The 554,068-nt window shown below is 41.2% G+C and overlaps 5 protein-coding genes, 1 long non-coding RNA gene and 1 pseudogene across 7 annotated transcripts; 6 read left to right on the top strand and 1 right to left on the bottom strand.

Annotated features, from left to right (window-relative positions):
- The first annotated feature begins 24,933 nt into the window (after nucleotides 1-24,933).
- Nucleotides 24,934-25,362, top strand: LOC141986642 (small ribosomal subunit protein uS19 pseudogene; annotated as a pseudogene).
- An 80,657-nt stretch (nucleotides 25,363-106,019) lies between these two features.
- Nucleotides 106,020-111,840, bottom strand: LOC141980607 (uncharacterized). The gene is made up of 3 exons (XR_012637583.1): nucleotides 111,324-111,840; nucleotides 107,490-107,579; nucleotides 106,020-106,173 (listed from the first exon to the last, which is right to left on the bottom strand). It is a non-coding gene; the product is annotated as an uncharacterized LOC141980607 (long non-coding RNA).
- On the top strand, nucleotides 111,690-115,637 carry RPS16 (ribosomal protein S16). The gene is made up of 6 exons (XM_074941975.1): nucleotides 111,690-111,947; nucleotides 112,046-112,101; nucleotides 113,052-113,153; nucleotides 114,375-114,471; nucleotides 115,262-115,309; nucleotides 115,441-115,637. The coding sequence occupies exons 2-6, from the start codon at nucleotides 112,054-112,056 to the stop codon at nucleotides 115,584-115,586; spliced, it is 441 nt and encodes a 146-aa protein (XP_074798076.1). The 5' UTR covers nucleotides 111,690-111,947; nucleotides 112,046-112,053; the 3' UTR covers nucleotides 115,587-115,637.
- An 8,179-nt stretch (nucleotides 115,638-123,816) lies between these two features.
- OTOGL (otogelin like) lies at nucleotides 123,817-253,096 on the top strand. Its single transcript, XM_074956177.1, has 57 exons — nucleotides 123,817-123,895; nucleotides 125,012-125,051; nucleotides 126,188-126,236; nucleotides 127,268-127,334; nucleotides 129,144-129,242; nucleotides 130,547-130,701; nucleotides 132,162-132,283; nucleotides 134,184-134,389; nucleotides 138,053-138,180; nucleotides 140,141-140,247; nucleotides 142,502-142,608; nucleotides 144,692-144,817; nucleotides 147,009-147,117; nucleotides 147,384-147,430; nucleotides 149,346-149,491; nucleotides 150,183-150,306; nucleotides 153,775-153,952; nucleotides 157,792-157,916; nucleotides 159,658-159,867; nucleotides 160,455-160,620; nucleotides 162,071-162,145; nucleotides 163,222-163,271; nucleotides 164,021-164,183; nucleotides 166,591-166,698; nucleotides 168,367-168,505; nucleotides 182,741-182,895; nucleotides 183,392-183,527; nucleotides 186,032-186,151; nucleotides 187,686-187,802; nucleotides 190,125-190,281; nucleotides 192,175-192,201; nucleotides 197,476-197,643; nucleotides 199,491-199,769; nucleotides 202,033-202,150; nucleotides 202,628-202,707; nucleotides 204,901-207,929; nucleotides 209,395-209,572; nucleotides 210,876-211,018; nucleotides 215,599-215,622; nucleotides 215,747-215,839; nucleotides 216,879-217,068; nucleotides 221,047-221,261; nucleotides 226,420-226,561; nucleotides 226,944-227,129; nucleotides 229,346-229,558; nucleotides 231,506-231,610; nucleotides 231,957-232,064; nucleotides 232,909-233,010; nucleotides 233,739-233,843; nucleotides 233,930-233,970; nucleotides 235,558-235,621; nucleotides 237,709-237,887; nucleotides 240,821-240,925; nucleotides 243,190-243,309; nucleotides 245,287-245,336; nucleotides 249,094-249,169; nucleotides 252,896-253,096. Exons 1-57 carry the CDS (start codon nucleotides 123,817-123,819, stop codon nucleotides 253,094-253,096), a joined length of 9,951 nt encoding a protein of 3,316 aa, XP_074812278.1.
- Nucleotides 253,097-265,682: 12,586 nt separating this feature from the next.
- Nucleotides 265,683-472,762, top strand: PTPRQ (protein tyrosine phosphatase receptor type Q). The gene is made up of 65 exons (XM_074941974.1): nucleotides 265,683-266,101; nucleotides 267,403-267,504; nucleotides 268,035-268,115; nucleotides 269,980-270,117; nucleotides 270,808-270,943; nucleotides 273,569-273,823; nucleotides 276,197-276,414; nucleotides 282,769-282,955; nucleotides 283,094-283,378; nucleotides 284,814-285,098; nucleotides 286,729-286,998; nucleotides 288,308-288,568; nucleotides 293,651-293,781; nucleotides 293,983-294,112; nucleotides 296,009-296,159; nucleotides 296,825-296,931; nucleotides 297,522-297,619; nucleotides 304,210-304,375; nucleotides 306,156-306,416; nucleotides 317,209-317,369; nucleotides 318,300-318,411; nucleotides 319,175-319,401; nucleotides 324,750-324,819; nucleotides 328,142-328,341; nucleotides 330,112-330,361; nucleotides 334,175-334,303; nucleotides 339,813-339,959; nucleotides 343,212-343,384; nucleotides 345,713-345,923; nucleotides 347,544-347,693; nucleotides 347,812-347,991; nucleotides 349,141-349,248; nucleotides 353,622-353,900; nucleotides 357,327-357,509; nucleotides 358,361-358,462; nucleotides 360,648-360,768; nucleotides 363,099-363,259; nucleotides 364,485-364,630; nucleotides 377,870-378,038; nucleotides 378,847-379,140; nucleotides 379,486-379,761; nucleotides 381,237-381,388; nucleotides 384,176-384,317; nucleotides 396,617-396,886; nucleotides 408,901-409,233; nucleotides 417,555-417,676; nucleotides 421,196-421,382; nucleotides 427,476-427,720; nucleotides 429,116-429,182; nucleotides 429,895-430,053; nucleotides 430,825-431,047; nucleotides 431,562-431,635; nucleotides 436,724-436,823; nucleotides 437,727-437,855; nucleotides 439,155-439,199; nucleotides 446,429-446,455; nucleotides 447,135-447,216; nucleotides 452,712-452,802; nucleotides 454,259-454,335; nucleotides 457,334-457,468; nucleotides 457,582-457,707; nucleotides 460,483-460,631; nucleotides 462,892-463,027; nucleotides 470,037-470,160; nucleotides 470,437-472,762. Exons 2-65 carry the CDS (start codon nucleotides 267,457-267,459, stop codon nucleotides 470,472-470,474), a joined length of 10,290 nt encoding a protein of 3,429 aa, XP_074798075.1. The 5' UTR covers nucleotides 265,683-266,101; nucleotides 267,403-267,456; the 3' UTR covers nucleotides 470,475-472,762.
- A 34,467-nt stretch (nucleotides 472,763-507,229) lies between these two features.
- Nucleotides 507,230-508,694, top strand: MYF6 (myogenic factor 6). Its single transcript, XM_074951350.1, has 3 exons — nucleotides 507,230-507,748; nucleotides 508,049-508,139; nucleotides 508,523-508,694. Exons 1-3 carry the CDS (start codon nucleotides 507,230-507,232, stop codon nucleotides 508,639-508,641), a joined length of 729 nt encoding a protein of 242 aa, XP_074807451.1. The 3' UTR covers nucleotides 508,642-508,694.
- A 7,431-nt stretch (nucleotides 508,695-516,125) lies between these two features.
- MYF5 (myogenic factor 5) lies at nucleotides 516,126-518,496 on the top strand. Of its 2 annotated transcripts, XM_074951330.1 has the most exons (3): nucleotides 516,126-516,626; nucleotides 517,456-517,531; nucleotides 517,830-518,496. In XM_074951330.1, exons 1-3 carry the CDS (start codon nucleotides 516,126-516,128, stop codon nucleotides 518,015-518,017), a joined length of 765 nt encoding a protein of 254 aa, XP_074807431.1. In that variant the 3' UTR covers nucleotides 518,018-518,496. The 2 variants fall into 2 exon arrangements, with proteins under 2 accessions (XP_074807431.1, XP_074807439.1); XM_074951338.1 differs by lacking the exon at nucleotides 517,456-517,531.
- The last annotated feature ends 35,572 nt before the right edge of the window (nucleotides 518,497-554,068 follow it).

Raw genomic sequence — 554,068 nt, 5'->3', positions numbered from 1 at the left:
CAAGACAGGAGGTGGGAGTCAACTGGGTCAGGCTACCAGGAGATCAGAAGCAGAAGACAAACTTGAGATCAGAACCACAAGTCAGTAACCAGAGGCAGGCTGTGTCAGGATACCAGGTGGTCAAAGTGGAGATCAGAAACCAGGAGTCAAGCCACAGAAGCAGGATGCAAAAGGCACACAGTCTGGAGCAAGACTGATCTCAGTTGTTCAGACAGCTTCCTGGTCTTGCTGCTGGCTAAAGTATGCCTAATGGGCCAATTGGCTGCTCTGGGATTCCACCAATAGGACCTTGGGGTGGAGCCTCAGACTGGAACTGGACTTCATGGGTCCTGGGTAAGCAGTTGTCAGCAGGCTGCTAAGTGGTGGGTTGGATCATGGCAGCTCCTGCAGACTTAGGTTCAAGGCCTGTGGGTTATGACAACAGGCTTCCATATTACAGATGAGGCTTTTGCACTAGCCAAAATATTCAAACTGTATGCTTTTTGGATTGCAGAAACACTTTTTTCCCCAAGCTTCTCAGGGAAGGGATTGTCTTTGTTTACATTTTGAACAGCACCTGGCACATTGTTGGTGCTTAACAAATAATATAATCAGTAGTTGCCTCAGTGGGTAACTGGAAGCTTCAGCATAGTGCTCCTCTCTATGGCTCTGGCAATCTTTCTCTTCTCCTTGAGGATGTCCTCCCTGTGCCTTTTCTACCTCTTGGCTAATGGGCTCATTAGCCTGTTGAGCTCTCCTCAGCCCAGCCCTATTAAGCACAGCTATTTCTAATAGGGCTACTTCAGAGCAACTATGGTAGTTGCAGTGACCAGAGTGCTGCATCACTACGTTTCCCACACAGAGATATTGATATAAATCTGCTCAAATAACTATATTCTCATGTAAAGTTCTCCACTAAATTCTCAAATTAAATGCACCCGGTTTTCTGCCAAAGATCATGCATATTAAAAGGAAAGTTGGGAAAAGAAGGAATGACAGGTCTCTAATCCCCAGGAAAATGATATGCTCAAGTGGATATCAGTAACATGATGCATCCACCATATGCTGATATTTTTTCCTTTTGTTTTACAATCATATTGCCCTGTTTTTTAAAATGCCCCTCACGCTCATTGTTTTGTGGGGTGGGAAGGGACCCATACACTACAATGGAACTAATAAACCCCCCATACTGGGGAAAGAGGGAAATGGTATACACAAAGTGCTGTCTAAGATATAAGGCAAATAAACTGAAAAAACAGACTTTTTTCCTATAATATCTTAGGGGTATCCTGGTAATAACATGGGTACAACATTTTCAGACAGAACTATGATATCTGAGTTGACTTCGTCCCTTAGAAACACGGGATCCACAATAACCCACATTGCTTGAGGTGGGGGGTTACTTTTTAATGTTATGTAATGCTGAGTCGTTAAAACCAACTCATACAATAATAACAGAGGCACATATTTATAAATTATCCAGCTCTGAATCAGAGAAGCAACAGCATATTTTCTCAATTTCATATGTGAGCTCTACACAGATTGCCATTTTGATATTCCTGGATGGGAATGCAAACTAATATTTAAAATTGATTCACATACAGGCTCTCTGGCATGCCTTTATTCATGCCCATCTGTTAAAATGGCATTTAGCCTACTCACAGTTCCAGCTAATAATAGTTGTTCTGATGAGCAAATGTGACATCACATGTTTTATTTGCAGTGCTCTTGAAGCTGCGTTGGTCCCAGGAAATGTGAGGCTATATGCTTCATTATAAAATGGACATTATGTGCCCATTCTTGTTTTCTCTGAAGCCAGTGAAAATTTTGCAATGACTTCAATAAGAGCAGAACAAAACCATATATCACTGACAAAGTGCCAATATTTTTATTCAATTTCTCTGCAATCCTGTAAATGCTGCATGTGGAGAAGGATAGGTGTAGGAATCTTGTTAGCCAATGTGTTCAGATTGCTTGATTGCTATCTCTTTTTGGGTGGGGTGTTCTTAGGCACTTTTATGGATTATCTTTGGCATTTGATGTCTTCCAAACCTGCAGGGAGTCTAAGGACTTACAGTTGCTTTTATCCTTTTCTGGTCAGAATTTCTTCAGTGTGCTTTTGTGTTCCTTTTTTACTCCTTCTGTATCTTGAGTCAACAAATGTACTATTGAATTAGCAAAAAAAAATTAGATGCTGGGGGCAGGGAGAGGGTGAGGGGAGAGTGAAAATGTTCCCTGGTAGTGTGTGCAAGATGTTCCCTATGTGTTGCATTCATATTGCAGCTGAGACAAGCACTTCCCTGACTGCAGGGGATCACCTTGCACAAAAGAAAATGAAAGCCAGCTCCTGTTCCAGTTATTCCTTTCACAATATGAATGTAAGAATAGTAAAGGATAACTGATAGGCTCAACATTTAAATATCTTCTACCCTCCCGCTACTACTAAGCATATTTATTTGTTTAAATATATTTCTTGGTACATAAAAAAGTCATCTTTCTTTCAAATCAAAGTTAAAATCTCAGTGAGGCACTGACCTGAGCAAAATTTGGATTCAGGGCATCCATGAGCCTGCCATGCTATCCACTCAGCCAGTAAGCTCTGTTTTCATGAGTCATCTGAACATATAATATAACCACACACTTATAATACGTGCACACCTTACCCATGTACCAACCTAGATGACAACAACAAAACCAAAAAAACGAATAATAATGTTTCCCCTTTGGCATGAGCTGTCAGCTGCACTTGAGACCCCTTTTAATCTGTCTCTAATACATATGCTCTGGTGACCAGTTTCACTAATTTCATCCCTCTCTAGGTGGTACCATGTAGTCCTACCACTCTTAGAATGAGTGTCTGGGCCACAGCCCCCCTGTTTAGCAACGGTGATAACGTGACAGGCCCAACAGTGTTTGGCACCTGTAAGTCCTTTTCTTCCAGGAGCCTGTGACCTGATTAAAGTGACTCAAAAACAGCTTCTGCAAAACAGTTATTTATTCACCCAAAGGCATATAAACAGAGAAAAAGGATAAAACAATGAAAGTCTGATAAGCTGGGTCTTACCTAAGCATGATTCTTTCCTTGCAAATTTTAGAAAAGTTTCATTCAGCCCAGACACCCCTACTCCTGGCCTGGGAGAGACAGACAGCACCTGTCAGACTTACTTCCAGCCTCTGCTCTCCACACACCCTCTTCCTCCTGTGCAGGGACCTTCAACAGTTTAGTGTCCCTTTGATATTAGGCTTAGGCCGGGGCAAAATAGACCTGCTCACCTCGCTGGATCCAGGCAGATGGGTATTTCCGAATTAATAGCTGCCCTGCTCGTCCTTTATGGTCCCTATTCTCATTGGAGTTACGTTATCTCTGACGCTTTTTCATTTCCTGTTTGTTTTCCCCTAGCAGCCTCCTTAGATGTAACTCTATGCAGATAGGCAGAGTAATATCAAGCAGGTAAACTGAGGTGCAACAATATTTATACAAAATAATACAGATAACTCCCTCATTCTCTGCAGCTCATCAAAATAAATTTAAATCCACATATTAACACACATTCAGGGAGTACAGTAACAGCATGAAGAAACCCATGAGCCCACAAAAACCCTAATACTAGTGCTATACTAGTGTTATACAAGTCCTACGATGTGCTTAATTAAAATATATTATATTAGGGTTCTTTTAATTATTTAATTGGGATTGTGACCTATTGAGTAGAGCAGATGATTATAGATTAGGAGGCCTAGGTACTATTTCTGGCTCTTCCAGTTAATCTTTTTGTAACCCTGGACACATCATTTTAAAACTCTTAAATCTGCACTGCTGAGCTCATCAACATCAAGACCTGAGTTTGGATCATTGATCTTAGTGTTTAATATCTTTAAATATGCACTCACAACTTTAAAGTTGGAATTTTAAAATATTGTGGCATTTGAACATATATAAACATCAATTTTACTTTTCATTTTAGACAATGCATAACTCCAATAGCAGAAAGGAAACAATTCCACCAAATTCTGTATTCTCCTAATCATGCTGAGTAGTAGTATCTTACTCCGTGAGTAATCTAATTGATTTCAGAGGGACTATATGTGAAGGAAAGTACTACTCATCATAAATGTAGCAGAATCTGACTTTTGATTTGTGCCTATGGTGGTTTCATTTTTACGCTGTTTCTTTTAAAGTCCAGAAAATTTACAACAGTGTAAAACAGTTAACTTTGCATGAAATAAATTTCAAGCCTATCCTGCTCCCGTTGACATTAGCAAGAGTTCTGCCACTGACTTCAGTTTGAGTAGGATTGGTCTAATAAATGGACAAATACAAGATAATTATAACTTTACAATGAAATAAAAAGTGTTGCCACTTTTTTTAAAGTGACTTCAACTGAGAATGATGGAGATTTTCTTGAAAGTGAAGATGCTTTTGTATGGAAACCATTTGTGAACATGCTGTTCAACAAGAAAGGCAATCTTATCTGAGTAAGGACATTTAAATGGCTTGATACATAAAATTAATCTGCATTCATCTCCTTTGCAATACAAGTAAATTAATCTACCAACTATAAAAAGTAGCCAAATCTTTCTTACATATTTCAGCTCTTACATATTTCTTGCTGATGTATCTAAAGTGCTATATTAATTTTGTGTTTTCTTCTTATTTATGGGCAAATTGTGACTTGCCCAATATGCCTGTGAAATGGAGTAAGGGGACATAATGTGCTCTGTTATTTCCTTATGTGGGTTATGTGACAAGCGTAGAGCAGCCTCTGTGAGATTGCTACTTCCCACTCCATTCAGGTGGGTGGGCAGAGCTGGGAAGTGACAGAGCCTTGCCTCTGCCTGGGCCAGCTTACAGACCATCACAGCTAAACTAGTGCGAAAGGGGACATAATCTGATACTGAATAAACCAGTAGCAGATTACTTTCCCCTGGAGCAAAGGGGGAAACCAGAGAGAATTGTAGCTCTCAAGGATTTGTCTTCACGTGGAGTTATACAAGAGTCACAATTCCCTCCTTGGTTTATTCCTGGGGCAGTGCAGCTACTCATTGCTCTTTACTCAGAGCAGACTGTACAATTACAATCTAGCCCAAAATTATTGGAGGTGAGAGGATTGCTGTATCTCTGCATGAACTAGCTCAGAAACAAAAACAGATGAAGTGGCACTTCAATACATATCAGAATCAAATAGTTATTCAGTGGCTTTACAAACAGCATCATCTTAAATGTTAATGAGATTCTGACATTCTGTCTTCAACTTTCTTGTTATTCAGTGTTCTGAATAGATTTTTCTTCCTGGCAGGCTTGCAGCTTACCTAAACATTAGAGTCACTAATTAAATTGCTTTAATCATACTGAAATATACGACAATAATTATTTCTTGACAACATGTTTATAGTTTCTTGGGCCAATAAGAACTCCTTGAAAGCCCCTTTAACATTGAAACTGAGTGTTACATTATATGGAATGGCCTAAAATACCATTTTGAAGACTTTCTCCTGGAAAAAAAATAGCAAATGTCAAAAATTCATACCTTAAAAGGCGACCTAATGCAGCTCTATCCTGTGCAGTTTTCTGTGCTCCCATCCTGGAGTTTGTCCTTGCTTTCACACAGACATCAAGCAGTCTCTTCACACCAGAGGTTCTCAAACTGTGGTCTGCAAGCTCCATTCAGAGGGTCCACGGATAGTTCTCTCTAAGGCGCGTGACTGGGTGGCTGCACATTACAGAATGAAAGGCCACCCACCTAATTAGTGGAGCCATGCAGGCATGGCTCCACTAATTAGGTGCCTGGACCCTGGAGAAGACGCACATGTAAGGTGAGGTGGTGGCCTTGGGGGTAGGTGGGAGAGGGGGTGGGGTGAGAAGAGGGGATGGGGGGAAATTTGGGATATGCAGGGCTGCGGCGGCCAGAGAAAGAGGTGACTTTCCCCAGCTCCAGGATTGTGGCTGCCGGGGAAAGACGGCCCTCCTTCCCAGCCTCAGCTCTGTGCCTGCTGTGGCAGGGGAGAGGGGGCACATCCATCTCATTAGAAAGGTAAGACTACTGATATTAAAATATGAGTTGTGTTTTATTTGTAGAACAAAAGTTAATTATTATTAAGGGTTTTTTTATATTGCGCTTTTATCCAAAGCGCTTTACAATAGTTAGCTAACAGTACAAACAATATTTGGAAAGATCATTAAGTGGTCTGCCAAGACCCTCAGCAATTTTCAAGTGGTCCACGAAAAAAAAGGTTTGAGAACCACTGCTCTAGACATAAAGCAACCATTCCCTGCAATCACATACTGTACATAAAGAAAAGGAGTACTTGTGGCACCTTAGAGACTAACAAATTTATTTGAGCATAAGCTTTCATGAACTACAGCTCACTTCACGGATGCATTCCTCGTGAAGTTGATAGATTTCCACTCCATACGGCTAAATTCAGTGCCTTGCATAATGACAGGTTTCAGAGTAGCAGCCGTGTTAGTCTGTATTCGCAAAAAGAAAAGGAGTACTTGTGGCACCTTAGAGACTAACATTTATTTGAGCATAAGCTTTCGTGAGCTACTAGTCTCATTTCTGTACAGTGGCAATAGAAGCATAGAACAAAGAGGCATTTTAGTAATATTTTGTATTCCGAACATTCAAAATAATGTTTAATGATTATTACGTCTTTGTCTTAAAGCATAATATTGGATAGATAATGCATGTATAAATCATTTAGGAGCTCACACTTAGCTTTAGAAGCTATGAATACACTAATGTGCATATTAGAAACATTTAGGGCCACATTTTAGAACCCTCACTTATGTTAGTGAGCACTTACACATGGAGTCCCACTGAAATCCATTGAAGTTGATCATAAGTAAGTGCTTTCCAACATGAGAAAAGGTTCCAAAATCTGTTTCTTATTTATATGTTAACTTATTACAGGGATTTGTAACATACAGTCAATTTACAACCATATTATTTTTGGTTCAGATAAAATATATGATAAGAGACCTAATCCAGCATCCCCTACTTATCCAACATTCCTACTGATTTGCAGTTTAGCTTTAGTAAGGCCTAAAGAATCAGGCCTCAAAATAGAAATTAATACAAACAATCTTAATATATATAGAGAATAAAGCTAAATATAACATAAAGAATGCCATTTGTCTATACAGTATTAAACAAGCCCCATACCATAATCAAAACAAAGTTAAACAAAAACATACAGTTACCTAGAAACAAAATTACAAATGTCTCTGTCTCCATCACATGATCAAAATCATTTATGGCCCGATTCTGCTATCCTTGCTCTCTCTGAGTAGCATTCACAGGTAATCAATAGAACAATAAGTGATTTAAGATACCATTCACTGTGAATAAGGGCGGCAGAATCTGGTCATTGATTAGGTAAATCAAATTAAGAGTGAGAATCTGTATATTTTAAAATAAATAGAATATAAGTATCTCTGTCCTTCTTAAGACTACCATAAAAATATATATCTTATTGAACCTGTTGCTATGTAGAAGGTACACCAGCAACCACACACCACACCACAGAACCACTAACCCAGGAACCTATCTTTGCAACAAAGCCCGTTGCCAACTGTGTCCACATATCTATTCAGGGGATGCCATCATAGGGCCTAATCACATCAGCCACACTATCAGAGGCTCGTTCACCTGCACATCTACCAATGTGATATATGTCATCATGTGCCAGCAATGCCCCTCTGCCATGTACATCGGTCAAAGTGGACAATATCTACGTAAAAGAATAAATGGACACAAATCAGACGTCAAGAATTATAACATTCAAAAACCAGTTGGAGAACACTTCAATCTCTTTGGTCGCTCGATTACAGACCTAAAAGTGGCAATTCTTCAACAAAAAAACTTCAAAAACAGACTCCAACGAGAGACTGCTGAATTGGACTTAATTTGCAAACTGGATACAATTAACTTAGGCTTGAATAGAGACTGGGAGTGGATGGGTCATTACACAAAGTAAAACTATTTCCCCATGTTTATTCCCCCCCCTCCCCCCCCCACCGTTCCTCAGACGTTCCTGTCAACTGCTGGAAATGGCCCACCTTGATTATCACTACAAAAGGTTCCCCCCCCCCCCCCCGCACTCTCCTGCTGGTAATAGCTCACCTTAAGTGATCACTCTCCTTACAGTGTGTATGGTAACACCCATTGTTTCATGTTCTCTGTGTATATAAAATCTCCCCACTGTATTTTCCACTGAATGCATCCGATGAAGTGAGCTGTAACTCACAAAAGCTTATGCTCAAATAAATTTGTTCGTCTCTAAGGTGCCACAAGTACTCCTTTTATTTATTCAGGACCAGATCATCAGCTGCTGTAAACATTCACTGAGGATCTGGACTGCAAAGTTTAGTATCTTGGGCTTTGATTCTGGTCTCAGATGTGGGGTGTAAATTCTGAGTAAGTTCAGAGTAACCCTTCCAAAATCCTTTTGACTCTCCCGCAAAGTGTTGTGTTTATCTGTGTGTCTGGTAATTCTGTTCTTTAGTACAGTTTCAGCCAGTTTGCCTGGTACTGAAATTAGGCTTATGAGCCTGGGATTGCCGGGATTGCTTCTGGAGCCTTTTTAAAAAATTTAGCATTTTGTTTGCTATCTGGTACAGAGGCTAATTTAAGCGATAGGTTACATACCACAATTAGTAGTTCTGCAATTTCATATTTGCATTCCTTCAGAACTCCTAAGTGAATATTATCTGGTCCTGTAACTTATTACTGTTTAATTTATCCATTTGTACCAAAAACTCCGATTGACACCTCAGTCTGGGACAGTTCCTCAGATCTATAATCTAAACAGAATGGTTCAGGTGTGGTATCTCCCTAATATCTTTTACAGTGAAGACCGATGCAAAGTATTCATTTAGCTTCTCTGCAATAGCCTTGTCTTCCTTGAGTTCTCCTTTAGCATCTTGCTCAACCAGTGGCCCCACTGATTGTTTCGCAGGCTTCCTGCCTCTGATGTACTGAAAACAATTTATTGTTTACTTTTTGTGTCCTTTGCTAGTTGCTCTTCATATTCTTTTTTGGCCTACCTACTTATATGTTTACCCTTGACTTGCCAGAGTTTATGCTCTTTTTATTTTCCTCAGTAGAATTGGACTTCCAATTTTTAAAGGATGTCTTTTTGTCTCTAACCATGTCTTTTACTCTGTTGTTAAGCCATGATGGCACTTTTTTGGTCTTCTTACTGTTTTGTTTTTTAATTGGGGTTATACGTCTAGTTTGAGCCTCTATTATGATGTTTTAAAAACATTTCCATGCAGGCATTTCACTCTTGTGACTGGTCCTTTTAATTTCCATTTAACTAGACTCCTCATTTTTGTGTAGTTCTTTTTTTAAAAGTTAAATGCTACAGTTGTTGGTTTTTTGAGTATTACACACACACACACACACACACACGGATTTGCAGAACTTCAAAGAGTACTACTACAACCAGATGTGCAAGGAGAAATGATGATGACTGGATGCTTTATTGACACATGAAATAAAAATGTCAGGTTGCTGCTGGCATTCATGCAGCAGCTCGACATAGTGGATTGCTACTTCTGGGCCTGAGAAATGAGCACTGATTGGTGGGACTGATTTGTAATGCAGGTTTGAGAGGATGAGCTGTGACTGCAGAACTTTTGGATGCAAAAGGCCACATTTCTGGATCTGTTTGCTGAGCTCACCCGAGCCCTCCAGCCCAAGAACACCAGAATGAGAGCTGCATTGACAGTGCTTTATTCCTTATAAGCATTTTTTACCTTTTCTTTGCCTGAAACCTCATTTCCTCCCACCTCTACCCCATTTAAAAATGGCATCCATCTCATTTGTGTGTTTGGAGAACAAAGGCATTGATTCTTGATTGCTCACTTTACTTGTTAAATTTTACAAAATAAAATTTAAAAAATTAGTATGGCACTCTGAATTATGCAGTCTACATCAGATCAGTGTCCTGTGCTCAGACAGAGGAAGAAGAAAGAGTTAGATGTGGTATCCGCTCTTCCGTTCTTTGGCTTGTTGGGGGCTATCACTAAGTCCAGCTTCCCTGGGTGACAAGATAGACTGGAAAGTTGAGGGGGACTGTGTGACTACATGGTAAGACTGTTATAGTGCTTTAGGAGTTCACACTTGTTACTGGGTTGGTGAAATCTAGTTCTAGACCAGTGGTTCCCAAACTTGTTCCACCGCTTGTGCAGGGAAAGCCCCTGGCGAGCTGGGCCGGTTTGTTTACCTGCCGCGTCCGCAGGTTCGGCCGATCGTGGCTCCCAGTGACCGCGGTTTGCTGCTCCAGGCCCATGGGAGCTGCTGGAAGCAGCACGGGCCGAGGGACATACTGGCCGCTGCTTCCAGCAGCTCCCATGGGCCTGGAGCATCGAACCGCAGCCACTGGGAGCCGCGATCGGCCGAACCTGCGGACGCGGCAGGTAAACAAACCAGCCCAGCCCGCCAGGAGCTTTCCCTGCACAAGCGGCAGAATGAGTTTAGGAACCACTGCGCTAGAGCATACAACCAGTTTGGGATCTCTGCCCTGCTTCTTGTTAGGCAGCCTTGAGGTTGGCACTAATGGTCATCATCTGCGCTAGCATGGCAGGACTGGCTTGACTCTGGCAGAGTTTCAGACAGCTCCTGGCTCACTGCATGGTTTGCATTTCCTTCCAGTTTGCCTCATTGCACACTGCCAGGGCCTCTGCATCAGGCTCCCATGAAGTGTCCACACATATGCAGGGTGCAGGTAGAATCTATGCCAAATATAGCATGCAGTTCATTGTAGAATCAGCAGGCCTCCCTCTCCCTCTGATACAGCTGCTGAAATTTGTTCATTTTCACACAGCACAGCTGTTCACCTTTGCTGTGCCCTCAGGTTCAATGTCCCCTGTGCAATCTGCACAGAGATGTCTGTGCAAGCAAAGCTAAGAAACAGACAAAGAAATACAGTCTCTTTTCCCCGTAAGCTGAGGAGATCCAGGACTTCTTTCCTGCTCCAGACAGGAGTGTGTCTAGTAGCTCTCTGCATGTGTGGAGCTGGCATGGTTGTATGCTCACACTGGTGGGCCAATAGGTGTGCTCACCACGGTAGGAAATCAGGAAAAGGCATTTCAAAAACAGAGTAGGAGTATTAAGGTGGGGGCTTCCAGTGTCTATGACCACAGCGCAGTGGAGTTCAAAATTATGATTGGAGCAATCACTGTTGTAGGGAGAGGGACATTATGGGGCAGCTGTTAGAAAACTTATGAGGGTCCCCAGTTAATGCAGTGTCTACACTTGCACTACATCAACGAGAGTAGGTTGACTGTGCCTCCCATTCAGGAAAGTGGTGTTACTGTGTCGCTGTAACAAGGTGTGTACTTTGCAAGCGTTTACACCTAAATATGTTTCCTGCCAAAGTGAAGTCAAAACTAGTTAACTTAGGTTGACCTAACTTAGTAGTGTAGACCTGGCCTGACAGAGCAGATTTGACTGTAAGATTTGGCTGTAAGTACTGAGTTATTGCACTGAATTATAACCACAGCTCTTGGAATTCCACAGCACTTCGCAAATTCTTGGGATTTAGGAATCTGATTCTCTTTGGTATACTCAGGACTCAATAGCACCCAAAACATATTTATAGCACTATAAGCATGCATTATTCACTTTCTAAGACAGTTCTTTATCCCCCAGAAATCAATGGCAAAATGTTCCATTAGTACCTCTGAGCACAAGATTAGGCCCACTGCTTTTAATTCAAGTACACGTCAAAAATATTACTGCATTTCTGTATGATAAACTCTAGCACACTTTGAAATTTCGGGGCTGCCAAGACATTTCTTACAAAGGAAAGCAAACACCATCACAAAGATTTGTCACTGTATTTTATTATCTGATCCTCACTTAGCTGTATTGTGCCCACAAAATCTATCTTTAGTATCTTACATTATATTGTTAAGTAAGAAGAGTTCACTTTTTTATTTCAAGAACTAAAGACTGATTTTTGTGTTTCTAAAGCTAAGAAGACATTAAAGCCATTATAAATATGTTGTTCATATTGATCCAAGGAATTATGTTTAATTCAGTACTCCTAATAAGTCGCCCTTTGTCCTCTTATATTTTTGGTGTTTGGAAACAATTTGCTACTAACCCAAATGCACAAACTTTTAGCTCTGACAATGAGAACTTTAAAATTCCCCAACCCACTTTAAACAGATTCTTCTGGCTCAGTACAGAGAGGTCTGGCAGCAAAAGTAGGTGTTAATTGCTACAGTGAAAGAATAACTTACAGGGATGATTTAAACTGGTTACTAATAAAAGTGATTTTTGCTACAACTACTTGACCTACACATTTGAAAATTAATTTAATTCAGATAATAGCAACAGTAACAAGAGATAGCACGTGTGGAGTCTTCATATCATTTTACAAATATGAACTAAAACTAACAAGTCCCTTAACATGTGTCTATACCAGTGGTTCCCAAACTAGGGGCACCGCTTGTTCAGGGAAAGCCCCTAGCAGGCCGGCCTGTTTGTTTAGCTGCTGCATCTGCAGGTTCGGCTGATCGCAGCTCCCAGTGGCCATGGTTTGCTGTTCTCAGCCAATGGGGGCTGCGGGAAGTGGCACGGGCCGAGGGATATGCTGGCCGCCCTTCCCGCAGCCCCCACTGGCCTGGAGCGGCGAACCCCAGCCAGTGGGAGCCGCGATCGGCCAAACCTGCAGATGTGGCAGGTAAACAAACCGGCCTGGCCCGCCAGGGGCTTTCACTGAACAAGCAGCACCCCTAGTTTGGGAACCACTGGTTTATACTGAAGCTGGGAGTGTGCTTCCCAGCCATCTAGACAGACATGTGCTAGCTCTGCTTTAGCTAGTCTGCTAAAAATAGGAGTGTGGATGTTGCAGCACTGGCGGCGGCTCAGACGAGTAACAAGCTCAGATACAGGGTGGGCTTGTTCTTGGGTGGCTAGTCTGAGCTGCCACCTATACCACAATATCTAGATTGCTGTGTTTAGTGTCCAAGCTTGAGCAGAGCTAGCACATGTCTGTACATGGGCTGGGAGGCATGGTCCCAGCTGCAGTGTGTGCATACCTTTATTTTCCCAGTAAGGGCCCAGCAAACTCAGATTAGAAAGTATATTAACTTAATTTGTTGTACTTGCTTAGACAGACTCCTACAGAAGAACACTCAAGACAAAACAAAAGCTATAATAAAATAAGAGCTAATCTTGAAATCATTTTAAATAGCAGTATGGGGCACATAAAATCCAAGAGGCCACATAAACCAGCTGGGAACCAAGCTGACCGATTCTTGGCAAAGCTCAGCTTAATGCATAAGGACGAGGAAGGAACTGCATTTGCTTGATGGGTGAAAATAGGGCAACTGCTTGGAAGAGTGGGGAAATCCTGTAAATTAACTCTTTCCCCCCATGCCTACCTTAAATGACCCAATACGTAGCCCCGACCTCCTCTCTACAGGTGGGGCTGCAGCATCTGTGTTAGGATTTACAACCTTAAGGTTACAGTGATTCTGGCAGGAGAGGCAGACCATTTGGGCAAGTGGTTCTTGCTGTTTTGTTTTACAACTGAAGTCCAAATTGCATGTGTGTGAGATAGAGATGCTTGATCACTGGAGAGATTTGTGTGTTTTTCTCCCCAGGCAATTGGCAGGGTGGTATCTTTAGTACAATAGGGTCTTTCACCTCTCCAAAGATGAGCTTCATTTCCGAGCTGTCAGTCAAGGAGAGGTCTGTCTGTCAGACAGTTTGTCTAGGGAAGAGACCACCACTGTAGGAAGGCTGGGGAGGCAATGAACATGATACTGGTGTTATCTCCATGGACTCAACTGTCATATGGCAGCACTAGGTGTAGTCTGAGGGCAAAAGCTTAACTCCATTTAAGTCAAAGGCAAAATGTCAGTGACTTCAGTGGAGTCAGGGTTTCACCTTGATTGCTCTGGGAAGGATTAGACCTTGGGTCGCCATGTAAAATTGTATGTGTTGGTCTCTGGTGAGACAGGATGGATTCATCAACCTGTCAAATTAATAACCAGCTTCAGAGCTCAGAGACACTTCTAGGCACTGAATCGAGGATAGAGTTGCGCTCAGGAGGGCCATAGTGGATTCTCTAATACTGCAAAGGAAGACAAATTCTGCAATAACCAAACCATGGAAAAGTGGGGATTATGTCTGCAATGTCAGTTGCAGGATTAATAGTGAGATGAGGAATCAATTTTGTTCTCAAGTGGGTCTCTTTTACACGTTACCAATACAAAACTGGAGTTTTTGTTAAGAGCAGGTTCCACAGTAGCAGCCATGTTAGTCTGTATCCACAAAAAGAAAAGGAGTACTTGTGGCACCTTAGAGACTAACAAATTTATTTGAGCATAAGCATGCATCCGATGAAGTGAGCTGTAGCTCATGAAAGCTTATGCTCAAAGAAATTTGTTAGTCTCTAAGGTGCCACTAGTACTCCTTTTCTTTTTATTGTTAAGAGCCTAATCTTACTCCCTTTGAAGTAAATTAAATGCCCAAAAACTTCATTAACACAGAATAAAGGTTGCCAAATGGTGCTTCATGCTCTTTCAGAATATTGAGTTCAGTTACACTCAAACCAAGGGAAACCAGGAAATGAAGAAGAATTAAGGCAACAGAAACTTACATTTCTGAGAGCCAGGAAATAGAGTTAAGGTACATCCCATCCCCACAACGCAACCTTCCCTCTAGCCTCTGGAGCACGCAATGGCCATTGGGAATGGTTCAGTAAGGGCAGTGCCATAAGTACACAGAGAATGACTAAAAAAAATGGGCCATTGTTTGTATTGTGTTTCATCGATTTGAATTGCAACATTTATCTGCATGCACTCCAGCTGTGTTCATTGTGTTAAGTGTAGCTGTATTGAATAAGAGGGATTAGTTGCAGAAGGTTGTCACAATTGCAACTCTGCTGTGAAGAGAGGTGCCTGTAGCTGGAAGAATCAAGAATACCTCATTTCAGCACTGAGTTCAGTATGTTGTGTCAGTAGCAGTGCCTGGGGATCTTCTTGTCATGGGGTGGCATACATGACTATGGTCTACAGGGCTTAGTGAGGAGTAAATGAAGGAAATGGCTCAGAGGAACTCCTCAGGACAAAGGATGGTAACATTTTGCATGTCTGAGATGGTTGGTGTGGTGTAGCCTCAGTGTTTGAGTGCAGGCAACTGCTGTTAGCTATTCATTCCCAAAAACTGAAATTTGTGATGTTTTGGGCCTCAACCAGACCAGTAACAGGTTTGGTCACCCCTTGCCCTGTAACTTTGGGTGCCTTTATTCTGTGCAGCTTTGGTTCAGAGCCAGTAGCCTCCCCACAAGCACAAGATCTCACCTTGGCTTTCACCAGCCTAGTTACAGCAACCCTTCCAGTTCTGAGTCTCCCTAAATCTGTCCTCCCCAAATTTTTAAGTACCAGACACTCAGACTGATCCCTTCTTGTTTGTCACCCCCAAAGGCATGAACCAGGCCCCCTCCCCCCAGACACAAGCTTAATCTGGCGCACACACTACACAGTTTGCAAACCGGAGCATTACATGGGATAAAAATAAACAAAAGGTTTATTTAATAGAGAAATCCAATTGTGAGATGAAGTCATAAGGGAGATCAAATACATACCAGTTACACAGAAAATAAACAAAGATGCAACCTCAAGACTTTACACTTTCAAATGAGAGAAACTCCCTTTTCTAATACAAGTTACCTATTATCTCTGAACAGCTTCTCAGCGTACCACCTGCTGCACAGCAGTTCCAGTGTTTCATGGACAGCACTTGCCAAGTGACTGTCCCTCAGGTTTTGGTTGAAGACCTCACTTTCAAGCCTAATTTTTAAAGGGGCTTTTTCCTTCTCTCTCCTGGCATAGTGACTCGTGGTTATTCAGGGTGTAGCCAGGATTGCTCAACATCTTCCCATTAACACTAATTGACTATCGTTTTCCTGGATTGTTCGATGTTAGGTGCTTGGAGCTAGTCTCGTGCAGCTGGCAAGGCAGCCCCTCCCTTCCTGTTTGCACCCTTCCCCACTCCTGGGGAGGCAGCACGGGGAGGGTGGAGTTCCTTCCCCTGATCAGGGAGCAGTGGAGGGAAAGGGAGCCCTGAAGACCACTCCTTTGGACTGGTTGAGTAACGAGGGGGGGGGAATTGTGGGAGATGGGGGCTAGTTGTAGGGGAAGGCCTAGAGGCACTACTTCCTTTCCCCCTTAGTATGTCACTGGAGGTGAGGTGCCCAACTTTCCCCTCTTATGGGTTGGTTGTCAGTACTTTTGAGATCCCAGAGAGCAAAAAAGTCTCTTTTTGAGGACAATTCCTTATTTGCTGAGGGGTCATTGAAATACTACTTTTTTGGAAACCGAGTTCTTCGTCAAATCGCTAGTCATCAAACTGGGTTTTCAAAAACATTGTTTGAATAATCCCTTAAACAAAGGCCTGTTCTACGCTTAAAATTTAGGTTGTCATAGCTACGGTATTCAGGGGTATGAAAAATCCAAACCCGTGAATACCACAGCTATGCTGACCTAACCACCAGTGTAGCCACAGCTAGGTTGACACTTGGGGAGGTGGAGTTCCTGCAGCAACGAAAAAACCCTTTTGTCACTGTAAACTGCATCTACACTATGAGGTTATGTCAGCATAGATATGGCACTGTAGTGTTTGTAGTGTAGATGTGACCTAAGAAGCTTCGTTGCCTAGGTTAGTGCTGGCTCCTTAGGGTGTGCTCTGGCATAGTTACGAAAGGGTATAAATTGGCCAAGGTACAGAGGCCCCCACGCTGCACCCTCCCAACCCCCACACTGCTCCGACATCCCCCAGTTCCCTCCTCACTGCTCTGACCTTCCCACCCCACATATTCCCTAGCTCTGCACTAAAAAAAGTTATCAGAATCTGAAAAATTTATGAGCAGCTCATTAGGAGGCTGTGTATCAAGAACCCCTAGATCAGGTGACTCAGTGACTTGCTTTCCTTTGGATGACATTCAGTCCTGTTGTTCAGGAGCATGACTGCATTATTCTAGGTGCTTATTAGAGTCTTTTGTTTTCCCATTTAATTAATGATAATTTCCTTGACAGTACTCCTACAGTAAAATCAGAGTCTGCATGTGGATTTTAGAGTACTTTAAAATATTGCTCCTAAACCAGAAATTTTAGTCTCAGGGCAACACTCCCACAAGGAGCCCTGAAGGAAGAGACCAAGCAACATTCACAATACATATTCTCTGAAAACGCAAGCTCAAGCTCCCAATGCATGCTTATAAGTCAGGTTCACTTGAGCCCCCAGCTTCTGTGACAGCAGACTGCCTGCAAACTTTCTGGCTTCAGTAGAGCCCTAGTCATGTTACAAATGCACATTTCACTCTCTTTGGACCAGCAGTTTGGGTTGACCCATGCTGGACTAGTAAACTTTACGTTTAAAAACCTTTTCAGTATTGCTTCCCTAAAGGAGTAATGGGTGCTATGCACTAAGTAAGATAAACCCTGAGTGACTGAGATAAGTTTGGGGAGGATTACAATTTTAGCTTGAGCCACAGCTATGTGCAAAAAAATGTTAGAACAGGGTGATTTTGTAAATGCATGGTTTTTAAGTGTGTGGGTGTATCTTTGAAAACCTTTGCTCAAATGAATTCACATTTGGACCACTAACCCTAACCCACACCCACATGAGGCTCAGAAAATTTCAAGACAATCTGAGACAGCTTTTTAAACAGTAAGTGACTCTCAATCTTAGCCATAGCAGAATGACATCTCTGCTGTAATATTAATTCTCCCTTGACTTCAAAGGGAGCAAGATCAGGCCACAGTTGCCTTGAAGAAAACAGAAACTGCTGAAAAGTACCTAAATGTATCTTTTACAAGTAGCAGTGAAAATATGTTAGTAATTCACCATAACCTTTGGAAAATATTAAAATACCAAAGTATTTTATAATATTTGTTCTGAAACTAAGCGAAGTCTATTACTTTTAACTAACACCAAAAATGCCTATTTTCTGGAGAGCTGTTGACTGTAGAGACAAATATGGCAGCCATTATGCACTCAGCATTGGTCACACACTTTAATACTTGTTTTGCTAAGAGAGCAAATGCTGCCCAAGACACCAGGGTTATTCCCCTATTCATTTCAAAATATACCATGGAATCTTTAACTTCCAGAGACCTTGGGTCAACAGCTCATTTAAGGGATGTAATCACTAATTGTGTAGCCTCCCCTCTTCTCTGCAGCATCAGGGAATATAAAATCGAGTTCTGCTAAGAGATTTAAACTCATGACCTTTCAGCCCAGAGCAAGAAGTCTGCCAACTCAGTCACACTGATACTTCTCATTATGTATCATGATGGTTGTTTTTCGTTTTGTTTTTTTTACCAGCTAACATTCTTTCATTCTTTAGAGTGCAGTAGTGTGATCTTCAAAATACTGTGATGCACTAATTAGCACAATCCTCTATGGGCTAGATCCCCCACTCTTTGTGTATCAGGATATGAACTGGTTTGAAGGGCTAATCACTGTTAAGAGCCACTGAAACTAATTAATTAATAACCATATATAGTTAATCAATGCCAAGAAGTCTTTATTGTAACAGGTATAATAGCAAAATAAATTGTTGCTATTACACACAATCTGTCCCATAAACTAGAAACAGTTTTTCTTCTTTTGCTGCCTTCTCCACCCCCAACCAGTTCAAATGAAGCTTTATTAAAGTAATGACAAACTTCCAGAAATGCAGGTGTACTGCTTAATCATGCTGGCTGGGTGACTAAAGGCATATGTCACCCACATTACATCCAGGGCACCAGAGATTTTTGGCATAATATATGTTGTAATTGGTAATTACTGCTATAGTTAAGGTTGTGAACAGTTTTCATCCTAACCCTCTGTTTTCATGTACTCATAGTTTTCCAGAACATTTACCTGTTTGGGCTGAAATCTTCCACACTTGGTTTTGGGAATTTTTTAGGAAAATCCCTGCATCTAGTTTGGTACAATAAGTGTGTGAAAAAATACATTTTTCCCATAAACAAATTACAATCAGCTCTTTTTTCCCCCAGGGGGAAAACTCAAAAACAAAAGAAACTGCAAACTTGGAATGTAAATAGACCTTAGCAAGCAGCAAGTGTTTTGATAGGCTTGAAGAAAGAAAATGTGTATAAAAACAAAGTTAGGAATGTTTGAAAATGTGAGACTGAACGTCCACAGCAGAAAACCCCATTAAGCTATTAGCTTTGAATTTAGGGGCAAATGCTCGCTGCAGAGCGCAGTCTGAGTAAACTGGAGGTCTGCAGGTATCAGCATGGGGATGCAATAATCCCTCAAAGCCATAGTGTAGCTATTCAGTAGACATGGTTACACTCTCAGGACTCCCGGGGAGGTAAAAAAAAAATTTCTGTCAAAATAGTTTTTTTAACAAACAAAATTTTTGTGCAAATCATCCTTTTTTGTTGAAATTTTCAAGTTTTTGTAAAAATAAAATACTGAAAGGTTTAGTGTTTTGGCAAAGTCTCAAGAAGCTGAAAGCTATTCAAGATAAATATTGTTTTAATCAAAAATCATTTCCTGACCAGCTCCCCTTGGCCCTTAGTCACCTTCACATTTGCTGCACGCTGCCTACACAGGGAAGAATGATGTGTAGCTCAGCCATAGTCCTGGAACTAGCTACCTCACACTGACCCTGTTCCCAACACCCAACTCCACAGCACTATCAGTGGAGCTGTGTTTCATGGTGGATTAGGCTGTGGTTCCCAATGGGAAGTCTTTTTGTCCACTTTCTGGTTGTCAGTGAGGAGCTGATTGGTCACATGATGCGGGCTCCCCCTCTTTGTTCCACCTGCAAAGTTGCATTAAATCTCTCTTCATATTTCCCTTGTATGCAAATAACAGGATTGCTACAGAGCACTGCGGTAATGGGAAGGGTGACTGAAATTGGGAAGGGGTCTGGCCCACACTATAAGGTCCTTGGCCCTCTGCTATGCATCTGACTTAGTGTGCAGCCTTCCTCTCTGGACTACAAGTGGTGCAGAGATCCCTCCTGTACATCCACTCCAGCTGTGACCCACTTTCCCCCAAGGGTACTTGTTGGCCCTTCACCACTGGGTAAAGCCAATGAGGGGGAGAGAAGTACATTGGGGAAGCTATGTTCTTATATAAAGAGGTAGCCTGTAACAAATTAAAATGTTCTGAAAAGGTTTTTATGGCAGTTGCAATGCCAGATTCTGGTCTCCCTGTGATGAGTGTAAATCAAGAGTAGCCCTGTTGAAGTCCAGGGAACTTCTCTGGATTTATGCTGGTGGAATGGACAGCAGTATCTGCCCCATTTTTAAAAAATTACATTTCTAACAAATATACATGCACCAAAATATTTCACCACAAAAATGAAATGCAAGTAAAATAATAAAATACTCCCATAGCCCTTCCTTCATGAGCGTGCACAGAAGCTTGTTACATATGCAACAAAATGTACTCTTTAGGTTTTGCCATCCTGTTCACTATATTGTAGACCATCCCGGAGCAAGGTCTGAACTACAGTTACTCATTAGTATGATTTGTTTAGAAAAGTGTCATTTAAATATTCAAATGTACCAGGTCCTGTATGTTTAATTTCATTGTTTAACCGTCACATAGTTTCCCAACGACGTAGGCGCTGGCACAAAGTAGTGGGCTGCACAGTATTTATGTGCTGCTACTTTCCAGAGCATTTCAGCGCTTGCCAGGCACTTCAATTATGTGTTATTCTTTTGTTGCTGTTGAAGATGTACGTCAAAATACATAGGATACCAGCAAACCCTCCTTGTATGGAACATAGTAACAAAGAAGAACCCCCTCTAAAAAGTACATGCAGTACTTCATTTCTAGGAATCACAGCTTTTACAGACAGCAACTAGGAATATGGTTTCAATGCCCTACGTAGGGAATCAGACATACAATATATGTATCCTACAGATAATAAGAATTGCATACCTACAGTTTCTCGGCACCTTGCTTCAAATGTTCTCTGAGGAATCTAAGTAATGTTCATCAGTTCACAGCTACTGTATAAGATATGGAGTAGGCTACAGCAAAAATTCAAAGATGGTGCCCCAGCTGTCTCTCCATCAGACACACTAATCAATGTTTATAGCAGTGGCTCCCAAACTTTATTGGTTCATATACCACCTTCTTTAAAAATTGCCGAGACGTGAATAGATGGAATGTCAAGCTCATGTACCGCAGTTTGGGAACCCCAGCTTTACAGCACTACATTCCTTTTTACAAAACGGGCATTCTCCGAAAAGGAATGTCATTGTCTGATAAAGTTTCTGACCATGTTGCTGTCCAGTATAAATGCACATACTATTAACCAACTGTTATAAAAATGGAGAAAAATAGATCTGTGTACTTACTGCTAAGCACTGAGATCATAATAAAGCAATGTCACACATGTGCTTATGATATTTAGAGAATGAAAATAATTCTTTATAAAGAAATAATTAAGTTGGAGGATAGTGAGGGGAGGGCCAAAGATATGGGAGTTAAGGGGGAAAACAACACATTATAGGAGACACAGAAAGGGATGGAGAGATGGACAAAAGTCATAGGGGAAAATGCTGAAAGGCATTGAGGATAGGCACCCACTTGAAAACTTACACCCGGCAATAGGGGTTTGGGATGGTTTCCCCTATTTTAGTTGTCCCTAAAACCCAGTGAGAGACTGGTCTGCAGGCCTTCTCCCACAGAAGCTGTGGTAGATGGGTGTGGGATAAGGATGTGGTGTCAGTCAATGCGATGTGCATATTTTTGCGTGAGTCTCACCTGAGCTGGTATGGCCTCTAGGCACAGCTCACTTTCCTTCAATGCAGATGGCCCTTGCTTCTCGGAGAAATAAACTCAGACTATAAGGCCAGAAGGGACCATTATGATCATCTAGTCTAACCTCCAGCACATTGCAGAACCTCACCCACCTACTCCTGGGATAGATAGACCCATAACCTCTGGCTGAGTTACTGAAGTCAGAGGGACTGTGCTTTGGATGGCTGCTGGTCAGAATACAGGTGCACACTGACTCTGCTTTTGCAGTGTTTGGATGTGCTTATTTTTCAGGTTTTTGACTAATAAAGTGGGAGGATATCTTGGAAACTACTCAGTTAAAAATGTGTTCTCAAAAAGGTACCTACATTGATGCTGTAATTCCATCTCTGAGGTTCTTTATGTCAGTACAAGAGCCCCTAGATGGAATTGAAACCTTGTTATGTACAGTTCACATAAGGACAAGTCCTGCTCTCCCTTCCTTCCCAGAGAAGCCCTGATTGCAGTAGAACTGATGCAGTTTGCTGCACAGCTTTGCGGAACCTCCCTGGACACAAGCACAGAGTTGGGTAGGGTCAGGGCTTGCCTACATGCAACTTGTGGTTTAGCTAAATTGATAGAAGCCAGATTTCAATTGCTTTAATAGTGCCCATGGAGGAGTCATCACAGGTTTAATTAGATTGATTAAAAAACCTATTATAGTGAAACTGGTGCAAGTTTGTGTGTAGACAGGCCCTCCCCAGTCTCAAAACCCAACACTCTGCATGTGTGCAAGGAGAATCTTAGCAAAGCTGTGCAGACAGACATCTCCCCACTCATCATCTTCAACAGTGTGGACACTCTTACTCTGATTTAAATGGGGCTTATAGTTATTACATTGATTAATATTTGGTGTCACATGGATGCAGTGATGTGATTGTGACATATGTCTTTCATACATGTAATTATTAACAACCTTCTACAGATTCCATTTGTAACTAATACACCTTGTGATCCAGCATTAAGCCTCTTTTCTGTCAAAGGGGAAAAAAATCAGAGGAAATACAAAAGTTAAAAGACAACAGAAGCATAAAAGAAAAAAATGCACTCCTCTCTCCTGAGGTCAGTAATGATTGTTGCATTAATATAAATGTCTTTTTTCCCCCCTCTTGAAAAATTAATAAAGAAATACTTTAAAAAAACCCAAACTCAGTGGCACGTCGTGGCATAGCAGCTCCCTAGATCTTTTAAAAAATTGTCCCTTGAAACATTTTTTCAAATGCTGGCAATTCTGATTTAGGTTATATTGCCCAGACCTGGAGTCAATACAATACAAGCGGTACTGAAAACAATAAAATTTGTGCTTATTAGTAACTGTGACTTTATTTAGACAACTGGCCCTCAAATACCTTATATTCACTTGAAAAAGGGAATATATTTTGCTTTCCTTAATATTATGTACTATCCTAGTGCTTTAAAAAGGATTGGAAACCAAATCAAAACTAATAAGTTGTCTAGCAACAAAGAAACAAACATTTCACTGTGTTTCTTCTGTTACAAATTTCTTCCTTCAGGTAAATGAAGCCAGACTAAAAGAACAAGCAAGATATAACCAGTTAGCTGATCAACCTCTCCACCCCAAAGCACCTACTTTATAGTTGGGTTCTGGGTCAGATCCATATAAGTTAATTTTTTCTTTTTCAAAAGCATCTGAGACTCATTATATTAGATTTCTTGGAATATGTTTGATTCGGTAATTCCATCTTTTTAATGAAATAATTAACTTACAATGTAGGCTACTATTCTTATCCCCTTTAACTAATTAACTGCTGAACAAACATACTTTTAGCTTTTCAATTTCATGTAAACGGCAGAAGGCAGAAATGCAAATCTCATCAGTAGAGGCATCCCAGTAACTTGTTTTATTCAAGCACATGGTATTTTTTGTGGGTTTTGTATTTTATATATATATATCTCAGTGATATGCTACCTTGCATAATGAAGCAGCAAAGAAATTATTTTTTTTTATTTTTTTTAATGCTAGAGTAAATGTTATCTAACATAAGCAGGTGAGCTCTACTGACTTCAAAGGGGATGGATGGTTTATGGTTAGAGAAGGAAAAGAGATGATACCTTTTTTGACACGTACAGGAACCAATCCAGCTCCACTGAAGTTGATAGAAAAACCTCCTATGGATTTCAGTGGGAGTGGGGCTGTGTCCATAGGTTGGAAATGGTAGCTGTCATACATGGTTTTTCTCTATGTGGTGCCAGCAGGAATGCATACTCGGAAGGTCCTATTACTGTAGCACATTTCCTCTTTATATTTAATATAGGCACATTCAGCTTGGATTTGATGTTAGAAGTCAAAGATGCAACCTTTTCATTTTAGTTCATCATAAATGTTCATACTTCCCCACCTCCCTTTATATATTTCCGTGATGTCCATCATACCAACATATAGCCATAGCCTACAGGTCTGAAATCAAACCCAGTTTCAATCATAAGCATAATTAAAAATATAAAATCATACAAGACCCTAATATGGGATCAATCATCACAGATTCTTCCCGTTACTAAACCCCAGTAAGAAACTCCTACTACTGTAGCAGTTACATCAGATGTAACTATTGTGGAAGTATAACATTGTATAAGTATAACGTTGTATAAGGGGACATGCTGGATACATTGTATATGAGAGGGCATGCCAAAACATGTTACAAAGTATCTGAGGGAGCACATGTAGGGACAGTTAGCTTTTGAATGGAGAAGCAATTAAGATAGAGCCAGCACATCTAAGAAGAAGGCATCAGAATGGAAGGTGTGAAGGGCAATTAGTTAAGTTAACTGGAAGCTGTTAAAGGAGATTGTTAAGGGTGGCAGGTAATTGAAGATACGTGACTGGTCTCAGGGATCTCGAAGGGTGGTGACTAAAATCTTTTTCTTCTTTTGTCTGTAACTTCTCTGTAACTTGTTCTCCAAAAAACTGTATAAATTAAGAGACACAAGCCCCACTCGGGGGGCTCACTTCTAAATGTATTAGCAGAGCAGCTTTGCTAATAAAACAGAGTGGTCTGATAAATTGTGAGTCTGAGTCAAACTTTGACACTATCCATCTAAAAGAACTCCTGAGAAAACCAGCATAGTAACAGTATATTGGCCCAGTCTTCCAATCTGAAAAACAAACCACCACCAAAGTGATTCTATTAAGATGGCGGAAGTCAAACAGAAGAAGAAACAGACCTTTAGGAAATTCACCTACAGAGGTGTTGATCTGGATCAGCTCCTCGATATGTCTTATGAGCAGCTGTACAGTGCTCGCCAGTGCAGGCGTCTGAACCGTATCCTGTGTCGTAAGCAGAATTCCCTCCTGAAGTGCCTTTGCAAGGCCACGATGGAGGCCCCTCCCATGGAGAAGCCAGAGGTAGTCAAAACTCACCTGCGCGACATGATCATCCTCCCGAAGATGGTGGGCAGCATGGTTGGCGTATACAATGGCAAAACCTTCAACCAGGTGGAAATCAAGCCCGAGATGATTGGCCACTACCTGGGCAAGTTTTCCATCACTTACAAGCCAGTGAAGCACAGCGGACCTGATATCGGTGCCACCCACTCATCTAGGTTCATTCCTCTGAAGTAAATGATGCTTCGGGAAAATGTTTCCTATATGTAAATAAAGAAAATGCTCCTGCCCACAAAAAAACCACAAATGATCTGCTTTCTCTTATTCCTCTGCTAAACAATTTGAACAATCTCAAGTCTTTCTGTAGATATAAAAAGAATCAAGGAAGTCACAAAAGTTTTACACACAGAGAAATTTACCACAACAAGAAGACTTTCCTTTGTAATCTTTGCCGCAAAATCCTCTCATCCATTTCTAGAGACTCCATAAAACCTGATAATGACTCAATGGCTGAGTTGGAAAGTTAGAGCAAGAGTACAGTTACTGAAGCTGTCAAAGATCAAGTAGCTTCATAAAGTCAGACCCAATAAGAACTCTGGGGATGTCAGTCCAATCCCCTGTTAATTAATTTTTCAGGGCTTGAGGGGCAGAAGGACCCATGGAAATTTTGACTGCATCTGGCCCATTGAGTCCAGTAAAAGAGGAAGACACAGTGAAGGAAGCACAACTTAATTTAAAACCTATGTCTGAGGAGTCTGTGGCTTTGAAGACTGGCAAGATGCAATCCATACCAAGAAGCATATGTGAAAACACACACACACACACACACGCAGAAAGGAAAGCAAATTCATAGAAGGTGTAGCAATGGAGAAAGGCTCGGTTGTGTCATGAAGGCACCAGCTAGAACTTAGGAGTGGGCTAGAGCTCCCACAACAGGGGCACTGGGCGGCAGTCTTATTGTGTACAATGCCTTTTGGGCCTCCCGAGCACATAGAGGGAGCAAGCCTCTTGCTACATACTTCACCAGGGTGCCGAAAGTTCCCTCCTAAGTGACTGGCCAATGTCACTGACTCTACCTCCTACTTGGTAACACAATTTCTGAAGAAGATCATATCTAATTTGAACTGCAGCGGAATGCTCTCCTAGGCTAAATGCAATTAGCCAAGTTACAGGGGGCCAACCCTTCATCTTTTTCAAAAAAAAGAGTGTCATGGGGTCTTTAATGACTTATATTAATTATTTCTATTGTAGTAGCTCTTAGGAGCCCCCGTCATAGAATATCAGGGTTGGAAGGGACCTCAGGAGGTCATCTAGTCTAACCCCCTGCTCAAAGCAGGACTAACCCCCAACTAAATCATCCCAGCCAGAGCTTTGTCAAGCCTAACCTTAAAAATATCTAAGGAAGGAGATTCCACCCTAGGTAACGAATTCCAGTGTTTCACCACCTCCTAGTGAAAAAGTTTTTCCTAATATCCAACTAAACCTCCCCCACTGCAACTTGAGACCATTACTCTTTGTTCTGTCATCAGCTACTGCTGAGAACAGTCTAGATCCATCCTCTTTGGAACCCCCTTTCAGGTAGTTGAAAGCAGCTATCAAATCCCCCCTCATTCTCCTCTTCCGCAGACTAAACATCCCCAGTTCCCTCAGTCTCTCCTCATAAGTCATGTGTTCCAGTCCCCTAATAATTTTTGTTGCCCTTCGCTGGACTCTTTCCAATTTTTCATAGTCATAAAAAGTCATAGGCCACCCCTCACTGTGCTGCGTGCTGAACACACACAGAACAAAGAGATGGTCCCTGCCCCAGAGAGCTTACACTGGAAAAAAATGTGGGTTTCTGAGATATCACCTTCAGCAGCACTGTACCCCTAAGAAGCAGACTTTGGTATTGGATAATTTTTTTATTCAGATTGCTGAGTACCAGCTACACCTCTTCTTGTAGTATCCTAGGTGTTCCCTGGAGGTCTCCCATCCATGTACTCACCTAGTGCAAACCTGCTTTATTTATGAGCTTTTACATTACCACAGTCTATGGTGGAATTGCTGTTGACAAACACTTCTTGTTAGGAATAGGTTATCTACACAGAACTTCATTATTTCTATAAACAGACAAATTTTCACCCTTTGCTGTCACGCTATAGGCCTGTAACCCAAGGCCTGGTGAAAATGTGATTCTGAATGGTATAACTGCAATTATCTATTAGTTTATAAAGTTCATTTTAAATATATTTAGGTATTTTTATGCCAGTAGATTCAGCAATTTAAGCAGGTTTTGAAAATGTATTCCATACATTTAATAAAGTGTCATTGGCCACAGCTCCTTTAAAATTCTGTGTCAATCAAAGGCATCTTTATCTGTTATACAGTCACCATAAGAAAAGACTAAATCCGGCAAGCCTCCACAGATTTAAATCTATAGCAGCAATAACAGATGGTAAAAAAGGTGTTATAGTTATCAAAATGGCAGAAATTAACAGGATTTTGAATACTTTGATTGAGTAATTCACTCAGGCTGTGAAGGAGGTTGTGCTGCATCTTTTGTTCCTTGAGGAGTGTTTCTGCACTAAGCAAGAAGACTGAATCAGGATTATTAATTACACAAAATAGTGCGTTGCATCTTTTGCATGCCCACATAGCAACGTTGAACAGTACCTTAGAAGACTGGGACTGCAGAACTGCTTGCCCAGTGCATTCTGAGACTCCTGAAGTACTTATTCCATAATGCCTAGCACTGTTGCTGGGAGCAGTACTTGTTGGGTCAGATCCACTGAATTCTAGGATGGAGTTAGGAGGACTGGTTGTACCAGTTGTAGACTGCTCTAGTTCACCAGGATCTGAGCTAAAGATCTCTTCCCTAACATTGCAACCAACTGGTGTAACATTTGTAAGGTACCTGAGTTAGCTGTTGTGCATGGACACAAGGTGCTATATGTGTTTTGCCACACTCGTGTTACAATCAGTGCTTTTTTTACAATACCTTTTTGCTCAGAACAAACAGAATCCTAAAACTTTAAAATAAATTAGGCCTGGTCTACACTGGCAAGTTTTTTTGCCAAAAGGCAACTTTTGGCGACGAAACAGGACAGGTGTACACACTGCAAAGCCACTTTTTGCGCTGAAACGCCTCAGCTGCAGCGCTGTAATAAAACTACTCCGACAAGAGTCGTAAGACTTTTTGTGCTGAGGCTTTAGCGCTGTATTGCCAGTGTAGACACTGTGCTTGATTTTAGTGCTGTCATTGGCCTCCGGAAGGTTTTTTTCCCCATAGATTCATAGATACTAAGGTCAGAAGGGACCATTATGATCATCTAGTCCGACCTCCTGCACAATGCAGGCCACAGAATCTCACCTACCCTTTCCTGCGAAAAATCTCTCACCTATGTCTGAGCTATTGAAGTCCTCAAATCGTAGTTTAAAGACTTCAAGGAGCAGAGAATCCTCCAGCAAGTGACCCATGCCCCATGCTACAGAGGAAGGCGAAAAACCTCCAGGGCCTCTTCCAATCTGCCCTGGAGGAAAATTCCTTCCCGACCCCAAATTTAGCCATCAGCTAAACCCTGAGCATATGGGAAAGATTCACCAGCCAGATACCCAGGAAAGAATTTTCTGTTGTACCTCAGATCCCACCCCATCTAACATCCCATCACAGGCCATTGGGCCTATTTACCATGAATATTTAAAGATCAATTAATTACCAAAATCATGTTATCCCATCATACCATCTCCTCCATAAACTTATCCACAATTCCCATCCTGACCACTCTGGTCAGGATTTTTAACTCTGCTGCCCTGACGCCAGGTAAATCACCTTCCACACCTCCCTGTTTAAAGCCCCAGGAATTTTGAAATTTCCTTCCTGTTTGCTCGGTGTGCAGAGCTCAAATCACATCTTCCCAGCAGACTATGGCTATTTCACACAGCAAAGGATCTCCTGCTTGGACCACTGCGTAGCTACTGAATCTGATAAGTGTTTGGGGAGAGGAGGCTGTCCAGTCCCAGCTGTGCTCCAGCTGTAGGAATTTCAATACCTATGGCCAGATTGTGCGCAACCTGCATGAAAAGGGATATGACCGGGACACGCTGCAGTGCAAAGCAAAGGTGAAGGAGCTGAAGAACGCCTACCACAAAGCGAGGGAGGCAAACCGTCGCTCCAAGGCTGTGCCCCACACCTGCCATTTTTATAAGGAGTTGGACGCTAAGCTAGGTGGTGACCCAACCTCCACTGCAAAGAGCACCATGGATACTTCAGCAGGCCTGGAGCCACTGGAAGTGGATCTAACCCAGAGGAGGAAGTCATTGATGAAGAGGTGGAGGCTGAAGAAGCTGTGGAGCCCTGTGATGCATCTAGTCAGGAGCTGTTCTCCACTCCAGAGGTGTCCAGCCAGTCTCTGCACTCGCTCTCTGGTGAGCCACAAGCAGGAGAGGAAACCCCTGGCAAGTGGTTTTACTGTGTGACTTTCTGAAGCATGTTGAGGGTAGAGAAATGTAGAAGGCTGGCTTTGTTTCTGTGTGCTGGGCATTTCCTCACACAGCTAGGCAGTATGGCAGAACAGGGAGTTGATGCACTCTGAGATTTCACAGGAATCCTCCATACTGCTCTCTAGGAAACTTTCCTGAAGGTATTCAGCAATCAGCTGCCAAAGATTCCTTGGCCGGGCTGCTTTGTTCCTTGCCCCATTGAGAGACACTTTCCCATGCCACTCTGCAATCACTTGAGCAGGGACCAAAGCTGCACACAGATGAGCGGCATAGGGACCGGGGCGGAAGCTCCAAGTGTGTAGCAGATGCACCCTTGATTCCCTGCTTACCCTCAGAAGTGAGATATCTCCCATAGTGACCACCGCCTGTGGAAAAGGGTAGGAAATTTTAGAGCAGTGGTTCCCAAACTTGTTCCACCACTTGTGCAGGGAAAGCCTCTGGTGGGCCGGTTCGTTTACCTACCGCGTCCGCAGGTTCGGCCGATCGTGGCTTCCAGTGGCCACGGTTCGCTGCTCCAGGCCAATGGGAGCTGGTGGAAGTGGCGCAAGCCGAGAGACTTACTGGCTGCCACTTCCAGTAGCTCCCATTGGCCTGGAGCCGCGATCGGCCGAACCTGCAGAGGCGGCAGGTAAACAAACCGGCCCGGCCTGCCAGGGGCTTTCCCCGCACAAGTGGCGGAACAAGTTTGGGAAGCACTGGTTTAGAGTGTTACCCCCCATAAGTGCCCAATGGCCTTTTCAGATTCCTTTTCTGCAATACACAAGGTCCCTGCCCCTGGCTTCACTCACGCTTCTTGGGGTCTTTTGCCTTATGTGTGCTTTCCTAGGGTTACTGAGAAAGTGACAGGTATATTACCAGCAGTGTATTAATGTTACTGTTTCAATGCTTTGCGTGTAGTTTGACAATAGCACTTCTGTTTATTGTTAATTATGTCTCTCCAGCCTTGACCTTGAGAACCAGGCCTCCAACAGCAGCAGAGTGCAAGATAAGAAAATGGCTGAGATGGACCAGGGAAGATATTTTCAGGGTGGCGCTGCAGTAGTTAGATGCAGAAAGCACTGAACGTAAGAAGTGGAGGGAAAGTGAAAAGCAGGAAAGAGAATAGAAGGAGTCTTACAACAGGGATGCCGCAGGGAGGCTGATTAAAGTTATGGAGCATCAAACCGACATGCTCCAGACTCTCGTAGCCCTGCAGACCCATGCCGGCCCGCCCTCCCCTTCAGAACTCTTTCCCATGAACTCCCCAAACTCCCCCTGCACATTCCTTTCCACCTTCTTGCACTTTGTGCTTTCCACTCCACTCCACCCCCCGCAAACAGCTTTTCAAATGAAAGCTTGACCTATACTCAGCTATGAAATTCAGCCCCCACCCGGTACCTTCTCCCCACCAACACTGTGTGCGTGTGTGTCCATCTGTGTGGTCTATTTGTCAATAAAAGCAAACAGTTTTGAATCATAAGCAATCTTTATTTGTTTAGTCGCAAGGTATGATACCTCATGGCATCTACAATCAACAGGCATTTTATTTAGTTCCTTTCATTAGATCCTAGGCCTTTTCAATCACAACTGCTTCCTAGCCTATAAAATGTAATTAACCATGGCAGTCCCAATTATAGCAGGAAATGTTACTATTTTTCCTCTTCAAAGTGTTGTCTCATGGCATCCCTGATTCTTATAGCTCATGTTACACCCCCTCTAATAGCCTTGGTGTCTGGCTGCTCAAAATCAGCAGCCAGGCCTTGTGCCTTGGCAGTCCACCCCTGAGTAAACCTTTTGCCCTTCCCTTCACAAATATAATGCAGCATACAATATGTGGCTATAAGCATGGGTATATTTTCCTCATTCCAGTCTAGCCTGCCATATAGACATCGCCAGCATGCCTTTAATTGGCCAAACACACATTCAACTGTCATTCTGCACCTGCTCAGCCTGTTGCTGAACCACTCCCTACTGCTGCCTAGGTTTCCTGTATACAGCTTCATGAGCCATGGCATTAAGGGGTACGCTGGTTCTCCCAGGATCACAGTGGTCATTTTGACTTCCCCTATGGTGATCTTCTGGTCTGGAAAGAAAGTCCCTGCTTGCAGCTTTCTGTACAGCCCAGTGTTCCTAAAGATACATGTGTCATGCACCTTTCCGGATCACCCTGTGTTAATGCCAGTGAAATGCCCGTGGTGATCCACAAGCACCTGCAAAACCATGGAGAAGTACCCCTTCCAATTGATGTACTCGGTCGCAAGGTGGTCTGGCACATGTGCCATTTAAGTAGAGCAGAGGGAGGCTGAAACCCCTCCCCCAAGTTTCATACCATGATGCTACTTGCTCCTCAGCCTCCTCCCCTCACCAGCTGGGAGCGAGAGAGCAACACAGGCTGCTTGCGTTGCTTACTCCTCTCCCACCCATCGCCTCACTAGCCAGGAGCAACGTGGCTCGTTATTCTCCCACCCCTCCCCGGCATGGCTATTCTTTGCTCAGCCAGTAGGAATGCAGAAGTGTATCTGGCAGATCCAATAGCAGGGATGGGAGCTTCTGCAGCACTTTTTTCAAAATCATTTTCCTGAAACAAACAGCTTGTCTGAAACACGCTTCGGGAAAGGAAGCTCTGGGCTTAAGTCAGAAGATGCTTGCTGCAGATTTCATCATGATCTGCCATTCACCTTCACATGTTGACATGTTACAAAGGCAGGAACAAACCCCTGGCCACACCAGTAGACACACAGCTGCTGAGGAGGGGGAGGTGGCTGCTGCCCCAGGCACATTCAGAGGATAATTATCCCCACAGACAGCCCAGCTTTGGACGTTTCAGGCTGCAAGAGCAGTGCTGAAGTATGATTACCTGGGATCTTTCCCTGCTGTCAAGAAACAAATGTGCTGATGTAACCTTTGGGTGGGCTAGAGTTCACTTCATTTTCCATCTCCAGTGCCTTAAACAAACAAACAAACAAACAAACTCCCACAGAAAGTAGCTGGAGACCCAAAGTCCAGTCTCGAAGGATTTTCAGCAAGGATTGCACAGGGTCAGTCTCCCCACAACCAAATCCCAAAAGAAACTAAAGAATTTAATTTAATAACTTTATAAAATCTTATGATACAGAAACAAATAATCTAATTTTTATACCATGACATGGCTATTTTATAATCCACAGACATTACCTTCACAGTAAAGCATAAACATAAATAAAGAAAACAAATTAAAATCTGAACAGTTCAGTCTCTGCAGAAATACAGTGAGACGAAACTGAAAGTTCCCAAAAGCTTAGGTTTTGATCACCAAATCTTATAGTCTGCTGAGTCTAAAACAACATCTTCCCTCCACTTGCTTGTAGGAATCTTCAGTTGGAATCCATGCAGACTCTTCCTTGGCTGAAATCACTGCTAGCCAGTCCGCTAACCGATTCACCAATCACTTAGTTAAGTGTATAGATTGAAAGAAAACCCCATTACAAGAAAATACAAAACCAAGAACAGCAAAATAGAAATTACTCTTTCCCCATTACTACATTTAAAGAAAAAGTTGGTGAATCCAACTAGTTGGGACAATTTAACTAGAACAGTTTGGCTAAAATCAAAACATTCAAAGCATACAATTAAAATAGAAGTTATTTTTCCCTCCCACTTTCCCCTTACTATAATTAAAGGTATAGACCCTTGTGTTAATAAAAAAAAATTAAATAAATAGATTGGGCTATTTTGGGGCTAGTTTTTAAGTGACTGTGGACTATTGATTCAGTAGACAATAGCCCCGGGAATCATGGTTAAAGTTGCTCCCCCCATCAAAATCTGAAATGGTGTGCCTGTGGTCTGATGCCAGAATTGGAATGTGTGTGCAGTTTATCGCCTCCTCCACAGTTAGGGAAACCCATTTCTGCAAAGCCATCTACAATTTCACGCACCCATTGCCAAGAGTCACGGTCTTTCGCAGCAGGATGCAATTAATGGCCTTACACACTTGCGTTAACGCAGCCCCAACGATCAACTTCCCCACTGTTTGGCGATCAACCGGTAGCAGTCTGGAGTTGCCAGCTTCCATACTGCGATTGCCCCGCGCTTCTCCACTGAGAGAGCAACTCTCATTTGGGTCTCCTGGTGCTGCAGGGCTGGGGCGAGCTCAGCATACAGTTCCAGGAAGGTGGCTTTCTTCATCCAAAAGTTCTTCAGCCACTGCTTGTCATCCCAGACTTGCATAACGATGCAATCCCACCACTCTGTGCTACTTTCCCGAGCCCAAAAACGACATTCCACTGTGTTCAGCCCCTGCATGAATGCCAAAAGCAATCTAATATTACTGCTTTCCATGTTGGACATCACGTCAGGCAACTGTGTTTGCCATTGCCTTTGTAACTTCAAGAATAATTCCACTGCCACTCGTGATGTGCTACGGAGAGCTAGCAGAGCAGTGGAGAGCAGTGCAGGATCCATTCCTGCATATAGATGTGGCAGGGAAAGCAGAAAACAAGGGACTTTGAAAAATGCCATGAACTGAAGACGGAAGCATATGGAATGGTGGGACAGAAAGCAGTGCATCACGGGGCATTGAGCCTGGACCCATGATGTGCCGTGATCCCCTCCATCTTCCCACAAGTCCTAGTGGAAGAGGGGGGAGAGCTGCACTGTGTGATAGCTACCCACAGTGTACTATTCTCATTGGCGATGCAAGTGCCATAAGTGTGAACACACTATGTCGCCAATGGAAGACAATATGAACACACAACAGCGGTTTTCTTTAAGTGCTTTTTTATCAGTGACAAAGCCCTTGGCGAAAAAACTTCCAGTGTAGACATACCCTTAAAATGCTATGTTTTGCTCTATATATCAAGAAGTTAGTTGACATGATCAAAGAACTGCGAGCTGGCAAGGTGTAACAAAGCGGCCTTTGGCGGGACACTACTGAAAGTATTAATTCAGGACAAATTGCTTAGAGCAGGGCTGTCACAGCCCAAGACTGGGGTTTCTTCACTACTAAGGCACACCAAACCAGCCAAACAGAGAGGACTTCGGTTTCACCCCACTGGCTAACCAGAGGTCATACAAGCAATTCCCTCAGACACTCCAGTTTCGCAGTATCACCACCAGCGCCACTCCTTATGGGAATGAATGGTTATGAAAACCAATACCCCAGTAAAAGAAAAGAGATTCTCCTGATCCCAAAGGACCGAACCCCAGACCCAGGTCAATATACCAGTTAGATCTTACCCAGAAATCACGCTGTTGCCAATTGTTTAGAACCTAAAATCTAAAGGTTTATTCGTAAAAAGAAAGATATATAGATGAAAGTTAAAATTGGTTAAATGGGATTAATTATATACAGTAATGGCAAAGTTCTTCGTTCAGGCTTGTAGCAGTGATGGAATAAACTGCTGGCTTAAGTAAGTCTCTGAAATACATCCACAGCCTGGATGGGTCATTCAGTCCATTGTTCAGAGATTCAGTTTATAGCAAAGTTCCTCCAGAGGTAAGAAGCAGGATTGAAGACAAGATGGAGAAGATGCAGCTGCCTTTTATAGTCTCTTGCCATGCGGCCTGTGCTTCCTTTGTTTCAAACACAAGCTGCAAACCACATGGCTTGAAAGCCGTTAGGGTTCTCTCCATAGGCATGTCTCTGCATGCCTTGCTGAGTCATAAAGTGTATCTGCCTTCTCTTAAGGGGTCAGTTGTATAGCTGATGGTCCTTAATGGGCCATCAAGCAGGCTAGGCAGTGCTGATGCCAAACTGTCTGGGGTGTCACCCAGAAGCATAGCACAAGTTTGAAATACAGACAGTATAGAGCCAATACTTATAACTTTAAATACAAAAATGATACACACAGACAGCATAATCATAACCAACAAATTACAACCTTTTCATAGACACCTTACTTGACCTCTCTTGTACAAGATTTGGTGCAACTATAGGACCTTGGGTGCAACAATGATCTATACAGTCACAGTTCATGTCAGTAAAAAGAAAAGGAGTACTTGTGGCACCTTAGAGACTAACCAATGCATCCGATGAAGTGAGCTGTAGCTCACGAAAGCTCATGCTCAAATAAATTGGTTAGTCTCTAAGGTGCCACAAGTACTCCTTTTCTTTTTGCGAATACAGACTGACACGGCTATTACTCTGAAACCTGTCTTCATGTCAGTAATGTCATACAAGGTCCCATGCCCAGATGGCTCATGGGAAACTTCTATAAGCATTTTCTTCTTGCTTCTGTGAACTGATGCTTAGTATATGCAATGTTGCTAGAACAGTGAATTCAGCAATGTCAAATGACAGTGACAACGAACCAGTGAATTCCTCCTTCCAATAATTAACATGTAAAGGTACTGTTTATGCTGATGGCCAGTCATCTTTATTTAGGTCCCAAAACTAAACTGCATGCCATCCTTGCAAGGTAGGCAACTTAACCATGTTTCAGTTCTGTACCCCAATTGTATTAAGGTCTCAGATGTCCTATCTGAATTTAGCAATAGTTGGGGCCAGCTAGAAGTATGCATCTGTTACCTGCATTTGTGATTTTGAGCCCTAGGATGTACATGATTTTAACTTTATTTCCATTGTAGTCCTAGAAGCTGAGCAATAATTATTAAAAAGGGAAAAAAGAATGTTATTTTTATCCTGATAATATTATAGAAGAATGGAGAAATTAGGGGAGTGTAAAATACTCTATATTACTATATGCCACATATCCAAAGTCGGATTTGGTTATGCCATTGAAAGCACAACAGAATGCCCGAGTTTTGAAAAATTCAAAGCTGAGCTATCTCAGTCCATCTCTGTGTATGCTCAGCAAGGCAAAAATACAGCCCACATGCACTTCCTGTGTAAGGAGAACAGAACTGTTTATAGTAAGGCCTTGAATATATAGCCAAATCATCGTCAGCAGAACATGGCCAATGCTCAAATAGGGTCTGAGTTAACTACTGTAAAACTCAGCAAAGGAAGAAGAAAAGGAAATGAGATCTTCAACCATGTCAGACTTTTAAAAAAATTGTAAAGTAAAAATAGATCTGAAAAGGAAGGCTTATGTCTCTGAGCTTAAAAAGGAGGTGATCTCATTAGACGAATGAGTGACTGATCAGGAGGTGGGCCAGAATGACACTGCCATGAAGAAGGATGAGAGAAAAGAAAAAAATTAAATGGAAACTTGACAGACTCAAAAACTGGGAGAAATGTCAAGGAGACTGGAATGCTGAATGGAGCACATACATTCAAGAAACACCCTGGAAAATGAGCCGTGACTATAGTTTGTCTTCCTAGAAAATAGATTGGCCTAGTGTATACGTTCCAGTGAACATGGAATTCTTCAAAGGGATTTTAAAAAATTGAAATTGAAACTAAGCAGACTAAGGCCCCCAGATCTGGCACCAACTGAGGTCAGGCTGAGAAACTGCAGGTGCATTTATTTGTAGGAAAAAGCAGTCTTCATGGGCTGTTTTTGCATATTAAATAGGAGGGTGATTATTTTAGAATTGCTTTTGGCCCACAAGTCACATTCTGTGCACTTCTATACTTCAGAATAGTTCCAGAGGAAGATGCACTTGTTTGTTTAATGAAAGTAATTCTGTGATTGGACAGCGGTTAGGGGAGAAGTTGTAAATTGTTTTTAATGCATTGAATTTTCTTGGTATAAATAGCTCCAGGAAGCGTATGCAGCCAAAACTTTGCTTTGCTATTGCATATTTCTTACATGAGATGATAACCCATCATTATGTCACATTTATCATCATTGGATTAAACAAGGAAATTAAAGTTTTATTTTATCTCTCTGATCATTAAATCTTAGAAAACAATACAAGTCCTTACAAGCACGTTTTATTCTCCTCGTCCCCTTTTCTCTTTCTAAATGGGTTCCATAATGGCACCTGCTGGTAATTACTAGATTTCAACATTGCTTCAAACTTCACAGTAGAATCAGCCCACTTGGAGTAAGATCTCATTGTTGTAAACTGATTCCGTACTACAAAGATCATGTCAAGTTGTGTCCTTTTGTTTTTAATCCTCCCCCCCCCTTGGGGGGGGGCAATTTGTTCCAATTAGTGTCTCAGAAAGCAATTATTGCTGTACACTACTCTCATTGTTATTCCAGTCTGGACTAGTTGACTCAAAATCACAGAATCCCATGTGTAATGGAACATACATGCTAGTCCAGCGCATTTTCTGTAAAGAATATCTATTGTTAGGGTTCATTTTCCTCTGTTTTTTTAATAAAGTCTTTCTTTGCTCTCAGATTCCTCTTATCTACGGTGTAGAGGAAGTTATTTTAAAAGCTAGCCTTTCCCTGTGAAATTGTGTAGGTACCTAATGTATAGGAGCAAAAATACTCAAAATAATGTATTTGGATGATTTATCTTTCTTTGTTCTCTCTGGGCCAGATTCTACTCGCTTACTAAGGGTATGTCTACACTACGGAATAAGGTCGAATTTATAGAAGTCGGTTTTTTAGAAATCGGTTTTATATATTCGAGTGTGTGTGTCCCCACAGAAAATGCTCTAAGTGCATTAAGTGCATTAACTCGGTGGAGTGCTTCCACAGTACCAAGGCTAGAGTCGACTTCCAGAGCGTTGCACTGTGGATAGCTATCCCACAGTTCCCGCAGTCTCCGCTGCCCATTGGAATTCTGGGTTGAGATCCCAATGCCTGATGGGGCTAAAATATTGTCGCGGGTGGTTCTGGGTACATATCGTCAGGCCCCCCTTCCCTCCCTCCCTCCCTCCGTGAAAGCAAGGGCAGACAATCGTTTCGCGCCTTTTTTCCTGAGTTACCTGTGCAGACGCCATACCATGGCAAGCATGGAGCCCGCTCAGGTAACCGTCACCGTATGTCTCCTGGGTGCTGGCAGACGCGGTACGGCATTGCTACGCAGTAGCAGCAACCCATTGCCTTCTGGCAGCAGACGGTACAATACGACTGGTAGCCGTCCTCGTCGTGTCCGAGGTGTTCCTGGCCACATCGGCTGGGAGCGCCTGGGCAGACATGGGCGCAGGGACTAAATTTTTAGTGACTTGACCAGGTCATTCTCTTTAGTCCTGCAGTCAGTCCTATTGAACCGTCTTATGGTGAGCAGGCAGGCAATACAGATTGCTAGCAGTCGTACTGTACCATCTTCTGCCGGGCAGGCAAGAGATGAGGATGGCTAGCAGTCGTACTGTACCATCTTCTGCCAGGCAGGCAAGAGATGAGGATGGCTAGCAGTCCTTCTGCACCGTCTGCTGCCAGCCAAAGATGTAAAAGATAGATGAAGTGGATTAAAACAAGAAATAGACCAGATTTGTTTTGTACTCATTTGCTTCCCCCCTTCCCCGTCCAGGGGACTCATTCCTCTAGGTCACACTGCAGTCACTCACAGAGAAGGTGCAGCAAGGTAAATCTAGCCGTGTATCAATCAGAGGCCAGGCTAACCTCCTTGTTCCAATAAGAACAATAACTTAGGTGCACCATTTCTTATTGGAACCCTCCGTGAAGTCCTGCCTGAAATACTCCTTGATGTAAAGCCACCCCCTTTGTTGATTTTAGCTCCCTGAAGCCAACCCTGTAAGCCGTGTCCTCAGTCGCCCCTCCCTGCGTCAGAGCAACGGCAAACAATCGTGCATCTGAGTTGAGAGTGCTGTCCAGAGCGGTCAAAATGGAGCACTCTGGGATAGCTCCCGGAGGCCAATACTGTCGAATTGTGTCCACAGTACCCCAAATTCGACCCGGCAAGGCCGATTTAAGCGCTAATCCACTTGTCAGGGGTGGAGTAAGGAAATCGATTTTAAGAGCCCTTTAAGTCGAAATAAAGGGCTTCATCGTGTGGACGGGTGCAGGTTTACATCGATTTAATGCTGTTAAATTCGACGTAAAGTCCTAGTGTAGACCAGGGCTAACACTGATGAACACCTCATTCCGCAAGTGGGCCCACTGACTTCAGTTGGACTACTCATGGAGTACTGTATTCTTTAAACATACTCCAGTTGGTTTTTGTCCCCATTTTCTTGAGTAAAGAACACTCCATCACAGGAACCGTCCATATGTCAAATTTTCCCTAGCAATGTAAAAAATGAGAGAAGAATTATGAACTTAGCTGATTCTGTGTCACAACTTTAAAAAACAAGATGTAACATTGAAGAGAGGTTAGCTACTCTGCAAAAAACAGCTTCTGAATGGAAAACCTTAACGATGTTGTTGAGAACAAAAATAATCTCTCTGGAACTTTATTTTTGATGTTTAACTTTGCTGACCATGAACAACTTCTTTCAAGACAGAGGCTGTATATTTTAATGCAGAGCTAATGATGGTTAGGAGACTTATGCCTGTTTTCCATATAAATGATTATGAAAAATATGACTGCAGAAATACAGCTGCTTATCTATTATCTGAAACTGTGTAATACTGCAGATTTTAATTTCCTGACGTTGCATTTGCCCATAATTTCTTTGGCTGATAACAACGTTTAAAGTTATTTTGTACATATCAAGTAATGAGAATTCCACTAGCTGAACTACAGTTTATTCATATTGGACCCTTTCCCATAAATACTTACCAGGAAAGATTACTAAAGAAACCCCAAACGATGGCATTTCAGAGCAGTCATTTATGAACAGGTAAACAATATGCATCTAATGTTCTGTGCATTTTATACCAGTCTGGAGGACCTGGTGTCCTTTCATCAGCAGCTGGGACAGAACCGTATTCCCTTTCATTTTCTTTTTCCATTGAAGCTGGAATCTTTCTCTGGAATATTTTCCTTAAATGCAGATTTTAAGTGAGTCATCGGGTTGTCAAACATGCTGCTTCCCGCAGCTTTGTTAGTGAAAGGGGTTCCAAACACAGAATGTGATCCAAAATTCATTGAGATCAATGGAAAGATTCCCATTGACTGCAAAGGGCTTTGGATCAGGCCAATAGTGTATATATTCACCTCTTAGACCAGATCCTGTGCTCCACTTAGGACTAAATCAAGAATTGCCTCTCCTCTTGTGGGTTCAGGACTAGCTGCACCAAGAAGCAGTCATTTAAGGTGTCAAGAAACTTTATCTCTGCATCCCATCCTGAGGTGACTTGTCAATACGGGGGTAGTTGAAATCCCATATTATTACTGAGTTTTTTATTTTTATAGCCTCTCTAATCCCCCTGAGCATTTCAGTCACTATCACCGTCCTGGTCAGGTGGTCAGTAATGTATCCCTACTGCTATAGTCTTATTATTCGAGCATGGAATTACTATCCATAGAGATTCTATGGTACAGTTTGGTTTATTTAAGATTTTTACTTCATTTGACACTATGCTTTTTCATATATAGTGCCACTCCAGTAAGACCAATTCTGTCCTTCCAATATATTTTGTACCCTGATATTACTGTGAACTATCTAAACTGTGCAATATATCAACTATGGTAACGTATACCTTCAAGGAAGCAGAATCAAAGGTTCTGTGGGTGTCAGGCTCTGGGTTCTAGGTGGTCAGTCTGGCAGTTGGAGCGGTGGCTGAGGCCAGACTGAGTCAGGACCAAGCTGAGCACAGTGCTGAAACCAGGGTCTGGGGACAAGCTGTGAGTCAGAACCCTGGTCAGAGTCCATAGACACGCCAAATCAGGATTATAGTCAGAGTCTGGATGCAGGCTGAAAGTTGAAGCCAGGTTGGAGTTGGTCCAAGGGTCTGGAGGGTCAAGAAAGAGGTGCAGGACTGGAACTAGTCACAAATAGGGCTGGAGCAGGGTCAGAACAGGGTACAGAGGAGGCTGAAGCAGGTTAGAACAAGACTCAGCCAGGGCTGGGGTAGAAACAGGGACAGGATCAAGGGCAGACTGGAAGTCTAGGGAATCTGGAACACCGTGAAGTAGCAGGAGGGTTCCTAGCTGAGTGGAGCTGTTTCACAGACTAACTTGTGGCTCTGGTGGTTAGGGTGAAATATCTGTGCCCTGGGTCATCTGACTCAGGCTCTGACCTGAGTAGCATGCAGCATGCCTGAAGGTTGAGTCACTGCAGGTTTTGCTGGAGGGGTGAGTCACTGTAGCTCAGTGAGCAGCCCTTGTCCATCTGCGGGCTTGCTTCACCATAGGAATCTTGTCTGAGTTTCCTTACTTTTGAGCAATTATCTCAAGTGTACTTGGAGGTAACAATTTTTGTCTATAATTATTGCATTGCACACACGGGTTATGATAAGGTTCATGGGATTCATAGCAATTACAATTAGATGGGATAAGGCTGTCTAATCCAAAACATTCTCAGGGTGGTTATAGCTGTGCTTATATCACTTAAGGATTAATTATATTTAAAGCTACAGGTTAGTTTTTTAAATTTTAAAAAGTAAATTTTCCAATGAGGAATCACCTCACCCACCACTTAAATTTAACTCTCTCTGGGGTAGAATGTGGCAGCTGTCTAACAGTGTGTAGTAAGAATACACAACAGATCAGATCAAGAAATGAATACTGTATCCATTTGAAAAGACAGCATCTTGAATAGTGCAGTGCTTCCTAGCAACCTGCTGGAGGATTTGTCTGATGACTCATAGGGAAGAGTGCAACCTATTGAGTCACCAACGCCACTCTCTGCAGCCCTCTGTGTTTTCCTTGGAGGGTTCCCAACCAAGTACTGAGCAGGCTCAACCCCGCTTATTTTAGAAGATCTGATAAGTTCATAGGCCAATGTGGTATGGATTTAGAATACATTTTTGATAATATGCTATCTTTATGTCCTATTTATCCTCAGTCAAACAGCTGCACTGCAATCACTGACGTTCTTTATTATTGCCTAGACTAGAGCCAGGGATTAACAGACAGAAAATATTCTCAGCATTTTAAACTGGTACTGTGGGTGGGTTATGGGAGATGATTCAAGGGCAGTAAAAGAATTGAAACCAAGTAACAGTTTGGAAGAAACAAAGATTTCTAGAACTTGATCACTGAAAGCTGCCCAAATTTTGCTTCTGCAAATTAAAAATTTGAAAGATCTCATCAAGAAAGGAAAGTTTTCAGTGCTCTTAGTACACAAGAGATACAGAATTAAAGTGGTTTTGTTTTTTATTCACTTGCCCCTAGATTTCCACCAAGTGCTTGTATCGGGAATCCGATTGATGCATCACTAGAATTTTACATTATGTGTTATACTCATGACAGTGTTTTCATATGGGCTGGTTTGATCAGCAGCTTTTTCTATTAATAAAGTACAGAAGTAAATATTTTCCTGTACATTGTTAAAAGTTTGGATACATCAATCCACTGTATGGAACAGGAGTTGTCTAGTGTATTGCTGCCACATTTACCTTTGTGTTTTCTCTTTAGACCTAAATCCAAACATCTTAATGGGACTACAGATGGAGTAACACACTTTTCATAGTGAAGAGAGGTGGCAGAGTCTGCTTTGTATTAACCATAAACAAACCAACAAGTCAAAAGAAAAGGAACCTAATAAAACAACCCTCCCATCTTTTTTTCCTTCCCCACAGAAAGATACAGTTACCATGGTATCAGATGCCATAGGAGGCACCAATTAAACCACTGTCTAATTAGAAGTTAAATGGTTATCAGATAGCCAGTTTGTTGCAGCAAGCAAGGAGACATGTTCCCCTAGAAGAGTAATAAGGCTTTGAAATTATCTGGTATAAAATGCGGTTGACTTACATAATGCTGGGAACGGGGAAGTCATAGATTTGGTTGGAGAAAAGTTGGCGAGATAGGAGCCGAGTTTAATGATCTGAAGATGTAATACATTAATTGGGCTCTGTGGCCTTACAATTAATTATACTTGTATAATGTGTGCTTGGAATAATTAAAAACAATGTTGATATACACACATATACGGGGATGTTGCAGACTGCGTGGAACAACAGTGTTTGAATATTTCAATGCCTAATAGATAATACTGTCTTTGATGCTGAAAATATTTACCAGTAAATACATTAAAAAATGTTAAGCTTTCCTGACCAACACATCACTGCGGACCTTGGACAACTCTGCCAGCGCACACCCTAACTGCCTTGCTTTTCTGGAATGTTTCAGCTGCGTTTCTTTTAAGATATAACAATTTTTGCTTGCAAATGGTATTTTCCTATCATAGAATCATAGAATCATAGAATATCAGGGTTGGAAGGGACCCCAGAAGGTCATCTAGTCCAACCCCCTGCTCGAAGCAGGACCAATTCCCAGTTAAATCATCCCAGCCAGGGCTTTGTCAAGCCTGACCTTAAAAACCTCTAAGGAAGGAGATTCTACCACCTCCCTAGGTAACGCATTCCAGTGTTTCACCACCCTCTTAGTGAAAAAGTTTTTCCTAATATCCAACCTAAACCTCCCCCACTGCAACTTGAGACCATTACTCCTCGTTCTGTCATCTGATACCATTGAGAACAGTCTAGAGCCATCCTCTTTGGAACCCCCTTTCAGGTAGTTGAAAGCAGCTATCAAATCCCCCCTCATTCTTCTCTTCCGCAGACTAAACAATCCCAGCTCCCTCAGCCTCTCCTCATAAGTCATGTGCTCTAGACCCCTAATCATTTTTGTTGCCCTTCGCTGGACTCTCTCCAATTTATCCACATCCTTCTTGTAGTGTGGGGCCCAAAACTGGACACAGTACTCCAGATGAGGCCTCACCAGTGTCGAATAGAGGGGAACGATCACATCCCTCGATCTGCTGGCTATGCCCCTACTTATACATCCCAAAATGCCATTGGCCTAACTTGGTCAGTCTGCATACACTGGCTACATCACAAGAGGAAACTTCTCTAGGTTGAATACTGACTTTCCCTTTACAGTCACTGCCATGGAGAAAAATATTTAAGCAATAGAAGGTGAGAGATGCATATGAAACAAAATATAGTGCCTAGAAAGAATAAATAAAAGGAAAAGGACCAGACTTGTCAGATCCGTTGCAAGATACCCCCATCTGGATACCAGGGAGATGCAAACTAATAGAAGGTGACACTACTCACTAGTAAACAACATGCTTCATCAACCTACCTACTAGATCAAGGGTGGGCAACTTTTTTGCCCGAGGGCCACATCTGGGTATGGAAATTGTATGGGGGCCATGAATGCTCATGAAACTGGGGGTTGGGATGCAGGAGGGGGTGAGAGCTCTGGCAGGGGGCTGGGGTGTGGGTGGGTGTGTATGTGAGGTCTCCGGCTGGGGGTGCAAGCTCTGGGGTGGGGATCAGGGGTTGGGGGTGCACAAGGGTACTCCAGGCTGGGACCAAAGGGTTCAAAGGGCAGGAGGGGGATTAGGACTGGGACAGGGGTGCAGGAGGGGCTCAGGGGTGCAGGCTCCAGGCGGCACTTACCACAAGCAGCTCCAGGAAGCAGCGGCATGTCCCCACTCCATCTCCTTCATGGAGGCGTGGCCAGGCAGCTATACGCCCTGCCCCATCTGCAGGCGCCACTCCTGCAGCTCCCATTGGCCATGGTTCCTGGCCAATGGGAGCTGCAGGGGTGGTACTTGGGGCAGCGTGCAGCGCCCCCTGGCTGCCCCTATGTGTAGGAGCCGGAGGGGGAACATGCCGCTGCTTCCAGGAGCCATGCAGAGCCATAGCATACACAGAGCAGGACGAGCCCCCAACCCCGCTCCCCAGCTGAAGCACTGGAGCAGGAAAAGCCCCGGATTCTGCTTCCTGGCAGGAGCTCGAGGGCCAGATTAAAACAACTGAAGGGCCGGATGCAGCCCCCAGGCTGTAGTTTGCACACCCCTGTACTAGATGGTTTAAACTTCTTGCTAAAGTCAGGCAAGTCTAAGGACAAGTAGCTATTTTTCCACTCACAGAAACAGGAGACTGAAGTGTGTGACTCTTGAGGCCCCATGCTGTGTCTGTTCAAAGAAAGGTACTACACCTGAATTGTCTGCATGAGGTTGGCTAGTCATTATTTGCAGCCACCATATGTCTGACATACTTTACAGCTCAGAAAACAGCTTCCCCTAATAGTGGCACTGTGAGCGACGAGCATTGCAGGGTGACCAGATGTCTCGTTTTTAAAGGGACAGTCCCGTTTTTGAGGACTTTTTCTTATATAGGCACCTATTACCTCTCACCCCCTGTCCCGTTTTTTCACAGTTGCTATCTGGTAATCCTAGAGCACTGTCAGGTACAACTCAGAGCTCAAAATAAATTCAATGAATGATCCTGATGCAGGACACCAGGCCTGGGTCTACAAAAGTGTTTAGTGAAATAAATGGGTGTTAGGCACCTAATCCCTTTTGGGGATTTGGACCCAGAAGGCTAAAGAGGGGAAGCAATGCTCGGACAAGAAATCTTTGACTTTTGTGGTCCTCTTGGCCAAGAAAAAGTTGTGTTTGGTCTGGCAATGCTCTCTAAGATTGAGACTCCGAGTCAGCGTCACAAGTCTAATTGCTGGAACAAATCTGGGGTTTTGCCACAGCCAGCTGCCCTTTCAGAGGAAGGAGCCCTAGCGGTTCAAGAGAGGAATTGCTGCCACTCCTCATTCCTCAAGTGGGCAGCCACCACCAACATTGATTTTGTGAAGATCCTGGTGGGGGTCAAAGTTAATCAAAGAGACGGGCACGTTATAGTAGGTGTAGATTCCTGAGGCAAAACTTGAGGAATTTTTGGTGCTGATACATTATTAAAATAGTCAGGTCTGCTAAGACCAGATAAATCCCCCAGGCTGACAAAGGTGCTAATCGCATCTTGGAATGCATGGAGACGATTTACTAGTTTAACCATTTCAGGACCAGAAGGGTGGAGTATCATCCTGCCTCTCATGGTCAATGGAATAAGGGTCTGAGAATCTCTAATCGGAGAGGACATCAGTTATAGCATATTAGTGTTTCTTAGGTGACTGGCAGTCTCTGTGGGTTTTTTTTTCAGAACATCTTGAGAATGGAGAGAGGTCAACCTGAGGCAGAAAATATTCACAGAACTTGATTAAGTCTCTGGGAAATTGTTGGTTGCCTGCAGCGGCCTCCTGTGCTTTGGCTCTTCCACTCTCTGGATTGAGCAGGTCCACCTCGATAACTCTGCCCGTAGCCAAATCTTGTGTTAATTAGCAAAGGGACGAGCTAAAGCAAAAATGAGACCTGTACGTGCTGGAAGTAAAATGTTTAGGGATTTTTTATGTTTTTTTTTTTGGAAAGCTGGTATAATTGTGTTCTCAGCTAAGTCTCTGAGCTCATGTTCTAGCATCTCTCCTAGTGGTAATGGATTCTGGACAAGCCAGTATGTATGGACTAGTCTGAATCAGCCCATTGGAAAGGGTTAATATAGAAAGGGACAGAAACAAAAGGTATTTAAAGACAGTGATTGGCATTAAACCCAAGAAGGACTTTATCATTATAACAATGTGTTTTAAAAATGGTTCCTTTTGGGCATTCACTAACTCTTTTAAAGCTGAAATACTACATAAAAGCTTTTAAAATTAAACTAAATGATATATACTCAGTTTTATGAACACTGTTAAAAATCAAAATGCATGGCACTGTTCTTAAAATATTCAGCAAGGATTACAGGACCATTTTAGCTGTCTGTATTAAGTATGATATCAATCACTCAACTCTTTGGTCTTACTTAATTGGGTTGTGCAGCTTATGGCAGTACAGCAAAAGCACTAAATAAAAAGGGTCTTAAGTAGTCAATTATATGCAACATTAAAATCAAATGTATACAGAACATAAAAACTTTAAACAAATATAATCTCTCAAATGCAACAAACAATAGCTAGGACAGGAGGTTCAGGCTACATTATTTGGCTCAATTAGATTATATACTGTAGCAGTTTTATATATCTTAATTACAAAGGCAACAATATTATGTGCTGGCTTTGCTGCTATCTCGGTTTATTTTTGTAGGCTTACTTTTATTTTGCTTTATCAATACGAATTAAGCTGAAACAAGTAATTTCTGCATACAAATACAGCGTGTAGAAGAAAAAGTGATCAAAATTCAAAGTTCATGGTAAAGTTGCATTAATTATTAATATTCACCAGCATTTATGTTTGTTTTCCTGGTGTCAAATTGTATGCAACAAATAAAAGATAAGTGTTATTATGAAAAGTTAGAAACCTTTTATTATTTAATAATAAACTAGATCTTAAATAGTTTTGGCAGGAGAGGTAACCTCCTGTTCAATGGAAAGGACACTATTTGTGATTATTTTCTTCTATAATACTATTATAAAATAATTGAGATTTTTGGTTTGTCAGTGTGAATAAAGGACAAAAATACCTGCTAAGAAAAGTGCAGACTCACCAGCAAATAACAGTTCCTATTAAAACCTGACTGCTTCATAGATACCAGTCCTTACAATGTTGGCCATCCCTTTCCAGCTTCACACTGGGCGGTACAACATGTGTTGGTAAATGCCAAAGGGTGCATGTACACTGGAGCTGCAGGTGTGATTCTCAGCTCAGGGAGACATACCTGGGATAGCTCTGATTGAGCTTGTGTTCTAAAAATACAAGTTTTGCCATGGCGATGCTGCAGGGCTAGCAGCTCTGAGTGTGATTCTGTCTGAAATCCTAGCTATGTACTAATCTAAACAGAAAAAAACCACAAAAGCCTTGAATTGTCTGGAAACGAAGATTGTCTGTTAGAAAAGCTGCACTGGTTTAACTAAAATAATTTAAAATCAATCTTGTTAAACTGGTGTAAATGCCTAATGTAGATGCACTTAGTTATTTAAATTTTGCTTAAATTTGTTTAGCTTGCATTGGTAAATTACCATGTTAAATTAAACTGAGTATGTGCAGATTAAACTGGTTTAAGTGCATCTAAATTTTTTTATTGTGCTTGGGCCTACGAGCCCCAGTCATAGAACAAGCCCCCATTGTGAAAAACGCTGTACAATCACAGACTAAAAGACGCTCCTACATTAGGAATTTGCACTGGTTTAGATCTGTTTAAATCGGTTTAGTTAAACAGTCAACTTTTCTCATGTAGACAAGGCCTAAATGGCAAAAAACTATATGTCCTAAAAAAATAATGCTAACCAGTCATGTCCCTTTCAGGAATTAAAATGTAAACAGTGTAATTCATTGGATAAGCCATGGGACCAAGCTGAAAAGGTCAGATCCAGCTCCACATTCAAGTTTCTCAAGTTCAGCTGTGTTCGGATCCAGTGTTTGCTTTAGCCCTTTATAAATGTAAAGGCTGGCTGCAAAGTTCAGGTCTGGATATGAGCTTTCTAAAATTTGGGGGTGTCTTTATCTGCAATTTGGTTCAGGCCCCCACTTCTATCTGAGGTCACGCAAGGAATACTCTGTTAAATGGAAAAGTGAAACACTCTTCTTAGTTGGGCAAGATACAGTTAGGAAGCAATCCAGATGCACACACATGGGGTAAACTTCTGTAAACATGTTCTGCACTCCAGCAAAGAAGTAAATGTCAAGGTAAGATTGGCAAGCAACAAGTAAGGATGAGTCGTATTCCTCCAATGTAATTTCAAAGATGCTATCTTTTACCCTCCTCAGTACTGTGGTCACAAGACTGACACTGCTTCTGCTCCTTTATGGGAAACAGGATTCAAACACTCCAGAGAAATGGTTTACAGGAGCCCCAAAGTCATTTTTCACCTATACTTAGTTTTCATTACCAAAATCTGGACGGAGTAAGTTTCCATATGAAGCAATCGATGTAAAATTGTCTAGCCAAAATGTTAAACATGGGTATGTGAAAAACAAACAACTTCCCTCCCACCATTCTCAGCCAATATACAGTATTTAAATTAAAATATATAAAGTTAAACAGTTTTGTAAGACACCCTCTTGTTCAGCACTTATGGGCATCTACAACAACCTAAGGGCCAAATTCAGTGCTGTTGATTTGGAGGTAGGGAAATATTATCTTCATTTTGTAAAGGGGCTGAGGCTCTAAGGCCAAGGTTTTCATAAATGACCACTGATTTTAGGTGACTTAATTTTTGGGTAGGCAAAATGAGATATCTTGAAAACTGACTTTCAGAAATGCTGGGTACCTGCAGCTCTGATTGAAATTCTTGGGAGCTATGGGTGCCCAGCACCCCTGAAAATCAGGCTGTGCACCCACTCTCAGGCAGGCACCCAGAAATTGTGGCCACTTGTGAAAAGACTTGCACAAATTCCCACATGATGTCTCCGACAGAGCCAAGAATAAAATCCAGGTCTTCTGGCTCCCATTCCTGTTCTTTTACTATATAATTATCATTCCTCTCTGATGCTAGCAATTAGTGAGTATTTTCCTGCCACCTACAGGTAAAAGGTGTGTAACATATTTTTGTTGTCCAGCTCCTCCCTACTTCCTTCTTGATTGCTAATTTGACTGTAACCTTATTTTATATTTTTCAGGCATGACTAGTTGTTCTACACTGATATGAAGTCCATATATGACAGAGGTGGGCAAACTACGGCCCGCGAGACCGTCCTGCCCGGCCCCATAGCTTCTGGCCTGGGAAGCTAGGCCCCGGCCCCTCCCCCATTGTCCCCTCTCCCCCGCAGCCTCAGCGCGCTGCGCCGCCAAAACTCTGGTCCGCCGCTTCTGCCAGACAGCGTGGCAGCATGGCTGGCTCCGACATGGTAAGGGGGTCCCGGGGGGCAATCGGGACAGGGAGCAGGGGGCGGTTGGGTGGGGCGGAGATTCTAGGGGGGCGGTCAGGGAACGGGGGGGCTGGATAGGTGTGGGAGTCCTAGGGGGCCTGTTAGGGGGCGGGGGTGTGGATAGGGGTCAGGGCAGTCAGGGGACAGGTGGTTGGATAGGTGTGGGAGTCCCAGGGGGCCTGTCAAGGGGCAGGGATGTGGATAGGGGTCGGGGCAGTCAGGGGACAGGGAGAAGGGGCAGTTGGGTAGGGGATAGGGTCCCGGGGGGCGGTTAGGAGTGGTCAGAGGACAAGGACCGGGGGGTTGGATGGGTCGGGGGTTCTGAGGGGGGCAGTCAGGGGGCGGGAAGTGGGAGGGGGCGGATAGGGGCAGGGGCCAGGCTGTTTGGGGAGGCACAGCCTTCCCTACCCGGCCCTCCATATAGTTTTTCAACCCCAATGTGGCCCTCGGGCCAAAAAGTTTGCCCACCCCTAATATATGATGTGCTCAAGAGGGCAGAACAATAATTCTGATAGTTTACAAATGTTTCAGATGAGTCCATCAATGGTTTATGTAACTTGAATCACCATAATTGAGAGGTAGGGTGATGGTTTCCTTTTGTCTAATTAACAGACTCTGCAATTTCTGTTTCTGAATGAAATATTAGAAAGGACCAAAGATGCAGTGCATTTAAAAGTACAGTAAGCAATTCAGTTGCAAGTTTACACTCCTAATTTATCAGGCTCGTAGAACTTTTCTACTTTTCATTTAGGATTTTTATAGAGATGGGTTTCAGTCTGATAGATACTAAATTAATTTTATGCTCTTGGCCTGATTGTGCAACCCTTACTCATGCATCTGCGAACATTTGTGAACTCAGTGCAACCGCTTCCATGATTAAGTGCTGTTCTGAATGAGTAAGCACTGCAGAATCTCTGTGTGTGTGTGTGTGTTGTTGTTTTTGTTTGTTTTCCTTTTATGTAGCAAGTTTCTGCCTATTCCACATGATATAATTTATATTATGAGACCATTTGCTGTCTGTAGGACTCATCATTAACCTGAAGATTTTTAAAGCATCCCAGCTACAGACAATAGAAGTATGAATAAAACTGATAACTTATATAAAGGGACATATTCCAGTTAGCTCTTGATTATTTATGTATATATGACCATTGATGTGCCTGGTAGTACAGGTAGGTCACTTATTTCACTTATTGTCCACAAAATACCAGGCCTGTTTTGAATAGAAAAATCACTGCCTTTTCATTCTGTTCTACAGCCTGCCATACTTAAATACAAGAAAGATTTACACAGAACACCCCCATTTTGAAACCTTATGACAACAACCTTTAAACTAGTAATGAGAACGTTTCAGATATGCATCTCGGTGTCGGCTACCTTACTGTTTTGGAAATCTCTCCAGGTCAGGTTTGTTTGTTTCTTTGTTTGTTTAGAGAGATTTCTGGTGCCTCTTGGTTTTGAAGGAACCAGAAATAATCTTAGAACATTGATTCTTGGAGGATTTCAGTTCTCCGACCTGCAGGCAAAACCAGGAGGTGCAAAGGCTTGAAAATAATATTCAAAGCAAGAGAGATTCAGGTTTGGTTATATTCTCCAATTCGGTTCACTCATCTTCACTTTAAAAACCCTAAGCCAAATTGTGCCCTCAGTTAGTCTTGTGCTATGTCACTAAAGTCACTGGGGTTCTATGGGTGTAACTCAGTAGAATATGGCCCATGGTGTGAAGAGCAACATCAGTAGATATCTTTGGTAGTAGTAGGAAAGGCTGCATTGCAGAAGATGCTCTTCAGAAAAACACGGTTGCTTTGCCAGTGTCCACTTTTCACAGACCTGTTGCCTGCACTGACTTTTCCTCAGATTTTTAAAAACATAATTGTACTTTTAAAATGTCCTTCAGCAGTCACGGCCACATTCAGTTGTGAGACTAAAGATTTGGTCTTTTTTGGTTACGTGTCTACCAGTAAACATCTTTTCTATGATTTTCACAAATGTATGGCTGCTCTATATCCTTCCAGCTCTTCCTGCTCTAGCACTTCCCACCAAGTCTTACTCTGAAAAGCAAGTCTCCAAAGGGCATTGGCATTTTCACCCTCCTACCAACTGTTTTCGATACTATTGACTACAAATGGAATAGCTTGAATAGGAGAGACTGGGAGAGCGAGCCCCACATCAGAATATCTCATAGCTCAGAACACTCTCCTAAGAGGAGAGAGAACCCTGTTCAAATCCTTTCTTCCAATCAAGCAGAGGAGGGAGCGGAACCTGGCTCACCCACCTGCCAGGAGAGAACTGTAATCACTGGACTAGAAGTTAAAAGGTCACCACTACCAATGACTGTTTTGTGTGGAGTGAGGCAGGTGCCTCGCTCCAGGAAAAGGGTTCCTGGCTCTCGATTGCCAATAGAACTAGGTGCCAATCTCTATGGGAGAGGTGGGACTTAGGACACACCCCACACATTGTCCTCTCCCATTGGCTAGCTTACCCAAATCCTAGCATGCTGCCTTTTGTGGATCACATTCTTAGGCGCCTATTTTTCCCCATTCATTCTATAGGGAGTCGAAGTTCCCAGCACAGGCTTTCTGGATTGCAGTGCTGTTCCAGTGACTTGTCTATGCCCCTAAAAGTTAGATGCTGTGAAGCAGAACACTGCAATGCTTAAATCCCATTGCAGAGCTAGGCCTCAGTGTCTGAGGAGAGTAATATGGGAAGGTGGGGTTTTCTTGATTTTTTTGGCTATCTGGATTTAGCTGGTTGTTGCTGGGATACAATGGAGTTGGCAGCTGGATTTGTGTCTTATGTTACAATTTGTCTTTTAAAAAAATGTCAAAGTTGTTGAGAGCCAGGACCCCACTACAGCCCCCATGGACCAAACATGAGTGTGTATGTGGGTGGGGAACTCTCTACAAGCAACTTACCCTCTTAGCCAGATGTACAAGAGAGACAGAGACAGTGCCCAGGAACAGCAGGGACTTCCCCAGTAACAAAGAGCGGAGGCAACAGCAGGAGGGCAGGGGATGAGGCCCTTCATGAGGCCCCAGAGAAAGGTATAACGTGATCCACTGGCTGGGAGCTGAAACGAGATAAATTCAGAATGGTAATAAGGTGTAAATTTTTAACAGTGAGAGTAATTAACCATTGGAACAATTTATCAAAGGCCGTGGCGGATTCTCCATCACTGACATCTTTTAATTCAAGATTCGATGTTTTTCTAAAAGATATGAATTATTTTGGGGAATTGCAGTGGCCTGTGTTATACAGGCAGTCAGACTAGATGATCACAATGGTCCCTTCTGGCCTTGGACTCTATGAACCTGTGAGGTACCTTCAGAACCCAAGGCCATCCTGTTGTCAGAAGACTACATTCTAAAAACTGTACTGTGGACATATTTTTTCCTCTCTGCTGCTTGAGCTTTGTTTAACTTTCTTCTGCCCTTTTTTGCTCATGCTCCTCCTTTGCTGATCTAAACCCCCTGCCCTCCATGTTCCTCTTAATCTGCAAGATAAAATCATTTACCTTCAGAATTGACTGATATAGCTATTTTAGAATACTTATCCAAAGAGGACTAAGCTAACTCAGAAGAAGGTACTCTATTCTTCTTCCTCTCTGCACCCTCAGTGCCCCATTTCTGTTTCTTTTTTGTGCTCTCATGCTATTAGCTCATTGCCTCCCTCCATTCCCCCCACTTGCTATCTCTTCTCTCATTTTTAAATGTAACAGGAAAAAAGGTAGAAACACCAAGTTATGTGCATAACTACCCTCTAACCATGTGATCGGATTACTATTAACCGTGTGCGCGCGCGCTCTCTCTCTCTCTCTCTCCACCTTGTCTCCTACTGTTTATTACTCCCATTTGTAATGTCTTGTCTTTAATTAAAGCAATCTGGGTGGGGGCTGTTGTTTACTCTGTGTTCACACAGCACCTGACAAAATGGGACTTCAATCCTTGGGGAACTAATGCAATATAATTAATGCTCCTTATAAAGCCAATGCAATACTTGCATAATAATCACAAATGAATAATTTACAACTTTGATTTCCTGGCTTTATAAGGGTGTTTTTTCACTGCCTGTCACAGTAGCTCCTCCCTCCTCTAATCTCTTTGTACTCTTCCTTGCCTTATTTTCTGAAATTGTTAGTTTCCCCATCCTTCCAAATGCACTAGTTCTTAGTGAGATCAGGTAGGTGAGGTAATATCTTTTATTGGACCAACTTCTGTTGGTGAAAGAGACAAGCTTTTGAGCTAACACAGAGCTCTTCTTCTGGTCTGAGAAAGGTACTCAGAGTGTCACAGCTAAATAGAAGGTGAAACAAGTTAAGCATAAAGAGTTAACACATGTTGCAAGAGACCATTCAAGGTGAAGAGGCCAGTTAACGTCTCTGCAGCCATAGGACAAAGGAGGGTTAGTGGGTTACATATCGTTGTAATGAGCCATAAATCCAGTGTCTCTACTGAGTCCATGATTTTGAGTGTCTAGCAAAGTGATGAATTTTAGCACCCAGGCTTGTCTTTTGAAGGTGTTATGCATGTTTCCTTTGAAAATGAGGACTAAAAGGTCAGATATGGAGTGATCATTTTGTGAAAAGTATTCACCCAGGGGTGATATACTAATTTTTGTCTTTTATCATTTTTCTGTGTGAGTTCATTTGAGAGTATAGTGATTGATTTGTTTCACCCACATAGTTGCTACTGGAGCATTTAGTGCACTGGATGAAGTATACCACATATTATGATAGACATATGTAGAACCACTGGATCTTGAAAGGTGTGTTGGGGGCGGGGTATTGATCATTGTAGCAGTGGAGCTATGTCTGCAGGTTTTGCATCTATTGTAATGGTGGGTCTCATGTTGCTTTGAGTTGATATGTTTTGGTCTGTGTGGACCTTGCTTTGATGATGAGCTTGGCAAGGTTGGGGGTTATTTGAAGGCCAGAAGAGAGGGTTGGGGAAAGATTTCTTTCAGAAGGTGGTCCCCATTGAGTATGGGTTCTAATTGTTTGATGATACCATGTATGGATTCCAATGTGGGGAGGCAGATGACAAGAAGGGGTGTGTGGTTGGTGGGTTTTTTTCCCCTGTATTGAAGCAGGTTCTCTCAGGGTATTTGGATGTCGTGTTCCATGATGCAAGCTACTTCTCTGGTGGACTCTGCTTGTTTGGTAAAGGTGGTTTTAAGAGCATATTCTGTGGTATCTGATGGCGTGGCTGTGGTTAACAGATTTCTTGGTGTGTTTGGGATGTTTACTGTATCTGTGAATATAAGTGTGGTATTTTATTTCCTGTAAATAGTTGTCTGTAGGGTTCCATTTTTCTTAATATCACTTATCTTGTCTCATTCATTCTACAGCTCTTCATCAAGCCTGGTCTCAAACCAATTCTAGTTAATTCTAATTATTCCTGTTGTCCTGGAGAAAAAGAACTGATCTTTCTCTCTATTAAGGTGCTCACACTACAGTTGGGATGCAGCTATTTCTTTCTGTACTCTTCTCTCTCTTTTTCTCTGGCTCTGTGTGCTTTTTCTTGGTTATGACAGGCATGCAGCTTTTAAAGGTATATTAGGCCCTAAGCAGCACTGTATGGCTTTGCAGCTAGAAAGAGTCATAGAAGTTAAATAATACAAGACATGCATCCGACAAAGTGAGTATTCACCCACAAAAGCTTACGCGCCAATACGTCTGTTAGTCTATAAGGTGCAACAGGACTCTTTGCCACTTTTACAGATCCAGATTAACACGGCTACCCCTCTGATACTTAATACAAGACAGATTATGTCATCTAGGCCAGTCAGCTGTTAGAACAGGTTATTTCCTACAGTATATACCAAAAGGGGGGCTATTTGGCACTGGAATCTGTATAAAATTCAGCTTTCTCCATCCTCTTGCTCCTAGAGGTGCCTTCCAATGACTTTTTCTACCCATCATTTACTTCAGATGAGTGATTTTTAACAGTAACCTTATGAGCTAGTAGATTGATTCATCCACAAACTACTCTACTATTGCTCTCTTCTCACAAAGACTTTAGATGGACACTTGTAAAAGTTATTTGCACTTCTGAGGGACAGGATGCCACAGGGCATTACTGACAGGCTACAGAGCCTCTGCCCTCTAGGTCATAAGTTTGAATACAGCCCACCTCAGCAGCGATTAAAAGTTGTTCCCCTTCTATAGGATGTTTGGTAGCTTCTCTATGAGAAAACTTGTGGGGGAGGGAGTTCCATTTCTGGCTCCCACAAACTCACGACTCTGCTTTGCTGTAAGCTGTTCAGTGTAGGGACTCCCTCTGACTCTGTGTTTGTACAATGGGGCCCTGATCCTGGTTGAGTCCTCTAAAAAGAGCTCCAGCAGCAGGGACCAAAATCATGTTATGATCAATTTGAGAGAGCCGGCACCCTTTGAATTGTCACATGCACAGTAGGAGTAGGCAGGTGGCAAAATCAGACGAAACCACAAACATCAAATCATCATCTTTTTAAAATACATTTTATGATTTGTCAGACAGGCTCTTGATTTTTGAACTTTTGTGGTTGGCATTATTGAATAAGTATGTAAATACAGGAAGAATTGCTGTCTGGGCAGCTGGCCTCTACAGGTGCTCTATATAGAACTAATCTTTATTTAAAAAAAAAAAAATCAAGAACAGACATTCCCCACATTAATCAGACCTAGTATGACAAACTGTTTTTACTTGAGATGTGGCTTGTAGGCTTAGCTATTACAACTGTTCAGTTTTCATCGGGTCTCTAAACACTGTAAAGATTTGGGGCATGGTCCCAAATAAATGGGTAGTAGTGTGCATAAGATCAAGCCCTAAATCATAATTTTCTCCATCGTGTCATTCAAGCACAATAGATTGGCATCCAGGTAATACAAGGTGTTTTTCTATTGAAACAAAAATGTATGTGTAAATCTCTGACCAGGAAACCCACAGGTTACCTTTAAATTAATAAGTGGTTCAGGTTGTTTTCTTAAGCATTATAATATTTTCCATCATCCCTCCCTCTTTGATTAGACAATGGCAGGTAGGTATTATTCACATATTTTGTTTTTTGGCATGCAGATGAGTCATGAAGTGCACATTACCATGATAAATATTTCATCTCTGTTTCCTTTTACTGTTAACTCAGCGGCATGATTCATGCCATAACACTATTTTACTTGTTCCATTCTATGTTTATGTCAAATCTTGACTTTATGAACATTAATAAGGTTGCTGCAATCACCTGTTCTTACTTAAAAGTCAGCATGAAGTTATCTGCTTTACATAATATTATAAATTCAACCTGGTGTAATTCTTCATGCCATTAAGTCAGTTACTCACATGTAACCAAGAATAATGTTGTATTATGAGCTGCAGAAACAAAAGGGGTTTTCTGCATGATTCTGTCATTGACCTATTGGAATATTTTAAAAGGATTTTTACCAGTCTTTTTATTTTTTTAAGGTAATGCTGTTGCAGGGCATGATTTCAGGCTCTGCAGTGGCCCCTTACAATGTCACTGTAGTGGGGCCTGTTATAGCCACACTCACCATTAGAAGTGCTACCTTATGCCTGGAGGCAGCATTGCAGGAATCTGTCTCTTGCATGTTTCTTTGGCTGCTTCATCCACTTTGTGATGGCCTGTCTCTGTCTCCCTGGGTACACCTACACTGCCATAAAAGACTGGTAGCACGGCCATGGCTGGCCTGGGTCAGCTGACTTCAGTTCATGGGGCTCAGGCTGCGGGGCTATAAAATTGCACTGTAGATGTTGAGGACCGGGCTGGAGCTCAGGATCAGAGACCCTCATCCCTCACAGGGTCTCAGAGCCCACACTCCAGCCTGGGTCTGAACATCTACACTGCAATTTTATAGCCCTGCAGACCTGAGCCCTGAGTTGAATTCTGTTCAGTCAGTTTTCAGTTTAAGACTTCTATGGCAGGAGTCCACGGACCACAGGTTGAATTTCCAAAGCTCCATTGAAAAAATTTTAGGAGTCTGCAAATGAAAAAAAGGTTGAAAACCACTGACTTACCTGGATAACTGCAGTCATCAGCCCAGAATCATATGGTATGTACTTTGATTCTCTGGTTTTATGTTCATAGAACATGTGCTGTCATATTTTATGCCAGCCTAATATTTGATGGTCCTGACTGAATGCATCCATACTTTTCCATATAGGGCTGGTGTGGATGTGGAGCTGCTGTGTAATAATGTAAGAATACCAATATGAAATAATTTTATGAGTACTGTTTGTGAGCTGGTCAGTGAGGTGAAGTTACTATATATGTGTTATTAGACTTTCCTGTATGAATGAGTCGGTCTTGCTTAATGTAGAGCTGTTGGGAAAACAAGCAGGAAAACAACACATGGTTATAGGTTAATAGTTTCCCAACAAATATTTGTGGGGCAATTACAAGACCATGGCCTACTGTCAAGGCTGGGAGCCTAGGCATCAAAGGGATAGTAAACACTTACAAGTACTGTCTGGAGAGGGGGTGGAGTTGTTCCTGGAGAGTACAGACCCACAAGGAACCCATACACAAGTCATGTAGGAGTGTCTGAAAATACTTAGGGCATTTCCCAGCTTCCAGGGAATGGTGAGCCTTAGTGAAAGAGGCATGCACATAGACTATTTATTGTTTCATACTGTTTTCTCTGAAATCTTTTGGTTCTAAATAAAATTAATCCTTTGCTTTAAGAAGGCTCTCTGGGTTCTGGATTCCACTGTCATAGCTCATGGAGGGAACAAAACCTAAGTCAGACCTACTGAGGGAATCCCAGTGAGCACCTGGAGATCGTAGGCCAAAACCTGGTCTGAGAGTGGGCGAATCACGATTTCACTCTGACATAGATAATGGCCCAAGGCCTGAGAGCTGAGGGGGTGTGCTCTGAGAGATCAGGAGGGGTCAGAGGTCCCTGATTATCAGAGGTGCTGAACGTGTACTGCTCCCATTGAAGTCAGTGGGAGCTGCAGGTGCTCAGCCCATCTGAAAGACAGGATCAAAATCTATAGAGTAGAGTATGGATGAAATCCTAGCCCCATTGAAACCAACTGGAATTTTGCCCCTGACTTCAGCTGGGATCAGGATTTCATCCTATGCATATTGCATAAGGCAGCCTATATGAAATATCATTTATATTCATTTCATGTAGCTATATATCTGAATACCCTCAATGTTCTTTTCTATCCTTATAGACCAAACCACTAAACAGGATAAAACCTCAGGTTTCTACTTTCACTCAAGGACACCACTTTCTCTTTCTGCGTAATGACTGATTCGACCAATTTATGGCATAATTCAGATTTTTTTCTATGTGTAATTGTGATCAATTTTAAAAACATAAGCAAATTTCATAACACTTGAAAAGCTCCCTCTTAAAAATATAGTAGTATTTTTAAAAGGCGAATGGATTATCTGATAGCGTGCTATATTTTAGTATTGTCAATCAGCTGGGAACTAGTATAAGAGTATTGCTACATGGTTAATTGTACTAGGGTAGCTTTAATGCTGGGCCTTTGTTCCACCTTTAACCATGACCACTTAATAACCAATCTATTCACTTTTCCCTCAGCATGGTATTGAATGTAGCATGAGTATGTGCCATGGTTACAGAGAAAATGCACATTTGACCCCTCTTCAGTCTCTCCTGAGTGCATCCAGGCTCTGAGCCTTCACTCCTTTCTGGAGCAAATCCCATGTTTCTCCCACTCATAGACCAGGTCCCTGGGCTGCAGCACCTCTGATTATCATGTTCGTTCAACAGATCCAGCTGGGTTTGGCCCCTGCAAGAGACTTCCTTTCAGGAGCTGTGACCAGTAGGTTATGCAGTGACTCAGAACAGCTTCTTCAAAACAAAAGTATATATTTATCCATGGAATATAACAATCAGAGAAAAGGGGTAAAAACACAGAAACCTACACACATCTTGTCTTACCTAAAGCTTAACTCATCCCAGATGCCATGATGTCTGGGGACTGGGAGTCAGTGATTCCCTGCAGACACTATCCCTGTGTCTTTTGTCTTCCTTGGACTTCAGGGGATGTCTCTTTTTAAAACCAGATAGGCCTGTTTGCTCGCTGTGTCCATAAGCTGGACTTTACCATACTTGGCTAGTGTTTTATGCACCACATGTTGAGTTATAACACAAGAGGATTCCAAGTTTCAGAACTAAACTGGATCTCTAGTAAGAGAACAATTTAAAGAGGTGCTGCAGCCACAGCTAGCATTCTAGCCGTGTACACACAGACTAACTTCCTGGTGTTTTCTCTAAACTCTGTATGGGTTACTAGGTTTACCCCTAGGACAGGAAGATGTTTACTTTAAAAGCTAGGGGGCCAAAGGACTGCTGACCGTTGAAGACTTTGTTCCCAAGGCATAACACTACTGAAATTTGAACACCTCAGAATTAAATTTAATCTACCACCTTCTTGGAATTTCTATATAAACCTATAGTTTAGAAACTACCTAGATCTGGTTACTTAAGGAGAAGTTCTACAATTGCGAAATAACAGATTTAGAACTAGAAGAAATGCTCATATGAAACACAACCCAAATAAGCTCCTCCTTTTACTGTACAACATATATTCATTGAGAAAACACATCTACATAAATTTAAAAATATATATGCCCACAAATTTCTAAACTGTCATACACACCATACTTATACCCTCATCCTTGATTATTTTTAAAGAAGAAAGGCCTCAACACTTCAGGTATTGCATCTCAGAAGACAAAGTTTTAGGCATAAAATTAAAACCCCTGCAATAGCTCAAAGCAAAACCGGAATTAAGAGGAAACAGGAAGCATACCATATTAATCAAACAACTCTAATTTAACAGTGAATGACAAAAAAGGTTGCAGCAACACACTGAACTTTTACCCTCTTATTTATTCAAATTGTTATGAGATTAGCTGACTTTCCCTGCACAGTCTGGTACAGCTGCACTGCATGGACTGCCCATGCACGGCACAGAAACAATTAATTGGAACCTGAATCATTCCAGTCTGGTTATAAGACTTGCTCTGAATTCATACAATCACTTAATAGTCAAAAATATTATCATCACTTTTGTGTGTGAACACGAAGTGTTTTGAAAATGTTTCCAGTGCTTGAAATGGTTCTGTAAATGCCAAAGATCTCTACTGCAGATGGGGTTTTTGAGGATTCAGGCCTCAATTCTCAATCACACTAAGAGCCTTTACACCACTCTAGCAATGTACAGGAGTCTTAGTATAACTGAGAATTCAGGTCAGTGTCTTTGCCTCTCCCTGCTGCAGAGAACACAGAAGGATCAGGTCCAGAGGGTGGTTCTCCTCTTGCCCCAGAAGGCCACAAGAGGAGTTAGCAGGGAGTTCTCCCCACTTCTTTATTGCTACTATGCATTTCCTTTCTTCTTGAAGTCTATTTTCCCTAACACTATTAACAGGTAATTATGCTCTACCTCATTTCCAGTGCACATAATATAGTAAGCTAGAATGATCTACAGAAATAAACCATTATTTATGCATTTATTCATTCTATATGTAAGCAGAGTCTGAATGAGCTCTCCCCTGACATCTAGTGATGAGCTGTGGAAGAGAACTTCAGGAGCTGATCTCATTTGCATGAGTACTCCACCCTGCCTAGGTGCTCAGCATGATGGGATTGCTCGCTCAAATGGTCACTTTTGGATGATGTGGGATCCCCAGTCACCTTGTTATTGGGGCAGGAGTAATAAAGAGTTGTTATCTTCGTTGTGTAAATCAAGGGCAGCAGAACTGTACTTGGCATTTCCCAATTGAGGGACTCACCCTCAACTAAACGGCACTCGCTAGGCAGGGGACATGGGTTCCAAATCCCAGTGAGTTGAGAGAGTGTGAGGATAGGTATTTGTATCTTGTGGTGTAGGCCCTGTGTAAGGATTCCAGACACCATTTGACCCTTCCTCTCTTCATTGTATAATAACAGAGCTAATTTGGACTCAACTGAGAGTCTTGTTACATACCGCAGAGCTAAAATCACTGATAACTAGATCTAAGTATTAGACCTGCTCTGGGACAGTGTCTTTGATGCAAGAGACTGCCCAGTGTGCACCAGCAGTGGGGTTCCCCCATTAACAGCTGAAATCACAGAGCTGTGTTAAGTGGTGGGTTCTGAGGACAGCTTGGTGAGCGGCCAGCAGGGTGGTTGGCGGAGAGGTGTGGCCAGCAGGACAGCTGGCGGAGAGGGCCCAAGCAAAGCTATATAGAGACAGGTGGAGAGTGAGTGTCTGAGCAGTGGAGCGAGTAAGGTGCCTCCTTACCTTCCCCATCAACCCAGTGTGGGAGGTGAACTCTGCAGATTCACCTCTGAACTCTGGGTCTGCACTGTCCCAAGGACAGCAACTATGAGTGGGGTGCGGAGAAGGGACGGGCACATTAAAGGGACCTTTGGGTTGCTGGACTTAAGAACTTGAGGGGAAAAGGACACTGCCCAACTTACTTGGGAGTGGGTCTTTTGCTCATGGTTTATGTTTATGAGCCCTGTTTGCAGTGTTTCCCCAAATTAATGCCAAGTTACTTCCCTCCTTTTATTAAAAGTTTTTTGCTACACTCAGACTCTGTGCTTGTGAGAGGGGAAGTTGAAGGGTTCATGTTTAGTCCATCCACCTGGAAACAGTCAGGGCACACCCTGACCGTTGTGTAGGAGCAACACATTGCTCCATCCAAGGACGAGGACCAGATATGAACCCTGGGAAGTTAATTAAAGGACAGTAATCGTGGGAAGCTTCCTTGGCCTGGCCTCAAGGCCTGAGAATTAGGATTGTAGTAGATAGAGGCTGGAAAATAAGAATATTAATCAAAGTCATGTATTCCTTTGTTGTGTCTTTTTGCGGTGGAAGTAGGTAATGCGCAGGGGGGAAAAATATAATAAAAGGAAAGGTGGAAAGCTGACAGGGAGCAGCCCTTTTCAGCTAACCAGCTTGCTTGCTTGGATAAACCTGTGTTCTGTCTCATCATTGAACCGCCACAACTGGCGCCCAACGTGGGGCACTCAGCACTCACCTCGCCCGGCAAGGGTTTCAGACGCGTCACTCATCCGCTTCGCGGATCCCGGTGAGTATTTTTCATTGTGGTAAGTATGGGAAGCTCCCTCTCTGCTTTGCAAGTGCAACACCGCAATGAGCTACAGTATCTGCTGCGTAAGGCTCAGCATGACTGCCCCGCTCGAGAACTCACTCTCCTGCTACAGGAGGTGAGTGCCCAGTGCCCGTGGTACCCTGAAGCCGAAACCCTTAAGCTAGCGGACTGGGAGCGGTTGGGCCAGACATTGCATGAAGAGCCTCGGGCGCCCGTGCAGGCTTTACATGCCTGGCACCTCTGCCGCGATGCAATACAGCGTGTTGCCTCGGACAGGCCCTCCCTCGCGAGGCTGGTGATCTCGCCACGCCCGTCGGCTCCTGCAGCCACCCCCCCTCCTACCGATGCAACACAGTGTGTCGCTTCGGAAGAACCCTCTCCCGCACCAACAGAGGGGCTGCCGATTTCGCCACCGCCGTCGGCTCCTGCAGCCATCCCTCTCCCTGCTTCGCCCCCAGTGCCTTTATTACCACCGCCTCCCTTACCTTCCCCACCAAAGCCGGTCTGTAATTACCATCCCCCCCTAAAACCCCATGCTTCGGGGCCCCCCAGGGGGTCGTCTGCATCTGCTCAAAGGCTTTCGCTGGTGCAACAAATGGTTCACGCAGCGAAGGCTCGCTCAGATCTTACAGGAGAGGAGCTGGCTGAGCTGGTCTCGGTTTGTCCAGTGACCTGGCAGAACGATGGCCAGGGCAACCCGGTTGGAACCTGGATCAGTTTGCCTTACTCGGTGATTAGAAAGGTAAAAAAAGCAATTCGCGAGTTCGGTCTGACTAGCACGTTTGTGCGTGGTCTCATTGAAGGGCTAGGTAGTGAATACTCCCTGATCCCTGAAGATTGGAAGGCGCTGTTGCGCATGATGCTGTCACCCAGTCAATATGTTATTTGAATTAGTGAGTATCGGCAAAAGGCAAAACGCCAGGCCCAGATTCATAAAGCGGAAGGTATTATTTTTGAGGACTTGGCAGGGAAGGGACCGTTTGCTACCGTTGAGATGCAAACTCAACTCCCTCAGGCCCTCTTCCCCCTTATTTCCACCTGCGCCCAGCATGCTTTCCGGAAGGTCCCGGATTCGGGCAGGCCTACTAAAAGCTTTGTTAGTATCCATCAGGGTGCATCAGAGTCCTTTCTGGATTTTACCAACAGATTGCAAGAGGCTATCCTCCAACAGGTGGATAATGCTGCGGCAGCTCAGGAAATCCTGTTAAAAATGGCAGTTGAAAATGCAAATGAGGATTGCCGCCGCGCTCTCCAGACGGCGCAAGCCTCTGGCATTTTAGAGCTCTCAGACATGCTACGGGCGTGCCAAAACATCGGCACACACGCCCATAAAGCTGGAGTTCTGGCTGCCGCCCTAAAAAAAACCGGAAAAGAGGGAAAGCGTTGTTACCGCTGTGGCAAGGAGGGTCACTTCCAGCGGAAGTGCCGCTCATCAAAGGCACCCGCCCAACCCTCAAAAAAGTGCCCCAAGTGTCAAAAGGGCTATCACTGGGCTAATCAGTGTCGTAGTGGGCCGGGAAACCGCGCGGCGGGTCCCCCCCGAACCCAGGGCCAAACGGGGATGTTTCCCACTCAGACAACCGTTCCTCTGCCTTAAAATCCATAAACTCTATGAGGGCGGCGACTGCTGGAAGTGCAGGGCTTGATTTAATCATGCAGGAGGACACTAATTTTCGGCTGCCAGGGGAGGTCTGCGCCATACCTACCCAGGTGACGGGACCTCTCCCTGCCGGCTTTGTGGGTCTCGTTCTCCCTCGCTCTCATGCTGGGAAACAGGGCTTTTTTGTCATCCCCGGGGTCATTAATGCCGATTACACCGGCATTATTAAGGTTCAGGTGTGGACTCATCTTCCACAGTCACTCCCGCGTGGACAATCAATTGCACAATTGATTTTAGTCCCCTATCAGGTGCCAGCTGCCGAGGATCGAACTCGGGGCGGAGGCGGCTTTGGATCAACGTTGTCTCACTCGCCGTCTCACAGCACGTCCTCTCCACTTGTTGCTCTGACAATGTCAGTCCGCCCCTCGAAACCTCAGTTAACACTTCTCTTAAATGATGTTCCTTTCACAGGGCTGGTGGACACTGGAGCTGACGTTACGGTGATTCGTGATCCAGAGTGGCCGGTTAGTTGGCCTACGGTTCCTTCTAAAGAGTTGTGGGGGATCGGGGGTAGTAAACCCGGGCGACAGAGTTTGTCTTGGGTCACAGTCTCTAAACCGGAAGGCCGTACCCTTGCTACTATCCGCCCTTTTGTGCTCCCTGTCCACCTCAATATTTGGGGCCGTGATTTACTCGCAAAGCTGGACACCACCCTCGATATTAATATCTAATGGCTCAAAATCCTCCCTCACCCACATTGCCCTCCGCATTGCCCTTGGTATGGCAATCCTTAAAGCCCGTCTGGATTAACCAGTGGCCCCTCCCTCTAGAAAAGCTAAAAGCGCTTCAATCGCTTGTGCAGCAGCATTTGCTGGCACAGCGCTTGAAAAGCTCTACTAGTCCCTGGAACACCCCGGTGTTCGTTATTAAGAAAAAATCCGGTGCATGGCGGCTGTTGCATGACTTAAGGGAAATAAATAAATGCATCCAACCTATGGGCCCCTTGCAATATGGATTACCAAATCCAAATTTAATTCCTCAAACCGATCAGCTCTGTGTATTAGATTTAAAAGATTGTTTTTTCACCATCCCCCTTTGCCCACAAAATCGCAAAAAATTCGCGTTCACGGTGCCACAATATAATAATCAGCAACCCTCTCAAAGGTATCAGTGGAAGGTCTTACCCCAGGGAATGCAAAATAGTCCAACCTTGTGTCAGCTTTTTGTGGATCGGGCCCTCACCCCTTTTCGTGCCCAGTACCCTACGCTAAAGGTCTACCATTATATGGATGACATTTTGCTTAGTGGTCCCCAGGTCACGGAACAACAGATTGAATCTTTGTCTCAAATCCTCGGCCAAAATGGCCTGTTGGTGGCACCAGAAAAAATCCAACGCTCTTATCCCTACCACTACCTCGGCCATAAGGTTTTACAAACCTATGCTGCTCCGGTTCGTCCGGCACTAACTCTACCTCAACCCCTAACCCTTGTTAAATTACAACAAATTTTGGGTCATTTAAATTGGATTCGGCCCTATTTTCGTCTCCCCACCTCAATGCTGCAGCCGTTGTTCGAGCTCCTACGTGGAGCCCGAGCACCGGGTGCAGTTATTGCCATCACTAAAGAGCACATTGCCTGCATTCGACAAATTAATGCAGCATTAAGTCAGCAGTTTGTGGACAGACCCCCTGAGGTCCGTCCCCTACGGCTGATTCTTCTTGCCACCCCTCATACGCCCACTGCGGCTCTGTTTGTACCCCGTACGAATACAGCCGTCTCTATCATAGAGTGGCTGTACCTCTCCTCCACTCCTCCTCGGAATATTTACCCATATCTAGATGCCCTGTCTAATCTTGTTCGTAAAGCCCGCCACCGTGCAGTGCAACTTACTGGCACTGATTTAGTTGATATTGTGTTCCCCTTGTCCCGTAGTGAATTTGATTCCTTGTGCCACACCTCTTTGGCTTGGCAGGTTGCTCTTTGTAATTATGTGGGAGAAATTTCTTATAATCCCCCAAAAGATCCTCGGTTGGTAATTACACAAAAGGTGCCTCTAATTGTTCATCGTCTTAGCCGCTCTCAACCCATTGTTTCTGCTGTTACTCTTTTTACTGATGGCTCTCCACATCGAGGTGTCGTCACCTATCAATCAGGTGACCCCCCTCGTTGGCGTTCTCGTTTTACACTGCTTCAGCGTTCCGCGCAGCGTTCAAAACTGGCTGCTGTTATTTTAGCCTTTCAACTTTTCGCTGATTGTCCCTTTAATTTAATTGTGGACACCCATTATGTTTATCAAGTGATTGATCATTTACCCCTTGCCCTCATTACCCCTCAGGTCGATGCGGACCTCCTTCGCCTATTTTTGTCTTTGCAATATCTTATTTCCACTCGTAATTTCCCTTATTTTGTTGCTCATATTCGCAGTCATACCCCTCTGCCTGGGTCACTCACTGAGGGCAATGCACGCGCTAATCGCGCGTTACGTGGTCAGGTAAATTCCCTCTTTTCTGACCCCATTGAAAGCCATGCCTTTTTCCATCAGTCTGCCTCTGTTTTGGCCCGGCAGTTTCACATTCCTGCTGATCATGCACGTTCCATTGTTCGTTCCTGCCCCCACTGTGCTGCTGCTGCTCCTACTTTTTCTTATGCCGTTAACCCCAGAGGTACTGCAGCAAATCAGCTATGGCAAATGGATGTCACTCATGTGCCACAGTTCCGCCCCTATTCCTTTTTACATGTTTCTGTTGATACTTATTCGGGATTTCTGTGGGCAACCCCACAGCGTGGAAAAGCCACTGCTAAAGTTATTCACCATTTGCTAGCCTGTTTTTCTGTTATGGGTCGCCCAAGCCAAATTAAAACGGATAATGCCCCAGCTTACTGCTCCACAGCCCTCTCCACTTTTTGCGCCCGATGGAACGTCCGTCTTAAACACGGGATCCCTTATAATTCCACGGGCCAAGCCATTGTTGAACGTGCCAATCGCACGCTCAAAACCTTGCTTGATAAACAATTAAAACAAGGGGAGCTGCGTCTCCGAACCTTAGGAGACATTCAACAACAAATGCATATCCTTTTGTTTACTTTAAATAATTTAACACTGAACGCAGATCAGCAGACCCCCGCGGATCGCCATTTTCACAAATCTGAGGTACTGGAAAGACCGCGTGTCTTTTACCGTCAGCTGCCCGATCCGCAGTGGCTGGGCCCAGTACCTCTAATCACTTGGGGTCGGGGATATGCTGCTGTGTCTCTCCCTGCAGGACCGTTGTGGGTTCCAGCCCGGTGTGTGCAACCAGCACTGAAACAGCATGGCGTGGCGCCAGGGGCTGTCGAACCCCATACCGGAGTTTCAGCTGACCCTAGAGGAGAACGTGGTGCCTCCCGGGTCGACAACGGCGGGACGGAAACGGAAGAGGCGTAGCGTCCCAAGCCAGCCCGTGACATGGGGAGCAGTAAAAGCATTGGTCGCGGCGGCTCAACGAAGACTGGCAGCAAATCAACAGCCAGAGACTCCTGAGACTTTGTTTGTGGCGATTCTCGCCCAAATCACTGCTAATTCTGTGCTGATTGTATGCCTTTTGTGCCTGCTATTTCCTGTAGGGGTTGGCTCGGGAGCGCTTCCCCCGTTACGGGCCCAAATGACATATAACATATGGGAAAGATTGGCTTCAATAGCAAATGTTACCCACTTTTGTTTGTCTGATTCTGTAGCAGCCGGAGAATTGTTAGGTACATGCCTTATACCAGTATGTCATCACCCTGAGAAAATAGGGAATAAGACAATGCTCTCTGCTTACGCGAATCTCTCTTCCCAGTACTCTGGCATGGCTAATTGGGGCCCGGCCAACTATACCTTGCCTCACACGGCTATATCCCTCCACACACCGTACCCAGCCGGGGCCAACAATGTCACCTGTGCGCGTGTGGTTAACTGCACTAGTACAAAGGTGCCCTTGGGCTGTCGGCAAATTCCTCAACCCCTCTTAAATTGTTCCCACGCTGTAAATGTTTCATACAATTATGGCCATATCATCCTACCATCAGGGTGGTTTTTTACCTGTGGCTCACGCACCTTTAGTTATATTCCTGCAAATTTAAGTGATGGCACCCTTTGCTGTCTTAGTAAAATGACGCTTATATTGCCTTTTGCCAGCCAAAGGCACAGTAAAAGAAGTGTACCCCTTTCAGATAATTGTGTTGCAGATGTTGAGCTTTTTAGTCGCGCTAAGTATACTGCTTTAGCGGCCTCCATTGTTGGGGTCCCCGCGCTTGCCACTTATACAGCCAGAACCCTAAATGCCCTGGCGTGCTTTGCAGCGAAGGCAATTAATACAACATCCAAGGCAATTGCCCTACTTAATGCAAAGCAGCACGAATTAAGGGATGCAATTTTGGATAACAGAGCAGCCATTAATTTTCTGCTCTTAAAACATCACCTAGGCTGTTCCACGTTTCGGCATATGTGTTGTTTTAATTTAACTGATAATAGTCGTTCCATAGAATCTAAACTGGCCAAGTTGGCCAATCTTACGGCACACATACGTCAAGATGTGGGGTTTGAGGGCTTTTAAAATTGGCTTACAGGTTGGCTGCCATCTCTAGGATGGCTGCGACAACTTTTCGGTTATGCTGTGTTTGTGATCATTGGGCTTATTTTTTGTTGCTGCTGCGTACAATGTATTCCCTCTTTGCTAAGGCTTTGTAGAGATTCGCCCTGGCAAGCTCCCCGAGTTATGTCCTTGTCAGTCTGGGAGTTAAATTGCTTGCAAAAGCAAATTGACGGCTACCATGAGATGGCCGAGTATAATTAAACAAAAATCGGGGGAATGAAGGGTTCATGTTTAGTCCATCCACCTGGAAACAGTCAGGGCACACCCTGACCGTTGTGTAGGAGCAACACATTGCTCCATCCAAGGACGAGGACCAGATATGAACCCTGGGAAGTTAATTAAAGGACAGTAATCGTGGGAAGCTTCCTTGGCCTGGCCTCAAGGCCTGAGAATTAGGATTGTAGTAGATAGAGGCTGGAAAATAAGAATATTAATCAAAGTCATGTATTCCTTTGTTGTGTCTTTTTGCGGTGGAAGTAGGTAATGCGCAGGGGGGAAAAATATAATAAAAGGAAAGGTGGAAAGCTGACAGGGAGCAGCCCTTTTCAGCTAACCAGCTTGCTTGCTTGGATAAACCTGTGTTCTGTCTCATCATTGAACCGCCACAGGAAGTATTGCCTTTTAGAGGCCCAGGGCGGTGTGTATTTGTCTCCGGTCACTGGGTTGGGGCTTGAGCCGGTTTTGTGTTGTATTGTTGAAAAGGAACCCCTAGATACTGAACCCGGCCCTTGTTGCTGCCAACTCTGACTGGCAGAAGGGTTACATATATATAAATGGATATATTGATCAGACTCTAGAGTTGATTTTTAGTATCCATAGAAACTGAAGAAGGCTAAAAATGACATCACATTTCCTTCCCTTGTGCTGATCTTGAGAAGGATTTCTTAAGCTGTAATGCTACTTGATATTGCTACTTGTAAAGCTGTAATGCTACTTGATATTTAATGAACTTTTTAATATACCTTTTATTCAAACTAGTGAATTTTCTTTTCTTTTTTTTTTTAAATTAGCTAATATTTTAAATTTTGCATGAGAATTTGGGAGCTGGTTACCTCTGGGACTATACCTTTTATCCGCTTTTATAAAATAAAAGCTATCTTCTCTTGGTCATTCTGTTCATCTCATGACTGGGATGCTTTCACATACTGTGCTCTGACTTTCTAGCCTTCCGGTTTCTTCACAGCTTACCACAGCTTCTCCCTTTTTGAGAGCTGCTGAAAATGTAAGTACTGATATTACAAAGCTATTTGGCACCTAGAAGTTGTTCCTGTCACAACAGAGGTAGAGAGTCATGTGTGAATCCTTCCAGACTTCAGGTGCTGTAGCTTTGTAAACACAGAATAGCAATAAAAATACACTTTACCACTATTATCACTACGCATATGAATATATATTCAGTGGTGTTATCTGTCAGGAAAAACTAAATGTTTTCCCCTTGACACTGTGACAGGGTAACATCCCACTTCACTCTGTTGATACAGACTTAGAGACCTTCAGTTGTTAGACACCCTAGTGCAGTTTACTTATATTTGCTCTTACCATCATCTTACTTTACCATATTATTTAGTTTCAGTTTCTCTTCAATTCTCTGATGAGGGGATAGGGCTCATTCTAGTCAGAAATCATTGGCTCTTTCTCCCTTCCTGCATAACTTTCCTGTGCCCCCTTAGCCTCCTGTGTTAATGGATCAGTTTGCTCATTAATGCTCACCCAACCCATTCTGAGCCACCTATTAGGCCCTATCAGGCCTACCTTGGGGGGAATTAATTGGTGTTTACCTGACCAAAGTGCTGGTTTAGCAGTTGATTCCCAGCGCTATGTCACTGATACGTTTGGCTGACTCATGACTTAGGCCTGGTTTACACTTGCAAGTTTTTTTTGCCAAAAGGCAGCTTTTGATGACGAAACAGCAGAGGTGTACACACTGCAAAGCCACTTTTTGTCCCGAAACTCCTCAGTTGCAACACTGTAATCAAACCACCCTGATAAGAGTCATAAGGCTTTTTGTGCCAAGGTTTTAGCGCTGTAGTACCAGTGTAGACACCGTGTTTGATTTTGGTGCTGTTATTGGCTTCTGGACGGTGTCCCACAATGCCCATCCTGACCACTCTGGCCAGCATTTTCAACTCTGCTGCCCTGACGCCAGGTAAACCACTTTCCACACCTCCCTCTTTAAAGCCCCAGGAGTTTTGAAATCCCCCTTCCTGTTTGCTCAGTGTGCTGAGCTCACATTGCATATTCCCAGCTGACCATGGTGGCTCCACGCAGCAAATGATCTCCTGCTTGGACCACTGTGGAGCTACTGAATCTGATAAGTGTTTGGGGAGAGGAAACACTTATCAGTCCCAGCTGCACTCCAGCTGTAGGAATTTTGATACCTATGGCCAGATTGCGTGCAGCTTGCATGAAAAGGGATATAACCAGGACATGCTGCAATACAGAGCAAAGGTGAAGGAGCTGAGGAGCGCATACCACAGGGTGAGGGAGGCAAACCATCGCTCTACGGCTGTGCCCCACACCTGCTGGTTTTATAAGGAGTTGGACACTATCCTAGGTGGTGACCCAACCTCCACTGCAAAGAGCACCGTGGATACTTCAGCAGATCTGGAGCCAGTGGAAAGTGAGCTTAACCCAGAGGAGGAAGTAATTTATGAAGAGGTGGAGGTTTAAGAAGATGTGGAGCCCCATGATGCATCTACTCAGGAGCTGTTCTCTACTCCAGAGGTGTCCAGCCAGTCTCTGCAGTCACTCTCTGGCAAGCCAGAAGCAGGAGAGGAGACCCCTGGCAAGTGGTTTTGCTCTGTGAAGTTCTGAAGCAGGTTAGGGGCAGAGAAATGTAATAGGCTGGCTTTGTTCTGTGTGTTGGGCATTTTCCCGTACAGCTAGGCAGCATGGCGGAACAGGGAGTTGATGCACTCTGAGATTTCTCAGGAATCCTCCATACTGCTCTCTAGGAAGCTTTCCTGGAGGTATTCAGCAATCCTCTGCCGAATGTTCCTTGGCAGGGCTGTTTTGTTCCTTGCCCCACTGAAGAGTGGCATAGGAAAATGTCTCTCAATCACTTGGGCAGGGACCAAAGCTGCACGCAGGCGAGCAACATAGGGACCAGGGTGGAAGCTGCAAGTGTGTAGCAGATGCACCCTTGCTTCCCTGCTTACGCTCAGAAGTGAGATATCTTCCATAGTGACCACCGCCTGTGGAAAAAGGTGGGAAAGTTTAGAGTTTTGCCCCCCATAAGTGCCCTGCAACCTTTTCCGATTGCTTTTCTGTAGTAAACAAGGCCCTGCCCCGGGTTCACTCACCATTCTTGGGATCTTCTGCCTCATGGGTGGTTGCCTAGGGTCACCAAGAAAGTGATAGGTATGTTACCAGCAGTGTATTAATGTTACTTCTTCAATGCTCTCTGTGTAGTTGGCAACAGCACTTCTGTTTATTGTTAATTATGCTTCTCCAGACTTGACCTTGAGAACCAACCGCAGGGTGTCTGCGCAAGATAAGAAAATGGCCGAGACAGATGAAGGAAGATATGTTCTGGGTGGTGCTGCAGCAGTCAGAGGAGAAAACACTGAACGCAAGAAGTGGAGGGAAAGCAAAAAGCAGGAAAGACAAGAGAAGGATTCTTACAACAGGGATGCCATAGGGAGGCTGATTAAAGTTCTGGAGCATCAAACCGACATGCTCCAGACTCTCGTAACACTGCAGACTGAGCAGATGCTGGCCCGCCCTCCCCTTCAGCACATTCAGAACTCTTTCCCATGCACTCCCCAAACTCCCCCTGCACATTCCTTTCCACCTTCTGGCACTTTGTGGTTTCCTCTGCATTCCGCCCCTGCAGACAGCTTTTCAAATGAAAGCTGGACCTATACTCAGCTATGAAAATTAGTCCCCACCCGGGACCTTCTCCCCCCCCCCCCCGCCCCATCCCAGCAGTGTGTGTGTCTGTGGAGTCTGGGCTCCACTGACTCGCAATCATTCACCCTGAAGACTAACCTCCTTCTCAGGCTGTGACAGGGGAGGCTGAACCAACAGAGCAAGGAGGTCTGAGAATCCGTGCTGCCTCGGCCATGCTGGGGTGATCAGGAGGAGTCTGGTTCAGTCTGCCTTGAGCTTGGCAATGACCTGGGGAAGGACTAGGATAGGAGGGAGTGTGTACAGAAGAGTCGACTGCCGACTGCAGTGGAAAGCATAGGAGAGGGAGCACGGGCTGAGCCCACCCTGAGAGCAGAATAGGCAACACTTCCTGTTTTTCGTGGTTGCAAAGAGGTTGATCATGGGGATGCCCCATGCTGTGAACACCATCTGTAGGATCTCTATCTTCAGGGACCGCTTGTGGAGAAAACCCTGCTGAAATGATCAATGAGATGGTTCTGGACCCCTGGTAATTGGTAGGATGATATTCTCTTCAATTCTGAACTGCCACAGGATGATCGCCTCCAGGCACAGTAATCTGAAGTGAACTCCCCCTTGTTTGTTCACATTCTACATCATGGTGGTATTGTCTGTTAGTATGTGAACTAGATACCTGGTGTGGCCCTGGAAGGTGTAACATGCATTGAGGATGGCCCAAAGCTCCAGCACGTTGATGTGGAGCAGGGCCTCCTGTTCTGACCACAGGCCTGCAACCTCAATGAGTCCAGATGCACTCTCCAACCCAGAAGGGATGTGTTGGTAATCACTTCTTCTTCTTCTTCTTCTTCTTCTTCTTCTTTTTTGTATGGCTGGTGTAGAGCAACAACTACAATTTCAGTAACACTGACTTGGTTGGAGAGGGCAGAGTGAAGGGTACCCCTTGACACACATTGTGTGGGGACTCCCACCAGCGCAAGGACTCCAGGACTGATAGAGAAAGATGAACTAACCTGGCTAGAGAATGCAGGTCAATAAACCATCCTGAGCCACATCTGAAGAAGGCAAAGGCACAACTTGGAGAGTTGGGCCACATATCCACTTGCACCTAGGTGGTCCAATAGGCTCAGGCACACACGAACTGTCATGGACGGTTGTGACTGCAAATGGAGGCACAGCTGTCAAATGGCTTGGAAGCAGTTGGTATGCAAGAATGCCCTTGATTTTGTGGAATCTAACAAGGCCCCAATGAACTCTGCTTGTTGAGTGGGGGCCAAGGTCGATTTCATGGTGTTTAGAATGAATCTCAAATGGTAGATTTCAGAGTAGGAGCCATGTTAGTCTGTATCCACAAAAAGAAAAGGAGTACTTGTGGCACCTTAGAGACTAACAAATTTATTAGAGCATAAGCTTTTGTGAGCTACAGCTCACTTCATCGGATGCATTCAGTGGAAATGCATTTCTAATAAATCTGTTAGTCTCTAAGGTGCCAAAAGTCCTCCTTTTCTTCAAATGGTAGAGTAAGCGTAGTGTGGTGTCGACATGGGCAAGAACTTCCTCTCTGGAGCCACCCTTCAGTAACCATTGTGATGGGGAAGATATGGCTTCCCTTTCTCCTGAGAGACACTATGAACCCCACCATGCATTTTGTGAAGACCTGGGGTGCAAAAGAAAGGTAGAATGAAAGTGTTGGTCTCCTACCAGGAACTGAAGATACTTCCTGTGACTTGGTAGAATGGCTACATGGAAGTAAGCGTCTTGAAGGACCAGAGCAGTGAACTAGTCATTCTGAGACAAAGCAGGGAGAAAAGCTGATAAAGTGACAATGCAGAATGTCATGGATTTGATGAAAATGTTGAGTCTGTGAAGGTCAAGGATGGGCCTCATCCAGCCCTTGGCTTTTGATATCAGGAAATATTGGGAGTAGAACCTGTGACCTCCGTGTTCTCATGGAATCTCCTCCAGCACTGCTAAGTGCCAGCAGAGAGCTGACCTGCTCAAATAGCAGTGTCTCATGAGCTGGGTCCCTGAAGAGGGATGGTGGGGTGGGTAGGAAGGGGGCGTGGAGAGGAACTAAAAGGCATAGCCCAATCTGACAGTGTCCAGGACCCACCTGTTGGATGTTATCAAGACCCAGGCATTGTAAAAGCGGGCCAGCCTGTCCCCAAAAGAATGAGGATGAAAAGGGAGGAAGAAAAACAAGTGGAACAGTGCTCTGGGCCAATGAGTCAAAATCGAAGTTTAGCAGGCACTGAAGGAGGGTGCAAAGAGCAGCCGCGCCCTGAGCTCAAATGCTTCCTCTTGTGAGACCTATCCCTCTTCCTGGAGTAGTCTTGTTGTCTTGGGGGAGAGGGCTGCACAAAGATGTGCTGTGACCTGTATAGCTGCTGTTGCAGTGCCCCTTATTGGCATCTCTGTGTGGGTGTGTGACGGGGTGTGCATACCCCACATCAGGCAGGAAAGGGTTAATCCCACACTATGGGCAGAGGAAGTCCCACCCCTCTCAGACCCTGCTGGGCATGCTCCAACTGCTGTCCTAGTATAAAGGAGAGCAGCTCAGCTCAGTCTAGGCTGACTGCCAAGGAGGAATAGTGCTTGGTGGAGGCCCAAGCTCAGAAGCCGTTACAGCCCTTCCCTGTGGGAGCCAGAGATCCCAAGACTCAGACCGGAGACATGTCGCTTACAGCTGACCAGCAGGAGTTGGAGTCCCAGCGAGTTACCTGCACTGAGGAGCCTGGAGACCTCAATGTCATAGGAACTACAACGTCAGGAAGTACGGTAGGAAGTGGCCCCGGGAGGTGGCATGAGTGGTATCTCCCACCCATATAAGGTCAGCATGTTGTGACTGGATTCCCCACTGATGGACCACTCCGCCACTGTTAGGGCATTGTGTTGGGACCCTGTAGAGTCGGGTGGCCGCGGGTCCCCATACCCAGCCACCACCTCCATTTTGGTGGTGGCACCTGGATCTGGCTACTAGGCCATGCGGCCCAGCACTGGAGGGCCACTGTCTTGACTCTGGCCACTAGGCCATGTAGCCTGGTACGGGAGGGCCACAGTATTGACTCTGACCACTGAGCCGTACTGTCCAGAGTCCCAGGAGTCTTCGGTATTGTCTTGAGTCCCCAAAGGATCACGAGGGTGTGCATGCACTGCCACAGGTAGCTGATGAATCCTTGAAGGAATGGAGGCAAAAGTCTCCAGCTCCAGTGCACGGGGCACGCACCCACCTACTTGAGATACACATCTGCATCTACTCGAAGAAAAAGGTACTAGGTTCTAATCCCACCAGGTTCCTGGCTAGGGGAGCAAAACTTCTAGCTAAGCACTAGAATAGGTTTCCAAGGAAGGCTGTGGAATCCCTGGCAGGTTCCCCCCCCAGTAGAGGTTCCCAAGAACAGATTAGACAAACACCTGTCCGGGATGGTCTAGATCAGTGGTTCTCAAACTGTGGGTTGGGACCCCCAAAGTGGGTCGTGATCCCCGTTTTAATGGGGTTGCCTGTGCTGGCTTAGACTTGCTGGGGATCAGGGCTGAAGCCTCAGCCCCACAGTCCCGGGCAGTGGATCTCAGGTTACAGGCCTCCCCGGCTGGGGCTGAAGCCCTTGGGCTTGGGCTTTGACCCCATCCCCGCCAGGGGCAGTGAGGCTCAGGCTTTGGCCCCCCCACCCAGGGCGGTGGGACTCGGGCAGACTCAGGCTTCCCACCTCCTGGGGTCATGTAGAAATTTTTGTTGTCAGAAGGGGGTTGCGGTGCAATGAAGTTTGAGAACCCCTGGTCTAGATATACTTAATCCTGCCTGAGAGTGAGGGGATGGACTCAAGGTCTCTCAAGGTCCCTTCCAGACTTATATTTCTAGGCTAGATGGAATGTCACTTGACTACATACTGCTTCTAAAAATATTAATTGTATTGCCAAATATATGTACTGCCTGAGTGTTTGCATAGTGTGTTTTTAGTTTAATATGTGAAATATTGTACAACCATCCATTAATTTTGCTATTGACAATGATTTTTGGGATAGAACTACAATACAGTTAGAATATGTTGGGATGGCAAACCTCTAGAGGTTTGCCATATTCCTATGCCCTACCAGTTGGGTTTGAATGGGAGAATTCCTAGAGGGCCATTGTATTGAACTGCTTGACACATGCTATTCTTCTGTAGTTGTTAGTGAGCGGATAGATGGAGACTTGACCTCTTTTTAAGGTAAACATATGAATCTAATCTGGGAGAACATGGGCAGGGGAGGAAAGGAGGCAGAGAACGTTTCAGATATAATCAGTATCAAGGAAGCAAAACAATGCCTTTCCCAAGTACCTTATATGGCTACAGCCAGCCTTAGTTACCTCTTGGCAATTCTTGTTTCCTTTGTGTTGGTGCTACAGTAACCCCTCTCCATTTATTTTTGGCATGGAGAGGAGATCTCCAAGAATGAACTCCTTGACCTTCCCAGGTGCCACTCATTTGGAGTTCAGAAGATTGTTTCTTTTCATAGGTAGTAAATTAAGTTGGGATTTTCTTTTATTTAATAAATATACTGCTCAGCAGCTACTACCACCTTTCTGGCAGTTTTTAATGTTTAAGGATTTTAATATTCTATCTAAATACAGTTACGATCTTATGTAGGGTATAATTTTAATTAATAAAACTTTCAAACAATTGCTGAGGCATAGCAGCCATTTTCTCCAATTCCTGCTATCTGATGATGTGCAGAGAGTATTACTGAGTAGAATAGCAAAATGATGTCTAAAAGTGGCAGGTTTATTTTTCATGGAAATTAGTTTCCTACTGTAGAAATAATCTGAACATCAGTAGTGAAGTGAATCATTATATAGCCACTGAATTGCTATTGGTTTAGTGTATTCGCTGATATAGCAAGTATTGTCAAGTTTAAAGCACTCAGGGAATTTACAGTGCAATCTGAGCAATTTTGCTGCTGTTAGAGAATCAACTGTTTCTCACTTCATGTATTAATATAGCACTAAGGAAGCATAACAGAGTGACAGATTCTAGGACCCTAGACAGACATGCAGGCTCCATGGTTAAGGCAAACACTCTATGAAGGTGCAGCTGAATGCATCAAAATAGCAGGAGTGTCTACCCTAGGAAATAGCATTGTTTCAGCAACTGGTTGTCAGTAATCACTTGAGCTGAACTGGTATTTGATTTAGCTGTAAGTGAAGGCAAGGAGAAACTGTGGTCAACACAATTAACCCAAGAGTCAGAGCAGCACTGACCATGGTTTGTCCTAGTTTACGTTATAGTTAAACTGTGGTCAGCACTAATTCAGATGAATGGGCCATGTACCAGTTCAGAAACGTCCTCCAGAATCTGCAGACAACTTGAAATGCTAGTTCCTAGAGGTATGATCTGTTCCCATTCTTACAGATGGGTATTGACTTGGAAACCTAATGACAATTTAAAAATGTGAGGATTAACTGTTTCACTGCTGATCATTCAGCAGCAACATCCTTCCACGCGTGGATATTAGGCCAAAGGTTGTGGATGGATATACTCCTGGGTTTGCTGGAGTGGGGAAGTAGGAGTTCAACAAAACGCCCAGCCTTCTAAGGCAGCAAACAATTTCAAGTCATATTTCTCCCTGTCCACAAGAGACAGAAATAACACCACCTACATTTTCCTGTCTATCAAAAGCTCCAGTTCTCGAGTCATCTCCTAAAACTTTGAACTGGGAAACTGTCAATACAGAACTCTGCTGCGTGATGAAATAGAATGATTTGAGGACAACATTAGATGAAGTGAATTTAATATAATAATATATTAGGAAATGTGGGATATCAAGGTGATTATTATTAATTTTTTAATTCAATAAAGTCCTCCCTTCTTAAAATTTACACTCAGCTGGCTGCAGAATTTCTAGTTTGCTGAGTCAGAGAAACCTGAGGTCTGGTTCAGGTCCAGCTTGCAGCAGAATACACAGCACTGTGGTCACGGTAAATTAAAATTCTCTCTTTAAAACTAAAACTAAATTCTGTAAACTTTATCTAAGTTCAGCATGGGGTTTGACAAACATCAGGATAACAATAAAAATGTGTCATGTCACCCAAGCACTATTTCAGGAAATGGTGCAATGTACCAGCAACAGCACAAGTATTTTTTCACCTAGAACATTGTGCAATTTCTTTTAACAAGCAATGAAGTTCTACCTAACAGCTTCCAACACCAGCTAATTGCACCACATGTAACTTCACTGAATACTCAAAAACCTTGCACTCAGTGGCTCGCTTATGTCAGCACAGCGAGTTTACAGTGTATGGGCCTGATCCACAGCCCACTGAAGTCAATAGAAAGGCTGACCTGTGCAAGACCTATTCATGTTGTTGGATTTTATTTATTTTTACACTATCATAAGAATTTTAAGAACGGCCATTCTGGGTCAGACCAAAGGTCCATTTAGCCCAGTATCTTCCAACAGTGGCCAATGCCAGGTGCCCCAGAGGGAATGAACACAACATGTAATCATCAAGTGATCCATCCCTGTCATTCATTCCCAGCTTCTGGCAAACAGAGGCTAGGGACACCATCCCTGCCCATCCTGGCTAATAGCCATTGATGGACCTATCCTCCATGAATTTATCTAGTTCTTTTTTTAACTCTCTTATAGTCTTGGCCTTCACAACATCCTCTGGCAAAGAGTTCCACAGGTTGACTGTGTGTTGTGTAAAGAAATACTTCCTTTTGTTTGTTTTTAAACTTGCTGCCTATTAATTTCATTTGCTGACCTCTAGTTCTTGTGTTCTGAGAAGGAGTAAATAACACTTCCTTATTTACTTTCTCCACACCAGTCATGATTTTATAGACCTTGTGATAAAAGAAGGTGGGGGAGGGGCTCCTTTTTGGCCACCAGGCCAGCCAGTTAGCTGTAAGCAGAAATGCTGTGTAAGGCTTAAACCAGAAAATTCATCAGATCAGATCTAGAATTACTTATTTGAAACCCCCCAAATATGTAAGTAAATTAGGAATGTTTAACTAGATGTGATCAGGTTTACTTTTTTATTTGGCTTGTGGATCTCCTCTGTTATAACCCCAGATGCTTTTGTTTGCTTGTAACCTTTAAGCTGAACCCTCAAGAGAGCTATTTTGGGTGCTTAATTTTTGGAATTGCTCTTTTAAAATCTAGCAAACGCCTGAATTCCAGATTTATTTTTTCCTTTTTGTTTTTAATAAAATTAACCTTTTTTTAAGAACAGGATTGGGTTTTTGGTGTCCTAAGAGGTTTGTGCATGTTGTTGAATTAGATGGTAGCAACAGTTAACTTCCTTTTTCTTTCTCAGCTATTCCGTGTGTGTGTGTTTGTAAGGGCTTGAGGGTACCCCTCAGGGAGGAATTCCCAAGTGCTCCGTCCTGGGTCCAAAGGGGTTTTTTTGCATTTGGGTGGTGGCAGCGTCTACCAAGCCAAGGTCAGAGAAAAGCTGTAACCGTGGGAGTTTAATAGAAGCCTGGAGTAGCAACTATTAATTTTTAAGATCCTTGCAGGCTCCCACTTTCTGTCCTCAAAGTGACAGAGTGAGGATTCAGCCTTGACAGAGCTCAATCATATCCCCCCTTAATCATCTCTTTTCCAAGCTGGAAAGTCCAAGTCTTATTAATCTCTCCTCATACGGAAGCCGTTCCATACCCCTCATCATTTTTGTTGCCCTTTTCTGAACCTTTTCCAATTCCAATATATCTTTTTGGAGACCACACCTGCATGCAGTATTCAAGATGTGGGCATACCATGGTTTTATATAGAGGCAATATGATATTCTCTGTCTTATTATCTGTCCCTTTTTTAATGATTCCCAATATTCTGTTTGCTTTTTTGACTGCCGTTGCACATTGTGTGGATGTTTTCACAGAACTATCCACAATGATTCCAAGATCTTGCTTGAGTGGTAATGGCTAATTTAGATGCCATTATTTCATATGTACAGTTGGGATTATGTTTTCCAGTGTGCATTACTTTACATTTATCAACATTTAATTTCATCTGCCATTTTGTTGCCCAGTCACCCAGTTTTGAGAGATCCTTTTGTACCTCTTCTCAGTCTGCCTGGGCCTTAACTATCTTGAGTAGTTTTGTATCATCTGCAGATTTTGCCAACTAACTGTTTACCCCCTTTTCCCGATCATTATTCAACATATCCATTAGGAGTGGGCCCAATACAGAGCCCTGGGGGACACCACTATTTATCTCTCTCCATTCTGAAAACTGACCATTTATTCCTACCCTTTGTTTCCTATCTTTTAACCAGTTACCAATCCATAAGAGGACCTTCCCTCTTATTCAATGACTGCTTACTTTGCTTAAGAGCCTTTGGTGAGGGATCTTGTCAAAGGCTTTCTGAAAATCTAAGTACACTATATCCACTAGATCCCCCTTGTCCATATGCTTGTTGACCCCCTCAAAGAATTCTAGCAGATTGGTGAAGCATGATTTCCCTTTACAGGAAGCATCAACATGGTTTTTGTAAAGGGAAATCATGCCTCAAACAAATTATGTTCATCTATGTGTCTGACAGTTTTGTTCTTGACTATAGTTTCAACCAGTACTGAAGTCAGGCTTACCGGCCTGTAATTGCCGAGATCACCTCTGGAGCCCTTTTTTAAAATTGGTATCACGTTAGCTATCCTCCAGTTATTTGGTACAGAAGCTGATTTAAATGATAGGTTGCAGACTACAGTTAATAGTTCTGCAATTTCACATTTGAGTTCTTTTAGAACTCTCTGGTGAACACCATCTGGTGCTGGTGGCTTATTACTGTTTAGTTTAGTTTATCAATTTGTTCCAAAACCTCCTCTGTCACCTCAGTCTGGGACTGGAGAATAGATAATGTAACACCAATTTTTAAAAATGGTTCTAGAGGTGATCCTGGTAATTACAGGCCGGTAAACCTAACTTCAATACCTGGCAAACTTGTTGAAACTATAGTAAAGAACAGAATTATCAGACACATAGATGAACATGATTTGTTGGGGAAGAGTCAACATGGCTTTTGTAAAGGGACATCACGCCTCACCAATCTATTAGAATTCTTTGAGGTGGTCAACAGACGTGCACAAGAGTGATCCCATGGATATAGTGTACTTGGACTTTCAGAAAGCCTTTGACAAGGTCCCTCACCAAAGGCTCTAAAGCAAAGTAAGCAGCGATGGGATAAGAGAGAAGGTCCTCTCATGGATTGGTAACTGGTTAAAAGATAGGAAACAAAGGGTAGGAATAAATGGTCAGTTTTTAGAATGGAGAGAGCTAAAAACTGGTGTCCCAAGGGATCTATACTGGGACAATTGCTGTTCAACATATTTATAAATGATCTGGAAAAAGTGGTGAACAGTTAGGTGGCAAAATTTGCAGATGATACAAAATTACTCAAGATAGTTAAGTCCAAAGTAGAGTGCAAAGAGTTACAAAGGGATCTCACAGAATAGGTGATTGGACAACAAAATGGCAGATGAAATTCAGTTTTGATAAATGCAAAGTAATGCACCTTGGAAAACAATAATCCCAACTGTACATTCAAAATTATGGGATCTAGTAACTAGCTGTTACCACACCAGAAGGAAGTCTTGGAATCACTGTGCATAGTTCTCTGAAAACATCCACTCAATGTGCAGCAGCAGTCAGAAAAGCTAATAGAATTTTAGGAACTATGAGGAAAGAGATAATAAGGCAGAAAATATCATAATGCTACTATATAAATCAATGGTATGCCCACACCTTGGATACTGCTTGCAGTTCTGCTCTCCCCATGTCAAAAAAGATATTAGATTTGGAAAAGGTACAGAGATGAGCAACAAAAATAATTAAGGGTATGGAACGGCTTCCATGTGAGGAAAGATTCCTTTTTAATTTGATAATTACTCCAAGAAAAATGTCATAGGAAAAGTCCCATTTAACATGCTTCATAAAGTTGATATTAAATTTTCTATGCATGTTTGCATAAATACATATTATTTAACTGACAGTGTAATGGCTGCTTCAGAGCTGTTACAGTTGGCCATGTACACAGGCAAGTTAGAAACTGTTAAAAAGCAGATAGTGCCCATGATCGTTAAATATTTCTTTTCCTGCTTTCAGAATATTTGTTGGTGTTTTTCAGTTTCATTGTCCCTGAGAGACCACAGCTTCCCATCACCACTTCAGAAACAGCTCATCTGCCAATGCTTTCTGACTTGCTGACTGGAGACGGTGGCAGGAAGCCACAATTGCTCAGTAAATTGATCTCTCCACATCTCACAACTCTAACAATGCAAGGCTGTTTGGATAGAAGGAAGCTGCAGTGACTGCAAGCAACCACAAAATGCTAAAAGGGACCTTTCCCACTTATTTACAATACTCAGAGTAAGAGCAAAACAAGAGCGTTTTTTTTTTTAAAACAAAACAAGTGCTTTTTAACTCTAACATAAACACAGAAGAATAGCAGTTTGGGAGCAGGTGCCCTAATTTGCTCTAAAACAAAATCCACACGCTGCAGATTCAAAAATTCACCCCTCCCTGGGGTTTGGTTTTGTTAAAGAAATTAGCAGCAACATAAAAGCACAACCAGAATCTCCACACAGTCTATCTTGAACCTTTTCTTCAGCTTGGTGGCTCCTACAGTGCCTACTTCAGAACTGCTCAGCCCAGAACCTAGATCCCTTCTGTCTCTAGAAAACAGCTCCCACTTCCTTTGCAGTAAAAAAAAACCTTCTGCCCTGGTGAGTCACAGAATCCATTTAACCCTTTCCTATTAGAATAAACACCAGCTAAAAGGGATGGGGGTGTGTCAAGCAAACACTGCTACCCTGTTACACAGCATTTTTTTTTTTTTTTTAAGAGACTAGCTCCTGATTCAACCTTTGGATCTGTATCAAAACTTTCTCAAAGTTCGTAGCATTCAGATCCAGGGGTTTGGTTCAGATATAAAGGGCAGCTGCAAAGTTCAGTTCCAGATCAGAATTATTCCAAAGCATGGAAGTGTTCGGATCTGTGGATTTGGTTCTGGAACCAACTCTCTTTGGGTTTTGTTCGTTTGTTTTTTACAGATATGAAAAAATCTGACTTGGCAACAACCCCTGAATGAGACACTTAGGATCAAGATCTTCATGAAACTTCCTTTTACAGTGGGATTATTTGAAGCAAAACCAAGGCTTACATCAACAATGCTATTGAAGACTAAAGCTCGATCCTACAAGTAGCTCTATGCAACTGTCTATTGACCCACTGACTTCAGAGGGGCTTGGGTCAAGGCTCACTTAAGAGCCTAATTCTGATCTTACAGTAACTCCACTGAAATCAATGGAGTTGCTGTGAGATCAGAATCAGGCCCTCATGCCTCAAAGTCATTGATTTTAATGGAGTTACACTGGTATAAAACCAGACCTATATTTTAAAGAGAGAGAGACTGTGATGGGACAGGGAGGGGGAACTAGGCCTCAGTGGCCCCCCTACTGATGACTCCACTGCTCTGCTGCACTCTTCAGGAAACTTACCTGTGAAGAAAAGAGCAGCCATTTTGAATATCAGCAAGATCTAGTCCTCCAGCAGCCAGAAAGGCAGGGGACCAACAATAGCCAGTCAAGGCCCATCAAGTCAAAATAGAAGGAGCTGCTTGCTGTCAGCAAGCAAGACAGTTCTGAGCTGGAGCTGTAAGAGCGAGGGGGGACTCTTCTTAGGCTGCAGCCAGAGGAACCAGGCTGGGCCAGGGCTATTACTGACAGGGACAATGGCTAAGAGAGAACCCTGCTGATTCAAATGGAGAGAGGGAATTTAACCCAAATAGTGTAAGATGGTATTTTGTTTATAATTGATCCTGAAGTGCAAGGAACTGTTTCTATCATTTGAGTTTGTAATACACCAGAAAAGGCTTTGGAGTGTGTGACCCGGCCAGAAGGCCAAGTGCCAGAAGACCCATGGAGGTAGATTGATAGCCTGCAGGGGGTGATGGTAGCCCAAGAGAGAGGCAAAACTGTAACTGGATGACAAGGGATCCTCAAGAGGTGAGTACAGCCCACCACAGAGGCCACAAAATACTTCAGGGAAAAAATTCAAAATTAGGCACCTACATAAAAGTAGCTTGATTTCTTCCCCTCAGAACACTGAACTCCTCTAAAGTTCCATCTCTAGGTTTCTCTCATGGCAGTGTTCTAGCAAGTAGCTTATAGTATCAATAATTATACATGTATTTAATTAAAGATAGTAAATAAAAATTCATGGATATTTGAGTATACTCAGTTTTTTCAGCTAATAGGCTTGATTCCATGGTCTATTCTGGCTGCCTTTTACCACTCTAGAGCACCCAGACACCCAGTTCAACTGGCCAATTAAACCAGGTTTACAGCTGCTTTGCATGGCTGGAGTGCCACAAAGGACTCCAGTAAACCTGGCTCAACCGTTACAGTTTTACAGGAAAATATAAAATTCAGGAGCACAAGCAATATAAGCACAGAGTTTGATATACCTTAAATTTTATGTAATCTAGTAGAAAAAGTTCTGAGATTATTGAAAAGAAATAATCTACACTTCCTGTTCTAATTACGCCAGGGAAGACAAACAGCAGAGAATGTGAAAGTTAACTAAAACCAATCCTAGAATTGTGTTGAATTCAGTAGTGGCAAGAAGATCGTGAAGCCATATTGGCTTGTACTCTACAACAAACAAGATTTTAAAAGAGTATTAAAAGAGGAAAAATTAAAAAAAAAAAAGCAATATAAACTGGTCACCATTTTCAAATGTAGGTGTCTAAAGTTTGAGAGGCAATGGGGTTGTCAGGAGCACAGCTGGCTTCCAGCCAGGTCGCTAGGCAACCCAGCAAGCTCAGGTGGGTGCAATACACCTTTTGTTAAATGACTGTGCTTCCTGATTGGGCATGGGAGCCAGCAGCCTGCTACTTGAGTAGTCCAGTGGCTGAAGCACAGCAGCTGCTCAACTCCTACCATGCTGCAGCTGCGCTTGCCCTGCTCTTGTTTCAGCTCCTTGCTCCAGCCTGTTTTCAGCCCTTACTCCACCCTGGTCCAGCCTTGATTCCTGCCCACTTCAGTCTACTCCTTGCCTCCAAGTCCTGATTCTGACTCGGACTCCTAACTTTGGCTTGGCTTCTCAATCCTGATTTTTGCTTACCCTTTGGGTTGGTGTTCTCGATCCTGTCTCCAGTTCTGACCTTTTTGTCTTGGCTCCTCCACTCTGACTCCAGCTCTCCCTTGGACCTGTACCTGACTCCTGAATTTACACTCGCCATTATTTCAAACTGCTGCCACAACTACCAGGCAAGGACCTGGCCCACCCGTTGGGTACACCAACCATGCCCTGGCAACCTACAGTTTGAGCAACCCCAAAAGACCAGATATAGGGAAGGCATAGGCCTAATGACATGGAGGTCCCTCCTGAAGTGACCTCAGCAGGAGCCCAGCTCACCCTTGTGGAGTTAGTTGGAGCCTTACAGGAAATGCAGACCCAGGTTGTTGCACTTTGAGATCAGAATGCAGTCCTGCAGGCCCAAGGGCAAGCCCATGAAATGCAGGCACAGGATGCCACAGTACAAGACTGGAATGCTACCCTCAAGATCTAGGTGCAAGCCCAGGCAGCGGCTACAGTCCCCTGACCTTCACACCTTCTATCCAGAAGCCCAAGGTCTCCATACTGGATAAATTCAATGTCCGTGCCATATGCTGGGGGTTCTTGAATCAGTATTGTCTGCTATTCATTCTGTGACTGCTATCATACTCCAGGGGCCAGTCCCGAGTAGCAATTGTGATTAGCCTGCTTACCGGAGATTCCCTGGCATAGGCTTCCCCACTATTGGAGGTGTCTAGCCCTCTTCTCAAATGCTTGAGGAGTTTGTTCAGGCAATGGCATGCATTTTTTGATTACCCTAATGGAGAGCACACTGCAGAAGCTGGGCTCCAAGTCCTCTGGCAGGGATCCCAACCCATCACCAGATCTGCAGCTGAGTTTCAATGCCTGGCAGCTGATACCTGCTGGAATGAGACGGCACAAATACATTATTTCTGGCAAAGACTCAATGACGCTTTTAAGGACAAATTAGCTCAGTTGGAACCCCTGCCTAGGGGACCCTGATTGATCTGTGTATTAGGATAGATGACCAGCTAACAGAATGAGAAATGTATCACTCAACCCTTGTGGAACCAGACTCCGTCCGTTGCGACTCCAGGCAATCTGTTGGAGCCTGATCTGATGCAGATCGACCAAATGTGACCCCCATGTATCCACCAATGAAAAGAGATTGTGCCGGGCTCCAGGAGTCTGCCTGTACTTTGGGGAATCTGGGGATTTTTTCAGTAGGTTGCCTGGCCAAGGACCAATGCTCCTCCATGTCAGGAAATGCCAGACTTGGACGAGGCTGGGTCAGCACTCCATTCTTCTTCACAGTGAGCTGCTCTGCTGCTCCAAGAATTTGTCAAGGGTCGTTGGATTCCTATCCTCTGCAAAATCTCCCCTGTGCTCCTTTAGACCATTCATACATCACCCCTCTCTTCGGGGTCCATCACATATCACACCAGTGGTGGCCACCAGGAAATCAAGCAATTCAGGGTGATATGTGCCCTGCATTTGCAAATCATCCTTGATACCCACAACCCCCTAATCAGCTGGCAATCAAAGACATTGCTCTTCTGCTTCCTGCAGTGCCAGTGAGACTGTCTCCCCAAGCCCCCGTTCATGGCTGACTGTGCTCTATGGTATGCTCCAACCTCCAAGGCTCCCAGAGAGGCAAGCAGTGGCCCAGTCACACTTAAGATTCTTGTCAAATACCTGAAGTTTACCAGGGTGTTCAATAAACGGAAGGCAGATGCAGGGATGAACACCATGAAGTTGAGGAGGAAGACCTTACCACCATTATCAAATCCTCTCACTTCATTGGAGGGATGGGAGAAGGCCATCTGATGACCACCATCTGCTCTCTGGTGCCTCAAACAGGTGGCTGGAAAGCAGAGAGAAATCTGGCAGTCCCTGGAAAGCTTTAGTGCCTTCTTAGGGGCCAAGCTTCCATCTACAGCAAGGCCTCCTCTTACATTCCTGAAGGAGACCCCAGAATCCAAGTATTGATGTTGTGCCATGACTCCCCCATGGCAGGACATTTTGGCCAGTTCAAGACCAGGAATCTGATTTCCAAGTATCTCTGATGGCCAACATTATGAAAAGATGTCAAGGACTATGTTAGGATATGTCACCTCTGCATCCACACTAAAACACCATGCACAAGACCTGTAGGCCTTCTCTAACCCCTTCCCATGCCCTCACACCCTGAGTCTACCCTCTCAGTGGACTTATTGGGAGCAGCTCTATAATGACTGTTTGGCCCTGATAGTGGAGGACCTCCTGATGAAAATGGCCCATTTCCTTCCCTGTTGTACCCTTCTATCAGCCTGTGAAAATGCACAGTTCTTCTTGGAACACATCTTCCGGTATCACAGCATGCCAGGTCATATCATTTCTGATCGGGGCACCCAATTTGTCTCCCAGTTTAGGCAGAAATTTCTCTGCCTTTTTGGACCAAGCGCCTCCTCTCAATTGCCTACTACCCTCAGACCGATGGCCAGACAGAAAGGGTCGACCAGACAATGGAATGGTACCTCTGCTATTTTTTGAATTTTCACCAAATTGACTGGGTTCTCATTATTTTTGACTGAATTTACTTACAATAATGCAACTCATGCCTTTATCCAGCAAAGCCCATTTTTCAAGAACTTCATTTTTCATCGCTAGTTTCGCACTGAGCTATCAGAAGACCCTTCTGTTCTGGCAGCCACAAACTTGGTCCTTCATCTCTGACAAATTCGGCAGGAGCTCAGAGCATTTGGCTACTGCCAAAGAGTCGTATAAGAGCTATGCTGATCGACATTGGCAAGTTGCCCTGGATTTAAACATAGGAAATAAGGAATGGCTCTCCACCCAGAACTTGGAATCATTCTATCCCTCTGCTAAGCTTGATCACAAGTACCTGAGCCCCATTTAGATCACCCAGACCTACAAATCCAGTGATCCAGCTCCCAGAATCCCTCAGTATCCACACTGTCTTTCAGTCAGCCCTTCCCTGGGTGGATGGCTCCACCACCACCCCTACAATGACCCCTCTAAGAACTCCTCCCATTGCCCTCTACCAATCAGGTTGGGTTCCGGCCACAGAGGACCTCCCAGAGAGCAGATTTGACCAATTGGAGGGGGGAGTTCTGGGGCAGGGTGACCCGCTCAGAAGAGGGGTAATGTGACCCCCCCCCAAGATCTCCCCCTACTGCCCTCTGCCAATCAGAGCACAGCACTGCCCCGGGAAGTCCCAGCGCTGCACAGAAGACGCCATTTCGTTCCAAGAATGCGTGTTTTAGAAATCATGGAAAGGCTGAGAGGAAACATGGACTCCTTTACCATCCCCATAAGAACTTGGGAGTTTGTTTTAGCTCCAAGAGCCTTCAACTGCCCACGGAGGAAGCGATACATCAGCGACAGTTCTGAGGAGGAGGAGGGAGTGGCCACGGGGAGCCCTTTGGCCCAGCCCTTGATGGATACGCCGGAACCCGACCCTGACACCCAAGTGCTCGTGAGGCAGACCAACGAGCGTGATGGTCTCTCATTGTCCACCCCTATGGAGGAAGGCAGCCATGGTTCTTGGGGATCACTGGTGGACAAGGTGAACAGAAAAGTCGTCACTCAGGGAAATGAACAATTAAGAAGTAACGGTTGAGGATGGGATGTAATGGGGTAGGAATCGAGCCGATGGTTGCATAAATCTAAAAAACAAGCGGTGGGGGCTTACAGCTGTTTCGTTTCCAAAAATCTCTCGACAGCTCGACAATGCCTTTAGGAGGCATTGGCCTCCTAAACCCAGGGTTGTGAGTTCAATCCTTAAGGGGGCCACTTAGGGATCTGGGGCAAAAATTGGGGATTGGTCCTGCTTTGAGCAGGGGCTTGGACTAGATGATCTCCTCAGGTCCCTTCCAACCCTGATATTCTATGTGATTACCCACCCTTGTTTCCATCAGAGTTAAATGTATTAGTGATCAGTAATTAAGTTTGATGGGTATACACCCACAGTAAGGGAGGGGGTGGGGATGGTGAGCTCTGATTAATATTAAATGAAATAAAACCTCAGGAGTTTAGAATGCTTTTGAACAGTTTAAATATAACCTCAGGAGTGTGTAGAACGCTATTGGACAATTTAAACATAACCTCAGGAGTTCACAGACACTATTGAACAGTTTAAATAAAACCTCAGGAGTTCATTGACTGCTATGGGTCAGTCTTTCTAGCAACTCAAAGTCATTGAAAGTTTATATTACTATATTTATATAAATAAACAAGGGTCTAACCCAAAACTGAAATGTTTCAAGGGTTCACAAACCTCCACCATACTTTGTTCTTGCAGCAAATGCTTATTTTATAAATCAAACATTTAAAAGCTATGAAAAAACCCCTAAGAATCAAATATTTAAAAGCTTTGGGTATTTGTAGAGTGTTTACTATTTGTGCTACATCCATTTTATTTCAAAACAAACCTAAACTTTAAGCATGAAAGAAACGTTTTTAAAAAAAAAAAAATCTTAAGACATTCATTGATACCTGAAAGGTCCCCCCAGTCAGGAGAGGGTACAGTAACATTAAGGATTGCTGTGTATGGTGATTTACTGTTTAACACTGTAAGAAGGCCCTAGAGTACTCTGATTTACATTGAAACAGGAAAAAGTATTGTAACTTAAAAAAAAAAATCCCAGTTGTACAGATCACAAAAGGGGGATGTTTGGGGATGGCTGCCTAAAATCCTTAAGTATCTATTAATTAAGAGTTGCAGTGATCAAATCAACGTGCTAACTACAGTCTTTGAAGTTTGTTTTGAAACAAAGAGTTAGAATGGTATAAAAAAACCTCAGCTTTTTGGAGATTGTCCTTTTTTATCTTGAACAAAACAGCTGCTGGGCTGCAAGACTAGATATGTTGCTTAGTTTTTTAATTCTAAAAATATATAATATTCTTTGTTCATGCTGTCCTTACTAATAATGATACATATCTTTATTGCAGTGTGATCTGTTTAGCATGGAAACAGCAACTTCAAGCTGTATTTCACCAGGGCAAGGTAAATCCCTATTTTTAACTACAGTTGTGCTTAATACTGTTTATAAAAAACCCAGGTATTAAACAGGTTGTATAGGGGTTTGATTCATTTGGGGAATAATACTGACTAAAATTTTGCTTGTTCTTTAACCCAAAGGCCCAAATATACATGGGGGAAAGCAGAATAACTGTTGGTTGGGTGTGTTTAAAACTACTGGGTTTTTTTTATTCTGTGCAAGACAGCAGTATGGGTTTCTTGAAAAGGATTTTGTTGCAAACTGTTGGTTTGGTGTATTTAAAACTACTGTTTTTTTTATTAAACAGTATTAAGCACAAACCCATCCTGATTGGTAGAGGGCGATAGGAGAGGGTCACATGACCCACTTATGGGTGGGTCACCCCATCCCGGAACTCCTCCCTGATTGGTCAAATCCGCTCTCCAGGAGGTCATCTGCAGCCGGAACCCATCCTGATTGATAGAGGGCAGTGGGAGGAGTTCTTAGAGGGGGTCACATGGTACCTTTTGCTTCCGGTCATGTGTCCGCCTTGACCTCGGATGTAATACCCCTAAGGGCAGGGGCCTGAGGGGTGAGGGAGTGGGGCCTGAAGGGTCGAGGGGGGGGCCTACGTTTTTTGGTTGATGGTAGGCCCCTTATACTACTCATGTCTTTCTGCTGCATTCTGTCTTCCTTCCTCAAGCAATGTTCCAGCTCCCGAAACTGTGCTGCACATCTCTCCTCACGTGTTGCAATCCTCTCCTTGCACTCTGCTGCCTCTCTGCACTTTTCCACTTGGCGTGAATCCTTGTCCCTTAGGTACTGTACGTGCTTGTTGGCCCTGTCCAGCATGTCCACCATAAGTTCATCATAGAAATGCTTCCTCCTTGACAGCTCTGTAACAGTTTGAAATCCCAGGCTCCTGCTTGAACTGTGGCTAGGCTTCAGAGGTGGAAGGGCCTACAGAGATGGAAGGGATTGAAAGCATGCAACAAACAGTATATTATTGTCTTAGCATTTCAAAAAATAGGTTTTGTGCATCCTCAAGGCCAAAAAATAATACTTTGTAAAACTCAGCTCCATTACATCCCCAGAGGAACATTCCGGACACAAATGAGTAAAGCAGAATTAAAAGACTGAGGCAGGCATGGTTTACTACTTAAGGTTTCCCAGTCCCTTCAGGCATTCCACATTCTGGAGGACATAAAAATCCTGGAGTTTCACGAATGACAAAGGGACATTCTGTTCCAGGCTACTGGTGGCAAGTCAGCAATATGCCTATAGCACGATGTGGTCTGCTCCCACCGTCTAGCCCCACAGAAACTGGCTCAGGCTCCACTGGCTGTGTATCCACTGTGCAGTTTATTTGAGATCCCTCCACCAACACCTTCACAGTCTCATGCAACAGTACTATTTACAATATCCGCTGTGCTATTGGCCCGCCTCTCGGCACCTGACAGCAACAGAGGTCTCCCTTCCCTGAGGCCTCTGTGAGACTGTGCTCAGCTAGGCCTGTTCCTCTTTCTCTCTCCCCTTGTACTTGCTTCCTGCACCTCTTTATCAGTCTTGAGCTGATGGGCTAATTGGCTCATTAGCTCACCTAGCATAATCAGCTAATCACCTTTAATTACCCAATCAGCTTTCTGCAGGGTCACCAATGAGTGTCAGAGTGATCAGAGTGCAGGCTCACCTGTTAACTTTGTGCACTCTGTTACAATATCACAAAGGTATTCAAGCTTATGGTGACTGAGCAACACATTTACAAGTGGAGTGGGCTGGTGTCCTATAGAGGAGGGCCTTGAAAAAACACCCTTCCCTGACTTGTGACTACCTATCTGATATTCCTACTATGGGAGAAGGTTGAAGCTATCAGCACCCAGGACTGAGTCAAAATTCATGGGGAATCAACAGGATGCTGCATTAATGTCTACATGGATTACTGCCTCCCAACGGCTTACCATACAGTCTACTCTGACTACATCTCCCCGTGGATGACATGCAAAGACGTGTGATAATACAAACTCTCAAAGAACTGCACCCTCAGCCCCTGCTCATGCAGCATATTTCTAGACTGTAAACAAACCCCCTGCCATATTTTTGACATTGACTTTTTTTTCACCCATGCACTATGTTTCCCCCCGACTTACAGTTTCCTGTTTACAGGCAGCTTGTAACGCTGTGGCTTTGCTGATTTATACGGTGTGGCTTACTAAAAGGGAAGGCAATATAAGGTTCTTAGTTTCTTATGTTTAACACCCCAGCACATCTTTGTAAGAATGTGTGAGTATCTAGTAAAAATGTACTGTTAAATGGTTGTTTAGCTGTTGTTCATGCTTCCTGGTCTCCATTTGGAATTCCACAGGCTGTGTGTGTGGGCATAATGCCAACACGCTGGTGTACGTTCCACCATTAGCAGATATGTGCTGCTATCTCCGGCTTACAGTTAAAATTGAATTGGGCTATAAACCGGAAATCCCGCCCCTCTGTAGATTAATAACAACAAACATGGAGCAAAACACTGCCCAGGCTCCAGCACTACTTCTGCCTCTTCTGTTTCTGATGCTGATTCCGTGGCAGGGCTGCTCCTATGGGGAGTCATCAAACAGCTCTTCCAAGTATGGACTCAGAGCATGCTGCAGCTGCTCTGGTGGTAAAGCCTCCTTGGGCAATGCTGTGAGCACCAGAGTCACTTCACTAGCCTAATCCAGCACCTGCTGGTCAGAAGGTCACCCCCCTGGTTGACCAGGCTACCGTGAATCACTTGGGGAATCAGTGCTTGGCGCAGTACCCAGCACCCAGTCAAAGTCCTTGCACAAGAGGCAGGATGATGGAACGTTCCCAGGGGTGTGGTTCTATTCCCTGGTTTTCAAGTAATCACTGTTGAGCCACTTAATCTGCTCCCTGCACTGGTCCCCGGTCTGTTGAATCCCCCAGTGCTTCCAGCTTATCTGCTGTTTCTTGGTACATGTCATCATTTCTGTGCTCAAGCTTGAGCCCAGCAGCTGCTCCCTGTCATGTTCCTCTGCATGACATATGGACTGGCTACAGAACTTGCTTATACACACCAGATGTGTTCATCATAGATCCTGTAATGCTCTGCCAGGTAGGGTGAGGTTTGTTTATATAAGGTATTTTACACATAGTTTCACCTAGTGGCTGAATAGTATAATAAGTTTGGCATTCCATTGCAGACCCTAAAGGGGGTGTTGCAGTATCTGGACCACTCATTGGTCCACCCCATGTTATACTCTGCCCCCCCCCCCCAAATCACATCCTACAGTGCTGTGGCACCTCCAGTTGGGGTGCGGTCACACTCTTAGGAGTATCAGCCAGGGTAACAATGTCCCATGCTTCAGGGCCTCTCATGGGTTCCCAAATCCAAAAAGGGAGCATGAGTGTGGAAACATGGATCACGGCACTTGAAGTGGCCTATCAATGCTGCAGTCACTCTGCTCACAGCTCCAAACATCAGCCTTTCTTCCTGGTGCAACCTGAAACTCCTTTCCCAGACTACCAATGTCCTTTTAAACTGTCTCTGCATCTGGTGCATGCCCTGCAGCTGCTGAGGGGCAGGACTTCCCTAGCCCAGTACTATCCCATGCCTTGCTCTGGTTTAGCATGCGGTCTGTAAAGCCCATCACATCCTTCAAATTGCTCAGGGAGGCAGATTTTGTAAAGGTATTCAGCCACTTAAGATCCTATTAAAATCAGTGGGACTTAACAGAGCCCAGGACCACATCTGAGTCCTATAGAAGGGAAGCCAAATGCAACACCTCCCTGCCCCCCACAGCATGCTGGATCACATTTTGAGTATATGCACATTTCACTACAGACAGTCCCAAAATGAAGAAAAGGAGTACTTGTGGCACCTTAGAGACTATCAAACTTATTTGAGCATATAGCTCACTTCATCAGATGCTGTAGCTCACGAAAGCTTAAGCTCAAATAAATTTGTTAGTCTCTAAGGTGCCACAAGTACCCCTTTTCTTTTTGTGGATACAGACTAACAGGACTGCTACTCTGAGTCCCATAATGGCATCTCATGTAAGCTGAGCTTGGGAGAGTACTACTACTCCCCACCCCACCAGTTCAATCGTATATGTAGCTATGTCACTGAAAGGAAATGTCTTTCTATTTCTGTTGCACCTTCAAATGTAGCCAAATCTCCCAGTCTGCAGGGGAAGCTGTCATTTGGCGTTTCTGTCCTTTTTTGTAGCAGATTTTTTTCAGTGATTGTATTATCTCTCACAGAGATTTTACATTTGTTCATTGTTGTTGTTCTTGTTCAATTGAAATAACTCATTGTGACCTAAAAATGCATGTTTACTCTTTATCATGTTTTCTAAGACACCATAATGATTCCATAATTTCTTAACTATTTATTTTGCAAGTATAATAGTTTCCAGGGAAAAAAATGAGACTGCCTCTTCAAGGTTATTGCTAGCTTGTCACTGTTGCTGCCACTAAGACAGTAGAGATTTTTGAGGGTTGTGGTTCTGGCTGCTTTAAATTTTTTTATCCCTATTCTCTGATGAGGAGTCATGACCCTTAAGGAACTGAATGAATGAATGAAATGAATAAAATGAATAACAGGACAACTAGAAAATGGATGAGATGCAATTTCAGCAAAACTAGAATTCTACTGGGGTATGAAGAGGAGGGCTCTGCACTACACTGGTTTTTCAACTCACTTTGAAGAGGAAGAGCGCTTAATTGCTAACCTATGGAAACAAGGCTCATTACTGTTACCCTCATCCTCTCTTCTCTTACATTGTTTGTTAAACTTGCTTGTTACATGTTGTTTTCCTGATTGTACACTCTTCAGAACAAGGACTGTATCTTCCTATACAATTTTATAGCAAGCAACAAAATGGCACCACAGTCTTGACTGGAGCCTCTGGGTGTCACTGTAATATAAATACTTTTTAAAAAAACCCAACCATGTAAAGAACAGCCTAGGATAATATGATGATAGTTAATTACAATCTCCCCAAAGTAGTGGACTAGTTGATTAGGGTTTAAAAATGTACGAATGTTCTAGGTCATCTCATGTAATTATTTTTACTTTAATTTGCGTGTGTGAAACCTGTTTTTTAAAAAAGCGAACCAGCTCACTTAATGTGAACTTTGCCTGCATAAATAAAACCATCTGGTTTGCTGGCTAACCATCTGGTTTATCTAAAGATTACCGTCTCCTGAGTATTATTCACAAGCTGACATGTGATCAGCCCTCCACAGTCCCTTGTGGTTTGTACGAGCTTTCCCACGGCATTGTGGTTTTAATTGCTTTATCTATTTTTCTTTTTGTAAAAAATCGTTATTTTAATCTGCATCTTGTAATGCTGTGTGTGTTTGTGTTTTTGTGCAGTGCCTATGATGCCATGAGCAGATAGATACTATTACCGAGATTCTGTTGGGGGCAGGTGAAGAGAGAGCTGCAAAAGAACCCTTTGGAGTGCCTTGATTCTGGGGTCCATTCAATGCTGGCCCTTGTCACAGTGCACTCCAAGGTGGCCCTGAGACTGCTCTAAACTATACCAGGTATTAATGACTAACAGAATGGACTGCCTGTCTGTTAGGGACTGCAGTGGCCTCAACCCTTCCCCACCTCTCAACCCAAGGGCTTCAGTGAGTGGATGGCGTAGGAGCCACCTATGGCAGCTGGGGACTCCCCAGCTAGGGGTGTTCACACTCTCAGTGGATAGGGGCCCAATCACCTCCTAGAATCTGGCCCTGTGTTTATAAGATTTATTATTAGTGTGCTGAGTATTAAAGGCTGAAGAGTGGGACTAAGTTTCTGCTGTCCCTCTGCTTCATAGACACAATGTTTTCCACTGGGAGCCCTAGTAGTGCCTTGCCAAAAGGGTTCCTCCTCCTCCAGAGTTCAACTACTCCTGTTTCTGGAGAAAATGTCTCAGTTCTCTTCTAGGTCAGACTGTGTACGACAGTTCACCTGCCTTGATACTTCTGCCTGATCCGCCCTCCTACCACAGGCTGCAGAAAATGTTTCAGTCAAACAACAGATTCAAACTCAGAAATGGAAATGACCTGATTAGAGACTAATATAACTAGAATTCTTCTGTTCTAAACATAACTAATGTGTTGGAATAGACTTGTTGTGTGCACAATCATACTCTAGCATAACTTTTCACCTGCCTAAACATTAGAAGATAGCACTTTTCTGTGTGCATTACAGTGAGATGAGTTTTAAGGAGGGACATGGAGAAAAGGTGGTGTTTTTACAGATCATCGTGTGCCAAACCAGATTTGCAATCTTGACATTACTGAGCCATCTGGGACGCTGTGACAAATACTACATACTCTACAGATCCCCAAAATGGGCTGCCTTGTTCATGTACACTTTCCTAAATTTCTCTAATATAGGTGTGATGGGTTATCCCCCACTCTGGGGTGCCACCTGATGTACTGGGGTACCACTGAGCCTGCCCGTTCCACCAGCCTGGGTTCCCTCACCCTGTCCTGGTGAGTCAGGGCCTCAAGCCTCGTCTAGCACACAGCCAGATAGGGACACACCCAGCTGCAGAAAGACACAGACACTGAAATCAGCTCTGCATGGGAAGAATCAGCTAGGGAATTTCCCAGCATTCAAATGCACACCCCCTCTTGGGTGCAAACCCAAAATTGTATCGTCTTGCACTGCACAGAAAACTGTACAGCGTAAGCTCATTAAGTTCACTCCCTCCCTCAATATGGAAGAAGATATGCACAGCTTTTTGCCCCAGTTATGAATTTCACAAGCTGGTTTAGAAAAACAAAACAAGGATAGATTTTAAGTGATTACTGGGGGTAGCAAACAGATCAAAGCATATTTCCTTCGTATAGGGTTTTTCAAACTGTGGGTCAGGATCCCGAAGTGGGTCGCGACCTCATTTTAATGCGGTTGCCAGGGTTGGTGTTGGCCCTGGGCCCCAGCAAGTCTGAAGCCGAAGCCTGAGCCCCACCGCCCAGGGCTAAGGTTACATGCCCCCCACCCAAGGCAGAAGCCCTTGGGCTTCAGCTTTGGCCCCACTGCCCGGCGTGGCGGGGCTCGGCTGGCCGGGCTTGGGTGGGAATGGTCTTCAGTCCCCCCTCCTGGGGTCATGTAGTAATTTTTGTTGTCAGAAGGGGGTCATGGTGCAATGAAGTTTGAGAACTGCTACCTTAGTAAATAAACAAAAACCACAAGCTGATCTTAACATACTAGATACGTAGGATATAAATTAGCAAATTCTGACCCTGAGTGATAAATAGGCTGGCAGTTGCCTTGGCATTCCCAAGTTTTCTTACACAGGCTAAAGATCCTTCTAGCCTGAGACTATCACTTCCCACAGTTTAGTCCTTGCCCCATATTTGTTTCCAGATGTGTTCTTGCAGGGAGAGTGAGGTACCCTGTCATTGTCACCCTTTTATATTTTCTTCCCACTTGCTTGAAAGCTCTTTTGCTGTGACCTTGGTCAAACAGTTCCCATTGTGTAGAGCTATCTTGGAGAGGTTTCTATTGTACACAGTTCCTGGGGTAATCCTTGTGCTTGTGTGCATTTCCTCAATAAGCCATCAACATTGGCCTTTTTACTGTTGTACCTGAAAGGCTGCTTTTGGGTGTTTTCAACCTCACAACATGTTTGTCAGTAACACATACATAGCCAAACTTCATAACTTCATATATGACAATAACCCATACAATCCAATGAGATAGTAATGTCTAGCAGATCAAGACTTCTATAACGATACCTCTCAAGACATACTTTGTACAAAACATATCCTAATTACATGACAGTGGTGAATATTGGGGTGTAAGGGTGTCACAATAGGGAAGTGGTATTGACATACCTAGTGAACCAGAGGAGAGGAAGCTAGGACCTCGGACAGTGCATCTCTCTGCTGAGGAAAGTTGAGAGAGAGCAACAGGTCTCAGTGTGCTTAGGTGCTAATAAAAGGAAGGAGAACTCTAGGGGAAGCAGAGGAATTGCAGTTTTAGAAAATCAATCCTATACGCTGTATGCAATTCTGTTTACTCTTTGGTTTATGTGAGTACCTAACTCAGATATAATGGGGTGATCTTCAGGTCAAATTTTTACTACTTTTTTGATCTTTAAAACCAAAATAGAGATTTCTGTAAGGAGGGGTTTTGTGTGGGTATGCACATGTGTGCTTCAGAGGAGAGTCTGAGCTGTGGTAGAAGCCTAATCACAAACTAATTCTACTTCACTATAAACCAAATTAAACTATACCCTTGTACACCAGAAGGGAATTCAAATGCACAGTGTTGCACCATTTCCAGTCAGAGGGCTTGACTTAAGTTTCTATTTACTGATGGACAAAGATTTTAATACAGGCTTATACATTTAATACTTTTTCAAATTCTATCATAAAAATTGGCATTTGTGACTTCCATCCAATGTGATCTAAACCTTTCCACAAGGTCAACCCCATCTGTGAGCAGCTACCAGAATTCACAACAGTCAGGATAATATTTATCTTTACATGCAAATATTTTAAGTAGCCTTTTGGAGAAGAGCAATTAACCCAATAGATGTGCATTACACCAAGTAATAAGTAATATTTTCTAAAGGAATAATACAGAAATCTTGTGCAATCCCAAATTGTTTTGACAGAAATGTTTTTAAAAGCTGGAAAGATTCATTTTCCTGGATGCATCAAACATTTTTCCATTGGTCACAGCATTCTTGCACTAATTCAGTTTAGAAGACTTTTCAGCTGTTGTCTGGATGACTATAATCCGTGAAAAGCAAACATTGGAAATAATGTGATCCGTTAGTTAATTATCATTTTATCATCAAACAAGTACAAAATGTAACATTAGACTATACACTAATATCCTGATGGCTAAGGATCATAAGATTTGCTATAGCAGATAAGGCCAATGGTAGACCAAGTTAGATATCTTCCCTCTGGCACGTCTGAGAGGGGAAACTTCCTGAGCCCTGCAGTGATCATTTTTTGCCCTAAATAAAGAATAAGGTTTTTTTTCACTCATCTGTATCCTAGCATGTATGAAGGAGCATGAAGTCTTTTTACTGGTCAAAATTATCAACCCCTTTAAAAAAAAAATACAGCTATGCACTATAGTAGATTATGACCTACTGGTATGTGGCAGCAGTTTCCACATGCTGAATACACAGTGTATAAGAAAAGTCTTTCTTTTATTTATTTTAAATGCACCTTTAATTTTAGAATGACTCTGTTTTCACATTATGAGACAGCACAAAAGGAGTGATTGATCAGTTTTTGTGACACCTCTCAATGTTAAATATTTCATTCTCCCCATTCTCTTTTCCCTTTTCCAGCAATTGTGCTAAAGGTATGTGGATTTCCCCTTACTGTAGTGAGTGTTTCCTCTCTCCTTTCATAAAGATTCATACTGAAAGCTGGCCTTACTGACATACCTTTGCCTTGATACTTCACTGCCTTGTACCTTGTGTAGTTAATTATTTCTACGTACAGTCTGTATAAAATACTATTGTTCTGACCTGGGTATGTTTTACACTCATTTTGCACATGCTGCAAGTGAAGAATCAGGTCTTTCATTTCACATTCAGGTCCACTGTGTTTAACTTCCAAATGTTTAACCTGAATATAAGTAAAGGGCCTGATAGAAAGGAATCTCCCGGAGGTTTCCCTCACAGCAATCCTGCAAGTTTTCCCCTCAAGTAGACACAGTTTAGGTAATGTAGAATTTGCACTGAGTGAGGATTCTCAGTGCTATGCATCCTAGGGACAGAAGCCACAAATCCACAGAAGCAAAAGCTGTTTGCATGGATAGGCTCCAGTGAAAGCTGTGTTGCAACAGATTGGATCCCCCGTGGCTGGTTAGTAGTAGCCATGGAGAAGATCCAGAGGGAGTTAATATTGCATTAACTTAATTTTATGTAATTACTCACAGAATTCAGTGCAGTAATATGAAGAAAGAGAGGCACAGGAAAGACATCATTCAAGTGCCTATTGCTATTAACTCTTAACTGTAAAGATTCAAGCCAAAATTTTCAAAAATGACTAGTGATTTTGGATGCTCAATTTGAAACATATTATCAGGAAATATTGAGTACCCACTCTTTGAAAGTCAGGCTCATGTAGGATGTCCCAAGTTGGGCACCCAAAATCACTAATCCCTTTTGAAAATTTGACTTCAGATCCTAGATTTCTCAGAACTCATTAAAACTCCTCTCCCACCAAACTCATATTTACAATAACCCAATGCAATGTTAATTCATGAGAATTTACTTCCCAGCATACACAAACATAGACATCTACAGATACTGTAGGCATAAATGTCTCTATAAATACCTTTTGCTGTTAGGCTCTAATCCTGCAAGAAATTCCATGCAGGTGGACTCCTGCACCCTCACAGAGTTTTCTATGGAATCAGGACCGTGCAGTTAAGATAAAATGTTTTTTTTTCTCCTCCAGATAGAGTTATAAAACAACTTCTTATAATTCTGAATGTAAAATCTCTTTCAGATCTAAGAATTTAAATGGTGGTTGTTAGCTATATAACAAGTTTCAGAGTAACAGCCGTGTTAGTCTGTATTCACAAAAAGAAAAGGAGTACTTGTGGCACCTTAGAGACTAACCAATTTATTTGAGCATAAGCTTTCGTGAGCTACAGCTCACTTCATCGGATGCATACTGTGGAAAATACAGAAGATGTTCTTATACATACAAACCATGAAAAAATGGGTGTTTACCACTACAAAAGGTTTTCTCTCCCCCCACCCCACTCTCCTACTGGTAATAGCTTATCTAAAGTGATCACTCTCCTTACAATGTGTATGATAATCAAGGTGGGCCATTTCCAGCACAAATCCAGGGTTTAACAAGAACGTCTGAGGAAGGGTGGGGGAGGGGGGGATAGGAAAAAACAAGGGGAAATAGGTTACCTTCTGGGGACACCATCACAGGGCCTAATAACATCAGCCACACTATCAGAGGCTCGTTCACCTGCACATCTACCAATGTGATATATGCCATCATGTGCCAGCAATGCCCCTCTGCCATGTACATTGGTCAAACTGGACAGTCTCTACGTAAAAGAATAAATGGACACAAATCAGATGTCAAGAATTATAACATTCATAAACCAGTCGGCGAACACTTCAATCTCTCTGGTCACGTGATTACAGACATGAAAGTTGCAATATTACAACAGAAAAACTTCAAAACCAGACTTCAGCAAGAGACTGTTGAATTGGAATTCATTTGCAAATTGGATACAATTAACTTAGGCTTGAATAGAGACTGGGAGTGACTAAGTCATTATGCAAGGTAACCTATTTCCCCTTGTTTTTTCCTACCCCCGCCCCCTTCCTCAGACGTTCTTGTTAAACCCTGGATTTGTGCTGGAAATGGCCCACCTTGATTATCATACACATTGTAAGGAGAGTGATCACTTTAGATAAGCTATTACCAACAGGAGAGTGGGTTTGTGGTGGGGGGGGGTGGGAGAAAACCTGGATTTGTGCTGGAAATGGCCCAACTTGATTATCATACACATTGTAAGGAAAGTGACCACTTTAGATAAGCTATTACCAGCAGGAGAGTGGGGTGGGGGGAGAGAAAACCTTCTGTAGTGGTAAACACCCATTTTTTCATGGTTTGTATGTATAAGAACATCTTCTGTATTTTCCACAGTATGCATCCGATGAAGTGAGCTGTAGCTCACGAAAGCTTATGCTCAAATAAATTGGTTAGTCTCTAAGGTGCCACAAGCTATATAACAAATGTCCTATAAAATAACTTTCCCAGTTGGGTCAGGAAAATCCTACCTGTTCCAGGAGTGATATTTCTAGTAAGGACAGATGAACAACACGTAAATCTTCCATTTAGTAGAAATGAGTAGTTTATGTTGTCATTTACACATGTGCAAAGCAGATACTGACTAGGTAGCATTTTCTATGTTATAATGCACAGGTGCAAATGAGTATATAAAGCACAAGGAAGTGGAGAATATGGTACGGTGAGTTCTTCTGGAGATTCTTGTTGTCTTTTCCTTCCTAATATTAGTTTTATTCCTGCTTTAGGGTGTGTAATGTTCTACAGAAGTGGTTTTCTAAGGGTATGTCTACACTACGAAATTAGGTCGAGTTTATAGAAGTCGGTTTTTTAGAAATCGTTTTTATATATTCGAGTGTGTGTGTCCCCACAGAAAATGCTCTAAGTGCATTAAGTGCATTAACTCGGCGGAGTGCTTCCACAGTACCGAGGCTAGAGTCGACTTCCAGAGCGTTGCACTGTGGATAGCTATCCCACAGTTCCCGCAGTCTCCGCTGCCCATTGGAATTCTGGGTTGAGATCCCAATGCCTGATGGGGCTAAAACATTGTCGCGGGTGGTTCTGGGTACATATCGTCAGGCCCCCCTTCCCTCCCTCCCTCCGTGAAAGCAGCAGCAGACAATCATTTCGCGCCTTTTTTCTTGAGTTACCTGTGCAGACGCCATACCACGGCAAGCATGGAGCCCGCTCAGGTAACTGTCACCGTATGTCTCCTGGGTGCTGGCAGACGTGGTACTGCATTGCTACACAGCAGCAGCAACCCCTTGCCTTGTGGCAGCAGATGGTACAATAGGACTGGTAGCCGTCATCGTCATGTCCGAGGTGCTCCTGTCCACGTCGGACAGGAGCACCTGGGCAGACATGGGTGCAGGGACTACATTAGAAGTGACTTGACCAGGTCATTCTCTTTAGTCCTGCAGTCAGTCCTATTGAACCATCTTATGATGAGCAGGCAGGTGATACGGATTGCTAGCAGTCCTATTGTACCATCTTCTGCCGGGCAGGCAAGAGATGAGGATGGCTAGCAGTCCTATTGTACCATCTTCTGCCGAGCAGCCATGAGATGTGGATGGCTTGCAGTCCTTCTGCACTGTCTGGTGCCAGCCAAAGATGTAAAAGATAGATGGAGTGAATCAAAACAAGAAATAGACCAGATTTGTTTTGTACTCATTTGCTCCCCCCGCCCGTCTAGGGGACTCATTCCTCTAGGTCACACTGCAGTCACTCACAGAGAAGGTGCAGCGAGGTAAATCTAGCCATGTATCAATCAGTGGCCAGACCAACCTGCTTCTTCCAATAAGAGCAATAACTTAGGTGCACCATTTCTTATTGGAACCCTCCGTGAAGTCCTGCCTGAATTACTCCTTGATGTAAAGCCACCCCCTTTGTTGATTTTAATTCCCTGTAAGCCAACCCTGTAAGCCATGTCGTCAGTCGCCCCTCCCTCCGTCAGAGCAACGGCAGACAATCGTTCCGCGCCTTTTTTCTGTGCGGACGCCATACCAAGGCAAGCATGGAGGCCGCTCAGCTCACTTTGGCAATTAGGAGCACATTAAACACCACATGCATTATCCAGCAGTATATGCAGCACCAGAACCTGGCAGAACGATACCGGGCGAGGAGGCGACATCAGCGCGGTCACGAGAGCGATCAGGACATGGACACAGATTTCTCTGAAAGCATGGGCCCTGCCAATGTATGCATCATGGTGCTAATGGGGCAAGTTCATGCGGTGGAACGCCGATTCTGGGCTCGGGAAACAAGCACAGACTTGGGACCGCACAGTGTTGCAGGTCTGGGACGATTCCCAGTGGCTGCGAAACTTTCGCATGCGTAAGGGCACTTTCATGGAACTTTGTGACTTGCTTTCCCCTGCCCTGAAGCACAATAATACCAAGATGAGAGCAGCCCTCACAGTTGAGAAGCGAGTGGCAATAGTCCTGTGGAAACTTGCAACGCCAGACAGCTACCAGTCAGTCGGGAATCAATTTGGAGTGGGTAAATCTACTGTGGGGGCTGCTGTGATGCAAGTAGCCCACGCAATCAAAGATCTGCTGATATCAAGGGTAGCGACCCTGGGAAATGTGCAGGTCATAGTGGATGGCTTTGCTGCAATGGGATTCCCTAACTGTGGTGGGGCCATAGACGGAACCCATATCCCTATCTTGACACCGGAGCACCAAGCCGGCGAGTACATAAACCGCAAGGGGTACTTTTCAATAGTGCTGCAAGCTCTGGTGGATCACAAGGGACGTTTCACCAACATCAACATGGGATGGCCGGGAAAGGTACATGACGCTCGCATCTTCAGGAACTCTGGTCTGTTTCAAAAGCTGCGGGAAGGGACTTTATTCCCAGACCAGAAAATAACTGTTGGGGATGTTGAAATGCCTATATGTATCCTTGGGGACCCAGCCTACCCCTTAATGCCATGGCTCATGAAGCCATACACAGGCAGCCTGGACAGTAGTCAGGAGCTGTTCAACTACAGTCTGAGCAAGTGCAGAATGGTGGTAGAATGTGCATTTGGACGTTTAAAGGAGCGCTGGCGCAGTTTACTGACTCGCTTAGACCTCAGCGAAACCAATATTCCCACTGTTATTACTGCTTGCTGTGCGCTCCACAATATCTGTGAGAGTAAGGGGGAGACGTTTATGGCGGGGTGGGAGGTTGAGGCAAATCGCCTGGCTGCTGGTTACGCGCAGCCAGACACCAGGGTGGTTAGAAGAGCACAGGAGGGCGCGGTACGCATCAGAGAAGCTTTGAAAACCAGTTTCATGACTGGACAGGCTACGGTGTGAAAGTTCTATTTGTTTCTCCTTGATGAAACCCCCCGCCCCTTGGTTCACTCTACTTCCCTGTAAGCTAACCACCCTCCCCTCCTCCCTTCGATCACTGCTTGCAGAGGCAATAAAGTCATTGTTGCTTCACATTCATGCATTCTTTATTCATTCATCACACAAATAGGGGGATGACTATCAAGGTAGCCCAGGAGTCGTCTGTGTTCTGTCAGTGTGGGAGGACAGCATGAGCTCAGAGAACATTTCATCACGAGTGCGTTTTTTTTCTTTCTAATCTTCACTAGCCTCTGGGAAGGAGAAGATCCTGTGATCATTGAAACACATGCAGCTGGTGGAGAAAAAAAAAGGGACAGCGGTATTTAAAAAGACATATTTTATAAAACAATGGCTACACTCTTTCAGGGTAAACCTTGCTGTTAACATTACATACATAGCACATGTGCTTTCGTTACAAGGTTGCATTTTGCCTCCCCCCACCGCGTGGCTAACAGCGGGGAGCATTTCTGTTCAGCCACAGGCAAACAGCCCAACAGGAACGGGCACCTCTGAGTGTCCCCTGAAGAAAAGCACCCTATTTCAACCAGGTGACCATGAATGATATCTCACTCTCCTGAGGATAACGCAGAGAGATAAAGAACGGATGTTGTTTGAACGCCAGCAAACATACACTGCAATGCTTTGTTGTACAATGATTCCCGAGTACGTGCTACTGGCCTGGAGTGGTAAAGTGTCCTACCATGGAGGACGCAATAAGGCTGCCCTCCCCAGAAACCTTTTGCAAAGGCTTTTGGAGTACAGCCAGGAGAGCCGCGAATGCCAGGGCAAATTAATCCTTTCACATGCTTGCATGGTCACCTCTGCTGATGAGCTCTGCATGGTCACCTGCAGCTTGCCATGCTGGCCAAACAGGAAATGAGATTCAAAAGTATGCGGTTCTTTTCCTGTCTACCTGGCCAGTGCATCTGAGTTGAGAGTGCTGTCCAGAGCGGTCACAATGGAGCACTCTGGGATAGCTCCCGGAGGCCAATACCATCGAATTGTGTCCACAGTACCCCAAATTCGACCCGGCAAGGCCGATTTAAGCGCTAATCCACTTGTCAGGGGTGGAGTAAGGAAATCGATTTTAAGAGCCCTTTAAGTTGAAAAAAAGGGCTTCATCGTGTGGACGGGTGCAGGTTTACATTGATTTAACGCTGCTAAATTTGACCTAAAGTTCTAGTGTAGACCAGGGCTAAGTGGGTTATCAGAAAAGATTTTGCATGCGTTGATTTCCTGAACTGCAACACCTTCCCTAGTCTGGAACCTTTTCCTCCATCTTGCCATTCATCTGTAATTTCTCCTCTGCTTCTCACTGGGAACGTTTTTTCCCCATGATCTCTGTGAACATGGTTATTTGTGACATAATTTTCTCTCTCATGTTACATACTCTACTCCCTGAAGCATGAGCTTCTAAATTGGAATAGAAGCTAGAAGCTATTTAAGATGTGTATGGGCCAGAAATGGGGGAAAAAAGAAACAAACAAAAGAAAACCCTAAACCCAGTTCTTTCCAGATTCACTATTAAATGTCCAACTGTGTGCTAATTACCACTTTACTTTTCTAACAGAATATGGAAAGGCATATGGTCAACTTTACAAACCGTACCTGTAGCATGAATGTTAACGGCATTTCTAGACTGTTGGCAGAGATTGCAGCAGAAGATGACTATCTGAGTGGGAATGAATGTCACAGGATCTGCAAAAGCAAAATAAAGGTAAGTCTTATGCTAATAATGCACTTGAATGTCTCTATTTAACTGATTATTTAATACTTAAGCCCTGATCTGCACTGAGAATTGCATTGGCGTAGAGAGGAATCCACTCAATACAGGTTGGGAATTTATTTATAAAGATGCTGGGCATCTAAAGGAAATCCTTTTGCAGGTCACATTTAAGGCCCCAATTATGCAAAGACTTAAAAGTGCTTAACTCTATGCACTATGAGTAGCGCCTTTTACTTGAATGGAACTATGTAATGTGCATAAAATTAGGCACATGTGGAAATCCTCAAATGTTTGGGGCCTAAGAGGGATTAGGACTATTCAATTATACTAGTTTAGGACTATTCAATATATTTATTTACAGGCAGAAGGATTGGTTGTTTAATGACAAATTAAATGTATAAATAAAAGTATCAACTATCAACAAAAATCTTTTTCAGAAATATGTATTCATTCAATCTGCATTTTTATACACATGGATTCCATATAACAGAAATGTCTTCATACTCATTATTATTGGCATGAGGGTTTTAGTGAAATATTAGATCTTACATTTCAAAAACACCAAGCTCCACAAAAGACACAATATTCCATATTGTCTGAGATGCTACTATATGTGAAAGATAGAGGCAAAAACCCAGATCCTGCAAAGAGCTCAGTACAGACAGATGGATTCTGTACCTGTGCAGAGTCCACTGTCTTTAATGGGACTTCATGTGGGTACACGGATTTGCACACATGGAGCTTACTGCAGGTTGTACATATCGAAGACACTATTTTGATATTTCTTAGCATATGAAAAATTTAAATGGCAAAAAATACAGCTTTTTCATTCCTATTTATTATCTGTGTTATCAGAGCACCTAGAAGCTCTACTCATGGACCCAAACCCCACCATGCTAGGTTCTTTGGGGCAGGGACCATCTTTTTGTGCAACACTTAGACATGGATCAGGGCCCCATTGTGCTGGGGCTTCTAGGTGATACAATATAAATAATAATTTGGATATCTCAGAACAAACCCAAGGAAGCATTATCACTTCCCAACAACTCCTCAGAACATCACTTTTGAGTTGATACCAAACATAATAAATTCAGACATCTGTGGAGTTTTTCCATGATTTGGTGTGAAGCATTTGAACACAGGTCATAACAGGTTCACTAGTGCAGTGCTCTTTTAATATTCACCATGCCCACCTGAGTAGCATTCCTTTATAATGACAGCTTTCAGAGTAGCAGCTGTGTTAGTCTGTATTCGCAAAAAGAAAAGGAGTACTTGTGGCACCTTAGAGACTAACAAATTTATTTGAGCATAAGCTTTCGTAGAACTACAGCTCACTTCATCGGATGCTTATGCTTAAATAAATTTGTTAGTCTCTAAGGTGCCACAAGTAGTCCTTTTCTTATTCCTTTATAAGACGTTCACTAAATAGCCTCTAGGTGGCACATGGATTCTTTTGTTTGTCAGATGTCTTTTTGTTCCATTTAGCAAAATGAACTCATACAAGGGGAGAGTTTCAAAGTTAGGAGAAAATCTCTCACACTGTGCACAAACTTTAAAGAACTTGGGACTTCCTCTATTTCCAGACGATGCAATGTCTGTCAAGCTTATATTTACGGAAACATTATTTCCTTTGCGGCTAAGGATAAGGCAGGCCTGTTTCAAAGTTAAAGTAGTAAACAAAATAAATTAATAGAAACAATTACAAAACATTATCCTGCAAAATCAGTGGAAAAATGTAAACTTAAAAGAACCATGTGCCACTGCACCAAGAGCCAAGATCAGAAGGAGTGGTTCTAAGTGTCTGGGATGCTTTACAACTCACATTGTCTTAGGTTAAGTATCTCCTGAAATACTTTGGGTTATAGTGCCATTTGTTTTAGATTAAGCATTTAATTCTACTTTGCACCAAGTTTTTGTGTTAATATAGGACACAATCTTGAAAGCTGTTCCATACAGATAGACCTTTTTTACTCAGAGACTGGGCCAGTTTTATATTTTATTCACCACCTTGGTGGTGGTTACTCCTTATATGCTCAGATACTGTGGTATAGATACCTAGAAAACAGCACCTACAAATAGACTGGGGCACATGAAAAAATGTATCCAGATGGGAGAGATTCCACTGATTCCAGTGTAATTCCCTCTCTTTGTAATGTGGAAACCATGCTGGAAACGAAAGACTCCTTCTAACCAACAACTTTAAAAAAAAAAAAAATTTAGAACAGGACCCATTGTGTGAAAGGGCCCAGGCAGAGAAAACCTCAGATGGGTGTGAGGAGCTGCTGTTGCCGTGTAACACTAGTCAGTACTATTTAGTGGATTATTTGGGTTAGTTTAAGGATAATAATGTAGGTGAAAGCCTGTGCTGTTGTACAGGAGCAATTCATAAAGTGTAAAAAAATAAAAGACCACAGAGAACTTAAAAACTGGATGGTAACAGACCACGAATCCCAGTGAAGATTGAACCTGGTGATAAACTCAACAGAAAGAGATCTCAACCATGCTTGTAGTGGTTTCCATCATTTCACAGTGACTCACCAGTCATCCGAGGCTTCAGGATGACATGCAGTGACAATCCTAGAACCTTATTGTATAGTAATACCCAGTTATCATATAGATTTATCTTATAGCCTTTATCTTTATTATGGCGCTGAACATTGGACGACTGGGATTGACTGAGAGACATTTGGTAAGTCAGGGGGCTAGGACTGTGGGACGTGAGAGAGCTGGTGCTGGAGAGAAAGGACCAGGGGCAGCGAGTTATATGTGCCTGTGGTGCTCGTGCTTCAGGAATATTCAGGGCCCAGCTCCACCAATGTTTGTGGCCCATTCTCTCCCGCAGCCCTGCCTGCCGCCCCCGCGCACCTCCCACGGAGCATCTACCGGCCCTGCCTTCCACCCCCGGGTAATTTAAAAGGTCCTGGGGGCCCCCAGCCACCACCGCCGCCACCACCAGCAGCGGAGCAGGGCTAAGGCAGCTTCCTACCCGCCCTTGCTCCATGCCACTCCTGGAAGCGGCCAGCATGTCCCTGCAGCCCCAGGGTGTGTGTGTGTGTCTCTCCGTGCGCTGCCCCGCCCTGAGCGCCGACTCCGCAGCTCCCATTGGCCGGGAACTGTGACCTATGTGAGCTGTGGGGGCGGTGCCTGTGGGCAGCGGCGCACAGAGACTCCCAACCCCCTCGCCTAGGAGCTGCTGCCAGAGTGGTGTGCAGGTTGCTTTTGGGAGCTGCCCGAGGTAAGCGCCGTACACCTCACCCTCTCCCGCACCCCAACACTCCAGCCCAGAGCCCACCCCCGCGCTCCCTCCTGAACCCAAACTCCTTCCTAGAGCCCGCACCCCCTCCTGGACCCCACCCCAGCACCCTCTCCCCCACCCAAACTCCTTCCTAGAGCCACACCCCCTCCTGCACCCCTGCCCCAGCCCAGAGCCTGGCCCTTCACCCCTCCCGCACCCAAACTCCCTCCCAGAGCCATGGGGGGTGTGTGTTGGGGTCGGGGGAGACTTGGACCTGTTCTGGGCACCACCCAAAATTATACAAACCTGCCGCCCCTGGAAAGGACGGGAGCCCTGGGACGGGGGGACGCTGCCAGGCTGATGCTGGGAATGGAAGACACCGGCCCTGGGGAAGATGATGGGATTGAAAGATGCTCAGGGGGCTGGTGATGGGACTGGGGGTAGGGATGTAAAATGTTAACCCGTTAACCATTAGTCTTACCGGTGAACCGCCTTAACCGGTAGCCCTCGGACCGGCCGGCCGCAGCCCCGGCCCCAGCTGTGCTGGCGGGATTGGCCCCAGCTCTTAATCGGTTAACCGTTTAAATGAAATATTTTTAATCGTTTAAACGGTTAACTGTGAAAACGGCGTTTACATCCCGAATTAGGGGACACTGAGAGGAATGCGGGAGGTGGGGGGCGCTGGGCTGGGGGTGCAGCGGGGATTGTGAGACGCCGGGGAGCTGATGTGGTGGCTGGGGGCGGGCAGCCGCTGGGGACCGGTGCTGGGACTGGGGGCGCCGCTGAGGCGCGCGGGGCTGAGTGAGGAGGGACACTGGGGGACGCGGCTGCCGCAGGGTGCCTGTGCGCGTGCGCGGGAGACGGTGGAGGAGGTTCGGGTGAGGGCCGCGCCCGGCGCCGGCCTCTTCTCCGGCAGCTCTCTCAGCCTCGCCCCGCAGGTTCCGAGGCGCCTTCCCCCCCTCCCTTCGGGCAGCCGTAAAGCGCGGCGGGAAGGGGGCCGTGTCACGCGGCCGGAAGTCAGGCTGCGCTTTGCGGCCGGGCTGCCCCTGAGAAGCGGCTCCGGAGGCCCCGCTCTCTCTTTTGCTGCTGCTGTCTCTGGCGGAAGGTGAGTGTTCGGCAGCTCCGCGCTCCCCCCTCTCCCCCGCTCCCTTCCCCACCCCCGCCGGGCCGCGCGCCGCTCAGCGCCGTGTCTGTCTGTTGCAGGAGGAGCCATGCCGGCCAAGGGGCCCCTGCAGAGCGTCCAGGTCTTCGGGCGGAAGGTGAGTGAGCGGGCGGGCGGCAGCGCCCCCGGGACCAGGCCGCGCTCCCCGGCCCGGCAGCTGCGGCCCCCGCCTGGTGATCGTGGCGCTGTTTCCCCGGCCAGGCCGGGGGGGCGCGACGGGCCTGTGCGGCCCGGGAGCCGCAGGGGCCTCCACGTGTCTCGCCCGAGCCCAGCCAGGCGGGGCGGCCGGTAGCCCCAGCCTAGGGCTCCCGCATCCCGCCGCCGAGCTGCCCGGGATGGAGCCGTAGGGGCCCGGCGCCACCAGCCGGGCCCGTCATCGCGATCGGAGCCAGGCCGCTGCGATAGGAGTGAGCAGCTGCACCCCGTGGCGTGCGCCGGCACGTGCGTGTTCGTCCACACTTGCACAACAGCCTCTCCCTGCCCCCACACACGCTCTCTGACACCCACCCACCCACAGCGCCCCCATAGGTGTTGGAAGTGGGGGTGTGGGAGCACCCCCCGATTTGAAGTGGTTTCCATCACGTACAGGGCTTACCGTGTGGGTCAATGGCTCTCAGCGTCCCCACTGTGCAAATTGTTCCCGCACCCCTGCTCTCCCCGCCCCCTATCACGCAGGGGTATCACTGTAAAAAGCCGCCTCCACAGAGGAGATGGCAGAAGGTGAAGGTAAGGGCTCTGCTTCTGGGCCTCTCGAACTCCCCCATGATCTAGGAGGCCTGGCTGGTGCTAGTAAATTATGTCATCACACTTCCCACATGAAGATCAAATTTTATGTTTTCAGCAAGGCTGACTTGCCTATATTAAGTCCCCATCTGGCCTAGTACATTTCAGTGGTTTGCAGTAGTGGCTTTGCTTTAAATGAAAAATAGTGTTTGAAATTTTGAGTGTCATAATCTAGACTGAAAGCACTGTATACTAGTCTCTAAAGCAGTGGGTGCACAGTTGGTACTGTAGGAATGCTATACTCACATATGCTTGCTCTTTTAGAAAACAGCAACTGCTGTTGCTCACTGTAAAAGAGGAAATGGTCTCATTAAAGTGAATGGAAGACCCCTGGAAATGATTGAGCCTAGAACCCTTCAGTACAAAGTAAGTACTTTATTGGTTTTCTTTAGACATTAGTACATTTTTATGTCTACACTTTCCACAGTACGCATCCGATGAAGTGAGCTGTAGCTCACGAAAGCTTATGCTCAAATAAATTGGTTAGTCTCTAAGGTGCCACAAGTACTCCTTTTCTTTTTATGTGTTTGTGTTCGTTCTCTCTCTCTAAATAAATAAATCTGGAAGAGCAGAAGAGTTTCTTGTCATAAAGACATACACTAGATGATCCATCTCATTTTTAGTGGTCATGTAGGCTGTTAGCTGTAGCTTGGCTGTTTGTAAGTTTGTGTACAATTTTGGAGTTGAGTACTCAGGTTAAATAATAAAAGCATAGAAGTGTATCCTCACTCAAGTCACTTTGCAAAATGGGACTTAAGCTTCTGTATCAGTTAGGTGCTTGTCTCAATTTTACTCTGATGTACTCCTTTTCTTTTTGTGAATTGAGAAAATACTTGTGGCACCGTAGAGACTAACCAGTTGTTCTCATTAGTGTTGATGGGAGCAAAGCATATATATTGATAGGAGTTAATCTTCCTTAGATCTAACTTCATAAAGTTTAGTATTATCTAGTTTGACTCCTCAGTTAACGTCAAAGCACTTTACAAAGTATCATTACTCCCATTTACAAATGGGGAAACTGAGGCACAGGAAGGCGAAATGACTTGCCTAAGGTCACCCAGTTGGCCAGCAGCAGAGTTGTAACAAGAATCCAGGTCTCCTGGGCAGTGCTCTTCTCTTATCCACTAGTGACTAGGCCACATTACCTCAGTGGTTTTTATTTAATTACCTTAGTGTGTGCACTGTAAATGCAAGGCTCATAGCACCAAACATTTTATAAATCCGTACTTAGAAACCTTGCTCAAAACACTGATTGCTTCCTCTTGATCATAAATATGTTCTCATAATATGTGTAATACCCATCCTTGTACTTATTCACTACACCAGTACTGACTTGGACTCTAAATACATTCTGTGGGTGGTGTACCTGAGATCACTTATCCACTGACATTTTAAAAGCTCCCGTACCCCAGTCTGGGTCTATGCTGGTTATGTACTGTGTATATATCTTATGAACCTTGTAACCGACACTTGTAATCCCTCATAATCCAAGCCTGATCCCAGATGTACAGTACCTTCCTTCTTAACTTGTTTAAATTTGATTTTAAAAATTAACTTTAATAAAATTTTTATATCTGTATTTCTTAGCTGCTTGAACCTGTTCTCCTCCTGGGCAAGGAACGCTTTGCTGGTGTTGACATCAGAGTCCGTGTCAAGGGTGGCGGCCATGTAGCGCAAATCTACGGTACGACTCCTGTACAAGGCCCTTAGTGTGGGCTGGAAGAGATTAAACTACTTTATTAATCCACTTTGAACTACTTATAAAATATTTATAATTTATTAATATCTTGGGGAATAAACACCATCTACAGTTTAAAGCTTTGGCTATTACAAATGCCAGTTTAATGGGTGTATCTTGAACTATATCTGCGTCACCTGCTCTCATTTACACACATGAATGATCCGTATGAAACTGGCATTAGCATTTCCCTCTTCCAGTGCTATATAAGTGATTATATGTGATTAACCTCATCCCAAAATCTAATTTATGGCCAAACAGCATTTTCTAACCACACTGCAAAGTCGAGCAGTTATTTGTCTCAGAGAAAATTGCTCAAATAAAAATCCTAGAATCAGAACTTAACTTGTAACTTATTCACATTGGGCAAAATAGAACATAAATTGCTTTTCAGAATTGTTAACGTTGCGCGGCTGCTAGTTAAGGCCTGTTTTCGTTAAAATGATCTAGCTCAGAAGGTGCACAGGAAGCAAGTAGACGCATTAACCCAAATCTTCGTCTGTTTTAGTTAACCATCCTGACATTATTTTAAAGTCAATCTTTGATTAAAGGGGTTAGCTTGAGGTGGAAGGTGTATGACACAAAATGGTTTGATGTGGTTTTATCATTACATTTATAACTATTTTTCATTTGTCAAATTCATTTCTGCCAACCCCTCCCCAAACCCTTTGCAATGTTTTCTATGTAAACCTGAATTTACTGGATATTATTGTTAACTTGTCTCTTTCCTCAACAGCAATTCGTCAATCTATTTCCAAAGCATTGGTGGCTTATTATCAGAAGTGTAAGTTGACTGTTTTGATTTTGTTTTGCTAGCCTTTTTGAAGTGTTTAGCTTCAGACATTAAGTGCTATACGTAGAACAGTAATAGATGGAAGTTATAGAATGTTAGTCACAAATATGATCTTTTTTTAGATGTTGATGAAGCTTCCAAGAAGGAAATCAAGGACATCTTAATCCAGTATGATAGGACCTTACTGGTTGCAGATCCTCGTCGCTGCGAGTCCAAGAAGTTTGGTGGACCTGGTGCCCGTGCACGCTACCAGAAGTCTTACCGTTAAAATTGTTCATCCTTGTATCTTGCAATAAATATGAGGAAAAGTTAATAAATATTTCAAGTTTCTAAATCTAGTATTTGTTTATATTGGATAACTGTTTTTTTCAGGGTTGGGAGCTGGCCTAAAAAATCCCCAACAGGTTAAGTGCTGGTGTCTAGGAATAAAGAGAAGCACTTTGTTGCTGTCAGATACTCATTTTTTTCTTTGTTTCAAACAATAAAGTCTCCATCCTGTGCTCCATGCATCCTTGACAAACCACTAACAGTAGCAGTAGAGCTCTACAATTGTTAACCCAGGGAAATTAAAAGATCTTCTCTCAACCCTCCCCGAAACCCTGACCAAATGCTACAAAGCTGTATTAGTGCTGTTTTGGAGCAAGAGGAGTATGTTTCCTTCTCTGTTGAAAAATCTACTGTGTATGCATGTTTAAGTGCAGTAGCAAACTTCATAAAATAACCTTTGCTATGTGAATTTTTACATTTGTATTCAAGACTAGAAAACTGATTTTTTTCCCCAAAAATCATGAAAGCTTTCATATGTTCATCATTCAAGCTAATAAATTCTTAAATATAATTACTTACAATGCTTCAGAAATATTGAACATTGAAAGGGTTGCACACTGCTCTGAAAATGAGAGAAAGTATCATTTCTTACTCTGAGATGCTTTGATACTAATTTGGGCACATGTAATGCACCCTGTAACAGTTCAGACACACAGGGGTGCAGGTAAGAATGATAAATGGATATGTGATTTACAAAAAACCCGTGTTATCAGTTTGAAGGACAGACATGTTTGCCTCCCCAATTTACACATGGGGAGTAATTTTGTGGGTACTCAGAGGTCTTCCAGGGGGTACATCAACTCATCTAGATATTTGCCTAGTTTTACCACGGGCAACATAAAAAGCCCTAGCGAAGTCAGTACAAACTAAAATTTCATAAAATGATTTGTTGATACTGCTCTGTATACTATACCCTGAAATGTAAGTACAATATTTATATTCCAATTAATTTATTTTATAATTACATGGTGGACATGAGAAAGCAATTTTTCAGTAATAGCATGCTGTGATACTTGTATTTCTGTCTGATTTTGTAAGCATGTAGCTTTAAGTGAGGTGAAACTTGGGGTTATGCAAGACCAATCAGACTCTTGAAAGGGGCACAGTAGTCTGGAAAGTTTGAGAGCCACTGTGGAGGTGTGGTGGAGGTTTGTGCAGTGCATGAGAGGAGGAAATAGTGGAGATGCTAGTAAGAAGTTGCATCTATTTAAGGTTTTTGTGGATACAGACTAACATGGCTACCCCCTGATACTTGACTTCTATTTAAGTAGGTATTGAGAGGAAAAAGATAAAGAGGGTAAGTGGATGATGAGAGGAAGCCTTATATGAAAATGAACTAGCTGCTCCCAGCAAAAGGTTGGAGAGCTGGGACATCAGTCACAAGTGACCAGCAAAAAATCATTCAAATTTGACAAACAGGTGGTTAAATACTGAGTAGAGGCCTGACGCATGGAAGCAGCTCTGGATCATGATGAGAATAACTATTTTGTATCCCATTGTATACTCAGCAGGAAACCATTTTGGACAGGAATGGAAAAGACGATAGGCTGACCAATAGAGAGTCTAGATTCTTGACCATATCACAAGATACTATTTTCTCTCCTTTCCCCATTAGACAACAGTGGTACTTTGGGGGCTCTTTTGAGGGGTATCTTCCAAAATCTTTGTACTGTAGCCTGCGTGATTTTTTTTTTTTTAAAACATTGGACTTTTGCCCCTTCTTGTATTGAAGAGCGCTTGCAGGGTTTTTTTTAAACCTTAAAAATATCTGCAGTCTGGTCTTCCTTACTGCTGCTGAAAGAGCTTGTGGATGTCTGAGAATGAGCTAAAATACTTTAGGGGAAGGGAGTGAAATTGTTAATTTAAAAAAAAACAGGAGTATACAGATTAACACAGCTGCTACTCTGAAACCATTGTTAAGATTTCCTTTTTCATAAACTTAGTCATTAATATTAAATAGTATTAGCATAAATTGAACAAAACTTCTGAACAGGATTGATAAGTCCCAGTCTCACTTGCTTAGCTTTCAGTCTCTGTTGATAACATGACTAATTTTTCAGTCACATTTGTGTGTTCCAGAGTGGATAACACCTGAATTTCAAATTAAATGCAATTGAAAAATCAAACTCTTATTCTTTCCTCATCAGAAAGAAAGGAAGAGGAATGCAGGAAAGCAACAAGCCCATTTTTGTTTCCTTTTTGCAGATCTACTGTGAGCCACTTGCAACTTGTTTGCTAGACTTTTTTTGTTTTTGTCCTGTTTTGTCCATGCAGTAAATGAAGAATGTGCCTAATTTCACTTTAGAAGTTTTATTCTGATTTATTATTGTTCTGACTGATCTCTTGTGGGATGTTCTCTGGCTTCTCTTTCCTCTGTCTCCTTTGACCTGCAAAACTTCTCATCACCCCATCTAGGGATGCAGTATTGGCTGGTTAGAACACTGGAGCTCATCCAGGTTTCTTCTTGTGATGAGGCTGTTGATGAATGATGAGCTATTCTAGCTCCTGGGCCATAAAAACTCTGCCTCCTCCTTTCTAGGCCTGACTTTTTTTTTTTTTTTTTTTTTTGAAGGCAGAGATGGGGAATGAAACTTGGATATATTATATGGTAGTGCAGAGCATACTGTGTCCATGACGTTTCTTCAAACCGAGAAGTCCTTAACCCTAATCAAAATGTTTTCTAAAATGGATTTTGATCTCATGAAAATATCCTGTTGGTCTCTGCAATGATGTCACATCAAACTATTTGATTTTGTTAATAAGATGTAAAATGTAAATGCTACTTGATGTGTACTGGGAGCTGCTAGATGGCAGTTTTATTTTCTGAAATACTACAAGTAAATTGGTGTGAGCTAATTGCATGAGAGCATGGTGGAAATAGGATGTAGTAGTGAGAACTGTTTTCCTATTTACTCTCTCCTGCCACTTACCTTCACTAGGGGAGTGAGTGGTGAAAAGGATTCTTCTACCATCAATAGTGGAGGTAGAACTGGCATAGGAGCAGCTTTACCAACTCAGCTCTGGCATTAGCCTGCCCCTCCTCAACTAGCCCTTATCAGCTGATAAGGTGTGTAAGACCAGAAAGGGGTCCCCCAGCAGCAGTGAGGCTGAACTGGGAATTGGAGATGGGCTGGTTCCAGCTTGTCCTAAACCCCATCCCAGGGCTCATTAGCTGCAGGAGCATTAAGCTTAGGAGGCAGAGTAGGGACTGGAAGCTGCTGTGAAAATGTGGATCCTGCCTAGTCTGTCCACCTGACACTGGGACTTACCAACCGTGGGTGTGGTGCAAGCTTTGAAAAGTTCCATGTGCCACTGGCATCAACAATGTAGGGAGAGCCAAAATTGGGAGTAGCTGTACCAGTGTGGCTCTGGCCTGGTGTATCCTCACTGACCAGATTGCCCTCATATGCTGCATGGCCCTTATAGAAGCTGAAGATGCTCCTTGCTGCTATGGTTTTGCAGTTACTGAGATAAATTATGCTTGACTGTGATACCCACATAGATTGTAAGTGGTTATTGAAAAGTTTATTATTACATGAGGCTGTTAATTTTGTATATTTGAAGTCAGCCAACAAACTTTTAAATACAGAATTTATATCTTAAATTAACTTTGTCATTTCTAATTGTAGAAAGTCTAGATAGAGAACACCTATAAATTCTTTCAGTTTGTCTCCCTGCCAATGCAGGATGGTTACCTAAAGTGTTCTCGTGGGCTCTTTTTTTCTTTTCCTGCTTGGTTTTTCAAAGGTCCCAAGTTGTGGGGCGTCTACTTATTCCCTTATGCAGGCAAATGCATTTCATTCCTCCTATTCAACTTAATTTCTCTCTTTTCCCCCACACTTTCCCATTTCTTAATTTTAACCCCATGACTCTTCTACCACAGTGTACCTCGCTGAATAATTCCTTTCCCTCCTCGGATACTTGTTGGACTATTACGACCTCGCCTTATCTGTCATTCCCCTGTTTCCCTGGTGACTTTTGTTGCTCTTTTTGCTCAAATTTCTCTGACTTTCTGGTAATATAGTCGCCAGATGTGAATGCAGTTTTACAGATGCAGTTGTATTAGAATTGTAGAGAGGAGGATTATTGCTTTGCTGCTATATGCCTTGTGTCTGTGTTTTTGAAGGCCTAGACTTCATTGCAAATTAATGTCTAACATGTTTTCCAGTATGATCTCCTATGTCTCTTTTTAGCATTATTGCTTTCCAGGTTTCTCAGTCCGAATAAATGTGTGTTCTGGAATATTTCTCTCACTTTGCATTATTTCAAGATTAATCTAATTTTGTTGTGTTCTTCCTGTATTTCTAATATTTCTAAGTTCTTTTATGGTATTCGCCTGTCTTCACTGCTTTTGCAAAGACAAAGAAATAATACAAAGGAAACTAGATACACTATACTGTAAAGTATGGTATTAACATGTCTTTTTTCAACACTAAATGTCAGACACATTAAAGAGCGTCTAAACAACAGTAAGAATAACTTCATACATTGGTTATCAATCAGTTATTGGTTACCCGGTGGATGTTCCATGAGACTTTCAGGTCAGAGTCACTGGTGTGTACACAGCACAAAAGGAAGTTATGTCTAGGCCCTCTTCTTTTCCAAATGAGTGTTAGAACTCAGTAAGTGAAAGCTTCAAATTAGAGAAGTCTCCTCATGTTTTCAGGGTTGTGGTGGGAAAAATAATCCTTGGGTAAGAGTGTACAGAATTAAAAGAATGCGAGAGCAAGGCTATGGTGGGGACAAGGGATGGTGAAAGAGAATCAATACCAAAAACGCCTAGCTCTCAAGTCATGGCAAAAAGGAATTGCCAGCATAGGAACAGTGATGTGAGAAGAGGCGAATAGATATAAAAGTGGAGAGAGGCAGAGGAGTGAAAGACTGATACTGTACGTGATCCCCTCCCCCCACTTTCAACCTGAAAGTAGGTATATTTTAGAATATACAGTGGTATGTTTCATTACAGAGACCTTATATTCATAAGAATTGGCCCATCTTTCAGCAAATACTTTTCTGAAGATACTGTGAAATTACCAAATCATGAAGGTATTGATATGCACCAAATACTCCGGTCATCTCACACATAGCGTAATTGTCAAGTAGCTGATTAAATTGTGTCTGTTTAGGATTGAACCTACTGTGATACTTTATATTTAAATAAAGTAATAGAAATATTTCTCTGTCTGTGGAGCTGTGCAAGTATGATGCATTTATATATAATTTAAAGTAGGGGCTTGGGAATGGCAGAATCTGTCCTCAGATTATCTTTACATCTCTGCTTTTGTAAGAGATGAAGAAAGGAAAGATGAATATATTTACAAGACCAAAATAATGGATGGAGAGAACTAGATGGCTCAGGTATTGGTAATAGAACTTGAAGCCTGTCATCTCTGCATTGTTGGCTTGGGTCCATCTCAGGCTGGTAATGATCAAAGGTCATTGCCAACTATTAACTCCTTTTGGTGATCTGTGAAATTAATGGGAGGTCTTAGTCCACCTCTTAAGAGACAGGAGTCCATTCCTCATTCACACTAAATGGCTCCCTGGCAGTGAGCAGAGGTGCAAAGGCATGGATGATTCTTCCAGGTCAATGGTGGGAGCTTATGTTACTCAAAAATTATCCCTTTGATCAATCGTAACATACCACTGCTGTGCCCTAGAAAACATAATGTGAAGTTCTTGCCTGCAAAGTCAGAAATACCAAGGCAAGGTCTTCATTTGGCAGGGGGATGAGGTGGGGGAAAGGTTTCACACTGGGGAAATATCTTCATTGATTCCTCTAGAAGATGAGAAGTAAATGGGATAAATGAGACAAAACTGACAGATAAGCAGAATGCTTAAAATGACTTTTTACTATACATTTTATAAAATACTAAAATGTGGGTGAATACGGCAAGGCGTTTTGTTTTTCAAAAGTTATGTTCATTGCTAAGAGTCATCTATAGAGTTTAGATTACTGCAATGCACTCTATATGGGGCTACAGCTTAAATCAACCTGGAAAGAGAAGCAGGTGTAGAATGTGGCAGCACATTTAGTAAGTGATACATCTTGCCAGCCATACATAACACCAGTGCTCCAGCTCCTGCACTGGCTTCCTGTTTGTTTCTGTGTGGAGTTTAAGGTACTGAATTTGAACTATAAAGCTTTAAGCAGCTTGAGGCCTGACTTTTTGAAATACTGCCTCTCTCTCAGTCAGTAAAGGCACTCAAGCTGGAGGGATAAAAGAAAGGGAACTGCTGGTAGGACAACTTCCATTCAAGGCCCTTACCTTCTGAAGTCACTTAGGTCTAAAATAGCCTTCCAGTATGAGATTAGAGACATGCTGCATGTTACTTTTGGGGAGGGGACATGCGATGGGGGCTGCGTTGGTGGGCTCAGTACAGCACTGGTTGGGGTGGAAATCTGATTGGTTATTCTCCTATCTGTTTGTTTTGAGGAAGCTGTTGGCTTTATCTTTTAAACATGTCAAAGGCACAAAGAGACCACCCTATTTTGTGCGTAAACAATGAGTTAAAGGTAGTTTCGAGTAGTACACCTGCCCCGGGGACCCTGTGCCAATTCTTATGGTTTTACTATAACTTTTTCTTTTTCTTTTTCTTTTTAAATCTGTCCCCTGTGTGAAAGAGCCACAAGAGGAAACGGGCTAATCATGGTATTGTCAAAAGCACAACGTAATTTTTTTGAAGGAAAATATGTTTCTCTAATCTCTGTCTATTGGTGTACTTAAATGCACTATTACTGTACAATATATACCATTCAGTTACAACAATCTTTTGTGTGTTGCTTGTAATCAATAAAAAACAAAACTCCAAACAGCGAATTGTTTTTTTAGGTCCCTATAAGTATACTTTTTAAACAATTTCTCAGTAAATACCTTATTTTCTTGATGTATATGAACAGAAATCATCAGTATTCTTTATTATTATGTACACACCATAAACATAGATGATGCTTTACATAAAAATAAAAGGTAATTGGTGAAATCCTGTCCCCACTGAAGTCAATGGCAAAACTCCTATTGATTTCATTGGGACAAGATTTCACCCCTTGTCTTTTACACTGAGGAATTTTCAATCAGTAAGAATGGTATGCCAGTAAATACTACACACAGTAGCGTGTGTTTGCACGGTTTGACCCTGGGTTAAATTAAGACATAATGACAAACACTAAATGGGCCATGGAAAGGCTAGGAGGAAGGGAAGGTACAGTACTATGATCAAGTGGTTGCTTGGATTAGTAATGTACATGTTTTGATATACAGATTTATTTATTTTTTAAATCTGCAGTTCATTTGAAGGGAAGGTTAGGTAGTTCCAGGGCTAGGCTAGATGAGGTAGTGTCTTTCCTTTGTTTACATTAGATTTTGATGAAGAATATAGTTTTCCCTTTCAGTTATCTATGAGATTTTAAAACACATTTTATTTAAAAAAACAAAACAAAAACAAATTACCAACTGCTGTGCAGTTTTCTTTTGTGACACTATCAGAATGTTACAAGGAAAAAACTTAATTGCTTCCATTAGGTAGTTAAAATCCAGGTAATTTCTTTAATGGAAATTAATTTCTCATTTAAAATGTATGTTGAATTCTTTAATATATTTGTCAAACTACTTAGTGGTACGTTTTACACGAACATTATTGTAAGTTTGAACTTAAAAGTTTTTTTTTCATTTTAATAAATAGAAGGTAGAAAGGGAAGCAATCTTAATTAGCACAAGTTTCAAAACACACAAACTTGAAATGACAACTGTTTGAAAAATCTTTCAAAGCATCATGACATGGCAAAATTTCTTTCCATGTCACTATCCATGAATGTTATAAAGGGTTGATTCAGTCCAAAAGTGGAATAAGCCTTGCAGGTCTAGTGTAAGTGTAACTAATACAGGCTCTGGTAAGGAGTTACCATGCATTACTAATGAGAGAAGCACAGCCAAAAAGTTGTATGCAACATTTCCAGAGCTCCAGAAGCTGGATGTGGTAGGAAGCTTGATATTTCTTTTTTTCTTCTGTCCCCTATTTTTTATTCCCCCCCCCCGCCCCGCCTTATTTAAATTTCTCTGCTATCTACATTTATAAAAGATTTAAACACCCCAGAGACACATACTTCTAAGATGCCATAATAGTCCAGGCCACCAATTTGGATACATTTCATACTGAGAAGCTACACTGAAATGAATATTGTGGGAAAACTCAACTTAATGATACCTTGGAGTGTATTCTTGGTTCATTCTCTGCTGTTCTCTTTGCAAGGTAAGAACTTTTATGCTCAATTTTTACACTAAAAACCTTTAGAAAGAATTTTCTTAATTTAGTAATACGGTTACTTATTTTTCTTTCACTGTAAAGCAAATAGTTCTTATCCCATGGCCTAATTAAACAAACAAACAAACCAGTAATACAGACTTAATATCTCTACATCACACACTTTTACTGCTTTTGAAACTAAAAATGACTTTTTTTTTTTTATAAATTCAGACTTTAATGCTTGAATTTTATACAGCATGATTAGTAAAGAACAGAATTATTTTTCCTGGCTTTCTTGCTTCTCATTATTGTCAAATGCGTTATCAGATTGATGTAGGCTTAATTGTTATGAACAGGAAATGGGTTTGCTCAAGATTTGGACTGCACCTGCAGTGTGTCTGAACATTTTTTATAATTCTAGAGTAAATATTTGGCAAACTGATTATAGAAACTCCCAGCTGCTGTCATCACACATGCTAATAATAGATACCATAGACAGCTTAGAAAAATGATTCCTGAGGATAACAGAAGTTTTTCAAGCATTGTGACTTTCACATAGCTTGAAAGTAAAAATATTCTTAAAATGAAAGTAAATCTGCATGAAATCTAGAGAGATTTAAACATATTGGACTAAAGTTTTATAATTATTATGTTCAGAAAAGCATTACAGGGAGCTGCATTGAATCCTGATCCTGAGAGGTTCTTAGCACCCTGAGCTTTAGTCTGATAAGCATTAGTCTGATACTGCAAGGTGCTGAGCATTCACCACTTCCACTGTCGATGATGGGAGTCAAGGGTGCTTAGCACTTTGCAGGATCAGGCCCATTGGGAATTGCGGGTTCTCAGCACTTCTCACAATCAGATTCTGAAGACGAAAAACATCAATGACTCAGAAGAAAAGTGTTTCTATCTTTGCTGGCAGGGAGTAACTTTGCTGGCAGGGAGATAGAAAGGCTGCATAAATGCTTTCTGGAAAACTTACTGTCATTCGTCCTCTTCTAAAGAACAAAACTCACTCTTGTTTCTTAAAACCAAAGTCAGGTCAACTTTTGTCTGCATGCAAAACGCGTAGAAGGAAATAGAGGAAAAAATGGTTTAATTCCATCACTTTTTATCCAACAGAATCCTATTGCGAGTTTTCTCTTTTGAGAAGAACACCAAGGTGAGTGTGCATTCCTCATTAGCAGAGTTTTAAAAAGCGAATATTGGTGAAATCAATAAGGCTTGTCTGATAGGATGGAAGTAAAGGAAATACAATATGGCCCCATGTGGAACACCTCTAACTTTTAGTAACTTAGACATAAAGTATTTCTTCTGTTTAATAACTCTTCCCAAAGAGCTGGTGATTAAACGTGCAAATCGTTGTTTGAAAAACAAGTGCACCTCTTTAGTAATCACAAAATGATGGTGTTCCTCAAGGGCTCAAGTAAGTTCACAAGATGAGTATCTTATGTGACTATTCTCATATCTGATAAAATGTACATTAATTAAATACCAGTAGATCATTTTAGTTTCAGGATAAAAATAATACAATTCTAGTGACACACAGAAAGGAATTTCCCACAAATAAAACATGTTATACAATAAATATTGTCTCAATGATAATTCATTTTCTCAGTCTGAAAAAAGCACTTGCAAGGCAAGTTATATGTAATAATTCAAACCAAACCAAAACTAGGGTATCTTCCTGATCCCATTGAAGTCAATGGAAACTTTGCCATTCAGTAGAAGCAGGATTAGAGCTCAGCTCTGTACATCTAATGACTTCTAGTACATCTAGTGATCACACACTATATTGTACAAAATCTGGCCTGTTAAATAAAACCAAGTGTATTTTGTAGATTGAGGCCATTATTTCTGAAATTAATTTAATTATTGCCTATTGTAATTTAGTTACCGCTGGAAGGTAACCTTACACTTTTAACACCACGACCACTGCACATACAAATAGCACTGGTGCACCTCAACAACACGTGTACTATTCAGGCACCTAATGAAAGAGCTTCACTATTTTGTGTCCCATATTATAAGCCCAATTTGCTTATCTCCCCTCCCCCATAAATACCAGGTACCCTCTTGAACAAGTAGCCTGTGTTTAAGAGCAGAGGTCTAAGCACTCTTGAATTTTGTAAAATGAGACTATGAAAAGAAAAAAGTCACCTTTTTAAATGTTAACCCAAGAAAGACCTCTTTGATAACGTGCTGGAAATCAGAGAGAAACACCTCTCCCTAGGGAACCACTTATTCAGGTTGCTCAGGGACCTTTGATTATACAAGATCCTTTTTGTTTTCTTCCAGAAACCAGTTTAATGCAACTCGACAGAAAAGAGATCTCTTAGCAGCTGAGGTAGGTTATACCACAGAAAGAAAGAGGGTCAAAAATCCCCCTCCTTTCTGCAATGGGGCTTTGCTGTTGTCACAATGAGGTCTTTGTAAAGGAGAATGGAAATGGTAATAACAAGACAGGGATGAGGAGGAGAAGCTTTTCCATACCTGCTTTCCTCAAACTTAAATCCACAGCCTCATTCATTCTTAGCAAAATGCTTCATGAATTACCCAGCCTCACACACCACGGGTCAGGGGAGGAAGGGTCTTTGTTAAATCTTTTGTGAGAGCAAACAGAAACTTGGGAGTGGCTGTTTGGTGAAAAGCACAATAATGAAACCATAGCCGAACAATTTTGCAAATAGTGTTGTTATTGCGACAACGCTCCTGAGCTGTGCAGCAGGTTCCCAGGGCAGAGCCTGTGCCTCCGAAGACCATTCTCCAGTTCCATTGCTGTTAAGATAACTCAGGGAGGTAGGAGGTCAGGGAGCAGACCTGACAATTATTCCATCTGGGATGAGTTTAAGGTTAGTTTTAAAGTCTCTCACTCTTCTATGCACTAGGATTTTATTGTGCGTCAGTGAGAGACACAAACCCCTACAAATTACCACCATTTGCCAGTCCTGGAGGAAGCAACTTGTTCACGGGCAGAGGGGCACCTCCCTCCTCCCCCTGGAGTGTGGGGGTTAGAATCTGGGATGCTAGGAAACCACATAAAGTGCTGAGTGCCTGCTTGGGACAGATGGCTCGTCTTGTGCTAGTATCTCAGTGAGCTATGCTCCTTGTCCTTCTTCTGATATCTCTGTTGCTGTGTTCCACCCCAGGGATCGCTGTGATGGAGAAAGTAATTCCTTACATGTGGTTTACAATTTTACCTAGTGTTTACAAAGTGCTTTGGGATTCTCTTGAATCAAAAGCTCTGTGTACATGCAAGATCATTTTATGTATTAAAGTAATTGTCCTAACCTAATTGTCCTGCAAAATCCCTAGAATTGAATTAGACCATTTATGAAGTATTAACACTCTGGTTTTGCTTTTTTGTTTCTCGGATAGACTGGAACAGATTCTGCTGGGTCTCACCTTCATGGGGACCTTACTCAGGGTCAAAGTCCATCAGAAGGTCAGTACCATGTTAGTAATTCACTACCTGTTTGAAAGGATTTCAGTAAAATGCCATCTACCCATCAACTATCCCTTGTTACCAGAGATTGTATAACTTTTGATAGTATTTACCTCCCATGCAAAACCCAGTGCTATCTAATTTTGTTGTGGAAACTTGTATTTCTGACTTGCTAAATCACAGAAAATGGTTATTAAAAACAACCAGTTTCTAATGTACCTGTTAATGTGGCACCCAAGCACCTAATGAAACAAATCCTTCATTGCTTTACAGTTATTTCCACTCCCCGTTTTCTTGTGTGTCACTTTTGGGCCTTGTCAGGTTGAGTAGGTATGCTGAGCGGGATTGATAATAGCAGTTGTCCATGGAAGACCAACCTAAAGCCTCTTTTAGAAGATTCTGAGTGTCAACCAAACTCTTCAGTTTGTTCAGAGTGAATTGAGGGGTTTCACAAATGATCCATTCCCATCACTGTTATCTAGCATCCAGCATGCAAAAATGATCAAATGGGCTGAACACTGACACTTTCTTAAGACAAGATGGAGTTTTTGGTTTCTTTCATATCAATGAATACAAATCATGGTGCATCTTAGTGTTGTTAGTTTTAAAAGCATTTCCTTGCAAGTGAAATGGGGGAACGAGATAGTATTCTCTGCCTGGTCTATATTTTCAAATGGTATTTGTCTTCATAAGTATTTGAAAAATAACTTTAATATGGAAAGAATACAAAGCTAAAGTCTATGTGCTGCCTTAAAAAGGACATTTTACAATTAAGATTAAAATTGTGGGGCAAGGCTGACTACTTTGTATGGTTTTACTTCAATGGTTCAATTCAGTTCCCATTTTGGTCATTAGGAGCTTTACCATGGATTCTCTGAGGCTGGGTATATGATGTTTTTTAGCCCTGTTTGTGTTGCTTTTTGCAGTAGAAAAAACATAAGTAAGGATGTTCCCCAGCTGCAAAATCCAGAGGAGGATTTTTAACCCTGCCAGCCTCAAAGATATTTGGATCCAGGGTTTTAGTTTGGCTCATTATACAGAAAGCAGCTGCCTGCAAAATTCTGATTTCCTCTCGCCCCCCTTCCCACCCTGCGCCATCTTCCAAATTTGGGACACTCAGATGTGGCGTTTTGTTTTCGATGCATCTCTCTTAATAAGACCAACGGGAAAAGTATCAGGTCTAGGTTTTTTGAATGGTTGCATATTATACACTTACTTTCATTAAAAAGTTTATCATTTTAGTTGCTAAATTAACTGGAATAGAAAACAACTAATTCTCATGCAATTTTAAGTTCATGACAAATTTCAACTGTTCAAACAGAAATAATAATTTAACTGATCTTTTTTAGCATAAGGGGATGGTTGGTAGTGGTTGTTTTTGGCTCTGTAAAATTTTATATCCATAGGGATTTATAGCCTCAATATACCTTTCACTTGAACCTTTATAAATAAGGAGGAGCTAAACAGATGTACAGTTTGTGCTGAACTCAGTCAATGAGTATAATATGCCCCTTGTATATTTCTATTGCAAGACTACTGGGATTTTGTTTCTTTATGTGGGAACTTGATCTTTTAGTTACTCAGAGGAGGCTGACCTTTGCTCTCTTGTTAGTTTACAAATCTTCAAACTATCTTCTTACCAAACAATAAAAATATGAAATGAAATAAACATTGAAACTAAGATCGCTGTTGGTTAACTTTTTAGGTAATAACTGGTTCTATTTTAGTTAATAGAAAGATTTCATCCAAATTATTCAGCATGTTGATAAAATTCAGTGCATACTAGAAGGCTGCTATGCTTTCTTTCAGGCTCTTGTCCTCAAGAATGCCTTAATGGAGCAGTTTGTACAGAGGCGGGTGTATGTGACTGTCAGATGTTTCAGGCTCATGGTGAAAGATGCCAAATTGGTAAGTTTCAGGAATCGGCAACGGAATTGAGTTTCAGATTAGAGTGAGATTTAGGGATGAATTTGTTCAAATAATACCTGTTCAGAGCACTTTTGCAATTGCCTTATAATCAAGCTGTAATTCTAAAAGGAGGCTGGCTCAAATGCTGTATTTCAGAGTGAGATATGGGAGTACAGAAGAGGATCAGATGTTCCTGAATTTTATTAATACCTGTAATAGTATCCCAGTGCATCATAATGTACCATATCTGCTTTTACTTACTTAAATGTGTCACCAAAAGTATCATTGCACTTCCACTTACAATGCCCTATTGCCCATTCTGAAGACAGGATGTTCAAATATTTTAATGGGAAAAGTTTTGGCAGGTTCAATCTATCGGTAGTAGAATTGGGGTAGAAGTTGTTTGTCCCTATCTTGATTCCTCAGACTCTGTAGAATATGTGCAACAGCAGCCATGGAGGGACTTTCTAAGGTCAGGACTAGAACCTCAGCTGGTGTCAACCAATGTAGCTCCATTGAATTCAGTGGAGCTGCACTGACTTTCGTCAGCTGAGACTGTAGGCCAAAGCAGCTGTTGAAACTGAACCAAAGTCTTAGCCTTGGTTCACCCTGAGCCCATACACCAAACACTGACCTAAACCTAATATGATATGATCACCCTCTCCTTTGTAGAGTTTGTGGATAATGGATTTTTTTTGGTTCACTGGCAATTTCAACAAGTTGAGAACAAAACTCATTTTGTGTTAAACAAAATGTTTTATTTGAAATAAAACGTTTCATTTCAATTTCAACCATTTTCAGATCTATTTAAATTTTAAAACCAAAATTAAAGGAAATTTCAAAACAAAATGTTTCAAAATGAAAAAATCATACTGTTTAGTTTAAAAATATCAAAATAAAAAGTTTTGATTCCCCCCGCCCCCCAACAAATTGGTGACACAACATGAATTCATGAAATGATTAATTGAATCTGCCTTTTTTCATTTAAAAAAAAGTTGGGGTCCAAAATTTTTGCCCAGCTCTACTCATTGGTCCATTCCTAGTTATAATTTAAAGGTGAAATCCAGGCTCCATTGACATCAATGGCAACATTTCCATTGGCTTTGTTGGTCCACAGTTCCCCCCTAAGAGTTTTAAAACTTGTCTTAATCTCATTTCTTGAATGATAAATAAAACTAGCTTCTGTGCTGATGTATGCTTATCTACTATGCATGTAATATCTTACTTTTGTACATGTCCCTGACACTTGTGTACTTTTTTTGTTATTTTGCTTTTTATAAGCTCATCTTATTTATTCTCCCCAGTACCTAATGATGGTAAGGATCGAGATGGAATTTGCAAATCATGGGGGCAGTATCACTTTGAAACCTTTGATGGCATCTACTATTATTTTCCGGGAAATTGTTCCTACATTTTTGCAAAAGATTGTAGTGCTCCGGAACCTCAGTACACTGTATGGGTAAGTGTGTGAATATGGATTTTGAAATGAAATGCAAAATATTGATATAACATAGAACTTGTGTTATAGCATAACAAAAAGAACAGAGACAGTAAATGGATCAAAAGGTAGTTTATTTCCTTTTTAGATTTATAGAATGTGCTGATCAAAAATTCTGTAAGTCCACATGCAATAACAAATCTCTGAAATATAAAGTAAACTGTATTATAAAATGATCTCTTTAGGCAAACATGGAGAAATTTGCTCCTGACTTCAAAACAGTTTACTGTCTCTTTCATTAGCCCCAGATTGAATCATTTAATGTTAGTGATCAGTGCTCTGATGTCAAACGTTGAATAGCATCATTTGTTACATACAAATGAGATTAAGACTGCTATTATTCCAAAGATAGTAACTCTGATAACTGTGATAAAGAAATTGTTTCCATGACACATTAGTAAAACTGCAAGTGGTAGTTATAGAGACAAATGTGAATTGAGGAGGTTTTGTGAAATATAGAGATTCCACTTACGTTAAATGTGGTTTGACCAGGACAGGTGGACTGGACTAGTTTTAGGCTAGATGACCACATAAGATTTCATATCAAAGAGGCTGCCAGATATCCCTGGTGTAAAGATTTGAAAAGAGATTAGGAGAAATTGATTAGGAGAGGAGATGTTCACTGAGTTAAACTTTTATGCTATAGAATATGTTAGGGTTTTTTGGGTCTGCATATCTACCTTGGGCAGGACTACATGAAAAAACTTGTGTTGGTACAGTAATGTCAGTTAGAGGGGTGATTATTATTTTCTGATGACATTTCCGTGCTGGCAAAAGCATTTTGTTGCTGGTATAAGTTGTTGACACTGTCCTGCCAGAACTCTCAAACCAAGAGGGACCAAGCAGAATTAATACTTGGATGGAACACCTCCAAAAAACCCCCTACTTTCTGCAGGAAGGCATGCTGATGATTCAATAGATGCTAGTGTTTTTTCTAGGTCAATATTGAGAGTGGCTATATGGTGCTGGGGCTATTGTGTTGCTGGAGGTCCCATCTTTCAGAGGATACGTACCTTTGGGCAGTAAAGGCCCACTTGCACTTTTCATAAGATATGTACCAAACCCATGACTAGGTAATTATATTCTTCCTAAATTAAATTCTATGCAGTTTCAACTGGACAAAATATTCCAGTTCTTTTTTCTGTCTTAAGCTACTGTGCAATGATGCCGGGTGCTGTTAAACAGTTACTGGGTTTCATAGCAGCGGAGGGCAAAGTGGTCTTCTAACCAGGTATATACCTGTATTAGTGAGCCCTTGTATTGTTTAAATATTTATTTCTAAAGTTCTTTGGGGTCCTTCAGTGAGAGGTGTGTAGATATGTAAAAGATTATATGTGTAAATTTATTAAGAGTTGTATGTAAATATTGAGCAGAAAACCACATTTGGTGTTAGTGCATCTGTGTGTTTTTCTCCTTTCAAGGTTCATAACAGTCCCCAGTGTGATGGTTCGGTGTATTCTTGTCTGCGGTCAATCAGCTTATTTTTTGCAAGCCAGGAAGAAATAGTTATTGTGGGACAAGAAGTAAAAAAAGAATCAATCAGGTAAATGAACTGACTGTTTTTGGAACATCTTATCACAGAAATGAAGTATTGGCATTAGGAAGTTATGATTCTTTCACCACATCTAGCAGTGCTACATAGTTAGCCCCAGTGATCTACACCTGGTTCTGAGTGCCCCGGTTAGCCTAGCCAAGACGTGAGCAGCCACACTGCAAAGGTTCTGCTTGAGGTATTGTGACCTCATTGGTGCTACATTCACCATTGTATGTCACTATGACTTCTGGGAGGCATATCCCATGGTTCTTTGTGCTGCAGCTACACTCTGAATTTTTCCCTAATGAATTGTGGGAGAACGTTGTCTGTCCTTCTGAATGCAGAGGGAGGAATTGTGAGAAGGCACTTGAGTGATTTATCCTGCATCCTCACTGCAAAGTGGGCTAGTTACCAGCCCGAGTGAAAGTGGAGCCTACGCTCTAATCTACACCCATAGCCACGCTAGCTAGCCTGGGTTGAAAGTACCACTAAACTCAGGGGAGAGGTTTTTGTGTGTGGATGGGATAGCGACTAGGGGCAATACCAGGGAAGAGTTTGGAATAACTCTGCAGTGAAGACATACCGTCAGAGGTCATACGGTAAGACACAGAGGTTAATAATTATAAGTCAAATTCAGATTTGATTAAAGGAACTTAACTCTATTGAAATGTTTAGCAAGTTGTTCACTCACACCTGTCTGAGTTAGCGTATTAACTTTGCTATTTTCAGTGGTCGGCCTCTACAAGGCATCTGATTTCTGATTCTTCACATGTCTGTCCCTTGACTGAAAGAGTTTTTCTACACTGGGAAAATGCGTGGTGTTATTAGTTAACTATTGGATTTCTTTTTTAAAATGGTGTTAGCTAGTCTTGGTCAAACCTTGGTCAACCCTGATATTATTTAAAACAGGAGAGTCAGTCACTGTCCAGGCTGAGTGCATTGCCCCATTGCAGAGAAGTCCAAATTGAGTTCATCAGGGTCCTTAAGTTCCTTATGCATTACCATTTTGAGACCCAAAATAGTGTTTGAGATACGCCAAACCCTGAACTCTATCTGGTATACCCTTCTTTGTTTCAGATATAAGTGTGAGTAGATCTGGTGTTCTCACATCTGAGTTGCTACACCTGGTAGCTACAAGGATATTGCCATTAATCCCAAAAGCAGCAACCTTTGAAGACAGTGATTCTGCAATACTAGAGTCTGATGGAAATCCAAACATAGCTGTCCTCATTTACTGGACAGAGCTACAGCCATGTTGGAGGATATACTGTACATGGCTAATAATATTTTCTGTGCTATTTAATCTTTGGTTTGAATAGCAAGGGTCTTATTCTACACATGTTCAATGCACAGAATGCTATTGGCTTCAAAGGGAGTTGTCTGTATTGAAAACTTGAAGTATATGGCTCCAAATTACCCTGTCATTTACTGATATTTTAAAAAGTTTTTGGGCACATCTACCTGTTGCTTCTTCTGTTTACAAATGAATTAAAAGTGCAGTTAGACTCTAAAAAGGAACTGTATAAATGACTTAATGGGTCCCATGCTTAATGTCTCTGTCAATGACTCCATGTCAAAACTATTCAGTTTACAAGTAAAAACATGTCTTTCCTAACACAGCAGTGCTGCAAATGCACTGTGGGATTTGAAAGTCAAGATGGGTTCTTTCTGGTTTATGCATCAATTCTGTATTGATTGTGTATGTGCCAGAAAATAATCCATTTCACTGAATTGATTGCGCAAAGTAAGAGGAGTGACAGATACTGAAAACGTATTTTTGACAGAAAAGAAAACAGACCTTCAGGACACATGGGGAAGAGATCTGATGAGTTAGGTTACATTTTATGTAGTCTTCTTCTAGTTCTAGCCTCACTTGTCATGTTTAAAATGGGTTATTCTGTTTTTCCAGATTGACATTGCCTCAGACAATTGGAAATGTTTTCATTGAGAGGCTGGCTGACTATATTCTGGTGAAAACTACCTTTGGCTTTTCTCTTGCTTGGGATGGAAGCACTGGTATTTATATTAAACTGACAGAAGAACATAAAGGGAAACCTTGTGGCCTGTGTGGAAATTATAATGGCAATAAATCTGATGATCTGATAATACAAAATAGTAAGTGAAGAGATCCTTTGTAAAAAAACAGATTCTGTGGTCCTGTTGTCTTATAAATATGAGGAGGTGCTCTAAAAGTTTGTGTCTATTATCCGTTTTAATTTATTTTCAGGCCATTTGAGTAGACTATATAGGGTCTGCTCCACTTTCCCCAGTCATAAATTTTAAGGAGTAGGGCTAGTTCAACAAAACATTTAAGTGTATGCTTAAGTCCTTTCCTGTTCAGCAAAACACTTAAGCATGTGCTTAATTTAATTGATAAACATACTTTTAATGACCAATATACTATTGTTTTTGTGAAAACAAAATGATGTAAAAAACCCCACCCAAATTAATATTTGGAAAGGGCAGTAGCTCAGCACATGGATCTACATAGTTATTTTAAATAATATTTTGCTGTTTTATTGGTTGGTAAAATACAGAAAGTTGAAAAACCTTGTTGAGGAAGTTTATTTTTTTCCCATTGTTACACCTTTATTAATATACTTTGCTGTGGGGGCAGATGGTACATTTTAAGAAGATGAATAATCCAATGGCAGCACTGTAGTCCATCTGAGAGAGCGAGGTTGTGCTGTTGACTTCAGCAATGGTGCCAGAGCTGGAGAAAGTTAAAAGAGCTTTTCTCCTCAACTGAATAGTATTTTCTCTAGGCAACACTTTATATTGGCCATTGTCTACTGTAGATAATATTTTACACACACCCAAATGAAAAGAGTTCTATGCTGCCTTTGTTTTAGAGCAGACACCAGCTTGCAGCTGGTGAAACAAGAGGAGGAAGGTTGGGAACACGAGAGGAGCAGTTTCTCCCAAACAATCCCTGATATAAGTAAAAGTAATAATGGTATTTAACCACTACAACAAACTACAGGGAGAGTTTAGTTTCTCACATTGGCTATTTTTTTAAATCACAAGTTTTATCTCAATATTACCCTGATTTTTCTCCCTCTTTCCACATCTCTCTTGGGTGATAGCCGGGTACTATTTATTGTGCCAGGAGAGTGAGAAGCAGTTTGCTGTGTTTATGTGTGTGCGCATAGCCTTATTTACTGCCCAGTAGAAACTGATTGTATCCCCTCCTCAGTGCATGTATCAGCCTCCAGTCATTCAGTGACATGGTACTGTTTGTTCTGTTCCAGACATTTGACGTCGACGTACCAAAGCATCGTACATTTTCTTGCCAGTTAAAACTAATGATTATTTTAAAAAATCATTGATTCACACACAGTTAAAAATGTAGTTTCAATGTCTCTTTAGTTTACTGTTTATCATAAAACACTGCTTTTTGTCTCCACTTTCAACATTACACGTCACTAATGGCACTATAATCTGGCATCTGTAATGGCAGAATTCCTGTCTTTTAGAAGTCAGAGAGTTATGGATCACATTAAAAATTAAACCTGAACTGAGTTTATAACACTGCACCCTGACACTGTGTGTGCAAATGAGAAGCAATCTGTTGTGATATTTTTCACAAGAATAAGATGTGGTGGGTTTATAATACTTATAAATTGCATCTCTGTCTAAATGTCTCCAACTCTCATCAATCCTTTATGGTATTTCCATACACCAGCAGTGTAAGGTGAACTGTTCTTTGTAGTCTGCAGACTGATTACTCTCATTGACCCCAGCTACACTACAGCTAGAACCAAATCTGGGGATCTGTTGTCGACATGACTGTCTTCCAATATGGCAATGCAGTTCAGAATTGTAGGGTCTCTGAAAGTGGACTAAAATCTTGGACGCAGTTGCAATGAGGTCCCTGACTTGGTTATGGCTATAGTGTTGCTGGGGCATTAGACATACCTCACAATCTACCAAAGTAGTAGTAGAAAGTAAATTTAAGAATGCAACATTTCTAATGATAGTAACGATAAACTGCTAAATACAGTGGGACAAGTGGAAAAATGGGACAATGCTACAATCCTAAAACTATTCAAGATACAAAAATGAATCCAGATGGGGATTCCCCAAACAAAAAAATGAGAGAAATTGAAAGGCATGCTACAGATTCTGAATACTTAAAAAATAGTAGCAGAATCTTATTCTGTTTTTTGTTTCTTTTTCTTAATGGCCACTTTAAACACCATCTCTTTGTTGTTACTGTGGTTTTTTTTTGTTTTGTTTTTGTTTTGCTTTATATGACATCTTACTCATTTTGATAGATCTGCCCAGAGGAGGACAATTCTATTTAACAGCAACTTTTGAGGTTTCAAAATTTGGTTTTGTTCATCACTGGAACAAAAGCAAAGCTTTTAGAATGTTGAATATAAAACAGAATTTGTCAGAATGTTTTTTTTTGGAGTATAACCCTGGGCTGTTTGATTCAGGAAGGTTTTCTAGGTACAGAGCTTGTGCGCGAGGTGGAAGTGGGAGAGGAAGTAAAGAGATTGAGACTCAGAGACTGGATCTCTTCTGACCAGAGAGCTAGAGACGCATTCTATAGCCTGAGTCAGAGGGCACTGGCCTGGCATGTAGGAGACGTATGTTTATGTCCCTGCTTTGCCTCCATCAGATTCTCCCACATCCCAGGCCATTGTCGAGACCCCAGGCTATATAAATTGTGAGCGTCTCTCTCTCTCTGGTTGGAAGTGACCAGAGAGCCTCAGTGATCAAAGAAACCTTGGTGATGAAAACTTTGTCAAAATCAATATGTCTCCACAAAACATTTCTGCTTTGCTCAAACAGCATATTTTGACACAATTTAATTTTGTCAGAAATGTTCTGACCTGCTCTAAATTTTGATTTAGGGACTTTAATCCAATATCTTCTGTGTCCTGAGCTGGTTTAATCTGGAGGCAATGTATGCAGACTTTGATAAAGGGAATTGTAGATGCATCTCATTTTAGTATCCCTGGCTTCTGACCTATTGATTGGTATTGGTATCAACTGCTGCTGTGTCCCACAAGGTAGAGGAAATGCACCTGTTTCAGTCTTTTTGCACATTTAAGAACTTGAAGTAAATGTGCTATGTAGTGCTTAGAGCAGGACAACGGGAATCAGAAAACCTGGGGTCTCTTCCCTCTGACCTTGACTTGTTGCTTGGCCTTGAGCATCTGTTTCCTTACCTGTGGAATACTGTTCTATTATATACTGGCTCTTATGTCTCCCTCTTCACCATAGTCTCTGGTACCTTCCAGCAGTGCTTTAAGTGATGTGACTAGCTTCTGTCACATGTGGTTTGTTCTTTCTCTCATCTTCTCTCAAAGGGGGAGTTGTGTATGTAGTGCAGTGTTTTGTTTTGGTAGGATTATTTTTTGAGGGGGCGGGTGAGGGACAGGAGAGATTATTATACCCACTTTCCCCAAAATATATAGAGAGATCCTTAAATAAAATCTATTAAAGAAGTGCCAAAAACAAACAAATCCTCATAGTAAGAAATCTGCCTTTGACTCCTTATGAAGTTACCACAACCATATTTCCTGAAAAACTAGACATTTCCTGTTAATTCATTTTAGAATTTAAATATGGCATAAAAGGTGAACTGAAATTTAAAATAATTTCGTAAAGATCCCAAAATAATAATTGAATATATCTTATAGTAAGTACATTTAAATTGATCGGAAAATAATTCTGTTTCATTTGAGAGGTTCCTCGGCTTTTGTGTTGACAGAAAAACCTTTGTTCTTGTGGAAAATGATTCTGTTCGATGTTTTTCTGAAGTAGGTGAATATACAGAAGACATTGCTGTATTTGCAAACAGTTGGTCTGTACAAACCCCAGATGATGCAATTTGTGTGACTACTGCCTCAGATTTTTCTAGTCCATGTTCCACTGACACAGAGTCCTCTGAGGTAAGTTGGTCAGTGTACATTTTCATATTGGATGTGTTATAGTGATTCACCTTCTCTAGCCTGTTTTATGTATTTCCATTAACAATCATTTTATAGTAAAGTGCCCAGCCCTTCCCAAACCAAAATACTTATGGCTCTGCACAGACCTGAAATTCAACACAAATGAAAAAATCATGAATGATTGACTTAAAATTAGATAAAATATTTTAAAAGGCAAACGTTGTGGCACCCATTTAATAAATCATATTTTCTAACCAGTTATATAGGTGCATAAGAAATGAAATATAGTCATCTGCATGTTCTTTATTGATAATACATGAAAATAAAAGGAGTACTTGTGGCACCTTAGAGACTAACAAATTTATTAGAGCATAAGTTTTCGTGAGCTACAGCTCACTTCATCGGATGCATACAGTGGAAAATATAGTGGGGAGATTTTATATACACAGAGAACATGAAACAATGGGTGTTACCATACAGACTGTAACAAGAGTGACCATGAAAGGTGAGCTATTACCAGCAGGAGAGCGCGTGGGGGGGGTGGGGGGACACACGACGGGACCTTTTGTAGTGATAATCAAGGTGGGCCATTTCCAGCACTTTACAAGAACAGTAGGAGGGGAAATAAACATGGGGAAATAGTTTTACTTTGTGTACTGACACATCCACTCCCAGTCTTTATTCAAGACGAAGTTAATTAGCAACACTAATTAGCAAATTAATTCCAATTCAGCAGTCTCTCGTTGGAGTCTGTTTTTGAAGTTTTTTTGTTGAAGAATTGCCACTTTTAGGTCTGTAATCGAGTGACCAAAGAGATTGAAGTATTCTCCGACTGGTTTTTGAATGTTATAATTCTTGACGTCTGATTTGTGTCCATTTATTCTTTTATGTAAAGTGCTGGAAATGGCCCACCTTGATTATCACTACAAAAGCCTCTACCACCCGTGCCCCCCCGCTTATCTGCTGGTAATAGCTCACCTTTCATGGTCACTCTTGTTACAGTCTGTATGGTAACACCCATTGTTTCATGTTCTCTGTGTATATAAAATCTCCCCACTATATTTTCCACTGTATGCATCCGATGAAGTGAGCTGCAGCTCACGAAAGCTTATGCTCTAATAAATTTGTTAGTCTCTAAGGTGCCACAAGTACTCCTTTTCTTTTTACGGATACAGACTAACACGGCTGCTACTCTGAAACCTGATAATACATGAGACTCTTTAGACTCCTAAAGGACTTTCACACAAAGTGCCTGATACTGATCTCACACTAGTGAAGATCAGGATGAACTCCGCTGTTGTCAATGGAACTACAGCAGTGTTAGAGAACATGAGGGAGAACAACATAAGTAAGATCAGAATCAGGAAAAATATAGTGAGTATATCAAGCATGTAGAGAAGAGATTGGTCCAAAGCAAAACACTGGCTCTAAACACTGAAACATTGGGAATGAGAAGATTTAGATCAGGCCTGTCATTAATGTAGCAACCTTTCATAAGAATTTTTGAAGAGCTGTATATGATGAAATTAAAAGAACAATGGATTAAATGGATCTGCCACTGGCCTACTTACAGGGTTATTCACTGCCACATTGCAGTGTGGGTTTAATTCCCAGCCCCGATGCCTTACCCCTTTATTATCCGAGGAGTTTAAAGTACTGCAGGGGAAACATGCTCAGCGTGTGGGTGGAAGAGGATGCTTTTTGTCACTTTGGCCAGGTTAGCTGTAGCGTTGAGGGGCTATAGAAGAAATTCAGTCCAACCAAAACTGGTCTGGGAAGAATAGGGACTGTGATATAATGGGCAAAAGAGTGGAGATAGGAGAAAATGGGGGAATCTTCTCATTCTAAAAGGGATGTAATGGACACCCAATTGGGGAAACAAAAGTAAAAAGAATAATATTTGTATCATGAAGTATATGATCGCTGTTATTTAACTGATTTTTTTTTTAAAAATGCACAGGCCATATTCTTCAAATGCCAAATACTCCTACAGTTTCCTTTTCTCAGCTGTCATGAAAGCATAGACCCTTATTCGTATATTTCTAGCTGCATGAATGACCTTTGCAGGTAAGAAGGATGGTGTTCTTTAAACATTTATTTTCATTCTTTGGAATATTAAACAATAGCCAGACTGGTTTTAAATAGTGGAGTTTTTCAGTACAATTTTATTTCAGTAAAGTAATTTCCTCTCCACATTCCCCCAATCTCACCTCCCAGTGTCTCTCTGTTTAATCCCAATAGTCGCTATAATCTTAATAAACAGTGAGTCAAATTCAAACCTGGCATAAGATGTTGCTACTCTCATAGACAACAATGAGTGTTGCACCCTCTAATGCTAGGGATAAATTCAATCCATTATTTCTCCTTTAATTTCAGAGTCTCAACCCTGGAACATCTCCTTCACTTTTTTTTTTTTTAAGTCTTGTTTGCTAATACCATCTGCATTTTCAACAGTGCTGGTTTCTGTTAGACCTTGTGAGATCATTTACATTAGATGTGATTCTCCCCTCATGTGTACGGAAATGAAATAACTGACAAAGCAATATACCTCAGCTTTTTCAATAACAATGATAATAATAATAATAATAAACAAATAATAAACAAATAATCTTAGTGACATCACTATCCATGTTATCTGTTGATATGTTTTACTACTTTGCCAAAGTGCATGTCATCAGTTATTTACTTTCTGCTTTCCTATTTATTTATTTAAATGGGGTACAGAAGGAGATCAGTGCAATGAATTGAAGGAACTCTTGCTTCCATTATACTTCAATATGTAACAAATGACTGGTATTTGATTTTCTCTTTTGCTTTACAATGGAGATAGCAAGATACAGGTTTACTAGAGTCATAGAGTTTAAAACCAGAAGGGACCACTCAATCATCTAATCTAACCTCCTGTAGACCACTGGCCACCAAAACACCTGCACACTAAACCCAACAACTGAAATTAGACTGAAGTAGACACAGGAGACTAGACTATTCTGTGTTACACACAGACAATAGGAAGTAGCAAGGTGAACCAGTGCCTGGGGCCCCCCTGCAATGGCAGGGAAATGATTAGGCAAGAGAGACCTTGGATCTAAAAATGTTTTCACTAAAGCCAGTGGAAAAACTCCCATTGACTTCAATGGGAGCAGAAGCCAGGCAGGATCTGAATTTTATTTGTAATGCCTATTTACATTTCAGTGACTTATTGCACCTTCTCTTTTGCAATGGAGAACAATGGAAAGCAAGCTTTCAGGATGGCATTGAGTTAATAAGGCAATATGCAGGAGGCTTTGATTAAAAAAAAACAACATTCACACGTGTGATGTGAATGGTGTGAATATTCAAAACTTTGAGTAAAGTTTCTGTGTCTCAGGATCTCATTAATTTAGGCTTATGTTGTTTATAAAAGGGAACTCTCATCTTGTAGGTTAGTGTCAGTTTAAGAAGTTCCTTCTGGCGCCGTAGTTTATATGCCAAGTCACTCTATTAAGACTCATTTAATTGGATTAGATGAGGCAAACTGGAGAGAGACCAATCACTGTGGAGTTTTGAAATGGTGACTTTGTAACAGGTATCTTGAAAGCACCAAAACACATACACAATGCGATATAGTCTTAAAACAACTAATTTTGTAAGCTTAATCTTGTTGTGCTGAAAGACAAATACCCCCAGACTATATATTATAACCTTGCCTATCCCCTAGATGTCTTGTTATGACAAGTCTATTTTGTTACAAAGTCCTTCACAGTGAACATCTGTTACTGTTTTTTTTAAAGTGAGAAGTTGACTGTCTAATCTATTTCTGACTCCTGTCCCTGGAATATCTGAGCAAAACCCAAATATTAATGAATGTGTCCTTTGAGCAACCTGATGAGGGAGGGAATATTATCCCCATTTTGCAGATAGGGAAGTGAGGTACAGAGAGTGACTTTGACCAAGGTCACACAAAAGTCTGTGACAAAGCCAGGAGTAAGACCCAGATATCCAGAATTGTACGCCATTGCCTTCATCACAAGACCACCCTTCCTCTCCCAAATTGTTTCTGTTAATGAGCATTGCTAATCTTTTGTAATAAATGTTACTCATTCTTTGTTGTAACATTAAAATAAAGCAAAAATCTTTTGTCGGGTCAAATGATAAAAAATGCAAAAGCATAATCAGTATCTCTAGTTTCTTTAAGTGATGCTTTTTAAAGTCTCAAAAATCGTAACCCCTTTAAACTGTGCAAGGCCAACTCTGTGGAGAGTTCTGCAATGTCACATAGCAAATATTTATATGAGTATTAAATTTAGGATTTAGTGATCACAGGATTATTTTACTGCTTCAGAGTGGATGATGATGAAACTTACTGCCGAGCAGTGACAGAGTATGCTAGAGCATGCTCACATGCAGGCTACCCCGTGCGGGAATGGAGGGAGGATTTTCCTGCCTGTAGTAAGTATCAACTTTTTTTATATTTATAATGTTTTATTAATTTTTCCAAATACACCAAAATAGCAGATTCAACATAATACACAAAGTAAGCAAAGAGAATTAAGATAAAAGGAGGGATGGAGAAGAGATCTATCTATCTTCAGGGTCAACCTTAATCAGGGACCTCTAACATGCCCAAATTGCTTTGAATTTTTCAGAATGCCAGTTTTCATTAGCTGCGAGGTCAGCCTTATCACTGAGCCAGGCATCGATGTTTGGTAGGGATAGACTGTTCCATTTTTGCAGGATTAATTATTTTAGTGACCAAAGCTGCATATTGGAGCCATGCCACTAGGTAACCTTCAGGTATCAGGAATATATCCAAGTCCAAAACATGAGGAAGGCTCCAACTTAGCGTCCAATATAAAATTGGTCCTTCAACCCACCTCATACCAGAGATTCTTGGTAAAGGAGCACCCCCAAAACATGAAGTAATGCTGTGGATTTCGAACAGCAGTCAGTATATTTCTGAGACCCATTACCATTAGTCTGTGTCATAGGTGTAGTTTGACTGCTATGTTTGGGAGCAAAGCCAGACACACATGTGCACACTAAAGCCAGTTCCCTTGGCTCACTGGATCTATCTCCCTGCCTGGGGTGGTACCTGGCCTGCCGGTGGTGGTGGGGATGGGACGGGACGGGCTGGCTTAATGGAGGAGCCCCAGATGCTGCTGTCTGCTGTGGGGACCTGAGCATGGGAGCTACAGCCACGGCTGCTGCAGTGATGTGGCAACTCTGGTGCCTCCCTGCTGGGGCTGCTGTTGCTACTGAGGGGACACCACATGCTGGCTCCTGCTCCCCCCACCATTCCCGTATCCCCTTCTATTCCACATCGTACCCCACTTCCCCTCCCCACTGCCCCCTGCCCCATCCCCTCCCCCATCCCTTTCTCTTCCCCTGCCCTATTCCTCCCTTCCCCACTGTCTCTTCTCCCCACTGCCTTCCCCTAAGCCCCACCCTACCCTCCTTGCACTGCTCCCTTTAGGCACTCACTCTTGTACAGGAAACAGATGGGCACTATGACCCAGGAGGGCAACATCCAGCTGCCGAGGTAGCAACCTGGAGCAGCTGCTCCCCACCCTGGCCCAGCTGCCCGGCTTGCTCTGCTTGGCCTACCATTGGGGGAGGCTCAGTGTGGGAAGGACAGAGCCCTGCCCCCCTGTAGGCCGAGCAGAGCAAGCCCTGCAGGGCAGCTCGGCACTTGTGGATATTGCGGGGGGGGGGGGGAATGGCACATGACCCCATGTGACCCCCCCACACCTCACCTTTGTTTGGGGGCGCAGTGCCCCTCCTGCACCCCTCCAAACTACACCCATGGTCTGTGAGGGGACCACTATATTTGGAAATGTGTCTTTTGGTGAATAAGCTGTAGTTTCAAGTCTATAGTTGCTTTTTAATGTTAGGTACAATTGTATTCCATTGAGTTGGAGATAGTTTTGTTTCCAATTATTACTAAAGCAGATTTAATATTTTAAAAAATGTTATATTCTAACATATGCAGTGTTGCTTTGGCCATGGTGGTCCCAGTATATTAGAGAGACAAGGTGGGTGAGGTAATATTTTTTACTGGACCAACTTCTGTTGGTCAGAGAGACAAGCTTTCGAGCTACACAGAGCTCTGCTTCAGGTCTGGGAAATGTACCCAGAGTATAATAGCTAAATACAAGGTGGAACAGATTGTGTAGCATAAGTAGTAAACACATACTTCAGGGGACCATTTAAAGTGAAGTGGCCCATTAAGCACTCTCCAGTCAAAGGGGAAAATAGAATAGAGACACTGGATTTATGGTTTATTACAGCATTCTATAAGCCCCCACTTAATTTCCCTCCCCCCATCATTCCCCTCCCCCCTTATGACTGGAGAGGTGTTAAGGGGCTTTTAAAAGTAGATTTATGTAACAATAATTATACCAGGAAAATTGCACAACTATTTATTTGGTGAGATGTATTGTGTTTCAAAAAAAACAAATTACTGATGAAGGTTTTCTAACTTATAAAGGAAGCATAATGCACTAATGTCCCGCATAACTTGTACATGTTTTAGCTGAAAAGTGTGAAGACAGTTTTGTCCATCGGGATTGCATTAGTTGCTGCCCCCCAACCTGCACATTTGAAAAGGATTGTCTTGGCAGCAACCTCCATTGCTTAGATGGCTGTTACTGTCCAGATGGTAAGTATCTAATATTGTCACATGACATATTAACATTAAACTAATGCCTGACAACACAACTACAGTGTCATAGACTGCATGCTTAAAATTAAAAATCAGAAAAAAATTATATTTTACAAACATAAGCTTCTATTTTAGTTTTTAATATATCCATACTTTCTTTCCTCCTGCTAATGTTTTATGCATTGGTTGAATTATTATATTTTTCTAAAAGATCATTCAAAACACAGTGCAACTATGAATCAGACCATATCAGTTAAAACTTGGGTGATTTCTTGGGTGAGCTATGCAAATATAAAAGTTACATGAGTTTTAACTAGCGTATCTGAATTTTTCCTAATTGTTTTGAGTTTTCTAAATAGTACAGATATTTTATGCTGTGTTCAGGAAGATTATCCTCCTTAAAGCTAGACTCAACAAAACACACGATGTTGGACTGTTGGGAACAGCCCTGCCATGGCAAGGCTGTGGACTATGTGACCCCCCCCTAGTCTTCCATTTCAAACTTGTATGGTTCTGTGGGATCATTGCGGGTATTGTACATGCACATTCAGGATGAAATTCAAGCTGCTTCAAAAGACCTGCTCAAAGCCCTCAACCACAAAGCCCCCCTGGTAAGCCCCTTTAAACCAGTAAGTGGTGCATCTTGAGTGGGCACCTTGCTTTGTGATGAATTTAATGCAGTGCTTAATTTATAATGAAAGAGGTGCTGGGGCTCAAGCAATTAGGTGCCGGGGCTCAAACAATTTTTTTACATTCCTAACTGATGCAGCAAGCCCTGAGGTGCCAGAGCTTTGAACTGCCAAGTTTAGAAGTGTCAGGACTCATCCCTGGCACAAATTAAACACTGATTTCAGCCTTTCACTGAATTGAACTTTTATGCTGCAGAGTGATCAGTGAAGCCCAAGGTTGGCCCAGCAGTTGAGGCACTGGTCTGGGATGTGGGAGATTCAGGTTCAGTTCCCTGCTGTACAATGGACATCCTGTGTGACCTTGGGCGAGTCACTTAGGGCAGGTCTACACTACAGGGTTAAGTTGACCTAAGTTACGCAACTCCAGCTACATGAATAACATAGCTGGAGTCAATTTAGCTTAGGTTGACTTATTGCAGTGTCTATACCATGCTGGGTCGATGGGAGAAACTCTCCCGTCAACTTACCTTATGCTTCTCGTTCTGGTGGAGTACTGGAGTTGCTGGGAGAGTGATCGGCAGTTGATTTAGCGGGTCTTCACTTGGTGACCCCCTGGGTAACCCAGCATCGATCCATGGTAAGTGTAGACATGCCCTTAGTCTCTCTGTAGCTCAGTCAGGGTGGCAACTCATGCATTCCAGCACATCCAGGAACAGCATGGTCCTGCCACGTTTTTGATTCTGTCCCTACTGGTATGCTGTGCATGTGAGGTCACACCATGTAGAGCAGTGGTTCTCAACCTTTTTCTTTCTGAGTCCCCCCCCCCATGCTATAAAAACTTCACAGCCTATCTATGTCACAACAACTGTTTTTCTGCATATCCAGTAGATTAAAAGACAGGGCTGGTTCTGGGGGGTAGCAAGCAGGACAATTGCCCAGAGTCCCAGGGGGCCCTGCAAAGTTAAGTTGCTCAGGCTTGGGCTTCAGCCCCAGGTAGCAGGGCTTGGCTTCAGCTTTCTGCCCTGGGCACCTGTGAGTCTAATGCTGGCCCTGCTCTCTGGTTTATTTTGACGGACCCCTTGAAATCTGCTCGCGGCCCCCTAGGGGGCCCTGAACCTCTGGTTGAGAACCACTGATGTAGAGAACACCATTTTAAAGGGTGAGTCACCCTGCCCCCACTGGCACAACTGTGCATGCATGGTCATGATGGGATGGGGGTAGGGATGGTGTGGCACACTCTTCAAAATGGTGCCCTGCATCCATGATGCCAGATAAAATCATGTCTGGTTTTGTCTCAGTACTGGATAGGGGACAAACCATTTAGAATCTGGACTGTCTGACTTAAAACTGGGTGAATGGCCTGCTTTGCCTCAGTTCCCCATCTGTACAATGGGGGTCATGGAGAGGAGACGGGCACTGCTGGGATAAAACCACCCACTGAAATATCATGAAAATGGTGTCCCTATGACCAAGTGAACATACGGAGTGAGCAGCAGAGCCCCAATATTCCTATCTTGTTTTCAGTCTTTTATTTTATTATTTTTTTTAAACAAAAATAGGTCTCGTTATGAACAATGGAACTTGTATCTCTGTGTCAAATTGTCCTTGTATTTATCACGGGAAAGCCTTCTCTGTAGGCTCAAAAATTGAACAAGAATGCAGTCACTGGTATGTAACCTCTAATCCACAATTTCCACTTTCATGTATCCGCTTGCCTATATTTAATTCATTGTACGATGTTTACCAAGTTACACTACATTTTTCAAGGCTATTCTATATCTGTATCTACAATCCGTGTTCTGTATCTAACTAGAATACAGAGAAAATGTATCCTAAACGAAGTATGAATTTGTGACATGTCTTAAGACTTAGAAAATCAATTTTTTTAAAAAACCTGAACAAAAAGCGTGTTCTGTGTTTTGTGCTTTATTTAGTACTTGTACTGGTGGCGTTTGGAACTGCACTGAACATGACTGTCCAGGTAACTGCATTTTAATGATTCCTATCACCAGTATAAGGATCACCAGCAATCTGAGGCTCATAGTGGATCACAAGCTAAATATGAGTCAACAGTGTGACACTTGCAAAAAAAGCAAACAGCATTCTGGGTTGTATTAGCAGGAGTGTTGTAATCAAGACATGAGAAGTAACTCTTCCACTTTACTCCGCACTGATTAGGCTTCAACTGGAGTATTGTGTCCAGTTTTGGGTGCCACATTTCAGGAAAGATGTGGACAAATTGGAGAGAGTCCAGAGAAGAGCAACAAAAATGATTTAAAGGTCTAGAAAACATGACCTATGCGGGAAGATTGAAATAATTGGGTTTGTTTAGTCTGGAGAAGAGAAGACTGAGAGGGGACATAACAGTTTTCAAGTACATAAAAGGTTGTTACACGGAGGAGCGAGAAAAATTGTTCTCCTTAACCTCTGAGGATAGGACAAGAAGCAATGGGCTTAAATTGCAGCAAAGGCAGTTTAGGTTGGAAATTGGAAAAACTTCCCAACTGTCAGGGTGGTTAAGCACTGGAATAAATTGCATAGAAAGGTTGTGGAATCTCCATCATTGGGGATTTTTAAGAGCAGGTTAGACAAACACCTGCCAGGGATGGTCTAGATAATACTTAGTCCTGCTATGAATGCAGAGGACTGTATTAGATGACCTCTTGAGGTCCCTTCCAGTCCTATGATTCTGTACCAAATAAGTGGCCCAGAAGCCACAAAAGATAACAGAAACAGATATGCTTTAGGAGTTTGGGATGATAATAAGCAAACAGGAGAGATTAAAGAAATGGATGCAGAGAGCAGTGATTAGACCGCTGGTGTACTGATTATCTGACCATATCATTCTACTGTTACCTTATGCTTCCCCCAATCTTTTTGATGTATCCACCTGTTGTCTCTTGTCTTAGACTTCATGTTCTTTAGGGCAGGCACCATCTCTCTATTGTGCTTGTACAGTGCCTAGCACAATGGGTCCCTGATTGCAGCGTCTAGATATTATCATAATACAAACAGTGATAAGAGCACATCATCCTGGTGCTCAGCTTAATCTGCATAGAACAACAGGTTAATTTTAAGATAGGCCTCATTTCTAAGGCCTCCATTGCTTTGGACAAAGTTATTCAACACCTATTCAATAACTCCTGTACCTCAGGGACCAAGATCTCCCTTGACAGTTACATTTCATAGAAATGATAAGACTCAAAATCAGGAGGTCAAATTCATGAAAGTGGGACAGAGCTTTCCAGGCAACTGTCTCTAGATTATGGAGCTCCCAGTGGAAGGATAAGAATGACTTCCTACCTAATCTCCTTCAGAATGCAATGCATGACTCATTGCCTTTTAAGTTATCCTTCCCACAACAGCAACAACTAAGAAAAGGAAAATAAAAGGGAGAAGCACGCTCTCTCTGTCTCTGTCACTGTTTGTCTCTCTCTGACATGCAGAGAAAAGAGGAGGAAAAGTATTCCAGGAACCTCATAGAAGGTGGCGTGGGATGGGGGAGGAGGGAAGAGGGGGTGTGGAATACAGTCTTCTTGTTGGGCTTTGTCTTGCATTAATTCTTCTTATTTTGAAGCGGGAGGGCACTCAGATACCATGGTGACCAGTGCCTGATTAGAACCTAGGGATGCTGCACATGTAAAACTGCATTTGATGAGGTGGTTTCTGATGGAAATGTAAGATGTGATACTTTGCATGCATTAAATGTGGCACCAAACATCATGATAGCTAGATAGATTTAAACTAGGCTGGATAATGTGCTTGAGAATATATGGTAGGGAAATGTTCCTGCACTGCCTCTTTTCCATCTCTGGCTCTGTGATATGGCTATGATATGATATGATATATGTGCAAATGAACATTCCTATTTATTGAATGTTATTCTTTCTCTCAAGCTGAGTGCACCGTCGTAGGTGATTCTCACTTCACAACGTTTGATGGTCGTCATTATACCTTTCTTGGGATTTGTCAGTACATTCTGGTAAAAGGCACTGGGAAAGACAAATTCACAATCACTTTACAGAAAGCTCCATGTGGTCAGGTAAGGTCACACTTGAATTTGAGATGATAAACGGGTACATACAAATTTCAGGTAATCTTACGTAGCCAGCCAAAGTAAATTAACCAGGCACGCTTAATAGTAATAATGTCAGAAATAAAATTGAAACAGTTTTTCTGCTTTTTACATTGAGGAGCTAAATATAGTTTGATCATGATCTGTGTTTTATTTCAATCACTGCTGTTGGCCTTTGTAAAATTAATTGCTGCCTTTCTGGGATTAAGTCAACAGACCTTTTCATTCATGCATGATTACACAGGTATCTACATATTTGGTTACACCAGCCTGAGCAGGTGTCTTAGACAGAAAAACAGTTTTACTGACAGGACTGATAGGTTTAATATACTGCCAGATAGGTAAAAGAGATTTCTTAGCAGCCTGAGACACTTAGTGGTTATTTTATAGGATATCACATTCCTTGAAACAGTATGTTTAAAAAATCCACAAAAATATTAAAACACCCATCAATATCAGTTTGTGGCTGAAGAGTTCAGGATATGTTATTGGTCTGAGTTAAGAGCAACCTCAACTTTTCATTTCATTCTTTTTGAAAAAGTCAAATACTTGACAGTATTTTAACATACTTTTGGATGAACAAACTGATATTTAATTCAGTGTTAGTAAAACACTCTTTGTATCTTTCTGTCTGTTGATAACATTCATTTTCACTCAGAATCTTGACCATGCCTGCATCCAGTCTGTAACACTAGTTCTTGAAGATGATATGAGTAAACAAGTGACTCTTACCAGGGATGGTGAAATCCAGTTTGGCCCTAGCCAGGGTTTTAACTTCAATGGTAAGAAAAACATGGATTAGAGTTCACATTCTTGCCTTCATATTTTCTAATGCTTTTTATTATACTTTTGTACAAGTAAATAATTCCTTGGGAGACCCAAACCATGAAAGGTGCTAACTACTGTTAAAAGACTTAACCTTCTTAATTTTAATAACCTATGGAATGCTGTGTATACTTTAGAAATACTTTATGTAAGGATGGAGAATCCCTGTGTTATACTCCCAAGGACACCTACAGATGTCAGCCATTCTGATTTTTTTTGCAGGATCGTCTTGATGCTGAAGGGATGGTCCTTCTTAATTAAAGTTTCTTGGAACATGTTGCAAGCCAAAATGCAAATGAGGCACAATTTGGTTTAATGGCATCTGCATGGGTTTGAGAGCTAAGAATGCTCTGATACTCTGTTGACTCTGATACTAATTTGCTATGTGACATTGGGAAAGTTAGTTCACCTTTCTGTCTCAATTTCCCCACTTTTAAAACTGTGAAATAATATTTACCTGCCTCAGAGAGTTGTTCTGAGGATTAACTAGTGAGATTCTAGTGTCTCGGAAGTTAAGGTTGAAGCTAGCATCTGATTATGTCCACTTCTCAGACAAACTTGTTAAGATGTTTGTGAATATGTATAAGTAAGTTAGTTGGTTCGGGAGGAAACCCCTCAGCAGAATATTTTAATTATCAAAGACAAATATATGAGGCAAGGAATTCAAAAGTCAAGATGATGCTTAAAAAAAATCCACCCCAAAACATTAAAGCTTAAGCACAGGAAAGTTTGGCAATGTAGTTAAGAAGCTCTACCTTTTTAGCCTCGCTACCTTGTGGAACATCCTTGTAAGGTACATATTTGTCTATGACAAATATCTTGGTATTACAGCCAGGATATATTATTAAACCCTGGATAGCTGGGTGTTTTGGCTATCAGCTAGGAACATTTTAAAGTCTTATACACTGAAGTGTTTTGTCTGAAGCTGTAGGCATCTTAAACCATTTTCACTGCAGTTATACAAAATAATGTTATGTAAATTAGCTGCAAAGGTATACTGCGTTTAAGATGTCTGCAACTGCAGGGAGCCCAACCACTATGGATAATAATTGGATACAATGATTGTAAAATTTCCATTGCCCACTATAGGGGTTTTAGTAGGAAGGTGGACTGGGTCTTGGATCGGGCTTTTGTTTGTATATGAAATGTTGTAATAATAATAATAATAAAGTTATTAGGTAGCATATTCTATATAAAGACTGCAATGCACCTTACAAACCTCTGTTAATTAATCTCACAACACCCCTGTGAATCAAGAAAGTTGTACTATTCCCATTTTGCAGATGAGAAAGCTGAGGTTCAGAGATAGAGTGATTTGCCCAAAGTCACACAGGGAGTCTTTGGCAGATACTGGAATAGATCCATACTCTCCCTTAACTCTGTCCTCAGTGGAACTGTTGTTGCTCTCTTGTCAAAGAAGGGAGAATGATCTCTGGTCTAGTAGCTGACATGTACAGGAAGGTGATGCATACATTTTTATGCTGATTATGGTACACTGTAGTTGTGGCATTGGGTTCATTTTGTCAGTGTTGAAGATGGTTGTCACAGGCTTTGGGGGTTCAGTCCAAACCAGTTAGGGGTTGTGTCACCATGTGCTTTGCAGCCCTGGGTGCTTTAAAATGTTTTGCTGCTGTAGCTCCCAGCCTGGAACGCTCACAGCTAGCCTACAAACATGCAGGTCACACCCTGTGTGTGTGTGTGTGTGCGCGTGCTAGACAGCCTTGGTTCAGCACTTCTGACCTCAGCAGTCTGTCTGCCGCCACACTCTGCCTTCCACCAGCCTTGGTTACAACCAGCAAGGTGACCCCAATGCACTCCCATTCCTGAATTTCTCCAAAACCATGTGCCCTGAAGTGTCCAGCCCTCTCCTGGACAACTCAGAGAAATAATAAGGTTTGTTTCCTCCTTTAAAGAGACAAAAGCACATTAAATCTTATTAACTTCACTGGGATACATATATCCTTCCCTGCAAACACAACACGAAGTAGGTTTATAATGAAAATAAAACATTTAGTAAGAATAGGACATAGGTTAAGTGATGCCAACTAAAATAAATACATTTAGAAATGGTTACAAACAAATAAAAGTGAAAACATGCATCTAGAAGTTTAAAACCTAATCTAACAAGGTACAGGCTTTGTTCAAGATGATTTTTCTCACCAGTCTTCCTTCTTCCCAGTGCTGGCTGACTTTCCCCCAAGTCATGATCTTCCACAGAGGTACAAGATGCTGACTTTCTATGTCTTCCTAGTTGAAAGATCTCTGCCTAAGCAGGTTTCTCACTTATATTCAGATCCCAGAGACTTTAACCCTCCCTCCTTTGGTTGAAGGACCCATCTCTATCAGCTTGCAAGAGCTCTGTTCCTTCGTCTGTCTAGTGGTGGATGCCAGAGATGGCGCCTGTCTTTGCTTATATCTTCCAAAATTCAATGACCTTGTTTCAAGAGGCAGGGTGACCTCATGCTATTCTTCCCTTCTTGTGGTCTTCCCCTCCCCCGTAAGTAAATGGGGTTTCAATTGTTTTGATTCCACCATGCTTGATTTATATAGGAGACAAGTGAATAGCTGCGACCTCCCCTCCTGTCTGGGGGAGGCATGTTTCTCCCTTTGTTTGGACATAGGCTGTAAAGCTTAATACCAATGAGTATCCATAATTCCTTATATGGTGTTAATACATACATTTTACAATGCTATTAATCACTAGTGTGTCATCGGCTTTCATAAAACACCTCACTCGATACACTTATAATACTGTAATATTGTATACAATCTGTTGATTCAATTGCTTATCACTTAAGGTTCAGGCCCCCTGTCTTTATATCCCAGATAAAGTTTTTCTTTTCTGCTGGAAGCTATCTCCTCCCTCCACTTAATAGTTTAGTTTAACTAATATGTAAATGGGCCTTCCTTGTCTCTGCCTGACAACAGGGCTGGTCAGAGAAGCAAATACATATTCATTTGTCTAGGACAGACCTGTTTGCCCACTCCACCTGACATGCAGGGTTTAAACAGTATATATCCATAACTCTTAATGCATACCACGTACATATATCGCACAAGAATATTAATGATTAGTGAGTTATTAATTTTCCAATGGAAAATTACATGACACCTTATAGATACCGATTATAACCATAGTCAGTTGGGCGTAGTGAGTATGTCAGGCCTGAGAAGAGTTGCTGACACAGAGTAGTGAACCACAGTTGGGCCTGTCATAGTGTGGTACACGGTTGTCTCCATTAGTTTTGGTGCAGGGTGGGCAGGGATATTTGGAGTGTTCTGAGGTTGTGTACAGTCCATTAATTACATTTCTATACTTTTCAAAGTTTTTTTGTTGAAACACTTAAAACCATAGGGCTGGTTTCTGTATGGAAATATTTCAACCAAGGAAAAATGACTTACATTTTTTTTTCTGTTATGTGCAGGGGACATTGAAATTCGGAACCTGTCTTCTTTGTTTGTGCAGCTGAAAACTAGATTTGGTTTAAAGATTCAATTTGCTAAAGATGGGGAGAGACTATATATACAAGTCAATACCAGCTGGAAAAGAAGAACATTAGGTCTATGTGGAACTTTTAATGGGAACTTAAGAGATGATTTTCTGTAAGTTTGTTTTATATATGTCTAGATTGAATTTAATAACAGGTGAAATATTCAGATAAATTTAACCAGTTGACACGATCATTTCACTAACACTTTCATATTCTGGTAAACCAATCAGTCAAAAACACTTGAGTTTAATTACAAGAATCTCAGCTACTTTCTTTTTTAACATTAAATTGGTTCATTCAATACCCTATGAGGTGGTTATTTCTCTGTCAAGTTCTTAAGAATCAAGGTGTTTGTGATCCCCCCCCCCCCCCCCCCCGTGAAATGCATCAGTTTTACAGAGACACAATGTTATCTGGTGATTAGAGAAGGGGCCTGGAAGTCAGGATCCCTAATGTGAAATTCTGCCCAATTGAAGTCAATGGAAAAACTCCCTTTGACTTCAGTGGGATGAGTATTTCACCTCTGGACTGTATTATGTGTAAAATAGTGATTATAACTTATCTACTTCACAGTGAAAGTGCTTAACTCACTAATGTCCGCAAAGTGTTTTGCGATGCTTGGATGCAAGACAATATATAAATGTAAATGATTATTTATGACAGTGCAATCATAGAAAAATGAACAACTAGAGATTTATCTAATATACAGAATACATTTAATATATAGAATATAGCTATATTGTGTTTCTCTACTTTGTATTTAAAATGTAGGCTCTGAATTGATCAAGGGATTGTTTTAGTCTGTGACATCTTGTCTGTGATTTGAATTGGCAGAGGTCAGATCTGTGTCTGCCAAGATCATGATCGCGCTGTTATATTTGCCAGAGAGCATATTAGTTAACATACTTATCATTAGTCAAACAGAAAAAATCCATTGAGCAGCTTGGTTGAGTTTAGCAGCATCTTTATCCTCTCTGCTAGATTTAGTGACAGCACTCTACAGGAATTACTACAGGGGTTTCAGAGGACAGAGAGATGATTCATTCCCAAACTGAGTAAAACAAATATTTAACAGAAGTCAGGTTTTGTATCGTTGTTTAACTCCTTGGCGCCGGAGGTCAGATTTCCTTGCATGAAGTCCACTGCTGGTGACGGATTTACTGGGAAACACCAGCACAAAAGGATTAACAATTTCTTTATTTCTTGGTTGTATTGGGGTTGCAGCACCAGGAAGGTAGTGAGAAGTCCAGGTGATGGGATCTTGTGTCACTTCATGCCTCTGTTGGTGGGATGAAGTTGGCATACTCTTACCAATAAATAAGATTCACTTTTTTGCAGATTCACTTTTTTTTTGTAAAACATTTTGTTCTCATTTGATTTATGGATTGAATAGGATATTTTTTAACAAAGGAAAACAGCCTTTCTGTGACCATACTGACTTATTTCTTGACCATGGCATGGCAAGAAACTACTCTGTAAATCACTGTATGCCGTCCTCCTTTTTAAGAAAGATTAACATGTCATCTGTGTATTGAATCATGTTATTCCTGGTATTTCCTGGTAGCTCCTTTGCATCTAAACCATCAGCACAGGGCATCAGAGCCAGGAAAAATGCAGTATCCAATGCTGCTACCATCCTCCCTTGATTTCCAAACACTTTATTGCTTGATTTTTTTCCTTAAATGTTATTAGGATTGGCACAACTTTAAACAAGAAGAATCCTTAATCACGAAGGATATCCTTTCCTCTTTCCTTTAGTCCTACTTCTATACCTGGGATCAGCAACCTTTGGCCCGGGGCCCACCAGGGTAAGCTCCCTGGCGGGCCGGGCTGGTTTGTTTACCTGCCGCATCCGCAGGTTCGGCTGATCGCGGCTCCCATTGGTCGTGGTTTGCTGTTCCAGGCCAATGGGCGCTGCGGGAAGCGGCACAGGCCGAGGGATATGCTGGCTGCCGCTTCCCGCAGCCCCCATTGGCCTGGACCGGCGAACTGCGGCCTGTGGGAGCTGCGATCAGCAGAACCTGCTGACGCGGCAGGTAAACAAACTGGCCCGCCCCGCCAGGGGACTTACCCTAGCAGGCCACTTGCCAAAGGTTGCCGATCCCTGTTCTATACCTTCCTGAAAATCCTTCAAACTCTATCACAATTCTTTATAGAAAGTAGTTTTGTTTGACATATTGAATACAAAATTAAAACATCATTGAGAACTGGCTATTTGTCAGCCTTTTTGATGCTTCACTAAACACGTGAGTTGTAGCAGTGGCCAAATTCTGCTCTCACTCATGGCTCATTCAAATGAATGCAGTTGCTTGGGGTTGAAGTGAGGTTAGACATTTCTGCATCAGTAAAATATTAGCTGAAGCTGAACCTGACTTTTATTATACCTTTATGAAGGCTAAAAAATGCGGAGACTGCTTGTTTGAATGGTGAATTTGCTTACATGTTTGAGGTGCTTTGATTTGCTGAGCCAGTAGAGACAGCAGGACTCATTTTGATTCATTTTCTCAGAGGAAGCAGCTTACGTTTATATGCATGTCCACAACAACAGTTAGTCTCTGTTACTTAGGTTGGGGCTTGGGCCCTGGGGTTACCTTGGCTATCACAGGCAAGAGTTTATGGGCCACATGATTGCTCCAGCAGCTTAGGAGCTGATGAGAGAAACTTTTATTTTAAAAAGTTAATGCCTTTGAATATGTTGTGAAAAAGAATATTACACATTTTATACTTAGACCTGAACTTTGTCCTTCCTTTTTAGATCATTTTTTTACAAAGTGATTTGATTTGCATTTAATAATAAAATTGGTCAGTTATGCAACATTTTTCTTTTTAAAGACAGGCATAAACATAAACAAATTCCCATTGAAATCCACAAAAGTGTACTTTAAAGGTAGATTATTTTTAACAGCTCTCCACTTTGTCAAAACTTGTCTCCCTTGATGTCAGTAATAAAGCTGACTTCAAAGGGAATCAGGCCAACACTGAATGCTTTTGAAAATTCCTCCCTAAATTTATATTCCATATTCTCAAATTGTCATTCTTTTTGCACTGTGTTGGATTTTTCTGGTTCAAAATCCATGCAAGTGGCCCAGTGGTAGAGCAGGTCTTAGGAGACTTTGGTTCTATTCCCAGGTCTTCCACTGGCCTGTGAAGTGATCTTGGGCAAGTCACTTCACACCTCTGTGACTCAGTTTCACCATTTGTAAAGTGGGGATAATGCTACTGCCCTCCTTTTGTAATGTACTTAGGGATCTACTGATGAAAAGTGCTAAATAAGAGTTAGTGGTTGTTATTATTTGCTGGAGCAAGCCTGACAAATGGAGGCAGGAAACCCAAAAGAGGATTCATCTCTCATATTTCTATCATAGAAGGTTAGGGTTGGAAGGGATCTCAGGAAGTCATCTAGTCCAACCCCCTGCTTGAAGCAGAACCAATCCCCAATTTTTGCCCCAGATCCCTAAATGGCCCCTTCAAGGATTGAACTCACAACCCTGGGTTTAGCAGGCCAATGCTCAAACCACTGAGCTATCCGTCCCCCCAACTTGTTTTCTTGGTTTTAATGTTATAAAGAATTTATAAGACAGAGTTGGTAAAGATGTTATAAATGTTTGTAATAATGCAAAGAACACTGGACAGGCCTTGATGAAGTATACTTAACTTTCCAAAATGTTTATGTACCTATACCAGGCACACTGAATAGCCATTATACTTTCAAAGGTAGTATTTGCCAGTTGTAAAGGAAAATGTTTTCATGAGAGTTCTGTTCATTTCATTCCTTTACAAAGATTCTGAAACAAAGTGCAGTGACAGGGTAATTCCACTGTGGTGTGGAATCAATGGATGTGCAAGAGAGATCTGAACAAATGCAAAGACAATATTAATAACTAGTCTATGTGAGAAGCCCTTCTACCAGGCAGTGCTGATCTTTTGCTTTATCTTTCCTTCTCCCTTCAGTTCTCCAGCAGGGATGATTGAAGGAACCCCTCAGCTTCATGCCAATGCATGGAAGGTTTCCTCAGCTTGTTTTGCGCCTGTCAACGTTCCTGTGGTTGATCCTTGCAACGTTAATCAACAAAACGGTATGGTCTCACTTTTGGAATTTTGATTTAGATTTATCTTAACCACATTACTAGAGCACGATTTTGTTCTCTCTATGCTGCCTGAACGTCATTGTTACTTACGGATTATCTGTGGGTATTAGTGTAACTTCAGCTTTAGACACACGCTGATTTTTTTTTTTTTTGCAAACCCTTTCCTTTGGTGTGTTTAATGTCCTTAATATACAAACTGAAATAACTATTGGCATATGCAAAGGTGATTACTTAATTTTGGATGTGCTTATGTTTCCTTTTAAGAAATATAAGCATGTTTTGCAGATTTGAAGGCTGTTAGGTCTCCTCTCTGATATGCATGTGTAGCTCACAGGGATTGTGCCTTATCCCCAGGTATAATTTGGATTTAGTATTTTTAATGTTTTTGGGTATAATCTTCAAGTCCTTAATCAGGCCTTACCTCCGCTGAAACCAGTGGAATTGAGCCCTGAGTAAAGACTACAGGACTCATCCCAGAATAATCTTTAACTTTTAGGAAGCTAGTGAATCCTAAGGCGTTTTATATCTTCAGGGCTGGGCAGTTTTCTAGAGTGCTGTGGTTATCTGTGGCCAATGCAAGGGGGCCACTTTAGGACTTTTGTTTAGAGTCATCTCCCCAATTCCCCCCAAGATACCCTCTCCCTTCCTCTGGCCTGCCTGAAAGATTGCCCTGCCTCCCTCTGCTGTCAAGTTCCACCCCCTGTTTCATACAGGAAAGCGGTATGGGTGGATGATGCAGAGCAGCGGTGGTGGCTGGCGATGGATGCCATCTAGTATAGCACACAGAAGGACAGTGGTGTTGATGTGGCTGGCTGGGGAGGTGATAGCTGGAAAACAGGAAGCTTGTTATCAGAGAGCTGAGCCTTCCTGGCAGCTCCAGGACAGACTACAGGAGGGTTTAAGAGGTGGGAGGGCTCAGGGAGAGGTGTGGTTGGTGGCAAGAGACAACAAAGATCTGAGTTTGCTTTGCTCTTAGCCTTCATATTTGAGTTCAAAGGACAAGTATGGTCATCTTTAGGAATCCAAGGATCAAAGTACTGTAGAAGAGGTCCAAGTGCAGCAATAAGCTACATGTGGTGGGCTGGCATAGGTCTCAGCCATGCAGTTGGAATGGTCATCTGTGGTCTTCTCTGTGGCAGCTATTCCACCATGTAACAGCCAAGCATCCAGTCACCTGCTTCTCTCTGTTTCTGTTAATGCCATGAGATAAAATGAATGAAAGCATGAGACAGGCTCAGCATCAAAGCAGAAATAATGGAGCATTTTGTGCCACATAAGAATTTCAATGGGAAGGCCAGCAAAAAGTCAGTAACTCCAGGAAGCACTTTGTGGCATGTGGAGAGAGCAGTAGTCTTGGAACGTTTGTGTCCCGAAGCTCCAATTTGTAATAACTGCCCAGCCTGCATGCCAAGAAAAGTTTGGCCATTGCAACCCCCCAAAACTTTCAATGACTTTCTTTACGCTTTTGAAATGTGTTATGTTTCCATTTACATGTTTCCTTCAGCTCAATATAGATTTTTATTTAGTTACGTATTTTTATTGAAGCAAAGTTCATTGCTGAAATATTTACGTCATTTACAAATAACAGTATTTTATGGAACTACTTTATGTAGAAGCTTTTATTGCACAGTTGTATGAATTGGTGTGTTGTTGATACTCTTTGCTATTTATTTTTGATTGTTATATTATCATGGGTACTGCCAAAAAAGAAAACGTTGCCTTCCCTTAGTTGGCTATGCATCCCACTGTGATATCATCAATCAAGAACTTTTTGCTCCATGTCACCCATACGTCAGTCCAGGATTATACTACCAGCTGTGCCGTTTTGATGCCTGTAAATGTGGAAGCAGCTGTTTGTGTAATGCACTTGCACACTATGCCTATATCTGTGGCAAGCATGGAATTGCTATTGATTTCAGATCTCATGTTTCATACTGCGGTGAGTAACATTTGCAAAAGAAGAATAGTTTTAGAAATGGGGAATAATGAGAAATTCTTTGAAATAGAACAAATCTTTGCTTTGCATCAGAAGCTAGAATCCTGCTTTGGGATGTTGAAACACAAACATAATGCACAGCAGATGCAGCTGCAGTGCCTAGGGTGTCACTTTTTGGAAGAAGGGGAAAGTGGTCACAGCGTGATATGGAAGGTAGAGCAGGGACTTGAATCCAGATCTTTCAAATCATTGGCTAATACCCTAACCACTGCATCATTCTTCCTCTCCCCTAGAAACTGAAATATATTGAATATACTTTGAAACACACAGACTTTTTCAAGGGTTTTTCTTAACAAAAAGGCGTCCTGAGTTTAATCATTTAAAGCCTCAAAATGAGTGAAGCCAAGACATTTCTAACACACTTGAAATCAGAGTTGGGCTGAGGTTTAGCTGAGAATCACGTGACTAAACCCCAGCACATCTCTGTGGCAATTTGGGACAGTACATCTTACTGTGTTATCTCACACTGTCATAAATGTATCTCAGTGTATTTATTGCAACCTCATAAGATGATGCTGTTTCCCCCCTAGCTCTAGTGTGCCGAAGTGGTATGCTGTATCATCGGTGCTCTTCTTTTTGCGGACACTCCTGTTCTTCCCTTTCTGCCCCGCATGTCTGTAATGACGACTGTGCTGAAGGATGCAATTGCCCTGATGGAAAATACTTTGAAGAATCAATCAACTTTTGTGTGCCAGTGTAAGTCATATTACATTGTTTTGAATATACCGTGTTTGTCGCTTTGCAGCAAGACTTAAAAATAGAACTCTTTCTTGCATCTCATTTTGTGTTCCCCTTTCTCCACCACTATTACTGAACCAGTTATTGGCTGCTGATAGTGTAATTGGTGACGGATGGCCAACAAGACAAGTGATTTACTGATTCAGTGTCAGAAAATTTAAAGTAATGCACATTGGAGGGAAACATTTAAACTACACGTACACCTTACAAGGTTCTAAATTAACTATATCGGCTCAAGAAAGAGACCTCAGTGTCACTGTATACAGCTCATTGAAGACCTCTGTTCAATGCACAGCAGCAGTCAAAAAAAGCTACAAAATGTTAGAATACATAAGGAAAGAGATAGCAAATAATATAAAACTATCATAATACCCTTATATAAATCAATGGTGTAGCCTCTCCTGGAATACTGTTTGCAGTACTGGTCACCCAATCTTAAAAAAAGATTTTGCAGATCTGTAAGTGGTTCAGAGAAGAGCGACGAGAATGTTCAAGGTCATGGAAAAATTCTCATATGAAGAGAGATTGAAAAGACTGGGATTGTTTACAGTAGAAAGGAGACAAATGAGAGGCGATGTGATAGAGGTGTATCAAATAATAGAGAAGGTGGATCTTTAACTTCTGTTCTCCATTACACATAACAGAAGCCCAAGGAGACATTCAATTAAATAAGGTGGGAAGTTCACAATCAATAAAAAGAAATACCTTCATACACAGAATGTAATTAACTGTGGAACTCATTGCCACAGGAAGTCATTGAGGCCAAGAACTTAATAAGATTCAAAAAAGGGACTGGAAGTTTATATGGTTATCAAGAATATCCAGAGTTGTTACAATTAATGACAATAACAGTTTTGGAAAGGACAGCAAACCTTTTGGTTTTAGCCAATCTCTAACTATTAGAAATCAATGTGGGAAGCTGATTACCCCACAGCTGCTTTCTGAGTGGTTCTTATACTGTCTTCTGAAGTGTCTGGTTCTGGCCACTGTCTGACAGGATACTACACCAGATGAAACTTGAGTCTGATTCAGTATGGCAATTCCTATGTTCCTAAGTCAGGCTGCATCCTGCCATACTCATCCTGTAACCAGGAAGAAAAGCTGCTTTCTGTGAGGCTGCAACACACAGAAACAGCAAATAAGTAATTTGAAGATCATTACAGGATATGAGTGAAATCCTGGCCCAATTGAAGTCAATGGCAAAATACCCGTTGACGTCAATAGGGCCAATATTTCACCCCCTAAGTCTTGCCTTAGGTTAAGCTTGCACTGTAAATATAAATAAGCAGATCAGTTAGAGAATTAAACTGCGTGTTTATCCAACTTAGTTGGGATCTGAAGAGTAAATATCCTTATATCCTATTTCATATAGTTTTCATACCCATATGCATAAGCTTTGTTTTCACAGATCTAGCTGTCGTTGTTATTACAAAGGCAGAACCTTCCAGCCTGGGGAAATCCTGCCCACACAGTCAGGCTCCTGGTAGGTTTTGGTATTAAGTGTTTAATCTTTGACTCACTCAGGCCCTGATCCTGCTAGTAGAATTGTATGAACAGACCCCTATGCCTGTGTGGTTCTTAATTCAGAATCAGGGCCTAACTGCTTCAAGATCCGTGTTTATTTCAATGTTGGAAAAGGAAACCTTGAAAGAAATTGGATTTAATATATTCTTAACAAAGAACTCATAAACCCAAAGAAACAATTCATCCCACCACCACTCAATATTCGCCACTCGCCCCAACTTCACCGTGCCCCATTGCCCCCTACTTGCCACAACCCATCTCACCCTACAGCCTCCCCCCCTCAACACTCCTCAGTCACCCCACAGCCAGCCAACAACTCAACCTCACCCATCTCTTCTGGGATTTTCTTAGCCACTCAAAGTTGCCCTTTCTTCCCTGTGTCCCCCCCAGCTCAGCCCTCCACTCCCATTCTGAGCTCAGGTGGCTCCTCCTGATCCTGGCTGTCCAGCTCCACTTGCTTCACACTCACTTGGCTCCATTCTGCTCAGGTTTGGTGTGGCTGCCAAACTTCAATAAGTGGTGTTGAGAGACCCAGGGTTTAGGCTGATCAGTTGGGTGTGGCCGCCCACCTATTATGACAGAGAGGTGGCCACGCCAAACTTCAGTGAATGGGGTGTGACCCAGCGCACTAGGCCGCAATGCTGCTGAGGTTTGGCTCCGTCATGACAGGGGGGTGGCTAGGCCAAATTTAAGCGAGTGGTGTTGCACTGTTGTGCTGATTAGTCCCCCCCGACCCCAGTTGTCTCCTGTTATTTCTCTAAAATGGGGGCCTATGCACGTGCACAGTAGGCCTGTATCACATTACCAATACCCTGAGACACCCAGTTCCTGAATCAATATAAATAAGTTACACACAGAATTGTGGGCAGATTTAGATTTCTAAAGTTTAATGATCATTCCCCTCTTGATTTAGATTGTTTAAATTAGGTAGTGTTTTTGAGTGCTATATAATTGCTAAGTTGTTTTCTCACGTACACAGCAGTTGTGTGATTTATTTTTTCCTGGAATAAAGATGGTTTGTTTTCTTTACACCAGCCAGTGTTTGAATGGAACCATGAAATGCACTGAAACTGCTACAACTGCAGGTGATTTATATTCTTGTCTTATTTTACAGTTTCACAGGAAAAATGTTTGCTGTCGAGTATTCATTCATTTGCTTTTTTATATTCATATACATCTCATCAGATGCTAAATATCACCACTATTTATGACAATTATTTTTTCAGTCTAGAGTTACTTATCTTGATCTAACTGACTTTCAATACAACTTGTATTCCTAAGTCACTTAAGCAGAATTTTTAAAAGCACCTCTTGTAAGACATAGGCCACAATTTTCAAACATGGGTGCCTAAAATTAACCCCCCAAATTCCATATTAAAACAGCTAAAGGAAGAAACCTGATTTTCAGAGGTGCAGAGCAGGTGAAATTTCAGTTGGATTTCTGCTGGAATTTGTGAGTGTTCAACACCTCTGAAAATCAAGCCACTTCATTAAGGGCTGATCCAAAGCACACTGAAGTGACTGGTAATTGACTATAATAGGCTGTGGAGCAGGTCCTTGGTGCCTTGATTTAGATGCCTAACTTTAGGCACTGAAGTTTTCAATTTTGGACCTTAGTTAATAGATATTCTTAATGAAATAATTACATAGAATATAAACAAAAAGGCAAATTTTCAGTTTAACTGCAGTTGAACACATACAAAATGCATTTAGTTTAAATAGTATATTTTATTAATTACAATATTTTTAAAAATAAATTGTGAACTAAAAGAATTAGAAACTTTCAGTGCAAAGGAGCAGCTGATCTCATTCAATTTGCATTTTACATTTGAAGTTCACACGTGCCCTGAAGGAAAAATCTACTATGACTGCAGATATTCAGTGCCTGGCTTACCAGCAGCTGGTGTGAACTGTGAGATCTCCTGTGCAAACCTTGCCATGAACTTCACCTGTGTGCCATCACCTCCATGTGCAAGTGGTTGTATCTGCCCCCCAGGGTAAGTGTAAGTCAGAGTGTTTAGTAGAGCCAGAGGGACAGGAATACTTTTCCTCCACAGGGACCCCCTGCATACTATCTTCTTTTTTTCTTCAGATAGTTCAATTCGTAAATTGCTTTCTTCTGTTTTGCTTGCAAACATTTGACTCTATCATGCTGTCTTTTTCCTGGGATGTAAAATAGTGATTGTCATGGTTACCTGAATAGCTGTATCACTGACCCTTTCTGTTGTCTCTGTGAGTGCACCCCCCCCCACAGGTGCTAGGCCTCATGCCTTACCTTTTCTTCACAGAATCCTGCTGCTCTCCCAATCTTAGATCAGTTCCTAGAGTGCAGGACCCTGTGCATCAGCTGTGTGTACCCTAGCTAGTCTTACTGGGAAGCTAATATAATAAATATATTTATTTAGCCATAGGAACAAAGCATAACATAAGAGAAAAGGATTTTAACACAACAAAAGGTCTCCATTTATTTCTATCTCCCCTAGAGCCCTAGGCAGGCCAGTCTTACCCTCTGGCTGGAAAAAATACTCAGAGAGTACTTATCAATAGTTAACAATCAAGCTGGAAGGTTATATAGAGTGGGGTCCTGTAGGGCTCTGCCCTGGGTCTGGTTCTATTCAATAGCTTCATAAATGATTTGGATAATGGCAAAGAGTACATTTAAAGTTTGTGGACGATACCAAGCTGGGAGGGTTTGCAAGTACTTTGGAGGATAGGATTAAAATTCAAAATGATCTGGATAAACTGGAGACATGATCTGAAATAAATAGGATGAAATTCAAATAAGGACATGTATTACACATAGGAAGGAATAATCAACTGCACAAATACAAAATGGAAATTGCCTAGGAAGGAGTACTGCAGAAAAGGATCTGGAGGTTATAGTGGATCACACACTAAATATGAGTCAATAATATAATACTGTTGCCAAGAAAGTGCATATCCTTCTGGGATGTATTAGCAGGAGTGTTGTAAGCAGGATGCAATTCTTCCACTCTACTTGGCATTGATAAGGCCTCAGTTGGAGTATTGTTTCCAGTTCTGGTCACCACACTTTGGGAAAGATGTGGACATACTGGAGAAAGTCTAGAGGAGAGCAACAAAACTGATTTAAGGTCTAGAAAACATGACCTATAAGGGAAGATTGAGGAAATTGAGTTTGTTTAGTCTGGAGAAGAGAAGGCAGAGTGGGGACTTGATAACAGTCTTCAGGTACATAAAAGGTTGTAAAAAAGAGGAGGGTGATAAGTTGTTCTCCTTAACCACTGGGCAAGGTCAGGGCAAGAAGTAATGGGCTTAAATTGCAGCAAGTGAGATTTAGTTTAGACAGTAGGAAACACTTCCTAACTGTAAGGGTAGTTATGCACTGGAACAAATTACCAAGGGAGGTTGTGGAATTTCCATCATTGGAGATTTTTAAGAACAGGTTAGAAAAACACCTGTCAGGGATGGTCTAGATAATATTTAGTCCTGCCTCAGTGCAGAGCACTGTACTAGATGACCTGCTTACGTCCCTTCTAGTCCTATATTTCTATGATTCTATGATTTGTTTCCAATATCCTTACTACTGTCTGCTTAATCTCTAATCTTTGATGATGATCTTATTCTTGTTTTCACTATAAATATATCTCAGTGCTGTGGTGTTAAGCAAAGGGATGGTTCTGAGCTGAATCTTACAAGCTGTGTGTATAATGTTCCCTTAGGCTCAGCAAACCTGGTATTTCTTTGAGTAGCCAGTGTCGGGTTGGCTATCGCAGGGGATTGCTTCAAAGGGACTTAGGGTCTGGGATGCACCTGTTGTTAACCTGCAAGGCAAAGTAAAGACTGGCATAGCCCAGAGAAGAATGCTTGAGTGGCTAACAGGCTGCTGGTGTTAGGGAGCTAAGTACAAACAAGACTCCCTCTTCTTGGAAGCAGAGGGGAACAGGGTGACTCTCAGTCCTGGGTACCCGAATACCCATCACATCTTATTAATTCATTTTAAAAAAAAAACAACCAAACTCATCCTTAATGCTGGTGATAATACTGGGAAAACATTACTGTGAACTTTGTTTAAATTTTTAAGTGAAGGATCCTCAAACTGATTTGTAGTGTAGATGGCATCTATTTTCATTTGCATGAACCACTTCCCCACTCAGCCACAACAGCAGCTACAGCAATTGCTTTCCTAGAGCATAATATCAGGAAAGCATGTAGTATATTTTAGCTGTTCTTTTATGTAGCTGAGCAGCTGGAGGTAAGAAGGCAGCACAATGTGACCAGCCAGCTCTCTGGACCACCAGAAAGTTCTCCAGTGACCGGCAATGTTCTATTGACCAGAGCTGAAAAACTGTGCTTTCGGTGGTTAGTTTAAGCTCACGTACTTGGATTTTCACTTTAAACAATGATTTGTTTTCTATTTTGAAGGATGGCAGAGCATAAAGGGAAATGTTATGTTCCTGATAGTTGTCCATGTACCTGGAAAGATTGGGAGTATCTGTCCGGAGAAGTGATAGCTACACCTTGCTATACCTGGTAAGTGACTATTATGTTTTACATATTTCCAAAATATCATTTCCTGATAATAAAGTGAACTTTATACTTAATACAGAAATTTTGTAACTACACTGAAAAACAAGGTGGTACAGGAAGGGAAATATCAAGAAAGAGAAACTGTGAAGAAGAATACAGGAGAAATGTTGAATCTAAAATCATGGGTGAGGAAGCTGGTCGTTTGGTAGCTCAGTATACAGTTAGGATGAGCTTATATGCTATCCTCCAATAAGGCTTGGGGCTATGTGGAGGGCAAGGTACTACATAGTATGAGTGAGGATACCAGAATCTGTCTACTAGTCAAGACCATGAAAGAAAAAAAAATGGTTCACAAAAAATTAAAGGAAATAGAACAGCTAAACAGCTTTAAAATATTTTTAAAATTGGAAATATAGCACGTGGATTCCTTTCACAGATCTCCCACCTGGCCTGCATTGGCACACACATAACTTTGTATGCCCCAACTCACATGTGGAAAAAAATATAACTGAGGAACACAACCTGTTTGCCCTTGCTTTGTAGTCAGCTTGCATACACATAGAATCATAGAATATCAGGGTTGGAAGGGACCTCAGGAGGTCTTCTAGTCCAACCCCCTGCTCAAAGCAGGACCAATCCCCAACTAAACCATCCCAGCCAGGGCTTTGAGAAGCCTGACCTTAAAAACTTCTAAGGAAGGAGATTCCACCACCTCCCTAGGTAACGCATTCCAGTGTTTCACCACCCTCCTAGTGAAAAAGTTTTTCCTAATATCCAACCTAAACCTCCCGCACTGCAACTTGAGACCATTGCTCCCCGTTCTGTCATCTGCTACCACTAAGAACAGTCTAGATCCATCCTCTTTGGAACCCCCTTTCAGGTAGTTGAAAGCAGCTATCAAATCCCCCCTCATTCTTCTCTTCCGCAGACTAAACAATCCCCGTTCCCTCAGCCTCTCCTCATAAGTCATGTGTTCCAGTCCCATCACAAATTAGTGACTGTGTGAAAATATTACTAGCAAATTGTATGAGCGCAGAAAATTAATTACACATGCATAAGCAGAGGCTCTGGATTTTTTTGCTGTCATTTACAACAGGCAACTCCATTTAAGTCACTTCATGTAACTGACAGCAAAATTTGGCCCTCCAAATGTAAGCAACTTTGGGGCTCGTTTGACACAAGGAAATCCATTGATAGTAATAGGAGAGTTCTGTGTATTGAACAAATGTAGGTCCTGTCTCAAAAATGTATCAAAATGAATCATGAACAGAAAGTTCGTAGTGTTCTAAGAATCTGGCTTAGGCATTGTAGAGTGGTATCACGGTGCTGGAGTTATCCATGTTGCCGGTGCACCCTGAGGAGGAGGTAGGAATGCTCTTACATGCCATGGAATCGGTAGGGCGTTCATGTTCATTTTCTGCACATCTTTATCAAATATGTGGGTTTAAGGCCACCCTTTTGCCACTTCTGCAACACTGGCAAGCCTACAGTTCTGGGGCAGCATGCAGCACAACTCTGGGCTAACATGGCCATGCAAGTTTCCCCCTTCCTTGTTTTTTTTTCCACAAGTCAAAATAACGAGACTAAGAAAACATCTTTGAAAAATAAGGGTTTGAAAGGAAAATAGCCTTTCTATGAGACATTATGGACTATATTGCCTTTTCCTCACAGTGTTTGTCGACGAGGGATATTCACATGCACCAGTTATCCTTGTCCTGCTGTGTGTACGGTTTACGGGGATCGACATTATTATACTTTTGATGGGTTGGAATATGATTACGTCAGTGACTGCCAAGCTTATTTAGTGAAGGTAGGAGAATTTGTTCACACATTGCTTTTATATACCATAGGCGCACTCCTGTGTTTTAAAAAAAAAAAGAATAAAAAATAGAGAACTGGACTTGCAAAGAGAGCCTCTACATTTTTTCAATACCAATAGTTGTTATTTAGAAAGAGCCTTTAATAAATAGCATGCAACAGAGATGTAAGGGAACTTTGGGGGGAAATCTATAAAGAACTATCCTATAAATGGCTTTTTGTGCTAACATTATTTTGAATATGATGATGGTGATTTTTTTTTATATAGTGGCCAAAGTGTACATAGGTGCTCTAAGGACAAATAAAAGACAGGACCTGTCTCTGCCCTGCCATGATAAGGGAAAACAAATCAAGGAGATGTGTAGAGACCACCCTCATCAAGCCATCCCCACAACTGGAGTTCCCATTGTGCTCCTCCATCTATATCTTTCAGATTTAAGCTCTTTGTAGCAAAGGTGGTCTTTATTTTCTGTACTCAACCTTGCTGAGTAAGTTGTCAGCCTTAAAACAAATAGCAGGGCATAGGAACAGGTTAAGATTGGCTAACCATTATTTGCATCTAGCTAGAACTGCATCTAGCTAGCTTGTTCTAAACCAGTGGTTCTCAACCTATTTATCATTGTGGGCTGCAGGTTGAGAACCACAGCACCCCCATAAAAGCGCCCCACAGTCCCCTATGCCCAGCGCCCCCCGCTCAGAGACCCCTCCACAGAGTGGGGCCAGGAGCGGAGTCCTGGGCACGGGGCCGGGCAGCCGGACGCCACACCCTCACAGCGCGGGTCTGGGCAGCCAGACCCCATACCTTGCTGTATGGGGCCTGTCAGCCTAAAACCTGGGGGTGCTGTAGTACCCCCACAAACCTCCAGTTCCCAGTGCCCCATCCCCCCTCACTACCCAGAGTGCTCTCCCTCCCCACACACCTGCCCAGAGACCCCACTCTCCCGCACCCTGCCCCTCTGCAGCACTCACCAGCTTCCCTGCTGGCAGGAACACTCCAGCAGGCTGCAAGACACTGTCTTCCCCTTAGCCAGCCCTGCCCCTTTTCAGATCAGAGTGGCAAATTTTGAATTTTTTTTAGCACACAGCTGGGCCCCGGATTGAGAGAACCACTGTTCTAAACTAACTATATAGGTAATTGCTTTGCACTATATCCTCTGTGACTCAGAAAACAATAAAAAGTGACAATGTAATTTCAAAATGACAGCTGTATTGCTCTCACAGGGTATGTCTGCATTGCAATTAGACACCTGCAGCTGGCCCATGCTAGCTGACTCGGGCTTGGGCTGAAGGGCTGTTTCATTGTGGTGTAGATATTCAGGTTTGGGGTGGACCCCTGTCTTTAGGACCCTGGGAGATGGGAGAGTCCCAGAGCGTGGGCTGCAGCCTGACCTTGAATGTCTACTCTGCAATTAAACAGCCTCTTAGCCTGAGCTCCCAGAGCCCAAGCCTGAGTCAGCTGGCACGGGCCAGCCATGGGTGTCTAATTGCAGTGTAATCATACCCAGAGACTGTTTTCTTGTAAGAGCAGCTAGCATGGAAACTACTGTGCAGCTAGATACAGCTTTTTCATTTGTTTGTTTGTTTTATATCACATGTTCATTTATAAAATACACTTGGTTGGCATAGTTTCTAGGGGCCTGATCCACAATGCCCAAATCAGTTGAAGTCTTTCCATTGACTCCAATGGGATCTGGATTAGACCCTGAATGCATGTGTCTAATTAAACTCAAGTGTGCTGATTTAACAAAAAAGCCACAAATTCCTTTATTATGATTGGCTGGCAACTATATACTAATGTTCCTAATAGCAAATATTTATGTTACTTGCCTATTTTGTGTAAAAATACCATTACTGACATTTCTAAATGTATCCTCCTGTTATTAAAAGAACACTAATTATTTCTTCTTCTTGGTTGGTGCTGATGGTGGTGGTTAGAAGTGAGAATCTGTTTTTGGAATTCCAGTAATGTCCTATAAAAGAATATTCTTACTATGCCAGTATGTGACCTAGTTCTTCTAACTCTCTGATAAAAAGCCCAGCTTCTCAGTCATTATTATTCAAAATAACATTTCATAGAAACTTTACAAAATACCCATAACTGTGTGAAATAAAACAAAATTATCAAAGTAAGAACACTGTGAACTTACATTTTGGGGATCTATGGCCTGAAATTTTTATGTCTGTTTGCAAAGTACGATTCAAAATAATGATTTACAACCCTCTTTTCCCAAAAGCCAAAACAAAATCACTCTCAACTAAACTCCTGATATGCATCAGGGCATTTTCTAACTAGAAATAGTAGTTAACTTATTTGTAATACCATCTTGGCATGCGTGAGTTGGAAAATTAATAGCCATCTCTTAATCTGTAAATCATCCAGCCAGATAGGTATATAGCCTAATCTTTACTAGCCTCTCTACCTTCAGGGGGCTGTGACTATCTTGCTAATCCCTCACATTGTCCAGTCCAGTTTCACCTGCCATTCTTCTTCATATATAAAAAAAATTTGGAAATGAACCAGTGGGAGCATATGGAGTTCTAAAGTTCAAGAATGAAGTTGGCAGTCACATAATCAAGGCATATGGCACATTGCCTGTAGTCCTTTCATCCAGTGAACGAGATGACACAAGTGATGAAAACGCTGCCTATGTAGATTTGTGATATCAGTACTATCCTTGTTGTGTTGGAGACAGGTGCAATGGTAGGCCTACCTAGAAGCCTTTCAAACTCTGTTTGTTTTTTTTAATTAAGATATGCCTGGTTCACAATAGCTAATTTGTTCATGGTCCTTGGGTTGCACTGAAGTGCTGAAGGATTTCACCACCCCTGCAGAAGGATTGTTTACTACAAGCCAGGTGCTATATGATGATTGCTAGAATCGATAACATTGCTATTTGTTCAATTCTGTCTATAAAATATTTAGAGGCAGTGAAGAACTGATTTGTTCCATAATTATGATGATGATGGTGATTTATCAGATAGTTTCCGTGTGTCTCCTACTGAAAGGATGGGTGGTTTCTGCTTTAAATATTTGTCCCGGGGATTAGGTTAAACTGTTTTATTTCCTATTCATTAAATCCAGTTGATTTAGCTGGAACTCTGAAGTATATGTGGTATAGATACTCCAACTGAATATTAAAGTATACACTTTGTCCATCATATTTAATAAACATCGCTTGTAATGTATATCGGTGTGATTGGCATATTACCTGTGGGAGCGTGAACATGTGGTCCACATGCTTATCCAGCCAGGACCCAGTGTTGGCTGGGGTCCGGTTCTCTCCTCCCTCTCAGTTCCCAGACACAGTTCGCCAGAAAATAACAGTCCAGAATCCAGTCTGCAGGCAATTCAATGGGTATATTGGGGCTAAACAAGCAAGCATATTCCAAAGCCCTTGATACCCATTTGGCTATCTCTATACGCCGATAAAGTTTTCCACTTCCCCTCCCCCAACTATATTTCTATATGCCAATAGAACCGTCGTCTTCTCCTAACCCCTAGCTCTGCACGCCGATGGAGCTCCCTCTTCTTTTTCCCCTCTTCTTGGCAAACTTAATTATACTTGTAGTGCCCCTCCCCTGGTACCACCCCTTCCAATATGTGGTCATGTTCCATTCTGGGGAGTCTTAAGTCTGGGATCTATAAGACCACCTCTTTTGTACCTGATGGAAGGGCTAAAAAGCAGTGTTACTTTTGGCCATGGTTCCTCTTTTGCAGACTTTGCGTCTCCTCCTTACACCCTCCTCTCCCCTCCCTGCCAGCTGCTTGGTTACCATAGCAACCCCTTGTTCTATTAGCCACTTATCTTCAAGGCTACCGGCTTGGGGGTGGGGGGGAAGAAGAGAGGGTGCAGCCTTGTGCTTTCACGTACATACTCTTACTTGCTTATTTAGCCTATTTAAACTAAAAGCAAGGCCAGAAGCAAAATTATTATTATTTAATCTTTACCCTATTTACTTCATATTCTCCTAATACCCAGCCTCTAATTCTGCACGTTCATTCATTTGCACACATATAATTACCATATTACAGACTGGTAGGTCTGTGCTTTGTCCAGTTGTCCACATTACCTCCACTACAAAGTAGTTCCCTAAAAAGTAACATTATGCTTATTCAACAGCATATTTGATATAATAATTTCAAATGATAATTCTAACTTGTTGCTCTTGGGGAAGAAGTGAATGGAAACTATTTACAGTAGAACCTCAGAGTTATGAACACCTTGGGAATGGAGATTGTTTGTAACTCAGAAATGTTTGTAACACTTAACGAAACAGTATGGTTGTTCTTTCAAAAGTTTGCAACTGAACGTTGACTTAATACAACTTTGAAACTTTATTATGCTAAAGAAAAATGTTGCTTTAACCATTTGAATTTAAATGAAAAAAAGCACAGGGTTTCCTTACCTTGTCAAATCTTTTTTTTTTTTAAATTTTCTCTTTATTTTTTTTAGTAGTTTTCGTTTAACCGTACTGTACTGCATTTTGTTTTATTCTCTCTGCTGCTACCTGATTGAGTACTTCTGGTCAGTTCATAACTCTGGGGTTCATAACTTTGAGATTCTACTGTACTTTTTTATTGTATTACGGTAGCCTTCCAAAAAGTCATTTCCCATTTTCTGCAAGGAAAAAAAATCACCTCTTTAAAATGTACACATTAATTTGACTGGTTAAACAGCCTATTCTGAACCAGAATTTCAAATAGGTTAGCTGTACACTTGCACAGCTGATCTGCACATGCATTTAGCATGAGTACACATTATGGGCACCCAATGGCAAGACTGACTGACTTAGAAAATCTGGCGCTGTGTTTGTCATTCCAAGAGCAACATGTGCTCTGTAAAAGGGAAAGAAGGATAGTCTGATATTTAAAAACTATGTAATCATTTTGTCCCTTCTCTTATACAACTCTTTTTTTTTTCTGCTGAGAAATAGGTCACTTTGCTCCTGCTAGTTTATAAACTGGCATTAGAATACAATACTGGGAACTGTTGCTATCAAATACTTATTGCTGTGTTCTTTACTGACACAAGGCTGAGTTCTTGAGTTTTATCCTGAATCTACTGTAGCTGTTTTCTCAGTTGATAGGATAGTGAGTTGTGTCAGTCCACTTAAATGGCTGATGCTGTTTGACTTGGCATTTAGCCTTTCTGAATCTGATGCACTGTGTTTAAACTATATACATAATCAATATATCCTGCTGTTAAAGTTTAATAAGATGCACCTGCTTGTGTTGTGAGGGGGGAAAAGGAAACACATGTAATCTTTCAGCTACTTAGGACATTTTAAACCACAGACTCAGTGTAATTATTATCAGCACTTTTTGTTTAAGATGACACCAGCCTATGAAAAGGCTTTCTATAAAAGTTTCAAAAACATATTCTCTGTTGGGTAAGAAAAACATGTGAAAGAATTGAATGGAGCAATTTTTTATTTTAAAATCAAGGAGGTCATTATTTCTCATTAATTAGTAACATCTTTCAAGATATTTTGTTTCATGTAGTATATAACATTATGAATTTCGTGCACGTAAAGGTTACTGCACTTGTGTATGACTTCTTAAAGAACGTGTCTATTTTAAGCCCTAACAATTTAAAATCTTCCTTAATTAAGAAATCCTTTCAAAGCAGAAAATCTCTATTCTGTGCAGATCGATTAATCTTCTTCACTTTATCGTAAATCAAGTAAATTGCTCATTTTTTGCAGATCTGAATCTTGATGAATTCATGCCAGCCGAGTGTTATAGCTAAATAGAAGATCTTTCCCTAAAAGCATAGGAAAGTAAACCCAGTGCTATTTTTCTACTGTAAAATAATTGAGGTTGTCTAGACTACGTGTTCCTCAGTTGTTTCGTTCCTGGTTGTTTCCTGGTACTTTTGTATTTATGTTAAAATGGCCACTTGTGTGGTATATATGTAGGGCCTAATCTAATTAGTTCATAACTGCCTCTATAGCTGCTTTCACTCCTGAAATTCAATCTCATCTTCAATAGTGGCTGCACAATGCCAGTGTGTTGGCATTTTGCAGCCCTTCAAGGCTGTCCTCTTTGGAGAAACAGAGTTCCACATTCAGTGATGTAGGAGAGGTCATGTGCCCTGCTGATGAATATCAGCCAAGGAAGAATTTTGAAGGGTCTGTGTAGCCTGAAGATCAGCCTGTCCTTGAATGAAAGCTCTATGTTAATACTCAGAGCCTGCTTCAAAGCCCAATGAAGTCAGTGGGGGTCAAGCTCCTCTTTTATATCAATTTTTGGAAGTCCTGCTAGGTTCTTATTAACCAAGCCTATAGAGATGTCCCTCTCCTTTTCAGTCTTCACCTGGGAAGCTCAATACCCAGATAACTTTGGCTTGTACCTGTTTTTCCACTTGTTCCATCCTCTTGGTGAGCAGAAGATTCAATTACAGCTGGCAATGGGCTTAAGCTCTTGTTCCATTTTCTCCAGATCAATGATTTCAGACTCAATTACCTCTACGTGCCTTTCTGTCTCCACCATCTGGCTTTCCAGACTATTACATTATGCTGTGAATGAATCACTTTTGTTCTCCAACAAAGGAAAGATTGCTTTCAATTTGTGCAGATTAGCATGGAGGGTTTCCAGCAATGGCTGGAGCAACATTTCTTGCCATGAGACTGGCGTTATTGAGGAGGTGTGGTGTGATTGACAGGTTGGCACCAAATGATGGGTCCTTGCTATTCAGCAGTGACCACACAGCTTGAAGAAAGTTAACTTTTTCACCATTGGTTTTTGCTTTTGGTGTTGTAATTGGGCATGCAGGTGTCCTTTGGCAATCCCTAATCTACATTTTAATTTGTTGCCTGTCTGAAGAGCAAGACCACCATAAAAATGGCTAGTTGGAGTTCTGATAATACTGCTCGCTTCTGGTGTGTCAGGTTCCATAGACCATTAATATAGCACTCCCAGCCATAAATAAAAATAACCTTGGACACATCTGTCTTAGAGTGATCACTGTGTGTGTTGTCATTTCACTGCTGAGAGCCCTTTACCATATGTGAACTCTAAGCATGTGAGTCAGGTTGATGATGTTAGTGTGGGCCACATTTTATGGGCCACCTGGAGATGCTGCTTTAGGGTTGACCGTGTGGGTGAGACTCTAAGAATGAGTGATGTAGGAGCAATATAGGAAAATGTTTAATTCTGAATTAAATTTGTTATGGGCTGAGTCAGAAAAACTCCTCAGATCCTACCTTTCTGAATCCATAGAAACTAGACGTTACAGTATAGCAGTCTGAATGATCCAATTTTAACTTTTCTTGTTATAAAAGTTGTAATGAAGTCTAGGACTTGTAGTCATTGACAATGTTTTGTGGTACTCAGAAATACCTTATATGTTACTTCGGAAAAGTAACTTGCTGTCATAATTTCATTTCTACATTTTTACCTTACATTTTGCTTTACTAAGGAACAAAGCAAAATCTTCACAGTGGCAAGAAAATTAGTTACCTCTAAAAAGTAGCTATTAATACTAAAACTACATTTATGGTCCATTAACAAAAATAATATATCACATATACTTTATAATACTGCATGCTTCCATATAAATGAAAATTTAAATATTTAAACATGCAATAAATCAGTACATCCGTAACTGTGCTGTTTAGATACCTTCTGTATCTCAAAATAATTTATACTGCTGGGGATCATATCACTTGGTAACAGATATCCACACATTCCCAAAACCTTAATCTAGGGAATATCACATTTTTAATTAGAAAAGGATTGTTGTAATGTAACCTAAGCAAATGCCAAATCTGTTACACAAGCAGGGCAAAATTAAGTAACGAAACAAAGGAGAATCTGTTTAAATGATTTTATGCATACTTTTTCTTAAAATATGAAAAAAAGAAGAAAAAAAATCCCTGCTATATTTCTTTTTACCTGATTGCATCATTTTGGTTTTGAAATTTTGATTTAATTAAAATAGAGCATTCTTTTAGAAATAAACTTTGGAACGTATTAACTGGAAAGATTCCCTTGTCATAGTACCACTCTGAACTGTCAATAGAGTCAGATTCGCTAACCAGTTGTTAGGACTTTACACATACTTGTGCTAAAATAAAAACTCTGCACTACAAGAAAAAGCTCCCAGAATAGGAAATCAGATGAAGGTCGTAAAATGGTATATTTTGGAAGTCACTTCTGGGGAGGGTATCCTGAGTGCATTATCAGACATCTGAAAATGGTCAGAGGGTGAGTGAGAAACTGGAATAATAACCCTCTCCATATAGTATTGCCACAGCCTTCCCACCCACCGCAGTTGCTCCCTGCTCCTGCCCTTCTACTCAATAATGTTATCATTCATTATTCTGCCAGTGCCAAAGAGATTTATCAGATTAAATCAGTGCTTTCTGGAGTTTACAAACAAAATTAGACTTAATATAGACATAGGAAATGGCGAGGAAAAGGCGTGTGTGGGAAGCGAGAAATGTAACAAAAGTGTCATATTGTTTGGTTGATATTTAGCTTGCACGTTAGTAGTTCCAAATGTTATTTATTTTTAAAATGTTTTTTTACTGAAGTGAGTTAATTTTTGTAGAAATGTGAGCAATATCACTGCTCTGTTCTCCATTTTCCTTTTCTGGTGCTCTCCTCCATGATGAGAACCCCCTTTTCTTCCATATAAATATGCATCCCATCTCCAGTTCTGAGCTCTTAACCATTTCTCAGAACTTGTGAGACTGTGTGTATCAGTGCCATCTGGTGACTCCCAATAACAATGCACACAACTCCTGCAAAGCCTTTTGGGGGCCATTAGCATTGTGCTTCAGGTAGGCAAGAAGTTAAAAGTAAACAATGTGTGTGTGTATTTATAGAAAACACAAAGGTATATAGGCCTTAATGCTTATGCTTAAGTGCTTTGCTGGACTGGGGACAGAATGCTCTGCATCTTGCAGAATTGAGGTCTTTGTGAATAATAGATTAGCAACAGTGCTTCAGGAGTTAAACATTAGGTGCCTTGCAGAGGGGTTTTAGAGCACCGCATCACAATAAATAACAAATAGTAAGCCTGGGGTTTCATGAAGTATAAAAAGGGGAAACGGCTAAGTTTGTCCATACTATGCTTGTGGCATCCCCCTGGAGATAGCCAATAAGAGTAAAACAAGTTCTACTTTTTTGCAGAAAAGTGCAGTTTTCAACATTTTCAAATCTCCATATTTTGTCTTTCAAGTATCATTATTAAAAAAGTAGTAAACTCAGACAAAAATAAGTAAAATGGGACTTGATTTACCATGTGCCATCTCCAGTCTGTCCCCAGATTCTGTAGGGAGTGCAGTGGTACTACCAGAGGGCATGCTGGTGCATCATACAGAGTGTAAGCCTAGATATTAGGACCTGGAAAAGATGGAGAGACGGTATGCCTTTAAATCAGTTAATTACTGAGTGTCCCACTAATCCTGGTTATCTGAGCATGTAGCTCTAAAGCAGATGGATTTCAATGATTTCCTCATACCCCCCCCCCCAAACAAAACAAAACAAAACCAACCTTCACTTCAAGTCATCATTTATTGGGCTGGATTTTCTGAGATGAGCGTCGTGTTCTCATTAGCTGGCACTGATAGCAGCTGAAGATTTGTGACAGAAATAATATGTAACATTCCCAAGCATTAGTACAAATTTGGGAAGTGGTAGCAGTTTATTTTTCCTATCTCAAAGGCATGGAATACAGTACAGCTGAGAAGTCTAGCAAAAGAACATTCTGAGAAGTTAGGACTGACAATGAGTTTTTGACTGAGTGCCCAGGTCCGTGACACTCTGCCTTCCATGTTGCTTAGCAACTCCATGTTATCACAAAGAAACTGATATTAAGTTGGAACAGGCTGGATATGGTAATTTACGTGGGAAGATCCTAGTTTCTCTTGAAGTGGGAAAAGCATTTTATTTCTAGTTTCTATCTATCTGGTTTCATATGACAGATTGTAGCACATCCCTCTTTGTGGACATTTTACCTAATAAGGTAAAGAGTAGCTCTGCTTTGGAAAGTGACTATGTAAAAATGACACCTTGTTATTCACTAGATCTGCTCTCTGTGTATACTCAGACGTATCTACCAACATCAGTGACAAAGGTAGTTTTTTATAGCAGGTTACTGAGAGTGAGTCTGATTATTAATAATTGTTGATTATTTGTATTACTGTAGCACCTAAGAGCCCCAGTCGTAGACTAGGACCCCATTGTGCTAAACGCTGAACAGAAAGACGGTTCGTGTGCTGAAGAGGTTACAGTCTAAGTTGGACCCCTTTCTTTTTTTTGCATCATCCATAGAATTATTTACTAAATTGCAGTTGCGCCTGTGCTTTACCCCCTGAAAGTAATAGGGTGGCACATGTGCCATTGGTTGCTGACTTTGCAGATCATGGGACTACACAGGTGTAACTCAAGGTGCTGTGTGAGAAGGAAAGAACCCAGATCTGTGGAGGAGTGGCAGGGCTGGCAATTAGAGGAAAAAAGTCTTTATTTGTTAACTGAGCAAATCTGATACTGAAAGTTTTGTGACGCAATAAACATGGAGCCCCACAAGGGGCATTTTTATAGTGGGGGTCAGTGTTTGAGTGGCTGGAGAGGTGCATAAGAGGCTTAGGTTTAAACACAGAATGTTCTTTCTGAGGTTTCTGGTTTATTTCAGTTTTGTTTTAACCAAAACAATACAAACTGGCCACTTCTGGCTGCATTTCTGCCATGCAGCTTTCCATAAATGATCTCTAATATATAAACCAACAAACAGGAAAGTATTTATGAGTCATTAAGGCTCCTTGTCCTGGCTTTTGGTCAGCAAATCTGCTGGGAGTAATTACTCATGGGAGTAATCCAGTTCCTCACTGGGCTTGTTGTCATTGCAGGGTTAACTCGTTTTATAACTTGTGTCCCTGCTAACTCAAGTCCTGTTCGTATGCAAAAACCCTTTAGTGTGGTGGTGCCTTTGACTCGATGTGGCTGGCCTCTCAGGGTATGTCTACACTGAACACTGCAGCAAGGAACGTACCTCCTAGCCCAGATAGACTGGTGCTAGCTGGGCTTGAGCTAGCATGCTAAAAATAACAGGGTGGATGTTGCAGCTCGGGTGGCAGCCTGACCCTCTGGGTCTGAGCTCTGGTAGCTAGCTTGAGTCTCCACCAAAGCCACAACACCCACACAGCTATTTTTAGTGCACTAGTGGGAATCCAGCTAGCACAGATTTGTCTACCCATACTGGGAGGTTTGTGCACCTGCCTGTTCTCTCTCTCGCGCGCACACACACACACACTGTTTTCAGTGAAAACATCACCTGAGTGTTAACTTGCAGTGTGGTTCCTCTCACTCAAGCCAGGTTAACTTGAGAGGGGTTACCTCGAGTTTTGCTAATTTGAGTTAATTCTGTATTGATGATATAGTCTTTAAGATCCTGAACCTAATTAGAGCCCATTGCCCCTAGGTACCAACAAGCTAGCAGTGCTTCCCTGAGCAGACTCTTGCTAGAAGTTAACCCCAAAACCACACAAGCGGTGAGCTGGCTCAGTGGGGTCTCTTCCTAAGGGCACCACGGGACTGGGGGTTATGTGGGGCTGTGTAGTGTCTTCCAGTGAGCAGCAAAAACCTGTATCCCCCCCACCACACAGGCACTTTTCAGATCAGAATGATACTTTGAGTTGTGCCACTTGTTATTTTATTGATTACAAGACTGCTTCCCATAGCTGCCAAGTTCTCTGCAGTCCAGCAGGCAACATGTCTCGCTGGTGAGAAAAAGCAACTACTGATTCACCCTTAAGATTTCCTGAGCAGGGTGAGCAAGCGTGTGTGGGGAAAACAGAATCTATCCCCTGCATGTCTCAGAAACCAGAGGGACCTGGGGGGAGCCAGAGGACACCAGGGTATTAGAGGGAGTTGGGTTGTTGGGACAGCTTGCTGTGAAAGAGAGTGTGGAAGGGGGACGGTGTGCATGGCTGTTGGGAGGAGAGTGCCTGGAGAATTATTGGGGTGAGAAAAACCAGAGCAGCCTGAGGGGGTGGTTGTCAGTGGATGAGATGGAAAGAGCAGCTTGGGGAGGGAGTTGTTGGGGCCAGTGGTAGGGACTGGAGGATTGTTAGGGGTGTGGGGGCCCTGGGTCAGTTACCCTCACTCTGCCCTAGCCTCTCCCCATTAGCCTCCTCAGTTCTGTCCCCTTCCTGTTCCTGGCCCCAACTGTCCCATCAGCTCCCTATTCTGTCCCATTTCCCTCCCTTTCAGATGCTGTCTCTGCTTCCCAAGGGCTCCATGCCGGCACACCAGCAAGGGGGATCAAAAACAAAGCAGAGGCAGAAAGGCTACCTGAAAAAAGCACCAGAATCCCCTCTGCCACCTCCCCTAGTGCCTGGGAGGAGGAATTGTAGGTGTCTGTTACGTGACAGATCTGAATGTGTGAGATCTCAGCAGGGATGTGGGTTTGTGGGATAGGGCTTTCAGATGCAAAACTCCTTAATGTCTTGAAAGGGTAAAGAATCCATACTTTGTTTGCTTACTTACTAATTTACATAATTCAGTAATTTCCCCATCCTTAGTACACATTAGTAATGTTTTACTTGCGTCCCATGTCTCTTATCTAGTCTGAACTCAAGTAGCTAACACAGTAAAATATTTCAATGAAAGCAGATGAGTCTTCTGAGATTTTGCTGCATCACAACATATTAAGTTAGTCATATTTTCTGAGAATGTTCAAGGGAGCAAAAATGAGGGTAGTTGTATGTACAAAAGAGGCCTCAAGAAGTAAGAAGTTGTAATAGACAGTGTCCAAATGGAGGATGTATGATTGGGTGACTCAGTCAGGGGTGGGATATAGAGCTTGTCATCTCCAGGTTACTGTTTCATATCTAACACGGGCTTGTAATGAGCATATGCCTAGAAGTGATCTCACACCAGTTTGACTTTACAGGAGTTTCTCCTGAATTACACTGATGTAAGCAAGATCAGAATCAGGTCTCTCAAGCCTTCACTGTTAGAAGGCTGTTTGGTGGCCTCTACATAACTGATGGGTAAGGCTCAGTTTATGTCATGGAGGTCATGAAAGTCACGGAATCTGTGACTTCCAGAGACCTCCATGACACTTTCTGCTTCAGCCCCTGGGTCCATGGGACTGGAGCTGGCAGCCAGCGGGCCCTGCAGGGTTCAAGCCATGGGCGACAGCCTCCTCAGGGTCCCCCTGCAGGGTTCCAGCGACAGGCGACAGCATCCTCAGGGTCCCTCTGCAGGGTTCCTGCGACAGGCAACAGCCTCCTCAGGGTTCCAGCAACGGGTGACAGCCTCGTGTGTGTGTGTGGGGGGGACCCCCGCAGCTCCCAGCCACCATGGTGGCAGGAGAAACCATGGAGTTGCAGCAGCAAAAGTCACAGGTCATGGCTTTCGTGAATTTTTGTTTATTACCCATGACCTGTCCGTGACTTTTACTAAAAATAACCATGAGAAAATCTGAGCCTTACTTATGGGCCTCAAGTCATATGGACAACAGACAAACAAAAACAGTGGCTCTAATCAGCACACTTGTTAGCAGTTTCAGTAGTGGGGGACTGAATCATCATAGAGGCTGAATAACCCTCTCTCATCACCTCTAGACCCAGTTTCTTTTCTGCCGCATACTCTGGGTGTGGGCAAAGGGAGTTCTAAAATCAAAAGATGGACAAAAACACACACGATAATTTAAAAATCTTACGATTTTTCAGCCAGTCTAATGATTTTTTGGGATGTGAGTCATAATTTTGAGCGTTTGTGGTGGGCAATAGTGAGATTATCTACCAATCCATGACAAATGGTTGGTAGACTTCTTGTTTTTGAAAATGCAATAGCAACATGTTCTCAGACTGCATACTTTTTAAAAATTCATTTTCATTGCTGTTTATAACATAGCTAGACTTTGATTACCATATTGTGCTAAAATAGATTTTTTTCTGTGTACAGTCAATTTTTAAAATATAAACCAAACTCTTATTTAATTAAAAATCTAATTTTAGTCTAGGCTAATCCGCAAATTGTTAATAAAATCCTCAATAATATAAAATGACTGGAAGATGCATTTAATAGTTCTTTGTGTTTAACTCTAAGCTTTGAATCAAAAGAAGGTACGGTACTGGATTTAAAATCCCTTTCTTTGATTGATACCTCTTTACATGGCTTTTCAGTTTAAGATGTTTAAGCTTGAATTTATCTGCTGAAGTGAAATGTAATTGTATTTGTAAATAAAATGATTTTTTCTTCATGTTGCAGAGTACAGACAACTCAAATGTATCTGTAATCGCCCAAAACAAGAAGTGCTTTGACAATGACATTGTTTGCTCAAAGAGCGTTTTGATCTCTGTTGGAGACACTGAGATTTATTTTAGTGAACCTTCTGACAAACAGGTTAGTTATTCTCTTTCCTTGTTTGGATGACCCTTTCACGTACATATCTGAAACATGCAAATTTAATTTATTAAACTGAGTCTCATTCAATCTAAAGTATCAAAAACTTCCAAGCTTGATGTAGCTTGGGTCCCCATGAAAATTCTATTTGTTCACTGCTTTTTCCAGCCCCCTTTCCCTTTCTCCTTCCACACCCATATTGGTCCCACTGGGAAGACTGCTTCGCTGCTGCTCCTCCAATGGAGCCAAGGAGTTTTTGAATTAGTTTGTTTCTGTCCATGTGCTTTTGTGACGGAAGGCAGCATCTGAGGCAAAATAACTACAAATAAAATAAAAATTCTTAAAACAAAACAGCTGAGGCAATGCTCTCTAGTTGCTCAATAACATGTTAGGGTTAAGCTATAGTTTAAAATACTCTTTGGGCTAGTTATTAGGCTGTATGTCTTGGTTGTATGCGTTATAGAATTGCTGTTGTAGATCTTTCACAAATATCCATTTCTGACAGAGGACCGCAAGGGGACAGGAAAAAAACCCAACATATCAGCTTTGGAAGGCTGGATATTATACAGTGGTACACTTTCCAGAACAGGAAATTACAGTCCTGTGGGACAAGAAGACAACGATACATGTCAAAGTTGGACCTCGATGGAAGGTGAACCAAATTGTAAACTTGATATTGTATACAGTGTATTTTATATTACAAAGAGGTTCATTCATACTGAAAGAAATACAGTGTGGGGTGGAAATATGGGGAAGACCTTGGAATTCAGGGCCTTGAATTAACATTTTATCTTTGGGCTCTTTTGAAACTTGTTTTAGATCACAGAGCAAAGATGGATCCAAAGCAGAATATTGGATATAAACTCCTTGAATTTGGATATCCTCCCTCACCCCCCGCAGATATGAACCTCATGGCTGAGGCCATTATGTGGTCACAAGTTCTATGACTTTGGTGGTCTCACTCTTGGTGTATATTTATCAATAATCTAAAACCTTGACACAATTTAGCAGAATTCAGCCCAAAACATTCTGCTAAGAATCTCAGCTGGTGTGTTGTAGGTCAAGTAACAGCAACATTTACAGCAACAAATAAAAAATTGAATGCTGGCTGCTTACACTATTCCTGGATCAAACTAGCACCGTCATTCTTTAATTCTCATAAGCAATAATATAATGAAATGATCTCGAATTGAGAAAAATAAATACAGGCCAAATTGTGATTTCATTAGGAGTTCTTGTGGAATAAATTACTATTTGGCATAAGCAAGTGTGTCAGAATCTGGGTTGAAATGAATAACAAGTGCTCGTACAGTGTGAGGGTTACACTAGATATTGACAGGTTTCAGAGTAGCAGCCATGTTAGTCTGTATTCGCAAAAAGAAAAGGAGTACTTGTGGCACCTTAGAGACTAACAAATTTATTTGAGCATAAGCTTTTGTGAGCTACAGCTCACTTCATCGGATGCATTCAGTGGAAAATACAGTGGGGAGATTTTATATACACAGAGAACATGAAACAATGGGTTTTACCATACACACTGTAACGAGAGTGATCACTTAAGGTGAGCTATTACCAGCAGGAGAGTGGGGGGGGGAGGGGGAGGGAACCTTTTGTCGTGATAATATCAATATCTTTGCTTGTCTTCTAATCATAGGAGCATTACATTGGTAAAGCTGTTTTCAGTCAGGTTATTTTTGTAATTCAAAGATGTTTCAGGTAGTAGCACGAAGCACATTGTCAAGCATACTATCACAGATGGTTTCAGTGCTCCAAATGCAACTGCTGACTTCTGTGGAATAATCAGTATTGTCTTTGTTTTTAATTGACATCCCTGGCAATACATTCCACTGGTCTCCTGTGACATTCGGGAGTTAGTGTGCCCCAAATTAAGGCAAGAAGAGACTGAGATGATACAGTTTTAGAAGAGTCAGCTCAGTATATTACATACTCACATTTTGGGATTAAAATAAACACGGGCAAACAACCCAGCCAAGGAAAAGGATATAGAAAAGAAATAGGAGACACTCTCTGAGCGCCTACCAAGCTGTTCTCTCAGGGTATGTTTAAATTGCGGTCAGAGGTGTGACTTCTGCACATGTAGACCAACTAGATATAGCGTTGATCTAGCTATCGCCAGTAACAATAGCAGTGAATTTGCAGCAGGACGGCTGTACCAGCCCACCCAGTTTCCTGGGTGTATACTTAAGCAGCTAGCCCGTTGCTGCCAGTGCTGTTCTATTCTGCTCTTGTTGTTCAAGCTGGCTAGATCAAAGCTAGCTCAGCTTTGTCTACACATGCTGCAGTCACATCCCTGACTGCAGTGTAGACATACCCTCAGTTTCAACCGTGAATGCACACACTCAGAAAGGGGTTCTGAAGGGGGCTCCCTCAGCGAGAGGAGTTATAGTGCCCATACAAGGACACCAATACATCACACGCTTCTCCCCCTCACACACACCTTTCTCAGAGATTTCCGCTCAAGCAAGAAAGGGCCTGCAATAGTAGGACCTAAAGAAACAACAGTTTATTAGAATGAACCCAAAGCACTCTGGAGTCTGAACGTCCATCATCTTGATTGTATTACTGAACAGAAAAAATAAGTCCTCTTCTTTATATATTCATTACTAGCGCATGCCCCAATATTAAGAGTGCTACAGGTGACTGGCTTGCACATAACTGTAAATATGAATGCCCTTGCTATTCTAACTTGGATATAGGCAGAAGGTCTTAATGATCATTATTTAGTCAGGCTCCAATGGTATGAGGTAATGTACCAGAACTTTTGGTTTTTGACTTGGATCGTACAAATGTCAGCTTTTAGAGGGAGTTTTGAAGAGACCCCAGTCCCTTCATTCAGTCAGAAAGTAAAGATACGTTCTGGGAAGCAGAAAATAGAATAAAAAATGAAAATATAATTTTCTGCTTTTAAAACCTTTAGTTTGGAGGTCTAAATATATTGGCACTTCAAGTATCATCAAAGTGTGGGTCAGGGTTATAATCACCCTGTAAACTTGATATTAAGGCAACATTAATTTAGTTTCTTCTCCCTTAAAACTATTTAAGAAGTAAAACCAAAAATGTTTGACCACTGTCAGTAATCAAACTGTAACTACAAACCAATCAAAAGATGTTTAAAAATTTCAATTTATGTTTTAGGGTAAATTAGCAGGTTTGTGTGGAAATTTTGATAAATACACTTCAAATGATCTGACTACATCAAACAACATGGAAGTGAGAAATGCTCAGGTTTTTGGAGAGAGCTGGGCAATAGGACAGGTAAGTAACATATCTGTTCACCAACTTAGAAATAAACAGTATGAAAAGTTAATTACTGTATACACTCACTTAGAGTGCTGACATTTTCCAAATTGCCAGTCAAATGAATGCATGGGAGGGACATTTGGATACTTATGGAAGAATCTTTGTCTATAAACTTTACATGTGGTATAAAGATACCCCTGTATCTCAATAAGTAGATGATGTTGAGTTTAAGTGAAAAACCAAACCAAGTCTATTTGGTTGTCTGAAATTTAGTACATAACCAGCATTGCCTGGTAAAGTTAGGAAAACCTTATTAAAAGGTCATCTCCCAGCTAAAGCAGAATTGTTCCTGATAGTAATTTTCTAGTATTTTGTCCAGACTAGTTTTAAAATTCTCAAGTGATGGAACTTCCATCGTTATTTCACAGCCTAATATATCGCCCCAAAGGGAAATTTTCCTAAATTTTCCCTTTCTTAATTTTCTTCAATTACTACTTTGTTATAAACCTGTGTGTCACTGAAATAATTTCTTTCCCTCCTTTGTATTAATGCCCCCAACATTTGTAGACTGATATCATGTCTCTGCTTAGCCAGCCTGTACATGCTTTACTCTCTTTAATCTTTCCTCACAAGGAAATCACTCTAGTCCCCCTCATTATCCTTTCACTTTGTCAATATCTTTCTGGTAATGTGGTAGCCATAACTGAACATGGTATTCTCTGTGCAGCTGCATCAGATGATCAGAAAAAGAGATCATAATGTTCTGCTCCATGATGTACTGCCTTTGCTTACAGAGCCCAGCTTGCTCTGGCTATTTTTGGAGCTGCATACTGTTGCAAAGTCATGTCTAATTTCCTGTCTGTGATCAGCACTAGGTGTCTGTCACCCTTGCTGCTTCCCAGATTTTTCTTTCCCACAATGTGTACACACTTTGGATGAACTTGCCTTCAGCAAGTTGCGTGTCCTTTTGTTAAACTTTCCTGCCCGTTTGTTTTTCATTTTGAAGGAGGAGATTCAGAAAGGGAGTTGAGTATCTCAGTCATTTTTGAGTTATCATGATGATCTCTGGCTCTTTGTTTTTTATGAGTTAATCTGTTCCTACTGCTGCTGCTTCTTCATTTGAATTTATAGGGCTAAATCATCCCTAGTGTGATGCCATTTAAAGTCAATGGCAAAACACCAGGGATGGATTTGCCACATGATGTTCTGTTTGTGATATTACAATTGGTTGCCCTGGAAACGATTACACTGTGTCACAAATAACAAAAATTGTCTTCATGTATGGAACATGAACATATGAGTTCTTAAAAACAAAAAGCAAAGGTTCTTTTTTATGCAAATGTTTTCAATTATAAAACACAGGAAAGGAGGGGGCAAACATATTTGCTGTTTAACATTGTTTTCTCTGCTCCCTGGCAATGGGAGTTTTGCTATATCCCAAAAGTAAGTCTCTTGTAAAACAAACAAAAAAAAACCAAACAATAAAAAAACAAGAACAAAAACATAGTTCATATAAATAGTGTAAACTCATTTTGTGTTTTTTTTAAAGTGTAAAAGCCCAAATGAAACCATAAAGCCATGTGAAGTGCATCAGAGCAAGTTCCCCTATGCCAAAAGGGAATGCTCAATTTTGTACAGTGATGTTTTTGCCCCTTGTCGAAATGTGGTAAGTTAATACTTTATTAACTATTCAAAGATGAAGATATTGATTCTGAATCTCTGGTAGCAAAATATTCAAGAGTAAGTAATGAATTCCTTGTTACACTACAACTCAATCTGAATACTCTGGAAGACATTGACTCAGGCCCTAGTGCTGCAAGGATATCTGTGTGGGTGGACTCCTGTGCTTGTACAGAGCTCCTTGCAAGATTGGAGCCAACATCTGGATCCTAAAGCTATGGGACAGTTGGTGGGATTTTCAATATTATTAGATGTCATGGACATGACCCTCTTTCAGATAACGGAAAGTTTTGGGTTACCGGTTTGGAAAATCAAGTTTCTACTGTATTAGTGTATTTGTACGTGATACCTACAAATTTCTATGTTGTTAACTAAGTTTAAGACTATTCACATGCATCAACGGATTCTGAAAATTTGAAAACCACAAGCGTTAAATGCACATGATAGGAGAAGTTGAAGACACATGTATAGCTTTATCTCAGGTAGTCATTTGTCCTGCTCAATCTTTATATGAGGATGCTGGGGGAGAGAGTGAGAAGATTTGGACGTCAGAGCCATGACAACGTAACTGACTGGCAACTAATCTTTTTATCAAATGTGTGGTGTCTTGGCTTTGCTGGTACCTGGCTGATAGGGGCTTGGATTACTGCAAGTTGTCTAAGGCTCTGTCCAGACAAGGTGGAGATGATGCAGATAGCTTGAGGAAAGTGTGGCAAGGGAAGTCTCTGATCCCATTAATAAGGGTGTTTGCTGAGCCTTTATCAAATAGTTTGTAATCTGCATGTTTGTCCGGATTTCTGATTGTATCTGCCTTCTCAGGTGCCTTCAGTTACCAAAAGGACCTTTTTACAGCTAGTTTGTGCTGCTGCGGTTTACTGCTATTGGTAGCTGAACTAGATAGATTAAAGCTAGTTCGAGTATGTCTACACGTGCAGGAGCTGGAACAATTTGTGGGGGTGCTGAGATCCATTGAACCAAACTGTAAATCCTGTAAATGATGGAAACCACTTCAAGCCAAGGGGGTGTGCCCCTAGTTCCAGCACCTATGTACACATGCTGCAGTTACGCCCCTCAGCTGCAGTGTAGGCATTGGTGCTTGCCACAGACATAATGAATGGTATCCCTATCAGAAACTGAATCTCTTGACTTTCAGGGCCTGGTGTAAAGGACTACCAGTTTCGGTAAAGCAGGCATTCTAAGTTATTGATTGTGATACAATTTCTGTAGCCCTAAAATGTGTCACCAATGATTGATTTAAAACTACTAAACTAATCTCCCCACTGTTTAATATTTCCATCTTTTAGATTGCAGTAAGAATTTTTTATGATGGTTTAAGGTTGCCTCAGCCCGACAGAAAGGGTTATTTTACAATTCAAATTGCAGAAATAATGCAATAGTTTCTTTCTTTTTAAGTTTTAGAGTTCTGAATGGCATGGGGAAGCAAAGGGATGTGTGGGCTAATGCAAATCTGGGGAGATATAAGACAAATGAGAGAGAAAATCTTGAAAACACAGAAATATTTTACTTTTGTTTAAATAACAACAGCTCCAAATATGCAGTCACATTTTCTCAGACGTTCTATTTCTTGCCAGCAAACTACACTGATTTTTTTTTTAAAGTAAAATAAATCAACTTGTAAAGTCACTCAGCAAGCTCTTCCTCTCACGTTGTTATTACAGCCAGGGTCTTGATATTGTTAACGTAAAACTACAGATATTACACTAGATGGCAGTATTTGCCTTATAAAAATAGAAAATCACAAACTTTGGCTAAATGTTATAGCCATTGCAAATGTTCATAATCATTAAATAGCAAGAGTGTAGGCAGGTGTACCACATGAACTTTGATATACACTTTTAGTTTTCTAGACAAGCAACATTGTTTAAGGCAACTTGAAAGTTGTTCAGTGTTCTTCATCAAGACTTCAACACCGTATTGGGGGCCTGCAGCTGTACAGTACTGCTACTGTTGGGAATCACACCGGGTGCAATGGCAGGCCTCCCTATGAAGACAATGGTGTTACTGTGTGTGTGTGTCTGTGATTGTGCACAGTGGATGTGGGGACACTACTGCAAGATCTGTCAGTGCTAGTCTGTGTGGACAAATCTAATTATACCTATGTTAAAAGACAAAGTAATTTACCCAAGCATTAGAAAATGTTCAGATTTCTATGACAGACTTTGAGGGTTGAATTCTGCTTTCTTTCTAGACACAGAATTCCATTAGAAACTGGTGGGAGTTTTGGTGCAAAGTGATGGCAAGGTGGGACCCAGACATTCAATTGCTTTTTTTCCCCTTCACTTTTCAGATTGATGTGACTTCATTTGTCAAAAATTGCCATACAGACACATGTAATTGTAATCTTGGTGGGGACTGTGAGTGTTTGTGTACAAGCATTGCAGCTTATGCTTACAAATGCTGCCAGCAAGGTGCAGCAATTCATTGGAGATCTCCCTCTGTCTGTCGTAAGTACATGATTGATCATGTCCCCAGAAACCACAATAAAGAAACACTGGATTATCTGACTTTTTAATGATCGATTTTCTGTTAACACATAAGGAACAAGAAAAGATTAAAGTTCTCATTGACAATACAAATGATCTGAAGTGGGATAGGAGAAGCTACAATATATATGTGCTTCTGCTCTAAATTTTTTATGCAGTCCATGCATTAACAAGTTAGTCTTTTAGAACTGGATTTACAGCCCTCTATAATGAAACTGGCTATGATCACAATATTTTTGTATAGATCCATCAATGGCTATTAGCCAGGATGGGCAGAGATGGTTTTCCTAGCCTCTGTTTGCCAGAAGCTGGGAATGGGTGACAGGCAGTGATGGATTAACTCTCCTGTGGGCCCGGGACTAATAGATTTGTGGGGCCTCCCCATACAAGTCTTTTTCCTAATTTAAAACAAAATGATCACAATTATGGCATCGAGGCTATTAACGCTATACTAAACTTGCCTTTTAATTAACATAAAGCCATTTTGTGGTTACATTTCAGTCTTAAAACATGTAGAATTATAGTTAAGTTAATTCAAAATAGCCTAGTTCTTACCTTAGAACAGCTGTTATATTGGTTTCTTTCTGGGAGGAAGTTTGGTTGCAGGAGGGGGCTCCAGCCTGGGGCAGAGTGTTGGGGTGCAGGAGAGGGTGAGGAGTGTGGACTCTGGGAGGGAGTTTGGTGCAGGAGGGGATTCTGACCTGGGGCAAGGAATTGGGGTCCAGGAGCGGGTGCGGGGCCTGGGAGGGAGTTTGGGTGCAGGAGGGGATTCTGACCTGGGGTTGGGGTGCAGGAGGGGGTGCAAGGTGTAGGGTCCGGCTGGGAGGCGCTTACCACAGGCAGCTCCCAGCCGATGGTGCAGCAGGGCTCAGGCGGGCTGCCTGCATGCCATGGTCCCACACAGCTCCCAGAAGTGGCCGGTTGCTGGCATGTCTCTGCGGGGACAGCGTCTCTCCGCACACTGCCCGCAAGCGCTGCCCCCACAGTTCGGCCAATGGGAACTGCAGGGATGGTGCTGGGTTCTGCCTCTCTACCATGCCCCCAAGCCCCCACAGGGGCTGCAGAGACGTGCCAGCAGCTGGCTGCTTCCGGGAGCAGCGTGGGGCCACTGCATGCAGGCAGCCTGCCTGAGCCCTGCTGCGCCGCTGGATTTTTAGCGGCCTGAAGATCGCGATCGACCGGCAGAGGTGCCAGGATCGACCAGTCGATAGTGATTGATGGGCTGGTGACTACTGAATTGCATGTAATTACGGATTTATTTTTGCGGAGCTCACCTTAGCCCGAGGCTCTGGGCTGCAGCCCCTAAAGCCCTTGTGTTAATCCGGCCCTGGTGACAGAGGATGAATCATTTGATGATTACCTGTTCTGTTCATTCCCTCTGGGCATCTGGTATTGGCCATTGTCGGAAGACAGGATACTGGGCTAGATGGAACTTTGGTCTGACCCAGTATGGCTGTTCTTACGTATACCTTTGTCCTTAAAGTAGCCTCTATGTTAGAGTATGCTATTTTTAAACTCGCATTGTGAGTTTGCCATCAGACTTGACATATTTTACATCTAACTTCACTATGAAAAAAGACAGGTTTCAGAGTTCTTCAATGGACGACTCAACAATGGGTAGTTGGCGCTTTAAAACAGCAGTGCTGACACTTCTAATTGAACACAGATGTGTGTCTATTAATGAAATCCTATGGAAATAGAGCCACTAATTGAAACACATTAAGGAACACAAAACTTTCTTTGATTAAAGTGAATTACCATGCTGTGACCTTGACTTATGGTGTCTCAGCGTTGTTGACAGATATGAATTTTGTTGATGGTGTTTAATGATGTATCTATTTTGTTCTCTTTCAGCTTATAATTGTGAATATTACAACCAAGGTACGTAGTATTTATGTAAAGCAAAATATTTCTCTATTGGATGCATCCTCATCTCTCAAAATAGCTTGATGAATGTATTTATTATTATAAACCACACTGTTTCTTGCCATACCATATGACCCTCTATATGCAAGAAGGAACCGTATTTTGAAACAATAGTTTAAATATGCTTATCCTCTCAATTAGTTCTGTGCAGGATTTAGCTTCTGTTATGGCCTGTGCTAGAACTTAGGCTTGGGCATGACTTTTGAAAACAAATTTAAAAAATGTTTTTCAAACCTTGCTTTCTCTAGTATAGCCAAGATCTCTGTGTTCTGCGCCAGAGAAAAAACACACAAGCCTTATTTACAAAGACATGTTTCAGAGTAGCAGCCATGTTAGTCTGTATCCGCAAAAAGAAAAGGAGGACTTGTAGCACCTTAGAGACTAACAAATTTATTTGAGCATAAGCTTTTGATCAAATAAATTTGTTAGTCTCTAAGGTGCCACAAGTCCTCCTTTTCTTTTTCACAAAGACATGTTACCTACAATCAATCTCTCTCTCTCTCGACCTCCTACATACATATACTATGTATATAATATATGTATGTAGGAGGTCAAATTCCTCCCAAGTCAGTATGGCTTGATATTTCTCTGGTTAGTGGAAGTTAATGGTTTCTCCATACTTCTGTTCCATTAATATGTAAGATGTCTTGAACTATGCACCAGCAGCTCAGCTAGTTAGCAAACTGACACCTGTGGGACTTCCAAGGGTACTGAGACAATGGTTACAGGGATACAGGCCTCACAGTGATTAGCTAAACCACTTGTGTCTGTCATCTGGGATGTAACTTGAGATATCCTGCTCTAAAAACACAGCCCTCAACCATCTAAGCAAAGAAAAATCTCTGTTAGCTGTAGTACAGTAGTGCTAGAGGTTGTCTCCTTTCTGGGCCTCCAGCCCCTGCAATTGGATTGCATAGTAACAAACTCTTGAGTACATTAGACATTCTCAACCATTAGAAGGCAGCAGTGACATATGTTATCCAGAAATATTGCATGTCCTTTGCAATATTTGCCCTTCCATGCTAATATCATGATGTAATTGTACTGCTCTCTTGTAATCTGATCCTTTATTCAGAGGCAGGCTTTTTCCCTGCTTCACCCAGCCTGGACTAGAGGCAGACTAACATTTCACTGGAAACAAGTGTGTGTGTGTGTGTGTGCGTGCGTGCGTGCGTGCAGCCTTTGCCTTGTCTACTTGCCATGGTCTTTTAATCAGAAAAGTCTAGGTCAGGCTGAATTCAAAGTAGCTTTTGCCTATTTATTATTTGCCAGGGCTCACACTACATTTACACATAAACCTAAAAAATCTTCCCCTCCTCTACGCCTTACTCCATTATGGAAGATATCTCACAATATTTTCTCTCTACATGTCCATCTATTTCATGGGACTTCTCCTATATGAAAGCCATGAAAGCTTTTTTGACGTAAACAGACAAGCATATTATTAAGGGATTCAAACTACTGACACATTAGTGTACAAGCTATGTGGTTTGATGTTGTTATATATGCTTATTACCATTTTAACCTTCACTGCAGTGAACTGCCTTTGTAGACAGTGAAATTATAATTATGTTTCTTACAAAATAATTAATATCAATATATACTGATCTCCAATGATACTGTATTAAAATGAATCTAAAAAGATAATTCATTCAGTGTGAATTATAGCAAAACTGGAGATCTGAGCTTGTTATAAGCTTTATGAATAGTTCTCACTCTTAGTAATTATTTCCTCATTATAAAAGTTTTTGTGCATGGGTGCATCCAGACAGGGATTGCTCTGACTCATCAAGAGGTTCTACTAAATCCCCTGCTTGCACTATTTTAGCTTGCACTATTTGTCCTGTTTATTTTATTGCTAATGTTTCTACTGGGTGATATTCTGTGATATATGTTATGCTGGATGATAATACTGTTCCCTTCTGGTTTAAAAATCTAATAGCCCTGATCCTGCAATTTGCAGTGTGTAGGTGGACTGCTGCAGCCATGCAGAGCCATGTTAACATCAGTGGAGCTCTGTTCATGCATTGTAAAATGCAAGATTAAGGCTTATCAATTTACTTCATATTAATAGGATAACAAATATTTTCTGTGAAAACATCATAGTCCTGGTACTTTCAAGAATGGTTGCTTAAAATGACAGATATATTCATAACAAACTTCACCTTCATGACTTCATCTATTAGAACTGCATGGCATGCTTCTTGGATCCTGGAACCAAGACATTACACAAGAATTGAAATCTTGGCTAGATTCAATGGTATCATTGCATAATGGTGTGACATTACCCAGGGTACCATCTGGACTGTTGAACAGCTGTTTCACTTCAACCCTTCAACCTGGGGTGGCTTTTACACGGGTTCACTGTGAGAGCAGCCACTCTTGGTCTGCTCACAGACAGCCTCCAGCATGTAAATGACTCCCAGTTATACTGTATGAGTGCTATAGCCAGCCACTCTGCAGAGCAACTCCAGCAAATTCCCAGTCCCAGATTCCTCCCCCCAAAATGTGCATCTGAACTGCCCAGCCCTCTCTTGGACAACACAAGCTCATATAAAGTCCGTCATTTTATTAATAGAAAATAATATGCACAAATCCTGTTATCTCCAATGGAGTTTCCCAAACACTGGTCTACGTAAAACAATAAAACAAGTTTATTAACTACACAAAGATAGATTTTAAGTGTTTAGAAGTAATGAGACATAAAAGTCAGAATTGGTTACAAGAAAAAGTAAATGCACAGTGACTCACTGAGGGGAGTGGGCAGCTCATGCCTGTTTTGGCAGCAGGACCCAGCTGGCTCTATCCTCTAGAGGGGCCCATGGGGCACAGTGCCAACCGGAGCTCCTCCCGCTCCGTCCCCCTGGCCAGGGCCTCTTGCTCCCACAGGCTTCAAGTATTTAAATACCCGCGAGTGTGGCCAGCCAGGTGTCCAGGCCAGGGCAGGGCAGCAGCGGGGAGAGCATGCAGGGTGTCTCCAGTGGTCAGGGAGGGGAGGAGGTGGAGAGCAGCAGGCTGCTGCTGTGGCAGGGTGAAGCTGTGCCCCGGCGAAGCTGTGCCCCCCTTTCCACTCCAACCGCTGAGGAATCCCTGTGCTTGCCCAGACACGCATTGAACCCACACCAGTGCCCTAGATACAGAGGCATGAACAGTTACAGCTCAAATGAGCAATATCGGCTCCTGTTTGGGTCCCTGGAGCAGTCCAACTGAGAGTCAAGGTTCTTCAGCCCTAGTGCCTGGCATGACCTCTACAGTTCTGTCTTTTCAAGCAGTTAGGCACTTGCAGGTTTCCAGGCCAGGTTCAGTTAGTGTGTCTCATGGAGGCTTCTCCTACAATATCCTTGTGATCCCTTTTTTGGGTCAGGACCACCAGTTTGAGAAATGCTGAGTCTTAAGGGCTTTACATGTTTATATTTTGCCATTTTAAAATCCATATTCATGGTTGTTACAACACCATGACATTTAAGATTTAAATATCTGAAACCGTGAAATTCAAGATTTTAAAAATGCTATGACCGTGAAATTTACAAAAATGGACCTTGAATTTGGTAGGGCCCTACCCACAGGGCAGGGCCTGGCTCCTTGCTCCTGCAAACAATGCACACAATCTCAGAACAGCTCAGGTTTGGCCTGGCTGCCCTTCCCTTCTGATGGAAGATGGTGCACAGGCAGGCCAAGTTTGAGTGAGTGATGTTGTGTCCTGATGGATCATAGTGTTACTACTTTTTGGCCTGAGTGGCTAGCCAAAAATTCAGGGTCTTGCAGGCTGTTCCAGTTATGAGGAGAAATTGATGATGCAGTCTGGTACCTTTGAGGCAATCTTGTTTGTTTTCAAAAAATGTAGAAAGTCCTGTTTCCCTGATCATAGGAGGAACCAAAAGCAAAAGGAGATCATTTCTTTGCTTACAGTCCCAAACCTGCTAGCCAGCACCAAAACCAGATGCCACCTCTGTAGACTTCTCTCAATGTCATGCACCAGGCTTGTCCAGGCTGTGTCTGGTTTACTGCCTCTTATCTCTCTGTTTTTTGTCTTGTCTCTTTCCGAGTCTGTTCCTGTGTGTTCCTTCCCTCACATCCTTACCCAGAACAATACCCACTGAACCTTCCACCCATGTAGTTCTAATTCCTGGGCAGATTCACATATGCCTTTATTTTAGATGGTGCTGCTACGAAGGAGCGTAACCATTTTTTACAGCTATCTTAAATGGAGGGCGGTGGTTATGCTCAGCAGCGTCAATTACATTTTGTGCAACCCACAGCAACAGCAAGAAGTGAAACCTTGTTAAAAATGGTACATGTTTGTGAACTTTTCCACCAGAGCAACATCAGCATCAAATGTTCGCCTCATCAGTGTTCCTGTAGTTGACAGCTGTAGGTCAGCAACTTGGAACTTCATGTCTACTTCCATCTGGCCTTACTGGATAGATGCAGAGGTCAAATTCAATGCCCATTGGGGAATAGTAGTATTACAGTTCTTTAATTATTTTATTCCCTATTTCATCATCTGTGTGTAAATATGACACCTTCAGTTCACCACCAAGAATGGGGATATATAGAAGAGGAAATTTCATGAAGAACAAACCTGGGTTACTGACTAGTAAGTGCAGTTATTGAATATATCCATACTTTCCTTTCTTGCATCTCACTTGTTTAGAGTGTTTGTATTCTGGACAGGAAGTGAACTGGGGCAAGGGAATGTTGTACCTCTTGCATAGGGTATGTCTACACTGCAGCAGGGAACATGTTTCCAAGATTGAGTAGACAGACACATGCTAAAGCTCTGCTGAAAACAATGGTGTTGCTGGGGATAGCACACAGCACAGGCTAGCTGTCTGAGTACAAACCCATCCAGTCCCAGGTACATACATGGCCAGCTAGCTCAAATTGCCACTTGTGCTACGCACAACTACACTGCTGTTTTTAGTGTGCTAGCTATATCTATTTACTTGAACTAGGAGGCACACTCCCAGCTTCAATGTAGACATACTGGTCTTAGATGCTGTCTTGGACCGAGATCACGTTGAGGCACATGGCCCCGTTCTAAGTGAACTGCTTTTAATAGTTCCTGGGTTTTCTTACCTTTGTGAACAATTCCAAGTGTGGGAAAATAATCATGGCAATATATGCCACCAGTCGTTGGTGGTAAGTACCTGAGGTTTTGCTCTTTTATATAAGTAAATCAATAGATTTTTCAATTTGATTTTGTTTGTTTGGTGTTTGTTTCACTAGGCCTTGGAGAAGGACCATATATTTTGGCAAGTTACGGACAGAATGATACTGTCATAGGAGCTAACATTACCAGCAGAAAGCTATTTCCTTTGCCTAGAATCAGTACATATGAAAATGTGGGATTTAGTTTTATGATAACTCCCGGCCTTTTCAAAGATAAAGACTTATGTAAGTATACTCAATATTACAGTAATGACAAAGACTAGTTTTAGAACTATATGTATCAGTTACTCTGTTACTTAGTTCTAAGTTTATTAGTTGTCTAAAGTAAGCTACAATGATTTTTTTTTTCAGTTTGTCCTTCATGGAAAGGAACAAATGAGAATGGAGTAGTCAGTTGCAAAACTGATTTTTCCGTACAGTTTCAAGAAGAAATATAGTGCATTTAAAATACATTCTTGGAAAAATTAACTTAAGGCTTTAATGCTAAATTTTGCAAGAATATATTTTAGAAATGCAGCAAGGTCCAAATGAATAGAACAGTTTTTGTAAGGGAAATTTAAGTATCTTGTGCAACTAGAAATAGAAGTGGTTTGCATGGGTAAATATGAAATATTAGATATTAAAAATGTTTACAAAAGTGTTTGTGTCCCCAGTTATAAACAAACCACCTATGCTATGCTTATTAATGTATATCTTCTTCCTATTTCTGTTTGTTCACGCTGTGCAAATAATTTTTAAAACTTTCTCTGTCATTCAAACCTACATAGTGACCTATGTAACTAAAAATGTTAATATATAAAAGTATTTTTCCTTCTCTCAATCCCTTATATATCCTGCACCACTGAACTCAATGGGAGATTTGCCATTAACATCAGTGGATGCAGGCTCCTATCTATCACAGTTTGTGAAACCAATATCTGCAAAAGGGCCATCTCTGTCCTGAGATTTCAAATCATGTTTAAGAGAAATTGAGATATATTGGCAAGGGAGAAAATAAGTTTTTTGGATGACATTTGAAAATAAATGGAAAGGTGATGAAGTAGAAGGATGAATGAAGTCTAATGAAATTCTCCAGCAGATATAAAATAGTACAGGTAAAATGTTGAGGTGACTGAAAGCTGAATGAAATCCATGTAATATGTGGACATTTTAAAAATTACTGTTAGGGATGAGATAATATCTCAATGAAGTAAGGAAGCTGCATATTTTTACCCATGTTATTTGAACCAAGCCTTTTTTGAGCTTCTCAAATGTTCAGAGAAATGATTTCTTCACTTTTGATCTGTCCACGACCAGAACAAGAAGTGATTAAATACAACTTTCCTGATGGCACTTCTGGCTGTGACTGGATGTAAAAGTGCCTGAAATCTAAGGAGAGAAGACTTTGTTCTCACAAAATGTGTACCCTGATTTTGCAGCCAAAAGAAGTTTGGACAAATTATGCTTACATAATTAGAGCTAGTGGGAAAATTTCTGGTAAAACTAAGAAAATTCCAATTTGGTAGAGTGAAAGATTTAGCTGAATATAGCACAGATTTGAAGAAACTTGTGTCAAAACACAGCAGAGCACTAGGACTGTCTGTCTCCCTGCCTCTCCCCTAGCTCCAGGGATGGGCAGCACCTCTCAGGCTCCCAGAGTTGGTAGCTAGGTAGAGGGAGGCAGAGTGACCAGGCTCTCAGCCTTTCTGGCAGCTGGCCAGAAGGCTCTTGTCCTGGAGGGCAGAAAAATCCTGTTTTGGTTTTCCCAAAATGAAATTTTATTGAAATCCCATTTTGTGAAAACTAGCATGTTTTTTAATGTCTCATCTCACTTTGTGACAAAAAATTTTCTCAAAAAGGAATTTCCTTTTTTCAGTCAGCTCTATATGTAGCTGAATTTTCAGATTTTTATATGAACTGAATCAAACTGAATTATGGGTCAGTATTGCTATTTTCTACAGAAAAATGGGAGAATTTTTGTGAAGAAAAATAGTTTAGACATAAACTTCTCAATAGCTAATGTGTAGTCCGTTGCCTCTGGTTTTCTGGTGTGATAACCTTCTCCTGATTTCTTTGTATTTTTTTTGTGACAGCTCTGTCTCTTGTTTCCCTGGAGTCTGCTGAAAGACCAAACTACTTCCTGTATGTCCATGACAATGAAACTGTTACTTTGGAACAGTGGTCGGCAAGTTCTTCATTTCGTAGAAGAGCTACATTCTTCCATCACCAGGGCCTCTGGATTCCAGATTATAGTGCATTTGAACTTCACAACAAGAAAGGCTTTTTCATTATATTGACAGCTTCTGGGATTAAAGTGTCAAAGTATGATGATTCAGAAGAATTCAAACATACAAGTAGCTTTAGCATTGAAGGTAAGTTGTACATGATCCCAAAGGATACTGTACAGTTTTGTTCGAGTTGTCTTAAGGGGGTACACATGAGTGCATCATCTTCATCAATAGTAGCAAATATTTGTACTGATTTCCCCTATTTGTTTTTGAGTTTTTTCCCCTCTGAGTCGAGATGTTATTGATTTCCTGTTTTTGTGGTCATGAATATTGCCTTGACAGCATAATTCAGTCATTGATAATTGACTGATAATTAGTCAGATTGATAATTATTTTTATAGGGCTGTCGATTAATCGCAGTTAACTCATGTGGTTAACTCAAAAAAAATTAATCACGATTAATCTCACTGTTAAACAATAGAATCCCAATTGAAATTTATTAAATATTTGTGGATTTTTTCTACATTTTAAAATATATTGACTTCAGTTATAACACAGAATACAAAGTGTTCAGGGCTCACTTTATATTATTATTTTTGATAACAAATATTTGCACTGTAAAATGATAAACAAAAGAAATAGTATTTTTCAGTTCACCTTGTACAAGTATTGTAGTGCAATCTCTTTATCATGAAAGTGCAATTTACAAATGTAGGGTTTTTTTTGTTACATAACTGCACTCAAAAAACAGAACAATTTAAAACTTTAGAGCCTACAAGTCCACTCAGTCTTCTTGTTCAGCCAATCACTAAGACAAACAAGTTTGTTTACATTTATAGCACATAATACTGCCTGCTTCTTATTTACAATATCACCAGAAAGTGAGAACAGGCATTCGCATGGCACTCTTGTAGCTGCCATTGCAAGGTATTTACGTTTAGCCAGATATGCTAAACATTCATCTGCCCCCTTCATGCTTCGGACACCATTCCAGAGGACATGCTTCCATGCTGATGATGCTTGTCAAAAAAATAATGCATTAATTAAATTTGTGATTGAACTCTTTGGGGGGAGAATTGTATGCATCCTGCTCTGTTTTACCTGCATCCTGCCATATATTTCATGTTATAGCAGTCTCGGATGATGACCCAGCACATGTTGTTCATATTAAGAACACTTTCACTGTAGATTTCACAAAATGCAAAGAAGGCACCAATGTGAGATTTCTAAGATAGCTACAGCACTCAACCCAAGATTTAAGAATCTGAAGTGCCTTCCAGAATCTGAGAGGGACAAGGCATGGAGCATGCTTTCAGATGTGTTAAAAGAGTAACACTCTGATGCAGAAACTACAGAACCCAAATGGCCAAAAAAGAAAATTAATCTTCTGCTGGTGGCATCTGACTCAGATGATGAAAATGAACATGCATTGGTCCACACTGTTTTGAATTGTTATTGAGCAGAACCTGTCATCAGCATCGATGCATGTCCTCTGGAGTGGTGGCTGAAGTATGAAGGGACATACGAATATTTAGCATATCTGGCACGTAAATACCTTGCGACACCAGCTACAACAGTGCCATGCTAATGCCTGTTCTCACTTTTTGGCAACATTGTAAACAAGAAGCGGGCAGCATTATCTCCTGCAAATGTAAACAAAACTTGTTTGTCTGAGTGATTGGCTGAACAAGAAGTAAGATTGAGTGGACTTGTAGGCTCTAAAGTTTTACATTGTGTTTTATTTTTGAATGCAGTTATTTTTTGTACATAATACTACATTTCTAAGTTCAACTTTCATGATAAAGAGATTGAACTACAGTATTTGTAATGGGGAAACTGAAAAATACTATTTCTTGTTTTTTTACAGGGCAAATATTTGTAATAAAAATAATATAAAGTGAGCACCGTACATTTTGTATTCTGTGTTGTAATTGAAATCAATATATTTTAAAATGTAGAAAACTTCCAAAATATTTAAATAAATGGTATTTTATTATTGTTTAAAAGCGCGCTTAATCGCAGAATTAATCGTGATTAATTTTTTTATCGCTTGACAGCCCTAATTTTTTAATTTGGAAATGAATTTGATGTGTTATAACAAGCAAACAAAAGTTCGCGTATTGTTTAGTGAGCTATAGATATTTTTTCTGTTTGCTGGGTGAGGCAGTAGTATTGTTCCTGAAATCTACAGCACATTTGAGTATATGTACTTTTTCCTTTAATACTTCAATATTTTTGAACTTTCTAGAACTCCTTGGTTTAAATACTCACTTATAAGAACACTATCATTCATTTGGAAGTTTTTGGGAGTCCACACTTCATTTCTACTATCGACTTGCTATTACTGTAATATATATCCTAGAAAAGACTATCAATCTATAAATACCATGCTTTCCTTCTTTCTCAGATCTCCATGCATCAGTGCCTTATAGGAGGATGTGTGAATGGAGATATGAACCTTGTGCTAGCCCCTGTTTTAAAACATGTAGTGATCCTGAAGGAGTAGCATGTAAATTTCTTCCACCGTAAGTCTGATTGAACTATATATCTCCAATATAATACTATTATATAGAATGCATATGCTATCATTTTTAATAATATATTATAATATATACTAATCTTTACTAACCAAAAGTTCACTTCAGTGGAGTTATAAGAGGGTTGAATTGGCCTCTTGTGCCTTGTAAAAGCAGGTGTGCACATGCCCATTAGATGATTTTACTTGATACATGTTCATGTTTATCTGTGGGTAATGATCCATCAGAATGAATGTGGAATTACTCTTTGTCAATCTCCTACTGGCTGCATCAGGACTTCAGAAGTGTATGTGTGTGTGTATGTGTGTGTGTGTGTGTGTAAGCTATACAATGGAGGGGTCTCAGGATTCTTTGTGTGGCAGGGGCAAAAAAAGGAACCTTAAAAACTGTCATTTTGTCAAACTGAACTAAGATATTGTAGATTTGCCACTTTTTCTAATGTGATTTTTTTGGGTTTTCTTAAAGGGTTGAAGGATGCTTACCGTATTGTCCTAAAAATATGATCCTTGATGAGGTGACACTTAAATGTGTTTATCCAGAAGACTGTAAGTACTTTCTGCAGTTACCAGTAAAGTTTTTTATTATATAATTTATTTAGTGCTCATGACCAGTGCGATGGGTTGGACCGCCCGCCCCTCCCATCTGGGATGCCACCTGATGTACTGTGGTTTCACTGAGCCTCTCCTGCTCCACCAGCCTGGATTCCCTCTCCCTGTTTTGCTGAATTAGGCTCTCCGGCCTTTTATAGCACACACACATAGTTAGGGCCACACCCAGCTGCAGACACAGACTGAAGTCAGCTCTGTGTGAGAAGACTCACCCAGCACTAACATGCACACCCCTTTTGGGAGATAAACCCAAAATAATGCTGTCTTGCACTGTATAGAAAGAGCTGCACAGCGCAAGCTCATAAAAATTCACCCTCTCCCTCAATGTGGAGAGAGATGTGCACAGCTTCTCTCCCCGCCCCCGATATCAATTGCACAAACTGGGTTATGTTATAAACAAGAAATAAGTTTATTAACTACAAAAGGTAAATTTTAAGTGGTTGTAAGGGATACCAAACAGATCAAAGCGGACTACCTTAGTAAACAATCAAAAACTGCAAACTGAGCTTAACACGCTAGACAGGTAAAATATTAATTAGCAGATTCTCACCCTGAGTAACAAACAGGCTGGCAGATTCTTAAGGCACAAGTTGCCTTGGCTTTCCCAGGTTTTCATTAACAGGCTAAAAATCCTTCTAGCCTGGGACCATCAGTTCCCACAGTTCAGTCTTTGTTCCTCAGATGTTTCCAGGTGTGTTGTTGCAGGGAGAGTAAGGTCCCCCCATAATGTCATTTTCCCCCTTTTATATCTTCTCCCAACTTGCTGGAAAGCTCTTTTGCTGTGATCTGGGTCAAACAGTTCCCATTGTGTAGTGCTATCTCTGAAAGGTTTCCATTGTACCCAGTTCCTGGGGTAATCCTTGTGCTTGTGTGCATTTCCTCAATAAGTCATCAGCATTGTCTGGCCTTTTTACTGTTGTACCTGAAAGGCTGCTTGTGGGCATTTTAAACCTCACAACATGTTTCAGCAACACATGCATAGCCAAACTTCACACACGACAATAGCACATACAATCCTATGAGATATTATGGTCTAGGAGATCAAGACTTTTAGAATGACACCTCACAAGGCATACTTTGTACAAGTCATATCCTAATGACAAGTACAGTGGTGAATACTGAGGTGTCAGGGTGTAACAACCAGATTGAAAGCTCTAGAAAATAAAGCCCATATACAGAGAGAGGGAGAAGAAGAGGGATATGCATGCTGTACAGGCAGTGGCTGCACAAGTTTTTTTATGCTTCCTGCAATAGTGCTACCTCCTTCACTCTGGCCTCCCTGATACGTGCATCACTCCACTCCAGTCCATCCAGAATACAGCTGCTAAAATCATCCTCCACATCTGACCGTGTTGAACACAAATTCAGTTCCTCTTCTGTCACTTCCAGTGTGTTAAATTGAAACCTCTTGTCCTTGTTAAAGGCCCAGCACAACTCTGCCCCAGTTATACATCGATCCTGTGTTTTTACCATGACCTCTTGTTACCTCACTGCCAACCTCCCTGCATCATTTGCTACATTTTTTGGGTGATGGTGGGGGGTATTTAAATAGCCCAGTGTTCTGGATGCTTAACTGCTGGCGTGTGGCTATCACATCATTCCTCTATTTGTGGATAATGCAGTGATTAAGCATTATAGTCCTTTTTCTTCCATTTTAAAATAAAGTCTTTGTATTTTGTATTTTTAAACTAGTTATGTGATGTCTAATAATTACTAATACAAAGTAATCTATTATAGTGCATTACTGTCCAAAAACAGAAAAGAAAACTGTATATTTTTAATCCAAGGTCCCAAATATTCTGCTATTCTGTGTTTGCAGAATTTGCTATAGAATTCACTCCTTGCTGCATAATTGTGCTCCAGAATAAAAGCTTTCAATTAGCATATAATAAAAAACCTTGCTTTTGGGTTTGTGAAGAAAACCTTACAAATGTGAGTTGTGTGCAGCTAATGTCGAGTTGTCCTCGAGTCTGCAGATATCCTCAAACAATGCCTTTGGGGGCATACTGTGGTTATCTTTTCAGGGAATTTAAGCTGTCTAAGAATAGACTGGTTTATATTTAGATAGATGTTGCTGTTTTGCTCTTTCTTTAATACAGAATAACAGTGAAACATATGTTTTCTTTCCAGGCATACCTGTGATACCTACAGAGCTGGCAGCTGGAACAAAAACCCAGAGGACAAGGCCCACTGCATTAATCTTTCCTACAATTGTTACTACAGAGAGATTTCCTCAGATGCCCCCTATATTTGTTACTGCAGAAGCTGAAGCTGAGCCAACTCATACAATTGTAACTACCAAAATAACCACAAAGATAGACACAACTTTAAGAGGAGCAAACACTACGGCAGAAACTCTGTCAGACTTTCATTCACTGGCATCACCTCATACAACTACTTATTTAACTGATTCATTACCCATTTCAAGTACAATGCAGTCTTCCAAAGTAACCCACAGCACAGCAAGCCTGTCTGTACTGCCCAAGCCTGTATCTTCAACAGATTTTCCAGCTACTCTTCAGACGTCAGCAGTCACATTAAAAACGTCCCCTACTGCAAGTCCGACAGTGTTTATAACCTCACCCATTACAACTATGGCAGTTCCATCAACACCTGCTTTTACTCTGCTAACTGCAAGTCCTCGTTCTAGACCTTCTGCATTACCAATGCCCACTTCTTTAGTGGTAACACCATTTTCACTTGAAGCAGGAACTGCATCCCTATCTACAGCATTAGCAAATTTATCCCCTGGACCAGCCTTTGTCACTACTGAAATACCTACAAGGATCTGGGGAACCAGAAGACCTTCCACAAGTCATTCACAACTGCCAAAAACATCCACAGTATTTTCTTCATCTGCTTCATTAACTGGAAGAACATCTTTTTCAAGTCCCACATTCTTTACAAGCTCACGATTAATATTAACTGAATCTCCTTCATCACTATCTACTATGACTGAAAGAACCAGGTCGACTGTGGGTCAACCTATATTTCACCCAGCTTCTGTTTATGCCCCAACTTCAACTGTTTTTCAAACTCCCATGGCTATTTCTAGATTTACTAGCTTTGAAACTAGTCCTCCTCCGTTAATCACAGCTTCATACTTGGTAACAACTCAAGCCACCTCCCAAACTACTTCTTCATCTTTAAGAACAGCCAGTTCTTTAACTGGAACTTCAGTACCTACATTTTTATCTTCAATGGACATTTCAGTGACTCCCTCCAAACATATAGTTCCATTAAGCACAGACACTGTTTCTACTATCCCACCTCTGACTGAAACTTCATCTCCAGTTGCTTCTCAAATCCCTACAACCATGAGAACAACGTGGTCTTCTTTGAATCCCCTTGTAACACACACAATGTCTACATTAATGCTTCCTCCAATTACATCCCCCAAACCCAAAGCAACAGGAGAAGTCACAGTTGTCTCAAAGAGTCTTTTCTTGGGACCTTCCACTACTTCAGCATCTCTTCTAGCCACTCCTCAAATCTCTGAGATGTCTGTAACAAGTAAAATCTCAACAGAAAGTAAAGATGCACTACCCACTGATGCATTTCCAATATCAACTATTTCTAAAAGGTTGACTGCATCCATTAGTTCTACAGCCTTCCCTTTCAGTACACCTGTATTACCCATAAATGCCACATTAGGTACTTATCAAATGGCAAGAACCACTTCAAAAATAACAGAGTACCCTATCAGTCCACATTCAGATTTCAAAACTGCCTATGTGGTAAGAAGTACAGACACTTCTTTAACTTCCAGAGAACTATCAGGAGCTAAACTGTCTTTTACCAGTCCATCCACATTACTTACAATGTTGTCATCATCAAGACCATCTGTTTCACAAGCCTCTGCCATGACATCCCATACAACAAGTTCTTCAGTGATTCCCACAGTAAATAGGACATCTGCTTTGATATCAAATATAACTCTTACCCAATCACCCATTGTATCCATGGGTACACAAGAAATCTCAAGAAGCCCACATACAGAACTGGCAACCTCTCCCGTGGGTATTTCTACATTAACTTTAGGCACAAACATTTACATAAGTCCTTCAGCAGTTCCTAAAACTTCATTTGCACTACCTCATTTATTAACTTCTAAAACTCCTAAAGTCACTTTGGAAAGCTATTCCAGTATATTCACTACTACATCTTCACCCCCTTCCGAGACCTCCCATGTATCTACTGTATCATTAGGAACAAATATATCATTGAGTCCTTCCACAGAATATGAAACAAGAACTTTTGTACCCACTGAAATAGTCACTCACTCCACAGTGCCATCTGTAGCACTGACCATGAGCACAGCTTTGAGTACTACATCCTTAGTGCCAACTTATGTCACTATGAAAACATCAGTTAGTCCTTCAAGAAGTTTATTAGTTACTCCTGCCACCACCATAACCCCTAGTGCTACTGCAAAATCCACTGAATCTTCTGTTACTCATGTTGAGCTTTACAAAGCCTCTAGTTCAGTGCCAGTTCCTGCTACCTCTCAAACACATATGTATCCTTCACCTGAGACTTTACTGGCATCTGCACATTCCCTGGTTTCACTGAGTACTAAAGAAATGCTAAAACCTATAGTTATGAAAACAACTGGTGCCATGACTGCATTCTCAGATCTGAAGATTACACCTTCTGCAGCTTCAGACCTTAAATATGCAACCTCCATTGGGAGAACTGCAGACACTATAGAAAGTAGTCAGACTTCACATGTACAAAAAAATATTACTAAGACAAAATCTACAACTACTGAGAAATCTTCACTGCTACACTCAACATTCTCTTCTGTTCAGACTACTTCCTTGCCCAGTCAAAGCAGCATAACTTCAGGAAAATCTGTCTCTATTTCTGAAGTCTCAGATGTAACGCTGTCAGATTGGTCCAGAATTCCACCACAAAGAACAATCAAACCTTCCTATAATCTAACAGAACCAGAGCAAGTGGGGATTGGAGAATCACAGAGCACCACTGTAACAGATTCATCTCATTTCAGTTATGCAAAGGTACTGTCTTCTACCACAGAACCTGTGGAAACACAAACTTCACTGACAGACACAGACATGATGATGAGAGTTACAGCTGACAATGCTTCATATGGCACAATGATACATACACTGATGTCATCTTCCTCAGATTGTATGGTATGATCAATTTTATCTACCCATGGTATACTCTAGGTATATTGCTTTTTAATCTGTTTTTCTCTACCACTGGGATGGGAGAGGTTTTAAATTGGATAAAATATTTTTCATTTTTCTCTCTCTGTTTTACCTTCATATTGTCTCTTTATTTTTCTTTGAAGATTGCCTGCACATCCATGCTCTTGGGTGCACTTAGTGTACTCCACACATTGGCTGTTACTGAGGAACAAAGCAGGGTTATGTCTCCTTATATGCTTGTGGGCATGAACACTGGTTACTGTGAGCAAGTGTGCATCTGGACTCAATAGCCAATGCTTTCTACAGGGCTCCAGTGCAGGGGTGCTGGAACGATTTTTATAGTGGGGATGCTGAGAGCCATTGAACCAAACTCTAAACCCTATATATAACAGAAACCACTTTGAGTCAGGGGGCTCTGCAGCACCTCCTCACCCCTAATTCCAGCACCTATGCTCCAGTGAGGGGTGTGGGTGTGTGTATGTATATATGTACCCAATGCTGTCGGTGTATGAAAGCAGACCCTGGAAATACACTGATAGGCGAATAACCTATTTTTCTGAGATTATTGGAACAAATACAAGGAGCCACAAAAGAACAAAGTGCCTCCAACATCTTCAGTTACTCTGTCTTCAAATGATAGAGCTCTTTTCCCAGTTTCAGCAAAAGATCCGTGCCCATGTCACAATTTCAAGGATTAATTGGAATTCTGTGTTTTTGTTGATTTTATTGTTTGTTCTTTTTTATTGTCTTTAATTTATTTTTGCATGTATTTGGGCACCATGGCAAATTTCTGCCTTGTCCTGCTCAGTGTCCTCAGAGGCAGATTAGGGGTTTGTGGGGCCCTGGGCCAGAGCAAGTGGGGGCCCCTCCCTACCCCTTCTGCCTGCAGTCCCCCCGCACCCTCCCCAGCGCTCCTACTGGGGAAATGGGGTCAGGGCATGGGGGCTTGCCCCACCCCTCCCCCCCGCCCAGCACTCCTGCCGGGGAACTGGGTCAGGGTTCAGGGGCTTCCTGCTCCCTGGCAGGAGCGCTGGGTGGGCGGGAGGAGCAGAGCAAGCCCCCGTGCCCCAACCCCGCACCCCAGCAGAGCACTGGGTGGGCAGAGCGGGCTGGGGGCTAATCTGCCACTGAGTGTCCTGGGGGATGTGGGAGAAGAGTACTGGGAGTCTCTTTCCTTTCTAGCCTAGGAGCATGCAGAGTATTAACTTGGTGGATTCTTGGGTGATAGATGGAGACCCGTCTAGTGCATCCAGTTGACCTCTTTAACCTTAAATGGGCATGGATAGGTCTCTGTGTGCTTTCGGATGTTCAAAAGCAAAAGCTGTAGGGAGCTCATGTTGTAGCTAAACTCGTGTGGTGTAAGAATATTCTTGTCCATGTCTCTGAATTTAATTTTTGAATATACAGAATGCAATGCTCATTCCTATTTTTCCTTTCTACATAACAGCCAAGATACATTGAACCTGTAGACAGATGTAGCCAGTATGTATGCATTAATATGGGATGGATGTTGTATAACGTTTCAAGGAACTGCCATAAGAACGTGGAGAAACCTGACTGTGGTTTTCGAGGAATGCCAGTTCAAGTTAACAGTGATAGTTGTTGTCCAGAATGGGAGTGTCCCTGTAAGTCATTGTATTGTTTATGTTACATTCTCAAATGTGAAAGATTAAAACTTGATTATGTAAACATCAAAATTATAAATTAAGGATTATAAATTCAAGAGGAAGGATTGTTTTGTGGTTATGGCACTGGCCTGAGACTCAGAATACATGGTTTCTATTCCTAGTTTTGCCACAGATTTTCTGTGTGAATTTAGGGCAAAATACTTAATCTCTCTCCATCTAAAAATTGGGAATTCAATACCTCTCAGGAATGCAATACCACAATAAAAATGCAACAGAAAAGCCTTTTCTTAAAATAAAATACATACATTGGAGAGAGAGAAATATTTTGTGGGAAAGCATAAATCAGCATTATTTTTATAGATTACTTTGCTTAATTTGGTGATTTTTTTTCCTTTTGGAGTTTAACATACAGATTTTTAACTATACTGTGTTGTAAATCAGGCTCCAGAACTACAACTCCAATGAGGCAATGTGCCACAGTGGGAAAATACAGTTTAATATTGAACTGTCTTGAAATGAAATGTCTCAGGTTAGTTCAACCAACAAATCAGAATGAAACATTTTGATTTTGGGAATGTCAGAACATTCTGACTGAAAATATTGAGATGAAGCATTTTAACAGTTCTATACTGAAATTTCCCTTCCATGAAAAATGTTAGAATATCAGCTTTTTTTCCCCAAAAGAAAAATGTTGAAATATCAGAATTTCCTGAGGGATGGAAATTCCAAATTTCACTCAACTCTGACTGGAACTCTAGGCTTTGACCTCAATAGATGTCTGTCATTTAATTTAAAGAGTGTTGCATCAGGCCCTAATTCTGATAATAGATGCTCCAATTTTATTATTTTTTTTTTTAGGGTATACCAAAGTTGAGTATTAAAATATCGATAGTCATACAGATGTGTATCTATATGACATTCTTGAGATCTCCATGTTGCAGCCACTGACTTTTCAGCCATAGAAGAATGATCAAGTCTCCCTTTTGACCCATGGAACAGACCCTCATTTCATGTAAATTGTCATAGCTCCATTCACTTCAATAGAGCGATGGCAATTTGCAACTGCAGAGGATCTGTCCCTGTATACAGCGTACTCTTTAACTGGACAGAGTTGTTGCTATTGAACAACATAAGGTTCTTCTCCTCTTGGCTCAGTGCGCTGTGTGCACAGCAATTCCAGCTAACAGTGGTGGGTTTTTGTTTTTACAGAAGAGGCAACTATTGCCAAAAATAGAAGATTTTAAGACATTTGTAGAGTTCAGTTTTGTGGTACCCTCATTAAATGTCAGTTCTTTTTTAGGTCAATGCTCTGTACTGTCTGAACTGAGCATTATTACATTTGATGGAAATAACATAGCCCTCTATAATATGGCTTCCTACATTTTAGTCAAGCTCCCAGGAGAAATAATTGTTGCTCATATTGAAAAGTGTCCCACTAATCGGGTAAGATGTTTGCATGCTATCACTTCCTCAATAACCTTAGTAATGTTGAATTCTTTTGGTACGTGTGTGTAAAGGCAGAACATAAATTAATATCCAGTTAACAGTGATAGCCAATTTAAAAATTGTAAGTTATTTATATTTCAAAGCACATGTTTTATTGTACCTCTTGGGAAATGAAACAGACCTCAGGGTAACTAGTAATTGTTGTATTTGTCATAAGGAAATGAAACTGTAGTTTTCTTTCTTATTGTCAGATATTCAACTCAGTGGGCTAGATCCTCAAAGGGTAAATCAGCATAGTTCCATTGAGGTGGTGAAGGGAAGTGCAAATTATATATCCCCTTCCGTGAGACTGTAGCAGTTGCACCCCAGGGGAATTCAGTCCCATGAGAGGAAGGCAAGAGATGCCCATATCACTGTCTTCCTCCAGGGATTTTGCTTGTGATGCTAGGTTCAGGTTGCAGCAGGATCTCCACAACAGTTCTTCTGGGGCAGCAGATGCCCGAGTGATATGCCTAAAGCCTCCACCTCCCCTCACACTTCTAGAACTGCACTGGCTGGATGCGGGTGTTGGAGGGACCTTGCACCAACGCTACCTCTCTCTGGGTTGACTTTCTGCAAGGCTGGTGGAACTTGCTGAAACTCATGGGTGAATTAAGGTCATTGTGTGGGTGGTTTGTGTGAGAGGGAGAGGCACAAAATATTTGTTTATATTAAAATAACTTTCACAAGAAAAAATACTCAAGATCACATAATTCTCATAAATAAATTACGAGGCCCAGTCTTGCAATCCTTATCCTTAGACAATAAATGCCTACAGTACTCTGTAGTGGTGCTCCACGGCCCCAGTCCTGCATTGGGATTGCCCTTGTGAACCCTGTGCCTGTATGGCTGATTTCCTTGGGAGTGCATAGGGGCAAATGGGCAAAGTCCAGATGGGCTACATTAGCAAATATTTTGTAGGATTGGGACCCAAAACACTAAATTTTATATTACTACAGCAGTGTTTTAGGCGATTACTGTAATTTGATAAGGGGTCCTAGTTACTGTGTGAACTGTATCTTAGACCCCTTTAGGTGCCTCTCAAGTGCAGCCCTCACATGACAAGTCTGGCTTCCTACACCTCACTCTGGGTAGAACCACATGGTCCGATCTGGCTCTCTTGGTGTCAACACCCTGTTTCCCAACCATGTTAACGTGACAGGCCTAGCTTAGTTTGGCACCTATTAAACCCTCTCACTCTGGGGGACCTGTGACCAGTGAGGTGGTTAAAGCAGAGGCTGCTCAAGACAATCTGATGCCAAGGAAAAACGTCAGTGTGCCACCCCATTCCTATTCCCTTAGAAATTCGTGACAGGCCCCTTGCACCTCCCTTGTCCCAGGTCCTACCACTGCCACCTCTGAACCGTATGCAGCTGGGTCAGAGGCTGTTGGAATAGACCCTAGACTGCTGCTCCAGAGGCTGCCGGGCCCTGTTGGCAGACTGAGGGAACAGTCTGACATCTGGGCGGGTTGAGCCAGGACAGGACAGGATGAACATCCCCTGGTCTTCTGCCCTAGGTCCTGCAAACAGCTGAGACCCGCTCACTGGCTGGGCGATAACCCCAGCCAGGGCTACCTTTCCCAATGGCCCTTTCCAAGAAGATTGGCACCAGCTGCCTCGGGCTCGAGAGGAAAGGGAGTCCTGGCCCCTGGATAGCAGCAGCTCCTTACCCTGGAGCTGCTCAGCTCATCCACAGCAGGATTTGGGCACCAGCAGGGGGCATCTCCCAGTCTGTAGGACTCCAGTGAATGGGCAGTGTAGACTCCTTGTCACCCAGCCTGTGGGTGCTGATCCCCCTCACATAATGGGTGGTGGGTTTCTTCCCACTGGACAGAGTAGGATTCTCTGCATCTGGGCCCCTGCTTGTCCAGCCAGTCCCACACCTCAGTCCTTACACTTCCAGTCTGTTGCCCAGTCTCCTGCACTCTGCACACACACCCAGCAACCTGTAGCCTGCAGCCCCCTGAGATTCCCAACAATCCCCACACCCCCTAGTTCTCCTCCCTGAGCCTTCCTGGGTGAGCTCATTGCTGTTGGGCTTGTAGCTCTTTGGTGGCAACTCCTCCATCAGAACCTGGACACAGTGGAGTTGAAGCATGGCCGCAGAGTGAGTCCAGTGCAGCAGTGGTGGGTGGGGCACAGCCAGTCTCAGAGTGGCAGGCGAAGGCTGGGCACTAATATGGAGCCAGGCAGGTCACCGTGCTTGTGTCTGTGACCTTACCTGCGCTGAGCAGCTGGGTAGGTGGCGAGAGCACTTCCCTGGCATTCTGGCTGGGTGCCACTTCCTGCTTCTTGTAGCCCTGATTGGGGGCCTCCCCTGCCCACTGGCAGCCCTGCCAGATTCATCCACCATTACTGTTCCCTGTGGAGGGTACTGGGGCAAGTCTACAGAAATCTTGCTCTCAGAAATCTGTTGCTCTCATCAGTTGCCTAATCTGCCTATAGCTAGAGCAGCCTCTAGGTTAAAAAAAATGTGAAATAGTTGTGGGTGAGGGCAAAGTCACAAAGTTCAGCCACCAGGTTTGCCGTGACATTATCGGGGATACTGTTCCTGACGGCTTGTAGTCCATCTTTGTGTGGAATATTGGTGTAGAGGGCTTCTACATCCATAGTGGTCAGGATGGTGTTTTCTCCCTGGTCACTCATTTTCAGACTAAAAGTCGCAATTCTCCCCCCCCCCAAAAAAAAAACCTTCAAAAACAGACTCCAATGAGAATCTGCAGAATTGGAATTAATCTGCAAACTGGACACCATTAAATTAGGCTTGAATAAAGACTGGGAGTGGATGGGTCATTTCACAAAGTAAAAACTAGTTCCGCATGCTAATTTTTTCCCCCTACTGTTTGAAATGGGCCATCCTGATCATCACTACAAAAGGCTTTTTTTCCCCTGCTGATAATAGCCCACCTTAATTGATTGGTCTCATTACAGTGGGTATGGCACACCCATTTTTTCATGTTCTCTGTGTATATATCTCTTCCTACTGTATTTTCCACTGCATGCATCTGATGAAGTGGGTTTTAGCCCACGAAAGCTTATGCCTAAATAAATTTGTTAGTCTCTAAGGTGCCACAAGGACTCCTTTTTTTTTTTGCCAATACAGACTAACACGGCTGCCACTCTGAAACCTCTAGGTTAAAGTGACTCAAAAACAGCTTCTTCAAAACAAAGCATTATTGATCATTCACCCAAAGGTACAAAGCATGTAGAGGGAAGGATAAAAACAATAAAGGCCTACGTACATATTTCCTTTTACCTTACTCTTAATCTTTCCTTGTGGGCCTTGTGTGTTTCAGCTAGCCCAGTTACCTCCATCTTTGGGCTGTGCAAAGGAGATGGCCCTTGCTGCAACTTCGGCTTCGCCCTCTGGCCATTTCTACATGACAGCCACTGCAGTGGCACAGCTAGAGCGTGATAGCTGTGCCACGGTGGTGCTGCAGCATAGAGGCTTTTTACATTGATGGAAGGGTATTTTCCACTGATGTAGGTAATCCTTCTTTCCAAGAGGCATTGACGTACACCAGGGTTTAGGCTGACCTAACTACAATGCCCAGGATATGAAATTTTTCGCAGCCCTGAGTGATGGAGCTAGGCTGATCTAAACTTTTAAGTGTAGACCGTGTCTCTCTGTGTCTCTTTGCCAGTTTGTCCGATCTCACTGACACACCCTGGACAGCTTCTGGCCGCTTACTCAACCTCCCACCCCTTTTCTAGGCCTGGGGTCAGGGCCGTCCCTAGCTATACTGGGGCCCTACACAGCCGTCCTGCAGGGGGGAGGGGGTTGTGGGGCCCCAGGCCTCCGTGGGGGGGGCGGGACTGGCTTGAGGGGCAGGGGAACCGCCCCCCAGCACTTACCTGCGGCGTGGCTGGGGCCCGGTCGCTGCGCTTCCCGCCGCTGGTGAGTGCAGGCCCGGCCCTGCTGCAGTCCTCAGGGGCAGGAAAAGGCGGGGCAGGGGCAGGGCAGGGGTGGAGGCTTTGGGGAAGGGGTGGGGTAGGGGCTGGAGCAGCATGCAGCTGCGCAGGGCAACAGGAAACTTGGTGCCCCAAATTTCCTGGTGCCCTATGTAGCTGCGTACTTTGCATATGGGTAAGGATGGCCCTGTCTGGGGTCCTGTAATGGTTAAGTGTTCCCATTGAGATATCTCTTCTCAGCCTTGGCAAAATAGCTACGTCCTAGGGTTGGGACGGGGGAGTAATCTCTTCACTACTGTGAAGCTGGTAATTGTGTTTGAGTGTTGGAATGCTTTTTATCTAGGTAGAGGTGTTGTCTTTCCTGCTTGATTCCCCAATAGGCCCTTTGGCTCTAACTCCAGAGCAAATAAACAAACAACACAGAGGCATGCACCATATTAATAAACATATGCTTTGGGATGAACAGGAAGTATATGTTCCCATGTTTAGTGAAAGTTTAGCTAGCATTAAGATTTCAGGAGAAGGACCCTTGGTGTTGAAAATGACTAATAATTTGTCATAGGAAAACAGGAGGAACGTTACTAATATCCCTGCATTTCTAATCTACTTTTTAAATGTTTTTCAGAGTGCAAATTCAATAAGAAAACTAGTGAGTATTTTGTTAATTTTTAAGTATACTTCTTGTTATTTAGTTACCTGTACATGCTAAAATAAATACTATCCGTAATATTCCCCCTTCCTCCAAACTCTTATTTTGGCATTTTTCTTACAAGGTTTCACCTGGAGGCACTTCAGGGCTCTGTTTTAAGAAATTAAATGTAACAACACCTACAAATAAAGTACTCATCAACCGCTTGGCAAGAAAGGTGAGAATAATTGTTAATATTCAGCATGTGTATATTTAAAGGGTAATTTACACAGCGCTACTCGGTTCTAGAATGCCGAGTCTTTACAGTTTATGCAGTGTAGGAAGAGGGTTACTCCTGTGGTAAAGCTCCATTCTTTCCCTGTTGTACTACAAGAGGAGCAACAGTATTATTTTATAATATTTTTTGTATAAATACACTGTTGGCCTTCCCAGTTATCCCTCTTTCATGAATGATTTAGAAAAAAAAATTCATAAATATTAAATCTACCAAATTCTTCCTGCTCTTCTTTCATTCTTGATTTCATTCTAGCACTGAGGTCAGCTGCCTCTCCTCTTTATTGCTGGAAGTGGTGTTTGTCATTCTGTAGGTAGCACAGTTCCTCAGCGTGATTTTAGGGGACACTCTGATGATGGAATTACTATCTTTCAGGTGGATATTGAACTAAGACCCTAAGCAAAGCTGTGGGCATCTTTTGTGATGAAATCCCAAACCAAGAAAAATGTATTAATTTTTGGTTGGTTTACAAAACCAACATTTGGCCCAGTTTCACAGACTTTTGAAGAAGCACCAGGGATTTGATCATGTTGGTGGAAACTCTGCAAAACATGTTCAAAATAGATGTTCAGAATGGTACCAGAATAAAAACTGTTCCTAGACTTGTTGGATTCCTGATCTCCAGTTCTATGTTTAGTCCATTATATCTCCCTGCTAGTCAATAATAGGTAGGAAGAGAGAAAAAATGAAGAAAGCAGGATGAGTTTCTTATTTGGGCAGTTGGGTGTGGGAACAAGCAAGATTTCCTGTTTTCATAATTACAAAAGATTCTTCCTTCATCATTTTCTCTCATTGCCTACTTCCTTTGTGATTATAGGAGATGGAGGTTGACTAGAAATGCCATGATTTGCACACCCTGATTACCTCTGACAAATGTGATGGAAACAATCTAAAACAATAAAATATAAATGCAATTTGCTATTTCATTAAATGTGTTTCTGGAATTCTGCTGTTCATTTTAAAATATATTTGGTTTATTTAGGTAGTAGTGGATTCTGTAATTCAATCTTTACCTTTCTCAAAACATGGACTGTGTATTCAGGATACTGGTGCCATGTACGTCATTAATACACCTGCTGGCATTAGCATTAAGTGGGCTCATGTTACAGGCATTATAGATATACAATATGGCTTACATTCTAACACATCTACCAAGACAGAAGGACTTTGTGGTAAGATTATCTTCTCTATTAATCTTTGTTTGTATTATATTTTTTTCACTAAAGTTTTTTATTTTTTTAGTCTTCTCTCACTTAAAAGTTGTACGATACCCCACTTCTTAATGTCGCTGCCAATCAAGATCTATCAGCCATTATCTGTTGTCGTCTTAAAGTCCTTCAGATACGAAACTCTCATTAATTTTAATGAAAATTCTACCTGATCTGGGTTCCCGGGATTGGATCCATAATCTATCAATGAATGTTACTTCTGTTTCAAAGCACCTGTTTAAATAATATCAGGGTAAATAATTATCACTACATTTTATGTATTTATCTCTATTTGAAGTGCACCCCTCAAAAGCTCTGGCTGCATGTAAAAATACTAATGAAATCCACTGAGCAAAAAGAGCCAAATTTTGTGCTCAGAAGAAATCACAAAGGAATGAGTTGAGGTGGAGGCAGTGCATTCAATAGGCTTTGCAAAGGGATGCTAATTCCTGAAGGGCTTTCTCCCCCATCCATGGTAAAGGAAGGAATGGCCTAGCCCTGGGATGATGGGAGCAATTACCAAATCTGTGGGTTTGGCTAAGGAGCTGATTCCCTTGTAGACGCAGGAGCCAGATCCAGGCCTGCTATGGTTCCTTAATCCACAACGGTACCTGCTTATGGACAGGGCTTTTTGGTTTTCAGTCTTCAGAAAGACAAGCCATAGGAAAAAAGAGCAATGCAAGGGGAAAAAAAAAAACATGGTAAAACTATCTGTGGCATGGTGTTGGTGCCTCATGAAGTACTGAGTGCATCCCTAAATTGATGTCTTACCAGGCTCTTCGACATAAGAGGCACATGAGATTTAATAGGGGAAGAGAACAAAAAGTAAAGATTCATAACTAATGTGACCTATAAATTTGTTATTGACTTGATACAGCAACTCGACCATATAACACATTTAATTTGGATATAACTTCTGCAGAGTGTAATGAATATTGATGTGGAAGCACATAAACACAACAGCTGCAGGAGAAATATTTGTTAAAACTGGGATCTTGTGGTTACAGCAAAAGTGTTCTAAGAGTGAGGACACTCTGTTCCTCAATTTCTGAAGAACTGATAATTAACAGTTGCTAGTGCAGAAAATCACAGGAACAGTTTTGAATACTATAGCTCTTTTTCCCCCCCAATTCTTATTTTCCTATCTGGAGTCACAGATCACAGTTTTAAAAACTTTCCTCTTCCCTTTAGCTCTTTTTAGTCAAATTCAAACTGACAAGATAATATTATAATCCTAAGTGTAAAGAGGTATTTTAATTTTTGTATGAATACTGCTCAGTATCAGACACAATGTAATTTACTGCTCTATATAACTCATGAATTTTATTTGAACTTCAAATTATTTTATTCTTTTTAAAAGAATTAATTTCAAAATAACAGGCCAATGTTAATTCCACCAGATAAAATATATAGACTAAGCCAGTGGTGGTGAGTTATATGGACCTGTGGCGCCCAAGCTCCAGGAATATTCAGGGCCACCATGCACCTTCCCCAGAGCGTCTGCCGACACTGGGGGTCCCTGCCTGTAGCTGCCACCATTGGCAGCATAGCGGGGCTAAGACAGCTTCCTGCCTGCCCTCGCTCCGCGCCACTCCCAAAAGCGGCTGGCACGTCCCTGCGGCCCTGGAGGAGAGGGTGTGTGTCTCCGTGCACTGCCCTGCCCCAAGTGCCGACTCCGCAGCTCCCATTGGCCAGGAACTACGGCCAATGGGAGCTGCAGGGGCAATGCCTGCGGGCAGTGGCGTGCAGAGAGCCCCCCCGGTCTCCCTACCTAGGAGACTCTGCCAGAGGGGTGTGCATGTCACTTTTGGGAGCTGTGCAAGGCCATACCCCTCACCCTCTCCTGTGCCCCAACCCCATGCCCCAGTCCAGAGCCCGCACCCAAACTCCCTCCCAGAGCTCTCCCCCGCACCCACTTCTGCACCCACCCCACTGCCCCAAGGGGACTTGGACTTGGACCCGGACCCAGACCCGTTCATGCATGTTAAATCACATTTTAAATGAGACTTTGGTGTTTAAATTATATGAAGCAAAATTTGTAGAGTTTGATAATGAAATCATCCAGCTACTGTAATTGCACCATAATAACAAATTTGTTTTACATCCAGACATATCAGGAAGATCTCAAGACACAAATCATGCCTACCAGGACTTTAAAAACACGTAAACACCAATTAAAAATCCATTATGACTCAAGAGGAAATTAAAAAGTGCTCTATGGCCTGGGAAGAAAAGGAAACAAACAAACAAATTAGATAATAAAAAGACATAGGAACCCCAGCTGCCCGTTTCCCAATCAAAAATATTCAGTGTCACCTTGGGTGTAGAGAACTCTGCTACTTATTTGCTAAATCAAACTCCATCCATAAAGATTCAAATTCTACCATTTTATTGTTGACTTTGTATAATATATATTTATAGGAAGGTATTTCAGTGATTTCAAAATACCTGTCTTTGAGTATGGAAATTGCATCTGTTGTCTCTCCGTACAATATCAAATTCATAAGAGAATATTGAACATTAATTTTTAAAATATGTTAGATGCATCTTTCTGCACTGAGAAATCAAGTAACACAAGTATTTGTGGTAAAGAAGGCAATTTATTCAATTTTTTTAAAATTACTTTTGATAACATTTCTAAATGCTAGAAGTTGAGATAAATCCAAATAATGTGCCAGATTATGAGCTCTTCCCTGCCCATGGTGAGTTCCACAGTTCAGGGCACCTGTTTCCCCTTAGTGGTTCAGCAAGAGCTCCCATTCTCAGGCTTTTGGACTACCTGGCCATTGCCTCTCTTGGATGGAGACACCCATCTGTCTCCCTTCTGACCGGGGTATCTTCAGGCTGGACAGTACCCTTCATTATTCCCAGCAACAGACACTGCCTAAGCAAGCCTGCTTACTTTCTATTCATAGGGTTAACAGTGTAACTGTCCACAGTTATAAGTTACCACACAGCACTTCCTATGCAAGCCTAGTTTATTCTTAGTGTAAAAGCACTGCAGAAAAACATATTAAAACAATAAAAGAACCTATACACATGTTAATAATCTTACCAGAGATTCTATCCCCACCATCTTCAATATGGGTTTTGGCAAGTGATCCTTGAAACCTTCCCAAAGGGGTCTCTTGTGGTGACAAGGTCATAAGAGCCTCATTTCAGAACTAGCACACTCGTGATATGTTTAGTTCACCCTTTATACAGTTTAAGGATCTGTGACCTGGGATTGCCAGGAGCAGGTAATTAGCAACAAATCTGAAGTGGGTATTTGCATTCCCCTCACCCCCAACTATTTCCTAGGAAATCCACTTTATATGTATTGTCCTAAACTGTGCTTTGAAGTTCCTCATATCTCCCAGAGATTGCATTAATCCTATCTTCCTGCTAAAAAAAAAAATTCCATACAATCCCACAATAGTACATATTTGCATTTTTAATACAATGAACTCCAAAGATGTTAAATTTAATTCAAGAAGGTTTGTCCAGGATATTGCAGTCTGTCACAGTGAGCTTTTATTTGCATAAGCACTCTTATTTAAATTTATAATAGAACTTGTGGAATTAGGTCCTACTCAATGTGAGTAAGAGTGTCAGAATCTGGTACAATCTGAGTGAGTCTGCCATTCTGCCTGTGACATATTTTAGTATCAGTTTGGTTAATCCATGTCTGAGAAAGTTTTTAATTGAACTGCATGATCCGTCTGTCTAACTAAAATATTATTGATAATAAATACCCAATAAATAGTACCCAATAGTACCCAATAAAAATTAAAACCATATTTAGGAAATTCTAACTTTTGCAAATGCAATAGACTATTGCAAATAAACTTGTTTACAAACTGATTTGATCCAAAGTTAACATTACCTTATCATTTGTACTTTTCTTTAATTGAAGAACAAATGTTCTATATTTATTCACTAAATATGATGCACTGTTTTAAGGTGTGTGCAATGGAGACCCAGTTGATGACCTCAAGATGCAAAATAGGACTATAATTACAAATATGGAAGAAATTGAAGCATTTATTAAAAGTTGGGAAATAGAGAAATCAGTTGATGTAGCAACCAGGAGGCCAGTAAGAAATTGTACTGAAGATAACTGCACTTACTGTATGGAGCTGTTAAACAGAAGAGTTTTTGTCCCATGTCACAAAAAAGTAAGTACAAAGAAATAAGCAGTTCCAAATCTAAAATAACTAAATTTATAATAATAATATAATGTATAATATTTATTTTTATGTTTCACTTGCTTCCAGTGTTTAGCCAAGATACTGACTGAATTAATTCCTCCTCCATGTGCTCATGGGTAACCTCAGATGGTCTCCTGGTCCGCAGATCTCTGAGAGCTTGTCTTCACTGCATTGTTAGCTTGAGCTGTACCTCAGGTTTTGCCCCTAATCCAACTTCTGTCCGTTCACACACATCTCTAGCTTGAGCTAATTGGTGGTGCTTTAAACTCTAGCTAACCAGCCTCGGGGGCGGGGGGTAGATGAGGATGTGCTGAAGCTGAAGTGCTGCTGAAGCTTAAGCTAGTAATGCAGTGGGGATATTGCAGCTCAAGTTACAACAACTCATCAAAAACAATGAGGAGTCCTTGTGGCACCTTAGAGACTAACAAATTTGTTTGGGCATGAGCTTTCGTGTGCTATAACCCACTTCATCAAATGAATGGAGTGAAAAATTCAGTTGGCAGGTATAAATGTACAGCACATGAAAAGATGGGAGTTGCCTTACTAAGAATAAATGGACACAAATCAGACATCAAGAATTGTAACATTCAAAAACCAATAGGAGAACACTTCAATCTCCCTGGACACTCAATAACAGACTTAAAAGTGGCCATTCTTCAACAGAAAAACTTCAAAAACAGACTTCAACGAGAAACTGCAGAACTGGAATTAATTTGCAAACTTGACACCATCAAATTAGGCCTGAATAAAGGCTGGTAGTGGCTGAGTCATTACAAAATATAATTTTCCCTCTGTTGATATTCACCCCTTCTTGTCAACTGTTGGAAATGGGCCACATCCACCCGAATTGAATTGGCCTTGTTAGCACTGATCCCCCACTTGGTAATGAAACTCCCACCTTTTCATGTGCTGTATATTTATACTGCCTACTGAATTTTTCACTCCATGCATCTGATGAAGTGGGTTATAGCCCACGAAAGCTTATGCCCAAATAAATTTGTTCGTCTCTAAGGTGCCACAAGGACTCCTCGTTGCTTTTGCTGATACAGACTAACATGGCTGCCACTCTGAAACCCAACAACTCATCAGCAGCCTGTGTTGCTTCAGCATGATTACTCTCACTGGAAGTAATCTGGCTTGAATGGAGTAACTTGAGTGTACTAACGTGAGCTAACAATACAGTGAAGACAAGCTGTGAATGTGTGGACCACCATGTCACTCCTGGAAGTACCATGCCATACTTGAAAAGAACATATAGGAGGCAGAGATTCCACAGCATCAGCCTAACACTGAAGTATTGTTCAGAAAGGGTAATGTTTAGTACATGATCAAGAAGCATGTTGCTCAGAGTGAAGGCCTAATGGTTCTATTGAAAGTAATAGCATCCAGTTCTGACTTACAGAAGCATCTGAGTCACATAGACATTAGCCTAGTCACTCCTATACTTGTAGGTAATGCTCAAAATGAATTTGTTAGTCTCTAAGGTGCCACAAGTACCCCTCATTCTTTTTGCTGATACAGACTAACATGGCTACCACTCTGAATCCTATACTTGTGATATCCTTCCAGACAGTGTTTATTTTCAGTACTTCTAGTAATGACATAGTTCAATACATCAGCTGCCACTAGAGGTAGCTGGTGCAATGCAGGCAGGTTAGACATGGTTTGCAGGGGAAGAGAAATAAGAAGTTTTGAGGAGAGGAAATATGACTGTACAACCTTGCCCACTCCCAAGGGCTTGCCGACATGGTGCACCAGAGGGATGTAAATTGTAGAGCACTCTGAAGTGCTGCTCTCTAACTGCTCCATGCAGAGGTGACTGGTAACTGCTGATGGTGGGGAGGCAGGGGTGAAAGTAACTTAAGGGACTTACCGGTATGCAGGACTGTGGTCCTGAGCAGGCAGGGGTTCCTCGGGCAGAAGGGGTGGGGCCTTTAAATCCCCAAGCCTTTAAATCACTGCTGCTACCCTGGGGCTCCAGCCGTGATTTAAAGGGCCCTGGGCTCTGGCTTCAGTAGCAGCTGCCGGGAGCCCCGGGCCCTTTAAATCACCACGAGAGCCACGTGGTAGCGGTAGCTGCGGTGGTGGCCGGGAGCCCCAGGTCCTTTAAATCACCACCGGAGCCCCATTGTAGTTGTAGCTGTGGCAGCAGCCGGGAGCCCTGGGGCTCTGGCAGCGATTTAAAGGGCCTGGGGCTCCGGCTGCTGCTGGGAGCCCCATGCCCTTTAAATCGTCGCCGGAGCCCTGGGGCTCCCAGCCTCCACTACCCCAGGGCTCCGGCAGTGGGGCTCTGGTGGCGATTTAAAGGACCAGGGGCTTCAGCCGCTGCTTGGAGCCCAGGGCCCTTTTAAATTGCCTGCTTGGGAAAGCTGCCCCCTGCCAGTATGGTTGGCTGTGTACCGGCTCTTGCTGGTACACTGGACTGGACTGTCTTACTTTCACCTCTGGGGGGAGGAGGGAAGGCACAATTTAAAGGTTCTGGTGGTATGCAGCAGTTCAGGGCAGGCATTCAAGAGACAAAGCAGTTTTGATTTCTAGAGCTACTTTTGATGTCATGTTTTACAATAATATGTAATAGCAGATGGAGATTGTTCTAAAAGAGAGCTACACGTGAAGAAGCTCTGGATTGCTCTGGCATATTCTATCAATTTGAGGAACAGAGATATTTTCAAACTAATCCCTTGATATGATCTTTTAGAGCTCTTTTGGTAATATCAGCACCCAGTAATTATGTTAGGAATCTGTTCTAATTTAACCATATAAAATTATTTTTCCTCTCTATTTGAATCTACTCTCTCTTCTGGGTTTACAGGGAGACTTTGGCTGTCTTAGGCATCACAAATACCAGAAATCTCATGCTAACCCTCCTGGTAGCTATGATGTCTCTTCTGGACAAATTGGAGAAAGTCCAGAAAAGAGCAACAAAAATTATTAAAGATCTAGAAAAACATGCCCTATAAGGAAAGATGGAAAAAATTGTGTTTGTTTGGTCTGGAGAAGAGAAGACTGAGAGGGGACATGACAGTTTTCAACTACATAAAAGGTAGTTTCAAGGAGGAGGGAGAAAAATTGTTCTCCTTAATCTGAGGATAAAACAAGAAGCAATGGGTTTAAATTGCGGCAAAGACGGTTTAGGCTGGATATTAGGGAAAAACTTCCTAACTGTCAAGGTAGTTAAGCATTGGAATAAATTGCCCAAGGAGGTTGTGGACTCTCCGTCATTGGAGATTTTTAAGAGCACAAACACCTGTCAGGATCTAGATAATACTTAGTCCTGCCATAAGTGCAAGGGACTGGACTAGATGACCTCTTGATGTCCTTTCCAGTCCTACAATTCTATGATTCACAGCTCAGGTTTATTTATGTGATTGACCAATTCAGAACTCCAAATCCCAACTCTCTTGTGAAGTGGCTTGGGTTTGTATCTGAAGTTTAGGAACCTGAATTTGGATTGAAATGTCACAACTGACCCACTTTTGTTGTTAAGATTACAAGATACAAGTGTAACTTTCCAGTTCTTCTTATTTATTATATTGTGACATTAAGGCCCCAGTCCAGCAAACTCTTTAGCATATGCTCAATTATAAGCATGTGAGTAGTCCTACTGAAATGAATAGAACTGCTCAAATCCTTGGATTTAAGCACATTTAGGTACTCTGCTGGATTAGGGCCTTTAGAAAAAAATGAAACAAAATATCCATTGTCACAGTTTCAGTGGAACAGCACTTGTATTCCTCCCAGCCCCCACTGCCGCTCCAGGCTCCCTGCCCCAACGTTCCCAGTGCCCTAGGGCCCTACTGCCTCTCCCCTCCCACACTGCCCAGAGCTGCCTTCTGCATCCTCCCACAAACACCCCAGGCTGCATCCACTGTTGAGCTGTAGTAACTGCAGCTGCTACCAGCTGGGTCTCAAATCACTGCTCTGGGCGCCACCTAGTGGAGCTCAGTGGGAAAGCTCAATGCTGGTGCCTTTTCCAGGCACATCCCCCTCAGCCGTGCTTGGAAGAAATCTGGGGGGCACGTAACGCTGCATTTCCCCCCCACCCCATGTGTCACTTATGACCCCATGTAGACTTCATGAAACAGGAATACGTTAATGCATACTTTTAGAGCACATCAGTGGGGTCTATACTTTAGAGCACTTTACAACTCACTCCCCTCTGGTGCGCGTTGCTGGACTGTGCTGACAAGCCTCAAGACTTCTTTTACATCTAGTGCTTTCTCAGAGTAGGACAAAGGTCCAGATTCCAATTCCTAATTTTATTTTTGTTCTTTCCTACCTCTCCTCCTCTGTGGTTTGTTCTGCCCTGCTCTGCCCTTCCCTGTAAATCTCCTTGACTGTAGACCAGCCAACTGTGAGCAGCATCATGGGCAGCTCAACCCCTTCCTTCAAGCTCCAGAGACATTTCCCGTCTTTTCCCCTGCTCCTATCTGAAGGGAGAAAATGGAGGGAACTCTGATTGAAGGAGTGGGCTGAGGAGAAAAATTGAGTGACATTTTAGTAAGTGTCATTTGAAGAAACCTGACAGGGGCAAGAGAGGAGGGAGCTGTGGAAAGCAATTTGGCAGCAGGAGGGAAAAGGTGGGAATAGTCTTTGCTTCGTACACTTTGATGTCTTCAGCTTCTAGTAGTTCAGAGGTAGGTCGGGTAGTCAAAATATATGACAAAACCATTGGGTTCTGAACACCACTCCTCACAGAGCTGTCAGGAGCGCCGATACACTGAATCTGTGTGCTCCATTTCTGAGCTGCATCAATGTTTGACATTGTGTCAAAGCCATGAATGCTTGGCCAGCCAGAATGAAGTTTATTCTGTCATGTGCACATGAAAGTGGCAGAGCCAGAGAGGATAGAATATACTGTGTGCTTCATAGAAGTTAAATGAAACAAAATTCAAAAAGTCAAGAAGGATCGGTAACAAAACTGCCCAGTAGTGAGCACACAAATGTGGGGAGAGTGCAGAATCATAGAAATAGTCATGAGAAACACAAAAGGTATTGACTTCCTGTCAGTCAGGGATTCCTGATGATTCTTTTCCCTTACAGTGGTAATATTTCTTGTAATTAATTAGCAACTTTGATTACAAAAAGCTGTTCTCATTAAATCTCAATTAAAACGTAATTCTAGGTTTCACCACAAGACTTTTGTGAGAAGATGTGGATCAACAATACCTACTTTTGGAATTATGAATGTGATGCACTTTCTGCATATGTGGCTTTGTGCAACAAACATAATATCTGCATTAAGTGGAGGACACCAGATTACTGTTGTAAGTAAATAACACTGACTCTATCTCCAGACATAATTTCCTATCACTGCAACATTTCTGTGTCTTGTATACTAGCCAGCAATTTTTTTTAACATATTATTGCTAGAAGATTTACCCTTTCAGTCACAGCCTTGTTAAATCATGGTAAAATTTCTTAAAACTCTAAAGTTATGCCTTTCATTAAATATGTTATAACTTAATTCTAATCTTGACTGAATTAGTCATGTGTATTCCTGAAGCATAATTTTGTAATTTATGTTGCTAAAAATGTAAAAAATATGCTTTTTATTATATAAACATTTTGCTCTTACTACATATTTTCTCCTTTGAAAATAAGAAAATGAAAGCAATACTTTGTTTCCTCTTTGTGTGTGACTTGTAGCTCTGGGTTGTCCTGATGGCAAGGAATACCAGCCTTGTGTGCAACCCTGTGCAGCCAAAACATGCCTAAATAAATGGTTCTATGAAGAATCCCCGTGCTCCTATTTAAGAGAAGACTGTGTATGTAAAAAAGGAACTATTCTCCATAGAACAGACTCTGACCTCTGCATACCTGAAGAAAAATGTGGTAAGTAAAGCTGAGCAGAGTGGCTGAGTAGGTATGTTACTATATCCCACTAACTGGTGGGTTATATTGACATCTCATAGTAAGTTATGTACCCTATCTTTGCCCAGTCACCAGAGAATGTGAATCTGTTACAGCCCCAGGTATGGAGCTTGGCTCTTTAGCTCAAGCTGTAGAAGTTCATGCTTTCAGCTGTGGAGGTCCTTGGTGCAATCCCTATTGTTGGTCGAAGGGCCATTACAGTAGGATGTTCTTTCTGTGTTTCGATAACTTGTTCCCTCTCTTAGCGCACCCAGGAAGGAAAACAAGGAATAGTTCCTGTCCTCTATATTGAGTGGCTTTGTGTCCACCCTTTGTTCAAGAAGTTTGTAATTTGGGGGTGCTTTTGGGCCAGCAGCTGTTCCTGCCAGCTTGTTCTGGGGGGACTAGGCTTGTAGGCTAATGGCTTTTTGGCAGTCCTGGCTTCTGGGGTCTGCAGCTCCAGGGCACTCCACCAAGCAGACTGCACCAGAGTCGAAGAATTTAAAAATGTTTGGCTTTTGTTCTGAGTTGAAACAAAACTAAATTTAGAAATACTGGAATCCTCCTTGACAGCTTTAGTTATAATCCTGTGTTAACATTCAGACTAATTACCACTGAGTCATACTGGAAAATGGATATAATTAGCTCCATTACCTGGGGTTTTTAGAACTCAAAACTGTGGTAACTTAACCTGTTTTTTAGGCAGTGTCAGGAACAAATCAATGGGGACACAGCTCCTCTGTCTGATAAATGATTGGTACAAACAAGAGTGATTTCACTGAAAGCTCCTTCTTTACTGAGTCTCAGGCACATATACAGATACATATACAGGTTTAGAGCATCCCAGATTATAGTTACCCAAAGTTTGAGATGGTTTCCAGTGATCAACAGCCAGGCTTTCAGGGGCTCTCCTTTTGTCCACCTGCTTGGGGAGATGTCAGTCTTTGCTTAAAGAAAAGCTTCCTTGAACTGTTCCAAAGTGTATTTTTGTACTTAATTTTTATAGCTAATTTAAATAGTGCACATAACTTATAGGCACTCCGAGTGGGTCACCAATTTTTTTAGCTTTAGCAAATTCCTCATTTTTTATTAGCAAAACATTTTTTGTATTTGTAGCTATAACAACAACAAAACATATGTTAGGGGCACTTAAAATCAAGGTTGGCTATTTACATACTCTCCATTTTCATGGTCAGTTAACTTTCTGTCTCATCCTCCCATTCTAATTAGCAAAACTGCAATCATGCAGCTATTTGGCCTTGCCTTTCAAAGTCCTAACAATTATTTTTAATGATATGGTTTTGGTTTTCAGCTAATAGTGTCTGGATACACAAAATGACTGCATTTATGTTAAATTTAATTCTCCCACAAAACAGCCAATGTGTAAAGGGAATGGCAGTGTCTATTTGGATCAAATGGTTTTGAATGCCAGTCACGGGTAGGAAGCTTAGGCTGAAGTTTATCTTGTGGTATTGTTTTTGAGTTATAAATAGATTCAAGGAAGGAAGTGAGGTTGGACACTTACTCAGGGTTTGTGGCTCTGTGAGCATGAGTAGAAAGATTCAGGCCATTCAAATCTAGGTTATGACAGCAAATGCTTCTTAGAGGACCTAAATGACATGAGGAGGTATCAGAGAGACAAGCTGAGTGAGGTAATATCTTTCATTGCACCAACTTCTGTTGGTGAGAGGAGACAAGCTTTAGAGTCACAAATAAAAGATATTACCTCACCCACCTTGTCTCTCTAGTGTCCTGGGACTGACACAGCTATAACTACACTGCATACAAGGAGGTATCATTAGAGAGGTAACTTCTGATGTAACTGGGACCCAGACAATTCAAGGCTGTAAAGTTAATCACTGACTCCTTAAATTTATCCCAGAAGCAAAGAGGAAGTATGTGCAGAAACTTGAACTCTGGTGTTATGCACATCAGCTATCATACCATTTAGTGGAGCTGGCATTCTATACCACCTAGAGTTTCTGTTAATAGAATAGATCAATTAAATTAGTAATTTTCAATGTATCAGACTCAATCATGTTTTAGAAAACAATGCAGACCTTTCAATTAAATACTTGATAAAATATTGCATATCCTTTCATGCCATGAGGCTTTCCAGCTGACACGTTATTTGTACTAGTCAGGAATAAATCTGTGCTAAATACATGTCTGAAGGATGTAATGTTTTTCTTCCTTAGCATGTACAGATAATGACGGACAGCCTCGTTCTGCTGGAGAGGTTTGGAATGGGTCCATTAAAGGGTGTTGTATGTATAACTGTTTGGAGAATGGAAGTGTTATTGCTATAGAACCTGAATGCAGTGAAGACCCACTACCAGTCTGTGAGCGGGAAGGTGAAGTTATCATTAATGTCATTGAAGAGAGGGCTTGCTGTCCAAAGAAAGTTTGCGGTATGTATGCAGCCAAACATATTTTCCATAACAAGAGTGCTAAGGAGGTGTTTAAACATTTATTGACATGGATTGATTTGCAGGCAGGGTTCAGGGTAAAACTTTCAAAAATGCCTAATTGACTTAAGAGTGAAAACCCTATTTTCAAAAGTGACTTAGGGTATGTCTACACTGCAACTAAACATCAGTGGCTGGCCTGCATCAGCTGGCTTGGGCTCATGGGGCTGAGGCTGTGGGACTGTAAAATTGCAGTATAGACATTTGGGCTCAGGCTGGACCCTGAGCTATGGGACCCTCCCCCCTCGTGGGGTCCCAGAGCTTGGTCTCTAGCGCAAGCCCAAACATGTTTAGTTGTAGGCACACCTGTAGGCACGTAGGACCGAAGTCTCTCAGAAAATCAATGGGATTTAAGCTCCGAATTGTCTTAGTCGCTTTTGAAAATGGGACTCAGGTTTCTAAGGCTATGTCTACACTAGAGACCTTACACCAGCCCAGCTGTACCACTGCAGCTGCACTGCTGTAAGGTCTCCTTTGTAGCCATTCTCTGCCGATGGGCAAGAGCTCTCCTGTCGGCATAATTAAACCACCTCCTAAGAGCGATGGTAGCTATGTCGGTGTGAGAGCATCCCCCACTGACATAGCGCTGTCCACACCAGCACTTCTGTTGGTGTAACTTATGTCAGTCAGGGGTGTGTTTTTTCATACCCCTGACTGACAAAAGTTTTAATGACAAAAGTGCTAGTGTAGACATAGTGTAGGCTAATTTTACATAGGCCAAACTTTCCTAAACAGTTTGCAGATTATTCCTATCTTGGAAGGGATATGATAGAACAGTCCTCACACCTATGGTCAATGCTGAGCTTTTAAATAGAAGAGTGTGGACGTGTCTGCATGAACAATTAACCACAGCAAGCTGGAGTGTGAATCTACTCTGCATTAGCCTTCCGCAGTGTAACTACCTGTGTGGACCCTTTTGATGCACGTTAACAGTTTGTTAATGCTCTTTGAGCAAGTCCAAAGAGGACTAGAGCAAAGTGCTCTACATGCTGTTAACATGCATCAGCAGAGTGCACATGGACAGTTGACTGCAGCAGGCTAGTGCGGGGTAGATTCACACCCCAGCTTGCCATGGTATAAATGTTCATGTAGACAAACCCTAAGGTAATTCTCCCTAGTTGTTGCACATTACGTATTCTATTGTGGAAATAATAAATAATGGTATTATTGATAACAGTACTGGCGATAGGCCCAAACACAGATTGCTGTCCGCTAGTGCTAGGTTTATTATGTACACAGAGTAGTCCACAGTCCCTGCCCTGAAGAGTTTAAAATCTAAATAGACAAGTCATAGGGTGAGACAAAGGAAATGTTATGACTGACCACAGTTTTGCATGTGGGAGCTGAGACAGAGAGACTTGCCCAAGGAAACACAAGAAGACTTTGGCAGAGCCAGGAACTGAATCCAAATGTCCTTGATCCCATGTCCTCTGCCTTAATGACAATACTGTTCTTCATCTTATGTAGTTAACTATTTTATTTTCTATTTCCATCAGTGAGCTGCCAGCACAGTAGAATGCCTTGTTAGAATCTTCATGATTCTACATGTTTGCACCACTGCTGCTTCTAAGTGAATCATGCATTGGCATGTTACTGTTTTCCCAGAAAGCAGCTTAGTGTCAGTTGATGGCCAGATGCTAGCTTTCTGTCTGTCCATGTTTCTTACCAAAAGAAGCATGGGTCTAGTATCTGATACATTAGTCATAAGATGCTTTTTTTAAATGTCTTAATGAAATATTTTTGTGGACATAGAGGGCAAATGGGATAGCTGAACTGGTATTTTCACTCTCTAGATAGCTACCTGTAACCACTTGCCAGTTATCAACCAATGTAATCTCTATTCACATTCATACACATGTGAATATTTGCATATGCCATATTTTTTTTCAGAATGTAACATGACTTTGTGTGAGGCTATTATTCCAACATGCAAAAATGGTGAAAAATTGATGGTAGGCTATAGCACCCTTTCCTGCTGTCCACAATACCAGTGCGGTAAGTGATATATGGAGACAAGATTTAAAAGCATATTTTCCATCCCTGCATTATCTGGGGTAATTGTACCAAATGACGATTCTGCCTGTATTAACAGATCACCATAAATAACTTCTGAGAAATGTTTCTACTCTCTTCCTCAGGTTGTTTCTGCTCTGTTCCTTAGGGTTTATACTTTTTTTTTTGTATTTCCTCTTTCTGTCAGTTTTGATTTACAATCAATTTAGTTTTGTTTAGATAAGAGAAGAGAAAATGAAAAAAAAAGTAATTAAGGAAAATACCTTTTTCTATTGTAGGATTATTCATGTGACTTTTTATTAGAGATACTGACTTGTCTTTTATGTAGAATGTGATCCTTTAGCATGTCCCAATGCTCCCCGTCCGGAGTGCAGAGAGGACCAATTTATTGTTGAAGCAAAACAGGAAGATCCTTGTTGTTTCTCTTATCTGTGTGGTAAGAAGCCTTTACTATTCTAGCTTTCTTGTTGGTAGAGAGGATATTGTAGCGCAGTGGTTCTCAACCTTTTCTCATTTGAGGACCCCTAGAAAATTTTGAATAGTGGTGCCAGACCCCTTTGGAAATCTATTGTCTGTGTATATATAGGTGAATTCTGTTCAGTCAGTTTTCAGTCTGTCTTTTGTGGACCCCTTAGACGTATCTGCAGACCCCCCAGGGATACTTGGATCACAGGTTGAGAACCACTGTTATTAGGTTATCTACAAATAAGAAAAGACAGGTCTCTAGTTGCATACTTGATAAGGTTGCCTGAGAATGCTGTCACAGGATTGGCCTGGGCAGACACTTGGCTATAAGTGTCCACTTGCATGTATTGTTTTGCAATTTAGGGCCTTTATTCCTAGGTTACTTTTTAAAATATTACTGCTGAACTGCACACTAAAGAATGATGCCATTTTATACACAAGTACAGAAATTGGGCTTGTCTGAAAATATTTGGACATATTTCATTTATAGAACTATGTGACCTTTGCCTTCAATCTGCAGCTTCGTTATTATTGCCCACTGACAGTCATTTTTTCAGTCCATGTAGCAACAGTCTGAGCATAAATCTCAACACCAGACAAAGTAATAGGTACATCCATTACTGTATCATTACTTTCAATTATCTATTTTGTTTGAATGTGTTAGTCAATAAAAGTTTCTTAGATACCCAGATGGCTGGCTGGCTTGCAGGCAGGCAGGCACAGTAGAAGAACATGGGTAGAATAAAGCTCATATGTAACAACTTTCTGATGATGTATTTTAAACTTTGTATTTGGTTTATTCTTTTTAACTTTAGTTTGTGAATCTTGCATTGAGCCTGTTCCTTTATGTAATGAGGGGGAAATTCTCACAGTAGATCTTAGCACCATGCATTCCTGTTGTCCTCGTTACCATTGTGGTAAGTTTAGCTGTTTTTAATTTAAAGGTTTTACTGTATCTGGTAAACATTATATGCTGTGTATTTTTTCAGCTGATTCAACACTTTCCATCTAAAATTGAATTTATCCAAATGTTAAAAATATAGTTTTATAAAATGTTCAGTATTGTATAATGTCCTACGTTATTACAGTATTCTGGCATCCCTTTCACAGTTTGTCCTTAATAGGCTCTGAAGAAGTTTCAGTTTTCACAGATATCCTCATGCATTAGCATTGCAACAAGGAGTGAAATGTTGTTCGCTACCATTGCTGAAGTGACTCGGTGCCTCTGGTCAGCCAGCGTCTACTGACACCTTATCTAGCAACTGTTTACAGATATACAGCTAGAGCACTCCTGTTACTACTAGTGATTTTGGGTGCCTCAATTGCTGGGTGCCCAACTTGAGTCACTTTCATGGAGCAAGATTTTCAGATGACTCGCGTTCAGCAGACTTTGAAAATGTAAAACTCTTTAAGGTGATTCAAGTTGGGCATCAAAAATTGAGATAACCAAAATCGCTAACTCTTGGAAATCTTGGCCTGTCTCTCTATTTATCCCTTGTACAGTGTCAAGAATGCTGTTGGACCTTAACAAATATTAAATCATAATAACAAAATTCTATGAAAAACCTTCAATGTTGTTAGAATAGTTTATCTAAGGAAATATGAGTTGAAAACATGTTGAACCATGTCATTTCCCCCCATTTAGTTTGTGATGAGAACCTTTGTTCAGTGCCTCTTCTGAACTGCACAGCTGACATGCAACTTGTGAAAGAGAAAGTACCTGGACAGTGTTGTCCAGGCTGGCACTGTGGTAACTATTTTTCATTCTTCTACTAGTTACTTATTAATAAAAGTTAATGTCTTTTGACTGATACATTTTTGTTGCTCTCTTCTCAGAATGTAGCTGTGAAAATTTTACTATACCAACCTGTAAAGTGGTAAGAAAATTTTCTTTAGATGTTACTTAATAACATCCAGTATTTCCCCCCCCCCCCCCTTTCTTTTTATGCACTATTGTTTCTGTCCCTTCCTTGAGTTTGTCATCATAGGCTATGGGATTGGGGCTATCAATACTGCCTGTCATATATTTGCCAGTACATGGATTATAAAATGGGGAGGTGTTGAAACACTGTCTCCTATCTTCCAAATCCAGCTTGTAACCCCCTATTTTAGATCCTGTGTTGCTACCATCAATCCACTGGAGAAGCTTGATTTTGTGTTTTTTAAGCAGACCTAACTGAAGGGAAGAAAATGTAATCTTACTTTGTTCAATACTGACTAGGATCAACATGCTTAAAATTTTACCAGTTACAAAATTAATTTTTGTTATTGAAAGAAATCAACTTTATGAACATGCTTTGTTTCTAGAGGAATGTTGGCTTGTTTTGTTAATTATATATGCTTCCTATGAAAGTTATTAAATATCTTTGACCTTTGTAATGTATGAGAGTTTAGATATACTGTCCTCTTCTCTCATTTTCTATTTTGTTTTAAACAAAATAGTTGCTATAACCTGGAAAATGCATAACGAATGATGTAACTCTGAACTATCACTGTGATGAAAGGCATATTTTCCCATCACATGCCCTCCCCGATATGAGTAGAGCCCTGCATGGATACCAAATTTATATCCACAGATGCAGATATCTATGGCAGCCATCCCTGGTCGTGAGTGTGTCCAGGAGCATGCGAGCCGCTTGCACACACTAGCGTAACCAGTGACAGCTGCTAATGGGCCTGGTGCCTGCCCCAGTGGGTAGGGCTGGCCAGTACAGCCATGCTGGAGGAGCTGCCCAGGCAGGGCACTGGTTCCTGGAAGTGGATGCCAAACATGCTGCAACCTTTGCTGCTGCCGTTCCTGGTAGAACCCTGCAGCTCTGTGGATATTTGCTTTATATCCATGCAGGGCTCTACATATGAGGAACATGTAATGTGGATATAATGCAAGAAATGTAATATAGGTCATAACAGGCCAAATTCTGAATCATTTGCAAGAGACGTATGGTGGTACAGAATTTTGACAATACACTAAAGTCATGGAGGAGGTTTCAGAGCTGTCAAAGTGGTATTTTATGACCAGATATACCTTTATTATTAAAATAACCAGGATTTATCACTTGAAAATATATCCAAAATAAAAGAGAGACAGATTTTTAAAAAAATAAACTAATTAAAACTGAGACAAGGTGGGTAAGGTAATATTATTTTATCAAACCAACTTCTGTGGGTGAAAGAGGCAAGTTTCAAGCTAAACAAAAGTCTTCTTCAGGTCAGTATTAATTCAAACTGACATTCAGCTACACTGTCATTATATTCAGACCAAAAGGAAGTATACCACTTAGCTGTTGTTAACAGTAATACATCCGGCAACCATACTGTCTATTGTAATGGATTGTGATTTTCTCTTTCTCAAAGCTTAGGCTGAGTGGCAGTAGTTTTGTATGTTTTAAGAGAAGGGTGTCTCTTGTAAGCTTTATAAGTTGTGTTTGATGTATTTGACTCTGAAACTGTTTCTTGCTACACAGGGAGAGGTTCAAAAAATAGACGACAGCATTTACAGTGCTTGTGGATGCATGCAGTACATCTGTGGTAATTTTTTTTTCTTTTTAACCTTATTAATTTTTGTTTTACTAAACAAAAGCACACAAGTAATGCAGCAATGGGCCAACACTGGCCTTCTAAAATGGAAACGCTAAAGTGACTTTATATCTACAGTGTATAATGTCTCAATGTTAATTCTAAAGATAGACGTTTAATTGGCGAAAGGCTACATTTTTGTGATTTGCAGACTAAATATATGTATCATTAGATTAGCACAGTGTTAAATATTAGAGAAATGCAGAAAATATGAAGACTTACTTCAGCCCCAGGCCAGGAATATAACTGACATTATGTAGTGGTACATTTTATAGCTTTTCAAGGGTTGTTTTTTTTAAGCGGTCTTATGTTGCAGGGTTTCTTTTCCTTCCAAATACTAGGAAAGTCCCCATCCCATCCAGTTTAACAATTAAATTCCAAATCAAGTGTAAAACATGGACACAAATCTTTCATATATGTGCTGATACTGAGCTACCAGCCTCAAATATGGGATTGATGAGTGGGAAAAATCTCTCCCCTACCCCCCCGTCTTGGGGCAGAGGGACTTAGGGGAGAAATGTTTGGTTAGACTGCCGGCAGAATACATTATTCCCAGAAGGGAGATTAAGGGGGGAGAGCCCACACCTGAGAAATGCCCCCTCACCCATCTCAGTGACATAATTGGTTGGACCAGAAAAAGGAATGCATTGCTCCTGGAAGAGAGGGGGAAGGTGGGGAGCACGTGCCCCAAAATGTCAGACTTGGGCGCCAGTTTGTTGTATCCCATTGGTTAGTCAGGAGGGAAGAGTGAGAGCTGATTGGCTCCTGTGCCCCTCCCTAAAATAATTTAAACTTTTCCTTAGCCTTCAGGAGCCCCCTTGCCTCTTCAGCTGCTCTGCCCTTCCTCCCTGTCACGTAGATAGGGAGCTGTGTATCCAGGCTGCTACGGGTGTGACGGATCGCCTGGCTATGGGATATGGGAGGAATTTTTCTTCCTGTTGAGCCAAAGTGGCAGAGATCTGGTGTGTTTTTTGCCTTCCTCAAAGCATTGTGGACCTGCAGTTGGGATGAAGAAGAATGGCATTTGGAAGTCTGATATTAAAGGATAATATAGGAATTTTCAGTTTGTCTCAGCTTGCAGCTAGTATCTAGTATGGATAAAAGCTAAAAGGGCTACGTCCCAGAGGCAAATGAGACCTGGGATTTTTGCTGGTGGACCTTGTGCCTGTAAGAAGGGGAGGCCTGAAATCTTTGCAGACCAAGGTCCCTGTGTTGGTACTCTGCCTAGTTTGTAAGGTAGGAGGTGAGGATGAGAGGAGGCAGACTGAAGGGTCTACCCTGGGTTCTTGGTTATCTGGTGGGAGCCCTGTAATCTTGCACTGGACCCAGCTAAATGGCTGTTGTGTGAGATGGATGGGTGTATACCACCCCTATCCAGCTGTAAGTGAATACAGTTGCAGGCTGTTGCTTAAAATCCATCCCAGTGACTTTTTCTTTTCCCTGTATGTCCTGAGCAGTGCCCCACATGCTTGGGAAGAGCACATTGCCTCCTGCCTAGGAAGCTCTCCCACAACTAAATACACCTCTACCCTGATATAACGCGACCTGATATAACACAAATTCAGATATAATGCTGTAAAGCAGTGCTCCGGCGGGGGGCGTGGCGTGGCATGGCATGGCGTGGCTGCACGCTCAGGTGGATCAAAGCAAGTTTGATATAACGCGGTTTCACCTATAACGCGGTAAGATTTTTTGGCTCCCGAGGACAGCGTTATATCGGGGTAGAGGTGTATACACATCTGAATGTGGCATATTTAAAGTGCAGAGGGCAAATTCAGCACTGATTTTTGTCTCCATAGAACTCTATCAAAGTAAGTGGGATTGCACTGGATGTAAAGGAACGTAGAATTTGTCCCCAGGATGGGAAGTCAAGGGGCTTACTTTGAACGATGCCTACTTGCAGTAGTAAACTTCAAAATTGTCACAAAGTGCTGGCTCTTGTCCTAGTTGTTTGAATGAGATTCTGATAATTTGCTTAATTGAAAACATTATCCTAATGACCCACTTCTTCTTTTTATCATTATTACTATTATTATCAGAAAAGGATGATGTATGTGTATTCCAAGAAGTAACTGTGCTGAATCCTGGACAATCTATGATTCAGTATTTGGATGAAAATCTTTGTTACACAGTACAGTGTTTACAAGAAAAAGATCACAGCACAGGATATCATGCCATGGATTTTACAGTTGTGAACTGTTCCCAACAATGTGATGCTGTGAGTGTTTTTAAATGCCATTCTGATGTAACTTGTGAACAAAAATGTCCTAATTACAGATTATGACAATTGAATAGAGGAAGCTTAACAATACATCTATCCAGCAAATGGAATAATAAGAACTTGACTTAACAGCAGTACCCTTGTGTTTGTTGGGTGGTGGCCTATGACAAATATTGCTTTAGTGAGGTTTTTTTTATTTACGTTTTATAAACACATTTTTCATTTTGAAGTTCAGAAGTTGCCAGGAACAAAGAGAGGTTTTTTTCAAATTGCAAGTCTGTTATTTAAAAATAATAGTTGCATGGCAAACAGCTATAAGCAGCAGGTAAGAAATATGTGCATATTTTAGCAGGCTGTGTGTGAAGACAGCACAATAAACTAGAGAAGTAGTAACTTTGATACAGTATTCGCCACTTGGGTTCCAGTTCAGTGGGAATATTTACATTCAATTCAAGTCTTCACTCCAAAGTATATGACAAACAAGACAGATAAGAAATTTCATTGCCTACTGTACAGCACACAGCAGATATACTTTGCCTGCTCTAGTGTTCAGGAAATTGAAGAGTAAATGAAAGTGCAGGCCTGAGGAAAAATATAAATTAATATTGGGGAATCTGGCTAACAGTTAGTCTGCAAATGGCTTGCAAGTTGTAAGTAGAAATGGACCTGAACTGCAAAATTTCAGAAATGGATATTGATCCCTATCCGCTTTCTGAAAGTTCATGGAGCATTCAGATCTGGGGTTTTGGTTAGGGGTCTTCTCTTAGGGCTTGTCTACATGGTGCTGCAGTCTGGACTATGGGGCTGTGATTTGCAGAGCCCTCTAAACTGCCCCATGTAGACTGCTGACATGAACTAAAAGGTCTGGGACTACATTAAAGTGAACTAGGTACCTTTTAGTCCATGCCAGTAGGGTCTACATGGGGCACTTAGAGTGCTCTACAAATCACACCCTGTGGTCTGGACTGTGGTGCTGCATAGACAGCCCTTAGTTGTGAAGTATTTAACCTTTAAAATGTAGACACTAGCTTATTTCTGCTAAAGAATTTTAAACCATTCCTCTGACTACATTTTCTCATATTTGAACATTATGTCATTTGGGACATAAGACAGACTTTTCCAGTGCACTCTGCATGGGGCTATTCTTGAAGACCACTCAGAAACTTCAGCTTATATAGGAAGGAAACTGTTGCCCTATTATTTAGTGATGCTTCTCTAGTAAAGCATATGTGTATCCTATGGTGTACATATAGATAGCCAGTTTGCTTCTTGTGGAAATTATAGATGTTGATCTATTGTAATTGCCAATAAAAAGTCAACAATTAATACTGCCACGATATGAAGAACTTTTAAAGTTTGAGTCTTAGGCCTTGTCTACGTTACTGCGGTAAGTCAACCTAAGTTACGCTGCTCCAGCTACATGAATAAAGTAGCTGATGTCAACGTAGCTTAGGTCAACTTCCTGTGGTGTCTAGACTGCGCTGCGTCAATGGGAGATGTTTTCCCATCAACTTACCTTTATCTTCTCATTCCGGTGGAGTACCGGAGTTGATCGGAGAGCACTCTGCGGTCAATTTAGTGACTAAATCAACCTCCACTGCATCGATCGCAGCAGCGTCAATCCCCGGTAAGTGCAGACATGGCCTTAGCTATCTTAGAAACAAAGGGTAAGATCCTCACCCCTGTTCCAGCCCCTTTAGGCCACATGAAGGGGCTGGAAAAGTGTAAAAGGGTCCTAAAAAGCCAAGTATCCAGTTAGGAAGAATTCCCTTGTAAAGCTGCCTTCTAGGGACCCCTTCATAAGCCTGGGTGTGTAGCGGGTGTGCCAGGAGGCAGGCTAGGAGCAAGAGGAGTGTGTCGAGTGCAGGGCCACAGCACATAGGACTGTGGAGATTTTGGGCAGTTCTGAAAACCATAGAATGTCCCTGGGAGGAAGCCGTAACTTAAACTGGCCTCCAGGACTGCATAAATTATGCTGGGGTCTCAGAGCAGCTCAGGTTTGGAAGGATGCAAAGGTGGCTTAATACCACCTTAGTCCACCTACTCAATGGGCTGTGAGTTCTGTGCTACTCCTCTTGGAACAGAGGATATTCTCGATGGAGACCTGTCCACTTTGGGTTCACTTTTCTTGCTGTTTTGACAACCCCCCTCTAGGGCACATTGTAAAGCTTATTGAGTTGCTTAGGCTTTTGCTTGAGGGAGGTTGCTTGAGTGGGTTGAATTTCTGTTGTGGTTTCTTTTGTAGGAAATGGAAGAAGATGATTTTTGTAAATATTAAAATTCTCTAAGTTTGATGCTTTTGAATTATTATTCATACTTCCAGAGGCTGCAGTGGTCACATATTGCACAAATTTAAGTAAAAATGACAATATGCCATGGGGACACTTTCTCTTTTCCTTGTGGGATGGGATTCCTATCCCATGGTGTCACTTCTTTACTCTTTTAATAAATGACACATTTTCTCTTAGATTTGATTCCCAGCTTTCTTGCTTAGCCACTTGTCTTCATTCTTGCAATCTTATGTTGTAAATGTGTATCATAAAAAGTAAATATATCTCACCAAAATAGATCTCCTATATTGTTTGTTCATTTTGGTATGTCATGTTTTAATGGTCAAAATGGACTTCATTCATTTAACTAAGAATATAGAAAGATTTGAGGAACAGGCAAAGACCACATGGTTCATCATAAAATAAAGTTCTAAGTTTATGTAACCTCTCAGAAATAGAGATGGGCCTAAATCAAAACACCAGATCATATCCCTGCCTAACATTTCGGAGAATTTGGATGTCGATACACATCCAAACTTTGTGACTTGGGACCGTCTCTCTTGAGAGAGAACACAGACAAGGAAACCCCCTCACTAACTTATAATTAGTGACCTATGTGTTAAAAAAAAAAGTTCATTTAATTTTTTTTCTTTTTAACAGCATCAAATATACATTCCTTCTCCCAGTCATCATGCTTGTTGTGGAACCTGCCAAAATGTGTCTTGTGCTTTCTATACTGAAAATGGAACACTATCTGTGCATGAAGTAAGTGCCTCTGGACACTGGAGGAAATAACAGTATCAGTAGCACATATGACTTTATTCAAGTATCTAACTGACATCTTCTGGCTGGTTCTTGTATTATCATTTCTCACATTCCTACTTTTGGTCTGTCAGTGTGGACAGTTGTGGTGTTCAATATAGCTGTATCCACATGGCTGTCTGTCTTCAGCCAGCAAATACAGGGGAGCAGAGAAGTTGAACTAAACACTTGGGGCTAAATCCATAAATTGCCTAAATTGGCAGATAGGCATATAAGTCCAACATTTAAGCATCAGTGAGTCCTCAGAATCCCTGCTTGCTTGCTGCCTAATGCTGTAGGCACCTAAATTCCCTAGGCACCTGACATTTTCCAGTAAGGTCCCCTAGGTGCCTAAGTTATCACCACTGTGCATGTGCAAAACTGCCTACGCCCTGCCACTGCTGAACAGCTTGACAATATAGCTCGTGGCTAAGCCCTGGTGAGATTCTCAAACTAGGCTTTACCCCCTCTTGTCTGTGGGGCCCAATCAAGTAGGCATTCTGAGAATGCAAAGATTCCTTTGGCCAGAGAAACAAAAAGTGAGAGTGACTCTGAAGCCTAGTGGTTTGGCCACTTCTCTGGGATGTGGGAGCCCTAAGTTCAGATGCCTCCTTCCATGAATCTTTAGTGTTTTATACAAAATGGAACAATTTGAACAGGAGATCGTGCAAGCCCCGCCGCCAAGAATGCCCAGTTGCTTGGTGGCTAGGGCACATACCTCCGATATAGGAGACTCAAAATTCAAGTTCTGCTCTGCAGCAGGGGGTTGCAAATAGGTCTCCCACATCCATGCAAGTGCCCTAATCACTGGGCTATTGGCTATAATGGGGTCATTCTCTTTGGTTTTTCATGAGAAAAGGCTGACCTGGCCTAGTCACTTAATTCCAGGAGAGGGTTCACAGCTGTGAATCCCAGGTTTAGATAGGTGCCTCCCTCAAACCTGGACTTAGGCACTTGACTACACTGGGTGGCAGTGTGCCTAAAAGTTAGCATTGCAAAGCCCAAGTGCCTTTGTGGAGCTAGCCGTTGGCATCCAATTTTCAGGAGTGCAGAGCACCCACAACGTCAGCTGAAGTCAATGGGAATTGTGGGTGCTCAGCACACCTGAAAATCAGGCTCCCTAAGAGACACTGGAAATATTATTGATGTCAGGGAAGCTCTTGTTCAAACACTTAAGCATACGTATATGGCAAACTTGCCAACATGAGATGTAAAGAGAGGATTGGGTCAATGGCTACTATTATGGTTTTTGGTAGAGGCTCAGAACACAAAACAGTGGCTGCCTTCCAGTGATTGGTGTTAGTGATTCCTGTACTATATACTTTTTGGAGAGGTTGTAAAGCATTTTGGGATCACAGGTGTGATATAAATGAAAGATTAATAATATTAAGAAGATTAATATTCATATATTCCTACAGCTCATCCTTCATGGTCACCTGCAGGAAATCAGGAAGGGATTTCACCTTTTCCCAGTGTATTCTGGGTTTGGGTTTTTTGTTTTGTTTTTAGTTTCCTTCCTCTGAAGCATCAGAAATGGTTGGAGATGGGACGCTGGACAGGGTGGGCCAACGCTCTGAAATGGCACTGAACAGTCTGTCTCTCACATGCTTAGCTGGCTGGTTCATGCTCACGTGCTCAAGGTCGAACTGATGGCCGTATGTGGGATTGGGATGGAATTTTCCCACAGGTCGGATAGTCAGTGACCTTGAGGTATTTTCATTTTCCTCTGCGATTTGGAGTGTGAATCACTTACTTGGATTATCTATGTATATCTGGCATAATCAATTCCCTGCCATTGCAGGAGCCTCAGACACTGGAGCATCTTGGTCCCTCCTATTCTCTTCCTGTGGACGATAATGCTTTGATCTAATTTTGGTGGCTGGGTTTAATGTGCAGGTGCTAGGTGATTTTGGTGGCTTGTGATCTACAGGTCATCAGCGTAGATGATCTGCTGATTCCTTCTGGCCTTAAACTCTATGACTCTTACTGATTCTGAGTCATAATTCAGTTTCCACTCTGATTCACAGGGAAGTAAGTTGCACCAGCCCTTTTTCTGGTGCAGGCTCTTTTCCTTCCGGCTGGTGCATTGGCGAGGAATAGAGTGCAGGGTCTGTCCACTATCTTAGTGGCTACATGTGGAAATAACACCTTTATAACTAAACAATATTCTAGTGTCAGTGCCACTGTAACTTGCTGTCTGTTCTGGTATTTTTGTTTTGTATTTGTAGGAGGGAAGCACCTGGGTCTCCAATTGCACCAAATATGAGTGTGCAAAGACTGCTGTAGGTGCTATGATACTGGGATCTAGTGTTGTCTGCCCCCCTTTTAATGAGACTGAATGCACAAAGGTTTGTACTTGGTGATTTTAAATCGTAATAACTAATCTTTTGTTTTGGAGCTTGGCATTCATTTCAGAACCATTATGGGTCTGACAACCATATTATACTTTCCATAGAATGATTAATCTAAAAAAATTTTGGTAAGTAACAACTTTAAAATGAGCAATTAATGTTCTTATGTACTATTCTTCTGTTTGTTTTTAGGGTTATATTATACATCCCAAACAATGTGCACTTTTAAAATTTTGTTTGATTGGTATTAAGCTGCACCCTTATAGGGTTCTTACTCCCTTTAATTTTGTCTGAGCAGAGAGTTCTGAATAGGACCTATAATTCACAGAATTTATAAACACATAAATCAAATAAGCTGTTTCATGCCATTTAGAAAGTTTGCAGATAAATGTGCAGCAGCAGAGTTTCAAAATGCCATAAATTGAACAGAGATTAGAAACACTTCAAGAGGCTTGCTGACTTTGTGCTCTGCGTGAAACAAATAGCTCTGGTTCATGAAGATTACAAATTATTTAGTATACCTACCTAAAAATTAACATATATAAACCAAATAGCTATGGTTCAAAGATACTTCACACACACACACACACACACACACACACACTTTTTTATTGTTGTTTAGGGAATATAGGTTTATAGCTTTTATCCTAATTAATTATTCTGTTTTTTGTACATTCTAGTTCTTGCATTTGTGGCTGTTCAAGCAATGCTCCTAAAAATACATTGCAATATCTGTCCTGAGTACTAATTTCAAATTCTGCACAAGATCCATAAATGTGTTACATGCTATTTAGAAAGGGCACAGAGCTACTCTCCTGTCTAGCCCAAATAAAGCACCTTATCATAAAGTAACGTTGACACCGTTAAAAACATTTTTTATTTCCGGAGCTTTTTCATCACATTCTGTTAGGGTCTTTCTTTAATAATAATGGCCAAGATTTTCCAGAATGTGTTCCTAAAATTATCCTTCTGAATCAGTTCAACCTGATTTTCAGAAGTGCTCAGCACTGATTTCAAGTGAGAGTTGAGGTTGGTCAGCAGTTTTGAAAATCAGGTTAGGTTAATTTAGGAGCTAATATGGATTTCGGAAGGTAACTTGAAGTGCTCGTTTTTGAAAAATTGATCAACATATTCAGTGATTTCTCTATAACAATATAGAAAACCAATACTATAAGTTAAAAAAAATATTTTGTACGGTATTAGTACAAGACTGCTATCCCATCCACTCTCCTGCTTTATCTGCAATTTTTGTAAATGTATTAAAAGTGGACAGTTTAGCTCTTATTTATGCCAGTTCCGCATGAGAGAGATCCTTTCTCTTTTTAATTTAAAAAGGAATATCTCCTCTTTTTGATATGTTTTCTGCATTTCCGCTTCAGTCCTGCCTACAATACATTTGAGAAGAAAACCATAAGAAAAGTTAATTATAAAATGTGAAAGGAAAACCAAAAAACTAGAATGAAGGGATGAATTAGAGCTCTGAAAATATATTATATGAGGCAAAATTATAGGTATTCAGTTGTAAATAGCTATCTAATTGGAATCTTCACTGTGCTCATTTCTGTGGTACATGAGCAATGTAAATTCTTTTAAATCTTGAACAAAATTACATTTTACTCATATATGGAATTTTTTAAATATCCAAGTAACTCCCAATGTTAATTGAGCCATCAGTGGGAGAATGGATGGTAATGTCTGAAGATGACTGCTCTCTTGAGTCAAAAGAGACCAGCTCAGATATGCTCAATCCTAATGGCAAGTTCATTTTCAAATATTATATTTCAAAACAGCTTGGAGATTTTGACCCAGAGCCTTTGCTGATGTGAATTTTTGTAACTTCATTGACATCGGTGATAGTGCACCAATTTACACCAACTGAAGATTTGGCCCATTATGTTCTAAATGTAATTGGATACAGCAGGGCATTGCATTGGGCACAGTCTTTTTTGATATATTTCCCCTTTCTTTTCCTAGAATGGAGGCACTGTGCAGACTTATAATGATGGCTGCTGCAAGACGTGTAAGTGAAGAAAGCTACTGCAATACATGCTAGTTTGGCTTTGGTTTTGGAGAGCAGTGTTTTTTTAACTCAGATGCTGGGACATAAGGAAGGAAAAAGCATGCAGTCCCCAAATCAAACAAAATTGTTATAGTTCTTTAACAACTGTTTATTGAAAAGCCTTGCTTCATATGGCTGCTGATATGGTGATATTTAACCTTATCCTTCTGGAGTATAACCAAATCTCTCCAAAGACAGCCTGAGGAAGATGAAAAGTGATCCCAATTTAAATAATGAAAAGATTGGTTTGTTGTTAAGATTACTCCAAAACTATACATATACATATTTATAGTGTTCTCTATAAAAGCTCAGAACAAATTTTCTAAAATTGATACCTATTTTGATCATATTGAAACAAATTGTATAATTATGGGTTTATTCTGTTTTGTTCTTTTATGTTTTCTAGGGTCAGAGTGCTGGAATACAATATTTTTTAAATTGAAAAGTTAACTCTTTCCATCTTGGAAAATGCATTTAAATCCAAAATATGAAAAAATTGTAGGGTGTAGAGCAAATTATTATTGATGGTGATAAAAGGCACAAATCTAAACCAAATGAACACTTGTGCTATGTAGCTACATATTCACATTCTATGAATGTGCATGTTTAAAACATACAGGTTCTTAATTATGGTGTAGTTATGTGACAGATTCTGATTTCTTTTTACTCCAGTGTAAAAACAGACTGAGAACAGAATCTGGTTCTGTGTAGTTTTGAACAACAAAAAGCTTTGTTATTTAGGCTGTGAATTCTAAACTACATAAAATAAAACCCTTGATTCTGTATAAATAGTGAATAAAAGTCAAAAATAGAGCTGCTTGGAAAACACCATTTTTTTTCTTCAGAATTAAAATTTTGGGGCATAAAATGCCTTTGAAATCCTGAATTTCATTTTTTAAAATGAGCTGTAATCAATAATATCGCATAAGAACACATAAGTATAGTTTCATATTGCACTGTGTCATATTTGTGACAGTCAAAAGTACAATATGATAGCTGCATATGTATACCTGTATCTCTCTTAAAAGAGCGGCTGCATAAAGGCATATATTTATTCATAGTTATCAAATAAAATTATATTTAGCATCCATGGCATACAAGGCCCTGAAAATCAATTTTTAGAAATGTGGATGGAATGTTGTTCCTTCATATACACAGCAAAGAAGCCAGAAATGATTGTAGCTTAATCGAGTACTTTTTTCAGACTGAAAAACAATAATAATATTAATAAAAAAAAACCTGCACAAGGATTATGCTAGCGTCTTTCAAAGGGATTATTCCTTTACTGGTTGGAGTAAAGTTGCAAAATATTTCACTGAAGCCATACAAGTTGGGTGGGTTTCATTTAGAGAATGAGACTAAAGTATTAATGGCTACAAATATTTTCTGCCTTTTGCAGTTATCAGGAAAGATTTAGCTTTCACAATATTCTGTGGCCTCAGGAAAGGCATTGTTATACTTCAGAAATATTTGCTGAGGTGGCTGCTAAGAACAAAAATACAATACATACAATTACATGCTATTTTATTTTTTTTATTTGTTTTTGTGTTTTCAAACTAAAAGCATGTGCCCTGGGGTAAAGCCACTAAAAAGACAAATTAAAAATAGAGCTTGCAACACCTGGGGGTTGTAATGGGAACAAGTAATCCTTTTGAAAAGAGCTTGATTAAGTGCATGCAAAGTGAGTTCATATACTTAATTCTTACCTTGCCATAGTCATGAAATACCCATTGCAAAAATGTGGTATGCCTGGAAACACTGTTGAAGTTTTCTCTTAACCAGGAAAGTACTATGTGTAGGGTGTTATCAGTGAGATTTTCAGCAACTGCAGAATTTCTAAATTTGGAAGGCAAACAGAGAAGTTCATTACTTTTTTACCAAAAGAAAAATTGTAATTGGCAGTGTAAGAATTAATGAAATGTCATTTGTGTAAAAATGTTTTTATTTTACAAGAAACTTATATTCCTAATAATTCTGCCAGGTTCTGGATTGGGTGTATTACCCTTTGCCATTAGCCCTGTAGTCTCTACTGATAGTATAAATTGTGAACCAGGTATTATTATTTTTAATAATGTATTTTCTTTGTTATATAACATAATCTTTTTTATGTAACATAATTGTTTGTAGGGATATATTTATACATGACTATCAATGTAATATAACCAATACCATACTGGTATTAGGCCTGATCCTGAGAGGTATTGATCCCCTGGAATCTTCCATACAGCAGAGATCCTCTGTAGGATCCTATTGCTCAGTGCTCAGGATTAAGCCTATTAACGGTTGGAATGTGCTGTCAGTAGTAGATCAAAATGCACTATGTAACTTTTAGTGTGCAGTAGCACAGTTCACATGGCTACTTAGTGCACAATGAGTGACGCACTGTAGATTTACACTGCTTGCTTGCTGCACACTAAATCACTGTTTAGACAAGTCCTTGCACAGCAATTTTGGTAAGAGAGTACAGTGTTTAGTATACCAACCAACATGATCTTGATTCTGCATAGCATTTGTCAGAGGATAGCATGGCATCTGTCCCCTGAAGCCAGAAGAGTCGTGCTTTACTCCTGACATACACACAAGATACCCACTGGTCCGGTAGCTACTCCACGTGCGTCACTGGATTGCTCAGAGCTTGCTGATCTTACAAAATATATGTTCTTCCTTTCCTGTGGAGCAGGAATGGGATTGTGCTGAAAGTGAAGAGGGACTTTGTTGGTTAGTCCCACTTAATTTAGATGCTGAAGATGAAAAATGATTATGTGGCAACTTCTGATTTGGTTGTGAAATCGGTGTAGTAAAAGTATATTGTATAATAGATACAGCTAGCACAACTTGTCTTGTGTCCTGTGGTATGGGGGTTTTGTGTAACCTTTGCATTTGTTTCAGTATCATGGTTTTAGTTGTTTTGTGTCACAAGTATCCTTCTTAATATTTGGATAGCTTCATTTTCCAAAGGCTAGAAGAAAAATCCACAAAAATACATAACCGCAAAAAAATGTAATATTTTCATAAACCTCTATGCACGTTTGCTATCCCAAGTACTACTAGCTCCAGCTACGGGAGTAGGTTTTAGTACAAAATACCCCACATACATAGAGGAGATGTGCATATCTCCTACTAAGATTTCCCAAAGCCCTGTCAGACCTCTCCCATAATCAGTAAACCTGGACCCTAGTCTGTGTGCTGGATATTTAAAGCTGGTTTATCTTCTAATGATGGCCAGTTCCAGAAGTGTTCTAAGGAGCAAGAGCACGGATATAATTATTTAAAACATGTCTTTTAAATAAATATAATTAACACTAATTTCAAGTTAGTGTCTGTTATTTTCATAAGTTCAGCCTTAGTATTGATAGTGTTTGAAAAACAGCATTTTGCCCTTTTCTATTCACTGGGTTTGTTTTTGCTATGTGGGTTCAATCTTCAAAAGCTTTACAACATAACTATTAAATCACTCTAACATTTCAACAGTTGTAGCCTCTTTATATGTTCTATGACTATGCTGATTAATGTCTTCATATATGATAATTAGAAAGTATAGTATTTTTTCCAGGAAATGTTTATTAATATATGACTGGTTTGTCACTGCCTAATGATTTAGATATGGAAATAATATTTTACCATGTTATTAATTTAAAATGTAACAATTCATTTTAAAGAATGAATAAACAGAGCACAATGTATATTTAATGAATAAACATTTTCTATGTGTTATCAGGTAGAAAGGAAGAAAGGATTTGCCAGAAAGTGACGGTCAGAACAACTATAAGAAAAAGTGACTGTATAAGTCAGAGGCCTGTAAGTATAGAAAACTGCTGCCTTTGTGTTTCATAATGAGCATGAGTCATACTAATAAAACAAGTATGAAAAAGGATTGCAGACATCAATATACAACAAAAAAATGCTGTTATCATCTCATCAAGCAGACCTCTCACCCTGGAAATGTTATTCTACTCGTAAGTGTGGGTAAAAATTAATTACTTTTGCCCATACATGGCAGAAGTGCTGAGCCCTTCTACCTGGAATAACATCTGACTTCAAATGAAAAGTACACAGTATAATTGCTTATCACTGACAAAGTCACTGACCTCTCCATCATGAAATAACATCCCTAAAGAGGAGTTACACAAAAAAGGGAGTATAAATGCTTCCACTTATAAATGATCATAGAATATCAGGGTTGGAAGGGACCTCAGGAGGTCATCTAGTCCAACTCCCTGCTCAATGATGGAAACATATTCCTCCTTAAAGAGCTCTCTGACGTAAATGTTCTTCTCTCTTCCACGTGACAAGTCTCTCTATATCATACATTGATGATAGCCTCTATGGAGATCATTTAATAAGACATCATACCTCTCTGCTTTGGTGAGGTCTCAGGTATAAAACCTGTTACGTGCATGTGTGAATGTGTCAATAATATAGTGGAAAAAGGAGAACCAGTTGACATAATTTATTTAGCCTTCCAAAAGGCCTTTGACAAGGTCCTAGACAAGAGGCTATTAAAAAAACCAAATAGTTGTGGGGTGAAAAGCAAAGTATTGTTATGGATCAAAAGTTGGCTAGTACCTAGAATGCAAAGAGTAGGTTTAAGTGGTCCATTTTCATCATTGCAAAAGGTTAACAGCAGGTGTCCCACACTTCCATACTAGGTCCTGTGGTGTTTAATATATTTATTAATGATCTGGAAAGGAGTGTGAATAAGGGCGTAGCAAAGTTTGCAGCTGACAAAGTTATTTAGGTTAGTCAGGGTCAGAGAAGACTGAGAATTTCAGAGAGATCTACACAAATTATGTAAATGGGCAACATGATGGCAAATGAAATTTAATGTAGGCAAATATAAAAGTAATGCACACTGAGAGGGAAAAATTTAAGCTACTCTTATAAGGTTCTAAATTAACTGTATCAATCCAAAATAGCTCATTGCAAACCTTTGCTCAATGCACAGCTGCAATCAAAAAAAGCTAACAAGGTGTTAGGATGCATAAGGAATGGGAGGGAGAATAATCCCCAAAATATGTCTTTAAATCAGTGATGTGGCCTATCCTGGAATACTGTGTACAGTATAGATCACCCCATCTCAAAAATTGTATTGCAAAACTAGAGGTGGTTCAGAGAACAGGGACGAGAATATTCAAGGTCATGGAAAAACTTGCAGATGAAGAGAGATTGAAAAGAATGGGATTGTGTACATTAGGAAGAAGACAAATAAGACAGACATGATAGACGTATATACAATAATGAATGGCGTAGAGATGATGGATTGGGAGCAACTGTTCTCCCTGTCTCATATTACAAGAACTAGGGGACTATCAATGAAGTGAAAAAGTAGGATATTCACAATCAATAAAAGAAATACTTTTTCATACAATGTGTAATTAAGCTGTGGAACTCATTGCCACAAGAAGTTGTTGAGACCAAGAACTTAACAAGATTCAAAAAGGGATTAGACATTTATATGCATATCAAGAAGATACAGAGTTATCATTCAAAACCTAATCTTTGGAAGGGATATTAAAGCTTGTGCTGGAATAAATTGCCTATGGAGGTTGTGGAATATCCATCACTGGAGATTTTTAAGAGTAGGTTAGGCAAACACCTGTCAGGAATGGTCTAGATAATACTTAGTCCTGCCATGAGTGCAGAGGACTGGACTAGATGACCTCTCGAGGTTCCTTCCAGTCCTGTGATTCTATGATTTAGGGCTCAAGCCAATCTCTAACTATTAAAGCTTGGGATGAAACCTATGTGCGGGCAATTGTGGAACAAATTGCCTATTGCAAAGTTCTAATGCCATCCTCTGAAGTATCTGGTTCTGTCAACTGTCAGAGACAGGATACTGGACTGGATGGACTACTACTCTGAATCACTATGGCAATTTGTATGTAACATATCTATGGATGTTATTTCATGATTCTGTGTATTCTACAACTGTGTATCAGCATTCTAATCTGCCCCAGCACAATAGCAGATCAGAGAACTCTTTATATGCTGTAGGTATTGGATGAAATCCAGGTCCCATTGAAGTTGGTAAGGTCAGGATACCACTCATGGTAATAGAGACCTTGTCTACACTTGCAATGGCATATAGGTTATGTGTAGCTACATGCTGCAGTGAAAAGTAGGCTGTGTCCACACTGTGATGTGTAGTTATGTGCGGCAGTGAAAGGTTCTGCCGGGGGAAGACAGCGGGGAAAGTCTCCAGCAGCTGGGAGGCAGTGGGACACATATGGGAGGCACTGCTTGGGTGTGTAGAGAGCCATGTTGGGTATACACCCTAAGGTTCTAGCATGTCTTTACTCGGTTAGGAAGTGTTTCGTGGTCTACAATACTATTTATACCTGTGCCAGGGGAGTGTGCAGTGTATGTACTATGTATGCTGCCATAAGTGTAGACATAGCCAAAGTTCAAGTCCCAAACAAACAATACAAAAGATGGCAATTTGATTCTGTGGCACAAGTACTTTTATGCAACCTCCACTACCCCATCCACCCACCTTGTTCCTTGCTGACCTAACCTCTGCTCTCATACTTTCAGATATATCTATCAGAGTGATAGTGTGGCTAAGGACAGTTCTCTAGCTGCCAGCCATATTGAAAGAGGAAGGAGAAAGCTATCACACTAGTGTGCTTCCGCTCTTGATCCCGCAGAGGGATACTTAAGATTGACTTTTCCACAGGTTGCTTAGATTAATCCACCAACAGTAAAGGACACCGCTTTAGCTGCGCAGTTTAAGAGTTATAAATATATCCATCTATTTTAGGAGTTTAGTGACGGCAGGACAAGTTTTTGAGCTTAAACAGTTTCTCAATCAAGTTTAAATTCTCAGAACTAGAGAAGGGAGAAGAAAATCTGAAGATTCTCTTCTGAGGTTATAGGAAACTCTGTGTGGGGTAGGGTTTTGCTCTCACAGGAATAATATCCCTCTTTAAGGGCCTGCTATCCAGAGCCCAGTGGAATCTTTCCATTGACTTCAGTGGGCTTTGGATCAGGCCTTGATTGATGATTGCCTTGTAGATCCACCTGGATATAACTTAAGTCATCTCTTATATATTATCTCTGTATCTGTCTCATTACCTTCAAAAGCCTAGATGCTCTTCCACAACAGTGCTAGGCCAGGAACAGGGAGTGGATTGCTTGGAGAAGAAGGTAGTATAAGGTAAAAGTTAGTGGTAAACAGCTTTAGAATAAAGCACCACATTTTGTTCAGGCTCAGCCAACATATGTGGTCACGAGTACAAAACAATTCCACATTTAGAAGCTGACTTCATTTAAAAAAGAAAAGGCAAGAACAAAGAGGCTCACCTCAACTTAGAATTGACATAACCATTTAACATAGTTTTGTATGTGATAACTTTCAAATGATTTTTAATAGGGAAAATAATTATTACGTATCAGAATCCTTTACAAAATCCTGGATATTTTTAGATGTAAAAACAGATTCTGATTGCAGTTAATTTTAAAATGTTTCGTTTCATCTTGTTAATGAAACTTGTTTGATGATTTCTCTTTCTCTGTCACTAATAGATAAATGTGGCTTCCTGTGAAGGGAAATGCCCCTCAGCTACAATTTTTAATGTCAATATCAATAGCCATTTAAGATTCTGTAAATGTTGTCGTGAAAATGGAGTACAGAACCTGACTGTGCCACTATACTGCTCAGGAAATGGCACTGAAGTGATGTACATCATCCAAGAGCCTACAGACTGTTCATGCCAATGGAATTGAACATCTGATGGATTCCTTGTATCTGATTTCACAGTGAGAATTGAAGTTGGCTTCCTATCATTGAATTATATTTTTTTGGCATTGGACAGACTGAATAAATACTATATAGAAAAATATATTTTATCTGTAATGTTTCAGACAACTTGGTTTCTTAGCAAATTTAGTAGAAATTGCATAGAAATATTACAGCAAAAACATTTTCAGACACTGGCAAATATACATATATAATTTCTTTTATATCAGATTATTAATTTGACAATTATTTACTTCTCTCCAATATGCTGCTGAAAACTAATTCGATTTTTAAAATTTAAACTTGATTGAATTGGGCCATCTGTATCCAAAAGTTAATTTTTGTGAAAACTTTTGCTTTTTTCTTATTAGCAGTTCCATTAGGCATTACTCAGTGACTGAAATCTGCTTAAACTTGAACCCACTGAGCAACATGATGAATGTAGTCGTCTTAATTTTGTATTTTTAAAAAACCTGTGGTCTAAATCCTAGTATAATGTTACATTCCTTAAATCCATGGCAGTTTGCTTTTTTAATATCATATATACATTTTAAATATTGTGATTGGATAGAAGGGGCCAAGTATGGAGGGTGGTTCAGACTTCTGTTAAAAATATGTAAAAACTGTGCCGTTCACCTTAGGCTTATACTTTAAATCAATTTTTAACTTTTTAAAACCAATCAGAGGAGAAATTGCTGTTTATTTTATGAGGCTGTTGGAGTGAGATTCTGTGAATGTATTCTGTTTTGAAAGTGGACCAGTGCACCTTCTGCTTTGGTTTTACCCTTTGTTTCATGGGTTGAAATGCTCATGTTCAGTACTTTTTATTTAAATTAACTAAATTTAAAGATTGTTTTAAAAGGAATATTAAGATTGGAAACACTTGCTGAATCTAAGTCTCAAATCATTTGGAGTCAAGAAAAACATGCTCCCTCTGAAAAGGATATAACATTGATTCTAAGGAGATAAGTGAAATTCATATATATAATTAGTCTGTGGATGCACATGGTCTGTATATTTGCTGCCAGAAGCGCTCTCCATTTTCTTAGCCATCAGCTATTTATTGTAATTCTTAAGAATTGAGAATCTAGCTTTATGCCCATTTGCAGAAGTATTGCTTACCCTAGAAACTCAGTGGTGAATTCCTACCCTGGTTGAAGTCATTGGTAGTTAAGCCATTGACTTCAGTGAGGCCAGGCGTTCACTCATGTTGTGTATTATTGTGAAACTAAAATTCTTGGCTAAGAATCTCAAAATTTCTTGGGCAAGCAATTCTCATACAATAGATATTTAAACTGTCAGAATTTAATAAAATAATAATGAGGTTGTATTATTATATTGTTTTTATAATGAGAAATAGTCAATATAAAAACACAAAATAAATATATTTAAAAGTTATGGCTGTTTTGTATCATTCATCACTTCATATGTGAAACCTAACTTTCCATCTTCTGTGAACTAAATTTGGCTGATTATGGAGAAAAATAGTATATACATTTAAATCAATCGCAGTTATTCATGACACCCTTCCTATGGATTCAAAGAAGGGACCATTGTGATCATCTAGTTTGACCATCTGTATAACACAGGTCATAGAACTTCTCCAGAATAATTTCTAGATCTTATCTTTTAGAAAAACATCTGTTCTTGATTTTAAAATGGCCGGTGATGGAGAAATACACCACAATGCTTTGTAACTTGTTCCAATGTATTTCCAAACAATTTGTTTAGCTTCACTTTCCAACCATTGGATCATATTATACCTTTGTATGCTAGATAGAAGAATCCATTATCAAATATTTGTTCCCCATGTATAATAAAAAAATTGTGAGTTGGGTTAATACTTTAAAATATTTTATCATAAATAAGGCTACAATTTAGTCATTGGCATTTTTAGTCAAAAGTCAAGGACAGGTCATGGGCAATAAACAAAAATTCACGGGCCCATGACCTGTCCATGATCTTTACTATAAATACCACTGACTAAATCATAGCGTCCCTGGGGCACTGCAGCTCTGGAGGAGCCCTGGGGCACAGCAGCTTTGGGGCGCCACCCACCGGCCGCTACTCCAGCTGCCCCCAAGACTGCTGCTCAGGTGGTCCCCGAGGCCAGACGCTGCTTGGGTGGTCACCAGGACCAGCTGCCCAGGGCTGTCCAAGCAGCGGCTGATGCGGCTGTCCCTGGGGCCGCTCCAGCAACAGCCAGTGCAAATGGCTGTGGGGCCGTTCCAGCAGCGGCCAGTGTGGCTGTCTCTGGGGCCACCTCAGGGGTTGGCCCTGAGATCAGCTGCTTGGATGGGCCTGGGGTCAGCCACACTGGCCGCTGCAGCTGTGGAAGTCACAGAAATCATGGAAAGTCACAGAATCCATGACTTCCGTGACAGACACGCAACCTTAATTATAAAAATGTAATCATTATAAAGAAATAATATTCATCTAATGGTCATAATAGAGTTGCTACCGTAGCAACAAGGATATATTTTTGGAATACTGCTTGTCTATTTTATTCTGTGTAGGGAAGGCAGATACAATAAATAGTCAGAAACAGGAACCAATCACTTTAGCCAGTTGAGACAATGACTGTGGCAGCAACATATAAAATATTATGGGTGAAATCCTGACCCCAGTGAATTCAGTGATAAAATTTATGTTGACTTCAGTGGGGCCAGGTTTTCACCTAGAGTTTTAATGAGTATATAGACCATGCTAAACATTCCATAAACTTTGAGCATAGAATCATAGAATAAAATATCAGGGTTGGAAGGGACCTCAGGAGGTCATCTAGTCCAACCCCCTGCTCAAAGCAGGACCGATCCCCAATTAAATCATCCCAGCCAGGGGTTTGTCAAGCCTGACCTTAAAAACTTCTAAGGAAGGAGATTCCACCACCTCCCTAGGTAACGCATTCCAGTGTTTCACCATGCTCCTAGTGAAAAAGTTTTTCCTAATATCCAACCTAAATCTCCCCCACTGCAACTTGAGACCATTACTCCTCGTTCTGTCATCTGCTACCACTGAGAACAGTCTAGATCCATCCTCTTTGGAACCCCCTTTCAGGTATTTGAAAGCAGCTATCAAATCCCCCCTCATTCTTCTCTTCCGCAGACTAAACAATTCCAGTTCCCTCAGCCTCTCCTCATAACTCATGTGTTCCAGTCCCCTAATCATTTTTGTTGCCCTCCGCTGGACTCTTTTTCCAATTTTTCCACATCCTTCTTGTAGTGTGGGGCCCAAAACTGGACACAGTACTCCAGATGAGGCCTCACCAATGTCGAATAGAGGGGAATGATCACGTCCCTCGATCTGCTGGCAATGCCCCTACTTATACATCCCAAAATGCCATTGGCCTTCTTGGCAACAAGGGCACACTGTTGACTCATATCCAGCTTCTCGTCCACTGTCACCCCTAGGTCCTTTTCTGCAGAACTGCTGCCTAGCCAATCGGTCCCTAGTCTGTAGCAGTGCATTGGATTCTTCTGTCCTAAGTGCACTTGTCCTTGTTGAACCTCATCAGATTTCTTTTGGCCCAATCTTCCAATTTGTCTAGGTCCCTCTGTATTCTATTCCTACCCTCCAGCGTATCTACCCCTCCTACCAGTTTAGTGTCATCTGCAAACTTGCTGAGGGTGCAGTCCACACCATCCTCCAGATCATTTATGAAGATATTGAACAAAACCGGCCCGAGGACCGACCCTTGGGGCACTCCACTTGATACCGGCTGCCAACTAGACATGGAGCCATTGATCACTACCCGTTGAGCCCGACAATCTAGCCAGCTTTCTATCCACCTTATAGTCCATTCATCCAGCCCATACTACTTTAACTTGCTGGCAAGAATACTGTGGGAGACAGTGTCAAAAGCTTTGCTAAAGTCAAGGAACAACACGTCCACTGCTTTCCCTTCATCCACAGAACCAGTTATCTCGTCATAGAAGGCAATTAGATTAGTCAGGCATGACTTGCCCTTGGTGAATCCATGCTGACTGTTCCTGATCACTTTCCTCTCCTCTAAGTGCTTCAGAATTGATTCCTTGAGGACCTGCTCCATGATTTTTCCAGGGACTGAGGTGAGGCTGACTGACCTGTAGTTTCCAGGATCCTCGTTCTTCCCTTTTTTAAAGATGGGCACTACATTAGCCTTTTTCCCGTCGTCCGGGACTTCCCCGATCGCCACGAGTTTTCAAAGATAACGGCCAATGGCTCTGCAATCACATCCGCCAACTCCTTTAGCACTCTCGGATGCAATGCATCCGGCCCCACGGACTTATGCATGTCCAGTTTTTCTAAATAGTCCCGAACCACTTCTTTCTCCACAGAGGGCTGGTCCCCTCCTCCTCATGCTGTGCTGCCCAGTGCAGTAGTCTGGGAGCTGACCTTATTCGTGAAGACAGAGGCAAAAAAAGCATTGAGTACATAGCTTTTTCACATCCTCTGTCACTAGGTTGCCTCCCTCATTCAGTAAGGGGTCCACACTTTCCTTTACTTTCTTCTTGTTGCTAACATACCTGAAGAAACCCTTCTTGTTACTCTTAACATCTCTTGCTAGCTGCAACTCCAGGTGTGATTTGGCCTTCCTGATTTCACTCCTGCATGCCCGAGCAATATTTTTATACTCATCCCTGGTCACTTGTCCAATCTTCCACTTCTTGTAAGCTTCTTTTTTGTATTTAAGATCAGCAAGGATTTCACTGTTAAGCCAAGCTGGTCGCCTGCCATATTTACTATTCTTTCTGCACATCGGGATGGTTTGTCGCTGTAACCTCAATAAGGATTCTTTAAAATACAGCCAGCTCTCCTGGACTCCTTTCCCCCTCATGTTATTCTCCCAAAGGATCTTGCCCATCAGTTCCCTGAGGGAGTCAAAGTCTGCTTTTCTGAAGTCCAGGGTCCGTATTCTGCTGCTTTCCTTTCTTCCTTGTGTCAGGATCCTGAACCCGACCATCTCATGGTCACTGCCTCCCAGGTTCCCATCCACTTTTGCTTCCCCTACTAATTCTTCCCGGTTTGTGAGCAGCAGGTCAAGAAGAGCTCTGCCCCTAGTTGGTTCCTCCAGCACTTGCACCAGGAAATTGTCCCCTACATTTTCCAAAAACTTCCTGGATTGTCTGTGCACCGCTGTATTGCTCTTCCAGCAGATATCAGGGTGATTGAAGTCTGCCATGAGAACCAGGGCGTGCGATCTAGTAACTTCTGCGAGTTGCCAGAAGAAAGCCTCGTCCACCTCATCCCCCTGGTCCAGTGGTCTATAGTAGACTCCCACCAGGACATCACCCTTGTTGCTCACACTTCTAAACTTAATCCAGAGACTCTCAGGTTTTTCTGCAGTTTCATACTTGAGCTCTGAGCAGTCATACTGCTCTCTTACATACAATGCAACTCCCCCACCTTTTCTGCCCTGCCCGTCCTTCCTGAACAGCTTATATCCATCCATGACAGTACTCCAGTCATGTGAGTTATCCCACCAAGTCTCTGTTATTCCAATCACATCATAATTCCTTGACTTTGCCAGGACTTCCAGTTCTCCCTGCTTGTTTCCCAGGCTTTGTGCATTTGTGTATAGGCACTTGAGATAACCCGCTGATTGCCCCTCTTTCTCAGTATGAGGCAGGAGCCCTCCCCTCTCACGCGCTCCTGCTCGTGCTTCCTCCCGGTATCCCACTTCTCCACTTACCTCAGGGCTTCGGTCTCCTTCCCCCGGTGAACCTAGTTTAAAGCCCTCCTCAATAGGTTGGCCAGCCTGCTTGCGAAGATGCTCTTCCCTCTCTTCGTTAGGTGGAGCCCATCTCTGCCTAGCACTCCTCCTTCTTGGAACACCATCCCATGGTCAAAGAATCCAAAGCCTTCTCTCCGACACCACCTGCGTAGCCATTCGTTGACTTCCACGATTCGACGGTCTCTACCCAGGCCTTTTCCTTCCACGGTGAGGATGGACGAGAACACCACTTGCGCCTCAAACTCCTTTATCCTTCTTCCCAGAGCCACGTAGTCTGCAGTGATCCGCTCAAGGTCATTCTTGGCGGTATCACTGGTGCCCACATGGAGAAGCAGGAAGGGGTAGTGATCCAAGGGCTTGATGAGTCTCGGCAGTCTCTCCGTCACATCATGAATCTTAGCTCCTGGGAAGCAGCAGACTTCTCGGTTTTCCTGGTCGGGGCGGCAGATAGATGACTCAGTCCCCCTGAGGAGAGAGTCCCCGACCACCACCACCTGCCTCCTTCTCTTGGGAGTGGTGGTCATGGAACCCCCAACCCTAGGACAGTGCATCTCATGCCTTTCCAATCGGCGGAGTCTCCTTCTGCTCCCTTCCCTCAGACGTATCATCTGGTCCGCTCTCTGCATTAGCACCTGTGTAGAGAACATGAAAATGGTTACTTACCTGTATCTGCGTTGCTGGTACATGGACGTTCCCCTTTTTTCTTCTGGAGGTCACATGATGCCAAATTTCTTCACCATCCTCCTGTCCCCGATGTGCAGTCTGCTCTGAATCTTCAGAACCTTGTGCCCATAGAAGCATATCCTGACATCTGTCCAGGAAATCTTCAGTTTCTCTTATGCAACGCAGGGTCGATACCTGTTGCTCCAGACCTTGAACCTTCTCTTCCAATATGGAGACCAGCTTACACTTTGTACAGACAAAGTCGCTTCTGTCCTGTGGAAGAAAGACAAACATAGCACATCCAGTGCAGATAACACATCCAGTGTGAGCAAATTAGATGGTTAAGTAGAATACAGCATTATAAATATGGATAGGATTCAGGTTCTCTCACAGAAGCAAATCTTGCTCATTTTATTCATGTAAACTTCTGAATGAAGTCATATGCACAAAGATATAAGGCTATGGAATTAGGACTTGTGTGACAGATATTTTGTTATTACTAAAACATTACATACTGGGACCTAGAACCAAAATGTGCCTCGCTAGTGCTGTAGGAGTTCATGACCATAATTATAAACATAACTTACTTTCATTTGTTAGCCTATATTCAAAGTTTGTATAACAGTGCAATATATTGGAAGGACAAATATTCAAAAAAGAAAATGTTGTCAAGAGGTTTTGGCATATAGAGATAGGAATCTTATTTTTATATCTACAGGGAATTGGGCCAATACTTATTAATGTATTTAGTGTTTGTCAAATAATGCTACAAGTTTAAATATGATACAAGAGATTTAATCATTGAACACTTGATGTGTTTTCATAGAATATCATGGTTGAGGCGGGATCTCAGGAGGTCATCTAGTCCAACCCCCTGCTCAAAGCAGGACCAATCCCCAATTTTTGCCCCAGATCCCTAAATGGCCCCCTCAAGGATTGAATTCACAACCCTGGGTTTAGCAGGCCAATGCTCAAACCACTGAGCTATCCCTCCCCCAAATTTTGATTGAAATGGTAAATGATACATTTGTATACAAAATGTTTTTGTAACACTTAGCATTTATTTGTAATTAAAGAGTTATCAATAAACATAATATTTTGAAAAATCACTTGAATTGCAATGAATCAATACCAATGTAACTAATTAAAAATACAGCATGTCTTTTAAAAAGAAAAGGAGGACTTGTGGCACCTTAGAGACTAACAAATTTATTTGAGCATAAGCTTTCGTAAGCTAGAGCTCACTTAAGTAACTCACATATTCCTAAAAAGAAAAGGAGTACTTGTGGCACCTTAGAGACTAACAAATTTATTTGAGCATAAGCTTTCATGAGCTACAGCTCACTTCATCGGATGCATTAAGTGGAAAATACAGTGCGGAGATTTATATACATAGAGAACATGAAACAATAGGTGTTACCATACACACTGTAACCAGAGTGATCACTTAAGGTGAGCTATTACCAGCAGGAGAGCTGGGGGGTAGGGGGGAAGGGGGGAAAAGCTCTCTGAATGCATCCAATGAAGTGAGCTGCAGCTCACAAAAGCTTATGCTCAAATAAATTTGTTAGTCTCTAAGGTGCCACAAGTACTCCTTTTCTTTTTGCGAATACAGACTAACACGACTGCTACTCTGAACCCTCACATGCTCCTATAAACATCAGCTATAACCCAGAGTCTTATGTTACACTAGATGTACAGACATTTAAAGATTTGTAATTAGTCTCATGAAGATATGTAATGGGGACTATTAAAAGACTTTTTCCTAGTTTCAGGGTTTGTTCCAACTACTGAAGCTAATGGGAGTTGGATCAGATCCTCGCTGAAAATCTAGAGCAAACTTTTTCCTTTTCTTGGACCAGTTCCTGCTCCAGTGATGGATTATTTTTTGTATAATTTTACTTCATCTGTAAATTACTTTGTAGTGCACTGAGTAATAGGCATTCAGAATTCCGCTCTGAAGAGGAAAAATTATTGGGGGTAATTCACTGGTGCAAGGGCCTCTGCAGTACTAAAGCCCCACATAGGGCTGTGCTTGTGGTAAGACAGGTGCACCTGTGCATCACCTATGTGCTATGGAAAGGATCTCCAACACAGGCCCATTCTCTCACAGAATAGCATAATGGAAATGAGGCAGGGTCACATATCTACATCTGTGTAAATCCAGTGGCCCCAGCTCCCTGTGCAACTGGCACAAAAGGGCTGTGGCCACTATTTCAACTCAAAGGCTGGAGTAGTACCTGAAGGAAGTGGGAGGTAGGATGGGGAGACTAGCAGCCATGTTCCCTAGCTCTGGTTTGGAAGGGTTGTATTTCACCTTGCCAACAATTCTGCATTTCTTCCACATAAATGCCTGAATACTCTAAGCTTTATGTGGTTTGAATAGATTTCATCCATTTCATATACTTTAATTAAAGTACATTCTAAGGCATTGCTACAGAGAGACAGTAGCCCATCTGTAATTGGGATTGTGTGTGTGTGTGTTTTCCCCCCTCACTATTTACATTTAAAGTTTCTGAGGTATGGAAGCTGGAAAAATTAGGAGTAAATCAACATTGGCAAATTGTTAGCATACTTTTTTGGACATCATATCTCAAAATCCATGAGAAACTTCAAATTTATTCACAAATTCTTGAATGCCTATTGACCATTTTGGAACTATATCTTTTACCTGCCTCCACGGCACTCCTGCTTACAAACAAAGGGCCTGATCCTGTATGTAATTGAACTCAGTGGCAGAATTTCTTTTGACTTCAGAGGATGGAGGATTGGCCCCAATTCTGCAAAACTATGAATATACAATTAGTATTTTTACTTTCCTAAGTAGCTCTATTGTGTTTTCTGGTGTTATTTCTGAGTAAGAGTTTGGGAGAACTAAACTTGTTAAGGTTGTATACAAGTTCTTATGTTACATTTTGGGCACTATACTGGTGAAAAACTCAAACTTAAACATTTGCTGGAAATGCTGAATAAAAGAAAAATATTTGTTTGGGGAGTACTCTTTTGATTAAAGTGGAATGTTCCACACACACATACACACTTTATTGAGTGGGGCTTTAATAAAATACCTTTAAAACTGCCCATTTGGTTTAATCACAGCAACTTGGGTCACTTGTTTCTTTTTTTGTTTTTGTCAACGAGACCTGGAGAATGCAGGGAATTTGTAAGCCCAAAACTTCTTAGGCAGCAGAAATTTAGGTCACTTGGTTTACTCAAAAGCTATGCAAGCTCTGACTAAAATGTCACTGTTGTTTACTTCACAAGTTCAGTGTTGTGTGCAGCTCTTAGAAAAATCCTATAATGTAACATGACCAGTGAATATCTCATGATACAGAAATATTGCACCGTATGTGACTGTAGAACCTGAAGACATAACCACATAAGGAAATGTGCGTCCAGAATTGTCCATGTTTGATAGGGCTACTTATTTTTATTTATACCTTGATTGATTTATCTAGCAGTTAGAATATTCAATTTTTGAGTTTATATATTATCCATTATGAAACTAAGACTTAATTTCAATGGTTTTTTTAACAGAATTAACTACCATTTTAAAACTTATTTTTGGAAGGCTGGGATGCTGAATGTCTCACAGCACAGGAGATTTTCTTTTTTAGAACACTGGTTCAAATCCAGCCAAGGATGCTGGTCCCCAAAAGTCATTACTATCTGAGGGGCTTTTCAGTGGCCTTTGTGTCATGAGTTAGTGGGCCCAGCCCTATTATTTGTTTGTTGATGTTTTCATTGGTAGCCCTGCTAGTAGCCTCAGCAGAGAGGCAAAGAACTGAATAACTATGGAGAATCAGATCCCAATTCTGCTCCTTGAAAGGCGATGGGAATTTTGTCAGTGATTTCAATAGGCACTGAATAGGACCCCAATTATAATTTCATCTCTAGAGCTGATCTCTCTGTAGGTAATATACACTATTGAGACAATGTGGGAAGCTTGCATCAATGTTCATGTTGAATCTGTTCTGCGGATAAATGGAAGACTTAATTCCTAAATGATTTCAGTCTAGTACCCTTCATGACAACTAAATGTACATAAAAAATAATTTTCATTTTTTTTATCCTGAATCTCACTAATTGAAAGTATATGGTATGATAGTTGCTTCTGATTCTCTCTGTTACTGATGATTTTCAGAAATATACTCTGGAGATCTAAAATACATTTTAGATAAAAGTATTTCTTAAAAGCAGTTAATGTAATATTTTAAACAGTTTACACCTTTGACATTTGTAGTGTTATACTTAAACAAACAGACCCCTAAAACGACACTGTTGGGCTGGTTTCAGAGTAACAGCTGTGTTAGTCTGTATTCGCAGAAAGAAAAGGAGTACTAGTGGCACCTTAGAGACTAACCAATTTATTTGAGCATAAGCTTTCGTGAGCTACGGCTCACTTCATCGGATGCATTCAGTGGAAATGCATCTGATGAAGTGAGCTGTAGCTCATGAAAGCTTATGCTCAAATAAATTGGTTAGTCTCTAAGGTGCAACTCGTACTCCTTTTCTTACTGTTGGGCTGGAGTTGTTTTTATTTTCAAGTAAAGAAAACATAAATAACATCCATTCTGTTTGTTCTCTTGAATTTACAGCAGTCAGAACTGTATTTCAGATATGACTGTAAATCATATTACTGATAAGTAATACAATAAATTAACAAAAATGCCAAATTATATTGCAGCTACTAGTAGCATATGTTAGCCCCAGTGCTAGTTTCAGCATTAGGAAACAGACTAGTTTCTTAGCACACACATTTAGATTATAATTCCCTGACCCAGGCTCTAGTCCAGCCTTTATTTTTTTTATTTTCATACCAACATATTAATTCTGCAATAATAAAGCATTTAGCCATAAAAGGTTCATTTCCCCTTAACGCAGAATGTCTATGATTTTGAAGCATACGGGATAAAACAGAAGTCAACTCTCTTTTAGTGAGCCGTTGGAAGGTTAGGCGACGCGAGGTTAAGCATCGAGCAGCTGATACTTGGTGGGACACGGGGTACCCCTGGTCTGTGCTGATGCAACGTTGCGACCAGCATCGTGTCAGCGCACTTGGTTCTTCACATTCCCGTTCAGCGGCAGTAACATGGGGGAGAGAAGCCAAGCCCAGGGACAGAGTGCACCTAAAACGTTGGGGAAGACGGGAGGAATGTGGAACCCTTGTGCAAAGCTGCTTATCCCCCCACAGGGAAAACTTCGCACTAAATGGGCATTAAAAAATCACTCGGCTTCCATTCTAGCCCCAGGGCTCCCCACCCGCAGCCGCCGCGCTACAGCAGGGAGACGACCCGCAGCTGGAAGCCGGCGCTGTTTAGACTCACTCGGGCAGGAGCAAGGCTGGCCAGTCGCCCTTGAGAGAGAGGAGATGGGCAGAGGTGAGTGGACGGCGCGGGTAGCACCTGTCCGAGCTCGGGGATCGGGCTCCAGACCGGCGCACCCTTGCGTTTGGATGGAGGAGCGGAGAGAGGGGGGGTCCCCTGGCTGCTCCTTCTTGGGGCAGCAGCGTCCCGTGCTAGAGCTCGCTCACCGCCCCCCGCCCCGGGCACGGCCTGGCTGAGATTCCCGCCACGCCCTGAGGCTGAGCACAGCCTGTTGCTCGCCCGCTCCCCGCGTCTCCATGGAGATCTCCCCTCAGCAGCCCAACACAGGGAACGGGGCACCAAGCACCGGAACAAATGGCGGGCGGCCGGGCGGGCAGGGCAGCGAGCGGGACTCAGCGGCCGGACAGGCGAGCAGGTGGGGCCCGCGCGCAGCTCGCTGCGGGCCTGGGCAGCGGCGCCCTCTTGCGGCTCCTCCGGGCGGGGAGCCGGGCTGCCTGTGAAAGGGGCCGAGGATGCACTCGCTGCCCCCGGGAGCAAAGCGGGCAGGGGCCGGGAGCCGCAGCTGTGCCCGGCGCTGCTGGGGCCCGGACCGCCAGGCTCCGGCTCCGGCTCCGGCTCCGGGGCGCCCTCCTTCCCCGCCCTCAGCTCCCTGCCGGCGTCGGCTCCAGCTGCTCGCCGGCTCCGGGCCTCCTCTCGTGCCTGGCAGCCTCACCCAAGGGCCGCTGCTGGAAGAGCCGGGCCCCGGCGCACCTGCCGCCCGGCGGGCATGGAGCGGGGAGCTGGGTCGGCACAGGGAGCCCTGGAGGGTCCCCAAGCTGTTTGGAGGAGGGCTTTAGACACCGCTTCCCGAGGGTGTTTGCAAAGGGCCGAGGGGCTGTAAGAACAGATCTAGTCCCGGCGTCCTGCCTCCTTCAAAACTCCGGTTCTGCCCCTCCAGGGCGTTAGCATCGGGCCCTGCATGAGTCAACGACTGCGCCCAGATTCTGCTGCCTTTCCTCCGTGTGAGTAATAGCGGCTGGCGCAGTAACACATTGCCAGGCTGAGGAAAGGGAGCAGAATCCGGCCCTAGCTGTTGACTCATGTAGGACCCGATCCTGAAGCACTGTTGTTAGCCGAGTTGTGTTGGCAGCGTAAGTTACTGCTCAGGGTGGCAGAATCTGTGCCTGCCCCAGAGTAATAACTTTCAACACACCGTCACTGACTGATTGCGGGGACTGCTCCAGCTTCAAATCATGTATCTACCTAAAGGGCTCCTGGACTGGGGCCTGAGTGAAGGTCACTTTTAGGAGGTGAATGTTTTAAAATTCATAGTGTTGAGGATTGCAGTAATGAAGGATTGCCTTGCCAAAACAGTGACATTTCTTTATTTTCATCTTGCTTGCTAAGATTTGGGGCACACTTAAGCTTTTTGATGTTGACACAACGGTGCTTGCAGAATTAAAATGCTTTTGAATAAGCATGCTGGATTAATGTGTGTGAATTTGGAAGTATATCTGCTACATTTTTAGAATAGAATTTTCTATTAATGCTTGTCTAAATTATTAAAGCAATTTCCAATGAATGATGTACATACACATTTGTGTGTGGGTGTATGACGTCTCTTCTGATGAACAAGTTATTTTACATCATTTACTATAATTTTATGTAGTCATCTAGTAGTTAATTGTATTCATTTTGGTGCTGTTGGACATCTTTGTAAAAACACCCATTAATGTGCACTTTGTATTTGATGATGCATCCTTAAGAGACAAAATATTGCCTATGTTGATAGAATGTACAGGTGAGTTCAGTGCAGTACTTCTAACAAACAATAGTTTAAAAGTAACTTACAAGAAGTGTGCATTATGGGCATGATCCAATTCCACTGAAGCCAGCAAAGGATATTTAAGAACGGCCATAATGGGTCAGACCAAAGGTCTATCTAGCCTAGCATCCTGTCTTCTGACAGTGGCCAATGCTAGGTGCTTCAGATGGAATGAAAAGAACAGGTAAGCATCAATGATCCATCCCCTGTTCCCCATTCCCAGTTTCTGGCAAAACCGAGGCTAGGGACACACCATCCTTGCCCATCCTGACTAATAGCCATTGGTGGACCCATCCTCCATGCATTTATCAAGTTCTTTTTTTAATCCTGTTATATTCTTGGCTTCACAACATCCTCTGGTAAAGAGTTCCACTGACTTCACTGAGTTTTGGATCAGGCCCTAAATCTGGGGCCAAATCCTGCTCATACATGTAGACTCATTAAAATTACCCTTGTGGGAGTAAAACAAACAACAGCTGGTCCTGGATGTATCCAATATAATGTCTGATCCTGTAATCGTTATTTAGGCAAAAGATAAACATCATTTTGAAGGTGAGAATTCTGCTGTATAAGAGGGAGGAGACTGATCCAGAGCTCATTGGAGTCTATAAGAGTCTGTCATTGAGTTCATTAGGCAAGAAGAGCCAGGCCCATAGTGGAGGAGTGTAAATCTAGAATAGTATTGAACTTCAGTTATATCAATATAAAGTGTTAACATGCATGTTCATTATCTTAATTTCCTCCTCATTTTATCTTAAAATATTCCAACATAATTTTGTTTTGAAGCTGTTAAAATTCAGACACATAATAAACACTGGGATTATAAAACTTTCTTTCCATATGGACAAAATGAATCTGCTGCTGCTGCTGTTAGAATATATATTTCAGGTAAGAATTTTTTTCTTTGATGTTTTAATTGAAGTGTGCAAAGTTATGGTTACTGGTTAGACTCCTTTTTGTCATTCTAACCATCACAATAAATTGTAATGTATAGTAACCACTCTGTGGTTCCGACTCTGCTGCTGTTGAAGTCAATGAAAGTTTACCTTTTATTTTAGTGGAAACATGATTGGGTCCTATGGTAGGTAGGTAGGTGGTGAAAATGAAGTGTAAGGACTTGTGCCTAAACCCTTTTTTGTCAGTTTAAAGGCTCCCATTGATTTCAGTGGACTTCGGATAAGACCCTAAATGAGATTCAAAATATTGAAAATAGTTTTTGGAAAAAGAAGTAGAAGGAAAATTATAAGCTGAAGTCCCTTTTTGTCCTTTATGATCACAAGTTCTGCATGGTAGAATATCTGAATACATTTGTAAATTTGAAGAATTAAGTGATTTTTGGTAGGTTTTCCATTATATTTGATATTGTGAGATGCTTTGCTCTTGTTTTTGATCTAACAATGTATATTTGCTTATCGCAGTTGCAGGAAGCCACCATGCAAAACAGAGCACAAGTTGGAATGGAAGGAGCTAATCTATCATTTACAGAAATCTTACCAATTGTATGAATTGCTTGTTACATTTCAAAGCTGATTTTCTTCTGTTCAGAATGAAGAACTTTCACTACATTATTTTCAGTGTAAATTTCTGCATTTCTCCAGCTTGCTTTACAAGTATAGTTTTAAAGCCTATTATTCTTTTCCTGAGCATATCTAACTTCTCAGTGAACCCTATTGTTTATGGCACACATGTCAGTGTAACGTGGATTCCTTGGCTCCCAAGAAGAGGCTTGCACCATTCTTGTGAAATGTAAACTATACTTCGAATGTGAATTATTATTAAGATCTTAGAAGATTTACATAGTCATGTCAATTTGGCATTAGACATAACAAATGACCCTAAAACAGCAAACTGAGTACCATATCATGATGTATTCACAAAGGGCAAAGCTATATGGAAAATTTATCCTTTTACATTCTGTGTTCAGTTTTTACTACAATACATCACTTTGCAGTATAACACCACATAATACAATCAATACAATACAATTAGATTTAGCTTTTATTGTGGAGTAGAATGGTTGCTACTAGTTCAGGCTATGACTTTTTTGAGATACATTTTGGGTTTTTGTTTCGAGTATTCCATTCAAGGTAAATGGAAATATAAACAGGTAAAGTGCTAAAATCTTTAAATAACCCTAACCTGTATTATATCTAATATAGAGACTGGCAGTTCAGGCCCAAACTCCTTAGAATTTCAGACATGGTTCAGATTTGTATCTCCAGATACTAAATGAGCCCCCTATGTTTTTGGTTCCAGGTCAGACCCAAAATCAGCAGGGGTCTGTTTTCCTGAATGGGTCTAACCAAAGTCCTGTAAGAACAAATGTATCATTAAAATAATAGGAGTAAAATATTTGCATCTTAAAATGATTCAGTTTCTATCATAAGAACAGCTCTGCACAGGAAGGGTGAGTGAGAAGTTCAGCAGAAGTAAGCTAGTTCCCCACTTCATGTACACTTCTGTTCCTGATTCTGGATGTGCAGAGGCTGGGATGGTTACTAAGGATAAAGTAAACTCTTCACTATGTTCTGAGGGTGGGAGCCAGGGAATCTGGGAGGTTTGGGGCTCAGGTCCCAAGGACCATATTTAAACAAAACCAGCAAAACTTAAAAGGAACTGGAGCTCTCTTCTCAGCACTATATTAACCCTACTACTCCACATTGCTTGTTCGGAGAGAGCAGTAAACCCTACCCTCATTATTACAGCTGGCAGAATAATAATCGCTGCTCAATTTATTTGATGAATTTCATAGTATATTTCAAATACTTTTTTTTTCATTTTTTGCCCAGCTTTACATATTTCTGTTGAGGACAGTTTTCTTGATTTAAGCAGAGCTGCCTCTTCTTCTTTCCCTCTCAAAACTTGCAGTTTCAGAGTGGAATTTTGGCTCTATGAAACTCTCCCAATCAAAACAATCCCATTTGAGCATCACAAAGGAGCTCTCTGCTCATCCTCATAATCTACAGTGCCTTTAAAAATTATTCCCTGGATGAGTACCAGTGTGAGGTAGCACTTCGTGAGTGCATTCCCTGCCTGAATTCCTATGATGATAATTGCCATACTGGAATCACAGACTGCATTCCTGACAATGGAGTGGGTTTGGGCCACAGCTGATGTTACTTAGCTACATCTGAGATGAAGAGAAGTCATTAGTATCTGTATCTGCAGAACCTGTGAATATAATGGAGCTTCTAAGGACATCGCAGTTGGACAGGCAGTTTTGGTCTGGGTAGAATCCAATGGTAAATGGCAGTATGTAAACAGAACAAGTAACCATAGAAAGAGTTTAATCATTTCCTCAAATTTGCTTTACTTCTACTGCATGTTCTGTTAAAATACATATTGTGTACTTTTGTATTGCAGGTTTCAAAGAGTCTAGATTGTGACCAAGTGAAAAAATCCACTAGAGCAGTTTCGGTGGTGTGGTCTGAGTTCCCAAAAGGAGAAAATCCAGACTTTTATGTTGTAACATATAAGCTTACAGATGATTTCCATCAAAAAGTAAACTATTTATTTCATAATTTTGAGCTGTAAATAGTTTTCCGTTTATTTAAATTTTATGTGCCAGTAGAAAATGGCCTTTGATTTTAAATAACAGAGATGAATGTGCCATAGTTTAATTGATCGAGTGAAAGTTTAGAAAAATTAGTACCCAATTCCGCAATTGACTTCATGTGCCCACAGTTGAAGCCAATGGGACTCAAGCATGCACTTTAAGTGCTTCGCTGAATAGGGGTAGGCTTAAGCATTTGCGTAGTTAAGCATGTGCATAAGTGGTTTGCTGAGTCAAGGGCTGTGTGAGGCTAATGCTGCCATTTGACACTAAGCTCTCCTAAAAAGGTACAGTTGCTGTGCTTCCTGGTGCTCAGTCTAGGAGGCATTATTTCGTACATGCCTTGTGGAACTCCCATCTGTGCAGAACTCACATCATCCTTCCCTCTCCCACTCCCCTTCCCCCCATACAAGGTTGGGCTTTAAAGACTCAAAACAGCCATAAATATTTTTTTTTATAAATATTTGTTGAATATTTCATAGTTGAATTGAGAGGAAATAGTTTGACACACTGCTGTATTTGATTAATATCCTCTTTTAAAATGCAAGTACCCCGTTTACACTAGAGATGATTTTTATTAATTCTCTTTTGTATTACATTAACATCTCATTAAATCAACAAATTATTTTAAATTTCAGATTGTAGAAAACATTTCTTCAGTTGTGCTAAAACCTCTGAATTCCATAATTCTGCTAGAAGAAGGAAAGAAATATGATGTCACAATAGAATCAATAAAGAATGGGGCAATTTTAAGTGTAAAGTCATTTAAGACACGTAAGTAATAGAACATAAAATACCTTTTGGCATCATCATAGACTACTTTATTATTGAAGATAAAATAAAAAGATAGGGGATGAGCTCCTGGCCTCATTACAGTCAATGGAAAATTTTCAATGAACTTCAGTTGGGCCAGGATTCCTTCCCTGATTTAAAGGAAGACCATCTTCACAATAACTTGTTGCGTATTGTAATGATCAGGTTAACCAACAAGGTGCAAAAACAGTGGTCTTGTGATTATTATTATTATTATTTATTATTATTTTATTTTTTTTTTTACTTGTGGCTGAGATGTACTTCCCTGAGAGAAATGAATTATAAAGTGGGCCAACAGCAAAGTTATTGATAGTCTTGCCATTGTAGACCAGTTTAAGGGTGTAATATTATATCTACAGTAAAAATTGAAATTAATTATTGTACTTGGGTTTGGTTGGTTTTTTTTCATGTTGACATCCCTTCATCTAGAATGGAGAAGAGGAGAAGGTGATTGTGGGCTAGTGGTTAGAATGAAGAATTAGGGAGCAGACTTATTGGGCCAGATTTTTAGCACAGGAGTGTGTGTGTTAGGGATGGGGAGGCAGGGGAATTCAGCAGGGAACTGCTTGTGGTATTATGCCAGATAATAGCTCCTCCACATCAGGGGGAATTCTCAGAGGCCAGCTGCAGTCAGATTCCAGCCTGTATGCTGCCTGAGTGGTGCAAGGTGCCAGATTTGGAAAGCAAATCTGACCCTTGGGGTACATCTACACTGCAAACAAACAAACAACCCCCAAAACAAACAAAACCCCCGAGGCAACAAGTCTAGAGCCTGGGTCAACTCAGGCTTACACCATGGAGCTAAAAATAACAGTGTCGATGATCCTGTTTGGGCTGGAGCCTGGGCTTTGTGATCCTTCACCCTAACCAGGTCTCAGAGCCCACAGTTGACCCAGGCTGTACCTGGCTGCTGCTGGGTTTTTTCTTCAGCGTAGCTGTATGCATAGGCTGTATTTCTTTTGAGACCTTGTTCAAGTCAGTTCATTTTTCTGTACCTCAGTTTATCATTTGTAAAATGGGTACAAAAATACTTAACTATTTCATAGGGATTTTGTGAATCTTGATTAATTAATATTTATAAAGCTCTTGGAGACACTGGGAGGAAAGTAGGTTTTGTAGGGGTGTAATTCACACTAGTGCAGAGGGCCTGCATGAAGTATTATGGCAATAGTTAACTTCATTTAAACCCTAAAATGGGTAGTAAGTGGTAACTCTGCCTGGGTTGAATTTCACCCTAATTGCAAAGAATTATTAAGGTATCATGAGTATGGCTGAACAGATAATTGATTTTTTCAGTTCAAATGAAAAACAATTTTTTTTGAGTCAACCCGTAAAGGACACTTTTTATTTTTCTTGCTGAAATTAAAAACTGAAAAAAAAAATCATTTCAGGTTGAATAAAATGGTTTGTTAAACCCAAAACAAAATTTTTGGTGTACATTTTGTTTGTTTAGATTTTGGGTATATTTTGCTCTTTTTTTAAAATAAAGCAAGCTAAATTTTGAAACAAAATGTAATTTCAAAATCAAAAGTCAAAACATTTCAGTTCAAAACTGTCAAAACAACATTTTGACTTTAAAAACAATATTTTTTTTCCCTTGGCTGAAACATTTGGCCTGAATTCACAGATAGTTTTGGTCAGCCTGAAGCTGCATGGTGGATCAACTATTTGTTCAAAAAAATTCACTCAGCTCTAATCATGAGGCCCTCAATCCTATGGAACATTTGAATGATTTTCTTTGTGTCTCCCTAGTGAACCCTAAAAGAAACCATGGTCTAAGCAGTAATATCATTGTTTGATCAACTAACACTCATGGCTTTAATTTCAGTTTCATAATAGGTCAGGGTCACCACCCATATTACTCAATTGGAGCTTCAGCAGCAGCAGTAGTAGCAAGAATAGATTGCAACCTCTTGAGTTTAAGAGGGAGATTTTGAAAAAGTCCTAAAGAATTTAGGAGCACAACTCCCATTGATTTTAAAAGTGCTTTTAAAAGTCTCTCTCTAAAGCATTACCTCTAAGACATTCCAACATCTTGCCAATCTGGAAATGAAAGACCAGAATCAGGATTTAAATTTAGATCTGTGACCTAAACCTGTGAAGTCCTGAGTCTCTGTAGTGGCATCCGTTGACAATAGTGGGAGCAGAGGGCACTCAGCAGCATGCAGGAGTCTCAGTATTTCTCAGGATTGTGGTGCTACCATGTTTGTGCTCTTGGCCAACATATGTTGTTCATAAATATTGAACCAAGCTGCATTACAGAATTTACACCTTTATACTCACACTGTCTTTTATTTATATGCTTTCTAAGTTTATTTGCATTTCTTTCTACTGAATACAGTGATTATTTCAATTTTATGTTTACATACTGTTAGAAACTATTTTAGTGTGCAATTCCATGCTTCCTTGTTCTGGTTGGTTTTAAGTTGCAGCTAAACAGGAAATACATTTTTGTTTTAATTGTAGTGTGTCCCTCATCCCTTCCTGAAATACACTTGTTTCTTATACAGTGTGTAAAAATTAACATATGTATTGTACTTATTAATCAATTATTGTAAAAGTATATAATTTTCTTTGCTCTGTTAGGTGGAATTTCAGGCAACAGTATCAAAACACTTGTGACAAGTACTACAGTATCTTTTAACTGGAGTATTCTAGCCAGTGAATTTTCAGTTTCAGTTTCACTGAATAACACTTTGCGGATTATACAACAAAATGATGTCTTCTCTGAGTGGGATCATTTGATGCCTGCAACCTTGTATACCTTTACGTTTGAATTTAAACAGCTGCAACTTGAATTTATAAATGTTTTTCAAGCCATGGATATTCAAGTTGAAACAGGTATATACTCTAGTTTATCACGATCACAAAGATCATGAAAGATGACACTGATTACTTTAAGAGAAAATTTCAAAAAATATTATGTGTACTCAGCAGTACTGTGAAGTCCTGAGTCCCTGTAGTGGCCTCCGTTGACAACAGTGGGAGCAGAAGGCACTCAGCAGCATGCAGGAGGCTCTCAGCATTTCGCAGGATTTTAAATTAATTTTAGCCATTCTTAAATTCCTTTTGTGTTTGCTTTCCAAAACACTAGGAGAAATAGAGTTTTAATAGCACAGATGTTTGTAGAAAGCATATTTCAAAGTCACATTGATGAGTATTTATGGAAACAAAATTTTAAATTTGCATGTGCAAGTATTTCCTCATTAAGTCAAAAAACAGAAACAATACCTTGTGACTGATTTGACCAATTTAAACAAAGCAACCTAGTTTGAATTTCAGATGTTGAGATGTTAGATTTGAAGCAACCTGTGATCAGTCCATCGAGTTAAAAAAAATTGTTGAAAAAAAATCATTCGATAAATTCAAGGAAATTGTGATCTGTTTATAGATATTCCTAAAGAAGAAAATGAGGCTATATTCAATTACAAAATTATTTGTTATGAATTATTCGCTTGGCTGTACTGTCTAGCAGGTGTCTGCAATAACATTATGATACACTGATATCCTGAAGGGGCACTAGCCTTGTCATAGCATATGCATGCTGAAGAAGCTAATAACCTTACAATCTAAAGTACTGATCTTGTAAGGTGATCTGCACAGGTGGATCTCCTGTGTTGATATGATCCCATTGACTTCAGTGGAGCTTTACACGGATATTGAGGGTCCATCCATATGGATCAGTTTGCAGTACTTGAACCAAAGACTTAAAAATCTAAGACAAAGTCAACACAATCACAGTTTTTGAAACATGGGTAGATTTTGTTGTTGGGTCATGCAAGGAGCAGTTGTCAAGTGCGGGAATAGTAAAGCTTTTAAGGAATTGCCATTATTTGAAAATTAGATTTGGTTCTCTGTCATTGAAACTGCAAGAGAGAAAAACATGGTGACCAAGAATATTTCCTTTGTCAACTTCCAACCTGGCCAGAGGTACTTTCTGAAAGTTGAATAAAACCACCATAATTTGATAAAATGACAATTCCTCCTGCATCTCTCACAAAAAAAATTCCCTCCTAGCCTATGCATATGCAAAGGTACATTTTTCTAGATGGGCATAAATGAAGCTCAGAAAGTGACTTGCAGAAGAATTCATAGGAAGCTTGTGGCAGACCTGGAAACACATCCTTAATCTGTGATTAGAGCACAGTGCCTCTCATACAAATTGACTTAAATCTATTGAAATATGGAACTACCCATGCTTACCTAATTTTGCTAAGTGCTTTGAGGCACTTTGGCCTAATAGGTCAGCTGTTGGCTGTGGAATTATGCAATATGGTTTCTAACATGTTGTTTGCTAAAAACGTGTAGCACTTTATGCCAACATTCAGAGAGGATGTAGGTTGATTGCACGTGCATGTATGGCTAACCTAGCTAAGTAGTGGACATAAGTATTTTGTCAGGCATGCTTTGAATGAGACAGGGCTCTGTAGGAGCTACTGTTTGATTGGCTGGCACTATTTCTTTTATTTAATAATCTGGTGTTACTATCTAAAATCTTAAAAACTGTTTATGTAGCAGCACAAAAGAAAAAATGAAATATGTTTAAATAAACATAAGTCCAAAATGAAAACACTGTATACAATAAATACATGTTAGCATTTTTTAAAACTTTTAAATATGTACCTTTTAGAAACCAATGAATATCTTCCCTGGAGAAGTCTAACAACACAGGCCCTTTTCCTTATTTTAACTGAACAAATTCAATTGTAACTTCAATCACATTACTGAATAATTGATAAAAAGTTGTAACATTCCTATTAGTTGTAGAAAATTTAAGCAATAAGGATAGTACATATTTTCAGTGTTGATGCCTCTTGCAATTTTATTATGAGTCTCATAATATTTGGTGATTTTTTTCTTAAAGCCCCAGTTGCTGGAATCCTAAGATTGCAAGAAAATCTCAGCTTTCATTTAAAAAAAAGTTTCTAATCATCATGGTTACGGACAAAAGCTAGAAAACATGATGTGCGTGCACTCTAAAGAACCAGGAGGCAAATAAAAAAAAAAAGGCAAAACTTTTTTTTTTTTTAAGTGTATGGCAATCTTATGATATGGGGTGGCTAATTCATGATTCTTGAATGACTGAGGTTGGCAATACTGTTAATTTTAATTAAATGTCATCATACTTTATAGACTTGTTTAAGATTCATGAAATGGAACATCACCATTACTGGTAGAGAACTTTTTGGAAATAATGTATTTGTTCACCCACAGGTCTGTGTTCACAAGGATGGCTGGCATTCAAAGGCAGCTGCTATAAAATGAGCAAATCAAGCAAGCCATGGAGTAAGGCGCAGCAAATCTGTCAATTGTCTTCAATAGGGGCACACCTTGTTGACATACAGAATGAAGAAGAACATATATTTATATCATCTTACCTCCAGACAGTCAATCAAATAATCATGTTATGGACAGGTCTTAATGACATGAAGGTAAGTATGTTTGATCTTTTGTTATTTCCCATATTAAAATAGATTTTTCTTTATCAGGAGAACTTTAATATGTATAATCAAATTCCTATCGATTTAAAACTTACTATAGTAGGTTGATTTTTAAATAAAAACACTCATTCACATTGGTTATTAACTTGAGTAGTGATTAGTAGGACATTGCGTATTCTGCAAATAAATTGCAAGTATTTACAAGTAAATTAATCATTTAAAAAAGATGCTACAAACAATTTTATTAAAAATAATCATATAGGGCAGTGCGTGAAACTTTGAAAAACAAAGGTTTCAGAGTAACAGCCGTGTTAGTCTGTATTCGCAAAAAGAAAAGGAGGACTTGTGGCACCTTAGAGACTAACCAATTTATTTGAGCATGAGCTTTCGTGAGCTGTAGCTCACGAAAGCTCATGCTCAAATAAATTGGTTAGTCTCTAAGGTGCCACAAGTCCTCCTTTTCTTTTTTTGAAAAACAAAGAGATGCTTATGTGTAAACTTTTGGAACTAGTTTATTTCTCTGTATACAGACAAGACCCTGTTTTACCCCTCTAGGTGCTATGTCTTGCCAGATCTGAGACCTAACCCTGTACTCCTTATGGATGCCTAAGTCCCTTTGGAATCAAAAGGAGATTTGCCTTATGTGCATGTAGGATCAGGTCTATAATGTCATGGGAAGATCTCCCCAGATTCGTGACCAGGACATGGGGAGTTACTCAAGAAGACATTGTACCCCAAGAACCCATCCCAGATTTTACAGTAAGCCAGGAACGTGCTGGGACAGGACTTCGGGAGTTGAGTCAGTGATCTATAGATACGTTCAGTAAAGTTAATAATGCTGTCCAGTTATATTGACTGTCAGGGCCAGATTCTCATTTACACTAAGGTCCTTGAAACTCTGTTTCTTTTTTACTCTCACTTTAAGTCCCCTTTATACTGCCAGCATATGTAATGAGACCACAGTGTAAATGAAAGTCTCACCCACAGTGCTTTGCTTCGGAAGCAACCAGAACTTTAAGGCCCTTAAAGTCCAAAAAAGAAAACAGGAATATTTAACAATGTGCATTTGTGTGGCAGTAAACTGGAGTTTTAGACCCTATTCAGGAAGATACTTAAAGCATGTACCTAAATTTAAGCACACGAATAGTCTTGTTGAACTCACATGCTTGAAGTTAGGCATGTGCTTAAGTGTCTGGCTGAACTGGGGCCTTACTTTTTCACCTTTTAGACCTCACTATTGGATGCCCACTCTCTGATCTTGCACTCCGTAGTTAGGAAATACCCCATTAGATTTGCCTCTGCGTCCAATAGCAGTTATGTCCAAATAAGAAGTGCAGGATTGGACTGAAATATTAGAGCCATGACCCCAACCATCTGTTGTCTCATTACAATAAGAAAAACAAGATCAGTGCAGTTTTAGTTTCCCTGTTCCCCTGACATTTCTATTTATGGGATTTAATTGAATTTTGAATCTAGAGTTGAATTTCAACTTTGTATGTGTGTGCATGCAAAATTCAGCCAGCAAGAAGCTAGTGTGGTGAAGGCTGGCAGTATTTGAAGATGGATAGGTTAGCCTGATGAACAATGGATATTCTTAATTTTTTTCTTTCATAGAAGACAAACACAGCTGAACCTTTAAGCACTATTCCAAGAGAGCCACTGTAATATACAGTAGATCCACTCTCAAAATTCCCATTGATGTCAAGTGGAAGTCCTGTGAGCAGAATGATTGCAGCATTGAAGTGACATTATTGAAAGTTAAACTGAATTATTGGTTTGCCATTGGAACAGTTTGCTTTATTTATATTAAAACAGTTTAATTGTGAGGCAGGGAGATAAACTGCTAATTCTTTAGCCCAGCATTTGGAAAGAAATGAAACTTATCTGGGCAATTCCATCTAGTCAAAATGAAGTTTGATTCATTGACTTGAGGCCCTATAACCCCATACATCATCATGGATAGAGAGAATGGGAAGTAAGTAAATTTGGTCATGTTGCTTTTGTGATATCCTTCCCCTACTTTCACTGACCCTTGTTACCAGATTTGCCCGTTACTTTGGGGTATGCTCATTTATTAGGGTTACTCTTCTGGGGGAGGGGGTTCTGTAATTCTATCAATGTACTGCTTGTGTCACTTGTGCTCTCATACAGAACTCTACTTCTCCCTTCTGCAAGTTCCCTCCCAATGGAGCTATCTTGCAGGACCTAGATTCCCCAGGGATGGGTTCTTCCAGCCCCAGAATCAGACGAACACACACACACACATTAACGGAGCGTGTCTGAGAGGACGGGGTTAATCAGCACTCCCAAGCTGACCCCTTAGATGTCCCTGGACTCAGTAGACTGGGTCGAGCAGTACCTCCAAGCTGGCACCCTCATAGGCCATGGGCACCGCGCCACAATAGAGTAGGCCTGAGCGGGTTGGGTCGAGCAGCACTTCAGTCTGCCACCCTCATGTGCCCCAGGTTCAGCACGTCTCTATCCCCACTTTCACATTACGATTGTTCTGGTAATAACCCACTTGATGAACAAACCCCACAAGATTTTTGGGCGCTGCAGGGATCTTTAGCTTAGGTACGAGGGACGTTGCTGCAGGGTGAATGAGGAAACCGAAAAACACCCACAGGGGGTATGGTGTGGGGGGTTGGGAGAGAGAGAGAAGAGCAGGGAGGAGAGAGAGAAGCAACCAGCTTAACCATGAAAGTTCTTTATTGCCAGGTAATAACCATAGAGGAGCCAAACAAACAAAACAGTTCTAATATTAAATCTAACTTAAATTTGATGATAAAAGTCAGGTTTAGAAAACTATAACTGATCACACAAGTCAGGGTCAGAAGGCTATACAGAGAGAGAGAGAGAGAGAGAGCTGGGTTCTCACCACTCCGTGAAGCTTGAATTGATCGGGAGTCCCAGGTGGTGGTGGTAGCTGAGAGTCCGGAGTGCTGGAGACAGGCAGAGCCCCCAGCACGATCAGTCAGAAGTCCCAATGGAACTGATGCAGATTTTGGATCCAGGCATCAGAGCACTTACTTGAGCTTGGGAAGGGATTTTTGTAGGAAAAGAACAGTGGTTCAAGGAAGAACACTAGATCTGTTTGTGGGTAAACTGATGTCTCAAGGGAGTATACCAAAGTTGTTTTGCTCAGGGTAGACAATAGGAACTGATCATTCCTGGCTATGGACAGTGTTCTTTCGAGGGAGCTCACAATGCAATTAGGCACCTTCGGTATTTTGGTTACCAATAAAGGATTTATTACTAGAATTGGTCTGATAACTACTGAGCTGGGTGTGTGCAGGCATAGGTTCTCAAGCAGAGATTCCCCATCATGCAGTGCTTCCCTGTTTTTCTGGTCCCAGAGTTCCGAGCGGTTCTTCTCTTGGAATCTCTGTTCTCCATGCTGTATGCTAATAGAGATGCCTCCCTGTCCCATCTCCGATGCAAATGAGGCTAGGGGAGTTTCCTTAAGCCTGTCACCTTTGACCAGAGGGGTTTAGGTGTGCCTCTTCCAGCCTTTTCATTGCTTTTTGTAAGTCTTTCTTCTGATTGGCTTTGGTTCAAGCAGAGGCTGGGGAAGGTCTTTCATGAGTCAATCAGGTTGGGTACTGCACCATGGTTCCCCAAGAACACAGAGCTGATAGGTAACACCCTGCAAGGTCTCAAGCAAGGCTGGGGCTCTGCAATGTGAGTATCTGGATAAACCAAGAGAGGGAGGAGGTGGGAGCTGGACACTGTGTAAAATTATTTTTCTGTCCCCCGCCACGGGCTCCTAATGTGGGCTTTTGAGACGTCTCTGTTGCTCCTGACTGGCCTTCCTTGGCTTGTCCTCAGTCAGGGCAGTTCTTGGGCCCTCACTTAGCAGTCTGCTTCAGTGTCTTGGCTATGTTTGTGGAGGCAGCCTGGTGCAGGGATGTCACCCCTTTGTTGTCCCAGGCCTTTCTGCCACCCTTTCCTTCTCTGAACTCGCCCCTTTATAGCAGGCCTTGTTAGGTTGTCCAGATAATATTAAATTACTCACTTCCTCCTTCTGTAGTGTAGAACCCCCCTTGAGAGAAGGTTACTGGGGTGCCGGGTTGCAAATAATTTCTTGCAGGAAGCCAATAACTGTATTAAGAAGTAAAATTTTTCTTAGAATGCTGAAGTTAATTTAAGTTCCCTTGGTACTATAGGCAGAATGTCATATTTTTAAAATGCCATAAAAGACAAGGAGTATTCCATAAGACAAATATTGCAAATGTTATTTCCATATCTACTACATATTGTGAAGAAGCATTTGAATTTTACTTTGTCAACTCTGTTTACACAAGGAAAGAGTTAATTATCAGTTTGGAATTTGACAGTTAACCAGCTGTTTATATTACCTTTACAAGCATTTCTCTGTTTGTGGGAGTCTGATCAGTATAATGAACTAGATGAGTAATTTCTTTTCAGAATGGCAGGAGATAATGAACATGCTTGATTTTTCAAGCACCTTGCTGAACTTTCTTCCCAGATAATTTGTGACTTTACACGGTACAAACAGTATGTGGATTTTTGTGTGTTATTACTGCAATTAGTTTGCCATCTGAGAAATTTAGAAAAACTTGATTTTTGTATTTATAGTATTTTCAACTCAAGTGTTAAAATCATGAGTCAGTCCCCCTAAAATAGAGATCAGATTAAAAAAAACATTTTGGGCTCTTTTTATTTGCCTCTTGGTTTTTGCACCTTTAGGATACATTTTCTAATTTTCCTCTAAAACCCTAAGGGCTAGAAACCTGTTTAAAAAAAATTAAAGCTGAGATTCTCATTTAATCAGAGGATTCCAGAAGCTTTAAGAAAAATGCCACATATTGCGAGACTTACCATAAAATCACAAGAGTTGATTAGCAATTATTATTTATTCTTTCTGTTTTCTTTTTGTTTTTCATTCTGTAGTCCTTTCCTGACACTGAGCTACATTTAAAACTTTATAGACATCAGTGAGTGTACTGGAGGAGGGCATGATATCATGGCGATAGATACCTTAGAAGTAGCTTATAATAGAGAATTAAGATTGGGGCACTTAAGGTGAGATTTTCTTCCCCTGCTCTAGCTCCTGTATGCCAGATAAAGAGGCTCTGAAAGCCCTGATTCTGGCTGGAGGACAATTCCCCTGATATAAGAACCTCAGAAGACAATCACAGGCTTGTTGGCTGTCTTCTGAAGTTCTGCTTACAAGCCGCAGTGTTGGAGGTATGTTCAGGGTGAAACCACAGTGCATAGTGTAGCTCCCCCAACTTGGTCCAAGATGCTGTTACATGGTCCCTAGACTCGCCCAGAATCGTTAATGTGAGTAAACTATAATTATATATTACCAGCTATCAAAATCCAATCTGTGGATGCTTATTAGATATAGGGGGGTCTTTTGCTAGAGGTTGAACCAATTTGTATGGGGACACCCTAAATAACAAGCTACATCCATTTTTAATATATCACATACTTCAAATCCTGCACATAGGTCCTCAGCCAAAACAACCTGAACTCATCTTTGTTCACATCACAGCTTTCACTAGAATGAGGTGAAAATCAGGTACCGGTTTCAATGTAAACTTTTCCATGTGTTTTTAATTGATGTGTTAATTTCAGTTGCTGTATTTTAACATTATGGGGGAAATTTTCAAAGGCACAAATAGCAGTTCGGTGAAAGTCATTGAGAGTTAGCTGTCTGTCATATGTACTTTTGAAAATCCTCCTCTAACCCTTTAAACCATGGCAAAATGGAAACATTGAGCATTGCAATGAAAGCAACAGTATCATGTTTTGTTATGAACTGAGAACATTGTTGGCCCCAGAAAGACAATTTCATTTTTTTTAAATGTCCTCAAAGGCTTGTTTACAGTAGGCAAGCTTTCAGGATAAATTTTTTTTCCCTGAATTTGTTCAGAATGATTGACTACCCAGTATCATTTCCAGAAATGAGATATAACTTTATCAACAAAACTAGCTATGAGCAGGTGATCACCATTAATTTTTTTATTGTGATATACAACACTTTAAGTTGCTTCATAAATATTACAAGGATTATTAGAGGATTTTTTTAAAATTATTGATCCCTCTGCATTAACCTCATGTAGCTTTTATCATAACATATCATTTCTAGCAAGATGTTTTCCATCATAATTATGGTAGAGTGGTGGCAACACCATAGTTAAGGTTATATAGTTTAATAATTCAAAATTTCCCACATAAATAATTTGTGCAAATAAGTGCAAGATGTAAATACCAACTGTTCAAGATCTGTCAGCTATATTGTAGAAAAGATGAATGGTAATAATTCAGTGGTGTAACTTTAAAAGAAATATTTCCTGTATTTTTTGTTTATTGCAGGAAGAAGGTCACTTTTTGTGGACAGATGGATCTCCTTATCTTGGAAAAGCTGAAATCTCGTCCTTGTCCTTGATACCAGAGAATGAAACTGACTGCTATGCTTTTCAGCAAAATCCAACTGGTCCAAACTATTTCTTCACAGGATTTTTCTGCTATATATCTTTGCCATATATTTGTGAATATGAATGTAACTATATTTCTTTCAGTCTTTTACATTTATTTGAAAGTGTTTTCCCCCCCATAAAACTACATTAATGATGTTAATTTTAGAAAAATCAGCCTTTACATTTATCAATTATTCTAAGTTTTTGGTGTTCTTTTTCAGTACCTTCTGTACCAGAAAACTTTGTGTTTAACGTGCAAGATGTCAATACAACTGAAGCTGTGTTTGTTTGGAGTGATTTGAATGGCTGGCTTAAATCAGGATTTGAACTTGTAATTAAATACTATTTTGATGATTCAGAACAACATTTTGAGCGCTTGCCACTAAATACAACACACACAACAATTGTGCAATTGTCTCCTGGTCGCCTCTATACGGTTTTACTGTCAGCAAGGAGCCCCAGAGGGGCACAGACTAACTTAAGTCCAGTTCTGATGGTAGAGACAAGTAAGTTACAAAACATAGAGGAATAATAACCATTCAATCATTCACTTTTTCATATATTTTTTCTTTTAAGACACTATGTTTTGTGTTCATGGACATGCTAAAATTAGAGACAGGCTGAACTGAAATCTTGGATGTGAACGCTGCCAGATTTTAGAGTGTTCAAAATCTTGATCTTAATCCGCAGCTAAAATGCACTATTGGAACAGATGGTGAAAGGACTGAGGATTTACATAGGGCTTAAGTAGAAAACAGGCTAAAATGTGACTAGCTGTAAGTTCAAGGATTTAACTTCTGATTTAAAAAATATTTCAAAACCTCAATCCTGTCATCATTCTGCACCTAGAACTTCCACTGAGGTCAAAAGGGTAGGGGTCAGGCTGTCAGTAAAAGGTGAAAAGGCACCCATTTGCCCACCAAGATTTAATAAAATTGCACAGGTTCTAATTCTCAAGGAAATATCGCTATATCCATATCTATATGCTATATCCATAGCAAAGGTAAAGACAAATTTCGCAGTTTGAAATACACTATAGTTATTTTTGACCCAATGGAGCGAGCTAAATGGAATAGAGACAAATGTATAACCCAATTATCTACTGTCGTACCAAAATCTAACTGAACACACTCAGTGAACACTAGCAAACACTGGATAAAGGTGATTAATTCCTTTGAATCAAAGGTGAGTCAAAGAGAAATCTTATTAAGAATAAATTACTTCAGAGACACAAACAAAACTCCAAAACCACTCAGTCTGCCAAAGTATGAAACCACAAGTAGAGGAACATATTTTACAAATTAATTTCTGTCTGAATTCAATCATTTTGTACCTTCTTTTTGAAAGTAATATAGACAAAAAAGTATGAAATTATACTTTTTGTTTCAAAGTGAAAGTCAAATGATTTTTTAAAGAAATAAACATTTTAGGTGTAAAAATTGGGTATATGAAACGACTGAGATAATTAAGCTGCTAGAAGGAGAGGATGCCGTTATATAGGGAATCAACTGCATATCATCTGGGATTATTCCAAACTGAAAGACTTTTTTGGTCTGATCTTTGAAAACTGATTTGCAGGGGGAAATCCTTCAAGTTCCTATCTCTGTGGTGTTAGGATCTGCAGAAATTAAACTAGGATAGATCCTATGGGCTGGATTAGCATCGGCTAACCAGTATGAATACGGGGCAGGGCATGGTTGCATTTCCCTAGAAGCAGAGCAGACACCAAATTGCTCTATAGGGAAGTAAGGTGTACCAGCCCTGGTGGATTTTACTCCCTCCTCTGTACTGGCTCAGGTTTGCTGGCTGAGGTGTGCGTTTGAGATGGTGAGACTCCACCCACTTCCAACTCCTGCATATCTGGTTATATCTTTAATAAATAGTAACTAAAAAATTGGCAGAAGCTATTTTCTTATTTTCCTTTCTTAATTTTGTCATCAGGGCCATTACATTCTCACAGTTTAGAGGCTACACATGTATCATCAACAGAAATCTATTTAGAATGGGACCCCCCAGAGAACTTCTCCAATGCATCTTTTCATCACTATCTTGTCACTATTTTGGATGCTGAAGTAAACACATCGGAGAAATTACCAGTTCAGAAAAGCACCACTTCAATGGTAATTAGAAACATCAAGTCGTATCATCAGTACAAGATATATTTACAGAGTGTAGCAGAAAAGGGATCTCTAAGCTGCAGTGAGAAGCCTATATTAATTACAACAGGTAATTACATAGATATATATATCTTTTCCATTTAAATTGAAAATAGAAAGCACAAAGTTATTGTTAATTGGTACTATATAGGTAGTGATTTACTGGTACATGTTTGGAGGCAAGCCAGGCAAATTCTCTTTCTCTAAATTGCCTCTATCATTCATTAATTTTCCAGATGGGGAGTGTATCTATCCTCTTTTTTCCCCCAGTGGCTTGTGTTAATATTTGCTAAATAAATTTCATAATGGTTTATATATATTTATTTACACAGCTCATATAGTTAATGATAATAAAATGGCTAAATCCCCATGTGCTCTGGTGTAGGTTTGAACATAAAAACATGATGAATGTGAAGTTTAAGCAAATGTGGTAAATTAAATGTGAGCTGACCAGTGCACCAGTTAGGAGGGGTTTTTTGCAATTTGCACTTGGCACTTGCTCAAAGTTCCATAGGCTGTGGAACAGGGGGGCCATGACTCAACCACTTTTAAGCAGCGATCTCTTACTAAATCAGGACAGCTACTGCTGAAGCAGTCCAGAATGTCACTCTGGCTGTGTGGTTGCAATGCAGTTGAAATTTGATCCAGACAATACTTGGAGGGGTGGGAGAGCCAAATTTCAGTGAGTGCCGATGTGACCTGGTGCACAGGGTCACAATGCCACCCAAATTTGGCTTGGCCACCCCTCTGTCAAGACAGAGGGATGGTCAGGTCAAATGGGGTTGTGACCTGGTGTATTGGGAGTCTGTTCAGTGGAGTGCAGGCGAGTCTGCTGAGAACTTGATTCCTGGCAGCACTGCCTCATGCACTGTGTTGGTAAGAGAGGGGGAGACTCCTTGGTCGGGGGAGACCCGGGATTCCTGTAGGAGCAGGAGAGGGGAGAGAGTATGGGAAACAGAACAGGGTCCCAGCTGAGGGGGAATTCCCATCCCCCCCAGAAATATCTCATTTGACTTACATGAAGATAGATCAATGATTATACTAATTGTAAAATTTTGATACCCTCATTCACAGTGTTTAGTGCTTTACTCTGTGACTACTTCCACTGCAATGGAAGGGACTAATTGCAGAGTCGGGTACTACTGATTGTGAGTAAAGGTGGCCACAGAGGATGACTGGATCAATTTTAATAAAATATTAGTAATAAATAATACTTTTTCATATACCAGTCACCATTAATCCATCCATTTTCTATATTTATGTGAAGATTCAACAGCACAGAGACAAAAAGCACAGTACTGTTCATCCTTTCACACATTCGGGATAGCTCATCTTCCCCTTCCCATCTTTCCCTCTTCCTCAAGCCTTGTCCTTTAATGTTTCCACCTGCCCACCCCATCCTGCAATATAAAACTACAGAGAGATACAACAAGATTCAAAACAGAAGCTGAAGTTTATGTGAAAGAATACAATTCAAAAATCATTAACTACAGAAGGTGGGTATATAATCTGATATAACCTCTCTTTTGATTAAAGCACTGTATAAATTTAGAGGTTTCTCTTGCTATGGTTACGTATGTGTCTTATTCAAGTATCACAAAAGAAAACATAAAACCAAAGGATTGCATTAGGAAGGGTTACTAAATGGACAATACCTTTGACCTGTGTTTATACACTGTAATTTTTTGTCTTTATTTAAGCTGTCAGTCCACCTAGCAATGTTGTTATTCATCCTGAGGATATTCAAGAAGAGAGTGTAATTCTTCACTGGAAGGTACCACAAGAGGGCCTTGGATCCTACATTCAAGTGAAACCTACTACAGATGTGGATGAAACTGTAAAGTTTTTAGTAAACACCACAGATAAATTTAAGATTAATCATCTAGTTCCTGGCATGACTTATGAAATAGCAGTGGCAACTGTGAATAATGGAAATATGAGTGAACTGAAGACCATTCAATGCACCCTCAGTAAGATAAAATTTTATAAAGATTAACATTTTTTAATTATTATTATTATTATTGTTTAGCATAAATGATTTGGAAGATTGGGTAGTCTGGCCTGGCAATACTGGGTCTAAATTGAGAGATTCAATGCATTTATGTAAACTGGCAGAGGCACAGTCTTTAAGTTAGAGCTTCAGAATTACATAGCACGAGAATGGTACAGCATTGTATCATAACCATGCTTAGAAGTGCAATGGCAGCACTGAATGCAATTGTGTGAGAGAGATGGGGACCAGATAGGACATTTACTCCCACTGTGAAAAGTGATTGGGTGTGTTGTGGATTTGAAATGGGGTGACTGAATATGGGAATGGTTCGGGTTAGATAATCTGTATATTGGTCTGTTATTGGAAAGGCTGTTAATCCAAGTAAAATGCCAGGAATTATGTAGGCTGCTACAGCAAGAGTATATTGACAAAGATGTAAATGGGTAAGGGAAAAGAGTTAAAGGCGAATAAGTAGTAATATGGTGCACATAATCTATGAGAAGTAAAAACTGCACATTGTTTATCTAAAGGTCTTCCCTGTTATACTTAGTCTCCAGGGATATAGAGAGACTATATATAGAGAGACTGGTACAATATAGATGTTTAACAAGTATGTAAGGAATATGGAAGGTTCACACTCAATATGTGTGTGTTTGTGTAAGGGGATAAGGCTGTACAATATAGACAGCTGAAAAATGACAACATCACAGTAAATGTAACTGATTACAGTATTTTTTAGCAGATTTAGTAATTTTTGAGCCAAAGCATGGTGTCCAATACCTCATTCCAGTTACAGAGGCCAGGAAATTACAAAAGGTACTTTTCACAGCAGCTAGCACCAGCTGTGGAGCAAGAATGCTAAGATGTAAAGCTTGCTTACCTGTCAAATGCAGGCTTACTTGGCACTTGTTCTGTGGCTGAATTTACTCTCCTTATTTTACAATCCATAAGTTCATTTCTCTAAATTTGTTTCAAATACTGGTACTTCAGTGCTTACTGGAATTATGAATGAAAAGGAAATTAAGATGACATCTTCTGTAGACTAAACTGTTGTGAGATTTACCTCCTTTATAAAGTGCTTTGAGATCCAGTGATGAAAAATGCTATATGAGAGCTCGTTGTTGTTGTTTGTTTATTTCTCAGTGATACTGTATCTTATTATGGTAGCTATCACTTTATGCCATATGAACATATTTATCAGAAAACCTGCTTCAGATTTATTGTATTATTTTCATTCAGTTTATTGTTAACTGATCTAACATTTGCTCTAATTTTTCTTGTTCCAGAGCCCAAACCAGTTCAGATTATTGTCCCTTATGACATTTCTAGTAATTCTGTGGTTTTATTTCTTCAAATGCCTGATGTTGGAGTATTTGATGGTATATATGTTACAAGCAAAGGAGGACCTAATGCTATGCTGGCTTTAAAGAATGATGATAAAGTAACAATTGAAAACTTGATCCCAGGCACAGAATATGATTTCTATGTTTCTACAATAAGTGGAAACATGTTAAGTTCCATATATCATGTACCTGGTGTAAAAACATGTAAGTAATTTAAATTTCAGTAGTGTATGATCCTAAATTACAACTTTTAAATCTCTTTTGAAGGCCACGATCTCCTTTACGCAGTATAGATACAGCTTCAGACTTTGAAATCTATTTTGGCAATTCATAATTAAATCATACCACTACATGTTTTATAAAGAAAGCTATAACTATACATTAGCATTGCTGATATTTTAAGTCTTTGTACTCATTTAGATGCTTTATTTGTACCAAGTCTCTACTAATAATTAGCATGTAATTCAAGAATTAAAACAATATTAAATTTGTTGGCTGGCCTTGTGGGAAAAATAAGGTATTGACATTTTGACCATTCCTATTTAGTCAATCAGATGAATATCAACAGAGCTTTTTCTGTGTCCTGCTATCAATAGGTCTGTGCTAACGGATACATCTCAAGGTATGTTAGGGGATGTGTAATAGTGTTTAAATTTCAGTGCTGCAAGGTGCTAACATCAATGAGAATTAAGCTAAGCACTTCGTAGGAGATGCTCACCACTGAAGCTGGTTGGAATTCTTGGAATGACTTCCCCCCTCCCCCCCACAAATATGCTTTTTCTAAAAATAAATTTTATGGTGAAATTTTTTTGTTTTGCAATTTTCCATTTTTTCCCCAATGAAACGCCAAACCCCAAAAATGTTTTGGTTTTTCATTTTTCTGATTTAAATTGTTTTCCTTTCTCAACCTCGTACATCATATACTATTTTTCAGTGGCAAAATGGTAGAAGGAAAAAAGAGAGGAGAGAGGAAAAGAGAGACAGGGAAACCTCACAAAAATATGAAAATATTCAAAACAGAAAATTTTTGTGACTGAAAACTTGATAAAATCATTGCAGAAAATTTTGAATGAATGAAAAAATGTTCCTTTTTTAAACTTTCAGGATGAAAATGATTTCTGAATTTTCTATTAAACATCTTTACCATTTTTTAAACCAGTTCTATGCATTACCTCCCAGGACCCAGGCCCTAAAATATGAAATGACTTTGGGCCAAATCCTCATGGCAGAGTGCAGCCTTAGTAAGTTGGCTGGGTATTGGGCAGATAATTGGAGGCAGAAGGAAAAAAACCTCCCCCTCTCAAGACTATGAAGTCATAAAGGCTACTTCAGTTTATTACTCTGAGGAGCCTTCTGCACCCTTTTCCACCCCTACTGCAAGGCAGAGAACTGGCCATTGCATGCAGCTACAGATACTTTGGCTCCTTGTTCATCCTTCTCTTGTAAAAATTTGGCTGCTTAAAAAGACACTTAATGGTTTTAAACAAATATTACACCCATTTAGTGTTACCATAATACCCCCCTGTCCCCCAGTGGTTTTTATTAGCTCCATGATTAACCAGTGAGAACGCTTTAGGGCCATGTGGAAAGAGCTCAGATCTGCAAATATTTATTACAGAAATGAGATGTGGAAGTTAATATGTATTTTAACATCTGTTTTTGAGAAAAATATATTTTGTAGTAAATAGAGGTGAGTGTGGCTAGCAACACAATCACTGAAGGGATATAATAGAAAACCAAGGGATACTATTTTGAGGACAATGTACTGCATATGTGATATTGAACTCCAACACACGTAACAACATCTGTAGTAAGGTAACGATATATGGACATATGCGGTGAACCCTTAACATAGTCCGAGATGAGGGCCACATAGCCCCGCCATGTTCAAAGGCCCTTGTATCTTACGTATCTCGTGAAATATTTATGTTTTGCTGTCAACTTACTGTCAGTTGTCTGTAGTGATATTATTTTTCCAGTGTAGAAAATATAGTCCACACACATTTCTTGACATCATACCTACTTTTTTAGTTTGCAGAACCTTTAGGGATCTCACGTGTGGGACCATTTTTGTGTTCTAAGTCAAAATGAAAACATGTCAAGTAGAAGGTTTTAACGTGTGCATAGAATTTTGTGTTAGAATTTGAAGGGCTATGCTTTTTGACACACAAGCCGTGGGAGCTCGTGCCTGAGGGCTTGATCCTGCACTTCTCTCTCCAGCTGAGTTGGCCTTTGAGCCCCACAAATTTAATGAAAAATGAAAAATATTAGGAGAATATAACCTTTTAATTAAAACAAAGATTCTATTCCTTTTCCTTGCAAAAATGGCATTGACATGTAAACCAATATAATCAGGAGGTAAGCTGATTGCTGGGGTTGAATGAAATAGCAAGCTTAGTTCCACCTTTGCAACAGGAGACTGAGACCTAAAGAGCACACTTACCCATCTATACACACCTTTTTGTAGGAAATGAGTCAGTTAAGCTTGGTGTATCCCATAGTATCATCTTGCTAACCCATTCCACAATATTTAGGTTAGCCCTGGGCATGGTGGTGTGATACTAGTTGAGACGGATTAGTACGTTTTGGGGGAGTGGATGGCAAAAAAGGTGTTTTAGTAGCCTGCACAGAAATGCCAGCTCTGCCACCAGAGGGAAATGCATAATCAGACCCAATATGGTTTTCAGATAGGCAAGTTCATCAGCAGCAACTGATTTTCTTTGAATTGTGACGAATATTAGCTCCATTCTTTCCCTACTTTTCTTTTTTCAAAATTTTGCCTCTGTGTATGTGTGTGTTTGTGTGTGTTATAGAATCATAGAAGTGTAGGACTGGAAAGTCTTCTAGTCCAGTCCCCTGCACTCAAGACAGGACTGAGTATTATTTTAAACCATCCCTGACAGGTGTTTGTCTAACCTGCTCTTAAAAATCTCCAATGTCAGAGATTCCACAGCCTCCCTAGGCAACTTATTCCAGCGTTTAACTATCCTGACAGTTAGGAAGTTTTTCCTAATGTCCAGCCGAAACCTTCCTTGCTGCAACTTAAGCCCATTGCTTCTTGATCTGTCCTCAGATATTAAAGAGAACAATTTTTCTCCCTCCTCCTTGTAGCAACCTTATATGTACTTGAAAATTGCTATCATGTCCCCCTTTAGTCTTCTCTTCTCCAGAGTAAACAAACCCAGTTTTTTCAATCTTCCCTTATAAGTCAAAAAGAAAAGGAGTACTTGTGGCACCTTAGAGACTAACCAATTTATTTAAGCATAAGCTTTCGTGAGCTACAGCTCACTTCATCGGATGCATACTGTTGAAAGTGTAGAAGATCTTTTTATACACACAAAGCATGAAAAAATACCTCCCCCCACCCCACTCTCCTGCTGGTAATAGCTTATCTAAAGTGACCACTCTCCTTACAATGTGTATGATAATCAAGGTGGGCCATTTCCAGCACAAATCCAGGGTTTAACAAGAACGTCTGGGGGGTGGGAGGGTAGGAAAAAACAAGGGGAAATAGGTTACCTTGCATAATGACTTAACCACTCCCAGTCTCTATTCAAGCCTAAGTTAATTGTATCCAATTTGCAAATGAATTCCAATTCAACAGTCTCTCGCTGGAGTCTGGATTTGAAGTTTTTTTGTTGTAATATAGCAACTTTCATGTCTGTAATCGCGTGACCAGAGAGATTGAAGTGTTCTCCGACTGGTTTATGAATGTTATAATTCTTGACATCTGATTTGTGTCCATTTATTCTTTTACATAGAGACTGTCCAGTTTGACCAATGTACATGGCAGAGGGGAATTGCTGGCACATGATGGCATATATCACATTGGTGGATGTGCAGGTGAACGAGCCTCTGATAGTGTGGCTGATGTTATTAGGTCCTGTGATGGTGTCCCCTGAATAGATATGTGGGCACAGTTGGCAACAGGCTTTGTTGCAAGGATAGGTTCCTGGGTTAGTGGTTCTGTTGTGTGGTATGTGGTTGCTGGTGAGTATTTGCTTCAGGTTGGGGGGCTGTCTGTAGGCAAGGACTGGCCTGTCTCCCAAGATTTGTGAGAGTGTTGGGTCATCCTTCAGGATAAGTTATAGATCCTTAATAATGCGTTGGAAGGGTTTTAGTTGGGGGCTGAAGGTGACGGCTAGTGGCGTTCTGTTATTTTCTTTGTTAGGCCTGTCCTGTAGTAGGTGACTTCTGGGAACTCTTCTGGCTCTATCAATCTGTTTCTTCACTTCCGCAGGTGGGTATTGTAGTTGTAAGAATGCTTGATAGAGATCTTGCAGGTGTTTGTCTCTGTCTGAGGGGTTGGAGCAAATGCGGTTGTATCGCAGAGCTTGGCTGTAGACAATGGATTGTGTGGTGTGGTCAGGGTGAAAGCTGGAGGCATGTAGGTAGGAATAGCGGTCAGTAGGTTTCCGGTATAGGGTGGTGTTTATGTGACCATCGTTTATTAGCACTGTAGTGTCCAGGAAGTGGATCTCTTGTGTGGACTGGAGAAGGCTGAGGTTGATGGTGGGATGGAAATTGTTGAAATCATGGTGGAATTCCTCAAGGGCTTCTTTTCCATGGGTCCAGATGATGAAGATGTCATCAATATAGCGCAAGTAGAGTAGGGGCGTTAGGGGACGAGAGCTGAGGAAGCGTTCCCAGAAGTCTTGTTAAACTCTGGATTTGTGCTGGAAATGGCCCAACTTGATTATCATACACATTGTAAGGAGAGTGGTCACTTTAGATAAGCTATTACCAGCAGGAGAGTGGGGTGTGGGGGAGGTATTTTTTCATGCTTTGTGTGTATAAAAAGATCTTCTACACTTTCCACAGTATGCATCCAATGAAGTGAGCTGTAGCTCACGAAAGCTTATGCTCAAATAAATTGGTTAGTCTCTAAGGTGCCACAAGTACTCCTTTTCTTTTTGCGAATACAGACTAACACGTCTGTTACTCTGAAACCCTCATAAGTCATGTTTTCTAGACCTTCAGTCATTTTTGTTGTTCTTCTCTGGACTTTCTTCAATTTGGCCGTATCTTTCCAGAAATGTGGCACCCACAACTGGACACAATACTCCAGTTGAGGCCTTATGTCATCTTGGATCCTATCCTGCCATTTGTTTCTGTTCCAGACTTTCACTGGTTTCTACGGGGATCTGAAAATACTCACAATATAAGGTCTCATCCTGCTGTCCTTCACTTGCATGTCTCCTATTGCCTTCAATGGCATTTTTGCGTGCAGAACTGATAGATAGGGCCCATTGCATTTAGATGTTTTATGTGGTTTGTTTTCTTTAGGTCTGGGAGCTCCAATAAATGTACATGAAGGTAAAGTTACCGATACTTCAATACAAATTGTTTGGGATCGTGCTGATGGAAATTTTCAGCAGTATGAAGTCACGTGTACAAATTGTGCAGGCACTATCATGGTATGTTTTTAAGAATATTCATTGTGTATAGTCAAGAAAGTTACTGTTGCACCCTTTCCAGTCAAATAAATTGTATCTGATGCTAACAGGTATTGACCCATTCAAAACACAGAGATGCTTCAAATAAACATTTTACTATTACTTAAAAAAAACTTGCAGCTGTTCCATAGAAATACATAAGCTATAATGTTTGATTTGTAGGTCCAAAAAGTCATGCAAGAAATGGCAGTGTTTTCCAATCTTATTCCTGGAATGCTGTACAACTTTACAATTCGAACAGAAAAAGAAGGTTTCAAAGACAGCCTTCTTGTAATAAAAGAAATAGAGACAGGTGAGACCTTACTGTTATAATTCAGTATATGTTTGCCGCTACCAGTATTACTTGTATTCTCCTGCAGTTGCTTGAAACTTTTTTGTCTTACGTAGTTAGTTCAACCATCTTTGTAATTTCTTGCAAGTTCTCCTTCATTGTTATCTTCTTGGCTCTTTTCTTTGGCTGTTTCCATGCTCTGAAAAGCATATTTGGGTATGGTTATACTGTGCCATGGTCCTGCTAATGTTATCTTAAGAATTATGTTGCCAGATGTCCACTCTCATGACTGATATTGCACAGTGCTTGGCAAGTGTTGCTAGTCATTAGAGAAAGCAAGCAAAATAATTTGCCTCTCTTTAATGTCTGGTCCTGCTTGCTCAGTTGTTGAATTTGGGCAACTTTGTGTATTGTGGACCCAACTGATTCCTGTATGTGGGTGCAATTCCCATTGGCATCCCTTTGGAGTTGCATCCATTTACACCAGAAATGAATTTTTTATATATTTTCTCCATCTTCAACTTTGGCTTAAGAAATATCTATGTAATGGTTTTCTCTTTCCTGCAATATTGAAGTCTCATTGGACTTCACATCAGTTGTGTTTTCTGTTTTCCTTTCTTTTCCAATCATGTCAATATTCTTAGGTGCTAACCATATCTGTTTTTTTTCCCACCAGAGTAGGTTGGTCTTCCTTTCAGTCAGGCACTCTAGTTCTCAGAAGCGTATATATTTCCCACCTCAGCTTCATAAATTCTTCTGTCATGGCCCTTTGATTTTAATCACACTTTCTGCTGTCTATCTCTCTGCTGCCATGATTTTTTTTCTTTCTGTTACACAACTAGATTCTTTTTCCTTATAGCTACCTCCTGCTCTCAGTTAAGGCCCTTTTATCACTTGAATCCATGTTTGTTTGTAACTCTCTCTCCTTCTGGAATTATTTTCAATCCACAGCCTCTTTCAGTTTCAGAAGGTTCTCTCTCCCCTTACTTCATCTCCCGTTTGCACTCATAACTTACTTAGGCTGCTTTTCTGAAGACACTGCCAATTGTACTGTATTCAGATATCACCATCAAGTAATCATACTGCCACTATCTACTACCATCCCCAGTTAATGATTTTGTGGTTTAGAGCTCATCAGTGTACTGCTGCTTCTTCCTCCAGTGAGTGTCACATTCCAATTGGTTGGCTAGTAGGGGTGACTCAGCTGTGGCTGTAAGGCTACAAAAAAGGTGTATTTTTGCAGTAAGATAACTAAAGACTTTCTCATAACACATGGGGCTGAATTAAGGAATATAGAGACTTACCTGGGTTCAATTCCAGGTTCTAGAAGGGAGTGTGCTCTAGTGGTTATTGATCCTACTGTGCTGTTTGCCCCATTCTCTCTCAGTGCCCCTCTGCTCTTGTCCAACCCAACCTGGCTCTTGCCTGTCCTCCTCTCCTCTTATCCACCACACTTCCCCCTCTGTTCCTATTCACAACCCCACCTCCTGACCCCTTCCACTTCTGTTCCTGGCCTGTCTGTCTCTTTTTCTATCCTTCCTGCTACTCCTGAGAGTGGAGACAGAGAGGGAGCATGCCAATTCCCCACTAGTGTGAAGTCCTTGAGGGACCTTGTGTCAGTGATGTAAATTAAAGCTGCCCCTCCTGCAGCTTTAATTTGTAAAGGGGGCCATGTGGCTGTAAATCAGGGAGCTTCGACCAGTTCCCTGTTAGTTTTGCTCAGAGGTCTGGTACAGTGGAGAATCAAGCCCAGTATGTATTATTCCGTTTATCCCTGTGAAAGTATATTTTAGGGTCTATACACACTTTTCTAGGTGTGGTGTTTTTTGTTTTTGTTTTTTTTGGCTGGGGGTAATTGGTGCTGTTAGCCCTATGATAGAATAGGCTATTTAAACATTGCTTTCTTTTTTGACACAGTACCAAGCCCGGTTAAATATATGAATCACAGTAAAGACTCAGAATCAATAACTGTTACCTGGCCATCAGCACAAAATATTTTTGATGGATACATTATTTCAATTATCAGCAAAAGCTTCCGCACAGAGGAAATATTATCTTCCAGTGTAAGGTACGAGGATGATATTTTACTACCCAATCAGATAAATATATATAATCAGAGGTCACATTGCACATTTAAAGAGACTATGCTGAATTATTATTTATATGTAATATTCATTGTTTGACAGGTAAGTTAAAAATCATAGAATCATAGAAATGTAGGGCTGGAAGGGACCTCAAGAGGTCACCTAGTCCAATCCTGCACACTAATGTTAATGTGCACTTACATACAGAAAAAAAATCTTAATCTTGATCAACAAACATCATCCTCTTCCTGTTTTATGAATTACTTTTTTTTTTTAGAAATAAATAAATATAATGGGCTTTATACATCGATAAACCCAAATTAAAACCCTGGGTCTGCACACCTACCCACCAGCCTATGGTCCTGTCGTGATCTGGCCCAAAATTTATCATCTCAGATCCATCTCTGTCTGAAATGAATTAATGCTACCTGAACGTTGCATATAGAGTGACTGCAGGATCTGAACCTGATTCCTGTAAGGAATTTAACTTACATCATATAAAAGCAATCTCAATGGCTGGCAGCATATGCATATAACTTTTGCATTAGGTCCATGTAATATTAATTAATCTGTGAATGATGTACAGTAATAATATATATTTGTTTTCCAAATTTCTAAAAATATAACCATGTTTTTCTTAAATACGTAGAATGTTCAGATTTGACAGTCTTTCCCCGGGGACTGACTTCTTAGTTAGTATTGTGACTACCAATGGATTAAAGAAAAGCCATCCTACCACCCTCAAGATTAGTACTTGTAAGTTCATGCTTATTTAATTTGTTTTTCAGGGCTGCAGATAGTAAGCGTTGTTCTTTTTTTAAAATCTTGGTTGAAAAATATTTTTATTTAATCCAGGAATCTTAAAAATGTTATGATTAAATCATACACATCTATAACATTCTTACTTTTTCAAGCTAAAGATCTGTAAACATTATGAAATAAATGAAAATATTGAGAAACAAATAATTTTCTTCTGTGTTATTAAAGGAAGCTACATGTACTTAGATAAATGGTGTGAATAATTAGAATAAAATAAGGTAAATAAAATTGCTTTTTCTACAGAATTTTGCATTACTTTCATCTCCCTAAACCAAAATATTTTTTATAATTTACTAGTTATTTTATCACACTGTACCTCAATCAACAACATGATATATTGTTAACACGTAGGAATGAATACAATCTATCCTTTATTCTTCTGAGCTATGAAATGTAAACTTTATTTTCATATTTAGTATGAAATGTAAAATATTAATTTTAAAAATGTCTGTAAAACTCATTCTCCTTTGAACTTGTCTAGATTATTCTGATATTATATTATGTATCTCTGTCTATTTTTACCTCAGATCCTGATCCACCCGCAGATTTACAGGTTTTTGGACAAGAAGAGAACACCGTATATTTGTCTTGGAAACTGCCAAGAGGAGGCTTTGAAATGTTTCAGGTGAGATAAATAAAGAATGTGTAAAAAGTAGTGCTGCCTTTTAAATCCTTTTCAGTTCTCAGTGTAATATACCATATACTGCAAAACCTAAAGGGATTCTTTTGTCTCTATATTTCACATTAATCTGTGAAAGGATTACTGTCATTTGAGGAAAATCAGCTATCTTTATATTAGGTACATATTACATACATAAAACTATGTTAAAAGTATGTTAAGATTGCACTCAAGCACTCAAAAGTAAGGGAATGCCAGAATTAAGTTTACCCATACAATGTTAATTTGGGCTCCCTGTGCATGTGCATTATGATAGCGTCCTACCCAACATCACATAAGAAGTCTGTAGGTGAACCTAGAATAAACTCCAGTCCTCCTGGGGCCCAATACAGTGCCTTAACCACAAGAGACTATCGTTTCTCTTCTTACAACCTGCTGCTTATTTGCATGAATGAAGTAGGGGTCCTGTAAAACAAACAGCATGTGAGCACGTAATGAAGAACAATAACAATGCTCATTTACAAGGTGGCCAAATTAAGACTGCATGAATAATCATAATTCTGGCATAACCTTTGTGTGCTCGACTTTACAAAGAAAACAGAGAAAACAGAAATTCCATCATGTGAAGCTACACTGACCTTCTGACATGTGTTATCAGCAGGGTTTCAGCGTAGGAATTTTGGATCCACAGTGCAGACCCCTACCTGTTGAGCTAAACAGTAATTGACAGCAGCGGCAGTCTGTTGAGCAGTCACTAGATGGGACACATTACACACTTTGCCAATGGCTCATACAACTCTTTGCTTGACAGGAGTGGAATGCTGGGAATCAGGATTTTTTGGGTTCTGTTCCTGGCTCAGAAGTGGATTGATGTATAATAGTTACAGAAAGCATGGCCAAACATATATATTTGGCACATTCATTCTGAAAAGAAGTGTGGCCAAGTGGATGAGACTTGCCATATCAGATACAGGTTTCTGTTCCGGGCTCTGTCAGAAGAGTCCTTGACTAACATCTGTTTTACCCCATCTGTAAAATGGGAAGAATGATATTTGCCTGCCTCTTAAATAGGGCCATGAAGCTCTTCTCAATATAATAAGGGTTATGAAGTGCACAGAGATATTAATATCAAGCTATGGAAGACGGAAGAGTAGAATTCATGATTTCTTTCTGGCTCCTAGGCCAGTACGGCCAAAGAGGGGTCTGGATACCTCTTCTTGTTGATGCTGTTGCTGCTGCTGCTGTGTCCTAAATGGAACTCAAGGTCTATGGGACTTGGGAGCATGCGCAATGCAGATGGAAGCGCAATGGGGCCTGGGAGCATGCTCAGTGCAGTCGATGTATAAAAAGCTATTTGGGGCTAGGAGAATGTGTCATGCAAATGACATGTAGGGAGTTTTGTGAGGTTAGAAGCATATTCAGTGTAGTTGTTATATAGGGAGCTGTATGGATCTGTGAGCATGCTCAGTGCAAATGGAAGATCAGTGGAGCTAGGGAACATATTTAATGTATCTGGAATGTTCAGAGATTGTAGCAGCAAGCTTCTACCAGGCTCTACTGATGACCATCTCTGCCCAATTTCAAGTCCCTGCTCCAAACCCCAAAAGCACTCTTCAGTGAAACAGTGTTTTTTTTTTGGGGGGGGGGAGTCACAAATTGGCAAAACTCTTATTTTCCTGTAATCTGAGGCAGAAACCAAGCATGGAGAATTTCAACCCAAACAGTTAAAATCTGGCACATTTATAAGCAACTTTAAACAGGGGATTGTAATGGAAAATGTTATGCAACTTTACATACAGGCATCACTACATACTCTGCCTATATATAATGGTGGGGATTATCTCTATCTGAGAAGTTGGATACAAAGCTCTCTTAGATTATTAAAAATAGAAGTTTGTGCCCTCTGATACTGGAAATGGTAATTTTCTCTATATGTGCACTAAGGTTTCAGATTTGACCTGTGACATTGACGTCCTATAATCTGAGTTTTCTTAATATAGCAGTTTCTTGGATTGGTACCTATACTAGAGTAAGAATACAGTGTTCTCCATCAATCTGACTTACTGAGAGTGGCCAGTGATCCCAGCCACAGCACAATTCTTTCATGCATCCCAGAATATTTTACCCATTTTTAAAATAAATTCTCTTTAATTTTCTATGCAAGCTGAGATGTGCTTTTGAAATTGTTTGTATGTGTTTGGCCAGGATGTATTTACCAAATCTTATGGAAAAAAATTGTAATCACTAATATTAATCTCTGTGACACAGTATTATTGTTTGACTAATCATAGAGGAGGCAGCCATGTTAGACAGTGTTTTTCCTGAATAAATGAGATTGTGTAAAACTTTAATGAGAGAGGCTTCAGTAGACTGGTTACTTAGCAAAGTGTACCTGCATAATTGGGATCATTTTACTAATCATTTAAAATTAATCATCCCAGCTCACCATCTTTCCGTGACATGTATAGTAGTTTGTAGAGTGAAGATAATACTTAAAATGTGCTTTCTTGTTTCATATAAATGTAGATATTTTAATACATTACTTTGCTTTTAGTATTTTGCCACTCTCTGTAATTCACACGAGTAAACAAAATTCTTCGTGGAGTTAAGCCCAAAGAAACAGGCACTGTGCTAGGGAGATACACAAGGGTCTCAGGGGATGGAATCCACACTCCCGGCCACTTCATGGCTGTACCACTGTGCTTTCAGGTCACTCTTGTTCCTGTGATACTTCTCTTCACCCCCAAGCCCTCCTGTCCTGGGGGGAAGCAGCTGGTGGATCCGTGAAGTTGTGGGTCTACCTGCCCTGCCTTTCCTTTTCCCTGGCCCAACTCTTGCCCCTCAAAAACCACGCATGCTAAAGCACAGGGGGCTCTTACAGAGCACAGCTTGGTGGCACATGTGTTTGCAGACTTCCTTCATGTGCTTCTTAACTCTTGCTCTCCTGTGCTGCAGAGTTTCATTGCATTCAGGGCTTTCAATGCCCATGGAAGGGACTAGGGCAGGACTAGTCTCACAGACCTTGAAACTGCCTAGGAATTTACATTGGGATTTTCAAAGAAGCCTGTGGGAGTTCTGTGGCCAAATCCTATTTGTTGGTATGATGCAGTTCAGTGGTACTATCCCTTTGTGGTGCTAGAAAGCAGTTATACGGCTTTGGAGTAGGATAGAGCTGCTGAAGCGTACCAATGAATGGAGTTGGGTGTCTAATTCCCTTAGGCTCCTTTGAAAATTACAGTTTTAAAGAATATTATATGATTTTTTTTCTTTTGGTCCAGGTGCACCAAGAGCTGTGAAGTACCTGGCCCCAGTCCAAAGTAAATCTATATGCCCGATCCTATCCATTAATTCTTGACCTGCTCTTTTACCCATTAGTTAGTTCTTATTCTTTACATCTTCACTCTAATCCAAATGGCTGGTAGGTGGTCTCCTGCAAAACTGGGGTCAGTACTGCTCTGTGATTCAGCTAGCAGGGGTTTGCTATTAGAGTGTATTGTTATTTTCCTTTAGAGCACAAGCACCTCACCTGTCAGCCATTAATGCGCTCCATCTGCCTGGGAAATGAATCTTCTAAAGTCATGCCAGCCACTGAGTCAACTACATCGCTCTACATTACTGCCAAGGTGTTGAGTGAACTGTTTAGCCATTACTCTTTCAAGCTATTTAAAAACCCCTATGATAAAATAATATACTGTAGTTTCATAAATTTAAATTGAACTGTTTGTTATAAGGGAAAGTAATTATTTCAGTAATGTTACAGATAACCAGAAAGAACTTTGGGGCAGGGACCTCATCTTATTTGGTGCCTATACATGACAGGTCCCCAATCCTGACAGGGGCTTGTGTGCACTACTGTAGTATAAATACCAATAAATTAGTAAGAAACATGAATATAAAATGGAAAGAGAAGTAAAAAGGTTAAGACATTTCAAATTCCTTCCACAGCTGTTTAATAAACTCTTTGAAGATAACTGAATTTGCCACTCCAGCATATAAGATAGTGCTCCCCAAACTTATGAATGTTGAGTGCCACTTCAGTAAAATGAACTCAGTCATGGTCCCCCTGAAACCCACCATATGTTATTAAAGGCCTACCTCTCTTAATTTGTACATCTCCCCAAACCCCATGTGTCCATCCTTGCATGGGGGGCACACCCCACCCTTTGGAAATACTGCTATAAAACAGGGTTTTCGTTTCCTCTCTTAGTGTTTGTGAAGCTGCTCTACCACTGGAGGGGGCAGGTGGCTCTGGAGATGGTGCAGACGCGTAGGACCTCAATGCAAATAGCCCTGGGTTCCAGCAAATCTTCCTGAATTTGTGCAGCAGTCTGTGGATCTGTGGTGTTTGAGAGCCAATTCCTCTCTGCTGCTTCTGCAGGTGGTGGTGATCTGGCAAATCCTGTTTTCCCCCACCAACACCACCACCACTTCCTGATAAAACTCTGTGTTGGCCCCATTTGGAATGGATAGGGGTCTGGATCTTAGTTATTTCGTTCTTTAAATAGAGTAATGGAGGGAGGTTAATTGGAGTGAAGCCTTAGTTTTGTAATGATGAAAAGAACATAGACTTGTTTTCTGTTAGTTTCAGTTTCTACACACAAGTATTTTTGCTGCTTCAAATGCCGATTAAAATGGGGCAGAGGATGTACTATTGTTATTATTTGTATTAAGATTGCTCCTAGGATATGTCTACACTGCAGTGTAAGCCCGTGCTTGAGCCCAGGCTCAAAGCTAACCCCCCTTGCATCTACAGTGCAATTGCACTAACCCAGTATTCAGACCAAGGGTCCCAGGATCCTGCGGGCTGGAGGTTCCAAATTTGAGTCATACCAGACCCAGGATCTGAGCCCTATTGCTTTGCAATGTAGCCACAGCCCCACTTGACTCAGGTCCTAGGAGTCATCTGGAAGTACAGTAGAACTTCAGAGTTACGAACACCTCGGGAATGGAGGCTGTTCGTAACTCTGAACAAAATGTTATGGTTGTTCTTTCAAAAGTTTACAACTGAACAGTGACTTAATATAGCTTTGAAACTTTACTATGCAGAAGAAAAATGCTGCTTTTAACCATCTTAATTTAAAGAAGCAAGCACAGAAACAGTTTCCTTACCTTCTTTCCTTATCCCAACAATCTGCAATCCACTCTATTGAAAACAGAAGCCTCCCCCCAACCTCTTGGCAAATGGCAGCAGCTCAGATCAGCGTTACCCCATTGTGTTCTGATCATCCATCTGAAAACACACTGTCAGAGACCCTCCTGAGTTTGCATCAGAGAGCAAACCGATCAAGCCTTTTGCATAGCGAGCTGCTTCCTGATAATGTGCTGGGTGGGCAGTAAAGTTTTCCCAGAGTGCACCATGTTCCTAGGTCTAGAGCAGCCACATTTCGGAGAGGTGGAAGGGGGCACTAGGCTCTCTGGGATAGGGTTACTTTGACTCGGGTCTGTACTGCAGTGTGGATGCCAGAGCCCTAGGTTCGAGCACGGGTCAGAAAATTCTTAACCTAGGGTTAAAATACAATGTAAACGCTCAAGTCCAGGATTCCCTAACATGGGTCAACTAACTCGAGTCCCACTAACACTGGGCTTACATTGCAGTGTAGACATACCCTTAGAGGTCTCAGCTGAGACTAGGGCCTCATAGGGGATATCTACGCTGCACCCTGGGCTTGTGGACTCAGTGTTTCTAAGCCTATGCTTGAGTGTCCTTACTGCATTGTAAACCTGGGTTTACAATTTCTGGTCTTGGGTCTCACAGCTGTGCTAACGCATCCATACTGCACTATGCAGACCTTCAGAGTAGCAGCCGTACTAGTCTGTATTCTGTGCTACAGCTCACTTCATCAGATGCATTTCTCCACCTGTTAGGAGCTCACGAAAGCTTATGCTCAGATAAATTTGTCAGTCTCTAAGGTGCCACAAGCCCTCCTTTTCTTTATGCAGACCTTCTGATTCAGGTCTGCAGCTTGACCTGTGTCCACATTGCAAGATGACAGGGCTTGGACTTGAGTCACAGTGGAATTTGAGCTCTGACCTACCCCTCTAGCCGGGTCCTAGGACTTGGATCCTGAGTCCTTGCTGACTCAAGTCAGACTGATGGGTGGGTGGGTGGGTGGAAAAGGAGCTTGGGCTCAAACCTGAGTCAGAGCTAGGACTTTGTGTGCCATGTGGATGTACCCATTGTGCTAGGCACTGTATAAACACACACTGACAGACTGTCTTGCCCTGAAGCACTTATGAACTAAACTGAGAAGAGTGAGAGAGGAACTAAAAGCACAGAGAAGTGAGGTAACTGCCCAGTGAAGCAGAATAGGTCAGTGGCTGAGCTGGGACTAGAATCCAGGGCTCCTGACTCCCAGCATGGTGCTGGGTCCGCTAGTCCATGCTGTCTCTTTTAATTACCCTAATTTATTACAGATTTTTATGGAAAGTGTTACAAAACTTGTGAACTTTAATATTAATCTCTGAAAAAGATTTTCTGTCTTTGCAATATCTGGCTATTATAATACATTTTCACTATAAGATATTAGCTGACATCTCTGAACCTTACTATTGTGAGATGAAAGAATATGATATTAAAATGTATTTTTCTTCTGTAGCTTTCCTATTGTTTGATAACCAACAGTGAAACACTACGTACAACAACTGTTTATGGCAGCAGAGCTATAGTGAAAAATCTAACCCCTGGAATGGACTACTTGTTTCAATTAAAGACAATTAAAGGCTTGGATTCCAGCATGGCTGTGGAGAAAAAAGTCACCACAAGTGAGAAAACACTTCATAGTTTTTCTTAGTTGGTTCCTTTTAAGGTGGCAAAATAAATATGGATAGTTGTAATGAATATATGTGGTTACAAAAGAATAGTTCGGGTAAAATGAAGGCTATAAGCTACATTCAGCTCCTAGTTGCACTGGTAATCTAGAGGAAGGTCTTCAGTCTAGTACACTGGGTTAAAACTCAAGAGATGTGGGTTCAATTACAGATACAGCAATAAAGGAAGAGATGTAGTTACATGAAGCAACAAACTTCCAGCTCTAGATGTGCGATATCCACTGAGTGTTCCAAGAACAGATCCTAATGCTTTTAATATGATCTTACACTTTACTTTCAATGTTTCTTAAAATTCCTGCAAAATAGAGATACTAAACTGGATGATTGCTCTTGTACAGAGGCTTCAGCATACTCATGAGAAGATACTTTTGTGCTTGACTGTGCTAGAAAGCATGACAAAGTAGACAAATTGTGCTCCAAATGCTCAGCAGGTACAAAAAGTAAACACCAAGTTTAAGAAGTTCCATTGCACTGGCAGTAGTGCTACCAGAGAATAGCATGGAAAGAGTAGGGGATGTTTGGGGAGGAGTCATGGAGAAACAGTTTTACGTCAGATTCTGGAAAAACTAAATCAACCACCAAACTCATACACACATCTCTCAGCCCTTCCCCCCTCTTATTTTGTGGTTTCCTGTGGTTTGTTTGGTCCCAAACTCCTTAACCATTGAGTGATTTAGTGAGGTTGCTCTGCAAGCACAGCGAACCTACTCAGCCAGTTACTCACAGGATAGCCAGCCCCAGGCCTGGCAGATTCTTATTGATGCAAAATGCATCCCAGGCAGAGGGAGTAAGCATCTTCCCGTTTGAGAAGTCCATCTTTGGCCAAATATTTTCATGAGTATCAAGGGTAAATCCAATATGTAGCTGGGCAAAGATTTAACTGTGAATAAACTTCCCCTTGCTCTATAGTAAGCCCTGCCAATTTTCACAGAAAAATGTTGCATAAATTAACAAGATTTCAGGAGTCTGCATGCAAGCTTAATTAACATTTCTGTAATGTACGCCTTTAGGGAAACCTGAAAAGCATTTTCCTTCAAATTGTAACAAGGCACATATGTTAAAGAAAACACTATTAATTATTGGTTATTAATTATTAATTAAAATGAATGTCATTTTAGAAATGCTAATATAAGTGCAAAAAGTCTTTTTTGGGTAACTTTTATCATTGACTCTGGATAGTTTGATGTGTTGATTTTTAAGTGAATATATGAAATATTTAGTGACTAAATTCTTCACTTATAAAATAGTATTGTCCATGATATTTTTGTAAACTTTAAATTTCTGTGAATAGAATCATTAATGTTATTTATGAAGGGCTCAATTCTCATGTCTCTGCAACTGAGTAGCTGTGTTTTTCTAATGAGAGCTCTGCTAGGTCTGGAATCCTGCTCAGTCTGGAATCACATAGACTGCATTATATACATAGGGTGCATATCCACTGTGCTTGCTTCCCAAATCCTGCCTTCTTTCTCCAGGTAGCAGAACTGTACTGGCTATTCTGCATCCGTGACCAGAAAATCTCCTTAAAAGCTTTATATTTCATAATATTAGAAAACCTCAAAACAGTCACATTGAAACTCCATATTTTTGCAGATTGGTATAACTTTTAGTTGAATATGATAAAGTCTACTTAAATTAATTATTTATAATTTATTTTCTTTGTCAGTCTAATATATCTGTCCATCTTATTTATCTTTTTTCTTTAAAAATGTAGAACCAGCTGGGATATGTGGCCTAATGTTAAAAAAGACAAATACTTCCTCTGCCACACTCATGTGGAATCCAACCAGGACCAACTTCACCCATTATACAATAGCTGTATCAAACAGTACATTCAGGAAAGAATATAGTCTTTTGGGAGTGCTGAATGACTACACAGTTACAGGTCTGACTGCTGGCGGCATATATAATTTCACATTACAAAGAGTCAGAGGCCATGTTGAAGGAGCTATCACATTCATTGAAATTGTAACAGGTTTGTACATTTTCTCTCTTTTTCTCTTTATTCTTGCAAGTGGGTAGGCATCACATTCTGGGTATAATTCAGACCAGTGAGGGGTTGTGTGCACCTGCCCTGCAACCTTGTGTGCCTCACAATGCTTTGCTGTTGTAGCTCACAACCTGGGCTGCTCACAAATAGCAAGCAGGTCATACCCTGAGTGTTTGTGTATAGCTACAATACTGATCCAAAGGAGTGCTTGTGGCACCTTAGAGACTAACCAGTTTACTTGAGCATAAGCTCTCATGAGCTACAGCTCACTTCATCGGATGCATAAAGTGTTTTTCCACTGTGAGCTGTAGCTCACGAGAGCTTATGCTCAAATAAATTGGTTAGTCTCTAAGGTGTCACAAGTACTCCTTTTCTTTTTGTGAACACAGACTAACACGGCTGCTACTCTGAATACTGATCCAGCAACTCTGACCCCAGCAGCCTGTTGACAACACACCAGCCACACTCTGGCTTCAAGCAGCCTTGATTACTACCTGCAGGGTGACCTCAACACACTCGCAGTCCTGAATTTCCCACAAAACATGTGTTCTGCACTGTCCAGCCCTCTCCTGGACAGTTTAGATTTTATAGGACCATTGCGCTTGTAGGGGGTCAATATCCAACAGCCTGCTACTTTAAATGGAGTTAAACATGACAGTGGATTAGTTTTGATAAAACAATGAAACAATTTGTAGTTAAATAAAAGAGATTTTAAGCGAGTACAAGGTATTAAAGTCAGAAATGTTTACAAGAGAAATAAAGATAAAACACTTTCTAGTAGCTAAAAGTTAACAAACTAGACTTGGTTCAAGGTAAAATCCTTACCGTGTGTGTGTGTGTGTGTGTGTGAGAGAGAGAGAGAGAGAGAGAATGCCTGGGGTGTTTTTACCCCTCACTTTTATTGTCCAGTCACCCTTCAAAATACATTTTCCTGAGGGTTACCTCTAAATAAAGTTAATTCCAGCTACGAGGAAGGAGACATAGAGTCTCATGGTGAAAAAGATTCCGTGTTGTTGTTTGTTAGAATGCAGATGGATCTATTACTGACCCCCTTCATTGCCAAAGAATGGCCAGTTGACCAGTGATTGCCAATTAACTTGGATGACACCTGGCTAGAGGCATCAGTTGTCCTTTTTCTTTGAGAAACAGGTTTACCCCCTCCCCAGACTTGTCTAGTAAACACATTTCAGTCATAATTTCATCTTAAGTTCATAACTTTACATATAGTGTTGCCACACACATTTCACCATGATATTATTGACCAGTCAGTTATTAGTTTTCAAATGATACCTCACTAAGCATATTTGGTACAAAGATTATTATGATGGTGTGTACGGTGTGAATACAGCGGTGCATTCGGTCACACAAGGTAAATGTCAGTGCACATTTATTCTTGTACAATATTCTTGTATAACTCATTTTAAACAAATAGAATGTAAGCATTGCCGCTCTAGATACTGAGCTTCTGGATGAATTCTGAAATATTTTCATGAGATTTTACAGTACGATATCTGAATAGTGCATACAAAGTAGTTTCCTTTTGTTGTGGTCCCAGCTGTGCCTCATCAATACAGCATTAAAACACATCTGAAGGTACAATATCAGAAAACTACTCAAGTAGAGATAATGCCTTTATTTTGGGTACTATCATTATTTAGGTCCAATCGTGTAAAGACTTTATGCATGAGCTGAATTTCACTGTTTGGGAGTAGTCACGTTGATGTCAATGGGATGTCATTACGTATGAAGTTAAGCAGGTGTGTAAATCTTTGCAGGATTTAGGCCTTTGGTTGTAAACTATTTGGAACAGGGATTGTCTCTTACTATGTATGTACAGCACTTAGCATAATGATGTTTCAATCTTGGTTGAGGCCTTTCGGTTCTACCATAATATAAATAAATAATAATACAAATCTTACCTACACAAGTTTGAACAGGAAAAATATGGTGACATCAAAAGTAAGTCAACCTGTCACTCCTTTCTCTATAGCTAATTTGCATGCAAATATTTTATTGGTTGTAATGACTGTGATATGAGGTAGACTGAACAAATGTCTAGGGTTCTCATTGGTAGATTACTTAATCTGATCATCAGTGCTCTTTAAAGATTCTGTGGCTGCATGCTAAGTTTGGGCATCAGTGTTTGAAAGGCTCTTGTTGTTGAGCACCAAGGTAAGACTGTCAAGGAACTAAGGTAGGAAGGCAGAGGGATCCCTTAAAGCACAGAGACAGTGAGGCTAACAAATCCGACCTGTAGTAATGCCATGAGGGGGAAATATGGAAAAAAAGTCTCATGAGTCTTTTAAAAACAGTTTGTTAATTATAAATTGTTTACTTTTTGAGTGGTGTCACTAGTGGGTAGAGTTAAGGTTGCTTGGGTGCCTTGACCATGCATTTCTTACCTCAACATGTTTGGATTTCTTTAAGTATAACCTTAACTCTGAATTTCCTGGTTTTCAGGTAATTAAAATATCACTGTAATATTTTATACCCCTAAGGTACTGATAGAAACCTTCAACCTTAACTTCATTTTAACATGATTTATTTTATCTGGGAATATATCTGGTAAGCACTGAGTAGGACACAGGAACAGAAAGTGGCTGTACAGTTACAGAAGTATTTTGCAGAGATAATGATATGCTCAGTCATTGTGACTTGAAGAAAACCTGCCACTGAAGGTAAGAAGTTTGTGTGTGTGTATTGAAAGGTGGATAATGGAGGAGTAGATGGGCTGAAGTATTGATACTGCAAAGACCTAATGCACATGCTTAACTTTATGCACTGTGAGAAATCCAATTGGCTTCGGTAAGACTATGTACAGAGTGTAAAGTTAAGCATGTGCATATATGCAGGATTGGGGCCTCAGACAGGTTCTTTAGGGAAAGAGAGAGGAGTGGGGGAGGGAGAGTTTTCTGAACCTGAGTGTTTGGATTTAATTTGAGAGTTAGGTTAATACTAGGGGGACGGAGGTTTTTATTTTAAGCAGTCCAATTGGGGCATCTCTCATTTTAAGCTGAGCTTTAGTAAAAGAAATATTGCACATACCTTATTTAAGAGCTTCCCACATAAATACTCCGAAAATAATGATCTTTAATGTTTCTACAAGAACCTGTCAATTTATCACAGATTGTAGAGAAAGATAATGGCCTCAAAGAGGTTTCCTTAATTCAAATCAGATATATCCACACAAATGAAAAAGAAATGTCCTTTTCGCACTTCAGAACATGCCACTAGACAGGAAGCTGCTGAGTTCATCTGTAAAGATGAAAAAACAAAACAAAAACCCTGGCACTGTGAAAACTGCTTTCATTACATGCTACTGGACTATAATGAGATTTCACAAATCATGATGATTTGATTTTTCCTCTTATGACAATATCATGTGATTTGCATTTATATAGCACTTGTCAGGCAAGGATATCTGAATGCTATTAAGGATAAAATCAAATCAAATTAATTTTTAGTGCTAAAATGGCAGACCCTATATATATATGAACTATATGAACAAATGATAGTTGTGCTAAAATACCAGTTTAATGAAATGGGTTTGGAATTTAGACCCTCCCCCACAAAAAAGCAAATACTCTGTGATTGTTTAGCATCAATAGAAAGGGTAATTCTCCACCCTGGGAGTAATAGCAAAAAGTAGTGACAACAGGCTGAGTCAGAGGGGAGCTGACTGGGGAGAGAAGGCCATGCAGCGTAATACCTGGGTCTGAAGGGCAGAGGGCGAGGTTGGGAAGCAACGTATTGCTGGCGAGGAGGCCATGGCAATGGCTTATAGATAGCCAGGAGTGGCTTACAAACAAAGTTAGGGAGAGTGGTTACAGGCCTTAATGAGACTACATGTGCCAGATAAAAGGATTGGACTCTAGCTGGAGGATTTGCAGGCCAGGGGCATGAGGGCATCGAGGAGAGGGCTGGCCTGGTGTGAGTATCCCTGGCACTAGGCCTAAGGAGCCCCGTCATAAGACTCCTATAGTGGACTGCCCTTAGGAGTAGGGTGACCACCTTTTCAAAATGCAAAAATGGACACATGCAGTGTCCCCTTTCTGTGGCCCTGTCCTCTGCTCTTCTTCTTCCCTCTGAGGCCCCACGCTCTGGCCAGGCCAGAAGTTGGAGCTGGGCAGTGTTAGGAGCTGCTCAGGAAGCCCGGACCTTCCAACTGCGCTGGGAAGGGTGCCAAGGTGCCCGAGAACAGTCTCTGGCCCATGTCCCCACCTCCTGGGGTACGCCGCCCAGGGCAGGTGGAGGGTCCAAGACTCCCCACAGTAGTCTGCACGGCACTTACCACAGCCCAGCTCTGGATTCTGGCCTGACCAGGAGTGGGGCTTTGGGGGGAAACGGAGGAGCAGGGGTGTGGCCTCATGGCCCACCTCACACCCCTCCTCCCCACTGGGAAGAGGCTGGTGGTGTCCCTGAGCCTTGGGCAGGTGTGGAGCAGTGCTGCAGGGAATCCTGGACAAATGCTATCCCAGAATCATTCAGCCTGGGGCCGGGACTTGAACTCTGCATTTCAGGACTGTCACATTCAGTTAGGGACAGGTGGTCACCCTACTTAGGGGCTGAATTGGAGCCTGTTGTGTTGATGATAAGACAGAAATTATTATATTGCCTCTATATAAATCCATGGTACATCCACATCTTGAATACTGCATGCAGATGTGGTCATCCCATCTCAAAAAAGATATATTGGAATTGGAAAAGGTTCAGAAAAGGGCAACAAAATGATTAGGGATATGGAATGGCTGCTGTATGAGAGATTAATAAGACGGACTTTTCAGCTTGGAAAAGAGATGACAAAGAGGGGATATGATTGAGGTCTATAAAATCATGACTGGTGTGGAGAAAGTAAATAAGGAAGTGTTATTTATTCCTTCTCATAACACAAGAACTAGGGGCCACCAAATGAAATTAATAGGCAGCAGGTTTAAAACAAACAAAAGGAAGTATTTTTTCACACAATGCAAAGTCAATCTGTGGAACTCCTTGCCAGAGGATGTTGTGAAGGCTAAGACTATAACAGGGTTCAAAAAAGAACTAGATAAATTCATGGAGAATAGGTCTATCAATGGCTATTAGCCAGGATGGACAGGGATGGTGTCCCTAGCTTCTGTTTGCCAGAAGCTGGGAATGGGTGACAGGACATGGATCACTTGATGATTACCTGTTGTGTTCATTCCCTCTGGGGCACCTGGCACTGGCCCCTGTTGGAAGACAGGATACTGGGCTAGATGGACCTTTGGTCTGACCCAGTATGGCTGTTCTTATTTTCTTATGTTCTTATCATCTTGTGTTTGTCTTTTAAAGCAGTTTTGCCCCACGATAATTGCAATGTTTATTTCTGGCAGCTCTAATACAGCAACCTTTTGTTATTCATCAGCCACTGAGAGTGTTTATGGGAACCCACTGAGGGCTAGTGCCTGAAGGGCCTTGTGCTTGGACCATCTACAACACTTGCCTCTGAGCATGTGGTACTCCAGTACCCTACCACCTGTGGGCTGGTGTACCATAGCACTCACAGTGACTCCCTGAGTGGATCAGTTCTGTTACTTTTTGTAGCTTTTGAAAAATACAAATTTTAATCTGTGATTTGATTTTCTAACACGCTGTGTCCTGATCCTGTACCTTAGGGCCATGCTTAATTTTATGCACTGTGAGTTGTCCCACTGAAGTTAGTAGGTAAAGTTAAGCATATATGAGTTGGATTGGTGCCCATGATAGTCTTCCCTGTTACTGTAATCCAGGCAGAGTTTTTTAAGGAGAGAAGCTCCAGTCCAGACATATTCCTGATTTTTTCCCCCTTGGGTCACCTTTCGTCCTGTGTACTCTTGATTTAATTATGAGCTCTGAATTAACACACTGCAGAGTATCCGTTGCTCTGCATTTCTCAGTTTTCCATGCGCTAATGAAAAGAACATGATTTTCATAAGTGTGTCCATTGTATTTTTTTTCAGTCCAATAAAAAGGAGTACCTTAAAGCTTCATATTGTTTATGTGATAACAGGAAACTATAGAACCTTTCTGGTTTCCCTCTTGTCCAAATCAGGCTTTCCATTTTGCTATTTTTGGTCTTTTTGTGGAAGTCTACTATGTTTTTTACACAACAGGTTGTAATCTCTTTTTTCGTTCTTTACCAGTGGTTTAGAATAATCATTGGGAACGAATCTGATATTAATTTTACTGTAACTGATTCTAATGCAACCATCTGATAAACTTCCGTATGCTGTATTTAAGTGATATTCCATTTTAATTGTTGAGTATTAAAGCACTAAAATCAAACATTTATTGATAAGAATGTGATAAAAGGCAATCATTTGTATTCAGAGGATCAGCTACAAGGCAATCATGTCTCACAGTAATTATTCATCTGACAGCTGATGGCAGGATATATAGTAACTGTCTCATTCTTTATCTCTTTGGCTGTAACAAGCTAGATTGTGATCAGAAAACTGACACAGGAATTTTCACAATTCACAGTTTCAAGGTAGTTCTGATTTATTTGACATACTCCTAATTTTGATTTGATTACTCTTACCTATAATTAATCACTTTTATAATTAATTACTCCTAACTATTTTTTCCATTTGCACAGTAATATATAAATTGTACCAGTTTTTTAGCCAGATATAGTATGATCTGATTGAAGCCTACCAATAGTAAAAGGGGAAGGTAGAAAGCATTTGACAGCCCTGATCCTGCAAACACTTAAGCATGTGTAGCCCAGATACACAAAGGGACTTAGGCATGGCAACTCTGATGCAGTGCCTAACTTTTAGGTGACTTGCCACCCAGTGAAATCCATAGCCTTGAGTTAGAAGGCCTAGGCTCCCTATACAATACATAGGAAGAGTTAGGCACTAAGAGTGGGGTCCACAGAAGACAGCACGTTGATCAGGGAGCAGCCTAAGGGTATGTCTACGCTGCAGTTAGACACCTGCAGCTGGCCTGAGCCAGCAGACTTAGGCTTGCAAGGGGGCCAGGAGGTGGGGGAATGCATTGTTTGAACATCTTGCTGGTGCTTAAGTGTGAGATATGTAACCAGGTGCCTAGACTGAGGCTGCTGTGTGTATGACCACTGGCAAAAACTTAGGCCTGTAGGGATTTTAGGCACTTCCAGGGTTCAGCAGCAGCTAAGCATGGGTTTCGAAGGTCTCAATGATGCCTAAATGTTCATCTTCGGCACCTAATGTGGCAGTTGGATGCCGAAGTCCTTTTGTTTATCTGTCTCATGAGTAACTTTCCACATAAAAGTGGTCTCTTTCAATGCAGTGGAAGTACTCACATGGCTAAAAGCTACTCATGTGCCTAAGGGTTTGCAGAATTGGGGCTTCTGTTTGGAAAAACAATAAGCCAGGTCATCATCCTAACCTAAACCTAAACCTCCTATGGATTAATGTAAAAAAGTCATAGGTCCATAAAAGCTATTAAATACTTTTCTGACTATGTATAGATTGAACCTTACAAGAAACATAACTGGCAAATGGTTATACAGAACAGAAACAGAACTCTGAAAGCACATATGGAATGTATGTTAGTCAGATTTGTTGGCAGAAACTTTCATATAAGTAACAGGGAAAGTAGGCCAGTAGGTTAAGCCAGTGGATAAAAGAGAGGCAAGCAAAGGTGAATTTGTTTTCACAATCTGTAATGATTTTCTGCAATCAGCGTTGATTTTCCTTCAATAAAGGAAAAACAAACAATCAGATAATTCTTCAAGGTATGGACTTATATTGACATATAGGGAGTTATTTATTCAAGGGCAAATCTAGCCCCCTGCTCCATGGCCATGCACAGGTCCTCTGGAGTGTGACCATTGCAGTTTTGTTTTGCAAGGGAAAGGAGAAGAGGCAGGTTGTGTGTATGTGTGGGACAGGGAGGCAGGTGAAGAGTGCGTTCTCTCTGTATGAGGGAGTCTAGGTCATGAGTTCTCTTTACATCAGTGTGCAGGGTGTAGGAGTTTAGGAGGAAAAGACAGGATTTGCCATGCAGTAGATCCTCCTGTCCACCACATTGGTTGGGAGTGTGTAAAATGTCTGCTGAGAAAACTGGAATAGCCTCTGTGAAGTGGCTTTGCAACTACTGCATGACCTGGAAAGGGGAGAGTTCCCCTGTCTGCTGTATGCATCTGCCTGGCATTCAACATGTCTAAACGAGTCAGGCACTGGAGTCTAGATTTGGATCATAGAGCACTGCCACCTACTCCTTATGAATGCAAAACTGCTGTTGAGCTTTACCGCTTTTTCTAAATACCATTAGTGTTTAATATGATTTATTTATCAATTACTGAGATTACTACTAGGGCTACATTTGTAAAGAATGCCTTGGAAGCTTTCAGTTAAGGCAACAACACTTTCATTTTCAAATTTGAATTTTAGGGCTAGATTCCATGCTTTTCTCCTAAGATGCCCAGCCCAGAGTGGAGAGCAAAGATGGCTTCATGCCATCATTGCACCCTTTGGATTCTGGCTGCTGCAATGGCCAAAACTAGCCTTAGGCCACCTCCCCAGGTTGCCTATGGGCTTTGCAGCGGCCCAGAATCTCTGTAGCACTCCGCACCTACTCCTGCCTCACACCCAGCATGCTCTCTATATGGGGGTTTGTGATGGGGACCAGTTAGTCAGCTCAATCTGTGCTGGACACATGACTCATGTACACTACCACAGGGGTGGAAAGGAGCTCTATTGGGGACCATAATCAATCCCCCTGTCTCTAGTGCAACTGATATTAGTAATAAGGAATTTGTGTGGCTCAGTTGAACACATACAGAACTTGCAGGTTCTCTGCATATAGGGTTCCTATTTGGATTTTCACAAAATACAGGGGGAGGTTTTTGTACCAGATATTGCACTTTGATCCAGTGCCTTCTTGGTCATTACAATACAATAAAATCTACAGCTACAGTCTTTCCAAATGCCTTGCTGTTGTAATGAGAATATACATATCATAGGAGTTTGGGACAGTAGATGATGACGACAAAAGACAGGAGATACATGAATAGCAAAAGTGATAGTGTGGGAAAATGGTTGGGAGCTCACTGTCCGTAGCATTTTGACCTCCATTTGGAGAAACTGTGAGGCAAAGGGGAATGGGTAGAAGGTTCTAGATATTGAGCATGGCAGGAACAAAAGAATAGTCTTCAACAGAGGAGAAGAAGGGGAATAGGAACTGAGACAAGGGCAGAATTGACAGAGCACAGGGAAACGGGTAAGGAGAATGAGAGGGGCTGTGATCCTAGTGGACATTGAAGGTTATAAGAGTAATTTTGTGGTGGATGAGGAACCAGTGGAGGTCTTTTGTGACAGGAGTAATGCGATATGTTGGAGTGGGTGATGTGGAATGATGCAGCACTCTGCACAGCATGGAGTTGGGATATGAGCAATACTGGGAGGTCTGGAATGAGCGCTAGGATAGTGGTACATGTGTGAAGGTGCTAGTGAGTGGACTTGCTCTGTGACATATGCAAAGGAGATCTTTCAGTTGAGGATTCTCCAAGATTACAGAATGGAGAGGAGGAGAAATGCAGAGGGATGCACATGGGCAAGAGCACTTCTCTGATCAAGTAGGAGGATGACTCTTTTAATGACCTGCTGAAGAAAACTGACTGATTCAACTTTGAGGCTGAAGGGGGGCAAAGAATGATTTAAATATGAGACAGAGGGAGGAAAAGAAGGAAGGGAGTGAAGGTGAAACAAGATGTCAAGAAGGGAGTAGAGAGGAAGACCCAGGTGTAGTAAAAGAAGAGGGGATGTAGGGAGAAGATACATTTGGATTAAGCATCCAGATTTTGGGGGCTTAACTGAAACAAATAGAACTTCCTGCCATTATTTGGCTCCCCAGTATTTGAGAGATATGAAGAAATATTAACTTTTATGGTAAAAAGCAGAACAAAATGTGAAATATGGCTATTTCAGAGCTCCAGTGACAGTGCTCCTTTTAGGGTTCATTCCAGGAGAGTCATTTAAACAGTCTGATCTTGCAGAGGGAGTAGGTAAATATGTTCTCAGCATATTGCTTCACTATCTATCTATCTATCCATTGTCAGCCTGTGTAAGGTTAAGCCACTTTGCTGGGTAAGCCCTTAGCCCCCAATTCAGCAACACATTTAAACACATGCTTACATTCATCCTTATTCAGGAAGCCATGTAGAACTGGCTTGAATTTAACTTTGAGGTTATTAATGGGACTTAAGCACGCGTATAAAGTTAAGCACATGCTTGCTGAATAGAGATTGGGTGCTGAAACAGGGTCTTAATGATATGCCATTCATATATTTTAACAATGAACTGAGACAAGAAGCTACTTGGTCTCTGGTGATTTTGGGGCATATCCCACTAAAGTCAATAAGAGTTTTGCTTGAGTGAATACTCAAGCTCTTTAATGATTTTAATAAAATGATAGACCCTAATCATGCTATCACTGAATTCAGCAGGTGTTCTGCCATTGACTGCAGTGGGGGCAGTCACCTTATGTGGTGAGTAAACCAGATATAACTCTAGATGGACATCTTTATAGAATCAAAGAAATGTAGGGCTGAAAGGGACCTCAAGAGGTCATCTAGTCCAGCCCCCTGTGCTGAGGCAGGACTAAGTGTATTTAGAACATCCCTGACAGATGTTTGTCTTAAAAACCTTCGATAACAGGGATGGATAATCTTTATGATAGATTGTAACCAGTAATATACTTTTATTATATTAATATTAGCTTTATATTAATATTAGCTTTACATATCGCCTTGTTTCGGTTAATCTGTTCTTAATTTGTAATTTACTTTCAGAACCTGCAAAGCCAGAGGGTCTTAAAGCCTTCAATGTTTCGTCACATTCCTTCTCTCTGAATTGGAGACTACCTTATGGATATGTGGAAAGGTTTCATGTGGATCTTATTCCTGGTCATGGCTTTGTTACTATCCTAGATCTTGGAGGTGGGGAGTATCGGGTATGTGTTTTTATTATAGTATTTGGATGGCCAATTTTTGTTTATGCACTGTGCTGATGGGAAAATTCTTTGCAGAACTGACCAACCATGAAGCTTGCTTCTTTAGCTTTTTAACATAGATGAGAATACAAAAGTACTAATGCCAAATTTGTGAGAGCAAATTTCAACATCTGTGGTTTGTTACCTTAACAACAGTTATAATACTTTTTTTTAACGTCTACTATAAACCTACAGCCAGTCATCCAAGAGTTCATGAATAGTTTAACAAAGGAAGGGCAGAGCTATTGAGTAATACAGGCTCATTAATTGTGTACTTGCCAGGAAGATCTAGCCTTAAATCATTAATGCAGGCAACATTTCCCTGTTAAGCCATCAAAAAGAAATAGGAGCACTTTTTGATTCTACTGTCTGAAAAAATATAATAATAATAATGACATTTCTGGTTCTTTTGCTTTTGTTTTTAATTGGAACTACAGAGACACAGGTATTTTGTGTAAATGCTTACTATTAAGGAGTGTGATGTTTATTTCAAAAGATAAGATAGATAGATGTTGGAAACTTGAAAGTTTTTCAGGGATCTTTATAATATTTTTTTATTTCTTCCCTCAGAAGAGCAGGACTTTCTCATGCTTCACATGCACTTAAATATTACCATGATGGTACCCTATGATAGACAATTTTTTTTTTACAGAATCAGCTGTACCTAACTGTTAGTTTTGTTGTTTTTTAATATTGTATGTTATTCAAGTCTTGTAGTGGGTAACTTAAATACAATTACAAAATGCTATATTGCAGCAAACATAAGTGATGTAGTGTTTTTATTGCTGTAATGTATATTATGTCATGTCACCTTATATAATGTTTAAAACTGTATTTTCTGTTTGTACTTATCTTGGCAAAAGACTTATATGGATTAATTTGATATTTTAGGCTGATTTTTCTAGCGTTACTCCTGGAACAACATATAATGTGACAGTTTCTTCAGTTTCTTCTTCAGCATACAGTTCACCAGTCAGTAGAACAGTGACAACTAATGTAACCTGTGAGTTAATTATGACTTATCAAATTTTGCACATTCCTGGTAAATAATTGCTTGATTTACTGCTTAAAATATGTACAATATTTCTTTATAGGTTACAATCAGTAATGAGTTTGAACCTGGTAGTGCTATTTTTGCATGAAAATATTAGACAGTTATTTGTTGTCTTTAAACCATCATCATATATATCTGCTGAGTGGTCTAGAAGAAAATTGAAGTTCCTCTAAAAATTGTTTTTAAGGAGAATCTGGTTATGATTGAAAGTTTTATTAATCCTAATGGATAGTTATGGAAGTGTTTGCTCTTATTTGTATATTATGTATTTTACACATTTCAAACTAGACATACAGACATCTTCATTTAATATGATTTCTTTAAAAAAGTATACCAGTTGCAAACACATTTTCTGAAACAGTGGCACAGATTTCTATGTAGTTTTAGGTGAAGAATCCTGAAACTGAGCAAGCTATAAAAATATCTCTTAAAACTGGCAAAATATCTGGCATCAAACTCTATTTTGTCTGAGAAGATTTTGAGCATTCCATTTTTTACATTCTTATAAAAGAATGTTCCTGGTGTTCCAAAAAAGCATTTAATCAGCTTTTGAAACAATGTTCGAGGGAGAAAAAAGCTTCATATTTACGAGCATATTAGTCTTTAGGCACTTCAGAAGTCTATGCTGAAAAATGGTTTATTTGTATGCATTAACTGTGAAGATATATGAATTGTTATCTGATCATTTAGTTCAAGAATGTTCTTTTTGCAGATCCAGGACCCCCAGTGTTCCTTGCCGGTGAAAAAGTAGGATCTGCAGGAATTCTGCTCTCTTGGAATGTACCGCCACATCCAAATGGGAGGATTGTATCCTATATTGTTAAATATAAGGAGGTCTGCCCATGGATGCAAACAACTTATACCCAAGTAACAACAAAACCAGATAGTTTGGAAGTTCTTCTCACCAATCTTAACCCTGGAACAACTTATGAAATTAAGGTAACGATATTAATGACATAGCTTTTGTACTTTAAATTCTGGGTGTTTTGTACAGTATCTGAGATTAAAGTAAAATAATATGAAACTATTTTAGGCACGTATAGTACTCTCCTAACCAGCCTACTAATTACTTGTTAAGTTGTGTAGTAAAACACACTGCCCAGTTCTTTTTATTTACTACAGTACTTCTCTTTAATTAAAATAATTTTCATCTCAAAGTGCACTAAAATGTGATTTCTTCTTTTAATGTCCTGTTTGACATAACATATTATGTGGCACAGTAACTCAGAGGCAAATTTTCAAAAGTATCTAAGTGACTTGGGAAAAGAGCTGTGTGGAGGACAGAAATTCTGTTTTGTAAGGATTTTGAGGTTTAAAAATCTGGCTTTGTTCTGAATCAGAACAACCCCCAAAACTTGTGAATTCTCCACAGAGGAAAATTAAAAATAAAAGTTGTTTTGGGTTGTTGAAAATGTTTTGTTTTGACAAAAATCAAAACACATACTTTCAATTTTTACTTTAAAAATTATATTATGATAAATATAAAATGTACATAATACAAAATAAAATATTTCAAAATGAAAAATTGAAATGCTTCCTTCTGAAAATGTTGTAATATGACATTGTTGGCACTTGTTTTTTTCCGGTTGTCTTTCAAAACAATATTCTGGCAAAATTGACCTGATGGAATATGGCTCTGTCAAAATTTCTCTTACAGAGAGAAGTCCCATTTTCAAAAGTGACTTAGGCACTGAATTTCACTGGGACTCAGGCTCCTAAGTTTGTTGGGTTCTTTTGAAAACTTTACTCCAATTTCTTTCAGCCATAATGATTTACTTCGTGATATATTCCAAAATGGAAGTTAACTTCATTACTCTTCCATTTCCTTGCTGTTAAAATTGTGTGCTTGCTTTCTGAATTTGTGCTGATAATCAATAAATGCATTTCCATAGGTACAGTATAAGCAGGCTGAGTGTATTGAGATCAGGCATTCTTTTGATTTTGATATATATTTTCAAAAAATCTTCTTTAACATCTGAATAATGAATGACTAGAGGTGAAATGACCAGAAATTATATACAATTCCCTTGCCAACATTTGTGGCAAGAGGAAAATGCTCATTTTTGTGAGGACCTAGGCACGACGCTTTTTTGAGAGAATGAGAAGTTAGACTTGTATGCCTCCATGTGCTGCAATTTCATGCAGCCCAAGGGCTGTATAAAAATCATATAATTTCAGGTTGTGAGTAATACAGTGCACAAATTTCCTTTCAGAATTTGTACTCGCACATTATACAGTAAAAAATTGAAATATGGCTTATTTAATTATGCCTAGCATTGTGTGAAAGCTCCTTGTTGTGAATCTTAGTACTGATGACGATATGGATAAAAGTCAGTCTATGTGTGGCTACAGAAAAGTATACCCTTTGATCTCTAACTCTCCCTCAGCTGTAAAGCAAAAGTTTAGCTATTAATAGAGAATATACCAGGGAAAACTGCCCTGACAAAGTTGAGCAGGTAGGGGTAGAGTTTCAATATAAAATTCCAAATAGCATAATAATTTTAGTCTGTTCTATTCATTATAATTATTACAATTCTTGCACATTTCATTTCCTACTTCCTACATGTATCTTTCCTAAGAAAATTGTGAAATGCTATTCCCCCCCCCCACCCCCCCGAGCTTTAATGGTCCTATCTTCTACTTCAGTGGTTCTCAATCTTTTTGGGCTCAGGACCCATTTGTAAATGTTTACAGCTTGTTGTGACCCAGTAAATTGTCTGGGGGTGGAGGCTTTTGCGTGGTTTCGGTCAGATCCTCCCCCCGCAGGGGGCTTGGATCCTGCCCGGTACTCACCCCACAGTGGTGGCTCCTGCAGCTCCTGTGCTGTGGGGCTGGCTGGATTTGGCTTTTTGCTCCCGGCGTTGCAACCTCCGGGGTGGCAGTGCTGCTCAAGTTTGGCCCTGCCCCCATGATGGGACCAAATTTGTGTGATTGGAGTTGTGACCTGGCTCATGGGGTTGCAGAGCCACTCACTCAAATTTGGCCTACCCGTACTCCCATCATCATGACGGCTGGGCTATACCTGAGTGGTGCTGGGACCAGAGGTTGCAGTGCCTGGAGCAGAGAGGTGAACCCAGCCAACCCTGTGGGACAGGAGCCACAGGAACTGCCACATGACTCTTTGAAACATTCTAGTGACCCAATTTCGGGTCCTGACCCATGGGTTGAGAAACTCTGGTCTACTTTACGGGTCAAATTTTGCCCTCTTATGCATGTGGGCAGTTCCCATGGACATTGTGAGTTCCCTAGATGTTCATCTGATAACAGCATTTGATTCGTTATACTTGCATGTTGCTCGTTAAAGTGAGCTGTGGGTCTCCAACTGCAACTGTGTAGTGGGGCCCACAACACTGACTCTTTTTCCATACTCTGGTAAAATGGCAGTGACTAGTTGATGGTCACACCCTTTCTAAAGGCCATTAGATCTTTGATAGGTTACTGATGGGTCTTCTGAATGACTGACCCACTAGCAGCCTCACAAACTAAAGGGCCAACCATGTGGGGGAATTTCCACTTTCTCACTTATGTGGCCAACTAGATGTTTTACTCACCCTCCTCCTCTTAATTGATATGGTGTGATTCAGGTGATTTGGTTCATTGTAGGGTCTGTCATGTCATTTACGAGCAAGTTCTCAAGTCACCTGTGTGTAAATTATTTTATGATTTCCTTGTACATGGTTTTGTCCCCTTACTGAATTTCTCTTTGTTACTGCAGTGTGGGCAGTTTAATGGAATTGCTGCTATGTTACGCAGCTGTATTTATGTTTTCTTTTCTTTTTCAATAGGATGGGTCTTAATTTTCTTTTTCTTTTCTTTTTCTTTTTTTTTAACCTGTAAAAGAAAACTTTTTTAGGCAATGGAAGTCAAATTAATATCTAGTAGACAAATAAATTAGGAGGCACAGGATCTTACAATTGTTATACCAAATCAGACCAATGGCTGATTGGTGTGTTTCTCTAGTTATTTATACGTTATCATGGTATATGAGCAACCATCATTGTTGTATCTTGGTTCTGACAATGGCCAATATTGGACGGTGTAAAACAGTCATAATGGATAATTAGAGAATAATATGCCTACAGGAAAGTTTCTTTCTAGAACTTAGTAGTTATCTTATGTCTCAAAGCATAAGGATAAATAATATCCCTTATAAATGTTCATCCTAACTAGTTTAACTAGGGATGATAACTATGTGATTCCCATAGGAGTCTAATCCTTTGATGCTCTTTTCTATAATATCTTATGGCAATGAGTTCCACCTCTTCACTATGCATTGTGTATACATTTACTTGTACACATCAGTTTTTAATTTGTTGTCTTTCAAGTTAATTGGATGTCCCGTTTTTTTTGTATAAAGAAACAGAATATAGAGGTGTGCATAGCTGACCTCTTTACTATTCAAAATGTTATATACTTCTGTCATAGCATCTCAGTTGTTTTCTCTCTAAACTAAAAATGCTAATCTTTTTACTCTCTCCTCATATGGAAGTCTTTCCATGCCTCTAATTGTATTTAGTGTCCTTCCTGGACCCTTTTTATTTCTGCTATACCCTTTTTGACATGAGGTGACCAAAACTGAACACAGTATTTAAGGTGAGTACATACCATCCATTTATATAACAACATTATATGTTCAGTAGTGTTCTCTTTCCCTGTCTTAATATAGCCTATTGTCTACCCACCTGCCCAGCTATCCACAAAGGTGCCTAGATAATTTTCCTGAGTTGTTACAGTTAATCTAGAACCCATCAATATATAGGAGCTGTTCAAATAGTCCTTTCCACTGTGCATTACTGCACATTTACTCTCTGCCCTTTCTTTGCCATAGCTTTGCCAAGCTCTTTCAGATTTTTCTGACATTCCTCACAAGCCTGTTTAGTCATGACAAGTCTATAGAATTTTTTCCCTGTCTATCCTGGATGCTTCTTCCACAGACTTTACGATTCTGACCCCCTGCACTCTCGCAGGCATCCTCTTAGCACCCTTACAAAGACTGTGATGCATTGTCGTCTGCCACACAAAGGGACGCAATCTGCAGTATTGTCACCACGTATGCATACACACAAACACTCTGGCCCTCACCAGAGTACTCTCTACCTCCATTTCTCCTTTCACACAGTTTGCCACTCTCACCCCTGCTGTGAAGATTTTAGAAGATGTTAAGTTGCCCTATTCATTAATTCTCTTAAATCCAGATAATAAGTGTTTATTTTTATCAAACTCTTTTGTTCCTTGTTCTCTGTATGTGAAACTGACCCTTGTGCAGAGGACCAACACAAAGTCAGTGCACCACTTAAGCCCCATACATAAAAGACACTCGGTCAGATTTGATGCTTATTCCCCACACTGTGCCATGATCTCAGCTCTCCACACCTCCAGTGAAAGGTGCCCTTCTATACTGTCATCCCTCACAGTCAGGCATGTATACTCTGCATCACTCTCACTTCTCCCCATGCTTTTGCCTTTCAGACATCCCAGACACACACTCTGCCATGCTGTCACCAACCAGGGAGGGGGGCCTGCTATCCTGACCCTCCTGAAGTTGAGGAATTGGGGGGAGGGCCTGCTTTTCTCCCTTTCCTTCCAAACTAAGGAGGGGGAAAAGGAATGGGGGAAGAAGGCATGATTTTCTTCTCCCTGCTCAGTTAGAGAGAGAGGAGTAGAACTCTTGCAAAGTGAGGATAGGTAGTATTACTGGGGTAACCTGTGTAGAATGAGCGTTCATGGGGCCTGAGCTTGGTAAGTGTCAAGTGGTGTTGAGTGCCCTAAATTCCTGTTTACTTTAGTGTGAGTTGAGGGCACTTAACACCTGTTAAGTCTGAACTTTTGGCTTGGGCTTTGTTGTGGGGAGACCAGATGTCATTCCCCAACAGGAATAGGTAGTATGGGCAAACTGAGCCTTCTTCATTTACTGCTGCCAGGAATTTTGTCACCTGGATTAGAGATTTTTCATATTTGTTAGAATAAAGTTGCAGTCTTGTCAGCCATTTAGGTGGTGAGTTGTTGCTGTTGCATGAGCATTGCTGGGAGAGCCATATGCTTCTAAAGAGAAAATGTACATGAACGTTGAAGAGCCTTTGTTGAGTGAATGTCATTGGTTGAGAATTGTTGTATTTAATATTTATCCATTAAAAGTTCAGAGTAAATTAAACAATTGCTGCTGAAAAAAGGAAAATTAATTTGTATAATTGTCATTCAACATGTACAGCTTATATCATACATATGCATGGCTATTGGCACTATATATTACGTGAACTCTCTAATGTGACTGTTTCGGTTTCTTGTAGGTTGCTGCTGAGAACAGTGCCGGCATTGGAGTATTTAGTGATCCTTTTCTCTTTCAAACTGCAGAAAGTGGTAATTTCAGTAAAGCTTCCATTAATCCAATTTATTCTTTTCTTTTAAAGAAATAGTGTCAAATATTCTGATACATTTAGGAGCAAATCCTGATCCTTTCATTGTGGCTACAAAGGGCCTCACATACAGTGGAAATGGTGCCATTTTGCCATGCATGGCGGAGGCAGGATTTAGGGTGCCCTGGTGTGTGTGGTCCCCGTTGATTATGTGCTGTGAATCCCAGCTCTGCAGGGCTCCACACATGTCCCTGTGCAGATGGGTTGGAGGAAATCAAGGCAGGGATAGCTGATCAGATACTAAATAAACCCATCAACTATTGTGCACTGCAGTCTGGGGACACAAGAGCTACAGTAGAGTCAGGACCTTGCATAGCCCCCTTGCACCAAGCCCAGCTTCTAACAAATATACAGCATTTCTTACTGTGTTTGCCTCTTAATGCTGACATCAAAAGCTCAGTTATAATGCATACCTGAAATTAGAATCTCACTGAGAACATCTGACGATTTACTAATTTTTTCATAATGTAATATTCAAAGTCTGTGATTGCTATTAATTTATATTATGGGGTCCTTATCCTACAAACACTCTGGTAGAAATTCATCTCTGCGCAGAGAACTAGCACAAGGCTCATTTTGAGAGCTTAGGTGCGATTTAAGTGGTGATACGGCTTTTGCTAGTCCTTTGCAAAGGGCGCATTTCACTCTCTGTGCATGGAATTCCCAGTAATTTCAGCAGGAGTTTTTGGCATACTGAATGCTGAGCACCCCACCACCCACTGAAGTCAGTGAAATGTGCTCAGCACTTCGTGGTTTCAGATTCTTAAGGATGGAACTTTTAAATCTTCTGAGATAATTTATCATTTAGGAAAACCTCCCCTAAATGAGAACTTTCTAAATGGAGCTGTATAAAACTGCTACTTTTCATTTTGCAAATAATTGCATGCAAACATAATATTGTAATGAGCGTACTGTATTTAAGTTTAACAGAGGGCAAAGATACACTGCTTCTCAGAAATTGTTTGCACAACTCTACTTACATATGATTCATTTAAAATAGAAAGCCTCAGTATAGTTTTAGCTGAAATGATGAAGAAAAGAAAGCTTTTTATCAAGCAACTGCATTTGTAATTTTGGTTCTCTTTTTAAGTATCACAGCTCTGAGAGTTAAAAAAAAATATCATCATTACTACCACCAAGTGGATAATAAACTTATTATATTTTTATACCTAACATATGAAAGTTTATTTTGGATACAAATTGTTTGAATAATTAAAGACTTACTGTTGCAAGTTTTTGATTCATGAATACTAATCACAACGGGAGACATTGTCTGGAAAGGAATAGTATGGACAGGTAGAAAGAAAATCCAGAAATAAAGCCCCTATTCAACAAAGCATTTAAGCAGGAGGCTTGGAGGACCTGTCTCTTATTAGTTATGGGAGATTTTCTATAATGTTGAACATGAATATATTTATTTAAATCAACTCATTTTTCAACACAATATAGCAATATTTTTAGTTTATGCAATCTGGATCTGAACCTTAGATATGGCATTTCAGATAGTCCTCTGTACTTCTGGATGTTTACATGACTCATTCAAGAACTTGAACCCTTTGAGGTCCTATGTGAGTCTAGATAAGGATATGCTACATTCCATTTCCTTATAGTGTGAACTGATTTGCTGACCCAATGGACACATCAAACTCTTATTGCTACAAAGAAAATTATTTCTTGCTAAAACACCATCCTGTACTGGGAAATGATTAATCAAACAAGTACAGTAAATATAGTATCAATTCAAATATTAAGGGAACCGTTTTTAATTTACCAAAATGTTGAGGTTTCCTAATCAGTATTTTTCATTATTATTCTCTGAAGTAGAATGGTTTAATTTACTAGTTTAGATTAATCTATTTTAAAATTTAAATTAAAAGTAATTTTATAAGGGTAATTCATCAGGAGGGAAGAAATCACACTTTTAAAAAGTACTTTCTGCCTCAGAGCTCTGATTTTCCATTTGACAGGTTATACTGCACACTTACCCCCCCCCCCCAAAGACACGCATCCCAAACCAGTTCATTCAGTTGCAGCAGCTTGCCAGATCCCAGTTGCAAAACCAATTGCTGCATTTGTTTTTTTCAGCAAGACAGTTTTTCAGTTAGAAAATGCCGATTCATCAAATCAAACCTGAAACTTTTGCTGTGAAAATGGCAGTTTCAATATAACTTTTGTTGGGAAGGTTTTGTGGTTAGGGCACTCACCTAAGATACAAGAGAGCTGGGAGAACCAATTCAAGTCCCTGCTCTGCCTGATCCAGAAACGGGAGTTGACCCCACTTTTCCTAAATCCTGGGGGAGAGCCATAACTAATAGGTTATTCTGTTGTCAATCTCTCCTGCTGGAGCTGTTCCACTTTGTATAAATACTTATTCATTGGTGTAGGGAGGGAGCCCAGGTGTCCCAGATTTCAGGCGAGTGATCTAACCACTGTGCAATAGAGTCAGTCTCTGTGTGGCCCAAAGAATGTTGAATTATTTACACAAAGTGGAACAGCTCCAATACGAGAGATTGAGAAAGGGAGACTGACTCTATTGCCTGGTGTAAAGCTTTATAATTTGAAAGCTAGAAATAGAGAAATAGAAATAGAGTATGGAAGTATCTCTTTTCAGTACTTTGAAATTCATTGGACTGAAAGAATCTTTTAGGTTATGTCTACAGAGCGAGTGGCAGCAAGTCTCAGAGCCTGGGTTAACAGACTCAGGCTTTTGGTACAGTACTAAAAATAGCTGTGTAAACATAGTGGTTTGGGCTGAAGCTCAGGCTCGGAAACCTAGGGAAGGGGTGGGTCTCAGAGTCTGAGCTCCAGACCAAGCTGCAACATGTACACAGCTCTTTTTAGCACCATAGTGCAAGCCCCGCAAGCCCCACAAGCCCAACTCTTTTATCTAGATGTACCCCTAGAGGGACAGAGGAAATATATTCAATATTTTGCTAACAGGGACTATCCTTCCTTAATAACCAATGACAAAAGTGTTTTTATGAGAGCTCTGGTACAAATTTATATTTTAAAAAGGAAAATAACCAATCACCATACTTAGAGAGAGAAGTGCAACTTTTAAAATTTGAAAATTGCCTCTGAGATACTGTGGTGCTGAATGATTTTAACGCCTGGAAACCAGAAATAGAGAAAGCAGCCATAACAGGTATCAGAAGGAAAGAGGAATAAAGAAGGATTAATTGAATTTTGAAAGTCATTTCAGATTAGAAATGTTAATTCTGAAATACATACATTGTATGCATTACTGGTTTTGTTTTGTTTCTTAGCTCCAGGTAAAGTGGTGAATCTCACAGTTGAGGCCTTAAATTATTCAGCTGTAAATCTGATCTGGTTTCTGCCTCAGCAACCAAATGGAAAGATAACCAGTTTCAAGATTAGTGTGAAACATGCAAGAAGTGGAATTGTAGTGAAAGATGTTTCTGTTAAAGTGGAGGACATTCTATCTGGGAGGCTACCAGAATGTAATGTAAGTGCTAAAAACAATTTAATTAGAGATGGACTCAAGGGATGAAATGTGGTTCCACATTTGCATTTTGAATGCCCCCAAAATCTGGGGGCCTGTGGGATATGATTCGGGTCCATTTCTAATTTTATAATTTGGTTATAGGTCTAGGTCCTACAAACTGATGCATTGGGTACAGACAGATCTTTATGTCTGAGCTAGAGCTGGTCAAAATTTTTCTGACAGAACAGTTTTCCAGTGAAAAATGCAGTTTAGTCAAAATTAAAATGGTCAACAGAAACTTGTTGATTCTGATGAAATCTTTGATACAAATATATTGAAATTGTTTAGATTCTCATTTTGTTTAGATAATGTTTAAAAGTTTAATTTTGACTTTATTATTTCATTTAATCTCAACATATATATAATAATAAATAAGAATAAGAATAAAGTCAAAATTAAACTTTTAAACATTATCTAAACAAAATGAGAATCTAAACAATTTCAATATTTATTTCATTTCAACTTATATATATATATATGTTTCAGTAATATATAATGTTTCAGTATAACATATATAATGATTCATCATTACTGAAACATACATATATAAGTTGAAATGAAATGATAAAGTCAAAATGATTTTTTTGACATTATTGAAATGTTTCAAAATTTCCAAATTGAAATTTTTTGGATTTTCCGTTACAAAGAGTTTCAAACTTTTTGTTTTGATTTGGAATGAAAACATCTAAATTTTGGAATTTCCTGTGGGTCAGAAATTCCATTTTCCAGTAGAACTCTAGTCTGAGTAGAGTCCCTGTGACTTCAAGGACTCCACATGGCCTGAGTTGGAATTGACCTAGGATGCTGGAATAATACCATGGTCTTGTGAGAAGTGCCATTTATAATGACTCTAAGTTGTCAGGGCCTTCGTTTCATACTTTATCTGAATGAGGATTTCCAGCATTGCAGAGCCTCCTAAGATCAAAATGAGTTAGTTTGATACCAATTCAGAAGGAAGAGTGCTACCTACTAAATTATTAGCACCAGTTATTGCAGCATCTAGGTTTTTCTTGGCATTCTCTTATATAACTGCTGATCAGGTTCAACCTTTTCTAGCCAGATCAGCTCTATTTGTATTTAGAGTATAGTAGAACATTACTAATTTGTGCTAATTACTGGTAGACTCATGGAACAGAATGGTTGAATACTGGAAACCAAATCTGGCAATGTTTCATCAACACCAGAGTTTTGGTTCTACTTAGCCATATTTGATACTCTAAGTATTTGTTAATTTGTGATATAGAATCAGGCCTGAAGGAGCGGAACAAGCTGCATCCCCTTTGCTGTTAATGATGCCATCAGGAGGAAGATGATAACAGCCTGCATTTACGTGGTGACAAGTGAAAGAAAAACTCATTTTCAACTATTTTGTTTTAAAGATGCAGTGCTTGTAATTTTTGTGTCTACACATTTACCATTGTTGATCTGGCATGACAGTTTTTAAATTCAGTTTATTTTTATCAGCTTTTTCAGATTACTATTTTGGTGTTGTGAGAATCAAATTATTTGATATTTCTCTAGTTACCAGCATGCATGCCGAAGGCTTTCGTTGATTTTTGGCATTAGGGTTTGTAGGTAACTTTTATCCTACTTGTAATATTTTAAAAAATCCACATTTTATAGCTATATAAAGAGGTATGATATTGCAAAGACCTATAGTTCAGCAGTGATTGAGGCAAAATGGCGAAGTAATAGGTTTAGCTTTTCATGATTCGTATTTTATCTTTCTAGGAAAACAGTGAATCATTTTTGTGGAGTACTACCACCCCTTCAACTACTTTTGGCAAATCTACATTTCCTTCACGGGCTATGTTTACACCAAGTACAGCAGCACCTAGTCAAATGAGCTCTGTTTGGAGTGAACCTATTAGTTTTGTTGTGACTCATCTTAGACCATACACCACTTATCTTTTTGAAGTCTCTGCAGTTACCACTGAAGCAGGTTATATTGACAGCACAATTGTCAGGACTCCAGAAGCAGGTATGTATTGCTTTTTGAGAAAAAACCTCTAACTACAGAGAAATATCAATATGTAAAATTCTGAGATTTGTTTTAAAATATAAAACAAAGGGATTTCAGGGTATATTACAGGATGCTTTAGACTGTGATTCTGTCCTGTTAGATCTCAGACTGTTTCAATACATACATTCTTTGTTTTATAATTCCTGGTATGCAGCCAGTCAATCAACTTCCCGCAGCCAGTCAATCATATTTCCCTACAGCTATGGAGAAACAGTGTGGAAGAGAGAGACACACCTTTCCCAATGTTCCCCTGTCAGGATCCACAGCTTGAAAGGCAGTCTTAGAGCCAGCCATTGAACCCCAGGACTCTCAGTACATTGCCAGTGATCTGTCAGCAGGGGGCCAGGGCTGGAAACCAAGATTGCCTAAACACCGTTTATCTAGCACTGTTTGGTAATTCTGGGCTCTTCTTTCCTATGTCAGAATTCAAACTAATTTGCAGATGAAAAGAGGTCTGACTCTTCCCGAATATTGCATATTTGAATGATTTTGTTACAGATAAAAAACCCTAAATCTGTAGTTCTGGCTGGGATATATAAAGTTCTGTGTAATTCCCAGTCTGATTCAAGGCTTTCGTCCAACTTTTTCTCTGAGGTTTTCAAACTGTTCATGTGCTAGACAGGTGTATTGGCGGTAAGAAAATCCTTGGGAATGGAGCAAAGCTCAAGTAAAAGGGCTTTGCTCTGCAAAAGAATATCAGGGGTGGAAGGATAGAATCCTCACTCCCAGCTGATCCAGGATGTCTGTGCAACTTGGTTGAAGCTGTTACTGTAAGGTCTGGAGGAGGAACTAATAGATGGCATTCTGCTCCCCTAAACAGAGTTTGGCCTAGTGGATCTCTGATGTGCACAGGTCTACTGACCACACCTGGGGCCAGCCCAAATTACTTAATCCTCATTGAGCTTCAGAGGCCCGGTGTGGCACACAAATTGAGGATTCTTAGGACACAGGGTCTCTGTTGGATTTACTCTCCTATGCATCCAAAAATGCTGCTGTGGGACCTTACATGCATGTGTAAGGAATGCCAGGATTTTGTTTCCAGGCTGAAGTGAATGCCAATTGTTGGTTTTCCCTGGGGACATTATAAATAAATGAACTTTTTTCCTCATGATTTTTCTTCTCTGATGTTTGATTTAGCTTTAATAGAAATTTTTACAAACATTTTAAATTTTTCTAAATACTAGAAAGCTAAATCTTGTATTGAACTATGCAGATTATAGAGCAAATCCAATATTATAGCTTCAATCTGGGTATTAAAAAACAATGTTTATACATGCAAATACCTGGATATACAGTTGGGTTTTTTTTATATAAGGGATTTTGGTTTAGGAGTGCTGCTTTCATTGATTGCAAAGAGCCCTGCCCTCTCATCCAGACATTGAAACCCTCCCCCATCCCACAACTTGGTTACCCTCCAAGTTGCCAGAACTTTTTCACATTCCCCAGCATCAAGCAATCTAACGGCACCTCCCCCAAACTACTGAAATCCCCACCTCCTACTCCAGTGTCTTGACCCTCCCACCTTAACATGTGATGCCACCCAAACTACCTGTCCACTGCCAAATTCTCCTGCTGTCTTTTAGGATCAAATGCTGAGTAGCTGGGGTAGGCTCTGGGGAGAAGTGTGGTTTGAGGGTAAGGAATCTGCAGCGTAAGTAGCTTCCTGTGCCATGCAGCATGCTGGAGTGCTGTGAATCCTCTGGCTCTGCACTCCCCTTCCTCTGTCATCCCTGCATGTGCCTTCTAAATCCTGCTCCCCCTTACCACGACATGCACCGTGAAACTACATTAATTTGTTGTCACAGTGACCACATGACTCTTAATGACAAGTACCCTGCCTTGGACCCATTCCCAGCTGCTGAAACCATTCAAGTCCCCTCCTAGTTGAGTCATCCCAGCTCTGCTGAACCCCTTCCCCATCCTTCCCAGTGACAGGGCTCTTCTTGCTTAAAATGCTATTTGAGAATCCATGTACTTTTTTTTTTTTTTTTGCTACTCATTTATGGGTTTAAAATTTTTGGACATGACTGCATTATAAAATTATTACCATATGTCTTGTGCAAAATCCAGCACTTGCATATTTCGTCACTGGGGATAGGATCAAGTGGAATCAAATAATTAATATTACTTCTATGAGTTATGTGACAGAATTTGGCCCTGGAAAAGAATTGTAGCTTCTCTTGATTCCTTGTAAGCCCTGACATTTAAGAATAATGTGTGAGTGTAGCTGATACCATTAGAGTTGGCAGGATTACTTTATCATTCTTGGTTATCTTCACTGAGTAGCACCTAAGAAATTCCTCAGGATTGACAGGAGCTCTCTTTTCTTTCATTGGCATCTGTTGTTATTTTCACAACTAGCTCGATAGAAGAGAGTTGTTTTTTTGTTTCTATGATTGACATCACTTTGAATAATACCATTTTTACCTAAGAGTTGTTCCAAAAAATGGAGGTGTTTGCTGAGCTGTGCGCAAACAGCAAAATGGCTGGGATATTGTTATGGCAGTACATGTTTTAAGTAATTTTAGATGTTTTCATTTTCATATTTTCACTTTTTTTAAAAAAAAATCTACATATTACCTTATAAGAGTAACCCTCACTTGAGAAAATTTACGTGTGTTATTTTTCAGAGGACTGAGCTAAAACTGTTGTCTATTATAACTGAATTTTGTAAGAAGGCTAAGTGGAAAATACACAAACAGTCAAAGCTGTAGTTTTTATTTGTTTTAAAGTTTGATTTGGGTAAATTCAGCTTTAGTTTCTCTTGATGTTTTTATAAAAACCAAAGGCTACATTGTCATGGAAAATTCAGGTTATTCTACTAGGGATCTAGGCCAAGATTGGTGTCTCCAACTGGGTGTCTCCAGTTAGACTCTTCAATCTAAATAAAGGTACCTAGATCAGTGACCCGATTTTCAAAAGTGTTATGCACCCAGCAGCTGCTATTGAACTCAGCATTTTTGGAAATCAGGGTTCTGATTTATGTGCCTAAATATGGATTTAAAAGCTTAATTTTAGGCACCCTTTATGCAAAAAAATCTTGGCCTGATCGGATTCAAACTGATTAGCATCCAAGTAAAATGAATTTGACTGACTCAGGCCATGCCTCCTGGGTATATTCACAAATCTGCCAGAGTGCAGCAAGCTCTGCTTTAGAAAGGCGAAGGGCCTGATCCTGCAATCCCTTGAGCAATGTTAGTAACTTTACTTAGAAGAGTAGTCCCACTGAGAGCTGTAGGACTGCTCAGGTGAATAAAGTTGTTCATGCGCTGGTGTTTGCAGGGTTGGAGCTTTGGGCAGTATTGAAGGTTATCAAATTAGTTTTAGGAGACCTAGAGTATGAGAGAGAGAGACTGCATACCTGTTGATCAAACTATCCATCTAAGTTTTATACTGCTCCCCATCACCATAGAATCTGAGTGCCTTTTAATGTAAAATCAATAGCAATTGCGAAATTCCTGTTAGACTTGACGGAGTCTCTGGTACTTCTCCCTTTTCAGGTTCAGTTGCACATTCGCAGCTCTCTTGCAAGATAAGTTACCAACTACCACCCCCGCCCACTCCTTTTAATTAAAAGGAAGTACATTAAAATCAGAAAGAGAGAAAATTTCATATTAACATAAATCCTACTTTTCCAATTTACATGATGTTTTTAATGTCTTTTTCTGATCTTATTTTATATGTAATATGAATAATATGAATTAAATGATGCTTCTGGGAAACCCTAATATGAATTAGATGTGTATACATTTTTTTCCAATGTTGTTTTAGCTCCAGAAGATCCACCCCAGAATTTTGCCAAAGGTAACATTACTGGAAAGTCCTTCTCAGTGTCTTGGGAACCACCAACCATAGTAACAGGAAAGTTTAGTTACAGAGTTGAATTATATGGACCATCTGGTAAGTCTGAATCAAACTTAGGTTTCCTCTATCATTGTTAGGATAATTTTCTTTCAGTAACTACATCACTAGCATTCTAAAAATGGATAGTTGAAAACAAATCTTTCCTTTTATGAAATTAGGCTTGGTGGTAATTCTCTGATAACTTCTCGGTGAAAAGGATGTTTGTCATGGGGTTCACTCATTGCTAGGGTGCCTCCTCATGGCTGTGTCTGGCAAATCAGCTCTCATTCAGTCTGACACCCCTTTCCTCGCACCGTGGCCCCTCCTTGGTTGCCAGGACTCACAGTGCTCCCTCTTCATGACACAGCCTCCAGCCAGGTCTTTGTACAGTCCTCCTCTTCCAAGGTACCAAAGTCCCGCTGGATCAGCTATCCTCATGCTGCTCCAGACAGTCTTCCACTCCAGGGCCAGGCACTGTACCACTTTCCCAGCAGCTGGTGGGGGAACCTAGGCCCACCCACCACTCTGGGCTCCAATCCAAGGGCTCTACGTCTTGCAACTATGAGCTGTTTGCTTCCAGACCTCAGTGCTATTTCCCCAAGCTCCTGCCTGCTCTGTCCTCTGCCTGTCCCCTGGGTTTATCAGCCTAATCTCCCTCCTCTCATGGAGTGGCAGTAGGCTACTTCCCTCTTTGACTTCTTGCCAGGCTCTGTAGCCTCAAACACCCTCTTACTTATCCCAGGAAGTGACTGCAGCCTACTTCCTCTGCAGCCCCCGGTTTTCTCAGCTTTCTGGCTTTACACAAGCTCAGCCTGCCTCTTCCCAGCTCTGCTTCATCAACAGTTAGCCCTTCTGTCCCTGGCTCTCCCCCACTGGTGCAGCCCATCGGGCTAATTGTCCTAACAACCTGCTCTGCCTTGTGTGGGAAGGACACTCCATCATAATGCTCATTATCAGTATATATATTTAGAACAATGGATACTAGGTACACCTGAAAACAGGAAGAGACACAATCTTATCTATTTCACTCTTTTAGAGAGGCAGTATATTACAGTGTCAATTAAATCAGGATGAGGAGGAGAACAAAACACAGACAAAGGAATGGATTTTAATGGATAAGGCTAAAACTATTAACTTGAATGGGTTGTGAGATGAAGTGATTGGGGCCCCCACCCTCACTGAAAAATACCAGTCATTTATTTGGGTTCAGGGTAGTGGTAAATGACCTCCATGCTCCATAACCAATATTTAGGGTTTGTTTCCTTCCGGCTAATCGCTAGTATTTAGCCCTCCTCTGATCCCTCTTGTCCTCCAACTCATGAGGGGGAATGAGGGTACACATGAAGTCTGCAAAGAAATAAGGTCTGCCTTTCTTCCTCAAGAATAATAGGGTCCAGAAGCCACCTTCTAGGTCTCTTACTCACATGTACTTCTAGGACCTGGCTCCCTGGAGCCTCTTACTCACATTGGCTACCTGTCTCAAGCGGCAACAAAACTACAAACTCCACTTATTAAACTTGCATGTTTAAATCCTGTCTTTACTCCATATTAACCTAAAACTCTGCCTCCAGGATACTGGCGATGGAGGAAAAAAAGCACCAGGTACCTTGTCAATTCTAGCCCCCGGGAAAAATTTCTTCCTATCTCCAGAACTGCCACTTGATCAAACCCACACAACATCTTCAGAACATGCTTCAAATTAGACCTCAGTTGTAGGGCAGAGAGGGTGAGGCAGCAACCACAGCAGAGTAGCTGTCTGTGACTGAGTGCCGCTGCTCTAATCCTCTGCTTTACACAGACTGCTCAGAAGTCTTACTTTCTGTAGATACAACCGGGCAGTTTATTTATAGTATTTCACTCCACCACCTTTTAGGTACTAGTGCACTCATACCATTTACATTATCTAGCTTTACTACCCCTTCTCCAAAGCACGGGGAGGAGAGGTTTCTCCTCCCAAAGAACTCCCTTTTGTCAGAGTCTACTAGCCTGCTTCCATCCCCTTTCTTTCTTTCTGTGCTCTTTTATTCAGTCTCCTTGTTAATGTGCTATTTAGCTCGTTTAGTTACCCAGCCCCAAACTGATCTGGTAATCAGAAACTTCTCCCCTTAATCAGGCCCTCCCCAGGGACCTAACTGGTTAAACAATGACCAGAGTGCTACTCGTTCAGGTGCTGATTCCCAGTACTCAGTCACAGAGCTGCCTGCTCATGATGGGATAGGGGGCAAGGTGGTAATAGGCACCTATATAAGAAAAAGCCCCAAATATTGGGACTGTCCCTATAAAATTGGGACATGTGGTCACCATAGCTACAATATCCCTCCTGAGCAGCTCTAGGGGTAGCACGCTAACATGCCTTACACTGCGCAGATCATAAAGTGAAGATCTAGCTCTCTGTCTAAAAAGATATATTGTACTAGTCAACATCTTAACGTCAGACATGATGGTTTTCATGCTGAATGCTTTCCAATAACATTTGATGAAGTTGCTTGATTGCAAAATGCCTACTACTACAAAAGTATTGGAAACCAATTCTCATTGTCCAGATAACTAAGACCCATTTTCCTCACATGTAATATATTCTTAATCAGGGCATCAATAGTATTGCACAAGTTGGAATGAAAGGAATTATGGTGATATGAGCATGACATTCAAAGTATTTTGTATTGTGTTATCCTTTTCCATCTACCGCTGTCATGTGTCCTCAATATCATTCTGGACTTTGATATTAAAGGCAATTAGGCAATCATTCTGGACTTTGATATTAAAGGCAATTAGAATTAACAGAGATGGGTAGATAGTGATAATCCTAAAGTTTGGTGATTTAACGAACCATTTTAAATATGGTCTAGTATCTGTAGTTGTAGTGAGTGGGGAAATCAACTAAGACACCTGAATACATATTGAACAAACATACATTATTTAAGAAAATATATTATTTTATCTTTATTTTAGAAGGAAACTCTTCAGTAACACCAGGGAATTGGATTATTGCCTTTTAAAATGAGGCATTCTGTGTCGTCATTATATTAGAATTGGAAAAGGTTCAGAAAAGGGCAACAAAAATTATTAGGGGTATGGAACGGCTGCCATATAAGGAGAGATTAATAAGACTGGGACTTTTCAGTTTGGAAAAAAGATGACTAAGGGGATAAGCTAGAGGTCTATAAAATCATTACTGGTGTGGAGAAAGTAAATAAGGAAATTTTATATACTCCTTCTCATAACACAAGAACTAGGGGTTGCCAAACGAAATTGATAGGCAGCAGGTTTAAAACAAACAAAAGGAAGTATTTTTTCACACAGTGCACAGTCAAACTGTGGAACTCCTTGCCAGAGGATGTTGTGAAGGCCAAGACTATAACAGGATTCAAAAAAGAACTAGATAAATTGATGGAGGATAGGTCCATCAGTGGCTATTAGCCAGGATGGGCAGGGATGATGTCCCTAGTCTGTTTGCCAGAAGCTGGGAATGGGTGACAGGATGAATCACTTGATGATTACCTGTTGTATTCATTCCCTCTGGGGCAGCTGGCATTGGCCACAGTCGGAAGATAGGATACTGGGCTAGATGGAACTTTGGTCTGACCCAGTATGGTGGTTCTTATGTTCTTACTCTCAACTGGTCCTTACTATGGGATTGTCATCTCTGTAGAAAGACTAGAGCAGTTCAAGCAGTTTGAGAAGGAAGAGGGATCTAAATGATAGTTCCTTCAGTGTCTGTTGAGAATTTCTGCCTCTGGCAACAGGGCACAAATGAAAAGACTGGCTGCTTCCAAGATCTCTCAAATCTATAGCTTTCAATCTCAGCCACACAAATTGTCTTCTGGAAAGGAAACTTGCATTCTGTCACCTCCCAGTAAAGCAGCACTGAAGCACTTTGTCTTATTTTTCTTTAGTATTTGAACCACAATTTCTCACTAGAGAATGGAGAGCTCTCAGCATCTGTTATGAGAGAATCAGACAGCTCCAAAAGTTCCCCTTAACTTAAAGTTTCCCACTTGAACTTTTTGATGTTTATCATTGTTATTTGTGTAAGAGAAGCTGGGATCCATAGAACCAGTTCCAAGTCTAGAGCCATTCTTAGCATAATATTCCAAATTCTTAACAGTTCAGAAGAAAAGAGAGGTATGTGTGAGCTGTACTTGACTTGAAGAAAGGGTTCTCCAGTCTGTGATACCTATATAATCAGTCAAGTTTTCTTTAACGTTTATTACCCTTATAGAATCAGCTGTTATAGAAAGATTTGAATATATTCTTCCTTCACTGTTCTTTTATTGCTCCACAGTGAGGATATCTGGAGAGATGATGAGGCAGAATAGAACATTTCTTATCTATAAATATCCTTCCTGTGATTATTTTCTCCACCACTCCACACATATCTATAATGTGAACCTGGCTTTATATTTCTGATGATTTTTTAACTTAGTCATGGGTGGTTGTAGGGGTTCATGGCCCTCCCTCCCATCAGTCTTGGAGGGAGGCCACACCCCCTCGCTACAGTGTGCCTATAAATGCAAAGCTCAATAGGGAATTAGCAGTCTCAGGGCTCTAGCCCCCTGGGCAGAGCAGAGCAATAAGTGGTCAAAGGGGCTCTGGCCCTCGGGGCAGGTCAGAGCCAGCAAACACAGGCTGTTTGGCCTAAGGTGGGCAGGCTGCCAACCCAGAGGTGGGGTCGGCAGTAGGGAGTAGTGGGACCTGGGCCCACCCTACTTCACCAAGTTCCAGCCCAGGGCCCTGACAGTGGGGGAGGACTCCACCAGTGGGTCAGTGGGGATCCCACTGAAACACGCTGACCTGGACTCTGGCAACACAACCGGACTAATGTCTGGTGTCCCTGGGCTACTTACTACTACCCTTCCTGGGTATACCTCCGTCTCCTGGGGTTTCTCCATCTCGGGGTACACGACCAGCGGCAGTCCCAGTAGCTCTTCCAGTACTGGTCAGTCTTTGGTCCCGAACACCTCCTTTGGTGCTGTAGAGCTCTATTGTGGGGGAAGAAACGTCTGCTTCCTTCTCCAGCTCTCGGACAACTGAGCTCCATGGCCTGTCCTTTAAACTTCCAGTCCCACCCCTCTGCTTCCAGCGGGGGACATAGCTTGCCTGGCTCTGCCCACCAGAGGGTGGTTTTTGGCTTCTTCCCATCAGTCTGGGAGGGAGACCACAACCCCTCGCTACAGTGGTGTATATAGTTATATTAGGAGATAATTAATTTGACATACTTATAATTTTAAGACTAATTTTTAGAGCCCCTCTCCCCCCCCCCGGTGAAGATTGTTGGAGAGATTAATTGTAGAAGAGAAATTAAAAGGAAAGAAATTTTCCATTCAGACTGGTTGAGAGGGTCTGCTTGTATTGCAATGATATTTTAGTATTTTACCAGGGGCATGCAATATTACTTATAATAAGTCATAGTTATTATAAACTGATGGTAATTTCATTATGGTTAATAACTTCATTATTGGTTTTGTCTTTTGTCTTTCATTGTCATGGAAAATAACTATTCAAAATGAAGAAATGTTCAATACTGTTTGTATTAAACTGAAACTGTTTTCCCGTTTTACTCTAGGTTATATTCTAGATAACAGCACAAAAGATCTCCAGTTCACATTTAATAATCTAACGCCATTTACAACCTATGATGTGTCTGTTAGTGCTGAGACAAGTGCCGGGATGGGGCCTAAATCTAATTTAACAGTTTTTACTCCTCCAGAAGGTAGGTAGGGTTATAGAAATAAAATTGAAAAACCTAATTGTCCTGCTACATATGATGGCTGGTTTTAATTCTCCCTTCAAAGCCATTTGTGTAAATTGTGTATGAAAAATAGATGTGTTTCTAGTTCAGTCCCTCTTCCGGATAGTGTATTATAAACAGGAAATCACAAATCGAAGAAAGGGAATACCCAGGAAAGTTTTGTATGTTTAGCAAACACAGAAAATATTAAAAACACACTATGACCACATTTATTTGAGTTCAGAAGCCTTCAAAGATTATGGAACTAATATGTTTTTGAATGAAAAAAAAAAAAGGCATTACTTCTGGGCTGGGTAATTCGGTTAAAGGAACGACTCCATTATTTGGCCAGTAGATGGCAGCAAATAGTAGGGTAAGAGCATATTTCTGTAATTACATCAAATGTTATCACTCCACATGTACAGTTTTTCATATAGAGCTCTTTTAAAAAATACTGTTATGTGAATAGCTTGCGCTAAGCTGGAAAAGAAGAATGTGATCTATGTGCATCATAATTGCACTACTTTCAACAAAATTCATTGTTTCTTTGTAAGGAGGTGATTGATACCCTTTAGTTAAAACATAAAAGCATATGTGTTCTAAAGGAAACCCCAAGAACACCTTTATATTTATTATAGTGAAATATCTCAGTATATAAAAGGCCTGAAAATAGAACAGATGAAATGCTGCTCATGATAAGAACAGGAGACATCGAGGCAAACTCAGCAGGTGTGAAAAGGCACATGTGCATTCTTCCCCCATCACCACCCTTTTCCACCCTCCATCTTTCCCTTTCCCTGTGTCCCCTCCTGTCCGTTTTTCTCTGTTCAGCCCTGTTCCATTTTTGTTCCTAGTTAAAACAAAACTAACAGACTTGTGAATTACTTCCCTTAAATACTGCCTGCGGTGGCAATACCAGTTTTCATGATGCTCTGACACTTTCAGATCTGCCTCTTGTGATTAGTGTTCCTCTTCCAAATCCAGTTCTAGCTTCCTCTCTCAATTATAAAATGATATGGATTGGATGAGTCCTTTAGTGAGTTAGTATGCATCCGATGAAGTGAGCTGTAGCTCACGAAAGCTTGTGCTCAAATAAATCGGTTAGTCTCTAAGGTGCCACAAGTACTCCTTTTCTTTTAGTTAGTCTAGAGTTACCCAAACTGTGGCCTGTGAATTACTAGTGAGCTACAAAGCTCTTGCTTGTGTTCTGCAGAGTTTTGTATAGTTACATGTTGCTGATTCTCCTTCTCATTACCAGTGGAGAGAATCAGAACAGGTTGGATGTGGGGGGGGATGAAAGAAAAAAGGTAGACAGTTGAATTAAGGTCTTTTTTAATTCAAAAAGGACAAAAATCTTTATCACTCTAAACACAGCTAAAAATCATGAATAATTTCAAGTAAGAAATTGCTGTAGATGCCACAGTAATGTTATGTGACTATGAATGGGAGGAGAGAGCGCTCATATCACAATTTCTCTATTAAGATGTGGTTCACACTTATTACATGTTCTCTGTCCTCTGGTCTAGTCACTGGTCCTATTGTCTAATGGAGTAGTTGTTCCCAATTCTGTGTCATTACTTCCATGAGACTCAGTTTTTTCAACCTTTTATTGAAGTTTGAGACATTTGCTGGAAAGTAGTGCCCACAGGCCCCAGCCATGATCAGATCTCCCTTGTGCTAGGTGCTGTACAAACACATAGTAATAGATAATCCCTGTCCCAAAGAGCTTTCAGTTTTAGATTCCAATCCACCTGCTTCATACTTAGCTTTATACACTATAAGGAATCCCATTGATTTCACTGTGACTGCTAGGTTCAGGACCTAAATACACAAGAGAGACAAAGGGTAGGAGAGGAAATAGAACGAAGAAGTGAAGTGACTTGCCCAAGTTCATATAGCAGGTCAGTGGCAGACTCTGGAATAGAATTCAGATTTCCTGACTTCCAGACCAGTGTTTTTCTCCTGGACTGCACTCCCGCTCTGACCCATATTATTTTATTTTATTTGTTAGATTTATTTTACTTAGTTGTTTCTGGGAAAACTAGCAGGTGATGATAGTATTCCAGTATTCAAATTTTGGTTTAAAAGCAATGGGTTATTCTAACTTCTTTTCAGCAAGAAGAAGTGAGAAGTGAGTGTTATACCCCTCCAATTTGAACACTGGTTTATTTTGGTATTCATATACATGCTAGGCAACACACATATTCTGAAATGTGTCATAATAAGACAGATTGATAGATTTTGGTCCCAAACCTACAAACCATCACTCATGTGAGTAGTCCCATTTATAGTTAAAGGACTACTCATGTGAATCAGGATTAGCAGGTCTTTTATCTATGTTACTTTAGGATGAATGATTTTGTGTCTCAAGTTCTATGAGAACCATTCTGTGGAATGTTAAGATGCTGATGTGTGATGTTCATTATTTTGCATGTAAGGAGTCAAAAAGTTCTAGAGTTTAAGGCCAGAAGGGACCACCAGATCATCTAGTCTGACCTCCTGTATATCACAGGCCACCCACACCACTCAGCATCCACACACTAAACTCAACAACCGAAATTAGGCTGAAGTATTACAGCCCACAGGAGACTAGACTGTTATGTGTCACAGGCAGAGAATACGAGGGACTCAGGTACACCAGTGCCCAAGGCACCTGCAATGGCAGGGAAAGGATTAAATGATATATACGTACAATGTAAGATCATTATTAATACTAAAAGGTGAAATGGAAATAAAACTCATAAAAATGTGATACATGAAATGGGACCATCATCAATTATAATTTTCCAAATACTTTTTCATTTCATGCATATATATATGTTTGATTTATTTATGCCTAAGTTTGTATAAGTTTGTTCAAATCTGTGTAGATCAACATAGATCCATTGACTTCCAGTGCAAATGACTTCAATTGGAATTGAGCTATACTGATTTACATGAGATGAGGATCTGGCCTTCTTCATACAGTCTTATTATAATACTGTATATCATATAACTATCTGCATGTGTTTAAATCATGATTTAACCAGTGGGATAAAAGTTTCTTGAAGTAACTTGTTGATTGCACTGGAACAACTCACTTCATAAACAGGTAAAATCTGAATAGATGTTTAGATTGCCTTTGCTCAATGTGCTGAAAAAGTTTACAGTAACATTTAGAAATCGATTGGCAGTGTTTAATTAAATTCAGTATTGGAGATAACATTTAATGTAAGGGTTTTTTGTTTGTTTTAGTTCCAAGTGCTGTATCCGATTTACAACTAGCAGAACTAGAAGCCACTCTCATAAGAATTTCTTGGAGGAAACCACAACAACCAAATGGAATCATTACCCGATATAGGGTTAAAGTGTTAGCTCAGGACACAGGATTGACTGTGGAAAACACAATCCTCACAGGGAAAGTTAAGGTATTTTGGTTTTTATTTGGCTATTCTGTTTTGGTTACCTTGCTAATGTGATAGTTGGTGTGGTTTTATTTTAAATTATAAAATTAGTTACTATTGATTAATTTTCAGTCCTTTCACGCTGTCCCTTATTTCCTGCTCTATTTTTAATTGAGAGTTAAAGTTTCTAGTTTCACCTCACTGCACTGTCACTGAGAGTATATCCACACTGCAATAAAAGGCCCATGGCATGGCACTCGCTGGTTTGGATCAGTTGACTCAGGCTCACAGGGCTTGCGCTCTGGGTCTAAAAATTGCAGTTTGGGCTTGGGCTAGAGCCCAGGCTCTGAAACCATGTGAGGGGGGAGCTCAAGCTCCAGCCCAAGCCTGAATGTCTACACTGCAATTTTTAGCCCCATAGCCCAAGCCCTGCCAGCCCAAGTCAATTGATCTAGGCTCTGAGACCTGGTACCTTGCGTTTTTACTGCAGTGTAGATGTACGCTTGAAAACTTCCATGCATATGTCAGTAAAATGGTTTTGACTTTATAATTAAGCAAATGTAGTAAAGCACAGGAGACAGAGATTGCCTTTTTGCCAATAAAGATTTAAAGATACTTTTGTCACAATGTATCTGGTACCAGTAAATATTATGTGGATTTTTCCATGTTATTTTGGAAAAGTATCTGTCTCCCTATTAGCCATTTTCTTAACTTCTGCTGGTCTAGATTCTTCCATCTGTACTCAAGTTGAGTCCTGCCCTACTCTGAAATGAATGGACCATTCACCTGAACATGAGTGGCAGAATCTGATTCTCTGTGTTTACTGATATTGGTCTAATCAAAGGTTTTTTTTTTTATTTGTTACAGAAAAGGGTACTTTTCAATAACATTTCCTTTTAATAGTGATGCTTAAATCTTTTTTTTTTTTTAATGTTTAGGAATACTGATTTTCAAGAAAAAGGATATTTTTCAAAATAAACATGTAACTCAAATAATTAGTTGTCATTATTATTATTATTTATTCATTTATTTATGTATTTACGATAGTGTCCTCTTCGCCACCTGAGAATGGGATGCCATTGTGCTAGGCAGTATAGAAACATGTAATAAGAGAGAGATCTTGCTCTGGGAGCTTCGAGACAAAGAAAGGTTTATTAGTCCCATTTTACAGATTGGAAACTCAGGCTCAGAAAAATTAAGTAGATCTGGTCAAAATTTCCTGATTTTTTTTTTTAATGAAACTTTGATTTGAAATTTTGATCTGAAATTTAAATTTGAAAAAAATATTCAGCTAGGTTTTTATTTAAAAAATTTGGGTAGGGTGTTCAATAATTGGCTACTGAGCTGGTAGGAATTTGTTTTTATTTTTGAAAAAAATCCACATAATTTTCAATAAATTTTAACAAAAAGTCACAATTTTTGTACTGGCCTTTCAACAAGGCCTGTTATTAAGTGACTTGCACAAAGTCACATGGGAAGTCTGCAGCAGAACATAGAATTGAATCTAGATCTCCTGGATATTACTTCGTACCTGATCCTGTGCCATTGATCCGATTAACTTTCCCTCCTCCCCATTTCTTATCCTTCTTCAATCCAGTCAGTCTGTTCCTCCCTTTCCTCCACGCCCAGCAGGCAGAGCATTGAGAATGCAGGATAGATGGTCTCCCTCCTCTCAATTTTAGTGCCACAGTGACCCCATACAGCCCTGGGCTGGAGTATTCTTAGTGCAGATGAAATCTGTGGAGAATTTAGCTGCCAAACTCTAACAAGTCTTTACCTAAGCAGGGAGATATTTAAAAGGCTTTTCACTTGACCAGATTTGGGTGAATTTTCCTAGGTATATCAAAAGGCACATTCAAAGTAACACCCCTGCTAAGTTTCAAGACCTTGCTCCAAAGCAGGGAGACACTAGAACTTCGTAATGAAATGGTTGTAAGAATGTTGTTAACATGAGCAAAACAACATGTTTTCCTTTAATCCTATTTTCAGAAGGTACTAAACTGTTTTAGCTGAAACTTAAAAAACAAAACAAAATCAGCCTGAATCAGATACCCAGCAAGGTAGATTTCAGCTCAAATAGTTAAAGTTTATCAAAGTTATAAGCAATTGAAAATAAGGTTTTATAATGGGAAGTGTCAGGCAACCTTAATTGTAGTTGTTGATACCAGCTCCACCTATAATGTATATTAATCTAATCTCTCTAGTATATATACATACTATTATGTGCTATTTATATGTAATATGTATATATATACGTGTGTTTATGTGTGTGTGTATAATGAGAAAAATGAGTTAATGGTAAGTGTCATATTTGGTTTGCGATTTATTTGTTGTTGTATTTTTAATCTTTAGCATTCAATGGATTCTGTGGATCCAGACATGTTAAAGGAAAATATCCAATCTACTTTCACTGGAGATACAATAGAAACAGCCACTGGATTATATGAAGGCTCAGCTGAGATGTTTCCCATGATACAAACAGTTTCTTCAGTAACATTTAGTATTCTATCTAGTGATAACTTGCCCACCATCAATGGAGCAGCAGAACTACCTTCAGTTTCTGGTAAAATTTTAAGATATTTTTATACCTACCTCATTGTTCAAAAGGTCCCTGTCACTGTCACAAATATAATCTTTAGCACAGAGTTCAACCAAATTATTAATGGGTCATTTTCTGGAGTCAAGTTTTTTACTACCAAATAACCTTCTGAAGCAACTGTGAATGCCACACAGGCAGGAACTAGCCCCTTATCACCCAGCTGACCTTCTTGCTAGTGAAAGTAGCACACTAGAGCCATCGGCCAAGCTGCATAGACAATCAGTTATTACAGTTGCCAAAGCAGGTGTGATTGCAGGGGATTAACATATCTCCAAGCCCTTCACAGACCTTGATTTCCCTGAACCTTTTGACTAATAGCTTTTCAAATGTCACTGAAGGTAAATAGGTCAAAAAGTTACAGCTCTGCTCTATGGGGTGGCAAACAGGTGGGGATGACCCCCCATGTCATGGTGATGTCATTAGTATATACACTTGTTCTGCGTTATCAATGGAACATTGTTTCTTTACTAAGTATGGATATTTATGACCCATTAAACAAGACTTAGTTGACAGATACAGGCTTAAAATACCTCTCCAAATTTTTACCATGAGAGCTTTAAACAGCAGACAGAGGGCCAAATTCTGATTTTATTTATGCTCCATTAAAGTCCCTGCATCTGGTTTGCAGTGTTTTTATAGTGGTATTGTCACAGGATATGAGAGAGACAAGGTGGATGAGGTAATATCTTTTATTGGATCAACATCTGTTGGTGAGAGAGACAAGCTTTCAAGCTTACATAGAGCCCTTCTTCAGGTCTGCATCTGGTGTAATACAGTATTAAAGTATAAGTAACTTATGCTGTAGTGTAATGACACCCGTATGGGGCACTGATGTTGACTAGCACAGTCAGCTGGCTACTGAGTTTAGCCCTGATATCCTGAATATTCTTCTGATCCAACCCAGGCCTCTTAGCTTTGTTTCATAATATTGGCCCGGCTCATTCATTCCTACCAAAACCCCCACATGAAGGGGTCTCTTTGAGGAGACCCAGGAGTAGATGCTCTTGAGATTGATCACATCAGTTAGCTGGGGAGAAGGAAGCGGAAATTTCTCAGTCTCTGTGGAGAAGAAAGCAAGGCCCACTCCCTAGTTTAGTAGATTCCTGTGGGTCCTGGGAGGCTGGGGCCATCTACACAGAGGTCTTGTGCTTCCATACCAGCATTTCCCCCCATCCCCTTCTCAAACTCCTTGGGGCCACAGACCCCAAGATCCACAGACCATAGAGGAGACAATCTGCATTCCCTATCCTCAGTTATCCTGCTGACTGTTTAGCTTGGCCCACTGAGTGTCCACCCAGTCCCAAAGCCTGGACTTTGGACTGTGTGGAGAGACCTCTACAGGGTCTAGGGAGTAGGGAACGGATGTGCAAACATGGGGAGATCCATGTACAGAGTGTCCCCTCCATGTCTGAGTTATAAACCATGATGTAGCTTATTATTTATATATTCTAATTGCCATGAAAGTGAGGTGAAAATGTCTACAATAAAATGTGGGTGCAAAAATATTTCCGCTTCAGCTTAGATTTTTGAAAAATAATTTAATGTTACAAATGGAAAACAAAGCTTTTTTCCTTTTAACCACAGATAACCAGTATGTCATCATTTCATCTGAACAGCTGTCATATACAATAAAAGAACTTACACCTTTCACAGAATATACAATCAGTGTATCTGCTTTCACCATTATTGGAGAAGGGCCTCCATCTGTTCTCACCATTAGGACACGTGAACAAGGTAACATTGCATAACTTTAAAATAATTTCAGGTAAGGGATTCCTCCTTCCACCCCAGTTTTTGCTATGATTTAATCTTTCCTTCACCCACATTAACTCTTTTGTTTTTGTTTCTTAAGTTCCAAGCTCAGTGCAAAATATTTATTATAAAAATATTAGCTCATCATCTGTTTTGCTGTATTGGGATCCTCCAGCAAATCCCAATGGAAAAATCACTCATTATACAATTTACGCGATGGAACTGGACACAAAGAGAGCATTTCACATGACAACTGCAAACAATAGCTTCCTTATAACAGGTATGGGATAGCTTTAGCATGAGGGGGTGACTAGATAACCTGTTGAGGTCCCTTCCAGCCTTACATTTCTCTGATTCATAAAAATAGTTGCAACTGTGTTATGCAAAATATATCAAATTGACTATTTAGAAATGTAGGTAGTCCAGATCATTCCTCCCCAGTCTTCATGTGGAAGGGTGGCTTGAGCATTTCTGCAACACTCTCCCCTCGCAGAAGGGGAGGGAAGGGACGGGACAGTGAGAGGCTGGAGGGGAGGAGTGGGCAGGCTGGGGGAGAAGACCTATTGTACCCACCTCTGGGTCCATGGAAGTTACCTGAAAAAGGTAATAAATGCTAGGTCCAGAGGTTGGCATGGCTAGAGAGCTCCCTGGCAATGTGGCTCCAATGGAATTGCTCTACCTATAAACTGAGGAGGAGGATGGGGGCCAGAGCTGGTGCAGGGGCAGAGAGGGCCTCTGCATCAATGGCCCAAACTTCTTGTGGATCCAGAGAAATCTGCCAATTTGGGGAAGTGGCTTTTCTGTCGAGGGCAAAACCCACTATCCTGGCTCCTTCGGATGGTCGTTAGTAATTTCTGCAAAGGATTTATAATGGGGATTTTTTCATAGAACCTCCCCTCCTTGGCTTTTCACATGGGAGAGGGTTAGTTTGTTTCTGTGCTGCTAGTTCTTTTTACGACTTTCACCTTTTACACAGTATGTGTTAGAAATTTATCATCTTTTTCTACTTTTAAAAAAAATACCTTTTTGTATTTTAATTGAAGAAAAGGCATCCCATTGTGGGTTTTCAGACACCTGTTTGTACTAACCAGTACTAAAATATATATATACATGCTCACATACACACTGAATTCCTTATGGATAAATTGTTAAAGCTATGTACAGAGATTAAGCTAGTCCATTTCTGTTGAAGTCAATGGGAGTGATTAGTTGAAGCCCCAAACTTAAATTTTATTTTAGATAGTGGGATTTAGAATATCTCATAGTGGCTCTATGGGCTATTAGTTGTTTTTTAAGTTACATAAATTCTTATATAGCTATGAAAACTATTTGAACATTGCCCATTTTTATGCTTACTATGTGAACTAAAAGGAAAAGAGGATGTTTAAGAAGAATCACAGGCTAGGATTCTTTTTCTTGCTCTTCCTAGGTCTGAAAAAGTACACAAATTATAAAATGAGAGTAGCAGCTTCCACTACAGTGGGAGAAAGTGCTCTGTCTGAAGAGAACGATTTTTTTGTGAGAACACCTGAAGATGGTAAGTATCTTGTTTGCAGTGATGTGCATGAGCTGGATGCGTCCACAAACAAATAATAAAACATACACATTGAGATCTATTTCCAAAATTTGGAATCTTCCCAAACCCACTCAAACTACGACTCACCCAGTGTTGCTGCCCTCAGCCAGTTTTGCAGGCCTGGGAGGAAAGAAATAAACTTCAGCAGTACCTGAAGGTTAGCAAATTTGGGCTCTGGTGCACCAACAGGGGAAGCAGCTCCAGAACCTTGACTGAAAATGCCCTGTCTCCAGCCCCTTTCTAATTAACCCAGAGGTTATTAGCTTGGAAGATCCACAGCTTCTGCCTGTTATCATGATGTGGAAGATAGGTGGCTTCTGAGGCATCCAGAACCTAAACCATTAAAGGCTTTTTATCTTAGAAACAGCATTGTAAATTGTACCCAGAAACAGTTTGGAAACCACCTCAGATAATGGAACCTGGGTGAATGTGCTGTCTACAAGCGGAGTTTCAGAACAAGTGAGCAGCAGCATTCTGCATAAGCAGCAGTTTCTGAGTTTAACTATGGTATAGCCCTTTGCAGAGTGCAGTGTACTGGGCTTTATTATCTATTGAAATTGATCAGTAATTTTAGTATATGATACAATATTGCAGGAACTACTTGCACTGTTATATATCAGATCAAGATTTTGTAGCTTTAGGTGGTACCTGAGCACAGCCCCTCTCCACAGCATGCTTCTCTCAAAACCCTGCCCGCGGAAGGGTTACTGCTGTTCCTAGAAGTATTAACTTCTGCTCTGGGTTGGCACCCCCTTGAGAAATGGGTAGATTGTATGGACACAGGAGTCAAGGGTAGCCTAGTTCCTTAGGGTGTCCTGCTGCCAGAGGGGAAGGGGAGGCCAAGTGGTAGCATGGCTGGGCCAGCACACCACATAGTTTGTCTTTTTTTTCCACACAGATCCCTGAGAGGCGTAGGATTTGGATCCTACCCCTCTGCCATCTGATCTCCCCTGAGGGGAACCGTGGTTGGAAACATAGGGTTGGGAAAGGTGTGACATTTCCTAGGCCCTTTCTCACTTACTCTCACTCCTGTGGGTTTTACTTTAAGTGAGTAAGATATGGCTCAGAATCAGTCTTACCTATTTAATTCCATATGGAAACTGGAATAGTAATTTTGTGTGACCATATCTCAGAGTGCTTCACAGTAAGGATAAACATAAAATGAAGTAACTTATTTGGATTTTTACCAGCAACAGTAAAAGAGCTGCTCTTTTAAATATACACCAAGGATATGTCCACACTTGGAGATTGGGGTATGATACCCAGCCCAAATAAACATACTCAGACTAGCTCTCATTGAGCTAGCACATTAAAAATATTAGTGTAGTCATGGTGGCATGGGCAGCCCACGGGCAGCTCAGGCGGGCAGCCTGGAGTACATACTCATGGGGTCTGGGTGGGTTTGTATTAGTAGAGGCTAGCCTGTGCCACGGCTGCTCATGCTACTGCTAGCTTGCAAGAGTATATCTACTTGAGCTGGGAATCCCACCCCTAGATGTAGCCTAATAGACAGAGCCATCAATCACACTGATCAGATTAGAGCTGTATTGAATCTGTGTGCCTTTTAGCCCCAGCGTTGAGGTAGTGCAGAGCTGCACTACTCCAGAGGGATCACAGGGAGGCATTCTGAGCCTCCCTGGGGTAAAAAGTATTTTGGAACTTCCTGAGCAGGGGGTTGGACTAGATGACCTCTTGAGGTCCCTTCCAACCCTGATATTCTATGATTCTATGATGTGCAGGGAGCATGTAACACACTCTGCCCTCAGTGGACAGTCAGATCCACTGGTTTATATGAAGACGATCAAGGCCAGAAAACTGCTTATTCCTCCACTTCTGTGAGATGGCTTTCTTTAGGCACTCATATACCACAATGAGGAGTATTGGGTAAATGCCTGGGTAGATTGAATCTAGAGGACACTAGCAGCAGCTGTCACTGACCCCTACACCGAGAGCACAACAAACATAGAGAGGTTTGGCTCTACGAGAGGGCCAGCCACAATCTGGCCACTAAGGGTACGTCTACACTGCAATTAGACACCCTTGGCTGGTCTGGGCCAGCTGATTCAGGCTTCTGTGGTTCAGACTGATTGCAGAGTAGATGTTCAGGCTTGGACTGCAGCACAAACTCTGGGACCCTCCCACCTCGCAGGGTCCTAGAGTCTGGGCCCCAGCCTGAGCCCAAACATCTACACTGCAGTTAAACAGGACCTTAGCCCAAGCCCCATGAGCCCGAGTCAGCTGGCACAGGCCAGTGCAGGTTTTCAGTTGTAGTGAAGACTTACCCGAAGAGGTAGGATTGGTGGTACTGAGTGTACAAACACAGTTGATCAAATTCATCCCTGATGTAATTCATGAAGTCAGTGTTGTCAGTCCAGTGAGTCCTGCCATCCTGGTATAGGATGGAAGGGACTCCACCATATGATTCTGAAAGAATCTAGCCACTGGCTAGGAGACACAATAATTGCTGAAGGGGGGGCATGGGAACTGACTCAAAAACACAGCCCTGAAAAGGGAAAGAAATATGCTGTGACTAACTTCCATTTAGTTTACCTAATACAGCTGGTGATTGATGACCATGAAGATCTCTGTGTAACTCTTGTGTGCTGTGGTGTGAGGGTCACACAGAAAGCAAGTCTAGCTATGGGGTAACTTATTGGCTACACTTGCTTGCAGTGTCTTGACCTCTAGCTGATGACAATAATGTAGTCACAAGGCACTGTATATAAGTGCGCATAAGTGAGCCTGCTCTAAGGCACAAAATCAGCAGTAGATATAAACATCTCTTCCATAGAAGAGCTGCTCATGTAGTCACTACTAATATATGCAATATATAAAACTTAATAAGATATAATAAACACTATTATGTTTTATTGCCCGAGCAGCAGAAAAATGGTGACAGTAAAGAATATTGTCACATTTATACATTTATTTTGTCCCTTATTTCCTTTTCTAAGAATTAGCGTTGGGCTTTGGGGTTTAGTTCATATAAATGTTCAGATATCTCAAAGCTTATCTTGAACCTTCTTGGCCTGGAGGTCTCACAGAAATTTCCAACGCTTCTTTATGAATTTCTGACTCAAGAGGTTCCAGTTGTAGTAGGTCACCACTCTGGATCCCACATCTGCCAGCATAAATATTCCAGTATACAGTAACTCCCAGTTCTTGATTTCTCTGGCATGGAAAGATCATTAAAAGCAACAGCAAAATATCCTCAATTCTGAGAGAAATGTGGATTGATGAGGACCTATAAACTATGTACTTAAACTAGATAGATTACCATCAGGAAATGGGAATTAAAGGTAATTTCCTATTCTCCAGTGGTACAGTATAGCTCACTGAAGCCAGTGGAATTAAACTGCTGTGAAACTGATGAAAATGAGAGAAGTATTAGACCTAATATCTATGGCCCTGACCCTGTAATTAGATCCATGGGGGCAGAGCATTACACCCATATGAAATCCCACTAAAGTTGGTGAGACTCCACACAGGCACACATGAATATGGCTGCAGGATCATTGCCCAAGTTCCAACATTGCAAGAGAGATGACAACACACACAGGGGGACTGGTTGGCGGAGGGAGAACAAAAGTTACAGAGATGTAGGTCATGTGGTTGCTATATTTAGTAATGCACGTCTTGGAATTTGTCATGGTTTAAAAACATTATTTACAACAATGTTCTTTTTCTTTTTGTGGCAAAGTATGTTTTAAGGAGAGAGCTGAAGGAAAAGAGGAAGGTGAAGGGATTGTGGTCTGGCTCATGAAGGAGGTTCTAGGCACAGGTGGATGCATGGAAGAAGGCACAGAAGCCAAAGTAGGGGAAGTCAAAGGGGATGACTGCAGAGGGTGGGGATGTTTAAAAAGAGGAGACTAGAGAAATACGCAGGAGCTGTGCTCAGGTCTCTGAAGGCAAAGATAAGGAGTTTGACTTTGATGTGAAAGGCAAGAGGAAGCCAATGAGAGGATTTGACAAAGAGTTGAACATAGAGAGGTAGGCTGTACAGACGATTTTTGCATCTGCATTTTTGATGGATTGGTGGGTGACGTGAGAGAGAGTCTAAAGAGACTGCAGAAGTTGGGTGCAAGCTAATCAAGGTTTGCACAACAGTTTTACTGGTGGGAAAAGAAGGATTTCTGAAATATACGAGGGTGAAAAACTGATAGGATTTAGTGATAATGATTTGGAGGGGAGACCATATCATCACCTTTAGCTCTGGATCTTGCTGTAGCTGCCTCTAGAAATGTCTAGATATTAGGAACATATACATTTATGGGAACATTTCTCTATTATATGATCAGTTAAAAAATTCAAAGACCTTTTATTCTGTATTGCAGAACCAGGCTCTCCGCCCCAGAATGTAGAGGTATTAGATGTAACTGCAACAGGAATATACTTGAGATGGTCACCACCAGAGCAACCTAATGGGATCATAACTCATTATGAAGTTCTGTACAATTATGCCAATGACTTATTTATTAAAAATACCTCAGCTACAAGTATTTTTTTAAATGGCATGAAACCATACACGCTCTACAACATTTCCGTAAGGGCTTTCACTAGGCTTGGCCATGGGAATCAATCATTTCCACTGTCTGTCAGAACTTCTGAAACTGGTGAGTATATTACTTAAACATACTATAATTTGTCCACGTTTGATAGCCTGTGGTGACATTTTATGCCAATTCATTTTACTGTAATACACATTTTTATGCCAAATGCTTTCCTCCTTCCCCTGTGCAAAGACTGAGTAGGGAGTGGGAAGGGGAGAAGAGGGCAATGAGAGCAGAGATGTAGAATGGGACCCAGTAATGTATTGTAGAGCCTTATACAGTCCCTGCCTTTTACAAATTCTCCTGCCCTGCAGGAAAAAATGTCATTTTTATAGAAAAGGAGAAATTTCAAAAGGCCAGGAGTGTTGCTGAGGGCAAAGAGCTTGAATTTGATATGGTAAGAGAAAGGAAACCAGTGAAAAAATTCAAAGACAGATGTTGGTGACGTGATTGAAGCAGCAGGAGAGTAAAATGACATTATTGAAATATTTTGGAAAAGGGAGCGGTAAAATGAAACTGGAGAGGGTTACAGTAGTCAAGATGAAAGTTGCTCAGGACAGGGAAAAGGTATTTTAGCAGAGGGTACTGAGACAGAAGGGTGGATTTTGGAGATACTAACAAGGAATTAACAGGATGTAGCAAAAGATTAGATATTAGGGGTGGGGTGGGGATTGAAGTGGGAAGGGAGAAGGAAAGAGAAAAATCAAGTCTGGGAGACAGGCAGGATAATGGAAATACCAATAGACATGGAGAAGAGAGGCAGAAGAGGGGTTAGGAGATTAGACATCAAAGAGCAGATGTTGGGGAGGCAGCTAGAAATGCAGGAAATGATGGAGGTCAAGAGGGATGTCTGGAGCAGAGCTGAGAAAAATTGGGTTTGATTTGAACTCAAACCATTTTTTGTATTTTTTTTTTTTTTTTTTTTTGGTCAGATCGAAAAACTCAAAATTTTTTGGTTTCAAATTGACCAAAATGTTTCTGGTCAATTTGAAATAGTTTTTTCAGTTTTTCAGTTAGTTTTAAGTGAACCAAAACATTTTAGTCAACCCAAAACAATTTTTTTTTTAGTTTTCAGTTTTGATTTGATTGTTTACAAGTGTTTTAAACCCTTATTTTGGTGTTTTGTTTTTAAATTGGCCATATTTGAATTTGAAATGCCAATTCAAAACAAAGTCAAAACAAAACATTTCCAAATGGTTGAAACGAAAAAATTTAACTTTCTCAATTTTTTCCCATTTGTTTTTTGGCTGAAGCGGTTTGTCAAATTCACGAATAGTTTTGGAGCACAAAAATGCATTTTTAAACAAAATAGCCCCTGATTTTTTTTGCCTAGTTCTAGTCAGGAGTATAGAAGAGGAGTGATTTTGAATAATTGGTGTATAGGTGGAGGGTGAATGACTGGGAATAGATAAGGTCACAGTGAAAGGAAGACATAGAGGAAGAGACTGAACAGATCTCTTAGGGATACAGAGGAACAGGAGAGGATGTGGGGAGTCAATAAATAAGAAATTAGGAACCTTAATAAGGGAATTGTATTGAATGGGGAGGACAAAAGCGAAGTTTGAAGGGATCATCTGAAGAAGGGGAAGTCAAGGCAATGAGAGTGAACAGCATGCTCTAGGATTTTGGAAATCAATAGGAGAAGGGAAATAGAATGGTAGCAACTGCAAGAGAAGGAAGTTAGATCATGGTGACGTCTTTATCAAGATAAAGAAAGAAGAAACAGATATGAAGTTAGTGGGAAATACAGGTACCCAGCAACTCTGAAAAGCAGGCCAATTTGATTGGAGTCTAACTTTATGCATTCACATTTGAAAATTTTGGCCTGTGTCCATTTGGTTAGGCAAAGATGACAATATGATGCCCTAAAAGTGAAACTACTTTGTGCTTACTTAGCTGAAAGTTAGCTAATATAATCTGTCATTTGTTTTTAAAAGTCAGTAGGGACCTAGATACCAAAGTCTTAATGATGACATAAATCTGTAATAAATTACTGCCTAAGACCTAGCTGGTCATTCCCTCCCTTACTAGTTACCACCATTTGTAGCTGAACAGGTTGCTTCATACAGCGGATTTTACCTGATAAGGAATATGTTCAAGAGAGTATTGTACACTTAGCAACAGGCCTGAAAAACCTGTACTTGAAGTGTATTATTAATAAGTATGTGTTAAAAAAATAAATGTTGGAAACCTTCTCTCATTCTTTAAACTAAACAAATTAATTTCAGGTTCAGATCACTCCTTATAACCTGTTCTGGCCCCTTAGGTCCTCCTTTCCTCCTCTCTTGGGGGTGCAATGGATGCAAAACAATAGGTTTGAATCCAGAATTAGGTGGGACATAGAAGAGAAGCTGCAACAACATTCATTATGAGATCTTCAGAGATGGATGTATCACAGGGAAGGCAGGCATTTTAAGATTGAATGTATGGAGGGAAGTGGGACCTATTGAAGCATCATTGTGTTTGAGAGATTCCACCACTAAACTAGGAAGCTGTTTAGAGTGATTTCCCAGCCTCTGATGGAATTCAGCCCCTCTCTGAATATTGCTAAATCCTCCCAGCCAGAGGTGACTTATCTCTGGGGTTCATACAAATATATCTGAAGAGCAAGTATCGGGGGTAGCCGTGTTAGTCTGTATCCACAAAAACAACAAGGAGTTCGGTGGCACCTTAAAGACTAACAGATTTATTTGGGCATAAGCTTTCGTGGGTAAAAAACCACTTCTTCAGATGCATGAAGAGCAAATGTTTTGTATCTTGAATGCAAATGGTTGCATCAAATTGCAGGTATTTTCAAAATATTTGCTAGGGAGGCGACCCAGAACTCTTGTAAAACCTATTTACCCCCCTCTACCTTGTCAAACTGCACAAACTGAAAGCTGTGCAATGATAACCAAACTTATATTTATTTTGTTTCAGAAAATGATTAAACAATGTTATCATGTGCTGGTGCCTCTCTCCCTGGTTCTGGGATCTGGGAAAACAGGTGTTTTTTTTAAAAATGGGAAAACAAATTAAAAGATTGCCCAGTCCCTACCTCTTTGCAAGCATGTGGAGCAGGCAAGGCAAATGGAAAAAATGTTAGTGGAAACCATTTGTTAAAATATTGGCAACACATCAATGAAGAGTTTCTTGAGAGAGAGCCAAGTTGGAAATTCATGGTGATAGCTACTAAGGTGTCAGGGAGGAAGCTCAGCATCACAGGGTTGGGGGAAGTGAGTTAGAAGGTCTTTAGCTCATTTGTCAAAAGAATTCCACCAATTTGTTAAAGGCGGTACATAAAAAACCTCATTATACAGATAGTTGCATTATATATTATAGATACGTTTTTCATGTCTTTTTGACCTTGCAGATCAACTTGTAAAACTATAAAATTATTATTTTTAGTAAAAAAAAATCAAATATTTACAATATACTGTATTTTTTATTGTTTAACTAATGAACAAAACTTTGACTTGACTCTTTTAAGTCTGAATTTTCCTCTTTCAGTTCCTGATAGTGCACCAGAAAACATAACCTACAGGAACATCTCATCTACAGAAGTAGAGTTATCATTTTTTCCACCATCTGTTCCAAATGGGATTATACAGAAGTATACTGTATATCTCCAGGGGATTAATGGAACTGAGCTAAGAATCATAAACACTACTCTTCTGACAATAAGTATTACAGGTTAGTATGTAACAATCTGAAACTTGATAGTCTCTTGGTTGGTTGATGGTGTATAGTTCATGCTGACAAATTCCAGTCAGAAGGAAATATTTAATGTTTGTTGGAAACTTAATGTTTACAACCTTGACTTCAATATGCCAATGTCATTAAATGTCACTTTTCAAGAAGATAGCCATGACTGACACTAAATTTAGTGCTAATTGTGAATACTAAGACCTTGATCCTGAAAACACTCTCAGACTTAGTTTCACTGACTTCAGTGGGACTACTCAAATGTATAAAATTAAGCACATGTGTAAGTGTTTGTGGGATCAGGGTCTTAATTTTAACACCTCAGTTTTAAACACAATAATACATTTTATGGAACAAAATGATTTTTTAATTATGTGAACATGCAGATTTCTATATTAAGAAAAACAGATGCCTTCACATTCCTGTAAAACTAGAAGATATTGAAATACTTCAGATTATGGCTAAAGTTAATTTCAGTTATAAATCTGATTTTGCTGATGTCCCAGCTTCTGAAATACTGAAAAGGGTAATTTCCACTTAAAAGTTTACACATGTGGACTGTGTCCAGCAGAAAATTGGTCTCCAATTTTAGGTGTTATTGGACAAGACATTTTTATGCTGTGAGACTCAGAAAAATCATTTAAAACGTTGTTCTAAGACATATTTGGCACATCTAATATCAACCTTGAGGTCAGTGGGAATTGTGAGATGCTCAGCACTTTTGCCTGCTTATATACTCAGAAACCTAACTTTAGTGTTTTTTAACTATTTTTTTTAAATATTCACTGAAATCCCCCTCAGAATTTATAAAATAGTTTACTGCATTCTTCTTTCTTTAGGTTTAAAGAAATATACCAAATATACAGTTGAGGTGTCTGCAAGCACTAGCAAGGGTGAAGGGGTTCGTAGTGCACCTCTAAACATACTGACTAATGAAGATGGTAAGTCAGAAAAGAAATTACAATATATCATTGTCCACTTCTAGTGGACAAGTTTTAAACTTTGTTTCAGAGTTCTTTGTACGTTTGATTTATATAGGCACTTTCCATTTAGATATAATGGATCTTTATTCTTTAATACCTCTATCAGTATAAGTTATGTCAAATCACAAAAGTTCTGTATTTGGAAAGCAACGGTATTATTGTTCTAATATCTTGTCAGTGTTTTCCATTTTTAAGAACCCTTAATTTACTGTTACTATTTTAGCCTATTACAGAAGGGCAGCAGTAAGTCAGAAGGAGGTTGTCTCTGTGTGGGTGTAAAAGTGGACAAAGGGAGAAAGCACAGACCCCGTTCCTTTTGCCTCCCAGCACATGGACCTAGAACAATCATAGTTCTTGTGCTTGGAGTCTTTGGCTCTTCTAAATAGATGAATTTATACTTATTGTTGTTAGTATTGTGTTAGTGCTCAGAGGACCTAATCGGTGGCACTAGACACCCCAAATTGAGCATGGAGGGGTGAGTGAAAGGTAGGACCAGGGCACTGCCCTCCATACTAGCCAGCAGAGCTGGCCATACATTGTCAGAGTGTATACCACGCTTTATTTAATGATATCATAATATGTATGCTCCCTTTCCATCCCATTAGACACAATTCCTCAGGGGGTTCCTACAGTGGGGGTGCATCTCTGCAAAACTCCCAAAGTGGCCAGAGGCTCTCATCCACAGTTCATACCATGTTACATTGCTCAATATAAATATTGCTATAATACTTCAAAAACAGTTTAATTATATAAAATTAAGCCATTTGTTTAAAATGTTTTTTCTTTAGAGCAAACATTCATTCTGTATTTTACTAAAGAGTTTGTTAGCTGAATAAGGAGATATACGAGTTAAAGACAAATAATATCTTAGAATCAAGACATGCCAGAGACATATGAAATTCAGTATTTGATAGACCTTTTATTGTAGTGCTACTAAGGATAATATAGCAAGTAAACACTAAATACAGCTGTCACCATTTATTACCAGTAAATACAGGCATTCACTGACTTCATTAAGCCTTTGTTGAGGCAAAATTAAGAGAGTAAGATGTTTAAAACATTTTTGCTGTCCTCTGTGGTTGAGAAAGACAGTGCAATTAGAGGAAGAGCAACAAAAATATTTGTAATATGCCACATGTATCTTACTCAAAAGTACACACTGTTCAGAGCATTAGACCAAATGCTTCACAGATTTGCTAATAGCTATGCTTATGTTCTCAATTTCCATGCATGACCACAGCCATGACCTGAATTTTTAGTACATGATGCTGTTTTGTTTAATTTGAAAAACAAAAGTAATGTTAACATCACAACACAGTGCAATACCTTTATCTGGTAGAAAAAAAACAAAAACAGTTTTACTTCCTACCTTAGTGGAAAATATCATTATTACTAAGCATACATACGGATACATTTTCATCACAGCAACATTTGTATGAACCTTAACTATTTTAATTAGAATGAAATAAAAATGTATTATAACGTTTTTATTCAGCTGTGCTCTCTCAGTACTTAGTGGTTATACTGCTGTCTGGTGTTCATCTTAGAATGAATTTCAGGTGTCTCATTCATTGAATACATGTATATTTTCTTTCATGACATGTTAAATGTATGAATGTGTTCCTTGTTTGATGGAGTGAAAAGATTTAACTCTGCATGGTATCCCACATTTTTATCATCTCTCAATGCTATGCTCATCAATTTTCCCATCTTTTGGTGCTTCATATAATTATTTCCAGCTCCACTTCTCCTCAGGGGAACTATTTTGTTATATTTTACATGCATTCACACCTAAAAAGCTCTTGCTTTTATTAGAAGGGGGAAAATTACAATATACTTGGACAGTAGGTGAATCAGTATGACAAACCCATTGCTCTGTTTTCTCATGAAATATTTTTTTCCATTGAATCACAGAAACAGATGTTTTAACACTACCATGAAAAATCTTCCTTTATCATCTGGCTGAAAAAGTAAAGAAGCCTGGCTATAACACCATTTGATATGGATACTGTACCTGTGTGCTTCCATAATTCACTTCCTAGCACAAATAATTAAAATCCTATTTAAAGATACTTCACTTAACCATGCCACTCAGATCTTAGCTGTTTAACAAGTTGTTGTGTTCTGCACTCTCACTTTATAGCTCCTAGTTCACCTCCACAATCCCTCTCAGTAAAACAGTTGTCGGGTGTCACTGTGAAGTTGTCATGGAAACAACCACTGGAGCCAAATGGAATTATCCTCTATTACACAGTTTATGTCTGGTAAGATTTTCTGGAAATGGTTCTGAGGATAAATATTAATCTGTAATCTAAAAGGAATGTAAGTTTTTTCTTACAGACCTTGTTGAATATACATTTTTGAGAGTGAATATTGATAAGTTACTTAAAATACTAGCTTTCATATACACAAATGCCCCTCTAAATAGGGGTAGGTGAAAATTGTAGAATTAAATGATTACAAGCATCTAAAATATTTTTCAAATCTTTGGGGTTTTGCAAAATGAGTTTATATTTAAATTAGCTGGTGATCTCCCATCCTCACATATTAATTGGACCATTTGGAATCTAATTAACGATAAAATGAGACACCAACGAACACTATTGTTTGGGGTCTGCTAATATTTCCATCTGAAGATGGAATGGAGATGGCCAAGAACCACTGAAAAATGCTGTTTCATCTCCCATTCAGTGGTCTGAGCAAGCAAGGAGTTGTGATAGTAGCAGTCCCTGTCCACTCTTTGACATTAGTACCACCTAGTGTGATATTTTATACACATCATGTTTCCTGCTACTTCAGCACTTCCCAATACTTTGTTACTATACCATCTTATCTGTCTTCTTCTCAACTCTGTTATAACACTCATTATAAGTGCTGGATATTATATTATATTATATTCGTGCCTCTTGGGATCTGTCTCTTCCTCCTTCAAAAAAAGACTATTGTCATTTTAAATCCCAGTTTAAAACTTTTTTTCACTCTCTTCTTCTGAACACTACTTGTTCTAAAGATTTGTCATATCTTCCTTTTGTAAGCCCTGCATATTGCCTTTACTGGGGACTGCCTTTACACATGTTGACTTGTTTATTTTGATTGTTGATCACAGTTAGTTATTGTATTTATGCTGTGCTCTTCTATTGCCATTACCCAACGCATAGGGGCAAATAGCTACAGAAATACATACCATGCAATGTAAATTATGTATGCAAAATGGTGTTGTGTTACAGATGAGGAGTTCTTATAGATATATTACTACTAAATATGCACTCCTTTAAAGGTGACCTAAAAGTTTGCTTTTTTTTAGGTGGCCTAAAAGTTTTTAAAGGTGACCTAAAAGTTTCTCCTGGCGGTAGCTAATTTTTATCTTTTTTCTTAGTTATGAACTTCTGCTTTAAAATAATGATAAGGTAAACACAAGTAATCCCACTCTCCAGAAGAGTATAAATTGGCTTTCCACTGCTCCTTCCACTGTACTGGCAAGAGTTAATGTCATCTGCATCAGTGGAGAACTTTGAACTGTGGATGAACTTGTAGCACAAACAGATCTCCCTCACGTTAAGGAATATGGTTTTGATGCATACTGTGTTTAAAGACCTAAGGATATTCAAGATCAAGGAACTTCTTCTTCATTCAAATCCTTCCTTAAGACTTATTATATCTGTGATTACTACAGAATGTATCATTATTAATCATTTTTCGATAACTTGTTAATTGAACCATCTAGATCTGCAGATGCCTAAATTAAGTAATCACAGAACTTCACTGATGTCGCCTTTGTCCTTGCCCTTGTCCTCTCCATCTACTCCCTTCTGTGTCTTATCCCCACATACCCTCTCACATCTAAAATTAGATTGCGATTAGCTCTTTGAGGTAAGGACCTTGGGTGAAAACTCCCACTGACTTTTGTGGAGCCAGGATTTCACCCCTTGTCTTTTAAATTATTTAGAACACTTTTGGGTGCTATAAAATAATCATAATTAATTACTAGGGCTGATATGGCAAACAAGCTCTTGAACCACAACTTTTCTTAGTGGCAACATTTTCCAGTGGATATAACTAATGCAAGAGCTTCCTAATACCAGGTAAAGAGGCAAAGATAGTGAATGGGGGGCATTTGAAAGTGTAGAAGAAAATTATCTAAACATTCTAACAACTATGTTACATTAGCTGTAGAAAATTTAGCATTGAATGAATGAAGCCAGGAATCCACAATGAAGAACTCAAATGTGAGCTAATAGTAAAAAAAAATCATCACTTTTTAATGGTTTTCTTGCAAGAAATACAATATTTATAAGTTACAGGAATTTAAGAAATGTTGGTCTCAGTTGTGTTAGCTATCTAGCGCTAATGAATTTCTGTAGTTTTGGCTAAGGCTTGTTTCTTATTTGATTTGTGAGAAGTGCCTTTTTAAACTCAACATCTTGATAATTTTTTGAATAATATAATGGATTTACTGTAGATGAAAGTTCTATTTCTATTTTATGAGTTTCTGTATATGACAATATTGTTTTCTGTGGTGTTTTTAGTAAAATGTATTATACCATGCTGCAGTTTTGTCATGAAAATGTATATATGTAACGATTTTCTTCTTTAGGAATACAATATCAAAAAGAAGTGTTAATGTAACTGAAACATCACTGATATTCACAGACCTAGAAAATAACAATGAATACAAAATTTATATAACAACAAGTACCAGATTTGGGGATGGAAACATAAAAAGTAGCATTATAAGCTTCAGAACTTCTGAAGGAGGTAAGTTTATGTATCGTAATAAATCATATAAATAAATCTGTAGTTGCATCCATAAGTTTGTGTCAACCTTATTTAAACATATAAAATAACTTAGGTGAAAGCTGCCATTTGATTGGCTATCTAAGAACGTTCGAATGTCTGATGTCTCTTCATCAAACAGAGCACTACATTTCCCTGCAAGACATTTATATTAAAAGACTTTTTATATTGCTCTTTGACATGAAGTAAAAAGAGGGGAATTTGGTTTTATTGCCCTTTGTTCTATCAAGCTGTGAAATAAGGTCCTGAGAAGGAAAGCCCTCACAGTTTTAGTGTGTCTCTCACAAACACCGGAGTAAAGTGGTTGTAGTCGGAAAGCAGTTTTATAAACATGGCATTGTGGGATTCCAAGTTGATTTGATCCCAATGAATTTCATATACTTCAGAAGTGAAAGGTCTTTTTTTCTAGGAGGCAACACTGTACACTCAACTTTGAAATTCAAGCTAGTTCCTTTCTGGCTCTGATGTCACCAACAATAACAATTTTGCCACTGAAACTTAGGTCCCATCCTTCAATTAACTGTGTGCATGTGTCTCTGCACCTTTGTGGAACCTCACTGGCCCAAGTGTGGCTCTGAATAAGCACATGGGTTTGTCTTCACATAGTCATCTGTAGGATCGGTATCTTAGTCAATAATTCTGTGAATGATGGTGTGATCTATAATAGAATCCAACTCACATTTCCCTATCTGTATTGGCTCTGCAATGCTAGTGGTAGTAAAAAGTGTGAAAAACTTATTTTAGTTAATGAAACAAGCATAAAGGACTCTGTATACACATGAAACATGTTTGTTAAGAAGATTGCATGCATACATAATGCTTTGTGCACATGTATGAATTGGGATTTATATTTGCATAAAACAGTAAATACATGCACTTACAAATCTCAAGTTTCACAGGTTCACTGAGTGCATAAACTTGGATTTGTGCATGCAAATGTATGCATGTCTTTGACGCTCTCTGAAAAATGAATGTCTTTGAAAATCAGGGCTTTCAAAGTGTATGGTAGCCATTAGTTCAATTGTATCTTTTCCACCTCCTCCAGAAACAGGATCTGATATTCAATAATTTCATAAATACATTTGATTTAATATAGGATTTTTTTCAAATCAATAAAGTCTAAATATTGGGTAATAAAAAGCACAAAAACTTATGTTACATAAGCTAAATCTTAATATTATTCCAGCACCAAGTGATCCACCAAAAGATGTCATGTACAGAAACCTCACTGCATCATCAATAATGGTTTTCTGGTCCCCGCCTCAAAGGCCTAATGGGATTATACAATATTATTCAGTTTATTACAAAAATAATTCAGGAATTTTTATGCAGGTAAGTTTCTTTTTATATCATTTTTGTAGATTTTAGTTCCGAGAAATTCATTTACTTTTCTTTGAATCTTTAATGTATCAGAAAAGATTAAACCAACTGTACAGTAAATGCCATATTCTTCTTTCACTCCCACCTCATCACAAGATAATTTTGATTTTTAGCATATGTGATATAGCATGGCCAGAGGGCGGCAGGAGTGTGTTAGATGGGACCCTTATTCCCTGTAGAGGGAAGAAAGTTTGCTATAGATTAATTAAAGCACCTGAAGCCAATTAGAGCACCTGAAGCCAGTCACCTTATAAAAACCCACTGCTTCAATCAGACAAGAGGAGGAGTTGAAGCAGAGTGGTTTGGTGTTGGAGTAGAGAGCAGTTTGGAGGAGTTGAAGCAGAGTGGATTGGTGTTGGAGCAGACAGCAGTTTGGAGGGAAGCAGAGGAGAGTTTGGAGAAGTGCTGCGGTGGGCTAAGAAGACCAAGACCCTAGGTAAAGGGACACCTGGTTTGTGCAGATGGAGGGCAGGAAGCCCCACAAGTTGAAGGGCAGGAGAGGGAAGTAGCCCAGGGGAAGGAACCTCTAGTGGTTTACTGCTATCCCTGGGGCCCTTGGGCTGGGACCCGGAGTAGGGGGCGGGCCCGGGTCCCTCCCTCTCCACTCCCCTCCCCTCCTCTAGGACACTAGTGGGGCAGTTAATACCCCAGTTCAGGGGCAAGAAACCCCCCCAAGAATAGAAAGCGTGAGACCCATCATAGTAGTGCCAGCAATTTGCCACACATATTATTAAATGGATCAGTGTATTAGCCTAACCCTCACCTCGAAATTATATTCGTGGTATCCTGCAATTTCAAAATTCCTGTGCATCTCAAGGAGCATTTATGCTATTAAGCATGAGGAGACTAATACATACAAAAAAAGAGTAAATTTCATGCAGAATAAATGATCCAGTGTTCTAGGCTGCAAAGTGAAATTATATGTGCCTAGTGAAATGATATTCTTGTACATATATGTTTTTAATGTATTTTTTGTGCAATAATGAAAATCAGAAGATAGCGTTGCCATAGGGAAGGATAGAATACTGCCTCATGTTCTGTTACGCTTTAGTAAATGTCTCTGCAGAAAACAATTTTTCTTTCTAACATAATTATAACATATTATTTTAAAACACAGAAGACAAATAGGTTTAGTCTACTGCAGGGATCGGCAATCTTTGGCACGCGGCCTACCATGATAAGCTCCCTGGCAGGCCAGGCCAGTTTGTTTACCTGCCGCGTCCGCAGATTCGGCCGATTGCAGTTCCGACTGGCTGCGGTTTGCCCCTCCAGGCCAATGGGGGCTGTGGGAAGTGGCGCAGGCTGAGGGATGTGCTGGCCGCTGCTTCCCACAGCCCCCATTGGCCTGGAGTGGCGAACCGCGGCCAGTGACAGCTGCGATTGGCCGAACCTGCGGACGCGGCAGGTAAACAAACAGGCCTGGCCTGTCAGGGGGCTTACCCTGGGAGGCCGCGTGCCAAAAGTTGGCGGTCCCTAGTCTACTGTATTAAAGCATGGGAGAAATTCATTTGTTTATCTGTTATGAATCTGGGCATTAGGATGTCGCTTATTGTGTAGGTACTTCTCATGCTCATCTTAACATTATGCATGATATATATTAACTAGGGCTGTTGATTAATTGCAGTTAACTCATGCAATTAACTCAAAAATTTATTGCAATTAAAAAAATCACAATTGCACTGTTAAACAATAGAATACAAATTGAAATGTATTAAATATTTTTGATATTTTTCTACATTTTCAGATCTATCTATTTCAATTACAACACAGAATACAAAGTGTACAGTGCTCACTTTATTTTTATTACAAATATTTGCACTGTAAAAATGATAAAAGAAATAGTATTTTTCAGTTCACCTCATGCAATCTCTTTATCATGAAGGTGCAACGTAGAAACATTTTTTTTTGTTACATAACTGTACTCAAAAACAAAACAATGTAAAACTTTAAAGCCTACAAGTCCACCCAGTCCTACTTCTTGTTCAGCCAATCGCTAGGAGAAACAAGTTTGTTTACATTTATGGGAGATAATGCTGCCCACTTCTTAATTACAATGTCCCCTGTAAGTGAGAACAGGTCTTCACATGGTCGCAAGATATTTATGTGCCAGACGCGCTAAAGATTCATATGCCTTTTCATGCTTCAGCCATCATTCCAGAGGACATGCTTCCATGCTGATGACGCTTGTTAAAAAAATAATGCATTAATTAAATTTCTGACTGAACTCCTTGGGGGAGAATTGTATATCTCCTGCTCTGTTTTACCTGCATTCTGCCATATATTTCATGTTATAGCAGTCTTGGAGGATGACCCAGCACATGTTGTTTGTTTTAAGAACACATTTACTGCAAATGTGACAAAATGCAAAGAAGATATCAATGTGAAATTTCTAAAGATGGCTATAGCACTCAACCCAAGGTTTAAGAATCTGAAGTGCCTTCCAAAATCTGAGAGGGATGGGGTGTGGAGTGTGCTTTCAGAAGTTTTAAAAGAGCAACACTCTGATGAAGAAACTACAGAACCCAAACCACCAAAAAAGAAAATCAACCTTTGCTGGTGGCATCTGACTCAGATAATGAAAATGAACATGCATCAGTCTGCGCTGCTTTTGATTGTTATTGAGCAGAACCCGTCATCTGCATGGACACATGTCTCCTGGAATGGTGGGTGAAGCATCAAGGGACATATGAATCTTTAGCGCATATGGCATATAAATATCTTGCGAAGCCAGCTACAACAGTGCCATACAAATGCCTGTTCTCACTTTCAGGTGACATTGTAAACAAGAAGCAGGCAGCATTATCTTCTGCAAATGTAAACAGACTTGTTTGTCTGAGCGATTGACTGAACAAGAAGTAGGACTGAGTGGACTTGTAGGCTGTAAAGTTTTACTTATTTTATTTTTGAATGCACGGTTTTTTTGTACATCATTCTACATTTGTAAGTTCAACTTTCATGATAAAGAGATTGCACTAGAGTACTTGTATTAGGCGAATTGAAATATACTATTTGTTTTTTACAGTGCAAATATATGTAATAAAAATAAATATAAACTGTACACTTTGTATTCTGTGTTGTAATAGAAATCAATATATTTGACAATGTAGAAAACATCCAAAAATATTTAAATAAATGGTATTCTATTATTGTTTAATAGCGCAATTAATCGGGATTAATTTTTTTAATAGTGTTATTGATCACTATTAATTTTTTGTAATTGCTTGACAGCCCTAATATTAACTATATTATTATTATTTTATTTTATTTTATTATTTATTTATTATTTGTATAACCATAGTGCTGATAGCTCTATTCATGAACCAGGATATAAATTTTTAATTGTTTATATCCATGTCATTCAAGAATGTATATAATTTATTTGTTGTTTATATGCAAACATAATAAAAAAATATAATTTTCCTTAACAAATTTTTGGTTAAAAGTTTTGTGTTTGTAGAAGAAAAAGAAGAAATGTAACGTTGTGAAGACAGCAAAGTACAAAATATGAAATCTGATGTATGTGGCATAATTTTACAGTTAGTGCTTACTGGATTTAGGTATTTATTTTCCTGAAGATATATGTTTACATGTCACTCTGCAAATATAGGCCCTGCTCCTGCAATCTGCTCTGTGCTGGCCAATCATCGCACTCATGAGGACCCCATTTAAATTTGTGGGGTTCTGTATGAGTGTAAGATTTTGACCTCATAGATCTGATTGCAGAATGGGAGCCATAGAGAAGACTCATTTCAAGCCCCAAGGAACTCACAATGTAATAATTAGCATGTGAGTTAGCTAGAAGCACGTTGGTCGCACAGTCTGATAGGAGTAAAATTAGACCTATTAGTTGGGTTTGAGTTTATGGATGCATGCCTATCTGAAATATGACAGTAAGCATACACATCAAATCATCCCCTCTGCTTCTCTTATTTGCTAGTCCTGTGAGCAGGCCACGGTATGCATAAGTGTCTTATTCTCTTTGAGAACAGGGTGAATGGGGTGATGGCACAGTGTAAACCTATGACCTCAGAGAATCCAGACTTCAAACTGACATTTAATGTCAGTTACAGCCCTCATTCTGAAGGACTGTTTAACCTTTTCATCTTGAAAAAGTTTGTTTTTAAATGTTTTTTAATCTTAAGTTACTTTTTTCCTCTGCACATTTTGCATGTCCATGTTTCATTTTTTCCATATTTATATTAGTCATTTACATTTATTTTGAGTAACTTAAATGCATTTTAACTGAAGTTTTAAAAGGCATACTATTCCCTTGATTTCATTTAAACTAAATTATTTTTAAAAACCATTGTTAGAGCCTCCTTTAAATAGTATATCATGCATTTTAAAAATTCCTTAATAAAAAAATTATCAAGATATTTCTGCTCCTCGCTGATGTTTATATGGATCTTTTGGGTGGGCCTGACAGCAACAACAACAAACATGCTGAGGCCCACTCCTCTGCCCTGCCCCTCTTTTCTGTTTCTCCAGGAACTCTCCTGCCTCCTCTCTCTCTGTATCACTTCCAGCTTGGCTGCTGCTGTTACTGGTAAACACTCTTTTTGCAGGCCCTGGGGAGAGAGTATCCACAAAACAGTGAAGCCCCCACATCCAGTAAAGCACTTATGTATGTGCTTAACTACAAGCATTTGAGTGGTTCCATTGAAATAATGAACTACTGTTATATACTCAAAGTAAACAAAATTTAAAAATAGAGGAAAATAAAAGAATATTTTTCAGTATCGTAAATAGTGAAGGTCACTAGTAACAAGAGTAGGCACAAAACTTTCAAGTGAATATGTCATTTTAACTAATTCATCCAGACACTTCTGTCCACATAATTGAAATTTTAGTGCTATCCTTTTTATTTTCTTTGAGATTGCCTCTTGATGTTCAGTGATCATAACCTTGAGAGAGTGAGGGTGTGGAGTAGCATTGTTGGTAACATTGTTTCTTGCCATTCTCTCTCTTTCTTGGAATAGCATTATGGCTTCCTATGGTTTACCAGGTGTTTATTGTTCACTACGCATACAGCCATACACAAAGTGAAAAAGAGCCTGGAGATAGGGAGGGTTTGTCTTTACTGCAGTGTAAGCTCGAGGTATAACTTGAATGTTGTCCTTAACCCAATTTGCATCCGTGTACAAAAATCTCTAGCCCGAATTAAGCGTGTTTTACAGTCAAGCCCGCTAGCCCACAAGGGGGTGTGGGTTGACACCTGAGTGCTGCTGAACCTTGAACTAGTAACTCAGGTGCTGGGACTCCCCCAGTGCGTTCCCAAAATTTCCAGTCCAGGTTATTTGTTGTGTCTATCCACCCCGCCTTCAGAAGAGGGGTTATCTGCAGCCAACATAAATACCCCACTTCAACATTCAGACCCCTGCTTTGCCCGGGGCTCTCCTCATCTTTAGTGTTTGTTCTAGCTCTGCTATGAAATCCCTGAAGCCACTGTACCACCGGGCAAAGAACCAGAACTCCAAGTCTGGGGAGACCTCAACAAGCTCACTGCACTACAACCAGTTCAACTGAGTGTTCTCCAGTGCCCCAAGTACGGAACCCATTTACACCCTGGAGAGATCAAAGGCCCCTGGGGAAGTTGACTGAGGATGGAGGACCTTTAGGATGACCCAGAGCCAGGACTCTCACCTGCCACAACGATCTTAGGTGAGGTGGAGCCTGATGGTCACCAGTGGATGCCACAGCCACTCCAACTCACCCTGGACTACAGAGAGGAAACAGAGAAACAGATCAGGGAGAAATGGGACAGGGAGAAAACGGCAGATGAGCCAGTGTTGTCTCAGCCAGGTGAGGACTCAATTCGCCATTGTGGTTATGGTTGGGGAGAAATGCCATAAGGGGCCCATCATTGCCTGTGTAGGACCAGTCTCTACTGGGGGATGTGTAGGAGAGGACAGGCAAATGCCAATTATAGTTTCCTTCTAGACATGGAAACGACCATTTCCACTTCCCCCTCCCAGCCTCCATCCTTCCCCCCGAGGCATTTAGAGGGTGCGCTTCAGCTACTGGTGCGTCTGCATTCCTTGATGGGCATGGTAAACCACCACTCCACCCCTGGGCACCCATTAATGGTGCCTCTCCCATCCCTGCTGGGTGTGGCAACTATCATTATGCCTTACTCCTACCGCTCACCCGTACCCCCGTCTCCAATTCCTCTTTCCCCCTGCATCTACATAGGAGCCAAGCTGGATTCCAAATTAACAGAGATTTATTGTAAAATACACTGCTGTATGTGCACAAACCAAGCATTATTAATACAAGTATACAAATGCCTGTGAAGGCAGGATTGGCGATGAGTGCAAGCAGTTGCTGAGTGCATATATAGTAGTGTGCACTCTCTCAAGCTGGAACTAGAGTTCCAGCATTCAAGGAGACAGTCCATACCACTGTTCCCAGATACGTAAAGCACTTATATTGTTGGTATGGTCAGGAAACCTGGAAGTTAGCAAAGGAGAGATGGAGCCAAGTGAAGGGAGGCCTTGAGATAAAGGTTTCCACTTATACCTTGCTTGCGATGCACAAAATTAAAGGGAAGGTATTTTCCATTTTTTTTTTTTACCATGGACGGAAGGTTTACGTACTGTTTCTCTGCTTTACAGGCCCATCTGCACAAGTACATATCACCCACCCTTGCAGAAGGTTATTGACCATCAATGCTGGGCTACTGAATCAGAAAACAGAAGGAAGAAAACAAGGGACAGCCTGCTGATGGAGATGCATAAGGACTTTGGAAGGTGTCACTGCCTTTTCTAACTTCAGAGGTGGAAATGCTGGAGCAGGAGTGGCAATTCCAGGCTGCAGCTGAGAGGATGCTGAAGAAAAGAGCACATGATGACATAGTACATCGCCCATGACCATGCCATGGAAGAGCAAGACACCCAGCAGCAGTGTGATGAGAGTCAGAAGCAAATGGTCATGTTTCTGAGCATTATGGCCAGCAGGTGCCAGAACAACCTGGCCCCTGTACCAGCCCAGGTTCAGCACCAGACTCATCCTACAGCCACACGCTCTCCTCCATTATCCCACAAGCTGCAGCCAGCAACCTCAGGATGGGGCGGGGTTCGTCAGTTCCTGTAGGAAAGCGCCCATGGTTAGGTTTACCTTCATCACCCCACCCCCGTGCAACAATGGTGGAGTGATGACCATGTGCACTCTCCATACATGTGACACGGCACAGTGCCACTTGTGTGCATGACACTTGGCTTAAAGCAGCAGGACTGCTAGTGTGATTTATTTTGAATAAAATCTTTCTTTGTTGAATCCTTTGTTTCTGTGAGTGCTTTGGCCGCACTAGAGAGGGAGGGGAACTTAACACAGTTTTATTCCAGCATCACCATCGCAATAAATGCACTTTAAGAGAAATCTTTCCTGTGGGAACACTGACATAGACCATCTGCCTCTGCTGCTCCTACCCAGCAAGGGGAACTAGGAACTGGACAGGGAGGAAAGGATTGCCATCTCTAGCCTCACACCAGCTGCCTCTGCCACTGTAAACCCAGCATGGAGACTAGGAGAGCTGGTTGAGAAAAAGCCATGGATCCCACCCATTGTTCAAGAGTTGGATCCAGGGCTTTCCAACAGAATGCAGACAATCAACATGTGTGGAAGTGAGGTGCTGCAGTAAGCTTCCAGGTGAACACTACTTGCACCCATATGACTAGGAGGTACAAAAAATGTTTTCCTGAAATACATCATGGAAGTTTGGAAGGAACAGCTTGGAATAGTGCAGTGCTAAGAACCAAGGGATATGCCCCCAGAAGGCAGACTCCTTCGCTTGAGTCAGTACTGCAACCATGTGAACACAAAAAGAACGAGGAGTACTTGTGGCACCTTAGAGACTAACAAATTTATTTGGGCATAAGCTTTTGTGGGCTAAAACCCACTTCATCGGATGCATGCAGTGGAAAATACAGTAGGAAGATATATATACACACAGAGAACATGAAAAAATGGGTGTTGCTATACCAATTCTAATGAGACTAATCAATTAAGGTGGGCTATTATCAGCAGGAGAAAAAAAACTTTTGTAGTGATAATCATGATGGCCGATTTCAAACAGTTGACAAGAAGGTGTGAGTAACAGTAGGGGGAAAACTAGCATGGGGAAATAGTTTTTAGTTTGTTTAATGACTCATTCACTCCCAGTCTTTATTCAAGCCTAATTTAATGGTGTCCAGTTTGCAAATTAATTCCAGTTCTGCAGTTTCTCATTGAAGTCTGTTTTTGAAGTTTTTTGGTTGAAGAATTGCGACTTTTAGATCTGTAATTGAGTGTCCAGGGGGGTTGAAGTGTTCTCTGACTGGTTTTTGAATGTTATAATGCTTGACGTCTGATTTGTGTCCATTTATTCTTTTGCATAGAGACTGTCCGGTTTGGCCAATGTACATGGCAGAGGGGCATTGCTGGCACGTGATGGCATATATCACATTGGTATATGTGCAGGTGAACGAACCCTTGATGGTGTGGCTGATGTGATTAGGTCCTATGATGGTGTCCCTTGAATAGATATGTGGACAGAGTTGGCAACGGGCTTTGTTGCAAGAATAGGTTCCTGGGTTAGTGGTTCTATTGTGTGGTATGTGGTTGCTGGTGAGTGCTTCAGGCTGGGGGGCTGTCTGGGGGGCAAGGACTGGCCTGTCTCCCAAGATCTGTGAGAGTGAGGGATCGTCCTTCAGGATAGGTTGTAGATCCTTGATGATGCGCTGGAGAGGTTTTAGTTGGGGGCTGAAGGTGACGGCTAGTGACGTTCTGTTACTTTCTTTGTTGGGCCTGTCCTGTAGTAGGTGACTTCTGGCTCCTCTTCTGGCTCTGTCAATCTGTTTCTTCACTTCAGTAGGTGGGTACTGTAGTTTTAAGAATGCTTGATAGAGATCCTGTAGGTGTTTGTCTCTGTCTGAGGGATTGGAGCAAATGTTTTTGTAACTTAGAGCTTGGCTGTAGACAATGGATCATGTGATGTGGTTTGGATGAAAGCTGGATGGCTGATGTAGCCTTTGTCATGTGGCCTCAACCTAGGCTAATGCAAGTGGAGTACTTCATGTATTCTAACTGGAACTAATAATGAAGTGAAGACAAGCCCAGAGCAAGAGAGAATAGAAAGAAACTATACTAGCAAAGCAGTGCCACAACCTTACTCTTAAGATTAGAAGCTTTGTGATGTCTGTATATCACTGGTTATGACATTATGTAGCTGGAAATGCTTCCTGGGCCAAGAAGAATATTGTTTTCTGCACATGCTTTCATTGGTTGTGTGTATTGCTTACACTTATCTGCTCTTAATAATCTGATACTTTGCTATTCCAAAACTTCTTTGTGTGTGGACTAAGGAAGGAAGCAGAAGAAGAAATTTTTTCAGCTGTAGCGTCAGTTTGCCAAGAAGTCCTAAGCAGTTTGCTTTCATCTGCAGCCAGAATTAATTGTAAAATGTCCTATAATGATGAATCCCCAGAATACAATTAGTGCAAGTTACATTATTTTGCAAATTGCATCCCAGTAGCTCTTCGTGTCACCCTCATTATCTGTGCATGCTTTTCTAATATTTTGTCATGGCATGAGTTAGAGTTATCTGCCCCTTGGCTGCCAGACTAAATGGTCTCCCTTCTAAATAGATAGACAAGGTGAGTGAGATGATCTGTTTTATTGGACTAACTTCTGTTGGTGAGAGAGACAAGCTTTCGATCCACAATGAGCTCTCTACAGCTTGAAAGCTTATCTCTCTCACCAACAGAAGGTCCAATAAAAGAGATCACCTCACCAGCTTGTCTCTCTAATATCCTGGGACCAACACGGCTACAACTACACTCCCTTCAAAATAGGGTTTCAATGAACCACCAAATAGTGTTTTGTTATAGCTTTCAGGTAGGTTCACTACAGCATTCTGTGCCCAAATGCAAAACTGTTGAGAAAATATAAAGATACATTTTTAAAGCTTTGCATGAGATTTATAGCTGGTGAACTATTAAATCCAGAAGTTAAAACTCTGTTCTGTACTTGGAAATTTTATCTTTAAAAGTCAGGGTATTAATTCCTGCCCTTTGTCTGGTGCCCTGCATCAGAAACAAAGGGAATGGTGCTCTCATTCACAAGTGATTCGCTATCTTTCTATAGCTGGACATCAGAAAATTTAATTTAAGTATGTTGTGCCTGATTCTCCATTGCCCTGAATCTTGTATAGTCATTTACACAAACTCAAAGTGAGATTCCCACTAGCATTAACTTTAATCAGCTACATCAGGGGTTCTCAAACTGGGAGTCATGACCCCTCAGGGGGTTGTGAGGTTATTACATGGGGGTCGTGAGCTGTCACCCTGCACCCCCAAACTCTGTTTTGCCTGCAGCATTTATTATAGTGTTAAATATAAAAAATGTGTTTTTAATATATAAGGGCGGGGGGTCGCACTCAGGCTTGCTGTGTTTAAAAGTTTGAGAACTACTGAGCTACATTGAGGCAAAAGGCATTAACTTGTATCTACCCTCGGGAAAAGGTTTTGGTTAGGTCTGGATTGTTGTTGGGCAACTCTGACCTACCCTCGTCCTCTTTTCCTAATATAGACAAATTGCAAGTCAGGGTTCAGGTACATTAATGGGCTGGCATAGAGACATTTTTTCTTGTTCCATTTGTCCTGCACCTGTTCAATGTACCAGAAGAGGACTTTGTGTTCCAGTGCTGTCAATGTAGGTATTTCACTGTAATAACTTTGGGCTAAATTCAGCCTTCAGATATTCACATGCAAATCTTATTGAAGTCACTGGGAGTTTGGCCCTGTGTTATTCACAGAAATAAAATAGTTTCACCAGCATGAAAGTAAAGAAATTAGTCAAATGTTAAATTAAATGTATGTGGATTATGACATAGGGGTAATAGACATTAAGATTATTTGTTGAAAAACTAAAAGCCTTCACAGGAGAGGTCACAGCCAAGTTGGTAAAGAATCACAGTGCCTCCTTTAGAAAATGGTATTGCCATTTTTTGCAGTTTCATAATGTTTCATCATCAAATGTGCACGCACACAAAAAATCTCATTTTAGTAAATCAGCTAGTTCTGTCAATATATATTGCTAAAAAACAAAGAAACTTCTTCACTCCCCCCTTCTATTGCTGCCCCCACCCATTTTTTAACAAGACATAAACCCCAGTAAGTTAACTCTGATTTTAAGGAACTGTTGGTGCTTGTAGGGCCAAATACTGGAACTAAAAAGCAGCCCAAATGGCTGGACTGTGCACTTTACAGGATCTTGGGAAGAATCCTGTCCCCCTGGGGACACATCACAGCTGCCTCTAAAATATAAGGGCAGTGTTAGTCCTGACCACTAATGCACATGCTCACTGCTCTATAGAGAAGAGTGGCTGGTGGATATGCATAGTCATAGAATGGGACCTGTCTCTCTACCCTGAATACAAGGTAGAGTCACAGGAAGTCCTGGCAAAGCAGAGTCTGACTGCCACATGGGTGCATGTCCCCTAAATAGGGTCCCTAATTCCTGGACCACTGCAGAATTGCATGGTTCTGCTGGGTCATCTTCCTTTCAGTCACTGATGATTTGACCCATTGAGATTATTTGAATTTAATAGCTCTTACATAAAAAAATAATTTTTTCTCTTCTGTTTCCAAATTGGTAGTGTTATAAGCAAAGTAATGTATGGGTTCCCTCTGGTGGGTGATGTAAAATTCAGTTATTGTAATAGTCTCTATCAGTTTGAATAAAGTGTTTGACATTAATACTGAAGAAAGTCAGGGACTTTAGTCCTGGTGGGGTATCTTTTTGTCAATAATTTGTAGTTGGTACACTTCCTGTTTTTTTCCCCCTTGATATGTGTAAGTACATTCACTCTACAGAATATTTTTTTCTAAAAAAAGAAATAGTGGATAAACAAAGCCAAGTTAGAAAGAGACTCAGCCATATAAATGTGTAATGTCTACATAGGAAACTAGATAGAAAAGATATAAACATGGCTCCATGTCTAGTTGACAGCCAGTATCAAGTGGAGTGCCCCAAGGGTCGGTCCTGGGGCCGGTTTTGTTCAATATCTTCATTAATGATCTGGAGGATGGCATGGCTTACACCCTCAGCAAGTTTGCAGATGACACTAAACTGGGAGGAGAGGTAGACATGCTGGAGGGTAGGGGTAGGATACAGAGGGCCCTAGACAAATTAGAGGATTGGGCCAAAAGAAATCTGACGAGGTTCAACAAAGACAAGTGCAGAGTCCTGCATTTAGGACGGAAGAATCCCATGCACCGCTACAGACTAGGGACCGAATGGCTCGGCAGCAGTTCTGCAGAAAAGGACCTAGGGGTTTCAGTGGACGAGAAGCTGAATATGAGTCAACAGTGTGCCCTTGTTGCCAAGAAGGCCAATGGCATTTTGGGCTGTATAAGTAGGGGCATTGCCAGCAGATCGAGGGACATGATTGTTCCCCTCTATTCGACATTGGTGAGGCCTCATCTGGAGTACTGTGTCCAGTTTTGGGCCCCACACTACAAGAAGGATGTGGAAAAATTGGAAAACGTCCAGTGGAGGGCAACAAAAATGATTAGGGGACTGGAACACATGCGTTATGTGGAGAGGCTGAGGGAACTGGGATTGTTTAGTCTGCGGAAGAGAAGAATGAGGGGGGATTTGATAGCTGCTTTCAGCTACCTGAAAGGGGGTTCCAAAGAGGATGGATCTAGACTGTTCTCAGTGGTGGCAGATGACAGAACAAGGAGTAATGGTCTCAAGTTGTAGTGGGGGAGGTTTAGGTTGGATATTAGGAAAAAAATTTTCACTAGGAGGGTGTTGAAGCACTGGAATGCGTTACCTAGGGTGGTGGTAGAATCTCCTTCCTTTGAAGTTTTTAAGGTCAGGCTTGACAAAGCCCTGGCTGGGATGATTTAGTTGGGGATTGGACCTGCTTTTGAGCAGGGGGTTGGACTAGATGACCTCCTGAGGTCCCTTCCAACTCTGATATTCTATGATTCTATGATTTATTTGACTGCATTAAACAGGAATCAGTGTGGCTGACTTGAGCATTAGAGAATTGAAGTGTCTGTTTATGATTAGTAAATGGTCTGATGAGTTGTGTGGGTGGATAGATGGATGGATGGATAGATAGATAAATAGAGAAAATGAAAGTAATAAAGAAATACTAATTTATTTGTAAAAGATGATATCCTTCTCCTTTCTTTTCCTTAGAATTTCACCAGCCAAGACATTGACAGTGGTGTTGACAATAAATCTCTGTCTGCAGTATTAAACAATTTGGCAAAATGCAGCTACTATACGGTGTGGTTAACTGCAGACACTGCCTTTGGAAATGGAAACAAGACCAGTGAGATAATGCACGTGTATACAGATCAAGATAGTATGTAAACATCTCTATTTTAAATTTTCAAATGTACGTCCAAGCTTTTCATTATTAAATAGTTCTAGAACTTTTAAATATTATTGCATTCTTTCGGATGAAAAGGTTAAAAAGAAGTACTACAGTGAATGCCATTTTAAAAAACTGTTTACCATACTGTATCATTTACCTTTGCACGGGTTTGATGGTATTCTCTATGTCTAGAATGGGGATAGATCATTCTCATGAACCTTAGCATTAGTATCTGAAGGAGACCTCTTTGTGTCAACAGATTGAGCAGACGCTTAACTCCACGTTCCATTTTGAACCTGTCACCATTATTTTCTCCACCTTAACTATCAGGATAACCATTCTCAATACAAAACCCTACAGTTTAGCCTCTCTTTGGCCCATCTAGTTTTCATGGCAGTTTGAGAGTAAGCTTAATTATCAAGCAACTAATCTTTAACCCTTCCTAAAGGACATTTTGATCTGCTGAATCTCTTCTTTTTGTAGTGTAGCATCAAAAGCAGTTTTTCTTCTCTGGGCACAAAGACTGAGAAAATATCACAAAGATTTTCTCCCCTTAATAATTAACATTAACTACAAATAATTATGTATATATACATTCAAGATGCTTTGTTTTTTATATCAAAACATAGATGATCAAAGAAATGATTGTTTTATTTGTAGTCACGAAAATAATGTAATAAAATATTGAATACATAATGTTAGAGATTAAGTTGCTCCAATAGCAACACTTTGAGTGTTTATTTTTGTTACTTATATCAAACTCACATATCTTTATTTTTTGCTTATTAATCCCTAGTTCCAGATGGCCCTGTTGAAAGTCTGACATATCAAAATGTTTCTTCAACTGCTATAAATGTAAGCTGGCTTCCACCATCCCAGCCAAATGGTATAGTCTTCTTCCTTGTTTCACTAAATTTATGGGATACACAAACAGACAGTGAGCTATTGTCTCTCATTACTTACAATACAAGTGTGCTTTTGGATAAGCTGGAGAAGTACACAGATTATATTCTGAAAATCATTCCAGCAACAGCAAAGGGATCTTCTAAAATGCACACTGTGAAACTGCACATCAAAACTGAAGAAGATGGTAGGTTGAGGATTTTTTTTATTGCCAAAGAAAATTTATTAAAAGCAAATAGCCTTCTAAAAATTCTTGATCATTAGATTGTTTTCTTATGAAATAATGTTACTGATCTACTTGTTAATTTTTTTGTTTGTCAAATTAACTAATAAAGCAACCCACAATAACTGTTGTCATGCAGATTTATTGTAGTGCTTCATTGACCATGAAGTAGAAGTTAGCATTGATAAGAGAACAAAGTTAATTGATATTTAAAGATATTTTCCACCATAATTCACCTTTTTGTGGGATAACTTAGGTTTTTTGGTTTGTATGGTTTTTTTCTGTTTGTTTTCTCATTTCTTGTTATAGTCCCTGAATCTTCACCTGTAATCAGAACGTATAAGAATCTTTCATCTACCTCAGTTATGTTGTCCTGGGATCCTCCTCGCCAACCAAATGGTATCATAATAAGTTATGATTTAAAGTTATATGGACCAGAAAGGAATGATTCTTGGTCTACCTCCAATAATTCTATCATTCTAGAAGATCTTTTACCATTTACACTGTATAGTATTTTTGCTGCTGCAAGAACTATCAGAGGACTTGGTCCATATGCTACCTTTAACTTTTACACGGATGAGTCAGGTGAGTGATAAATAAAATCATATGATGCTCTTTGGAAATAAATTATGAAATAGAGGATACCAGAGCTGGTGCAAAGATGTAGGGCTTCCATGTGGCTGATCCTATCTTGGTGGATCCCCTAAAACCTTTGGGGCCTGGGGCTTCTGTACACCACTGCTTCTGTAGAAGGCAGGGAGACAAACCTGCAACATCTGGGGGACAAGTTTAGAGTGAATGCTGGGATTTCGTCCTTCGTCCACACTCTGCCTGTAGGTTTTACTGTAGGGGAGGACACACTCTGACCGAAGACTATTTAACTCTCACTACTATGGGCCTATATTAGTTTATTTCTCAAATTACACAAGAAAATAAATTTGAGGTGCCCAAGAATGGTGGCATTCAATGGCTCATAGGAGCCCCTTTTAAAAATTCTGCCACCAAATTGAAAGGAAGCGTGTGAGATTTCCCTGCCTTTAGCAGAGTTCACCCATTATAGTGCTAAATTATCTTTGCTAGAGATTACTTTTAGCCTTGGGCTCATAAGAATACCTGAAGATCAATTTCTTTTTGCCTTTGGAATGCATCATAATTTGCCAAGTGTCAATTATTTTTGGGGAAAAACAACCAACCACCCCCACCTCCACCCCCACCCGGAAAAATATTCCTTAAAAATACTTACAGACCCTTACAGGGTTTTTTCACTCCTTGCTCTATTTCAGATTACATTGCACACTGCCATCCCACTCACAATATATATATAATGCACAAAGTAGAGAGGGGAAATATGTGTATATATATTAGAAAGCGCTAATCTTAATTCTAGTAATCTTAGATGCTACTAGTAACAATAGTAGGTACTACATTTTAGGATACAGGTATGATACTTTGGTTGTGTACCTTTCAAACTAGACTGATTGAAGTGCTAGATAAGACTATAGTAAATAGTCTAGTGGCCCTTTGGGATGGAGTATGATCTAATGAGTCTCTTTCATACTCTCTAGAGCACTGGAGCAAATTGCCTAGGGAGGTTGTGGAATCTCCGTCATTGGAGGTTTTTAAGAACAGGTTAGACAAACACTTGATCTAGTTATACTTAGTCTGCCTCAGTGCAGGGGACTGGACTACATGACCTATTGAGGTCCCTTCCAGTCCTATATTTCTATGATTCTATAAGAGCATCTACTCTGTTTTTTTGCCAAATGTTTTCATACTTCCTTGGTTATGAAAATATGCTTTTGTTTAAATGACAAACAACATAAATAGATTATCCCATTCCTCACCCTTACTTTCTCCAACAACGTGCATCTTTGGTAAATAGAGTTTATAACAGGCAAATGGGACAAGAGTGAAGAGTTGTTGGGAGCTCTTTGTTAAAAGTATAGCAGTACAATATTGGTTCGGTTAAGCTCAGACATGATCTTTTTCTCCTACAAAGTATTCATATTTGCCTAAAATTAACATTGTAAATTTGAACTAACGAGCATTTTCTCCCACAGTGCCATTAGCACCTCCTCAGGATTTGACTATTTTCAACTATACTGCCCACTCTGTGTGGCTAAAATGGAGGCCAAGTCCCCAGCCAAATGGTGCTATTAAGAGCTATAGTTTTAAGATTCATGAAAACAAGAGTCAAACCATATTTTATCAGGTATGTTTATAATATTTAGTAGTGTTTTAAGTATTTGAAAAAATACATTTGATTTTTCTGGCTATCTGACTTATGTCTCAAAACCAAAAATATGTAAGGTCTTTTATATGCCTAGGTATGTCCTGCATTAATCAAAACTGTATGAACTCAAAACTTAGATGAGGTGATTTTCTTTTCCCCCCTAATGTTCCTTCATAAAAGACACTGATAAAAGATGTTATGGAAATGCATGTATATTGTGGGCTAAATCATATCCCTTAAGACACAGTCCACAGTGAGGGATTGTGTGGAGCTTCACACTCCTCCTCCCTCAGCTATATAATGTCTGTTGTGGGGGAAATGCACCTGTTGTTTCTTCGTAGTGCACTAATCGGTCCCAACCAAGGATCTAGGTGCCTTTGTTCTAGACCCTGCACATATGTGTAATTGAAAAGACAGTTCCTGCCCCAAGGCGTTTACAGTCTGCTATTATAACACATGAAGGAGTTCCCAGGATCCTGCAGGGTTGCGGGGGACATCATGTGGTCCTGATAGAATAGGGACAGAGCAGTTTCTATGTCTGTGCACAGGGAATTCAGTTTTGCTTACCATTATGCAGGACAAGTGAAAGCTCCTCCATTGCACATCTGAGGACAGGCCATAGGGAATCCGACAGTAGGCAGACTCTGCATGACAGTAGACAGAGTTAAATGTGATAGAGACCAGCAGTGGCACTCTGCTGAGATGTGTGTGCCACACACAAAGCTTCTTTCACGTTGTCACAAGAAGAGTAGTATATGCAAGAGAGCAGACTGTGTGGAGTGCAGCAGTGGGACAGGCAGACCAGTTCATGCAGAGGGAGATGGCAGCATGTAGTGGGTTAGTGGTGGTTCCTCCCCCTCTGGGTCAGTGGGGTCCGCCTCACTACGTCGCTGGGAGTCACCCACAATTAGGGAATTAGCAACAGCCAGGCTGTGGCCGACTGTACGGGCAGAGCGGTAGTCAGTTAGGGTCTCTACCCTGCAATCAGGGCCAAGGAGCAAATAGTTATGGGTCCACAGTTTGGGTGGGTGTAGTCAGGAGTCTATGGCTCGGGTCTGTATTCAGGGCCAAGCAGCAAGAGGGTCAGACATCTTAGCTCTGGCAGATGGCCGACGAACACAGGCTCCTTGGCCTAAAGAGGAGGGACTGCCACCCCAGGGGTGAGGTGGCAAGGGTAGGGGGATGCAGGCCCACCCGACTCCACTGCGTCCCAGCCCAGGGCCCTAACAGGGGCAGAATGGTCTGCCACTGGATCAGTGGTGAATCCAGCCACAACACGCTGACCAGATCTCTGGCAGCAACGCAGCCAGATTAAGTCGGCTGCCCCAGGGCCACTTCCTCCCCGCATCTCAGGGTGTACCTGGATCCACAGGGGGTCCTTTCGCTTGTCTGGATAGAAGGCCCATGGTAGTCCCAGTACCTCCTCCATGGCTTGGTCAGTGGGTGGCTCCAGCAGCTCTGGACAGTCCTTTGTGCCGCAGGGGTCTGCTGCAGTCTCACAGCTCAGGAGCAGGTAAAAGGCATCTGGCTCCTTTGGTGGCTGCAGCCCAGCTGAGCGCCAGGACCTGCTCTTTATACTTCCTGTTCCTCCCTCTGATTTCTGGTGGGAGGGGCAAGCACAGCCTGGCTCCGCCCACCAGGGTTCACCGCTTGGTCCCTCCTGCCCTCTGGCTCAGTGGGAGGCCACTGTGCCTCACTACACAGCTAAGTTGTATAATTAAACATTATTTTGAAAAATCTACCTTTGTTTTCACAGTAGAACTGAACAGCTCTCCCTACTGCTTTTACAGTCCCATGAAGAGATGGCTGTGAGTGCTGCAGGAACAGCTGTTACCAGGGATAGCCTGTACTCTTGCATCGCTGCATGTTTCTATGTCACCCAAAATAGTCTCGTGTCTCAGGTAGGGGAGAAGAATTCACCCCTATCTCTTTCTCTCCAATTGCTGGAAAAGGGCTGGAGGGACAGGAGGGGCATCATGCCATAAACAAGCAAAGATGAAAAAGTTAGCCAAAGTGACACTTCAAGCTGGCACCAACCTGTTATATGGAAATCCTTCCCTTCAGCAGAATCTATATCTGAAGAGGTGCTATCAGCGATGGAGGCAGTGCAGATGGAGAGGAGGGTGTTTGTTTCTGGCAGCAGCTCTACAGGCTGGCACACGATGCATATGTGGAGTTAGGCTGCTGGTGTGGTACTACTGTAATTATAATCACTTCCGTTGACAAACTTTCTTCACAAGCCACAGTGGGGGAGAAAGAGTGGAAAGGAAGGGAATGGGAAAGCAGTGTTTTCAATCAATCAAATAATACGTACTTTATGGTTTGGCTCACTCACTAACATGAATAGGAACTAAAGCCTCAAAAACAAGAAGAGGGGCAAATAAATGTGATTTCTTGTTGTTGTTTGCTATATTTCTATAGAAGCTCTCCATTGTGTCTTTCTCATTTTTTTGTTCTGATATTTTGTCATGTTATTTCTGGTGAGTGGGCGGGGGGTGGGTAGGGAGAGAAGGAATCTTGAGAGAGATACCCTGTTCGTACAGAAAAAAATCTGGCTTGTGCACATCTGAAGTAGCACGATAAAGGATTTGACCCTGCTTCCCCTTAGGTGAGACCTTGGACTATTTTGTGTGACATGGAGACTTGAAGGATGCAAGAGACAAGACTGCAGTACCAAAACTCTCATTAATGTCAGTGTGGGGAGGATGAGACCCGGTGTGTTCAAATATGTGGATTTTGTGCTAACAATTGTTTTCTTCTTCTAAGAATGTTTCAGGTTCACACAGTGATGCAAACCTTTTTGGATTAGAGCCATTCAGCACCTATTTTATCAGTGTCTGTGCTTTTACAAGAGTTGGAAATGGCAATCAGTTCAGTAACATTGTCCAATTCACAACAAAAGAATCAGGTTAGAAACAGTTTTGTTTTGTTTTTTTAATGAACTGCAGCATTGTCTATGCAGATTTCCTTTTATACCTGAACAGCATTCTTCCTTTGCTCTCCAAATGTAATGGAACTCAAAATTATATCATTGTCACAACATGCACTCACATTCCTATTGTACATGATAGGTGAGGTCGTTACTTTTCAAGTAAGATGTTGGAGGTCTGGAATTAGAAATATCCTTGGCTGAAAGGATAGGCATATATGGCTCCTATAAATCTTTCTGTAGCACACAGATAATAGGAGGAAAATTAGATAAATATGAAACTTTGGAGACTAAGGTTATATTTTAGATCACTGTGAAAGCAGCTAAGTTACAGTAATATCACAGGTTTCAGAGTAGCAGCTGTGTTAGTCTGTATTGGCAAAAAGAAAAGGAGTACTTGTGGCAGCTGGACAAAGAGATAGTTATACACACCAGATGTGTTGACTAAAAGATCTTTAGGTCATGGCTGAAGTTAATTTAAATAAGGTATTTTACACACTCTGCCACCTAGTGGCTGAACCATATAATACAGTTTAGCATTCCCTTAGATCAGTGGTGGGCAACCTGCGGCCCATGGGCCACATGCGGCCCATCAGGGTAATAAGATTGCAGGCCGTGAGACATTTTGTTGATGTTGACCGTCCACAGGCAGCCCTCCCCCCCCCCCCACAGCTCCCAGTGGCCATGGTTCGCCTTTCCTGGCCAATGGGAACTGCGGAAAGTGGCAGGCTGCAGGGACGTGCTGGCCGCTGCTTCCCGCAGCTCCCATTGGCCAGGAACAGAGAACCGTGGCCACTGGGAACTGCGGGGGGCTGTGACTGTAGACAGTCAACATCAGCAAAATGTCTCGTGGCCCGCAATCAGATTACCCTGATGGGCTGCAGGTTGCCGACCCCTGCCTTAGATCACCCCCTTTAAGTTTTACATTCCTACCATTTACAATATTTACACTATCATGCTATCTTTGAATTTCAGTATGTATCAATCTTTTAAATGTCTCTGGTTTTCTGATTACATGACCTGAATGCATAGCAGCTTGGTCATCTGACTGTCCATGATTGGCTGTGGTCATTGGAATCCTTGAGACATCTTCTTGTTCTGCAATGGCCATCTATAGAGTTTGCTCTGCTGATTGTTTTTTCTGAGGAGTAAACTGTAGATGACAACAGTTTCTATTGAACTGTCCACTGTCACTCTCGATCACATATGATCTGGGCACTGAATTCTTTTTCTCCATGATAGCTGGAGTTGTCCATACTTTTTCTCCGTCCAGTTGGACATGAACATGGTCACCAGATTCTAGACCTGGCAGTTTTCTACCTGAGAAATGTCTGTTATAAAAGTGTTCATAAGCTCTTTTCTCCTTTTTATCTGATTTGGCTACTCTCTTCATGTCTGATCACTTTGGAAATAGGTTCTTTCCCAGAGTTGGAACAGGAGTTCTGAGTTGCCTTCCCATCAGGAGCTCTGCTAGACTATATCGGTAGCCGCTATTGGTGTTGATCCATAACTCAGATCTTCCTGCTGTAGGAAGAGCAAGGAATGGATCTTCCTGCTGTAGGATTTTCTTGGCTCTCTCAGCTTCTCCATTTGCTTGTGGGTAATGTGGGCTGCTAGTAATATGATCAAAATCATATTTCATTTGGAATGACTTAAATTCTGCTGCAGTGAATTGTGGTCCGTTGTCTGTCACTAGTTGTTCTGGAATACTGAAGTGAGCGAAAAGTACACTTCAGTTTCTTGATAACACTGCAACATGGTATGTCTTTCAAGTACATTATTTCTGTATACCTGGAAAAGGAGTCCACGATGACGAGGTAATGGTGTCCTCTGAATTCACATTTTCAGCTAGTCTCTTCCAAGATATGTCTGGTAGAGGCGGTGTTATTAAAGGTTGTCATAAATATAAAGGGAAGGGTAAACACCTTTAAATCCCTCCTGGCCAGAGGAAAACCCTTTCACCTGTAAAGGGTTAAGAAGCTAAGATAACCTCGCTGGCACTTGACCGAAATGACCAATGAGGAGACAAGATACTTTCAAAGCTGGGGGGCGGGGGGACAAAGAGTTCTCTCTGTCTGTGTGTTGCTTTTGCTGGGACCAGAGCAGGAATGCAGGTCAGAACTCCTGTAAAGAGTTAATAAGCAATCTAGTTAGAGATGCATTAGATTCTGTTTTGTTTAAATGGCTGATAAAATAAGTTGTGCTGAATGGAATGTATATTCCTTTTTTTATGTCTTTTTGTAACTTAAGGTTTTGCCTAGAGGGATTCTCCATGTTTTGAATCTGATTATCCTGTAAGGTATTTACCATCCTGATTGTACAGAGGTGATTCTTTTACTTTTTCTTCAATTAAAATTCTTCTTTTAAGAACCTGATTGCTTTTTCCTTGTTCTTAAGATTCAGGGATTTGGGTCTGTGTTCACCTATGCAAATTGGTGAGGATTTTTATCAAGTCTTCTCCAGGAAAGGGGGTGTAGGGCTTGGGGGGATTTTGGGGAGAAAGACGTTTCCAAGTGGGCTCTTTCCCTGTTATATTTGATAGACGCTTGGTGGTGGCAGCAATAAGGTCCAGGGACAAAAGGTAAAATAGTTTGTACCTTGGGGAAGTTTTAACCTAAGCTGGTAAAAATAAGCTTAGGGGTTTTTTCATGCAGGTCCCCACATCTGTACCTTAGAATTCAGAGTGGGGAAGGAACCTTGACATGGTGGCAGAGCGGTCGGATTAACTTGAAATCATTTTGAGAGTTTTTGAACCAGAAGCACAGATTTTAAAAGGAAATATTTTTTTTCCCTTTGGGCTGCTGGAAAGCAGGTTTTAAGCTGAAAGCAGTTAGAGTTTTTTTTTGTCTCTGCTTGGGGGCCAGAGCAGAGACAAAAAGGAATTGTCTTTTGTGAGCTGGAGTTTTCTCTACCTAAAGGCAGGGTAGTTAACCTCCTGCAGGGAAATTCACAAGTCTTCACAGACCTGAAGAGGTGGGTTGTTTTTTTTAGCTAAGAGCAACTAGAGGCTTTTTCTGTCTATTTGCCTGGAGACACAGGTGTTAGGTTTATTTTAAAGGAATTTTCTGTAGGCTGACAATCCCTATCAGAGAACACAGGTATCCGGTTACAGCACAACCTTTTTTTTTTTTTTTTTTTTTTTTTTTGACAAGGCAAGTTTTTTTTTGTTTGTTTTTATTTCTAACTCTTGGGTGTAAAGTTAGTTAAAAACAGAGAGGCAAACATGACTGAGCCCAAGGCAGAAACAGCCAAAGAAGCTGCCCACAGGAGAGCTATAGAGGCAAAGGAAAAAGAATGGAAGCATGCTCAGGAGGAAAGGGAGGCTGACCACAGGAGAGCTGTGGAGGCAAGGGAAAAAGAAATGGAGGAAAAGGAAAAACAGAGGAAGCATGCTGAGGCGGAGAAGGAAAAAGAGAGGAAGCATGCACTGGAGATGGAGAAGGCAAAGTCCTGAGCCGAATCTACTGGGTAATCCTAACCATCCTTCCCCAACAATCCACAAATGGGAGCGACTATGTCCACAGTATGATGAATCCAGTGATATTGCTGAATATTTTCTCACCTTTGAGAGACTGTGCACTCTCCATAAAATTCCTGAAGCTCACAAGATGACCACATTGGTCGCAAAATTGACTGGAAGAGCTCTGGACATATTCAATAAGATGCCTATTGATGAGGCTTCTGACTATAATAAGTTCAAGGAGTTGGTTTTAACGCAAGTTCAAATTACATCTGAAACGTCCGGGGTAAAATTTTGAACCCTTAAGAGAGGGCCTGGACTAAGTAATGTGGCTTATCTAAACCAGATGAAGGATCTGTTAGATAAATGGGTCCAAGGAAGGGGTGTCACTAGCTTTGACAGAATGTGTGATTTGATAGCTCAGGAGCAATTCCTGAATATGTCCAAGGAGGAAATAAAACAGTGTTTATGGGATAAGGAAATGGACTCAGCAGAAAGTCTTGCTTCTTATGCTGATCAATATGAGCAGTCCCAGACCGCCGGAGAGGCGGGGCAACCGGGAACAAAACAGGTGGAGGGAGGAGAGAGGAACAACCCTGGTCGCAGTTGGAGCGGATACCAGAAGGGACACCCTCAGACCACACCCTACTACCGGGGGCAGCCCAAGGCCCCAACTGCACACCAAGGAATACTCCAGACACCTTATTGTCCTGCCACACCATTCTCCAGCAACCCATCTCGCTCCAGTGACCCGTTAGCTGGACGAAGTTTTAAATGTAACAAGCCAGGGCATGTAAAGGCCAACTGCCCCAAGAACCCCAACCGATTACAGTTCATTGCACCGGAATCACACCAGAGGTCCTCAGGCCCAGATACCTCCCAGATATCCTCGGAGCGGAGGGAAACTGTGGGTGTGGGTGGGAAGAAGGTCACCGCGTGGAGGGACACTGGAGCACAAGTGTCAGTTATCCATGCCTCCTTAGTGGACCCCAGTTTAATCGACCCAGAGATCCAAGTGACAATTCAACCCTTCAAGTCCAACTCTTTCAATTTGCTTACAGCCAAGTTGCCTGTCCAGTACAAGGGGTGGTCAGGAAAGTGGACTTTTGCAGTATATGATGATTATCCCATCCCTATGCTGTTGGGGGAAGACTTGGCCAGTCATGTGAAGCTAGCCAAGAGGGTGGGAATGGTTACCCGCAGCCAGGCTAAGCAAGCTGTCACGTCTAGCTCTGTTCTGGAAACTTCTACCAGGACCCGGTCAGAGGTGATGGACCCGGACCCCAGGCCAATGTCTGCAACAGCAGTAGTGGATCCAGTCCCAGAGACCCAGACAGAGCCAGCCCCAGAACCGGAACCAGTGGAACAACCAGCACCAGACCCACTGCCAGCACTGAATCCAGTACTTGCAACCCCAACACCAGAGGGCCTCACCGAACCTGAACCGGCAGCAGCCGATAACCCTACACAAGAGGCTCAGCCGGAGCCTGAACCCCAACATAGTGCACCAGCGGAGAGCGGTTCACAGTCAACGGAAACAGCCCCATCCCCTACATCGCTTCCAGAGGGACCAAGCATAGGTCCACAATCCAATGAGGAACTGATGTCTCCAGCATCAAGGGAACAGTTCCAGACTGAACAGGAAGCAGATGAAAGCCTCCAGAGAGCTTGGATGGCGGCACGGAGCAACCCACCGCCTCTCAACTCTTCTAATGGATCCAGAGAATTAAAGGTTTGTCAGTTTACAGCCCAGTGAGGAGATGACGCTGAGTGGCCTGAAGGTGTCTACTATGAAGGGAAAAGTGCTGGTGGCATGGAAGAGGTGAACCTCTCCATGACCCTTGGGTGTATGCAGCGACAGCAGATCAAGGAGCTGTGCACTAGCTACGCGCCGACATTCTCAGCCACCCCAGGACTGACTGAATGGGCATACCACTCCATTGACACAGGTAATGCTCACCCAATTAAAGTCCAACCTTACGGGGTGTCTCCTCAAGCTAAAACTGCTATAGAACGGGAGATCCAGGATATGCATCTCCAGTGGTTCTAGTTCCCAAACCAGATGGGGAAATACGTTTTTGCGTGGACTACCGTAAGCTAAATGTTGTAACTCACCCAGACAACTATCCAATGCCATGCACAGATGAACTATTAGAGAAACTGGGACGGGCCCAGTTCATCTCTACCTTGGACTTAACCAAGGGGTACTGGCAGGTACCGCGAGATGAATCCGCCAAGGAAAGGTCAGCCTTCACCACACATCTCGGGCTGTATGAATTTAATGTACTCCCTTTCGGGCTGCGGAATGCACCCACCACCTTCCAAAGACTTGTAGATGGTCTCCTAGCGGGTTTAGGAGAATATGCAGTCGCCTACCTTGACAATGTGGCCATATTTTCGGATTCCTGGGCAGAACACCTGGAACATCTACAAAAAGTCTTCGAGCACGTAAGGGAGGCAGGACTAACTGTTAAGGCTAAGAAGTGTCAAATAGGCCTAAACAGAGTAACTTACCTTGGACACCAGGTGGGTCAAGGAACTATCAACCCCCTACAGGCCAAAGTGGATGTTATCCAAAAGTGACCTGTCCCAAAGTCAAAGAAACAGGTTCAATCCTTCTTAGGCTTGGCCAGATATTACAGGCAATTTGTACCGCAATACAGCCAAATCGTCGCCCCACTGACAGACCTAACCAAAAAGAAACAGCCAAATGCTGTTCAGTGGACCGAAGAGTGTCAGAAGGCCTTTAACCAGCTTAAAGCGACATTCATGTCTGACCCTGTGCTAAGGGCCCCAGACTTTGACAGACCGTTCCTAGTAACCACAGATGCGTCCGAGCGTGGTGTGGGAGCAGTTTTAATGCAGGAAGGACCGGATCAAGAATTCCACCCTGTAGTGTTTCTCTGCAAGAAGCTGTCTGAGAGGGAAAGCAACTGGTCAGACAGTGAAAAAGAATGTTACACCATTGTCTACGCTCTGGAAAAGCTACGCCCATACGTTTGGGGACAGCGTTTCCACCTGCAAACTGACCATGCTGCGCTACAGTGGCTTCATACCACCACGGGAAATAACAAAAAACTTATTCGGTGGAGTTTTGCTCTCCAAGATTTTGATTTCAACATACAACACATCTCAGGAGCTTCTAACAAAGTGGCTGATGCACTCTCCCATGAAAGTTTCCCAGAATCAACTGGTTAAAATCGTCCTTGAGATGTGAAAAATATTGTTAGTCTTTATATACTTGGTAGTATATATAGAGGTGCATGTGTCTTATTAACTCTGTTTTCTCCTAGAGCTCCAGGAAGAAATCACAGCCAGCGTTTCACCCTATCTGTGATTTGGGGGGCGTGTCATAAATATAAAGGGAAGGGTAAACACCTTTAAATCCCTCTTTCCCTGTTATATTTGTTAGACGCTTGGTGGTGGCAGCAATAAGGTCCAGGGACAAAAGGTAAAATAGTTTGTACCTTGGGGAAGTTTTAACCTAATCTGGTAAAAATAAGCTTAGGGTGGTTTTCATGCAGGTCCCCACATCTGTACCCTAGAGTTCAGAGTGGGGAAGGAACCTTGACAAAGGTTCTTTGTGTTGTGTTGGCCAGTTAGTTCTGCAGTGTTCACATACTGCAGATACAGTATTCTTTATGTCCTTGATGATGCCTGGCCACCACACTGACTGCTTCAGCTGTTCACAACATTTTGTTAATCCTTGATGTCCTTTGTGGGTGAGGTTTAGGATTTCGGCTCTCATTTAGTTTGGAATTATGATGCAATTGACTTTAATCATGAGTCCATTTGACTCACTTAATTGTCCATGCACCACAAAGTAACCTCTTGTCACTTCCTTAGTGTCCTTTAAATATGTGGGCAGTCACCCCAGTGTAACTTAAAACATCCTGAAGTTGCGAGTCTGTCAAAGTTGCTTTTTGTAGCTGTTGTAGTCTCTTTTTTGACACTGGTCTTTTCCACACCTTTACATCATCTTCGAACTCATAGGTAGTTGAATGCAACACTGGGCTCTGTGACAGACTGTCTTTTACTAAAAGATTTTTCCCAGGCGCGTATTTAGCAATTGGATTAAATCACATTAACCTAAGCAATAGATATTGTCCTCTCAGGGGTGCTTGATCCAAGTCTTTTCCACTGATGAGGGTTACATGCAGTTTATGGTCTGTTATCAGTATAAACAAATCCAATCCACAGAGATACCTGTAAAAGTTCTCACATGCCCATATGCTTGCCAGGCACTCCTTTTCAATCTGTGCATATCCTTTTATGCTTCTGTGAGTGAGAGAGAAAAATGCAGCTGGCTTCCACCAAATTCCATGTTGTTGAAACAATGTACTGCCTTGGGTAGCCATAGCTACTTGCATCCTCACTGACCATTGTGGATTTGTGCACATCATAGTACTTAAGAACTGGAGCTGTTGAGATAATTTCTTTTACCTTTTTATAGGCAATTTCTTGATATGGCCCCCATAGCCAAGATATGTTGGACTTCAGTTCATTCAGTGGTTTTTTCACTGTAGAAAGGACTTGTGGAATTCCAGCCAAGGTAATTTACCATCCCTAGTGTATGTCTCAGTTCTGGAACATTAGTTGGTGCATTCAATTAATAGCTTTTACTTTCTCAGGGCTAGCACTGATTCCATCTTTGTTTATTGTCTGCCCCAAGAGCTCGATTTGGGGTAGACAGAAAATGCATTTTTCCTTGTTTAGCTTCAGTTCAGACTGACTGATGGGGCTTAGGACTTCGTTGAGGGTTTTATTGTATTCTTCCATGGAAGACCCTTATAGCAAAATATCTATCATGCATGAAGATTACAGTTCCATTTGTGTTTGCTAACAGTTCTGCCTTCTTTCTTTGGAAAATTGCAGGTGCACTGGTAATCCCCAAAGGTAATCTTTGAAAGCAAAATCTCTCAAAGGGTGTGATAAATGTTAGTTTAGCACTTTCTTTGGCTAAAGGAGTTTGTCAGAATCTGCTTGAGGCATCCAACTCAGAGAATACTGTAGCTCTTTTCACTTTGGGGAGGGACGTCATCCAGTGTTGAGAGAATATTTTTTTTTATCTTACAACTGCTCCATTAAGTCTTTTAAGATCCACACAGATTGTATTTTTCCATTTTACTTTATAACTATTGGTACACATATGCTGTTGGATTCGAGCTTTTCTCGATTATGCCAGTCTGCTCCCTTCTCTATAACTCAGCTTCCACTTTATGAAGTAATGGGATAGGAATCCTGTAAGATATATGTACACTATATGGTTGAGCATTGTCTCAAGGTTTTTTAATACTGCATCTCATTTCAACAGTCCAATATCACCAAATATTCCATTGAGTTCTTCCACCTCCCGCACCAGGCTCATCATGGCTGTCACATTGTGGCTGAGAAGGCAGTTGGTCTGTGGTCCTTTGATCAAATACACTCTGAATGCAAAGATTTTGTTTTTGTAAGTTGTTTCTGTGGTGAACTGGCCCATGCAGTACAGAATACCTCTGTGGCTAGTCAGAGCTGTGTCAGGTGACTTCAGCTCTCGGAGGAGTTGAAGGTGATTATAAGTCCCTTCTGAGATGACTGTGAGGTCAGCTCCTCAGTCGCTTTTAAAGTCAATAGTCTTGCTATGAATAATCACGTTCACTCTCCAGACAGGTCTGTGTCATCACAAGTGGTAGATCCCAGAAATGGCTCTTGATTCTTTGTAATATGAGTCAACTCCCTGACTGCTTTGGTGCAGCAAACAGCTGCAAAATGTCCATATTTCATGCATTTATTACACCATGTGCCTCTGGCTGGAGATGCATCATCTCTTGAGACATGACTGTTTCCACACCGTGTGTATGTAGGCTGGAATTTGTCCCTTATAACCTGGGAGTTATCTCTCCTAGCCTTAGTGATCTTATGGTAATGACTTTAAGCACTCGTGCTGCCTTTTTAACAGCTTCTTCTTTTTTCAAGTTTGGCAAGTTGCTTTCGATTTTGGTCTCACCAGCTGAGGCTGCTTTGCTTTCTGTATAGCTGTAGCTAGAGTTAAATCTCTTTTCAGTTGTATCTGCTGTGAAAGGTTTTTGTTTGTTAACCCAATAACCAGCCTGTTGCTGATATCTTCATGTTTTTCATTCCTCAAATCACAGTTTTCAGCCAATGCATGTAGAGCTCTTAAAAAGCATTTGATATTTTCTTCTGGTTCTTGAATTCTTGAGATGAAAACATGTTCTTTCATAAAACATATTTCTCTGAGACACAAAGTATGCATCAAACATACCCTTTCATAGTCATCTTTGTGACTGTATTCAGTAAATTCAAAGGATGTAAAGATATGCTCTGCTTGCTTCACCATAGCATAAATTAAAGAAGATACCGGTATATCTCCAATTTCTTTGTGGAGTTTGTTTGCAATTTGAAATCTTGCAAAATACTGTTTCCAGTCTGTCCATTATGAAGATTTATCAAAGCTGAAGTTCTCTGGAGCAGTGAAGAGTGGCATGTTGATGAGATCCTGCAATCTTTATTGCTGTTCCTTCTGTCTTCAACCTTTTGTTGCTTTGTTCCTTTGGTATACAACTTTTGTTGCTATTTTCCTTCTCTTTCTGTTCTTAGTTTATTCCTGACCCCATGTCATGTATTTCTGTATCGATAACGGACTGGTTAGAAAGCTTGCTTATACACATCAGATGTGTTCACTATAAGATCATTTAATACTCTGAAAGGTATGTCTGAGATTGGTTTAAATAAGGTATCTTACACACAGTGCCAACTAGTGGCTGTACAGTATCATACAGTTTAGCATCTGTTACCATCTATATTTTTAGCAGCTGCATGTCTCACCATCCTTACAGTAGGATTTTGTCCTGCCCAGCAGCTACAGAGGCAGTCGTCAAAGCTGTCTCTTTTGGTCAGTGACCTCATAGCCTCTCCCACATCCCTCCTTTCAGAAGGCTGCCTCTACTGGATGGGACATTGCCCTTAGAGTGGGACCCAGTAATTTTAAAACTTTCTTCATATTTTCTCCTGGGCTCATTGGGCCCCTCCCCTTTTTTGGCAATTTTTGGCCACTGAATCTAAGGGCTAGTCTACAGATGAAAGTTAATGTAGAATAAGTTAGGGTGTGAATTTAAAGTGGACTAACTTTTCCTGACTGACTCTCTGTGTAGGCACTCGTATTCTGAAATAAGAATGCCATATTCCAAATTATCCTATTCCATTTAAACTAATTTGGAATAAGGCACACACATTCTGAAATAACCTCCATTTTATTCCCACTCTGTTGAAGCACCTCTACCCCGCTGCAGCTCTCCCATGCTTCAGCAAAAAAGTTTTTTTTAAATCTCCCCACAGTTCAGTGTTCCCCATTGAGTAGCCTGACCTTTTATCTGCTCTTGCCATCTAGTTTAATTTCTTTGTGACTCTCCTATGAGCAGATCCCTCACAGCCACACATTTGCTCCTACAAGACCAGTCCTCCTGTCTCGGTTTTCCCAATCTGCTCCATGCTGCGGTTTGGCTTTTATGCTCTTGGCCACATCAAGTTCCTGCTTCTTCCAGCATGTTCCTGTGTCATGGAGGTGTTCAATATCAGGACTGCAGACAAGCAACATAAAAAGATACTCCAGTCTATAAGTGCTACCTTGTGTATAGAGTCCCACTGAGTCCTTGAAACATGGGGACCGGTCAGCACATTCCCTTTATCCTTGCCTGGATGCGACTGTAAACTACCCTGCAGTCTGAGATGGCATAGAACTGGTCCCAGAATTGAGGAGCCACAAACAGCTCTTTTACTTTTCCCTCACCCAAATGCACTCAGCACTAACTTGGTAAAGGATTCAGCCCTATGCCTTTACTAAAAATACAAAGTGATCTCCTTTCTTCTGCAGCTGCTACTTTTGAAAGGAGTACTCTTCAAACTCTGGAGAGAAATATATGTATTTTTAAAGAGATCCATTTTCCTCTGTACCTGTAGTAATGAGTATGTTTCCTTCTATTTCTGGGACATTGATGCTAGTCAGTTCCCTACTGTATGGATAACTGGACATGGCTTCACTAAAGAGAGAGAAAAAAACCCCACCTTTTCCTGTTGATTCTTTTCTCTTAGTTAATACATCCCACAATCTGACTTTCCCTGGGAAAATTTAATCAGTTGTTCCATAAGTTGGAGCCAGTTGTTTGTTTTCATGTTAAATATAATACTGTTTTTACCTATGAAATTTGATGAGCTGCCCAGGAAGCTTTACAAGAATTCATCTTGTGGGGAAAGCAAAAGGGTGGGACCAATAAGGTAACTGCTGCCTATGAGTGACATCTTTAAAGACTCCCCCAAAACTCCTGGGCAGGACACAACACTACTGTAAGGATTACCAGCCATAGGGTACAGTAAATGAGAGAAGGAAAGCTAAAGGATAAGTAAAATTTTCTTTTGGAGTGTATCAGTTTCACATTACTGCATACGTTCTTCTGTGCTGCTGATTAGAAAAAATGGGAGGAAATGTGGGTGTAAATGGGAGAGAGAAGGGAAATGGGAAGTTGGAGCATATCATTAGTTTTAGGAAATATAATGTACTATCACTCTTTTTTTCATTTCAAGCACTGCTTCAGTAAAGTTCATAATTACTGGAAATAAAGCTTCTATAAAAAATAATCAAGGACATCTCTTCATTTAAAACACTTCTACCCCAGTGTTCTTATTACAGTATTAATTTATCTGACATTGGAATGCCTGACCCTTATTATAAACATTATGCCTACATCTCTGAGTATACTACGTGATTACCCTTTTTGATTGTTTGGAAATGTTAACCTTTGGTGCATGGGTATCTTTTAAGCTCCAGATGTTGTCCAGAATGTTCAGTGTACTGCAACAAGTTGGCAGTCAATTCTAGTGCACTGGGACCCACCTTCTAGGTCAAATGGAGTGATTACACACTACATCATAATATTTGAAAGGAATTCTACAAGCATTTCTGCTTATGATAAGGTGCATACTTTCAGAGATCTGCTATCAAATATTTCTTACCAATTTAAAATAAAAGCTGCAACATCTGCTGGTGAAGGAAAAGAACAGATATGCAATGCCAGCACATTTCCAGAAAAAGGTAACAATTTTTGGATTTAAAATTTTACTTTAATTTAAATGACAATTGAATATTTAGATCAGTGATGCTGTTCTTACATTTACTACAGCATCCCAATCCTTTCCCTAGTCAAGTATAATCACAGTTTAAATCTACTATCAGATGGTGAGAAATGGGGCCTGCTCTCCAGCCCCTCTCTTAAAATGTCCTTGATTGTGTTCCCAAGGGACAGAGTTTATCATGGAATAGCCAGTGGAGAAAGTCAGTGGGACTTGGAAGTACAAATGAAGGGTTACGTTCTTGCCATGTTAAGTTTGAGTTCTTATTTTATTCATACTTTATCACCCAGTCCTAGTATGCATTGGCTTATAGCTAGATTGGGTATGTTTTCACCCTTTTGCTGGTGACCTCACCTATTGAATATTATTACTGGGAAGGTTTTGTATGAGATAGTGGTATTTCTGCCAGTGACATCCTTTGTTTTAATGTTAAGTAGCCAATATTGCTAATTCACTCATTAGAAGTGCTATCATTCAGAGGTTGTTAATCAATAAAATCATTTAACTTCCTCCAATGTTTGTCATCTTAATCTACCATTGAAATGAACTTTTTAACAGGGGAAAAGATGGCAACCATATAGACAGTTTAGGGGAATTAATTCCTATGCCTTTTTAATAAAGAGGTTATCTTCACACTTCCTTTTTACTATTTACTATTTTACTATTTACTATTTACTATTTAATAATGGGGCTATTTTTTCAGTGGCACTACTTGCATGAACGGGAGCTTTAATTTTGCCTCTCCAGCCTTGAAAGGCCTGGATACATCCAGAAACATATAAACTCATTCCCAGTTGGAATATGCTTTTCTCTCTCATCTCTGAAATAAGTAATATGTGTTTTAATGAGTTCTTATTATTAGTTTCTCTCTGTTAATAAGAACTAACTAATTGTCTTTCATAAATAATGATAAGTCAGATAAGTATGGTGTTAATGTCATATCAGAAATTCTTGCTTACATTACTAGTGGGGGTATAGTTGAAAGTATATTGTACTGTAACATTTTTCTTCAAGTTGAGGTAAATGGGCTATTCACATGCATGTGAGGGATGCAGGGTTGGTACCCAGCTTGGATCTTCGTAAATTCTGCCTGAATATTAAAGATGTGAAATGTAGTTTGTCCAGCTCTGATAGTTCAAAAAAAGCTTCTAGTAAGGGACTTTCTAATTCTTAGGCAGACATAAAGGAAATACAAAAATCGGTGGAGAGATCTATTAAAGTGTGATTTGCCAGAAGTTTAACAAATTCCTCTTTATTTTGTCATCTCTTGTTGTATGGACCTGGGAGCTCTACCTATTTTTACTTAATGTTCCATCTAAGAAATATAAAATGTTGGGTTGATTTTATCGCAAAGAAACAAAAAGTATCTGGGGAGAATTTGTAAAATGGGATGCCTTTAATGACACTTGAATGTTGAAAGGACTGATAATTGGAGTTATAGCTGGACAAATACTGACTAAACAGCATTAATGAAGATTCATTCAGATTCTGATTTGGCTGTTCAGTTCAACCATACTTGTGTACGTTTTCGTCTGTTATTTGTGAACATACTCATGCCTTTTATTTTGTTCTGTATGGGGACATCTCTGTATTGCGCAGGACTACTGTATTCACATGAAAACAAGCATATTTGTATCTGAGGAAGAATATCTGCTACTTGTTATTTATTTCTCAGTAATTGTTACTAGTTTTCATGTAAACATTTCAGTTATCCAATCAAAAATGAGGCAACACTTCCACATAACTTAATTGTGAATGATGAACAGTGAATATTTGAAGTGAACAGTTCATAAACCACCAAAAAACTGAAAATTGTATTCAAACTATTTAACAGATCTTTATGAACAATTAAAATATTGGATACATTGGGATTGCGATAGAAATTATTCCCAGAGTAAAGAGCTGTTAGGTAACTGATCTACAGTGAATAAGGTTACCTAATTTACTTGGAAAATATAGATTTAGAGAATTTACAGTTTCAATCCAACTCCCGCTGAAGTCAATAGAAATATTCCCATTGACTTCAATTGAATGATGACCTTTAAGAGGTGCTCCCCCATCATAACAGTGTGAATTTATTTTAAAAGGGTGTATGATTCGGGTGACCAGATGCCCCGTTTTTAAAGGGACAGTCCCTTTTTTGGGGACTTTTTCTCATATAAGCGCCTATTACCCTCCACCCCCTGTCCCGTTGTTTCTGTTTCTATCTGGTAACCCTATGTATGATAGGATATTGGAATGTAGTCCATTATTTTATTCTTTGACTGGTATAATTTGAGATATTTTCCTCATTTATTTGGGCATAATGTTTTCTCTGCATCTTTTCTATTATTGGAAAAAATCAATTAATTTATAGATTTCAATGTAGCACCATGTAATGTTACATGTTGGTTAGGTATTTATTTCATTGGAATGACAGGGCATGCCTGAAAACTCATTTAGCTTTGCAACCCCCATTTTAGTACATTTTTCAAATTTTTATTCTTGGAAAAAATGTTTATTTTATTAGTTATGTTTACAAAAGTGCCTGTCCAACATTTGAGGTGCAGAATATGAATTATGCATGCATTCAAAAACTCCATAGATTAAATTGAAAATAAAAGGAACTTCCAGTCCAACACAGTAAACTTAAACTTCTCTCCCTCCATCCTTTGTCATTCAGCCCAACTCAGCCCCTCAAAAAACTTCCACCTGGAAAAACCTCGGGAAATAGCATCTTGCATTATTTTCTTGAAAGTCTTCTAATCTGGAGTCTGATGGACCAAGGGTGAAGTGATCACCAACCTCTTCATGCCCTGATTCAGCAAAGCACTTAAGCACATTCTTAATTTTACGCATGTGCTCACGTCCTCATGTAGTCAATAAGATTTAAGCACATGCTTAAAGTGAGGCATGATCTTAAATGTCGTGTTGAATTCTGATAGATATAAACCAGTGCTTATCTGCTTTACTCTATCAGGGCCTACACTAGCTATAATTTTACCTGAAGACATTGCTTTTTTAAACCCAAATTTGATTTATTTTGGAATACCATGTGCATTATTAATGGGATATTTGCCCAAGTAAGGGCTGCAGGACTAGGCCCTAAAACTACAAAATATGGATTATTGCTCTAAAAGAACTGTAGCTCAGACTCGTGTTGTTTAACATTTGGTTTAAATTTTAGCATTTAGTCATATTTACAACAAACTGGTTATTAGGACAATATCTTCTAAACTGTGTGTTCACATGAATTGTTTTCTGATGAGTGGCTACTAGGAATCGAAGATTCATGGTAGGGAATGGAAACAGTTTTATAGCTGTTGTCAGCTTCTTATTTATGGTGGTCTAAGATTAGTTACAGAATACATAGCCAGCACTGAGTCACTGACAATGCATTTATTTTTGACATAAAGTGAAATCAAATTTGGTTCAGTGTCTCATTGCATAGTGTCTGACTTTTACATTCCTTGCAAAGACTATTTGATTTTTTTTTACGTAAACTTGTTCATATCTGGGTATTACTAAACATGGATCATGAAGATTAAATTTATGGGGAGATTAGTGTTTGGTGTCTAATCTAGCTCTGCTGTCATGGTAAACCACTTGTACCAGGGTAGAGTATGTTATGACCCACAAAAAAACGATGAACTCTGTGGTAGTTACATTACTTTGTGTTTAAATATTTTATATAGGATATGAAAGATAATATAGCAAGATTTTAGGACTGAATAACTATCCTTAGATTATATCCAAGGAAAGATACATATTATAATGGGATTTCATTAGGGTTGGGTGAATTTTCAGAGGACAAAAACTGCCTTAAACTGGTAAGAAAATGTTCTCTAAAAGACTCTCTATTTTAAACCTGTCCAAGTTTACCAAACTCTAGAGTCTAGGACAAATTTAATAGTCATTTGCAAATAAAAATTAAGTATATTAAAGTACCATTTTTAATTCCAAAATATTGAACAATTAAAAATAGAAACTACTATTATGTTTCATTTGTAAATTTTATATTTTACTCAATCCATGCTCACTGTTTCTTAGACACACACACACTAAATTAAACATACTATTTTCAGCATGAAGAAAAAATATCAAGTTAGTTTGCCAGGCTCTATTTTCAGTGTTGTGGTGCACGGTGTAATTTTCCTTACTGTCTCCTAGTATTATTTAATATTTATATTGCGTTAGCACGTAGGGTCATCAACCAGGTCAGGATCCTATTGTGCTAGGTGCTGTTCATACATATATAGTAAATGACAGCCCCTGCCCCCAAGAGATCCTATTCTTTCTTCTTCATAGATTCATAGTTTCAAAGGCCAAAAGGGACCATTGTGATCATTTAATCTGATGTCCTGTATAACACAGACAATAGAACTTCCCCAAAATTGTTCCTATAGAATATTTTAAGAAAAGCATCCACTCTTTATTTCAAAATTCAGTGTTGGAGAATCCACCATGGACCCTGGGTAAGTTAATTATTGCCACCATTAAAAATTTATGCCTTATTTCCGTTCTGAATATATCTAGCTTCAACTTTCAGCCCTTGGATCATGTTAAATTTTTATCTGCTAGATTGAAGAGCCCATTATTAAATATTTGTTTTCCCCTGTAGGTACTTACAGACTTAGACTTAACCACCCCTTAACCTTCTTTTTGTTAAGCTAAATAAATTGAAATCCTTGAGTCTATCTCTATAAGGCATGTTTTCTAATCCTTTAATCATTCTCTTGGCTCTTCTCTCAACCCTCTCCAAATTATAAACATCGTTCTTGAAGTGTGGATACCAGAACTGGACACAGTATTCTAGCAGTGGTCATACCAGTGCCAAATGCAGAGGTAAAATAGCCTCCCTGCTCCTACTTGTGATTCCCATTTGTGTGCATCCCAGGTTTACATTAGCCCTTTTCGCCACATTGTTGCACTGGGAATCACATATTCAGCTGATTATCCATCACAACCCTCAAGTCTTTTTCAGAGTCACTGCTTCCCAGGATAGAGTCGCCCATCCTGTAAGTATGGTTTACTTTCTTTGTTCCTAGATTATACATTTACATTTAGCCATATTAAAACACACATTGTTTGCATGAGCCCATCTTACCAAGCAATCTAGGTTGCTCTGTATTGGTGACCTGTCATCTTCATTATTTACCATTCTCCCAATTTTTGTGTCATTTGCAAACTTTTTTCAGTGATGAGTTTGTTTTTATTTCAGATCAATTACTCAAAATAGATAAGGCCAGGAATTGATCCCTGCAAGACCCAACTAGAAATATATCATTCAATGAGATATCCTGTTTACAATGACATTTTGAGACCTATCAGCTAGCTAGATTTTACTCCATTTTATATGTGCCATGTTAATTTGATATCTTTTCTAGCTTTTTAAATCAAAATGTCATGCGGTACCAAGTCAAAAGCTTTACAGAATCTTAGTATATTACGTCAACACTATTACCTTTATCAAACTTGTAATCTCATAAAAAATCAAGTTAGTTTAACAGGATCTTGTTTCCATAAACCCATGGTGATTGGTATTAATTATATTACCCTCATTTAATTCTTTATTAATCAAATCCCATATCAGGTGCTCCATTATCTTGACTGGGATCAATGTCAGACTGACAGGCCTATAATTACACATGTCATCCCATTTACCCTTTTAAAATATTTGCACATCATTAATTTTCTTCCAGTCTCCTGGAACTTCCCCAGTATTCCAAGATGTGTTGAAAGTCAACATTAACAGTCCAGTGAGCTCCTCAGCCAGCTCCTTTAAAACACTTGGATGTAAATTATCTGGATCTGCTGATTAAAAATGTCTAGCTTTAGTAGCTGCTGTTTAACACCATCCTGACATACTAGTGGAATGAAAAAAGTATTATGTGATATGTCTGCCTGGTGTAGCGCACCCACATGTGAGATGAAGGGGCTTCTTTTTCCCTTGCTGACACTTTAAACAAGAGCAGAGTTTGTCCCATAATGGAAAAAAAGACTTAATCACTCACTGCTGCCAATCTGGTAGCTTCCATGATTTTCTTAAAATATAACGCATTCAAATAATTGCAGAGTGAGATCATGACAATGATTTTTGAAGAGTTCCTTCTGTTACAGAAGTTCATTTGGTTCCCATACATACATGTGCTCAGTACATTATTATTATTATGTATTAATTTGTGATTCACCCATTATCAGGTGTGTCTAACTACAAGATAAAGTTAATGGATTCTCAGTTGCTTGTTCACCTGACCTAACAAACATGGTGAATTCTTTGCTGCTACAGCTTTAGATTTTTTCTTTATTATGGAAGGTCAAAATAAATTTCATTGATTCTTTTCCTTTAAGCAGATAAATCAAAACCAGTAGGGAATTTTACAATACCAATTACTCTTCAGGGATTTCTACTATTTCTACTTACTAGGGAATTCCATAGCACAAGTCAAATAAAGAAGCTTTATCTTTAAAAAAAAAAAAAATAATCACACACACACACACACACACACACACACCCCCCAAGTGCTGGATTAACTGGGTGAAAAATGGTGACAAAATGTGTGCAGAGCTAAATTAGAAAAAGTTTGCAAGTCACATGCATTACTTGTTTAAAAGTAAGTGTCCAACATGTGTTGCTTACTATAATGGCCCAACCCTTTGAAATGATGAGCATTCTCAATACCCATTGAAATAAATGAGTGTTGAGGGTAATCACCATTTTTACAGGACTAGATCCACTGTGTGTGTTTTACAGTTCAGGAAATCCATTCCTCCTCTGTATGTAATTCTCAAACCTTTCATACTGTATTCTTGAGTGAGCATATTAAATGAAGGGTACGATCCTTCTCCTATGATATATTCCAATTGATTTCAGTGGAAATATTATTAGGCCTGTAGGCCTAAATTTTCAAGTGCTCAGAATCCACAATTGGGGACAGATTTTCCTAAGAGTTCAGCTCTCACTTAGGCAGCTAAACAAGGACTAGATTTTCAAAAGAGCTTATCAGCCAATGTGTTGAGGTCTTTTCAAAATCTGACCTTAGCCGTGAAGGTTGAACTCTTAAAAATCTGGTCCATAATATCAGATCAGCGACAAAATCATGGGAAAAAATAAAAGCTAACTTTTTTTTTTTTTACATTTTTATGTCAGCAAATTAGCATCCAGTCCAAAAAAAAAAAAAAGATGATATCACCGTTTAGGGCCAGATTGCAATGCCTTACTCACACTGAATGGTACCTTATACCATGAGTAATCCCAGTGACCTCAGTAGAACTACCTGTAGAGAAAAGTACTACTCAGTGTAAGGAGGAGTATCACAGTTTGGCCCTTAAGAATTCTCCATGAAATATAATTTTATGAATACAAAGTCCTCCAAATATTTATTTTCTTAATTTCCTTTTTTGTTATATTCCAGTATGTATCTATTCCAGGTTCTTCACTTCACTTCTTTTGATGCTCTTAATACCATGCAGCAGATTTATAGGCCACCATTATTCTTTTACTGCAAACTCCCTGCTAAAGGCAGCTGTTCTGAAGGCAGATTTCTTTTCATTAATTTAGTTAGGAACTAGGCATATCACATTACTTTTTTTCTTTCCCCATCCTTTTCAGCAACCTCTACAGTCAGACCCATCTTCTTTCCTTTCTCAGCAGATTGGATTTTTTTTTGTCCTTTATTGCCCTTGTGTCAGCATGATGAATAGAATTTTTGCTGCAAAACTCACCTGCCTGTCTCTTCAGTTTGGCCTAGCTTTGTATACCATATCCATGAGCCCAGTTCCTTTGCCTCCCTCACTCTGTGAATGTTTGATTCACATTCAGGTGCTTGTTGCATCTGGAATTTGCTTCCACTTAGGTTCTTAAATAAAAGCTTAATCTGAAAGCAGTCCATAGGCTTTGGGGCTCCTGATTAGCATCACAGCCAGGTGAGAGTAGGGAGTTTAAGGGACTTGGTGCTTGGCTTTGAAGTTTGGCCACCTTTAAACACTGCTTAGAAATTCCTCATCCCTGCACCAGTGCAGATACTGAGTTCACTAGTACTTCACGGTCAGCAAGCTCCTCTGACATAGTTGTTGGAACTAGGGATGGTGGGGGTGCTGATGGATGGTAAGTGGTTTCCCTTATATACAGAGTTCACAGTTTGGTTCAATGGCTCTCAGCACCCCCAGTATAACAATTGTTCCAGCACCCCTGTCCTCTGTTTCATGGTTATGAATTCAAAAGCTAAATAGAATGAAAACAAATCCTTTATATTTTAGACTGCTCCATACTCCTTATTGTGTTATAATGAAAAAAATATAATCAGGAAAGAATATTTTTATTAGGCAAATACTTAAATAGATTGATCACATTGTAATGAGGCTTGTGATGTCTTGGGGGATTTAAATATGAGATTAGCATCAAAGGTCTAACCAGCTAGTCAGAACACAACTCTGGACAGTTAATGTCCCAATGTATACCAAAACTAACATCCTTTTCTTGCTTTTTATTTATATAATGGCTTTCTGGAGGCCAGTGAAGGTTAATACAATTACATTTAGATGTGTATTAAAACAGAAACATGTCTATGGGGGTATATATGCAGACCTTTGTTGCATCTCCAGTGAAAGCATCAGATCATAAAGGATAATTCCTGAATAATGCAATTTGTTATCTGAAGTAATTTTACTGTGAACATTGATCACTTCATAGTTGAATCATGTTTAGAAAATTTAAACAAGCTGAATGATTACTCTAGGAGGCATGGAATGGTTTGTTCAAATTAGTACCATCTGTGGATCGAAAAAGTTTGGGGAATTTTAGTCATTCTTGAAGAATGAAAATCTGATTCTCCATGCTAAAGTAACTATAATCCTGTTTGTATCTGTAACCCAATAGTGTAGTTGTCTTGAAGTTGTCTAGTTGAATGTGCAATTCATCAAAGCAGAAGGTACTGTACCCTGGAGTGTCGCTGCTGATCACTAGTAATTGCCCTTCGAGTACCTGCATTCTCTTTTTGATGTGCTCCAGACTCAGCATCTTTTCATTTATTCTAAGCAAAAATGACATTTATATGTGATTTGCCCATTTCAGTGTATTTGATGAGATTAAAATGAATTAGACTTTTTAACTAACATTTAAGGATCCAATTCCATTTTAATCGACTGTTTAGGCATTGCGGCAGAAAATTAATTTTCTGTGTTTTCCACTGTCTTACACTTTATTTTGCAGGGCAGAAACTAGACAAAGTTTCTACTGAAACAGGCCCTTGGTAAATTGGAAATGAGATGAAATAAAAATGAAAGATACTGTGTTACAGTATAAAATATCTATCTACTGCAGTGTATATCTAAGGTGCCTATCACCCCGGGTATCTGAAAGGATTTATTCCATCAAAGAGGCAATTTTGATCTAGTGTTATTAGGTCAAGGGTATTATCTTCCTTGAAATATATTTAATTTGTAGTTCACTCAAACCATGAAATGTCTTTTTCATTATTACTGCTATATTATTGGACTTAATTATGCTTTCAGGGCATCACCCTGCACCCTTCAGGGGATGCAGCATGCTCTCCCCTGCAAGGCCAGTCAGATCTGCTGGCTGGAATATAGGGGGGTTGGGTGGGGCCATACCTTCCTCTTTGCCTCTCCCCTCCTCGTTAGAAATGCAGGGACTGAAATTGTTGCCTGCTGCCACATGACTTCAGTGGGGCCAGGATTTTGACTATAGCACTAAATTATACAGGTAAAAAGATTAAATAAGAAAATTACCATGGCCAGAAAATGATTTTTGTTTAAATGCTTGTTGGCTTGAATGACTGCACTGCACTTTAAGCAGGGGGTATTTGGCTGGCTGGCTGAATGAAGGGAAGAGTGCTTTATGGCTGGGGTTGGGGGGGAGATGAAAACTACTGCAATGGGTCAGCATGGTCACTGACTCATCCCCTAGGAATGCAGGGTTTAAAAGGGGCAGCTCTGCGGCTGTAGCTTCCCTTTTACACGGAGCAGGCTGAGGCATGACCCACCCTCCCTGCCCTCTAGATGGTAAAATACCAGGTTTGGTCAAGACCTGCTGTGGGCATTATGCTAGCTGCCCCTTTTTTAGGGGGGCTGGGAAGGAATTTTCCTCCTACCACCATATTGGTGTGGGTGCAGTTGGGGTTTTTTTGCCTTCCCCACAGCAGGTTCAGGAAGAGCTTTGTTCATGCATGACATGAAGGGCGGTAGGCTGTATGTTGCAACTCATTATTTAAGTGTAAGGTGGATGTCCAGTGCAGATACTCCATAGGTGAGGTATACAGTGACCAGATAAATGGCTTGGAAAAGGAATGAATGGGGGCAGTTGGGGACTCCTATGATTGGTACAGCAGGAAGCCAACCCCCCATTCTTATAGCCCACCTTAACCCTCTTACATGGGGGGCGTGGATGGTAAAAGACCCACAGGTAATTACAGAATAAACATAGGGTTACCTGCACTGTACATTTTTATCTGCTGGGTAGCCCCAGACATCTAATAATAAAGTTTCGGCCTGATTAAACTCATGTCAAATGTCTCTTGTCCGTTCAGTATAGCCAGACAATTGCTGTTTGCACTTTGCTGGTATTCGTTCCTTTGTTTTCTTGAGCTGCTACTCCTCTCCCATTCTGTCAAGATTTTATTCTTACAAGTCAGTCATTCCAAAGTATTCATATTTATGGGGGAGACAAAGGTTTGTAACATTAGGATGTCATATTGTTGAAAGGTGAACTGTTAGACAGAATCAAAGGTTCAGATATTCCCAGAAGTCTTCAAAAGCCATTGGGAACATTTTTGTTCCAGAATGAATATCCTGGGATTTTTTGTTCCTTATTTAAGTATCCATGCTGCTTAGTTATCAGTATTAGGATAGATAATGGATTTTTGTTTTACCAATAATGTTTTTTCCCCTGAAGATTTCAAAACACCTAAGGCAGGTACATGGAAGGATTTTTGAGGAGATTTCTTGTGGCAGTTTCTGCTACCAGAAAATGGTAGTATAATCTTACAGAGAATCTTTGAGATAATATTAGCTTGGTGTGTGACTATATGATCCTGTACAAAACCATATGTCACATATCCAGTTTGAGAGATCTGACAAGTACACTGTTGGCTTAATATAGATGTGGCATGCTGTTGTGTACATGCACATTTATATATCTACATGTGTGTTCACATATATGTGTCTATAGATAAAAGGAACACACCAAGTTGGGAGTTTCTTTTTTACATTGCTTTTTCTTGTTCCTGAATTCTTGTTTTTAATTGCGGTTATTTCTTGTTTGCTGAACAGCACCAAATGTTGGAAAACTGAGCTGCTTGTGTGTGTATGTGTATGTGTGTATATATATATATACATACATATACACACACTGTAGGTGTTTATGTACTGAAAGTTAAACAAAATGCTTATGAAGCCTTGAAATTTTGCCTGAAGATTGCATGCATTACCAAGACCGTGGGAGGCAATTCAAGATCTCAGAGTGAGAGGAGAGGAATCCCAGTTAGCAACAGCAGTAAAAGATGCTGAGGTTAGGGCAAAAATAACTTTGCTTAATATTCCTTCCCCAAGACGAGGCATGGTTCCGAGTATAGCAACAGCAATGTTACCTCTCCTCCTAGCTGCCCTTGCGTGCCTCAGTCAGAAGTATTTTTCTTTAACCCAAAAGCTATACTAAGTGTGTGCCATATGTCGGTGTATATATAGGGCCTGGTTTTCCTCTCACTTTCACTGATGTGTGTGACTGCATTTATATTGGTGGAATTACTCCTTATTTACAACAATGTAAGTCAGAGGATAATCAGGCTGATAATGTGTAGTATATTTAGCAAGAGACTGGACAGACTCTGAATTGATCATATGAAATTGTATTCTCTATCATTAGACATACTTATTAAAAATAGTTTTTTTTAACTATGGATAAATTGAAGGTAGTTAAAACTACTTGTCATTCAAGTTAAGATACCATATGTTAAATTAAAAATGTGTTTTAATTTCTAGTCCCCAGTGCTCCCAGAGACGTTGCTTTTTCCAACATCCAATCAACAAGTGTGACTTTGGCATGGAGAACCCCACATACTATCCTTGGCTACTTTCAAAACTACAAGATTACTACACAGCTACGGTCCATCCACTGCAGTGACTGGGAAAACAATGAATGTATTGAATATGAGAAGGATCAATATTCCTATGAAACTGGTGTTGATGACTATATGGAGGAGATAGTACATGAACTAAAAAAATTCAGATGGTATAGGTTTAAAGTTGCTGCTAGTACAAATGCTGGTTATGGCAACACTTCGCCTTGGATTTCTACACAAACTCTGCCTGGCTGTAAGTAAGGATGACTGTCATACCTCGTATTTCTATACTGAAATTGAGTCTAGCTAGATATGCAAATGTAATCAGAGGTTATAATGTTTCTTCATAAAGCTATAGCAATTGTGAAGCAAAGAAGAATTTGTTGTAATTTTGCAGCTGTAATATATTTCCCCTATTTTAAAATATTACTTATTCATAGTTAAAGTAATTCAGAATGGAAGAGCCTGTTCGATGCTAGATTCTATCTTACTATTTAGAAAATGGCAATTAAATTTCTCAGCCAGAGTCCTCCGCTGAAATTCACAAGTCAGATTTCTGCAGTTTCCATTTCTAGGTAAGTGGTGTGGGGTCAATTAAAACACACATGCTTTAAACCATCACTAATTTAAAACTTTGCCGTTAGACTGATGAAACACATTAGACTAGTGAAACACTTTCTCTATTAGGGGAGCATAAAGAGCAGCCACCAGCTAAGGAGCTAGATTTCTTGTCAATATCATATGCTTTAAATTTCATGGAAGAGCTCTTAAGTGCTGCTGTACAAGATGCACCTGCAGATTTTAGGATACAACTAGTTTGTGCAGACAGCTATGCTTATAAAACAACATTATTAATAAAAAAAAAAGACAGGGTATTTTTGGTGGAGCAAGGTGATGCTCACCGGCGTGGCACCTCCTGCTGGTTGTCCTGGGAATTAGCTCTTCCAGCCCAGAGGGCCTTCTGCAGGCCAGTGTCTCACTTGCCGCTGGCCCCCGTGTCCCTCCTGGACCCCAGTGCCCCTTACCTTGGGGTTCTGCCCGAGCAGTAACCCACAATCTGGGTCTCCCCACCTGGGGGACCCCCACCCTCTATCCCCATCTTGCCTCCGTGGCTACTGCCAGTCACCATCTAGCCCCCACTCACTGGGGCAGACTGCAGTCTGTAAACCACTAATCATCAGCAAGGAGGGTTTGGACCTGCTGCCTTTCCCTGCAGCCCAGTACCTACTTTGGCCTTTCTATCAGGCCGCAGCCTGGGAGCTCGCCAGGCCTGAGCTCCCCAGCTCAACCTGCCCCTGCCCCTGCCCCTGCCCCTGCCCCTGCCCCTGCCCCTGCCCCTGCCCCTGCCCCTGCCCCTGCCCCTGCCCCTGCCCCCGAGCAGCCAGGTCCATCTCCCTCCCACTGGAGAGAATGATCTAGTGGCTGCCTAGCATCCCTTTTATAGGGCTAGCTGTGGCCTGATTGGGGCTTGGCTGCAGCTGCAGCCAATCAGCCTAGCCTTTTCCCTCAGGAGCAGGGTAACTGCCCCGCTACACAAGGTATGAATGTTTTAGAGGACTGGTATTGGGATATGTGCCCTTTCACATTTGGTTCACTGATTTAGATCCAGTTCAGGTCAGTAGTACAATTTTGATAGCTGTTTTTTGGCCTGTGTAAAATGAGTTGATTTCAGTACTGTTTTTAATGATCTGTCTACATCACAAAACAATACCAGAATTAGAAGTCTTAGCAGGGGTGCCAAGTACTTAACTAGCCATGGAAAGTGGATTGCTCAGTCACCACTGTATCTATTCTAGTCATATCTTTATAGCATGAACATTGTCATGGTATCTGAATGCAGAGGACTTTTATATGGTGCTCATTAGGTAATACTTCTGCACCCTCACATACACCAGTGAATTTACACAGCTGTGATGTAAGGAAATCCCATCATCCCCATTTTATAGATGGGGAGCTGAGGCACAGAGAGACTAAGTGACTTGCTTGAGGTTTCACAGGAAATCTGTGGAGGAGTAGAGAAATGAACCAAAGTCTCCTACATCTCAGACAAGCACCAGAACCACCATCCTTCCTCTCCTTTGCATTCGTAAAGTTAAGCAAGTATACAAGTTAAACAAGTTTGCAAGATCAGAGCCTATATGCAATTGTTCACACACACACACAAACACACACACACACACACACACACAGCAAAGCAATGACAGTGGCATATTATATTTATAATATTTCAGCTGTTGGCTTCTGTTTCCCATACCTTCTCCTGTTTCCACAGAAACCAGATCGGCAAAAATAGAACCATATTTTGCATTGATTTTTTAAGTAGAACTCACTATTGATTTTAATGGGAAATTCTGCTTATAAATTGATGGCATGATATAGTCCAAGATAAAGAGATCAAAGCTTTTTAAAAAAACAAACCTACAGCCTATGTTTCTGCAGAAACTGGGTAGGAAAAACTGCTGGTAGCTAACAACTCTGAAAAAGATTTCTCACTTATAGATCTCAGCTGCTGTCTGCCTGCTGAGAAATGGAAGTTCCAGTTTCCTAAAACAGCTGCTGAGTTTAGGGTTCTTTTACTTTCAAATTGTGGGGTGGGGAAGAGGATTTAAAATAAAAGCACTGGAGAAAATATCTTTTACATTTCCTCAGTAGCAGTGTTCAATGATTTAAGAAAGGGTTAACTTTCTAAACGGTTCCAGGTAGTGTGGTTATCATGGAACTTATAGATGGAAGAAAAGACCTGTTGGACGTGCCAGTCAATTTGCACGTCAATTCAAATACTGTTCCCAGCAGTAGATTCTCCTTCTATTATCTAGTCTAGTTTTAAAAGTGCTAAGCAATGGAGTTTCCAACACTTCTCTGCAGGTCTGTTCCATACCCAAATACATCTAACAAATGAGACATATTTCTTAAGATGTAGCCTCCATTTTTCTTTTTAAAAGTTATGTCAGATTTCTACACATAGAATATTTGCCTTTCATAATTTTAAATGTATAAATCTATTTGTCTGATACCTGGAGTAAATAGTAAAATCTAGTATACAGTAATGAATTCAACAATATGAGATTTAATTGTACAAGTTTTTGGAAACCATTGGCAGGTATTTCACACTTATAACCCAATTAAACAAGTATAATATTCACTGAGAGCTGTCAACATTCTGAACTGGTGCTGAACAAATGTAGTTACCTGTGGAATTTTCAGACGGGCTTTTGTAACCTGTGCAGCAAGCTACTATCAGAAAACCTGATTATGAAGTGTAAGTTTTAAAAAAATTATACAACGTAGAAATATGGGGCCAGATGCTGATGTCACTTACCCCCATTCAGCTGTAATAATGGACAGTGGGTGTTGTGTAACTAACTTGGTATGCTAGTTAGCCTACAAATACAATGGGGTATAAACAGAATATTCTGTGTAGGGATAATGAATGTCTTTTTATTTTATCTGTACAGATGACCTGGCATGATTCTTTTCTGCCTCTACCAATAGTAAACTATGTTGCCATGCCTTATACGTAGAATAAAAGATATAGCCATTTCTAAACTATTGTCTGGAAAAACTGGATGCTTGTGCTTTCAAAAGAACAAAGTAGTCAGTGTAGCACATTCAAATAATTAATATTCTCATTTAAACCAAAAAGTGGAACAGTGTAATAAAACACACAACTGTTGTCCTAGGCCCAGTAGCTTCCTTGGAACTAGAGCCAATAGAAAAACAAAGGGAAAAAAATCCACCAAAATCAATTCAATCAGTCAAAATTTGGAAATTCTATAGCTGGTTAAAAGCCAGCAACAAACCTACCTGAACATTTTCAAAAATTTGTAAAATTTCCACTAGCCCTTCTCAGTACAAAGCTGTGAGGTGGTTGGCCAGTGCTCTGCAGTTATAGCAGCCACATACTGACGGGGGTGGGAAGAACCTCCTCTGAGATGGTCAGCCACATTTAGGTGACTGCCCTACCCCACTCCAAGGACAGGGTCTGTGGCCCCATCCAGCCTGACTTCCATATAGGACTATGATTACATGGGCAATGAAATTACTGAGCAAGAGCAATGTCTTTCTGCCATCCTAGCAAGGGTTGGAGTTTTCCCTGGCTTAATGGTAATGATCTGAGGAGAAAATGAATGGGCCATGTCAAAGACGGTTATCCATCTGGAAGCTGAGACATGTCCCATCAGAGCTAAGATCCCTCCTTGGCAATCATGGATCTGTGGAAGAGACCTGTCTCCTGCGACCTCAATCAACTCTTACAGCTCTTGCCAACTGGGCATTTTTTGTACTTAAAAAATGTTTGAGGAACCTTTCCCCAGTTCCACTGTCTCTCCTTTGCCGGGGTTACTGCAGTCCTAGGTATGTAATAATGCTAATAGGAGTCCCCATGTACCGGCAGCAAGAGAGAGGTTCAGGGTGCACCCTAAGACTATTCAGGGAAACTGCACAGAACAGGTATGGATCTCCTCTTCTTTCCCTATTGGACTGAATCAAACATCCTCTGGGTGAGTCTGCTGATGCACAGCCATGTTAAACAGCTTTTTGTAGTGTAGGGGCTTCTTACTGCTATGTAAAATAGCTGAAGATTTTGCACATTGAAATCAATTAGAGTTGCATGGGCTCATCTGAGGGCAGAATTTAACCCAGTGTTTCTGGTTTTCAAGCAATAGCTCTGTTAGATGTGTCCTTTGGGAATGTAAAGTAACCTTGGTTGTGAAATAACACTCAAAGGATCTTTCTTTGGGCATAATTTGATTTGAAGTAATTTTCATTTCTCTCAGGCTCAGACAAAACCTGATAGTCATTATTCTCAGACCCAAGCACTATTTACAATATTTACACACAAACTCTGGACCTAATAGTTCTCGAAGTTTATAGAGATGTAATATTCATAAAAGAATTTACATAAAATGCATTCTAAATTCTCAATTCAATTTCTTTGTATCTATCCATTGTTATAGTAAAATGTGGATCTTGTGAACATTTGTACTAGTGCAGCAGTATCTAACAGACAAATGTTTAATCATCTAAATATACTGTGGGTAATTAAATGGAGGTTCTCACTACCATTACCATCATTGCAGTACCTTTTACTCCAAAGTTAATATGTATTCTATTTGCCTTTAAAACTGCAGGAATTCCTATTTAAATTCTTGGACCTGTGTACATATTTGTAGCCATAATCGCAATAATGTTGTATATTGGAGTACACTGTAGTGTATTACTCAGGATTAATCCAGCTCTCCCATCCAGATCAACTATTCCTTCTGTTTTATAGATTATCCTCATAGGAATAGTCTCACTGTCTCATAAAATAGTTTGATGGCACTGTTATTGCTTAGCTGATGGATTGTGCAAAGAGCTAACTCTGTTTTGCAAGATGAAATATTTTCAACATGATCTAAGTGTGTACAAACACCAGTACATTAGTTCACAGTGTTGTGGCACAATAAGGGGAAGAAAAGGGAACATTTTCCATAGCAAGAGAAACTTAGTTATCTTGCACCTGCACCCATTCTGATCTTCACTTTTGCATTCATAACAAGTAAAATATTACATTTTATAGTCCATATGATCCTTTCTCAGATAAAATCATTTTGGAGAGCCAAAGTTAGGTGGGAAATGGATGGTACTGAGGCCACAGAATTAATTCCGCATTGTGGTGTAGTTAGGGAACTTGGGAACTGGTATTTTTTGCAAGCTGAAGGGACTCCTCGTGCATGGATGTCCTGAGATGTGGTGAAGTTCTTGGGGCATCTCTGAAAGCCTGGGGCATATGTGTAGAGGGCCAGAACTATGAAGTGCCCCCCAAACCCTACATCTTTTATGGCAGGATGGTTCATTCTGTTCTTCTTGTACCTGACCCAAGGTATTTGAAATGTGTGCAATGTGAATTTATGTGTTACACAGGGAAATCACCACGAGTTTCCAGGTAGATGAGACTACAGAAATTGAGCCTTGACTACTTCCCAGCACCCTCCGTCCCAAACTCTAGTGTCTGGAGTTCTTGCTTTTCTGGGTCAAAGTGAGAGGAGTGATACTGCCATGCTTGTATACCCCCTCTTCAGACAATGTTTGCCTTGAATGCGCAGGGGATTCTTTGTTCTGTTCATTCTCTTTATGGGGAAAAGATTGGGCCCTATATCTGTCTAATGCCTAAATATCCAAAAATTTGGGGGGAAATCTAGATCAAGTTAATAAGATATAACTGAATATAAGACTTTTTTTTCTTAAAAAAATAATAATGAAAAAGGCAGTTCTCATCCAAACTGGCAAGCATGAACTTCCATGAGAAGGTTAGGGTATTCAGTCTTGTTTTTGAGGACTATGCTAAATGATGGGCTATCCAGACTTACCTTCTAGCAAACACACTTAACTGCTGCCACAGCATCAGGACACAGATGGATGGGAAAGATGACCCTGACCTCCATAAGACCCACATTCCTGTGGCAGGATAGAGGCATGATAATCAGGAAATGATGGTTGTTAGTTACAGAAAATGCATTATTGCGAAAACCAGGCGAAAACTGCTTATGAGAGGAAGTGATTGGATTATAGGGGAATGAGAGAATAAGACTAGGTCATTTCTACTGAGTAAATTGCTGTGATTTATAAGAGAAAGGGTATAGTGATATCTTACCCATTACTGACTAGACTCATTTCACAAAAAATCCTAAATCAGAATGTGACAGTTACCGCTGAGACAACCAGGTTTTTTTTAAATGTTTATTATAAAACACCAAGTGTTTTTGAACCAGCACATTTCCAGTGTCCAGTCTCCTTTTTCATTTTACGGATTATTGTCAGTAGCTATTCCTAATTTTTCATTACTGTTAAGTAAGTGTCAATTGATCATTTTCTTATTATGGTGAAAATAAAACGGATAATGATGTTTAGATGCACTTTATGTAAATACATTAAATATATAAAAAGTTTCCTGATAGAAATCTAAAAATTTAACAAATTGAAAATTTTGTTATCAAATAGGGGATACTGCATCTCTAAATTAAGCTGGATAATGTGGTAAATTACATTCGGATTTTAAGTGAAAATACGTGGATTACATATAAATGTGCTTAAAAGTGAATAGTAGTACCTACAATCCTTCCTTTATCTAACTAGTAAATCTAAATTGCTTCCTTGACTAATTTTAAAAGAGAAAATATGCTCCATTTCTTGCTAGTACTATAAATAATGAAAAATCATCTTCATAAGTTCACAGTTCTAGGGTTCTGTTAACTGAACATTTATATGGCATTTTACAGTTCTTTCAGAGACTTCACTATGCACAAAAATAGATAAAGGCATAATCTTCTTTTAGTAATGCAGCAATGGGTACTGCAAGCATTTTTTTGCACCAAAGGAAACTTTGAGGAAAAACTATGGAGTGAACTAACATAAAAATGAGTTATAGCTCAATTAAAAATATACATCTTTATTAGGTATAACTGAGCTACTGCAGATGAGTACATTGGCTTTAAATTCTCTCTCTCCTGTCCTCACCCTCCTCTGAGTAGTCTAAACCTCCCACTCCACTCAAGTGCTCAGCCAATCCACTAACAAACAAACCTAATTACCACCCAAACTTTCTTATTTCCTAGCAGTAATCCACTGGATAGTAGGTAGTGATCTAATGATTCATGAAGGAGAAAAATGTATTAAAGCAATTTTATGCAGAAATCAAAGGTAGGAATAGAGAGTGCTTCTTTACTATTTTACTATTTATTGAGATTTGTATAGATCGCAGTTTTGCTGTTTTTTGTAGCAGGCACAAAATGGTGCAATGGAGCCAAGTTATCAAGTTATATGCAATCTAGGTGTCTCTTGCACTCACAAATCCTATTTTTCCCCATTCTTACCATGTTCACTGTTTAAAAAGTCAATATGCACAGTACCAAGTATTGCCATGTTGTAGGAAGAGTACCGAATTTTCCTGTACTTTATAATGGGAAACCAGGTGAACTCATACCCACCGCATGATGTGGAAACTGTTGAAAAATATTCATTGTTTAATAGTGATCATCTGGAAGTCCTACAGCTCCTTTCCCCTCTCTATTTTTCTGTATTTCATAATATGTTAAGAAAAAAAGAATGATAAAAATAAACTAGAAACCAAACATTCCTTTTATAAAACAGTACTCTATAAAAACTTTAAAATTTTCCAGTCCTGTTGACATGGATATGAACTTGTGATAGTATTTTTTTTTGTTGTTGTTCTTTATTCTGGTGCATCAAACATACTCCATCTCCCATGTGGAAATTGTATGTGCCATGTAAAAGAGGTCCTATTAATTAACAGATACTATGGTGTAGATTTGCAAAGCTGTTTAGGAGTTTTAGACACATCTTCCATTAAGGATATGGAATTTTAATAAAAGATGTGTCTAAATCCCATAGAAAGCTTTATAAATCAGAACCAAAAATGTTTGTAATTCTTTAAACAGCTTGGCAAATATAATAATACAATTACAAAAGTTTCATTTTCAAATGGTAAGTGAATCTTATTTCATGGTGACTCAAGATACTGTGTTATTTGTTATGAACTAACTCTGATTCACATATGTATCATTTTTTCCATAGCTCCAGATGGTCCACCAGAAAATGTAACTGTAGTAGTTACATCTCCTCACAGTATTAACATCAGTTGGAGTGAACCGGACGTTATTACTGGACCAACATTCTACCTCATAGACGTTACCTCAGTAAGGCAGTTCTCATTTTTACTTGTTGGTTGATAATGATACAGATGTTTGATGGTATCTGGAATAACACGAATATAGACGTTTTATAGAAATTGCAAGACACATAAACAGGATAGGAATGAAAGCCAGAATGTCCAAAACATCCACTGTCTTTTGCACGGAGGAATCTAGGACATAAGAAATAAAAATGTAGTTTGAGAAAATGGTGATTTTCTTGTTTGAGAATGAGCAAATCTTTGATATTGAAAATATTGATAGTGTGCTAATGGGAAACTTTAGGGAAACTAGCTTTGTTAAAAGGTTAGATGTTCCTTTAAGTCTTAGACAAAATACTATGGAATTATATTGCTTATAAACCTAACAAATTAAAGCTGAGATTCCTGGGTAATCAATGTCTGGGGCTTCAAGAAAAGCATCAAATATTTCAAGAGTCACAATAAAATAGAAATGGCAACATGGGGCTCACGTGCTTCTACCCTTTCTGCTTCTTCTCAGTTCACTGCTGTTGCTCTAACTGGCCCAATGCACTATGCAGGTAGTAGACCATCTATCACAGCAGCAGTGCAATGGCAGGACTTACAATAACAAGGGATATGTTAAAAGAAAAACAATTCTTCCTTCCTTCAGCAAAATCTTGAGCAGGTCATTAGAAGAGACTAGAGAAGAGCTGGAGCGCAGTTCTTGACAATTCTGATTTCAACAAATGAAAAGACATTTTACTTGTGAAACCCTCCTGTCATTTATGACACACTGTCATAAAATTGCACCAAAGTGATTTCTTTCACCTTTTTGCAGAAGCACCAAACCCCCAAATTCAAATATTTTGTTTGTGTGAAACATTCCACCAAGTTCTGTTCACACAGTTTTCCCTTCTGCCTCTGTAATATGTGGTTCCTAAATTATTAGCGGGATGCAGTCATGTCCTAGACCATGATATATTGATCTGATACTTATACCTATAATTTATAATAAGGTACCCAATAAGTTATAATGAATTACTGGATTTCTCAAACGTGTTGGTAAATATTCAGCAGGAATTTAAAATGCTGTTTTGAATATTCAGTCAGTAATCAAACATGGTTTTAAGGAAATGTTCACATTCAGAATGTTTCAAGTTTATAGATTTAATATTAGAGATTGCTTGTAATCAGGTACTGTCTAATCAATGATCAGTAGCTACAGGTGTCATCTCCATAGTGAATAGCATTATACAGACAGGTCCACTGCTGCTTAAAGTCCAATTAAACTGTCATAGTCTGTCTGCAGTGAAAATACTGGCATAAATTTTGGTGGCCCTCTGGGAAAATTATGTATTTAGATTCCAAATTCCACAAACATTCTGTATTTTACAACGTTACATACATTTTAGTATTTTAGTTCTCAGATCAGGCTCCTTAAGGATTTGTAAAATATTTTCACAGGACATAATAAATTCAGATCCTTCTCTGTCACATCATAATTTTTAAAAAGTAATACTTTCCATCCATTTATTGAAAGTCAAGGTTTCTTTTTAAATTGTCAATTTTTTCAGCTTTACAGAACAGTAATAGGAAAATCATTCTGCCACCATTAGCCCAAAATAAATCATACTATACCTTTTCTCATTTTTTTTTCCCATTAGCAGTATTTGTGGAGTAAAGGACTACCCGGAATCAGTAAAGGAGACAAAATTGGACCATTAGGGTTTTGGGGAGAGTAAAAATAAAGAAAAGTTTAATGATTCTGTATCAAAACAATTGTATTTACAGCTCTCTTGTAAATATTTAAATGCCATATAACTGATAGTAAGATATGAAAAAGTACCTCATCTCTTCATGGTCATCCTAGGAAATGAATGTCTGTTTAGTGCATCAGAAACTTTAGTTAAGGTTAACCCTCAGTGGGGATAGAGGCACATCTGTCAAAGAAAAAGTGTGCTTGAATGATCCTAATGTTTTAGCAGCTGCATTTAATACAAATTTCACCCAGTGGGAAAACTACTGTACAGCTACCTAATTATCCTTCAAATTACACATCGAAGAAACAATAATGAAAACATCATTTTAAAATGTTATAATAGTGGGAATAGACCATAAGGAAGGGGCGTAATAAAATGTTGTTTGATCATCGACTAGAAGAGCTTCCTTTTCCACTTATCTACTTTTTCATAAAGTTAAAAAAGACTTACTAGGCCATCTGGCCCAGCTCTCTGCCAGAATGAATGTTTTGTCCATTTTATTTATAAAAGTACCAAGCCATCAGGTTGCCACCACTATTCGAAAGAAGCTATTAACAAATGAGTAACTCCTTAATGAATTTCATGATGTTTTAATTAAAATTTCACAGCTAAATATAATTAAATAGATTTGTGCTTTTATGTACCAATACCAGTTTTGTGAAACAAGCTATGTATTGATCCTTAGGGAATGGTCCAGCAAATACTTGTTCATATTAATACATTTACACACATGAGAAGTCCCATTGACTTCAGTGGGACTATTTGTGGGCCTAATGATGACCTGTGGTTTGTGCCTACACAAGGGAGCAAAGGGGCATAAGGTAGTCTTCTTATTTCTCTGCCTAAGCTACCCAAGTTGCAAGTCCCAGTGCACAGGGGAGAACAGTCTCTGTGGAGTTGCTACTCCCCCTCTTGTACAGGTGGGCATGGGCAGGAATTGGTGGAGCCTTGACTCTGTCCCTTCAACATGTCAGCTGAGCTGGCACAGAGAGAGAAGTAAGCTGCCACAGGCAGTGGGCTGGCACACTTGCAAAGCAAAAGGAAATCTAGGACCAAATTGTGATTCTTTGAGTCACAGTTCAGACCCTCGTCTGCTCCTGGAGCAGTGATCCTATGCACTGCCCATCTCAAGGCTCATGATACTCCACCTTCTGGATCTCTATGAGCAAACTTAATCATGAACATACGGCTGTACAGGATTGGGCTTTTAAAAATTGGCACATATACAAGTGAAGTGTCATTTTTGTTTAAATGTGCCCAACTGACTATCCAGATGTGGGATTTGGCTGTCCTGCTAATGCATTCACATTTCACACTTGATTAAGTTTTTAGGCTAAGACAGGATGTCTAGCTGCCCTGCCCTCGAAGGAGCCCTGGAAAAGAACTGTGGCTCTCTGAGCTCCTTTCTTGCTCACTGGCAAAGTAACTTTAGTTTAGCCCTTTACTAGGTTCAGCTGAATTTCCTCTTCCCACCAGCATAGCTCCCCAGATCAATGTTCTATCCATCCCCTCGCCATATGCTTGCTTGGTGGAGGAGAGCATCTGACATGCATCCATTTCCTCTGCCCCCAGGCCTGGAGTTGTGATGAGGGGAATGATAATGTGGTTTCACATGGGTGGGAAGGGATGTCTGTTTCTTATTCTGCCTACTCCCTTGTGCTGCAATTCAGTCTTGCTAATTGGGGTCCTTGTATATTTCTGTGTGTATGTAGGTAAATGTAAATAAAATACACTATATAAGTAACATGATCTTGTGAATTTAATGTACTATTTTTGAGGTATTGTATTTATCTATTTTATAGGTAGATAGTGACGATTATAAAGCTTCATTTCTCAAGACAAATTACGAGGGTAAAACCCTGGAAATTTCAGATTTAAAATCATTCACAAGATATTCTGTAGTAGTCACCGCTTTTACAGGAGATGTAAGTGCTGCACATATTGAAGGCAAGTCTAGTACTTCAGTAATTGTCTCCACATTTGAGGCAGGTAAGTGTTTGTGTTTTTTAACTTAAAAATCACTGTTGGTTTTTTCTTGATACCTGTCCAGTAAAGAAAACGTAAATCGTGAATACCAGCTACACTTTCAATACATCTTTAGATTTTGCTCTCACAGTAAAGCGGTGTGAATTACCCTTGATGTTAAAGTGTGGTTATAGACAACAAGAGACAGTAAAAATAAACGCTGCTAATACTTAGCACATATCATCCATCGATCTCAAAGTGCTTTACGGAGGTGGGTGATCATTATGCCTGTTTAACATCTGAGTAAGAGTGATGCACAGCTAAACAAGGAGGCCGGAAGGAGGCTGTAGTGGGCAGAAATCAATCTAATGTCAAGGCAGTACTGTACACTTTAAAGGGATACTCTGACCTAAGGAACAGACTGCCTCAGCAGACAAGCTATCGACCGTGAAGATAGGTCTCTAAATTTCCAAATTTTCAGAGTCAACTTCTTGACTGTAACCTCACTTTTAAAAATATCTTGTTTTTTTTCTCAGGCATGTATGCTGTGTTTATTATAATCATTTATGTACTGTAAATGTTACAGTTCTTAATCTCTTCTTTTCTAATGAAGGGAAACCTATATTGATTTATGGACCTATTTTGAACATCGTTGTGTTCTGTTCAAATGAATGGCGCACAGTAGAGTGGGCATGGCACAGTTAGCAATTATGTGCAGGAATCAAAAGGTTAATTTAAAGATTTACTTTTTTGTGATATTACACCTAAATTAATGATAGAATAATAGTCCAGGAATAAGAATTAGCGTGATTAGCTTCATAAACAAGGCCAAGTGCTGCCACTGGATTTTCCACACTCAAGCTTTTTATGTGGTATCTGAGTGAGGTTAAGGCTTGGAGGAGGGCTAGCTGACATAGGCTCAATCCAGAGAAGACTGAACTGATATCTGTGGGCTGGGAAGCAAGCAGGGATTATATCAGACCCCTTGATTGAGGAAGTGTGCTTGCCTTTGGTTACTTGGGTTCACAATTTGGGGTCATGTTATATCCCTGGCTGCTCAGGAAGCATGAGTAGGCAAAACAACTTCTTCTCTATCTGTGCCTGGAAAGAGAGGTACAGCCTTTTCTTTTAGACAGAGCTGTTGGTAAAATGATTTTTGTTTTTGCATCTTGAGAATAAACTACTTGAATAAATGTGTTTTATAAAGGGCTACCTTAGGATCATTGGGAAAGAGCATGATAAATGTGCTCTGAGATCTGCTTTGGCTACCAGTAAATTTCTGGATGGAATTTAAAGTGCTGGTTTCACTATAAAACACTAAGGCCTGGTCTACACTACAATCTTAGATCAACATAACTGGGTTAAGTCAATCTAATAACGTATGTGTCTACACTGCTGAGTCCTTTCTGCCAATCTAAGTGGCCTGTAATGTTGACTTCTGTACTCCACCTCCACGAGAGGCATAGCGCTTGATTTGACATCCATGGGTTGACATGGGGATAGTGTAGATACTGCGGTGTGTAATTTGAATGATTGACCTTCAGGAGGTGTCCCACAGTGCTCCGCTGTGACTACTCTGGAGAGCACTTTCAACTCCACTGCATATGAGCCAGGTACACAGGAAACAGACGCTCCCCTGTTAAAGCCCTGGGAACATTTGAATTTTCATTTCCTGTTTGCTCAGTGTGGAGAGCTCAACAGCACAACTGATTGTGGAGAATCAAGGCCGCAAATGTGCTCCAGCATGAAGTACACAGGAGGTGGTGGATCTTATTGCTGTGTGGGGAGAAGAATCTGCAGGCAGAGCTCTGATCCAGCAGAAGAAATGCTGACATCCATGCCAAGATCATGCGGTGCAAGGAGGAAAAGGGCTACATCAGGGACACACAGCAGTGCTGCATGAAAATAAAGGAGCTTCGGCAAGCGTACCAGAAGACAAGAGAGGTGAACAGTCATTCTGATTCTGCCCCACAGACATGCCACTTTTATGGGGAGCTTCATGTGATTCTTGGCAGTGACCCCACCACTACCCCAAAATGCTTCATGGATACGTCCCAGGAGCCCTGGGCGACCAAGAGCAACAACGAGGAAGACATTGTTGACAAGGAAGAGGAGGATGTGAGGCAGGCAAGAACCGTTTTTAACCCCAGGGCCCATCCCTTCACAGGACCAGTTGGTGGCAGAGCGTGATGCCGGGGAAGGCACCGCTGGTGAGTACACATTTCCAATCAAACTGTAGGGGTTACATGCTATTATTTTTTATGTTTAATCTGAACAAAAAAGTAGGTGTAGTGGTTACTGGTGGCTACTCCAGCTATCCATAGGGTGCTCTCTGAAAAAGACTGTTTATGAGCCCCGGGTTGGCCCAGAAATCCTCCGTGGAAATCTCTAGGAAGTTTTCATGGATGTACTCTGCAATCCTTTGCAGAAGGTTTCTGGGAAGGGCTCCTTTATTTCATCCACCACAGTGGGACACTTTCCTGTGCCACTCCAGTATTAACTCTTCTGGCATCATTGCAGCACACAGCATTGCAGGGACCAGGTCTGTACCCAGACACTTGCAAAATCTGCTCCCTTGTCGCCTCTGTTACCCTCAGGAGAGTGATATTGCATAGGGTCACCTAGGGGAAACGGGAGAAGGTTTCAATGCTAGCCCTTAAACCACAAACAATTCAACAAGTAATCTGCCCCCCGTTTGGTGAAATATGGGTCACACAACCATGCTTTCCCAAATGGCTGTGGTTCTGGTTGGAAGGGATCACCATGTATTGCAAGCATTACAAAAATAAGGTGGGGTGACGGCTTCCTGTTTGTCTCCCTTCCTCCCCAACCTGGTGCTGCTTTTGTAACAAATAAACTATTTGGGGGACTTTACACTGCTGCCTGTTCCTAAGCACCATCTAGGTTGCTAGGGGAAAAGGGGCTTTTCTCAAGTTCCAACCTGTGATCCCAAGGATGTCTTCACAAAAGCAGAGGCATAAGACCCCTCGTCCATGCCTCGTGGCCTTATTCACCATGGCTGGAGCAGCAGACCGACTCTGGCAATAGCCAGTGGTTGTGATTACGTTGTGGCTTGCAGTGAAGTGTAGTGAGGGATGATTATTTTATTAAAAAAATTAACCTTGCACCAGAAACAATGTATGTGCTGTCAATGCTACCCTTGTGCTTTGCATTCCTTGCAGCTGAAACCTTGTCCATTGGCACATCCTCCACACCGGGACAGAGACTTTACCAGATTAGAAGGAAGAAAAAGAGCACTCAGGAGGACATGTTCAATGAGTTAACGCGCGCCTCTGAGAGTGACAAGATGGAGCTCAGAGCATGGAGGATTATACTGTCCAAGAACCTGGACATGGAAGGGAGGACAGGAGAACATGCAGGGAACAAGAGTGTGCCACTCAGGAAGAAATGCTGCAGATTATGAAAGAGCAATCAGACATGCTGAGGCATCTGGTTGAGGTTCAAGAAATGCAGCTGGATGCTAGAGTCCCTCTACAGCTTATGCTGAATGTGCTGCCATCATTGCCCAGTTCTACATCCTCCTCCCCTAAATGTCCTATGAGACGAGCAACACCAGAGGAGGGTACAAGGACCAGAAGGCACCTATTCCCACACCTTTGATTGTTATTGCAGTACAACTGTAAGCAAGCTTTCCTTGTTTCTCCCTCCACAGTGTTATCAGCCCTTTTGCCCCAGGTTATCTTACTTTTCTTTGCTGTCTCTGTGTGTTCGTGTGCATAATAAAACTTAACGGATTGAGGAGAAAAGGCTCTTTATTCATCCAACACACCGTGATTGGTGGGGGTGGAATTTACAGAGGAGAAAATGCAAAGGAGGGGACAGTTTGGTAAGGAACACTACAGATCCCAAGATAAGTGTTGTATTACTTTGGCTTATTGCTGAAACTGGTTTTGATAGCCTCACGGAGACGCAGAGCCCCTCAGTGTGCTCTTCGTATTGCCCTGGTGTCTGGCTGCTCAAAATTGGCTGTGATCCCTCCCCCACAGAGGAAACTTTTCTCCCTTTGTTTCACAGATATTATGGAGCACGCAGCAATAACAATGGGGATTTTGCTTTCGTTGAGGTATAATCAAGTAAGCAAACTGTGCCAGTGACCTTTTAAACGTCCAAAGGCACATTCCACCACCATTCTGCACTTGTTCAGCCTATGATTGAACCGGTCCTTTCTACTGTCCAGGCTGCCTGCGTATGGTTTCATGAGCCATGGGAGCAAGGGGTAGGCTGCGTCTCCCAGAATCATGATTGGCATTTCAACATCACCAACGGTTACTTTTTCAGTCTGCAAAGAAAGTCCCTGCTTGCAGATTTCTGAACAGACCTGTGTTCCGAAAGATGCATGCACCTTTCCCGACCAGCCCATGTTGATGTCGGTGAAATGGCCCCTGTGATCCACCAGTGCTTGCAACACCATTGAGAGTACCCCTTTATGTTTATGTACTCTTTGGCAAGGTGGTCTGGTGCCAAGATAGGGATATCTGTTCCGTCTATCGCCCCACCGCAGTTGGGGAACCCCATTGCAGCAAAACCATCCACTATGTCCTGCATGTTGCCCAGAATCGCTACCCTGCTTAGCAAAAATCTGTTAATGGCCCTGTAAACTTGGATCAGAACAGATCCCACAGTAGATTTACCTACTCCAAATTGATGCCCCACTGACCGGTAGCAGTCTGGCGTTGCAAGCTTCCACAGAGCTATAACCACTCGCTTCTCCACTGTCAGAGCAGCTCTCATTTTAGTATTGCCGCACTTCAGGGGTGGGGAAAGCTCTTCACACAGTTCTGGAAAGTGGCCTTATGCATTGTAAAGTTCTGCAGCCACTGCTCATCATCCCATAGCTGCATAACGATGCAATCCCACCAGTCAGTGCTTGTTTCCCGGACCTAGAAACGGCACTCAATCGTGTCAAGGTGATACGTGACTGTCACCAGCAACTGCGAATTGCTCTGCTCTGTGACTTCCAGCAGGGCTGCTAGTAGGGTGACCAGACAGCAAATGTGAAAAATCAGGATGGGGGTGGGGGGGGAATAGGAGCCTAAATAAGAAAAAGCCCCAAATATTGGGACTGTCCCTATAAAATCGGGACATTGGGTCACCCTAGCTGCTAGCGTGGCATCACATTGTTCCACACGGCGGCTCCTGTATCAGCTGTGTAAATATTGCAGGATAAGGCATGAGGTGTTTGTAATGCTCACAACAACAGTGTGCAGCTGAGCGGGGTCCATGCTTATCGTGTCATGGCGTCTGTGCGAGTAACCCAGGCTTATGAAAAAAGGTGCGAAAAAGGCTTGGTTTGTTTGCCATTGATTTCAGGGAGGGAGGGAGGTAAGTGCATCATGGGAAGCTAATGCCATGTTCCCATAACCACCTGCACCAATGTTTTGGTCCCATAAGGCATTGCAAGCCCAACCCAAAATTCCACTCAGCTACATGCACTGTGGGATAGCTCCATGTGTCAATGCAAGCCCTGCTAGTGAGGATGCACTCCGCTGACACAATGAACGTAGTGTGGACACGCAAGATTGACTTGCTTAAATCAGAGGCTCAATGTCAACTTACATAAAGTCAACTTAACTTTGTAGTGTAGACATGGTCCAAGTATGTTTGGGCATCAGTTAATGGAAAGACTGAGTCTCCTTGGGCAATGCTGTGTCAGTCCCCTGGTTTAAAAGTAGTGAGGGTGGTTGCTGCTGACAGAGTGTTTTCAGAAAGGGGTCTCCAACTGTGACACGTCTCCCCATGGTCTAACAAAACAAGGATTTGTTATATTCAGAGCATACTTAAAAGCTCATGCTTTTCATGGGGCTGTCCAGGAAGCAATGGAGTTAGAGATGAGGGTGGTGGCTTATGATCTGATGCTAATTATGGTGGGCTTCTAATCATTAGGTTTGCTATCCGTGAGATTAATATTATAATATTTGCACAAGCACTTAGTGTTGGGATAATAGTTTTTAATTAATCAAATTAAATAGCAGTTGTATAATCCTGGTGTCCAAAAGATTATTTTTTTTCTGAAACCTTTCTGTATTTTAATCTATAAATAAATAATAACAGTAATACATTCCAATTTAAAGTGAATTTCTGAAATATTTCCTTTAGTGCCTAAAGACCCACCTAACAACGTAACATTTCAGAAGATACCAGATGAAGTAACAAAATTCCAAGTGATGTTTGTGCCACCATCTGAACCCAATGGAAATATTCAAGTATATCAAGCCATGATTTACAAAGAAGATGATCCTGCAGTTGTCCAGATTCATAATCTAAGTGTCATTGACAAAACAAATAAATCGGTCACTGCAGTGATAGAGGGGCTAAAAGGAGGACATACATATAATGTCACTGTAAGGCTTAATACAGTTCTCTCTCTGTCTTTGATGTCAACAGATTTGCTTGATTAAGGAGTGAAGGCCTAAACCCAGAATATGATTTTGTTCCTTGGCATTGTAACCAAAGGTATAAAGTGTATGGGGAAAATCAGTAGTAACTGAGGACTCTTAGCATCTCACTGGTGGTAGCTAGCACCTTGTAGGACTAGATCCTAGATCACCAAGCCAGTCTTTGGCACATCCCTTTCAACTACAAAATTTTGTTCTGTCTTTTGATCCCCAAGGTGGTCTTCTGTTTTGTATTGTTTTTTGTTTCAGTCTCTGGGCCCAATCCTACAAGCAGTGACTACAGATGAATCTTTATTACTGCTTGTAGTCACACCATTAAAGCAATCAGGGATTAGGACAGGAGGGGAGGAGAAGCAAGAGTAAAAATCCTCCTGGAAATAATTGTTTGAAGGTTGGATTTGTTCCACCCCCACCCCTTGTTTTAACTATGTTATACCAGGGTCTGAAATATTGTTTTCCTTATGATTTTAGAGATGAGTGGAGTAAATGGCTCAAAGAATGACCTAGGAAGGTACTGGAGAGAGTCCCTCTGGAAATTTTTTTTATAGTGTAAATCTACTCCCTTGCTGATTTCGCAAATATCAAAGGAGTTTGGAAGAATAAACAAATTGGGCCAAATTCTTCCTTCAGTTGCACTGGTGTAAATCCAGAGAATCTCAGGTATAACTGAAGGCAGAATTTGGTCCGCTGGTATGTAATTTAAAAAATGTAGGAGAATCAGATAATAGTATCCAATTTACTTTTGTATATTGTCTTTCATACAAAAGTACTACAAAATGCTTCATGAGTGCTTTCAAGCTTTACACGCAGATAGATTATTTTAATCATAATTTATCATACAGGTAGCATCTATATATGCAGAGGGACAGGAGTCAAGAGGGATATAAAGACCATGTGACAGGAGAGAAACTAAGAGGCTCAGGCAATAGGATTTCATGATAGGCTAGGAAGATGAGCTAGGTCTTGAAATTGGATATAAAGAAAGTCAGGGAATGAGTTAGAGGTAGAGAGACATGCAAGTGTAATAGTGTGTTCCCGAGAGTACAAGCAAATGGAGTTAGAGATTAAATTAGTAGGGAAATTTTAATACGTATTTTAAATAATGTTGCTCCATATATACATAAATTAAGGTTCTAGTTCCATCGTGCATTCTGGTCACATGAATAAAATAAATAACAATCTCAAGGTTTATGTTATCACTGAAACCCTTCAGTCTTGTCATGTTATGTATATTATAAAATTGCAGGATTCATTATTCCTTTAAAAAGCATACATTTAGCTTTTGCTGATTTAAGTTTAACACAGATTTTCAATAAAATAAAGTGTTCATTTCTTTTTAAGGTGTATGCAATAAATGGTGCTGGTGCAGGGCCAAAAATCCAACTAAAAATAACTATGGATATTAAAGGTATGCATAATAAAATGCTTTTTAGCTGAGATCCCTATAAGCTCTAAAAAAATTACTGTAAATTTGTGCATGCATATGGGTTTCCCTCCTGTCCATTGCCTAGAAGAATGAGCATAAGTCTGAGAGCCTTGAATGCCTGAGTTCTATTCCTGCCTCTGCTACAGATTAATAATATTTGGTACTTATATAGGACCTTGCTGATAGTTGAATTGTACCATACACCATAATTAGTACCAATAAAACAGTGGGACTACTTATGGAATAAGGTACTACTCAGTGTCAAAAAGGTTATCCGAATTTACCATTTTACAAATATTATTTAGTTATGCCTCACCATGACATTTAGAAATAGACTATAGAACCATCTGTACTTATACCTTACCGCATCCATGAGAAGCAAATAAAATCATTGTCCCCATTTCACAGATAGAAAAACTAAGGCTAAGATTTTTTTTTAAACAGTGTTCTTTCTTAGTCAAACCTGTCACTTGTACTCTGCTCCTGCAAAGGGGGAAATCTGTGAGGGCAGACTCTCACCCTCTCAAGTATCCCGTTGCAGGGTAGGCGTCTTAATTAGGACATTAGCCTGTCCACCAAAATGTCCCAAATAAGAGGATTATATCTTATAACACAATTACATGCTTGAACCAAATGATTTTAATTAATAAATTAGAAAGCAAAACATTTTGGCTTGTCTTTTGTTTAAAAACAGAGCCACCAAGACCTAATAAGAAACCAACACCAGTTTTTGATACTAGTGGGATGCTACTTGTTACTGCTACAACAATTACTATCAGAATGCCAGTATGCTACTATAATGATGATCATGGACCTATCAAGAAAATACAAGTTCTTGTTGCAGAAGCAGGAGGTAGAGAAAGCTATTATATTCTTTTGCTAATTGTTCGTACCTTTTAGTTTCTTGCATTTGACCTATTACTCTGTTCCCTTATTGCCTTTATTGGGTGATGCAGAATTAATGTTGGGAGACATTTGACCAGTTACTGCAGCAATTGTAATACTCCAAGAAGTCATTCACGTGGTACCTCTGTGCTACCATTCCTTGCTCCAAAGCTGAAGCATTGTCTGTGTGCTGTAGACTGGATTCAGGGAACCTATCCAAGGCATTCACCCTTTTCAGCTGACAAATAGTCGCTGTTGGTTGTTGAAGTCACTCATACACTATTTCTCATGATCTTTTTCAGGGTTTATCCGTTTCTTTGTTCATGACGTCCTTTAAAAAATAACACATGCTGTATCTCTGAAATTAAAATATCTGAAGGTTCCATTTAGCAGTTTTTCCTTCTGTAGCCATTTTTTTGCTGTTAGAAGAATGCAGCCGAGATAACATTTCTCTTTTACAGCAGGAAGGAGTCATGTAAATTTATTTTGTGTAGTACGGGTCAGATTGTGAACTGATGAGCTTTTGCTGATGAACATTTGCTCATATGAGTAGTCCCATGGGACTAGTGTATACCATTCATACTTCTGAAAAATGGTCACTTATTGATGTATTTAAATGGGAGCTAATGGGAGCTATTGGGTGCTAAGGGCTTCTGAAAATACAGCCATTGGTTTACCTTCTTTAACTGCAATCTGTTTGGGATTGAAATGATTTATAATTAATTTCTTCTGACAATAGTTCAGCATGATGGAAATGTTACTAAGTGGTATGATGCCTACTTCAAAAAACCAAGGCCATATTTTACAAATGAAGGCTTTCCAAACCCACCCTGTACAGAAGGAAAGGAAGTACTGAGTGGCAAAGAAGATATGTATGTTATAGGTGCTGATACTACATGCATGATACCTGGGAGTGAAGATAAAATCTGCAACGGCCCCCTAAAACCAAGAAAGCAGTACTTGTAAGTATACAATTCAAGTTGTATGTCAATGTTTGAGTAATAAAAATGTTTAAACAAAAATATGCATTTATATGAGTGACAATCAGACAAAATGCAAAGGTGATATATTGTTAAGGCCTATTTAAGAAAAGGCGAGGTCTAAAGTGATTTCACAAGAAGCCATAAGCACACTGGGACTTTCTGTATGAAGTGGTTTTAAATTTTCATATACTTAATTTTTTTTTACTGGACTGTAAAAGTGAGACAACTGACAGGTAGTTTTTTTGTTTTAGTAATATAAGATTGTTCTTCCTGAATTCAGCAAGTCTAAGTGCAAGATAAGTACTATCCATTTCACGCATCTGCAGTATACTTTTAACACGCTGACATTAGGATTCTTAAATTATATGGAGTATACTGATTGCATGTTGTTTTGCCCCCAAATGAAAAATAATTACTAGTTCTTTACTGAATGAATGATTTTAATACTTGTATGTAAATATTTGATTCCTGAATTTATTTAATTATTTTATAGATTTAAGTTCAGAGCAACAAATGTTAAAGGCCAGTTTACAGATTCAGACTATTCTGACCCTGTCAAAACTTTAGGTAAGGAGAACTTAATTTATTAAAGACATTTTAATATTTCAAAAGCATCTGATAAGTTATGAAATTGCTCCCTCTCCTTTTTACAAGATCATTCACTTTTAAGTTAATAACCACAACTTTTGGTGGGCCTAGCTTAACCTCAAGAGTGCACAGTCCGAAAATCCATTCATCCCAGAGGATGCCCTGCAAAGCCATGCCACAGTATTTGCATGATCTTCTTGATGAGTCTCAGCTGTGATCCATTCCTTCTATTGGCAGCCATCCTGTGGACATGATCCCTTGACCCTTCAGGTTCAAACAAAAATAAACAACTTTTATCAATCATAAACAGATTGGCAAGGCTCTGCTTAAACCAGTGGTGTTCTAACGTAGAACCTAGACAATTCTGGATGTCACTGGCCAATGGCAAAATTGTTGTTGGACCCCAAACAGCACAGACCTGCTGCAGCAGCTGCACTGATCCTGAGGGAGTGAGATTCAAACTTCTTTGGGCAGATCCCTTGAAATTGATAGGTTTCTTTAACAAAATAGTAAACCGATACTTAGGAAACTACCATCCCTTGGAAAAGGGAACCCGAGCAAGCTGTAGAAGTCCCTAGATAATAGCAGAGGGCTGCTGCTGGACATATTTCCTCCTCTGTGCACTCATCTTGTGCCCTCTGAGCTCCCCAGCCCACCTGATCTGTCTTAGAAAATGAAGTGTCACATATTGGAAGTACCCAAATGCTAGTGCCCAACCTGAATGGTCTATTTCCCTGACCCTGAATGCTCAGGAAAAAAAGAAATTACAATGCTGCTTTCTGCCTTAGAAATCTCTGACACTCAAAGTCATTGAAGCAAATACCCTGAAGGGCCAGCATGACAGGGCAGTATGAAAGGAGTTGTGATTACAACCCCTTCCTTCCCCTTCAAGATACCTGTGCACCAGAAACCCCCTGAATGGCTTAAAGAAACCATCCAGGCAAGCACAGAATGAAATGCTTTACAGGCAAATACTGTAGTTAATTATAGTCCCTACTGTACTTGCACTATTGAAAATTGCACCACTTGCTCCTCTGGCATGTGCCACAATTGGACAAGACATGGTTGCCTTTACTATGACATGAAATCAGAAAAAACAGCACTGTAAATTCTCCAAGTCCTAGGGTTTCCTGTTCTCTTTTTCAGTGCCAATACTACCTTGTGCCAAGGTTCCACCGGAATGATGGCATCACAGCTGGCTCTTGCCTGGCCAGATAAAGCAAGCATAATAATTAGTTTTGGGCAGGAGTGCCTCACTTACGCAAAACTGCACAATAGATTTTAGTGTATATTCTCCTCTCAACCATTTTGTGAATACCACTATTCTAATCTGGAAGAGATTGGGAGTCATTTAGTCATGGCTATGCCACAAAGGATGCATCCACACTAGGAAGAAAGGTGGGGTTTTTACTATGTTTTAGCTAATACATGGTGACCATTGTGGTAAAGGCAGTTGGTAATTTTCACCTGTTAGCAGGTGGCAGTAAACAATTGGGGGGATCCTAGGGTTTACCTCCACCTGCTAACACATGTGAAAATTACAAACTGCCTTGTCCACACCAGATTTTTAACATGTTTGTTACCATGTGTTAGCTTATGCTTGGTAAAAACAAAACAAAGCAAAAACACTTTTTCCTAGTGACGTCAAGGCCACAGAGAGATGAAACTATCACAATGTGACATTTGCATTATCCTATTGCCCCTTTGTGGATCAGTATCATTATGTATTGATGTGACAGCAGATCAAAATCATTTTGCAACACAATGTCATTTGTCTCTATCTCTCTATTTTGTCCCTCTCCCACTACCTCCCCACCTCCACATCCTCACCCCTGCTCCAAACCTCTTCCTGGTTGCTAGGAGAAAGAAAGTTTCTCCTCTGTTGGAGGGTTGTGAAAGAGCGAGACAGGATTCTGGCAACTCTAATTCATTTACTTAGTACTCACCAGCACCTCTGTTTGCGCTTTCTTGACCAGATATTTTTGTTTTTTACTTTGAATTAATTGATTGGCAACTAACTCAAGATAATCAAGATCTTTGTGAAAGCTAGTTTGGACTAGAGCTGTGTGGAATTTTTTGGCCAAAACATTTTTTTAATGAAAAATGCAGCTCTGGGTCGACAGTTAACATTTTGTGAATTTGTGTCAAAGCTGGAAATGGTTTGTCAGGTTTTTTTTAATTGAAATGTTTCATTTCAACATTTCTGAATTAAATCATTTAGAATTTTTCAATTCAAAAAAATTTTCCTTTCAAAATGTTCTTCAATTTTATTTAAAAAATTGGAAAACATTTTTAAAAATTTGAAAATGAAACAAAACATTTCTTTCAGTTTCAACAGAACAATTTTTTCATGAGTTTTTGGTTCACTGAAAATTTTGAACAAATTTCATTGATCTGAAATATTTTTTGTCCTTTTTTTATTTTTCAGTCTGGCCAGCGAGCCAAAAAAATCTGTTTTATTCACACAGCTCTACTCTGGACATTCCCCAATCATTTGTTCCAGGCTACTCATGTTTGTAGTTTACCTGAGGGTTCAGCCAATGCTGGTAGTGTCTACACGAGCCTTTACAAAGGTATTAATTATCTCAAGTTAATTAACAATCAATTAGCTTAAGGTAAAGTCTAGTGCAGACAAACTCAAAGAGCATGTGTGAAGAACTGCACCTGTGGCTGGAGAACCAAAGGTTTAGTATTACTGCTTTACAGTATTTTTATTAGTGATATAAATAAGCAAATGCCAGATGCAAAACAGATTTGATATTACTGTTCCAAAACTTTGGTGTGGGACCTGATACCCTTTTGACCCAAGAGATTCACCGCTTTTCAGGGTTTTACAGATTGTTTCCATTAGAAGGAGAATTAGAGGATGGATTTGGGTATTTCTGTGATGCAATCCTGTTAATTTACAAAGAATGTACGAAATCCTGTTTCTATGAATGCAGTAGGAATTGAACAACAGGAGGCAGTTTCTTTGCTCACAGTTCCAAGCCTCTTTCCAGCCAGCACACTGTTCAAAAAGCCCTCTCTTGGTTTTCTCTGAGGGATGTCTACCAGCTGACTCAGGCTCACAGGGTTTGGCCTGCTGGGCCTTTTCATTGCTGTGTAAACTTCTGGGCTCCCACCCTCCAGGGTCCTAGAGCTCAGGCTTCAGCCCAAGCCCAGACATTTACACAGCAGTGAAACAGCCATGCAGCCCACGGACTGTGAGCCCGAGTTGATTGTCTAGTTGCTGTACAGACATACCGACAGAGTCATGCTGCAAGTGCTTCTCTTGCTGTTTTCCTGGCTTTCTGGCTGCTTCTCTCTGCTTGTTCTCTTACTGTTCCTCAGTACTTCTGATTGTTTCAGCTTATACACACAGCTCTCCACCAAAGAGTGCTAGCTACCTGTACATTCAATTCCTAGCTAACCCCATCAGCCCACATAGCTCAGCTTCTGACTGACCATACTTGGGCCTGTGTTTTGGCCAGAGACTCCTGTTGTTTCATCTTGCTCCAAGAAGAAGCTAAACTGTTGCTTACATTTATCCTGAATGAAGGGCATCTGTCAAACCCACCAGCATCAATGAGGTTTCACCCAATCTCCATCATAACTGGTGCTATCATAACTCCATCATAACTATCATAACTCCATAATCTCCATCATAACTGGTGCATAACTGGTGCTAAGGAGAATTGCATGTTTATCTCAAGAAGATAATATTCCCTGTGCAGTGACCATCAGTTAAATACAACCAGATATACTAAATAATAACTTTTGATCTGCATTACAGAAGAAGTTGCCAACCTGTGGGTCATAATCTGCAGGAGCTGGCTGGTTCCATGGTGCTAGTTCTTTGTTTTCAACTACTAAATTGCATTAAAAGGAAGCTAAAATTACATTAAATACTTTCCTCATATTAATTTTCCATGTAAGCAACTGTTGGTAGCTTCTTACATAATTGCAAATAGGAGGAGAGGTGGCTGTGGAATTACAAATGGGTGTGGAAATGAGCCACAAACACAATTTTCCTAATACATTTTTCTGGTCCACACTATTTAAAGTGATGAGGACCCCAATGCTCATTTAGATTTGATCATTTAGATTTATTAAAATTGCTATGGTCTTGTAAAATATCAGCTGAACTTTGCACGTGATGCAGTTACTGGTATGCTGTTTTATGTACAGTAGATGTTAATCCTCAAGAAGTTTTAATAAACAATGGTGTCTATTTAACATTCCGTGAATGTCTTAATATTGTGTATCTAAGACCACTAATATCTGGGAAGTTTCATATAAAGTGTTGCTGGATTAGTTTCAAATATTCAACAAGCCACATCCTCTCTGGGTGTAAATGGATGTGGCTTCATTGCCATAAATGCCTCCTATTTTACTAAGTCTTCAGAATGAAATACCTGGAACTTCATTTTCTTTGAGAGGCCCATGGGATGAAGGCAGAGGGATCACGAAGCTAAGTGAGATTGGTCTCACCAAGTTTCTAGGTAATCGATAGGTTGGGAAGGTTTGTAGAGTAGACAAGGAGCGCTGCTTCCCAGTCTCGTGGATCCTGGGGCTCCACAGGTAAGGGAAGGCCTATGCCCATGAAAGCGGAGTGTTTCCACGGGGAAGACAGAACAGACTCATCCATGCTACTTTACTGGCCTACCCTTTAGGCATGGCCTTGTGCAGTGATCTGTTGTGTTGTCACAAGGTGCATGGTGGCAGCTGCAGAGGAGGACCCAGCGGGAGTTAATGCCCCTTGGATTTACATGAGGAAAAGCATGGTTTCAGCAGCTGGTGAGGTTGCAGCTGGTCCTCTGCTCAACCCACTCTTGTCCCACTTCAAAAATCCTGTGATGCCCAGACCCTGCTGAGCTTTGGCAGAAGAGCTCCTACTCGCTGCCAGGAAAAAGGGAGCACAGGGCTCCCTCATCCCACTCCCCCTTCCCACGCTCCCCCTCCCCCCCCACCGAGAAATGTGCTGGATTCAATTCCCTTTTGTTTGCAGAAGTAGTCAAAGAACGATCCAGTCTTCAGATATTTGTTCTTCAAATGTTCAGTCCCAGTATTGCCCACTTTCTGTTGCAGGTGAGGGACTGTCAGAAAGAGCTGTAGAAATAATACTTGCAGTTACTTTGTGTATACTTTCCATAATTCTTCTTGTGGTGGCAATCTATGCTTTTGCAAGGTAAGACTTCTTTGTATATACAATACTACACATTCTTTTTCATCTGTATGCAAATATGTCTTTACATATAGAAGAAATAAATCCTATACTTAGAACCATATATAACCAGCCTGGTATCTTAAATTATGTTGCATTTTAATACCATTTTTTAGCATATAGAAACTTCTGTCATCCATTACAGAGGATGAGTAGCTTGATTTGAAGTCAGCAAGTTAAAGTCTGTTCTCAGTCACACTGGTGAAATTCCAGAGTAGCTCCACTGAAGTCAATGGGTCTAATCTGGAATTACACCTGTATTTGAGAAATCAGAAATTTGACCCTAGGTGAGGTAACCTATAGCATGCATAGATGCCTAGTTGAAGAAGTAGTCAAACTGCTGCATGAATGACATTCATTCGCTCAGTAGCCACAGGTGCTATTCTGCCACTACTAGTTCACCAGGGCATTGAAGGAAAATAAGAAATGGAGGTCAAGAGTTTACACAGGAGTTAAGAAGTATAAGGACTTGATTCTCTTTTCACACAAGTTTTACACTAGTATAACTCCATTGGATTCAGTTGAATTACTTCTGATTTACACTAGTGAAAATGAGAGGAAAATCAGGTCCAAGTAGTAATAATTTCTGAGGAAAACTTTCTCCATTGTCAAAATTTTGCCAGTAAAATGTGGCTAAAATGCTTGCTGACAAAAATGTTCAAAGAGATGGGTAAAATTGCTACTGGTTTTGCTATGCTCATCACAGAATGAAAACTGGAAGTATCATTGTTTTTCTAGAGTTTCTTTACTCCCAGTTCTATGAAAGGCTGAATCTATCCTTCTATCCTGCTAATTCATGTGTAATTAATAAATCATTTGAATATTCTCTCTCATTCACTCTCAACTTTGTTATGATCTTTGATTTAGAATCCGACAAAAGCAAAAAGAGGGAGGCACCTACTCCCCACGGGATGCAGAAATTATTGACACTAAATTCAAGCTGGATCAGTTGATCACAGTGGCAGACCTGGAACTGAAGGATGAGAGATTTACTCGGTAAGCATACCCCTTAGGCAAAGCCCTAGTCCAAAGGATCTGTAGCCGTGACCCCTTTCTGACCTTTGCTTGTTTGGAAGTGTTTGTGATGTTCTTATTTACACAGGTCACTAAGATCCTCTTTCAAAGGGTGCCCTCCATCCTCCAGACACTTCTGACTAGTAGAATATTACTTAATCTTCACATCTTTTACAATAAGATAAAGACCTAAGTTATAAAAATATAAAGATCTAAGTGCAAATCATCCTTTAATTCTGATGGCAAAAGGAGATGCATTTCTTAAACATGGGAAATTGTTCAGTATTTTGATGGCTCACTATTTTCTGTGGATTGCAGACTTATAAACATCCCAAAAGATCCAAACCCTTAAACTGTGTCTTTTTCAGCTCAATCAGTAACATAGTCATTGTTTAATTGACATTTAGAAAATGTTTTTGCACAAGGGGACCAATTTTGCAGCTGAGTTTCTCTGGAACTTGAAAACACTCTGGCCACATCCATACACCCAGACCCTGGAGAAACATGTAGTAGCCCTAGGTCACTCACCTGGCCAGATTTCCTGGGTTTTCACAGAGTTACAGAGACTCTTGCCCCATGTATTGTTTGGAGGGGAAGCTGTACTGTGTTCCTTTTGGTAGTCAAAAATTGCCACATTATTCCACAGATAGATATCATGAACATTCTAGACAGTGTGCTATGACTGAATTAGCAAATGTTGGATAAATGTTATTGACATGGCTGTATTTTCCCTACTGTGTCACACAGCACATAGAATGGGAAGCACTGTGGCAGGCAATGTCCTTAAAGATTGGAAGCCTAAGATTACCTTGCCCTAGCAGTTAATCATCCTACTGTTGCAGACTACGGGTAGCTTGAAGATGAAAGCCTATAGCTCTTGCCATAAAACATTCAAAACAAACAGGTCTGTGTATGGTGCAAAAAAGTATTATTGCATTATAAAGCTGTTCAAATGTGTGCCACTTGCAGCACATGGTCAAACATACTGGGAATCCTCTGGTGCTAATGAATGCAATGCAGCTGGTGTGGGCATTGTGCAACATTTTGTTTAGATAATATAGTCTAATACCCATTAGCAGTAGTGGAGATGTTCACTTTCAACAGACGGACACAACCCTTTGCACCTTTGTAGCTGTAAACCAGATAAATGTCCTTGATGGATCAAAAAAAGTCATTAATTTGAGACGTTTCCTACAAGGTATACATTTGAAAATTGCTAGCAAAATAAGAACAATATCGTTTTTGTTTGTGTACTAAATTATTAATGGATTTTACTTCCAGATACTCCTCATTTTTCTTTAGACGCAAGGAGATATTTGTCATCCAGTAAGTTATTGCACTGTTGAAGAGACATGGTGTGGTTTCCATAATGTTGTGTGACTTGTGTGCTTCTATACTTTGTTGATCTTTGTCCAAAGTAAATAATTTTCCAAAATGTGTTCTTGGTAATGAAAATGAAATTAGTATTAGCAACCTATACTATACTATACTATACCCTATTATATGGTAATGCTAATGACAAATGATTGAATTTGTCAACATATCATCTTTGATCTCAGTGATTAATGTTAAGACACTATAATTCTGCAACTATTCTAAAATAAACTAGAGCAATTTTTAACAGAAATTATGTCAGACTCACCTCAGCAGACATACAAAAAGTAGACAGCACAATTAGAGTTCATATACCACTGTGAGTTCAAAACTGGGCCTTACACTTTTCTTCAAGCATTAGAATTTGCATATTCAGGAGAAATCCTTTTGTTTCTCCTCAGCTGCCTGTTGTACTGTCCATGCTACCAGAAAGCATCCCATTAAGATCTCAGCAAAAATTCCAGGGGATCAAATCCCATGATACATGGGAGAATTCCACTTTACCACTGCTCTGTCTAAGTTATGTCCAATTTGGATTTATACAATGTCAAACCCTGCAGGTTAGGACAAAATTGTAATATTTCATATTTACGTGCAGTTTGTTAAGTGATGTATGCACAGCAAAGACTTTACTGAGCAGTAATTCAGCATTTTTCCTTACCTTACCAATTACTTTATTTTGAGGCACTTTCATTTTGTGGCTCTGATATAATAAGAGTGATATGGAATGTAAAGGTGCCATGTTAGCATGTTAAGTTCTAATGCTACGTGCTGATGATTGCACTGAAACCGTCGCAAATGAATTGCACATTCAGAATATGGTACTAGTTCCCTATTTCTGCACTTCCTCACTGTCACGAGTTGGTTGAATTATTACATGCACATAGTCAATTGCCCAGCCATAGCTTTTCAAATAGTGAGGGGATACTTAGCAAATCACTGCCAGATTCTCACTCATTTGTGCCATCTAAACAGCATAAATGAGCCAGGTTGGGGAAGGAATCTGTCCATAAGTATCATTTCCTGCTTGTCCTATATAATGTGAAGCACTGAAAACAGTGTTCTGTAACTGGCCAGCTAAGTATCCCCTCACCATGGGAGAAATCTTAGTTGATGTACAGCCAGCACAGCCAGTTCCTGCACCACCCACCTATCCCAAGCGGGGTGTTGCACAACACAGTGCTCTGCCAGTTGTCATCTGGCTTACCGTACATCATTTGATGTAAGTTAGAGCAGCCTTAGAGCTGAGGTGGCATAGGTTGGCCCCCAGAATCAGAGAACTGAAACCCTAAAAACCTTCCAACATACCCACACGTTCTCCTATTCCCAGCAGCGGATCTTAGCATAGGAGATTATTTGGCTCGGATAGTCAGGAACATGCGGAACAGGTCCATACAGTGAGTAGGACAGGGCGGAAAGTAGTTGTCCCATCTTGTGAAAATTTCCAAGATTTCAAAACTTTTTCCCCACCCAGAATTGGGCCAAAAACTCAAAATCTCAAAAAAATAAAATAAAATTGTGAACCAACAAACTGAAAAAAATTTGGTTTGGGCTAATCAAAGTATTTCATTTCATTTTCAACCTTTTCAAAAACATTTTTAATATTAATTACGTTAAATTTCATAACAAAGTTGTTTCAAACAAACAAAAAGACAACAACAAAAAACCAACCCTTTTCAACGAACAGTTTAGGTTTAGACGAATAAGCATTTTTCAGCAAAAAAAACAAAACAAAAAACGTTGCCTCAGAAAAGTTCCCGACTAGCTCTAACACAGACACACTAATATCTGATATATATGTGCCAGATTCTTGCAATGTGCTGGAAGGGAATAATTCCTAAAATACTAACATGAGAGAGTAGTGGCGACATGTTAATCTCCTTAAGTGATAGGAGACAGGCAAGAACTGAACAGATCAAGGATTGTTTAAATCAAATCCAGCCAATCTGTCTAGGTAGAAACATTGAATGGATTCATCAAGCATACCAAGCATATGTATACATGTGATTATATCAATTCCTGATTATTGCAGCCTCTCACAACCTGGTCCAATCCACTTCTCTGGGTGGATCCCAATCTGTAGTGAGTGGAATCAAGCTCCAGATCCTATGTGCTTTTAAACCCCATGGGTCTGGCTATTGACTGGTCAGTGTTCATAGTTCTGGGTCTCTCAGGAGCAGACCCAGTGTCTGACACCCTACTTGGGCAGTTGGACTCTCTCTAGTCCAGCTGCCTTAGACACCAAAATGAGTGTCCCAGCCCTCCTGAGCCCCCAGTTGCTTATACACACTCCCTCAGTTTTCCACTTTATTGTGGGTGCTTTGAACTTCTTGATTAACCCCTTCAGGGACAACATGGCAGGCAAGCAAGGAATGCAGACTTAACAAAGATATTTCATAACCACAGGCATTTTACTCTTGGAAGTACTTGAAGTCCCACTTAAATATAATCTCTGACCCTTTTGGTCATTTATCCAGGCTGAGAAACTCCACCCCAGCTCCCATCCAAGCTCCTGTGTAGAGAGTTCATTTTTCTTGTGGATGGATTTGGTAGTGGAGCGACATTTAGAATTGATGGCACTAGATTTCTCTGTACCAGCTTCTGAGGAGGAGCCCAGGGAGCAAAATGGCATTCACAAAACAAAATGGCATTCACAATTTGACACAGACATATCCCCAATTTATCGCACAGACCATGCAGCATTTTTTCATAATCAACACTGTCATGATCTACAGTCCAGTTAAAGGGACAGATTCTGTCTTCTATTACAGTCCCTTCACATGTCTCTGATGTAAAGGGGCTCTAAACATGGTGAAAATGGGCCTTAGGGAATACGCCTGCACGGGGATATTCCTGGATGGCATAAAGTTGACTGCCATCCCTTGCACCTCCTGGCATAGAGGTATGCCAGGGATTTTCTGAGGAAAGGAGAGGACGTGGCCTGAGAATATTGTGCTGTAGCTATTCTTGGTTGCAGAAGGGCCCTGAGAGGCTGTTACAACTGAGTGTAAATTAGAGTACTCATGAGGCACAGTCAAGAATAGAGAAGATCCAGAGGTAGCTTCAAGCCACCATTGTCTCATCCTTACTCCTCCATTTCTGCACAGGAACAGAGAATCTGGCCTACAAAGAATTCTTTTATTTGTTGACCAGTAGATAAGATATTACTGGTTCTGGCAGCACTCTCCATTATACATGTAGGGATTACCTACTTAAACCAATAAAATCTTCTTTATCTACCAGTAAAAAGATAAAAACAAAATATTTTAACTGCATCCACCATCCACACAAACCATATGTAAGAGGAATGTGAGCATCAGGGCTACGAGATCTGGTGAGGCATCCGCTGAAAGTACTCTATGAACATTGCACGTTCAAGGAACATTCTACCCAACAATGCCTCATATGATAGCTAGCTTATGTGTGGCAGCTACCCTGCCACAACTGACATTGGCACACAACTCACACGGAATGACCAAGGGACTACAGATATGCAGCAAAAGGCCATTTCTCCACCCACAAAGTACCTGGCTGAAATTAACCCAGACAGTTTGGATTGACAGGACTAGGTTATGGTTTTAAGTCCCTGTCTGCATGGATTTGTGCATAAGACAGGAGGGGCTTCATATTAGCAGCAGCTCCTGGATGCATTGCAGATACAATGCTTTGTGAAGTGATGGGGGGACATGCATACAACAACAGCATCTGTTATACCCTTTAAAACATACGGGGCACACTCTCCCTTTGCCCATGTCAGCCCAGCTCTTCTGTGGATGGGGTTGCGGGATAGAGGACACGGTGATATCATTGCCCCTGCATGCCCCCTATAGAGGTTTTAGTGCAACTGTCAGGGCTAGATTCCCTCAGTTTAGTGTACCAAGGACCAGGATTTTGCCTAGCCACTGTGCAGTTGAAGGGAATGGGCCTGGTATCCGCTCCCCGTTGCCCTTGATCACTTGTGAAGGGTTAAGCCCTATGTAGGTCTCAATTAACTTGTTAAAAATTAGTTCCTCAGTTATTCCAAGCAAGTGTCAGTGGTGCTTATGAGTTAAGCCTTTAGTCTACATATTCATTTCTGTGGTTTTCCATTTGGACAAAGTTTTAATTCCCTATAGATTTCAACTGATTGACCCAGAGAGAAAGCCGAGTCTGTGTCACTATATGGTCTTCAGTTACCATTGCCAACACAAATAAATGGCTTCTTTCTAGGTCTATCGGAAGTAATCTGAGTGGGATTCAGATTTTTGATAGACTTCAAAAACTCCCATATGTGAAACAATACACTGTTTAAAAAGAAAATCAGATTTAGGGCAACAAAGTATTCTTTAGCTTAGAGAATGCTTTACTTCCCCCCATTAAATGCAGAGTAAATGGAAATGTTAAATTATCCTGTTGAAATAGGGGAAGTTGTCACTTTACAGTCTGAGTATGAGTTGTACTTTTCATGATCTGATGATATTTGCATCATGATGTTTCATACAGGAGACTGGAAAGTGAGTGAAGCTGCGCTGTTGGCAGACTAGTGTTTGTACATTAAAAATACTGTAAGAAGATAAAACTATTACCTCTTATCACAATGTTTCATTTTAGAAATATTGAGAAAAATAAGCTGCCTTTTTAAACCCCTGAAAGTTTACAACCAAGCATAATTGTGCTATGCAAAACTCCATTGAGCTATTTTGGATGAGAACCCTCATCATGGCACAGTTCACTCATTGTAAAGTTCCTTATACAACAAGGTTTCAAAAGCCTCAGATCGCACATCTAAATGCACATATGGGTACTAAATGGCCTGATTTTCACAGGTGCTGAGCCTCTCTGTATTCCCCCACTAGCTCCACAGGGAGTTGTGAAAGCTTAGTACTTCTGAAAATCAGATCCTTCATGTAGGTGTCTAATTATGGAGGTAAGTGTCAAACTTGAGGCACCCAATTGGCCCAACTACTTAAAAAACATTTAGTGCTTGTGAAAGGTGCCAGATGACCACCACTGAACATAGAAATCTTCTGGTTAGCAACGCATATGTGAACTAGAAGGAAGCACGTTTTGTCTCTAAGCCTATTCAGTGCTTGACTTGCCTTGTTGCACAGCCAATGAGAGTGCCAAGGATGTTGGTGATGGTCCCATCTCAGTGTTGGCTGTAGGGTCCACTATATCTTGAGCACAAAGGCGCTAAATGTCATATTCTGGTTGGTCATGTGATGTGTAAATTGAATGTCAATTCCCAAACAACAGAACTACCAGTGCAGTAAGTTACTAATCACAAGCAATTTCAGGGGACTGAAGACAACAGAATCTCAGAAATTTCTGGGATGTCAATTGGGACGTGACTTTTATTCCATTGCTCCAAGGGGAAGACGGGGGATTCAAATAAAAAGGAAGAGCAAGCAGCATTTTTTGCAGAATCTGCTAAGAATTTTGTCCAATAAAATTATAAAGAGGGAGGAGTGCCTGACATTCAAAGGCTAGCATATCTGTGCCCGATACATTGGCGTAATTAGTTAAGAATAGACTCTCCTTGAGAAAACTTTAGCTCTGTGAAGCTGCCAAGGTTTATGTGCCAAGTAAATGCTGGCTTGGCCATAAAGTAAGACCAGAATACAATAAGTGCTAGTGAAACTTGTGAACAGACTCCACAGAGAAGTTCTGTGTTCATGCAGAAGGTGTCAATGCTTTATCATTCTTCACTCCCTTTTTCTGCCCATTCGGGATTTGTACCTCTGCCTTAACTGTCCTCGTTGGGCACTTTGGGTGTAATCCTGCTCTTACTGAAGTCAGTTCCAAAATTCCCTTAACTCCAATGGGATAGAAATCAAGTTCTTTATAAGCCTTATTTTGGATAGGGATTTCCTGTAATTTGGTTGCACTAGCCAGTTTACATTGTTTTGAGAAAATGACCATATCAACACAACATATGTCGCCAGTGCACATATAGTGTAGCCTTGACATTAATTTCTATAGTGTTATGCAGATAATTTAATAGTATATGGCTCTGCAGTTGTTTTAATAGTGTTTTTGTTTCTCATTCATATTTCCATTTCTCTTTTTTCTAAAATATATTTATTACAAAGGATAGGAGACAGTGATTTTCTAAAAAATGTTAAAGTATAGCTTCTCAAAACTAAATTCTTAATAAGATTATTAAAGGAAATCCATATGATTATTTACACTACTTAAAGTATTCCAGAGGTAAATATGTTAAATACATTTTAATTGGTTTAATTTTGAAGCTTATGCGATTTTAGAGAGAAAAATGTTAAAGGTGTAAATTTTTGAAGGACCAAAATTTTTCATTTTGAATTTCTTTGCTAGAGATTAGGGCCCTAAATTGATAGTGCTTGATGCACCTATGGAAGGTGCTCAGATACTATGGTGATAAGCACAGTATAAGAACCTATACAGAAGAAAAGAGAACATGTAGGCCCTGATCCTGCAGTGTGCCTCAATATGAAATAGCCTTCTAGGATCAGCCTTTGGAGCCTAAATATGTAGCCTGATTTTCAAATTTGCTGAGCACTCAGAAACTCCCATTGAAGTTAGTCCACTTATATAGGGGCTTAAATATGGAGTTGGGAACCTACTCACCAGTTTTTGAAAATCTTGGCTTTAGCCATTTAACTTCTATATAGTCATAAAACTCACAGATTTGAAAGATGGGCACATGTTGGAGCTACAAAGGGCTTTTTGCCCTCAGTAGCCTTCTTGAGCATCCCCAGAGCTGCTATGTGGTCTGGGAGGCAGGTTTCCTTTATCACCCAAATGCTCATCTGCGCTACTTGGGCTTGACAGTGAGTCTCTGAATTTGCCCCTAAAAGAATGACATTAACACATTTCATTTTATACTATATCCTTAATGCAAAACAATGGGATGACCAACGTAAGTAAAGCAGTGTACCTGATGTGTGGATTTCTTGGGCCAGTGAGCATTTTTACCACAGAACATTGGTAAAATGATCTGAAGAGAATAATAGGCTGAAACTGTATCAGCTATACTTATAAATACATAAAGTAAGAGCTCAATAACACAGTTATCCAAGATATCTAAAATACAATATTATCCCAATCCATGGAAGAAATCAGTTTAGCTCTGATTCTTTAGTTATTTAAATTTTGCATCTAAAGCCTTATCAGAATGCACTCTATTCTCTGACTTACTGCATTTAACACAATCTCTGTTACAGGTTACTTAGTTATAGAAAATCCATCAAGTAAGTTGATTAAAGATTTTTCTATTATGGCTATCAGTTCACTAGTTTGATGAGTGTGAATGTGTGGTTCCTTCTTCTATGTTTATTAGAAAAAACTCCAAGCTGCGTATAAATCATAAAAGCATGACTAATTGCATGGTAACTGGAGAAATGCTTTCTCTCTCTCTGGGGTGAAGCCTGCATGTCTGTGTTTTAGCTTGGGAAGTAATACAGGGATATTTAAACTCCTTGGGGTTTAAAAACCATGTCATTATGAGAATGAGGTCACTGCAATATTTTATACGTCTAAAACCTTGCAATGTTTTCTGGGCAACAAAGAGATATTATGTACTTTAGAATACAATGATAACCTTACAAACTTCATAATATCAAACCTCTGCATTGGAATGCTAAATTTATTAAAAAACAATCCCACTCCACTAAACTTTTGACGTTAAAGCCAAAAACTAGATCAGAAGGAGTAATTGAGCGAGAAGATGTGCTTATTTTGAAATGCTCTAAACAAATCAAATAATCACACTGTTAGTGATGATTTATATAATGTTATTTTATCTCTGTAAGTATCAATTATTATTAAACTGGATAACAATTTCTTTTGATAAGCCAGTGGTTAAATGAAAAACAAACAAACCAAAACCCAACTTTCACATGTGTCTAACTCCTCTGTCATTACTTCTAGGCCAATAAGCAAGAAATCCTTCCTACAACATGTTGAAGAACTTTGCACAGATAACAACCTAAAGTTTCAAGAAGAATTTTCGGTATGTTACTAGCAGTTGTCACAACATTGCAAGACCTCCAGTCGTTTCATGTGTCACATTTCATGTCCATTTTAAGCATGGAAGGCCATGAAGGACTCTGGCCTTGATAATCAATACCCAATTACTAGGTTGATTGTTTAGAAAGTAATATTACACTGATTTAGGTTGTGCAGTCTTCATTGCAACCTGATCAGAATTATTCACCTAGTGTGTCAGCAAAAGATGATCTTCTTTAGCTCTTCCTGCCATGACACCATCCTCAGTAGTTAGCTAGATTGTGACATTAAAGTGATAAATCTAAAAAATTGTAGCAATATTCATGTAGTTTGAGAATATTTTGTTTTCAGCTATTTTTTTTGTTTTTGCTTTACGTATCACGATATTGTTCAATTTTGAAAAAAATATTTATCAGATCTTTATGCTTAGATCAGGATAAGACATGTATTGGATTGTAACTGATCGTATACAGGTTTCATTCAGATATACCTAAGCACTTTAAACAACATCATTTGCTCCAAGAATAAAAGCCCAATATACATAGCTGACATTTATTTTGTGAAAAGTTCAAGGCCCGATCATATTCCCATAAAAGTCAACGGGAATTTTGTTATTGGCTTCAATGGGAGCAAGACTGGGCAATACACTTTCATTTCTTTAGAAATAATAGGCCAAATCCAACTTGTCTTGCTCTTATGAAGAGCCTCAGTGGGACTGGAACTGCTCATGTGACTATGGCCAGCAGCATTTGAGCCAGTAACTCTGCAAGTCATCTGACTCCTGTTGAAAAATGATTAGTTTTCAAAGCACACATGACAGCTATATAATAAATATACAATTTCAAAACTACATTTAAACCTCAACTAAACTTTTCACTGTTTTCTTAAGTAACTTCTCTTTTATGGCTATCACATTTAAATTATTTTTTACACTTTATCTGCTCTTTTTGTTATTTCAGAATCTTTATCATCATCATGTCTAACACATGCAGTTATTTGCCGTTACAAAAATAATTTGTCAATCTCCAGTGACTTTACCATTTTGGATTTATAGATTTGTCATGAATTGTTTACTATTTGGATTTATAAAAATGAAGAATCAAACAATAGACTTTTATACTACTAGATTATAATATTTCAGTTTCTCAGGGAACAACAACAAAAGTGTGAAAAGATTAATGGTATTTCCTACAGCTTTTTGGCTATGCTCCTTAAGTCTTATTGGACTGGATTTAATAATAATAAAAAAGCACCATAAAATTCTTCTGAGCAGTAATGCAGAGGAAGCTCTCTTTTTTCAGGAGTAGAAGTGTTATTCACAAGAACAGGAGCGATTATAATTATATTATGCATGACTGAGCAGATGAAAAGTTTTCCTAGCAATGACATTTTCACATTTTAAAATTCATCACTGGAAAGTTTCTAACGTTACCTTTTACACATTAAAGTTTCACAACAATTATAGGGTTAAAGGTTACACATTGAAATGACTGAAAATCTAACATAAATCGTAATGTTCTATCAAGTAGTAGCAGTATGAGCATTTTTAAAAATTTAGACAAATACATGTAGACAAATACTTAGACAATAATTTAACTAAATTATTAACTGAACTCTTAGTTAACCAAAGGGTATGTCTGCACTGCATTGTAAACCCAGGTTAGTGGGACCAAGGCTTATGAAATCAGTGTTTCCAAGCCCATACTTGAGCATCCACGCTGCATTGTAAATCTGGGCTTAGAGTTGCTGGATGCAGATCTCTCAGCCATGCTAACGTGTCCATACTGCACCATGCAGATCTCCTGACTCAAATATACTGCAAAATGACAGGGATTGCACCCAAGTCCCAGCAGGACTTGGGCTCGGACCCAGGTCCTGAGTGCTTGTTAGTTCAAATCAGACAGATTTATGTGTGAACAGAAGCAAGGCTTCGGCTCAAATATGAGTCAGAGCCCAGGCTTAGAATGCAGTGTAGACATACTCAAAATTGTTATATGCCCTTTGGGTTTGTAATGTACGTCAGCTTCCCCAAGTCCAAAATGTAGCAAAGATCTGCCAGATGGCTTATCCAAGGCCATCCAGCAGTCAGGGGCAGGTTGTGCTCCTGATGGAGGGCATATCAGTCAACTGTGCAGACAAGAAGGCTGTAAGGAGCCATGCTAACTGGTGAGGGGCCAGTTTCACCCATTTTCTAAACCCTCAGTTTTCTAAAGGTTTGGCATATCTCCTGAGACCTATGCAAAATCAGGCTTATGTAGTATTTGATACTGTTATGGTGAGTATTTGACAATATATTTTCTAAGTGTTATTAATGAATAAGCACATCAACTACCTCCAAATATAATTTCCAACAAAAGTCCCCATATTCCCATAAAAGTTATCTAATATATACAGCATAAATGAACTATCTGTAAAGTTTATAAACCTACAGAGAAAAATTCCTTCTGTAATAAATCATCATTGAATTTGAGACTCCAAATAATCTTTATCCTGTGTTAAAATAATCAGTTGGGGTGAAATTCATCCTGGTGCAGAGAGCTGGCATAAGGCCATTAGCACCAGTTAAGAGCCGTGATGGGGCAGATCAAGGCAAGTGGGCGTCAAGACAAGTAGAGCAGCAACACAGGGTGCATCGGCACTGCAGAGAGCTCTCTGCTGCAGACTCAAATTAGCAAGTTAAAGTCAGGCTTACGGGATGTGCACTTCACATGGAAATAGCAGCCCAAATTCCTGCAAACAGCCATAGACCTTGGGAGAATGCCTCCTCCTAACACCCCTGCTTACCTTCCCGCACAAATCCAATTACAGAAGCTTTGTGTGAAGAAAGGAGAATGTTACCCTTTATGAATACAGGTTTCAGAGTAGCAGCCGTGTTAGTCTGTATTCGCAAAAAGAAAAGGAGTACTTGTGGCACCTTAGAGACTAACCAATTTATTTGAGCATAAGCTTTCGTGAGCTACAGCTCACTTCATCGGATCCGATGTAGTGAGCTGTAGCTCACGAAAGCTTATGCTCAAATAAATTGGTTAGTCTCTAAGGTGCCACAAGTACTCCTTTTCTTTTTATGAATACAGAAAATTATAACTTGTCCATTTCCAGCTTTACTTTCCTGCCATTATTGCATCCTGATTTCAACTCCTAGAAATCAACTGGGCTCTACCTGGGTGCAGGGGTCCTCCCAGTTGCAAGATCAGGGCATTACTGTTTTATAAATTAAAATGTTATTTACAAAAGAGAGAAACACAATTAACTGTGAAGAAAGAATCAATTTTGGGAATGGCCACAGGTTTAATCCAGGGCAAGATTTACAAGAGACCGTATTAATTAGGAGATGAAACCGTAGCTAAATCCATTCTTTCTTAACATGCATGTTCTGTAATATGTGATAGCATTTTCTTTAGTTTTGTATTAACTTTCTGTCTGGTAACCATGTTGTTTAATCCTTTAACATACATTGAGGTAAGTTTAATAATGCCAACTATTATATGTAAGGGAATTTGTAAATTTAGAGGGTGAATTGCTAACCTTTTCTGTGGAAAGATGGCGATTAAAATCACTGAGTTATATAGAGGCATATGGGCCTATGGAGATTAAGGGAGAGATTTTCAAAGGCACAAATGGGAGTGAGTCATGAGCTGTAGCTCATGAAAGCTTATGCTCAAATAAATTTGTTAGTCTCTAAGGTGCCACAAGTACTTCTTTTCTTTTTGCGAATACAGACTAACACGGCTGCTACTCTGAAACAATTCTCGTTGACTTTCAATGGAAGATGAGCACCTAATTGCTCTTTGCAAATCTCCTCCTGTGTGATTTCATGAGAAGAGCATGGCACCACTAAGAATAGAACCCCGGTCTCCTAACGCTGAATCCTGTGCCTTAACCATAAGACCATCCTTTCTTTCTAGAAGAATAGCACCTGCAGTTGTATTATCAAGGATAAAATTATAAAGGCCATCCAGCCTTGCTGTTTCAGGGCATAGACTTCTCATTAGCTGGAAGGAGGATGACATTTCCCATTGAATATAATTGTACAGCATATGATGCACTGTGATGGTTTTGAACCCTCGTCTGAGCATCAGACGTTAACAGTTGTTGGACGTACAATACTGGACTAGATGGACTAGTTTGCTTATTGTTGGGTGGCTTGTTTCATTATGGCAATTGTTTTATTTTATTACAAATATTAATAAAATCTAATAAGAAAATGAAGTACAGTAAATTATGTTGTCCTCTATAACTGAAGACACCAAGTAGGTCTGGGTGAATGCTTAAAATGAGTATTTGTGAAAAATAATTTAAATAACAAACACCCTTGCTCTTTGACATTATTTTTGATTTATATTATTTGCTGTTTGTAAATAACTGTACATGAAATTTTGGTCACAAGAATATTCACAGAAGGAAAACTATCATGAAACCTCATGCAGATTTGCATTTGACAAGAATTCACATCAGGTTGTTTGCACAGCTATCTTGAAAGCTCTTCTGGCTTTGGGGATAATTCAGCCAGGGAGCAGAGATAATATTAAGTGAAGGACATGATCAATTACACAGCACAAATGGCAAATTATAAATAACAGATAGTTAAAACAATAGGTACAGCTAATCATTTGAGAGCAATCCATAGGTTGAAATATACTTATGTAAACCATTCATCAAATAATGAACAAAAATATGAAAGTTAGTCTGGTTGTGGATAATTTTCAAATGGAAGGAAGTGGGTAAATTCTGTCTGTCTAAGGGTTTTTCTGTATTGCCCATCACCATGGTAAATTAATAATCACACATAAATTTTGTCTCCATTTGATGGCCCATAGCAGACTTCATGGAATATTTTCCTCTTCACCCTTTTAGGTTCTGCTTTTATATATAATATAATTTCATCAAATAAGTTCTTCCCTGCAAATGATTCACCCATCTCTACCCCTGAGTAATAGAATTCATGAACAGTTATGAAACTATGCTACTGAACCCAAATAACTCTGTCCAACCCCCTCAGGAACAGGTCAGTGAGCAATAACTAATTGCCAGTTGTCTCTATTTGATTAAATGCTCACTGGTTCTCATGCTGTGGCAAGAGCTCTCCCAAGCTACAGGCATTAGGAAAAGGCATTACTCAAAAGTAAGGCTGAATCACATAAGACATTGTTACCACATTATATGGCATCATGAAAAGGCAGGAAAAAACACAAAAGGTGATAGTCTGACTTTATCCAGACTTTTAAAGGTGAAAGTTCATGTAAGCTTAAATTGTTCAACTTGACAGTGTTTTCTGCAGCTCTGCATCTGACACTGTTGATGTAACTAGGGTTGACGGTGAGGTGAAATGCTTCTGCAGTGTCTCCAGCTGCCCTTAGAAGTGTAACATATCATAGAACTGAAAAGTCCTTCCTTTTACTGGAGTGACCAGATGAGGGGAAATTATATTATTGATCTATTTGTAATACTGAGCACAAAGCAAATGTAAAGGCTTTCTAACAAATATACATTATCTTACAGGAACTTCCCAAGTTTCTTCAAGACCTTGCTTCAACTGATGCTGATCTGCCTTGGAACAGATCTAAGAATCGCTTTCCAAACATAAAGCCATGTATGTCTTTACTAACTGGTCTCTCTTTTTTACTCTCTAACTGTAGAAATACAGTGTATGTTTGGAATGCATCTGAAGTTTTCATTTGGTCTCTCTGATATGTTACTATAATAATGTACATGTTATATTACAATTTACTATCAACTAGTCTGTTTTTGTTCACTTGTTTGAGTAAGGGTTATTTGTAAGTGGCTTTCAACTTGCTCTCACAAGCTTTAACATGCAGGTGCAAGAAATTGTAGCCCAAATAGTTTCTTAGCTTTGTAATTTAACCCAGGTAGCATTCTTCCTGGACTTTTCCCCTTAGTTAAAAGTAAGTTAAGTGTAAAATCCACATGTTTATGCATTTGTTTTCCCTGGGAGCCTGGTGATGCTTTCTTATGGCTACTTGCAAATATGCTGCAAGATTCCATTGAAGATCAGAGTGACTGTATGATAACTTATAAGCCAAGGCTAGATTTTATCACAGGAGACAGGAGTCTGTCTCTCTACTCAACACTGCTTCGTTTTTCAGTTAATAAAACAAGAAATGCCATTATTATTTTAAGCATTAACTGTGATGTGAGATGGGGGGCATGGCATTCCTCTGTTAATGTAGCTACATTCTGTGCTATTAACTTTACAGAACAGCTGTTCCTGTTATCTGCTGCCTGGTTCAACACATATTCTGTGCTCTAATTTACAATTGCTAAAAACTGATATTCATGTTACCCAACAACATTGTCAGAAATGCTTCAGAAATCTTTCGTTTTATAATATCCTTTCTTTTTACTGGTTTGCAAAAGCAAATGTCAGGAAATGGATAATTGATTTCAGTATGTACCTATTCGGAATCTTTTTCACACACGACATCCTTCCTATTTTTCATCGCTTCTGTATACTTATAATGGGACAAATTCTGAGAAAATTCTTCCTCATTTTCTACTCAGTTCTCACTTACGGTGACTTCCTGTAATAGGGGTTTGCCTAGCTAAAGAATAAGTTAAAGCTCAATAAGGACATCTAGGATGTGGCCTGATGGTGGTAGAATATAACAGAACAAACAAATACAAATGATTAGGCCCAGTCTTGTAGTCTGATCCACACAGAAGACCGCAACGCCACTGCACCACCTCGTCAAAGTCAATTGGCTCTGCAAAGCACAACAGGTCTGTCTGCACACCTCAGATTGCAGGATTGGGGCCTTAGACATTTTCATTAGAAATAATCATCATGAGAAAAACGCACTGAAATGTAAAGAGCAAGGAAGGAGAGTCATTATACAATAAAACAGGATGGATAAATAGTTCTTGTGAGTTGCAATTACTGTACCATTTTGCCAATGTAGATTTAATAAAATTAGCTAAACAAATGTAAACATTAATTTTGAATTCTCAGCATCATAGCAACATCTGATGCATGTCACTGTAGTTTACAAGTAAACATCTCAATTAAATAGACTTTATTTCTGCTATAGATAATAACAACAGAGTAAAGCTGATAGCTGATGCTGGCATTCCAGGATCTGATTACATCAATGCCAGCTATGTGTCTGTAAGTTGGAAGTCTCTCATGATGCTCATCACATTTTTTCTATTTTTATTTTCTTTTACAAAGTGACTTAAAAGGGAATATATTTTATATGAGAACATGCTTCTAATGTTTTTTCCATCCACTGCAGCTGCTGTGGCCATACTGTCACTTCTAGCACTATGAATTCATGTGTCCAAGTGTATCATTGAACATAATTAGTTTTAAAACATTTAATTTAATTTGTGCATTTTTATTGTTCGGGTGTGTTTATTAATAGTAAAACAACTGTAGTCAGCTAATTCATTTCTGGAAATTATCTCATCCTGTTCCCATTGAAGCCAATTGTGAAAATCCCATTCAAGTCAGTGGTGCCGGATATGGCGCTATTTTGTATTTCTTAGTTAAAGATTTTGGGGTATTGTATAAAAGATGCTATGTAAAAATAAATAGAACTGAACTAAATATTCCTGTAAGAATAGATAACATGCTTTTATGGTGGCCCTTATTATTTCATGCTAATTATGATGAGGAAAAATGTCAACAACACAGTAGCTGATTGTTCAATGACATAACTGGTACCAAAATATTTTAATACAGTTGAATAAGCTGATGTGTTTGAACATAGACAAAATAGGTCATTAAAATACTCTGTTGATGTGGGGGAGAGAGCACAGTGTCTCTTTCCTCCAATCCTTCTGCAGAATAGAATAGATGACATTCCCACCCTGCTCCAAATAATGCCTTCCCTGGAGTCTGGCTTTATTGGTAAATCAAGTAATAATAGCAGAACGTTTCTCCCCAGACTTATTTGTTTATCAGGGTTTTCTGCAGGATCTCCCTGTGTCTGCCCTTATTTCCCTGAACCATGGTAATGCCCCTTCGTGCATCCTGGTAAAACAATCAAGCTATCCCTGTTGCAATGATTATTATAATTATTTATTGTTTTTATTACAGTGGCCCCAACTGAGGTCAAAACCCCATTGCACTACACACTGTGCAAACAAAATAAGAGACAATTTGTGCCATGCAGGTCTTACCATCTAAATAGACGAGACAGCAAAGAGTAGGTGAAAGAAAATAGTATTATCTCCATTTTACAGACAGGAAACTGAGGCACTGAGAGTTGCCCAAGGTCATACAGGAAGTCTGTAGCAGAGCTGGGTATTGAACACTGATCTCCTGAGCCCTGACTCCCACCCATTGTCTTAAACATCATCCTTCCTTTCTACTAGTCAGCAAAGCTTACTCATCACTTTATATAGAGCCCTAACAGGGTGGGTCAACAGCAGAAAAGACCTTCCACCCTGTTACAAATCCTGTTACACAGCTGTAGTGCTGTTTGCCAGGCTCACAGCCTCTGAGGTGGGGATCTGGGTAGAGGGGAGGATGGATAGGTCTTCCCATCACTGGCTAGCACTCAAAAACTGATGCTGGGAAGCTCACATAGCACCTTCAAAAAGGCTACAGAAATTGCTACTGCTAAGAGTTCTCCCATGTAGGTATTTTTGCTTGCTTCTGACTAATGCAGGCATAATGCCTTTTGTCACTACTGATAGCATATTGCAGCTGCTAAGGTCACCAATTCTCAGAGCTACAACTTTGCCCTGTCTCTCCCTCTCTCTCTCTCTCTGTGTATATATATGTACACAGAGAGAGAGAGAGAGATCTATATAAAGTGAAAAGTTGTAGCTCTGAGAATTGGTGGCCTTAGCAGCTGCAATATGCTATCAGTGGTGACAAAAGGCATTATGCCTGAATTACTCAGAAGCAAACAAAAATGCCAACATGGGAGAACTCTTAGCAGTGAGTGTGTGTGTGTGTGTGTGTGTATATATGTGTGTATGTATATATACACAGAGAGAGAGGGAGAGAGAAACACCCTGTATATACTATATAACAAGTGGAAAGTGGAATGCTACTTTTATTTTTACTGGTTTACCCATGAAGGGAGAAAGCAAATAATTAACTCCGAGCTTTGCATCCCTGAGTTATAGCTCCTCACTTCACTGTTCAACTAGGGAGGATTAGTGTAGTTTCCCACCGCCACCTGTTATGTATATTATATATCAAATAAATAACAGGCAGCTGTGAATTATAGGGCTGTAATTCCATTGAGTAGTTTTGATGATGCTAATAAACTTCTGCACTGTTTGTTCTGTTTAATTACCAGAACTCCATGATGGACTATCAGCTCTGTAATGTAACATTTATTTTTTTTAATTTTATATAATACATAGAGCTTCTGGTGTACCAATGGCCCCTTTAAGAAAACTGGTTCCATCCTGTGGAAGGACAGCCAGGGGAAACATGTACAGAAGTCTCTGCTTGAAAAAACTGCTCTCATGCTTTTAATTCGTTTTTAGAATTATGTACAAAAACAGAAACCACAATCATCCCTTCCATGGAAAAACCCACAGGGTGACCTCAGGGAATCTCTCTCAGAGAGAGACTTAGAACATCACTTTTCAGGGCTGAGGTTCCCCCCAACTCATTGGCAGGAAAAAGGCCACCTCTGAACCTGGGCTGATCAATTGGAGGACAAGGCAACCTATGTGGGCTCCCCACCAGCTCTGGATCCATAGCAGTTTTGCATTAATAGAGCTGCACAACCATGCCCCCAGCCACAGCTGCCCCAGGATCATGGGTGAAAGTCTGCAGTAATGCAGCCATAGGCTGTCACCTTGGCATATTTTTAATTACTGTAAGTGGCCATGACTTCAATTTGACATCTTTTTAAAAGATGCCACTTCCAGTAGCACAGGGCCTCTATCATATTTGGGCAGTGGCTGAGAACAGACTTACTCAATGGAAGGAATATCACCTATTGAATTATCCACATCACTTAGGCTTTCCTTGGAGGTTTCCCATGCAACAACTTGCCAGGCCTATCCCTGTTTAATTTAGTGTATCTGACAAATTCACAACCTCTGGTGATATGGCTGCAGGCATAATTATGAGTCATACACATGCACACTTTTTGTTTGTGTATATCCATATATATTAAATATTTTCATTGTAGGGCTACTTGTGTCCAAATGAGTTTATTGCTACTCAGGGACCATTACCAGGAACAGTGGGTGATTTCTGGAGAATGGTGTGGGAGACTAGAGCAAAAACACTCGTGATGCTTACGCAATGTTTTGAAAAAGGACGGGTAAGTTACTGGCATATCAGTTAACAATGCATGCAATAACTGGAAATTATATATATTCTTTCTATCAGGATTATAGATGTTCGTTGTTAATAAGTAGTGTCCTCTGACTGCAGGTAAGATGTCACCAATACTGGCCAGAAGACAACAAACCAGTGACTGTGTTTGGAGATATAGTGATTACCAAATTAGTGGAAGATATTCACATAGACTGGACTATCAGGGATCTAAAAATTGAAAGGGTAAGGGAAAACTGAAAAATGCTTTTATAAAAATATACTCTTAAAGCCCCAGTGAACATCAAATGTGTTCCATTCCACTCAGCTGTCCCTAAAAGTTCTTCTTTTAATCTCAAATTTGTATACATTGCATTGTCTGGTTTTTCTGAATATTTTTAATAGTGGCCTTGATTTTAGACCTTTTTGAAAATTGTCTCCAGTTTCTGTCCCATGGAACTGATATGTGAAACCCAGATGATAGGAAGTGGAATATCAGGGGTACTGAGTCTCTAGTCTGCTGGGAGTCAGAGTTTCTACCTGACTATCTCAATATCTTTTCTGGAAGGGAGTAATTACAAAAACCCCTTCTAATGCATCCCTCCCAGATAAAGCAACCAAGGGCAAGATTCTCTGGAACAGTGCAGCTGCTTTGTATTGCATCAGCAGCAGTAGTGAACTATAAAGCTGGCCTGACCAACCCTGGGAGATTACAATACAAGTGGCTCTTGGGGTCTTACTACCAGTTGCACTTTCTGTACTGGCATAGGAGAAGTGGCCTGGAGGCACCAATGCTGTTGTGATCCACAGCTGTGGTTTCAGGCTTTTGGAACCATTAGCAACCAGTATAAATCAGAAGAGCACTTAGGCTCAGGAATCTGTCCTGCTTACGGTAACCAAGACCATGCCTCCTTTGGACCTCCAGCACTGACATATATAGTGTGCAATTCTGCCAGACCCTAGGATCTGACCCTACATGTCCAAATGTAAAGATGCATTAATCTTTTCTTGACACACACTAGTGGAAACAAGTAGGCAACATCCCAATTATCAAACTCTTAGGAATACATTGTGTACATAGTACAGAGCTGTCAAGGTTCCTCCCCCACTCTGAACGCTAGGGTACAGATGTGGGGACCTGCATGAAAACCTCCTAAGCTTATCTTTACCAGCTTAGGTCAAAAACTTCCCCAAGGTACAAAATATTCCACCCTTTGTCTTTGGATTGGCCACTACCACCACCAAACAAATACTGGTTACTGGGGAAGAGCTGTTTGGAAACCTCTTTCCCCCCAAATACTTCACAAAACCTTGCACCCCACTTCCTGGACAAGGTTTGGTAAAAAGCCTCACCAATTTGCCTAGGTGACTACAGACCCAGACCCTTGGATCTTAAGAACAATGAACAATCCTCCCAACACTTGCACCCCCCCTTTCCTGGGAAATGTTGGATAAAAAGCCTCACCAATTTGCATAGGTGACCACAGACCCAAACCCTTGGATCTGAGAACAAGGAAAAAGCATTCAGTTTTCTTACAAGAAGACTTTAAATAGAAATAGGAGTAAATAGAAGTAAAGAAATCCCCTCTGTAAAATCAGGATGGTAGATACCTTACAGGGTAATTAGATTCAAAACATAGAGAATCCCTCTAGGCAAAACCTTAAGTTACAAAAAAGATACACAGACAGAAATAGTTATTCTATTCAGCACAATTCTTTTCTCAGCCATTTAAAGAAATCATAATCTAACACATACGTAGCTAGATTACTTGCTAAAAGTTCTAAGACTCCATTCCTGGTCTATCCCCGACAAAAGCAGCATATAGACAGACCCTTTGTTTCTCTCCCTCCTCCCAGCTTTTGAAAGTATCTTGTCTCCTTATTGGTCATTTTGGTCAGGTGCCAGCGAGGTTACCTTTAGCTTCTTAACCCTTTACAGGTGAGAGGAGTTTTCCTCTGGCCAGGAGGGTTTTTGAAGGGGTTTACCCTTCCCTTTATATTTATGACGAGCAATGAAACATTTAAAAACAAGATTGTGAGATATGATAAATTTGTTTTGTAGCTAATTCAGAACACAGAAGCAACCAGAGTAAAAGGGGACTCTACAGCCAGAAATGTATGCTGGCAAAACACAAATTCATATCTGTTAACCAATATGAGGCTTTCAAAAAACATAAGTCATGCTCTCTAAGTGTTCCGTATGGAGTCACTAAAATACATTACACCTTAAATTGTGCCATTTATCAGTATGCCGATTAAGTATCCTGTATTTTTGTCTTTTAACTTTGCTCTTCGTTTTAAACCCAAAAATGGATGAGTTGTTTATTTATCTAAGGTTTTTTCCATGCAAGTCAACATGTACATTTTGCATCCATAATCCCCCTCAGCGCATCCTACTTTACTAACAAAGATCCAAATTGTCCTTATGCATAATAATTATACAGTAGTTAAGAAGTCAAGTAGTCACTTGCTGTTTTTATGTATTATCATACATAATGCTATAGTGGGGTAGTCGCTCACATACTTTCCACTTGCTTTCTGGCCAAGAGTAATTGGCATTGGACCAGTCGGCTGCCTTGACAGTAGCAAGTCAGTGTAGGGAAGGGTCAGATGGAACACCTTCTCTGATTGAGTTTCAGCCACCTTTGCTCATTGAGCTACTAGAAGACCTGGGGACACTTCAGCTTGTAATCTGCAAATTGGACCCAGGTCCTATCTGGCTTGTAAAGTCAAAGGGAGAGTTACTGAGTCTCTTATTGGCTGAGGTCATTAACACTTTCCCATGGGTGGACTACTGCCAGCTTCCCATAAACAACAGTCATTAAACCCATTAAATCAGTTTTCTCCTGATGCTAGTACATTTGACAACACTGTAAGTCTCAAACTTTCCTCTTTAGGTAAGGTTATTGAGAAGAATGTGCTAGGAAAACTTAGGTGTTACAGTGCAGTTCACTTCTAGATCTAATGTGGGTCTGTTTCAAAATTCTAATACAGAACTTGTATCTGATTTGTGCTTGCCAGCATGGGGATTGTATGACGGTACGTCAGTGTAACTTTACTGCCTGGCCTGAACATGGGGTCCCTGAAACTACAGCACCATTAATCCATTTTGTCAAGCTGATCCGTGCAAGTCGAGCACATGATAACACACCTATGATTGTTCACTGCAGGTAAGCAGAGAATTAAGTACATACATGAAATTGATTTAAAGTGTAATACCATTTAAGTGAATATTAGTATACAGGAAAGTTGCCAGATTGAAAGCAGTGGGGTAAAAAGGCTGTTCTTTTATTCACAGTATAGCCCTGGCAGCAGGGCAAGTTTCCAAGCAATGTTTCTCAGCTCTTTCTGGAGGTAGAAGACCAGTTTGTGCTTTCCCTTCCACGCCATGCAATCCAACTGATATGATGTCAGTGAAAGTGTTATTCTGGTATTTACCATACAAGCACATTAAAGTTCACTTCAGATTTCCTATTTACTTAAAATAGGAGATATGTGTGGGGTAACAGTTGACAAATGTTGACTTTGTAATGACTTCTACCATAATTATAGCTTTCTTTAAGGAAGAAGTATTGAAAAGTTTATTTAAAATCTACATATCATATATTATCAGAAGACAGAAACTACATGGGAACCTGCAAAGAATGTAGACTTGGAATAGAAGGTTGTATCTACAATCTCTTTCACATTCAAAGACCAGATTTCAAACTTGGATCCTAAAAATAGATGCCCAAATCTATATGTTGGGGAGCTAAATAAGTGGTCTGGTTGTGAGACAAGTTCAGCTCTCATAGCTCCGATTGATTTCATTCTCTACTACACCATTACACTATCATTTCAAAGAGTCAGTGTCTGAGCAAGGCTAATCCTTCAGTAAAATGGTCTACATTTTATACAGTTCTTTCCACATTTTCAGATGGTCTCTTAGTGTCCCCACTGACTCAGTGGGCACATTCTGAAGTGATTCAGGCTAAGAACCCTGTTCCAGATTCTCTGGTGTGCTCAGTGTGAGGGGAAACTGAGCGATTTGGTTTCAGCTCTCAGTTGTCTGCTCCATCCCTCATCTGTGTTCAGCCTGTAATGCTTTGGGACTGCTCTAACTTGCTTCAGCTGTCAGTGTCACTAAGGGACCATCCACCAAATGGCCACTGCTGGAACATAATGCTTTCCTGCTACTCCTATTCCCTGCTCCCAACGCAACCCCTACACTAGAGGCTAGTGGAAAAGGTAGCTACACTGGCTCTATGCTTCTGAGGACTCCCCCATGCTGGTGGTTGTCCCCAAATGGGAGATAGGGCCAGATTCCATCCCCTTTGCACTGCAGAGAGGTGCAAAGGGGACAAAGAATTTGGCCCCCAGCCCATACTAAGGATGTTCCCTTGCTTATGTCACTAGGACCTTGCAGCAGCAACACATGTCCTCATAACCACAGGATTCATGTATTGTAATACCACTTAGCAGAGCTTCTCACATGTTGCAGCTTTTACAGAGTGCAGTCACACACTTGGGGAGCAAACATGATCATGTTACTCCTGCCCAGCATTTTTTGCACTTCTCGCTTATGAGTGTGGGAAAGATTTTAAGGTAACCCTGTTAATTTTCAGACCCCTTAATTAAGAAGAATACCCCTAGCCACAAGAGTGTTGGACTTGCCACTTCAGCCTAGCTATCCATTCCCACCTTTTTTCAAAAGTTCTTTCTTGTAGAGCAATTCACTGTATAGAAGTCCTCTTTGTTTTGTTTAGTTTTTAATAGAAATGCACCACATTTCAGTTTTGCAGAACCTCGTGATTGCAGTTTTATTGCATTCAAACCAGCAAGGTTTGTCGGGATTCATATAAAAGCTTTTCGGCTCCTTCCCATTCCTATAATTTACTAAATAGGGTAGGTTTGATTTAGCTGCACTTCATGAGTCAGGCTTTGGCTTTGCACAACCAAAGCCAGGTCATAATTCACATCTAGATTCCATTTTATCCCAACCAATAAAGGTACCAGAGTGAGAGGGTGGGTAAAAGTTCTAGTTTTGGCCCAATTTTCTTTTCATAATAAATTTATTTTTCGAGGTTTTGAATTCATAGATTCAAAGGCCAGGTGGGACCATGGTGATTACCTAGTCTTATCTCCTGTAAGGCAAAGGTCATAGAACTGCCCCAGAATTATTCCTAGAGCATACCTATTAGAAAGACATCCAATCTTGATTTTAAAATTGTCAGTAATGGAGAATCCACGACTACCCTTGCAGAATTGTTCCAATGGGTAATTACTCTCACCATTAAAAATGTAAGCCTTATTTTCAGTCTGAATTTGTCTAGATTCAACTTCCAGCCACTGGATCTGCTATACTGAAGATTTGCAATTATATATATTAAAATAATTAGTGTATAAACTATATTTTATTTCATTTATTTATTATTTATTTATTCTTTACAGCGCTGGGGTTGGAAGAACAGGGGTTTATATTGCACTTGATCACTTAACACAGCATATAAATTATCATGATTTTGTGGACATCTATGGACTTGTAGCTGAGCTGAGAAGTGAGAGAATGTGTATGGTACAGAACCTGGTAAGAGATATAGAATTTATATACATCCTATGTTAAGAAATCATTTCGTTCTCTGAAGTACTGCAAAAATGAGCAGCGAAACTTATGAAAATCAGCCTTATTGTAAGTTTTCTAGTACTTCCCGGTTGGATTGGAAGCATTATACCAGTACACTTTCTTGAGGTCTTTAGACGCTTTGTCTCCCAGCCAAGGAGTGCAAAGATGAAAGGTAATGTTTTTAAAAAGTAAACCAAACCTTCTCAGACTTTGTGAAAAGGTTTATTTTGAATTTTGGGTGAAGGTTCAGGTAATTTTTTTAGACCCAAAGTGATTTGCCAACATCTTATTATATTTGACTTTATTAACTCTTCTGATAAATAAGTTTATACAAATATAAGGCTCCATCCTCCAAAAATGTAAAACATGTGCTTAACTTTACCCATACCAATAGTCCCATTGACTGACTTATTTTAAATTGACTTAAATAAGGTTACAGAAGTGAGTTAAGTTATATGCACACTTCAGTATTTGTAAGATAAGTGTTTGAAGAGCCTTCTCTGGGCCTAAAACAAGATACATTTTTATTTAGCAATCATATGCAAGGTGAGTATAAGTTACTAAGAGAAAAATAATTGAACTGCTAGAAAAAGGACTATCCTAGGCTTAGAGATCTGGGTACATGCTGATTTCCATGGAACCTTAGTGGACTTTAAAGCTGCCCTTAATGCCCCAATTTAGTGGTAATCCTGCTGCAGTGCCCAGGGTCTCCTTGTATTAATTCCTGTAGGTTTAATAGTATTATCTAATTCAGAGGCTCTTAAACTGTGGTCTGAGAACCACCAGTACTCCCTGGAGACCAGGCTGATAACATGGTGCTGACTCTTCCTGTTTATTTCTAGCAGTTAAACAGTAAGCAATTGCTGTAGTTACCTCAGAGTTGTTATATAATCATGAGGTGAAACTCTGGTTCCATTGAAGTCAGTGACTAAACTCCCACTGACGTTAAGGTCTGGATTTCACCCACGAATGGAAAAGGAAATGGCTATGAGATAACATCTGTACTAAGATGCAGTACACAGTATGAAGAAGTTTGAGATCTTTGATCTAACTCAACCACTACAATTAAGGGTGCTTAGCTGTAAGAACTGCAGGTCTTAGACTGAGCTAAGAAGGGGTGTGTTCCTGTTGTTGGGGTCAGACTTCAATGGGTGCAGGTTCAGACCCTTTGGACAGGTCACTCTTGACCCAGTTGCTAGTTCATCGCATATTCTTCCTTGCCAGCGGACAGTGTGGTATTAATTTGAACCTCTTTGTCTAAGACGTGACTTACAAGCTTATCAACGCTTTATATTGAGATGTAAGTCTCATGCTGGCATTCTGCTGAGTACAAGCCTGAGGGTTTCAAAGCTATTTGTGGGCATGTCTATACAAATACTTAATTTGTGGCAAGCTGGAATGTTAATCTACAGAGTTACAGTGTGCTACACAATAACTGTCCATGTGGACCCTGCTGATGTGCACTAGGTGTTCTCTAGTCTGCATTGACCGACCACAGTTTGAAAGAGCAGTACAGCAAAGTGCACTAGGGAACTTTTAATGCTCACTAGAAGGGTCCACATAGGCAGTTAGTGTGCAGCACTGTAGATTTACCTCTAGCTTGTTGTGCAATGAATGTTTATGTAGACATGCCCTGCGAAAGGAGGCTTATTCAGTTTGGGAAGCATTCCTGTTATCCATATTGGATTGGAGAATATGGGAAGTGAGATGAAGGTGATGTGTAAAGCTAGTCTGTCCTTTCTAGCAGTTGAACCTATACATCTGAGATTTTGGGATCTTAGGTTGAAAATTGAGACTATGGTACAATGTCACCTGGAAAATATTGTTGTCTGGTTGTTTATCGTTTGGGATTTTTTCCCTTCTTTATTCTGTTTATTAACTGTTGGCATGAGAATGTAGAGTTCTCTAGTTACAATAGATGGCAGTAGGGAGCTGAAAAAACATCCATTCTGTTTTGTTTGTTCTCTAGCAAACGTCAGTTTGGTAATATGATGGGGTGTACAAACCCCACACTGGCCAACAAGGGGAAAGGGCACTGCTCTGGGCCCAACCAGTGCCACCCCGCTACACCGGAAATTTCCCTACTGTAGGAGGAGTTAAAAGGCAGGAAAACAGCTCATTTGGTGGCAGTAGCAGACCAGCGAAGAGAGCAAACCTGCAGCTCCAGCAGAGGAGAATGGAGGGAAGGCGGAAATCTCTCCCTAAGACAATTACCCAAAGGTCCCTCCCTGAGGGAAAGGAGGACCTGTTATAGAGACAGCTGGAGAGGGAAGCATTCCCCTCTCCCCCTCATATGATCTCTGGACTTTGGTAATCCCCTTTATTTTTTGTTTGGACTATCCCAGCAGAGGAAAGCCCTAGGACTGAGCTGGCCCAGGAGGGTGGCCATATCGTGGGTGGAGGCAGGTGGCACCTGAGAAAGAGAGCTACCATGTGGCACGCCACCATCAGAAGCAATGTTCCCTCTAATTTTTGATAGGCTGTGTGCGCAAAAAATTTCTTCTGTGGAAATTGTTATGCTTCTGTGCCATTTTTTCTGTGTGCACCGTGTTTCGCCATGTGCGCGGGGTTTAGGATCTGTGTGCATGCGCACACACGCACAGCTTAGAGGGAACAGTGATCAGAAGGGGCCTTGTGGTGAGCAGGCACCCTTCACACCGCCTTAACCCAGATCGTGACTTTGGGACAGTTGCAGGAGGGGAGACGGGAAGAGTCCCAGAGAGGGCAGCCTTAAACAGCCTTGGCTGTCAGATCCCTGATAGCCCTCAAAGGACCCTGGTTCAGAGCCCAGTGGAGTGGGAGGGCCCAGGTTCCCCTACCAACAACACCCCTGCAGGTCACAGGCCTTAACCCTGACCACTAGGTGACACTACCTGACCAACCAATCCCAGAGTGAGGACCATCACAGGTAGGTTTAAATGTAGCACATGTAGCTAGGTGAGAAATCACTGGGATTTTACTGTGGTGGGGAGCACTGGAACCGGTAGTCTTACATCCTTCATTGCAAATCAAATAATGTAAATAGCCTCAGTGGGAGGCCATTCAGTGGAGGCCTCACAGAACCAAAGCATTACAAATAAAAAAGACAACAGATAAGGTCAAGGCTTATTTAAAAAACATATGTTTGTCACTCTTGCTTACATCTGTGCTTACTTTTTGGCCTCTGCTAGAATCTGTAATACGAGAAGCTGTTCTCTTAATACTTATTTCCAACCTGATCAAAGGCAGGAAGTATTGTCATTGTTACTTCGGTATTATATTGGCAGTGTCATGAGAGAGCTTGTTCTTCTCCAAGTCATTTCCAGCACAGTTCTGCAGAACCAAGAGGTGCAATACTCCATGTCACCATTGAGACTGATCCAAACAGAACTGATTCTTATTAGTTTTTGAGGGTTATCCATTGTTTCCCTAAACAAAGCAAGGTTTTAGCAGTATAGGCTATTCTGACATTTCTATTTTAAAACACCTCATAACGGTCTCTAATTTAGGTTTTAAATTGTCAGCATAGAGAAGGTACCAAGACAAAAGCAATTCCCTCCCACCTCCAATTAAAAAAATAAAAATAAAAAATCACCCTCTCTTTAAATTGTAGGAATAAAATAAATATCACCCTTCCTTTCCATATTTATAACATTGAAATTGTTTTACTTTTGCAGACCATTGTGTTGCAATTTTGAACTGCTGGTACAGGGCTAGATTAAGAATAAGCCTAACATAGCTGTGCAGGGTAATAGGAAGGGGAGTAGGGACTCCCTCCTTGCCAGCCCGTCTACCTGAATCTTAGCTCTCGGTGCTGGGAGAGTGCAGGAGCTGTGCATAAGACACTATCCCCAGGGAGGGGCAGGGACTAGGTGAGGTCATGACTCAACTCCCTTGTTCCCCCCCTACACACAACACTTTGTGTCAGCCAGCAGTATAGGGTTGCCAGGCATCCGGTTTTAGACCAGAATGCCCGGTCGAAAAGGGATCTTGGCGGCTACAGTCAGGAGTGCTGACGGGGCCATTAAAAGTCCAAGCAATGGTGCAGCAGGACTAAGGCAGGCTCCCTGCCTGGCCTGTCTCTGCACAGTTCCTGGAAGCAGGTGGCATGTCCCTCCTGTTCCTAGGTGCAGGGGCAGCTAGGGAGGCTCCACCTGCTGCCCCTGCCCTGAGCACCGGCTCCGCAGCTCCCATTGGCTGGGAACGATGGCCAATGGAAGCTGCAGAGGTGGTGCCTGCAGGCACAGGCAGCCCGCAGAGCCCCCCAACCCCTCTGCCTAGGAGCCAGACATGCCGTCCACTTCCAGGAGCCGTCTGAGGTAAGCGCCACCTTGCCAGAGCCTGCACCCCAAACTCCCTCCCACACCCCAACCTCCTGCCCCACTTTAGAACTCCCTCCCGTACCCTAACTCCCTCCTGGAGCCTGTACCTTGAAACCCTCCTGCACTTCAACCCCTTGTCCAGCCCTGAGCCCCTCCTGCACCCAAACTCCCTCCTGGAGCCTGCACTCCCTCCCACACCCCAACCTCCTGCCCCAGCCGTGAGCCCTCTCCTGCACCCCAAACCCCTCATCCCCACCAGACCCCACACTCCCATCTTGAGCCCATAGCCCCTCCTGCATCTGAACACCCTGCCCTAGCCCTAAGCCCCCTCCCACAGTCCAAACCCATTGGCTGCAGCCTAGAGCCCTCTCCCTCCTCCTGAGCCCCTCATTTCTGGTCCCACCCCAGAGCCTGAACCCCCAGCAGGAGCTCTCACCCCCTCCTGCACCCCAACCCCCTGCCCCAGCCCAGTGAAAGTGAGTGAGGGTGGGGGAGAGCGAGCAACAGGACGGGAATGGAGTGAGCAGGGGCAGAGCAGGGGGCAGGGCAAGGGTGTTCCATTTTGTGCGATTAGAAAGTTGGCTTAGAAAGTACTGGTTGAGGAGTAAGCTGTACCCTAAAAAGGATTGTAGAAAATCACTCCCTTTTTCCCCTCCAGCACAACCAAGGCACTCTGGGAGGTACTGTGTCTCTCCGAGACCTTGTCTGCAACTGCCTGCACTTGTGAAGGTGTGTAGGGTACATGTCACTATATGCTGTAGTGACCATACTCAGTACAGTGGGTACATACATGCAGCAGCGAAAGCCTCCAGCAGTGGGGATAGAAGAGAAGGCTCTTGGCTGCTGGAACCTTTTTCCCACTGCTCAAGTCTTTCATTGTTGCAGGGAAAGGCTCTGCTAAAAGTAGCAGTGTAGACATGTCTTCCCCCTGCTTGAGCATGTAGAGAGCTGTACAGGATATATACCCTCGGATTCAGGAATGTAGGGCACTCTACACTACTTGCCTAAGCCAGGGCTCACCATCTACACTGCTATCTATACCTGTGCTAGCTGGGTGTGCAGCATCTGTACTCTACACGCCACCATGTGGACCCCTCGGGGGTGTTTCAGCTACACAGGGCCCCTTACTCTGGGCTATACAGTAGAACCTCAAAGTTACGAACGGAGAATGGAAGTTGTTCATAACGCTGAAATGTTTGTAATTCTGAACAAAGCATTATGGTTGTTCTTTCGAAAGTTTACAACAGAACATTGACTTAATATAGCTTTGAAACTTTACTATTCAGAAGAAAAATTCTGCTTTTAGCCATCTTAATTTAAATGAAACAAGCACAGAAACAGTTTCCTTACCTTGTCAAAACTTTTTTTTAAACTTCCCCTTTTTTTTAGTAGTTTATGTTTAACACAACACTGTACTCTATTTGCTTTTTTGCCCTCTGCTACTGCCTGATTGCATACTTCCGGTTCCAAATGAGGTGTGTGGTTGACCGATCAGTTCCCAACTCTGGTGTTCTTAACTCTGAGGTTCTACTGTATGTAAAATGCAATCTAGTCCCTAATGAAAGTGATTTTTTTTCCAGGAAAAGACCCTACAAAAAGGTTTTTGACACATCATGTGCTCCCCTTCATCCCTTTTCCTGCCCCGATGGGAATTTCAGAAAGATTTTTAGTGCATACAGATGGGAGCTGCTTTGGCACAACAGACTTTATAGCTTTTGGGGTTCAAAATCATAACACTACAAACTATTTAAACAATTTATGTTGTAGTAACTTCAGTCTCTCAGGTCACAGCTCATATTTGCCTGCTCATATTTGATCCATTACAGAGCAAGAAATCTTCCCCAAAAAAGGTTTTACTACAATGGGTATTTTGAAGCAATTGCACCCTATCATGTCAATAAAGATTTCAGGATTGATATATGCAAACAATATGTATTGCTACTGTATACTGAAGCAGCTCTGAAAGTTTATTGTTTCAGTTATCTGTGGCTTGAGAATTACTGATTCCAGAGACATAACCATCTAAATGAAACTCTCATTATGTGTTAGAAACAGTTTGAATGATTAAGAGTTTTACCCCAATGCACAAAAGCCAAGAAAGTCAACATTTTTATTTCTTAGCTGGTTCTCAAAATGACCTCTGCAACAGGCATCTATCTTTAGAAGCTATTTGTTTTTTCCCTCATGAACAGGCCATGTATCAAGTGAATGGAATTTATTGGATTTTTTGGATTTGACTGCACCCTGCTGGCTTTCAGCATGCTAGGAGGGAGGAAAGTTTCTTCATTTAAGTGTTTGATGTATGTGGTTCAGCTTCTTCATTCTGAATCAAATGTTGGAAAAACAAGCTGAACGCATTTTTTTAATGTATAACTAGCTTTGAGGGAATGGTGTGGTGCAGTCTATTATCTTCAGTTATGTTTGGAATAATGTTTGTATATTTGAGCATAGTAATTAACATGCCTATAGACTAATAATTGATCATTCATAATTATCAAAATTGGGTCAGACATAAGACATTATCAAAGGGTTGGAATAAGTTGCTAAACTAGAATTACTTTCAGAACATCTACATGTTTTAATTCAATATTACTTTAAAATATTTTGTTATTAAAAAGCAAATTTTCCATCATAAAATCATGTAAGTAACCTCTAACTTTTACATCTTACAGGCACAATATATTTTTTTGCATCAGTGTGTTTTGGACCTATTGACAAGCAAGGGAAGCAGTCAGTCCATATGTTTTGTAAATTATTCAGCACTGCAAAAGATGGACTCTTTGGATGCCATGGAAGGTAAGTAGATACAGATTGTTCCAAAGTTATTTTTTCCTAGCAGGTGCATTGATTTGTTCATACTAATAAGCATACTTTGACAAGCACTTGGAAGCTTGATAAGTGCAAAGTTATGGCTTTCTGCTGTCCTTTAACCCAGATTCTGGTATCAGTCATTGCTCAAGCTATTTACATTGTTCAACAGAAATTCTTTCAAATACATACTAAGAGTTATCAGTAATTGTTTAATGTTCATTTTAAAAGCAGTTTAATTTAATGTATTTGTTTCTGTTGTAGGTGATGTGGAACTTGAATGGGAAGAAACTACCATGTAAATATTTAAAACAAAGATTATTAGGTCTTGAAAACCAAATGGTATTTTTCTAAACTCAGGGGCCAAAACAACTCCCCTTATTATAATGAATTAAAAACAATCATTTTTTTAAATGTTGAAATGATTCCTTTTCTATCAATGTGCCTTCATAAATGTGATAAATTATTTTATGCAAATCACTAGGCAATAAAGATCAGCAATACTTTTGCCCAGATTGCAGTTCTGTTGTTATATAAATAACTCAGTATGTATTTAAATTGAAAGCGTGCTCTCAACAAATGCCCCTTTTTCCCAGTTATCTTGTAAAAGCTTAAAAATGAGCCAAATGTGAAGGAAAATGTTCATATTCCTAGCGTGCATAATTCAGTGTGAATTTGCTGTATTCTTTTGTTTGTTTTTGAGTAAAAGCTTGAATCCTTTGACTCAGTCATGTTAGTTTGGCCTCCAGGGTGTTGACAATTCTTGTGGATTACTTCCAATACTGTCACAATGATCTTTACCTAAATGTATGTTCTTGTGTTTTAAATCTGCTGTTTTATGAGTGCTAGGATATCATCTCATGATCCTGAACAGCTGAAGAGTCACCCCCTGACACTGCGAGGATTATTCAGCTTTTACACAGCACACAGTAGCTCTTCAGGGATACTTGGAGCTATTTAAGCTAACTTGTGATCACCCGGTTGTTGTTGTTAAATGTTGCTAGTGATTGCACATGCTTGATGATGAAGAAAGGATCTCACATTCCTGCTACTTTTGTAAAACTGAAAGGAAAAAAAAATAAAGTTTTAAATTTATTACATATTATAAAGTATGGTAGACTGATTTAAGTACTGTATACCTTCATTCAAATGGCCTGAATACAATCTTATACAGTATCTTCATAAGGAATACTCAGAAATTCAATAGTAAAATATTTTATTGTTCAGGTGTATAAAATCAAACTTTGTTGCTTTCACATTGGCATAAAATAAGTCACTGAAACCTTTGAAACGCATGGCTGATAATATTTTGTGCTGGCACAATTCCAGAGAGCATTGATTAATAAAACCCAAATCCTCAGCTCCTATTGCTGCATCATCAAGGGTAGATCCAAAGATGGAATGGAAGAGTCAGGAGGCTCTCAATCGAGTAGCAAAGTATAGACTGATAATTAGAGGGCCATAGGAAACTAATTTTACCATACCCTTGGATTTTACTAGGAAGCCCAGTGCTTTCTAGACATTCTCATAGCTTTGCATTGATACATTTTAAAAAATATTATGTGAAGAAACATAAATGTTCTACTACAAACCAATAATACTATCAAATTGTGGCCTCAGTACTCAAGGAGAAACCTGCCTGAGTGCAAAAAACAGTAAGGAAACTATAGAAGGTTCTCCTTGTAGAGCACCCAGCTCATGTTTGCACTGGGGAGAAGGAGCTTCCAGCCTTGTGGAGGGGACAAGTGGTTCAAATTTCAAGCTCTGAGGAGCCTCAGATAAATCAGGCCAATCCCTCTGCACCTGGGACACCAGCAAGGAAGATATATAGTGTGAGTATGTACATGATCTGTATGTAACAGGAAGTTAACTGGACTCTTATCTACTTCATATACCAAACAGACAGTGTTGTACGGTACATAAATTGATATTTATGCAGGAGTAAACTTCAGTAAGGGTCTGGTTTCTTTTTACAATCTGATGGGTTTGGTACAGATTGTAAATTAGAAGAGATCTTTTGTAAATAGGCAGTGTGTGTCAGGTACCTCAGATGACCATCAAAAGCAGCACTGAGGGAGGGGAAGAGGGCTCGAGGGCATTTTAGAGAAGTATTTTTTGGAAACTCTCTTTCAGGAAGACCGACAGTATTGCAATGTCACCTGTCAACCTAAAGGAAAAACAATGCCTTTTAAAGCCGGACAGAAGGAGAGGTGATGTCCGCAGCTGTTCAGATCTCTGGCAAACCATTCTGTACAGCTCTAGTTTCATTTGGTTCATATGAAACATGTGGTCTTCATTTATTATACATATGTTTTAAAGTATTTTGACAAATTGCTTATAAGGGTCTTACAGATGTTTTTCATGATTGTATTTGTACTTGGTAGCAGTATGTGTAACCCTGTGATAACCAGTGTTCCTCAGATGTTCTTGTCAACTGCTGGAAATGGCCCACCTTGATTATCACTACAAAAGGTCGTTCCCCCCCCCCCCCCGGCTCTCCTGCTGGTAATAGCTCACCTTAAGTGATCACTCTCGTTACAGTGTGTATGGTAACACCCATTGTTTCATGTTCTCTATGTATATAAATCTCCGCACTGTATTTTCCACTGAATGCATCCGATGAAGTGAGCTGTAGCTCACAAAAGCTTATGCTCAAATAAATTGGTTAGTCTCTAAGGTGCCACAAGTACTCCTTTTCTTTTTGCGAATACAGACTAACATGGCTGCTACTCTGAAACCTGTGATAAAATGACATTATTCAGCCATAGTCTTGTAACCACAGTGCTAGACTAAAAGTATGTTTGTTATTTCTATAATTAAATGTTTTGCAAGAGCTGATTAGTCCTGTGCAGCTTCAAGGTGAACTCTCCAATGCTCAAAAAATGATTATAATTTTTTGTATTTTATCAAAATGACTCCTGGGGAGATTCTTGCATCTTTCTTTAAAGCATCTGGAATCAGTTGCTGTCAATGACTGAATTTAAAGGAACACTGCTCTGACCATCCAGTATAACACTACTTATGTTCCTGTGATTACTTTGTTAAAGCCAAAAAACTTTAAAATGTTTTAAATATTTCATTGTACAGTTTTATGTAGGCAATCTGGTAATCTACCTTCGGAGATTTCAGTGTTCTCTTCACGCAGGGACAGCCAGTAGCCAACCCAATCTGGGGACAGCTCACAGGACTTCTGCACATGGAAGGAAATTGCTCATGCTCTCTGAGCAGCTGAGAAGTAGCTGCTCTGCTATCTGTGCTGCAGTAATCCATGAACCTTTATATGTACCCATCCGTGGGGAATGAGGAAGGGAAGATGTCCATGTCACAGTAGATCCTCCAGACCCACCCATGAATGCCATGCTTGACACAATATACCCTCTCTCCATAGGTTGACAAGGAATTCCCTCATCACCCCACAAATTCTGCCCTCCCATCCCCATCTTTTGCCAGGGGAACCATGGGGGCAAGGTCAGAAGTTGGCCATTTTGTGAATAAATAGCTATTTTGCAGCATTGCCGTATGCAGTGTTGTTGTAGCTGTGTCAGTGCCAGGATAGTAAGAGACAAGGTGGGTGAGGTAAAATCTTTTATTGGACCAACTTCTGTTGATGAGAAAGAGAAGCTTTCGAGCTTACACGGAGCTCTTAGAAGATCTTGTCTCTCACCAACAAAAGTGGATGCAATAACAGATATTACCTCACCCACCATGTCTTTCTATTTCACAACATAGCATTTTTATTTTTAATTTCTTAGATGATGTTTTACTGACTCTTCGGATAGTATTTGAGTAAAGATGTTATGATAGCTCCATATTGCTAAAGTTGTCAGTGTAACCTACTGCATCAAAAACAAAACTCAAACCAACCAACCTATGAAAGTAAACCTACCCTTCTGGAATAGTCTTCTAGAATTTAATAGATAGTGATAACTTCTCTTTAGGTGTTTTACCCATTCTATCTGATGTCCTGCACCTAGGAAGGAAGAATCCCATGCACCACTACAGGCTGGAGACCAACTGGCTAAGCAGCAGTTCTGCAGAAAAAAACCTGGGGATTACAGTGGATGAGAAGCTGGATATGAGTCAGCAGTGTGCCCTCATTGCCAAGAAGGCCAACGGCATATTAGGCTGTATTAGCAGGAGCCAGCAGATCAAGGGAAGTGATTATTCCCCTCTATTCAGCACTGGTGAGGTCACAGCTGGAGTATTGTGTCCAGTTTTGGTTCCCCCTCTAAGGAAGGGATGTGGACAAATGGGAGAGAGTCCAGCAGAGGACAACGAAAATTATTAGGGGGCTGGGGCACATGATTTACAAGGAGAGGCTGAGGGAACTGGGGTTATTTAGTCTGCAGAAGAGAAGAGGGGGGATTTGATAGCCTTCAACTACCTGAAGGGGGGTTCCAAAAAGTGTGGAGTTCTGCTGTTCTCAGTGGCAGATGACAGCAAGAGGCAATGGTCTCAAGTTGCAGTGGGGGAGATTTAGGTTGGATATTAGGAAACACTATTTCACTAGGAGGGTGGTGAAGCACTGGAATGGGTTACCTAGGGAAGTGGTGGAATCTCCATCCTTAGAGGTTTTTAAGGCCTGGCTTGACAAAGCGCTGGCTGGGATGATTTAGTTGGTGTTAGTCCTGCTTTGAGCAGGGGATTGGACTAGATGACCTCCTGAGGTCTCTTCCAACCCTAATATTCTATGAGTAGGGAATTATAGCTGCGCTATAATGGTTTAAAAAAAAAGCTAGTGAAAGGATATTAAGCTTTATCAATTATACAGGTAATTTCTATAGAAACCTATTATATTTCAAAGAACCTAGTTGTTTAATCTCTATTAAATTCTGTAGGACATCTTCAGAAGGGACATTGAAGGGGAAGTCAATATAAATTTGGGGTGGGCAGAGGGGGAGAAAGAGAGGGAAAGAGATATGCTAAGTTGTTTGTAAATGAGGCCTCTGGGCTGATATCTACTGTTGATGTCCTCCCAAATTGCTCCTCTCACTCACACATCAATCCATCTTCTACTTTAAAACCATCATTAAGGCAACTCAGCCTCTGGCTTTTAGAACAGTCAAGTTCACCCTCTGACAGGTGTCAGGACAGTTTCCTTTACATACTCAGGAGTTTATCATATGTGAGGGTAGAACAGATGTCTGTTCCTTTAAATGTAGAAACAGCTCATAGACAGTGGCCTCTTCTTGCCCCTAGAGGTGCTGTCTATGTTGAATCCATTTGTGTTTTATCTCTAGAGAGTACAAAATAGTGAAAAGGGATCCAGAGTGAAAGAAACCCACAGATGGCTAAGTTTTAAAGTATGCATCTGCTCACTGACACTTTAAAAATGAATAACAAAAATAAATCCTGCCCCACTTTAGGACATGTAGACTATATGAGGATAATTCAAGAGAGGATTTCAAATGTTTTCTTAAAAGTGCCCCAGTCTCCTTTATTGTAGAAAGAGTGTGTGCAATAAAGTTAGAACTGTACTCATAACACAGAGTTCTCTGAGAATTACAAACATTTTCTCACCATTAACATATTTGCAAAATGGAGTTGCTGCTTAGCAAAGGAAGGTGTCCTTCTACTTCCTTTTCACATGATGAAGTAAAGCAAGAAACTGAAATCTGGATGGCTACTATTCTTGCATTGGTCTTCTAGATGAAAGGATTTTACAACAAAAACAATTGAATACCAAAATCAGTTTTAAATTTGGGTTATATGTATTTTTTAAATTGCTGTTATAATTTGCTGTGACATTACAAGACAAGGACCTAGTAAGAAAAATAATCAGCACTTGTAACCTTGCACTTTCACTAGTTACATCAAGCTACACAGTAATTTAGTTTCATAATACTGTGTGAAAGATTATAATGTAGAACATCTAGGTATTAAGTTCCAATATAAATTGTATGGTCCTATACAATTGTTAAAAAAGCGGCAAATATAGCTTTGAGCCTGCCATATTTCTTACCAAGGTCACCCATGACAGTGAGCCTTTTCCCCCAGTTATAAGCAGAAAAGTACAAAGGTGCTCAGATTTGGATTAGATTCAAAAATGTCGAAGCAATTTGGAAAAAAAAGCCCCACTTCAGTTTGCTTTGGGAAGGTATTAAAAAAAGTCTTTCCAAACATGAACTATCTGACAGTTGCATGCCTTCATTGCCTTTTCTGTGAAGCAATCCACCTGTGGGTACCACAATGCCAGTGCTTACCTTTAACAGTTCCTTTTTATTTAAGTAATTCATATTTACAATTCAGTACTCTTGGAACCAAAACTGGTTTTATAGCAGTGTAACTGTGGTAGTTTTGCCTTTAATTTACATTAGTTATAGCAAAAAGTGAAGATTGCAAATTTCTTAGCCCAAGAGATATAACATCTCTACATTACCAGGCCTTATACTAAATAAACCACTTACGTGCAGCAATCATAAAATCATAGAACCAAAGGTCATCTAGTCTAACCCCACACCAAGATGCAGGATTTGTTGTGCCTAAACCATCCAGTTGAAATCAACCTGACCACTTGAACTTACAGTACTTACGTGTGTGAAGCTTGGAGCAAGACAGTCTCAATGGAGGACTCTAAACTCTGGAACGTACATCCACATGTGACCCCACTCTGACACAGCCTGAGATTGCTGAGATTCAGGGCACAATGCAAACAGGAGGAGGGGGCTGAGTGGAAAGCAGCTCACTTGGGAATGTTGACAGCAGGTCAACTTGAACTTTTAAACTTAAAAAAAAAGTATTTTAGAGAGTGTATCATACATATGCCTAGTGCATTGGATAGGGGCAAATTTTGCACATGGAAATAAACTAACATTCCCAAATCCAAATTCAGTTCTTAATTTTAAGAATTATAGAAAATATCCAGTTATTGCTCTTTGCTTCAAGGAATATTTGACTACCTTTGTGTGAAACCATAGTCTGTACCTGACTATGTAAAAGAAGAATATGTAAACAGTACATGGTCCTGGGGACCATGGGAATCCATACACTGTATTAATTTAATACACAGGGTTAAAAATCTTCTGGAACTAGTACTAGATACAAACATCATTCCCAGACCAACTGTACAATAGTCTTATTCCTAAACTGCTGTCTGTCCTTCCTCTCTGAAATGACTTGCAGCTGTCAGCAGGGAACACTAGCTGAGCCTGTTGCACTGGCTCTTCCCCAGATCACACTTCTTTCTTCTATCTGGTGTGACAAAGTTCCTCCTCTGCCTTGGTGGGTCCTGCGCTTATTGGCGGATTTGCTCACCTCAGAGATTCACATCAGCCCTCAGTTTGGTCCCTTTTGCTAGTGGCTCAAACCTGCTGTTCACTCAGCTAACCTCATCACTGGCCAGCATGGCAAAAAGGAAGGAGAACAATCCCCGCAGTCTCTGCTGATCCACCATGTGGGTTGGGGAACAGCCCAGAGACCTCCCCTCTGGTGGAACCCACAGTCCAGGTCAACTCCTCCTATGTCTGATCAGGAGTTGGGAGGTTTGGGGGGAACCCGGGCCCGCCCTCTACTCCGGGTTCCAGCCCAGGGCCCTGCGGAATGCAGCTATCTAGAGTGCCTCCTGGAACAGCTGTGCGACAGCTACAACTCCCTGGGCTACTTCCCCATGGCCTCCTCCCAACACCTTCTTTATCCTCACCATAGAACCTTCCTCCTGGTGTCTGATAATGCTTGTACTCCTCAGTCCTCCAGCCGTACACCATCTCACTGTCAGCTCCTAGTGCCTCTTGTTCCCAGCTCCTCGCATGCATGCCACAAACTGAAGTGAGGTCCTTTTTAAACTCAGGTGCCCTGATTAGCTAGCCTGCCCTAATTGATTCTAGCAGCTTCTTCATTGGCTCCAGGTGTCCTAATTAGCCTGCCCGACTGAATTTGTTCCAGCAAGTTCCTTCTTGTTCTGGAACTGCCCCTGTTACCTTACCCAGGGAAAATGGACCTGCTTAATCTGGGACTAATAGATCTGCCTTCTAGCACTTTCCTGTAGCCATCTGGCCTGACCCTGTCACACTCGATATAGTTATGAGGCACCAAACTGGGTGCAAACTGGGGCTCAACTAAAAGCTGACCTGTGATATCAATTGTATGTCTTCTCAGTGCAATACATTCTTAAAAGTAAGAGGGAATGCATACTTCCCATCCAAGAGATGTTGCTGCTACAGGTTTTGATGATGATTGATGTGTTCAAGATGAAAGGAGGGCTCTAATGATTCATGATAAATCTGTCATTCACCTCTGACCTCACCCTATCTATAGTGAACAAATTACTTACTTTAACAGTGTTCTACTTTCAGTCCTTAACAGTGTTCTTCTAGTTCCTGACTGAGACCCCACAGTGCAATGAAAAGGAAAACATAGAACATGAATCCCATAGCTTTTCATCAATGCACACAGCATTGCTTGGTGTATTTCACAGACCTTGTTCACTGAGTAGGTTTTGACAAGATGTTGTGCCTCTGAATTTTAGTTTAAAGACCAAACTCAGACAGTTTCTGCATGCTGACCCTTTGTAGGATGACGGCTGCAACCTGCTAGCTGCTATTATGAATAAACCACTCCACTGCTCTTTATAATCAGCAGTGAAATGAAGGAGCTTTTATATGATATTCCTGAAATATTTTGTGGGAGGTGGGGGCTCTGTATGGCATAAAAAAAGAATGCTTCGATAGTGGAAACCTAATATTCCTCTGAAGATTTAACAGTCCCAGTTTCATTCCATGAAGCATGCTATATCGGAATGTGTCGTAGCACTCCAGTTGTCCTTTGGGAGTTGACTATTTCTAGGCCAGGTAGGACCTGTATTCTTGAACGCCTAGATTGCTCTGATGTTAAATAAGCAGATAAGGATCTCAGATACTTGATAACAGTGATTAGTTTAACTTTTCCTATAATAGCATGCTAATCTGCTTCTTCGGCCTGAGGAGCATGAACTTTTCAAATTTAGAAAGCTATTGAAAGCTCAGCCAGATGAAAGCAAAAAGGGAATGAATCATACAAGACTGGTTGATAGTTGAGAAGAGTGTAATGAATGTTGTTCAAGATGGTTCAGATTTGGTTTTTGTTTAGTTTCTTCAACGTTATCAGAGTTAATTGCAGGGTACAATAATGGGAACCCTGTTACAGTCCCATTTCCGTACAAATAGGCAGGGGCTGGCAACCATACCTTCTCAGTGAGAGCCCTTAGCTGTGGAATTTGCTTCCATCCTAGGGTCATGAATTCAGTGGCTTTCATGACACCTTGCACCATCCACTGGTTCTCCCAGGCTTTGCCTGGGTTAGAAGAGTGTTGTTTGGGGAAACTGACTGCAGGTTTTTAGGTGCTGATTGAGGGGACATGAGGTGGCAGAGTTGGGATTTGGAAGTCCTCCAAGGTGCTGAGCTTTCTGGTCCCAGTCCAGAAAAACATTATGATAAATGTCACTGCAAAACTTCTCCAGATCTCTTAAAAATTGTAGCAGCTACATGTAAAATGGGAGTTAAAAATGTAACATTGACCACTTCACACTGAAAATGAATGTTATGACCACTGACATGGTCTCCCTGATTCAAGCTGGTGCTACGGAACCAAAAAGGAAAATTGATCCCGTGCTTTTCCTATGCTTAAGAGTGAACTTTTGCTCAAGAAAGCGGCTAAGATCAGGAACCTAAAGTTATTAAGCCTATTGTAGGAGAGGGGTTTGATCGCAGCTCCTATTGAAATCCGTGCATGTTGAGGGTGTTCAGCATCTATGGGATTGGATCCAAGACTTACTTTAGGCTACGTTGGGAATGTGCATCTATCTGATCTGAAGAAATTTGTTGGTTTGTTGTTGAGGTTTTTTTGTTCCCAAATTTCATGAGACAATTTCAAGATAAATCTGCTTGGAACAGATAGTCGGGGGGAAACAATCAGAAAACTAACCATCTGTAGGGGACAATTCTGTACTGATGAGAAGGTGGATCTGACTCTTTTGATGACTGTTTTCCATCTCTGATTTCTATTGCTCTCTTATTCGGAGATGGACACTGTCCCTGCACTCTACTGGGACAGAGTTCTGTTTAAAGCTAACTGAATGAACTTATGTGAAACTTCTGTTTTCTGATCTAACCTGATAAACTCAGGCTCACTGAACAATTGCTACTTGAATTTGTTCAGTTCAAAACTGTGGTAGTTATTTTATATCTAGAAAAATAGCAGCTTACTCATGCAAGCAGCAGTAATGTCTTCTTTTCATTATGATGATGAAAAGAGATTTTTGGAAACACATTTCATCCAGTGAAGAACAAACTGCAAATATTATTACTATTGACTCAGAGTGAATTAGATGTTGGACAAAAATGTCTTTCTAACTAGTTTTTGAAGTTAAATGGGTTTGCTTTATTTTCTAATTGCGTATTTTATTGTATTTTTCCCCTGGGACTGTTCTCAAATACCCTGAAATGAATTATTGACACAGAACTATATCCATGCAGTGTGCCTTACAGCAACTTACAATTAATCATTGGAAAATTTTGGTATGATTCCTGAGCTCTTGCTGCATTTTTCATCCAACTTAGATTTATTTCCCATAGTTTTAGGCAAGAAAAGGATTGTAGAGAATGAAGCTAACTACTTATGTGTGAGGAGGATTGTCTTTTAAAGTGTAAGTATGTTCAGAAAATTAACTATGTAAAAATGTCCCCTTCTGACTTGATAGATTTGCTCCATGTGTGTATGCAGACCCTCATATCTGCCTGTTTTACTACTTGTTCGTTAGCTCTGCAGAGTCAATGCAATGGTGAGAGAGTAAATTTGGGACTCTCACATTGTTCCCAGAATTGTTAAATAAGGTCTGATAGTCGGAAGAGAGGATACACTGCGGCAGGGAGCCAGTGAAGTGCCTGCAAAGGAGACCTGCCGCCCTTGTACAGTCTCGTCCCAGTTGGGGAACAAGGGAGGCATTTGTCACTGTAGCCTCATCCCAGCCAGGCAAACAGGTTGTAAGTTTGTCAACACAGAGACTTTTTATCCAGATGATTCTGTGTGGTGCAAAGTAGAAGAAATGAACTGTACTAATAACAAGTGATAAGAAGTCTTTTAACAATAGGACTAATGGCATGATTTAGCGTAAACTAGAGTGGCATCTGAGCTGCAGAATTTGGATTGGAAACTTTCCCCAAGCTTACGGGCATTTGGATCTGGGTGTTTAGTTTGAACCCAGCTCTCCTGTAAACAAACAAAGTCAAGGAAATGCAGAGCTAAGGCTGTCACAACTTCCTTTACTCACTCTTCTGTGTCTAGCTAGATAAGTGTATGTTGGCGAATACCCTCCCGGTCTGAAATTCCTGCCATGCCTAGTACTGTAGAGCAGTGCTTCTCAAGCTGTCTGATGTGGGGGACTGGCAATTTTTTTTTCCAATGTGCGCGCAGACCGGCAGCCGATGGCTCGCGGACCGGCAGCGGACCGCAGACCACCACTTTGAGTAGCACTGCTGTAGAGGGCACAGTGGAAGAGGGCTTGCCTGACTCTGAATGCCATTGCCTTTGCTCTCTTAAGTCATGCTATTGTAACAGAGTCTTTTGCGATTCATCTCGTTTTGCGTAATACCTCAAACACACAGAGCCTCGGTTGTTCATAATGTAAGCAGAAAAGCCAGGCTGCAAGTGCCATTGGAGGAGAATTTCTAAAGGGGAGAAGGAGCCTGCTATCTTGGCTGGCTGTGTGAGCGATCGTCATCGGGCCTCCAAAGGAAAAATATGACGTGTGCAAATAAATAGCAGCAATCAATCAGAGTCATGTGTTCAAAGCCCTGAGTGAAGGAGTGAGGGTTGCAGGAGCTCAGGTCCATGATCACACTAATCAACGCTCCCTCCAGTTTTCTTGGGAGTTCATTTAATAGTATTCTAAACCGGCCCAGGCCGAATAAGCCTTTTCATGATTCTCACTAAAAGATAAGAGACACTTTCCCCCTCTCTTTTGGCTATCCTTTACAGCATAAGGAGATGCTGTCTTAGAAGACAAAATACCAAGCTTTTATCTGTGTGCCCTGACAAAAATGTCCTGTAAGAATTTTAATGTTCCGATATTTCTTTTAGATTAAACTCATTTTCTATGGGGAGGTGTCATTGTAAGAACAGGTCCATAAAATGTACTGTAGAATTGGGCCTAAAATTGAACAGTCAAGAAGGGAATTTAATATTTCAGTTCTTGAGATTTCAATTCTTCCTCCCCTGTTATTAGTACATGGAACACAGTACAGGCTCCTGCTGGGTTGGTGGAAGTCATTTGAGAATAACTGGGAACAAGAGTAAAATTTTGACTTCACTTATGTTGGTGCATGCTCACTGAAGTCAGAGGGGATGCACTGATGCAACTGAGAGCAGAATATGTACTAATTGATAGAGAGAGGGAGTGGCCTTGTGCTTAAGGCACTGGACTTGGAGAAAACCTGTTCCAAATTTTGCCACGCACTTCTGGATGACCTAGGCAAGTCATTTAATTTCTCAGTTCACCTTCTGAAAAATGGGCATATTGAATCTCCTTTGCCTTTCTTGTCTGGTTAGGCTCTTTAGGGCAGGAACTTTCTCTTACTATGTCTTTGCACATCACCTAAAACAAAGTGGTCCTTAGCTGGGTTGGGGCCTCGAAGCAATACTGTAATACAGAAATTATTAATAATAGGTCGATTAACTAAAAGACCTTGGAGATCAAATAAACTTTACCAAGGCCTTTCAATAAGAACTGTCTAGAAAAAAAAAACAAGAAAAGATGACATAATAAATTCTAGGATTAGTTCAAATTATTCCAGATTAACAGGCCAAAACTAATGTGAGCTTTGCAGATTTGGATGGCTCCAGATAAATTAACATAATACTTATGTGAAATGCCGTAGCTAAGTGTGTGTGCATGCACACACATGATTTTCTTCGGTCACCGCCAATGTTGTACCTGTCACTACCAATGCTGTCTTTAGCCTTTAGTACTTTTATATCCCAAGATCTGAAAGTGCTTAATAAACATTAATGAATATTAGTGGTAATAATACTAATCCTCACAACACTGAGGTGAGTTAAGTAAAGGAGATACAGTTTGTTATTTGGATCCCTGTTAAACTTTCTAGACTTCTGAGGAGAAACATGGAAATCCATTAACAGTTCCAAAAGCAGCAGAATAGGGTAGATTAAGAAGAAAGGGGGTAGGAAGGGAGAACATATAGTCTAACAAAAGCTGCAAGGGAATTTCTGAAGGTGGAGTGTAATCACCTGAATTGTAATGTGGCCAGAACACTGTTTTGTCTCCCCTCCACTCCAACAGCCACATACAAAAAGAGGCAGTGAATGCCCAAGAACCTCTGCAAGTCAGGGCCATGTGCTACCTGAGGGGGAAAGGAGTCCAGGAGAGCTGGCTGTATTTTAAAGAAGCCTTACTGAGGGCGCAGGAACAAACCATCCTGATGTGCAGAAAGAATAGCAAATATGGCAGGCGACTAGCTTGGCTTAATAGAAAAATCTTTGGTGAGCTTAAACATAAACAGGAAACTTACAAGAAGTGGAAACTTGGACAGATGACTAGGGAGAATTACAAAAATATTGTTCGAGCATGCAGGGGTGTAATCAGGAAGGCCAAAGAACAACTGGAGTTGCAGTTAGCAAGGGATGTGAAGGGTAACAAGAAGGTACGTTAGCAACAACAAGAAGGTCAGGGAAAGTGTGGGACCCTTACTGAATGGGGGAGGCAACCTAGTGACAGAGGATGTGGAAAAAGCTGAAGTACTCAATGCTTTTTTTTTTTTTTTTTTGACAAGGTCAGCTCCCAGACTGTTGCACTGGGCAGCACAGTGTGGAGAGGAGGTGAACAGCTCTCAGTGGTGAAAGAACAGGTGAAGGACTATTCAGAAAAGCTGGACATGCACAAGTCCATGGGGCCAGATGCAATGCATCCGATGGTGCTGAGGCAGTTGGCTGATGTGATTGCAGAGCCACTGGCCATTATGTTTGAAAACTCATGGTGATTGTGGGAGGTCCCGGACGATTGGAAAAAGGCAAATATAGTGCCCATCTTTAAAAAGGGGAAGAAGGAGAATCCGGGGAACTACAGACCAGTCAGCCTCACCTCAGTCCCCAGAAAAATAATGGAGCAGATCCTCAAGGAATCCATTTTGAAGCTCTTGGAGGAGAGGAAAGTGGATTCATCAAAGGCAAATCATGCCTGACCAACCTGATTGCTTTCTATGATGAGATAACTGGCTCTGTGGATATGGTGAAAGTGGTGGATGTGCTATACCTTGACTTTAGCAAAGCTTTTGATATGGTCTCCCACACTATTCTTGCCAGCAAGTTAAAGAAGTATGGATTGGATGAATGAACTATAAGGTAGATAGAAAGATGGCTAGATCGTCGGGCTCAATGGGTTGTGATCAATGGCTCGATGTCTAGCTTGACAAAACCCTGGCTGGGATGATTTAGTTAGTGTTGGTCCTGCTTTGAGCAGGGGATTGGACTAGATGACCTCCTGAGGTCTCTTCCAACCCTAATCTTCTATGATTCTACCTGTGGGATCCCCAGTAGCTCTTCCAACTCCATGGTAGTGCGGGGCAATAGAGACTGCCCCAGGACCTACTGTGAAGGTGGAGACAGAGGGTCCTACTGTGCAGAGGGAGCTTTAGATTGGGCAGTTTAGGCTACAGCTCTATTCCCTTCTTGGCAAAACTCCCAGTGGGTGTCTTGAGGGAGCCCCAGAGCTGCCAAGCCCAGCCCCTGCAGGGGGGCATGAGACGGGAAAGGATCCTTGACCTCTCTTCTCCACCTCATGCAACTACACTGGCCTGGCTACAAATGGCCCCTCAGTTTTTATTCAGTCTTTACTCAGTCAAAATCCCTTTGACAACAACAGGAGTTTTGCCTTAGTGGGCACTGAGTAAAAATTGAAGGAGGGCTTCAGAATCTGGCCCTATATTTCAAACACCACCAAATTAACAAAGCATTATTTTGTTTATGATATCAACATTTTTCTAACTTCCAGTCTAACTTTATGACATGAGCACTCTCACATATCCCTTCTCTAACCCACTCCTTCCCTCCCCCAAAGCAACAGAGAGAGATGTTTCAGTCACTCAGGTCAGGTGTGGCTGGCTGTAGGTTGTGGAAGGAAGTACAACTTGGATTTACTGTCGTCGTGACCATTTAGTTTTGATCTATAGAACTAATTGAGTTTGCTTTTTAAAAAACTTTTCAAGGGGTCAGGCTGAAGCCCCGCTTTGTGATGTGTACGGTGGAACAATGGGCAGGCTGCTCTAGTGGAACTGTGAAATACTTTAGGGCAGGCTCTCGTGTTATATGGTTCTCTAAACACAGAAAGAATGTCCTGCAGGGTCTTATAAGGCAACTTGATAAAACATAAAATTGCTACAACAGCTGAAAGCAGGAGAATAGTTCCATTGACATAAAAATAATGAACCAGTGTCAAAATGGACAGTTGGTGTCAATTCCAGAAGGATTTGAAAGTTAGACATAAACTTGAAGAGCCCGTGTAAACAGACCATTCACTGTCTGTAGGAAAAGAACCCCATACTTAATAAAAGTCCATCGTAAACATCATGCTTGTCACAGTCTGTATTAAAGTGCTTAACAGAAAAGAATGGTGTATTAGCAGACCATGTAAGTGCCTTATTCCATTGCTCTCCACAACATATGATGTGTTCTTCTTTTTCCTGGAAAACAAATTCCAAACTCAATTCTGGCCTCAGCTGCAGTGCTGAACCTCAGAGGAAAAATCCGTTACAAAATTCTTGAAGTTTCATTCATGACAAAGGATGAAAACTGAAATGAAAAGGGATGCCAAAGCCAGTCAGTCCACTGTGGTTTCTTGTGTCGCTTTTTTCTGAGAGCCCATGTAGTACATTTTCAAATACATTAGGTCCCATCAGACTGGCAGCCACAGATGAAAGCCATAGGCTCAGGGAGGAAATATAAGAATAAATTGTTTGACATTTTCTACCTCACATTCTGTAACTCTCTTTCCATTACACTACATCTTGTCTGATTTGCTACATGACACAGTTTCACCCTATCCTGCCACCTGAGTTTTGGCGGCAGAGGAGGGAGCCAGGGAATGACTTCAACAAGCGTTGTCTTGTGCCCTAAGTGTGTAACAGGGAGAAGGGAACTGCATTCTCTGGCTAATAAAATAACTCCATTTTGCTGATGAAATTCATTTGGCAAGTTTCTAATGATGTATATCAATCACTTCCTGGGACCGTATGGCTCCTCTTTGGTCTTCTAATAGTAAACGTGTTTATAGCTTGTTTTAAAATATTAGTTTAATGAGATCTTCAGTGTTTCCTGCTTAAACAAAATATTATAAATAACATAGTAAAAAAGAAATAATATTTCATATTAAAGATAACGTTCCATTTTGATTGTTAAATCATGACACCTGACTGCTCTTTTACTCTACTTATTCATAGGTATCATAGCACCTTAGCATCATTCATTTATCCTCACAACATCCCCTGACGTAGGTGAGCATTATCCACATTTTACAAAAGGGAAACAGAGAGACTAAGGCCAAGATCCTCAAAGGTACTGAGGCTCCTGATGCCCACTGAAATCAATGCACATTGGGAAGCTCAATACCTTTGAGGCGTTGGGCTTAAGTGACTCACCCAAGATCACACAAGAAGTCTGAGTCAGAGCATAGAGTTGAACCTAGGTCTCCTGAGTCCTTTGCCAGTGCCCTAACCACAAGGCGCTCAGATACTATCGTGATGAGTGTGATATAAAAACCAGAATGGAATAAAACAGAACAAGCCCATCTTTCCTTCCTTCAGAAAAGGCCCCAGAAGCGGTAATCTTGCAACCCTTTGGAAATGATTAGCTCAGTATCTGCAAAACAGTAGTATTTTGCTATTGCAGGCTCTCATTTTGTTCCAGTTTTTCAGGTGAAGCTGGTCTGTGCTTTTTCAATAGCATGAATATAGGCCTGAGCCTTCTCTACCAAGTCATAGGACAATCTAAGAGAGCTGCCACAATTAGGCCTAAATCCTCAGCAGCACCCAGTCTGATCGCTGAAGGAGGGTAGCTCTCAGGCCTGGGGCCAGCTTGGGAGTAATTTATTTCCAGCAGAGATGAGATCAGCAAACGGACAAGATACAATAAGCCAAATAAAGCAGGTTGATGCTCTGGGTTCAGTACATAGTGTAGCAGCTAGCAATCCCTTGCAGCTTGATTATGAACTTTCCATAGTCACATTAGGACTTGACCCATGGATAAATAATTTTAATAGTCATTGGAGCAAGGGGATTGGATGCTGGGTCTGCTACATGAATGTTCTAACTCAGGGGTCGACAACCTGCAGCACGCATGCCAAAGGGAGCACTCGAGCTGATTTTTAGTGGCACTCTGCTGCCAGTCAGGATCCTGGCCACCGGCCCCGCTCAGCCCGCTGCCTGTCTGGATGTACAGAACCTCAGGCTGGCAGCAGGCTGAGCAGAGCCAGCAGCTGGGACCCCAGCTGGCAAGGGGCCAGCAACCGGAACCCCAGACCGGCAGTGGGCTGAGTGGCTCAGTCCGCTGCCGGTCTGGGGTTCTGACCGCCGGCCCCTGCCAGCCGGAGTCCCGGCCGCTGGCCCCGCTCAGCCCGCTGCCAGCCTGGGGTTCCAACCGCCGGCCCCTGGCACGCGAACCCTTAAATTACAGTAAATAAATGAAGACTTGGCACACCACTTCTCAAAGGTTGTCGACCCCTGCTCTAACTACAAGGCTACAGAGTCATTCTCATGCTTGTCTTGCGCATGCTCTCTCTCTCACTCTCTCGGGCCCAATTATTTTGATTACTTATCCACAATGGAACAGCTTTAACAAGAGAGCCTGAGGAAGCCCCACATCAGACTAGCCCATAGCCCAGTGGCTGGGGTAAATCACTTTTCAAATCCTTTCTCCCCCTCAGGTGGGAGGGGGGGTCTCCCACATCCCAGGTAAGTACTCCACCCAATGGGCTAAATATTATGATGGAGCTGTTTCTTCCCCTCCCATACATCATTTTGTGGGAGCTGGCCTATGAGGGGAGAGTGATCCTGTAGGCAACATCTAGGCATGCTCATTGGATCAGGCCCTACAAGTGAGTTAAATGGAGCAATGGCTGTCATCTCCCAAATTATGCATAGCACTGGAGCTTTCATGTCCCGATGCCTCGCCTGGGGCTGCAGTACTCATGCATTCAGGCAGAAACATGGAGTAGGGCTACACCGCAATGTAAACCCCGGGTCAGTAGAACTTGACTTAGTAGACTCTGGGTTTATTAAGCTAGGGTTTGAGCATCTAGACTCTTTTGGAACCCAAAGTTAGGAATTGTTGAACCCTGGGCCTCCGCTGTCTACACTGCATTATGTGGGCCTGAGTCCAACCACCCATAACCCAGACTTCCCTCCCAAGGTCTGGCTGCTCTAGTCCTTTGTTCCTGGTGCATTGTGGGAAAACTTGCCTGTCCAGAGGACAAAGAAAATTAGCGTGTGGGATTGTGAGATATATTTGGTGAACTCCCAGAGTCCAAGGGAGCTGTGTCTACATTGCAAAGCAATAGGTCTTGAACCCTGGGTCCTGGCTTGACCCAAGCTCAGACCCTCCACCCCCAGGGGTCCTGGGACCCTGGGTCCGAGCACTTGGGTAGCATGATTTGTGTGTATGTGGAAGGAGGGTTAGGCTTGAGTTTGAACCTTGGGCTTACATTGCAGTCTAGACATAACCAACAGTGTTTAGGGAATCTTTATGGTAATAATTGAGAGGCCACATGAGATTAGGTACATACAGCATTCAGCAGCAGCTGAGTGGGGCTTTTGAGAATCCCAGAGGGGCCCAGTGAAGCCTGATTCTGGGATTTAGGTGCCTAAATCCTTTTGTGAATTTAGCTTGTAATGTTCTGAACCCATCTTCCTTAATTCCCCCCCTTTTTAGCTATTTTTTTTCAGAGGAAGTTTGCCACCAAAGACATATCCTAGGTCAACTGTGCAGTCTAGACGGAAGAACCTCTTCCGATGAGGTAAGGTAATCTGTATTTACGCACCTGCCTGATTTACAGATGTGCTGAGAACTCAGTAGCTTCCATTGGCCTCAAGGTGCCTAGCTATGGATTTAGGAACCTAACTTTAGGCCACTATGTTTGAAAATTTTGTCAAGTCATTTACTGAGACAAAGTGAATTGGTTCACGTTAAGTTAGTTAACTAGGTGTCGGCACTTGAACAGCTTCTGTTTGTCATTCATGATGCACAGTGATTTTTGGCTGCTTTAAAGTTGTTAAAGTAAAAGAAATATAGAAAGGCAAAGAAAGGGTTAATCAATAGCAATCCATTAATAATAATGATAATAATTGGCACTTACATAGCACTTTTCATCCACAGATCTCTAGTAGGAGCGAGGCGCTCAGTGGACAGTTAATGTTGATTTTCAATAAGTCTTAGAGCACTGGGGAAGTTCTAGAAGACTGGAATAAAGCTAATATGCCAGTTTTAAAAAAGGATCAAAGGCCTGACCCAGCTAATTATACATCTTTTAGCCTGACATTGATCCTGGGTAAGATAATGGAGTGGCTAATCTGAAACTCAGTTAACTAAAGGAGTGTAATGTAATTAATGCAAATCAACCTTGGTTTATGAAGAATAGAGCCTGTTAAGTTAACTAGATATATCTTTTTGATCAGATTACACATTCGGATGATAAAGGTAATAGAGCTGAAGTAAAATACTAGATTTCTATAAGGCGTTTGACTTGGTACCTCACCACATATTGATTAAAAAACTAGAACAATATAAAGTGAACATAAAAACTGGCTGACTGATAGGTCTCAAAATATAATGGTTAACAGGGAATTGTCACTGAGCAGATCTGTTTCCAGTGGGTTCCTGTGGGGTCTGTTCTTGGCCCTATGCTATTTAACATTTTTATCAATTACCTGGAAGAAAACATAAAATCGTCACTGATAAAGTTTGCAGCTGACACAAAAATTGGAGAAGAAGTAAAAAATGGAAAGGAGAGGTCACTGATACAGAACAATCTAGATCACCTGGTAATCTGGCTGCAAGCAAACAATATGCATTTTAATATGACTAAATGTAAACATAATTCTAGGAACAAAGAATGTAGGCCATACTTACAGGATGAGGGACTCTATCCTGGGAAGCAGTGACTCTGACAAAGATTTGGGGGTCATGGTGGATAATCAAATTAACATGGTCTCCCAGTTTGATTCTGTGGCCAAAAGAGCTAATGTGGTCCTGAGATGCATATACAAGGGAATCTCAAAGTAGGAGTAGAGAGATTATTTTAGCTCTATATTTGGCACTGTTGTGATAATTGATGGAATACTGCATCCAGTTCTGGTGTCTACAATTCAAGAAGGATATTAATAAATTGGAGGGGGTTCAGAGAAGAGTTGTAAGAATGATAAAAGGATTAGAAAATATGCCTCATAGTGATAGACTAAGGAGCTCAATCTATTTAGTTTAACAAAGAGATGGTTAACGGGTGGCTTGATTGCAGTTTACAAGTATCTGAATGGGGAACAAATATTTAATAATGGGCTCTTCACTCTAGCTGAGAAATATATAACACAATCCAAAGGCTAGAAGTTGAAGCTAGATAAATTCCCATTAGATATAAGGCATACATTTTTAATAGCGCAAGTAATTACCCATTGGAAGAATTTACCAAAAGACGTGGTGGGTTCACCATCAAAGATAATTTATAAGCTATGATTGGATGCTTATCTAAAAGATCTCCTCTAGGAATCATTTTGGGGAAGTTATATGGATTGTGTTATATAGGAGGAGAGACTAGGTGATCATAATAGTTCTTTCTGGCCTTGGACTCCATGAATCTATGAAAATCTAAGAATAGTCTAACCTGCCGGAAGTGCGTTTTAAATATAGTAACATTAAGGGTCAGCAGACTGTACTGTAAACCGGCTGTTTCACACATCATGATTAAAATAGTCTCCTGATATTTTCTCTAAGCATAAACATAGATGTAACTTATCTACTTACCAGGTGCATAATTCTCATTTAAAACTGTTCTGCCAGAATTTTTCTTTAGCTAGTCAGAAATATATTCTTATGAGATTGTTTCTGCTAAGAATTTGCCTAGAAGTTAACCACTGTATCTCTTATAACTACGTGTGATGAGGTGCTTTCTTACCAAGTGTAATAGTTCTCTGAAAACACTCACTCAATATGCAGTGGCAGTCGAAAAAGCTAACAATGTTAGGAACCATTAGGAAGTCATAGACAGAAAATATCATAATGCCCCTATATAAATCCACGGTATGCCCACAGCTTGAATACTGCATGAAGTTCTGGTCATCCCATCTTAAAAAAGATATACTAGAATTGGAAAAGGTGCAGAGAAGGGCAACAAAAATGATTAAGGGTATGGAACAACTTCCATAAGAAGAGAGATTAAAAAGACTGGGACTTTTCAGCTTGGAAAAGAGACAGCTAAGGAGATACGATAGAAATCTATAAAATCATGACTCATGTGCAGAAAGTGAATAAGAAAGTGTTTTTTACTTCTTCACATAACACAAGAACCAAGGATCACCCAATGAAATTAATAGGCAGCAGTTTTAAAGCAAACAAAAGGATGTACTTTTCACAATGCACAGTGAACTTGTGGAACTCCTTCCCAGGGGATGCTGTGGAAGGCCAAAACTATAACACGGTTAAAAAAAAGGAACTAGATAATGTTACGAGAGAACTGGACTTGACACAACTGCAGCCATTTTATGTATTCAGCCACCATTAGTTGAAAATGAGAACACCAAATAATGAGAAATAATTTGGCCTTTGTCTAAGTAAAGTGGACAAATGGCTGCACAGCTGCAGCTTTGTACAGATTTATTAGAATAAATAATGAGTGTGGATAACTGATCTTAGATCTATGTGTCATACTGTTCTGACTAGGAGTTGCTTTGCTGATCAGTAGCATTATAAGTTTTGTTGCTGTTTCTAGGGAAATTGTTAGCCTATTAGAGGTTACTATAAGTTACGCGTATGCACTCTGTTTTGAGTAACTTATAAAAGATTAGTTGAGAATGTGCAATTTGGAGCAGTTTGAGGAGGATTTCTAAGAGCTAGCAGATTGACGTCTTACTCCCCAGCAGCTGGAAAGACGGCTGATCACTGGAAACCTGCTGCTGAACACTCGACACCACCTCAGACTTTGAGTAACTAAATCTGGGATGCTTAGATTACTGCTATTGCACATGCGTGTGTGAATAAAGAAGGAGCTTTGAGTGAAAGCACTCTTGTTTGTACCAATCATTTATCAGACGATGTAGCTGTGTCTCCACTGATTTAATTCATGACACCGCCTGGAAGACAGAGATTAGTTACTAGAGTGTCGGGTTCAGATAACCCCGGGTAACAGATAAGATCATGGAGGATAGGTCCATCAATGGCTATTAGCCAGGATAGTCATGGATGCAACCCAATGCTCTGGGTGTCCCGAGCCTCTGATTGCCAGAAGCTGGGAGTGGATGATGGGATGGATCACTCAATGATTGCCTGTTCTATCCATTCCCTCTGAAGCACCTGGTATTGGCCAGTCGGAAGACAGGATACAGGCAAAGATGGACCAGTATGGCCATTCTTACACAAGCCCTGAACAGGTTAATGTGGGCCAGAATGGGCCAATTATTAACCTTATATGCTGAACCTGGAGGGAAGCCAGGGATTGATAAACACTAATTCCAGATGAAGCCCAGCTGGGCTAGAAGTATAAAGCTAGGAAGTAAGAGCAGGAAAGGGCCTGTAGTCACGCTCTAGAAGAAAGAGAGTTGGGTAGGGACAAGGAGGGGAAGAGAAAGCTCTGGGCCCTTATCCTGGATTAGGGGGTTTGATAAGAGACTGAAAAGCATGAAGTAGCCCACAAGAAGTAGAGGAAGCTCTGGGGCAAACCCAGAGGTAAGCAAGCAAATAGAAAGGTGGGGTAGGAAGGCGCCCAGGGAAACAGCAAGTAGGTTGGAGTCTGAGCAGACCGAGGTTGCTAATCATAGGGTGCCTGGGCTGAAACCCAGAGTAGCAGGCAGGTGCCCAGGTTCCCCTACCAGCAAAGTGGCACAGGACCTGTATTTGGAACACAAGACTGCCTAAGATAGCATATGGACAGTTTGTCCAGTCAGACTTGGTTACTCCGGAAGCGGGGGTGACTATATAGTGACCTGACCAGATGGTAAGTCACAAAGAGGGAGCACGCTGAGACATGGAGAGAGGGACCACTGTTCTTGCAACCAACCGAAAGCTTTTGCCCTGTCTGGTACTCCCAACTTTCAGACTAGCCCACATTACCCGAATATTATTTTAACCAAGAATCCTAGCACCCTGGGAGCCCTTTTTTTGTTGATTCTTCGGTCAAACCGGAGAGTTGACATCCTATGGTCAATGCAGTTTTTCTGAAATGTTTTCTGAAATGTTTTCTATATAAGGATCTCATCTCTTATATGCATGTAGCTGCCTGCTTGCCTTCTGTTCTTCATTAGGACTTCTCAGGGTGTCTGGATTGGATCCTGGAAGCAGGTAAGAAGCTTTCTTAATTTCTTGCAGATCTATAGAGTTAAGTTATAATCTCTTAAGGATACCAGAGGGTAGCACACTTCATTGCATTTGTAGGTGGAGTTGTACAACTCTTTGGGCCCCTTGACCACACTATGGCCAGGTCTCTAACTCCCCTCACCCCATATCTTGAGTGCCTATGGGTAGTCACTCAGGATACAGGGGTGGGGAGTTGGGGTGGGGATTTCAGGGAAGGGGTTGGAATGGGGGCAGGGAAGGGGTGGGAAGAGGCGGGGCAGGGCCTCACAGAAGGGGTGGAGTGGGGATGGGGCCAGGGCAGCGGGGTGGGTGGTCAGTGGTGCAGCCCTCGGGCTAATGTACTAGTCCTCATGTGGCCCTCGTGGTCATTTGAGTTTGAGACCCCTGCTTAGGCCATTTACATTGGAAGCTTTAAAACTACAATTGTGTAAATATCCATAGTTTCCCAATTTCCCATGTGTATGCTGTGGGCAGCCATTTTACAACATCTGTATTCCAGTATAGTTTGAAGGACACATTTCTGAGACCCAAAGAGCTCTCAAGTAGCTGAGAACTTAAGACGTGTAAAAGGGTATTGAGTGAAGTTGTGTGAAAGGGAGCAGAGAAATGAAGGCACCCCTGCTTAAAGTAGCAGCTATAATTTTTGACAGGGCTAATCTGGAGTAACCTCAGTTGCAGAGCTTTATATTCAGAGTAACATACAGCAGCATGGTGACTTGACAACTTCAAAACAGGTTTTCAGCTATGCAAGACAGTCTGATAACATGGCATAATGTAGGTCAGGTTCGAGGTCATTACTGCTTCTTAACACAGAACAAACTTCTTCCTAGGAACATCTTGTTCAAAGGTGTCCATTTTACTTGAGGAAGAGCTAGTTTCATTATGAAGTGCTTTTCAGAGTAGGATTTGTAGGAATCTCTCTTCAGGCACATTTGCACCACATCTGGTTATGTTACATAGGATAATAAAAAGTTTGGAAGGGATATAAACCCTCATGCTTAAGGGCATACACCAATTTAACTGAGGGAGCTAGGAGGAAACCTCAGCTACCCTATGGGAAACCTCTTCAGGGTTTCTTGTACCTTCTTCTGAAACATCTGGTACCGGTCACTTTCAGAGATGGAATAGTGCATTGGACAGACCACTGTTCTAACAATGTGTGGAAATTGCTTTGTACCAAATCTGTGAGGGTTTGGGGCTCTTTCTCAATATGGTGGGTGGGGAGATAAAGGGTTTTTTCCCATCTGGAAGGAAAACTGGGTTGCTTGTCACCAGAGTGGGGTTGGAGCGCCAAACTTTTCTGTCAATAGGACCAGCTCATGAAAGTTCAACATGTGCTGGAGGCTCTGGGTATGTGCTGGGTTGGGGGGATGCTGACAGTAAAAGACCCCCCAAGATCTCCACAACATTGCATTCATTCCATACTGAGGATAAAGCTGAGGAAAGTGAAAAAACCTTGGAAGAGATAATGAAAATGTCTGAGGGGAAAAAATGTGACCAGGTCTGTGGAAGCTATGTTTTCTGGATAAAGACTCAGAAAGAAGGGAAAACAACCGAGGAGTTTGTCCAGAATGAACACTGATTTTTTTTTAATATTAAAAAACTCCCTTATTAAAGACCATAGTTTTGGGGAGCAACATTCAAAAGCTTTGTGAAAAGCTACTCAAGGAAATGGATTTTACACTTGGAAAATCAATATTCATATGCCAAGCAGCACCACGCACATGATGCAAACACATTAGTTAAACAAGGAAGGAAATTATTAACAGAAATTTAAAAGGCAAAGGAAAGAAACATGCCCCAAAAAAGGGGTGATATCAGCAATGTCACAGCTGGCAAGAGGTTAGAAAATGTCCAGCTTTGGGGCAAAAATATAATAAATGTAATAGGCCTCTTGGGGAAATGCGCAGAGAAATCTGGAAAAAACATGGGCGAAAGCTAAATTATAAGGATTCTGCAAATGAGGGGAAGAGCTCTTGTTAAGCGCAATGAAGAAACATATAAGCCGAGCTAATATAAACATATGCATGAAAGGCCTACATGTGACTAATAGACTCATTATACATCACTAAATGCAAAACTCAAGAAAGGAGAAGGACCACTGAGGATACAGCAATTGCTTCTGTAAGTACAAAAGCAGGACAGTGCCTAATAACTGCAACATGCTGTCAAGTTAGTATTCTATTCTTGGTGACACAACCAGGTATTCTCTGGCAACCCAGATCAGTACATGTGAATATGAAAAAAGCAGCATGTGCTAGACTAGCAGGATTATGGGACGAACTGGAAAGCAAAGGGCTAAGGATGATATGCTGCAAGCAAGAACACAAACTACAAGTCATAGATGGAAAAATCAACACTTCTCGAAAATCAAGAGCTGGATAAATTGTACTCTGTCTGCAGATGAACAATGGCATTAATGAAATTGAGTAAGTGTGGAGTTGCCCAAATCACAGAAATGGACAGCAGGCAGAACCTGCAACCTACAAGTCCATGGCACAAAGACAGAATTGATATGTTTCTCCAGAACAAACAAGACCATCTGATCATAATGGACAATCCTAGCAGCTTGCCAAAAGTAGTGACACATCAGGGTACCACAACTTCTGCTGTGTTCTAGCACTTTAAATCCAGGTTTGCACATCACAGAATTCTGAGGACAATTATAATGGGCAACAGGCTACAGCCCCAAAATAAGGAATTGCAGGACTATGCTAAAACTTATGAATTTCTTCTTAATCATCTAGATACACTCAAGCAACTGCATTCATTGAATGAGGGTTCATATAATGAAGAGCTGGTTCAAAAAAGCAAAAGAAGATCTGTATTTAGCAGTCACAACTAAGGAGGAATCCTATGATTTAGAAAATCACTAGCAGAGTTTATACAAAAGAAATGTGTAAATACATGATTACCAGTCTGTCTTCCCTACCAGCAAACTCCTCAAGGGTCTCTCAGAGACCAAACCTTGCCTAGCAGGAATCAATCAATGAACTCCAGCCCCTGAGCTCCTCAGATACAATACACAGCACCCAACACTGTGCATTCAGAGGAGATATTAACTTTGGTTCTCTGTTAAAGAGTCAGTACATCACAACTTATTAATTGAACTGGGGTAAATACACCTGTCACTTCAAACACAGCACTGAATTGGTTTCTAGTGAAAGTAAAACAAGTTTAATAACAAAAAAGCATTGTTTAAGAGATACCAAATGAAAGAGAGAAAGTTAGAGATGGTTACAAGCAAATAAAAGTGAAAACAAACACCTAAAAGTCTAAAACTTAATCTAGCCAGATACAGTCTTTATTCAAGATAGAGTGGTTGGTTTTGGTTTTGTTGTGGTGGTGCGGGGTGAGGGGAGAGTGTTTTGTTTTGTTTTTACACTCAGTCTCCTTTCTAGCTTTTTACTGGCCAGGACCCATCACTGAAATCAAATTGCATGGTTTCTTTATCTCCTCAGGAAGGATAAAGTTGGAGTCTTACTCTCTGTACCTTATATTCCTAAAAGGATTGCTTTTTGTCAGGAAGGCCTCCTGGGGGTTTAGCCTCCTGTCTCTTTCTGGAGTGCAAGAGACATGCTAATTCTCTGTCTCAAGTTCAAGAGCAGGATAACCCTAGCTGATTTAGCTTGATAAATTTAGTTACTGGTAATATGTAAATTGAGGTAAACCCACATTCCTTTGTCTAGGACAGACCTGTTTATCATCTTTACCTAGACTAGGCTGTCTGGTCTGAGACATGTTCTAATAACATCATACAAAGGGAACTCATAATTTCACACGTAATGTTAACACATGCATTTTACAATGATATTAATAACCAGAATGTTATTAGCTTTCACATGATACCTCACAAGGCATGTTTTGTACAAATATTATCACAGTTGTGTGTAGGATGTGAATACAGGGCGCATAGCATCACAACCAAATATGAGCCATGATCAAAGGATGACAATCTTTACAGGGCTGGAGGGAGACTATAAGAATGGCCATAGTGAGTTAGACCAATGTCAATCTATCCCAGCATCCTGTCTTCTGACAGAGGCCAATGCCGGATGCTTCAGAGGGAATGAACAGAACAGGTAATCATCAGGTGCATCTACCCATCCTGCACTGCCTCTCCTTCCCTCCACAGATCTGCAGAGTCTCCTCCATGGAGCCGGGGAGTGGGGGCAGAATATAGTTATATAGCTGGCTGGTTTCCCCACCACCTTCTGTGCATTAAGGCCTCTCTCTGCACGTGGATCTCAGAGATATGACTGGGCCCAGTGTCAGACTGCAGGGGCGAGTGGAAGAGGGAGTCATTTCCCTTTTACTCTCCTCTTCGCCACCATTTGTGATATTGTGATCATATTTATAACACCCTGTATTCCCAGCAGGGGAACAGTGGGTGAGTAATAGGAGTGGAGAGAAAAAGTATTTTTTCTCTGTACATTTCAGATCAGTTTGTTAAATTAAAAATGAATATTCTTTTAATTAATGTGCGATAGCTGCTGAGGTTTCTCTTTTCCAGAGGGATTAGGTGTAATGCTCAATGTCTTTCTCAGTGTTCTGATACTGTCTGAACTGAATGGCAATAGATGGATACCTGTCTATCATGTAAAAATTAATGTAATGTAATTTGTGTAGATTTCTGAAAACCAGGGTCTTCTCAGGGAGGCACCCTTCTGCCCCAATGTCCCCCCTTAAGCTATACATATATAGCTGCTCTGCCCAAAGGGGTCTTACCGTAACTGCAGCTCTTGCAGGCTTCCTGTGCACCTGGAGACTTGTTCAAATTAACCTTCCATCTGTAGGCACCTGCTTCATGCCAACATGCTCTGAAAATCCCCCCAGCCAGGCACCCCCACTGACTAGGATGTTCATTTGCCTTTGCTGGCTCTAAATAGACTTTCCCTGTCCATTTGTCATCATCCAGTCTCATTTGTCTCCATGTTTTTGACAGCTAAATATTTAGTCACTATGAGTTGACAGCTACGCATTTAGACAGTGCTGCTGGAGGTGAAATATTTCATGATCAGACCATTCATGACTAAGTATTTCAGCACTTGTGAAACTGGTGACTAACCAGTCAGCTGAGAAGAAAATCTTTTAGTATAATTTAACATTCATTACCAGATTATTCTATTCTGTAGCTTTCCAATAGCACAGTTCTCCCTCTACCTAAGGAGTGGGTGGAGACATTCTGAGAGATGTAGAGATCGCTAACAATCAATGGCGGAGCTGGCTGGGGTGTTCCTGTCAACTGGATGATTTTTCTGCTGTAATGCCACTGACCATTATATTCACTGCCAATCCACTGCAATGAAAACCTTCCTGCAAAGAAACCCCTTCACATATAAATCTTTCTTTTCGGCTCAACCCTTTGTGCCTAGGTATTGTAACACAATATGGTAAATAAGACATCACCCAGTGTGGGAACATAAGGAATGAGGCAAGGAGGAAATGGCAGCTTCAGTGAGATTTTGCTTTGACCAGTTTATTTCAGGCCATTGCTAGCTAGCAATCTGAAATTAACTTGTTTACCACTGTATGACCATACAGATGGACTTGCCTGTGATGTGAAATCCTACTGCACAAAGGCCACTGAAATGAGTTCATTCACTAACAGGATTTTATGCACAGAAGGTGAAATTCACACCAATACTGAGGTCTCCAAAAAGCCCTCCCCACCGCATTTTCCCCCAGTGTACCTCTCTGGACAGAGCAGCTGCAAAGATGGGCTCTGAATAGGCTGACACAGAGTGTCATTGGGGTAAACTTGCTGGGAGAGGGTCCATAGAATACATGTGTATGTAGCTTGTGCCCCGCACTCTCACAAAGGCCATGCCACTATTTCATCAAGTCACAGAAGGGCTGTCCTACAGCCCTGTGGCTGACCAGTGGGTGGGGAGAAAAAGTACATCCCCTGCCCTGCTAGAGTTCCTTGTACAATGCTCGTTTACTTCTGCATGTGTGAAATATTCTTTAATTTACTTTTACTTCTGCATATGTGAAATTTTGTGCAGTTTCCTAAGTTCAACAACACACTGCTTATACATACCTTGAATGGGAAATGTATTACATTCACTCCAAAGACCATACCATTGCAAGATTTCTTCCTCCCCTCCCCACCCGCATCCCCATCAAAAATACCAAAGGGTTCCAAACTCATTTGCTGTGCAAATAAAAGATGGTTGAACACTGAGATTTTTACATTATTTGTGTATCTGGAAATCACAGTTGTGTAAACTGGGTCAAATCAATTTTTCTGCAGAGATAGGCAAAGAACCTGAATACTATGTTTTAGTCCATTGTGAACTGAAATCTATAAGTCCCACAAACCTCATGTTTATTAATGAAACCAAGGGCAAATGCTAAACTATAACAGCTTTGCCCAGCAGTATACAAAGCATCACTCCTAGTCTATAGTGTAAGTATATTCACAAATACTAAGGGGATGAAGGCCATATGTATTTGTACTGTGGTAGTGCTGAGAGAACACCCATCAAGGACCAGGGCCTTGTGCTAATAGCACTGCTCACACAAACAATGAAAATACAGTCCTTGCTCCAAAGAGGTTACCACCTAAGCTGAGAGATAAATATGTGATTTTAAGACTATAGTATGCAAAATGTCCGATATGCATGCTACATTTTATATAAACCCATGACCCCAATCTTAAATCACAAAAAGAAAAATATCTTTAATTACCCTCATATCACTTACCACCTACAATGTCATATGTGGATTGCACAGCTAATGGTGCCTGTTCCACTCGGTAACAGTGCAGTGAGCATTCTGTTTCTGATTGGGCAGTTTTCCCCCCAATAAAACGCCTTGTAGTAGAATAAATGTGTTTGTGCAGTGGTGGCTATTTGTCACTGTAAACCCTGACACAGGCATTAAAGCATCTGCCATTTAGAACTATGTGTCATAACCACCCAACATGAGAGCTGTAATAAAATCCTCCCTTCCTATCCCGAACTAGAAATGTCTGTTTAGTTAGCAAGATTGCGCCTCTAGACAACTATCAGACATGTAACTGATCTGAGCACCAAACTCCATATCAAATCAAAGGAAAACAACAATAATTAGAAAGAGCCATTCAGCAAAGGCCTCAATTAAGACAATTTTTTAAATTTCCCCAAAATAATTCAAAAAAATAGGTTAACTTTTCAGACTGCTGCTATTTGAATGTGCATTTTCCACTCCCATTCCCAGACTATCATTGAAATTGTCCCAAAGCATATGAACATTTGCCAGGCTGAGTTAGAGGGATTATTGCTTCCACCTAAATTTCAGTTCTCTGAAACAGTAACTATACTTGTGCTGTCATTTGGCTATTGATATATTTATTCACAAACACATACATGCAGGCTACGCACACCTTCACCTAATTATTGAGTAAGGCCCATCTCCTGCATAGCCTTCTGTGTGGGCAGACCTCTGTGTTTGAATTGAGCTGATTGGTTTCAGCTGGGCTCCATCCAGGTGCAGGGTTAAGTTGCAGAATCAGAGCTTGTACGTGTTGCTCAAGCACGTAGTTTTGCATACATGACAATTTGCATGTACAAATAATGTAATCTATGCACACAAGCAGGATTTGCCTGCCCAAAGAAAGTAGTTAGGTACATGTAAATAATAATATTTGTGCCTGTAAGCAAGCTTTGTGCAAGCAAAATCAGTTGGACATCTAACTACAGAATTTGCAAGTGTAAATCATGCACCAATTAGGGTGACCAGAAGTCCCAATTTTATAGGGACAGTCCCAATTTTGGGGTCTTTTTCTTATATAGGTTCCTATTATCCCCCACCCCCGTCCTGATTTTTCACACTTGCTGTCTGGTCACCCTAGCACCAATTCTGGGCCAGGTCGCCCCCTATAGATTGCTGGGGGAGTTCATAGATTTTAAGGCCAGAAGGGACTACTAAAATTATCTAGTCTGACTTCCTGCATAATACAGGCCATAGATTTCATCCAGGCATTCCTGCAGTTGGGGGAATTATTCTACCCTATATGTAAGTGAAGTTCTCCTTGTGCATTTTTCCCATGGTCGTTCCATGGCATAGACAGGGTTTGTCCCCTAGCAGAGCAAACAGGGAGTTTAGCCTCCAATACCAACAGACCTCAGGAAACTTGTGGAGGCTAGGCCCCTCCATACAGCGACAGAGACATCAGGGCTCTGACCTTTACTCAGGGTCCCCTTGGTGTCTGTTGTCTGTTTGCTGGCCTAGCTAGTCTGTTTTATCTAATCTATCTATGTACACCTTATGTATGCTGGAGATAAATTGTAAATCCGGGTGGGGGTTCAGGAAAGATTTCTTTCAGGATAAGGTTCCCATTGAGTATGAGTTATAGTTGGTTGATGATACCCCATATGGGTTCCAGTGTGGGGTGGTAGGTGACAACTAGGGGTGTGCAGTCAAAGGGGGTTTTATTTCTGTATTGAAGCAGCTTGTCTCGGGGTATTTGGGTGGCCCATTCCATGATGCTATCTACTTCTCTGGTGGAGTGTCCTTGTTTGGTGAAAGTGTTTTTAAGTGTGTTAAAGTGTATATCCCGGACTTTCTCCTCAGAGCGTATTCTGTGGTATCTGAGCATTTGGCTGCAGATCATAGATTTCTTGGTGCAGTTGGGGTGGTTACTGGCTCTATGAATGTGACTGTGGTGATCCAGGGGTTTCTTGTATATGGGTGTCTGTAGGGTTCCATAGCTGAAGCTGGTTGTGGTGTCCAGGAAGTTGATGCTGGTGTGAGAGTGTTCTAGAGAGAGTTTAGTGGATGGGTGGTGGTTGTTGAAGTTGCAGTGGAAATCTATGAGGGAGTTTAAGCCTTGGCCCCCTGGTCCCCTCTGTTCCAGCACCCCTGTAGAGAGATCAAGGCACAAATTCTTAAAGGTATTTAGGTGCCAAACTGCCACTGATTTCAATGTGAGTTAGGTGCCTAACTACCTTTGAGGATCTGGACCTCAGTGACTTACCCAAGGTCACCCAGGAAGTGTGTGGCAGAGCAGAGAATTGGCTCCAGAGCTCCTGAGTTCCAATTCATGCCTGAACTGCAAGGTCATCCCTCTTTTTAGCTTAAAAAAAAAAAAAAAGACGACAAAAATCACTTGCTAGTCAGCAGCCACATCATAAACATACAATAAGCCACCAATGTACTTACTCTGTGGAAGATTGCCACAGTAGTCTGGGTACTGTTCCAGCAGCTTTCTACCTCTCTGAGATCTGAAAAACACATAAGAATATATGACTGGCCCTACTGGGTCAAATGTATGGCCCCTCTAGCCCAGTATCCTGTCTTCCAACAGTGGCCAGATGTTTCAGAGGGAGTGAACTGAACAGGGCACTTTACTGAGTGATCCATCCCTGTCATCCAGTCCCAACTTCTGGCAGTCAGAGGTTTAGAGACACCCAGAGCATGGGGTTGTGTCCATGACTGTCTTGGCTAATAGTCATTAATGGACCTATCCTCCATGAACCTGTCTAATTCATTTTTAACACAGTTCTATTTTTGGCCTTCACAACCTCCCCTGGCAATTAGTTCCACAGGTTGACTCTGTGTATGAAGAGGTACTTCCTCATGTTTATTTAAACCTGCTGCCTATTAATTTCATTTGGTGACCCCTAGCTCTTGTGTTATGTGAAGGGGTAAATAAGGCATCCCTATTCACTTTCTTCACACCATTCATGATTTTATAGACCTCTATCATATCCCTTCTTAGTTATCTCTTTTCTAAGCTGAACAATCTCAGTCTTTTGAATTTCTCCTCATATGGAAGCAGCCCCATACTCCTAGTCATTTTGTTGCTCTTCTCTGTACCTTTACTATTCTAATATATCTTTTTTGAGATAGGGCGACCAGAACTGCACTCAGCATTCAAGATGTGGATGTAGCATGGATTTATGTAGTGGCATTATGATATTTACTGTCTTACTATCTATCCCTTTCCTAATGGTTCCTAACATTCTGTTTGCTTTTTTGACTGCCACTGCACATTGGGCAGATGTTTTCGGAGAGCTATCCGTGATGATTCCAAGATCTTTCTTGAAAGGTAACTTTATTTTGTATGTATAGTTGGGATTACGTTTTCCATGGGAATTACTTTGCACTTACCAACATTTAAATTTCTGTTTCTCAATCACCCAATTTAGTGAGATCCCTTAGTAACTCTTGGCAGCTTTGGACTTTGGACTTAACTATGTTGCATGATTTTGTATTGTCTGCAAATTTTGCCACCTCACTGTTCACCCCCTTTTCCAGATCATTTATGAATATATTGAACAGCAAAGACCCTAGTACAGATCCTTGGCAGACCCTGCTTTTTCCTCTCTCCATTGTGAAAACTAACCATTATCTCCTACCTTTTGTTTCCTATCTTTTTAACCATGAGAGGACCTTCCCTCTTATCCCATGACTGTTTACATTGCTTAAGACCCTCTGCTGTGGGACTTTTGTCAAATGCTTTCTGAAAGTCCAAGTACACTATATCCACTGGATCATCCTTGTCCACATGCTTGTTGACACCCTCAAATAATTCTAAAAATTGGTGAGGCACGATTTCCTTTTACAATAGCTGTATTGAGTCTTCCCCAAAGTATCATGTTTGTCTCTGTGTCTGATAATTCTGTTCTGTATTATAGTTTCAATCAATTTGCCTGGTACTGAAGTTAGGCTTACTGGCCTGTAATTGCCAGGATCACCAAGGGAACATTTTTTTAAAATTGGTGTTACTTTAGCTACCCTTCAGTCATCTGGTACAGAGGCTGATTTAAGCAATAAGTTACATACCACAATTAGGAGTTCTGCAATTTCATACTTGAGTTCCTTCAGAACTCTTGAATGAATACCATCTGGTCCTGGCGACTTATTAGAGACAAGACAGATCAAGAGCTATTAGCTAAAAGTAACACAGTAATGATATATTCAACCCCCAAAAGCTCAAGAAAATTCATTCACCTCCACATGATGCTCAGCCAAACCAAACAGTTCAAGGGTACAAATAGATGTTATTTACTTGTTCCAAGGAATTTTGCCATGGATGTTGAGACAGGTGCAACAGTTGACAGGACCTACAACTTAAAAAGGGAATGGCTGTGTGTGGACCTGAAATAGGATGCCTAGTGTAGCTGCAATGCACCACTGCAACTTGAACTGGTGCAATCATGTTGGTGTCGGTTGTAATAATGTAAGTAGATGCAGCTAGTGAGTTCAGGGCCATCAGAACATAGCAGTAGGTGTGTGACACCAAGTGTGGTATAAAAGAGAGACAGTTGTTCTGGAGCAAAAGGAATCACAAACATACGAGTTTCTAGTACATATTGGAGAAGCCATTTGAAGTGCACAACTTTATTGACCCTCCTAACTTATAGACAATGTTACCTATTGGCAATCTTTCTAACTTTGTCAACATATATACAGGTATATCTGTTTTGTAGAGCACTCTTGTATCATTTCTCATATACAGATGTTTGATGTGGAGAGAGAGAGAGTTGGGACAACAAATTTCAAGCTATTAAGGTAATATTCACTAGTTTGCTGTCAGTCGAATGAAATATTGTTGGTCACATTAACATGTTCAACGCAACTGAAAGCCAGCTTCCCACCTCAGTGCTCTATTTAATATCAATTACTTTCCATTTCATTTATTTTTTATGTTTCCTTTTGCATCACAGTTTGTTTGGATTTTTTTCCAGGACGTTTTAGTTTGGGACACTTCTATTTTTTTTCTTCTGCAGTGCCAACCCCCAGCATTCCCTCTGATGAAGGAAGGAAGGAAATAAGAAAAATGGGGGACACCCACATATATTTACAACAGATTTAACGTATGTACTATTTATTAAATATAGCCTTCGATAGCTAAACACAATCAGACTTAGAGTTGATTCCATTGGTCAGGAATCAAAATGTAATTACATTTGTTTTGAAGCATCCTTTGAAACAATATGAACATAAGACTGGCCCTATTGGGTCAGACCATGGGTCCATCTAGCTCAGTATCCTGTCTTCCAACAGTGGCCAATGCCAGGTGCCCCAGAGGGAATGAACCGAACAAGTAATCATCCTCTGTCGCTCATTCCCAGCTTCTGTATCTATCTGTATCTATCTCTATAGAGCATGTTATGATTTATTACGTATATTACAGTTGCAGCTAGCAGACATAATAGAGATTGGGGCCCCTTTGTGCGAAGCACTGTACAACACATGGGAGAGAGTCCTTGGCTCAAAGAGCTTACATTCTAAATACTGTACTCTTTTGTATTGAAACTAGTAGTTTAAATGAGCATGTTGAACTTTTGTGGATCCATTTAAAACCAGACATTGCCATGATTTATGAAGAGGGACATGGGGCCCGATCCTGCAGTATTTACTCAGTCAGAACCAAAATCCCATTGATTCATGAGCCCCTAATCTCAATGGAAGTATCAGTTCACAATCAGTTTCTGAGGATCAGTCGATCCAATGATCAATTCCATTATAATTCGGGGAACTTAGCAGCAGGATAATGGATCCCTTCCCAAAGGATTGAGTTTGAAGGACAGGTGGATAGAATTGGTGATATTTCATGGGCTTAGTTCTTTATTTTTACATTTGTTGTTGTTAATATCTGCAAACTGTAATCAGACAAGGAAAGAAATTACACATGATTTTGCATCTGGTGGGCTGAGACTCAGGGGGATGAGTGGCAGATACAGGATAAGATTGTGCTTTGCTCCTGATATATCCCTTCTCCAGGACAGCTGGGTTTTTAGGATATAGAGCGCCCCAGTTTGCCCTACGATCGATAACTGTGATCACCAGACACTGAAACTTACAATGGGTGTAAGTACAATGCTTAACTTAGTAACGGTGCCAATAACATATAATGATCCGTGGAAGAGATGTTGCCTGGTCGTCCAAGCTGAGCTATGCCTTGACAGCCTTCCTGCAAGTGTACATTGCAGAAGAGTGTGTACCACTTATAACCTTGGGCTGGCACTACTGGTTTGGGTCACAGGAATGGCATGTTTCGAAGAGGGGGAAAAAATAGCATGGACTCTTCTGAAAATATTAACTCGTCTATTTGGAGAGTAACCGTTGCCTTTGAAACCTCGCTCTATACACCTATATTTAGCACCAGAGGAGGGAAGGAGAAGAGGTTTCCGTTTTAAGCTCCGCTGTTTGTCCTAAAATGCCCCCCCAACATCTGAACAGGGCAGATTCGCACAGAGGGGTGGCCGCTGCCCTTTGGAATTATTCCCCCAAATCCACCTTTGCTTTTCCACTTCATCCCGCGTTCACGAGCTGGTTTGCGATTTTTATTCCCCCCCTCCCCCCCCCGAGATGTTCCCCAGGCGGAGGCCAGGAGACTGGTTGGGATCAGATTTGGAGGGTGATGCACCGCGACAGCTAAAAGTTGGATAGGGTTTCAGCAGCTACTATATATAAAGCAGGGGGACTTATGTCACTGCACTAATTAAATTCCATCTGGGTGGCTCCTCTGGGTTTTTTTTGAGCCTATCACCCAACTCCAGCAGGCAGAGAGGCCAAGGGGAGAGCATGATGATGGACCTTTTTGAAACTAGCTCCTATTTCTTCTACTTGGACGGAGAACATGGAGCTCTACAGCCGCTGGAGATGGCAGAGGGGTCCCCTCTGTACCCAGGCAGCGATGGCACTTTGTCCCCCTGTCAGGACCAAATGCCCCCAGAGGCTGGGAGTGACAGCAGTGGAGAGGAGCATGTGCTGGCACCCCCGGGCCTACAACCCCCTCATTGCCCCGGCCAGTGTTTGATCTGGGCTTGTAAGACCTGCAAGAGGAAATCGGCCCCCACCGACAGGAGGAAAGCAGCCACCCTGAGGGAGAGGAGGCGGCTGAAGAAGATCAATGAAGCCTTCGAGGCTCTGAAAAGGAGGACTGTGGCAAACCCCAACCAGCGGCTGCCCAAGGTGGAGATCCTGAGGAGTGCCATCAGCTACATAGAGAAGCTGCAGGATCTCCTGCACAGGCTGGATCAGCAGGAGAAAATGCAGGAGATTGGGGGAGACCCTTTTAGCTTCAGCCCCAAGCAGGGAAATGTAAGCACAGCGATTGTACTCAGTCCCCTCCTGCCCCCGAAAGTCAGCTGCGAAACCGCCTTCCGCTTTTTTTCTCCCCCTCTTCCCCTTCCTTAATGCAGTCTGTCAATCCAGAGCGCCGGGCAAGCTAACGAGTATTTAGCAGACTTCGCGAGGGAAGTATATAAGTCGTCGTTGAGAAGTCCAGCAGGCACCCAGGCTGCCCCGAGGAGCAGCGATCCTCTTTGCTAATACATGTTTTCTCTCTCTCTCTCTCTCTCTCTCTCTCTCTTTCCTCTGCGCTCTGCATGTTTACCTCAGATCCCAAGTTCAGATTTCCTGAGCACCTGCAGCTCCGACTGGCAAAATGTTTCTGATCATTCCAGAGTGCTAACAATCAACGCCAAAGAAGGTAAACTTCAGGATTCTCTTTATGTGTGCGCAATGTATTTATCCGTGTGTGTGTGTGTGTGAGAGAGAGAGAGAAAGAGAAATGGATCTATTCCGTTAGTGGAAAAAAACCTCTTACTGACAGTGCTAAGAAAAATGAACACTGTTACTGTATAGTACGCCGCTATATAGCTATTGTAATTTTGCTCACAGGTGTTGTTTCCTTTTCCTAATATTTGAATATCGGTCCTTGTTAGATCTTCTCTTTCTTAGGGCTATGTTCCTTTCTGTCATTTCCTGCTGTCTATCGATCCCTGTTTAACAAAACTAAACCAAACACTCTATTTATCTTTATTATTTTTTTAAGTATTTATTATCATTATTTATTTATTATTTATTAACTAGGAGCCTCCATCGTTGAATCTTCAGCTTCTAGCAGCCTTCGTTGTCTTTCTTCGATAGTGGACAGTATTTCTTCAGAAGATCCCAAACTTCCCAGCGTGGAAGAAGTGGTAGAGAAGTAGATCTACATTTGGCCTGGTAGTATTTTGAAAGCAGATAACAAGGAACTCACCCCACACCCTATAAATGAAATAATGAATTAATTTAATATTTTATCAATCCCAGACAGGGGCCTTGTTAAAGGCACTGGTAGGCAGATAAAATTGAATCTTCTTAAAAAGACATGTTCCTCAAATAATTGTACAATCCAGCTCTTTTTCTTTCTTTCTTTCTTTCTTTCTTTCTTTCTTTCTTTCTTTCTTTCTTTCTTTCTTTCTTTCTTTCTTTCTTTCTTTCTTTCTTTCTTTCTTTCTTTCTATGTTGTATAGACCACTCCTTTTTTATTTAATATATTTACTTGTTTTCTGGTGATCCACTTTGTATAATACTCAACAAAAAGTTCATTCCTGTCTGAGTGAAGCTGTTGTTTGGATTTCCTGTATTATTTAAAGAGTTCTTAGGTTGTGTTTTTGTACATACTTTTAGTACTTTTTTATGTAAACCGGATACATAGATATATATTTAAATTGTGGAATGTGATATTGTATATAAGAACGACCAGATTTCATGGGTATGTAAAATAAAGTTCTTTGTGTTACAAAGTTCCCAGCCCCGCGACCCATTGTTACTTTAAATTGTGGGCCCGATCCTGCTCCCATTAGAATGACATTTTGCCATTGACTTCAGCGAGATCAGGACCCAGTTCGGTCAATGCAAATAAAACGTGTTTAAATTAAGAGGTTGCAAATATTTCCATCCAGGGCAGCGTCTCTTTAACTGTCTAAACAGTTTCTCTTCTACTCAGAACAGCACAGAATGCCTTAATGCAGTTCCTCTTATTTTGCATTAGCAGCCTTCCACAGCTGAGATTTGTGACTGCTGCTGGGTGTAGGATTGTAGGCGGCCTACCTTCACCCAGGCCAGTGCCTCCCTTCGGTCTCCCTCGGTGGAAAACGCAGTGGATCTACAGTCGTTTCATTATATCGCTGGGGAAAGCGCTTCCACTCGGCTCCTGACTGACTCGGGGCTATATTTACCCCGCATGTTTGACCTGCTGAGCTGCACATGCTTGGAGGAGCCTGGAAGGGGGAAGCCTGTTATACCAAGCAATGTCTGGGAGAGGGTCAGTCAGACTCCCATGTTTAATTGACCAGCTCCCTATGTCTCCTGAATTCTTCTCTGAATTTCTTTTTGGGGCTGGAGGACTTGCACCCAACCCCTGTTTGCAGCAGAATTTATGGGCCTGGCTGGTTTCCTAATGGACAGCAAAGGGCTGTGACAGGAGCCAGCTCCCGTGGGGTCGAGGGGGCAGAGACTTCTTTCGAAGAAAGGTGACTCCTACCGCCTTCTCCTCCCCTGCAGGGGGAGCTTAGGGCCCCCAGGGGCGGAAAGAGTTAAGTGGCTGAAAGTGGGGCCGAGGAGGAAAAACAACACGTGAAGCCTTTCAGTCAGTGCTGTAGAAAAACAAACCCTAGAGTTGAGGGTGGAAAAGCAGGAGCTACTCCCAGTGAGGACTTTAGGGCTCGTAACAGATTTGTTTATAATCTCGCGAAGGGGCGACCACCAAGAAACTAAACCGCTGAGTTTCTCCCCCCAGCTCCCCACCACTTCATGGTAACTAACAAGAGGAAACGTCCCATTGCCGAGCAGTTAAAATGTCCCTTTCTCACCTCCGCTCTAACTTGAATCCTTTAGATTTAAAAATACAGTGTCACTCCCATGTCCCTTCTTAGCCGGCATGGGGGGAGTAATGGATGGCGAAAGACAAAGCTCTCACTCAGCTGCAGCCAGAAACTCTCCGTTACAAAACTATTTGCTATTCCTCCCTTCCTATGCTGGCCTCGTCGCCGGCTATAACAGCTCGCCGGTGCCCACGTTATTTGGGTGAGTGGTGGTGGTTTTTATGTTTTTAAGTCTGCCATTTAAACAAGGGCATTTCCAGTTGTTGAATGCTGGGATCTGTGTGTCTCAAGCAATGATAAATAATTGTATTCCCCCCCCCGCCCCCCGCCACGTCTGAAATAAACTGTCTGCTGTATAGAAATAACAGCGGGCAGGACCTTTGGAAATCTACACTTCCAAAGAATATGGTTTTCCACACAAAAATCGATTGCTTTTGGTAAGAGAGGGTGGCTGTTGTCCTGGCTCTCATGCAGAGCTTTAGCTCGATCAGAAATATACAAAGAAGCTTTTAACCCATGCTAGAAGCTGTTAGTGTTCTTAATAACCTAGTTCAATGCCTAAGCATGTAAGAGGAGGGTCCCCATCTAGTACCACTCAAGCAAAACTCTCACTAGCTTTACTTTTCCTGAGTACAGAGGGTCGGATCTGGCCTTAACATTGTAACTCTCCTCAAAAGGAGAATTTCTTGAGCATCTCATGCACACCTTGGGGGGGGGGGGTCAAGGGGGGGGGAAGGAAGAGCTCTTTTTCTTCCTCTCGCTCACGGGTTGGTTTTATTCACATCCTAATATGGACGTCAAGAGACGATTTGGCCGGCTGTGTTTGGACCCCGAAATCCGTGTCGTTTCCAGCAACGGGGTAACATGAGAAATTGTTTGGAATAAGTTTGAGTAAAGAAGGTTTTTCATTAAATAAAGAAAATATTTCCCAAAGAGACTCCCTGTGACCTCAATGGCTGTCGCTGACATGCAAGGCTTCCCAATGAAAGTCCTCAGTGTGTTTGCAATTAAAATGTTTTTGTTTGATATTAATAACGGTAATCTTTACCTAAGTCTAAAGCCAAAGCAAACAGGGCCCTGGAAGCACAAAATCAAGAGGTAATAACTCGGTAAAGATAAGCAGTTTGTGATTTAATCTAGCCTCTTTCCAGAGGGGGTTGGGCGCAAAGTTATCAGGTTTAAACTAATGAAAGTGATTTTCTGCCTACATTTTATTAAATGTGGAGCAAAGCTCCTGGAACATGACTCCCCAAACGTCCCTTTTAAGGCCTGGCTCCTGCAGCTTCACCTGTATTGCATAACTTATAGCTTGTGTATTTATTTATATTGAGAGTAGTGGGGAGGGGCCCATTCATTTCATGATCCAACAGCTATTGTAATATACTATGGAATGAAACAGTGCGATCATTCACTTGACGCACTATAGACAGTCACTGCAGTTAAGGTTCCCCTGGGGACTAGAATACCCTGGTGGAACAGATGAAATGTGGGTACAAAGGTGGTGGGGAAAGATAAAGGTAGATGAGACTGGGTTTCAATCCCCACTAACTACTGACGGACAAATGTAATGTTCTCTTCCCAAGTGAAAGGATGAAACGAAATGAAATACATTCAGATTAACAGAGAGTGGGCCCGCTTCTCGTTGGGGTAAAACTGTCACCAACTTCAGGGGCAGAGGAGCAGAGCCGCGATTGGCTCCGGAGTTGTTGATGAAATCCGAGAAGACCACGGCACACTGGTGCGATGCAGCTATATGCAAAGGGAAAAGTTTGAACGAACATTCATAAGGAGCACTTGGTAGGATCGTTATGTGGCTGTGGGGACCCAGGCTAGCATTTTGCCAGAGCTTTGCCCTTTTATGGCAAGTGTGGCTGTTTTCACCGGGAGGAGAGAGAGAGAGCTGGAGGTGTGTGAGAGGGCTTGAATCACTCAGCCATGTGCTCGCTTGGGTTTTCCCTTCTGTAGCAGCGGGGACTAGCAACTTTTCCCATTCTCAAGGCTGCTAAAAACCCTCGTGTCCCTTTGATCTCTCTTGGGAGTCCCAGAATGCAAGCAGAGGCCAATGTCTTCTTCAGCTGGCTTCTATACAAATCCTTCCCGCAGCTCTGGCAGGTACTAATGTGTTTACTTAGGTGCGCGCAGTTCCCAGAGCTTGATGGAACCAAAAGTTTAGCACGTTGTTGGAATCCCCTTAATACAGGCCCAACTGGGAAAGAGTTTTTGTTCCTAGTTAGTTCTGGAGGCGGATTGCTGAAGGGGACCTCGGCTGGCACGGTTATTACTGACTTGGCTATCTATCCAGGAGCTAAAACTTCCACCGGTTTAGCATTCCTAAAAGCAATTTGAACTAAAGGAATAACACTTCACAAAATGAATCCTGCACACCATTATTGATATACACTGGAACAAATTCTTATCCTGCAGTCTACACTCAGGCAAAAGTTCCACCGACCCCAATTGGGATTTTGCCTGAATTTTCGAGAACAGCTAATTTCCTCTGTATTTTCTTGGCTGGGATTGTAATGTGTATTTTTAATAAAGGATGCCCCCAAAATAAAACCTCAATAAGTTTAGACTCAGCTGTTAAATATTTGTAGTCCTGACCCCTGAGTTTTCTCAGACAAACTCAATGGGAGTTTTGCTTAAAGTGAGGACTACAGTAACTGCCTCTTGGCTTCAGCTGTCGTTACAATTAATTATATATAAGATCTGGTGCTTTTAAAGTACAACATTAACACAGCCCCAACAAGGGAAATTGTGTTCTGCAATCAGTACCCCACACGCATTGGCACACAATCTCTTCACTTCTCACGCCCCAGTGGTTAAACTTCGGGTCATATCTGTAAAGATGGTAGCAGTATGTGATAATATTTTCATACACTGATATTTACATTTCATTCCTACACGTTTTACGCACATGTTGTCAAATTGAACTATGTAACACTTCCCTTGTTTGGTTTGGTGTTTCATTGTTTTCTTCTGTTTTTCGAAGTAAAGTTAAGCCATTTCAGAAGAGGGGAGAAAGGTCATGAAATAAAATCTGCTGTTCAGTAATTTTGCTCTTTAAAAAAAACCTATTCCTTCTTTTATAGTGGGGAAAAATAATCGTAAACGAGTCAAAAATGTGTTATAATATTTAAAAGTGCGATTCCTGCTGGCTGAGGGACGCCTTTGAAATGCTGTGTTCTTTTCTTCTGTGAAGATTTCTTGCTATTTAAAAAAAATCTCTCTCTATTCTTTTCTCTGTTTTAACAAGAGTTTAAAAGTTGTGTTGTCCCATTCTCGGCACTTCAATCCCCAGATCTCAAAACCCCACCACCCCTCCGACCCCCCTCGCAGCAGCCTCATTAAACAACCTTGTAGTTTATGTTTTTTCCTGCTTCTTTTAGTTTTACTCGCCGGCTTTGCTGCATGTTTGCAAATTTGTTTTGAGATCGCTTTCCAAAAGGAAGCTGGCACCTCTAAGGGATACTAATTACAGATTTTCCTGAGTGACAGCATCTTTTTCCCAAAGATTCAGGAAGAAGGGAAACAACCTTCAGAATTCCCCTGAGCCTCTTGGGAAGGGCCCATTTCTAAACAACCGCAAACAGTCTGAATAAGGCGCTACAGATTCGAATGCAAGGAGAGACACAGACAATATTGTGTAAGGCATGCCAGAGGGGGTTGGCATTGTTACTACAAGGTATCTTGTACACCCTTGGAGAGAAACCATCGAAAGCTGATCAGACCAGTGTAACTAGCACTTTAAAGACCAAGTTTATTTGTGCGCAAAGCATAAATCTGTAAGCAGGTCTATTTTAGCCAGCCTGAACGTGCTACATTAAAATATCCGTGTGCTACACTCCAAGAAAGTCTTCAAGTTACGGCTGACCAGAACCGCCTTATCTGGCCGATGATTTCTTTCAGAACCACTGAGAACTGCAACGTTTCAAACGTGGTCAGCTGAATGTCAACCCGGACTTCAATGGAGAGAGCTGAAATTCAGAGCTTTCCTTCTCTGTAACTCTAGTCCTTTATCAGCCCTATGGCTTTAATACAGTATTCATTTCAAAGGGGGCTCGCTGCCCGTTTATGGCCCTAAATAAACTGGAACAGGACAGATGTAGCCTTTCCAACCGCTGAGATAATTATGTTCCAACTTTTTGAAGGGGTGTGGGCAGGGTTTTATTTATTCAACCTTCTATTTCTTCCTCTGATATATTTTAAAGTCGGTTTTCACCTTAAAGCAATAATAACATCCCCCCAAGGGAAGTGAACAGTTATCGATCAGTTGTCAGATGGATTCTCCTCTGGGTGGCATGGAGCTTGGGGTACACGGTACAAAGAGAGACGTGGCTTTTCCGGCTACCTGCTCCAAACTGACGCCCAATTTCTCCTTTTCAAAAGTGATCGCGGTTCACAGCCTGCCTCAAGGCAGTAGTTTAATCACCTTGCTGACACAGAATTCCCTGCCAGGCTCCTTTACTTAAAGGGGGTTTGAATAAAATCATTAGACCAAGAAGTAAACTCACTGGTTAGGTCAGCTGCTTCTTCAGGGCGGTTAGTCAAAAATACTTCTGCAGGGTACTGAGCATGACTGGCATCGCATGGGAATTTCTGAGGGGTCGTTTGGAAACCGTTTTATTTAACCCAGATAACACATTTTCCTAACATATAAAAGCCAGCTGAATGTGGCCAAAGGGTTCCTGCGCTTTGGCAAATGCCTGTTAAATGGCTTCATTACCACTTTAATGGCCCTTTAACAGTTTCAATGATCTGCTACTAGGTCTCTGGAAGGCTTTTGTCACCGACTTGTGTAAAGTTACTCGGGGATTGTGGGGTTAGAAATTTTACACTTCCAGGAGGGGTTTGTTGCACTGACAGCTGGGACGCATCTGTAACGGTACAAGTTTGTCTGAAAGCAGAAAATTAGCAAACCCAAAGCACTGCTCTGCTGGTGCCTCTAGCACCAGCAGGCCACAGGGAAGAGAGCAAAGGGTGGAAGAGAGATTTTCTCAGGCAAACAAATACAATTGTCTTCTGTGAGTACCGTTTCTGACATGCTCAGGGAGCACTAAAACCTGAAATTTACCTGAAATGCCCCCCTTCATTGTTAACTGACAATATTATTGTTACGCAGGAATGATTTTCTAGCTTTATGTCTTTTTTTTTAAACTATATAAATAATCGAACCAAAGGGCAAAACATCCCCCAGCAAAATGAAGAAAACGGATCACACCTATCAAAACAAAGTGAGCCAGTCTGGTTCGAACTGTAGCATTGATTGTGAGAAAAATCAAATGATTAAAAGCGTTCACCATTTAATTCCCGTGAATATGACGAATAAGGTGAGACGGTATCCTATTTACTCCATACTGTGTTGGAAGAGGCTTATATGCAGGAAATGTCACGTTTTAGGGTTTCTTTCCCTCCGTTCCTGCTCTTTATTTTTCACACCAAATTGCGAATCTCCTACTTTATTCTAACTTTTCAGTTGTTACAATCACTACTTCGAAAAAGTCTATGCAAGTTAAAATGTAATAAACTCATCAGACAGTCAAAAGGAGCGGTGCACAGCAAGTTGTCTCCTGGGGATTGAAGGGGGTTTGCCCAGACAGCCCCAGTAGGGGTTGTGGAGGGATATGCTAATAAAGACTAGCCTCTCTGGACCAGCCTCCCATAACAACATGTATATATAAAGAGCCCCGTGCCCCAGAGGAAGGACACTTTGTCTCGCATCCCTAATTACTTAGGAACTTGCCCAAGAAAATTGCAGCGTGACTTGCTGAGCCTGGCTCGCTGCAGTCCAGACCAAGCACCGCTCTGTATTAGGGGCTGTAAAGATGGAGGTGATGGACAGTTGCCAGTTTTCTCCATCCGAGTTCTTCTATGACAGCTCCTGCATCTCTTCCCCTGAAGGCGAGTTCGGGGAGGATTTTGAACGGGGACTGGCTGCGTTTGGAGCCCACAAAACAGACGGCCCATGGTCCGACGAAGAGGAGCATGTCAGAGCCCCCACAGGGCATCATCAGGCCGGGCACTGCCTCATGTGGGCTTGCAAAGCCTGCAAGAGGAAGTCCACTACCATGGACCGGAGGAAGGCAGCGACCATGCGCGAGAGGAGGCGACTGAAGAAAGTGAACCAGGCTTTTGACACGCTGAAAAGGTGCACCACGGCCAACCCCAACCAAAGGCTCCCCAAAGTGGAGATCCTCAGAAACGCCATCCGGTACATCGAAAGCCTGCAGGAGCTCTTGAGAGAGCAGGTCGAAAACTACTACAGCTTGCCAGGACAGAGCTGCTCTGAACCCACCAGCCCAACTTCCAGCTACTCGGACGGGATGGTAAGAGGCGGACGTTTCGCTCACTCTTTAGGTTGTGAACGTGCCGACACAGGCAGGTTACTCCGTGACTGCTTTGTGGTCTAAAGGTAGAAGAGTGAAAAGGGGATGCGTTTATTAAGATCCCACGGAAACACTGAGTGCGCTTAGGAAATGGTCCCTTTCCAGGATGTAATTCACATGGTGTTCTGCACGCAGACAGCCTTGCGGTGCTGGGGGGGTGGGGGACTTCATATGTGCAAAGGGGGCAGCTTTGTTGCCCTGCAGGGGATGAAGCTAACTAGAAACCAAGCTCCTGGTTAGGGATCACAGCGTTCACCATTCAACGCTCGTCAATTCTCCTTCGTGTTTTGTAGCCGAGCTGTCACGAAACACCGCAGGGAAGGCGGAGAACTGAGACTAGGGAGTGAAGCCTTTGCTTCCCCACCCCCACCGCCCCCAGTAACTTTACAGTCTTCATGACAAAACTAGAGGGCAAGAGGGGAACCCACCCAGCTGAAGCCTGGCCCAGAGGAGCTGTTGATGCGTTTTTTCCCGAGCGCGTTTGCTCCATCGGTGCCAGGGAAAGTGTCCTCTTCCTGGCTCGCCTTCCTCCGGCTACCAAGCCATTCTCCACGGCTAACGCGGCGCACATTGCGGGTGGGTTCGCCTTTTGCCACGCTGCCCCTCAGCCACAGAGCCGCTGGGAACCGAGCTCGAGTAAGCCAAGGTGCCGGGGAAGGGCGAAGGCGCGGTGGGGTTTTAGGGTCCCCCCCCGGCTCAGGCCGTTGGAAGTCAGCGGGCAAAGTCGCCCCCCCCCGGGGTCGGTGCGCTCATTTCTTGTCTCTTGCAGGCTGAATGCACCAGCCCGGCCTGGCCCCAGCGGAGCGGCAGGTTTGACGCTGTCTATTGCCCGGACCTTCACACCGGTAAGACTGAACCCACTTCCCGGGCCAGCTTAGTAGCGCAGCTGCGCCCTGGGTAAGGCGGCATCGATGTAGCGCGCGAGGCACCATCAGCCATGAGTTTTCACGCTCCCGAGCTCTGCCAGCCAGTGATATTTACAGGCGATGGTGTGTGTTGCGTGTCGGCGCCTGGACTCCCCGGGGCTGGCTGGGGATATGTGCCTGGGTTGGAAATTAAATCGTAGCTCGTTAGTGAGTTAATGCACGTTTCTTGATGCATGTAAGGATTTACCGATCACTTTCGCCTTACTCTGTTCCACAGACAAAAGCACTACACTGTCCAGCTTGGACTGTTTATCCAGCATCGTGGATCGTATCTCCTCCCCCTCCGATCAAGCGACGCTGCCGCTTGGGGACACCGCCTCCCTCCCTGCAAACGCCAGCCTCGAGTCCCAGCCAGGCACCCCTAGGACCCCTCCTCATTCCAGGCTCATCTATCACGTATTATGAGCTCTGAGACTTGAAACCAACTCCCTCCACTGCTTTTACGTGGGGAGAAAGGCATCACACAAGGAACAGCCGCGCCTCTCGGCGAACGAGCTATGCACGTGGAATCCGGGCGGTTCAACCTGTGGATATAAAGGAGAAGCTTTTTAAACTGTATATTTGTGAATAATGTTGCCACGAGACGTATTTAACTAAAGCATTCTTGACACATTTTAGTACTTGTCTGACTTTTATTATATTGTTACCAGGCTAACTTTTTGGCGAGGGTAAACACTGTACTCAGTAAACAGAAGCGGCTTCCTGCAAAGTTTTTATAGCGATGCTGACATTATATTTTCATACTGGTATTTCTTAACTTTCCTGGGGCGAGGAGGCACTTTCATTCCACCTGAAACAGCAAAGCAAGGGAGAGCTCACTTGCAAACAATATTAAACATATTCCTCTCATCAGATACAAATGTATGAAATACACAGACAACATTGTTGCCTAATGCTGTATATTTTGTTATTTCCATGCATGGGATGCTTTTTGTTGTAAGCACGTCAGTATTTCTGGGGGGAGAAGGGGTTCTCAAAATAAAAGCAACTGAAATTGTCAAGGGCTGGGAATACACGGTATTCTGAAAAATCCTGCTATAAATCAAATGTGTTATTACAGAAGTAGTTCCTTTTGTGGTTCTTTAAACCAGTTCCAAATATTCAGGACTCTAGCCACTTTTTTATGATTGGTAGCTCTTCCATATGCTTACAAAATCTTTGAATTCACCAGGCTAATAATGGTATCACACATTGCACATTTAATCTAGAGGAATCCCAGACCCTTTTACAAACTAAAGCCTTGGGCCTGCAAAAAGTTAGGCTCACGTTTAACTTTAAGCCTGTGAATAGTCCCTTTGAGTTCGGTGGCACTACTCAAAGCACCTGCATACATGTTTGCGGGACTAGAGCATAAAGGTACAATGCAGCATTCCCTATGTGAGTGGCTCTTCCTCATGCAAGTAGGGATGTCCCTGGGACTACTCAGTAAGCAGGGGTTTGCAGGACAGGCCTTTAGATTACACATTAATAGCAGAGACCTGCTCCTATTGACATTAATTGCAATGGGAGCCGAACTGGGCCCCACCTCTGCAGTCCTTATTCTGGCAGACCCTCGCCCCCCATTTATTTCTGTGGGAGTAAGGGTGCAGTAAAAATTACAGGATTTGGCCTTAATACTACATTGTCAGTTTACCATGTGTCAACCGCATGATGTGGCTCTTATATTGTAGGCGGACTCATAGATGGGGGAACTAGGGGTGCTACTGTACTGTACTGCCCCTGTCTTGAAGTGGTTTTCATTATATACTGGGTTTACAGTTTGGTTCAATGGCTCTCAGCAATCCCACTATATAAATTGTTCCAGCACCCCTGGGCAGAATTGTACTGTCTGTGGCAAAGGACTACCAATGTAACAGAGTAGAAGTGGGCAGCATTGATAAAAACAAATTGCAAACTATCCCTTTTTTCTTGCAATGCCCAAACTACAGTTCACAAGGTTTACAAAACACATTATTTTGCCCACATTTTCTTTGTTCCACCTCATATGACGGAAATGCATGCATAATTCATAGATGGCAACAGAGTCACACGGCACTAGAAATCACCAGGCAGCGTTTGCAAAATTATGATCTTTTAAAAAAAATATTTCCTTTCATTTACTAGGTCGCTTCAGCGAACATGTTCTATGATGAAAACATTCCAGCCATTAGTAATGCTCTAGCTATAATCTAAGAATGTCTTCACAGTAACGTCCAGAAAAGAAAGATGGATTCTTTCAATAGTGCTCAAGAGTATCTAGCATGAGAAATTATCCTCTCAGTGTCAGGTCTCATGGACGAAAGGTGTGTAAGCTTTACTAGCATGGACTTATGGATATATTTGGCATATTCATGTTATTGTTAGCAATGGATGGCTCAGAGCACTAGTAATGGGATACAGAGCCTTTCATGTCTAGGGACTTGTCTACACTGCAGGCAGGCTGTGTGTTATCTCCTGCACCTTTGCCCAAACCCCCAAAGCCCTCAGACACTCATCCAGGGGAGTGTGGAGCAGAACACATGTTGACCAGTGACCCATTCTTACCTACTTTCCCACTTTACAGTGTGGCGATAGCAAAGGGGGTACCACCTGGCCTTGAGCCAACATAATCCTACACAGCCATTGCCACAATTCCCTGAACTTGTATCTTCTTGCCCTTCTACCTACTCACTTCTCACTTGCCCTCTGTGCACTGACAGCTACATGGCATTTAACCTGTCTTTTCCCATGCAGTTTAATTCAGTTTCTGCACAGCTCAGTCCAGCTCTGCCAAACAGCAAGAGGCCCGCCACAGAGCATGCCGCTAGCTAGATGGAGGAGCACCCCAGGGTTCTAGTTAACTGTTGGTGTGAGTACTCCAAAGATCATGATTTCATTCACAGCTCCAGCAATGTCCACTTCTATGAGACCATCTCAAAGAGGCAGGCAGAGCTGGGCACCCACCAGCCTGGTGTGTAGGGCTGGGAGTGTATCAAGCACCTGAAGCAGCTGGATTAAAAGCAAAGGAAGGGAGCAGCAGGTTGGACACTGAGCTGACAAGTTACTCTTTCTGTGATGAGCTGGACCCACTTGCCACCACCCTGAGCACAGAGGTCACCATCTTGCATGAGGGAGGTCTTGTTTACAAAGTGAAGGAAGGGGGAATAGCAGTGGAGGAGAGCCCAGTGGAGCCGGTATGAAACTGGAAGTTTAGCGTAAGCCCATGTGGGCAGACAGGCAAATGGCCATACTGAGGCAATTATCTGAGGGCCTGTTTGGGGAAAGACCTGTGGAACAGCCTGGAGAGGGAGTGGTACACAGCCAGGGGTCAGATCTGTGCGTGGTAAGTGCTGTCCACTATCTTTGTTAGTGTTGTAGGAAATTATAGTCTTAAAAAGGAGGAATTTCTTGGTTATGACCAATAAAATTATTGTTATGGAGGATATTGCATGCTGGTAGGTTGTGTTTAGCTTTGATTGAGGGGGGAAACGATGGCATTCACATAACCCTCCTTTCCTCTGTCTGTCCCTGCCGCCAGTCACATGGATGTGTGGTGGCGGGAAAATTACACACATCATTAGTAGCTATTTCAGAGTATCGTTGTAGTAAATGTTAGCAAACTATTTAAAGGACTGCAGGTCTGGCAAACATGAACACATATTTATAAATATATTGCTCTTTAGTAACCCAGTCACACCAATCTGATTATATACGTTTATACCTAGCCTATCAAACCATTGTCCCACATCTTTGTCCTATAGGAGACAGTATAGATTATAAATCACAGGGGCCACAAGATGTGACAAAGGTCCTTTTTTCCTCAGTGTCTGTCTCTCTTGCTCTGTCCATTTGCAGCAACCTGTCCTTTACAGGCAGGGGGAGGATGCGAGGATGGGGGAGCCGGGGGAGAACTCTGCTGATGGCAATTCTCAGCAGCCTATCACAGTATGCTGTTAATAATCACCTTAATTTTCTTCCACTCCTAGAAGGTGATGCTTGAAAATGTTTTATATATAAGGTACTGCAGCTTGTCAGACAGATTCCTTGGCAGGGCAAACTTGCTCTGACTGCCCTGGTATCTCACTCAACTTCTTCACTCAGGATATACTGTTCAATCACCAGCCACCACAAAACCCCCTTGGCATAGATATTTGGGTTTCCTCCACTCGCCTGGAAAAGCATCTCCTTTTCCCCAATCTTGTACTCGGGACAGGGTGATGTCCTGTTCAGCTTTGGTGGAATTCAGCCCAGGTTGGTAGAAAGTGTGACCAAAAATTATCACTTGATTGCTGTTTTGCATCTTCTCTGAAGTAAGCTGGTGAACTCAGTCTATTTCCCTTTGGAGATACCTCCTCACCATAAAAACTACCATCACACATGGCACTAACTGGCTGTTTCAACTAAGAGGCTAATGAGTAAATGTGTGTGGACTGACTTTACTTAACTATCCTGTTCAAGTTTGGTAGGATAGAGCAGGGACAGCTGCACTACTGACATGGGGCATGATCTGGCAAGTACTCTGTGTGCAGAGCTGCCACTGAACTCAAGTTAATTTTGGTTTACAGGACTGGGCCCTCACTTTGTGACTTTGGTGTATGTCATTTCTCTTCTCTGGGTCTCAATTTGCCCCTCCTTAGGTGGGGATAATAATGCACAAGTACTACCCAGGGAAGTTGTGAGTTTAAGTAATTATGTGTAAAAGTGCTTTCAGAGCCTTAGACAAAAGGGGATACAGCAGTACAAAGTGTTAATACCCTGTAATATCATTATGAACATTCCAATCCTTAAACTCTTTCAGTACCAGGTAAATGTTTTCAATCATGTGCAAACTTTTCTTAATATAAATTTAAAATTTAGGGTTAATGTATGATCACTTCCTCTCTGTACATTCAGTGAAATACTTTCAGAAAAACAGGAAAGTCACTGTTTTTATTTATAAGAACACTTCTCTATGTGGGTATCCCCGTACACGCCTGTTGTTACTTTGCTATGCAGATTATTGAGGCCAAATGAAAATATTTAGGTGAAAGGTAGTTCTAGTGTTCTGCTGATCATTTAACATGATGATTAAACAATTAGATAAGCTATAGAACATACTCTTTTACTTCTGCACTTTACTGACCTTGGCAAGTGACCTTCTTTCAAGTATGCCGTGCAACACTGACAAATCACATGTTCGTAATATACACCTCTCTTTGGCTAGCAGACATTTTAAGAGTGACAATAAAGGTCAACACCTTTGAGAACTAGCTCTTCACTTATTGAATGTGTAAAAGTATACAGCGTGCCGTACATTTGTTAATATCCTTAACAGCAGTAACATGCTAGACTACAATTGGAGGGGCATTTTATGAAGTTTAGGAGATCCAGATGCAGAGTTTAGCAGGCTTCTAAACAAAATGGTTATGAGTCCATCATGTATAATCCTTGGATATCTGACAGTGTTCTAATTTTTCCCACCCATGTGCAGAATGAATTTTGTTAAGTGCATCAATGTGAAGGTGATGTGTGACACATCACCTCCATAATGGTTCACAAAACAAAATTCATGTGGTTGGGGTGAGGCCGAGGGGTTTGGAGTGTGGGAGGGGGCTCAGGGCTGGGGCAGAGGGTTGGGGTGTGTGGGGGTAGGTGAGGGCTCCAGCTGCAGATACGGGCTCTGGGGGTGGGGCTAGGGATGAGGGGCTCAGGGCTGGGGCAGAGGGTTGGGGTGCAGGGGTGTGAGGGCTCCAGCAGGGGGTGCAGACTCTGGGGTGGGGCAGGGGATGAGGGGCTCAGGGTTGGGGCAGAGGATTGGGGTGTGGGGAGTAAGGGCTCCAGCTGGGGGTGCGGGATCTGGGGTGGGGCTAAGGATGAGGGGTTTGGGGTGAAGGCTGCCCTGGGGCTATGGTGGGGAAGAGAGGACTCTCCCCAGCTCTTTCTCCCCACAGCAGCACCTGGGATGGCGGGAAGGGGTGCCTCTCCCTGCCAGGGCAACTCTGGGGTTGGGGCAGCAGGAGAGACTTCTCTCCCACATGTCGGGGCTGGGTTGGGGCCAGGGGAGGGGTGCCTCTCCCAGGGCCACGGCAGGTCCATGCCAGAGCTGGACTGGGGCTGCAGGAGAGGCCTCTCTCCCACGGCCACAGCAGATCCAGGCCTGGGCTGGCTTGGGGCTGGAGCAGGGTCTCGTCTCCCATGGCCGCGGCAGGTCTGTGGCTTGGGCTGGGTTGGGTCCGGAGCTGGGGGAGAGGACTCTCTCTCGCTGCCGCAGGCCTGAGTACTTGCACAGTGCTTAATCGGCTGCTGCGCAGTGCACAGGTTAGTGGGAACTTCGATATCTGATGTAAAAAGGAGTATGTTGTGCCAGCAATGCCCCTCTGCCATGTACATTGGCCAAACCGGATAGTCAGTCTCTATGCAAAAGAATAAATGGACACAAATCTGACATCAGGAATTATAACATTCAAAAACCAGTCCGAGAACACTTCAATCTCCCTAGTCTCTCAATAACAGACCTAAAAGTGGCAATTCCTCCACAAAAAAACTTCAAAAACAGACTCCAACATGAAACTGCAGAACTGGAATTAGTTTGCAAACTGGACACCATCAAATTAGGCCTGAATAAAGACTGGTAGCGGTTGGGTCATTAGAAAACCTAATTTTCTCCATACTAATTTCCCCCTACTGTTACTCACACCTTCTTGTCAACTGTTTGAAATGGGCCACTCTCATTATCACTACAAAAGTGATTTTTCTTCCCTTGGTATCTTGCTGTTAATTGAATTGTCTCATTAGACTGACCTCCCACTTGGTAAGGCAACTCCCATCTTTTCATGTGCTGCGCATTTATACCTGCTACTGTATTTTCCACTCCATGCATCTGATGAAGTGGGTTCTAGCCCACAAAAGCTTATACCCAAATAAATTTGTTAGTCTCTAAGGTGCCACAAGGACTCCTTGTTGTTTTTTTGTTGTTGCTGTAGTCACGTTGGTCCCAGGATATTAGAGAGACAAGGTGGGTGGGGCAATATACTTTATTGGATCAATTTCTGTTGGTGAGAGAGACAAGCTTTTGAGGTTAGAAAGAGCTCTGTGTAAGCTCAAAAGCTTGTCTCTCCCACCAGCAGAAGTTAGTCCAGTAAAAAGGAGTGCATGTCACTAGATCTGAAGCCATTCCTAGAGCCTGTGGGATGGGTGGGAACAAGATTTAGAATTATTGGTCCCTTAGGAGTTTTGTTGTGAAGACCAAATTATGAGCATTCAAAGAGGAAAGGGATTGAAAGCAAGGCATTGAACTCCCTGTACAATCATACTGACAGCGTCCCCATTATTTTACACAAGGATATCCCCACAGGTTTGGAGGGACATGTTACTGTGGAAAGCAACACTCCCTGAGCTTCAACCAACCCTCCGTACCCCATGACATTACCTCTTAAGGCGTGCAAAAGTCCAAAGCCGCACAGGCATACAATGTCTTCACCTCACCCATTTGCCCTGTGGATGCCATTTCATCTCAAATGAAGACAAAATGTGAGCATGTTTTGCTGTATTTCTGCAGTTTTCCTGACCTTCATCCAATATATTGAAGGGCATGATCCCGTCATATTTTTGTAAAAAATAAATAATATTGTATTTGGGTATTAGCTGGACCTCGCTGAAACAAACTTTCTGCTTCAAGTCTTTTTAATCAGAGGTTGTTTGTTTAGGACTAAAATTCATCTTTTGTTCTTGCTTTGTGTTAAGCAGTGTTCAGAAGAATTTAAGCAGCTGTGCATGTTGCTCTGTGAATAACTTCTTTTACCTTTGGACTACTGATTCAAAGCCTATCAGAGTTCTCCAGTGAAAATGAATTCTCTGATCTTAGTTCAGTTCCTAGTCCAGAGCAGATCCAAACACTCACTGCAGAAATGACAAAACTAACGTATGGAACATGACAGCCACGCTCTGATTTGTGACATGACTGGTAAATACTACACAAGAGAGCACAAGTTCTACACTGTGATGTATCAACACCTGTAGTTACTGTCCATTTCAAATTAATGTTTAGGATTAGTGTGAGAAGCAGTTCTTTACAAGAAGGTCGTGGTGTATGGATCATTTGCCTTCACTGGTGTGATGAGAGTATTGGAAGTACTGTTCTAAAAATTTATACTTCCTGGAACTAACTTGCCACTGTCAGAAAAGTTGCTAAGTGGGTCTTATATGTCTTAGTTCTAGGAAATACTGCCTCTTCTGGGGGTTGTATTTCTGGGAATTTCCATCTATGTGGTGTACAAATTTGGGTGTGTGTACTCTAGCGAGCACTTGTGGTGCTTGCTTTAGTTAAGGTTGAAAAATAATTTTCATCAGCATGTTTTCAATCACTCATAACTTTCTTAAACTTTGATCATCTGAGTTGACATTTTCCATGCTTGGAGGAAAGTGAGAGAAAAAACTGTTTAACTTTTTAGGAATTATGTGTATGAAAATACACATTTTTCACCTTGAAAAAAAAATCACTCCCCTCCCCCCCCTTGTCCCCTGCCAACAAGGGTAAAGCTTAAAAGTGGCAAAACTTTGAAACTCAAAACCCAGTATGTCATTACTTCCTAGTGAGTAGTATGTGCTTTGCTATATTGCAAAGAATTTGGCTATCGAACAGCAAAGTTATGCGTATTAGGAAATGTGCACGTGAGCCAAAGAAAGTTTTTGTGAGCAATGACAACTTTTGATGCAAACATGCTGGCTTTAAGCCATCATAACTTTAGAAGGCTTGGACTGATTGTCCTCAAAGAAGGCTTAATGTTTAGGTCTCAATCAGGTCTACAAAAGAAGACAAGTTTGTGAATGCTAGCATCAGTGGTTTGAGTGTGTGGTAGTACAGTGCTCATTTGATACACAGAGTGGAACTATTCTCCTCAGTATACAAAGAAGATCACTATGGATCACTCCACAAGACTGGAATCTGGGGCCCTAGGCACACCACAACATACACCATAGCATATTGCTCTGTGAAGAACCTCTTTTCCCTCTGGGATACTACCCAGAGAGGCCAGGGCAGTGGCATGGCAGCCCTTCCCGCCTCACCCCACCCCAGGGGCAGCGGGGCCCCCTTTGGAGCAGTACTTACTCCAACACCTGGGGTTTATCCGTCTGAGTTGGTGGTCTGGGTTCATTGCACTCTTCTCTTCCTGCCACACAGAGATATGTTGGAGTGGTGTTGGTGGGACAACCCAGAGTAGTAACTCTTGGGCTTAACTCTGATGTTTCTTATGTTGCACCTCTCAGAGGTGTAAAGTTGTCTTCAGAATCAGGAAGATGCTTCTGCATCAGTTATACTCAGCTTATGTTTTCTTCACAAGCTGGAGGGCTGGACATATTTTATTTAAATGAAAGCTGAAATTCTAATGCAAGGACATGACTTCAGGAGCTGGGGCTCTGACTCTCTGTGAAAGGAACACTACTATACTGCCCTGGGTGATTCCCTTGCTGTAGCTTGGCATGTCACCAGGGTGCGTGATGACAACCTAGTGAGTCAAAGGCATCAGACTGTATAGGCCTGCTAGACTGCCGCTCTTACTTTATGGGGTTGCTCTTTGTTTCGTTAATCTTTTTCCACTAACATGCACATGTTTTGCATTCATTTTGTTTTCTATTAAGGAAAAAGACTCCCTGCAAACAACTATGCTAAGAGATTGTTAAGGTTCTACTATGAAACACTTTAAAGTCAGGAAGTGCAAAAGTTAAGCTGGAGCATGGTGTGCTTGTGTGTCTGCATTATGATAAAGAACCAAATCATGGATTACACCAGGGATGAATTTAGCCCACTGCCTTTAACAATGTGATTACACATTATTTCATAAATACTAAACTAAGAATAAGTTCTCAAATCATATTAACAAATTATTTCTACATCAGACACATCTGTGTCTACCTGAGTGTAAAGCACGCACCAGCAAATAAACAGATGTTCCACTAGGGGGCCAGATTCAAGTGTAATATCCATATTACATATCCATATCCGCAGCAGGTCTCCAAGGTGAACAGCCTCTGGCTTGTTAGAACAATGTAGGTAAGGGAAGTTGGCAAGCTGGATCCGTAACTTCGGGATAAGGATTGGCTCTAAGGGCTGGGTCGGTCGGGCTGGGGCACGAAGCGGGCTGGGCGTGAGCCGCGGCTGGACAAGGCGCCGCCCTCTCCCGGGGGGGCAGCGGCGACTCTGGACGCAAGCCGGGCCCTTCCTGTGGATCGCCCCAGCTGTGGCAGGCGTCACTCGCCTCTCCCCCTCTGTGGGGATGGGGGGGGCCGGCGTTCCGCCTCGGCCGGCACCTAGCAGCTGACCTAGAACTGGTGCGGACCAGGGGAATCCGACTGTTTAATTAAAACAAAGCATCGCGAAGGCCCGTGGTGGGTGTTGATGCGATGTGATTTCTGCCCAGTGCTCTGAATATCAAAGTGAAGAAATTCAGTGAAGCATGGGTAAATGGCAGGAGTAACTATGACTCTCTTAAGTAACTATGACTCTCTTAAAGTGTTCTACTTTGGGGAGTCGGGCTCTTGAGGCAGGAAGAAGCAGCTTCTTTGAGGAGGGGGGTTGTCTCCTCCCGAGTGGCTGGGGCTCTGGCTGGATAAGGAGGTTGCACCTCTCCTCTTGAGGTTCGCTGATTCTCTCACTAGTCTGCACCGTTTAGGGGAAAAAGACATGGTTCGCCACTGATCCTCCTACTCTGGTCTAGTTACTGGGGCAGCAAGAATAACAGATCCTTAACCTTCCCGCGGTGCCCGCCGATCGCCACCTATATGGTGCTGGCCAAGAGGATCTGCTGCCCTGCCCCACAGGGTGATTGGGCTGGAAAACACCCTGTGGGAGAAGCCAACACTTTGGTGTTGAAAAACAATATGATGGCCGAGCCTCCGGGTTCGCAGCAAACCGCCCTCCATTGCGTTGAGAATTGTGGGGTTCTCTTGAACTACCACCTACACCCACATACTCTCCAGAGCGGGAGGCGACAGTTGCTCTTCGAATGTAAAGGGTTGGAAACCGGGAAACTCCAGACCCTGAAAAGATTAGCTAAGTCTCCAGACGCTGTTGCCTGGGAAGGTTCTGATGACCACTGTTCCATGAGGTCCTTTCCCTCATGCGATGTCTTTCTCCATTTTCCTACTGTTCTTGTCCAATCTATCTACCCGCCCGCCTCCAAGGGATTCTCGTAATTATTATATTAATCACGCTCGCTGTCACCGAACTTGACACTGGTTGGACGGGCCACCTGGGGTTTGGAACACCCCGAATAACCTGGAAAAGAAACCCGCATGGGTTTGTAAAATAGCCAAATGCCTTGTCATCTAATTAGTAATGCGCATGAATGGATGAATGAGATTCCCACTGTCCCTACCTACTATCTAGCGAAACCACAGCCAAGCGAACGGGCTTGGCAGAATCAGCGGGGAAAGAAGATCCTCTTGAGCTTAACTCTAGTCTGGCACTGTGAAGAGACATGAGAGGTGTAGAATAAGTGGGAGGCCTCCGGGCCACTGGTGAAATACCATTACTCTTATCGTTTTTTCACTTACCCGGTATTAGAAACACTCCTACTCCACTTGATATCAACAATGATCCTCTATTACCCCATTTAACTTTTCTGTATCTGTTGTAGGTGGTTGAAGTAAGTTTTTCTATGTAGTATATGTAGTTTTTACATGACTCATGTTCCCGAACTCCCTCTTTGTTCCCTGTAGATTTGAATGAATCTCTGTTGAAATAATGTTTCAGTTTGAGGGGTAGTTCTTTTGACCGAGTTGCAGTTTTGAAGCGTCTGTATATTGATATAATACCATGATTTTGACTGGATTGTCTTAGGCCATGAAAACGGTGGGTAAAATTTTCAAAAGTTCCTTAGTAATTTAGGAGAATAAATCTCATTTTCAAAAGTGATTAGACTTTTAAGAATCTAAGTCCCATTGACTTTCAGTGAGAGTTAGGCTTATAAATCCCTTAGGTACTTTTGAAAATTTTACCCACTAAATCATTGTTGTCACCAGATGCCACCGGTGTGATGCTCTGCTCTGTTCAATGTTGATAACAGTTGGCTGCATGCATGTGTTCCCTCTGTGTGCTGCCCTGGCTCTGCGCAGATCGCTGACACAGCGGACCCTGAGAGAACCCCCAATGACCACAGACTCCGATAAGGTACGAAGGCACCTGGCCAGGTTTATTGTCAAACAAAGCACAGTAATAGTTTCCCGCAGACTCTACAGAACATACTACAAATATGTGCCCCCGACAATGGACCAGCTCAGTCCGTGGCTGGATTCTCCACGGCCCCCTAGGCCAGACAAAGACAACCCTTCAGGGGTACATTTTTATACACAGGTACAAACAAGTTACACATCACTCCCGACGTATAGAGGTGCAACCCCTCTACATGTTAGGGTGCCGCTTCTCACCTTGCACATTTTGGTTCAAACAAAACAACTCTATCCATCATATTACCCTCCTCCCCCTGTCTTTAGGATGGGTCAGCATGTTCCTTGTTATCTATGTGAAGTGTGCTAATACCGGAATGTTCTGGTATCATCCTGGCACATGTTTATATTACTAGGGCTTAGTACCTTTTAGATATGTGTATATTTGCAACATCAGCATTCTTCTTGCCAGCTCCTGTGAGCAGGGCCTCCCTCAGGCTCATAGCTTAACTTTGCTTTATGTTAGCAAAGTCTTGGCCATTACTTGAGTTCAGGCCTTAAGTTTCATACCGGGCCTTTGATACAAGGGTTTATGTTTCAGGGCCTCATCTTACCCCAAAAGTTTACAGGAGCCTTGTATGTTCAGAAAGGCTGCAGCACTCCAATTTCATTGCCTATGGAAACTGCAGTATTGCCAACCACAGGCGGTCGAAATCAGAGTCAAGCCCCCCAAAATCATGAGAGTGACCAAAAATCATGTGATTTTAATGATAATAATGTTTTTATTTGCCTATTGTTTTGTGAGTCTTTAGAGTTCACATTTTCAAGCTTTTCTCTGCAACCATGAAGACTGGAAACTTTCTCTCCCTCCACTCCCCTGGAAAGCTGAGATTCGGAAGTCACCCCTCGAGCTGGTTGAAACTCAGAATTTCTGTTCTTTGGGAAATTCTGATATTTCAAAAAAGTTTTCGTTCCAATCCAGAATGAGAACTTAAAATGCTGACATTTTGCATTGCAAGGAAATTCTGAAAGTTTTTGTTTAAGCAAAATTGAATTGTTTCAGTCTGATTTTTTTCAAAATGAAACAGAGCAGCTGGCTGCCCTGCCTCCCTGACAGCCAGAGACTTCCTGGGCTGCTCCTGATTCCAGGAGAGTCCCCCAGAGTTGAGATCAGCCTAGGGAGTCCCTCACCATGGAGAAAGGAGCCTGGAAACCCCAACTCCAGCCATGCAGGGGGATCCTGGAAGCCCTGAGAGCACAGGCTCAAGCCTAGACTTCCAAGGCTTCCAGCACTTTCAGACTTCCTGCCTCCAAGCGGGGATCCTGGAGGCCCTGGGGTTCCTGACCCTTGCCAGTTTGTGTTATGCGGCTGCCCCAGAGCTGTGGACCCTTGCAGCCCACCAGGTGAGCTGGCAGGAAACCATGAAGATTTTTGGTGGAAGTTTGGAAGTTCGTCAAACCCGTTATGTCTCTGCGAAACATTTCACGCCTGGCAAATCAACATTTTCAGATGAAACCCTATTTTGTCAGAATATTTCCAAACCTCTCTAGTCACCACATGACTTTGTGGACCTGGGCTTTAAGAAACACTGTGCGACTCATGAGAAAATTGTAAAAGTTAGCTACATTGACTGTGGCACCAACAGAGTGCAAGAAACACCTCAGTGAGCCACATGTACCTGCAAGTTGCATACCAGAGAGTTAGATGCCCTGATATGCCTCTACATGCCATCTGACGGGTAGCAGGAAAAGAGGAATATTGTCGATGGAGATTGGGTATGTCAAAACCCTTGCCATATACCTAGGCTGACTGTTATGCAAATATCTGGGAGTCCAATATAGTATCCTGGAAAATATAAGTTAAAATGTGAATAATACTAACATATTTGATTAGTGGAAATGTAACCTGGTTAACCCCATGCCTCTGGGAAAGTTACTGTCTCTTTAAATGGTGGTGCAGCTTGGAAGCTTAGGCTTGGAGACAGTAAAAGGAAGTGGGGGACAGAAATGGGAGGAGAGTAGCCACATGCCCTAGAAGGGGCAGCTCAAAAGAAGGCAAGAGGTGCAGGATTCATGGGTGAGAGAGCTGGGAAGGAGTTTGATAACTGAAGATCCTCATGCTAAGCATGAAGAAGGAGAGAAACTGTGAGTAAACAAAGCCAGAGACAGCTGTACCCTCCCACAGCCTGAAATGCGCATTTTTCACAGTGGAAAAAAATGTCTCATTTGTTTATCACCAGGGTAAAATTCAAAAGTGGCTGACCTTCAAAACATGAAACTTAATATGACTATGTCTCCTAAGGAGCAGTGTTTACTTTACAAACAACCTGGCTCTCAAATAAACTTACAAACGTGTGAAAATGTGCTGTAATATGTGACCCAAAAAGAAAATGACCAAGGATTCTCTGGAGCTGTGGTCTTACCAGCTTATTCCAATTAGCCATGGAAAAGAGACCTTTTCCCAAATATTAATAGTATTTGTTCATTCTACCCATGACTTTTCTGTAGCGCCTGTCACCATAGTATGTGGGAGGCATTGGGGGAGTGTATGCATTGTTTTTATGTTTGATTTAGTAGGTTTCCTTTCAAGCATTTAGTAACTACAGCTACTAACCAAACGAGAGAAAACGTCCCCCAATAAAAGTGTATACACCTAGCGCCAGGTATGGAGTAGGAAACCACAAATCTAGTTCTAGCAATTGGTGGAAAAATGCCTCCTATAAAGGGGGAAGGTTTATCAAACCCACTTACCCAACTCTGCTGTAGCAGATACTCAAATGCCACATTTGGGACATGGAGTAGGACTGGGATTTATGACAATGAGTAGGATTTATTTCAAGGTTTAATGGTGCTATACCTTGTCTTGTAAGTAAGGGACTTCTTTAAACTTCTCAGGCTAAATCCTGAAATCCTTCATCTGGCAATACCCTAAGTTCTGTAAAAACATTTTTTATGTTATTACAAACTATACAAGGAGATTTTTTAAAGCGCTAGAAAAAATCCATGAAGTCTCTCATATGTAGAACTCGTGCTCTACTTAAATGAGCCATGCTCTGGAGTTTAGCCATTGAAAATTTCACATGATCCATTTACTATGAAAGTTGAGCACACTGAAAAGGAGTTTATATATTTTTATGCCTCCCCTTGCTTTAATATGTTATGCAACTTAGTGATACCTTACTCCATCATATAACTTCTGTGAAAGAAAGAGCTCTATTTTTACTACTGCTCTTTATTCTGTGAAATTAATCTGTGTGTAAACATGGGTTTTCTATTTTTGCAATGGAAAACTGAAGACTTTTGCTACATGTGTATGTATGAAAATATCTATAAGACCTACGTTATGAGCTGCAAATGGAGTTTAATATATCTGTTCCTCTACATCAACTCTGTTCTTTTTTTAAAATAAATCATGGTGGTAGTTAGACCAAATTTATACCAGGGATAAATCTGGCCCTGTATACCTAACCCTTTGAATTTAATGCAGTTGTACCAGGGAAAATTCAGCTGGCAATGTCTAGAGTACAGTTACAGTATATTGACTTTTCTCATGCTGCACAAATGGACTATATATGTGCTAAGCAGTAAGGTGATATTTATGATGATTGAGGGCTGACCTAAGATAAAATATTAATAGCCCCAATGCCTGTGGTATCTGGAACTGTTTCCTCCTTTTAGAAGTGGGGAGGCATTATCACTGCCACAAATATGGGTGGATGTCTGTCCCACAACTCCACAGAGCCCCAGGATACTGATGGATACCAAGGGCCAAGCCCATGGATCTCAGAACTTCAACACAGAGGGCTTGCACCAGTGCACTTCTTTGTGTGTCTCCTTTTCCCAATGGAGGTACAGCACCCTAAGGAGACATTTGGCCTCTGAATCCTCCTACTGTAGCAGGAGCTATGGATTGGATTTTTTCTGCTCAGAAAGCCACAGGGCTCTATTAGAGCACCCCTTGGGGACCAGTTGCTCCACCCCCCCCCCCAAATCTGTGGAGCTCTGAAATGTGCAGACTAGGCACAGAGGGGAGTGTGTAGGGTTGGGGAAAACACTCCACCCTCCTGTGGACTTAGGGCACTTTGTGTCCTAATTCCTACTTCTCTGCTGCCTTTCTGGCCATGTAATGGAGGGGAACACAGTTCTCTGATTGCAAAGATTTAGGATCCTCTTCTCATCTTTCTAGTTCAGGGACCAGATCCTGAACTTGGCAAAATTCTCACTGACTAAAATGGCCCCAGCCAGTTCAAAAATGCGGCTAAACCTGCAGCCACAGGGAGACTCCAGGTCAAGAGGACCAGGAGGTGAAATGTTAGTGTGAGGTTCACATAATGACTGACAAGGCCTCAGCTCTGTGGTGTTCTACTGACACATTCTCATTCTCCAGGGAGCTCAGATTTTCATCACAATCCAGACTGGGGCATACTGAAGGTTCATCTCCTCCTTCTGTGTAACAGGCAACCTGCAGTCACTCTTTCCTCCACAGAGCCACACACTATTTCTAGACATATGTAGTGTTTCTCCCGCCCTGGTGAGAATAAACCCCTTCCAGGCTGGTGTGTGAGGAGTTTAGAGCAGATGGGGCTGGGGAGGTATCGGGAGGAATAGAAGTTATACCCTGAGTCAGTGACTCTCATTCTGGGCTGCCCTTCTATGCCACTTTTGTGGGGTAAAGATGACAGAAAACTGCTGGACTCCAACAGGGGTTCCTTGGGCCAGTCCAGTCCTATGCCACCTCCCCTCCACACCTCACAGCACCTGGGGTGGGGTAGGGTTTTGCTAGAGCACTCTGTGCTCTGGGCTGCAGAATAACACATGGTGGCTGGGGGAAGCCAGCATAAGTTAGAGCAGCCCCAGGTGATGGGAGCTGGGAAGGGCTCCAGCCAAGCCCAAAATTCAGAAGAAGCAATGGTGCTTTGCAGTCATATTTACCACCACTATCTCCCAGCCTGACCCTCCTAAGCTGTGCATCCTGACAGGCACAGCTCAGAATCAAAATGAAGGAGTACAACTTGAATGGCTAGGCAGACTTGCCCAAACTATCCTTGTCAATGGCTTGCGTAAAGACCATCAGACAGTGTGACAAACTGGGAAATATCTGTATTGATTTTTTTAAGACTATGGTACACACCTGGGTATGTTTATGATGGGTTCCTTGCTATGGGGTTAGATCAAAAGGATTGTTAGGGGAACCAAGCAGGAAAGGGGTAAAACAATGACACACATAAGAGGCCCAGAGAAAACAGTGGAAAAACTGTTTACTGGGGAATACCACTAGCTGGCTCTGACCAGGCCAAGAACAGTTTACTGTTGTTAAGGCTAGGATCAAAAGGAGGATAGAAAACATTACAGGACCCCAGACCTAGGAAAGCATGGGGGTTGAGTGCATGGCCGGAAGTTGTCCAGCGACTGTCAGCTAGAGCTGACGGGGTAGCAAGAAGAAACACAGAAACAGCATGCTGCAAGCTGGACAGTCTGCTTCCCAAGTTAAAGATGTGGGTTAGCTGGGCTGAGGGAAATTTATGAAAGCTGCCAAGGGAAGATTAAGCTGTAACACAGAGCCAGGCATATAGGCCTTTTATTGTTTTTACCCTTTGATTTATGTGCTTTGTACCTTCGGGGGGAATGAATTCATAATGCTTTGTTTTGAAAATTCTGGTTTTGAGTTGGTTTAACCACCTTGTTGGTCATAGGTCCCCAGAGTGAGAGGGCTTATGGATGCCAAATGCAACTGGCTGTCTGGTCAAGTCAATACAACTGGGAAAAGGGGGCTGCAGCCCAGAGACCCAGTCTGCGTGGCTACAATGAGTGGTTCCACCCAGAGTCTGTTGCAGGAAGCCAGGCCTGTCACCTGAGGGGAGCACCAGAGAGGGACTAAAGGGGATCCAAGGTGCTATTCTCACAGTAACCATGACACAGTCCACAGACCATAGGGTGAGGTCTCTATCTCTGCTTGACCAGTGACTAGCATAATGGGGCCCTAATCCTGACTGTGGCCTTTCAGAGAAGCTGGAATATAAATACAGAATAATAATGATACATCTCCAGGTATACAGATGATGCTTTTTTGCCTATGATCCAATCGTGACTTATTATCCTTGTGTTTCTAGAGTCAAGAGTCACTGAACGGAATTCTGCATTAACACCTACCTACTGCTCAGAATTCAGAGCACTCCATCACACCCCATCCCCCCCTTGTGAGGTGTAAATCCAAATAAACTTTTGCCCACAAACTTTTTGGAGAGTAAAAAAGGGTTGGAGATTGGACACAAGAGTGTTTTTAGTAAACATAAAACATCTTTTTTATATTTTAATGAAATTCTTTAGTGTTTTGGTGGCTAAAGGAGTAACTTATTCTGTAATTCATTTATAGTTGAAAATTTAAGGGTTGTTTTGGTTGTTTTTTGTTTTTTAAATTTGCTCCAACTTCAGAGGAAGAATTTTTAGTCTAGAGAGACAGTTCTCATCAGCCTGTTTCTGTTCTGGCTCAGCAGTCAGATGGGTGCTTGGATACAATGATGAGAGCCATAGAAATGGATACAAACTGCTCCTGGTGTGGAAGTGAAAAAAGCTGAATTCTATTCCTCAGTTTGATGTTATGTAGAGGCAGGTGTGAATCTGAACATCTCTACCTCAGCTCATCCTTCTTTAAAAATCAATTTCCTTTATATAAACAAATATAAAAAGCACAATATAATAAAAGGGGAGGAGGAGAGACTCTTCCATGGATTTAATTCAGACTAGCTTAGTAGAAATCAGTTGAAAATTCCAGCTGGTTCCATTTGGCAAAGTTTTGGAACAGAGCAACCGGGCTACAGCTTCCCCAGTAGATATCAAAAGAGGCCAGTTGAAGGGTTCTAATAGAGGGTATTATAACTTCTATTAGGGTACCTCATGGATCATGTGCCTGATCCAAAGCCCATGTTGATTAGTAGGCATCTTTCAACTGACCGTGATGTAGAAATCATCTTTGTGTTCTATTGGGTGGCCAAGATTTTATTTTGCCAAATAGAACAGAGAGGTAATTTTTACTTGGTATTCCATGGATGAAATGATTGTGTGTGTGTGTGTGTGTGAGAGAGAGAGATCAATAGCAGTGCACAGGCCCTACCTTTCAGGAACAGAGCCATTTAAAGTTACAAGCTGTGTGATTCATTATATTAAGAACATTAATTCTACAATCACAACAATTGTGCACAGCATTTTTCATTAAAACAGTTCCCACCCCAAATGATACACTGTCCTAAATAACCCAATCACAGTCTTACTAAACAATCTGTAGAGAAAAAGTAAAATTCAGAGGCTCCTAAATAAGTGACCTGATTTTGCAAAACTGCTGAGCGCCTAATAACTTCTGTTGCTTTCCATGGTGGATACTGGGTGCAAGGCACTCTGGAAGATCATTTATTTAGAGTCTAACTTGAAGCTCCTATTTTTGAAAATCTTAGCCTTCATCTTTATAGTAAACATCAATATTCAATAAAACCAGGGTGAAGTGTTTGATAATTACGTTTGTTTTTCTTGCTTACTTTTCAAAACAAAATTTGGGGAAGTAGGTGGACGAGGATCTTTAAGTACCTGTAGGATTGTGACCTAAGACTTAAACACATGCTTAACTTTATGCACCTGAGTACTCCCTTTGGAGCCAAAGGAAGTATTCATGTGTGTAAAGTTAAGTATGTGCATACGGGCATGTAGGATCAGGGCCTTAATCAATAAGGAGGATGAGATCTCTCCTTACAACTGAAGTGATCTGTGAGGAGGATGGAAAACACTGTATAAGTTGTAAGTATTATGTGTTTGTTTGTTTAAGCTGATGGTCTGGAAATCTATCTTCGTATGTGTGACCTACTCTTCTGCCCTAGATTCATTTTTTCATTATAAATTAATCCTGGAATGTTGGAAGCCCTAGATTTATATTTTCATTATAAATTAATCCTGGAATGTTGGAAGCAAATGTCTCTCTCTACCAAAACTTTCCACAGAAGCAGCATTGATCATGTTGCTGCAGGCGTTTGTTTCTGAAGGCTCCAAAGCCTCACTGGAAAAGTTAGAGGAGTTGTCTGTGATAGACTATATTAAAAATGGGTGAAATTCTGCTTGCCTTACTCACGTGAGTAGTCCTGTCATTTGACCTTGAAGGTGACCCCAACAAAAGCCATTGGGGCACTCCTACTTACTGCTCTTACTGTACAATAAAATCACATGGTTATTAAATATTTTGCTATAATTTTTTGTGCAGTGAGTGTTCCTTGCTTCTGTTCTTGCTTGTTTTCCAATGAAAAACAGCGATTTGGAACCCATTGGTAAATTTGGTCCTCAAGACTCCCTGCATTTGATAAATGTCAGAACTACGCAGATGAGCTGCTTTAACTGTAACAATCCTGATGGCTTGGCCAAGTCACTGAGAAGGCCGGCATTAGAGGGTAGCAAGCAGGGCAATTGCCTGGGGCCCTGCACAGCTAAGTTACATCATATCTACAGAGTCACTGTGGGTAAATGTAGTGTAAGCATTACAGTAATTTAATCTGTAAAAGTGGAAATAAATCACTCTAAAGCAGCGGTTTTCAAACCATGGGGCATGCTCCTTAGGGTGGCACAGAGGAATGTTTGGCAGGGGGGAAGTGGCGACACCAGGCGGCTTGGGCTTCGGCCCCGAACGGCAACACCAGGCGGCTCGGGCTTCGGCACCGGGCGGCAGGGTGGGGGCCCACTCCTTGTTTCTGCCCTGGGCCCCAGCAAGTCTAATGTCAACCCTTGTATCTGATGATATTGCAATCTGGAAGCTGTTGAGCTGTGAGATTAGAACTGCTTCATACAGCAAATTATTCTAAATAGCTATGTACATATATCTGTAAATGTGTACTTTGCAATAACATAGCTCTTTTGAACAACTGTGAAAACTATGGTAGTCTCTTTGAAAACACTAGGTCCTGATCACCCCTGCAATTTCCAATAAATTACCACTCTTTGGTCAGTCAGTTTCAGAAGGGTTAATCCCACTCAAGTGGATTAAGGATGCTCTGCTTGGGTAGCAGGGTGGTTAGGGGCTTTATAAATAGCTGGGTGGATAGACTTCAAGTTTTATTTTCCAAATAGAAGATTTTTTTGGAGGCTGGTCCTGGATTGATTTCAGTGTAGTTCTGTGAGTAGGAGAACTGCAGGACCGGGTCCTAATTTAGGTCAGGGAGTGAGGGAAACATCAGTGGATTTGTTTTGACATTGTCATTCTCAGATTCTGTTAAACAAACTGAAGGAATTGTTGGTGAAGAAAAGAAAATCACATCTGGACTGAAAATGTAAACCACAGGCCCCAGCCAATGTGACTCAGACTTTGTAGCCTAAAAACCGGTGTTTGTACGGGTATTATCGCTGGTCCAACTGAACGCATACAGTAGCTATGCATAAAAGAACAGGCCTCATTCAATGAAGTCTGATCATGTGTGTTCTTTATTTCCTTTTAGCTTCAATAGAAGTTAGATGCCTGCCCTCAGGGATCTACTTTTATAGGGACTCTTTCTGAAGGGTGTGAGCCTGCCCCCTGGTCTCCTGTGGAAGTCAATATGCGTTGCAGAGGCTGTCCCTCTCTCAGGTTGATGATCTCAGTATGAAAAGCGTGGAACTCTTCTCAGCAAGATTTTTCATATTCTAAAGCTGCATGTGTCAGAAAAGCCATTATTTTAACATTACTTCCGGTAATGTGTCACTATCAGACTCCTGTGTCTTGCAGGGCTTTTCTGGGGGTGATTAATCTGCTTGTGGGCCTGGTCATGCATTTCCCACCATGGCAAGAATCCCATTGAGTTCAGTGGGAGATTAGCCAAAGTAGCACGTGGAGGACCATTTTTTTTTAAAACTGCCTCAAGGATCAAGGGCCAGATTTTCAAAGATCGTTAGGTACCTAAAGATGAAGCTAGGTGCCTAGTGTGATTTTTTTTTTTTTCCAGAAGTGCTTAGGTGCCTAAATCCTTTTGAAACCAATTGGATTATTTAAGATGTTGAAATCAATAGGAGTTATGGGTCTATATTCTTTTGAAAATCCCTGTCTGCATTTGTAGGCACCTAAATACCTTTAAAAATCTGCCCCAAGGTCCCAATTTAGCAAGGTATTTCAGCACATGCCTGGCTTTAAGCATGTCAGGAGTCCCAACTGAAGTCAAAGGCATGCACCATAAATCTAGCAACGTGGTTATACTTTGAGGCCTAGGGACCGTATTTTTGCTCTGTGTTGGTACAGCGCCTAGCACAATGGGGCCTTGGTCCACGGCCGGAGCTCCTAGGCGCTACCTCAACCCAACTAATTAATAATAGCATTTTAGAAAGTTACTTTTGTTGCTGTGAAGTGACATGTGGTTAGTCAGATGATATACTTAACAAGGAAGAGAATGGCACATTTGTAAGGCCCCTTAAAAGCTCTCGTGTGGGATCTTGGCAACCACTTGCTGCGATACGTAGTTTTTTGATTGGTAGTTATTCTGCAGAATTGCTTATGACACTACAGCCATTTCTTGCTGTCTATGAGGTATGCCCCTGAAATTATTTTTTATTCTTTGCGGACATTTTCTGTGTGCAGTTGGTTACTGGGAGTATGTTCCCCTAATTAAAGGGGAATTGGAACAATCAAAAAAATAATTAATTTTATCTAGGGTTCAAATTTGCCCTCTCAGCGGCCTTCAGGATTTGGTTGTACTGTTGAGCATCGAGTTCCCGCTTTGTGAGCTATTAGGTCCTTGGACAGATGACTCTGCAATCATCTTGCTTTTACTTTGCTCCGTAGCATCACAAACAATAGACCTTAAAAAAAAGGGGGGGGGGCGCTGTACTTCAGTTTATACAATCCTGTGGAGAACAGCTGGTGAGCCACAGCTTCTGGGTAACTTCTGGCTATGATTGTGTGCGAGAGAAAGAGAGAGGCAGAGATCTTCAACTGAGCTGGCAGCAAGATTGTATGTGCAATGAGTAAGGAGTTGGGGGGGGTCTTTAAACAATAAAATATTAAAACTATTATTTTTAAACAGATTATCTTTTGATGTATGTAAGCCTCTGCAAGGTGACACCACATAAAGGTTACTTTAAGACTATCATGTGCTTAAATGTAATGAGAGGTGCTGACTGATGTGTGACACTGATTTGTTACCAGTTTCAGCAACATAGATTGTTAATGATGTTATGGTCCAGATTTGTATTTTGGATGGTCCGGCTCTTTGTTTGTTTCCATTAGTTTGTCTCAAACAATTGCTAAAATTCACCTGACCCGTAGTTAAAATGAATATTTTATGCATATTGTCAATATTTGTTTCCTATTGCAGGGAGGTTAATGGAATTATTTGTCAGACCTTTTTGGTCATATGCATCTTTTATTCTTTTGTAAATAGCAAGAATAAGTTCTGCTTATACTCACTTGTTTTGCAAATAGTAAACAAAGTGATCTTGCCATGCATTTGATTATTGAATGGGAACTGTAACTAACAAGGAATTTTTTATTCCATGTTACATATTTTTGCCCTTGTTTAAAAAGCTCTTATCCATTACTATCTAGCCAGATGGAAGAGGAATTAAGGCACAATCAGAGGGACTCCCTGATGAGAACAGCATTGCAATGGTATGCTGAGAGGAAGAGGCAGGAGCACTTTAAGGAAGTCACCTTTGGTATGAAGTTACTGTGAGGTTAATAGGAATGAGGAACAAATAAGGAATTGTTCTTACCTTAAGGAAGAGCCAGGATAGCACCTTGCTGGATAAAGATTTCAAGAGGAAAGCAGGAGGCAGCAAAATAAATTAGGATGTAGACATCTGGTCAGGAACTGGACTGAGACCAACCACTCCTTTCAAATAGGACAATAAGATGGTACCCACTTCTACTACTCCCAGCCTACTTTACATTTGAGCCACAGCCCTAGATATGAAAGGCTTCGTCCGATTGAACCTCTCATGTGTTCAGTCGTGTCTAAATTGAACGCTTTTTAAATGGTGAAATGCTTTTCAAAAGCATTGCTCCACTGTCGTTTGTCAGTCCCCAGTTTAAGTGATATCAAGGTCTGTGCTATGTAACTAAGAACTGGAAAATATTACAGGAGGTAGCTACTGGATTAGTGGTTAGAGCTGGAGATCTCGCAGCATCTTCTGGCCATATGTCACAGTCTGCATGCAGATGTACTTCTTTGCTTCACATATTGCACAGTCTCTCTCCGGTTAGTCTGCTTCCCTCCTGTGCACTTACAATTTGTAGTTGTTGCCTCATTGATTAATGCTCTTCTGTCATACTATCAATTAGTGACTGGCTGTTAGCACTGGTCTCAATGATGGGAAGCTTAAGGGTTCTGATTAATAATCTGTCCTCTGACACTTCAACTCATGTTAAACAGTCATGTTTAAATCAGGGAAATATAGTATAACTTAATACAATCTACTCAAGAGATGGAAGTATTGTTTTCCTCAATTTTTATTATTGTAATTCCCTTTTTATTTGTCTGATGTTCCAGCTGTCATAGGGTAGCAGGTTCCCGTGAATAGACTGGGCCCAGCTTCCCTGAGTCATAGCAGGTGAGTCCAGTCCAGCCAAATAAAAGGGGCTTGACTATCCCTGGCCTATAAAGGGCTGCTAGATATCAGGCAAAGGAAGGAGAGATTGGAGTAGGCTGTGCCTGGAGAAGGGAAGCGACAGAGGAGTGGGTGAACAAGGGGACAGGTGTTCCAGGGAGGTAGGAGAGCTGGCTTGAACTGGGAAGCTGCCAAGAGCAGGCGTACAGAGACCCCTGGCGGGGGTGGGGTGGGGTGGGGTGTGTGGCCCTGAAGTCTGAGGGGGAAAAAAATGAGTTAAGATTTTTCCGTTTGTTTACTCACCTGTATTAAGAGAATAAACCTGCTTGAAAGACTGGGTGTGGCATCATATACCTGTACTTGGCCAATAGTTTGGAGGAGAAGTTGCCATGGGGTGACATCAACAAATAGGTTTCAGAAATCCCACTGCTCATCTCCTTATTAAGACATAAACCAACATTACTGCTGAGTTGCAGAATTTACTACTAAGATGAATGTATCTCCTTGTAGGTTAATGCGGCTGAGATGTGCTGGCTGTTATGTAGAGAGCAACTCAAGGTCCGTTAGTTCAACATGAGCCTACTGAAAACTACTCAGGCCTGGTCTACACTCGGGGGGAGGGAGGTGAGCTAAGTCAGTCTAAGTTACACAACTTCAGCAATGAAAATAGTGTAGCTGAAGTCGACGTACTTAGAGCTACTTACTGCGGTGTCTTCACTGCAGTGGGTTGACTGCTGACTCTCCCCCATCGACTCTACCTACGCTTCTCGCTCTGGTGGAGTACTGGAGTCAATGGGACAGCGCTTGGTGGTCGATTTATTGCGTCTTCACTAGACACAATAAATCAACCCCTGCTGGATCGATCGCTCCGGAGGTAAGTGTAGACATGCCCTCAGTAGCTCATGAAAAATACGTCTCACCATTAGAGCCAGCTGCTCAGCCATTTCACCCCAGTATGTATGCTCCTTTCAGACTCAAGATAAGCATTCTAGACTTGGCCTTTACTCAGGGGAAATTCCCATAGACCTGAATGGGAGATTTGATGAAGGACTTAAGGAGTGGGCATCTTACTAGTAACTGAAGCTTCTGACCACTTAAGGCATCTTATTTGCTTCATTTAGCCATTACTTGGTTAAATATTGGCAAGCCAACAATGGTGTAGCATACCTGGCTACATCCCCTAATGACAAAGATTGTAGCCCTTGTCAGAGGGAGAGGTGTTCTAATGGAATGAGGTAGCTTGTGGCTGTAGCACTCCTGTTAGGGAGTGAACACCTTTGCTAGAGAGTGGGGGCCAGTATAGGAGGCATGACCTTTGCTTCCCTCATATCGCCATTTCTCCCCACTGCTCTTCAACCAAATCTGCTCCCCCTATGTTCCACAGGAGCATGGTGTAAGTCAAAGGGGGATCAGTGCTCAGACTCTACCCTTCTCCCTCTGATAATGGCTGCCTTCTCTGTCTTAGCCCCATAGTCCGGGAGGCATGCTTCCTTTCCCAAACAGCAGTGCCAGTCTACCAAGCCTGGTGCCCTCCCAACCGCGAACTTCAGGTTGTTCTCTGACAGAGGAAACTGTTAGAGAAGAACTAATACACAGGAAGAAAAAGTATTAAATTATTGTTCCTCGGAAAGAAATCTTCTCTAACATCTTTTCTCAAAGACCGAATGCCAAATCCGTGATCCACACGTGGGACCCAGGGGAAAAGGGGTTTACATAGGAGAGTTGTGCAGGGGTCATGCAGGACGATGTCCTCCCCTCCAGCTAGGAAAGAGAGTGTGAGGTATCTGTATATCTTGTCCACAGGTACAACTATTGCCTATGAGCAGTGATAGTTTTAGTGCCCCTTTATGTGGGGTTTTGGCTTATGGAGCCTTTGAGGGATAACATTAGGGATCAAAACAGTGCTACCCAGGAGTGGCAGCCATGAAGCGGCTACAAGTGCAGGGAAACCTACCTCGTTTCAGAGCACTGTTTTGGGCCAAGTGCCTCCATTGCTGTGAAAGCAGAGCAACTGCAGCACTTCACCAAATAGCTGCTGCTCCACCTACTCTAGGTGATCCCCATTTAGAAAAGCACTTAATGTCCCATTAGCTTCAGTGAGACTTAAGCAATGCTCAAGTGCTTTGCTAAATTAGGTCCTATTTGCTTTCAGTTGTCTCATCATCATCACTGATCTGATATTAGATAGCAGTGGCCAGTTTAGACATGTTAAGTCTCATGACTGTGTGCAACGCACAGATCAATTTAAGTAATGCTTACATTAACAGTAGATTTCGTGTTTCTGTGGGGCAAGGTATTAACCGTACTACTACTTTTATTCCCCATTCAAATTATAGGGAATACTTGCTCACAGTTCAAATACCTACTTAATGCTAAAAGGAAACTTTTCTGAGCTGTTCACTCTATGTGAACTGTATATAAATATTATAATCTAAAATTTGTACATATTTGTGCTTTTAGCCAGGTAGAATAAAGCTACAGTAATAAGTGGTGGACTTGTTAGTTTTAGGGTGCTATCCACATCTTTAAGCACTAGATGTCTCTCTTACTTTATTTGTAATAGAGACAGACCATGGAGAGCTCTTCATTATAAGTGACTGTTCAGTGAAAAGGACAACATGCATGAATTACATACCCAAACAAATACAGGCATAATTAGATAATTTTTTGAGAAAGGAATGGTTAGAATGCAGACAAGTAAAACAAATGTTATGTGGCCTAGAAAAAGTTAGCCAAAGACAAAATGGTGATACCAGAACAAATGCTCCTACAAAAGAGGTGAGGACTGACAAGAGTCCATATATAACATTGTGTTTGCATTAACACACATGTAGGCACTGATCCTGCAGATAGTTATGCGTGTACTTTGCACACTGTGAGTAGTCCCAGCTAAGTGTATGATGCGTTGCATCCGTGCAGTCCGTGACTAACAACACACAGTGAAGTTAAGCATGAGCATGCATCTTTGCAGGACTGAGGCCTCAAAGACGTACTGGCACGTTACTATTTAAGTGATGCATAAAAGTAGTTATATAAACTTTTCTCTTGGTGGTGTATGGTTATCATTCACCTTCAGAATCAAACATACAGATATAACAACTTCAGATATGTAATTTCATTTTTTCCCCCTCTATGCGTTAAATTTATACGGCTTTTCTTACATAGAAGTGATTTCATCTTTTATAGCCAGTTAGGGCTTAAAAATTTGGCTATCAAACCCTTTCTCTTTTCCTTCAGGGCCTCTGTTGGCATTATATAATCCAGAATTTATATGGTGCTTAAGGGCAGACTTCTTCAAGGTATTTTAGACACCTAAGGATCACTTAGTGCTTTTGAAATCTGACTTGAAGAAGTTCAGTGCAGTGGTGTAGCTGTGATGGTCCAAAGATATTAGAGAGACAGGTGGGTGAGGTAATATCTGTTACTGGACCAATGTTTGGTGGTGAGAAAGACAAGCTTTTGAGCTTACTCAGAGTTCTTCTTCAAGTCTGGGAAACTTAAACCAGGTCTACACTATAGACTTCTATTTGTATAACTACATTGCTCAGGGGTGTGACAAATCCACAACGCTGAGATATGTAGTTAAAGTGACCTAACCCCTGTGTACACAGCGCTATGTCAGTGGGCGAGCTTCTCCTGTCAACATAGCTACCGCCTCTCGCGGCGGTGGATTAACTGTGCTGAGTTCTCCCATCAGCGTAGGAGCGTTTTTACCAGGGGTGAAAGTAAAATGCAGATCTTACCAGTACAGGGCCGCTCTGCCTCCCGCCCCCAAAAGGGGCGTGGCCTCAGGCGGAAGGGGTGGGACTGGGGGTCAGCATCCCCCAGCCAGAGTCTGTCTGTGCTCCCTGAGCCGTGCCGCCCTGTGGCTCCAGCGGCGATTTAAAGGGCCCAGGGCTCCGGTCGGTGCAGCCGCGGTAACAGCAGAGGCGGCCGGAGCCCCGGGCCCTTTTAAACCATGGCCCCGAGGCAGCTACTTCTTTTGCCCCTCCCCTCTGTCAGCGGCTGGGGGGCTGCGGGGGCAAAAGGGGCAGTGATATTAAAGCGCTGCCGCAGTAGCTTTTTAACATCGCTGCCCTTTTTGCGCCCCCCAGCAAGGTCGTCGTTGCCCCTTTTGCCCCCCCCCCCATGGCAACCCTGCAGGTAGAGACGCGGCGGGGGTGCAAAAGGGGCAGCGACGTTAAAGCGCTGCTGCAGCAGTGCTCTAAGCAGTGTTTTAAAGTCAGCGGTACGGGCCAGTCCTGGCGGCTACCTTTTACCGGTACGCCGTACCAGCCCGTGCCCCCTTACTTTCACCCCCGGCTTTTACTAAAGTGCTACAGCGGCACAGCTGCATCAGTGCAGACGCACGGATGCAGAGTTTTAAGTGTAGATCTGCCCTTAGTGTCACAGCTAGATACAAAGTGGAACAGATTGCTTTGCATAAGTAGTTAATATATATTTCAAGGGACCATTCAAGGTGAAGTCCTCCAGTCAGAGGGAGAAAAGGAATGTGGGGGGAGAGAAGGCAGCTGAGGGTGGTTGTTAGTGGGTTATAAATTGTTGTAATAAGCCATAAATCCAGTGCCTCTCTTCAGTCCATGACTTTTAGTATATAGCAAAGTTATGAATTTCAGCTTTCAGGGCTCATCTTTTGAAAGTGTTGTGCAGGTTTTCTTCGAGGATGAGGTCAAACAGAGTGATCGCTTTGTGAAAAAAAATTGTTCACCCAGAGGTGGCGTGGTGTTTTTTGTCTTCTATCATTTTCCTGTATGAGTTAATTCGAGAGCGCAGCGATTTTTCTTGTTTGACCCAAATAGTTGCTATTGGGACATTTAGTGCACTGGATGACATAGGCATGTGTAGGACCTCTGGATCTTGAAAAGTGTGTTATGGGGGTGTTGCTCATTGTAGCAATGGAGATATGTCACTTTGAGTTTGTGTGTTCTGGTGGGGAATTGCTTCTGATGAGCTTGGAGGGGTTGCGGGGTTGTTTGAAGACAAGAAGAGGAGATTCAGGAAAGATTTCTTCCAGGATGGGGTTCCCATAGAGTATGGGTTGTAGTTGTTTGATACCCCATATGGGTTCCAGTGTGGGGTGGTAGGTGACAACTAGGGGTTTTATTTCTAAATTGAAGCAGGTTTTGTTGGGGTATTAGGGTGGCCCATTCCATGGTGCAATCTACTTCTCTAGTGGAAGTTTGGTGAAGGTGGCTTTGAGTGCGTTAAGGGTGTGTATCCAGACCTTCTCCTTGGAGTATATTCTGTGGTATCTGAGTGCATGGCTATAGGTAACAGACTTCTTGTGTTTTGGGGTGGTTACTGGATCTCTGAAGGAAGGTATGATGATCTGTGTGTTTCTTATATATGGGTGTTTATTGGGTTCCATTGCTGAAGCTGACTGTGGTTTCCGGGAAGCTTTTGCTGGCGTGCAAGTGTTCCAGAGAGAGTTTAATGGATGGGTGGGTGCTTGTTGAAACTGTGGTAGAAATATGAGGGAGTTTGCCATCTGTCCAGAGGATGAAAATATCACTGATGTATCTCAGGTATATCACTAGTTTCATGGTGCATTTGTCCAGAAATTCTTCTTCAAGGTGACACATGATGAGGTTGGCATATTGGAGTCATCCTATGAGGCCATAGCTGTTCCCAGTGGTTTGAACAAAGTGTTTGTTGTTGAATGTAAAATTCTTATGGGTGAGGATGAAATGGATGAGTTTTGGCGATGTGTTTGGGGTGGCTATCTGAGAATTGTCCATCATCTTGTAAATATTTGAAGTAGGCAGCTATGCCATTATTGTGAGGGATGGTGGTTAAAAGGAAACACTTTCAAAAGATGAGCCTGGGAGATTAAATTCTTAACTTTGCTAGACACTAAAAATCATGCACTGAACAGAGACACTGGATTTATGGCTTAATACAACAATCTATAACCCACTAACAACCCCTCAGAAAACCCAGATTTCCTTCCTCCCCATCTTCCTTTCCTCCCTATGACTGGAGGGTTGTTAACTGGACACTTCAACTTGAATGGTGAATTTCAACTTCAAATATATGTTAACTACGTATGTTTAACAATCTGTTCCATCTTGTATTTAGCAGTGATACTATGAGGCCAGGTCTACACTATAGACCTATATCAGTGTAACTGTGTTGCTCAGGGGTGTGAAACTTCCATATCTACCTAATCCCTATGTAGACAGCACTAGGTCAACAGGAGTGCTTCTCCAACCAACATAGCTACTGTCTCTTGGGGAGGTGGATTGACTATGCTGATGGGAGAAGCTCTCCTGTTGGCGTAGCAGCATCTTCACTCAAGCACTACAGCAGCACGCTATAGCACTATACATGAAGACAAGCCCTGACTAAGGGCATGTCTACACTGGCAATTTACAGCGCTGCAACTTTCTTGCTCAAGGGTGTGAAAAAACACCCCCCTGAGCGCAGCAAGTTTCAGTGCTGTAGAGCACCAGTATAGACAGTGCACCAGCGCTGGGAGCTACGCCCCTCGTGGAGGTGGGTTTTTTTTAAGAGCGCTGGGAGAGCTCTCTCCCTGTGCTGCGCCGCGACCTCACAAGCCACGTTAAAGTGCTGCCAGTGTAGACGAGACCTAAGTTTCCCAGACCTGAAGAAGAACTCTGTGTAAGTTCACTCTCACCAATAGCCCAATAAAACCTATCGCCTCATCACCTTGTCTCTTTGTAGAAGTTTAATACATCAAAAGGTGAAGTTGGTTGCAGATATAGAACAGGCAATTTGTTGATCAGCTATGTGTTTGAGTTTGTTTTAACAGTAAGGATGTTAATGAGGCCATGATCTTGTCTTTTTTTAGCGTAGATCACCATGTTAAGTATGAAATGTCTCAGCATAAAATATCTCTATGTAAAATTCTAACAGTTATGAAAGTAAGTAAAGAAACATCCCATTTAACAATTGAACACATTTAACAATACAAAATGAGAAAAAAATAAACAACTAGCAACATGTAAATAAAATGAAGGTCAGCTCAAGAATTAAATTGCGGAGGGAATGTTGGATTTTCAATATAGATACAATCCTTCTGTCTTGGAGACCTTTGTTAGCTCTTGAATAGTTGCAGACCTCTGAACTTCAGTAATACTCAGGTTTCACCACATTCTTTAGTATCAAATGTATATTACATTTTTTTTTTTTTTAGGTTTGGATAACTTTAATTTTCATGCATTTCTGTAATTGCTAACTCTGGGTAGAATCAGAAGTGCAGAAATACAGTGAAAGAGGCTATTGCTGTGGCTTTCCTGACACAACCAGAAGTAGGAGTAGGGGTAAGTGTGTGAGAAGTTCAGTCTACGTGAGATTTCCAGCCCAATTTTGCAAAGTCAAGAAATTCATATTGGTCAGGTCAGACCCATAAAGTATGTAGTCATTCTGAATATTTGTCCAAACATTTTGACTGTCACAAAATACATAAGTAGTAGGTGGAGGCAGTAGTATTTATAGACTAAGATCAGCAAGGATCATTATGAACATATAGTCTGACCTCCTGCATAAGCAAGGCCACAGGTTTTCAAGCCCTACATCAAACCCATAACTTCTGTTTGAGCTATAGCATATTGTTATACCGGGGATTTGATGAAACCACATTGAAATTGGTGTGCAAAACAGCCGCCTTTCTGTCAGAATCAGTGTAGTCAAGCTCCTTAATAGAATAGATTGCTGAAAGAATAGGCACCACCACCCAAAACAGAGGCATATACAAGGTCAGTTAGGAATCTGAGCTATTTGGGCAGAAGGGTTTGACTGGAGCTGAGTGCAAATATAGAGGGTTGGGTATTTGTTTGAAGGAGCTGTGTGAGAGAGAAGCAGCAGAAAACAACATGGAACTAGACAGAGAACGTAGTAAGGAATGAGTGACCCTGAGAAAAAAGCAGAGAGATTTTGAGGAGAGTGCTGGCTGGAAAGAGACTTTAGGTGTTGTTCACAGTCCCATGTCCTGCTGTTTGATCCTTCCTGTGTCCTGGGAAACAGGAGTTTATGTACATTCCTTGTAATGAAACAAGATTGCATCAAAGAAACAGCTGCTTCAATCATCAATTTCTCCTCTTAAAGGAAAGAACCTGCAAGACTCCAAGTATTGGATAACTGCTCCAGTCAAAAGCAGTACTAATAGCTCTTAAAAAGACATCCAGTCTTCATTTATAAACTTTAAATGATGGGAGAATCCACCATATCACTCCGTAAGTTGATCCAATGATTTATTTCTCTCACTATTAAAAAAAATTGTGCTTCATTTTTACTATCAATTTGTCTAGCTTTGGCTTCCAATCTTTGAATCTGTTCCTTTTTGTGTCGGATTACAGGGCCCTCTTCTATCAGAAAACTCTTTCCCGTGTAGATACTAAGTTATAGACCAGGGGTCGGCAACCATTGGCATGTGGCCCATCAGGGTAATCTGCTGGCAGGTCGCAAGACATTTTGTTTACGTTGACCGTCCACAGGCACGGCCCCCGCAGCTCCCAGTGGCCGCAGTTTGCCATTCCCGGCCAATGGGACCTGCAGGAATTGTGCCTGAGGATGGTCAACGTAAACAAACTGTCTCGTGGCCTGCCAGCAGATTACCCTGATGGGCTGCGTGCTGAAGGTTGCCGATCCCTGTTATAGGCCATGATCAGGTTACCTCTTAACCTCCTCTTGGGTAAACTTAATAGATTGAGCATCTTTCATTTCTCACTGGAAGACCAGTGTACAGACCTGAAATCATTCCTATAGCTCTTCTGAATCCTTTCCAATTTTCCAATGTCCTTTTTCAAGTGTGAACACCAGAACCAGTGGCAGCATTTAGGGGAAACTGGTGGTGAGTTAATGTCTCTCCACAAGGTTTTTGCACTTGCTCAAAGTTCCATAGGCTGGGGGATGTGGGGAGGCACTGTCCGACCACTTTTAAGCAGTGTTTCCATACTAAGTCAGTGTGGCTGCTGTCAGAGCAGACTGGAGCATTGCTCTAGCTGCAAGGTTTCAATGCCATTGAAATTTGGCCAGGCCAGGACAAATGGATATTACAGACTGGCACACGGGGTGGAGCTCAGGGGAGTCTGCCAAAAATTTGATCCTGGTGGCACTGGCTCGTGCACTGTGTGGGTAAGAGAAAGGGAAGATTCACCAGCCAAAGGAGATCTGGGATCCCTGAGTGGAGGAGGGGGAAGAATGAATGGGGACTGGAACAGGGTCTTTTATGTGGCCTAAGGTGGCCCAGAATTTGTCTTTCCTCCCCCGCAAGAAATATTTGAATTGGCACCACTGATGAGAACCGGGCACAGCATACTGATGCTGTATACAGAGATGATAATACCTCCCTATTCTTACTTGATCTTCCCTAGCTTATACATCCAAAGATCATGTTAGAGCTTTAGCCACAGCATCTCACAGGGAGCGCATGTTTGGCTGGTTATCCACCATGACTCCTATGTCATTTCCAGGCACTGATTTCTGAAATACTGTCGCCATCTGTCAGTGTGACCTACATTTTTTTGTTCCTATTGCGGTAGCTCTCAAAGGTCCCCGGTATAACTGGGGCCCCCATTATGCACTGTAGGAATAGCATAATTACTCCTGGGGGAATTCCGTGCATCTGCGGATGCGCAGAATTAATTTGTCTTGTCTTGCATAATTTTGTATTTTCCCACATAAAATACGTTTTGCCTAAGTGCTGAAGTTCTGCCTTTTGCCCACCAGAGGCCGCTGTGGTGCCAGAACAGCCAGCTGCATTCATGCCAGCTGTTCTAGTACCACAGCAGCCTCTGGTGGGCAAAAGGCAGAACTGCAGCACTTTCTTGGGCAAAATGTACTTTATGCAGGAAAATCCAAAATTCTATGTCCAGTGGGGCACACAGGGCTGCTGAGGGGTCACAGAATAGGGTTCAGAATGGCTAGTGAGGGGAAAAACTGGAGCATGGGCTCAGGAGCTAGTGGGGTGAGGGGACAGGGGCAGACGTGCCTGACTGAATGGAAGAAGCTTGGGGTCAGCCAGGGTCTGCATGGGGGAGGCTTCCAAACACCCTAACAATCCCCCACCCACCCATACTCAACACTCTCCAGGTTCACTCCTAGGCTTCTTCTCTTTCCCTCAGCTCTTCTGTTACCCCCAACTCCCCCAAGCCTTTGCACTGCTTCTGACAAGTGCAGGAAATACAGTTCTGTATTGTAATTTAAATGAATTACACAAAGTTCTGTATTAATATGCTTCATAAGGAATCTATTTGTAAAAAAAAATTACCAGAATCTTTTTTTTTTTTTTTTTGGTCTGTGTTGTTACAGACGTACTTTCTGACAGATATTTTGAAATAAATTACCAAAACTGTAACTGGCATGATTATATTGTGTTATTTTGACAAAATGTGCGGAATTTTCAAAGATTGTGTGCAGAATTTTAAATTTTTGGTGCAGAATTCCCCCAGGAGAATATAATATAGTGGACCAATATGCATTGCAACACTTGTTTTCAATGGGAGACTGCAGAACTGTATGTCATTTTGTTCATTCAAGTGAAAAGCATGTGCACTCACTGGCTTTTCATCTTTACGCTTACCACTGTGTAAGCTGCACCTGAGAAGCCAACATGACACATAACTTTCACTGTATTAAGAAGCATGCCATGAAATTCTCTCACTTGTCCCCCAAGCTTTCTTTCTGTAGAATTCTCTCAGTGTGGTATTCTGAAACACTTACAAAAAACGATCAGTTTTTTTATCTGTCACAGACAGAAAAAAGACTCTGCCTGGATTAGCATAATACATTTGTGGGATTTATGCAGGAGAGTCAAAAATCTAGTGTTCATAGACAGATTTGGATCTTGTCTTTGGATCATGGTGGAAAGATAGCGAAACTCAAAGCCAGACAGCTCCCTCTTGATTATCATGTTGTAGAAGGATTAGGTCTATTTGATAGCCCCCTCCTCTTGTTGGACTAAACTGTGTCCTGCTAGGTCAGTTCACACTCTCTGAGGTTAATTTGACTGACTTTCTCAAGGAATCCAGGGAAGCTATTTCTCAGCTGAGGTAGGTTCTTTAATTGAGCCTTCTTAATAAAACATAATCAAACTCTTGCAGATTCTTTCTTCCAACTCTGTGCATGCATAGCAGTCCTTTCCCCCCAGATTAGCTCTCGCACCAATAATTCCACTAACCAGATTTCCTGGCTCTTACCTCAGAGCCTCAGTAATACAGATCTTCCACCAATCTCCCTTTTTGAACATTTGGCATTCCTGAAGCAGTTCCTCTTAGCAATAACTTCAGTAGTGGGTCATCAGGGAACCACTTCTGGCCTCTCAATTTCCTCCAGGATGTTGCAGTTCCTCTCTCCCCGCTAAAACCCCTTCTTGTTGGCCTCTTTATATGAGGGTCAGCTAATTAAATTCCAATTCTTTCTTAGGTGCAGCAGGCCAGGCTAATCGGACAGTCAGGCCAGCTCTGGGCCACTGACCCAAAGAATGGTATCCTTTATACGTATCAAGTTAGAGACGGAAAAGATTTAGTGGATCTTGTACTTCAGGGATTTTCAACCTTTTTTCATTTGTGGATCCTTAAAAAATTTTGAATGGAGGTGGAGACCCCTTTGGAAATCTTAGACATAGTCTGCAGACCCCCAGAGGTCCATGGATCACAGGTTGAAAACCACTGTTCTAGTTCAATTCACTGTCAATACAAGAAAATGTATCTGAGGGGACTCAAGTTATTCCTGCCAAAATCAATGAGACCTTAAACTTACTAAAGTGACGGCAGATAAACCAGTTTCATACGGTAACAGCAATAAATAAAAAGGCAAACAATTAGCTATAGCAGTGGGAATGCATGAATGAGA

This window comes from Natator depressus, chromosome 1, assembly GCF_965152275.1.
Source record: "Natator depressus isolate rNatDep1 chromosome 1, rNatDep2.hap1, whole genome shotgun sequence".
NCBI lineage: Eukaryota > Metazoa > Chordata > Testudines > Cheloniidae > Natator > Natator depressus.
This window is presented reverse-complemented; position numbering and strand designations above follow the sequence as displayed.

What these genes read in the sequence shown, in the direction of transcription:
- RPS16 (XM_074941975.1), top strand. Translation starts at nt 112,054, where the DNA reads ATGCCGGCCAAGGGGCCCCTGCAGAGCGTCCAGGTCTTCGGGCGGAAG. An exon ending in TCCAGGTCTTCGGGCGGAAG is followed by an intron (nt 112,102 to 113,051) that starts GTGAGTGAGCGG and finishes TTGCTCTTTTAG; the next exon opens with AAAACAGCAACTGCTGTTGC. An exon ending in CCATGTAGCGCAAATCTACG is followed by an intron (nt 114,472 to 115,261) that starts GTACGACTCCTG and finishes TTTCCTCAACAG; the next exon opens with CAATTCGTCAATCTATTTCC.
- OTOGL (XM_074956177.1), top strand. Translation starts at nt 123,817, where the DNA reads ATGAATATTGTGGGAAAACTCAACTTAATGATACCTTGGAGTGTATTC. An exon ending in ATCAACTTTTGTGTGCCAGT is followed by an intron (nt 160,621 to 162,070) that starts GTAAGTCATATT and finishes TTGTTTTCACAG; the next exon opens with ATCTAGCTGTCGTTGTTATT. An exon ending in TTGTGAATATTACAACCAAG is followed by an intron (nt 192,202 to 197,475) that starts GTACGTAGTATT and finishes TTGTTTCACTAG; the next exon opens with GCCTTGGAGAAGGACCATAT.
- PTPRQ (XM_074941974.1), top strand. Translation starts at nt 267,457, where the DNA reads ATGGACAAAATGAATCTGCTGCTGCTGCTGTTAGAATATATATTTCAG. An exon ending in ATTGTGCAGGCACTATCATG is followed by an intron (nt 293,782 to 293,982) that starts GTATGTTTTTAA and finishes TTTGATTTGTAG; the next exon opens with GTCCAAAAAGTCATGCAAGA. An exon ending in ATTCAGGAATTTTTATGCAG is followed by an intron (nt 364,631 to 377,869) that starts GTAAGTTTCTTT and finishes TCTTTTCCTTAG; the next exon opens with AATTTCACCAGCCAAGACAT.
- MYF6 (XM_074951350.1), top strand. Translation starts at nt 507,230, where the DNA reads ATGATGATGGACCTTTTTGAAACTAGCTCCTATTTCTTCTACTTGGAC. An exon ending in TCAGCCCCAAGCAGGGAAAT is followed by an intron (nt 507,749 to 508,048) that starts GTAAGCACAGCG and finishes TGTTTACCTCAG; the next exon opens with ATCCCAAGTTCAGATTTCCT. An exon ending in AACAATCAACGCCAAAGAAG is followed by an intron (nt 508,140 to 508,522) that starts GTAAACTTCAGG and finishes TTTATTAACTAG; the next exon opens with GAGCCTCCATCGTTGAATCT.
- MYF5 (XM_074951330.1), top strand. Translation starts at nt 516,126, where the DNA reads ATGGAGGTGATGGACAGTTGCCAGTTTTCTCCATCCGAGTTCTTCTAT. An exon ending in CCAGCTACTCGGACGGGATG is followed by an intron (nt 516,627 to 517,455) that starts GTAAGAGGCGGA and finishes TGTCTCTTGCAG; the next exon opens with GCTGAATGCACCAGCCCGGC. An exon ending in TTGCCCGGACCTTCACACCG is followed by an intron (nt 517,532 to 517,829) that starts GTAAGACTGAAC and finishes TCTGTTCCACAG; the next exon opens with ACAAAAGCACTACACTGTCC.